At 37.6% G+C, this 484,214-nt stretch overlaps 8 protein-coding genes, 1 long non-coding RNA gene and 1 pseudogene across 12 annotated transcripts; 5 read left to right on the forward strand and 5 right to left on the reverse strand.

The window, feature by feature from the left end:
• Positions 1–39,570: 39,570 nt before the first annotated feature.
• Positions 39,571–121,459, reverse strand: LOC134754869 (gustatory receptor for sugar taste 64f-like). 3 transcript variants are annotated; one of them, XM_063691319.1, is made up of 11 exons: positions 121,275–121,459; positions 96,406–96,550; positions 92,115–92,233; positions 62,420–62,599; positions 58,211–58,365; positions 57,995–58,117; positions 46,289–46,443; positions 44,487–44,534; positions 41,772–41,940; positions 41,600–41,689; positions 39,571–39,713 (listed from the first exon to the last, which is right to left on the reverse strand). In XM_063691319.1, exons 1-11 carry the CDS (start codon positions 121,324–121,326, stop codon positions 39,624–39,626), a joined length of 1,326 nt encoding a protein of 441 aa, XP_063547389.1. In that variant the 5' UTR covers positions 121,327–121,459; the 3' UTR covers positions 39,571–39,623. The 3 variants fall into 3 exon arrangements, with proteins under 3 accessions (XP_063547389.1, XP_063547388.1, XP_063547390.1); XM_063691318.1 differs by having other exon boundaries at positions 57,995–58,365; XM_063691320.1 differs by lacking the exon at positions 96,406–96,550 and having other exon boundaries at positions 57,995–58,365.
• Positions 114,379–363,560, forward strand: LOC134754868 (uncharacterized). Its single transcript, XM_063691317.1, has 2 exons — positions 114,379–116,767; positions 363,545–363,560. The coding sequence occupies exon 1, from the start codon at positions 115,329–115,331 to the stop codon at positions 116,760–116,762; it is 1,434 nt and encodes a 477-aa protein (XP_063547387.1). The 5' UTR covers positions 114,379–115,328; the 3' UTR covers positions 116,763–116,767; positions 363,545–363,560.
• Positions 260,137–261,054, reverse strand: LOC134753756 (uncharacterized). Its single transcript, XM_063689693.1, has one exon. The coding sequence runs from the start codon at positions 261,052–261,054 to the stop codon at positions 260,137–260,139; it is 918 nt and encodes a 305-aa protein (XP_063545763.1).
• Positions 285,753–287,416, forward strand: LOC134753757 (uncharacterized; annotated as a pseudogene).
• Positions 287,987–303,275, forward strand: LOC134753758 (gustatory receptor 5a for trehalose-like). The gene is made up of 10 exons (XM_063689694.1): positions 287,987–288,341; positions 291,934–292,055; positions 292,428–292,607; positions 293,740–293,888; positions 295,321–295,443; positions 295,538–295,692; positions 299,308–299,358; positions 299,445–299,607; positions 302,990–303,079; positions 303,153–303,275. The coding sequence occupies exons 1-10, from the start codon at positions 288,016–288,018 to the stop codon at positions 303,273–303,275; spliced, it is 1,482 nt and encodes a 493-aa protein (XP_063545764.1). The 5' UTR covers positions 287,987–288,015.
• Positions 303,100–322,083, reverse strand: LOC134753759 (gustatory receptor for sugar taste 64a-like). The gene is made up of 9 exons (XM_063689696.1): positions 322,054–322,083; positions 321,419–321,575; positions 315,752–315,961; positions 309,113–309,217; positions 308,075–308,265; positions 307,520–307,689; positions 306,378–306,543; positions 303,849–303,938; positions 303,100–303,418 (listed from the first exon to the last, which is right to left on the reverse strand). The coding sequence occupies exons 1-9, from the start codon at positions 322,081–322,083 to the stop codon at positions 303,365–303,367; spliced, it is 1,173 nt and encodes a 390-aa protein (XP_063545766.1). The 3' UTR covers positions 303,100–303,364.
• LOC134753760 (uncharacterized) lies at positions 328,257–328,577 on the forward strand. The gene has a single exon (XM_063689697.1). It carries the CDS (start codon positions 328,257–328,259, stop codon positions 328,575–328,577), a length of 321 nt encoding a protein of 106 aa, XP_063545767.1.
• Positions 360,867–436,399, reverse strand: LOC134754888 (gustatory receptor 5a for trehalose-like). Of its 2 annotated transcripts, none has more exons than XM_063691352.1 (10): positions 436,296–436,399; positions 436,153–436,223; positions 434,700–434,886; positions 433,618–433,827; positions 408,564–408,668; positions 395,183–395,364; positions 383,728–383,891; positions 373,796–373,964; positions 361,408–361,497; positions 360,867–360,971 (listed from the first exon to the last, which is right to left on the reverse strand). In XM_063691352.1, exons 2-10 carry the CDS (start codon positions 436,216–436,218, stop codon positions 360,873–360,875), a joined length of 1,272 nt encoding a protein of 423 aa, XP_063547422.1. In that variant the 5' UTR covers positions 436,219–436,223; positions 436,296–436,399; the 3' UTR covers positions 360,867–360,872. The 2 variants fall into 2 exon arrangements, with proteins under 2 accessions (XP_063547422.1, XP_063547423.1); XM_063691353.1 differs by having other exon boundaries at positions 361,404–361,497.
• On the forward strand, positions 416,611–417,089 carry LOC134754983 (uncharacterized). The gene is made up of 2 exons (XR_010129000.1): positions 416,611–416,947; positions 416,979–417,089. It is a non-coding gene; the product is annotated as an uncharacterized LOC134754983 (long non-coding RNA).
• LOC134754901 (uncharacterized) lies at positions 428,255–429,498 on the reverse strand. The gene has a single exon (XM_063691373.1). It carries the CDS (start codon positions 429,451–429,453, stop codon positions 428,359–428,361), a length of 1,095 nt encoding a protein of 364 aa, XP_063547443.1. The 5' UTR covers positions 429,454–429,498; the 3' UTR covers positions 428,255–428,358.
• Positions 436,400–484,214: the final 47,815 nt, after the last annotated feature.

Here is a 484,214-nt window from a genome sequence, read left to right on the forward strand (position 1 = left end):
TAGTCTATGATTGTTCATTATTTTAGTATGTGGGTATTTTTGCACTTTGTAATTTTTCCTCAGTCACCCGTTGACCACGAACGCTGTAAAGGGTTCGAAACGTCGGGATGTATTATAAATTCAATATACGCGATATAATCCGTTTTAATAGTTTTATTTCATGAGTAACTATCGCGGTAACCGAAGACAATATTATGTACACCAGTACGGACTGGAAGTTGCAACCAAAATCCGGCGACATGAAGACCTTGGGAATAAGCTCGCGCGCGCTCGTTGCGCTCTGTATTTCTTGAAGAGGTGTCGAGATGAAAATCTTATTCCTACATGCGTGAAGATAGCTCCGAAGAAGGACATTATCGGCAGTGAACGCATACTTCGCCGGGCGAGTGAGAGATTACTGTGCAAAACCATCCATAACAACCGTTACACGGCTTATAGACTTGAGCAACAGATTAAGGTAGGCACCGGTCAATTGCAGGGAGTGTTGACAAGCACCGATTTTAATGATGTTGTTGAACAAGGTAATAAACGTTACGCATTTATATTTGAACAATGCAAGAAACGACAAATTGCCAAGATTGGGAAGTACTTATATTTGTTGATAAGTGTCTGTAACGCAATGAATGGATAGTCCGTGACGCGCTAAAAGGGGACACTAGGAGAGGTATTAAAAAGGGTGAAATAGTGTAGGTAAAAATGCCATCATTTTGAGGTATTAAGAAATTTGTATCCAGGTGTATACACAATATTTCTTATATTTAAAAGCGATTTTATTGTATGATTAACAGTCACCTCGAAGCTACATATCATATAGCTCATAATGCACCAAGTTATTCATCCTATTTCTCTACGTTTACTAAGTTTCATTTAGATGAGAACCTTACTTTGTCCTTTTCGCGACCTGTTTTATAATAACTAATAACATCAGGAAAATGTCGTGTCATTATTATAATTAATTCAAAAATGTGTTTGTAGTTCCCGGACTAGTTCTAACAGTGTTATTTGACTAGTAGTGCAATAAATCACGTACACTAACGTTATCTCCGCGTTTCACACAGTGAATAGTGTAAAATCAGCGAAAGTTAGCCAGTGACTTCAGAGTGATTTTACCCCGGATCAAGAACCTAGACTGAAATCTATTACCAAAAACCTTTTGTACTGTGTCAGTGCCGTATTTCTAGTCATATCAGTGTGTAGACATATTAAACTATAATTTAAGTGTAATCGAAGTTAACCTAAAAATCCTCCAATCCATAACGATCATCGACGCTTAGCGCAGTATCAACCTAGGCAATCCAGAGGGCGCTGTCAGTGACTTTTTTAGTGGCTTTTATACACTTGACTCAAACAGTCTGTCAAACGTCATAGTGACAGGTGTCATAACATAATAAACAATTTTGATTTTATTCAATTGACCTGGTCTACAAAATGCCGTGCTTTGCATGCGACCTTCCACTGGGGCAAAAGGTGGACGGCGATACTATCTCGTGCTCAAAGTGCCCTAAAAAGTACCACTCGAACTGCCTGAAAATGACCCGGGAGGAAGCAAGAGCCATACGTGGGAGTACATCCAAATATAGCTGCCCGAGTTGCAATATGGCTAATAAACAGGTTCGCAACGACGACACCCCCATCCGTAGCGCATCACAAACTCATCCCCAGCAGGACCAGCCTGATGACGAACATACAGATGCCGAAGCAGACTTCTTGAATACAGCGCGTGGGCTGGCGGAGATGGCTATTCCAAGTGAAATATCATCCACACTGACACTCACTTTGCGACAACTACGGGAAGTTTTCAACTCAATGAAAAAAGAAATGACAGACTTTACAACATCTTTAAACAATACTTCAGCAGACATAACCGAATTTCGCAAAGAAATATCAGACATGAAATCTAAACTGAAGGAACTCGACTCCTATAAGACTGAAGTACAAAACCTGCGTGCGGAAGTGTCCTACCTGCGGAAAGAGCTTGCGGCCACGGAGCAGCGCAAATATCTCAAGGATGTCGAGATAACTGGACTCACCGAGACCCGCGGGGAAAATCTGCAGCAGGTCATTAGCATTGTAAGCACCAAGTTGGGTGTACAGTTGGACCCGCGCGACGTCGACGATGTGAAGGGCGAGAACGCTGCCGCTGGCCTTGAGCGGCCGAGACCTGTGGTCCTCACACTCACCCGCCGTGCTCCACGGGACCAACTACTTCGCGCCGCGAGAGTACGCCGCGAGCTTAACACAATGAATCTAGGCATTCAAGGCAACAACCGCCCAGTCTACATCAATGAACATTTAACTAAAGAAAATAGAGTTCTCTACAGCAAAGCTCGTTCAGTAAAAAAACAACTAAACTATAAATATGCTTGGACATCCAATGGATCTATTTTTCTGCGCCGATCCGAAACTAGCTCAGTTATCCATATTACCAGCGAAGTAACGCTGGATAAGCTGTTAAGGAATGTGCAAAATAATGAAGGGCTCCCGGCAACAGGTGAGAGCAGGAATACTGCAGGATCACCTCCCTCTGACCCGGCTGTAGTTGGCCAGTCTTTTTAGTGGAGCCTTATTTGTTAGCGAGTTGCACTGTCCCTGATCTCACTTGTAGTAGTACCCTGATACTCATTATGTCATATATGCTAATTCTTACTGGGTTTCATGACTAAAACTACAAGAAACATGCATGTTATTTTATCTTTGTAAGTTTAAAAAGTATTAATTTTAAGAATAAACTGTCTCAGTCTCAGACATATATGTGTATGCCCATTATGGTGACTTCTGTTATATGCATCAATGCAAAAAAAAACAAAATTTAAATCTCATAAAAATGCAAAAGCAATACTATTTCTATAGCATGACTCTTTCAGCCATTACTTTTAGTCAGACTTTATATACTCAAAAACACCTTACTCAAGTCTCATACGAACCAAATCAAATTAATAAATTGAAATCTCAAGTGCCCATTTGCTACTTTGCATACCTAAACAAACTCTGTTTTAATCCTTACCTCTGCAACTCCCTATGCATATTATTTTTAGACACTATTAGGTAATGCTCGACATAGCAGAAGATCTAGACTCAGTTTTAAATATTACTTGTCACAAGCTTGACTCCCCGGAGGCCTGCACGGGTATACTTAAGCCCGCAAACTTTAAAATAATAACGTTTAACATTCGTAGCATAAATAAAAACTTTGATCAATTCCTAATATCTCTACATAGATTTCAGACAACTTTTGATGTTATCATTTTGACCGAGTGTAGGTTACAACCGCTAACGTTAATAGAACCTATTCCGGGTTATATCTCTTACTGTTCTAAGCACAATATTAACCAAAATGGTGGGGTAGTAGCTTACATAAAATCATCCTGGAACGCTTCCGTGTGCGAGCCTCCATTCAGTGAAGCCTGCTACCTCAAAATTGACATACCTAATTTTTTAACTGTTCTGGGCTTATATAGGTCACCTTCCTTTAAAAATACTGCCAACTTCTTGCTTGCCCTGGATGACTTAATAAGCAGTTCTGATAACACGAAGCAATTTATTATTGCTGGTGATATTAATATCGACATACTTTCAGATGACGTACATAGAGCTAATGTTACAGAATACTTGTGTCTCATGAGCGAGCATGGTTTAGCGCCAGCCATAACTAAACCTACTAGAGAGGGCGCTTGCTTAGACCACATCTTTGTCAGATCTAAATTTACAGTAGTCGGTACGGTCTGCGAAACAGATATAACTGACCACAAGATGGTTGCCGTTGGAATTACCTCAACCAGACCCAGGCCTGTAATTAAGAATAAGCGTCGGTCTCTTACCGACTTTGGCGGCGTTGCTGCTGAACTCTCATTGGTCAACTGGGATCCGGTGTTAGAGGCAGGCGACACGAATTTGGCTCTTGATTTATTTATGACAACCTTCGAAGCTGTAGTTGCAAATAACACGCGGGAAGTAACTTTAAGTCGAACGAAGTTTACACTAAAACCATGGATGACGCCAGGGCTGCTTCGATGTGCTCGGCATCGAGACAGATTACACTTAAAGGCAAGGCAAAATCCAAATGACGAATTTTCAAAAGTAACTTACATCCGGTACAAAAATTTCTTTAACAACCTCCTAAGGAAGCTAAAACACGAACACGAACAAAGCCTCCTCGTGACTCACAACAAAGACCCTAAGAAGCTGTGGAGTGCGATAAGAAATATATGCAACATCCCAAAGAAACCGACTCAACACGCTGACTTGATTGATCCCAATGACCCCAAGCAGTCTCTGAATAGGTGCAATAACTTCTTCTCGTCGGCGGGTAAAAAGCTTGCAGATAGAATTTTTGCTCAAACTGGGGTCGCTGAGAAGACTTTAGCCGCCAAAGTAAATATAAGAGAAAGTCTTTCCGAGTCCTTCTTCATGCACCCTACAAATGTCAATGAAATCAAAAGTATTATTTCACAGCTTAAAAAGAATAGTGCACCTGGCCTGGATGGGGTCAGCGGCGACCTGATCAAGTCTGTTGGCCACCTAATATTGCAACCACTAGCACATATTTATAACCTAAGTTTAAGTACGGGTCACTTTCCAGAACTGTGGAAAATAGCATCTATCACCCCCATATATAAGGACGGACCTAAAAATGAACCTTGCAACTATAGACCTATATCCCTACTTAGTGTCCTTTCGAAGATTTTAGAGAAACTAGTCAATAAAAGACTCGTCAGGTTCTTAGAAAGGAGCGGAGTACTCTCTGAGAGACAATTTGGCTTTAGGTCTCGCAAGTCCACTGAGGATGCCATCTCGCTCTTGGTCAATCTAATATCTGCCAACTTGGACAATAACATAAACTGCATCGGCGTCTTCTTGGACTTGGCCAAGGCCTTTGACACGGTGTCTAGACCAATACTCCTTCATAAGCTTGAAAAATTGGGGATACGGGGCGTGTCACTGGCCTGGTTCGATAGTTATCTATCTGGCAGAAGGCAACTAGTTAAAGCGGACTGCCACAAGAGCGAGCTGGACAGGGTGGATTTTGGGGTTCCGCAGGGGAGCGTGCTTGGCCCCACATTATTTTTAATCTACATTAATGACATTCACAACATTCCCCTTTCCCAAGCGGAAATAATCTGCTATGCCGATGATACAGTGATCCTTTTTAAAGGCGACACTTGGGAGAGTGTTTTTACTGCAGCAGAAAAGGGTATGAGTAACGTCGCCTGCTGGCTCCGAGATAACCTTCTAACCTTAAATAGTAAAAAGACTAAATTCCTGTGTTTTCATAAATCTGCCGCTTCCAGCCCCTCTAATGCTAGAGACTCAATCAAAATTCATAATTGCAATAATGTCAGTAACTTATCATGTACCTGTGAAGTAATATGTCGTACCGACTCTATAAAATATCTCGGCTTACTTTTAGGCGAAAATTTAAATTTCAAAGCCCATATAAAGTGCCTCTCCAGACTTGAAACTTTTAAAGAATATATATATATCTATATGTCAGTCTCTAATCACATACGCCATCTCAGTATGGGGTACTGCCGCCAAGACGTTTATCATAATGGCTGAAAGAGCTCAACGTTCGGTCTTGAAGGTAATGCTCAAAAAGCCCTTTCGATATCCGACAAACAGCCTTTACCAAGATGCTAAAGTACTTACAGTCCGCCAGCTCTACATACATAAAGTCTGTCTTTCCATTCACAAAAAAGCCGTTAAGTCTGAAAATTATGAGAAATTACTTGCTAAACGCGTGTTTAAGTTACCTATCCCGTGGGTTAACACGGCTTTTGGGAGACGATTTGGCGACTTCCTCTGCTCTTCGATTTATAATACGGCCGTAAAGCTCCAGAGCGAATTAATCGGTTGCACTGTGCAGGTGGCTAAGAAGTTACTTTTTAGCTGGTTATCAACACTTGATTATGATGAGACTGAGACATTACTTTTGAAAATTGTTTAACACAAAACTGTAATAAATACAAAACTAACTAAATTAGACTAAAATATTGTAACTTTATAAAATTGTTTAATACAAAGCTGTAATAGATATAAAACTAACTAAATTAGACTAAAATATTGTAACTTTATAAAATTGTTTAACACAAAACTGCAATAGATATAAAACTAACTAAATTAGACTAAAATACCGTAACTTTATAAAACTGTGTAACACATAATTGTAATAGATATAAAACTAGCTAGATTAGACTAAATATCATTCGAATATAATTGAACTAAACTAAAGTTGTACCTAGAAACAAATTTAATAGCAATAATGTAATAACTAATAACATAAATTGTATTTATCTTATTCCAGGTATATAAACCTGAATCTCATTTTTGTCCTCAATTGTAAAAATTCTTAATCCAGGTATATAAACCTGAATCTTATTCTAGTTAACTCGCATGACATAAAAATGTACATCTGGTCTCCCGCGATACAGGCCTAGCCTAGTGCGGGGACTCCTGGAACCTCCGAATGTCAATTCAGTTATGCACCAACTCTTTTCTGTAATTTGTGATATGTACCTACTATGTACTACAATTGTATTCGTTCTGTGCAATAAAAACATTTTTTTTTTTTTATCTTATCTTTATCTAACTATTTATGCAACAAGTGCGGAAATCATATTTACGCACGTTTATCATACAATGTTTTACTATGCATTGTGCGAGTAAATAAAAAAACATATCATGGCAAATAAGTTTAATTATTAAAAGGAGTGTTTTAAATCGACACGAGTTGCGAATTACCTATTCGCACGTGTATCGTACAACGTTTTACAGTACATATGGCCCTTTAAACTTTCGACATATGCACGAAAAGTGCTCTTTTCCGCACTAGTGCGAGTTTAGTTTAGTTTATTTATTAACCATAACGTAATATGATCATTACATGGTGTCAACATTTCATACAATATTATACTTATAGAGAGAGTATTATGGATTTACACAAGGTAAATATGCTTAATAATAATTGAAATCTAAGATTTACAGTTTGCGTCAATTAAAATATGTTTTAATGATAAATATTCAGTAATCGAATAGAAGGCATGGTTTTGGAAAAAAAGTATTGACTGTGTTTTTAAATAAATTTAAAGGTAGATCCGTGACATCTGTGGGCAGTTTATTAAAAAACTTAATTTAAAAAAAAAACCCTGTTTTTGACACTTTTTTAATCTTAGTGATGGAAGTCCGAAGGCAATCCGAACGCTTAAGTAGAGTGCTTGCTTTATTATGGATTTCTAACACAAAGTTGTATATAAACAATGATATGACCGTCATTAGTTCAAGCTTAACAAAGTAGGACCTCGCAGATGTGCGCCAATTTACCCCGCATATTATTCTAATCGAGCGTTTTTGTAGAATCAATACCCGGTTTACATCTACTGCATTTCCCCAGATGGTAATCGCATAAGTTAGTACACTTTGAACATAGGCATAGTATACAGTTTTTAAAGTTTTTAGGTTAATTAGAGGCTTTAGTTTCAACAATACGTAATTGGCCGATGCTATTCTATTACAAACTTTATCAAGATGCGTGCTATGTGTTAGTTGACTGTCAAAAATCATAGCCCAAGAAACATGTATTTTGAGTGTACTCAAAAGTGGTTGTTACATTGGTTTTTCTTAAAAGTATTTTGTAGTTTTATTTTTATTTAAAACAATGCCGTTACATTCAAACCATTTGTGTAATATGTCTGTGATGCATCTTAGGTGTCTTTCCATCGATGTTTGATCTTTGTGTCTAACTCCAATATGTGTGTCATCTGCAAAAAGGCTGAACTGCGCCCATTCTGGTATAATCGAAGGCAACTCATTGACATAAATCAAGAATAATACTGGGCCCAGAATTGATCCCTGAGGTACGCCTATTTTACACATTTCAGGGGATGAGACATTTTTTCTAACTTCAACCACTTGCATTCGATTCTGCATGTAACTGACCATCATTTTTAAAGCTGTGCCGTCAAAACCATAGTGGTGTAGTTTGTGAATGAGAATATCATGCCGTATACAGTCGAAAGCTTTAGATAGGTCGCAAAACATGCTTGCGCATTTCTGTGACCCATCCATAGACTCTAATGCAAAATCGACGACTCTTCTTATAACCATGGCTGTGGATTTCCCTTTTCTGAAGCCGTATTGGTGGTGTGAGAAGAGATCGTGGTGTTCAAAAAATCCATTATTCTGGTTTTTAGCACCGCTTCTAAGACCTTCGAGAAAGAAGCACCATATGTACTGTAAAAAAAATTGAAAACAAAAAGCACTAGTGCGGAAAAGTAGTACTTTCCGCATGATATGGCTCCGTAGGAAACGAACTTTTCGAGCACATGCATTGTAAAGGAACAATTTAAAATTTCACAATGTGCGTCTCTTTACAACGAATATTTTGTTAGAAATGGAGGCAAACAGCGAAACATTAACTTGTTGCTTTTTAAAGTAGGGCACTGCTTGTAGCTACTTACAGCCAAGCCATGATCTATTAAAGTCAGTAATAAACGGGTAAATAAAACTTAATTTTGTTTATTCAGAATCTGTGCATTCCGAACGATTTATTTGACTCCTCTGAATCAGTAGGTATTAACCAACTTCTATAAAAAAATTTTCGCTACACTTTCGACAACTTGTCCCAGTGGCGTCATTTCTTCCTCCGTTTTAATCACATGTTCTATGCGTGGGTGCATAGTATCTCTGTGGAGTCACTTGCTTCAGCCCTTCTTCGAATAATTGTTTCACTTCATTCATTTATTTCCAATACCAAAGCAGATGCGACGCAGCAGCGTGTTTAAGTAGGCTTATTTGCATTGAATCGAGTCTCCTTAAACAAGTAATATTTTATCGAAATGTAAGAAGTTCTATTTTCAAATTTTTTATAATTGACTAAACCGTATCGATTAAATTCTTATGCTTGAGTCGGAAGTGCCATAGACTATCCGTAGAAAAGAGTAAGGTTGTAGTGTTGCATGTGAAGTTGTAATACACAGATTATACTCTACGAGTAGAAAAATATTGTAATACCGTCGTCCGCAGTAATGAAATTATTTCTTGCAGGTGAGAAACGAGGCATGAATAAAAATGATTTTGTAGAAAAAGATAAAGCCAACCGCAGGATCGCTACTAACCTCAATAAAGAACAATACAGACAATTTATTATTAATGTGTTCTCAGCTGAAAAATAATTTTGGTATATTTTGATTACCCATCATCATTGTTTATGAAAAGTGTTAAAGTTACGTTCACTTCGTAGTTTTATTATCAAGCTGCGCCATCTACAATGTTGGTTTTTCTTAAGTAAGGTACTAATTTAAATAATATTCTTTAAGTCAAATGATATGTGTCGGCAATTTACCTCCCATTTAAAAATGTATTCCTCAGACTACTATTTTCCTAACATAAATATTATATTTCATACCAGTTTGATTTTACTACATATATAATAATAAGAAATTTATCTTCCTGTACCTCTCCGAGCATAGGTAAATTTCATAACAGCCATTAGTACCCGTTATATTTGACATGTAATAAATACTTTTGTCTCGAATTGCCAAAAGTGTTTCATGTTTGATATTTTTGGCACTATTTTTTTACATCAAGCAATATTGTAAACGATTTGTTAATATTTCGAGAAACGGAAAACGATCCTTTGGCCCAATATGGACCGTCGCGGTCGATCGTTCGCCGTCCGAACTTCCGAAGGCAGGATAAGTGTAATAATAAGCACTTATGACTTGGCTGGAAAGCTAATTGCTGGCTTCGGATTCAATAAATTAATCCTCAGCCAGCTAGCAGCTTCTTTCGAGCCTCGATAATAATGTATTAGTTAGTGTCAAGCTCAAGCGCATATGTGAGCGACGTGCTCAACGCCAATCTCATTCGCGCGTGCTGCACACCAATGCACTGCACACCAAGACAGCACAGCTGTTATTTTTTCGAAGGGCTGCAAAATGGTTACAGTCTTCTAGGATTTGCCACTGGGCTGCATCCAAGTTGGGTGGAGGGGAGTCTAAAATAGACAATGTCGCTCAAAAGTCTTTCGAACATATAAAACGTTGAATTCCAACGGGTTTGTACATCCTGCTTTAATTTGATTATGTCCAAGTTCATCTGGCTCTGCATTTCTCTAAGTGAATTGGAAGACTTTATACTTTGTTTAAAGTGAGTAACTATTCTTCTTCTTCTTCTTTCAGTACTTCTTCATTTTTTAAATGTGCACTTTGAGGTTTATCGTTGTCTTTATTTATACAGTCTTTTACGGCTTGATTTAAAGTGTGGGCAACACAAAAATGGTTCTTTTTCTGGAGGTAGTCTTGGATGGCTTTTTTCATATTTGAAGCGTTATCTGTTACTATAGTGACTACTTTATCATAAATTTGCCATTCGGTGATCATGGCGCGCAAAGCATTGGCAATATTTATAGCAGTGTGCTGTTCTGACAACTCGGTTGTGGATATGACCAACGAGTGCAAACTCGCATCCTTAACAAAATGCGCAGTTGTACTAATAAAAGCATTCTGTCCATCCGAACCCCAAATATCTGTCGTCAGGGCGATATCTTTTACTCCTTCCAACTTCGCCTTAACCTCCGCACTGCATGAGTTGTACCTATCCTCCAACATTTTCGTTAATTTTTTTCGGGAAGGCAAGATGTAGTCAGGATTCAACTTTTTAGTGTATGCGATGAAACCCTTGTTTTCAACAATTTGTAGAGGCTGCATGTCTATAACAATCAAATCTAGAAGGGCTTCATCGCCAGCTTTCTGGTTAATTTTTGTTGGAGCTGTTAAACTCATTTGTCGCGGACGTTTCGCCGGCGGTGGCTGCGCTAAGTTTTCGTTTCGGTCTCCGATATGCGGCGTCTGCGGCAAATGCTCCTTGACAACTCTAACATCTGCAACGCCCGCGGGAGCGACAACCGCAACGCCCGCGGCGGCTATAGATGCTGGTGCTTGAATTTCGTTACAGCGACTTATGCCGGCCATTTCTGCGTACTGGACTATATGCTTCTTTTTAAGATGGTTCATCAAATTAGTTGTACTGCTTTCGGCATTTTTGTACTGAGATGAACACAAGTTACAAATAAATTTAGCCCCATCGTCACTTTTTTTTTTTAAACTCCCACACTACACTTTTTCTATTACCGGGTGGCATTTTAACGGATACAAAACTCAAAATAAAACTGATAAAACTTGATATACAGCACAATGAAAAGTTGAAAACGCAATGAGAAAGCGCGCGAAACTCAACTAGTGTCAAAGAAAAACCATAGATAACCTAGAGAGATCCCAGTGATTCCATTCCCCATTCACCGGTCACCAAGAGTTTGTTTACATAAACAATATTTTTTCGTCTAATTCAAGGACATCGCCAGACCTAACAAGGTCAAGGAAGTAGTCTAAGAAACGATAACTAATTTTTACGTACCTTCACCTCTTAATTGATTAAATCTAAGACTACGTATGTTATGTGTAGTAAGTATGTTAGATAATGTGTGGAGTGAGAAATTGTAGCTTCATGTGGTTAATATATAGATAGAGATCCTTATCCTGAGAGTAGATTTTGTAATTTCTTTTTTTCTGAAATACAGTTAAAAAAAAATTTTTTTTATACGTGTCTCAAAAAGTATATATTGAAATTGAAACTGAATAAATAAAAAACAATAACAAAACTTATAAACTATTATTAAAATTAACCTATAAACCTAAAAACAAATTAAAACTAACAAAAATAAATTAAACTACGAACTAAACAAACTAAACTAAAACTACCTAAAAAGTCCTATAAATAAAAAATTGGCCCCAGGTCTGTGCCGTCCGGTAGGGTGCCCAGAAGGCTGGCGGCGTTGCCGCGCTGAACGGCAACGCCGATGCGTTGGGCGAGGTATGCTCCAGCCTTCCGGTCACCCGTTGCGTCTATTAGGCGCTTGGCCAACTCCTCCAAATTGAAATATGTGTGCAATGGTGATCCGCAGAGAAATTCTTTATTATTTTTCCCCGTAATAAGGAACGAATCAAAATAGAAACGATAAAAAGGAAATTCCCCATTTTGGGCCGTATTTTATTTCGCTTTTAAAATGTTTCTTGTTATTGATGCATTTCTTATTCCTAGAAAATATTTTTTTGTTTATGCCATAGTAAAGAAAGTGTCCAAACAAACAAAATCTTTTCACCAATGTAAACCATTGCAGTAATATTTAAATGTTTTTTTTTTTCGATGTAATCATTTATTTGCATTATAACGGATGAGATGAGAGAATCGCCTTACTCGGACTCTCCGACTATAGTCAAGTATTTTCAAAATTCGAGTACTATCCTATCGCCATCACTATCACTCCCATTAGTAGGACTTAGGAGCGAGAGCGACGGGGCGACGGCGACAGATAGTACGCTATTAATTCACAAAAAAATTCTCTCGTCTGTGAGCAAGTAGCCAGTGTTGTTTGACACCTCGTTAGATAATATCAAGAATCTTATATACAAACTGGATGTTGCGTGCCGAACTATGAGTTGATGCCAGGTTCATTCACCTTTGCTCCTATGATCTATCTCTTTTCGACACTGTGATGTATTGCTAGGTTATTTATAAAAAAAACCTTATTTTTTATAGAAATACGAATTATTCGGCATCAACTAATTAATTTACTTTAAGCTAATTTCCACAGAAATTTATATTTTTCTTATAAAACTTTCTGCAATCAAATTTACTTAGTTTTCTTTGTATTATACAAAAAAAAGAACCCAATCAAAACCTAATTTCACCCGTATGCACCTCCTGCGTACTATGGCAACACTACTAATAAATAAATATGGCCGATATGTCAGAATCACGTCAGAATTGTCAGAAGTCATTCACTAATTTAGAGGATTTTTTTCGTGAAATTATAGTTTTTCGTCGATTTACTTGGGTTATGCGCTATGTATTGCATAGTAAAGCATTGTTGGAGTCATTGGAGGCCGAAATCCGGCACCCTAAAGAGAGAGAGAAAAGAGAGAAGAGATGCAAGATCGGCGTGACGTAATTCAAGGTCATTTTTTCTGGTTTCAAAGGAATGTTCGGCACGCAATATCCAGTTTGTATATAAGATTCTTGGATAATATTTATATGATCAGAGGAGTCACTTAAGACGATAGTCGCTGATGTGTCCTTGAGCGTCTCAGCGTCTCTGTACCCGCACCCCGCTCACTGCGATCGTACGTGAATTTACTACAACGAGGCTCAAAGAATAAGCTACAGCCCAAAGGCGCGCGGTTGGCGCTACAATCCTAATTGTGTATCTTTTGCAGATATTTTGTCTTTTGAGTATGAGTAGATCATGCGTTTAGTGGAGGTCGTAAATTATAATAAAAATATATTCCCTTATGCATTATACTTTACAAGCCTCAATTAGTTAATTTGTATAAAGTTATATTTCGAAAAGTAAAAGTACATAACCTAAAAACACGCGGCCGCCGGAATTCTTTTCAGCATTTCAGATACCAAAATGTCCAAAATGAGTTCGCAAAACGGATTATTGTCAATTGAGAAGCTTACAGGACGAGACAATTGGTGTACATGGAGTTTTGCGGTGAAAGCATATCTAGAATTGGAAGAATTGTGGGATTATGTACAAGGCACCGTCGTCGACACAAAGAAAGACTTGAAAGCGAAGTCTAAGATAATTTTATTAGTGGATCTCAACTAACCGGTAAGAAGAGAGAACTAAATTTTAAAGTTCGCGTTCCATCAATTAACCGGTTTATTAATGAACTAAATAAAATAACGGTTTAGGAATGATATTAACCGATATTTCAATACCGGTTCCGAGCCCTGGATCATTTTTTGTTTAAATAAATACTTTGGGAGATAATCGAACCGAAAGTCTTAAGATATTATGAACCTGAATCAACAGTTTCCTAGAGTTTTTCATTATTTTTCTAGCTAAACTATATTTGTTTTGCTTTCTTATATTTGTATAAAATTTAAGAATCTTAAAAAATCTAAGGAAACGTGTGTACAAGAAGAGCGTATGTCCTAAAGAAACTTACGGCAGTTATGCCCTTTTGACGGTACCACTATTGTATCAAAAAAAAGTTTGTAGGTAACTACTGATATTATGTGCCCTCAACAATGAACTTTCGAAGAAACCAGTCTCATCTCAGTTATAATTTGATTTAACAAAACTAGCTCATAAATATATGTCAATCACTAAAATGCATTTTTTAAGCATTTTTTTGCGAGAAACAACATATAAAAATGTTATTTATACACCATATTTCCAAAATAAAACATAATTACCAAGGAAATTTCCCGGCAATTTATGAGAATTTTACGGCAATTTATGGAAATTTACGAAAAATTCATGAAATTCAAGTGAAATGATCCTGGTTTCAACGTAAGGATAAGGAACCTTGTATTTCTAAAATATTTCATCATTAGAAAAAAATCTAGTTTCTATACAAAAAACACACGCTTTTAGATAAATTGCCAGTATTGGAAATGTTTCCGTAACATTTCCGAGAATATTATCTCAATCGGAAATATTCTCGGCAATTTCTCATCACTAACTGCAATGTTCTGCCACCAGAGTGCAGCACTAGCCTTTTTAGTAAACCATTGAGTAACTTATAATCCGAAATTTCGTTATCTGCCTCTTTATCGCTCGAATACCAAGTGTGACAGAGATGTTAGATCACGAAAGTTCGATTTTCTTGTTTAGCCATAGACCCTCAGATTGTGGTAGTTGCGTCACCAACGCCGAGTTTCGCGTAATATTCCCTATTATTAAATAAAAAAATATACAGTGTGTTACCACGACCCGGGCTTTTATTAAACCTGATAATAATATGCTACGTTAACAATCGTTTGTACGTATTAGTAAATCATAATTATGTGAATTAACTCCACAATTAAAAATTCTAAATCGGCAGCTTCAATGTAGTAGACGTACTACGTAATTGTCGTAATTCCTGTCGTTGATTCACTTGGTACAAGGCATGTCGTGGTACGGGGGTAAAAAACTGTGACAACTAGCTATTGTCGTCTTCGTCATTGCGTTTATGCATGGAGCTTTGAAATTAACTAACGAGTTTTTCTATTAATTTTTGACATAAGTGACAATTTTAAAAGTGTTTACGTCGAGTTGTCAAATTAAAACGAAATTCTCTAAATTGATATTCGTTTTCTTTAAAATGGTTTTCGACGCACGAGAATTGTCTGATATGCTTTTAATTTACGGCGAAAACGCGGAAATGCAGCTCAAGCCTTAATACTTTATCGCGAACGCTTCCCTAATAGACAACATCCGTGAACATCCACACAAGTGAAACTGTAGACATTATGAAAGAAAATTACAGCAGCTTTTCGTAGACTGGAAGATAGTACTGACATTCAAACAATTCATAATACAATTACGAGACGTTATGAATTGTGCCGTAATCTGGGTGGCCGACATAATTGAACACATAGTTTAGCTGAATTTAGTAGTGCGGGGGTCGTATTTAAGTTTTATTTAGTTTGTAGGTAATAAAGTTTTTATCAAATGTGACCAGTGATTTTATTTCACCATTGTTCATAAGTGGAGTAATTCTAGTATCTCTACAGTAGTAGTAGTGTAGTAGTAGTAACTCTTGAAATAAATACTCTTGATTAATCATAATAATCAAAGTAAGTATCTGTCGAATGCAAGAGATAAGCAAACGTCACTAAGTTCTTAGCGATATTGAACCATACAGCTATTAGAACAAGGTCGATTTTTGTTTAGTTATCTTATTGTAATTAGTGCGTTTTGCTTGTCACCTGACGATTTACACTTACCTTTCAAATTACTTCGCATTACGTTGCTGGCAATTATTTTTTTGTTAACGAAGTCTGAAATTTAGTTCATTAATAAAATAATGTCATGGTTACATTATAGATATACGATATTTTAACCTCCCTTTAAAAAAAAGCCCGGGTCGTAGTAACACACTGTATTACACGAACGTTTTCTTTAATTTCCTATTTAGTACATAAGTAGCATACTTAGTTTTTTAGCATTATAAAAAAAGGTAAACGTGTCCAGTCGCCCGCATTATAGATTGAAATTAATTATTTAGATGCTAATTTAAGATTAAAATAATCCTACTTGATAATGGTAACGTGCATCGTTACATTACCCCGCGCGCAACCGAAGGATTTTATTAATCTTAATTAATAAAATCCGCCTAACCCTGAAGTACCTATGTATTCGTGTTACCCTTCCAAAATAATCTTACATCCTTCACGCATTCAACTAAGCGGCAATAATCTTATTAACATATTAACGCATCCTGACATTCTTAAGGGGCACTGTCTATGTATCAGACAAGAGACCCATACGAACACTAAGCACAACAGATGTAAATATATATATTTATATGTCCAAGGAAGTACCCTAGGAATAAATGTATCCCAACTGCGAAGATCGTTATAAACGAAAGTTGAGAGACATGTAATTATTGACATATCTACTGGAACATGCATCCCAACTGCAGAGTCCGTTAATAAACGGAAGTTGAGAGACATGTATTTATTGACATATCTTAAGGAAAATGCATCCCACCTGCAGAGTCCGTTAAGACGGAAGTTGAGAGGCACATAATTATTAACCTACTATGCGGTCAACAATATCGACGAGTGATGAGTATTTGGCGAGTAAAAACAACGACATCACCTTTACCCGGTAATCCATTCTATTTAAAAAATCGCAAAAACATTACGCGGCAGAAAATAACTAAGCAGCCGTGAAGGGGTAAGTGTTGAGCGCTAGAGAACTTAAAACTACACCGTTCTGTTACAAAATCAGCTAATGGTAACGTTATGGTTGTTCAGATATTAATGATCGCTTACTAAATAATCAAGTTAAAAACGACGCCACCAAAAGAGAACAAGGAGGCAGCGAAACAAAAAAATAGAAATAAAATCTGCAACTAATGTGTACTGTCACAAAAAAATTAAATTAAAATTATAATAGAAAATAATAATAACGCTTGTGTGACTCAACCGGACTAGAGTTCTACAGCTACAATTAATTCAATTCGTTAAATTATAATTCATAAATATCACAGAAAATATATTAAACTAGTGTTGCTTAGTGTACCATCGAAGTAAACAACATAGAGTATCGCACAACACAGAGAAAACCAAAAGGCCCCACGTTGGGCGCCACTGAAGCGGGTAATGCTGGGTGGTCAATAAAAACACCCAGACGCGTTCAAATAAAATATTTATTCTAACTTAGGAAGGAAACGTGCCGAGCGAGGGCCGTGGTAAAAGTCCTTTGAAATTTAAATTTAAGCCTATCTGGTTCCGTGGTAGGTACGGTACTCCCCTGCCGCGCTAGCTGGTCGCGCCGCTACCGTTCCGGGTTGATGGGGACCGATGAGGGAAGTGCCGTGGTTAGCTGTTGTCTTGTGGACGGAGGCCTCTGCGTCCTGGAGGGCTATGATGCTTTGTCACCATTTCATTTATAATTGTATAAGTGAAAAGACGACATATCTGATAAGTGATATAATTCGATATAAAGTCGCGAGGATAACGTATAAGTGACAAATGATAGCGTGACACATGTTTTAAAGTTTTGAAAAATCAATTTTAAGCTCGATGACTTAAGGTGTATTTTAAAGAATATATTGTTAAATCACATTCTACCACTTATCTATGTATATATGATATAGACAGTTATGAATTATCCATGGTTTGAGCTTTTGAAAAATCAATTCTAAACAAGTTTACTTAAAGCGTATTTTAATTCATATTTGGCTAAATGACATCCTATCACCACTTATCTACATGTGACATTGACAGTTAAAATTTATCCATGGTTTAAGCTATTGAAAAATAAATTCTAATTGAGTTTATTTAACTGTGATTGCCGCGGAGTATGCCGCCAAAATGAAGCACCTCTGCCCTGGAACCAACGTACGACTTTGTGGCAGTTGCAGTCGAGACTGTGGGACCTTGGGCTGTGGAGGCCAGGGACTTTGTGAGGGATTTGGGTCGGCGGCTGAGGGACAGGGGGTGCGATCCTCGGTCCGGATCGTACCTGCGGTCCAACAGATCTCGTTGGCCATTCAGCGCGGTAAAGCTGCCAGCGTAATTGGGACATTTGAGCTAGGTAAGATTCGTGACGGTTATTTTATTTAACCAAGGTTATTATTTAAACAAAAAAAAATGACGAGGCCTGTTGCGGATATCATCATTGGTATTTTTGGGACGAAGCTGTTGCTGAGTTGCATTTGTAGCCACCAGACGAAGCCTGCGTTGCGGATTTCTTGATTATTTTTTAAGATTTTCTCAATTTGTGTATTTTTTTATGTAGTGTGCACATTTTTATTGTATTGTGTAAATAAATGGATTTATTTACTGTTTATTTAAGGCATTTTTTAACCTCGTAAGACCCACCATATAAAGTTTTTCAATTTTTGATTTGAACCTTATTCTATAAGTAAATTGGAACGAATTTCGTTTGTTTTACAACGCAGTAAAACAAAAGAAATGCTACTCTATTTGTTTCATCAAAAGGTTCAGATTAGATTGCAATGAATATGTACATTTTAATGTACATTTAGACTCACGAGGTTAAAGTGAAATTTTAAATCATCGCCTCAAATTTAACTGTCTTTAGCATGTCGCATTACAGCGTTACTAAAATTCTACTTTATTTCTATATAGTACGTAGAGTTCATAGTTTTTAAAATAAGCTACGTTGTCGGATTAAGGTTACAATACTTAATTCACGAAAGCTGATTTATTTGCTTGTAATTTCATACAAAATTTTAAGGACAGTAGACCTTATTAACCTTAAATACGGTAAGGGGAAGACGTCAAACTCTCTCTATCTGGCAAAATGAAATAAATTGTAGAAAGAGTTAGACCAAGAAAAGTCTGCAGAGATTTTGACAGCACACGCAGTGCCGGTGTTATTAATACGTCATAATTTCATAGAAGTTTGACGTATAAAATAACACCTGCACTGCGTGTGCTGTCAAAATCTCTGCAGACTTTTCTTGGTCTAACTCTAAATATAGAGAATAATGGGTATGTACGTTACTAAAATTCTACTTTATTTCTAGTAAGTACTTAGAGTTCTGTCATTTTTCTTTCAAGTTTATCTAGAATATTCGATATTCTAAATGTCAAAGAACATTTACTACAGAAATTCTACCACAGACCTAAAATTTATGCTTACGCATTCTACGGTGAGTGGCAAATAGCAAATAGTCATATCATAATAGGAAGTTTACAGTCACATACGACTTTTAGTTTTCGAAAGTTACGGACGTCACGATTCCGTCTAACAATTCCCAACGGTAGGCTGCTCGCAAGCGTGTAGACAGCTCGAAAACCCCAGTGATATCATCATCATCATTAATTTAAGAGCCTCTTGTCGGTGGAGCAATTTCCATGTATCTCTTTCCTGAGCTTTTCGTTTGACCGCCTGATACGACACGACGTTTATCTTTTCCTTAAGTTGGTCCATGTATGTTCTTCTTGGTCTCCCTCACTTCCGCCTTCCTTCTACTTTCCCTTCCACAATATTTTTTATGAATTCGTCGTGTCGTAACAGGTGCCCAACCATCTTCCCTGGCATGGACAAAACACAAAAAACTATACTCATCCTTTTCTTTTGGGTGCTAGTACTAGTGTAAGATAAAGATAGTATGTTTCTCTCTGTCTATGTTTGAAATGACACAGTCCTTTGACAAACTATATACATCAATATATATAACAAAATCGCACAAAAAAAAAATTTTTTTTTTGGGTACCTCCCCTACAAGTAAAGTGGGGGTGTATTTTTTTTTTCGCTTCAACCCTACAGTGTGGGGTATCGTTTGATATGTCTTAAAACGAATAAGGGTTTACACAAACATTTTTTGATAAAGTGAATAGTTGCGACTGTTGCAGAATAGAGTTTATATAGGCAACATTTAAGAAAACTACTGGTTACCATAGCAATGTGTCAACATTCTTCTTGGACAAAATATAAAAGCATTCGTTCGTACTTTCGCGGTTTTAATTCAGTAAAAATTACTTATTTGGACTCCAAGGCAAAAGTATATACTTTAACAGCGACAATAATCGCTCAGAAAAAAAAATTGTGTCTCCCCCCTCTAACTTTTGAACTATGGGTCCAAAAAATATCAAAAAAATCATAGATATAGAGCTTAAATAGAAGATATAAGAAATACATTAAATGAAAACTATAAAGAACATGATCAGTTCAGCTGTTTTAGAGTTATAACACGTACAGCCACAGTTAAACGTTATTACGACATCAAATGGGTTTATTTGGCATTATTTATGTAAATAAAGTAAAATGTAAGACAAAAATTGCTTATGTTACTCATTTAATTGTTATTTAATTTCTCTAAAACAGTTTAATTGGCTGAATGAGTATAATGCCGTTGACTATAGGCAGTTTTAGAACGAAAAAGTAAAAAAATTAAAATGTAAGAGGCAAGCCCGCTGATTTTCATGGGATACCGCCGTTTAGCCAAAATATTTTTCGCCAAATTTCACTTCCCAACAAACTTATGGCATCAGTTTCATTTCCCAAATGAAATTTTAGCAAGTTTTTATTTTCGCAACCATTTCATTTCCCAACCCCATACTTGCGAAATGAAAATGACGTACTAGGTTGGGTTAGGTTAGGTTGGATTATGAAAATTTGCGAAATGAAATATCGCCCAAGTAAAAATATGGGATAAATAGTTTGGGAAGTAATACTTTGGGAAACGATTTTTGGCAATACATTAGTAAACCGATTTTCATACTTTAATTTAACAAATCATTTTAAAATTACTGCAGTTTCCTAAAATACATATGTTTTTTCATAAATATTGTAATTTAATGTAGTTATTTACTATGGAGTCAGTATTATGACTCCGATTGAAAGTAAGTTCTAAGGAAAAAATCATGGCCATACGTCTATTATTTTAATTAAGTAGGTAGGTACTGATGATGCAAATTAGCCTTGTCTTTTTGATTTCCTCGTATTCGATATGAAAAGTAGATTGTTTAACTCGGGTAAAGGGCACCAAACATCATTTCATCCCTTTGTTAGCAATCTTCTATAATAACTCCAGTTTAGCCTATTGTGACGGAAGGGTCACTACGGAACCCTACACTGAGCATGGCCCGACATGCTTTTGGCCGGTTTTTTTATCAACGACTGCCATCTTGCATAAATTCCAACATTCTAACGATATATGAACCGCGAACTCGGAGCGGCCAGTACGTACACTCGTACCTACAGTAAGAAGGTTATTAGCGGATTAATATGGCTGATTGGTAGTTATTGACATTATATGCATTTCATCTACACTTAGCTGTGTACATTAGTGTAAAAGAGATGCCTATTAATTCGTTTACCAGTTTTGATTACAGGATCTGTAAACGTATCGTCTTATTTAAATGTAGGCGTAAATGTGTAAGTGTGCTAACGCTAATTGTCCTGAGAATTTGAACGGTAATGCGTCTACAGAGGCAATGTCTGTGAAGGTATCTACTTAAAATTAATAATAGGTACCTGGTACTCGGTTGTTTTTTAATTGTCAATATTGACAATAAGTGCACTTACATTTTCGGAGGCATGCTTGTAGTAACAACAAGCGTTAATTTAGTTTAACGTATACTATACTAAGCGTACATTTTAAGTATAGTTCTCTAACTTGGTTGTGTAGAAATTTAGCAATGAGCATCTTTTTTTTTCAGCCGTTGCACTACGCAACAAAAAAGAATATTGTGCGAATATATGTCGAGCCACCGCTTATTCGCCAATGGTGAATACGGCGGGCCTCTAGGGGCGGCGAGACACGAAGCCCAGTGGGCCAAACTAGCCCAAGAGCTGGGTAAATATGGGCCAAATAAGCCCGTGCAGGCCTGGAAGGTGATAAGTAATTACGTTGTAATATATTATATTAGGGGCCGCCCCAGTGGCGGCCGCCCAAGCTTTTTGAAATAAATGAAAAAAAGTATTTGAAAAAATATATCGTTTTTTATGTAATACTTTAGTCAACAAACTTTAGAATCGAAATAAAATAACACAAACGCAAAACTGTAAAAGTAAACTTTTATGAAATAAAACGCAGTCTATGCAAGTGGCACTAGATCTCTTGCTATGGACAGTTTAAGAACATTTGAAACCGATTACAAATATAGGCTTCTGAACATTCTGATGTGTTAGGCATAGGCTTCGTATGCCCACCCATGGCAACTGTAGTATTGCATCCAGTCTTTGTCATAGTCTCAACATACTACGAGAAGCTACAACGAAAGGCTGCTGTTTTCCCTCCATTCTTGACTTTGCTCTTCACTTGTTTAACGGAAGCTGTCGCTGGCCGTGAGCCGTGACCTACCACAGGTCATTGAGAGTTAAATTACGTTTGTGTTTATCACATATTTGTCCTTATTAAGATTAACACCCACTATCACAGGTGTGCAGATAGGCTAACAATACTACTGAATGTGTAGGTTTAAATATTAGCATATTTCTAATGTCAGACATGGCGCGACATAACCAGAAAAGCCCGGCATAATAATGCGGCCGCGAACCGTGCTCGCGGAAGGACGGGCAATGTGGTGGAGGTGCCAACGGTCTGTGAAGATGACCAGCTGGTACTATCTGCAATCGGGACAGCGAGCTCTGAGGGAGTGGGCCCTCAAGAAACAAGAATTGGGAGTGTGAGTAATTGAGTATAATATCTACGTTTGGTAAAGGATACCTACAAAAACAAAAGAAAATCCAGTAGATTTCTCTCGCGTGTGAGTCTAAGATGATATCCAGGGACTGATGATGAAGCCGCAAGCTGGCTAGTAGCTACATGATCTTTGCAGCGAACCGACACAACCAATTATATAAACCTTATAGTGCTATGTACAATAATCACTCTATCTGATGATGAAATAACTTTCCCAGATATTTTTAGATGAAGTAAACAAAATCGTGTAATGTGTAACAAATTGATGCTTGATTTACTACATAATATACATATTATATTGTACCTGCTGTTAAGAGCATTTCAATAAATAAATAATTTAAATACATGTAACTTTTGTCTGTTAAATAAAAGTGTGTCTTTTTGTTATTAAATAATCATCTTTTAAACTTGCATGTGCTGATGAGCCCAGTTAGACCAAGATACAGACATAGATGATTGCCTGCACTTTTTGGATGCCGGGTTCAGTGAAAGTATCCTGGATAGCACGGATTTTTTATGTGCCTTCATCTACACCCGTCACCGCCACTACTACTACTACAACTACTACGCATAACACGCATTCCTACGTCTCGCCGGCCAGCCTTGCACATTCCTTCCTTTCTCTATCCGCACCTTCCTCTATTTCCGCTCAACGTCCCACTCTACCACCACCACCTCCACGTCCTCAAGTTCACGCGTCTTCTTACGTACATCCTATTCCCACTTTTCGCCCCCGTTCCGCCACCCTTCCCGAGCTGGTTGTCCCACAACACGCTCGCCCAATCCGTAACCGTGCAGCAGAGCCTTCTACAACGACAACGACTGCAAACTTCACCAACTTGCAGAAGGAGCAGAACGATATTTTAAAAGTAATTACATACCTACTCTGATTAATGCAATGCGGGAGCGCCGAGCACTGTGTTTCCGCTGTAACATGTTATCCCGCAGGTTTGTACGTGGTAGTAAAGAAGTAAAGTTAATATTGTTCAAAGCTTTTTGTCAAACTCTATTTTTAAAGTACAATATTTTCGGTTGTGATTCGTATTTTTATGGCTGCGCTAAATAACTAATTTAGCTGTGCTTGTGTCTGTTAGGCAGCTAACAGATACAAGCACACCTAAATTAGTTTATTACAGCTACTTTCATAGTCTCAGGTCTTATGGCCTTCTGATGTGGGAAAAATCTGCTAATGTACACAGCATATTTGTTTTATAAAAGCGAGCCGTACGTACCATTTACAATCTGAAGCCGCGAATATCCTTGAGAGATCTATTTAGAAAAGTCAATATCATCACTCTGCCGTCACAATATATCTATGAAGTTATTATGTACACTAGAAGAAACTACGAGTAGCTTCCGAAAAATAGTGACAACCATACATCTAACACAAGAAACAAAGATAAACTTGCTGTGCGCCGCTTACGACTTGCTAAAGCTCGAAAATCATCTATTGGACTGGCAGTACATTTCTACAACAAAATTCCTAATCATATAATTAATTTGCCAAATTATAAATTTAAGAAAATTGACAAACATAAATTAATAAAAAAATCTTACTATAAAGTGTCAGATTATTTGGAAGAAAAAGATGTATGGGATAATTGTATTAGTCGAATAATTAAAAATGTTATAGTTTTAAGGAAATAATGTGCAATAATTGACCTACATGGCAAAATAAAATTGAAATTGAAATATAGTTTTTTACAAGCTTTTATTTAACTTGCAATGTACGTAAGTAAATATGATGTGGTGGTGTAACTATGTTTGTACGGGTCAAATTTTGCAAGTTAGACCCACTTTCCCGTTTCCGATGAAGCTGAAAATTTGCACACATATGTAAGTCGGGTGACAGTGCAATATTACCTATATAGTACCATCGAGCTGATCTGATGACGGAGACAGGAGGTGGCGAATAATACGTTTGAATGGAAAACCGGTTTCAAGGCGGTCGTCCCCTTTCGTTTCGTCTAATGACTGTTATTTTCACAGGACATACGACAACAATTACAAAGAAGAAATGAAATTGAGGAACAGAAACTGCATGCTTTACGAGAAAGGAACGAGATTTTGGCGAACAGGTAAGAGTTTTTACATAAACGCAGACTAAACACGAAATATTAGATATAGGCTAGCTAGGGACTTATAAAACTTCGTAAAATAGGGTTTTATTGATATACAATAAAACTAAGTTCAGTATGGGGCGAATTAGTGATTGAATATAATTATATTTCTTTTGTTTCAGGCAACGAGTATTAGACGACACGCAAATTTTAGAAGAAAATTACAATAATTAAGTTGAAGCCAACGCAAAATTCTAGTTGATATGTTTTCGTGATTTTTATTATTCTGGGCAAAACTTTGTTTTGACAAACGGAACACTTATGGGATCACTTCGGTCTTGCAAATCAGTTAAATGCGTTTTTCTCAGAGACGGTTTGACGTAGATACCTAAAATTTGGAATAGTTATAGCAATTACCACCACTAATATTGTAAATAAGTCAAAACCGCTTATTTCTTATTTTAGGGGGAAGTTTAGGGGGTTGAGAGGGTTAACCAGATTTTTTATTTCATTTGTAAGAATCGTGTGGGGTACCATTAGTTAGTTAGTTATGCTTATGCTGGGCATTTTCCGCAAATCGACATCCAATGTGCCTATTTTGCGTGAAACGAGGTAGCGTTACTCTAACCACCCCAGCTCCTCCACGAAGCCTAGCAAAGTCTTCAGGTTGCTAGTTGCCTCCTTTAGTGTGCATGGATTCCCTAGGTATTTGCTCCTATATACTTCTACCTGTTTACAGTCTAGGAGAATATGTTTTGTTGTTTCTTCTTCTTCCATGAACGCTCTGCACATGGGGCTGTCAGTTTTACCCATATTATGTAGGTGTTCGTTTAGTGTGTTTTGTCCTGTTATTAATCCTACTATTTTACGTAGTTGGCTTCTTGGTGTTTTCAGTAATATTTTGGTAAGCTTGTGGTTCAGTTCCGGTAGAATTTCTTTGGTTTGCCTGCATGTCTTCAATTCACTCCAGTACTTGTGCAGTTGTCTGTGATGTTGTTCTAGCTGGTTGTGTATGTAGAATATTGGTAGAGGCATAATTGGCTCGGGTCCATATGCCGGTGTTTCTGAACCTTTCCTGGCCAGTTCATCCGCTGCATCGTTTCCTCTTGATCCACTATGCCCCTTTATCCATTGTACTGTTACTTTGTTGCCTTCTTTGCTCACTTCAGTGAGGCTCCGATGACATTCAAGTATAAGCTCTGAGGTAAGTTTGTCGCTGCATAGCGCTTGTAGTACCGATTTACTGTCTGACAGAATTAGTGTGGTTTCGTGTTTCACTTGTCGTCTTGTAATAGCATTGCAATCTTCTATTATTCCTACACATTCAGCTTGGAATACCGTATTGTGTTCACCAAGGGGTTTTTTGATGTGTATGTTCAGGTCCTCTGAGAAGACACCACATCCTGTCCCTTTGTTTGTTTTTGAGCCATCTGTGAATATTCTTAGGTTTGTTTGGTTTAGTCCTTCTTTCGGATCTTCTGTTAACGATATGGCGTAATCTTTCCAGAAGATCATAGTTTTTGGTATTTTGTCGATAGGCCCTTCCAGCATGGGCATTCATAGATCTTCTTGTGCGATGAGCTGAAAGATGTCCATAGGTTTAGATTCTTCAAACGAAGAGCTGTGGCAGCCGCTTCTTTCTGTATGTATATGTGTAGTGGCAGGAGTCCTAGCATTATTTCTAGAGCCGCAGTCGGAGTAGTTCTCATGCAGCCCATTGCAGCCACATATGCTAGTCTTTGTGTTTTATTTAGTTTGTCTATTACTGTGGTTGGCTGGGTGCGGGGCCACCATACAACCGCGCCGTAGCTGATCATTGGCATTATTACCATTTTGTACAGCCACAGTATAATGTGAGGGGCAAGTCCCCATCTTTTGCCTAACATCCTCCGGCATTGCCAAAAGGCTACTGTTGCTTTGTTCAGTTTATTGTCCAGGTGTTAGTAATAGGGTCCCGTTGACGACGCAGGGTCCCATTGACGCGGTGACCGAGTGGAGTGAGAACAATAAACTGCATTTTAACACCTCCAAATGTAAAGTTATTACTTTCTCTAGAATTCGGTCACCTCACATTAAAGACGCAGTGATGGATCGCGTTGATGAGATAACTGACCTGGGGCTGACCTTGGACTCGAGACTTGACTTTAGGATGCACGTTACCAACATCTGTAAGCAGGCGAATAAGGTCCTGGGGTTTATCATGAGGGTATCTAGCCAGTTTCGTGACACTCGTGTTTTGCAGGTGCTATACAACGCCTATGTTCGCAGCAAACTTGAATTTGGCGCTTGTGTCTGGGATCCACACGTAAGCAAGTATACCCTCATGATAGAAAAAATCCAGAGGAAATTTGCTAGATTTCTGTATAGGAAAAAGTTTAGATATTATCCTTATTTGTATCCATCACTGTTTGTCAGTGGTCGGGATGGATACATTAGAGTTGCGGCGGAAGTTGTTACTGATGGTACATTACTACAAGCTACTTCGCAACCAAGTCGCGAATCCATCTGCACTGTCTAGAATAGGTCTATCCGTGCCGCCCCCTCGCCGTTGCCCCGCGGCAGGGGAGGGTGGGGCGGTGGTTTCGCGGCGGCGCCGGCCTCTGTTCGCGTGCCCGGGCTCGGTGAGGCGCACGCGCTGGGCTGCAAACGCTCCCTCTGCAAGAGCTATCGCTCTGTTAAATGATATGTCTCTGCGATTACCTGACGTTGACATTTTTTATCATGCGTCTTACAAAGTTTATGAATTTTTGAATTTAATTTAATTGATTAATATTTATTTACTTTATTGACATAATATTATATAATTGCATTTGTTTCTTTTTTTTGTAACTTTGACATGTAATTTTATAGTGTAAGTGTAACATACCATGTATAATATAATAACATGTAAGCGCCTTGGTTATAGACTGTAAGCTTATTTGTAAATAAATGAAATAAAATGAAATGAAATAAGAGTTTGAGTGTCTTTTTTACACTAACAATTTTTTCCGTGATGTTTGTATTTAAGTGCAAAAGTGACGCATGACATGACAAGTGATAAAAATGCGACCATGATACTGCCGCTGATGTGTCTTTTGGATCATATATGATTTTTTGAAACATAAACTTGCAATGCTTGCAATAGACCCTGGTGTCTTGTGTCTGGTTGAACGATTTATATGTTTTCTACCTAACAGTGGTCACAAAGGAGAGGATATATATGTTGCTGAGCGTAACGGAGATTTTCGAAACTCTGACCATTGACATAAACAGTTGCAAAGGTCAATCCTATGACAATGCTAGTAACATGTCTGGCCAGTATAATGGTCTCCAGGCCAAGATAAAAGAAAAATGCCAATATGCGACATACGTACCTTGCACATTCGTTAAACCTCGTCGGCACATCGGCAGCTGAATGTTGCCTAGAAGTTACTAAGTTTTTCGGGTTGCTACAGAATCTATACGTCAGTCATACCTCATTTTTTTACAGCGTCAACGGAGCGCGCAAAAATACTACAAGATTTTTTGACCAAGCCCCAAAATGTAACTTTGAAGAACTTATCCCAGACGAGATGGTCAGCACGGGACGATGCTTGTTCCAGTCTTAACAAAAACTGGAATCAAGTGCTAGCGGCCCTTGAAGCCATAAAGGGTGACTCTGGCAACCAAACCGCTTTGGTGAAAAATGAAGCTATAGGGTGGATTAAACAGCTAAATTCCCTGGAAACGGCCATCTTGTCAGAATTTTGTGGAGCTATCTTGAAGCAATTTAACATAGCTTCAAAAGTTCTCCAAGGGGTTGACTCGGACCTGGAGGTTGATTCCAACCTTTATGACTCCTTGATTAGTTTGATTCAAACTAAAAGAGAATGTTTGACGAGTGCGAAGAGGCGGGTAAAAGGAAATCAACCGAAGAATACAAGCAGAACCAAAAAAGAGTTATCAAAAGGAAGAAACGTGATGACGAGAGCCGCGAAAGAGAGGTGTTACTACATGGACGTGACCACTTTCGAGTCAATACTTTTTTCCCAATTTGTGACCAGTTGTTAGCCGAATTGAGGAGGCGCAAAACGACATACGACGCAGTGACGGCCAATTTTGTCTTCTTAGGTAAATTAGACACAAATGCCACAATGTCCGAGGCAGAAGTTAGAAGGAGTGCCATAAACCTTCAAACAGTATACCCGTTAGATCTCGCGGTAGACCTACAAGACGAATGTATTTTAAAACATTTTTGACCGTCTACAAACATAAAATTAGCCTAAGGCAACTAAGCTTACTCATAAAAAATGACTTAAAGAAGCATTCCCACACGTAGAAATGGCTTTACGCATTTTTCTTTGCACCGCAGTGACTAATTGCAGCGCAGAACGATCATTTTCTGCAATTTCAAAAGAATAAAGAATTATCTCCGTTCCACTATCAGCGAAGAGCGCCTGAATAAAAAGTCCTAACTCGATGGCAATAAAATTTGTAACGAAATAAATAACACTAAGTCCGACAATGAATTATTTAAAAAACTAAAAGATCACCTGATTAAAAAAGCTTATTATACATTAAATTAATTTTTTCACGACATAAAGTAAAAAATCTGGTCGTGCATGATATGGTTAATCTTTTAAATGAATGAGGATTTTCAAGCAGAACTTACTTTTAATGATTTGTAGATATCGAACTACATAATAAAGTACAATCATAATATAAAGTTAAGTTGTTTGTGAGTTTCAGCATTATATATTCCACCATACTATGTTTTTTGAACAGCGTTTTCAGACAGTATTTACCAAATTTTCCTGTTTTGTTTTGAACTTGATATTTCAAATTATACCCTATTACATCGTCATTTCACTGTAATGGCGCGCCTAGCCGCGTATTACAACATCATGCAACGGCCACGTGACAAACAGCGGAGCTACCTATCGAGCCGCGGCCACCGATCGAGTGCCAGCCCACTCGCCCCACCCGCCGCGCGCCGAGCCGAGCGTATAAAAGCGGCGCGCGCCCATAAAACAGCGTCAGTTCAGTTGAGCTCACCGCCTTCCGCAGTGAGGACAGCTGATCTTCCGGTCGAGCCGGCGTGTTTCGTGGCTTCTTGTATTAATTCGGGTTTTTTCAGTCGGTATATCCAACTTGTAGGCATTTGTAATACCTACCGGTAAGCAGCGGTTGTACGGTGCACGGTTGTTCGTGCGGGAGTTTTTACCTTATTACTTGGATGGAGCGTCGGGGGCTTCCTGTTGTACCTCTGTGCGGGCTAGATGCACTCTATGGGTGGGCGGGATGCGACAGTCCCGGTTGCCTCGGTGCGGTGATGCTACGTGTAGCGGCTGTACGTAATATATAAGTACACGGGGCGGTATATGTTAAATATTTATTTATTTATTTACTCCCTATTTATTTATTCTGTCCTCTCTCGAGCATTGGTTCCTTTCAGGATACCGTATGGACTCCTACGTGAGTTTTTTCGTTGGGCGCCAGATGTGATGGGGTCACGTTCGCCGGGGCGGGCGTGGCCTCATACACCTCCCTTGTTCCAGACGGGAGCAAGGGTTTCCTAGTTAGCTCAGAAGAGGAGAGAGAGGGCAGAGTGAGACAAAGAAACGCAGGTTTAATGCTGTAGTACAAATCGGCGGGCTTTTATGCCGGTTTATTATAAATTAAGATTTCTTAGATCTAGGTATCCTAAGCTAGTAATAAGGTTTCCATTTATTGCCTTTATAAGGTTTTCAACTATTAGTTTACCAACATATTTTATTGATTTTGTACTTGTTTATTTTTGTTTCATCAACACCCGTATTAGTATTAGAATTTAGACTATTAGTGATACTATTTATTTCATCTATGGAGCATGGCTTGAGTGTATTCAATTCATAAATAGGCTTATCGTGTAAATATGTGAGCTTGTATTTGGTTTTGTCTTCGGTAATTTTTGGTACTAGATCAAATAACTTTGTTCCAATAGAAGAGAAGAACTCATTAACCGTTTCGACGTCGTGTCAAACACAAAAGCTGTCACTCGGACGCCACGTCACCGAAGTGTCAAAACTGAAATTGAACTTTATGCACATGCACTTAGGTGTATGTTGCTTTGTGGTCTGTGACCGATTAATCCGTCTTTGGCGTTGGACCTGCGGTGCCGATATATCTGTCATTGGCGTCCAAAAGGTTAAAGATTTTTACAAATTTGATGACCTTCTTCTATTGTTTGAGAGTTAATTATAAGTTTAGGGGGAGCACAGATATCCTTCCATTTGTTTTTAGAGAAAAATCAACAACAAAGTCCGAATGATGGACTACTAGTACACTGAAACGAAAATCGTCTTATAGAAAAAAATATTTTTTTCTGGATGGCATGTAGGGCATGCTTCCGGGGAATTCCCGAGAATTCCCGGGAACGGGTACTTTCATACAGTACCGGAACTGGGGAACATATCCCGGGAAATCTCGAAATTTCGGGAAATTTATGAATGTTATGTTATATCGATTTATGTCTAATTGCGAATTGGTTACGAGGCCGAAATAATGTTATTTTCTAAAAAAATACTTTGTTCAACAAAGTGGGTAAGTACATGGGTAATTTAAGACTACCCTTGCATAAAAAAAACACTAATAAGTTGGCATTTCATGACGAACTTCAAATTCAAATTACTAAACTTCATTTATTTTGTATGTTCAATTGGTTAGGCTTTCAATTTGGTTATTGTATCTTAAATTTATCAATTAAGAATAAAAATAAGAATTAGAATAACAAAACCTTTAATGGTTTAGTTCAATTGTCCGGTCGAACAAAGTAACGGATTTTGTTATTAGATTTCATGTAAATAATGTTCCTTTTACAGAGGCCTACATTGGCAGAGTACCACCATATATATTTTTTGCTTGTATTAAATACTCTGAATGTAAATAAAGATTTAGTTTAAAAACTGATAATTATATTAATAAATTAATCATTTAATTATAATCATTTCAATCAGAAATAACTTTTTAATTTTCCCGTAATTTCCCGATTTCCCGGAATTTCTCGGAACTGGTCCTGACCCAATCCTGGTAAATTTGAAACCTTTCTGGAACTGCAATTGCATGCTCTAATGACATGGGTTTAGATGTAAAGCTTTGATTAGAAATATTAAGTAAGATACTAAATTATAATTACAGTACACAATTGTATTTTTTTCGTAGGTTGTTACGTTTTTATAAGAATTTCCGCGAAGTAGTAAAAAAGGCGATTTTCATGATGATATTTTTTTATACTTCCAATTTCCCTAATTTTCATTTTACTGTTGACTGCTATTATATTGCACACAGCTGTAGGTACTTACAATGTGGCACCCCGTGCATGCTAGCGGAGCCGCTATGTCGCTAGGTGCATTTACGTATAAATTGCGATTGGTTGAATATGAAAGTTTGAATATATAACTACAAGTATTAAAACAATATTTATTAAAACATAAAATGACTACATTTGGTATTACAACAAACAGTTCCCATATTTAAAAATGTTGAAATGCCTCTGCTGCTTACATTATTGGTGAAACATCGTTATCGAGGTGCCTACGTATATGAATTTTATGTTAATAATATTAATAAAAGGCGTAGGGGTGTGAAGAGGCGTAGGGATATGACGACCCTATCGCCCTCTAGGTGAAATTAATTGAAAAATTGCAGTGAAATTTATGAAAAAAAATATACACAACCTTACTAAGTTCAAGCTGACTGTTAAAAAATAAGTTGGCCAAGCCCGCAGTCGCAACTGCGGCAGCAGTGTTCCGTGAGTAGATAATCTATCTACAATACACACAGTCATCTACAATAATAGGTTACTCTTCGAAGGCTGCAAAAATATCTGACATGGTCTTATTTGTAGAGCCTAAGCGTGTCTCATATTTTTGCGGCATTTGAAGAGTAACGTGTTATTGCAGGTGACTGTACGCATCGTTATGACGCATTAAAGTTTAGGCATATCTCAAACACTATGAAATGATAAAGCTTATTAGATAAAGCTTTTATCATTGCTTAAGGTATTTTGAACAGGTTTAATTTATGACCCATTTGGTACCTTGTCACAGTGACAATAGTATGAGGTCTCTAGCATACATTAAAAGGATAGGGGACTATCGATTCTCCGCACAAACGTAGTCCTTACTTTCCTCCCTAGATATTGAAATAATGGAAAATATTTTTACACAATATATTTTAATTATAGCTATGCCCGACTTATAGGAGTTTTTTAAAAATTGTATGAAACCTGGTTTTCGCCCCTAACTCTTATAATAATATAATATAATCTGGGGGAAAGTGGTCAAAGAACCCATCATCACCGAAGGCGACGGTGGACTTCGCGGCGATCTCTGCTGCCGCGGATGGATGATTTGATATCCGTGTCGTAGACACCGACTGTCCCTCTTTATATCTCACGTCCAGTAGCATACAATATCTCTTTATATCTTTATTTACCGAACACCAAAATAAACACAATATATGTCAAAGTTGACAATAAAAATGACAACTCCGTATGTAAAAACTAAATACGTCAAAAACAGTAAGTAGGTATAAAACCTCATGTTATTATAACCTATAATTGTTATAGTTACTTATGTGAAACTTATAGACTGGACACGACTCAAAATGAAAAGTCAGTTTTTGTCTCTTAAGTTCGTTTATTACAAATACCCCTTTACCGAGATTTTTAATAACAGGTATATGAAAGTAACAATAACAAAAAATACATTTTATCTATATTGATTTGAGTTTGCCTGTAGCCGCGGACGTAATGTGACGTTCAAAACGACGATGAACGAACGAATTGTATGAACGATGTTGATACAATTCCTCGCCAGTCTGCCTGTGACCACGAACGTAACGTCACGTTCGAAACGTCGGTCTAAGTCCCGTATTAGTTTTAAATTTCGACAGTATAATTTGGCTAATCAGATACTGAACTGTCAGTCATAGTCAACATTTGAAATCATCAACACTATTAAATAAATATTAAATTAATTTATCTAGCTATCTACGATTTAGTAACTCTATGCACATATAAATTCCACAAACAAATTTACTAAATTACTTAATATGTGAAAAATCCCGTTCCAAATTTAAACTTATTTCTATTCAAATAAGGTTGTTTTTTTAAGGTAATAGGTCAACCATTGTAAAGTACAGAATTACCAAGTACTGATTCCCTAAGCAACCTAAGATCAGGCTGCAGTCAAAAAACTAGTTAAGGTTACGTTATTCTGATAATTTTCCCGCCGTCTTCATGCTCGTTTTAGTTGGTTATTGTCTGGTTAGCTGCCTGTTAGCTATAGTTTTTGCGAAAATCCCCAGGACAGAGGCGAATATTTTTATATGAAAACTTGCAACTTTAAATGCATTTTTATCGAAACTACTGCAGTCTAAAATGAAGTCAAAATCAGTCCATCGACTCAATTTTTTGCAAGCTTTCTAATGGTACCCATGAGGAGACAGGATAATAGCACCACCAGCAGCCCAGCAGAGACAGAAAGGCTACTGGTTGAGACCCACTTTCCAGGATGCAAGGTAGTAAATAAGCAAGACCCAGAACAACATACAATGAACTACAATCCAACTGAAAGAGAATGGAAGACAGCAGAACGCATAACAGAACATAGCAAAACGACCTGGGCGGTAAATAGTTTCGATAACTTTAAATCGCCGGGAACGGACGGAATCTACCCAGCCCTACTAAAGTGGGTGGGACATACATTAATAAAACATTTATCCAATCTACTGTGCAGCTGTATAGCCTTTAGATATATACCACAGAAATGGAGGGAAGTGAAAGTGATTTTCCTACCAAAACCAGGAAAAACCAATTATTCAGATCCTAAGTCTTTCAGACCAATCAGCCTTACGTCCTTCATGCTAAAAACACTAGAAAGACTATGTGACAGAGAACTGAAGGACACGGCTCTAAAAAACATAGAAATCCATCCAAACCAACACGCCTACAGTCAAGGTAAATCAACTGACTCAGCTCTCCACGCTGTAGTATGCAACATAGAGAATGCGTTGGCGAGGAAAAACTCCTGTCTAGGCACCTTCATCGACATAGAGGGAGCCTTTGACAAGACCAATTTCAGCAGCATTTAACAAGCATTACATAGACATGGAACCAACCCGCTCATAATCGAATGGATAATGAATATGCTAAGATAGAGAATAATAAGACTAACAGAAAATCAAAATCACCAGGCACTAGTGAGAGGATGCCCCCAGGGAGGAGTACTCTCACCATTGCTTTGGAACCTGGTTGTAAACGATTTGATAACAAAACTAAACAACAAACATTTTATGACCATAGGGTACGCAGATGACTTAGTAATACTAATCAGCGGCCTAGTAATAAACACACTGTGCGATCTCACACAGACAGCACTGAAGATAGTAGAGAAATGGTGCAAGGAGAATGACCTATCGGTAAACCCAAAAAAGACCAGCACAATTCTCTTCACCCATAAACATAAACACTTTTTGGCACAAAACTGATACTTTCAAAGGATGTAAAGTACCTAGGCATAATCCTGGACGATATCTGAACTGGAGTCTTAGTAATAGGGTCCCGTTTTCACCCTTTGGATACGGAACCCTAAAAAGAAGTGTAACTGATAGCCTTAGTGTCATATATATAACTGTCAAATTCATAACTGTCAAAATTGACTTTTTACCGCCCAGGGACTGTAACACATGACACATGATAGAGTCATGTGTTGCTATAGTTTACTCAACTTGTATCAACTATAAACCATTGACTTGTAAAGTTGGCTATACCTTAGTAAACTCAAGTTAAAGTTGAAAATGGCCAAAACCGGCCCAGTGACCACAACCAGGTCATCTGTCCTATATCTCTTACATTCAAATAAATTATGACCAAACGGTTGTTGTAATTTTCGACGGTTACTCTGAAAATTATATCAGAATTTGTTTTTACCGAGACACAACTCTAGTGGAACCACAGGCCAAACTTCTCTCTAATATCGAGAGATTTATTTCACAGCTCATTGAAAAGTTGAACAAAAGTAGCATACGTTCACGGATTGCTAAAGATGACGCTGACTTGCTGACTATTACAACTGCCATTGAAGAATGACCGACACAAGCAGGTCGATGTAGTTGGACAAGATATTGATTTGCTTGTGTTAACCCCCGATGGTAAAAACAGTAATGCTCAAAGAAGCTCAGGGGAAAACAAAAAAAAAGAATGTACTGCTCCAAAGAGAGAATCCTGGAGGGTGTGCTGTGGATGCTGTTAATCGGGTAAACAATTTCTTTGCTAACACAGGTAAAAACCTCGCTAAGGTAATCCTAGGTAGAAATGCTAATTTGCACATTCGTAGCACGACCTCATTATCAAATGCTAACTCTTCGTCTTTTGTTCTTTTTGAAACAGACAACCATGAGGTCGACTCAATCCTTAGAAACTTGAAAAGTGACAGTGCACCTGGTATTCATTGTATTCCCACTATGTTCCTAAAGCTCGCCAAACAAGAAATTGTTCCAATAATAACCCGATTAGCAAATATTTGTTTCAATAATGGAGTCTTCCCAAAACGACTTAAACAAGCTGTGGTAACACCTGTGTATAAGAATGGGGAGAGAGACGACGTCAACAATTACAGGCCAATTTCGGTCTTATCGCCAATATCCAAAATATTAGAAAAATTACTAAATGTTCGACTTTTTAATTATTTTAATAAATTTAAAACACTATCGGATTCCCAATTTGGTTTTAGAAAAGGCAAAAGTACTGAAGACGCTGTTTTAGCTGTTACCTCTCTAATTACTCAGCAAGTTGATAGAGGGCAGAAATGTTTAGCTGTATTCCTTGACTTGAAAAAGGCCTTTGATACCGTCTCTCTTCCCATACTTATTGAAAAGCTTGAGCATATGGGTATACGTGGGAAACCGCTAGCTCTTTTGAAAGATTATTTAAGAAATCGTAGTCAGGTGGTTAAAATTGGAAACCATATTAGTGAGGAGCAAGAGATAACTTTTGGTGTCCCACAGGGTAGTGTCCTTGGTCCGACTCTCTTCTTGGCCTATATAAATGACCTTACTGATCTAATCCTAGATGGGGGCGCGATTTTTTCCTACGCGGACGATACTGTTGTTATTTTTAGTGACAGTACATGGGAAGCTGTGTTTAGTCAGGCGGAAAAAGGACTCCAAGAAATCTCTTCGTGGCTAAATTTAAACCTTCTCACACTTAATGTGGCCAAGACAAACTATATTTGCTTCACAAAATACAAAAGTACACAACCACCTCCTACTTTAAGTTTAAGAATACATGATTGTCGTCAAATAGATTTATCAAACTGCAATTGTAAGAAAATTGCTAAGGTTGCTTTCACAAAATACCTTGGGATAATTGTCGACCAGCGACTATCATGGCACAATCATATTGAGTACATTAATAATAGAATCAGAAAGTTAATATGGATTTTTAAAATATTAAAGCACATTACCACTAAAAATCTATTAAAACAACTATATATTACGTTAGCTCAATCCGTCATGACATACTGTATTCCAGTTTGGGGTGGAGCAAATAAATCTAAGTTTATTGATACCGAAAGGGGACAAAGATGTTTACTTAAAGTTATGTTCTCTAAATCATATAGATACCCAACAGATGAACTATACAACGAGTGTAAACTGCTTAGCGTAAGAAAATTATATATTTTGAACACGACCTTAAAGTTACATAGGACTCTAACCTATAAACCACCTACGTCAACACAAAGAAGAAAAGATAAAGTAGTTGTCCTCTCTAACACAAAGTCTCTTTTCGCCAAAAGGCAATTTGTTTACCATTCTGCCTACTTGTATAATAATATAAATAATATTATCTCGATTTATTCACTGCAATCGTATAATTTTAAGAAAACACTTTTAGAATGGTTAATTAACCTAAGTTACAAGGAAACTGAAAACCTAATATATCACGTATCTTAAATATTGCAACAATAATAAAATAAAAATAAAAAAACAACTTTTTCAAACATATTCATATCAATCAAAATTAAACTATCGTTAGACATATTTCAAAATATTTAAATCACTACGGTTATTATATAAACACATTCACACATATGCACACACATTCACTCACTCACACACACACACACACACACACACACACACACAGGTTTTATCTCAATTTTGTAAATTCAATTGTTTTGAGTGCACTAATTTCTTAACATTATATCATAATTTTGTTTTTAAATTTAATTTTAAATAATAATTTTAATTTTACTTAATTGTAATAAATTATATGTTAAACTTTACTTTAGCTAAAGTTCATACTAATTATATAATATCTTCACCTAAATATTACTTCAAATGATATGTTCGGTTACTATTTATAAACCCTAGTTAGTAGCGGGGTCTTCTGCCACAAGTATTTACAATACTTACAAGGAGATTCCAAGCATAACTAAATTGTAAATTGTGAAATGTTTTAACCAAAATAAACAATTTTTCATTTTTCATTTTTTCATTTTTTTTCAAAGACTAACAAACTTCTAACTTTGTGTCCAATATTAAGTATTCAATTCTTTTTTACATACTGTACCTAAGTGGCTGTGGTCTTACGTTAGCTTTCTACGGAAAGGGTAATTTTTTTTATTTATTTTTTATTTATTTATTTAAGAAACAAACAGTCGTTTACAAACAAGTTTACAAATATTTCTTAAATTAAGACCTAGAGTTTCATTATTGTATATAAATTGCAGTGTATAAAACAACAAAAACATAATGTAGGTAGGTACTAGGTAGTAACAGTTTGAAGGAAGGTATAGGTAAAACTCACGAGAGCCGGCGGAAGATTTGTACTGAAACTGTAAATTATATCTAAAAGAAAAACCTCGCCGATTCTCGTGATTCGACCCATGAGTAGGTACAGGTAATTAAGTTAATAAGTAATGTAGAAATTACTAAGTAATGACATGATTACCGGAAAGTGACATCAGTATACATAAGAAAAATTTACATAATTAATTAATTACCGAAAAACACATTTTAATGAATTAATAGAACAGTTAAACAAATCCAAATTATTAAGTTTTTCATTTTCGTTAAAAAGTTTACAAACACGTCTTATAAATACATTTAAATGCAAGCAATACAACTATTTAACAACAGACCAAACATGCAAAACTTTCCATTAGGTCGGTCAGGTCAGTCGGTTTGAAATAAGTAACGAAAAAAAAAAAAAAAAAACGTTTTAGTGACGTTCTAGAGGCTCTAAAAGACCACTCGGACCCCGTATATCATGACATATTATTAAATAAATCTATCATATATATATTATATTATATACGTTATATGTATTGCTAAAAGAGATTTATCGATTAACTGTCTGTTAAGTTAGAGACGTCGCCGATAAGCTCTAGTGGCCTTATTCATAAACGTTTGTCAAATCTAACACACTGTTGATAATCGTTTGTCCCGTCATGTTAACAATTCTGTTTTTTTGAAAGAGAGAAAATTTAACAGTTTTGTAAGAGGTTGCTAAGTTTTATGAAGAGAAAGTGAAAAGAAGTACCTACTTGGGCGGCACGTACTGCAACCCTATGAGGTACAAAACATTACGGCCCAAAGAATCTGGAATTTTCTGGACTCAACGGGCATTAGTAATGAACTTTAAAGGGCCGTAACAATAGATCACCGCTTGGTCGACGTGACACTCATAGGCCCACAACACCCCAATAATAATAAAAATAAGTTTTATGAATAAGGGGGTAAGGAAGTTAGCCTCATGCTTAAAAATTAAAAACCCTCGCATCGCTCAAGATTCTACTTTAAGAAACACTTTTTTGGTTTAATTTTGGTAGGTGGGTAGTTAATATTTAAATAAAAAATATTAGTCTGCACATATTTTCTATGTCATAGTCCCATTAGCCGTAGGTACTTGAGCTGAAGGTGTAAGCTGCAACATTACTAGCTCATATGTGACTATTGTTCCAGCAACCTAAAACAAATAATATTTTAAACCTTATAAACAAATAGATCATTTTATTTAATAGTTATAATTAAGGCTGTCCCAGAAGTAGAGACAACTTTCAAAGTCTTACTGGCTGAAAGTTTATTAAAACAAAAGTAAAGTTTTGGTGGCGTTGCATCTATGCGGGAATTTCATTATTGCATATTAGTGTTTCAAAATGAATGATCAGAATATGAAGAACTGGCTAATAGTTCACAATTGCCTTTAATTTACGAGTCTCATATTAAAAAGGATATAGTAAAACACTTTCTTCAAGTAAAAGTTAGACAAACTAGTTTAAATAGAATAATAAAACTTTATGAAGAAGCCTGGCGGTTTCTTGGGAGGAAAATGGAATAGTCGTCGGTAACAGAAAGTTGTAAAACCTTCGTTTCGCCGACGACAGTTCTTTTTGCCTCCTCTGCCACAGAACTTTAGCAAATGCTCCAATTCTGAGAAACGCAAGCCTTCAAGTTGGACTTCAAATGAATCGTGCAAAGACTCAGGTGATGACTAATAGCACGAAACGTTCGGTCGAAGTAGACGGGCAGATTATACAATATGTCAACGAGTATATGTACTTGGGCCAGTTAGTCTCTTTCAGCGACAAGCAAGACAAGGAAGTTGAGCGCCGTGTTCAAAATGCCTGGAAGAGCTACTGGTCCATTAAATGAAGGAGCTAATGAAGGGCGACCTGTCACTTAAGTGTAAACTCGTTGACATGTGTAATCTGCCTGTCCTAACCTACGGTGCTCAAACATGGTCGCTCACCGAGAGGCAGAAGTCCAAATTGAAGGTTTGCCAGCGAGCAATGGAGCGCAGTATTTTAGGTGTCACAAGGACAGATCGCATCCGAAACACTACATGGCGCTCCAAAAGAGGCATAGCTGACGTGGGGGAGAAGACCGCTAGGCTGAAGTGGGATTGGGCGGGTTACGCCTGCCGCATGCATCCGGATAGGTGGGCTAGTATAGCCACCAAGTGGATGCCGCAAAAGAAGCGCGGACGTGGCAGGCCCAGACGGAGATGGCGGGACGACTTGGACACCTTCATCAGTAACTGGCCAGAAAAAGCACAACCGCGGGAGTTGTGGAGATCAAGGGGGGAGGCCTTTGCCCAGCTGTGGGACACTTTAACGGGCTATTAATAATAAAATAGAAGAAACGGGTGAGATTAGTTTTAAGAAGATTCCGGTTAGAAGTAGAACAATCACGGTACCTCGAAATATTAACCGAGTTAAATCTATTTTTGATAAGACTCCTTTAACGTCCGTCAGAGTGGCAGCGGATAAATTAAAAGTATGAAAGTCGTCTGTCGCCAGAATGAAAAAGAAACGATCTATGTTTAAAACCATATGTGCAACAAACTGCTTCTAGATATGTAAAGGACCAAGAGGAACATGCCAAAAGAAGTAACCAATAATATTATAAATGTTAGCTGAAAAAAATAATCATCGATTTATTGACGATAGAACCTATGTTCCGGCGAATCCCAATGATGTCCATGAAGGAAACATTTCCATACAACCATTCATTAATTTCCATTTAGTCGTATAGATGTGACTCAGGACCAAAAAATTATACCAAAAGGCAATTTTTTTACGAAATACTTTGTATGGCCAAAGGGGTGCATGGCTGCAAAATCCTGAACAGCCGTTATGTGACAGGCCGCGAGCAATCTAAGAAGAAAAAAATTAAGTTGTCGTGGGAGCAAATTCGGTATCAATCTAATACTTAATTAAATTAAATTTGTTACTACTTTCAACCAAAATCATTACTTTTAAGGTTTACCTTAAATTACACATTTTGAAAATAAATTTGTCTCTTTACTTCTCTGGGACAACCTATATTATGTAATTTTCTTCTTGTTCTCACCGTTAATAGCAACTCGCGAGTGACAGTAAAGAACTGCAGTCCGCTTAATGCCACATTGTCTCCATTAACTTGATCAATGAATCTTTGAACCTTAAAAAATAATCAAATATTTAAAAATATAAAAACATCGAAGAGAGAAACAAGCATATTGCTATTTTAATTGTAGTTTTACCTCGATGCAGTACACCGGTGACGGGACATCATATAAAACTCGAGCAGGCAGCAAAGATGCGCTGTTTACTTGCGATGCGATCAGTGAAACCGCCACAGACCGACTGATGAGGTACACGAGAGAGAAGATGAAATACGCGGGACCCTCGTAACCGGCAAATAGGGTCGTCCTGATTACAAAACATACTTTACTTGCCGAGTATCATTTATATTTCGATCCACCCCTAAACAACCGGACCTTCAAAAAATTAAATAATATTTTTCTCTTTTATCTTTAAATAAGTAATTTTCACTATTTTGTCACTCGTTAGCGTAGTGTGATAATTTACACTATATATAAACAAGGCAATATAACTTCATAAGTAATCACCTTTTTTATATTACAGGAGGCAAACAAGCAGACGATTCACAGCGCCAAGGAGTAAAGCCGATCTAAAATATGCTGGCAGCCGACAATTGGAATCGCTTTCCATTGGATGCGGCCCAGAGAGAGAAGCTGGTACAGGGGTGCCCCTGCCCTCAGATGAGAACAGTATTCCATTTGTGGGCATCCCTGCGCCTTAAGGTGTGTTTAGACCACAAGAGCGAATGCTCATTCTACCCTCACTCCACCAAATTTGTTTTGTGTAAACAGAGACAGAGCATTCTTTCGTTGTTCTTTCTTATTTCAGTCATATTACTCGAGCAGCCTGCAGAGAGATATGATTGCCTAATTTTAATGTACTGGGTTGGGAAAACTAGGGCTATTGCTCGTTTTAGATTGGAATAGATAAATTTAGTTATCTATTTCGACCTATTTCGTAGTAAGATGTGAATTGTTACAGAATATATGTTTTGTAGTTCGCAGTGCCTTGGTAGTAATACTGTAATGTTGTGTAACTAATTTGAATTATAAAAAAAAAGGTTACTAACCTATCTTTTCATATATCTAGTTAAGAAAATCACTAACAATAATCTCTGGACTTTTATGTTTCGAAATAAAGATTTTATTATTATATTTCCTCTATTTATTCTTCTTCTACGGTTAGTATTTATACAATATTATTATATTCTCTTTATTTATTTTCCATCTTAGGCTAATGACCTAGCCTAAGATAATATGAATATAAAAGTAAAATATAAAAACAAAACAATACAAAATACATATACCTAAACACATTATGCATGGCATTAAGTCCGCCGTTTGTACTGTAAGGTTTTCTTTTGTGCAATAAAGATTAAATAAATAAATAAATTATAAAAAAACCTAACCTAGGGTGCCGCCAGCAGCGGGGCAGGGCCCAAGCTGCCGGTGGTCAGGGCCGCAGTGAGGAACCGACGTACTATAACGCGCCGTGTCCAAAATTACCGCTTTCTGCATCTGACCCTTGATTCAACCACCCAGCGAGAGTCTCTCTAGGTGTTGGTCGAGACTCTTCGCTATAAGACCGTTCGCTGACACGACTATCGGAACAATGATCGTCGAGTCAACACACCACATGGCGGTAATCTCGTGTGCCAAGTCTAGGTACTTGCTGGATTTGTCCATCTCGGTTTTCACGAGATTCTCATCATGGGGGATGGTAACGTCGACGAGCACGGTCCGGCGCTGCGATCGGTCTATCAGCACGATGTCAGGCTTATTGGCAACAATAGTCCTGTCATGATGATAGATCGATCCCAATAGAGCGTGGCACGATCATTTTCGAGAACTGGGGCAGGTGAGTACCTACTTGTAGTAAGGCACTTCGCGGTCCACAAGGCCGTATAGGAGAGCAAGCTGCTGGTGAATAATTCTGGCTACGAGATTATGGCTGTGCAAGTACTCACCGTTAGCAAGATGAAAACAACCAGAGATAATATGACAGAGTGACTCTCCGGGACGGCGGCATGCCCGACAAATGTAGACCGTACCGTCCTTCAGGATATATCTCCGGTAGTTATTCGTCATGATAACTTCGTCCGCAATTGCACAGGCAAAACCCTAGGTTTCTCCGAAGAGGTCCTCGAATCGTAGCCAGTTACCGACGCGGGCAGGTCTACATCGGGTCCCATGAGGGCCTTATTATATTTTTTTTTTTTGCGAAGATTCGAAGAATGCTCGCTCGCTTTCGCTTTCGGACGAGCGTTCCAACAATCGCCTAGAGCGTTCTCTCGTATTCGGACGGGCAAGCTTCGCAAAGCGGTTTCTTCAAAGTGTTCAAGTGCTCGAGGGATTTCACCATCCTAGAGCATATGCCCAAGAGATGTTTAGATCGGACTTACTTAGAATCCTAGTTCTTGAGTTGCATTCTTGCTCGTTGATATTCGCGTGGTGTAAACGCTGAAAACGAACTTTTGTTTACCCTAATAGATCAAGAATGAATGCTCTACTCTGGTTCTAGCTCGACCAACCAAGAGCTGTAGGCGGTGGGCCGGCGTGAAATACTGTCTCGATCTGTTGATCACACCGAACTTTTGCGAGGCTAATTTGGCCTTACGTAAAGAAATTTACTCCATAATATCTTAATTTACGCGTTAACCTAATGCTACAAATTTAGCGGACGAAGGTTTTGCGCTTAATATTTTTGCACGTTAATAAACTTGGGACCACTTCCACCATTCACTAAACCGGGGTTAACCGGTTAAACCTGGAGCTACCATGGTTTACCAGTACAATTTGACACTGGTTTTTAACGCTTTAACCCGGGGTTAGTGGGATGGTGCGTGGCCGTTAGTAGGATAAATTATCACATACCCTTTGAGACGACTAGCATGGCAGGCTCCAGTATCTTTTATTCCGTTTCTGAAATGGGCATTATACTTTTTAACATGTGATTTAACTAACAAGTAAAAAACCTTTCGTTATTTGTAGTTATTGGCAATTTAGACAACAATACGAGATTCCAAAACTTACAACTATGGTCGAAGTTTAAGTTCCAGTACAATATATATGAATATTTTTTACTTCGGATCAAAAACAAAGTAATTCAGTCTGCCTCACGCTTGACTGCACATTTCTAATAGGTTTTCTTGTGATCTATAGGCAAAGATCTATTTTGTGTATTTTTTTTTAATTTTAGACCCAGTAGTTTCGGAGATAGAGATCCCCCCCCCTTTATCTCCGAAACTACGGAGAATGGTCATTTATTGCCTATTTTCTTAAATAACTTCTAAACTGTTTATCCTAAAATTATAAAAAAAAATATTTGAGATTCACACAATGAGCTCTTTCATTTGATATGTAACACGATATAGTTTGAAAAACTTAATTTTTTTAATTTTCTCATTTACCCCCCAAAAGTGGCCCCCATGTTTAAAATTAATTTGTTTACGTTAAATTAATTTGTCCGTCTTTGGGTCACAACCTTACACATGTATACCAAATTTCAACTTGATTGGTCCAGTAGTGTCGGAGAAAATAGGCTGTGACAGACGGACAGACAGACAGACGCACGAGTGATCCTAAAAGGGTTCCGTTTTTTCCTTTTGAGGTACGGAACCCTAAAAATGAAAATAGAAACCAAGTCATACCGTAGTAAAACGGTAATAAGTATTTTCACCTCAGCAGCTCGAACAAGCCTACTTTCGTCACTCCCTGGAGTGAGGAAAGTGCGACTTTCCTCACTCCAGGGAGTGAAACAATGTAGCTTTTTAATTTAGTGAAGGCCATGAACTTCATACTTTTATTACATTTTTTAATGGTACGGTACGGTACGGTACGGTACGGTACGGTACGGTACGGTCCGGTCCGGTCCGGTCCGGTCCGGTCCGGTCTCGTCTCGTCTGGTCTCGTCTCGTATCGTATCGTTTATATTTTTTTATGGTTGTTACTTTGGAAAGAGGTTTTCAAACTCGTTAAACCAACCATTGGTAGGGTGACAATAAATTTCAATTAAAATTTAATTCAAGTAACTTAAAAAATAGGTATGATAAAAAATAACAGAATAGGGTATTTTCCACATGTTGAAGTTTATCTAAATCTAGTTAAATAGATAGAAAATGAGCAATTTATCACAATAAATTGGAAATTTAAAAAATATATGGGTTTCATAAATAAATACGTTTTTTTTTTAACTTCCAAATTGGAAAATATTAATGGTACCATTCGATTCCTTACATTTTATTTAAAAAAAATTGTAAGGCAACAATATACATAAACGCAATATTTCACCGACAAAATCGCAATTTCCTTGTTTGCTACGGCTTCTAACTCCTCTGAGCGATAGCGACGTCACGATTTGTAATGTCATTTTGTATGAAGCATTTCGTCAGTAAAGTGCGGGTGCCAGACTTTGACTATCATTTGTGACTTTTGTATTGCTTTAAGACAATGGGTCCCATCATTATCCCACACAGACATTTGATCCTCAAAACAAACCTGATCGACTGATACCATTCATAAAAAAATGTAGAAAACCCTATTGTGTTAGTGCTACATAAATGTGATCGCCATCGATGATTGAATTAGAAAAATTGGTTTCTGATCACCGATTAAATTTCATGACTTCTCCCTTGAGGTGAAAATATCCAGATTATCTTAGGTTAGAAAATACTCACTCTAATGTATTGAACAGTTGTAAACACACGAAGAATAGGTTGTTTGCGAAAGATATGAAGACTATTCCACTAATGACATCGTCAACTTTCCGTACAAGCTGCGTCACGCGGCTATACTCCTCGCGCGCGCTTCGCCAGAATGATGCCGGCAAGTACTGAACACACAATAACGTAATATTGATGTCAAACATGAAATATATTGATTTAAACTAACACGATTTTAACTCATATTTTTAAACTAACACGGGACTTAATCGCGTAAAAACACGTTTATTTATGGCCTGATGTTTCGAACATGACGTTATGTTCGTGGTCACCGGCAGACTAGCGAGGAATTGTATCAACATCTTCTTGCTCCGCGGGTTTTGAAAACTACCATCAGAGCACTTGATTACTAACTGGTACGCTAGGGTTGTCACTTTGCCTACACAGAACACACGACATCCGATGGTATGTGATGGGATGTTTTTTCCCCCTTACATTTGCGAATTACTGGATTCCCCTGTCCCTCATTATGATTTAAGTTTTTACGCGATTAAGTCCCGTGTTAGTTTAAAATTATGAGTCAAAAATGAAGCTCGTTTTAAGCCGATTCTGATGTTAGAATATATTACGATTGTCATCTTGTTTTGATGCGACCTCGATCCTCACTAGTCTGATGATTAGATGCCTAATCACGTGACTCGTTGCATTCCCCAAGCACCAGTCAGCGTTTAGGGGCATTTCATAATTTCCTAATCGACATAATAGGCATGATGACAGAGATTGAAAAACTGTCCTATAATGTTAATAAACATAAATTATTTACTATGAATAACATATTTTTGCATTTAATACAGGTTTAGTAGGAAAAAACTACATTTTAGTTTTTATATTTGATCATATAAACAAAACGTACGTTCTAGGTGTTCCTTAGAAGCTTATTAAAAAAATTGTTTATTTCGTATACCAAAGTGTATAAATTTTGTGCTGGTCCATATTGGGTTGCATACAAGTTTAAGTCATATCTTTGATACGCATAACAACTTGTGTCATAATCATCATTGCGCATACAAATGAAAAGTCATATTAAGTATATTATGTCATACATTTTTAGCCATAATATTTGATGACATACTCAGCAGTTGTCATATATTTTTTGTGCATATAGGTTTTAATTATAATGTCATACCATCCCCCCATCTCCATTCTGTCACCGTGGGACTAGACGCGGACTTGCGTTTCACCCTTACGTCGTTACTCTGCCACTGATTCGTACTAAGCGCTATGCATCCAGCTTTATCATACGAACGGCTAAGGAGTGGAATTCACTTCCTGCAAATATATTCCCAGTCCACTATAACTTGGATCTTTTTAAATCAAGAGTGAATAGACATCTTTTAGGTAAGCATGATCCATCCTAGACTGCATCGGCACTTACCATCAGGTGAGATTGCGGTCAAGTGCTTGCCTTTTTGTAATAAAAAAAAAAAAATACCAGCTAATAGTACATTATTGTCGAGGCTCGGAAGTAGCTACTTGCTGGCTGAGGATTAGTTTTAAACGGACGACCTTGGGAGTCCGTTTAATTGAATCCGAAGCCAGCAAGTAGCCTTACAGCCGAGTCATATATAGTGCTTTTCTCAAAAATGGCGCAATAAATGCAAATATAATAGAAATATTTTACAGAAGCAACATTCTTATGTATATATTTTCACAGAAAAAAGTAAAAAGCTTTGCTTTGCCGCCGTTTTATTTTTTTAATTAAAAATGGAAGTGTATTTTTCTGCCGAAAATACGCCAACCTATTTGAGACACCTAAATAGTCGCGGTACCAACATTATAATAATAAGCACTGATCATCTGTTTGGCTATTTAATTATTTTATTATTTATTTATTTAATAAAATACAGAGTATTCATACAATAATCGGGGCTATGATTATTGTATTAATAATGAGTTTGACTGTGGGGTCATCAGTCTCTAGTTACATATGTACTTAACTTAATTTTATAGTAGTGCAATTACTACAAAATATTGATATAGTGTATTTTTAACATAGATTTAAATTTAGACTTCTTATTTTCACATCTTATGGCTTCGGGCAAACTATTAAGCAAATATGGAATTTTTTTCCTAAGGGTTCTATCCCCGTAGTAGTTATTAATTCTAGGAACGTATAGTTTGCCTGAAGTCACAGCCTTTGTGATGTAAGTGTGATTAACTGGTGTTAATGCATCCTCTGAGTTAAGCTCCTGCCGGCCATGGTTATTGATCGCAAGTAGGTATTTATGTTTTAAACTGACAGGTAAGATGTTGCAAATTTTGAATAGAAGTCTGTAGTTACCTTTACATTTGAGTTTAGTTTTATGGTTAACAAGTAATTTTAAAAATCTGATCTGCATATTTTCTAATTTATCGATATTGGTCTTAGTTGTGAGTCCATAGCTGTCAAGAGCATAGCTCAGTATTGAATCTACAAGTGACATGTATAAACATCTAAGTGTGCTAATAGGAACTTTAAATTTTAAGTGAAAGAATTTACCTAATAAAACTAAGTTTTTCATAAATAAAATTAACATGATATGACCAGGAGAGGTGCTCGTCTACTTTGATTCCAAGGTAAGTAATACATTTTACTTGTTGTATAGGTTCACAGTTACAGTTATATTTGTTTAGATGAAAACAGTGAAAAGTATGGGCATATAATTTGGAAGGGATATTCTTAATTGGTAAATACGGTGAATGAATTAGTAAGAACTTGGTTTTATTGGAGTTGAGAACTATCCCATTGTCGTGAGACCACTTAACGACCGAGTCAATGTCTGCCTGTACTAGACGGAAAGTGTCCTCGAGGTCAGTGCCCGCGCGCAGGGCGCATAGTTCGTCTGCGAACATGTGCGCTGAGCAATGCTGCAGCACACCGCACAAGCTATTAACGTGCATCAAGTAGCAGACAGGACCACAGCCCGAGCCCTGAGGCACCCCATACTCCACGGCGCACTCACGACTATAGGAGTTCCCGACCCTGACCTTGTAGGAGCGCGAGGTGAGATAGTCGCGGAACCATGGGTTGAGCGGTTTGCTCACTCCGCACTCGTGCATGGCCTTCAATAAGGTATTCGAATTCAAAGTATCGAACGCCTTTTTGAAATCAAAGAATACGGCTAATACAATTTTTTTATCATTCAGGTAATTATTAATTTCGTCTGTAAAATTTGATAATAAAGTCGAGGTACTTTTTCCTCTTTAAAAACCGTGTTGACTGGGAGTTAGAACATTATTTTTACTAAGATAGGTACTAAGCTGGTCAGTAATACATTTTTCCATAATTTTATCAATACTGGATAATATTGCAATAGGTCTGTAGTTAGAAAAGGATTTATGATCTCCTTTTTTGTAAATCGGTCGAAGTATAGCCTCTTTTAGTTTACTAGGAAATTTATGATGTTTTACGGATAAATTTATCAATCTGGCAAGAACAGGACTTATTTTATCTGCGACGAGTTTTATGTCAGACATGCGTATTAGGTCGCTGCCCGGAGACTTGTTTGAGTTCATGTTTTTGACTACTTTTCTAATTTGATGACTTTTCATGGGCTGCCATCTCATACACACATCTGACTTTTTAACATAGTTATCCCTATCAATCAAATTATAATTACAGAAATGTTTAATCTCTTTTATCTCGTCTGTAAAAGTAGAGGCGAACTTATTACATACATATTTGTCATTGCCCATACCTTGCATGTTTGAGTGTATTATATTGTTACGTGTCGATAAGGTAATTGAAACAACGGTCACTAACGTTTTAACACAAAGATTATTTTATTCACTATAAATACACTATTTATCCTAAATAAACCTAACGAATTAACTTAAATTATAAATAAGTGGGCGCCAGGTGAAATTTAGTCGGATGTTCGACGGGTATTCGTCCAAACCCTGCCAGTCTTTCTAGCTCAGTTAAAGTGTGTTCGTTAACAAAATTACAAAATTGTTGTAGCCGTATCTCAAGGGCGTTTCGGAAGGCTAAAATGAAATTAAATAACATTAAACTTGGCTGCCCATTAATGACATTAACAAACTGTCTAAATTGAGATCCTTATGTATAACACTTACCCCTCTCGTAGATATTTCGGCACTTTAAATAACAAAACAAAACTTCGTCACTGCCACTGACGGAATGTCCAGAATTTACTCAATAACAATTATAGATTTCGGAAATTCGTTACATTTTAAATTCTTAATCACCAGGTACAGTGGTGGACATGACCACTTACTTTGTCGGCCGTTACCAGCTCAAGTGTCAATATATTTTACAACCAGATTTTAAAATCTAAATTATAAAATAGAAACAACTTGGATAAAGTTAACCCGCGCTGGGATTCGATCCTCAGACCTTTATCTCTGTAGGCAGAGCGTCGCCCATTGAGCTACGGATACAGTTAATCACCTCTCCGAAATAGGCGATCAGTTTCGGCACACGACCGTGCAAGCTATAATACGTCATAACTGACCGACCCTACGGTCTATTTTCAAATGTCAACACTTTAACATAACATACCCCTTCCCTCTTTAAAAATATGGCTTCAAATCTTTGATGTGCCATGTCCCAATACTTTTACCCTGTGCATTATTTAATCTAAAAACTATGTCAGATAGCTTCTCCGCTATGACTGACCTTTCGAATTTAGGAGCCAGTTTAGCCATGAATTTATCACTGGCCTTTGACAGGCACTTGATTCTTTTCCAAACTATATCACCTAACTGGAAAGTTTCTGGACGTCTCCTGTTATCATAATGCTGTGCACTTTTAAAATGAGAATTTTTAATTCTGTCTTGTACCTCTTTGCAAATATCCACCCGTTTCTTAAGACTTTCTAAGTAATTAACTGTGTTTATTGCATCACTATCTGCTGGTATAGACAACCGCCCTCCAAGAGGTGACGGTGCTAAATTTGAAACCGTTGTTTCCCTACCTAAAAATAAGTACGACGGTGTGTATTTAGTAGTCTCATGCACGGCTGACCTGATTGCATGACCTATCTGGTCTAAATTGGCATCCCACTCGTTATGTTTCCTACATTTAATATACGACGAAATCATAGTTCCAATAACGCGATTTACTCTTTCCGTCGGATTGCTCTGGGGATGATAGTGCGGAGTGTAACGTATTTCCATATTGTACTTAGCTGCTAAGTCCTTAAACAGATTAGATTCAAATTGCTTCCCATTGTCGCATACAATTGCTTCCGGAGCGCCAAAAAGTAACAACTGCCTCTCTACTATTTCACACATTTTATCAGATTTACCTGTTCGGAGAGGAAATAACACTGTGAACTTAGTGAAATAAGCACGACATGACTAGCAGCATGGTGTTACCCTTTTTACTTTTAGGAAAAGGACCCATAAAGTTCATGGATACAGCCTGCCACGGCCCCGTTATTTCCCTGTGACGTCCCATGTGTCCCAACGGTAATTTTTGTGATACCTTGCGACTAGCGCAACATTCGCACTCATTTACGTATTACTTCACATCCTTCAACATGTTATGCCAAAAGAATCTCTGTTTAATTCTAAGATATGTTTTCCTAATCCCTAGATGACCTGAAGCCGGATTGTCATGACATTCCTGAAAAACTTTGCCCCGTAACATTTCGGGAATGTACAGTTTCCATACATCCTCTTCATTAGGATACTCCTTCATCGGTATTCTTTTGTAAAGAATGCCATCCGAAACCAACCACTCCGAATTATCGTTTGTAGACGAGACTTTCGTTACCTTATCTTTATACCATGCATGCTTATGATGATCCAAGATTTCAATCAAACCTAATTCGCATTCCGTCTGCGCGACTCCTCTGGATAAGGCATCTGGTACCGTATGACACTTTCCTGGACTATGAATAATGTCGAAGTCAAATTGCTGTAACTTCATAGCCCAGCGTGCTAAACGGCCATGCGGATCCTTCATCTTGTGCAGCCACTGTAAAGCACTGTGATCTGTTACCACAGTAAAGTGCGTACCATCAACGTATGGCCTAAACTTCTCTACTGCATAAACAACACTAAGTAATTCTCTTTCGGAGGCCGAATACTTCTTTTCACTATCATTTAACTTCCGACTTAAGTATGCTATAGGCTGTTCCGCATCATCAGATTGCTGACAGAGTACCGCCCCAATACCGGTATTCGAAGCGTCACACTGGATGAAAAATGGCTTATCATAATTTGGACATGTCATTACCGAAGTCGAAGTAAGCTAAGTCTTAAGCTTTACCCAGGCCAATTCTGCCTCAGTGGTCCAAGTCAACTTTTTTGCTTTTCCCTTGGTGAGGTCATGAAGCGGTGCTGCTACGTCAGCGAAGTCCTTTACAAAACGTCTGTACCAACTGGCAAGCCCTATGAAACGTTTCAACTCTGTAAATGTGTTTGGCCTAGGGAAATTTAAGATCGCCTGCACTTTCTCTGGATCCGTCCTGAGCCCATCTTTATCCACAATATACCCCAAGTACCGTAGGCTAGGCCGAGCAAACCGACATTTTTCCACGTTAATCGTCAAATTAGCTGCCTTCAAAGTTGACATCACCTTCCTTAATAACGACATGTGCTCATCAAATGTAACTGAAGAAATCACAATATCATCCAGATATGCCCATACCTTGCCCTCTTCTGCATGGAACAAAATGTCCATCAACCTCTGCTGCGTCTGTGATGCATTCACCAGGCCAAATGGCATGACTTTGAAATGAAACAGCCCTCTACCAGGCACAGCAAAAGCCGTTTTCTCCTTACTGCCCTCTTCCAGCTGTATCTGCCAAAATGCCGACTTGAGATCGAGAGTACTTAAAAATTTCGCGTTACGCAGACTATCAAGAACACTTGTCACTCTAGGCAAAGGATATGTGTCACGTTTCGTAACGCGGTTTAGTTGTCTGCTGTCGAGACACAACCTGTTATCCCCATTGGGTTTTTTTACAACTACTACTGGCGAGCACAATGAGCTATACGACGGCTCCACCACATCTTTGGCTAACATCTCATCCAATTCTTTTTCAATCAACTTTTTTCCACTGGTGAAACATTGTACTGTCTCTGATATATTGGCTTACTGTCCGCTGTGTCAATAGTATGTCTCAATATTTCAGTAGTTCCTAACCCGCAACCAATCGTCTGTTTCATTTCGTCTATCAACCCTCCCAGTATTGCCTGCTGCTCCGATATAAGGTCTTCCTTTGCCATAATTATTGGACTCTTTATCTCCATCTCTCCGAGTTCCACGCGACTACGAGTAATCTCACTTTTAAACCGAATTTCCACCCCGAACTCCTTAAAAAAATCTTTACCTAATACTAATTGTTGTTTGAGAGCTGGCATCACCATAATCGGCATTACACTGAATTGACCATCAAAGCTAATCGGCACCTCAAACATTTCGGTAATATTGTGCGATGCACCACACGCCGTTGTAGCACCCTTTGGTTCCATGCTATTAGCCCTTAGCCCCAGTCTGTTCATAACTTTAGCAAACTGTAGATTACCAACCGTACGATTTGCACCACAATCTAACAATCCTGTGTAAGCGTAACCCAGAATGCTCAACTGTACATATGTTCTGTTATCGTTTTGTTTCTCTATTAATAATGGACATAAATCACACTCGGCATTATCAGCCCGCACAAAGAACTTCCTTACTGTCCCCAACCATGCCTGCCACTCACTGCTATTGCGCTTTAGGGAGAAATTCAGTTGGCAGCATTCGATGAACTTCCCCCTTGGTCTTTTCCCTTGCACACACAATCTTTTGACGTTACACCAAACCGTCCACACTTGTAGCAAAACAGTCTCTGCCTCGGCACCGAACACTCTCTAAAGGTATATCCACTTTCGCGACAATTCCAACACCGCTTGCTCGCCAGATTTGATGCCCGACTCTGTGCCGATTTAACTTCTGCAACTTCTATGACCTTACCAGGAACTATGGATTTCTCTGACTGTCCTTTATATGCCAGGTCTGGTTCTATCAAACCTTTTTCCCCCTTCGGCTGTTGAAAATTGTCACAGTTGACCTTTGTCCTCTCAACAATCCTCAACACATTTATCATCTCCTGTACCGACTCAAAATTATCTCTGCACACCGCCTGTTGATAATATGGTTGTAAGTTTTTAAGAACAATGAGCACCTTTTCATTTTCAGTAATCCTACTCGGCAAACGGTTGAACATGTTTTGCATTACCGAAATATAAATCAACACAGATTCGCCACTCCCTTGAGTACGTGCCCTTATTTCTGCTAAGAGCTCTTCTTGATAGTAAGGCCTTTGAAACGCTCGTTTTAAAAGAATGACTAACTCATCCCAACTGTCGGCATACTCTTTGTTGGCTCTGTACCAAATTAAGGCGTCTCCTTCAAAACAATCTACCGCACCACGCCACAAGTCACCGTCTGTCGCATTTCTTGCCTCTTTTAACTCAGAAACCCGCTCTATAAACGCATTAACGCTCATGTTATTTCCTCCCGAATACTTCAGACCCCACTGATATATCGGAACCAGCTTGCGTCTCGAAATATCTTCATCAAATGTCGACGAGCGAGCTACGGATACAGTTAATCACCTCTCCGAAATAGGCGATCAGTTTCGGCACACGACCGTGCAAGCTATAATACGTCATAACTGACCGACCCTACGGTCTATTTTCAAATGTCAACACTTTAACATAACAATATAATCTAAATTTTTACTATCTTTTCCTAATAATATATGTATCCTTTCCCATAATTTCTTAATATTGTTATTACATTCTATAATGCACTTTTTATCATAAGAATTTTTACTTTTATTTATGGCTTTGGTACATTTATTCCTATACCTAGTATAACTAAGTCGCTTTAGCATATTATTTGGCTCATTACACCATATGTGAAAGAATCTATCCCTTTCTAATATCATATTCTTTAAATTATCGTTAATCCAGGGTTTATGATTTCTACTTGTATTACACTTGACCGTTTTATTTACATGGCAATTGTTGTAAATGTCCAAGAATAATTGTGTTAATGCGTTATACAATTCTATTGGGCAATTTAATGACATTAAGGTATCAAAATTTGTTTCCAAAAGCATTTCTCTGACCTTGCGGTTTTCAAGGACACGTTTCGACTCAGCGCGGGCAAAATGTTTTCGTTTCGTGCCGCCTGTGCCACCGAGGGCGTCACCGCCGCGCGAGTTCGACGATGTGCCGTTGCTATAGGCGCCGGCGCGGCCGAAATCGCTCGCCGGGGCGCGGTTCCACTGCACCACAGCCGACACGAAATAATGGTCAGATATTTTGTGCTCTATAACAGCTGAGCTCTATAACAGCTGAGCTTATTAGTGCCGTGCTAACCGAGGTTCTAATATAAATATGGACTAAGCAGGATTCTACAACCTTATCAATTACTATTTCCTTACGTGTTACTATATTAATACATTTATTTGAGCCAAATTCTGTCATAATAGTTTCATACTCTAGAACATATTTATTCTGTTTATTTAATAAGTTTATATTTATATCACCACAAAAAATAAGATTCGCATTAGAGGGTACAGATTCTAGTAATGGCCGAAGGTCCTCAAGGAATTCAATGATTTTATCTTGCTTACTTATTTTAGGTGGTCTGTAAACATATAACAAATAAATAATGGACCTATGCCTTCATTTGATATGGCCACTTCAACTTGTAAAAAGTTTGGAACTCGACAAATAATGGAATTTGTATGCAACATTGCAGTCCCGAAATCGAGACTGCAATGTTTTTAATTTTTTGACTGACCATAAACTACGCACTTCGCGACTTACTTTTTAACCGGCAACCTCGACTTTGCCGTCCATTTTTGAGAAAAAGCATATTTATCGATACTTATAATGGTTTTACGTATAACGTATAACGTTTTGTAGCATAATAATTTTCAACCATAATGGTTTAAGGCATACTTAATTATTGATAGCCGTATTATACACCCTCCTCCATAACGTTTAAAACGTATTTGTCTACGTTTATATGTGAATACGAGTTTTTCATTACTTTTGTTTAATAAAGTTATATAAATAATTTAAAAAACTAATTTTAGCTTCTCAATAACTCCTCGAAAAAACCTTTTCCCTAATCTCCGTCCAAACACTTAATTCGACGGAGCCCCGCCAACGCGGGGCTCCTATTTCTGCGGTTTGTCCTTCGGACATCTAAAGAAACTTAACGAACCTTACCTACCTATTATTTAAATAAATCTATATTTATGATTAGTTTCTTTTATAAAACCGTTACTCCTACTGGAGGGGGCTCCTCTCCTTCGATCTCCTCTTTTATATGGTCTTTAGTGTGGTTATGATTATGACTAAAGTTATATTTGCTTCATGGGTTCCTCACAACCATACATATTTATTATTCGTGCTTTGTAACATTTATAAAAAAAAACATATTATGACCACTAAATATATGACTTAATTTTTTATGCCCATATTAATACTATGCACTGCAATACTTCGAACGATAAACAATTATGGATATCAAGCAGATGACTTAAATTTTTATGCGAATAAAATCAATGACTATAAAAATTATGACATAACTCATTAATGACAAAAACCCAGTTATGCTCAGGAATAATTCTGAATAAAGATTTTTATGACTTACAATCTTACGCATAAAGTGTTATGACAGTTAAAAATATGACAAAAGATGATATGCGACAAGAGGGAGTCCCTAATAATACATCACTCAACTCCTAATAAGTTATTTGTTCATGTTCCACACGACAAAACAACACGAAACAAGTAGCTTAAACTTGGAAGGCGAGACAACGGCCGTATTGCCTAAGACTCATCTTTATTTTGGCGAAGATCATTTCGATGTATATAATTTTTTTTTTTTTTCTATACTTATCTATCTTGTTTGAGGCCTAACTTAAATGTTGCATGAGAGTAGTTTTTTGAGGTTATGTTTCACATTGCACTAGGGTTGTCTTTAAGAGGTAATGACAAATTCTAATATTAACCTGCTATGGAATACACATAAAAAGCGATCTTACAGGATTTGGATTTAGTTAATTACTTAAATTAGTATGATTTTTATATAATTAAAATATTGTTTATTGTAATTATTTACAACGACGGGACTTAATCGCGTAAAATAGTTTTAAATTTACCTCCGACGAATTTAAAACTATTTTACGCGATTAAGTCCCGTCGTTGTAAATAATAATGAGTAAAAATCGTGAAAGTTTAAATCAGTGTATTGTTTATTGTACTTACAAGGAACTTTTGACATTTCTAAATTCTGCTGAACAAAAGTCTTCGTTTGATTGTAAAAACTCTCGAAGCATCATCACATCGATTCTAGACAAATTAGCACTGTTGGCCTTAGTAAATCCTTGTTCCATGATTCAAGTTATTAGTTAATATTCGGTTAAAACTAAATTGAACCCGTGAATCGTAAATAAAATAACAGGAGAACCAGTACTTTCAGTACTTTGAATATATTTTGTTGACATGAACGTGATGTCATTCGCTCTGATTGGTGTTCTGTTGGTGTTTGTAATTTTATTTTAACACCAATCTCGCCAAATATAAAAAAAAATTGTTTTTCGTATTCTACGCTTTTCATTAAATAAATATAATATTTTAGTGACTTTTAATTACTGTCATCATGCTTATTATCATTAAATACCTATTAATCACATTTACCTTGCCTTGTGCTATTAGTAACTTTCCATTGACATTATCCAGGCGTGAAGTTAGGTAATAACTCGTACAAATTACAAATAGATCAGAGAAGTTCCAAATAAACGTTGCTTGGAAATGCAGTAACTGAAAAAGATCAGGTACGTTAAACTCATGAATTTGCAGCTTACCATTAAATATGGAAATGATTTGTGTCCGTCTATCATTTTGATAACTTACCTGCGTTATCATGCCCAGTGGAATGGAATATGGCATAAACTTGTATACCCAAGGATAATTTACTCTCACAAATCCTTCGTACGTACTAGTATGTGTATGTGAATAACACGCTATGGCTTCACTCAATGCATACAGCAGAGAAAGAATATGTTCTACTAAAACGATATAATATTTGTTAATTATGGTGTTAAAATGGAGTTCAAAGTAAAATACTTAGCAAAAAGTGTAAACAAACCCAGTTATCTTTTGTGACTCGGTCACGCACTTTTTAAAATACAAACACGGTCCTATCTTCCTAGACGATTTTTTTACAGTTCAAGTGACAACACACACTTATGCAATCTAATATTGACTATACATTTACGAAAAAATCGCTAACAATTATCAAGTTACAGTATCCAATTGATAATCGCTGAATTGACTTATTTTTTATTAAAAATGCGTGTTCAAGTAACAGTGTTAGTGACTTGGTGTCGTATCATAAAAGTAGAGAAATAGGTAGTTATTTGTGCAACAAGAGAGGAAAGTTGGTTTTTCTTGCGAGTGTTTATTTTGAGTGCCGAGAAAGCGAAAGATTCTATAATTGAATTATGATTGAGTTGATTCTAAGTTAGAATCTTGAGCGTAGCGAGGGACTCAAAAACACGAGATGTAAAATAACTTTGCTGTCGTGTTGCACATATAATTTTTCACCTCAGTAGTGAGAACATATTAAAGGTTAAAATGTAATTCGAATTACACAGAATAATACAGAAAAAAAAAACGAATTTGTAATAGAGGTATGAAGTGACAGTTCATGGCTTTCACTAAATTAAAAAGCTATTTGTTTCACTCCCTGGAGTGAGGAAAGTCGCACTTTCCTCACTCCAGGGAGTGACGAAAGTAGGCTTGTTCGAGTTGCTGAGGTGAAAAAACATTTTTAAAGTGAAAATCGAAAGCAAACTACTTTAATTGAACCGTTATATAAATTAAAATAATGATATACCCAAGCAAAAAAAAAACTGAACATGGACAATCCTTTGATTTTTTATAGATCCTAAAACACTAGTACTCATTAGATAAAATGTGATATTATATTGAACCATTTAGTACAGCTATTACCTATAGGTAGACAAAAAACATGTTTTCTCAACACGCCAGTAAAAATCGTTTTAGGAGATTTTTAAATCGAGGATTTTTTTTATAACACATTACCAAATTTTTTTTTAAATATATTACTGCCCCAAAATTTTCAGTTAGACGTGTCATGACGAAACGAGTCATAAAACGTCATATCCGCACCTAAGGCAAACCCGCACTGTGCGGTGTCCGGGACAATACTAAAAACAGAATAAAATAGAGATTTAAGTGGGGCTCCCATACAACAAACGTGATCTTTGACCGAAGTTAAGCAACGTCGGGCGGGGTCAGTACAAGGATGGGTGACCGTTTTTATAGATAACGGTACGGAACCCTTCGTGTGAGAGTCCGACTCGCACTTGGCCGGTTTTTATTTAATGAACACACATCAATAGAAAAGGGGCAGATTCCATTTCTACAATTGACATGGTGTTCATCTTGTTTTGATACGACCTTGAGTCGTCTTTAAGGCGAGTTCTAATTGCATTTCACAAGCACCAATCAGCGTTACCGGCTAAAGCTGATCGGATTATTTGGGCGCGTAAGTCATGCCTGATGACATGTCTCAAGGTCGTGTCAAAACAAGATGAAACCCTTATCAAATTGTATTCATTTACAGTACTGGACATATTAAATCATACACTTCTCAAATATGAGCAAAACCGCTTATAACTAATTAGTTAACAACATATCGAAACCTTTTTACTTGTGAATAGATTGTTTAGTTTTCAGTCTTTTAAACTAACGAAAATTAAATAATGACATTCTAATTCATTTTTCAAAAAAGATTGTATTTTCAAGCGTTTGTCAATTGGCTTGGACAATATAAATAATACGTCCAGATTCCTATTGGCTTATTTTAAAATAGAAGCTAGTGTTATCAATATTGTCGTCACAAAAGTTGTAAGCTGCGTGATGGAAGTATAATTAATATTTAATTACACCGCAAGTATTACCACTTAAAATATGGCAGGAAAATAAATTTCAGTTGATGTTCGAAATCTCGTTATTCGCGATAGAAAAAAAATAGTCTTTTAGAAAAATCGCTAAAAAATACGAAGTATCCATTGGAGCAGTACAAGTAGTACAACACATCTGCAAAAAAAATAAACAATCTGAATCGTTACAAGTTTGTCTGGAAAAGGTCGGAAACACTGGACTACTCCTCGTGATGACATGAAAATAATAACATTGGACAAGCAAACCTCAAAGCTGTCATCAAGAAATATTAAAGAAACGACTAGTCTGACCATCAGTACTCGTACTATTCGCCGCCGGTTGAACGACTCGGGTCTAAAAAGTTGTTTGGCATCAAAGCGGCCCCACATCACTAAGAATAATAAAAACAAAAGGCTTATATTTGATAAGAAATATGCAGCGAAGTCTCTAGCCTTTTGGAAACAAGTATTATGGTCAAGTTTGAGTTATTCGGACAGAAACGACAGTCAAGAGTATGGCGAAAATCTGGCGATGCTCTCAAGGAACTAAACATTCAAAAGACAGTGAAACACGGAGAAGGTAACGTCAGGGTGTGGGGGTGTTTTGCTTGGTCTGTTGTGGGAAATTATTTTATTTTATTTTATTTTATTTTATTTTATTTTATTAATTCAAAAAATTTACACAGCATTACAGCGAACTAATACACTGAGAAATTTATAATAGAAAGTATTTATACAACTAGGTACATGATACAGTCTAGAAAGGACAACAGAACAAATGTAAGAAAGAAAAACTAATACAAAACAGATGATTCACGCTTATCCATCGCCTCACAGTACTTCATACATTCTTTACACAGATCCATCCAACTACTTGCAAATAAATCACATTCCGGTGCTGATGCGAGGAGCGCGTTGATATACTGTAGAGCGCGGACAAGTGGTGATTTGCTATGAGACATAGTGCGCGTTTTAGGCACAGCTAATAGGTGAGGACTTCGCGGTCGTAAATTAAATTGGGCCTTAGCTATAGATGGAACGAACAGGCGTACGAGCTGTGCAACCAGTTCAAGGCAGTCCGAGTTCCCCCGTAAGACATTACATGCAGTAGTCAAGAGCCCGTAGTTACGCCTTACCTCTAAGGAATTAAACCCCAAAACGCCAAGCAGGAACTTTGATGGGTACAAATATGGGTAATACCCGTGAATCTTCTTATATAAGAACCGCAGAAAGGCTTTTTGGATTTTTTCCAGAAACAGGACGTACTTGTCTTCATGCGGGCTCCAAACGACCGAGGCAGCTTCAAGTTTACTCCGAACTAACGCAGTGTACACTAATTTAATAGCCCTAACGTCATCAAAATCTCGCGCATTCCGAACTACAAACCCTAACCTCTGGTAGCAATTATTGGCTAACGCTTTCATGTGCTCATGAAAGTTGAGCTGCGTGTCGAGGATGACACCCAAGTCACGTATAGACTCGACACGAGTTATGGGATCAGGACCTAGCAGGTATTGGGCGAATAAGGGACTATTGGCACGGCTGAAAGTCACGGCGTATGTCAGAATAGAAGGCATTATGACTAAAAAAGTGTATATCGACATACCTATTAAGCGAGAATCTCTCTTAAAAACAGGTTTAGAAGGCAAGTACACCTTTCAACAAGACGACGATCCGAAGCATAATACTAAGAGAACAACTGCTTTTTTCAGGATAAAATTGCTTGAATGGCCGGCTCAATCCCCTGACATGAACCCAATACGAACATTTTGGGGCTACTTGGATGGAAAAATAAATAAATCTAATGTAACCAAAGAAGCGTCGTACTTTGCAGCTCTTGAGGATGCATGGAATCATATTGATTCTGAATACCTTCAAACATTAGTGGAGAGTGTGCCTCGCCGCCTGGAAGCGGTAATTAAAGCCATTTGACCAATGAAAAATGTTACCTTTCTAAAAAATAAAGTTATAACAAACTAATAAAAGCGTATTATTAGAGTTGATTTATGCATAAAGTAAATACTCATATGAGGTTAAATTATAGTGCAGTAAATAATTAAATCGTTTTCTTTAAATATGTCTTATATGCTTTTTGAAACAATCTATTTAGGTGTATGATTTATTATGCCTAGTACTATATTAATTTACTTACATATGGCTAGGAGAAGAACAACGGCGCAAGTCATGTAACATTTTAATGTTAAACTTGTATCAAAATTGGGATCTAGATCTTCTGTTTGAATTGCGTGCTTGACTAATTTAGGCCATTTTAAAGATACTTGTAGAAACAGAGCTATATATATACACGTAGTTCCATAAAAGATAGCTGGCGCTAAAAATATATAATATATTCAGACGTTTGTGTCACTCCGTTTAAAAAGGGCCTTTAGGGCTATTGCCGCTTACATCGCGAAGAGTTGCACTTTATCGAGACTTTGACTATGGCTAATGGCGTTAGCATAAACTTACGTAAGGCCTTTTTTGTATGGAGCGATACATAATCATAATCATGTGGGTATGGGTAAAAAACTTTACTAAAGTCCCTCTATCATGAATGAGAGAAGTTTTCGAGTAGAGATTCCATTTTTGAAATTTGTAATGATTAAATAACGTATGTCGTATGGTTCGAGAATTCATTATTTGTTTATATTTCAAGTTTGATTGTTCCTGTCTACTTATGAATCTTATGACTATATTGTGATAGATGTTAAAACTTGAGTAATTGTCTTCGTATTTCTTGCGTCGTTCATGAATATACAATTCAATACGTAACTTTAAAAACATCGAATTTGAATCCAGCTAGGCAAATTTATAAGGCATCGTTTCCTGCACTTGGTTGGCAGCACATGAATTGAAAAGTGTTTAAATCAAAGAATTAAAACACCCATAAAGAAATCTAACCGAAAATCACGCATTACAATTGAAGAATTCGATCAAGAGGTGATGAAGAGAACATAACAATTTACATGTTATTAATATGTACAACTAATATTAAATATGTAGGTACTTATATAATTTATTATGCTCATACATTTTTTTGCACACTGTACACAACTACACGTAAGATGGTATAGTAGTTTTTTACCCATACGTAGCTTTGGATGATATTTACCAAAAACGTTTGCTGCTATTTCATGTATATCTAAAGTATGTATAAAACTAAGGCATAGTAAAACCCTATTGATTCGCCGAGCTTCATTACGTAGATTTTTGTATAGCAGACAACATTTCGCAAATGAGAAAAGAATACGCACATCAACTTTTAGCTGATTATTCGTTTTGTAAGCGAAAATATTTTGGTTTTGCCCTTGTACAGGTTTCGACCTTGAGCCATCTTTGATATCACTTTTTAGGGTTCCGTATTATGGATGCTCATCTTGCAGAGGGCAAGTCACCGACTGCCGGAGATAAAATTGGATATCCGTTTTAATTAGGTAGGCGTTCGGTTTTTATTTCAACATTCCAGTAGTTAGGCCGTCGTATTCATCCAATAGGCATTACCTGTCCCACGACACGAGTAGACACGACACTGCCCAGTGCACCCCATACATTTTGTTAACCTGTCGCGAGTTGTCGAGGTGTGTTGGGACCTGTACGGCTCGGCAACCATGCAAGTTCGTCTTCACAAGACAAGTAACCCGATTTCCATCAAAAGGGGCGTGCGGCAAGGAGATACCATTTCACCCAAGCTTTTTGCGGCGGTACTAGAAGACGTCATTAAAACCCTTGCTTGGGACAGAACCGGTATTAACATCCATGCCATGGATTCCATTGGGTCTTCTTGTCGCACTTAAGATTCGCCGACGATATTGTTTTGTTTGCCGATGATCCATATACCATGCTTCTTTAAAAGTAGGTCTTAAGATGAATATATGTGCAAGACCAAAGTTATGACGAACATCACTGGCAATTCGAATCTCACCATAATGGTGGGAGAGGAAGAACTGGAGGTAGGAATACGTAACGTATATCTTGGACATATTTTATCTTTTGACATCAGAGGCCGTAGTCGATTTTGGAGAAAAAATGTAAAATTGATAGATTTAGTCGTTGAAATTATACGTTTTGTTACGTAATATCTAAATAACAAATATTGATTTCTATTAGCACGTCTTCTCATCTTGCCTTTTAATAATGAGGTCGCGAGCGTGCGTCACCGGTAATGCATGAAGAGAAGGGGCAGTTTTAAAAAATTCATCAAAAAATCATGGTGGTAAATTATACAAATTGATGTATAAGAATAGTTTCAGCAAATGTTGTAGATTGTTTAAGTATCAAAATTACGTTGAAATTAAATCGATTTTCAGAGAAATTGTCACTTGTTTTGAAGTAATTTCTGGAGAAAATTTATTTCGTCTAACTTTCATTTACACTACTTCAAAGTTATAATAATAAAAATGTAGTCTGATAAACGTCAAGTACAGGATATGTGTAATACAAAATTACCATGTTTAGCAGTTCAAACTTTACGAAATTTACAAATAAGAGGGACAAAATCAGTGCTTTACGCGCGTTTACCTGAACGTCCATCAGAAAAGCAAACATTACTAATTTAGTGAGTCTGTTTTCAAAAAATTGATCTGATAAAAGGTAAGATAAGAAGACGTGCTAATAGAAACCGGTACTTGTTATTTTAATTAGGTAACAAAAGGTGTAAAATTTCACGGATTAAATCTGTCAATTTTACATTTTTGCGACTAAAATCGACACCGGCCTCATAAAACAACAGGGAAAGGAGATCTTCAGGAGAATCCAGCTGGGTTGGGCAGCATTTAACAAACTAGGGGACATACCTTAATCTGATAACGTTCCACAATGCGTTCCGCAAACTCGCCTCTTTAATAAATGTGTCCTGCCCACCATGACATACGGTGCCGAGACATGGACGCTCACTAAGAAGGTTGTGCATAAAATACGAGTAGCACAGAGAGTCATGGAGCGCGCCATGCTGCGCATCAAACTTCAAGACCGAGTGAGGAATGTCGAGATCCGATGCCGCACCTAGGTGCGAGATGTGGGAGACGTTATTACCAAGCTTAAATGGAGTTTGGCGGGACATGTTGCCAGGCAGAGTGATGGCAGGTGGACCAAAATGTTGACAGATTGGTGGCCGCTTTCGGATGAAAGAAGCGCCTGGCATCCGTTGGCTCGTTGGGTGGATGACGTTCGAAAAATCGCGGGGCACTTTTGGATGAGACTAGCCCAGGACCGGGATAAGTGGCGTACACGAAGAGAGGCCTATGCTCAGCAGTGGGCGACTGAATCCTAAAATGATGATGATGATGATATTGGTTTCGGCTCCACGCACACCTCCCAAATGTCCGGAACACCATTGTATCGAGTACGGGCAAGACATATAAATGAACTAGCTGTTTCCCGCAACTTCGTACGCGTGGATTTGTTTATTGGTTTAGTTGGTATTGCAGTAGGGTTAATAATTTGTTAATAACTGAAATCCCCAATTGAAAAAAAAAATGTCATCGATATAATCCCTCTCAATTTATTAGAATAATAATTATCCAAACCGCTGAAATTCTTTTTTCTTGTATTGTATATTATGAGGGTTTAAGAAGCTTCAAGACTTTCATTCTATAAAATATTCGTACCCGATACAAGATTTCAACCCCTTTTGTTAAAAAAGGGGTTGAAAGTCCCCTTTTAGGGGATGAATTTACAAAAACGCTGATATTAGGTACTTTCCTTGTATTCTAATAACATGCTCTTTCACAAAGTGTCAAGTCCCTCGCCCAAAAAATATTCGATTTATTAGAATAATTATAAATATCCAAACCCCTGAAATTATTTTTTCTTGTATTGTATATTATAATGGTTTAAGAAGCTTTAAGTCTCTCATTCTAAAAAAATATTCGTACCCGATACTAACTTTCAACCCCTTTTGTTAAAAAGGGGTTAAAAGTCCCCTTTCAGGGGATGAATTTTCAAAAACGCTGATATTAGGTACTTTCCTTGTATTCTAATAACATGCTCTTTCACAAAGTTTCAAGTCCCTCGCCTAAAAAATATTCGATCCCAATACAAAGTTTCAACCCCTTTAATTACGGCATATATTTTAATTAGGATGAGATACGTTATACAAGCGAAACATTTATTTATACAAACCTTATTTTTTTAACAGAATTATTTTTTCGGTATATATTACGAGAATATTATTGTTATTTTTTACAAGAGGCGCAAAGTAACGCCAGCTATATCAACTATACTGCTATAGCATTCACTACGATACAAAATGGCGTTTCGTTACACAACAGAAACACATATTTATACAAACGAAATACTTTTTAAACAGAACTGTTTGTTCACCAGTATACATTACGAGAATATTATTGTTATTTCTGTACAACAGCTACAAAGTAATGCCAACTTATAAAAAAGTATAAAACTTTAGTTATTGCCTTTACAAGAATTTCTTGTAGTTTACATAACTTTTATTAATTTGTACTATAAATATTGTTTATTTAGACACTCCATGTGTTATAAATACTGAATAATCTAGTAATACACACAATCTGACTGTGTGGCACTTACAATATAACTATTTTATCATACTTAATGTATATATTACCTATACAAGTATTTATTGTCAAGTTTACATATCATTTATTAAGCTCTGCAAAAAAATATTATTTATTTGTACGATCCACGTGTTATGATTACTAAATATTTTGGTAATACACGCTATTTTAATGTGTGGCAATTGCAAGATAACTATTTCACTAAGCTCAACGAATTTAAACAGATTGGTTTGGTTATTTATACTATGTGAACAATTAGCTCCATGCATGAACTTATTTTTAGTTTTGGATTCATAATTTATATCGTTGGAACACCGGAAATGATAAAAATACTTTTGTAAACCTTAACATTATTTTATTAAAAAATATTTAAAATGTTGAAAATTTTTGAGCGGTTGAAACGCTCATAATTTTTGGCGCGAATTCGACAGAGCGTGATGACGTCACACGTTGGGCGGCCCAACTGACGTTTGCTACTAATGACACTAATCTTTCGAACGCGTGACGTCACGTGGCGTTTCGAGCGTTTCGGTCACTAGCTTTTCGCGGGCAAATTTTTGTACTTTTTATTTATAATTTTAAGTAATTAAATGGTAATTTAAAAACGGAAATGCATTTGTAACATGATATAACGGTAACAAACATCCGAATAATAGTTATTTGTTATACAAGGGTGCAAAGTTGTATTTTACCCGCGATTGTGGAATTGAAACACGAGAAGTAAGATAAGATAAGATAAGATAAGATACATTTATTGATAAAATTGTACAAATTGTACACGTCAATTCAACCATACTATAATATACAATGTCAACCATATAATTATAATAAATTTATACTTCATTACAATATACAATTTGTGTTCGTAGTTCTATTGATAAAGTTCATTATTACAATTATTATATTTATTTTCTATTCGTTATTACAATTATTGTATCTATATCTCAGTTTTTTATCTAATGTCAGGGCTTATTACACTTCCTTAAAATAAATTCATTCACACTGTAGCAACACAGGTCAAGCAACATTTTTTTAATCTTATTGTAATAGTTATTTGTTATACAAGGGTGCAAAGTTGTATTTTACCCGCGAGTGTGGAATTTAAACATGAGCAAGCGAAAGGATTCTATAGTTGAACCACGAGCGAAGCGAGTGGTTCTAAAAAAGAATCCTCAGCGTAGCGAGTGTTTCAACACACGAGAAGTAAAATACATTTGCACCCGTGTGTAACACAAAACTTTTCCCCTCACTATAGCGAGGAAAGTGCAACATCCACAGGCGTTAGATCATCTTCATCACTGGAATCACTAATTTTTTTACGATATTATAACAGAAAACACTAGAAATTCTGATTTTTACGTGAGTCGGTGAGAAGAACAGTAAAAATTTTGTTGACAATGTTGACATTTCTGTTCTGACGTATGAAATGTCAACGATGCGTTTTGAAATTGCATCGACTCAACTTGTGCGTTCAGAATTATATTTAACATCATTACAAAAAATCTAACGTTTCTTATGGAATTTTAATGTTTATGACTTAAAATTATTAAATAAAGCTAAATTTGGTATTTTTTATTAGATTCTCAAACCATTTATTTAATGATAATTAATATCGAACAAACCATTATCATGAGCGTTTTACGTTTTGTTATCTGTCAAGCTACTTAAACACGCTCCATCCAAGGTCAAATTACTTTCCCCACTAGTGGATAAAATGCGTTTTTCCCCGCTTGTTTTAAAGGATAATAGACGGCTTTCCGAGCTAGTGAGGGGAAAAATATTTTATCGCTCGCCGAGGTAATTATGTCACTAGGTAGGGTATTATAGATCTTGACACCTAGGACAGCGAGTGACTTTCGAGCTTTAGCGAGTCTGCGGTGCGGGACAAGTAGCAGGTGTGCACCACGGGTATTTCTACCATGACACTGACCGCGCGTTGTGTATTGTTTAAGATTAGACCTCACGTGTTGGCAGGCCATCAATATGAAGATACAAGGCAGAGTTAGAATTTTATGCTGCTTAAATAATGCTTGGGCTGGATGATCGTAGGGCTTACCAGATATAATTCTAAGAGCACGCTTCTGTAGTTTAAACGGTCTGTCACAGTCTGCTGACGTACCCCATAGTTCAACACCTTGGGTTAAGATTGAGTGAAAGTACCCGAAATAGGCAGTTCTGAGGTTGTCAGGTGTCAGGGTGGGTGCCAGTCTGGATAAAGCAAAACAGGCAGATGCTAACTTGTCGCAAACTGCGTCTATATGGGGTGACCATGTCAAACCTGAATCCATCGTGAAGCCTAGATATTTCACCTGATCAACTTGAGGTAAGTTAATATCATTTATAACAATATTAAATTGACATTCGTTACTTTTACGCAGTTGGAAGTGCATAATATTAGTTTTGTCAATGTTCAGTTGCATGCCGTTAGATAGGAACCATGCATAACTTCGTTCGCTTTTACTTTTCAATTATTAAAATTCTCTGCGTTAATTATTATGCATGTATCGTCAGCAAACATAATGTATTCAGGTTCCGAACATGCAGTTGTTATGTCATTAACTAACGTTAAAAAAGGTTATTCTCCATTATGGATCCCTGGGGGACAGAACACCCCCGATGGGCTCGAGATTTGATTTTGCACCGAGAACGGAAGTACTCTGCTGTCGATTAGACAAGAATGACGCAATTGTGCTCAAAAAATGTTCTTTGAAGCCGTAGCGATTTAGCTTTTTTAAGAGCAGGGCATGATCGATCATTTCGAAGGCGCGCGACAGGTCGCAGAATATCGCTGCTACCTGCCGCCCGCCCTCGAGGTGCGTCATCACCCGGGTGAACACATCGCGGGCCGCATCCCTCGTTGACCGGCCCGCCTGGTAGGCGTATTGCTGCCCATTTAAAAGGTTATTTGAGGTGAAATGCTGCATCAGTCTTGCACTCAACAAACGCTCGAAAACTTTTGATACTACAGGAATGAGCGATATTGGTTTCTTGTCGCATAATACGTGGATGCTTACGTTGCCTTCATCGTCAGTTGAGCGTAAATACACACAAGTAGCATACGCGTCTTGTGAGGCATTCACGAAACAGTGAAGATCTGTGGAGACAGAGAAGTGCACAGAACAGACCTGGGGATTGAAAGTGCAAGCAACTCACTTTTTTATGATCCTATCCCACGTCTTTTTTATGCTCTTTGGAACGTGTGCATCCCATTCTAATTTAAGTTCCCAGAGCTTCTGTAACAGAATCTTAAGTGTTATGGTGCACGGGCTTAGCAAACCTAAAGGATCGAAGATCTTACATGTATTCGATAGAATCATGCGTTTGGTGACTTTATGATCAGATTCGTTTATGTTGATTTCGAATCTGAGAGTGTCAGTACTTGGTGCCCACAATACTCCCAGTACACTTGACTCTTTTGACAAATTATGAGTCAGATTCTGTGGCTTCCTGAAATATTTCTGGACAATTTGTCCATAGATAGATAGATAGCGTTTATTCGTGGCAAAAAAGAGGATAACACGTACATAGGAAACACAACATAAATAATATAAGCCACGAAATGGTCCCGACTCAGCATGGTGCTAGCCTGGCTGGGCTAGCGCTGATCTTCCTATAGGAAAACCAGCAGAGTTAAGGACCTCGGTAACCGTCTTTAGGATGTGAGCTAGTTCGCCCTCCGTCGCGGCACCTGTCAAGAGGTCGTCGACGTAAAAGTCGTACCTTAGAGACGACAGGATCAGAACATTCCATTGCTAACTGAATCAGGCACCAGGTGCTTAAGAAAGGTGCACATGCAGTACCGTATGTTACTGTGTTCAGCTGCAGAGTTTTAAGAGGCATGTTATTCTGCTTTCTGCATAAAATAAGCTGGAGATGTCTTTGTGACTCATCTACCATGATTTGTCTATACATTTTTTACCATATCTCCAGACAATACGTACTTATGCTTGCGGAACCGAATGAGTATGTTAAACAACTCATCCTGGACCACGGGGCCAACGTGCTGAATGCTATTATTAAGAGCCCGTTATCGATTTTAGTCGCGAAAATGATACGTAATAGAAATAACAAGTACTGGTTTCTATTAGCACGTGTCGTCTTCGAGAATCTTGCCGTTTTACACATCAATTTTTTTGAAAACACTAAATTAGTAATGATTTTGTTTTCTGATGGACGTTTAGGTCAACGCGTAAAGCCCAGATTTTGTCGCTCTTATTTGTAAATTTCATGAAGTTTTGACGGCTAAAAATAGTAATTTTGTATTACACATATCCAGTACTCGACCTTTTACAGACTACATTTTTATTTTATATGACTTTGGTAGTGTTAATGAAAGTTAGACGAAATCACTTTTCTCCAGAAATTACTTCAAAACAAGTGAAAATTTATCTGAAAATAAGTAGATTCTCGAAAACGTTACCTTACAATATCGAAATTCGAAAGCTATGAAAGTACTATTAAACTTAAGATTGTTTTTTCTTATTTTTTGTTTATAGTATCACATAATAAATAACCGAGTAAAGTTGGATTAAAAGTGTCATAATTCGTCTATCGAAAGCTATGTTATTAAAGAGAATATAGTCAAGAACTGCATATATTTTTCCACGTCTACGAATATCAACGCCTCTTAGAAAAACGTGATCATATAAGGAGATTTTTCGCCTTCCGGCTCAGGGAACCGCCCTAAAGGTGGAAAATATCATCGTCAGCGGCGAACCGCAATACAAATTCCCAGTTAAAAGGCCTCGTTATGTTACAAAACTCACTCGAAGGGCTTTAATTATCCTTCATTATTTTTATATATTTATGTATTTAAATATTTATTCAATGGTTGAATCTTTTAGCACGCATTTAAAACCTTTAATCTATGTGCGCGGAGTAAGACTCTTTTGGTGAAAAAAAGCGTCTAGTATGAGAAATATGAGAATAGGTATGAATATTAAATGAATTTATCATTTTATTAAGCAATTAATCGAGATTGTAATGTCAAAAAACGTGATCATATAAGGAGATTTTTCGCCTTCTGGCTCAGGACAAAAGGCGGAAAGTGGATTGACACTTCAAAACCTAAAACCTTAAATATTGTCAAAAAAGTCTCAAATTTTCATGTTTCACGCACGATTTAGTCCCCTAAACCAAAAATTGTTATATAGGTACAATGTTAAGGACTTGATAGTGAGTATGATTTTATTTTACCTATTTTATGTTTTTTTAAACAAAGTTATTACTTTTACCTACGGGAATCAAATGCGTATTTTAAAGTATCTAAAAATAGTTTGATTGTAGTTAACACTTTAAACTTTCGCGTTTTGTACACATAATTAATGTCATTAACGGGTCTAACGCGATTAAATTTCATTATTTTACCTTTTTCCGACGTTTCAGTTAGGTTGCACTAGCTGTGGTCAAGAAAGATTGGTAAACAACACTAAACTACCCGACATTAGTTTATATAAATGTTCGGGATAGACAAATAAATTTATCTACCCGTTTCTGTTTCATGTAAAAAAAAGTCAAAAAAGAAAAAAGAAAAAAGGGAAAAAGGTAAAATAATGAAATTTAATCGCGTTATACCCGTTAATAACATTAATTATGTAATTAACTTTCTTCCTGTAATATCGTTTTAAATATTGATTCTAGAGAAAAGTGTTTCGAACGTTTTTTGTAGAAAATTGTATGTATAGATTATTTATTTATAAGAACTTATTTAGCTTTTAGCCACCGTTTACGAGTTGGTTACGAAAAACTACAAAGGAACTTTAAAATTGATTATAATTAACTTTCCCGCTTTAATATCTTTTTTTAAATATTTATCCGAGCGAAAAGTGTTTGACATGATTATTGTAGGAAATTCTATGTTAATTATTTATGTAACAGATATTTTTGCTATTCGTCATACTTTACACATTATTTACGAAGAGTTAAAAAAAGGAACCTTAGAATTGATTATAATTAACTTTCCCGCTTTTATATCTTTTTTTAAATATTGTTCCTAGCGAAAATTATTTCACATGTTTCTTGTAGGAAATTCTATGTTAATTATCTATGTAACAGATTTTTTTGCTATGCGTTATAGTTAACAAATTATTTACGAAAAACTAAAAAAGGAACCTTAGAATTGATTATAAGTAACTTTTCCTCTTTACTATCTATTTAAATATTGATCCCAGCGAAAAGTGTAATAAATCTGTTTTGTAGAAAATTTTGTGTAAATTATTTAAATTCCACAACATTTTTTGCTATTTGCCGCTGTTTACGAGTTATTTACGAAAACTTAAAAAAAGGAACCTTATAATTGATTATAATAAAATTAGCTTTCCCTCTTTAATATCTATTATTTACGAAAACTTAAAAAAAGGAACCGTACAATTAATTATAATTAACTTTCCCGCGTTAATATCCCTCTGAATATTGATTCAATCGAAACATTTTTTGCTATGCGCCACCGTTTATGAGTTATTTACGAAAACTTAAAAAAAGTTTTTGTTTAATCTTTAAAGGGCTGTATATTTGGCACTATAGCAGATGGGTACTCCAAACTTTCACAACTGCTATTTTCTGCAATAATAATTATAAAAAAAAATATTTAAAAAATATGGGTCTCCATACAAGGAACTCATGAGGGTCGGTAATAATGGCCGCCAATTTGAATATCTCACTTCCGGTTAAGATTTCGATCGAGCAACCGGCAAATTCGGATTCAGCGGGGTCAAATTACGTTAAAAAACCCGGTTGCCAAAAAGTAACATCATTCCAGTCGAAATCGATTTTGTCAAAAATGTGACCTGACTAAAACTGTACTTATGCATCATTTTGTATAATTTAGCACCATAATAATCTTCTCTTCATATATTACCGGTGACGCACGATCGCGACCTCATTATTAAAAGGCAAGATGAGAAGACGTGCTAATAGAAACCAATTCCTGTTATTTAGATATTACGTAACAAAACGTGTATAATTTCAACGACTAAATCCATCAATTTAGCATTTTTGCTCCAAAATCGTTAACGGGCTCAGAAACAACGGGCAAGCGTGTAGTTTCGCTGCGCTCACGGATCACAGCGAGGTGGGGCATAAAGTACCCGAATTAAGGCCTGCTGATCTCAGTTAAGTGACCGAGCTCCTCGTATTCACGAATAAATTTGCAATACTCATTTTTAAAGTGAGTATCTTCATTAAGTTTTTTCTCAAGGCTGTAGAAGCGCTTTTCAGCCATGCTGTGAGAGTCACCGAGAGCTACCTCTAGAGTCTCTTTTAAGGGCATGATAACTGAAAATCTACCATCATCAAGGTGCTTCGTGGTTGCAGTAAAGTAGTGTTCACAGAATTCATCATCAGCTGACAAAGTTGGTTTTGAGGTTGGACTTCTTTAAGGCTCCAAAACTTTGCCAGTTGATCGCTGACTTTCATTCACTACACACTATTAGTACATAAATATTTCCGCATTTATCTACTTTCGAATATTCGTTTGCGCTAAATGAATAGAAAAACTTTGTTTCATACAGAAATCATGCATAAATTAATGTTATCTTTTTATCAATTTTACGTATGTGTGTGTCACAAATGTCGTGTAAAAATACGTTGCGACGTTGCCACTCCATGCCTCGGCCGTCCGGGGTGGCATCGGCGCGAATTTGCAGTACCGTCATTTTCAGTGCATTTTTTGTTGACACTGATACTTGACAGGTACTTGATAGACATCAAAACGTGATCAAAACTACCTCATGTTTATTATGTGACTTGTCAATTTTATTTGTTTGTGGATTGAAAATGATGGCAACGTCTAAATCAAGTTACAAAAATCACCGGTATTCTGGTCCGCGAAAATCCAGAAAAAGAGTTCACGCTCAATTGAAGCGTAATCATTATGGTGAAGTGTCGTAAGTTCCAGTTTCATTCGTTCATTGTACTTTGTAATTTTCTCGTGCCCATCTTTCAGAAAATAATTCTCACTACTTCCGTAATCTTGTTTATAAGAAAATACTTTTCTTTTGCAAGTCGTGTAGATATATGGCGTAAAAAGAGAAAAATAGAAAAACCTCAAAATGAAGCAGCTGAAAGTGCAGGGTAAGTTTCAATTTCTCATTGCACTTTAGCTTCCTGTTAGCATCTGTTAGGTACACACCTAGATTTAGATGTGATATAATAATCTTCAACTTCTTTTCCAGACAAAATATTGTGAAAACTTATAGTTAGTAAAGTACTTATTGGTTAGTGCCTTTGTCATTTTTATGAAGGTACTTGATGATGATGATCTCCTAGACCCTTATATCATATTTGTTTTGCTTTAGATATGTAAGCGACGAAAAACTACGCCGCCTCACTACCATGTCAAACAAGTGCTTTACAAAAGCAAAATTTTGACAGAAGACATGCTTTATGGACAACAAAACATTCATTTTCTGGCATTGTACTGGAATTCAAAATAAAAAGATTTAATTCAATTCAATTCAATATTTTTATTTCGAATAAAAAGTCCATATTATTGTTAGTACAAGGCACAGCAAAACTTATAAATCTATGTTAGTGATAAAAATAAAAACAAACAAAACAAACATATAAGCTAGTTAATTGAAAAGCGGCGTGGTGCGGCCTGCGGCGGCGCGTGCAGCCGCACCCAGCGCGCGCACAATGGGGAGTCCCAGCGCTGCGCCAGCACGTTTAGAATACTCTTTGGGCTGTGGCGAAGACGGTTGATTAATGACGCACACCGTTTTCTAACTATTGCGTCGAAACTATCAGTGTGCGCCTCGGCAAATTTGCGGCGGACTTGCTTGACTTCCATGAGCGGTCTTACTCCTCGTGAAGAACGATGAGCTCTCAGGGCATTGAACTTCCTGCAGGAGTTTAGACTTGATGGAATCTGCGCTGATCTGGATACCCGAACTCTCCAATCCCATAATCATTGGCTTATACATTTCAGGTAAGCCTGCCAACATCAGCGTTCCAAGCCATTCGTCATCAATACTGAACTTAATATTTCTTAGTTTGTGGGCGGTTGACATTATCTTGTTTACGTAGTCATCGACATTACTACACGAGTCCAGCGTGGTAGTAATAAGGTCTTTCAACAAGGCTACTCTTCTGTATAACCCTTTATCATCAAACGCCTTTTCTAAATTCTCCCAGGCTTCTTTACATGTAGTGGCATTCTGCACATGTATACAGGGTGACATTAAATTGGTGATACAAAACACTTGATTGTGGCTCAGTTAATGCCCAATAGTATACTACAGTAACTCCGTTGTTATAATTAGCTGTATTTAATTATCGCTAATTTTCTAATAAAACAAATAATTAAAGTCCCGAAGTGTGGTTACCCCACGTTAAATACCTAACTGTCATACCTGTCACTCGATGTTTTCAATGTAAGTTAATAATTATCGATATCACCATTAGTGACACTCGTGTAACTAAAGCCCAGTCCAGACGGACGGGAGAATTATGGTGACATTTAAGTGCTCTAAATTAAAAAATAATGCCCCTAAACGCGCCTACTGGCGTCACAAATCTCCATTGTATCGGTCATAATCTTACAATCGAAGAAAAGGGGAATCGGCGGGCCAAATTGGCATTTGCATCCACACCACCTGATTTGATCAGACAATTTTATCAGATTAGCACAAAACTGTTCCCGTCTGGACTGGCCTTAAGCTGTTTAGTCTTATGTACCCTGATACATTTATGGTAATAATAAGCGAATCAATTTAAATTAAATTATTTATTAATGTACGTAATCTACCGAATGTAACAGAATCTTAAAATACCAACGTTTCAATAAGTAGTGTGCACCTACTTAACCTAAACGTATTTTAAGATGTGTGCAAAATGCCCACCGCCTTCCTGGACACGAAGTCTAATTCATATGATTGATTTTGAGTCTACATTGGCTTTCACAGAATTGAACACCTCAATTATCTTTTGGCGAAGTTCATAGACGGTATTTGATTCCCGTGCGTACACTCTCCTTTTAATTTCGCCACGCAAAGGATGTCGAGTCGGCCATGCGAAGATTGGGACTTCGAGACGGCTTTGCGACTGGGCCGTTTCGTCCAATCCATCTGTCAGGGAACTCTTGCTCCAAATGATTTCGCAAACTTAGAGCAAACTGCGCAAACTTGCCGGAAATGAGGATTCTCTAAATTTTGCTCCGGCACTTCTTGTAGCAAAATCGTCAACACGTTTCTCGAGAATAATTTTATCTTAAATTTTATTGTAAAACCGAAATCTTGCATAAAATCTTATTTTCTTTGACAAGTGACAAGTACTAATCAAAACACGTTTACATCATAAACTGTGGCAGGTGATTGATAACCAAAGAGGAAAGTGTTCATTTGAAATACTTTAACCTTTTCTTTGTTTATCATTATGTTAGGATAACCATGTAAAGCCTAAAAAAACGGGATAAAATAAAAAAATTAAACAAATTACTTTTGATTATTTTTAAAGCATCAGATTAATTGAGGGGCTTAGTTTAGGGAAGATGTATGTAAAACATTGATTTTGTATCACCAATTTAATGTTACCCTGTATAATTGATCGGGTCTAACAGCAAGATAAGCTTCGACTTCGCCTTTGTCTCCTTTTTAGTGTCGGTATTGGTACCAGTAACACATGTCCACAATTCTTCAAGCTCGTAGTAAGCTTGTACAGCAAATTTCCAACTTGCGTAATTTTCTCGCCCGACAAGTTTATCAATATGTATATTATTATTGCCTGATTTCGACATATTTACGTGGTAACAATAACTCGATGAACATTTGACGTAACAAAAATAATTCTCCGTTCAAACTCGCCCGTCGACGTTCGCGAGATTTGAAGTGTTCACTACGACGTTTTATTCACTTACTCTTTCTGCTTACAAACCACGCTCTGCTACCATGATGGATATTTGTAAGATATCTGTGAGTTAAATAAAACGGGAACAGAAATACATAGCCCGGGCACGATCTTCTATCCAGTGGATCACTGGCCCAGTCGGCATCACAATATCCGATTATTCCTAAGCTTTCGCTTTATTTAAGCTTTTCGCGGACGTAAGTCATAATTACGTGTTGGTGAATCAAGCTCTATCAAGTCCTCTGGTATGTAGGATGTGTCATCATTGTCGCCAGAAAAATAGTCGTCACCTGAAGACGGTTCCACGTTGCTCTCTGCTTCATCTTTACAGGGTTCTTCAGGTGACTGTTCTGCTGCCGGGCTGCTGTCGGATGTACAAGGTACGTAAATGTTGTTATCACATTTTCTGAAATTTTCTAAAAATACCACATCTCTACTCTTCGTGATCTGATTCGTTTCAGGATCGAGTATTCGGTATGCCTTGGTAGATTCACAGTAGCCGACAAATATCTGTTTTCTGGACTTTGAATCCCATTTTTGACGTTTTTCTTTAGGTATCTGAACCATAACTTCGGAGCTAAAAGTTCTGAAATTTGACAGATCGGGCTTCTTACCAGACCACTTCTACATTATGAGATTACTTCAAGGAACTATGTCAAAGATGACTCAAGAGGAATAATCGGATATTGTGATGCCGACTTGGCCAGTGATCCACTGGATAGAAGATCATGCACGGACTATGTATTTCTGTCCCAGAACGGTTGCATTTCTTGGAATTCTTGTCAGCAACAAACCGTGGCACTCTCAACGGCAGAGTCAAAATACGATGGCTGCAGCGACCCAGGAAGCTCTGTGGCTGCAACAACTGCAGGCTGAACTAGGCCAAGCTGAAGATGGTGTCATGGTGCGCTTCCTATCCACTGTGACAACCAAAGTGCAATAAAATTGGCTACTACAGACTGTTACAAGCCGAAGGGCGAAGACTAAACATTCGTTTGAATTTTCTGAGAGAAAACGTTGTGAAGGCTAAAGTGAAGTTCTTGTTTGTGAACAGTTGTAATATGGTGGCCGATAATTTAACAAAGGGACTACTTTTGAAAAACATGCTTATTGTGTTGATAAAATGGGTTTGCGTTCTGCAGGGAGTGTTGGAGATTAAGAACGCAACCTTATTAGATAGATTTTATTTTTCTGTTCTTACTGACATGTGTTGTCACGTCACTTCTTGACTTACATCAATATATGAAATACGTTTATGTTTTCTGTACCCGTTTTATTTAACTCAGATATCTTACAAATATCCATAAAATTTAATGATTCCCCATACAAACTTCCACCCCCCTTTTCACCCCCTTAAAGGATGATTTCTGGGATAAAAACTACCCTATGTCTTTCCCCGGGACTCAAACTATCACTATACCAAATTTCAACTAAATCGGTTCAGCCGTTTAAGCGTGAAGAGGTAACACACACAGACAGACAGACTTTCGCATTTATAATGTTAGTATGGAGATACAAGAATTGCTCGTTTAAAAGTATAAGAAAGATAACACAAAAAGGACAAATAAAAACAATAAAAAAGTACCTTAAAGATAACACAAAAAGGACAAATAAAAACAATAAAAAAGTACCTTACTCGTACCAGTCTTGAACCCGAATCCTCTTGCACGTATTTCCACGAACATACCGCAACGCCATTACAGCATACTTACGCTCCGTGAAATTGTCTACTACAAGGATCACGGAAACACTGTTTGCATGTGTGAGTAATAGTAGAAAATAGCATGACAAAAACACTCTGTCGACATTAAAGGTGTTTATTATAATAGTTTAATATTTATGTAAAGAGTGCGCTAAAAATACTTTTAAGTATACAGATACCAAGACTATTCCACAAAAAAATAAAACCTGAAAATTTGCGAAAGTGGCGCAATCTAGCGGGGTTTAAGCTTTGAGTAACCTAGTCGAACCACCTTAAGCTATAAAACTAATGTCGAATATGATTCTATTCAGAACCAAAAATAAAATAAAAAATGGTGCGTTATAACTATGTTATATAATTTTAAAAAATAATCAAAAGACTTAAACTTGATGACCTACTTCACACATAGAATCTTTTACAGTGAGTCGGACACTTTTTTTATCAAGTATAATATTCTAAGTCCCAGATAGACCTACATACATAGATTTGATAGAAAATTACAACCAAGTTGTAAATGCGACTTAGAGCCTAACAGTAAAATTTGCATAGTAGGGGACTATAATTTACCTAATTTAAAATGGGTCTGGGCCGCACCAGGGTTCGGTTAGGGCCCAGTTACAGTCTACCCCTAGTGAAGCCTCTAAACATCTGCTTGATACAAGTAATCTCCTCGGCCTGCTACAATACAATTATCTGATCAACCAGAATAATAGAACACTAGACTTGCTATTTTCAAATATGGACTGTAACCTCTCCCCTCCAGATGTAGTTTTGAGCAATATTGATATGCACCATCCACCCTTTCAATTTAATATTAGTCTGGCACTTGCTCCCACACTGTCCTTAACGAACGTACCAAAATATAATTTTTACAAAGCTGATTACCCGAAAATCATTAACGAAATAAATAACACAAACTGGTCGGCTGAATTAAATGCATTACAAACAAATGATGCTGTTACCAAATTTTATAACATAATTAATAAAATAATTGATAGTTATGTCCCTCTCTGTAAAAATAAAAATCTTGCTTACCCCAAATGGTTCTCAAAAGCACTCATTAAAACACTCAAACGTAAGGAAAAGGTTTGGCTAAAGTGGAAGACGTACCAGTCCCTTAGGGATTATAGAGAATTCTCTCTGTTAAGGACACGCTGCAAAAATATGATGATAACGTGCCTCCGTAATTATACCGATAACACTGAAAACGCGATGAAGACTAACATTAAATCATTTTGGGCATATATTTCACCCTTAAAAAAATCTAAATCAAACTACCCTCATACCATGTCTTTGAACAATATCTCTGCCAGCACCCCAAATGATGTATGCGAACTATTTTCGACGTTTTTTAGCTCAGTATTCGAAAATAAAAGTAAATATAATATATCCGATTTCGACCACCTTCCATGTTCACCGTATGCTAATATTATCCCCGGCATACTCATACGCGGCGCAGATATCAAGCGCAAGCTCCGTCAAATGGACGCCAACAAAGGCCCAGGTCCTGATAAAATTAGCCCCTATTTTCTCAAACATACATCCCCAGCAATAATACTCCCACTTGTAATTTTGTTCAATAAATGCCTATTAGAGGGAATATATCCTGAATACTGGAAAATATCCTATGTTACTCCTATTCACAAATCCGGGTCTAAATCTCAAATAAACAACTACAGGCCTATTTCTATACAATCATGTATCCCTAAACTGCTAGAATCCCTAATCCACGATGTAATCTATCCACTGGTACAAAATAACATTATACCTCAACAACATGGTTTTATGAAACAAAAATCGACATTAACGAACCTCCTTGTATATACGAACTTTTTTTTACCTCTATGGACAAGCGGACTCAGGTTGACGTGGTCTACACAGACTTTCGTAAAGCTTTTGACAAGGTCGACTATGTCTTGCTACTGCGTAAGCTAGCGTATAATGGCATCAAAGGTAACCTACTAAGATGGTTCGCTTCGTACCTGGATAATCGCACACAAAAAATAAGCATAAAAGGCTTCGAATCTCGAGCATCCCTGGAGCCATCTGGGGTATTCCAAGGATCTATACTGGGGCCGTTGCTGTATTCCTTGTTTATTAACGACATTAATCAGTGCTTTTTGAACTGTAACTTTGCTTTGTTTGCAGACGATTTGAAAATTTACAAAGCTGTGAAAGAATAAGCGACTGCAAACTTATCCAGGATGATCTGGACCGCTTCCATGCCTACTGTCTAACCAACAAACTGTATCTAGCCTATGATAAGTGCGTACATATAACTTTTACAAAAAACAAATGTAAAATACCAACAAATTACAACATAGGAGGAGAACCTGTCCAGGGAGTTAATCATGTTAAGGATCTAGGGGTTACGTTAGATGAAAAACTTACTTTCGATCAGCACGTTCATAAAATTACAACCAAAGCATATCAAATGTTAGGTTTCGTTCTTAGGGCAGCCAAACCACAAAAAAAAATCTCATCCTACTTGTTGTTATATAACTCCTTAGTCCGCCCCTACCTTGAATATGCCTCGCAAGTTTGGAACCCCCATTACAAAAATTACAAAAACGCGATTGAAGCCGTTCAAAAACGATTCCTGAGAGCTCTATATTATAGAATGACCCATGCTCCATTGTCATACGACAAGCTCCTCGAACGTTACAAACTCAAAACTCTGACTAGCAGACGTAACACCCAGGACGCTGTTGCCTTGTTCAACATATGTAGGGGTCATTATAACTGTCCAGAACTGCTAGAAAGTATTGGTTTCCGTGCTCCTACCTATAGAACACGAACGACAGCCCTGTTCGCGTTGCCTGCTGCATCGAACAACGCTGGAGTCCGTGCTCCGCTTCGCAGAATATGTCAAATGTACAATAACAACCTGGTCTCGGTTGACATTTTTAACGAAAATCGTGCAAATTTCAAACGTAAAGTAAACTTACTGTTATGAAGCATTATGTACCTACTTCCTTAAACTGCTTCATCATATTAACGAAATAATTTTGACCCAATACAAACTTAGCCTTACATTCATCATAATAAATGTGTAGTTCTCAAATGTTATGTGATTGAATCTTGTCAGCACTGTAATTACTACTTTAATCGTCAGTGTATCATTATTAGTTTAGTACCTATCTACTATACCTACCACATATGTTATAAGTACCTCAATCCGATGACAATGCCACTTATACACTCTTGATTTATGAATCTTAGTGGGAATTGTCTCAGGATGTAGGTTGCACCTATTAATGTAAAAACCATTCTTTTCGTTTTATATTATCTTCCTGTCTGTTTTTTTTTTTCAATAAAGAAAAAATAAAATAAAATAAGTACAATGTTCTAAGTCCCAGATAGACCTGCTTACGTAGTTCTTAAAGAAAATTGTAACCAAGTATAATATTCCAAGTAGTAGATAGAACTGTATACACAACGGTGAGAAAATCGTTGTAACTTAATCTAGTGGGCTATCTGCATTTTCTCGAAAAATACCATTAAATTCAGTTATATGAAAATAAATTAAGCAATAAAATAGAATTATAATTGTGCCAAATTTCAGTTTACTACTTTTAACACAAAAAAAGTATAAAGATTCTACTTCTGATTTGCTCTCCTGTAAAGTTGTCATTTCTCAATGAGAATCATATACGTTGCTGTCGTCGATATTTGTGTTCAGGACATCACACTGAATGCACTGATACCAAATATGTCCATATTTGCGACGACATGAGCGAAAAGTAACCTAAAGCCTGTTTCGTCAAGCCACTAGTATATGCTGAGTTAAGATAATGTTCTATAAAAACCGCTTTTAAAATTATCCACCTCACACTCATCTTTCTCAGACGAAAACATTTCAATTTGAGACTGAACTTCATTAAACTCAAACAACAAGTTTTCAATTCGTTCTAAACGAAATTTCAATTCTTTAAGTTTTAAGTCACTTATTTGGTCTTGTGTACATGCATTTAAGACATAAAAGTAATTTTTGAATCGTGTTAAACGATCCTTAATCGTGCCCCGTAATTTAGTTAACTCTTTCAGTTTCTTTCCATCAGAATCAACGCCAGAAGTTACAAATATTTTAAAGGCTAACAACATAACGTAATTAATCTTCTTCTTCTTCTGCCGTGCCTTATCCCTTTATTTGGGGTCGGCCCTCCTCGTTTTACGGCGCCAAGACAGTCGGTCTTGGGTTGTCTGATTGTCTAGTTGAGCTCGTTCTAGATCGTTAGCAACGGTTGTCCACCACGTGACGCACGGTCGTCCTCTACCTCTTCTTTTATCCGGGATAGCTAGGGCCTTCTTTACAGCGTTGTTCTCGTCCCGTCGCATTACATGGCCGTACCATCGCATACGACTTTCCACCATCTTATCCACGATGGGAGCAACTTTAAAAGAGCCTCGGATATATTCATTCCGCACTCTGTCCAATCCTGTTACTCCGGCTGCCCACCGTAGCATTTTCATTTCAGTCGTGTGCATCTTTTGTTCGTGCTGCTTTTTGACGGCCCAGCACTCGGTACCGTACATCATGGCTGGTCTTACTGCCGTTTTGTAGACTTTACCCATCAGCTGAATCGGCATTTTGGTATCACATAACACACCCGTAAGGGTTCTCCATTTTAGCCAGGCTGCATTTGTCCTATGGGTAGCGTCCGCATCGATGTTGGCATCAGCGCTTAGCATCGATCCCAGATACTTAAATTTATGTACCTTCGGTAATGGCTGTCCGTCAATTGATATGGCTTTATCAGATGATGGTCCGTCTTGAAATTTGCAATGCAGGTACTCCTGTTTTGTTTCTGCTAATGCGAAGGCCATTATTCTCTAGCGCTTGTGCCCAGTCCTGCAAGGTGTTCTGCAGGTTCTTTCCGCACTTATCGGCTATAGCTATATCGTCAGCGTATAGTAAGCACCATGGGAGAGCTGATTGGATGTGCTTGGTGAGGTAGTCCATTGACAGGTTGAATAGGAGTGGGCTTAGAGCCGAGCCTTGATGCACTCCAACTTTGACTTCAAACGGCTCACTAACTCCAGCCACACTTCTCACTTGTGTACTGATGCGGTCATACATATCTTGCACCAGACAGATGTAGTGTTCTGGTATTTCTTGTGCCCTCATAGCTTGGCATACTAATCTACGCGGTATTCTGTCAAAAGCCTTCTCGAGGTCTATGAACACGATGTGAAGGTCCTGTTTGCTGGCACGGTGCTTTTCCATGAGGATTCTTACAGTTTGTATCGCATCAGTCGTGGATCTTCCTGGAGTGAAACAGTATTGATTTTCGGATATGGATATCAGTCGGTTAAGGCGGTTATTGAGGATGCGTTCCCAGATTTTAAGCGTATGGGTTGTGAGCTTGATACCCCTGCAATTTCCGCAGTCACTAACGTCACCTTTGTTTTTATAGTACGGTACTAAAAAGCTACATCGCCATGACTCGGGAATTTTGTTGGAGATTAGGATTGCATTGAAGAGTTTTGGTTAGCTATTCTATTGCAACAGGTCCCAGCATTTTCCAGAGATCTGCGGGAATGTTGTCAGAACCTACTGCCTTATGGTTCTTCATTCTGCTAACCGCTAACCTAACCTCATCTATACTGATTTTCTGTAAGGGCCCAGCTATTCTTGAAATGTCGTAAAGTGGTTGGCTCGGGAACTCTTCATTTAGTACTAGTTTTTGATAATACTGAACCCAACGATCTTTGATTTTATTATCGTCCGTTAATAAAACTCCTTTATCATCTTTGATATATTTATTGATTTTAATGTCCTGGCCTGCTTTGTGCCGATTTCTTACTAGCTTAAATATTTCTTTGTCATTTACGGCTTGTTCTAATTTTGAGTAGAAGGCTTCCCGAGGTTCTGCCCTGTTTTGTGCCACTTTACGCTTAACCGACTTTTTGGATATTTTGTATTTCTCATGATCTTTAATTAACCCTGTTTCTTGCCATTGCTTGAAGCTCTCTTTTTTGGATCTCAAATAGCCTTTAACCTCTTCAGTCCACCATGTAGGGTCTTTATTGTCACTGAGTCTACCTTTTGATATTCCTAGCGCTACTCCGGCTTCTTTTGTACAGAAATTTTCGAATTTAGACCACATATCCTCTGCGCTGGTGGTATTGTCGTCGTCCATATCCTCTGATAGTTTTATTTGGAACCTATTTATTAGATCAACCCCCTTCTCAGTGTCTAGAAGGTACCATTTGATTCTGAAAGTTTTATTTTTAGTGTGTTTTAAAGGTCTGGGCAATTTTATACAGCTCACTAAGATTCTCTGTTGGGTGGTTAATGCTTCGCCTGGTATCACCTTGCAGTCTTTAACGGTTCCGAGTAAAGTCCTATTGGTCAGTATGAAATCAATCTGTGACTGCTTTCCTCCGCTTTTATATGTAATTAGGTGTTCTGATTTCTTGTTGAAGTATGTATTCACCAAGGCTAGGTTGTGTCTTGTGCAAAAATCTAGTATTTGTGCCCCGTCTTTATTCCTAGTGCCATACCCAAATTGACCCATAATCTCTTTGTACTCAATGTGGCATTGGCCTACATGCCCATTCAGATCACCTCCAATGTATTTTACTTCTTCTAGTGGGATAGAGTTAAGTAAATCATCGAAGTCATCCCAGAATTCTTGCTTTTCGCTGTCAGTAGACCCGGTTTGCGGTGCATACACTGAGATAATGTTGAGAGGTGGCTGTTTTTCCAAAGCTAATTTCGCCGCTATTAGTCTGTCACTTCTTCTGTCAATTTTTATTATTCGCTGCTTGAGGTTCAGATCGAGTACTATCGCAACTCCATTACGAGTTGGTAGTTCCGTGATACAAAAGTTGGTAGCCATTTCCTAGCTCCTAGCTCGTAATTAACATAACGTAATTAATGAGTTAAGCAAAGTAGAATGTGCATCAAACCAGTTAAAATAAAGTAGCAGCCGCGTGCCGTGTAGACACGGTGAGACACGTCACGTGCCGTGTAAGGTGCGCTCTGATAACGCGAGCGACTCGACACGCTAAGACACGGTGCCGCGCCGTGCGATTTACACTGCACGATGTGAAGCATTTAGCTATAAAATTAAGGTACTTAAGCATTTATTTACTCTAGTAGCATTAAGCAGTGCTTGATTTTATGTAAACACTTTCAAAAAAGGCTAGCGAAGCGGAAATAATGCAACTGTTTACGAATATTAAGAGCTAAACCACGTAAAAATTATATAAGCACCGTGGTGTACATGCAAAAAAGAAATAAACTTCTAGATTAACACGACACTTAGTGCACAAAGAATATTAGTATTACACATTCGCAATTAAACTCGCCGATCAAACAAGCTTAAAGAGGGAATATTTATAGGAAATAAAAGAAAGGATTGGGCTGCTCATCTGCAATAACGCTGACTCGCCGCGATGTAGGTAACACCATTCACTCATGTCGCATAATATCCAGCCCAGCTCGTCAATGCGTCGTATGGCGGAGTTCAAATTAGGTCCGTTAAATAACGGGTTTTGGTTTAACATGTAGATGCGTCGTATGGCGCAGTTCAAATTACATCCGTTAAATAACGGGTTTTGGTTTAACATGTAGTTTCCTTCTTTATTTCTTATGTGTTCAGTCGCCACTTTTATTGATGATGAAAACTACAGATTCTTGATTATAACGGTTTATTCGGAAATTTACATGCTGAACTTATATTTCTAATTAATTTTGAGGGATGCACGTCATGCGCGCGCGCGATCGTGTTGTTGATTGTATAGGCTCTGGCGCGCCTTCAAAATCACACGATTTTGTAACTAATGCATCGATTTTTTTATACAAATTTTATTAAAAGCTGACATTCGTTCATCTCATTTTAGGTGCAACTTTGCATAAGTTTATTTAATATATTGTAAAAGATTTAAGATTTTCAAGAGTGATTCCTTATAAACACATTCTTTGGGATAATAATTACATATATTTTTTTATTAAGAGATGTGAACGCTAGCGACTAAACGGTGACTGCCTTTTCCACTGATTTGGCCCAGTGTCAATTTGTATTGGTAACCGGGTACTCCAGGTTTAACCGGTTAACCCCGGGTTAGTGGGATGGTGCAAGTGGCCCTTAGAGGTTGTATTTTTCAAAATCTATATATATAAACGTAAAAGTCCTGACTGACTGACTGTCACTTAAATCAACGCCCAGCCCAAACCGTTGGACCTAGAGAGCTGACTTTTTCACAATAGTTAGCTTTTATGACGTTAGTATCCACTAAGAAGGGGTTTTTCAAAATTCATCCCCTAAGGTGGTGAAAAAGGGGTTGAAAGTTTGTATGGAGATCATAATTTTTTTTAGTGCGGGACTTGAAACGTCGTATAAAGGCATATTATTAAAATACAAGAAAAGTGATTTCAGCGTTTTTAAAAATTCATCCCCTAAATGGGTTAAAAAAGGGTTGAAAGTTTGACTCCATTACAAATAAAGCCTGACCAGAAATATATGATCATGCGCCATGTTGCGGAATTTCATTGGAACTAATTTCTTAGACTGGCAATAATTTTAATGATAGGTTGTCACTGTTGTCAGTGTCATTGTGGCGGTTTACTTGAATAATGCTTAAGTGTTGAATATTAAATAAAAAAAGACAAAAATGCCCAAAACTACACATAGTTAGGACCGGAACATTGTTAATAATGTAAATAATAATCTGCTGAAAAAGAACAGTTCGGTAAATTAAAGTATTACGCTACGAAACATTTCCAAATTAACATCAGAGCTGACAGGTAAACAAATCAAAATGTCATTATAGTCTGGTTATTACGACTTAGTTAATGTAGTGTCATGTTATATAAGCGAGGAAACACAGTAACAAAAATGAATTTTGAGTTTGAAAAATATTTACTATGGGCTTTGGAAACTATCAATGTTTTTAATTGACAATGTAGCAGAACCTATGTAAGGTTACGGAATATATACCTAGTATCATGACCATCATCATCATCATGGTGGCTTTTTGATGATCCAATCTTGGATGTAGACGTCTTCCCTTGAATGGAGTAACATGATAGACGAAATAAATTTTCAGCTATACTTAGAGCTGAGGCTGATGGTGTGGCTAATAGGAGTCACACCATCTGGAATATTACGGCTAAATTTAATATAATTATGTAAATTTATATAAATTTGTAGGTAAATCGAAGGCATCGATTACGTGGATTACGAGAGAAAGTTGTACCTCCTGAGGTTTTATGCTGCCAAAGAAAAGCAAACCAAAAATAAAATGCAATTAGACGACATTGACCTATGTGTGATACGTAAGAAAATACATGAATTTTATACGGCAAAAAAGAAGTACCGACTATAAAAAAAGTGTGGACACCAAATAAAGGGGTTCTTATTTTGATTACGGTGAATAAGAGTATGTAAGTCAAACGAGTTGCCAATCCACATTGTTCAGACTATACTGAATTGTTGCCATATAAATAAGAATAATAGCGCCCTCTTGACAATGATCATATATTCCTGGTCAGGCTTTACTTTGAAACTTCCTAGAAAGGCATAAAGGCCTATTACAAAAAAAGTAATATTAACGTTTTTGGAAATTCAACCCCTAAGGGGTTTAAAAAGAGGATGAAAGTTTGTCTTGGGGTTCAAATTTAATAATATAAATGTTTATTAAATATAATAAAAAACAAGAAAACTCATTTCAGCGTTGTTAAAAATTCATCCCCCAAGGTGGTGAAATAGGAGTTGAAAGTTTGTATGGAGATCAAATATTTTTGTGTGTGGGACTTGAATCATTGTATAAAGGCATATTATTAGAATACAAGAAAAGTAGTTCCAGCGTTTTTAAAAATTCATTCCTTAAAAGGGTTAAAAAGGGGTTGAAAGTTTGTATAGGGTCCAAAAAATATTTAAAGCTAAGAGTTTGAAACTTCGTAAAAAGGTATTTCATTAAAAGAGAAGAAAGCTAATTTCAGCGTTTTTGAAAATTCATCCCTTAAGGTGGTGAAAAAGGGGTAAAAGTTTGTATGGAGGTCAAACATTTTTTTAAGTGCGCGACTTGAATCTTTGCATAAAGGCATGTTATTAGAATACAAGAAAAGTGATTTCAGCGTTTTTAAAAATTTATCCCCTAAAGTGGTTAAAAAGGGGTTGAAAGTTTGTCGTGGTCCTAATTTTATTTTAAGCTAGGTACTTGAAACTTCATAGAAAGATATAATATATAATTAAAAGAGAAAAAAACTTATTTCAGCATTATTGAAATATCATCCCCCAAGGTGGTAAAAATGAGGTTGAAAGTTTGTATGGAGATCAAATATTTTTTTGAGTGCGGGACTTGAATCTTTGTATAAAGTTATTAGAATACAAGAAAAGTAATTTAAGCGTTTTTAAATATTCATCCCCTAAAAGGGTTAAAAGGGGTTGAAAGTGAATCTATAACAAATGCTTTGAAACTTCTTAGAAAGGCATTGTATAAGATTCCAAAAAAGTTATTTCAACGTTCTCAAAAATTCAACCCCTAAAGAGGTTAAAAAGGGGATGTAAGTTTATATGTGGTACAAATTTTCTTTTAAGCTAGGAACTTGAAACTTGGTAAAAAGGGCATTATATTAAAATAGACGAAAACTGATTACTTACACCGTTTTTGAAAAGTTTGTATTAATAGTTTCGGGAGCGATTTTTTTTTTAATAGTGGACTTGTAAATCTTCTAAGACGACCCGACCGACCGAATCTTCGACCCGAGAGGGATTATATCGGGAACAATTTTTTAACCGACTTCAAGATTTCAAAGGAGGAGGTTCTCAATTCGGTTGTATGTTTTTTTTTTTTTATGTTTGTTACTCCATAACTTCGTCATTTCTGGACCGATTTTGAAAATTCTTTTTTTGATTGTAAGTATATACATACAGATTGGTCCCGTTTTTGTCAAAAAGCAGTTCTGATGATGGGATCTATGAGGAATCGAGGGAACTCCTCAAATGTTCAAGGCATACATATAGTGATTTTAGTATTTTCATCAAAAACTCAAGCACTTACATTTAAAAAAGTGACATTTGATGAAGTGGAACTGCTGATGATGATCAGAACGGAACTCTTCAATGACGCATAGTTCACGTTTGGCGATTTGTCCTCTTCGTTATGTTTGTTAAGCAAGTTAGATTTTCAAGAAACATTTTTGTCAAGCTCGAGTTCTGATGATGGGATCCATGAGGAATCGAGGGAACTCCTCAAATATGAAAGGCATACATATAGTGATTTTTGTATTTTTATAAACAAATCCAGCACTTCCATTTTAAAAGGTGACATTTGATGAAGTGGAACTGCTGATGATGATCAGAACGGAACCCTTTAATGACGCATAGTTCACGTTTGGCGATTTGTCCTCTTCGTTATGTTTGTTAAGCAAGTTAGGTTTTCAAGAAACATTTTTGTCAAGCTCGAGGTCTGATGATGGGATCCATGAGGAATCGAGGGAACTCCTCAAATGTGAAAGGCATACATATAGCGATTTTTGTATTTTTATCAACAAATCCAGCATTTCCATTTTAAAAAGTGACATTTGATGAAGTGGAACTGCTGATGATGATCAGAATGGAACTCTTTAATGACGCATAGTTTACGTTTGGCGATTTGTCCACTTCTTTATGTTTGTTAAGCAACTTAAGTTTTTAAGACATATTTTTGTCAAGCTCGAGTTCTGATGATGAGACCCACGAGGAACCGAGGGAACTCCTCAAATGTGAAAGGCTTACATATAGTGATTTTTGTATTTTCATCAACAAATCCAGCATTTACATTTAAAAAAGTGACATTTGATGAAGTGGAACTGCTGATGATGATCAGAATGGAACTATTCAATGACACATAGTTCACGTTTGGCGATTTGTTCTCTTCCTTATGGACCCAAACTCAAACTTGGACCCGGACTTGGACCCGGACCCGGGTCTGAACATGGACCCCAACTCGGACCCGGACCCGGACCGAACTCTGACCCAAACCTGGACCCGGACAGCCGGACACGGACCCGGACTCGGATCCGGACCCAGACCCGGACCCGGAAATGCTACTAGAAAAGTGGGTTAGGTGGGTGGGTGGGTTTTGAACTGCGATTCTCACAGAACAGAACTGCTATCAGAAAATTAGGTTAGGTTAGGTTAGAGCTGTGACCCTTACAGAAACGAAATGCTACCAGAAAAGTAGGTTAGGTTAGGTTAGAACTGCGACCCTTACAAAAACGAAATGCTACTAGAAAAGTGGGTCGGTTTACCTCCTTTTCTACATAATTAGGCAAAAGATGCTGTCTTTTTCATTTCATTGTCTGGAATCTAAGAATGCTTTCAGCGGCATCCCCCATTGAAGTCGGTTTTTTTATTCTTAAAAATTATTTCAGTTAGGGTCTTGAAACTTCGTAGTTTGTGAAAGACAAATTTCATGCGGTGTATAATTATTAACAAATGATTAACCGTCCCTACTGATATCTTTTGCTGCATAATGTTCTATATTATGCTCATGTAGAATATATAACCACCAACATACAAATCCACGCGTACGAAGTCGCGGGCATCAGCTAGTATTTTCATATTTCTTGTTCACATATACGTACTAATTACTGATCAAACCTGTTTTCTGCCAATAATGTACTTTTAGTAGTTTAACAAATGATAGACCTGCGAATAGGGAATTCGCCCGGCAAATAGTTGTTCAGAAGTGAAACGTTGTCTGCAAATCCATTACCTGCTAAGTCGGCTAATCATTAGGTACGAGCCAAAAATAACAAAATGTTGATTACCTACATGTAGTCTGCAATGTAGTTTCCAAGCGAAACATTTTATTAAAACACATTATGCACATCCATATTTGTCCGCTCAATAGTATTATTGAATAAAGGCACTTCCAGGAAATCCAGTAAAACCTAAAATTTTATTATCTTATTAGAGCATGGCTGCAAAATTTTGACGTTGACACTGATAATATTATCGTAACGTAGTGGCACTACCCAACTAACATTAGGCACTAATTATAAGGGTTAAAAGAGATCTACATAAGCGTTTGTTGACTCCAGAGGTTCCATTGACGTTCTAAAAATAGGAGTTATAGCCGGCTATAACTCCGTAATACCCCCGGATTGGGCACATATTTTTATCACCTTAGGTAGCAAAACGGCGCTACAACAGTTATAGGATGCAGTAAGAGGTAGAAGAGAGAGATAATTATTTTAGTTCACTGATGCCGGCGTTATCTGCGAATTTATGATAGCGTAATTAATTACACTGTCAATAACTATATGTATTACTAACAAAATGCTAAAGGGCCTCTGATCCATTGCATTTTTTTATTTGTGGTCCACCGCATTTAATTTTCGAAAAATTACGCAATATACGTGAAGTCCTGTTTTAAATACCTATAGCAAAACTAACATTCGGTCAATATTGAGTAAAAATATCGATTTTAATTAAGTATTTACGTTTGTAGGACGGGGAGGTGAGGGCGAAGCGAAGATAAAAGTCGGTGTTACGTTAGGCGCGTGTATTTCCAACTTGGAGGTTTTACAATACTAGCACTCGCTTGCCGAGCAAGGCCTAGCAGAGGTAGGCGCAAGCTTGACTAGAGAGTTTTCTACGGCAGAGACACTACAACACGTCAGCAATGGTGAAGGTGTCAAGCGTGCAGTACCGAGAACCTACTCGTATTTCTCCTCAAATAATCATCGGCCGTGGGCCGAGGGTCATATTTCTACGTTGAACAGTCATTAGCGAGATCTATCTCGATCACTGCGCTATCTATTGGTGGGCGCCGTAACTAGTATCCATAGTGGATTGGTATCGGTGCGGCGGCTGCGCTGCCCCGCGCGTTATGTGTTTTACGATACTAGTAGCGCCATCTGTTGGCGTGGGGTGGTAGGGGCGTTACACGTTCTAATTTATAGTTTTTGTTTTGCATATTGCTTCATCGGTCATCTTAACCTCGTAAGACCCACCATATAAAGTCTTTCAATTTTTAATTTGAACCTTATTCTAAAAGTAAATTGGAACGAATTTCGTTTGTTTTACAACGCAGTAAAACGCTAGAAATGCTACTCTATTTGTTTAATCAAAAGGTTCAAATTAGATTGCAATTAATATGTACATTTTAATGTACATTTAGACTTACGAGGTTAACATGGCGCTATAGGCTTAGGTTGTAACTTGTAAGTACGACTCTAATAACAGTATAAGATGTACTAAGTTATTGAGTAACGCTCGTCTGCGATTACATGATCTACAATAGTTATCGCCAGTTTAGAACCTTAAGTGAAAATTGCAGCTGCTTATTACTCATATAGATGTCAAGGTTTTAGAATTCACTTTGAGCTATAACACTTTATAGCGGCCAAAACAGCTAACTGTGGATCTTAAAGCTATAAGATGGACTTTCGAGTAGTCAAAATACTTATTTTCAAATTTCATTCGAAAATAGACTTGAAATCAGTAGGTATCGATTATTTCCGACTACTCGCCTTCGATTTCGAACGCACGAATCTCAAAAATTGCCCCACTGTTTCTATTATATTATAACGAAACTGTATCTATTTCAGAAACAAACAAGCGGTATGGGGAAACATTGCCACAATTGTGGGCACTGAAAAATGTAAATTGTGAGAACTGCAAAAAGAAAATCACATTAAGATCTTCATCTGCAACGAAGGTGAACAGTCGCTGCATCGAAATTCGAATGCGACTCACTTATAATATTATCGTACGATTTTAATTACTGCGAGATCTGTGGTTTAGAAACAATCTATTTCACAGAACGCAAAAAGCGAATAGAAAGGGCTAGCTTGAAGTCAAAAGAATTTAAAGAAAAGGTTCGGGCCAGTACTTCAACTATAGAAGATTTGGAAGAAAATGATAAAATTCTCTAGTTTAGACTTAGAAACCATAGTGAACAGTGAGATATCAAAAAAATATGAGTCATCTATAGATTCATCGGAAATAATAATAGAATCGCAATTCGCTAATCAAAAAGTTAATAGTGTGAGTTCAGATTAATGAGATTCTTCAGTTGTCATAATTTTAGGATTTCTCACTGTTTACCATAGTTTTGATGTCTAAATTATTTAATTCGTTATTTTCTTTTGAATCTTCTATAGTTAAAGTACTCGCCAGAAACTTTTCTTTAAATTCTTTTGACTTAAACCATTCTTTTGCATACAGGGCGCCTCCGGCGCCCATCACACTAAAAGACATTCAGCGCGCCTAGCGCGCCTTTAGATACAGGGCGCCTGCGACGCCGTTCACGCTTAAAGGTCGGGCGAAGCCCGGTATTCAGCGCGCTTTGCGCGCTCTTGCATACAGGGCGCCTGCGGCGCCCATCACACTAGAACTACACGAACACTAAAAGGTCGGGCGGAGCCACTAGTATTTACTAGCACCCAGAAGAAAAGGATGAGTATAGTTTTTTTTGTTCTTATTTACTGACAATTTGGTTTGACCAACTATATATAGATTAACGGAAATTAATAATATAATGTATTTTTATTATATATTTCTAACACGAAAACAAATATAAAGGTTTTTAGTTTAAATATTTATAGTTGTTGTTTTTGACATTTATATTTATAGTACAGATGTAGACATGTAGTGCATAATTGTTTTCTATCGTATTTTCTCGGAAACGTTCGTATTTCTCATGCTACTTCAGGCAACCTCAGTACTTTTAGTACCGAGACTGACTGAAATAGCAAGACGTACGTTTCCGTGAAAATACGATGGAAAATAATTATGCAATAGGTACATCTGTAGTTCGTAAACCGGCTTATTTAATGAATTCATTTCTTTGAGTGTATGTTTAATTAATAACTGTAGATTGTACCATCTATGCAGCCATGACAATGGCGGTCAACCCGTGAATGGTCGGATCAAAAAGCAGTAAACTAATCGCTTTTTAGCGATAAGATCGCCTGTTGTTCGACCTCTTCTCTTCGGTATTCTTTGTTTGTAATGTTTTCTGTAATTTGGTGTGCAATAAAGAGTATTTGTATTGTATTGTATTGTAAACTAGTGGCCCACTACTCACGGGTCGATGCGAAAACCAGTAAACTGTTGGCCACCAGTGAGTGCATGGCTAATAAGGTGTTGCCGTATTTAGAGGTGAAATTGAACACATTAATGTATAGTTACGCTCTTCTAGAGCCCAAAATTTGGTAGCGAGTTAGACAAAGATAACATACCCTAAGAAAATAAACACGCTATTTTTTTTGGTGCGGAGCATTAAGTAATTCGGGAGCGACCATAGTCCGAGTTCAGTCTTGATTTTTAAGAGGTTGTTTTGTGAAATAAATGATATGTTAGATCCCTTTTAATTTTAACACCAATTGTAAAATGACTGTGACAAAACTATTGCAAATAGGTTATTTATTTTATTTTAAATAAATCGTTAACGCCAAAGAGTATTCTTCGGTATATAATGTTGTCTTTAAATTGTTTGCCGCCATTGCCTCGATATAAAGTCTGTACATTTTGTGCCCCATATGCCACGACTTGATACTTATATTAGGTATATGGGTTGTTTACGTGCATTTTGTTTCTTGGCGAATGACACTTTTCATTAGGGTATGAATCGAATAATTTTCTGAAATTTTTCAGTTAAATGAATACAATCCGAAAAAAAGTTTCACATGCATCGTGGTTTCCTAAAAACACAATTTTTTTTTTAACCGGTAATTATCGTACTGCGTACAATTAAGCGAAAAAAATCGATAATCAATCACTAGCGGTCGTATGGTGACTTTTAAAAATACGTATTATTTATTAGTTTCATGCGAAAATAATATTGACCAATTTTCGTGTGCGATTATTTTCGACTACTCGCTTTTAATTTCTATCGCTCTAAACTCAAAAGTCGGCCCTAAGAACCAACACCTTACAAAAAAGGTAGGAACCGACACCTTACAATATTATTTTGCAAAATAAAATTTTAAGAATAAACTTGCATAATCAGATTATTCGATAACCAAATATGTATGAGTTTGAAATGGGTTGGGCCGGTGTCACTGTAAACACAAACTAAGTACTAGGTTAGGTGTATCTACGGAACAAAGTTTACCTCAAGTTAGCTTCGTGCTTGCTGTACAATCCGATAACTGGAAATAAGCCGAATGCTTGCCCGATTATCAAAATTGGTCTCAACGAATCTTGTAAGGTTACTGCTTTGGTCGTCACGGGTGTTTTCGCCACATGAACTTTGTTTTCTTAAAATAATAAACATACTTTAACTTGCGCCATATAATATTTATGCAATAGTACATTACTACAGAGTCCGTGTCCGTGAAGTAAGGGATGTTCCGGATGTTATGAGGTCGGCAACCCCTTTTCACGCCGAGGTATGTATAGTGCTTTTCTCAAGCATACAATGAAATAAATAAAAGCAAACTCCACGAAATCAAAGTATTATTTATAGTAAAACTAAAAGTACACACAAAATTTAAGTAACACGTAGGTGTATTTTACACGTGTCGTGTATTTTTATCGGGTCCATATTGGGTTGCATTCAAGTTTAAGTCATATCTTTGATACGCATAACAACTTGTGTCATAATCATCATTGCGCATACAAATGCAAAAGTCATATTATATTGTGTCATACATTTTAATATTTATAATATTTGATGACATACTCAGCAGTTGTCATATATTTTTTGTGAATATAGGTTTTAATTATAATGAATCAAATGTCACACCAGCTTATAATGGTTTTACGTACTTACAACGTTTTGTAGCATAATAATTATCAACCATAATGGTTTAAGGCATACTTAGTTATTGATAGCTGTATACAGGGTGGCTAAAAAATAAGTTCATTCCCGTTGCCAGGGAGGTTTTGGGATTATACTGAGCAATTTTTACTACTACTTATATTTTAACCCTCCCATAGAAAATGGACCAGCCAAAATGTATGAAACAGACAATTTTTTTTTTCGCGGTTTCGGTGTTGGTCCCATAGTAAAAGTTGCTCAGTATAATCCCAAAACCTCCCTGGCAACGGGAATGCACTTATTTTATGGCCACCATCTATACACATTCCTCCATAACGTTTTTTAGCCTCTCAACAACTCTAGAAAAACCTTTTCACGCGGGGCTCCTATTTCTGCGTAGTTTGTCCTTCGGACATCTAAAGAAACCTAACGAACCTAATCTACGTACTATTTAAATAAATCTATATGTATGATTATTGATTAGTTTGTTTTATAAAACCGTTACTCCTACTCCTACCGTTACTACTCCTAGCTCCTACTCTCCTTCGATCTCCTCTTTTATACGGTCTTTGTGTGGTTATGATTATGACTAAAGTAATATTTGCTTCATGGGTTCCTCACAACCATACATATTTATTAACATTATGACTACTAAATATATAACTATTTTTTTATGTCTATATTAATACTATGCACTGCAATACTTCGATCGAAAAACAATTATGGATATCAAGCAGATGACTTAAAATTTTTAGCGAATAAAATTAATGACCAGTGAACTTATTTCTGGGCGACCATCTCACCCCGGCCAGCAAGTTATTACTCAAGCGAACACGGGAGCTCAAGAAAGACAATACCATACCACCACACCACCACCACCACCGCATACCTATGGATTCGAGACTGGAAAATCCTCGCTCGGAAAACTGAAACTTCCAAAGTCATGGTGATTGATGGGAAATTTGACTTTTACAAGATTAAGTCACTGTTCATAGTGTTAATTTTCGTTGTTACTGGTAAAAAAACTGTTAATTTAATTATACCTACTTTGCCATATAAATTGTTCATATTCGCAACCTGCATCGCCAATGAAACCGTTTTTTATATATAAGTAAATGTGGATATTTATCGTTTTACTCACAACGCCAATCCTACTTTTTGCATATCTCCTAACTATACAAAGTCGTGTATTTTTTAATTTGTTTAATGTGTGTCAGTATAAAACTAATAGTTTCGTAGGTTATTACCAAAACTTAAGGGGACTACGTACAAAGACACAGTTTTTATTCTCACGTCGCATTATCAAATTATGATTTTATCTGCATAACTGAAAGTTGGTTAAATGCAAACTTCTATGATAGGGAATTATTCGATAACAGGTACATTGTTTATCGTTGCGATAGATCAGCTGGCGAGAGTGGTGCGGAGCGGGGCGGGGGAGTGGCCGTGAGTGGCTGTCGCCGTGCGCCGCGAGTACTTGTCTTGCCGACGCAGCGGGACTGGCCCTGCCCCTCTCCTGCATCCTCCGAGTACATATGGATAGCATTACCGTTATCGAAACACGGCGTTCAAGGACAAACGTACCTCAATATTTGTTGTGTTTATATTCCGCACGGACCACTTTATAGGAACGCGTTAGAAAACTTTTTTGAAATTTGTAGTCAGTTAATAATTGACAATCCTAATGACGTCTTCCTCATAACAGGCGATTTTAATATATCTGAAGCGCAATGGGTCAAGGCTGATTGTTCAAATTTGGGCCTTGGTAGGACTAATACTTTACCCTTACAGTTGCTAAGTGAATTTTTATCTTTTTCAGGTTTAGACCAATACAAGTTACAACAATTGCAGTAATATTAATCAGCGTATTAATTAGACCTCGTTTTTGGCAATAGAAATTGCACAGTTATACCTAGTAATGACCTCTTAACACCTGAAGATTTGCATCACAAGGCCCTACAAATTGAATTACATCTAGTTTACACACGTCCCCTCAAACCAGCTTCGACTTTTGTATATCGATATTTTAAGGCAAATTTTGATGAAAAAATATTAAATTATCTAATATCAAGTAGATTGAACTTTTTTCAGGCCGCGCATTGGAGGACTGTGTACAAATTTTTATAACATATTAAATGACTTAATCGACAAATTTGTTCCAAAAGTCCCTTAACGTACATCCTGTTCTAGGCCCCCGTGGCACACAAGGCCCCTTAGAAGACTATTAAATGAAAAAAAGAAATATCATAAGCTGTGGAAGACCTATGGTAATCCTCTGGACTTAGATACTTATAAATTGTTAAGAAAGAGAATCTCTAAATTGGAACCTGTATGTTACAGAAATTATATTAGCCATACTGAAGCTAAAATCAACACTCACCATAATTTTTTCTGGACATACATAAAATCAGTTCTCGCTAAGAGTGGCCTTCCACAGGTTATGCACTATAGGGGAATAACAGCCTCTAATGGTGCACAGATATGTGATTTATTTAATGAACATTTCCACTCCGTGTTTGAAATACCCAGCAGCGATAGTTCTATAGACCTAAATAATTTTGCTCCTGTAAATGACACTGTTTTCGACATGGACACCATTTTCATATCTAAAAATCTTGTCTCCAAATATCTTAAGCGCATTAATATTAATAAAGGTTCCGGTCCTGATGGTATTCCTCCTATTTTAATTAAAAATTGCTCTTCTAGCTTAGCAGTACCTATCAGTTTACTTTTCGAAAAATCCATAAGGGAGGCGTGCGTACCATCTATATGGAAACGTGCACTAGTTACACCGATACCTAAAGGAGAGCTTAGCGCCGATATAGGAAAGTATCGCCCGATTTCGAAATTGGCTCAATTCGGTAAGATCCTTGAAAAAATAGTCACTGATCAACTTTCTTCTGCGTTGCGTCGACATATAATTCCTAACCAACATGATTTTCTTAGCGGACTTAGTGTTGACTCGAATCTCTTATCTTATACAGAAACCATATTGCACGCATTAGATAACAACTATCAAGTGGACGCAGTGTATACCGATTTTGCCCAGGCATTTGATAAGGTTTGTCACGAACGCTTTAATTTTGAAGCTCTGGCAATTCGGTATACATGGCGACCTATTCCGCTGGTTAAAATCGTATGATGAGAACCGTTCACAGGCAGTTGCTGTGCAGGGGCACACTTCTCATTATAGACCTATAACTTCCGGTGTGCCGCAGGGATCATATTTGGGACCTTTGTTATTTGTGCTCTATATCAACGATATCACTGATTGTATACAAAACTCAAACATGCTATTATACGACGATGACACAAAAATATTCAGAGTTATCAAAAATGTGGACGATTGTACTGTCTTGCAGAATGACCTAAATAATTTTCAGGCTTTCTGTACCTCAAATAAATTAGTTTTAAATCCAGATAAATGCTCTATTATCAGCTTTAGTGGGAAGCGAACATCTATAAACTTTAAGTACACACTTTGCGATAAAGAGCTGACTCGTGTTAACCAGATCCGTGACCTCGGTGTAATTATGAAATCAAAACTTACCTTCGTACCACACATAGATAACATAGTAGCTAAATCTTTTAAGCAATTGGGATTCATATTACGAGTAGGAAAGCCTTTTAGTAGATTGTCAACTTATAAAGTATTATTCAACAGTTTACGGAGTTTAAGGTTAGAATTTGCTAGCGCCGTTTGGAATCCACTTTACAAAATTTACAGTGATAAAATAGAGAAAGTACAGAGAAAGTTTGTCAAGGCGACTGAGTACCGCACTGGACATAAATATATAGACTATACCGCCTCCATGAAAAGACACAATACTACTTTATTAAGTTCTCTTCGTGAACGTATTGATGTCTTGATACTGTACAAAATTATTAATAACATCATCGATGCCACTTCGTTAATACACTCGCTTTCTTTTAGGGTACCCCGGCGTTGTGAGCGTGCTTGTAGAAAAAACCCCTCTTTTGTATCCCCTTGAGTCGTACTTCATATGCAATGAATGGTTTCATTAGGAGAGCGTGCAGGCTCTATGACGAAAAATTTCAAAATATAGATATTTTCCATGAAACACTATGTAACTTCAAACGATTATCCTTAAAATGTATTCAACAGACATAATATTGTTTTTACATATTGTTCTACATACCTATTGTTTTTAGTATTGTTTTTACATGACTGCAAGTTTTCTGGCACTATTTATTAACACACCTTTAATTGTTATTAACGATTGAAATCGATAATTCATATAGATACTTTCAAATTAAATGCTTTAATGTTTAGGTTTACATAAATTTAATTAAGGAAACTGTAAGTCTACAATATTACTAATTACCCTTGTACCTAATGTTATTTCTTAATAAAAAAAATAAAAAAAATGTTATTTTCGCACCGAGACACAGGTACACAAACAAATATGAGCAGATAAACTGGATGAGCTATATTTAGTATTTACTTACAAGTAGGTATTTAATTAAGAGTTGAAAATATATCTGTTTCACATATCTACATCGTTGCCTTAAGCATGGAGTATAATTCCCACAGTGTTGACGATTTTATAGTTACTTTCAAATTATGCCACAAAAACTATTTCTGGTAAACTATGGGCATTTTTCTTAGCTTTTCAATTAATAAAATTTCCATAAGCAACCATATACGAGTACTTCGCCTTTGACTTGGCGGCAGCAAGTTATTTAAAGTCAATTTTGCTTACGCTGTCAATTCCAACTCCTACGATTACAATTAATATTAATTCGTCTTAATTCACATTAAATAACAAAATAAACAACGCACAATAAATCCAATAAAATAGAATGATACATTTTCAACTTTGCCTCCATAACATGTTCTGCCGTGCAATACTTAAACAACAGTAAGTGCAAAAAGTGAGTTTCGAGAAAAACACAAAAAACGCTTTCAAACCGGTTTTTTTTTGTTCTCGATGGTTATTTACAAATGCTTAAATGTCAAAATATAGCATGGAACATGAAATACGAATACATGAACACTTTTCTATTTTAAAACTTATTGAATAAATTATTGCTATTTTTCAAAATTTTACAGTTTTACTGTACCCTCGTAAAGAAGTAAAAACACAATAAATGCAGAATAAAGTGCAGTAAAAAAGCGGACTACTGTAAACAACCCTCGCACACTAATAGCTATTTGAATTAATTGCAAGCTAAAGTACAGTATTCATAACTATTTACTGTAATTTACTTGGTTATATTGATTGAGTTCTTTGAGATACCAACACGTCGTAGTACAAATAAGGTATGTTTAAAAATAATACACGAATGTATATTTAAAAAAATGTTATTCACATAAATCATTAAAGTGCAATTGTATTATACATAAGAAATTAAATTAAGTATCTCTTACTAAGTAGTTGTAATTACTAATTAGTAGTAACCCGTCGTAGAGTATCACAGAAATCAGACTTTTCTCGATGGCACTTAATTTTTGTAACCAATTCCTACAGACCAATATAATCTAACCTGTGACTATGTCACATACAAGTTCAATGAAAATGAGATCTTTATCTTAGAAAAGTAAGTTCATCTCGTCTATATTCTGAATAAAAATACTGGTAAAAAAGGTACAGTAAAACTGTAAAATTTTGAAAAATAGCAATAATTTATTAAATAATTATTAAAATAAAAAAAAGTGTTCACGTATTCGTATTTCATCTATTCCATGCTATATTTTGACATTCAAGAATTTATAAATAATCACCGAGAACACCAAAAAAAAACGGATTAAAAAGGTTTTTTGCGTTTTTCTCGAAACTCACTTTTTGCACTTACTGTTGTTTAGTATTGCACGGCAGAATGAAGGATATGACATTTTTACTGCACTTTAATTTTTTTTTATACTACGTCGGTGGCAAACAAGCATACGGCCCGCCTGATGTTAAGCAGTCTCCGTAGCCTATGTACGCCTGCAACTCCAGAGGAGTTACATGCGCGTTGCCGACCCTAACACTCCTCTCCCTCGAGCTCTGGCAACCTTACTCGTTAAATTAGTAATTATGCTGAAAAATCAATAACATTTCAAACACAGTACAAATATTTTAGAACATTTATATTGTACTTTAAACAGTTTTTGGCGTAAGTATTAACTTGTCTTTACTTGTTAATTTAGGATTGATCAGTTCGTAATGGCAGAATGTCATTACGAACCATAAAGCAGATAGTTTAGCACTTAGTTTTTTTTTCATGGCTGAATGCCATGATGCTGTGTCACAAAAATCTATGAAATGGAAATTTAAAAAACCGGCCAAGTGCGAGTCGGACTCGCGCACCGAGGGTTCCGTACATTACACAATTTAAACAATGTATTTTTATGTGAAACGTGAGTGAAAGGTAAATCGCGGTTTACGATTTATGACGTATTAAAAAAAAACTACTTACTAGATCCCGTTCAAACCAATTTTCGGTGGAAGTTTGCATGGTAATGTACATCATATATTTTTTTTTGTTTTATCATTCTCTTATTTTAGAAGTTACAGGGGGGGGGGGGACACGCAGTTTACCACTTTGGAAGTGTCTCTCGCGCAAACTATTCAGTTTAGAAAAAAAATATATTAGAAACCTCAATATCATTTTTGAAGACCTATCTATATACCCCACACGTATGGGTTTGATGAAAAAAAAATTGAGTTTCAGTTCTAAGTATGGGGAACCCCCAAAATTATTATTTTTTCTATTTTTGTGTGAAAATCTTAAAGCGGTTCACAGAATACATCTACGTACCAAGTTTCAACAGTGTAGTTCTTATAGTTTCGGAAAAAGTGGCTGTGACATACGGACGGACACACAAACAGACAGACATGACGAATCCATAAGGGTTCCGTTTTTTGCCATTTGGTTACTGAACCCTAAAAAGAGCACCTAGCCGGCCTAGGCCTGCAATTTTGTATGAAAGGACCCCGCAGCAAACATAGGGAAAAAGTGGTTTCAGTTATATCTCACGAAATTTTAGCATGATGTTAATTTGGCTCTTCTGATTATTTTTTGTATGGGCACAACTCTCAGAAGTATACTTTCAGAAATAATCAATGTAATTGTTTTATACAAAATATGTGTTTGTTAACCATTTTTACGTAATTCCTCCTCTTTGTCCTGTTTACGCGTCGTTCAACTAATAACATGCGATGTCAACGTGACATAACATAAATATTATAAAGATCTTTGATAATTACGTTATTATAAGAACATGACTTAAAAATAAGCAAAAATACTTATAGCAGATGATGGCAGCAAGAAATCCTTGCTTTGTCTGCAATAATCTTATCGCTCCTCGAGGTTTGAGATAATCGACAACCTACATAGAATCCATATAGCAATCCGATATAGGGAAACTGTTAATAATATTCCTGCCGAATATAATGACGAGTCTCGTGTATGCGTGAACTACGACCGTTTGATAATCCGGGATATAAAAGAGTTGCAACGAGATGGTAATTGCATTGTTATCAACGTGTTGAGACAAACTGCGAATCATTCGTGCGAATTGTGCGTTATTTGCAATTGTATGCAAAATCAACCCAGACATTCTATAAACGCGTGTCAAAGTATTCGTTGATGACAATATTTTTATTCCGCCTTCTATACGATGTTGTTTATTACATTTAAGGGAAGGCATCGATAAATAACAGGATCTTTGTAGGATCTTTGTGGCTAGCCCCGGAAACAAACAGATGTGATCTTCAGATAAATTTTCTTGACTATGTGATAAGGGGTTTGCTACTACTGCTACTAGTCGAAATACGAATGCTTAAAATTTCCTCGATAGAAAATAAATCCAAACTTACGTCTTCATTTTTTGGTTTTTAGCTCTGTGCAACTAGAAAACACATCTTTATCCAGCATAATCCACCTTAAAGTAAAGGTTTCCATCTCGTCTTAAGCCTCATAGCACTAAATATTAACTTATTACCTCTTATAGCGACGGATTTCTTTTAACGGATTTATGTATTCAACACAAAACGCCCATTTTACGCAGTTCGTTTTCTCTTTCTGTCATGCGTCAAAGTCATAAATGCATCCTTTATGCCAGTAACGTTAGATGGCCGTCGTGCCTCAAAGAGGTAAGATCTGTGTCAAATCGTGCACCGCTCCGAATTACGTAAAATTGGAATATCCAATACACGTTGACTCTTAGCTCCATTGTAGTAGTAACGGAATCGAAGGTCTACCTACGCTGGTGCTTTCTTTACAGGCCTATACGTTACGCATGTGTGCGTGTTTGCTTAGCTACGTCAAAATCTATACTCTTTAGACCTCAGCTTTATAGTACAGCGGCCAGAGGGCCTAAAACACCATTCGATGTGACTACAGTATACTACCGACAAGTGGTATCGTTGGGTTCGGTAGAGTCTACCGAGTACAAAATAAGAACTTGTCACTTTCTAAGAGTGTGGGGGGGATAACTGTGACGTCACAAAATCGGCGTCTAAAAATAATTAACTAGATATATCCAAAAATAAGAGAAGTTTTCTTATTTTTGGATATATCTGTTTAATTATTTATATATATAATATAGAGGATATTCACAGTCATTGTATATAAATCTTGGACTAATCCATTCAGCCATTTTCAATTTAGAGCAGTTCCAAATCAACTCAGGATTGTAAAATTTTTGAGCATTTTCTAATAATTTGTTAGACCAAGTAGTGAAAATGTTAGACTATGTTATATATTTGTAATCTACTCACAATGCCCTTTCATTTGGTACCCTACATGGTATGTTTAAAAGAAAAAAGTTAAAAACTTTGTACTGCCGATTTTGTGACGTCACAGTTATCCCCCCCACACTCTTAGAAAGTGACAAGTTGTTATTTCGTACTCAGTAGAGTCTACCGAACACAACGATACCACTTGTCGGTAGTATACTGTACAGTCACATCGAATGGTGTTTTAGGCCATCTGGCCGCTGTACTATTAGACAGTTACAGCAAAGAGGATATTATAAGATAGAGCGGTACTGTCATAGTAAATTTTGTAACCACTGTAAATTCACTGCCATCTATCGACACTTTAAAACTAAAAATGAAGATTTATAAAAATACGTTAAAAAGTGTTTTTAAATATGGATAAATGATTTTTTTTATTTGCATTAATTATTTTTATATGATTTTGACCCATGTTCTTTCACTGATATGCGTTAAAATTATAAATAACAAACGAAACCGTCAATGCCCTCTATACGAGAGTAGGCCAAAACTAGTGGCGCCATCTGATCGAGAATCAAATTTTCGTTATTTTCGAGGCACGTTTTTTCCTTAGACTGTATCCATCTATTACGGAGTTATATCTATCTTTGGTTACAACGTGTTAGGAAATTTCGACGCTTACTTAGTGTCGGATGTATCGGTAGCTGTGTGGTATTTATTAGCCATCAGAATCTAATCGTAATAACTTTTTGTTTCTTTTTTTTTTAATATCTATCAAAACGTATCTTTTTGCTTTTTTTCTATCTAAAAATAAATCGTCTGTTTCATACTCAAATAAATTGAAATTATTGAATAAATATTAATAATAAATTAATATTATTACTTTATTTATTATTAATATTTAATATTTATTTAGGTAATAAAGAACGCCGATGTCGTCTCGGATACAAGCACTTATTCTCCATCCCATGTAGTAGAACTAACTATTCTAAAAATATGTTTATTAAGCGAGCATGTACACTTTATAATGATAATAACATTGTAAAAAATGTAGACATATTTAATTGTACCATAGGCTCAATAAAATTTTTATTCAGGACTAGTATGTAAATCTAGCCGCGATCTGTCAATATCTAAAAGTGTTAATATACCTATTATGTCATGTTTGTCGATACCTATTCGCAAATTCTGTGTAACCTTTTACTAATCTGCTGAACTTAAGCCAAGATAGGTACTTTTTCGTGCTATATATGAAGATATGTTTAATAAAAATGGAAACTATAGGTCTAGACTAAGAGAAGAAACTGTAACAATATTTTATGTATGACCGTTTGTTTCATATTTAAATAAAATAAAATAAAATATTTGTTTGAATAAAATATTTTATTTCGATAAAACATATTTTTATTTGTGAGTATATTCATACTAATTTGTTGTATAGTCTAGGTCATTACATACTTACATAGTAACTTATGTGAAATAAATATTTTACCTACTTATGTTTGAAAAATCATCACGTTTATGGGAAAACAAATTGTTTTTGTTACCTTTGTAATTATATTTAAGTACCACTAAAAAAGCTCTCTGCTTACAAAAACTCACTAAGCACGGGCCGGGGTTTGAACCCGCGACCTCCGGTATGAAAGTCGCACGCTAGTAAAGCCTGACCAGGAATATATAATCACGCGCCATGTTGCGGAATTTCACTGGAACTAATTTTTTCATACTATACTGAACTGTCACCCTATACACGAAGAATAACAGCGCGCTCTTGACAATGATCATATATTTCTGGACAGGCTTTACAATTTTACACATAAGTATTTTACAATGACAGCTAGGATACCGTGGAAAAAGTAAATATTACAATGTACTCTGTTACTATGATTTTACAGTTTATTTTGATTTGACAAGGAGGAATGAGAAAAGCGTGCCGAGCAGGCTTAAATCTCTCTGTCCCTTTCTTAATGTTAAACAACCTGTACGGTAAGTGAAGCAATGGTTACGTCAAAATATGTTCAAACAGCGACTGACTGTCCCATATTATCTGTCCTAAGCAACTTACACGCACGTCGCACAATCATACGTAAACATACATACATACACCCAGGATAATTTCGGTCAGCAAAATCCTAGCCACTTGGTTTAGTAAATAGTTTAATCTAGGACAAGTTTCAAACTTGACTTATATATGACCGGGATATGAACCGTGATTACCTTTTGTATTGTTTTTGAGCTAAGTCGAAATATCGGGAACTTAAAAACAATACAAAAGGTAATCACGGTCCATATCCCGGTCAATATAAGTCTAGTGAAACTAACCGTTAATCATTCAAAACGTTTCAAACTACCAAAAAGTGCTAGCTCGCCGAAAGCATATACAGGGTGGAAAAAAATAATGGGACCGGAATGGAGGAAAAGTGCCTTTAAACCTAAAGCTAGCGCATTTTACTTAAAGGAAACATTTTTTTATGTTTAAAAAAAAACTACGTTCAAAGATTTTTCATTTTTTTTTTCAATTTCGCTTGTCTAAAAATATTCTTGGGTAGGTACTAAATATTCGATTTTATGGAGACTTAATGTTTCATGAAGAAATGTTATCATTAATATTATTAACTGTATCGACTAGTAGAATAAAATATAAAGTGGCGAATGGTTGGAGCTTCGCAGAAGTTTATTGACGGCCTCAAATTTTGGAAAAGTTGTCAAAAGAATTGAAAAAAATTGTTGCCAAAACATTGTTAAAAATATGTTATACAAAGCGAATCTGGATCATGTTTCGTCTATCGCACATGGTAGAAACAATAAAAAATTGCAATCGAGCTTTGTTACACAACGTCAATATAAATTAGTTTATAAATTGTTAATATATCATATTATCATATCGGCACTACCCGTTCAAAGTTGTAAGTACTTAACTTTCCTGCTACCCAAAGGTTGTCTGGAAGAGATCGCTTTTTAGCGATAAGACCGCCTGTTGTTACCTAGTCTTAAGCTTGTATTTCGCTTTATGTGTATATTTTTTTAACTTTATGGTGCACAATAAAGAATATTTACTTACTTAGTTACTTATACAAAAATGAGGACTTTTCATTGATGAAAAACATCCGTTTCTGGGAGCTACACCTGATGGTGTGATAGACGATGAAAGTGGAAGTGAAATGTCCCATCGTGCATCGCTCCATTTAAAATCGGCTTAGATGACGCTATCACGCAAGGAAAAGTCCAGTTGTGGCGCATACAAAAAGATAGTGATGATAAAGAAAAAAATAAAAAAAAAAACTGTCAAATGTCACATCAAGCGGATGTCTAAATTTTTCTCTCCTAAATATTTATTAAATTTTTAGCTTCGTTAATTCAATATAGATTGACGAAAAACACAAACAGAAGAGAATATATCTATTGCTCGAAAATGAATCGAAAAATTTGTTTGTAAGAGTGAACAACGCCAGCAGCATGCAAGTACAAATTGCTCTGTCAGAGTTTCTCCTCCATAACACGGATTAATATAATGAATAATCACAACGATCGTTCGATTGCGAAAAATAAAATCTTCATATAATAACCGAAGACCTGGTTTTCGGTTACGGAAGACTCCCATCACTAGCGGCTCGGTTTGACTCCAATCCAATCCACTCCTTAGGCGCCGACAGCGAAGCTCGTGGGTGCTGGCCGGAAACACCATCGAAACGGAAGAAAAGTCTCGCGACGATGGAGCCCTGTGACATCAGTGTCATTTTGATAGTTATTTTTGTTTGTTTATTTGTGATTTGTGTTCTTTTGGTTATTTAAGTTATCTTGTATTGTAAGCTCTGTTTTAAAATACTGGTTAGTGCCGATGGCTTCACTCCCGCATGCCGACAGCCAACATAATACACATTCACAACCAGCCGCCGTGTCGCTCGATGATTATGTTCAATGCCCTCATTGCCCGGCCCCAAAACTCTTGAAAGGTCGCCGAGGTCTCCACATCCACCTAGGCAAGGGTCACAAACCCATCTTCAGCCAAATTCCCACTATATCTCACCCCTCATCAGCTCCAGCACCGATCAGTCACACCAATCTTTCGGATAAACTAAGCTCTTTAAAAATTCCGTGCCCGTTATTAAACGCATTCCGCGAGGTGCAAGATTTACCGTTGCAAACCATCTAGCAAAAGCCATTGATGACTGCGTAAATGAAAATTCACTATCTAGCTGGGAATGCCTCTTATCGTTCACATACAACATTCTTAACGTTAACAAAGAAGACAAGAAATCTCTGACCTCCAAAATTAAGTTAAATTGCACCCGCCCTCACAATATAGACATTAACCATAACACTTACCATTTCAAACCCAGCCAAATCAATAAGTTAGTTGAAACAAAAATAAACGATGGAGACCTTAAAGGCGCTGCCCCACTTCTGTTTTCCAGCGACACATCTGCTCCAGACACCCCAGAGACTCTGATTGCCCTACAAAGTAAACATCCGCCGGCATCCGCAGTACCTGACCTTCCCGATCCTCCTAGCCCAGCCTTACCATGCCTACAATGCTCGGAAGACGCAGTCCAAATAGCCATCTCGTCATTTAAAAATGGCTCTGCAGGCGGCTTAGATGGATTAACACCACAACATTTAAAAGACCTAATTTCAGGTATGCCTTGTGGCCAGAGTAATAACTTACTTGCAAGCATTACTCGTCTAGTTAACTTGATGCTTGCAGGCAAAGTTAATCCTTCTATTTTACCAACCCTCTACGGCGCTAATCTCTGCGCCTTGAATAAAAAAGATGGTGGAATCAGACCCATCGCCGTAGGCTCAACCTTTCGCAGACTAACCTCTAAAATTTGCTGTAAGACTATCATTTCGGACCTAGAAAAAAAATTATAACCTTTCCAACTCGGATTCGGAAGCAAAGGTGGTTGCGAAGCAGCCGTCCACGCCTGTCGAACCTTTCTGCAGAGGCACCCAGTTGACAGAAATTCAAAAACATAGTCCGAGTATCTATCCATACATGTGGCAGTGCTATAGCTCTCCCACAAAACTGTCCTACAGAAAAAACGATATCCTGTCCTGCGTTGGCTGTCAACAGGGTGACCCTTTCGGGCCGGCCATTTTCAGCCTAGCTATTCATCCCATTATTTCGGCTGTAAATTCCAAATTCAACGTGTGGTACCTCGACGATGGTAGCTTAGGAGGCAAAGCGAATTCCGTTCTTAATGATCTTGTATCCATCATAAACCAATTCAAATCAATAGGACTAGAACTTAACACAAACAAGTGCGAACTCTATATCAATCCAGACATTTCAGACAAGCTACAAATCCAGCAAAATTTCGAAAACATCTGCCCAGGTATTAAAATCCTACAAAAAGACTCGCTCTGCCTCCTGGGTGCTCCTGTTTTCGAGGAGTCGTTCCCTGGTTTCATCAATTCAAAAGTTCATATTTTTTCAGAATTCTCGGACCGACTCCTTGAAATTAATTCCCACATGGGACTATGTATTCTTCGTTCCTGCCTTTTCGTTCCCAAATTTACATATTCCCTGCGCTGCAGTCCCTTATGGAATTTTCCAAACATAACTGCATCCATAGACTCAATACTGCACACTCAGCTGGAAAAAAAATTAAATGTCAAAATTAATGATAGCCAATTCATTCATGCCACCCTACCAATTAGATTCGCCTTACCCGCTTTTCTGTCCTCAGTACATAGTACGCTCACCCTCGTCGGCAAAATCCTTACGCCATCACTCGGTGGTTTCGAGGTAGCGTACTTGTCTGAGGCAGAAGACGCTTGGAAAATAGCCTGCCCTGGAAGAGACCTACCCATAAATAAATCAGTTCAGAGAATCTGGGATCAACCTATCTGCACACAAGTACATTCCCACATCTTAAACTCTTGCTCCACCAGCCAGGAGAAAGCACGCATTCTGGCTGTATCGGAAAGAGAGTCCGGCTCCTGGTTACATGCTCTCCCCTCCTCCAACTTTGGTACATTACTCGACAACAATACCCTCAGGCTAGCTGTCGGTTTTCGCCTGGGATCCAACATAGTATCACCCCATCGCTGCCCTTGCGGAACTTTTGTCGACAGCCTTGGACACCACGGTTTATCGTGTTCTAGGTGTGCCGGCCGCCTATCACGCCATGCCTGCCTCAATGACATCCTCCGTCGGGCCTTCGTCAGCGCCAACATTCCAGCCATTCTAGAACCACCTGGCCTCGCGCGTGACGATGGAAAGAGACCCGACGGAATGACTCTTGTGCCCTGGAGTGTCGGACGGCCCCTTATTTGGGACGCAACGTGTGTTGAAGCCCTGGCACCGTCCCACCTAGGTTCAACATCATTGAGAGTGGGCGGGGCGGCCGCAGCGGCTGAGGCGGCAAAATGCCGCAAATATATGGCTCTCACTGACCGGCATATATTTGCGACATTTGCAGTCGAGACTCTTGGACCGTGGTGCCCATGCGCTCACAAATTGTTTCGGCAGCTGGCTTAAAAAAATCTGCGAGGTCACCGGGGACCGTAGGGCTGGCTCGTTCCTCGCCCAACGGATCGGCATAGCCATCCAAAGGGGGACCGCAGCCAGCCTTATGGGAACCCTTCCATAGTCACCATCCCCCACCCATGTTATGTTTTATTTCTTTTTTAGGTATTAGTTTTGTATTAGGTAGTTTTAATTTTAGGTTATTTTTTAAATGATTATGTTATTTTATTTATTACTGTGTAACTTCAAGTGTAACTTGGTAGCAAACTTTGATAAAGATCGATAGGTTTATGTAAATCGACGATCTGACTGGTTTTTTCAAGCTCAAGGGCAAATGCATGTAGGTAGCAAAGAAAAACAAGTGCCTCTTTGCTGTATGGTATGGCGAAAATAAAATAAAAACGGAAATCATTGAGAGAGATGATAGCTTCTGGAACACAGTCATGGACCCAAAATTAATTAAATTCTATTTTGACTGCTTATTACCCGAATTAGTAGACCCAAGATTCACAAGAAATCGGCCGATACAAGATCCACCATATGTTGTCCCACAATATAATAAACAGAATGCTAAACATTAGCTATCGTTGACAAATAATCTGTACGATGTAACATGAGGAAACCGAATAATTTTAACAGCGTAATTAAAATAAAATAAAAACAAGTTTTTGTTGTAACATAGTGCAAAACGCATTTTTGATGGCGATGTTGCCACTATGGGACGTAGTCTAAGTATCCTTATTGATATCAAAAAGTTACAAGACAAAACACTGTAAAAACCAGGTTTTACGAAAACAAAGTAAAAGTCAATTTTAAGTTACAAATTTACTAATAACATTTACTTTTTATGTACGAATACATAAAAAAAATTGAAAAAACAAAACAAAAAGAAAAAAATTCGAATTTGACCTAAACTCTTATTACATTTTTACCTTCTGGTAGAAGAGCCGGCAGTAAAGTTTCGAACCAACTTGATACCGCGATGAAATGCACAATGGTTTCCCATAAAAGTGATGCTAAGTCCGAATTTGAAAGTCTGCCACGGCGGAACTAGCTGAAAGTACAAAAAAGATAGCCACTTCCGGTGCGAAAAAGGGGGGGTCATTTAACCCATCTGATACCGAAATAATATAGCTATGGCATCAGTTACAAATTTACTGGTAGATACAGAAAAGCGAAATCTGCCAGTATGATTCCTGCCGGAAGTGCTTGGCAGACGCTCTTAAAGGTGACCATCGGGACCCCTAAATAAACCCATCTGATACCAGCATGAAACCAATTCCAGTCGGTAGATATGAACCTTCACTTCAGGAATATATAAGTCTGCAATGGCGTTTTCTGCCGAAACACCTTGACATACGAGATTATGTAAGCAACATCCGTGGAACCCGTATTTTGGAATTGTACAGATTACAGACATTTTAATTATTGCAGGCTTGTGGTTTATTACCTAATGCTTTGTATGAAACTGTCAACGTCAACTGTCACGGTTGTTTATTCTCTTCAAAAATAAATCCGTTTTATTTATCATTTTAATATAAACCATAGTTTAAGCTCCTTTAAACGTTCGAAAAGTGAAAATTTCGATTCCAGTAACGTGTACCAATGTTTTGCGGATATCACGAGGAAAATATGATATAAAATACGAGTGACAGCACCACACCGCTACACCAACTACTGCATCGTCAGAAAATCTTCTTCGTTGCCCGGAATGTCCCGAACCATGTTATTTTAAAGGCCCTAGAGGCCTTAACATCCATATCACCAAAAAACACCGGCGAAGTCATACTCAACCTTCATCTACCGTACTATCTGAGCCCCAGCCAAACGCTTCAGCGCCTTCACAGTTACCAGACCACACCAGATCGGACGTACCGTTTCACCAAATTCTGAGTGATTTAAAAAAATCGCGCCCGGTATTAAAACGGATACCACGCGGTGCCCGAGTATCTGTTGCCAAATCCTTGAGCGACACGATCAAAACAATTCTTTCAGATAACTCCATACGCAAATGGGAACTCTTACTTACATTCTCCTATAAAGTCCTACATATAAATTCCGATGGAAATTCAAAATCACTCACAAAAACAGTTAAAGACAACTGCTCTCGTGAGAACAGCGATATTTCATTTCAACCCTCTCCTCACAATTTTAGGAACACCAACAACTGTTTATTTAAAAAAGTAGAGTCTAAAATTTCCGATGGCGATATAAAAGGCGCCGCCCGCTTGCTTTTTTCTGATGATGCACTAGCCCCATCTAACTCTGACACCCTCACAGCTCTACACAGCAAGCATCCACCTCCAGCTACAAACCTTTGCCTGCCTGATCCCCCACTACCGAGTGATTCAAACCTCATTGCCACCACACAGGATGTCCTTGGAGCCGTAATGTCTTTCCCCAATGGCTCTGCGGGAGGTCTGGATGGTCTGGCACCTAAGCACCTGAAAGATCTCCTGTGCAGCGGCTGTGGTGAAACGGGGGAAATACTCTTAAAGGACCTGACTACCCTGGTGAATATCATGCTGACCGGTCAGGTCCCGGACCGCATCAAGGACGTCCTGTATGGAGCCAACCTTTGTGCCCTAACAAAAAAAGACGGCGGCATCCGCCCCATTGCAGTTGGCACCACACTCCGACGTCTTGTCGCCAAGATCGCCTGCCGCTCCATCCTTTCGAAGCTTACCCCAGAACTTCAACCGGTCCAACTGGGGTTTGGCTCCAAAAGTGGATGTGAAGCCGCTGTGCACGCCGTGCGAACATTCCTCGATCATAAGGCTGGAGAGGTGCTGCTTAAGGTGGATGTTTGCAATGCCTTCAATTCCGTAGACCGGGGCACCTTGTTGACTCAAATAAAAGACAAAATTCCTCTGGTATATACATTTCTTTGGCAATGTTATAGTTCTCCTTCCAAATTATTATATAAAACCGACGTTCTGGCTTCTTCTGTAGGTTGTCAACAAGGTGACCCGCTCGGCCCAGCAATTGTTAGCCTCGCTATACATCCCATCATTAAGGAACTAAATTCAAAATTAAACGTTTGGTATTTAGATGACGGAGCCCTCGGCGGAGAAGCGATTTCCGTCCTCGAAGATTAAAAAAAAATTAACACAGACATGACAAAAATTGGCCTGTCGCTAAATTTCTCCAAGTGCGAACTTTTTATCACCGATTCCTGTCCGGACAAGGAAAATACAATCGACCTTTTTAGACAACTTGCCCCGGGTATCAAAATTATAAACAAAGAATCGCTTCACCTCCTTGGTTGTCCCGTCTTAGATCAATCCTTTGAAAACTTCGTCGACACAAAAATTCAACATTTCAAAGCAACATCACACCGTTTGGCCAAAATTAATCTTCATTCAACCTACTCAATCATTAAACATTGCCTTTTCGTCCCAAAATTTATATATATACTTCGCGGAACCCATTTTTGGAAATACCCCACTTTGGTTTCAAAATTAGATACATTAGTCGTAGAAACAATCACATCCATCTTCAATATTCCTTTTGACGATAGATCTTGGACCCAGGCTAGCCTACCCATTAGGTTCGGCGGCCTGGGTATCCGTAAAATTTCTTGTGTTGCTCTACCTGCGTTCTTGTCCTCGGTGCATGGTGCCCAAAGCCTTATAGAGAAAATATTAGATCCTTCCATTGGATCTATGGAGGCCGCACACTGCTCCGAGGCCATGAACGTTTGGTCCATAACCTGTCCCGACACGGACCCGCCTGCCAATCCCTGCTCGCAGAGGCAATGGGACGAGCCGCTCTGTCAACTAGTACGGAAAAACCTTTTAGATACGTCAACTAGTTTGGCAGACCGTGCTCGTCTCCTTGCGACTGCGGAGTGGGAGTCGGGTCTGTGGCTGCAGGCGCTTCCGTCTCCAAACATAGGTACTTTTTTAGATAACACCACCTTCCGCCTGGCAGCTAGCTTACGTTTGGGGGCATCAACAAATCAGCCACATCGCTGTCAATGCGGCGCCATGGTAGACATACTGGGCCACCATGGCCTCTCATGTGTCCGGAGCGCTGGTAGAATGTCCCGCCACGCCAGTATTAACGATGTCATCCGTCGGGCCCTTGTCAGTGCGAAAGTGCCGGCAGTCCTCGAGCCCAGCGGGCTGGCCAGGGACGACGGCAAGAGGCCTGACGGAATGACGATGGTGCCTTGGAGCATGGGTCGGCCGCTAATTTGGGATGCTACTTGCGTTGATACCCTGGCACCGTCCCATGTTCTAAGCACCAGCGCCACCGCTGGCGTTGCGGCATCCTCGGCCGAAAGCCTCAAGCGCCGCAAATATGCCGTCCTAGGAAGTAGCTACATATTTGCGGCGTTTGGCGTTGAAACCATGGGGCCATGGGGACCAAGTGCGCGTCGGCTGTATAAAGATTTGGCGACGCGCCTAATAGAGGCCTCGGGCGACCAGAGGGCTGGCCACTATTTCGCACAGCGTGTTAGTATCGCTATACAGCGTGGAAATACGGCCAGCCTTCTGGGCACCTTGCCCATTGACGGCGATTTAGGCCAAATTTTTTACCTATAGGTTAAGTTTTATTATGTTTATTTTTGTTAATTGTTTTTGAAATAAAAAAATTATCTCCTAATACTTATATTTGTATATTTTTATGACATTAATAACATATATTTCAGATTTATTAATATACACAATATAATTTGGTCATTAATTTAATACCTGCTTACGGCTTTGTACTTCTTTGTTTGCCTTATAAAGGTGCTAACAAATTAGCTACCGATATCTTTACAGTTGATAGTACTCGGCTCCTGAAGTATATGTAAGTATGAAACATTATAGGTTTTATGATGTTATTTTGAGAAAATTGGAAAACAAATTTGCTTTGTAAAAAAACTCTGTTAATGAGATAATTGAATGAGACCTCATTGAAAAGATTCTAAAACCTCTTTTAAATATAAAACTTAACTGGCCACTTTACGTTGATTTAAGACAAACAAGCAGTTAAATAATATTTTTTTAGATAGAATTATAGTTTATTTATATTGTTCGGTAAATAAAATAAAAATTATGAGAAATTTTCTTAATTTCTATTAAAAGTTAATTGTTCTCGTGTAAAGTACCATCTCGTCAAAGTAGCTAATTTGTTAGCCCCTTATATATAAATAATAAAATAATTTTAAATTACAATATCCTTTATTTACCAAAATGAACAAAATTATTTTTTATTTTTATTTTATTTATTTAATAAATCTTGCAGCTATCCTTACAGTTACCCAATGTGATAGTGTCTATTAACATTAAAAACAATAAATTACCGTACTGGGACCTCCCCCGCATATAACAAGCAAAAAATGCAAGGGTATGCGGCGTACACCCCGCGTCCGCCAGCTTCTTCAGTAGGATGTCCTTGTCTACCATGTCAAAAGCTTTCCTAAAGTCGAAGTAAGTGACATCTACCTGACCGCCGGCGTCCACCGCAGGTGCCACCCGGGACATAAGATGTAACAAGTTTCCCCCAGTACTGCGTCCCGCCCGAAAACCGTATTGAGCGTCTGACAACTGGCAACTGACCTGTTCCTGTAAGGACCTTTGTATAGCGGACTCAAAAACTTTTGCAGGGGCACACAGCACTGCAACTGGTCTATAATTACATGCTTTTGGTCCACCACTACCCTTTGGCACTGGGCTCAGATGGGCAGGAGCTTATTCAGACGAGTACAGGTTGAAGTGCGGAGTTAGACAAGGCGGGTTAACCTCACCTAAGCTATTCAATCTGTACATTAATAGCCTTATTGCGGGACTCAGCAATACCAAAGTCGGCTGCTCTATTGATGGCACCATCATCAACAATTTAAGCTATGCAGATGACATGGTGTTGTTGACTCCCGCAATGAGTGCTCTGAATAAGCTGCTGAAAATTTGCGAAACATACGCGGAGAGCCACGGGCTAAGGTATAACGCGAAAAAAACAGAGCTCCTCGTGTTTAGGCCGCAAGGTGGTCACGTGGGTGCGGTGCCACCAGCTTTCCTCTCCGCAAATGAGATTAAGCGCGTGTCACAATTTAAATAGCTGGGCCACTGGCTCACCGATGATTTATCCGATGGAGTCCCCAAATAGATGATACTGCAAGCCTTGATATACCCTACCATACTCCTCTCCTTCATTCTCCCTTACTTTTCTAAATTCTACTTCGCAATGCATAGAGTTGGTCACAGGACCGCTTCTTACACTGATAAACACGTAGGTACACTCAACACACACAACACACTTCACAATTCATCACACTTACATCTAGACACTTAAATCTTTCCCGGTTCACACAACTACACACCCAGGAACAACGCGTATACCGATAGCGCCGAGTTTCTGGTAACAAAACACTTTACAGGGTGGAGGGGTTTAGTCCGTAGGCGGCTAAATCTCCAGAGCAGCCGAGTCGGGCATGCTGCCGTATACCGGGCCGGCAGTATCCAATGAGGATTACCTCCACCTCTGACAAAAAAAAAAGATGGAGTTGATGTTGAGAGGGAGAGAAGAGCTCCGGCGGTAAAATGTAATATGCTCGCTCGCAGGTTCGCACGTTGTACGAAACAAGTAAAAAATCTCCCTTTTTTTTCTACACGTGCAGCCTGTGGGTGAAATATACGCAGAGAACGTTGAACACTATAAGAGTTCAATATAATAATGGGTTCAGGATGTTAATGGGGCTGCCGCGACACTGCAGTGCGTCGGGTATGTTTGCAGAAACGCGTACAGATGGGTTTCACGCGATTATACGTAAGCGAGTCGCATCCCTGGCGCAGCGTGTTCGTGGCAGTACCAATGGCATCCTGACCGTAGTGAGCAATAGGCTAGACTGTCCTTTTCAGAAGCACTGGATGGAGCTTCATGTTAGAGCGCCTACCCAGTCTAGGATGTAATTTTATGTTGTGTAACTTTAATATTTTTTTGTAATTGTTTTGTTTTGTGTCCTATGTAATAACTAACCATAATTTAATTACCTATGTTACATGTAAATATTAATTGTACCTATATTAACACACTACGGACCACGGTCTGCAATAAATATTTCAATTTCAATTTCAATAATGTCAGTGCGTGTCATAACAATCGATTTTAGAAAACAAGTCGCGTAAATATAACAATAATTATTTCTGAAAGTATACTTCTGAGAGAGTTGTGCCCATACAAAAAAATAATCAGGTGAGCCAAATTAACATCATACTAAAATTTCCCTGTGTTTGCTGCGGGGTCCTTTCATTAAAGACGTCTTGTCTAGCCGCGCCTGAAACTTGATACTTCGCAGCCTATTATAAGGAACATAATATCGATATTTCATTGCATGTTTGAGAAATAGTACATTACTACAGAGGCTGGCTGGGAAGAAAGGGGTTGCCGGCTGAATGCATATAGACGGCTGAACGTAGTGAGGCCAGTAGCTATGAGGCCGACAATCCCTGTTCACGCCGGTATAATGTATCCTTATATATATAGTGCTTTCCTCAAAAATTCAATGAAATAAATAAAGAAATCTCCACGAAATCAGTTTTATTTGTAAAGAAACTAAAAGTAAACCAGGCACAAAATATAACTACCACCTATCTTTATCACACTCGTCGTATATTTTACACATGTAGTTTGTCAATTTATTGCACAAATTTTCTAGATATATTTATGTATCTTTAATTTATTCGCCTTGCATCCGTCTGACTGTCGTTATAGCCACATAAATAAGTTTACATACCTAGTTTTTTGTTGATATTATGCTTCACATACATCGTTGCCTTAAGCATGGAGTATAAATTCCCACAGTGTTGACGATTTTATAGTTACATACAGTTCTTTAAATAATCTTACAAAAACTTTCTGATAGACTGTGACCATTTTTCTTAGTTTTTCAGTTTATAAAATTGCCTTAGGCATCCAAATCCTTTGCTACTTATACTCATATACTTTGCCTTTGATTATGGCGGTTGCAAGTTATTTTAAGTCAATTATACCTCCGCTCTCAATTTCATAGAAGTAATTAATATTTGTTTCATATTTTCGTCGAAACTCATATTAAATAACACAATAAACAACGTACAATAAATCCAATAAAATAGAATTACAGAATGAAAACTGTTCAACTTTGCCTCCAAAACGATTTTAAAAAATCTACGCGTGTTTGAGTAGACATTTTTACTGCTAATATTTAAATGAAATATTTTAAATGTGTATTTGTGTAGTTTAATTTTCAATTCACATTTATTGGAATTTGTTAATAATGTGTTACCTATTAATTATGTTCATGTAAATTTTATGTAAATAAAACTGCAAAATATAGAAAACATCGTTTATTGTTCTTTTTAATAGGCGTAGTGGCAGAATGTCATAACGAACCAAAAAGCAAATACAGCTTTACAGTTCTTTTTTATGGCTGAATGCGATGATGCTGTGTCACAAATATATGTGAAATGGAAATTAAAAAAGAGCTACTTCCCGGCTAGGCCTGCTATTTTGTATGAAATTTCATTAAATAACTCGTCTAACTGCGCCCCGAAACGTGATACTTCCCAGCCTAATATGTAGAACATAATAACAATATTTCATTGCATGTTTGAGAAATAGTAGATTGTTAACCAAGGGATGAAAGGCACTCATTTTTGCCGAGGTATTTTGGTGCTCGAACGCAGTGAGAGCGCCAATAGTCCGAGGCTGAAATGATGCCTTTCACCCGAGTTAAACACTCTATTTTTCATTTCAGATACGAGGAAAGTAAAATGAATGTTTTTTTTAAAACATGACTAAGTATACATTTGTATAGTATTTCTTGAGGGTACTTTCAATTAAAAAAATTGGCAAAAGTATCGTTATTTATGGAATGGAGAGTCAAATATCAAACTAGAAATTGTATAACAAATCCATTTAAACTCAAATTTCAATTGCTTGTCGTAAAAAAATTAAAAAAATCGTATATCGAACGTAAAAAGCTCTAATGCAGACACGTGTCATTTTCTGCACACCTTTTAAAACAACAACGACCCTCTTTCAGAGCATGAGAAATGAAAAGAATATTATAATCTACAAACAATACATACTGTTTGATATCCACGAGGAATAACTTTTCTTAGCGCCGCTGGCTTTAGCCATTTTTTCGGATGCCAACTTGCTTACACAAACACAAATTCCCAATAATCATTTGTTTCGGTGCCATTATTGCTTTAATGGACACAAGCCATTAGGTAAACTACACTCTTCGTTCCGTGTCTGAACTTTAGAGATCCTTTTATACATAGCTACGATTATGACAGTTCTTTAGATTTTGTAAGTCCTGAAATAAAAATTAGAATACATAAAGTAATTTTATACAGGATGCGGCTCTGATGGGAATGCGGTTTTGGTAAGTATAATTACGCGGCGTTTCAATTGGTTTGGCCGGTCGAAGTATTTTACAGATGGCGCCAGCATAACTTGCCCTATCAATCCCTAAAATCGTGTAAAATTCTTGTTTATTTAAAAAAAATTTTTTGGCCTGGATGCCCTTTAAACCAAATCTCAATAGAACAATACTAGAGAAAGGCGCAAACTATGATGGCGCAAACCTTTGACAGTTGCCAACTCCATTGGTGCAATACGAGTTAACATAGTTTTATAATATGAGAAAAATCAATTGTTTGTATTTTAGACTTCCCATTTCCGCAATAGAATTACTTTTTGGAAAACTTTGGTACCTACTGAAAATTTTAACTATGACTTTGTCCGCATAGAAATCGTACTTTCCTGGGACTTATTAGTAGTAATGTGTACAAGTCCATCTAAATATCGAAGCTTTCACATTTATACTAATATCAGGAGAAAGTCGGAATTGCGTTACATTTTCTTTTCACTCACACAACATGCCGAACCCGTTACATGAAATTCTTAACAAATCAAATATAATGGTATTAGTTAAGTAAATAAATATGCTTGTCGCATTAAATTGTCCGACAAGCTTTCGCCGGGCAAGCTTTTACCAAATTACTTATGAACATACGTACCTACGGTTTATGATATGACATATTGCTGCCCCAATATTACAAGGTTGTATGTTACATGAACATAGAACGGCAATAATAAGCTTTGAAAATAAGTATACGTATATTTCGCTGGTTAAAAATCTGGTAGATAAACGAATAATGTCAATTGTAGAAACACAAATATACTTATGGCAAAAATACAAAAATACGCCTCAATAATTTCAATATTTATTAAATATAAACAATTTGTTTTTAACCGACTTCAAGATTTCAAAGGAGGAGGTTCTCAATTCGGTTGTATGTTTTTTTTGTTTGTTACTCCATAACTCCGTCATTTCTGGACCGATTTTGAAAATTCTTTTTTTGATTATAAGTATATACATACAGATTGGTCCCGTTTTTGTCAAAAAGCAGTTCTGATGAGGAATCGAGGGAACTCCTCAAATATTAAAGGCATATATATAGTGATTTTAGTATTTTCATCAACAAATCAAGCACTTACATTTAAAAAGTAACATTTGATGAAGTGGAACTGCTGATGATGATCAGAACGGAACTCTTTAATGACGCATAGTTCACGTTTGGCGATTTGTCCTCTTCGTTATGTTTGTTAAGCCAGTTAGGTTTTCAAGAAACATTTTTGTCAAGTTCGAGTTCTGATGATGGGATCCATGAGGAATCGAGGGTACTCCTCAAATGTGAAAGGCATACATATAGTGATTTTTGTATTTTTATCAACAAATCCAGCATTTCCATTTTAAAAAGTGACATTTGATGAAGTGGAACTGCTGATGATGATCAGAATGGAACTCTTTAATGACGCATAGTTTACGTTTGGCGATTTGTCCTCTTCTTTATGTTTGTTAAGCAACTTAAATTTTTAAGACATATTTCTGTCAAGCTCGAGTTCTGATGATGAGACCCACGAGGAACCGAGGGAACTCCTCAAATGTGAAAGGCATACTTATAGTGATTTTTGTATTTTCATCAACAAATCCAGCATTTACATTTAAAAAAGTGACATTTGATGAAGTGGAACTGCTGATGATGATCAGAATGGAACTCTTCAATGACACATAATTCACGTTTGGCGATTTGTTTTCTTCCTTATGGACCCAGACCTAAACTTGGACCCGGACTCGGACCCGGACCCGGGTCTGAACATGGACCTTAACTCGGACCCGGACCTGGACCGAACTCTGACTTGGACCCGGACAGCCGGACACGGACCCGGACTCGGATCCGGACCCAGACCCGGACCCGGAAATGCTACTAGAAAAGTGGGTTAGGTGGGTGGGTGGGTTTTGAACTGCGATTCTCACAGAACAGAACTGCTATCAGAAAAGTAGGTTAGGTTAGGTTAGAGCTATCACCCTTACAGAAACGAAATGCTATCAGAAAAGTAGGTTAGGTTAGGTTAGAACTGCGACCCTTACAAAAACGAAATGCTAGTAGAAAAGTGGGTCGTTTTACCTCCTTTTTCTACATAATTAGGCAAAAGATGCTGTCTTTTTCATTTCATTGTCTGGAATCTAAGAGTGCACCATCAACAATAAGTGAACTTTCAGCGGCATCCCCCATTGAAGTCGGTTTTTTTTCTTAAAAATTATTTACATAGAACTTTGGACCCGTTAGGCAAACATTCTGTTGAGTAACATAGGACTTTGTTTGTCTCTAGCGTAGTATTTAACTAAAATTATTCATTTAATGCGGCAAAATGAGGAATATATAGAGGGAGCAGGTGTTTGTAGCCCGAGCCACGCGAGCGGTATACAGGATGGCTTGTTTAGATCTTATCAATATAGTTATGCTGTCTTTTTCATTTCATTGTCTGGAATCTAAGAGTGCACCATCAACAATAAGTGAACTTTCAGCGGCATCCCCATTGAAGTCGGTTTTTTTTTCTTAAAAATTATTTACATAGAACTTTGGACCCGTTAGGCAAACATTCTGTTGAGTAACATAGGACTTTGTTTGTCTCTAGCGTAGTATTTAACTAAAATTATTCATTTAATGCGGCAAAATGAGGAATATATAGAGGAAGCAGGTGTTTGTAGCCCGAGCCACGCGAGCGGTATACAGGATGGCTCGTTTAGATCTTATCAATATAGTTTTCCGAATTCCAATTAGCTTAAGATAAGCTCAAAACCATTTCATTTACGTATATATTTTGAAATGGAAACCCCAATTTAGGTCAATTATACTATGCAGTGATAGCTGCGTGCCACAGAATCGCAACAGCTTCATGCGCTTTGCGATGTGTATTTTAGGCAATTATCCAAATTTGAGAGAAATCGTCATGAAATTCTCGACTCCTGGACATTCCTGTATACAAGAAATTGATAATGTACACAGTTGTATTGACAGAGTCATGAAAAAGTCTGATTATTACTCACCATTAATAGTACATTACTACAGAGGCCGGGAAGGAAGGGGTTGCCGGCCGAATAGAATATACGGCCGAACGTAGTGAGGCCGGATAGTTATGAGGCCGACAACCCGTTTTCACGCCGATGTATGTATAGTGCTTTTCTCAAACGTTTAATATAGGTATATAGTTTCTCAAAGGACTGTCTTATTTCAAACATAGACAGAGAGAATCATACTATCTTTGTCTTACACTAGTACTAATACCCAAAAGAAAAGGATGCGTATAGTTTTTTTTGTTCTTATTTACAGACAAGATTTGCTTGACCAACTATATATATATCAATCAAATATCATTTATTGTTTTTTTTAATAGGCGTATTGGCAGAATGTCATAAACGAACCAAGAAGCAAATATTGCTTATAGTTTTTTTTAATGGCTGAATGCCATGATGCTTTGCCACAATTATATGTGAAATAGAAATTTAAAAAAAAGCCACTTCCCGGCCTAGGCCTGCAACTTTGTATGAAATTTCATTACAGACCTCTCGTCTAGCCGCGCCTGAAACGTAATACTTCCCAGCCTAATATAAAGAACGTAATATCAATATTACATAGCATGTTTGAGAAAATATAATTAGACTCATACAACAGGTAAATTTAGTAAAACCCTACTGCATCATACAAATGAGTAAAAATGACTTCCTAGATTTTCAAAAAGCAGGTTCGGGGCTAAAATACGCACTGGTGCCGTTCTTTAAAGTGATGGAATTAAAATTCTCTCAATCGCTATTTAAAGTGAGCTACAAACAGTCACATACAGAGGAAACATTTAAAAAAAATAATTTAAATTCCCAAAGAACCCGAAGACAGAACAATGGAAATATTTGTAATACTCCAAAGATTTTGAAAAAATACGTTGTAGGAAAGTCAAAAATAGACATTATCAAATCAATGTACATGTGGATGCCACGAGCAGGATGTGAAGTAGGTACTATTAGCTTAAGATACGTTATATACGGTCGACCTTCACCGAGACGTCTGACGGATGAAACTTATATTTTATGAAAGAAAATATGTCCCTGAACATAAATAAAAAGGGTTGCCTAAATAAATATGGTCAAGGTTATTTTTAATACATTTTTGAAAATATTTTTTTTTCTTCAAATTTCACCGACTTGTCTGACGAACGAAATAAGTTCCAATGGAAAGTATACAACTTGTACAACATGAATAAATTAGGTTGCCTATCTTATTCCGGTCACTATTATGAGGTTGCCGTGTTTTTACAGGTGAGTTTTTATCGATAATTGCACTCATCTGTCTGACGCTTGAATTATATATCAAAATGATGGTAATTTTATTCCGAATACAGTGGTATAGGGTTGCCTGCGAAAATCCGGAAAAGCTGTCCCTCCATCCGAGATTCCTCCGCGAAATAATGGGCGGAACATATTTTCTTTCATAAAATATAAGTTCCATCCGTCAGACGTCTCGGTGAAGGTCGACCGTATATAACGTATCTTAAGCTAATAGTACCTACTCCACATCCTGCTCGTGGCATCCACCTGTACATTGATTTGATAGTGTCTATTTTTGACTTTCCTACAACGTGTTTTTTCAAAATCTTTGGAGTATTACAAATATTTCCATTGTTCTGTCTTCGGGTTCTTTGGGGTTTAAATTTTTTTTTTAATGTTTCCTCTGAATGTGACTGTTTGTAGCTCACTTTAAATAGCGATTGAGAGAATTTTAATTCCGTACCCTTTAGAGAACGGCACCAGTGCGTATTTTAGCCCCGAACCTGCTTTTTGAAAATCTAGGAAGTCATTTTAACTCATTTGTATGATGCAGTAGGGTTTTACTAAATTTGGTTTACTAATGTATTGCCAAAAATCGTTTCCCAAAGTATTACTTCCCAAACTATTATACGCAAATTAATTATCATTTGGCAAAATTTCATTTCGCAAATTTTCATAATGCAACCTAACCTAACCCAACCTAGTACGTCATTTTCATTTCGCAAGTATGGGGTTGGGAAATGAAATGGTTGCGAAGTAAAAAACTTGCTAAAATTTAATTTGGGAAATGAAACTGATGCCATAAGTTTGTTGGGAAGTGAAATTTGGCGAAAAATATTTTGGCTAAACGGCGGTATCCCACTAAATTTACCTGTTGTATGAGTCTAATTACATTTAACGGTGAGTAATAATCAGACTTTTTCATGACTCTGTCAATACAACTGTGCACATTATCAATTTCTTGTATACAGGAATGTCCAGGAGTCGAGCATTTCATGACGATATCTCTCAAATTTGGATAATTGCCTAAAATACACATCACAAAGCGCATGAAGCTGTTGCGATTCTGTGGCACGCAGCTATCACTCCATAGTATAATTGACCTAAATTGGGGGTTTCCATTTCAAAATATATACGTAAATGAAATGGTTTTGAGCTTGGTTTTTGTGATTCTGCATATAAAACGATTGTGATTCAGCCAGTATTGGAAGAAACCAAATTTCTATAGTTCATTTACTAGATTTTCATGCCTATGTATGAACAATACAAAATTTGGCTTATTAGATTTCTACTAATTCTATGTATCAACACCGTATCCACGAACAATGCAATTAAAAGTTTATTATTTTAAGCATTATTTGCTGAGCTTGACCTTTTTTAGGGTTCCGTACCTCAAAAGGAAAAAACGGAACCCTTATAGGATCACTCGTGCATCTGTCTGTCTGTCCGTCTGCCACAGCCTATTTTCTCCGAAACTACTGGACCACTTAAGTTGAAATTTGGTACACATATGTAAGTTTGTGACCCAAAGACACATGTAACGTAAACAAATTAATTTTAAACATGGGGGCCACTTTTGGGGGGTAAATGAGAAAATTAAAAAATAAACATTTTCAAACTATATCGTATTATATATCAAATGAAAGAGCTCATTGTGAGAATCTCAAATATATTTTTTTTATAATTTTAGGATAAACAAGTTAGAAGTTTTTCAAGAAAATAGGCAAAAAAATACCATTCCCCCTTTAGCTCCGAAACTACTGGGGCTATAATTTTGAAAAAAATACACAAAATAGATCTTTACCTATAGATTACAGGAAAACCTATTAAAAATTGCAGTCAAGAGTGAGTCGGACTTAATTACTTAGTTTTTGATCAGACCACTACGGGTTTTTAACCGACTTCAAGATTTCAAAGGAGGAAGTTCTCAATTCGGTTGTTTTTTTTTTAATGTTTGTTACTCCATAACTCCGTCATTTCTGGACCGATTTTGAAAATTCTTTTTTTGTTTGTAAGTATATACATACAGATTGGTCCCGTTTTTGACAAAAAGCAGTTCTGATGATGGGATCCATGAGGAATCGAGGGAACTCCTCAAATGTTAAAGGCATACATATAGTGATTTTAGTATTTTCATCAACAAATCAAGCACTTACATTTGAAAAAGTGACATTTGATGAAGTGGAACTGCTGATGATGATCAGAACGGAACTCTTCAATGACGCATAGTTCACGTTTGGCGATTTGTCCTCTTCGTTATGTTTGTTAAGCAAGTTAGGTTTTCAAGAAACATTTTTGTCAAGCTCGAGTTCTGATGATGGAATCCATGAGGAATCGAGGGAACTCCTCAAATGTGAAAGGCATACATATAGTGATTTTTGTATTTTTATAAACAAATCCAGCACTTCCATTTTAAAAAGTGACATTTGATGAAGTGGAACTGCTGATGATGATCACAACGGAACTCTTCAATGACGCATAGTTCACGTTTGGCGATTTGTCCTCTTCGTTATGTTTGTTAAGCAAGTTAGGTTTTCAAGAAACATTTTTGTCAAGCTCGAGTTCTGATGATGGAATCCATGAGGAATCGAGGGAACTCCTCAAATGTGAAAGGCATACATATAGTGATTTTTGTATTTTTATAAACAAATCCAGCACTTCCATTTAAAAAAGTGACATTTGATAAAGTGGAACTGCTGATGATGATCAGAACGGAACTCTTCAATGACGCATAGTTCAAGTTTGGCGATTTGTCCTCTTCGTTATGTTTGTTAAGCAAGTTAGGTTTTCAAGAAACATTTGTCAAGCTCGAGTTCTGATGATGGGATCCATGAGGAATCTAGGTAACTCCTCAAATGTGAAAGGCATACATATAGTAATTTTTGTATTTTTATAAACAAATCCAGCACTTCCATTTTAAAAAGTGACATTTGATGAAGTGGAACTGCTGATGATGATCAGAATGGAACTCTTTAATGACGCATAGTTTACGTTTGGCGATTTGTCCTCTTCTTTATGTTTGTTAAGCAACTTAAGTTTTTAAGACATATTTTTGTCAAGCTCGAGTTCTGATGATGAGACCCACGAGGAACCGAGGGAACTCCTCAAATGTGAAAGGCATACATATTGTGATTTTTGTTTTTTTATCAACAAATCCAGCATTTACATTTAAAAAAGTGACATTTTTGTTCTCTTCCTTTTGGACCCAGACCTAAACTTGGACCCGGACTCGGACCCAGACCCGGGTCTGAACATGGACCCCAACTCGGACCCGGACCCAGACCGAACTCTGACCCAAACTTGGACCCGGACAGCCGGACACGGACCTCTGATCCGGACCCGGAAATGCTAATAGAAAAGTGGCTTAGGTGGGTCACAGAACAGAACTGCTATCAGAAAAGTAGGTTAGGTTAGAACTGTGACCCTTACAGAAACGAAATGCTATCAGAAAAGTAGGTTAGGTTAGTTTAGAACTGCGACCCTTACAGAAACGAAATGCTACTAGAAAAGTGGATGGTTTTATCTCCTTTTCTACATTATTAGGCAAAAGATGCTGTCTTTTTCATTTCATTGTCTGGAATCTAAGAGTGCACCATCAACAATAAGTGAACTTTCAGCGGCATCCCCCATTGAAGTCGGTTTTTTTTTCTTAAAAATTATTTAAAGACATTTCACTCACGTTTCACATAAAAAAAACCATTGTTTTAATTTTGTAATGTACGGAACCCTTGGAACGAGAGTCCGACTCGCACTTGACCGGTTTTTTTTTCATCAAAATATACACTTTGTTCCTTGTTTTGAAGATTGAATCCCTTTTTCTTATTAATATGTAACAGGTTTCTGTGTTATTGGCGAATAAATAACCATCATTTTGAAATAAAACTATAAAAACGGATTATATCGCGTATATTGAATTTATAATACATCCCGACGTTTCGAACCCTTTACAGCGTTCGTGGTCAACGGGTGACTGAGGAAAAATTACAAAGTGCAAAAATACCCACATACTAAAATAATGAACAATCATAGACTATAAACTTTAAGGCTGGTTGTACATGCAAAATCGGTTCATAAGGCTAGTTACACACTACAATTATTTTCAAGTAAAGATATATATATATACGCGATAAAAACTACGCCGGCTCCAACCCTACACCACGGACCCGAGAAGATTTAATTCCCTTCTAAATTGTAGGAGGGTATCCCAATATGGGACCGGCAACAAACTCGGCGGGACACATCTTTTCAAAACATATTATACTCAGAATGTCCAACATCATCCAACACTAAGGTCTCACAGTCCATGTCTCGCTTGCTCCTTTATCAGATGGACTACAGGATCCCAAGCTGGTGGTAGAGAAAAGCCATCTTCCCTATTAAAGTTTGGATATTTCTTAATCTCAATGGTAACTATCGCGGTAACCGAAGACAATATTAACCATCATTAAATTTTGTTACATTCTAATCTATTTGAAATCAATATGAAGGGGATAAAAAGATATGAACGCTTTCGCTATACCTACTAAAATTGAGCTAGAAATGGTTTTTGTGTTAAAAGTGTTTTTTTTATTGCTGATAAAAAGATTTAAATAATGTTCATTCACTGGGTTTTACTGTGTTCATTCAGTAGTTTTTTTGTTCATTCACTAGGTTTTTGGGTACTTTTTGATAAACTCATCTATAACTCAATAACTAGAAAGTAATAAAAAATCGTAGAAAATATATTATTTTTTATTGAATGAAGATTGATTCAATTGCATTTAATTATTAAAATAATTATTAAATATTGAGAAATGATTTTTTAGAGTTGAAAAAATGCTTAAGTGTTCATTCACTGGAGGGTTTACCCTAGCCGTTATTTAATTCGCAGGAGGGACAATGACTAAAGAAATATATACAAGGAACATTTGTGAAACCGACTTAAACCTATTAATTAGGAAGTCACAGCTCACAGTTACTATTTTGATGGCACTGCTCGTGTTGCCACTGCGCTATAACAGTGACGAAGGGGTATTAACATGATAGAAGTGCTGGCACTGCCCAAAAAACGGTACTTTTCGTGGATGGCTCTAAATTAAGGAACGTGCTAAAAGATTGGTCCCCATAAACGAATATTTTGAACATGAAACCTGTTGAAGTTATATTATCAAATAATCTGAAAATAACTCTAGCTTGGACAGCTTAAACATACTGTAATCATGTCGTGGAAAGTGCCTAGTGTCCTGGTTATCACAAAGTCGATGGTATATCAAATCCTGAGGCTGGAATGAAATTCGGGTATATTATTATGATACACTATATTTTTTGCAACTACGCTACGTCCAATATATATTTCGCTCCAGTAGACCTTTAATTTATTTTCAGTTGAAATTTTATGTGCCCCATTTTTGGCGTGTTCAACCTTTACGATCCCGTTTTTACTCTTTGGGTACGGAACCCTAAAAAACTGAAATTTTACGAGTGACTGCCCATGCAGATATTCCTGACCATAAAAGTATTGATATCGAAGAAAAACTGATTTGTTTAAAAAATAAGGTAAAATATGACTACAGAGCAATCTGGTGCACGCGACACTAAACTCAAAATACACCAATTGTCAATTACTACCAATAGTGGAAAAAACTAATATCATAACGAATGAAACCAAAATTAACTTTTTACCAATATGCACCGTTCTTCATTTGCACTTTTCTCAATATGGGCTAATCCCAAATGGACTGAAGCTCACAAAGGCCGATACACAGAAGGCTCTTTTCCCAAAATACCCTAAATTTGAAATGCGGGAAAGTATCAGAACACTCGATTCCCATAATGACTGATTCACAAAACGGCTTCTTCGCAAAATACCCCAAATTCTCGATTGTCATACGCTGTATTATACGGTACGGGTAGATTTGTACATTGATTTTTGGTTTGGTCTCATCATTGTATCGGTAATTAGGGTATATAAAACCATTCCGGGAGTGGGCAGTCAACGTGAAAAAACGTTCAATATATGGCTTGTAATGGCTCAGTGTCAAAATGTACACATCATCGTGGTCACAATGGTTTAGTACATATCTCAAAATGCAAGTACAACAAAAGGAGTGATGGACAAAACGCTTGATTGATATAACGTGCTTAAGTTTAAATGAATAACTGTCAAAAAAAAATTACTAGCACGTGAAAAAAAATAGGTGCTTTTGTAATTCAAAAAACATAACCTTCTCAACTTAACTAGACGGGGGGCTCCTATTTTTGGGCAGTTTGCCCTTCGGGCATCTGAAGCTACATAACAAACCTAACCTACTCGTACAACCTACGCTTTTTTCCCCAGTGTAATGTTTTCACGGATATCACACTAAATCAATAGGTAGGTTTAGGTAGGTTAGATTCGTTAGGTAGCTTCAGATGACCGAAGGGCAAACCGCCCAAAAATAGGAGCCCCGCGAAGCGGGGCTCCGTCTAGTTACGTTGAGATGGAAATGTTTTTTAAATTACAAAAGCACCAATTTTTTTTCACGTGCTAGTTTTTTTTTACAGTTATTCATTTAAACTTAAGCACGTTATATCAATCAAGCGTTTTGTCCATCATCCCTTTTGTTGTACTTGCATTTTGAGATGTGTACCATTTGTCACTAAACCATTGTGACCACGATGATGTGTACATTTTGACACTAAGCCATTACAAGCCATTGAACTTTTTTTCACGTTGACTACCCACTCCCGGAATGTTTGGAATTGGGAGCCCTGTACGTCCGAGTATTATGCAAATGTTCGTAGAAAAAAAATACAGTAGAAATAAGCTTAAACGATATTTATTTGGCAAAATAAAAACAAAACATTTCTATTTTAAACTTAAATTATTTAGTAATCTTCATCGTTTATCTCTGACGTTTCTTGAGTCGGAGGACGTTTTCTAAAAAAGCTGTTGCGGATATTAATGCTCAGATCCGATAATTGCTGTTGATACTTGCGATCAAAAACAATGTCACATCGTTGCCTCTTCGCTCCACTGAACAACGGATTGCATATGCGAGTGTCTTGGTACTTGGCTTCTCGCCTTAGTTTATATAGAAACCGCAGTAATGTTGGCTTGTGCGGCATGCGAATATTAAGCCGTCGATGCCAGCCCTCAACCGGATTATTGGTGCGGTGTTTTTCTTGACTGCAACTCAATCTATGGGGTCCTAATTTCAACCAAGTCTTTTCCATGTACTGTTTGAACCGCATGAATTCATTTTTCATTTCATATTTATTTCTTACTGGAGCCTCACTTAGTAGTGTCACCCACATATCGTATATCTCAGACTGTGGCAACAGCGGCATAACAGCACATATTTCAGTAAATTTGCGGCCCTCGCGGGTAGTATCAAATTTTAATGACTGCTTTCTTCCATACCGCACGATTATAATGAAAATAGCATCCTGACAACTCGCAATTTGGGTAGACTGATCCACATGCATTAATTTGCGCTAATTCGTAGTCGAATTTAAACATATGTATATTTACTCCCATTTCATCCCGTAGCAACGTGAAAAATCTTGTATAAGTGTTTTGACTTTTATTAGGGAGCAACGCGAACACTACGGGTACAACATTGGTCATACCTTTGCTAGCCTCAATGTTAGCATGTATAGAGTACAATTGGCTAAAGGGTTTTGGTTTTCTTTTATAGGTCCCATCACCGTAGTATTGAATTTGTTTTTCAATTGATTTTCTCATAAATTCTCTGCCAATCTTCGTCGAAAAAATTAAAATTTTCTCCGTGTCTCCATCTTCCAGTACCAGAAATTCATGTGCCAATAAATCAGGTACTTTGACATTTTACAATCGAGTAAACTCCGTAGTCTTTTGGTTCAGATACCTGTGCCTGGCCCTGTATAAAGAACTTCTTACTTCATCAAAGGAACACATACTAAAGTTAGGATCGGCTTCATTCAAATTCGTCACCATTTTTTCAAAAACTTTCTTTACCGGTGTCATTTTCTTGCACACTTCTGTCTTACAGGTATCTATCGCAATATTGCGTATCTTATCACTGTAGTGCCTCTTGCAGACATGATCGCTTACCTTCAGTACCGTGTCTTTATTCTTATTCAGAGTTGCGGATGCGAAGCAACCTGTAGTGCGATTCGCACATTTCCAGTTACTGGAATTTTTGTTGTTACGACTAAAATTGTAACGATGCTCGTCATAAATAAGAGCGGGGTGTCCTTTTTGATTCTCAATAAAAATAATTTCCCTGTTGGCCATTGCGAATCTCTAGAAACAATAAAATCATGACATCGATTCCTTTTGCGTCGGTTGACACTTCATTTTTAAGTGGCCAGTGTTAAGATAGTATCTGTATTGGCATGTTATGTTTACGCAAGGTTTTATTACTTAATAAAACAAGACAATCGAGAATTTGGTGTATTATGGGTAAAGACCATTTTGTGAATCAATCATTATGGAAATCGGGTGCTCTGTGATTGAAATTTAGGGTATTTTGGGAAAAGAGCCTTCTGTGTATCGGCCTTTGTGAGCTTCAGTCCATTTGGGATTAGCCCATATTGAGAAAAGTGCAAATGAAGAACGGTTCATATTGGTAAAAAGTTAATTTGGGTTTTATTCGTTATAATATTAGTTTTTTCCACTATTGGTAGTAATTGACATTTGGTGTATTTTGAGTTTAGTGTCGCGTGCACCGGATTGCTACAGAGCAATACCGGAAATGAATGAGCAAAAAATAAGAGCATTCATGACAGAGGAATACGCAGATAAACTTCCGCCTTTTTATAAAAAACTTTACCGAACACGAAAGGAAATTCTGTTTTCAACAAGTGCAAGGACGTACTATATTGTAATTGGAAAGACCAGGTCGCCGTAGTATGTAAAAAAATTGACAAATTCTGTTTCGTGTTGTGGCGACTTAAACAGTTTCCATGAAAACAGCTCTTATGGCTTACCACGGATACATTGCATCTGTACTACGATACGGAATCATTATGTGGAGGAATTCCGTACATGCTGACCAAGCCTTTATAGCACAAAAGAAATGTGTAAGGGCTATATGCAGTGCCCGCTACAGGGAATCCTGTCAACCTTTGTTCCCTAAGCTGAATATACTTACACTGCCCTGCCTTTACATATACGAGGTTTCACTATTTGTTAAGCAAAATCCAGATCTCTTTCCCACACCGGAAAACGTTTCCAAAAGGTCCATAAGACAATACCATATGCCAATACCGCCACACAGTCTAGCAGTCAGAAAAAAGAGTGCATACATTATGTGCATTAGAATCTTTAACACAATTCCTGTGGCATTAAAAACTTTATCAACTCCGGAATTCAAACGTAAACTCTATGAACTGTTATGTAAGTGTTGTTTTTATAGTATTGATGACTTTCTTAATTATAAATTTTAATCCTTCTAATTATAATTCTTAAGCTTATGTGTATGACATTCTTTCTAATTTTGTAATTATTTTGACTCTTAAAATCGAAATGACGCAACTTTTTAACTTGACATTGTATAAATTTCTAGGTATATTTAAATTGAATTATGTTGTAAGATATTATAATTAAGTAGTATTATTAATTTTCTGTGATGTGGCGAAATTCTAAGACTGTTAGTAGGGAATCAAGCCAATATACAGTGCATGTAAACCTGTATAGGTAGAATCTTGGTGAAACAAATTCAAAATATTGTACCGAACACCTACTTATGTAACCCAATATTCATATGCAAATAAATCATTCATTCATTCATTCATTCAACCATTAGCTCGTGGGACGGGGACGCAGAGGAGTACACCACTTTTCTGCACTAGAGCAGAAACGTATCACTTTCTGCGCACTTTTTAGAACAACGACCCACTTTCAGAGCATGATATATGAAAAGTATCTAATATTTAATTTATTCCATATTTGTAATTGTTTTTTGTAATTTCTGGTTAATTTTATCGCTTGTAAAAATTGACATGTAAAAGGGCCCCTGTGGCCTATTTGCTGAATAAATGTTTGATGTTTGAACTGTGTCACTTTGTAATATAGAAAAAAAAACTAAATGAAATTATTTTCAAAATTGCTTTCTTGAGGTCAGATATGAGTCACGTATCATTTGTGGTACGTATATTGAAAAAAAAATCAGCCATAGATAGACTGTGTGATGACCACCAGGACACAGGCACTCTGAACAACACGATTACAGTATGTTTAAGCATAGAGTAACTTATACTAGAGCGGTACTGTCATAGTAAATTTTGTAACCCCAGTAAATTCACTGTCATCTGTCGACACACTTTAAAATTAAAAATGAAGATTTATAAAAATACGATAAAATGTATTTAAATATGGATAAATGATTTTTTTTTTTTGCATTAATTATTTTTATGATTTTGACTTGATTTTTGTTCTTTCACTGATATGCGTTAAAATTGTTAAATAACAAACGAAACCGTCAACGCCATCTATACGACAGTAGGCAAAAGCTAGTAGCGCCCTCTGATCGAGAATCAAATTTTCTTGATTGTCGAGGCCCGTTTTTTCCTTAGACTGTATCCATCTATTACGGAGTTATATGTATCTTTGGTTTAAGTAAGTAGTCCAAGCCAAAATTATTTTCAGATTAAGTAGTGGATAATATAACTTCACCAGTGCCCTGTTTATCAAAAGCTTGTAGCTTGTAATACAAGTGGAAGTCCCTTTCTAATAAGCTGTCAAAAAGTGAGTTCCGCTTGTATTACAAGCTACAAGCTTTTGATAAACATGGCACAGGTGTCTTTTTAAAATATTCGTAGCTTGTTGAACCAATAAATAATGAGGATACTTAGCATTAAGTATTTATATCTTGCAATCTTCTGGGATGTATTAAACCACTTTAACCACTCATACAAGTAAGTTTTTATTATGTGTTATTATTTGAAGTTTGGTTTTTTATAGGATCCATCGTTTTACACTTAACGCACTAAACATGTTAAAATTGATCTAAGATTTTGTTACCCTACATTTTGCACACCAATTTCATTTAGCATCACTGTTGGGAGCAGGTACCTAAGCCTTGCAAGCTCTTAATCTAACATGGCTTCACTTTTTGTGAATAAAATTACAATATTTGTATATATTTGCAACATATCAGAAGGAAGATTTCGGTATTTGTACAAGAACGTTGTATGTTCCTAGTTTATTTTTTTCTTCGTTTTTTTCTGCTTTCTAGTTGTCTTTTCATTCATTAACGTCTCCGCAACATTTCAAAAATACAGAAACTAATCGGTTTTTGATATATTATACTTATTAACATTTTTACAAGTTTCATTAGCCTAATCGAATTTTCTAAGGTTATTAGTGCAAATACAAACTGATATTGCTGTTATTTTTTAAATCTCCTTATCATAAAAAAATATTACATAATTGTCAAATATCGTGGTATCATTTGTTCCTCGTACTATAGCAATGGGAATTTAAGAATTTAAAAAATTAAACCAAGGCAAAAATCATTTGCATAATTGTTTGTCCAAATTTTGGCGTGTACAAGTTTTACCTGTAGGTATAGCGATTTCAAAGTGCGTCGGCTATCTTGGTATGGGGTGCGATATCGCGCCTAGAGGCAAGTTACAACTGCTGTTCATTCCTCGAGGAGTCAAAAATGTCAAAACTAATTAAGAGTAGTATTCAGAACGCATTACAGGGTCATTTGCTAGAACATGCCCGAAAATTATATAGAAATGATTAAGTACCTATTTTTGTTTTCAACAAGACAATGCCCCATCTCACAAAACTAAACGCACTCAAGACTGGTGTCGCTGTCGAATGAATTTGACTCTTTTGACAGACTTTATGCCTTGGCAACAATGGCCTTCATTTTGACCAGACTTGGATGCATTGGACTTTTCGATATTGGGATATATGCTGTGCAAGATTAGGAGCACACAGAGCATGAATTTAACATCGTTCAAACACTGGTTGATAAAGATATGCGAAATTCCAGATGACGTAATTTATGGGGGAGCCTACGAACTAATTTTGTAACATTTAAAATAAAAACATAAAAACTTTTGAAATCTGGAGTTGTTTTAATTTTACGACTATTTAAAGACGGATACATATTTTGCCCAACTCTGTATTAAAAAAGTTATTCTATGTACTTAACACGTTCACTGCGGCAAGCCAAAACCTGTACCTAAAATGTAGTGCGTTACGAGGCCTAATCCGCCCCGTAGTGGTGTACACCGTAGTGCGTTACGGGTATAAAAGTGCCCCGTAAAACTATGTCTGGTAAAACTGGTATAAAGTCCTGAAATATTATATTTTCTAATACTTTTTTTGACAAATGTAAAGAGTATGAAATTTCCTACCTCTTATTCGCTTCGCACGTAGACACGATAAAAACTCATGAAATTATAGAGAAAAGAAAAGACGGGATTTTCTTATCCCCGTATCGCACTAAAATTGAAAAACTACGGGGCTCAGCAAAGCCCGTAACGCACATACCTTATTTATGTCGATAAAATGAATAGTGATGGGAAATTAATCAAACGATATTTTAGTACGTATTATATTAATTTGCAAAAAAGTAAACAAGTAACAAAAATATAACACGAAACTGTCGAGTTTTGTAAATCCCGTTGATGATATCATTGAGTAACAAAAATATAAAAGAATATAAACCACCACCAACATTACATTTTTAAGACACGTATTATTGCCCGCCAATTAGAAGTCTATTTTGAAGTTGAGATTTTATTATTATTAATAAAACAGTTTCTGACGCAGACGGACTATATTCTTCATCTAAAGAATCAAAATCAGTTCTAACATGCGCCGCGAGCGCTTCATTTTTAATTTACCGATAACAAAACCTGTAAAGGTGACTGCACTAGCGAAACTGTGGTCAAAACCTCGTGGGGGCCGCTAAAATCTATACGGGGTTTACAGGACCCCGTATCGCACTAGAGAGCAATTTTTGTTCCCCGGTCGGTACGGGGTCCCTGGGACCTCGTATATGTTTAATATAACACTTGATAATACTTTTAATGAAAAAAACAAATGTATATTTGTCTTTATCGTACGTCTAAAAATAACAAAGATACAGCTTTCGCACCAGCGAGTAAACGCGATTTTTATCCCCCGCACTGAGTGATGACATCGTACGGGGTTCGTAAGCCCCCGTAACGCAGTGAACGTGTTAAGTTAATTATGATTTATGGTAAAATAAATATCAAGGGGACAAACAAAATCTTACCTTATTTAAATGACCACATTGTTCATATGGACCAACACGCTGTACTGGTGTACAAGACTCGATGAATCTAATAACTAGACTGTGTTTAAAATCTATTGGAATGTTTTACAAATTTATGACGTTGTTTACGTTAACCTTTTTAGCGTGTACAGTTAATTCTATGAATGTACCTATATAAACGACTAATCCTTAACACAAAAAGATAACGATCTTGATTTGTTGTTTACTAAGAATTAAAATTGTATGTTGTCCACAAGAGTAACCATCGATCGCTCACCCAATGTGACACGCCACACAATAAAAAGGGTGTTTTTTAAATGGTAAGCCTAAGCCCTATTGCGTAATGTGATTATTTGATGGTTGTTTCATGCAATACAGTCAATTTAATTTCTATGTTTTCAATGGCATGGTGAATATTTTCCCCAATTTCTGGTTCTGTCCCATATTTATAGTTGTACATTATGACCTGCAAATACTGCGAATTTAAACGTTGATCGAACCCCTGTATAAAAATATGTTAGTGTATAGGTATAGGCGAATAGGCGTCATGAACAAACGTCCTTGGTCAAACAGTTAAGAAGTGTTCATCTTTTGTATTGTAATATTTGTAATTTACCTAGGTATTAGATTTTTATTTATAACACATGCAGTCGCGTGGAGCTAATTGAAACCACTTGGACTATCTAGAACACCTAACATAGTTACAACAAACAAACTATTAAATAAATATGGGAAACATTTTATAACAAAGTACCCTTAGAGGCATTCAAGAAATACGTCAAAAAATTTCTTCTAAAAAAGGAATAAAATAGATGAATTGAATACTGATAGATAGAGAGAAGAGAAACCATGACCAAGTATATAGGTATAGTCTCAAAGTCTGTCATAGGTAGTTTTGTTAGCAGTGTCCCAGAGAGGCTTGTGTAATGCTTCGGGCGCTGTTTTTACTGGTTGTTCAATCAGTGATGTATTTATTTATTGACCGACTTCAAGATTTCAAAAGGAGGAGGTTCTCAATTCGGTTGTATGTTTTTTTTTAGGGTTCCGTACGTCAAAAGGAAAACACGGAACCCTTATAGGATCACTCGTGCGTCTATCTGTCTGTCTGTCCGTCTGTCACAGTCTATTTTCTCCGAAACTACTGGACCAATTTAGTTGAAATTTGGTACACATATGTAAGTTTGTGACCCAAAGATGAACATGTAACGTAAACATATTAATTTTAAACACGGGGGCTACTTTGGGGGGGTAAATGAGAAAATTAAAAAATAAAGTTTGACAAACTATATCGTGTTACATATCAATTGAAAGAGCTCATTGTGAGAATCTGAAATATATATTTTTTATAATTTTAAGATAAATAGTTTAGAAGTTATTCAAGAAAATAGGCAAAAAATGACCGTTCCCCCCCCTTTATCTCCGAAACTACTGGGTCAATTTTTTTTTGAAAAAAATACTCAAAATAGATCTTTACCTATAGATCACCGGAAAACCTATTAGAAATGTGCAGTCAGGCATGAGTCGGACTTAATTACTTAGTTTTTGATCCTACCACTACGGGTTTTTTAAAGACATTTCACATAAAAAATACATTATTTAAATTGTGTAATGTACGGAACCCTTGGAACGCGAGTCCAACTCGCACTTGGCCGGTTTTTTACCTTTGTTACTCCATAACTCCGTTATTTCTGGACCGATTTTGAAAATTCTTTTTTTGATTGTACATACAGATTGGTCCCGTTTTTGTCAAAACGCAGTTCTGATGATGGGATCCATGAGGAATCGAGGGAACTCCTCAAATGTTAAAGGCATACATATAGTGATTTTAGTATTTTCATTAACAAATCAAGCATTTACATTTTAGTAGTGACATTTGATGAAGTGGAACTGCTGATGATGATCAGAACGGAACTCTTCAATGACGCATAGTTCACGTTTGGCGATTTGTCCTCTTCGTTATGTTTGTTAAGCAAGTTAGGTTTTCAAGACGCATTTTTGTCAAGCTCGAGTTCTGATGATGGGATCCATGAGGAATCTAGGGAACTCCTCAAATGTGAAAGGCATACATATAGTGATTTTTGTATTTTCATCAACAAATCCAGCATTTCCATTTAAAAAAGTGACATTTGATGAAGTGGAGTTGCTGATGATGATCAGAAATATCAGAATCTCTCTTTAATGACGCATAGTTCACGTTTGTCGATTTGTCTTCTTTTTTATGTTTGTTAATAATAATAATAATATGCAGATGCAGAAGGCGGTGATCTTGGACACGGCGCGGATAGTCCGCCGGTTCCTCTCTCTGAGGCCCTGACCACCGGCAGCTTGGGCCCTGCCTCGCTGCTGGCGGCACCCTAGGTTAGGTTTTTTATGTGTTTATATGTATTTTGTATTGTTTTGTAAGTGTTTTATATTTTACTTTTATATACATATTATAAAAATCCTAACTTAAGAAAAAAGATTAATAAAGAGAAATAATAATAATAAATAAATCTTTATTGATCAAAACATACATGGTACATATGCAGTTGGAGCCCTGGAGACTGCGTTAGTTTACACTGTGTTGCAGCCCCAGTGTTTGCCCTTATTATATAATGAGTTAGAATTATAAAGAACCAGTAGACTTAACTTGTAACATAAAATATTTAATATATAATTTAGGTACAAACAATAATATAGCGGGAAGGCTATTCAAAAACTTGCATGCATTTGTGTGTGTGTGTGTGTGTGTGTGTGCAAATTTAGTTTTGCATTTCGGAATAGGACAGGCAAGCAAGTTAAGTTTTAAAAACACATTTTCGTCAAGCTCGAGTTCTGATGATGGGATCCATAAGGAACTGAGGGAACTCCTCAAATGTGAAAGGCATATATATATATATATATATAGTAATTTTTGTATTTTCATCAACAAATCCAGCATTTACATAAAATAGTCATTTGATGAAGTGGAACTTTTTTGAACTGCGATCCTCACAGAACCGAACTGCTATCAGAAAAGTGGGTTAGGTTAGGTTAGAACTGTGACCCTTACAGAAACGAAGTGCTATCAGAATATTGGGTTAGGTTAGGTTAAAACTGTGACCCTTACAGAAACGAAATGCTACTAGAAAAGTGGGTGGTTTTGGTTTTTACCTTCTTTTAGTTAGGCAAACGGTGCTGTCTTTTTTACTTCATTGTCTGGAGTGCACCATCAACAATAAGTAACCTCTCAACGGCATCCCCCATTGAAGTCGTTTTTTTTTTCTTAAAAATTATGTGTGTAATGTTTAGATATTTTTATTAGGACATTGACATATTCGATACTTACTTGTTATGCATTATGTAGAACTAATTTTAAGTTTGTAAGCTTAAGGTTTTTTAATATACAGGGTGGCTAAAAAAATAAGTCCATTCCCGTTGCCAGGGAGGTTTTGGGGTCGTATTGAGCAATTTTTACTACGGGACCAACAACGAAATCGCGAAAAAAAATTTACCCTCCCTCCCATAGAAAACGGACCAGCCAAAATGTATAAAACATTGGTCCCGTAGTAACACAACCACGCTTACATCGGTAGATAATCGGGAAGTCTTGAACCATACCTATTGGCAATTTTAGAACTGATGAATCTAACTGCTAATCGTGTCCGTGTAATCTTCGGCGAAACGCTTCATTTGTTATATACAAACATTTTATTCAGAAATAAGTTTTTGGCAAAAATTTCATTTTGGTACAAGCTATTATATAATTATTTATTTATTGAAAACATAATATACAGCATTACAGTCGAAACCAAATCACTGTACAATTTAAATTATAAAATACGTAAGTTATACACAATGGTAAAATCGGATCACAATCAACTTTCGTCCATCACCTCGCAGTACCGCGGACACATCTGATACACAAACCATCCATCGACTTGCAAACATATCGCATTCTGATGAGCATGACAAAAGCGAGTTTAGCAGCCTTAGAGCCCGCACAGCTGGTGAGTTTTTATATGCTACAGTGCGTGTAATTGGAACTGCCAAAAGGTTGTGACTTCGCGGCCTCAGGAGATTTTTGGGCACAAATGGGACAGCGAGTCTAACACTTCTTCCTACCAGCTCTAGACAGTCTTTATCGCCACGTAAAATCTCGCATGTTGTCACTAGGAGTTTGTAAAAGGAATGTTTTTTGCACTTTTTCTACGAGAAGGGCGTATGTGCTTTCAGCTGGGTCCTAAACAATACTTGCCGCATCAAGCTTACTTCTCACAAGAGTCGTGTAGAGCAGTTTGATGGCTCTAGGATCATTGAACTCGCGCGCATTGAGCTATTAATAAAATAAAATAAAATAAAAAAATAAAAAAGCCTTTTATTTCGAGTCCAAGTTAATTACATTACATAAGTCAGTTTCGTTACAGTAAAGCATTATTAAATATAATTTTATGTATTTTTAGTATGTCAATTTAAATAAGTCAATTTTTCACATATATTATTAAGTAATTTGATATTATAATCTTATAACAAAAATTTAGTTTGCGGACAAGAACCCCTCATCGGGAGAAGGCCTCCTCCAAGGACTTCCATCTATCCCTATTTGCAGCTACATGTCTCCAGTTTGTCCCGACTGTTTTATTTATGTCATCAGTCCAGCGGCTATTTGGTTTCCCGGAGCGTCGTTTGCCTGCAGGTCTTTTCCAGGTGGTAGCTAGCAAGGTCCAGCGCGAGTCAGACAGTCTGGCAACATGTCCTGCCCATCTCCATTTTTGTGTTTTTGCGTGCTTGAGAGCGTCTATAAGTTTTGTTACAGCCCTTATATTTATATGGGGTATTTTTTGCATTCTTTTTATGTTTAGCAAGCTTCTCTCAATTGCTCTCTGGCATGTAGTTATTTTAGACTTAATTTTTGCAGTGAACAGCCAGGTTTGACTTGCATAGGTCAGTGTAGGCAAAATACACATATCCATAACTTTTTTCTTGATTTTCATATTCATATTACTTTTCAGGATTTCCTTTAGGCTCCAGTACTTATTCCAAGCTATTTTAACTCGTCGGTCTACTTCCTCTTCGTTTCGTTGACTGCTAAATGATATCTGCTTACCCAGGTAGATATAGCTGTCTACATACTCTAGTAGCGTCCCATCAACGGTTATGTTCTTTTGAATGCTATTGGTCATAAGTTTTGTTTTTTGAAAGTTCATTCTTAGGCCGACTTTTGCACTAGCTTCATGTAGTTTGTATCATGTATTCTAGCTGGGCGCAATGTTCTGACATTAATATGATATCGTCCGCGAAACGCAGATGGTTCATATATTTACAATTGATGTAATATTCCCATATTGTTTTTGTTAATATGTAGCTACTGGTGAGAACCTGTAATTGGCTTTTTGTATCATATTTATGAAACCTATAGACATGTTAACAGCTGTTGGATCTCCGAATAATAATAAATAAATAAATAAATATATTGTTCCAGTTTAGACTATCGATTACTGATTCAAGTACCGCTAAAAATAATTTTGGAGACAACGGGTCGCCTTGCCTAACGCCTCTGTCAATTGGTATATCTGGTCCTAGTTTGTCTTATTGAACTCTACTGGTGCAATTTTCATAAATGTGTCTTATTATTCTTATGTATGTAGGATCTACTTTGCACTGGTTCAGAGCGTCCCATATAGAGGAATGTGATATTGTGTCGAACGCTTTAGCGTAATCAATGAATGATGTGTACAACGGTCTTCGGTATTCTTGATATTTTTCTATAACCTGTTCCAGAGTGTGTGTATATCGTCCATGGTCGAGTACCCGCTCCTAAATCCAGCTTGTTCACATGGTTGGCGCCTGTCAATTGCTTCACTTATTCTGGATAGTATGATTGAAGAAAATAGTTTGTATGTGCATGACATTAGACTGATGGGCCTGTAATTTCCTATGTCCATTGGGTTTCCTTTTTTATACAAAAGTATTATGTTTGACTGCGTCCATTGTTTGGGTGCTGTTCCTGATTTAAGGATGAGATTAAATAAATGTGCTAAGGGTGTCACTAATAAGGGAGCAGCGGTTTTTAATATTTCATTTGTAATGTTATCCGGCCCAGGACTTTTTCCAGTTTTTAAGTTTTTAATATGTTTCATTATAACTATTTCATCTATTACTGGGACTTCACTTATTCTTGGTAGGTCTGCTTTTGGTGGTTCTTGCTCTTGACTACTGTATAACTTCCTGTAATATGTTGTAGCAGTTTCAAGTATCTGATTTCGAGATTGTGCAGTAATGTTATCTGAAATTTGCAACTCGGGGATCCAGTTTTTGTGTGTTATGAGTTCTTTGTAGGCTTTTTTCACACTTCCGTCAGCGTAGAGGTGGTTTTCAATTTTGGACTCTCTGTGCTTTTTATAGTCTTCTTTTATACTTTTACTTACTTTTATGTAGATGTCACTTAACTGTGATTTTATTTCTTTTATTTTGGGTCCTATATTTTGGAGTTCCGTTCGCTTCGCTATTAGTTGCTTTGTGGTGTCCGATAATATACTTTTCTGTGTGTTGTGGCTATTCTTCTGTGAATGCTTCAAACTTGTCTGGATGCAATTAGTTAGCTTATCATGATATAATTGTGTTAATTCGTCTGGTGCCAAAGTCATAAGTGGTTGTCTTTCTTCTTCGACGCATTTCAAGAAATCATTTTTTTTTTCAAAATCTTTCTGCAGGCTTCTTGTGGTCTTGTTTCTGAAGTTGTGTCGGCTTTTTTTCGGCTGTTTGAGTACCCATGTTGCTCGCACTAGTCTATGGTCTGATGAAAATTCAATTCTGTTAATAATTTCAATGTTGGTTATACTTTGTTTTTGGTTTGTAAGAATAAAGTCAACTTCGTTTTTCGTCCTTCCATTTGGTGCTATCTATGTCCATTTTCGATTAGATTTTTTCATGAAATATGTGTTCATGATGGCTAGGTTTTTCTCAAGGCAGTAGTCTATCAGTAGTTCACCTCGCTGGTTGCGAGAGCCATAACCATGTTTACCTGTGACCCTATGCTCCTCTGGTTTCGGCTGTCCGACCTTAGCGTTGAAATCTCCCATTATTATGACGTTTTTGTCTGCCTGTTGGTATGCCCTTTAAACTGAGCTATTACGCTGACTGTACTTTTCTGTCTGTTTAATGTTTTTACTTCGGAATGGTGTCAATGTTTGTATTTGAAATTAATTTGGCACTCCCAATAGCGATATAGTAGCTTCATTGATGTAGATTTCAAGATAAAATTTAGAGCCCTAAATAAATTTCCAATAGAGAATATCTCGAAAACTATTCAAGATATCGAAAAATTTGACTAAATTAAATTTGTAGCAAATTTAATCAGCTTTCGTTTTGTTTAAATAGTCATGTCGCTAAGACGCAAAGTTTCCAAGATATGTGAAAAACCGAAAAATTCAACCTTTAAACCCCCCTCTCCACCCGGCACCAGGGTTACGGCCGGGGACTTTTGATATGTTCATCTCCTAACTAGTCCAAGTCCAAACAAAGTTACGTAGTCAAAAATTGTGTTCCTAGCATTTCCCTCTATACCTTCTTATTGCTTGGCCTATAAAATAAGAAACCCACAAACTAAATTGAATTTGTTTTGTTACACAATAATATTATTATATGACGTGTAAGAGAGTGGGTGCGGTTAAAGTATAGGTATGCCTTCTACGTACCTATTACAAATGTGTAACGTATTACCATGCCACACATATGAAAGTTTATTGCTCAATATCGTAATAATGGCTGAACGAGTGTGGATATGATTGGGTACATAGATATAGTTCTTCGACACGCATGCAGTGTTGCGTAAAAGCTAGTATATTCATTTATCACCTACTGATAAATAATAACACAACTACTCGGTAGCTGGAGCATTGTTTTTTAAGGATTCCATGGCTTTCATATCGATCACTGTATTAATATGTGTACTTCAAATATTTCAAGTTTTCAGTAACCCTCATTTTATGAATGATATAGGCGTATTAAAACGACGACGCGTGATACCCCTTAAAGACATAAGAGGAAGGTACATCGATGAGCGCCACAAAAACTTCAAAATTACATTTGAAACTCAAGAAGTAAGTAGGAGAAAACCACTACACTGTATGTAACTATTTATAGCAGAAGTTCTGACTCGATAGCTGATCGACTTACAATCTTGGCAGAACCGAAACTACATTTGCCCAGCAGTGGGACACAGTGGGCTCTGAATAATAATAATAATGATAACTATCGGAAATATATCCTGAAGGACGGTACGGTCGACATTTGTCGGGCATGCCGCCGTCCCGGGGAGTCACTCAGGCATATCATTTCCGGTTGTTCTCATCTTGCTAACGGCGAGTACTTGCACAGACATAATCTCGTAGCCAGGATTATTCACCAGCAGCTTGCTCTTCTATACGGCCTTGTGGACCGCGAAGTACCGTACTACAAGTATTTACCTGTGCCAGTTCTCGAGAATGGTCGTGCCACGCTCTATTGGGATCGATCTATCATCACTGACAGGACTATTGTAGTCAATAAGCCTGACATTGTGATAATAGATCGATCTCAGCGCCGGGCCGTGCTCGTCGATATCCATCCCCCATGATGAGAATCTCGTGAAAGCCGAGAAGGAAAAGTCCAGTAAGTACCTAGACTTGGCTCACGAGATAACCGCCATGTGGGATGTTGATTCGACTATCATTATCCCAATAGTCGTTTCAGCGAACGGTCTTATAGCGAAGAGTCTCTACCAACACCTTGAGAGACTCTCGCTAGGTGGTTGGATCAAGGGTCAGATGCAGAAGGCGGTGATCTTGGACACGGCGCGGATAGTCCGCCGGTTCCTCTCTCTGCGGCCCTGACCATCGGCAGCTTGGGCCCTGCCCCGCTGCCGGCGGCACCCTAGGTTAGGTTTTTTATAATCTGTTTATATATTTTTGTAATGTTTTGTAAGTGTTTTTATATTTTACTTTTATACTCATGTTGTAAAAAGCCTAGCCTAAGACTGAAAATAAATAAAGGAATAATAATAATAAGCCTGGGCTGGGCTGGGCATGTCTGCCGCATGCACCCTGAAAGGTGGGCCAAAATGGTTACCGAGTGGGACCCACGGAACACCATAGATGGTGCTGGCCGGGGTGCAGGCAGGCCGAAAAGGAGATGGCGGGACGACTTAGACGCATTTTATCCGGATTGGCGGGACACTACAAACGACAGGGTCGAGTGGAGGAAACGAGGGGAGGCCTTTGCCCAGCAGTGGGACACTAAATTAGGCTAGTAAAAAAAAAAAAAAAATAAGCCCGCAGGGCAGCTTGTGGCGGGCTGTTCGGGAGTGACGACCCCACGGACCCGAGTGCTCCAGAGAGTCGGTCAGGGTCTCCGTCTCCGGCGTACACCTCTCGACACCCCTGAGCCGCTCAAATCGGTGTTGCTCCTGGTCGTCTTCACGACGGCAGTTTCAGGGGCCCATCTAGTCAGCGGCAAATCACCACCTGCCTCGATAACGTGTTTTAACATTGCTATGGCAGGTGTTTGGAGTTCTTTACAATAGCCCGGTCTCATTGTCCACCTAAACTTCAATCCATAGACCGGTATACTGTTCACTTTTTCTGCAATAGTCCCAATGCCTGCTGCGACCGGTTCATGGGTGTCTATTGTTGCGCCTGTGAACGGGTTCCAGCAGGCGTTCTACATGATGTTAAAGCTCTCCAAGGGGCCTCTACGTGTTGGATTTATATCCCCACGCAAGCCTATCAAAAGACCGGGATCGAAAGACCCGAGAGTTTTAAAACGGAGATACAAATAATAATAATAATAATGGGGTTGAAGGTTTGTATGATAAACGATTTTTTAAGTAAGTAAGATAGCTAGAACTTTGTGGACATGCTCTTATTTTAAATATAAGAAAAAAGAATTCAGCGTTTCAGAATATTCATCTAGACCGGGCTCTCAGTAAAGTCTCGTTTGCAAAAATAGCGCACCGCAGTTTGACTTCTAATCCTTATAGTGGGGTTCATAGGCTCCTAGAAACCCGATGTTGCCGGGCTGAAAAGTGGTGCCGTTACCCCCACCAGCCCTTTGAATTTCCCCCTTACAATTCTCATACATTGGCTATCGAAAAAATCCCACCTTTTGCACAAATCGGACTAATTTGAGTGTAGCTCTTAGCCTAATTTAACTACTTAATTAATATTGGTATCAGTTAAAAAATCGTTTAATTACCTCTACATTGACATATTTTGTGGTTACAAAACATAGTATTATTATGAGTTTAAGATGTTTGAAAAAAATATGAAAATAATTATTTGGCGGATAGCGCGTTTTCATTATCGTAAGAATGGTTTGAAAATGGTCAGATGATACTTATCCACTTACCAGACCAGGGTTCCTTATGAGCAGGCTCCAATGAGGCGCAACAAATTACAGAGCGCCCCGCCCAGTGGACAGGCAACCTAACTTTTAGAACCATACTCTAGCGGCGTGTTGACGCCGCATCGGGTCTCTAGTAAATAAATAATTGGAAACAAAAAATATGTCAATGTAGAGGTAATTAAACGTCCTTTAAATTCCTACTAATATTAATTAGGTAGTTCAATTAGGCTAAGAGCTAGACTCAAATTAGTCCAATTTGTGCAAAAGGTGGGATTTTTTCGATAGCCAATGTATGAGAATTGTAAGGGGGGTAACGGCACCACTTTTCAGCTCGGCAACATCGGGTTTCTAGGAACCCCACTACAAGGATCAGAAGCTAAACTGCGGTGCGCTATTTTTGCAAACGAACAATCTCCTTGGAGCCTGCTCTAATCTGCGAAAAAGGTGAAAAAAACGGTAGATTTTTTTTTCGAATATTACCTATTGTAAGTTATTTTTTAAACTTCATATGTATTCTGTTAATTTGAATACGTGAAAACATGTTCCTGCATTTCGTAAACTTTATCCCCTAAAAGAATTTGTATTAAGTAGGTATCTTATCTACGTTTATGTATTTGTATTGAGTTAGTTATAAAGTTAAATTTTGAAGCTAGTCACCGTTTTTATGTACAGTATGAAGATACAAAGTGGCACGCTTTACGAAGAGCCAATAATGCGGATGATGCTATTGTAGACCAGATGCGTTGGTTACATTTTGGAAATGAGGACGGCATGCAACTCGAAATAGGATAAAACTTCTCTCAGCCCATATTAATTACTTAATTGTTGTATAAACGTGTTTCTAAAATAAATGATCTAAAGGAATAATTATGACACCAAGCACACGATCATATTCAGCATTGAGTTTTAAGTCTTTGCGAAAAACATAGATAACACACTAACACGCTTTCTGAATTTCGACACTGTTATCATCCTTCTCAAAAAAACATTATAAGTAAGTATATAAAGTTATAGTCACAAATACTGCTTCGGAATTGTTTTTACAACAATAAAACGATATAATTTATTCACATAATAAGCTTTTTAGTTTTTACGAATACCTTGAGCTCTGCCAATATATCTATTATTTTTCGCTACGCCAGGATGTTACCATCAGTTCAGGGCCGAAAATTGGGTTCAATGAATGAACGTTAGATCCACTGCAGCATGAATAAATAAATATTATTTAGGACATTCTTACACAGATTGACTAAGTCCCACGTTACTAAGCCCAAGGAGGCTTGTGTTATGGGTAGGGTAAGTTGTGGAACATTGAAACACCAAAAGTTCAAACCTTCCTATCTCTGGTCTTTTTAAAGTTATGGTTGTAATATTTCGTATGAAGATAAACAATTTAGTTGGCTATCGTATGGCATTCTTGGTTTCTACCTATCTTTAACAGTTTCTGTATTATAATACTTTTTCTAAAAAATTAGTTTTGTTTCATTGTGTATTTAAGCTTGTTTTCAATGAAACACTAATTTTTACAGTGAAACAAATGTAATAATTATAGTCTACCATGAAACATGGTCAATAAACATTGAAACGGAGTAAAAATAAGTAACATTAATACATATATGCTTTCAATCACTTAATGAGAAACGAACTAAGAAAATAGTGATAGGCTGAAATTGGTTATTTAAAAGGTTGAAATGGAATGATTATAATATTGCTGAAATATATAAAAGCGAAAGAGTTGTTTCATTGTGAATCGAAAATCTGGTCGGCACGTACGGCATGCTGCGAGAAAGGTACGCCTTCTATGTCCACGGCGGAGCATGATTGCCAACTAGGTGGACGCCGGAGGGTTTTGAGCACCTCCATGCTTGATATCATACACTTTCTAGCAACATAGTGTTTTATAAATATCGTGATGTTTTATTGTGTACGACTGTTTCAATGTTAGACATTTGACCAATATCTTGCCATCAATGAAACATTCAACATATAAACCATCATATCTCAGCCGTTTCTAAAGTTAAGTATCTTATATTTTGCCATATGATAGACAAATTATTATCAATTTTCATGGTATTTTACTTTCACAAATTTCTCACATATGCTTTAATTATTTAAAAAAAAATAACATCCATGAACATCACGTTTCATTAAACATGAGATCTGTTTCATTGTATACTACATACAAATGTTTCATTGTGAGACTAGGGGGTGTTTTTTAAACAATAAAAAAAAACTGCACCAAAGAGTGAAAGAAATTTAAAAATCTTTAGCTCCAAATAAACTTTAATACAATACAATTAATACACACAAAAAATTAAATAACGCCAAACTCGATTCTATATCTTCGTTAAAAATTGCGAAACATTGTTTCAACGTTGGACAACTAACCCTACTCAGACAGCGATATATATATATACATAGACAACACCCATGACTCAGGAACAAATATCTGTGCTCATCACACAAATAAATGCCCTTACCGGGATTCGAAACCAGGACCACCGGTTTACAGGCAGGATCACTATTACCCACTAGGCCAGACCGGTCGTCGAATAAGTATATATGTTTGTCAATATCCAGAGAAGAAAATGGGAACTACGTTTTTATAGAGATATTACCTGAGAATAGATTTTCTTCTAGTGACTTTATCGTAATGACTTTTCACCACACTGAGGACGGAGTTTAAAAAAAGGCATAACACTTTTTTAGATCACAATTCGGTTGCCAACAATTTAATTATAGTTTGTCAAAGGACTGTCTCATTTCAAACATAGACAGAGAGAATCATACTATCTTGGTCTTTCACTAGTACTAGCACCCAAAAGAAAAGGATGTGTACTTATAGTTTTTTTTTGTTCTTATTTACTGTCAATTTGGTTTGACCAACTTTAGCAATATTGATGCCTTTCTTTCGGGACTGCAGAGATTAGAATCGTGAGTTTTTGACTTTCGCTTGATAGAAATATATAATTTTTATCGCTGTTTACTTTCTGGCTACCATTTCTAAATTCTCCCTAAACTACTCCTAACCTAATACGGCCCTGACCCATCCGGTTACTTACCTTGCTGTTTTTCTATTCATTTCATGTTTTTATGATAATTTCGCAGCTATTTGACCTAAACTATTAATTTTCTTTGACATATTTATTTTCTTTGAGTGACATAATCCGTCAAACTGTTAATTTATTCTAAATTCTTTCGCATGAAGTTTATAGGTCGTATTGTTTTCAAGTAGTTTATTCAAAATTTATCTAATATTTGTTACTGGTTAACAACTATTTTCAGAATTTCAATTGTTATTCTAGAATCTCTTAGAGCTAGCTATATAAGCGGCCCAGCGGCCATCTGCAATTCAGTTTGCGACCAGTTCCCAACCAAGGAACAACGGTGAAAAGGGTCCGTGCGCAACTGCGCACGCGTAAGGTAAGGCGCGCTGGTAGGTAGCTCGCCTCTACTGGCGCGAGCTGCCAGCGCGCCTCTACTAGCGCGAGCTACCTACCAGCGCACCTTACCTTACGCGTGCGATCGGCACGCCTCTACAAGCGTGTGCTACCAGCGCGCCTTACCTTGCGCGTGCTATCGGCACACCTCTACAAGCGCGTGCTCCAGCGCGCCTTACCGGCACGCCACTCCAGACGCGTGTTGACTGCTCGCCACTGCATACGTGCGCTTTCTCCAAGAAGACTCCTCGTATTCTTCATTTTCTATCAGAATCGTCTTGTTAGCGTGTCATATTGACACTTTACTATAGGTCAAGCCGTTAAATAAAGAACCTAACCCTCTTACTTCTACCTTTTTTCATTTTATTTTCTTTTTTTTTTTTCACTCTTTACACTCCCTGCTCCGTTACGCACTCCTCCATATACGTAGAGGAGGACGTAACGCGACACAGCAATAATTGAAATGAGATAAAGAAGTAGGGGGGAAAACCGGTAATTTCTACTTAAAATGTAGATCACGTCGTAACCTTATTTTGGATTCCTCCGTCGTTGCAAACAGATTTATGAGGGGGCTATCTGGAAAACGCTACTAATTGCATTACCTACCTAATAATGAGAATGCGAGCTCTTAGCAACAAAGTTGTTACAATACCGGCCAATAATATCTCACCTTTGTGTGTTTTTGTATTAACTTGTATAGAGTAAACAATATACATGTAGGTTAGTCTGTACATTGCATATTTTACTATAGTAGAGTCAATATAAAGTTTAAGTTACATTAAATGCACACTCAAATTTTTCTACATGGGTGAATTCTATATCATATTGAATACCCGTCTGTAAAGTAACAACTTGATATCAGTTCCTTTTTTTTAATCTTTTATACTACTTAAACAATAATTCCCACATAAGATATTTTTCGTAGAATGGGTTATGAAGCTTATACGACTACACGGTCAGAATATCTCTCGACAATAATGTAAATTATAGATTTATTGAAACAAATTATTATTTTGTAAGTTTTTCATGACCGAGGAACTCCCACACCAAGAGAAAAGTTTACTATGGTGGTTATGAAGTAGTTGTTTCGATCATGTTTAAAAATCTCCCGAGTCACTACTATATTAAATTTGTAGAATAGCAGCAAGATTTTGGAAACAAACAGCAAATAATGTTCTGCACAATTAATGGACATTTCTAGTTTTTTGCCAGTAACTGCACAAGTTATGGAAGAATAACATGTTCATTTTTCTCTCGATAATTAAATCAATTTCCAGCATAAAAAATTAAAAAAGTATGCGGTATTTCCAGGCATTCACAGAGGCCAATTCGAACTTTTTTTAAGATGTCAGTAATACATCATTTTGTTATCATTCGCCCGACCGTCTCGCTCGCACTAAAACATATTTTAACTAGTACGAGCGAAACGCACACGCAAATAAAAAAAATGACATCTTTAATAACAAAAGTTCGAATTAGCCTCAAGGTATATTAGGAAAGTATACCTTATGGCTTATGGCATTGCGTTAAGGTTCAATAGTTCAATGCATTAAGTGTCTGTCTTTATATGAAAAACGATAGCTGTCAAATTTTGACAGCTATCGTTTTTCATGATCTGAATATTACTGGTTAGTAAGGACCGTCCACTTAGTTATACTTCGAATAGCCGCCCGGACAAATTATAAAGCTAATTTCGAATTTTAAATTTTGACAATTCACGAGAAGAGTAACGTAACGTCAAACGATATGTTTGTCCCTTTTCAACGATCCTGTCATCCGATGCTTTTAGTAGCGGGAGCTGTGAGAGTGAAAAGACGCAAATTTTATGTCAGCAATTCGTACCGCTTGGTATTTGTCAGCGAGCGCATCGCGACATGAAACCAGTATGAAACTGGCCCTCGATTACGTATAATTGTAAGGAAACTTGGGATCAAGTTATATTAGTCTAAGGTCTAACAGTTGAGAATAAGACGTGCTCTGAATATACAGTGTGGAAATTTTTTATGGGCCCTGAAGGGAAAGTGCCTTAAAACCTTAAGTTAGCTCATTTTATTTTTAAAACTAAACAAAACTGCATTCAAAGGTTTTTTGAAATTCGCTTGTCTCGCCTGGGAATCGAACCGACTAAAAATTCCAAACAATAAACACTCCCTATTTTATTCTACTAGTCGATACAGTTAATGTTAATGATAACATTTCTTCAAGAAACATTAGGTCTTACACTCGTCTGTCGTACAAAATTTTCATAAAATCGAATATTTAGTACTCAAGAATATTTTTAGACAAGCAAAATCGAAAAAAAAATTAAAAACCTTTGAATGCAGTTTAGTTTCTTTTTAAAAATAAAAGAATGTCTCCTTTAAGTAAAATGAGCTAACTTAAGGTTTTCAGAGAATTTCCCTCCAGGGCCCATTAATTTGATTATTAAATTATAGTGGTAAGTAAGCGCATTGCGTATGCACTTTTGTCTCAAGCGATGCCGCTTGGCACGATTGATTGTTCCTTAGGGCAAATAAAACTGATTCAGCCCGGTAGCCACGAGATCGTAACGCCCCCCAAAAGGGGGGTGAAAGGGTCGGCTCCCCAAGTCCAATCTATGCTATATTTCTTCCTGTTCTTAGCAACTAGGGCAACTTATATATCATTTTCGTATAATTTAGGAACGAGGAATTCAGTTTTGAAATAATTATTAGACCTTTCCATACAAAAAAAAAATAGTTGTTTACAAAAAATTTAAATGTTATGTAATTTTTTGTGACAATTTTCCCTGTTACAATTACAGTGTGGCGATTTGCACTAAATAAAAAATGGACAATGAAGCCCATTTATTGTTCATTCTGGAAAATATCACTTTAAAGGAATAGCTGCCGAAACGCCTGTCAAAAAAGAGGCGTTTCTTCTTACTAAGCGGCGTTTTAAGTTTCCAAAGTTTTTATTCCTTACTTGTTGTTTTTATTCCTCACTTGTCGTTTTTATTATTTTTTCGCAACTGTGTTAAAAAACGTCGTTCGATACACGTGCGGAAATGTCATTCTTCACTCGTCCCGAGTCTTGCCAAGATACCTATCTCGGTACTCGTGAAGTAATGACATACTTTCCGCACTAGCATCGAAATGTACTATTTATTTCATTTGGGCACCAAGAAGTATGTTGGTAGTAAACCTTTTAGTGCGAGTAAAATAGTATGTAATAATGATTTAATATAATATTGTTAATTTACTAAAGTTTCATTATTGCGTCATTTCATCTCATAACCCTACTACCCATTGAATTGAATGACCTTTTTCACGTTTTCTGCAGCAATGCAGTCGACTGCAGCAATATTGAGACGCGACATTGCTGTCGACTGCTACGGCAGTAGCCGTAAATATCAAAATCAAATTTCCTGTCTGGATTTTGACGTTCATTTAAAATAAATAATCAAAGGGGATCATCGATTTTGGGCCCGGCGGACAAACCATCGCGTATATTATGGTACACTACACAGACGGTTACAGTAATTATAAACGCATTTGATTACGGAAAAAGATATAATATTGGGTATAAATGAAACGGGAATGTATTTTACAATAAAATAAATTATATCTATTATTAATTTCCGTAAATCACACCATCATCTTTATTAGCATAGCATAGCTTAACGCTCAATTTCGCACAAACGGTGAGGTTTTCACTAAGGAGTTTAAAATTCTCTTTGCACTAAACTTTATGGTTGGTAGAAAAGTCTGCATTCTAATTTGGCACTAACTGCCACTGTCTGTCATTGCTATATCATAGCCTCATAGCTGACATACGTGAGATATATGCCGCAATGCATGCATTGCGCGTTTTATCGGAGCTTTGCCTGAGGTGTGTTAAGGCGGTTCCCTGAGCCAGAAGGCGAAAATCTGCTTATATGATCCTGTTTTTCTAAGAGGCGTTGATATTCGTAGACGTGGAAAAAATATATGTAGTTCTTGACTATATTATCTTTAATATCATAGCTTCCGATACACGAATTATGACACTTCGCTCGATACAATTAATTCCCAAAGTAACCTCTAACTCGGACTTTTAATCCAACTTTACTCGGTTATTTATTATGTGATACTATAAACAAAAAAAGAAGAAAAAACAATCTTAACTTAAATAATAATTTCATAGCTTTCGATTTTCGATATTGTAGGATAACGTTTTTAAAATAAATAAAAATCGACAAAATTCGATCAAAATGGACACTTGGCGCGCATGATCTTTCCCGTTCTTTCTTGCGAAATGTGACAGAGACAGCGGCAAACCGATGGAACGGCCTTAAGTAAGCGCGCAATCAAAATTAAACATGCGTAAACAATCGTTATGCGTACCGATGAAACTGGGTAAGTTAGTCATGGGAGAATTAACGGTCGACCGCATCGCGAATTCTCGGCAGTTCAAGCGGACCGATCGTCTACCGCGAACATTGAAGTGAGACGGAGATATGGAAGTCGATCAAACGTTCTCTACAGTGAATCAGTACCCGTCAGTTAGTGTCTGCGTGGGTAATTTAAATAGCTTGGACGTCGTAATAATTATGGTTGTATTCCATACAATATTACTAGTGATGTACCGACTAGTGATTTGGCCGACTAGCCGACTGGCCGACTAATCGGCGCTCAGGTGGCCGATTAGTCGGCCGACTAGTCGGCTAGTCGGCCGAATCCGTAATCATTACTTTCTCTATAAAGTTTACATAGGGATTTTCACTGCAATAACTTTGTCTTATTATGTAACACTAAACTCTCGCGTTTTGTACACATATTTAATGATATTAACGGGTCTACCGCGATAAAAATTCACTATTTTCTAGCTGGTCCAACACAGCAAAAACCATTTGTGTCGCGATATTTATCAAATTACTAATTGAAAGATGTTTCCTGCCGATGTAAAGACTTAACGACTGGTCGTGTGGCATAACAAATGAACTATTTATTACCATCCCCAGTGACCATAGGCTGTAGAAGCATTGTGCTCCGCCATTACTCATACCAGTAATAATTCCTCTGCGGCTTGAGTGATATAGAATTTCCTTATGAGACCCGCGTTTTGTAAGGTTGGTAGGTTCTACCTAGCAGCTTAATTAAAGACACCTCAAGTAATAGAAATAAAATTACCTAAAATTCATATTACCTACTTTCGTAAATGCAACCAAATACAAAATATGATACTGTCTGCGACGACATTGCGATAATAATAATTGTGTACGTACAAAACATTTCGTACGCAACCCAAATAGATATTTATCATTTGATATTCGCTGTTTATATCGTTTATGTCCTGTTTTTTCTGTAATTAAGAATAGGCCGACTAATCGGCCATTTTGGCCGACTAGTCGCCGACTAATCGCCGACTACAAATGTAGCCGATTAGTCGGCTTTCCCGACTAGTCGGCGACTAGTCGGTACATCCCTAAATATTACATATACGTGAGAAATTTTTTGTTATTACACTAACATGAGTAAGAGATTTATGAAGGTGAAACAAAAGTCGAGTGACCATTTTCTATAAGCAACAAAAAAAAATCGAAAAAAAATGGTTAATAGTAATTAAACGGATTCATTTACGTTAGAGATTTTTTTGTAGAATATAGTTAATATAAAGAGCTTAATATTAACATGTAATTTTTATGTACACATTAGTTGTTATTTTTTTGTAAAAAAAAGTTTTAATAAAGAAAGTTATTGGGGGCAGGTTTCTGTGTCAAGCTGGAAGAAAATATAAATACTTAATGAGTATATGCTTGAGAACAGCATATTAGAAAATCTCTAGTGTGGGGATCGATGTTTTGGTTTAGTTTTCTATTTTAGTAATAATTTGGATTTATAAAAAAAAATTGACATATTTTGTGGAGATTTTTTTCAAAATATATTATTTGTAACATAGGTAATCACATCTCAAAAAATCTCTTATGTGAGAATTAATGTAGATTTCTCATACATTTTGAACTGTGCTGACCGGCCTATAGTCATTTTATACAAGTACTAGCGACCCGCCCCGGCTTTGCACGGGTGCAATGATAATGATACATATAAACCTTCCTCTTAAATCACTATCTATTAGAAAAAACCGTATCAAAATCCGTCGCGTAGTTTTAAAGATCCTAAGCATACATAGGGACAGACAGACATCAGGAAGCGACTTTGTTTTATACTATGTAGTGATTTATGATGAATACTGCAATAAAAAACAACAAAAACATACAAAATAATTAGCAAATTGCTTTTTTTCATAGATTTATTGTCTCGCAATTCTCATTCGTCCTTTGCAGTGGATATGTATGAGGGGTTTGGCATTAAATATAATCCGTATCTTTGACACCTTCTCCAATGAACCATATTTAAAACTGTAAAAGTAATTAACAACATGTTAGTAAAATAAATATATATTAATAACGGGTCACTCACGTATTTTAAGTCGAAAAACGCTCGACATGTTTCACTCCGTACCGAGGAGTGTCATCAGGAGCTTGCGTTGACGGTGACAGACCCTCCGCGCCCGATGACGCGGCGCGGGCGCCGGTAGCGGCAGGGGGGGGGGAGAGAAACTACCCTCGTTTACGGCATTATTGTCAAATGATGGGTTGCACACAACACCTACTACGTCATTCGTCGTTTCACACGTTATTAATATATTTAATATGTCTGTGTCTCACGGAAGTTTTGTTAGTAAATATTTACCATAAACATATTGGTACATATACCTATGTAAAACAGAATTAAACCTCCTTTTTTTTTTTAATGATAATTCGGAGCCAGAAAATGAGAGTGAGTCTGTCCAGAGGGTGGATCCACCACAATGTCTGTCTGGTAACTGAATGGAATGACTACAGGTACGCGGCCCCGGACTGCTCTAGCTGCTAGTGTCACACATGTCTCCGTGGCGCTAGTATCCCAAACCCTTGCCCTTAAAGCTCGTTCCCACTATGTCGGATGTCGGGACGATTTTTAATCGGGTGTCGGCGCCTCTGTTCACACTAGTCGGCTATCGGGACGATTTTTAATCGGGTGTCGGTGCCTCTGTTCACACTAGTCGGCTGTAGGCCACGACCGCAGCTGGTGCCATTTGAGGTTCTCATTTGACGCGCGGGAGGCACAGGGGGCGCGGCGCAGCCGGGGTCGGTCCGACATCCGACATCATGTGAACAGCGCCACCGACAAGATTTTTTTCCGGACGGAGGGCTGACAAAACACACGATATTTTATGTCGGATCCGACACAAAATCGTTGTCGTTCGTGTGTGAATAGCTTCATATAAAATGTTCTGCCGCTACGACACCCGATTAAAAATCGTTCCGACATCGCGGAAGTGCCTCCGGCGCGCCTCAATCTAAGCTTTATACCTGCATACATCTAGCAAATATATCAAGTTTGGTCTTTTTCGTATAATTCGAGGATGAAGAATTCATTTCTGTGACTAAATTTTCACTCACCCATACAAAACATACGAGAAATTCAAAATTCAAAAATTTTCTTTACAATTTTTTTTTTCGAAAATCCTCTACAAAATTAAAACTATGGCGATTTGCTCTAGAAAAAAAATACCTGTGAATAGCCCAGTTATCCTTCTATATAAAATAGTAAACTTGTCAAACATGTTTCTTTTATAACTCTGTTAAAAAAAATGTTTTGTGTCGCGCGGCGTACCCGCGTTGTAAGAGCGGTATGCAGCTTTTAGGATTTTTAAGTATGTTTAGATGATTTCTGATGAGTTGTTATTCTTCTGTTCGTAGATTACATTAATAAATTACTTCTGGATGTGATATATAGGTAAGCTATATATATAAATAAAGACTTTGGGAAAACTTTACTATTAACTAGCTTTTGCCCGCGTCTTCGACTTCATCTGCGTGGACTTAGTAATTTGGGTAGCTTATTTTTTATCCAATATGCTTTTTATCGATTTCCCATACAAACTTCCACCTCCCTTTTCACCCCCTTAAAGTATAATTTCTGATATAAAAACCACCTCGTGTCCTTCCCCGGGACTCAAACTATCTCTATATCAAATTACAACTAAATCGGTCCAGCGGTTTAAGCCTGAAGAGGTAACAGACAGACAGACAGACACACACACTTTCGCATATATAATACTAGCGTTTTCCCGCGACTTTTATCCAATCTCCTTTTTATTGATTCCCCATATAAAGTTCCACCCCCCTTTTCACCCTCTTAAGGGGTGAGTTCCGAGATAAAAACTATCCTATGTCCTTCCCCGAGACTCAAACTATCTCTACACTGAATTTCAAGTAAATCGGTTCAGCGGTTTAAGCGTGAAGAGGTAACAGACAGACAGAAAGACACACTTTCGCATTTAAAATATTAGTATGGATTAGTATGGATGTGATAAAATTAACATAGTTAGATGTTTGACAAAAAATGCGGGTTGAAATAAGATATATATTGTTCGCAATTGCCACTACATGCACATAAATATGTCAGTGCATTTTAGTTTTTTTTTAACGCAGGTGCACCTCCCTGCGCATTTTGTTTTGCAGCGGCAACGAATAAGCTCTAAACAAGCATCAGCCGCCGCAGGTAGGCTTGTCCATATGGGCTCCCAATAATCTGTTGCTGAGCGGCTATAATATGTCCCCAAATATAGCCTCCTTGGTAAACTGCACGGAGAATAATGTTTACGTAGCGCATCTTCCGTTGGAGGTAGATTCTCTAACTGGAGATTTCTTCGGCACTCATTTACACTCGTACTCGTACGTATCGTAGATCAGGTATCTGAAATCAGTAACAAAATGCATAGTGTTAAAATAAGTCTATGGTTGACACCTCGTAATTCAAATCTGTTCAGAATATTGTAAGGCTTACTTGTCATATAAGACAATAACAAATTTTTCCAATATTGGCAACGCCTGCTCAATATTGAAAGAAAGAAAGAAAGAAAGAAATATTGCCTTGTTTGCCAAATTTAAATCCCTTCGTTACAGCAGGATATGCGCTCCAAGCTTGAAATACGCTTTTTGTCCCCTTTCCACACAAAAAAGAAATAGTGTCGCAACCTGAAAAGGCGTGGAAGAATGGCAAGACCCTTGATGGCAAGGTCCTTTCTGGTCCTGTAAAATAAATTATACATCTATGCGTTACAAATAAAATCATATATTTAAAGGAAGTTTGCAGCACGTGACCAGTTGCCCTCGTACAGGAAGCAGACACGCGCATGATGGTCCATTATGTGGCTGATGCTGTAGCCCCAGGTCACACAAAAATTATGCTACGCACAGTGGATACTGATGTTGTTGTTCTCGCAGTTGCATGTATATCACAATTGCCGGAGCTCCAGGAGTTATGGGTACATATTGGCACAGGAAAGAATTACCAGTTCCTCTCGTGCCATGCTATTGCATCTTCATTAGGTAACTTTTGTAGTTCCTCCATTAATTGTAAGTAAAATAAATATGTCACCGCAGTACGAGACAGGTCATCTGGGCAATTGGTCACGTGCTGCAAACTTTCTTTAAATATATGATTTAATTGTAACGCATAGATATATGATTTATTTTACAGGACCAGAAAGTACACTAGTCTTGGCATTCCTCCACGCCTTTTCAGGTTGCGGCACTGTTTCTTTTTTGTGTGGAAAGGTGAAAAAAAGCGTATTTCAAGCTTGGAGGGCATATCCTGCTGTAACAGAGGGATTTAAATACGCCAAACAAGGCAATACTGAGCAGGCGTTGCCAATATTGGAAAAATTTGTTATGGTCTTGTATCACAAGTAAGAGTCTTACATTTTTAAGTCTGGACAGATTTGAATCAGGCCTCCTTCACTCGCTCAAAACCACGCGCTATATGCCTACCGCTCGGCGTATCGTCGACGATATAATCGACAGAGGGCCGCCGAACGCCCGCCTGAGCGCTCGCACCGCACGTTTCCCGCGCTTACGCTTCGAAATGCCGAAACCACGTAATTATTGTGCAGTAGATGGGTGTAAAAGTCAAAAAACAAAAGAAAATTTGTCGTTTTTTTAGGGTTCCTTACCCAAAGGGTAAAAACGGCACCCTATTACCAAAGATAGATATAACTCCGTAATAGATGGATACAGTCTAAGGAAAAAACGTGCCTCGAAAATCAAGAAAATTTGATTCTCGTTCAGAGGGCGCTACTAGTTTTGGCCTACAGTCGTATAGATGGCGTTGACGGTTTCGTTTGTTATTTAACAATTTTAACGCATATCAGTGAAAGAACATGGGTCAAAATCATAAAAATAATTAATGCAAATAAAAAAATCATTTATCTATATTTAAATACATTCTATCGTATTTTTATAAATCTTCATTTTTAGTTTTAAAGTGTGTCGACAGATGGCAGTGAATTTACTGGGGTTACAAAATTTACTATGACAGTACCGCTCTAGTATAAGTTACTCTATGCTAATACTAAGACTCCGCTGCCGCTGTCCTTCTGTCACCAGGCTGTATCTCATGAACCGTGATAGCTAGACAGTTGAAATTTTCACAGATGATGTATTTCTGTTGCCGCTATAACAAAAAATACTAAAAAGTACGGAACCCTCGGTGGGCGAGTCCGACTCGCACTTGGCCGGTTTTTTCATTTCCGAGAGACGAAGAAAGGTGAGTAGTATTTTAAATCTATCTTTATGAATTTTGTCACTATTTATTTCTTTGAACATAAGTAGAGATAAATCGTAAATTAAGGAGTTTTTGAGTCAGGTATTATAAGTGTTGTTTTTAAATATTTGATTGACTAATATAAAATATGGTTGATTCGCAACATTCGTTTTATTACAATAATAACATAAGTAACAGTACAACCCTAGCGCATTCTTACGATGACGCGTTGGCACGTGGCTCGCACGGCGAGCAAGGCAGTCTCGACTCTTTGTGCGCATACTTATGGTACATTTCTTCTCGTCCTGAGCAGCAGGTATTATTATTAAGATTTTGTAGGCTATTATAGAGTAGGTATTTTCGCTTTTGTATGGGAATGATGTATCTGTTACGTAGTAACTATTTATTAATCTGTGTTTGAATTACGAGGTGTGAATTGATCCCTAGACAGTATTTTAACACTATAGGTATGCATTTTGTTACTGATTTCAGATCAGGTACAAGTACGAGGTACGAGTGTAAATGAGTGCCGAAGAGTACTTTATGCAATAAGAAATCTCCAGTTAGAGAATCTGCCTCCAACAGAAGATGCCCTACGTAAACATATTCTCCGTGCAGTTTACCAAGGAAGAGTTTGGGGAGGAGGTTTGGGGACAGATTATATCCTCTCAGCAACAGCTGCCACCATGCCCTGCTGACTAGGGCTGGTCCAAACAATTGGTTGTTGGGAGCCCATATGGACAAGCCGACCTGCGGCGGCTGCTGCTTGTTTGGAGATTATTCGTTGCCGCTGCAAAACAAATGAGCAAGGAGGTGCAACTGCGTTAAAAAAACTAAAATGTACGGACCTATGTGCATGTAGTGGCAATTGCGAACAATAGATATCTAATTTGAACCCGCATTTTTGTCAAACATCTAACTATGTTAATTTTATCACATTTATAATAACTACTGGCGAAAGTATTCGCAACATCTTTATTTATATATTTAATTTATACTTAGTTCTTATATATATATATAGTTAGTCAAGCAAATCTTTTCAGTAGAAAAAGGCGGCAAATTTATAAAATGTAGGCGCGAAGGGATATCGTCCCATATAAAATTTGAATTTCGCGCCTTTTTCTGCTGACATGATTTGCTTGACCAACTATATATCACGTCCAGAAGTAATTTATTAATGTAATCTACAACCAGAAGAATAACAACTTATCAGAAATCATCTAATCATACTTAAAAATCCTAAAAGCTGCATACCGCTGCGGCTCTTACAACGCGGGTACGCCGCGCGACACAAAACATTTTTTTAACAGAGTTATAAAAAGATAAATGTTTGATAAGTTTACTATTCTATATAGTAGGATAACTGGGCTATTCAGGGGTATTTTTTTTTCTAGAGCAAATTCTCATAGTCTTAATTTTATAGAGGATTTTCGAAAAAAAAGTGTAGTTTTTTTTTTAATTTTTGTATTTCTCGATTTTTTATAGCGGTGAGTGAAAATTTAGTCACAGAAATGAATTCTTCATCCTCGACTTATACGAAAAAGACATAAAACTTGATATATTTGCTAGATGTATGCAGATATAAAGCTTACAGTGGGGCGCGCCGGAGGCACTTTCCCCCCCCCCCCTGCCCACCTGCTGGGGGGAACCTCGTGGCAACCGGGCTAAATCAGCTCAGATCACCCCCAAGAACACCTGTTCCAAGCGGTTTGCTTTGTCTCAAAAATGCAAGGTCCCCTTAGGAAACGGGATCTAAGATCTCTTACTATAAGGAGCTATCGTGAAATTGTTCATAGAAAAAATGACATATTATGCACCGGAGACTAGTTGTGATGATAGTTTGAAAAAAAAACTGGGAGGATTTGAATGTGGTAATTATGGGAATACCAGAATGTGAGGAGATATATACATTGGAGGAGATTTTAATGGACATGTGGGAAGAATGAATGACGGATATGAAAGACCGTGGACCGTGGTTACGGAGTCAGGAATCGAGAGGGTGAAACTCTACTGGAAGCTGCCTTAGCCTTTGACTTAGCCATAGTGAACACCTACTATCAAAAGAAAGAACTACCCTTATCACATACCGTAGTGGTCAACACTACCCAAACTGATTACTTTCTTCTAAGAAGGAGTAAAATACATTTGGCAAAGGATTGCAAAGTTGTACCCAGTAAGAGCCTAGTTTCCCAGCATAGGTTACTGATTCTAGACTTAAATTTTAAAGTACAACGTTTGCAAAATAACTCGAAGCCCCCACCTAGAACGAAATGGCATAGATTGAGCGACAGGGAGTTAACTGAGGAATTTAGAAAAAGAATAGTCGATAAGACTATCTCATGCATCTGCAACACAAGCGTTCGAGAAGAAGAACCTGTAGCCCTCCGCCCTCAAAAAGGTAAAAAATAGTCCTCTGTACAAGGGTAAAGGAAACCGATCCGAGGCTAAATCGTACCGGCCGATTTCCCTCGTTCCAGCAATTAGTAAAGTATTAGAGGTAGGGCTAAACAAGAGGTTGCTGAACTTTGTTCTGGAGAAAAATGTCTTATCAGATCGTCAATTTGCATACCGAGCGGGACGCGCGACCACTGACCTGGTTCGAGAAGTGTTGTGGCGCGTGCTGAGCGCGCGCGAGGCGGGCTTGCGCGTGGCGCTGCTGTGCTGCGACCTCTCGCGCGCGTTCGACACCGCCGACCATGCCCTCATCGTCGACAAGCTCCAGTTCCACGCTTCCACGCTCCTTGCTATCCTCATTTATGTCCAAGAGGATCCAAGTTGCGGTGGGCGAGGCGGGACGTGTCACCTCCGGGGAATTGGAAAACGTCCTTGGGGTACCACAGGGGTCGTGCCTATCGAATACGCTCTTTAGCCTTTTATTGAACGACCTTCCCGCGGCCATCAAAGGCGCTGAAATTTACATGTACGCGGATGATGCCACTGCCGTAATCGAGGCTCCCTCGGATGCGATGCTCGAGATTAAAATTAATGAAGTAGTTCGTAAACTCGAGGAGTGGTTTTCGTCCAACGGCCTCGCATTGAATAGAGACAAGACTTGCTACATGACATTCGAGTTGAACGGCAAAGCTCAGAAACCTTTCAATGTGAAAGCTGGCGACACGTCATTACATCAAGTTCGGTCGACAAAGCTGCTGGGCTTCCTAATAGATAGCTCTCTCACCTGGGATGGGCACATTGACGCGCTGAGCTCGAAGCTAGGGCGGGCGTGCTTCGCACTGGGTAGGCTAGCCAGCACCGCGTCATCTAACGTAGTGCGCTCCTGTTACTTCGCGACAGTGCATAGTCTACTCACATACGGTGCCAAGGTGTGGGCCCATGCGGCCGATACTCTGCGTGTATTTAGAATGCAAAAGAAAGCATTACGTGCCATTGCTAAAGTTCCGACCGACGCCTCATGCAGGAACCTCTTCAAAGATCTAGGGGTCTTGACATTGCCGGGCGAGCTCGTGTATCAGGTGGCGCTCTTCACTCACCTGAATTTACATTTGTTCCAAACACGCGGCACGAATGAGAATCACGCGCTCCGTAGCAACAAGCTCCTAAACACAAGCTTTCAAAGTCAGAGCGTTCTCCGTATATTATGGGCCCGTCCGTGTATAACAGACTACCCGCAGCGGTCAGAGATGCAGCATCCACCGATATTTATAAATGTAGACTGCGAAAGTGGCTTTTAAATTTAGCTTTGTACAGCGTCGAGGAGTTTCTTAAACTACCGTACACATAAGTTACCAACGTACTTACACGCTGTGTTAACTCATAATGTAAGGATCGCATTGTAATAATTGTAATATTTGTAATGAATAATGAACATGAAGAATAATCTGTATGAATAAGTTAGTTTGATATATTGGTTTACTATTGTACCTATTGTATTGTGACCATTTTGACTTGTAACCTTGGCGTTATAAATAAAGTTTTGTATTTGTATAAGATGGTAGGAATAAATGATATGGCAGAGATGAAAGCGAATGATTGCTGGAATGAAATGGCAGTATGTTTAAGAAGTGTGGCGAGGGATGTTTTTGGGGAAATAACCGGGAAAGGCAAGATTAATAGGGATACGTGGTGGTGGAATGTAGATTTGCGAATGATTCTGAAAGAAAAGAAGCATGCTTTTAAAGAATGGAAAAGTGTGGAAGAGGGTAACGATAGTGAGAAAGAAATCAAGAGGTCAGCTTATCTAACAAGTAAAAAGAAGGCTAAGAAAGCAGTTGCATTCGCAAGGGCCAAGATACAAGATAAATTATACGATTTCCTGAAGAGCCCACAAGGAGCTGCAGCAAGAAAAGCTGGAAAGCGTGGGACTGAAAATAAGCAGAACCAAAACGGAGCACATGTTCTGCGATTTCGGTGGTCTATCCAGTTTTTCCCATATTGCATTAGATGGTATTCCTACTAGTCTGCTCCGACTTCCGGTACCTTGGGTCATTGATCTAAAGTGACGGAAGCATCAACCGTGACGTGAAAAATAGAATAAATGCGGGACGGATGAAATGGTGACATGTCTCTAGAACAACTTGCGTTGCGACCCACGAATGGCTTTTATACTTAAGGGGAAAATTTACAGGACGATCGTGAGACCTGTTGTAATGTATGGATCAGGATGCTGGGTGATGAAAGTGACGGATGAAAGAAGAGTGCACGCAGCGGAAATGAGAATATTGAGATGGATGTGTGGAGTGACGAGAAAGGATCGGATTAAGAATGAGTATATTAGGGGAAGTTTGAAAGCAGCACCGGTATCGGTGAAGATGAGAAGTAGTAGGTTAACGTGGTATGGGCATGTGATGAGGAGGGACGAATGCCATATAGGCAAAAAAAGTTGTGCTGACCCCACATAATGTGGGATAAGGGCAGGAAGAAGAAGAGTTCCTCCTTCACTTAAAAACGGCTAAACTTTATATGAAGTATGACATAACATACAAAACAGGACATACATATAACACGTCTTACAAATACGAGTATCAAAAACATTACCAAAATTCTCGATACACATGGCTAGTCTCGCTTGGCAGTGATTTGCGAAGTACAGGTATCCTTTTTTGTATCTGCTGGCCATCATACACACTGGCTGCGTGTCCCCGGGTGGTAAGTCGCGGCACACCGAGTCGCAGTTCTTCGGTTCCACCCTTGACGACGCTTTTAGCATCTTTTGTATACTTATCCCTTGATTAAAATAATTCTGATATTTTATTATAACAGATGCAAAAAATTGCGTATGAAGCTGGTAACGTAAAATAGTTGTTATACAAGGGTCCAAAGTTGTATTTTACCCGCGAGTGTGGAATTGAAACATGAGCAAGCGAAAGGATTCTATATAATAGTTAAACCACGAGCGAAGCGAGTGGTTCCCAAATAGAATCCTGAGCGTAGCAAGTGTTTCAACACACGAGAAGTAAAATACAATTGCACCCGTGTGTAACACAAAACTTTTCGCCTCACTATAGCGAGGAAAGTGCAACATCCACAGGCGTTATATCATCTTCATCACTCGAATCACTAATTTTTTTACGATATTATTAGAGAAAACTCTGGATGTTGTGTATTTTTACGTGAGTCGGAGTCGGTAAAAACTTTTAAAGTAAAATTTTTGTTGACACTTGACAATGTTGACATTTCTGACGATACGTTATGAAATTGCATCGACTCAACTTGTGCGTTCAGTTATAGGCAGCATCATTACAAAAAAAAAAACAAATATTTCTTATGGAATTTTAAGGTTTACTTAAAATCATTAAATAAAGCTATATTTGGTAATTTTTATTAAATTCTCAAACCATTTATTTAATCATTATTAATATCGAACGAACCATTACTATGCGCTTTTACGTTGTGTTATTTGTCAAAAGCTACTTAAACACGCCATCCAAGGTCAAATTACTTTCCCCACTAGTGGATTAAATGCGTTTTTCCCCGCTTGTTTTAAAGGATAAAAGACGGCTTTCCGAGCTAGTGAGGGGAAAAATATTTATTTTAAAATCAAAATTATAAGTGATATCGCAATTCTAAAACTCACGTGAACACAATAAACACAATATCACTGCTGATAACATACTTGTTTTGACGCAATTTATGTTCAGCCATGGTATAATTCTTTTTTATAGCAAACTATATTTTCTACTCAAATAGTGAAATAGTAATTGTTTCCTTATCAGGTGAAATGTGCAACGAAGTCTTATTCATTTTTTATCACACCATATCTTAAAGGCTATCTTCATTCTTCAAAAACTGATGAGTAAGTTGCTAATTTATCCGCAACACGGCCAATGACTAGCAATAGTTATACCAGCGAAGCCATAACATTATTGAATAACAGGTATAACAACAAATAATAAAAATTCGAAAGATCAACGTCAACCAGTTTAAAGGAATTGACCTCATCTGTTTGACAACAACTGGCGGCTCTAGCCAACTTCAGTCAAATATTGGTATGCTATAATACTATATGTACTTTATCCAAAACTAGATAGGGTAAAGGCACCAGTAGTCAGCCTTTTTACGAAATTTCTAAGTTCAAGGTCGTTTAATTTGCTTACTAATTGTCCTATAAGAATTATTAAAGTTTTTACTGTTTAAGAATTTCATATAGTTTAAGTTTTGTAAGGAATAAAACGTTTTTTAATGTTGCTTTTGGAAATATTTCATTAAATCTAATGAAAGTACGTTTATGCTAGTAATCAGCCCCCTGTGTACCAATAGACAACCTTTTAGTACCCAGTTCTGAGTTCCGCGATGTCAATGTCCACTGGTCATGCAGCCACAGGCTGACTACTGGGTAGTTACTTATTTCAATCAAATAGTCATAATAATATAAATATTTAAAGGCGCTTGGCTTAGCAACTTAGATTTCATTTGAAAATTAAGAAAAGTTTTGATTCCTATGGTCAGCCTCCCCCGGCTGACTTCTGGGTTTACGACGTTTTCAAAATTACTGCCATAAATCCAGTAGTCAGCCAAGGGAGGCTGACTATTGGATTTCGTACAAAAAAGTAGTTCCCAATAGTCAGCCGCCTTAAAAATGTTACTTTTTTATGGATTTATATTAATTTTTTACTTTTTTTCAGATAGAATAAGTATTAATCATGTGATACAGTCCACATTCTTTTAACAAGATATCATAATTCGGCTGTTAACGACTTATCAAAATACCATGTGACACTCCAAAAAAATGTTCTCGGGTAATTTTTTTAAGAGAAATTTTAACTTTAATCAATGATATAATTAGATATTTAGAGATGAAATACAAAATAATTATTAAATTATTTTACTAATGTTCAATAAGTTGCATTCGATGCGCGATTTAAAGTGTTTTTAATGAAAGTAACTACCTGCCTAACGAAAAATAAAGTGAGTTCTCTATTATTTCAGCTTAGTTATATAAAATCCATCTCATAATGAATAAATTAAAACGTATTATGTACAGCGATGTAATCTAAAAATCATTAATATTTCAATAAGTCAAGCAAGCTTGATGTGTAAGGTAGAGTTTGATTTGTAATGGCTTATTTATTTATGCGATGCCTACAAGAAAATAATTTGAATTAAAATACAAAGAAAATAATGAAATGACAATGTCAATCATTATGACAGATTTATTTCTAATTCTAGGCGGAGGTTTTAATAAATAATTATAAAATAAAAGTACAGTTAAACATGCTAGTTACTAGCATGAAAGCTTGCCACCATGTGAAAATAACCATGCGAATAATAAGCATGCTTATTTAAGAGCATGTATATTGTGTAACAGTACTATAATGCACAATATACACTGTGATTTAGTGATATTTATCAAATATCGTGATATATTTTGATCGTCTAACTAGTGTATATGTCCCTCATAACAATATTTATCACAAACTCAGAGCCGGAATCCTGGTTGAGTAACAGGAATAAATGTTCTTCTGTCACAACTGGTTGCCATGAAATATTTAAAAATCCTCATAGACAACTGGTTGTGAAACACAGTTGCGATGGCGGCGATTTTTTTCTTCTTTGACAACAGGCCCCAATGTCACCACGGTGACAGGTGCGACAATTGTAAAACATCAATGTTGCTGACGTCACAGGCATCCATGGGCTACGGTTACCGCTTACCATCGGGCGGGCTGTATTCCTGTTTTGGTTACCGTAGCCTATGGAGGCATGTCACGTCAGTAATAGTAATTTCGACAATAGTCGCACCTGTCACCGTGGTGAAATTGGGGCCTGGTTGTGTAACAGGAATAAATCTTCTTCTATAACAACTAGTTGCCATGAAAGATTAGAAAATCCTAATAGGCAACTGGTTGTGAAACACAGTTGCGATGGCGGCCGAAAGGTCCTTATCTTAGTTTGCAAATGCCGCCCGTCACAAAGACAATGTACAGTAATAAACTTTACCTGAGCTAACCTTTTTAGGGTTCCGCAGCCAAATAGCAAAAAACGGAACCCTTATAGATTCGTCATGTCTGTCTGTCTGTCCGTCCGTATGTCACAGCCACTTTTCTCTGAAACTATAAAGACTATACTGTTGAAACTTGGTAATTAGATGTATTCTGCGAACCGCATTAAGATTTTCACACAAAAATAGGAAAAAAATTTTTTGGAGTTCCCCATACTTGGAACTGAAACTCAAAATTTTTTTTTCATCAAACCCATACGTGTGGGGTATCTATGGATAGGTCTTCAAAAATGATATGGAGGTTTCTAATAACACTTTTTTCTAAAATGAATAGTTTGCGCGAGAGACACTTCCAAAGTGGTAAAATGTGTCCCCCCCCCCCCCTGTAACTTCTAAAATAAGAGAATGGTAAAACTGAAAAAAATATATGATGTACATTACCATGCAAACTTCCACCGAAAATTGGTTTGAACGAGATCTAGTAAGTATTTTTTTTAATACGTCATAAACCGCAATTTACCTTTCACTCACGTTTTACATAAAAAATACATTGTTAAAATTATGTAATGTACGGAACCCTGGGTGATCGAGTCCGACTCGCACTTGGCCGGTTTTTTTTTATCAACACCCACATTTTGAAGTGCCATTCTATTGGTCATCACTTTCATGATATCGCCATTATCGCCTGACCGTCTGCAAGACGTTTAAACGATTTTTGCCTTTAAGAGGATGCTTTAGGGGCTTCACCGGAAATGTCCATACATAAAATGATATCATGGAATGGTGTAATGGGTTTTATAATTAAAAAAATTGGCTTGATCTTCGGTTGTTTCTTTTCTAACATCCCTATTTGTTACTTATTTAATACTAGCTTTTGCCCGCGACTTCGTCTGCGTGGAATTAGTTATTTAGGTACCTTAATTCAAACAAATCTGCTTTTTAATCCACCCTTTTTTCACCCCCAAATTGGTCCACACTATACATTTCCCCCCATTTTTTACACCCTTAAGGGATGATTTCGGGGATAAAAGTTATTCTATATCCTTTCCTACAGCTCAAACTATCCCCATACCAAGTTTCATCTAAATCGGTTCAGCGGTTATTGATTCCCCATACAAATTTCCACCCCCTTGAGGGGTGAGTTCTGGGATAAAAAGTATCCTATGTCCTTCCCCGGGACTCAAACTATCTGTATACCAAATTTCAACTAAATCGGTTCAGCGGTTTAAGCGTGAAGAGGTAACACACAGACAGACAGACACTTTCGCATTTATAATATTAGTATGGATTTATATTTATTTAACAAGTTTTTAAATTTATTTTAGTGTGGCCAAAAAAATAAAAACGAGTGGCTTGAGCATAAACAATCTAAAAACTGGTTGTCCAAAGGTGACGATTTTGGTTCTTGTAGGGTATGCTGTTGCAATTAAAATGTAAATTCGGGGGTAAAATCAGACCTAAAGAGTCACATGTTAAGTCGAAAACATAAAATTAAAAACATAAATCAAATACAGACACCAGCATCAATATTTTCAACTTCAATTTTTTTTGCTTTTGCAAGAAAAATATTTTAAGTCGTACACAATATACCTATAGACATATTTAAGTAAGGTAGTAAAAGTCTGCTGCCCGGGTACAAATATAGCGGACAATGTTAACTTGGGTAGAACGAAAGCAAAAGCAATGATTAAAAATTTAATGGGGCAAACATAAAAAGAGGTGCTTTGTTATTCTATGAGAGGCCAGTAACTTTCTTTGATTGCTGATGAATCCACAGAATAAGGGGACCATTAAAAATAAAATAATACCAGACTGTTTTTTTCTTCATTTGACACCTATTCCAAAAGGTGCAACCGTTGCGGAATTGTACCTATACGTAAGTAGATTGTAGCCAGTTTTGAGAGCTGCGGCATACCGTGGAAGGAGAATTTAATTGGGTTTGATGGGTATTCAGAACTCATTGAGAATAAGAACATTATTACGGAAAAGTGAGCCGCACATATTTTTACTTTTTGTGCATCTTATACTTATATAAATAATATTCGGGATGTTTATAGCTACATTCAGGGCAGCCCAAAACGCAACGGAAAATTCTAAGATTTTTTATCAGTTCTGGAAACCGCACAAGCTTTTACAATTATTGATGGTCGAGGACAGACTATAAGTATCCCGTAATGGAAACCTTGAGTAATCCTTACGTAAAATTAAATTTGTTTTTTTAAATTTTATATTGCCATGATTGACAGCGAATCGTCGACGTCCACTGCGGATGTATTGACCGCCGCCGCTCTGTCGCTGTGCGTAGTGTGCGTTGCGTTCACTTCAGACGTCGATTCGAACGTCGATTTACGCTGACGTTAGACGTCGTGTATAGCATAAAATAGGAGACAAAAGCCTAAGATCGGTACATTAATTTCGTTGGATCCGCGTAACAGTGGAGGTGATAGTTAGAATGTTCGGACAAATTCCTTTTTTGTGCTAAGGAGGGACCGGAACCGTCTTCCCTGATCCGTTCAAAGGCCCGAATTTTTTAACGCTGATATTTATAAACTGTCTTGTCATGATTAATGTTCCTGTAAATGTTAACCATAATATTTGCTCCATTAGATTTGTAACAAGACTTACTTTGAAAAAATGTCGTATCTCACGTAATTTTCTACAGTTGGTTTTAAAATAAAACTGAATAATATCTCAAATTTATATTTTATTACATAGTGTAGATGCCTATATGTTTAAGCATTTACTAATATTACTTTTTTAATACTATTATCCACCGTACTGCAATAGAACTAGCTCGTATGTAAAAATAGAACCAGCCACCTGTAACAAACAACATAGGTTTAAAATCTGCCTTAACAGGAAATCTCATAAAGCGACGATAAATCAAATCGAAGATAACTAGTTGATAGGACAGATCAATCATATAGATAAGCTATCAGAAAAATCTCCGTTTTCGTATGTGTATTTTATTTGACGTGATTTTAATAATTATTACATTTACTACGAACTACAAAAATTTTGTACTCGGGTCCGGGTAGTTTACCAACTGAAAATAAGTTTATAATCACAAAAAGTAATTATTTTGTAACGAAAATTACAAATGTATGGTTTTCGGACTTACTCGTATTGTCCCCCATACAAAAAGCTCCGCTCTTTGTTAAATAATTTTAAAAAATTTAGTACACATTTATGATGTCAAATATGAGATCAAATAAATAATCATGAATGTGTAATTACACGAACTAAAATAATAAGTAAGTATTCCAAATATTTCAAACGATGGCATGTAAGCCGGGACTGCCGGTGAGGTGCGATGGTTCACGCCCATTAACCATTTATTGTCCCTTTCATTTATTTGCATACAAAAGTGGGTGAATCAACTTTTAGAACACTGATTTCGTGTTATGGACTCCCTAGCAAAGAAGAATAGAGTTTTCAAAAACCATGTTGATTTTTTTACATTTTTGTTTACACGTGCATTATTAGATACATAAGTATTTAATTAACAGATTAAAATTAACAACTTGATCAGATAAAAGTTACATTTTGTACGGTAACGCAGCAGAAAAATACAAAAATGCTGTGTCCCTGATTTTTGTATGGGAGAAAACTTTTTTGTGTTAATGTGTTAAATTAATACTTATAAATCGAATAATGCCCGTGTAAAAAAAGTAAAAAAACAAATATGATTTTTGAAAAATCGAGATTTCTTTGCTAGGGAGTCTAGGGACATCAAATTAAGTGTTTTAAAAGTTGATTCACCCAAGTTTGAAAGTCAGGGCGCTTTGCTAACTCTTTAAATTGAACAAGGTATAGTTGCTAAGAGCAGGAAGAAATGTAGCAAAGATGGGAACTGGGAAACCGACCCTTTCCCTTCTCCTTTTGGGAGATCGTCACGCACGATCTCGTGGCTACCGGGCTAAATCAGCTTGACCTAAGGAACAATTGTGCCGAGCGGCATCGCCTGAGACAAAAGTGCATTACCGCCAGAGGATGTCCACTGCTGGACATAGGCCTCCCCCAAAGAGTGCCACAATGACCGGACTTGCGCCACCCGCATCCAGCGGACTCCCGCGGCCTTTACCAGGTCATCAGTCCACCTTGTGAGGGGCCTACCCACGCTGCGCCTTCCGGTACGTGGTCGCCACTCGAGAACCTTTCCGCCCCAACAGCTATCGGTTCTACGTGCAATGTGCCCCGCCCACTGCCACTTACGTTTATCGTTTCGGAGGGCTACATCGGTTACTTTGGTTCTGCTGCGGTTGGCCTCATTTCTGATGCGATCACGCAGAGAAACTCCCAGCATAGCCCTCTCCATTGCCCTTTGGGTGACTTTGAGCCTTCTTATAAGGCACACAGTAAGCGGCCACGTTTCAGTTCCATATGGCATCACTGGCAACACACACTGGTCGAAGACTTTCGTTTTGAGACACTGTGGAATATTGGACAAATAGATGTGCCGTAGCTTAGCTTCCCAAACGCTGCCCATCCGAGTCGGATTCGTTGATTAACCTCTTTCTCCAAGTTGGACCTACCTAACTGGACAGTCTGTCCTAGGTATATATAATCGTCTACATCTTCAAGTGTAAAGTCTCCGATTGTAACGGGAGCTGGTTCTACATGGGCATTTGACATGATCTTCGTCTTGTCCATGTTCATCCTCAGACCAACTCGCTCGGAAGCTTTACTGAGGTCATCGAGCATCATACTCAAATCCTCCATAGTCTCATCAAGACTACTATATAGTCTGCAAACCGAAGGTGAGTGATGTACTCGCCGTTTATGTTGATGCCAAGCCTTCCCCAGTCCAAAGTCTTGAAAACTTCCTCTAATGCAGCGGTAAACAGTTTAGGAGAAATAACATCCCCTTGCCTGACTCCCCGCTGCAACGGAATAGGCTTCGAGTTCCGTTCCTGGAGTCGGACTGACATAGTGGCGTTCTCGTACAAACACTTCAGCACTTCGATATAGCGGTAATCCACTTGGCACCTCTGGAGAGATTGTAGTACAGCCCAGGTTTCGATCGAATCGAAGGCTTTCTCATAGTCCACAAATGCTAAGCAGAGAAGCAGGTTATACTCCTCAGTCTTCTGTATTACCTGCCGGAGCGTATGGATGTGGTCTACGGTACTAAAGCCTCTTCGGAAGTCGGCTTGTTCAGGAGACTGAGAGTCATTTAGCCTGCGTGCGAGACGGTTTGTAATGACTCTTGAAAACAACTTATAGACATGGCTCAGAAGTGAGACAGAGTTTTAGTTCGCGTTCCATCAATTAACCGGTTTCTAATAAACGAATTAATATAGCTGTTTTGGAACGACGTTAACAGGTATTTCAATAGCGGTTCCGAGCCCTGAATAGTAGTATGATAGTAATATTGGTTTTGATTTGATACAGGTAATAACTGGTAATACCTATTCGGTGTAAATAGAAATTTCGTCAGTGAAAATGTGTTCGGCTACAAATAAAGTGAACTAGATGTGTGAATATCAATAATATGTGGCGAGATAGTACCATTAAGTGAAGTGAACTCCCCAAAAGACGGACAATCTTGGGCAGTGTTATTTAACGCAGCATTAATAAGGAATTTTGAGCATATATCTAGTTTACATTGTATATTTGCATCATCTTGATTTGTAGCTGAACACATTTTCACTAAAGAAATTACTATTTAAACCGAATACTAGTTTTTACCTGTAACATATCAAAATTAATATTACTATTATACTACAATTATTCTAAATTATTGCTAAAATTATTAAAATATACTAAAAGCATAATTTTTGTACTGTACAACAGAACTTCTATTTGAAGCTTTCTCTTCTGTACGAAGTTTTTTAGTCAACGGTGAATTTCAACTGAAGTAAAATAAATTGTGTTTTCAGTGATCAGACCCATACAAACTATACGTCAAATGAAAGATAATCTAACACACTATTTTGTCTTATTTAAAACTTTTTTGTAATGTTCAAGATATTTTGTAAAAACCAGATTTAAAAAAAAGTATTTAATTACTAATTAACGGTTGACTTTATCGATCAATTATGTGAACAAAATTTCAAGCACACATATGGAGCTTTTGTTTGAAAACAATAGTAATGAATTCGTACGAATACTTCTTGAGTTATGGTTGATTTTTAAACTCAATATCCGCCATCTTAGATTGGCGGCCATTTTGGTTAGCTACCATTTTGAGATGGCAATCATGGTTTTTTAACATCATTATAAGCCTATCTAACTGCTGTGAAAAGGAAAATTGGTACCCCCAAATTATACTATTTTCCAAAATTTGGCTAGCTGGCCCATGGACTATCCGACATCCGATATCGGAAAGGCGCTTCCGATAAATTCAGCCTTGTCGGAGCCCCCGTCAGCCCTTCATAATGCTTGTTGTAGTGTGCGTGACCGCTAAAGACGGCGCCCGGGCGCGCGCCCGCAGCCTGACTACGCGGATGTACGATCTTACATCCGATATCGGATCGGACAATATGAAAACGCTCTTACAGCATAATGAAATAATGGAAGAGGTACTTACAGTCAACACAAGACTTTTGGTGACGTAAAAAAATTGAAGACCGCTTAAGGCCAGTGTGTCATGATGAACTTGATCCAAAAATCTTTGAACCTAGAAAATAAGTAAAGTTACAGAAAACATAACTGTAACTCAAAATAAACACCTAACTTTATAATGACAAGCGTTTATATTATTTTATTACTGCACGCTGGACAAGAAAACACTCTTATGACTGTATCAATAAGAATGACATGACTTTTGAGTAATGGTAGGTAACGCAGTGGCAGTAGTGACCTGCCAACCAGTAAATCCGAAACTTCAATTTTTGTCCAAGAAACTAAGGGTAGGAAGTCCATTTCTTACTGCGGCAACACTGTCCAGTAGCTGCGCAGTGTTGCCGTATAAGGAGAAAGGTACCCTACCCATATTTACTTGAATAAAAATTGAAGTGTCGGGTTACTGGTTCCCAGTCGGTGACTGGTGCCACTACACTATGATTTTTATTGTGTGATGATTATTTTCTTTATTCGTCTTAAGTTTTCGATCCACAGATCGATCGTCGATCGTTTGCAGGGCCACAGAGAAAGGAATCGACGAGCTATCCACACCGTGTCCAAGACTACCGCCTTCTTCTAAATGTTTGTCCAGCCACCTAGCGAGTCTCCTAATGTATGTTAACCGGAGTCATCGCTGAAACGACTATCGGTACAATGATCGTATGCCCGAGTAACTCTCCCGCACGGCGGCTTGTCCGACAAATGTCTATCGTACTGCCATGTCACGCGCAAATCACTGCACTTTAAAAGATGACTTTCGAGATAATTACGTTTAAAGTTTTAATGATTCAAATGATCGTTGATGGTTCATCGTATATTTTTTATAATGTAGATGTAGAAAATAAATATGGCCACAGAATAGGGGCTTAGTTTTTTTTAGATATCCGTTTATTTCAGTTTAAAATAATATATTCAATCGTTTAAATCGCAGTATGACCAGTCTAGTCACAAGTACGATTTATACGATCAAGTATTTGCTATTTTATCATAAACTTCATTGCTTAATGAACGTGTCAAATGCTTTATTGAACTAATTGAAATGTTGGCTGGCTAAGTCGTACAGTCCATTCGAAACATACGTGTTGATTATGTTAATTTAATGCCAGAAATATTTGTAATTTTTGTCCTTATAATTTTTTTTAATAATATAACCTACTTAATAAGTTGTCACACCATAATCATACCTCAACGTTATAAACCGTCGATGGAACGTCATAAAGTGCAGGAGCCAGGGACTGTGAGGTTGTGTGCACTCGAGCAGCGATGAGAGAAACACACAAATATCGAAATAAAACAAACATCATTGAATAGGTGAGATATATCACATTCTCATATCCTCCCAATGGCCTGAAATTTGTTAATGAGTAATCATTATTAAATAAAAACAGGAGATAACCAATACGGGTTAACAAACTAATACTTAGCTACGTAGCCTACTTGCTTCTCTATCGTTTGCTGATGTTAAAGGATAAAATATTGCTATCACTAATGGTGTAACTTACCATCCGGTGGGATCTGAGTGGATCCGACGTCCGACTTTCAGTCGGGAAGTCGTGGGTTCGAAAACTGGCTCTTACCGGAAGAAATTCTAAGATGTATGTCCCCCAACCAGCTTTGTGCTAGCGTAAGGAATAAATGCCTTACATGGATCAGAGGAGGCCGATGTCCATGCAGCAGTTGGACGTATAGGGTACTTATAGACTAAGATTATAAATTATGGACTTAACTTTACAATATTTGTACTAACCCGCTTCCAGATTTTGGACATTTTACCGTAGGTTTTAGCCGCATTCCATCTCTGAAATAAATTTACGTAAACAATCATTTAGAACAAAAAATTGGGTAGTACGGGGACGTCTGAAACACTTTATATTTAACCGCGTCTAACTATTTTATTATTACAGTTCGAAGGGTAGGTATGTACCTCTATTATTAAAGGTTAATAATTAAGTTTTTAAATAAAATGTGTTCGAAAAGCCTATCGCCCATGATTACGTAATGGTAAGGAATTAAAGAGAATGTGGACGAGTGGTTTAATTGACCCCATAGGTGGTAGGAATCACTATGTGGGGACGTTTGAAACACCTTAATATATTCGGTAAAATGAATGATTTATTTTATTTTATCTAATCTTTTTTAAATTACTATCACGGTCACAGAAGTAAATATACCATAGAAGACGCAAATGCATCTACTTCGCGTGTCCGACCCCGACCAAGCGTCGAGGTTGACCGTCGCGCTTTACAGTCCACGCCGCAGGGTGGGCTGCGCGCCTTAGTAAGGCGTTCATAATTTATTATTTAGTCGATTACTAGATTTTTTTAATTGGAAACATTTTTAAAGCACAGATTTATTAGGGTTTAATAAATAAAAAATAGTGCGTGGAGTCCCTCCGCGCGGAAGAAGTGAAACTTCGTAATGTAGAAATGAAAATAGGAAGGGGTAGAAATTGATTTTTAGTGAACTCATATTGTTTCTTTAAGACAAACTTTATTAACATTGCTTACAATCCACAATTGATCACATCTTTTAATTATCATTGATTTAATAAGAAGAGCATCAATTACCCTACTTTCGGGAAATTACCCTATTCAACTTACTGGTCACAGCGTTAAACGTTTAACGCAACCTTGTTGGAAGTCGCATTAGAAGTTTCACTTCAAAATACAATTTGGGGAATTAACACTGTATAAGTTGATTAATCAAATAATATTACATGTCATGTCATTAGTAAGTACAATCCAATAACGTTAACTGACAGTAAAGATTTTTTTTATTTATTTATTTATTTTAAACTTTATTGCACTGTAAGAATATACAGTGACAAAAGGCGGACTTAATGCTACACGGCATTCTCTACCAGTCAACCTTTAGGCCAAACAGAGAAACATAGTTGGTGCGGGGTATGTAAAGAACACTAAAACTAAATGCTTTAATAGACACAAATATAAATGTAATATGTAGATAAAATAAATATATATGTACAACAATAAATATATAAATATCAATAAATATGTATATATATATATATATTTATATATATATATATATATGTACCTGCTACTAACTTTACTATGCAGACACTTAATCGTGAGACTTTTCAAATAGATACTTGCGCAGCTTGCGCTTGAACGTCAACTTAGTCTCGGCTTGTCGTATGCTGAGAGGCAAATCATTCCAGAGACGGGTGGCTTGCACGGTGAATAAATTGGTCGTAGCACCAGAGCGGTGGTGCGGGATAGCTAAAATAAGTTTACGAGCGGTGCGAAGTTCGCATCCTGGTCGAGCAGTTACAAATTTAAATTTAGATCGCAAGTATTCTGGCGCCACTGGGTCAAAAAGAATGGAGAACAGGGTGCATACAATTTTGAGACTTCTGCGCTCACGAATGCGAAGCCAGTTGAGTTGTCGGCGAAAGGCGGTTACGTGGTCATACTTGCGAAGGCCATAAATGAACCTAATACAGTTGTTCAATACTCGGTCGAGCTTGTCCAGTAATCCTTGCGTCACATTAGTGCAGCACACATCACAATAATCAATGACAGGTAACACCAGAGCTTGAATAAGGAGAGTTTTGGTAGAAATTTTTTTTCTGGGCAATTGCCTCTTTGAAGTGATCAGTGGATCTGAGTTCAGTAGAAGTATGTTCAAAAGGTATGTGTTTGTGAAGACCCGTGTCATTTTTCTGGCATGATTGAGTCTAAATGACTTTATATTTTTATTGGTTGATGACCAATGCGTTTTTTATTACTGTAGCACCGTGTAAGAACACTTTATGCACGGATGAAGGTAGGGGATGCCATGGGTAGGCTGCCACGAGTTGCTTGGCCGTCTCTATGGCATTGCCATTCATCAAACTTAGTTATATTTATGTTATAGCCAGATGACATACATTCCAAAAGAACCACACCTTTCGATAAGGCATTGTTGAATACCGGTGATTTCAGTAGATACACTCGCGTTTTTAAAAAACTTGCGTGCAGTATTTCCGTCATTTGAAGTACCACTACCGCCGCCGCCAGTTGTTGCAGCCGGACGTCCGTGAAAACTTAAATAATGCTTCGTCGCATGATAATTAACTGCAACAGCCCAAAAATTGCGAGCACCCAAAGGCAAGAACATATTTTCTATCACAGAAGTAATTTTAGAATAGAATAGAGTAGAATTTAACTAACTTAGCGGTTTCACTCACGTGTTTTAGTCACTCGCGCGACATGTTTCGGAGAGCCTAGGTCTCCATTTTCAAGCTAACAGTGCCTGAGTGAGTAGCGGTCACGACAGATGGGCGTCACGTACTGCGGCGCGCCGCGTCGCTCGCGTAGCGCGTGATGATATAACCGGTTGAGGGAGGTTTTGCGCTGTTGTTGTAGGCGGGCGCGATGGCGGGTTTGGGTCACCCAACACTTGTAGCGACGAACAACACGAACTCACTATGTCCACAACACGCACCGGAGTTTTGTCCCTGGATAACAGGATTCTATGCTGGCGCCACAGCCCAGCCGCTGTCTCGGTTGAAATTAGGGCGCCGCCCAATCTCGATCGCTTCACGTATTTTACGCGGGACGTAACATATACTGCAGTCCATCTTTTTCACGCTCCGTATGTGCTCTAACAGCCTCGTGGCTACGTTGCGTCCGGTTTCCCCTATGTAGGACTTCCCGCAGTCGCATGGTATCTCGTAGACGCCCGGGTTACCCAGCGGGTCCTTGTCCTTTGGAGAGCGCAGCCATACCCATTTCTTACTAACACCTGTCGTACATGTCGCAGACTGCGGATCACAGAGACGCAGAGATCTGTTAATCAGTGCACGTGGGACCGACGACAGGTGTGCGGGATGATGATGTGAGCCGGCCTGCAAGTATCTGTCTGTGTGTGTGGCTTTCCTATGCACCTTATGCGACAGACGTCCGTTCTGATCCCGCATAACCAAAACATCGAGGAAAGGAGGTGATCCATTGTGTTCCTTCTCGATAGTGAACTTTATCTTGGGATGCAGCTCGTTAAGATATGTGAGTAGCGGGTCCACGTCACTCTCGGACACCACAGCAAAAACGTCATCTACATATCGCCACCAGCGCTTCGGTTTATAAGGACTATTCTCCAAGGCTTTCCGCTCAAAATCCTCCATGAATATGTTAGCTACCACTGGCGCTATAGGCGATCCCATTGCCACACCTTCAATTTGCAGGTAGTATTTCCCCCACCAGACAAAATAACCGGAAATCAAGCAAAATTCAATGAGCTCCATGTACACAGTAGGTAAGCCGTTACGAGCCACTAGTTCTCTAATTATTCCTATAGTTTCCAGTACCGGTACATTCGTGAATATTGAAGCTACATCAAAACTCACCATTATTTCGCCTTCATACAACTCTACATTTTCCAGTAATTGTACAAAATGTGTTGAGTCACGTACAAAACTCGAGGTGTTTCCCGTTAACGGCTGGAGACTATCGGCCAGGAAACGGGACGCCTTGTACGTGGGAGAATCTATCTGACTCACAATGGGTCTCAGTGGCCATTCAGGCTTGTGGATTTTAGGTAACCCATAAATCTTGGGAGAGGTGGGGTTCAACGACTCTGCGACTAGACTGCTCTTTTGGTTTGGTTTGTGACAGGTAACTTGCTGACAATTTTGTTTAGCCTTGTGGTCACCCGAGCTGTAGGGTTATAAGTCACTTTATTGTATGTTGTAGAATCTCCTACCAGCTGTGTAACTTTCTCTTCATAGGCGTCCATGTCCACAACCACCGTGGCATTACCCTTATCAGCCGGCAACACTAGAATGTCCTCGTTGCTGCGCAATGATGCCAATGCTACCTTTTCGGACCTACTAATGTTTGGCCTAGGCAGTTTACTTCTGCGTAACAACGATGAGACATCCTGCCTTAGACACTCTGCTTCTTTGTATGAAAAAGTCGGCACGCTTGGTTTCAATACAAATCGTGGTATTTGGGTCATCTAGCGTATATATTAAATCTGTGATCACGGTATTCAATGAGATCAACTAAAGTTCGCAAAGAAATTACAAACAGTTCACAATTTATCTGCGTTTGAAGAACTTGATCAAAGAAAGGGATGCAAAAAAAAGTTAGACATCTATACTTCTTTGTTGTGATTACCTTATACGTATAGCTTAATGAAACGTGTTTTAATGCAACAACAAGATATGGAGATAAGGAATTTTAGTAGAAATACATAGTTGTGTTTCATACAGAAGTCGAAATATTAATTATAACAATGTTTCAATCATGACCATAATGAAATCACTGTCACTCCCTTATTCACAAAGCATGTATTATTTTGAAAAGAAGTCTAAATATCAATAATCAACTATTTGTAAGACTTGTGAAAAACGCGGGGACGTTTGAAATGTTTCAATCGCCCCCAAGTACGTTGTTTCAACCGTCCCCACGTCACATGTTTTACTTCAAGGACCAATATTCTTTACAAACAACACTCCATCGCTGTTTAATGGCAGTTAAAATATTCCATAATTCCCATCCAAAATACCAAAAGAATTCAAGTAGTTAAAATACATAGGTAAGTCACAAAAATTAAACGAAAAAAACCGGCCAAGTGCGAGTCGGACTCGCGTTTCAAGGGTTCCGTACATTACACCATTTAAACAATGTATTTTTTATGTGAGACATGAGTGAAATGTCTTTAAAAAACCCTTAGGGGTCCGACCAAAAACTAAGTAATTAAGTCCGACTCACGTTTGACTACACATTTCTAATAGATTTTCCTGTCATCTATAGGTAAAGAACTATTTTGTGTATTTTTTTTTAAATTTATATCCAGTAGTTCCGGAGATAAAAGGGAATGGTATTTTTTGCCTATTTTCTTGAATAGCTTCTAAACTGTTTATCCTAAAATAATAAAATATATATTTGAGATTCTCACACTGAGCTCTTTCATTTGATATGTAACACACAAACTACGAGATTACACTAAAAATACCATCTTTCAAATAAAACAAAAATTGTTGAAATCGGTTCACATGATAAAGACTTAAGTATCCTTGAAAAAACCAACATACATACAGGTCGCGCAAATTAGTTAGCCAATTTGCCGATAGATGGCGCTGTACACAATTACGCTTAGTATACTTCTGGTCAAGTATTTAGTGATTCTATTTACATGAGAAAGTTGAAAGTTTGTACGGAACCCTCGGTGCGCGAGTTAAACGAACTCGCAGTTGACCGGTTTCTTTTTTAAATGTTTACGGTTAGAAGAATAAAATAAAAAGTTATATAATGGCGGCATTACATTATAAAGTTATATAACGGTTGTATTGGCTACAGATCCGGTTTTTGATACAATAGCCAGAAATCAAACCTTAAGGTTTGTCAAAGGGTTATATACCGTAGTATTTTGTAGGTATGTAAATCAGAACTGTGTTTTATTTATAAAATAGCGCCGTAAATTGCGTGCGCAGGTGCAATGGGGAAATTATTTCGACGACCGAATGTCCACGATCAAGTAACGTGAAAAAAATACGAAGGCCTTTATCTAGAACCAAGGAACTCATAAACGTATATTTTCATTACACTTACTCGAAAAAGATCGAAGAAAAAGAAAAGGACATTTGTGTCTGAATACCGAAGGTCGATAGGTCTGTGCCTTCAACGCCTAAACTGCCAAAAAATTTCAAAATGGCGGACGAATGTTTGAAATGTCACCGTATTTAAGAATGATTTCGCTTAAAATTTAGTTTTTTCTACGCAAGTGTGATAAAAAACATTGTGTGTATCTCCGGGGGTAAGAATATTGTTATATTGTTACTCGAGTCTTTAATTCACTCCAGCATGCGGCTGTCGGGAATATATAGACTCTCGTGAAATATTTCACTTACCCCTCACGTTGCACAATGGACTATTATAGCTTTATTTCTACCATACAAATCTTATTATATTATAGAAATACGCTTACATTATTCAGTAAAGAAATACTAACGACAAAAGATTGTACAGTTGAAAGCAAATAAAGAACAGATTAATGGTAAAAGATGCAAAGACGGCGCCACTGACGACTTCATCGATCGCTCGCACCAGCTGCGCCGCGTGGTTGTAGTCCTCTCGAACCGAAGCCCAAAAACTTGACGACAAATACTGCAACTGAGAGAATATAGTAGATTATACAACAAGGGGGGCATAAAGTAACCCATTGTATCCGAGTAAAATTAATCGGCCCGAGCGTAAGTTAGGGATAAAATGTGACGTCCTACGGCAAAAGGTACCTTATGAGGGTTTCTAGTTTCAGAGATATTAAATGTTTTGTAAAAAGGTGGAAAAATACTATTTTTTTTATTGTATGATATCAAACCTTAACGCTTAACGTTGATTTACCTCATTATTATTCACAACGACGGGACTTAAAAAGAAAGTTCGTGAAAGTTTAAATCAGTGTTTGTTTACCTGTTTTTATTTTTATTATAAGTAGGTACGTAAGTTATATCAAGCATAAAAATTACAGGCCTGTGGTTATATAGCCTTGTAAGGACGTCTCAAAGTTTAGTAGAAAAGGTACCTTATGGCGGAGCGATTGAAAATTCCCACAAATAACTAGTCAATATATACGGTAAAAGAAGTTTGGTAGGGAAGTGTATTAGCATTCTGAAAGACAAATTCAATAGCGAATATTATAACCGTACATCGACCGTCATTACAAATCCAAGTAGCCTACTGTTGGTATATCAAAGTTACTCTCGTCAAGTCTTTCTTAAGCAGAATAATTTTCATTTGGTTCAGTTGCATGCAATAAATCTGCCATTGGATTGCTATTTTTTAGCTAATACCTGACGCATTGCTATTCTGCCGTGTCAGACGTATCTCTGCTATCTCAAAAAACACAGTTTTGAGTAAATCGACTTTAAAGTTTTTGGTGAGCGTGAAAACTAATAAACTCATATATTTCGTGAGTTTATTGTGTTAAGTCATTTTTAATATGTGTTTTGTGTTTCAATAGACGTGAAGAATAATATTTCTTTAGTTTTTTTGGTAAAAGTACATAGTTTTTGAAATAATCGCATAAACATAGTTTGGCGTAACCACTGTTTCATACATTTGGTGGTTGCGCGTAACTATGTTAACTTAAAGTTAGACGAGTTCGTTGTATGAGCGCTCATACTATTTCGCGTGGCCACGGCTCGCGGGCTTATTAAGGTTTTCGTTTATCTAAAGTTAGAAGACTACATTGTATCAACTTGTAGTAAAACGTGTAACCAGGGCATGGGGAATATTGAGGTGGTGATGCGTAGTTCTTTTATCTTAAGTTGTAACAGCTCGTTGTATTAGTGCTCCTAGACGACTAAACGCGTAACCAGACTACACAAGATAATCCATTTTATAATGTGCTAACTCACATTACATATAGGGTTTGCAATATCCGTCCGATTTTCTTATTCGGATAATTCGAATAATACAATTTGTATTATCCGAATATTCGAATATTTCGGATAATTTCGAATAATTATAAATGAAACCAAAATATTTATTCCAAGTAATATAATTCGTAAATTTAGCGCCAAAATAAGCGTTTAGTTAATAACGGCGGGGATGCTAGAGTGCCATAATGCGAAGTTTCAATTTTTTTTGCGTAAATCAGCTGAACTATGGAAAAAATACCACCTAGGGCTATATAACTATTAAGGGTGCTACTAGAACTCTCATAAAACGGTGAGATGCTAGTTTCAGAGATACCTTATGAGATGCTTTGAGATCGCATTATCAGGCGGAGACTCATGCAGAGTAAAAATATCCCGAATGCAATTTTTCATTTCGTTGTTGGTGATAATTAGTTTTAGTTTTAGAACCGCAGCACTGTGGATTATACCTGTTGAAATAGGTGATGAAAAGGAAATGGAAGTAGGCACAAAACATCCATATTCTATTTGTTGATTTTGTCAAAGCATAAATTTGTCAGAGAGACACTGTCTAATTTTGCAGTGCTTTAAGGTGCCAGACATCTTATTAAAAATGATAATTGTTGCCACCAAAGTAAGCAGGATGAGTGTAAAAAGCTTGTGGAGAACAACAGCCGAATTTAAACTAGTCTCTGGTCTGAAACAAGGAGCCGCTCTTTCGCCAATGCTGATCAACTTCGCACTCGAATACATCGTCCGAAAATTGTTTATGTGTGTTGGGAGTGTAGAGTTGAACGGCAAGCATAATTCAACATAATCATCGGATTATGCTGATGACTTGGGGCTATAGGCTCAAAACAAAAGCGACCTGGAGGCCATGGCTAGGATCATAGAGTAGGAAGGAGAGAATATTGGTCTCAGAATCAACACCAGAAGCGATCTGGAGGCCATGGCTATAGGATCATAGTAGTAGCATTGGCGCAGAATAGGACAGAATGGCGTTCTCTTGTTTCAGAGGCCAATATCCTTTTTGGGTCACTGGTCCAGTGGAGTAAGTAAGTATTGCTTTCATTGTTAGCATTTCATTGCTACTGGATTGATAAAGACGAGTAGACGAATGAACACGAGGTGAGGCACTGGATGTATTTCCAACTAGGCACCAGTGAATCCAGATAATTATAAACCCTCCTTATTAAGTACGGTTTTAAAGAACAGTAATATGTTAGATTTAGATTCAGATCATTTATTTGCGTAAAGTCTATGTATATATGCATGTTTAGCTGTTATAGTAATCATTTAAAATTGGTTGGGGTGACGTCTTTGTATGAAAACATAGTCAAAAACGGTTTTTCTGTGTTATCTAAAATATCCGTTTATTCGAATATTTTCGGATATTATTATTGGCGGATATTCGAATATTATTCATATCCGAATATTCGGATTGCAAACCCTAATTACATACAAGGAGCCCAATTTCCATCAGTCCTTACATCATTATCGATTAGTGGAAAGAGCCTTATGTTTAAAATAGCGTATGCATGTTTTGCATGTATGTAAGTGTGTATGTATATATGTATGTATGTATATATGTATGTGTGTATGTATGTATGTATGTATGTATGTATGTATGTATGTATGTGTGTGTTTGTTTGTATGTACTTTATTTAATATTGAATCCCAGTAAGTGTAAAAGGCGGAATTAACGGCAGGTCAGTTACTCCAAAAATTTTAACTGCCTTAAAAAAAGGATCTCAGTTTGACCCGTATGTTTGTCCGCGATTATCTCGCGTTTGGCTGAACCGATTTTGATGCGGTTTTCAGAAAAGTGTTTGTTACATTCTGGAGAAGGTTTTAGTATACATAGAGCTGAGCTGATGCTGAACCCTGACTGTACCTAGTGGAACTCAGGTTTGGTGCAACATAGGCACACGCTGTTTTGGTCATCCAACACGTCTTAATGAGCACTTGGGGGAGCAGTACCCATGATAAAGCTGATGCTGAACCCTGGCTGTATCTAGTGGAACTCAGGTTTGGTGTAACATAGGCAAACGCTGTTTTGGTCATCCGACACGCCTTGATGAGCACTTGGGAGAACTGTACCTAATAGGTTTAGTGCAACTCAGGTTTAGTGCAACGTAGACAAACGCTGTTTTGGTCATCCGACACGCCTTGATAAGCACTTGGGAGATCAGTACCCAAGATAGAGCTGATGCTGAACCCCGGCTGTACCTAGTGGAACTCAGGTTTGATGTAACATAGGCACACGCTGTTTTGGTCATCCAACAAGTCTTAATGAGCACTTGGGAGAGCAGTACCCAAGATAGAGCTGATGCTGAACCCGGGCTGTACCTAGTGGAACTCAGGTTTTGGTTCAGGTTTGGTGTAAATTTATTGTGGGCATTAGAAGATACCTAGTAAAAATATGAAGGTCAGTTACTCCAAAAAATTTATTCAGAATCAGAATCATTAACTATACGTTTCTATGTATTTGAAAATAACACACTCCAGCGATCCAAATATATGTTTAAACTAATATTTTGCCTCTACTGACACTGTTTGAAACTTTCTCTTGCTTTTAGTAATAAAAATAAAAAGAAGAGTAAAAAATATATGTTTTATAAATTATGCTCATAATTTTACTTACTTTTTATGCATTTATTAGTTATATTCTACAAAAGAAAGAAACTACTACAGAAGTATGTAACAAGATAGTACTCGTGCATTACTTATTTTATATTGTCAGGTGTAACTATCATTCAATTATTTTTGTGTTTGTCACTGTTTATTTTTAATTTACGTTAAGATTTTTGTAAGTAGGTACCTGTCGGGGTTTCTAACCTCCGTGGCGACCTGACATAGACCGACTGACTGACCAGCTGACTGACATACATATTTGGAATATTGGAACATTTGAAACGACCGACATTTAAATTCAAAATTAGACATGACAATCACAAGACCAGTTGACGACTAGTTCATGACAGACAGCGGACGACGATAAACAGTTGTTCAGTACCTATGTAGGTTATCTTAAGATTTCAAAAAAAAAACGAAATAGTTTAGTTTTTCACAGGGTTTTCAGCAATGATTACAAAGTGAGATTAGCTAAGATAATTAGTCGCACAACCTTTGTTTTCTACGACATTTTTATCACTACACATTCGTAACAAGGCTTTACTTCGTAAAGAACTCATTTTAAAGACTAATTTATCATATTTTAAACAAACAACATAAAAAAACACCGGAACGCTAACTTAACCGGGTCTATATTACGTACGTAATGAAATTTAAATGTGACGTTTTCAATCAACGGTACCACATTGTCGCTTACCATAAGGACGAAAATTGCTTGTATCTTTATACGAAAAACCTGTCAGAATGTCCTTATGATAAGCGACAATGTGGTACCTTTTGCTTGAAAACGACACAAATAAACAAATACACGTGGCAAGGAGCGACGAGCCGCTCCCTCCGCGCCCCACCTCACCGCGAGCCGCCTATCGCCGTACTACCTGAGTGTGGTTACGCGAAACTATGATAACTCGAGATAGATATCCAGTTTGCCGTAAAAAAACTGCGAAGAGTTACGCATAATTATTCTAACTTGAGTTAGAAGAGATACGCATAACTCAATGTCCAAAAATTCGAAAACGTCTATCTCAGTAACTAAAGACATTTTTTGAAATTTTGTTTAAGTATTATGTAAAGCATATAAAGCACATAAAATGGTTGACTGTATTATGACTGGTCTAGATGATAGGTATAAAATGGCGGGCATACTGTGCGATCTTTCGAAAGCATTCGATGTGATAAGTCATAAATTGCTTCTATATAAGTTAGTTATGTACGGCATTACCGATTCCGCTCTAAGATTGTTTGCATCATTCTTGTCCGACCGTAAGCAGCTGGTCAAAATGTCCACAGGTGGCAAAACAGTGTCTTCAGATACTGGTTATGTCAGTTTGGGCATCGCTCAAGGGTCGGCAACTGGCAACACGTTATTTTTATTATTTATTAATGACCTCCCGTCAGCCATTACGAGTGGCATTTCTATTCAATTTGCGGATGACACAACAGTCGTCGTCCACGCAAAAACGCACACGCAACTTGCTGAAAAAATACACGAAGCAAGCGACCAACTACAAACGTGGTTTTCCTCTAATGGCCTGCTCTTAAATATGGCCAAATCAAATGTTATGATCTTCGTGTGATCTTCTCAGGACGTAACGCTGAAGTTCCACCGTGTATTGCTGACGGGCCAATGCCATTATGTATCGAGACCAAATTCCTAGGTTTTACACTTGACTTAAATCTGCATTGGAAGTGCCATGTTGACGGGCTATGTAATAGGTTGAGTAGTGCTATTTTTGCTATAAAAAAACTGCAACCACTGATATCTAGGAAGTCACTGAAGGCCGTATATTTCTCGCATTTTCACTCCTTGATGTCATATGGTGCGGTTATTTGGGGCAATTCCACGGATGCAAATCGTGTATTAATACTCCAGAAACGTGCAATACGGTTACTGGCAGGAGTTAAACCCAGACACCCTTGTAAGGAACTATTTAAGAAAAATCGAATCATGACGCACTACTCACTATACATATTCGAAATATCAATGTTCGTAAGAAAAAACTTGCCACTGTTAAACCGTGTTGAGGTCACGGGCAAATTAATCAGATCCACGGGGAGACTCAGAACAGTGCCGCGACGAATGGCACTTTCATGCAAAAACCCCCGAGTAATCGGCCCGACATACTACGAGCGTCTACCCGCTACATTACGTACTGAAACATCTGACGAAATATTTGAACGTCAACTGAGGGTCCTTTTATTGGATAATCCACTTTATTCAGTAAATGAGTATATGACCTCGACACTTGAAATTGTAAATTGAACTTTGTAAACTTGACATGTTCTCATTTATTGATTCTTAACGAAATGTGTATATAACTAGTTATTATTTAGAACATGACGATCAATAGGAGATACTCATACTTAGTTAATAATCCCGTATTTTGTTTTTGACATGAATGTATAAAATTTTATTTTTAATTTAATTTAAAATTTGTAAGAAATTTTTTTTATTTGTATCTATTAATTTATTAAATAATGTCTAAATAATGTCTATATATATCTAGTTAATGACGATCATAATATAAATTCATGTAGATTAGTCTAGCATAATTTATAATGTAATTTCGTATTATGAGAATAAATATCTAATCTAATCTAATCATAGTGTCTAGTTTCATTTTGCACTGGTTAGGCGTATCTCTGCTATCTAAAGATAGCAGAGATACTTCTGACACGGCAGCATTGGTAATATCTGAGGTCATCGAACCTAAAATCCGATCTCCGTTCTATGATCCCTGCCTCTTTTTTTTAATACCACGTCGGTGGCAAACAAGCATACGGCCCACCTGATGGTAAGCAATCACCGTAGCCTATGGACGCCTGCAACACCAGATATATTATTTGCGCGTTTCCGACCATTTATAAACCATCCTTTTTTTGATGTAGCCCCTCGGGAAAACCTCGGCACGGAGCTCATTCCACGGCCGAAGCGTCCGCGGGAGAAAATTCCTCTTAAACCGCACAGTACGCGACTATTTAGGTGTGAGGATGAGGACCCTGCCTACGGCGAGCAGTGCGGTAATAGAAAGCGGCCGTTGGCATCATGTCAAACAATTCTTCAAAGCACAGCCCATTGTACATGCGGTAGATCACACACAAGGAGGCAAAGTCTCTCCTTAGACTTAAAAGGTTCAATACCGCTTGTGAGTTTGGGGTCGTCGGTGATTCGTACAGCGCGCCCGAGTCGAAGGGTCCAAGCTGGCATCCAGGTGCTCCTGCCCAAAGGTGACAGCAGCACTCCATTATGGGGTCTGACTTTCGATTTATATAGCAGCAGTCTTTGCCCCGGAGTAAAGTATCGCCTCGTTTTATAGAGCCCACCGAGTTTTTTGGATGCCAGCGCAGCCTTCTGCCTCCAATCCTCCAAACATACATTTCCAAAATCTGGACAAAAACTTAGAAATGAAATAAAAGCATAATAATTGTAGACTATTCGCATACATACCTTAGCTTTATTATCAATCACTTTTCTATAGATTCCTTGTAAGATTGAAGTCAAATAATAACTTATACAAACTATGAAGAGATCCGAGTAATTCCAGGCTAACGTTGCAGTTATATTTATAAACTGAAACAGAATGAAACCAAAGGTCAAATAAAACGACAGTTTGATATAGGTAAGGTGCAGCGGGGCAATTTCGACTGGTAAGTTATAAAGTGCAACTTTGACCACCGAAAACTACTATTTACAGTAAGTTTACTGACAATTGTTTGCCTTCATACTGTAAATTAGTTATCTTGGTTTTATTTTTTCAGAAGCACATCCAAAACTGTTGAGTCTGTATACTTTAAAATGAGCATTTTATATAAAAAGGCAAAAATAGCTGTAATTACTCCATCGAGGGACAATTACAACTATTGATAATAAGTTTCGTTACAGTGAACTTGCACAGCTAAACCTGAGCTCCTGTGAGTCATGACTGACGTAAGGGATCTATATTGAACCCTTTTATTAACCGACTTCAAGATTTCAAAAGGAGGTTATCAATTCGGTTGTTTTTTTTTTATGTTTGTTACTCCATAACTCCGTCATTTCTGGACCGATTTTGAAAATTATTTTTTTGATTGTAAGTACATACAGATTGGTCCCGTTTTTGTCAGAACGCAGTTCTGATGATGGGATCCATGAGGAATCGAGGGAACTCCTCAAATGTTAAAGGCTTAGTGATTTTAGTATTTTCATCAACAAATCAAGCACTTACATTTAAAAAAGTGACATTTGATGAAGTGGAACTGCTGATGATGATCAGAACGGAACTCTTTAATGACGCATAGTTCACGCTTGGCGATTTGTCCTCTTCGTTATGTTTGTTAAGCAAGTTAGGTTTTCAAGAAACATTTTTGTCAAGTTCGAGTTCTGATGATGGGATCCATGAGGAATCGAGGGAACTCCTCAAATGTGAAAGGCATACATATAGTGATTTTTGTATTTTTATCAACAAATCCAGCATTTACATTTTAAAAAGTGACATTTGATGAAGTAGAACTGCTGATGATGAACAGAATGGAACTCTTTAATGACGCATAGTTTACGTTTGGCGATTTGTCCTCTTCTTTATGTTTGTTAAGCAACTTAAGTTTTTAATACATATTTTTGTCAAACTCGAGTTCTGATGATGAGACCCATGAGGAACCGAGGGAACTCCTCAAATGTTAAAGGCATTACATATTGTGATTTTTGTATTTTCATTACCAAATCCAGCATTTACATTTAATAAGGTGACATTTGATGAAGTGGAACTGCTGATGATGATCAGAATGGAACTCTTCAATGACACATAGTTCACGTTTGGCGATTTGTTCTCTTCCTGATGGACCCAGACCCAAACTTGGACCTGGACTCGGACCCGGACCCGGAAATGCTACTAGAAAAGTGGGTTAGGTTAGGTTAGAACTGTGACCCTTACAGAAACGAAAAGCTATAAGAAAAGTAGGTTAGGTTAGGTTAGAACTGCGACCCTTACAAAAACGAAATGCTACTAGAAAAGTGGGTAGTTTTACCTCCTTTTCTACATTATTAGGCAATATTATAATAATTAGGCAATTAGGCAAAATTAGGCAAAAGATGGATTAGGATAATTAGGCAAAATAATCAAAATATGCTTTCTTTTTCATTTCATTGTCTGGAATCTAAGAGTGCACCATCAACAATAAGTAAACTTTCAGCGGCATCCCCCATTGAAGTCGGTTTTTTTTCTTAAAAATTATTTATATATAAAAAATGTAGCTACGTTTATTTTTGCAAAAAAAAAATAGATTTAATCGGGGTAATTTCAACTGGTCTCCATAGTAAGTACCCAACAAACAATTAGGCATTAGGCGTTGATGGTGAGCATACAGATTTACAATCTACTCCTCAACAAAATTACGCTGATATAAGTGATGGTGTCATCATAGCGGATCATTTCATCAAGCCGATTATATTTAGGTTTTATTTACAATCTAGTAGGAAAAAATGCAGAGCTGTAGCTGCTGTAGCTTGTGTAACGTTCTGTACCGACGAGTTAAAGCAATGGTCTAAAAGTGACATTGATTATATAGTAATACTCGGAGACAAGCTCTACCGTGAGTCAATTGCTTTTAGAGAGGAACCCGCAATTGGAGAAGTTAACCCTGAATATCTTAAACAGCAAGTTTTAGACATCAGGACAAACATTCATATTTCAGTCGCGGAAAGCATGTATAATGGGCATCTATCTGGATACGGATCGAAGCGCTGACGGCTTCCCTAACCTGAAAAATACTCCGATATTATTTTTCAGGGAAAACTGTTACGGGCTGCTTACTGCGAATGCTAGGAATGTGGCTATTTACTGTAAGGCTGAAACCGTTGCTTACAAATGTTGGTTATTCGATTCACATGCACGTGGACCTAAAGGGGGTATCGTAATAAGTCGTGGCGCAGCCTATTGTATGAAATTTCAAAATTTCGATGAACTGCATGGCATATTGCGACGAAATCTGTTTATACAAACGAAGCAAGCACCGGCACAAGATTACCTTCTTAACGTGTACTCACTAGCTCCTTTGACTATAACACCGGAAAACCAGGACGTATGTGGGCAAAGAAACGTCAAGTGATCAAAAGTTGAATATTCAGGTGCAGTCAAGAGTAGTTCAGTCAGAGAGTCTTACATATACGATGTCGACAACAAAAAAGAAAGAAATTCCTAAACAAAAACACGAAAAATATTACGGTGTCGCATCACGAGTCATGTCAGACGAAATATTTCTTTTTCCGATGGGCTCGCAAATGGTGCTATATGGGCATTGTTAAAAGGATTAAATGGCCTGCACTTCGACGGGACCAATTAGAGGAAGGCGAGTTGCCTGAATCGGTGATTATAAAATTTTATTTAAAATTTTATCAGCCATATCGTCATATCTGGAGGAGCCCAAACTTGGTATGTTTTGAAAATAATTTTTGTTTTAATATAAAAAAATGGCTAAAATGTAACATTGTGGTATATTTTTAGAATCGCCTCAAAAAGCCCTTTCATATACTACCACATCCAATAGGTTTCTGAAAAAAAATCCCCATACTTAAAAAAAATGACAGTAGGCACTCCGCTCCTAAGGGAAATTTTATTAAGAACTGCGGGTCAAAAATGTTGTTTTGACCTCTAGTATGCGTGTGCCAAATGGCTAAACTGTACATCGTATTTGCGGTTTTTCTTTGAAATTGGGCTTGTGATTATATACAGCAAGCTGGAAGTGCATATTCCACTTTATGAATGATTTATATAAAGTGGGTATACACTTTTGCAGCTGTGTGTTGCTACCTATAACTGACAACATTTAAAATACAAAAATTCTTATAAGTATGCTTATAAGTTTCCAGGACTTGTCCTTCCATTCCTCGTTGAATTCATCATCAGAACTTAAACATTGACAAACGTTCCTTAAAAATCCTACTTGCTTTATAAACTTAACAAACAAGACAAATCACCAACGTTCCTTAAAAATCTTACTTGCTTATAAACTTAACGAACAAGACTAATATGCGTCGCCAAAAAAGTTTCGTTCTGGTCTTCATCAGCAGTTCCACTTCATCTAATGGAACTTTTTAATTGTAAATGCTTAGTTAGTTTGTTGATCAAAATACAAAAATCGCTCTATGTATATATGTATGTATAAGATTTGAGGAGTTACTTCAATCGCTCATGGAATCATCAGACTAAACCTTGATAAAAATGTGTTTTATAAATCGTACTGGCTTACTAAACTTAATGACGAGGACAAATCGCCAAAGTGAACCATGCGTCGTTAAAGAGTTCCGTTTTGATCATCATCAGCACTTCCACTTCATTAAATGTCACTTTTCTGAACGTAAATGCCTGATTTACTGATGAAAATACAAAAATCGCTATATGTATGCCTATAAGACTCGAGGAATTCCCTGGATTCCTCATGGATCGCCGTCATCAGAACTGGGTTTTGATAAAAATGGGACCATTTTGAAACTATAGTTATATATATAAGGTGCTAACAAATTAGTCACGGATATTTTTACAGCTGATAGTACTCGGTTCTCAGAGTACATTTCAGAATGAAACATCATTGGTTTTGTTATGTTTCTTTGGAGAAAACTAGGAAACAAATTTTCTACGTTAAAACACCCTGTTAATAAGATAAAATAATTAAATCACACCTCTTTCTAGAACCTCTTTAAACTATCATTCAAGTGGCCTCGTAAAGTTGATAAATAAAATACTTAAATGTCAATGCCATGCAATTTACTCGACACAATTTGGTTTATTAGCATAAACAGTTTATAAAAAATTGTTGAAAATGGTGGTGGATTGTGTCGGTTGCACAGAAATTTAATTAATTACCGCTATGCCTTACCGCTGCACACTTAACGAGTACTTAAACATGGTAAGATGTTATCGCGACTCAAACTATAGTGCGGCGGGAGTTTCAAGGCTTTATGCACAAAGATACAATACGATTGTGAATCCTCAGACTATCTATTTACCGGGCACAGCAAAGATTTCTTGCCGGAAACCTCATGTCAATAGGTAAAGCCGGTAGGCCTAGGTACCCAGTTCGTCTAGAAGTTGCAATTTTGGATTTTTTTGACCGCCATCCTATGATGGCGGTCAAAAAAACTTCTTCTTTAAACTATTATTCAAGTGGCCTCTTAAAGTTGATAAATAAAATACTTAAATGTCAATGTCATGCAATTTGCTCGACACAATTTGGTTTATTAGCATAAACAGTTTATAAAAATTGTTGAAAATGGTGGTGGATTGTGTCAGTTGCAAAGAAATTTTATTAAATACCGCTATGCCTTACCGCTACACACTTAACGAGTACTTAAACATGGTAAGATGTTATCGCGACTCAAACTACAGTGCGGCGGGAGCTTCAAGGCTTTATGCACAAAGATACAATACGATCGTGAATCCTCAGACTATCTATTTACCGGGCACATCAAAGATTTCTTGCCGGAAACCTCATGCCAATAGGTAAAGCCGGTAGTTGGATTTCTACAGTAAAGCTCAGTTTCAGTAGTAAAGTTGCGACTCATAGAGCAGTACCTACTAGGGACGCAGCGAATGTATGTAATGTCAGTGACGTCTACGTATGGAAAATTCTAAAACGTGAGGGAAAGCATCCTTGAGTGATTCTCAAAATAGTGGCATCTTAACCTGTCATCGAGTTTTTGAATGGAATGTATGCTTATTTTCTCTTTTTCATATGAAACAAAAATATGTATAGATAAACAAACACAATGTTTATCGAGGCCAAGTCTTTATTTTTATTTAAATTTAATACTTATATTTAAAAAAAATAAAGAGTACCAGTTTTCACTGTAACCTGTCTTGTCCAAACGCATCGCTGTTCTAGTTTTAGTTCTTTAGATTTTATAAGCACCAATTAATGTCACAAAAATATCATGCTATATAACAACAAGAATAATACCTTTAGTTTTTTTTTATAGCACTGGTCTTTTATATATTTTTTATACAACAATACTTGCGCACGAAGTTTGTCCAGCGATATTTTCACTGTAACCTGTACATCCGTGGTTATGCATCTGACTCAGACATAGAAAAACATATTAAGATCATAATCCCTGCAAAACATGCCGCCAGTATCGAACTACCCGTCGTAGTAAACTTTCGTGCCTGAGGTGTCGTAGTTTTGTGGATAAAACTAATTGAAGGAAGGAATCCGGAGTTTGTAACAGGTATGTTGACTTTAACTTACCTTAATTATTTTATCATTTTGGTATGGAGCCTTTTTTGCTTATACCATTTTAATGTTGTAATAAGTAATACTGATTGATACTAAAAATGAGCAATGCGTATGATTAACGGTTTTAGAGATAAAATAAATAAACAACACTTTTCACTCTAACCTGTGTAACTTTAACCTGTAATCAATGTACAAGTTAAAGTGATCATAGACAGGTTAAAGAGCCCCATATACAATGGATGGATGTTAATGGGACGCTTGCCAGGGGAAAAATATTTTTTCACCGCACTCGCTCGGAAAACCTCAGTTTATAGCGCGAAATCTGCGTGCAAAAGTCTATTTTATCCGCTAGCGTGCAAAAGTCATTTGAATTTCGAACACGATGAATATGAGTGCTTTTCTTTGTTTATTTTGTTTGATTTGAGTGTGTTATGTCTTAAATTTGATATGTTAAATAGAGGGCAAAATTAAATAATATATATATATAACTTCAAAACTACGCCGGCTCCAACCCTACACCTCGGACCCGAGAAGATTTAATTCCCTCCTAAATTGTAGGAGGGTATCCCAATATGGGACCGGCAACAAACTCGGCGGGACACATTTTTTCAAAACATATTATACTCATATTGGGATACCCTCCTACAATTTAGGAGAGAATTAAATATTCTCGGGTTCGAGGTGTAGGGTTGGAGCCGGCGTAGTTTTCCTAGACTTATATTGACCGGGATATAGACCGGGATCAATATAAGTCTAGTGAAACTAACCGTGAATCATTCAAAACTCGGCGTAGTTTTTATCGCGTATACCTATATATGTATATCTTTACTTGAAAATAGTTGTATTTTATAACTAGCCTTATGAACCGATTTTGCATGTACAACCAGCCTTAAAGTTTATAGTCTACGATGGTTCATTGTTCGAAACGTCGGGATGTATTATAAATTCAATATACCGAATATACGCAATATAATCCGTTTTCATAGTTTTATTATATTTGTAACAAGTTTTGAGTTGATAATAAGTACTTTGCTATTAAGTTTTAATCATACCTCCCAAACCAAACAACTTAATATTACTTATTAAGTAAGGAAACTAATGTATGGAGTGAGGACTCTAAGCTTACTTATTTTTCTATATCCATGGTGATTGTGAATGATTATACTGAGGTTGTGAAATATATAGTTAGTGCCATTTAGTTATGGTTCGTAGAAATAAGCATAATAAAAATTAACAAATTTCTTAAACATAATTGGTATTGTTACCATAACTCGACCGCACATATTTTTGGTATAAACTAATTAAAATCAGAGCACTTTCAGATTCGGCTTAGCTACGATCATAACGTTGTTTGTAAAAATATTTCAAAAATAATTATATTGATTAATTGATAACACTCTTTTTTTTCCATACAACTCTCTTTAACCTGTCTAATGTCACTCTCACCTGTACCTTCAAATCTTTAACAGGCTATAACTTTAACATTTGTATGAGTTTTTCGTGGCCTTTAGTAAAAATGCTAAAAGTGATACTTTAATAATATTTTTCCATCCTTAAAATGTGAAAAAAGTAAAAATATAAAAAAAGGTTTCACTTTAACCTGTCGATGCCACTATTTTGAGAATCACTCCCTTACCATTTCACGCGTGTTTAAGAACTGCAACCAGAGGATTATGAACCACGTGTATTATTCAGTCAGTGGCTTATTAGAAACGCCAGACGTAACATACTGTGGACCGACGAGTGTACATTTGCAAGGATGGGATTATTTAACATTCACAATGCACACTTTTGATCGGAACAGAATCCCCATTTAGCACGTCCTGACCACTTTCAGACTCGCTTCAGCGTTAATGTGTGGGCAGGATTACTTGGCGATTATTTGTTGGGCCCTGTCTTTCTCAACCGCCTTAATGGAAGGACGTATCTTCAATTCCTACAAGAAGGCCTACCAGAATTTCTAGATGAAGTACCAGTTGTAGTGTGTGTACTATGCCTCACCACCACATGTACGTAACTGTAGTATATAATAGCATGTACATGTGTATTTAGACACCAACAGTTGTATCATTGACGCCACACCTTACATGGCGATCCTGCCAGTGCGGCCTTGCGCTGCACTGGCGGCGCTCCGCGTCCGCCAGAAACGTACGACAACACATTTCAAGGCAATTAAAAGTGAATAAATTGGCAGGACGATAAACAGTGAATTGAGAGAACTTATGGTGAAATGACGGAACCTAGTTTTTTTTTGTGTGTGGTATGGCAAAAGGTGAAAACGGACACTTCCAATCATAAATATGTAATAAAAAAAAAAAAAACAAACAATGAAAAATATTATTAAGTGCCTATGAATACTCCTCGGGCAGTGAAGTAATTAAAATAAAAGTGACTGTAAACGTGACACAAATAAGAATGACCTTATTAAAAAATAAAAATTAGGACTTGTAATTTTCGTGACGATGGTTGCTGCTGGGCGTTGTTCGTGTCGGTGGATAAGGGCGTGTCGTCTGCAGCTACGGGTGCCCTTAGCAAAGGCACAAGATCCAGCGTATCACAGTGGTAGTTAAAAAAATAGTGATATAAAAGTGAAAAACAGACATTATAAAATTTTAAGTGACTTTTATTTTTAAAGATTTTACTCGTAATCTTTTTTTAGACAATTAATTTTCTAGTTGTGTGTAAGAACGTAACGAACTTAAGTAATTAAGTACGTATTGCTAATATTTTATAAATGAAAATGCCGCTAGATGAAGAAACACATATCGACAAAAGGACGGTCATCCTATAATGGAAAAAGTAATAAATTTTCAGTGTTTGATGTATTTTGGTTGCACATTATTTTCATATTTTTCTTTTGGTTTGCTTTGTGCATTCATAATTTTTTTCAAAGAGATGTTTACGGGTCTAACGGGTTTATATTAGTAGAAACTCCAACGGTTCAATAAAAGATTATGAAAAAAATATATATTAATCTACATTTTATGTACAACATTCCTAACGTTTGACTTTTTCCCTGTGACTTATAGTTTCTCCATAAAAGGAACATTACGACAGGCCGTTTTGCGACTAACTTTTATTATATCTCCTAAACGTTTCAAAAATTTAATTCGAATTAACTTTAATGCAATTGGTGCGTAATGCAATTGGTTAATGGCGGAACTAATGGTAAAAGCAATTGATCAATGGTTAATTAAAATTAACAATTACTGCCAACACTGGAAACAACATTGTGAAAAATTAATGAGTGTGAACAATAACGCATGTGATAAAATTCAGCTGCGTGGAATTCATATTGTGTATAATCGCGAATATGAAGAAACAAGATTGTGAAGAAATAATGACTGTGAACAATAACGCATGTGATAAAATTCAGCTGCGTGGAATTCATATTGTGTAGAATCGCGAATAGGAAGAAACAAGATTGTGAAGAAATAATGACTGTGAACAATAACGCATGTGATAAAATTCAGCTGCGTGGAATTCATATTGTGTAGAATCGCGAATAGGGAGAAACAATATTGTGGAAAATTAATGAGTGTGAAGAATAACGCATGTGATAAAATTCAGTTGCTCGGAATTTATTTTGTGCAGAATCGCGAATAGGAAGAAAAAATAATGGCATAAACATCGAATAATCCTCCAAAACGGTTTATTCGATTAAAGTTGTTTTTAAACATAAACAAGATATAGGTATATACAGTGGTACTACGTAAACGAAATTAATAACTAGCTTAAATCTAAAATAGGTCCTTGAGGCATTGTACCAAGGATGCTGGCGGCATTTCCCCGCTGTATCGCAATGCTGATACGTTGTGCGAGAAAGCCGCCAGCTCTTCGGTTACCAGTTACGTCAACCAGACGCTTCGCGATTTCTGCAAACAACTTATGCGCGCTGGGACCCCATGGACCTAGAGTTTCAACTCCAAATGGAACAAAATGATACTCTCTACCGAGGCTCTTATATTTATTACGTTTTAAAATTTCGGCGCTTTCCGCCGCTCCGCCCGCTTTTACATTAGTCCGTTGGAGGTGGGACGGTGCCAGTGTGTCTACGCAGGTAGCATCCCACACCAACATCCGTCCCAAGCTCCAAGGAACCAAGGACATCCCATCGGGCCTCTTGCCATCATCTCTGATAATGCCAGTCGGCTCAAGAAGAGCGGGTACATTGATGGTGGCAAGAGACCGACGGATTATGTCATTAAGCGACGCATGTCTTGAAAACGGCCGGCACTTTTTTGACAAGATAATCCATGGTGTCCCAGTCGGTCCACGTCCGTGCCACAAGAGCATATGTGTGGCGTACACACCGAAAACATAAATAAATGTTTTAACAGACACTACAAATGCAACGTTTCATAATGTAAAAAAATATTTTTTTTTTAAAGAAATCGAATATTATTCAACATTTCGTGCGTATGTAGCACGAAAACGGCGTGGCCGGCAGTCGTGTGACAGCTTTGGGGCGAGAAGACTGTGTCGCTCGTCGCTCCGTGCCTTCCTTGTACTCTGTATGCTTGTGCTGAGCCCAAGTGCAACAAAATTGGAGTTATTGTGGCCAAAGACTAAATAACTGCAGAAAGTTGATTTGGTTTTGACTTGCTTTAGCGCGCTTAACACTGTGTTTCGCAACCTATTATTACGAAAATAACGACAATATTTCCACTTATGTTTGAGAAAGGTTCATTTGAAATATAAAAATAAAAGTTTTCTAACATGCGCGGACATATTGCCATTTTTACGTTTTTAATAAAGTTCGATTCCTAACAAAACAATAATTAATTGATTAATATAGGCTATCAATTTATGTTGTATATAGATATTTATTTATTTATTTTTAAGTTTAATTTTTTTTAATTGTGTTGGGAGATTGGGTAATCTCCCATTGATTGGTGGTGGTTGATGATGAAACGAACAGTGACAAGTAAGTCAATTGATATTCTTTTATAAGTTAATCATAAATGAAAGTAGGCATAATCCAAATATGAACAATTTATAAATAATGACCCTTACAATTGATTAAGCCGTTTAGTAAAAAGACCAAAACGGCCTGTCGTATTTTTTTTGTCGAAATTATAAATTAAGGCGAAAGGAAAAAATCAAACCACTGCAACGATAATACTAGTACCTATGCTATAACGCAATAGTTTGTTCGTATTTTATAAATGTTTTCTTGTTCAGATACGAAATTTGCATTTCGTGGAGGTGGTAAATTATTATAATGGTAAATAATACCTCTTTAGCTCAGAAACTATATACTTACTTACTGGTACGGTCTAGAGCGTATTTCTTCTAAATGGGTAAACAAAAAATAATAAAAAAATATTTTTTTTAAATAGCCCGCTAAAGTGTCCCACTGCTGAGCAAAGGCCTCAACAATTATAACATTTAATTTTTTTCTTGAAATTTATAGTTTCACCGTAATAAAAATAATACAACGGGCCATTTTGCGGCTAACTTTGGTTATTTCTACTTAACGGCTAGTTAAATTAAATAAATCAATTAATATTATTTTTAAACTAACAATAATGTTTTAACAGCTGACGGTCTTTCCACCGCGATACAACCGGGCGACGATTTCTTTGATTAACAATTTCATCTAAATTCAAAACTACCATCAGACAAATTATAATGAAATGGGATGCGATGACTGAAAAGATTTTTTTTTTTACATGTTCATGTGACCAGCTGACTGTCCACCGAGATACAGACGGCTGAGCATTTTTTTTATTTACATTAGCATCTAAACTATCATCTGACAAAGTATCAAGCGGCAGGCGATGACAATATTTTTTTGCGTGTTTCGCTGGCTACCATTCCTCAACCCACCAACGGAGCGGCAGCTGACGTCCACGGGGGTTCATCATACATAGCCGTTACCCACTATATCGGAGTTATTGTGTCCAAAAAATAAAAAACTGCGGAGCGCTGATTTGGTTGTGGCGCGCTTGTAATATAATGATGATATTCCCACGTAATGTTTGAGGAAACTTATAATACTACCTAGTTTAACACTAACAGGTAGGTAACAATTGCTAAAATTGTATATGTAGGTAGACTTGGTAGTAGGTACTTAATTTTATAAGTTAACTATTAAATGGCATTATTTATATTTATTTATTACGGATAAAAAAAATGACTATAAAATAAACACACTGTACGCCTCAATTTAGTACATACCAAGCTCTATCTATAAATCTTAATCTGTCGAATTGACTTAGGTATTTATTTGTAAGAAACAGATAAAACACAAATTAACTAATTGAGGCTTGTAAAGTATATTGCATAAGGGAATATATTTTTACTCATACTCAAACGACAAAATATCTGCAAAAGATACACAAATACGAGTATTGCGCCAACCGCGCGCCTTTGGGCTGTAGCTTATTCTTTGAACCTCGTTGTGGTAAATTCACGTACGATCGCAGTGAGCGGGGTGCGGGTACAGAAACGCTGAGACGCTCAAGGACACATCAGCGACTATCGTCTTAACTATCAATTACCAAAAAACTAAAATATTGCATATAAGGTCACCTTACATCAAAACCAACATAATACCCAAGATTACAGCACACAAACACCCTTGTTTGCATGGGTCAGGTTCGAGCTGTGACTGTGAGCCCCTGGACATAGTAGAACAGCATAAATACCTTGGACTTATAATAGATAATAAATTTAATTGGAGTCCGCACATTGACCATGTATGTAAGAGACTAAGAGCTGTACTCAGTAACCTGACAATACTTAAAAACAAAATGCCCTATAATACACTCCGTCTAATATACATGGCCATGGCTGACTCTAAACTATGGAATATCTAGCTATGGCAGAACCCACAAAAGTCACCTACAGCGAATATATAGTTTACAGTTAAGAATCTTAAAATCCATTGTACCACTAAAAATCAAATATAAAAATAAACATAATTTTAAAATGATGATAAATGATGATTATGATTATGAATTATGTATGATAAAGTGAAACTAGCGATAATATTAGAATATAGACATAAATTGGAAAGTCTTAATAGGTATGACAGACCAACTAACCTTAGTGTACTGATAAATAAAAAATATTTCAATATACCAAGTAACAATAACTATTATGGGCAGTCTGGCCAAGTTATTTGCCACACATCTTAAATAGTCTTCCTAGAGATATAATAGATAATTTAGAAGAGGGTAAGCCCCATAAAATTAAAATAATGTTAAAAAAGCACTGCCTGAATATTTAAGTTAAACATCATATTATATATAGCATATTATACGTGTTAAATAAATAGTAATAATATAAATCTGCCGCCTTAAGGAGAAAAACCATAAGTGTCAATTTTTGCGAAATTGAGTTATTGACACCCTCGAAATCAGTAAGAAAAATGTGATTTTTCTATCTAGCAGTTATTTCTTTATCTCTAACAGGTCAAGATTTAGACAAGCATAACTACACGCCATTTTGGTAAAGTTAGTTCCTTTTTAAGAAAGAAAAAGCATAAGTAGTTATTTTTGTGTATTCAAGTATATTTTATAAAGTGAATTATGTAAAAATTGTTATGTCGTATTTAGTAAGTAATAGAGTTCATTTTTGTATGCATTGCGTGATTCGCCCGATGGACGCCGCAGCGTAGTATATAGTCAAAAAATAGCACTGACGGCTCAGCGGTACAACGTCGGACTAGCGATCGTATGGGCGAGGGTTCAAACCCCGGTGGCGCATCATCTTTTTCTAAATTTTTAAGGATATTTTTCATACTTATATTAATGCATTACATTCGGCAAGTCATTCCAGCTCATGTCTTTGAAAGATTAATACGGTTGTTGTGTAAACAATGTACCCGCCATAGACATCGAAATTGCAAATGTAAAATTAGATTGCAAAATGCAATCACCGTTTATTAACTAAGTTTGATACTTATTACGGACATTATTATTGTTTTGTTTTGTGAGTGACATTACGGCGAAGGGGTAAGTGCTAGTGGCTAAGCAAACACTGCTAATGTACATTAAATAAATAATATAATTTTCTCAAAAATGGACGGCAAAGTCGACGTTGCCGGTTAAAAAGTAAGTCGCGAAGTGCGTAGTTTATGGTCATCAAAAAATTAAAAAGTTAAAAACATTGCAGTCTCGATTTCGGGACTGCAATGTTGCATACAAATTTCATTATTTGTCGAGTTCCAAACTTTTTAAAAGTTGAAATGGCCATATCAAATGAAGGCATAGGTCCATTAAACAGCCAAACAGATGATCAGTACTTATTATTATAATGTTGGTACCGCGACTATTTAGGTGTCTCAAATAGGTTGGCGTATTTTCGGCAGAAAAATACACTTCTATTTTTTAATTAAAAAAAAAAGGCGGCAAAGCAAATACTTTCAATTGTTTTTATTTTTTTCTGTGAAAATACGTAAGAACGTCTGTAAAGATATATTTTGAAACTGAAAATTTGAAAAAAATGAGTTCTAGTACAAGTGACGAGGACATGGAATGTACACCTCCACAATTAAAGGAAGAGGCGAATTCAGTAATAAATAATTTGTTTCCGGAGAAATCGAAATACAAATACCTAAAAGCGTACGAAAACTTTAGGAACTGGCAAGAACAAAAGCACGCGTCTTCATTTTCAGAAACTATATTCTTAGCATATTTCAACGAACTTTCGAAAACTAAAATGCCATCCACGCTTTGGGCAATATACTCTATGTTGAAATTCACAGTCAACATAAAGCATAATATTAATATAAAAAGTTACTCAAATTTAACTGCCTTGCTAAAACGAAAGTCCGATGGATATAAAAGCAATAAATCTCAAGTATTCACAACAGAAAATATAGAAACGTTTTTGAATGATGCCTCGGACCAAATATATCTAGTGACAAAGGTATTAAACCTACTTTTACGTTCATATTAACAACATGTAGTGTTTATAACTACCCAATACCTAACAACTATCAAAGATTATTTTAGTTCAAAGTATTTACCTAAGTACTATTTTTCGTTGCAGGTGGCACTTATTTTAGGTGTGAATGGCGCTTGCCGTTCTATTGAGTTATACAAGTTAACAATGAAAGATGTGACTCGTCATGAAAACGAACTGTGGATTAAACTACGGGATACAAAAACTAAAATAGATAGAGTTTTCGTTGTGAAGGATGAATATCTTCGAGTTATTCAAAAGTACCAAGCATTACGGCCCGCTTCAACAAGCTCTGACAAAAATTTTTTGCAGTACAGAAATGGCAAATGCCATAACCAAGTATTAGGGAGACACAAAATGTCTAAGTTTCCCAAGGAAATCGCTACCTTCCTCAATTTACCAAACAGCGATAGCTTTACAGGTCATTGCTTCCGACGCACATCCGCTACTTTATTAGCTGATTCTGGAGCTAATTTAATATCACTAAAACGCCACGGAGGGTGGAAATCTGATAGAGTCGCCGAGGGATATATAGAAGAGTCTAAAACAAGTAAAAGAGACATAAATAATCAAATCAACAAAAATATTCAGTACAATGATGCTCACAACCAGCCATCCACCTCCAAACACGGCCTGAACACAGAAAATTCATTTCCAATAAGTTCACAGCAACCTAATATATCTAAGCATTTCGTTCAGCAATCCACGTCTGGCGCCAACTTTCCATCGTCTAGTCAGCCTGCCTCCTGTCATGATACAACTCCGCCAACATCGATAACAAATACTCAGGCAGAAATTCAAACAACTAATATCAGTCTTCCCGGAAAGTCTGTGAATCTGACTTTTAATAATTGTACCAACATGACATTTAAATTTCAATAAATTTCTAGTGTTTATTTTTAATAAAATTGATATTTGACTACTAATTTTTTTTTTCTTGCACCATTTTTGAGAAAAGCACTATATATGACTCGGCTGGAAGGCTACTTGCTGGCTTCGGATTCAATTAAACGGACTCCCAAGGTCGTCCGTTTAAAACGAATCCTCAGCCAGCAAGTAGCTACTTCCAGTCCTCGACAATAATGTACTAATAATGCCTCTAAAAGAGGACTGGCATAGTTAAAGTAAATCCTTTGTTTTAGCCTGTGGACATGCCCTTCAAGGTTCGGTCGAAAATACGACCACTAGCTCAATAAAGCACAGTTATCACGCTAGCCGGCGTATCTTAGGAATAGCAGGATTCCCAGACCTTAGCAGTTTAAACTCCTCTTGGCGTCCAACACATAGTTTTAATTTAGTTATAGGATTATTAGCACTTAGTACCCTCGTGTGTGTTTAGAATATAATCTTAAATTGGTCACCGATGTTTCATTAGATATTATTCCCTGGCTTCAATACGTAACAAATGGCAATAATTAAAATAAAGACAGAATAGTACTAAAGTGACGACTTGTGTCTTTTTTCCCTTTTGTGTTGAATTTAAGCCCAACACCTATTTAATAAGAAGAAAAACAATAGTTTAGTATTACATAAAATTTCTATGTAAAAAACCCTTGTTGACAAAAATGTTCATTTAAAAAAATATCTAGTAAAAAAATATTATTTGTCATTACTCTTAGAACCTGAAAAAACATAAGTTGCACGTTATGTTTTTTCTGTCTCGTATGACTCTTCCTTATGCTTTTTCTGCTTAGTGTCCGTTTCAAAAACAGTGAACTTGTGGTTTATTTCTTATACATTATTGTCAGTTATGCTTTATCAGGCTAGTAGGTAGTCCCCCTCCGGTCTCCTCAAAGACAGATTTCGGGCGGTTCACTTGGCGCGCGCGGCTTGATCGTTTTTTTTTCCTTTGGAAGAGGTTGCGAGTACGACGCAGTACGCACGTATAAATACTCCTGCCTATTTTGAAAAACATGAGAAGTGTTAACGTGTATTGGTGTACCGCATTCTGTTTCAACCTTAGATTTTAATACAAAAGAACATTTTTGCAGGTACAATTTTGGCTTGGCATTTGGTTTCAGTTTCAGGGTTATATTTTCCTTTTTAAATCTACCCCAGCCTGGTTGAAATACAAAAGAGCTCTTTTTTTATTTTCTCTAGATACGCCTAGCTGTTTAGCCGGAACATCTAGACACGCGGCAGCGTGTCCAGCCAAGTTAAAAGAAAAAGCAGCAACCGTGTGTAATATTACACGAACCATTTCGAGCTACTTTTGACCCCTTCATAACTTGAAACCTTTATATAACCTGCACATATGAAAATTGGCACATTTATTCAAGCCCCTTAGCTTGTCTAGAATACGAAATTTGAGTTGGGTATATTTGGAGCACCTAATGGCAATGTGTCATAAACGTTACTATTTAATTTTGTTATCAAGAGAGATACCTTTTTCATAAAAATTCTACACTATTACTTTGTTCATTAACAAAAGTTTCAACTTTGTACTTTGAATTTAACCTATTTTAACAGGAGCGCAAAGTTTTTTGGCTTTTTCTCGAAACTTACTTTTTGTCAGTTATGGTTTTTTTTCCTTGAGGCGGCAGAAATGTAAAAGAAATATTAGAAATAAGACCATACTTAGCGTACAATCTATTAGAGTGTAGATTAGGCTAAGTCTGAGAGTAGATTTTGTAATTTTTTTTTTTAAATAAGTTAAAAAAAATTTTTTTAAATCAGAAATGTAGGTACATGAGATTGTCAGTGACAGGGGACAATTGTCAGATTAGTTGCCCGGCATAGCCGATTGAGTTATTATTATACTAAAGAGAAGCCATACGTGTAAGACGATATTATATACTTGCCAAATTTCATAGTTTTAGGTCAACGGGAAGTACCCTATAAATTTTGATTTCCTTGAGTGTCGAAATATACGATTTTTGCGGCATAAATGGCCGTATCTTTTTTTTTACATTAACTTAGAAGTCTTATTTTTTTGCAGCTTCAAGGGGATGTTAAACCTGAATATAATGTATATGGTTTTAATTACAACTCGATACCTTCACGCGTTCCCAAGATAAAGGGTATTGACAACAAAGTGATCCTATAAGGGTTCCGTTTTTTCCTTTTTAGGTACGGAACCCTAAACAAGAAATTGTCGCAATCGCAACTTGTACCACACGACCAAAACGTCGTAAGCGCCGAAATATTTATGGCGCTTACGCGTTTAGGTCGCGCGATACACGCTCCGCTTCTGTGGTTTGTTGTCAAAACAACAATAAAACTCATTGCGCAAAATACTGGTTTTCTGTGCCGATTCTATACGTAGTAACATTAGTTCAATGGCACAGCCTGATATTTTTGAGACTACTCTGATTATCAAAATACTGGTTTTCTGTGCCGATTCTATACGTAGCAACAATAGTTCAATGGCAGAGTCTGATATTTTTGAGACTACTCTGATTATCAAAAGGCTGTCCCAGAAGTAAAGAGACAACTTTCAAAGTCTTACTGGCTGAAAGTATCATTAAAACAAAAGAAAAGTTTTCGTGTCGTTGCATCTACGATTCCGTTATCTGTCATTTAAAGCGGGAATTTCGTTATTGCATATTAGTTTTTCTAAATTAATGATCAGAATATGAAGCACTTGCTAATATGATTATTCAAAATTGCCTTTATTTTACGAGCTCATACTAAAAAGGATATAGTAAAACACTCTCTTCAAGGAAAAGCTAGACAAACTAGTATATGTAGAATAATAAGACTTTATGAAGAAACGAGTGAGATTAGTTTAAAGAAGATTCCGGTTAGAAATAGGACAATGACGGTACCTCAAAATATTAACAGAGAAATCTATTTTTGATAAGACTCCTTTAACGTCCGTCAAGAGTGGCAGCGGATAAAATCAAAGTCGTCTGTCACCAGAATGAAAAAAAAACGATCTAGGTTTAAAACCATATGTGCAACAAACTGCTTCTAGATATGTAAAGGACCAAGAGGAACATGCCAAAAGAGTTAACCAATAAGTTTATAAAAGTTAGCTGAAAAAAGCCAATTTTTTTAGGAAATACTTTGTATGGCAAAAGGAGTGGCTGCAAAATCCTGAACAGCCGCGACTGGCCGCGAAAAATCTAAGTAAAAAAATCAGTTGTCGTAGGAGCAAATTCGGTATCAATCTAATAACTTAATTAACTTTGACTACTTTAAACCAAAATCATTACTTTTAATGTTTACCTTAAATTTCATATTATGAAAATAAATTTGTCTCTTTACTTCCGGGACTCCCATTAAATACAAAATTGAAATACTCGTAATAAAAAAGACTCAATCACCAATAAAGACTTAATCTAAAATAACGACCATTCCGGCCCTGAATCGTACTCGGCTCAAAGGTAAGCTATAAAGCTTGCAGTGTTCCGCCGCTGAACTGTTGGAGACCTGCATATCCTATAAGGGTTCCGTTTTTCCCTTTTGAGGTACGGAACTCTAAAACATGGCAATACTGTAGTTTCGTCCGGTTTTCTTGCATTGATTTGAAAGGAACAACACTGCAGTATTGCCACTTTTTAATTTCTACATATCTTGTCGGATTATAGAGCGGATAAGTTTCAAATTAAACTTACAAATAATTAAGTTACCTGTATATAAATCCCAACAAGAAAATGGTCTGGTAGGCCAAATTCAACAACCCATGGGAAACTAGACTCGATGTAGTCTCTGTATAACCGAGAATGGTCTGCAGCGCAGTCTAGCACCACTGCTACTCCAGAACATTGTGCTAACATGTGTTCCACTGAAATCAATTATTGAAATAATAAAACTGTATGAGTGCTCATGTAATATAATTGGATTGGATTGGAATGTATAAATGGGATTTCTTCCGCAGAATAGCAAAAAACTTTTTGCCGGTTATAATAGGCTCTTTCTAATTGTGACTCGACCAAAACTGGTCGCTAATCTTTAGCTTGTATCAAAGTAGTGTGTAATAATTCGATATTATCAAAAACATTACATATACAAAGATGCACGTCTCGCAACGCAGCTCTTCTTCTATAAAAAAGTTTTGAGATGCAATGTGAAACCAAGTCGGTTATTTTAGTAAGAGCCAGGGGATGTTAAAACCGTATCTATATTATATATCTTTATTTTTTTATAAATATAATGACTTGTCCATCGCACGGCTGCAAAAGACACAATATAATGACATAAGGATAATCGTCAACTACTAAAAATAATCCTAAATTGACCATTGGGCTAGCCCTAATCACATGCAGTTTGAGCAATACGAGTAGGTACACAAACGACAATAGAATAGAATAGAATAGAGAATATCGTTTATTTGCGTGAATTATGGTAGTTATCAGATGTTACATAGTTTTTTATAGGTCACGACATAATTCAGCCGAATAGCGGCATGCAAATATTACAGCCTTAAGATATAACACTAATTATCAAGCTTAAAAATCAAATCATTAAACTATCGATCAAGAATTTCATACATTAAAAAATAGCATTTGGAATGTTCACATAAAATAATACCAATTGTAAATAACACTAAGGTTAAAAGATAAAATTAATAAAATACATTCATTCAATTGTCAACATGCACAAAACAAAATAAAGATAAATTAATTCAACATGCATTCAGGTAAGCTATTTACATTATTTATATACAACATCATTTTTATCTAATATTTGTTAAATCTGCAGTTACTACTTTCGAGGAAGTCTGTAACGGAGTAGAAACAGTGTTCCGCTAACCAGAGCTGCAGATTTTTACAAAACCTATTATAGTAGGTCGGTAATTTCTCTCGGAATGCTATTATAGATCAAGGTCGCCATGTAGTCCAAAGTCCAGAGTGACTTTTATTGGCTTCCTGCTTGCCGCCCGCTTGCCGTTCTGTTACTGGCGTGCTTCTGGCCCTTTCCCCGACTCAGCGCCACACAGTTACGAGCTGCGCTGAACTCAGCGCCGACCCGAAAGACCTGCGCCTACCACCTCGGCACCGTCAGGGGAGTACTTTGGCTGCAAACGACTAGCGGAATCCGATCTTGACAGTATTAGCGCGAACCACGACATTTACCCGTTTTACCAACTGAGCTAGTTGTGGAAATAAATATATTGAACGTTCTTCTGCCTACTCATTTACAATTTCCCATACCTATCGGGACAAATAGTAGGTCAGAACATCCCAGAACGCGACACTGTACGCGATATAGTTGTAGTTTAGGAGCAGGCATTGTCAGTGCTACATGTGTTTCTGATCGTTTATTGGTGTTGTCATTTAGATTAAATAGTGATAAATTTCCTTTAACTAGTTTGGCAATTTCAAAAATATACATAGCAGGCAACGTTAGAAGCTTATTTTTAGTAAATAGCTCTTTACACGATTCTGTATTAATCATGCCCCAAATAGCTCTCAATCATTTTTTTTGTGCTATGAAGACTCTATTTACATTAGACGAATTGCCCCATAATACAATTCCATACCGAATCTGAGAACACACGTATGCATGATACACAATAATTGCAGTTTCCACTGACGTGGTTCTCCTGATTGTTCTTAAAGCATATATAAATGTATACATTTTTTTGCAAAGCATATCTACATGTGCATTCCAAGTTATATATTTATCTAAAAATATTCCTAGGAATTTCGTACTGTCTACCTTCTCAATTTGCTCATTAGCATGAGCTATCTTTAACGTTATTTCTTTGGCCTGTTTTGTTGAAAATTGTAAAAATTTGGTTTTATCTATTTTTATTTTTAACTTATTTCTAACTAGCCATTCTATAATGTGTTTAAGCGTAATATTTATTTCAGGTTCGTAATTTGTTGCATTATCACATTTGAATATAACCGTGGTATCATCTGCAAATAATATGCTTTTATGTTGTGTTACATGTGGCAAATCGTTTACATACACTAGAAACAGTAAGGGACCCAGGATACTTCCCTGCGGTACCCCTCGATGTATGCGTTTTTGGTTTGAATCATAATTTCTTAACGTATTGTTTGCTTTATCCAATTTGGTAATTGTAGTAATCTGCTCTCTACTATGTAAATATGCATGTAGCCAGTTATATGCCGGGCCTCTAATGCCATACATGTATAATTTGTTTAACAAAATATTGTGATCCACAAAATCAAATGCCTTGCTGAGATCAAGGAACATGCATGCTGTTGGCTTCTTTTTGTTTAGGTTATTCAGTATAGATTTGAATAGTACAAAACTGGCAAGACTCGTGGATTTATTTCGTCTGAAACCGAACTGTTCAGGAGTTAAAACTTTATGCATATTTTTTGACATTCTGATATCCTATTGTACATTGATCTTTCAAACATTTTAGACAAAACTGGTATTAATGCAACTGGTCTGTAATTATTTTTATCAGATTTTTTGCCTTTTTTGTACAGGGGTTTTATTACTGATAATTTAAGTATCTCGGGAAAGTCTCCCTTTTCGAATGAAATGTTTATAATGTGCGGCAGTGGCTTTGCGATGATTGATGCGACAGATTTCAGGCAGTCTACTGTGATGTTATCAAACCCAGTAGGTTTTTTATTTTTAAGGTTCATTATTACTCTATGTACTTCATTTTCACAGGTAGGTTTAAGAAAAATTGTTTTAGTAACTCCCGATATGTTTTTTAAGCTTTGTGAAGTACAATCAGAGTCACTCTGAGCTTTGCTATGAATAATAGGTTCACCGATAAAAAAATCATTAAAAATATTTGCTATATTTTCGCTATCGTTCACATAATCACCGTTTGTATCTAGAATTCCGTTTATATTATGGCTGTTTGTGATAGAACCAATTTTCTGATTAATAACGTTCCATAGAGCTTTTGCCTTATTTTCTGAATTTGTAATGTATTTTTGGTTACAATGTCTCTGCAGGCTGCATATGCATCGTCGCAAGATCTTGGAATATAAGCTGACACTGTTCTTGTTTTCAACCGTTTTATTTAGGTAATATTGCTGTCGTAAATACCTCTTTCTTTTACAGCTTTTTTTTATTCCTCTAGTAATCCATTCGGGATTCTTTATTTTTCGATAAAGAACTTATATTTGTATTAAAGGAAAGCAAAGACCAAAAAACAACGTCATAAGGTCATGAAACTTATTAAATGCAATTTGAACGTTACTATTCTCGTACACTTCCGAAAAGGTCAGACTATTAAGACATTAAAAGGCAAATTTATGCATGGCGACATGATTGGTATGAGTACTCAAATTAAATTCATGTTTATTATATTCTACATCCAAAGATTGCGCGGTGGTGTGATCAGAAAGGTGTAGCTGGTGTATTCTGGCCATAACTTTTTTATTTTTAACATTGCTAAAAATATTGTCTATGCAAGAGTTTTGCCGTGTTGGTTCTGTGATATGATACCTAAATCCAAACCTAGACATTATATTACATAGTTGAGTTTTCCGTGTGGTCGCTTTTAAAAAATCGATATTGAAGTCTCCACATATAAATATGTTTTCAGATTTCCCTTCCAAACTAATAAGTAATGACTCTAGACTATCGAAAAACGAATTTACATCCGAATCAGGAGTTCCGTAAACACACACCACAATCGCTTTATAATCCATAATATTAACGCCACACACTTCAAAAGTCTTGTCGACACCAAACCTTTGAGCTATGTCAAGCGCGGTGCACTCCAATGGTTTCTTGCATGCAATACACGAACCTCCTCTTCTTTTTCTCTTGAGTAACTTGTTACCAGTTTATAATTGTTGAAAATTAGATTCCTCTCGTCTCCTTTTTGTAGAAATGTTTCAGTTAAACATATGATATCAAAATTGTCTTCCTTTTCTGCTAGCTCTATAAGAACCACCTCTAGTTCATCAATTTTGTTCAAAACTCCAGCAATGTTTTGGTGGAAGATGGAAAAACTAACACTGTTGTTCACGAAAAAGCTGAACTTCGACCGACTCTTTCGGGGAATAATTTTTTTGATCCACGTCAATGGTATTCTCGCCATTACACGGGTCTATTTCCTCATTTATTTCAGACTCAGTCGCCGTTGATACATCGCTCATGTCGTTGATAGCGTTTAAGACGTCTTCTAATTGTCTAAAAATTTCTCGCATTCCACAGTTGTTTATTGTTCCTTTTGTTTTAGGGAAAATTTTGAAATCATAAGAGAGCGTCAAGTTGGAGTCCATTAAGAAGGCATGTTTGTAGGTTTTAATGTCCAGATACAGTAATTTATTGAAGGTTCCTCCAATTGTATACGATAGATCTATCATTACATTTATATGTAGGCAAGCAAATTATTACATTTGTATGCGTGATTGGTTGTATTTTTTCTCAGATATAATGTACTAGGCCAACATAATCGTTAGTGGAGTTAAAATCGGTTTCACCTATAAATACAATACAATAATCTGACAGCGTCATATCGTTCGTTATTGTGTCTATATCCTGTAAAAGATACCGTATACCTCGATGTGGAAGTAGGTAATGGCATATTCCAGAACTTTCAAAGGTGTCTTCCGCAATCGGCAATAGTTTTGTTTGTCTGCTACAACTAAGGATACGTATCTTATTCTTAGTAGATCCTTCCTCATCCTGCTGCCTGCTTTCAGAGGGCACTTTGTCTGCGTTCTTTTTATTGTTAATTCTAATTCCAGTAAAACATCATTTTTAGGCAAGTTTGTGTGTTATTTGATTTTTGGCATCCAAGTCTATTGAACTACGTCTCTTAATTTTTTTGTCTTTCTTTGGAGTATTTGTACGTGATGCTGATGGTCCCTTTTCGATTAGGAGTTTTTTGTACAACTCAAGTTTTTTTTGTTTCTTTTCTCTGTAAGCTGTTTTGTAGCTCAGTGACTTGAGAATTCAAAAGCTCTATTTCGCTATGGGCGCTGGCGAATTGGGTGGATAAACTACTTATTTAATTTTACAGCTCTGTTACCTGAAGGCTATCTGTAGTCGACATACTCGGCGGACTACACGAGCTGTCGTCTAAATGCGCTGTTTGCGAGTCGGTTTCGAATTCGGAATCTGAAGAAATTTCAGGCGAGGTGTATCGTCTTGTCGACTTCGATATAGGTCTCTTTTGATTTTCGTTAATAGGATCCTTGAGTGCTGGCGAATTGTTATTACTACCTGTGTTACTTCTGCTAGTCCCAGGAGTTAAAATTTTTTTTGTAGGGTTTTGGTCCTGCGTAACTCTACACTCTTTACATTTCCATGCCGCCTTGTCTTCTTTGGTCATTAGTTGAAATCTCTTTGTTAACGAGTACGAGTAGAGCATGGTGTGCGATTGCCAAGCAGGGACCGGCCCGCTATCCCTTACCGGGGTTTTATAAGGGTATTGCATAAGGCTTAACTCACCATACCCTTTGCCAGACGAAACCCTTTGTTTTGGTTTTAAAAACCCTTATATAAAGCTACCACATTTGAGTAATCGGTAGCCCAAATACCCTTACAAAACCCTTATCATCCGCTCACCAACACCTTGCATATTGCTTATAAGGGTTAGCCTTATAAAGGGCTTCCCTTTTAGCATATAAGCGTGCTAATTTAAGTCGTCTACCTTGTTCATAAAGCACACATTACTTCGAATCCGAGCGAACGTCGGCGGCGACGGCGGCGTTCTTTGACTAGGCACGTATTTTCTTTCCTTTTCATACACTACCGTAGATATATACTAATCCTGTCTCTTTCACGCAAAGGGAAACGTTTATAAAAAGCGCTTAAAGATAAGGGTAACCCTTATTAAGAGCTAGCCTTATTTTTGGTTAGCTTTTCGGTAAGGGTTAGTCAAAGGTAAGGGTATGAATGGGCTTGCAGTTCAAAAGGGAAAGTCTTTCAATGTGTTAGCCGTGTTTAAGTGTCGCCCATTGAAAGGGTTTTATCGCGGAAAGGGTTGTCCGGTCCCTGTTGCCAAGTCACTATATGTACTACAAAATAAAGATACCTATATAATATTGACACGGTTTTAACACCCCCTGGCACTGACTAAAATAACCGACTTGGTTTCACATTGAATCTCAAAACGTAATGTTTTTGACGGGATCTCACCTCTTTTTATTTTATAGGCATCCCTTCTTTTCGGTTACTACTTCTTGTACATATGTCAGCTACCACTTATCTCAGAGCTCATATCTATACTTATCATACCCATCCCACACACTATATTCGTACTCATACCTATACAATACCTACTCATGCCCATACCAAACTATACTTGTACTCATACAATACTCATACCCATCCCTATACAAAATTCATACCACTCATAGCATAGCACAAATAAATATCTTATCTATGATTTATCTACCCTATCATAGCCATCCATACACATACTAAAGTATGTCCACGAAAAAAAGTGGTGGTGGATGATCTGGTACATCTTTTTACAGAATGTACATTTTCAAGAAGTTTTTATATTAATACTTTGTATATATAATACTTTAATACTATATAACGAAAATAAAATCGTATTTTAATGTATGGGTTTGTGTGAGTTTTCGCCAAATAAATTCCATCATACCTTTTATTGCTTGTACAGCGTTTTTTGACAATCTTCACTGGCTTCCCGCTACAATGTCACAACTGTATTTGTTTTTTTATAAGCTGTTTTAAGCAGTTTAGAATGTCATCTTACCAAAAAAATACTTCTTGAAACTCATTTCTATTTGTGGTAGTCAGGAAGACTTTCTACTCCAAGCACTGAAAGTAGTTTTTATATGGGAGGCATTTTTTTGTCAACAAGTCAAATTCACCAAAATAGTAAAGAACCTCAGAACTATCCCAATCTGAATACAATTAGAAAAATTGTTGTTTTTTTGTTGTGAAAACAGGATGTCATAAGTTATAATTGGGATTATCTAATAATAAAAAAAACTATAATATATTTTGCAGGAAAACTTGGTAAAGACTGCCAGAAGACGCTGAAAAAACATTGGTACTATACCATGGGATATATATTGCTAAAATTCATAGAAAATCTTTATCGATATTAAATATTAATGTTTTCGAAAAATGCACATGACCCAATTCGATCAAGACTGCATTTCTGTGCGGCGACATCGACAAGGTAATTATGAAGCAACCTGTGGGATTTGATGACGGATCAGGCTGCTTCTGCAAGATTCTCAAAAGACTATACGAAACGAGTACGCGGTGCTGGAACAAGAAGTTCGTTCCTATTGAAATATAGACTTCAGTAAAGTGATTTCCTGAGTGTTCTGACGACAAAACTTCAAGTTCGAATTTCCGAAGATGGCTGCTACCTTGGACTAAAAATAAATCGCCAAAAATGACGGGTCAATATTTATATTAAACAGGCCTGACAAAGACTATTTTAAAACCCTGTTGACATTCCCATAAATAAAAGTCAGATGACAGAAAATTTAAATCTCGACAGTGAGACGTGTCAATAATTTTCATTACTTACAGAGAATTAATCGGAAAATTACTATAACAGGTAATAAAAAAAAAACCGGCCAAGTGCGAGTCGGACTCGCCTTTCAAGGGTTTTTAAACAATGTATTTTTATGTGAAATGTCTTTAAAAAACCCGTAGGGGTCGGATCAAATACTAAGTAATTAAGTCCAACTCACGCTTGACTGTACATTTCTAATAGGTTTTCCGGTGATCTATAGGTCTATTTGATCTATTTTGTGTATTTTTTTTCAAAATTTTTGACCCAGTAGTTTCGGAGATAAAGGGGGAATGGTAATTTTTTGCCTAATTTCTTGAATAACTTCTAAACTGTTTATCTTAAAATTATAAAGAAAATATATTTGAGATTTGCACAATGAGCTCTTTCATTTGATATGTAACACGATATAGTTTGACAAACTTTATTTTTTAATTTTCTCATTTACCCCCCAAAAGTGGCCCCGTGTGTAAAATTAATTTGTTTACGTTACATGTCCATCTTTGGGTCACAAACTTACATATGTGTACCAAATTTCAACTTAATTGGTCCAGTAGTTTCGGAGAAAATAGGCTGTGACAGACGGACAGACAGACAGACAGACGCACGAGTGATCCTATAAGGGTTCCGTTTTTTCCTTTTGAGGTACGGAACCCTAAAAATAGGTTTAAGATCATTTATTCTCATAAGAATTGTACAATTCATTTGACGAGATAAATACAGAACAGTATATAACATTTTGTTTAGAGCGCACAATATATATAATAAATACTTAATTTAACTTAAATAATCGATGCGAGCGGCGATAACGCGCGAGTAACTATGCAAAACAAGTTTACAATAATTGAGTACACGGAACCGGTAAAACTAGATGCGGCATGCATACGCTGAGCGTAGTTACAGTATAACATAGGTAAGTTGCGTTACTTAGGTCTATGGGTATATTTTAAATATATACTTATTATTACGTTAATGTAAATGTAATCTTAATTGTGTTTATAGAATGGTATATTTTATGGTTGTTATTTGCAGAGATAAGTTCAATTTATGAAAGGATATAAAGTAAGTATTAGGTACTTTTACATATAACTATGTTTTAACTTTTTAAGAGTATTAACTAGAATTTTTTTAAAGCGTGAATTTTAAGCAGGGATTTAAAATGGGACATTGATTTTGTTTCTTTAATAACTCTAGGAAGTTTGTTAAACAATTGAGCACCTTCGTATAAGATACTTTTACGCCCGTAGTTGGTTCGCGATGGACGTAATATTAAGTCATTGGCATTACGTAATTTCATTTTTTGCACATGGTGTTTCCTAGTAAGTTTAATTGAGTACGTATATCGTTTTTAAGTATTTTCCTAACTAATAGGCAGGTGTTGTACAGATAGGTTTGATTTATATTCAGGAGTTTCGTTTCGCTATATAAGGTTTTTGTTGGAGTTAGATAATGATATTGAAATTGCACTTTTAAGAGTTTATTCTGGGCAATTTGGAGTCCTTCGAGATGAGTTTTAGCAGCAGTCCCCCACACTTCGATTAAATAGTCTATGTGCGGTTTTATGAGCGAGTTATATATGGTGTACCGTACTTGAGTTGGAATATTTTTTGCAAAGCTGCGCAAGGCCCCGGTTAATGACGTCAATTTGGATTTAACTTTATCAGTACGTGGCTTCCAATTTAAGTTTTTATCCAGTATTAACCCTAGATATTTTTCCTTTTCCACTTTTTGAATGGCTACGTTGTTTATTTTAAGAGGTTGAAATTCCGGTATTTTTTTATTTTTGGCTGCAAAAATGATATAGTTCGTTTTCGAGATGTTGATAGTTAATAGATTACATTGAAACCACGTGTTTAGTAGGTCCTGATCATTTTGCGCATCATTTATAACACTGCTGATAGAGTTTCCAAAGTAAAAGAGACTTGTATCGTCAGCATATAGTGTAATGTCACCTTTAAGGCCAAGTTCGTTTATGTTATTAATATAAATAAGGAACAGTAACGGTCCTAAAACTGAGCCTTGCGGAACGCCGCATGTTATCGATTTTTCCTCGCTTTGATAGTTTTGAATTTTGACTATTTGGCGTCGATGTTTAAGGTATGATTTAAGTATATCTAGTGCAGTACCAGCAATACCTAACACTCGTAGTTTTTGTATTAGCAGGTTGTGACTGACGGTGTCAAATGCTTTTTTTAAGTCTATGAAGATGCCTAATGCTATTTGTTTATTGTCTATGTTAACTTTTAGTCTTGTTACTATATCAATTGTTGCCGAAAGTGTGTTTGACTGGGGTTGAAAACCGTATTGTTTTTCATGAAGGAAATGTATAGTGTTCAAATATGTTTTAATGCGACTATATAAGACTTTTTCAAACACTTTTGCTGGGAGAACAGAGATTGGGCGATAGTTATTTGGATCAGATTGGGTTTCAGATTTGTAGATTGGTGATACTTTGGCTTGTTTTAAGCTATCAGGAAAGACACCTTCGTTAAGACTTCTGTTTATACAATTGGTCAAATCTTCTTGTATTAGGTTCTTTAGATATTTTATTGATTTTGTATTTAAGCCATCTAGTCCTGAGCTTGTATCAAGATTCAGATTATCAATTATTTTTGAAATTTCATCGGTAGTAGCAGGCTCAAATTTAAATAATTTAAGTGGGTTTGGTTTGGAAGTACAAGTATATATAGTATTTTGACTGAAGTTTTTGGGGATTGCATCTGCTAACGTCGAACCGATAGTGGAGAAATAAGTATTAAAAATGTCACACATTTCCTTTACGTCTGATGTAGTTCCTGTTCCAGAATCCAGTTTTGCCGGTGCTGAGCGTTCTGTCGATTTGTTCGCTGATAGGCTGTTAATAAGCTTCCACATCTTCGATAGATTATTTTTGCAGTCCATGAAAGCTTTATGGTAGTATCTAGTTTTTGTGCCTTGAATAATATTTGTCACTTTGTTTCGTTTAGTTTTAAACTCTTGCTTCAATTTGTCGTCTTCTGGGTTTAGTTTTAATTGTTGCCATAAAATGTTTCTAGAGTTAATTTCCTTTATTAATTTTTGGTTAATCCAATCCTGTCTTGGCGGGTTTAATATTTTGATTTTCGTTACTTTGTTTTTGTTTATACTTGATAGTAGTCTTCTTTCAAATAGAGTATAGTCATTGTTTTCATTTTCGTACTTGCAGTTTTCTATAGTTTTCCATAGATTTTCGTAATTTATTTTCTCATATTTTATTTTCTGTAGAGTTTTTGGATGGTATTTTTTGACTTCAAAGTATATCTGTTTATGGTCTGACATAGCTGATTCAATAATGGCAAGGTGAAAGTTACTATCTTTTAAGTTTGTACATACATGATCCAGTATAGTTCTTGTAGACAAGGTTTCACGTGTGGAATGGTTTGTATCAATTTTGTTTATAATCTGGTAGCTGTTTTCTTTTAGGGTTAGATTATAGTCCTTTACGCATTTTTCGGAACTCAGTAGATTCAGGTTAAAATCACCAAACACTAAGGCACTTTTTCTGTTTTGGAGTTGCGTTGAGTATAGTTCTAAAAAGTTTTTAACAGTGTCATGGTTCGATCTATATACAGCGCCAATATCAACTGAAAATGAGAATACTTACGCACTCTGTAAAAAAAATACTAGCCGCATAAATAAAAAACCGGCCAAGTGCAAGTCGGACTCGCGCACCGAGGGGTCCGTACTTTTTAGTATTTGTTATTATAGCGGCAACATAAATACTGACAGACGGACAGACGGATAGACGGACAGCGGAGTCTTAGTAATAGGGTCCCGTTTTTACCCTTTGGGTACGGAACCCTAAAAAAGTGGTATGTAATGTTGTTGCTATCTCTTTCGTGATGTTAGTCACTTATTTTTTCCTGCATTTGTTTTATTGTTGTCAAAAATGGCATCTAAACAAGATATCCTGAGAAAACGCATTGTAAATTTTTATCATTCTAATTTTGATGATAGGGAAAAGTTTACAGTGAATCATTTTACTCAAGAGAATGTACCAGCATCTACTGTGTATAGAATCTTGGCATCTCAGACTACAACTCGTACAAGGGGCAGTGGCAGACCGGCAAAGATAATGACCAAAAGAAGGCTGAAAATGCTTCATACCCAATTTAATGATTCAAATCATTGAAAAAGGTTGGAATAGTATGCCGAAAGAAGGTGAGGGCACCAGAATATACAGAAAAACAAATTTCGACCATTAAAACCCAATGCCGCTGGATGACCCGAATTTACGCAGGAAAAAGTTTCATTTTAGATGATGAAAGTTATTTTCCGTTGAGCACATTTCATACCCCGGGAAATGATACATACTACACAAGTAACAGTTCTGCCACGCTTTCGGATAAATAATACAAATTCAAACACAAGTTTGAGCAAAAGGTTACGCTATCTATCAATATTAAGAGGGCCCGGCCCTCTGTCGCTGCAGCATTTTCCATTCCAGCCTATTCTGGGCTTTCGTTTTCACCTCCTGGTATGAATGGCTACAGCACCATTCTTCTATCCGTGTCATGTATGATATTCTAGGTCTTCCTCTTTCTCTTCCTTTCTCAATTCTACCCTCCAGTATAATTTTGTTTAGCCCTTCGTGTCGGAGTATGTGACCTATACATTTAGCTCTACGTTTTTCAATGGCGTGCATTATTTGTCTTTTCTCTTTTGCCTTCTCTAGAACTTCATGGTTGGTGCGCTTTTCTGTCCAGCTGATTTTGAGCATCCTGCGCCAACACCACATTTCGAATGCTTCCAGACGACGGCGGTCTTGTGTTGTGATGTTCCAACTTTCGCATCCGTAGAGGGCGGTGCTCTAAATGTAGGTTTTAATTAAGTTTTTCCTTATGTTTATGTGGATTTTGCTGTTGTAAATATGTCTATTTGAAGTAAAGGCTTTCTTTGCCATTGCTATTCTAGTTCTTATTTCTTTCTCGCTTCTGCCTTTTTCCTCGATGATGCTTCCTAAGTAAGTGAATGTGTTAACTTGTTGTAGTCTTCCCGAGTTGAGAGCGATGTTTACTCTGGGAGATTTGGTTTTGTTTGTCACCAGAACCTTTGTTTTCTTGATGTTTATTCTAAGGTTGTATTTTCGGAAAATTTCGTCCATTTTTTGTATATTTACTTAGAATGTCTCTTCTGTGTCTGCCATAAGAGCAATGTCATCGGCGAATCTGATCCAGTGTATAGCTGTTCCATTGAAACTTATTCCTTTAGTGCACTCTTTGATGTCTTGCATAGCTTTCTCTATATATAGGTTGAACAGCAATGGTGATAGACTACATCCTTGCCTTACTCCCTTCTTTATATTTGCAGTTTTAGTTACATCCTCTATTGTCACTTCTGTCAGTTGGTTCTTGTAAAGTTCTACAATTACTCTCCTGTCCTTCCAATCTATGTGTTTGCGTTTCAGGAGGTCAAAGAGTTGGTTCCATGCCTTCTCTAGATCTACGAAGCAGATGTATGTGTTTTTGTTAAGGTCAAGGCGTCTTTCAATAATATTGCGTAAAGCCAAAATAGCTTCACGTGTTCCTATGTTCTTCCTGAACCCAAATTGATCGTCGCTAAGACTTTCTTCTACTTTTGGGTAGAGCCTGTTCTGTATGATTTTTAAGAGAACTTTTGAAGCATGTGACAGCAGACTAATCGTTCGGTAGTTTCCACATTCCACTGCGTTACCTTTTTTAGGAATGGTAATTGTTTTACTAGTCGAGAAGTCTTCTGGTACATGCCCTGTGTCGTAAACGGTTGATATTAGCTTGTACAGGTATTTTTTAGCTTCCGGGCCGCAACATTTTAGGAGCTCCGCTGGCACATTGTCCTTTCCTGGCGCTTTCTTATCTGCTAATGCTTCCAGTGCATTCTCGAATTCTCTCCAGAGTATGCTCGGGCCTTTGAGGTCATCCGGGACATTTTCTTCTTCCTCCAATATGTTGCCGTTAAGATTTGTTCCTTCGTATAGTTCCTCTATGTATTCAACCCATCTGTCGGCTACATCCTCTGTATCGTATAGCAGTTTACCTTCTTTATTGCTTATGACTTTGCTTTTTGTTTTCTTCTTTTCTTGCAATGTTTTGACTAAATTATAGCCCCTTTCCAGAAAACCTCTCTGCATACAGAAATCTATTTTGCTGCACTATGCGTCTAACCACGTTTCTTTCTGCTGGACACCTAAAGTTTGTATGCTGTTTTTTATACTTCCTATATAGATTTTGACCCTCCTCCGTTGGAGTGTTTCTATATTTATTTCGTAGTAGTATTAAATCCAGAATTTCCTGAGTTATCCAATTTTTCCTGAGTGTTCTTTTAGTCTTACCAAGCACAGCGGATGAGGATTTCTCTATTGTTTGTGTAATAGTTTTCCATTGGCCTTCCAAAGTCTCTTCTGGTGTTGGCCATTCTTGTAATATCCGATCCGACGTTTCTCTATATTCTTTTCTGTACTCTAGGTTTTTTAGCTTTTCTAAATTTATGTTGTTTAGCTTTTTGGACTTCTTCTTGTAGTTTTTGGGCCACTCAATTTCGCATTTAGCTAAAACTAGGTTGTGGTCGCTATCGATGTTTGGGCCTGGGTACGCGTGGCTGGAGCGTATGTGTTTTTTGCTGTTTGCTCTAGCTATAATGTAGTCTATTTGATATCTCGCTATGTCTCCGGGCATTTTCCACGTATATCTCCTTTTTGGCATTTTGAACATGGTGTTGGTTATATACAGATCATATTGTTTACAGAAACTAATAAGTCTCTCTCCTCTTTCGTTTCTATTTCCCAGGCCCCATTTTCCCGTGACGTCTCCTTCTTTTATACCTCCCACTACTGCGTTCAAGGTTACGCTGTATGTCGTAATTTCCGAAAGAGGAGTTTCAAAACTGTGGTATAAACCTAGTGGTTTAGCCGTAAATCAAAACATATACCAAAACGAATGCTTGAAGAAAATATAAATGCCATTTATTCAGAAATATAACTCCGATGGCAAGTATGTGTTTTGACTGGATAAGGCGTCGTCGCATTATGCCAAAAAAAACGGTCAGTTTTCTGGACTACAATAGCATCCCATTTGCACCAAAATACCGCAACCCAACAAATCTTCCTCAATGTCGACCAATTAAAGATTTTTTCGGGTATTTTAGTTAATTGGTTTATAAGAATAATTGGAGAGCTAAAAATTGTGCTCAGCTGATTAAGAGGATAAAATGGATAAGATTGCCGTCAAACGTACTTGTGCGACCATTTTGACTAAGCTCCGTCGAATATTTGATCATGGACCATATTAAAATGTGCATTAATCGAATTTAAACTGTTGTGAGACATACTAACATTAAATCATTTTACGGTTTAGACTTACTTGTTTTAGTCACTCGCGCGACATGTTTCGGAGAGCCTAGGTCTCCTTTCTCAAGCATTAATAGTGCGAGCAGCGTTCATGACGACCGTGTATTGCGCAATACACGGTCGTCATGAACGCTGCTCGCACTATTAATGCTTGAGAAAGGAGACCTAGGCTCTCCGAAACATGTCGCGCGAGTGACTAAAACAAGTGAGTCTAAACCGTAAAATGATTTAAAAATGTGCATTAATAGTTTTAGTAAGAAAAACAGTGTATTTATTATGCAATTATACTTAAGTTTGATTTCAGACCCTGTTATATAATTTTTTCACCACCTTCATTAATTCAATTTTTTTGTTATCACCCGTCATTATCGGTTGTGAGCAGACGGGATATTTCCTTTGATGTAAGTAAATGTTTCATCGAAACATGTTGAAAAACGCGATATGCGCCACTATGCGACCGCTAAACGAGTCTCGAGATACTTGACCCACCCAAAGCTGAACAAAATAATAACTCGAATGACGGGCTACGACAGATATAATTCGTTTTTAATAAACTTGACAACATTATAGACAGTCAGTCTAACATATTTAGTCTCTAATACACAACCTTTTTGTTATCATTCCAACACTCCCACTTAACAAAAACAAAATAACTCGTTAAAAACTTGTATATACTTCTCATACAAGAATAAACATGGGAATGTAATTTAATACCTACTGCACTGCTTAACACGTACACAAACCCAACAGCTCTATACATTTTAATACCTACTGCACTGCTTAACACGTACACAAACCCAACAGCTCTATACATTTTAATACCTACTGCACTGCTTAACACGTACACAAACCCAACAGCTCTATACATTTTAATTTTTATTGGCTATTGTCAGAATATCTGCCTGCACATCTAGTGTTGGCAGATATTGCAACTTAATATTGCTTTTAACAATGTTTTCCCTTGGTAAATGGCACCGCAAATCAATGTGCTTTGACCTTTTGTGGAACAACTATAGTATAATCATAATGAGTTATCTCATATTGCAAACGTTTAAGATAAATAGCTTCTTTGCGCCAATCAGCTGACCCCATATATTTTATTTAGCTGCCGTGCTGAATAAGGCCACTGTACTTTGCTTTCGTATTTCCCATGAAATAGCACACCCTGAAAGCTCAAAAAATATCCAGTATATGACTTACGAGCTAAGGTATTGCTGACCCAATCCGCATCTATGTATGATGTGCTTCTTTTGCTTAAGCCCAACATGTTCTTCTGTGTAACATGTATTAACTAGCATACTGGGCTTAAGCAACCGGCCAGCAGCTTAGCACCAAATAGGTTACATGCAAGATTGTATAAATATAATTGACTTGTTGACACATGTTGAACTCTGTTGTAATCTTGTTTAAAAAATGGTTGACTATTATAAAAAGACGATATTCATAAAATACATAAAATCCTACACGAAATAACCCACTAACATAGTTTTGTTGGTAAATAAATATTGTTTCATAAGTATTATTTACATGTACATTTACCTGTCACAAGTATTTATTCCAATAACAACACTTAATAAAATCTTGAAAATTGCAAAGTATGTGCATTTATTGTTAATTAGCGATTTTTGATTTAAAATCGACCACAAATTTTTCATACACATAATTATTACAAATCCAAGCACGCATTCTGTTCCACATTTTATCAACCACACTTACCAATAGCCACAGTCAAAAACATTGCAATGAACACGTTACATTTCGTCTTGATTCCCGTATCCACGTATTCATCCAATTCAAAATGAGGTATTTTTTTAATTAACGTAGGCCATTTCTTAGCCACTTGAAAGAAAATGACAGTTGTTACTGCGCTGGATACGTAAAACGATAAGTGACCTGAAAAATAAATTGGTTATCATGTTACTTCAATGTTTAGACACTGTCTGTGTCTAATATCCGATCACATACCATCGGATTTTGTGTGTAGGCAAAGTGACAACCCTAGCGTACAAGTAAATAATCAAGATCAAGTGCGGGTAGTTCGCAAAACCCGCTCAGCAAGAAAATGTTGATACAATTCCTCGCCAGTCTGCCTGTGACCACAAACGTAACGTCACGTTCGAAACCTCAGACCATAAATAAATGTAAGTTTTTACGCGATTAAGTCCCGTGTTAGTTTAAAATTATAAAATAGTTTTATTAAATTAACATTCCTAAACCACAAAAGAGTGAACAAAATGCACTCATCGAAAAAAAATATTCATTGTGTCTAAAAATATCGTGTGAATGTGATTTCTGTAATTTATTTCTATTAATATTATTAATTATAAATACCCAACGATTTGGGTAGATACGGGTAAATATCGGGTAGATTGGGTAGTTTCGGGTAATTTCCCGGTATTTACCCGCCGGCGCCCATCTCTAGCTGGAATTAACGAGAGATAATAATATGATAGCCCCTCCTGGGATTGCGCAAACTCGGATTACACGCATTTAGGATCAAATTAATGTATTAAAACGACTTCCAGCTTGCTGGGATCTTCCAGATCGCCGATTTTGGGCCCCATCGCATAGAAGTATTTTACAGCTAATACCTATACATATTATTACCGAAATAGACGTAATATTTGATGTAAATGAAACGGGAATAAAAAAACATAATAAAAAAATATTATGTTGTTCATTTACGTAATTCAATATATGTATTTACAAAAGCTTTGCCGTCGTCAGCATCTTTATAGCATTTAAATGGGGTAAGCTGGTCTAGGAGTACGCATTGAAAGTTTGAAAAAATCTATAAAAAAATAATGATAAATAGGTAATGAAATTTGCCATTATTCCACGTATAATTTAATTATCTTCCATAAAATGGCATAAAAAAATGGGCATTGCGTACTCTTACAAGCCCTATTGTATAACAGTACGCATTAACGACGATAAGAGTACGCGGGTCAAGCACTAAATTTACTTGCAGAGCTCACAAAATAATTTTATTTGACCCTCACAGCTTTTTTAAGCCTTAGGTCCTTTGAAGAGGTGCTCTGGAGACTATTTTTGGCACTTTCTTCAGCACTTTATTTCAGATAAAAGGCCCTTCGACAGCATGCTTGTATGGATAACTACTCAAAATATCTGACTTTACTCTCTGTCGCTTAGATTGTAAAATAAATCCAGCGCACGGTAGAGGGACAATATCTCCGACCGGTACCAAAAAGGGTGATTCAACGTTTGGAATTTGGAGACAAGCAGGTGATGTACGCGCTCCGTCTGTCAATACCAGCAACTGATTAGATATTAAACATAAAGGCTGCCAAGTATTGCCAAAATACGTCGTTCTCACCGTCTCACAGTGGTCACGCGTTCATAGAACAGCGGTCGAAATTCAAAAGTCGCACTAAAAATGTAACAAACAGAACTTAACGTTTTATTATTATTACTAGCTGATGCCCGCGACTTCGTACGCGTGGATTTGTATGTTGGTGGTTATATATTCTACATGAGCATAATATAGAACATTATGCAGCAAAAGATATCAGTAGGGACGGTTAATCATTTGTTAATAATTATACAACGCATGAAACTTGTCTTTCACAAACTACGAAGTTTCAAGACCCTAACTGAAAAAAATTGTTCCCGATATAATCCCTCTCGACCCTCTTAGAAGATTTACAAGTCCACTATTTAAAAAAAAATATTCGCTCCCGAAACTATTAATACAAACTTTTCAAAAACGGTGTAGTAATCAGTTTTCGTCTATTTTAATATAATGCCCTTTTTACCAAGTTTCAAGTTCCTAGCTTAAAAGAAAATATGTACCACATATAAACTTACATCCCCTTTTTAACCTCTTTAGGGGTTGAATTTTTAAGAACGTTGAAATAACTTTTTTGGAATCTTATACAATGCCTTTCTAAGAAGTTTCAAAGCATTTGTTATAGATTCACTTTCAACCCCTTTTAACCCTTTTAGGGGATGAATATTTAAAAACGCTTAAATTACTTTCAAAACATCAAACATTTATATAGCAAATAGGCCACAGGGGCACTTTTACATGTCAATTTTTACAAACAATAAAATTAACCCAAAATTACAAAAAACAATTACATAAATATAAATGTTAAATTACACAAGAAAAAAAAACTAATAAAAACTATACAAATAACAGAAGTACTAAAATTGTTTAGAGATGTAAAAGTCTCTAGTTGTCAGAGATAAAATGTATATAATAATAAAAAAGATCATCAAATTATCCAGAGATGTAAAGGGTCTCCGAGACTTGTTTTATAATTAATAAAAAGACAAAATATTAAATCAGACAAACAGAAAAGAACCGAATGAAGTGCCTCACGTTAATGCCACTCAAAAGTAAAGTTACATAGGTAAAATGAAGGCCGTGTAAACTTATACAGACCGGTCTCCACAAACAGCACCCGTTCACGAGTATGACGAGTATCTCAGCCATCGTCTCCCTCAACCTTCATTCGGGAAAGTGGCGACCCGATCAACGACGCCACCGTAAGCAAAGACTTTTAAGCGAGCATGACATGTTCAAGTTGCCGGGCTGTATTAATATATATAAAGTAAATTAATTCAGTAAGATACAACATTTGTGCTTGTATGTTACATTAAAGACGGCATAGCGCCTAGCGCCACATAATCACAACATAATTCGTAAGAAGTATGGCTACCTATAAACAACTAAATTACAAATTTAAATTTACATAGAGATGTAAAGGTCTCTACCTGTCAGAATCATTAAAAATAAAGGTATTATTACATATAAAATAAATTTACAACAAAATAAAATCTTAGAGGTGTATAAGGTCTGTCCAAAACTAAAATTAACTAAAACAATACAATCAAGCGAGAGCATGATGGTCTATTGAGTCAGTTCTACTGGACACTAGTATGGTTATTTCACAGCAAAAAAAAAGACTAAAACAAAAACAAATATTGCTTAAATTTGTATCATACTATCAAGATCAAGCTACTGTTTTAAAGGGATCCTTATCGTCTATAAAATCTTTTACAGTATAGTACGCCTTACTTGACAAACAGCGCTTAACATATGACTTAAATTTGTTATGTGGCAAATTTACTATGTCTGCGGGCACTTTGTTATAAAAATGTGTACAGTTCCCGACAAAAGACGTACTAACCTTACGGAGGCGGTGGGCGGGCACAGCAAGTTTATGTTTGTTTCTAGTGTTATAGTTATGGATATCACTGTTAAGCTTGAATTCGTGGATGTTTTTCCGAACATACATAATATTTTCAAGTATGTATTGAGATGCAACGGTAAGAATGTTAACCTCCTTGAATCTCTCTCTTAAGGATACTCGAGCGCCCAGTCCATAGATGGAACGTACAGCTCGTTTTTGCAGCAAAAATATTGTCTGAATGTTTGCCGCTTTTCCCCACAACAGAATTCCATACGACATAACACTATGGAAGTAACTAAAGTATACCAGCCTGGCCGTCTCTACGTTTGTAAGCTGTCTGATTCTCCTCACTGCATAGGCTGCTGAACTAAGTTTGCCGGCTAGAGTGGATATATGTGCATGCCATTTCAGTTTTGAGTCTAAAGTGACTCCCAGGAAAACAGTTCGATCTTGAAATTCCAGCGTATCACCTTTTATTTTAATCTTGCTGTTATTTACCTGCTTGACGTTAGGTAGCGTAAACTTGATGCATTTGGTTTTCTTGGCGTTCAAAAGCAAATTGTTTGCCGTAAACCAGTTTACTATGGTGGATAGCGCGTCATTAATGCTCTCGAAGCTGTTTTCCTTTCTGTCCACTTTAAATATAAGGGAAGTGTCATCTGCAAATAATACTATATCATGTCTATTTTGCACAACTTTTGGTAAGTCATTAATGTATACCAAAAACAGGAAGGGACCAAGAATTGAACCTTGAGGCACTCCGAGGGCTACCGGGGACCCCGCCGATTGAGTTCCATTGATAACTACTCGCTGAGTTCTATCCGAAAGGTACGATGACACTAGGTCAAGGGCACTAGCTTTTATCCCATAGCGGCTTAATTTTCTCTTCAAATTTTCGTGATCAACGCAATCAAATGCCTTTGACAGATCACAGAAAATTCCAACAGCATCTTGAGCTTTTTCCCAGGCGTCAAAGATATGTTTTAGAAGTACCGCACTTTTCTTGTATTCTAATAACTTTATACAAAGATTCAAGTCCCGCACTCAAAAAAATATTTGATCTCCATACAAACTTTCAACCTCATTTTTACCACCTTGGGGGATGAATTTTCAATAATGCTGAAATAAGTTTTTTTCTCTTTTAATTATATATCTTTCTATGAAGTTTCAAATACCTAGCTTAAAATAAAATTAGGACCACGACAAACTTTCAACCCCTTTTTAACCACTTTAGGGGATTAATTTTTAAAAACGCTAAAATCACTTTTCATGTATTCTAATAACATGCCTTTATGCAAAGATTCAAGTCGCGCACTTAAAATAATGTTTGACCTCCATACAAACTTTCTACCCCTTTTTCACCACCTTAAGGGATGAATTTTCAAAAACGCTGAAGTTAGCTTTCTTCTCTTTTAATGAAATACCTTTTTACGAAGTTTCAAACTCTTAGCTTAAAATATTTTTTGGACCCTATACAAACTTTCAACCTCTTTTTAACCCTTTTAAGGAATGAATTTTTAAAAACGCTGAAATTCCTTTTCTTGTATTCTAATAATATGTCTTTATACAAAGATTCAATTCCCACACTCACAAAAATATTTGATCTCCATACAAACTTTCAACTCCTATTTCACCACCTTGGGGGATGAATTTGATTTTGTAATTGGGCAATCGCCCTTTCAATGTGAATATCATTCACAATATCTTGAGCTCTTTTTTTTTCTTGTTAAAAATCTGGCATTTTGTTCAGATAAGGCTGTAACGTGATATTTTGCGTCGTTCTGTAATACAGCAAGTAGGCGTGGCAATGTTGGTTTTGATTGACCGACAAACCGGTTTAATCTTGCATTCCACCCTTCCAACTTATTAGTAGTTCGGTGTTGCTCACCTTCACAGCTCCAAATAGCTCGAAAGTCTCTGTGCTGAATCCATTCATCAAACACATACTTATTAAAACTCCATATTTTTATGTCAGTGGAGAAACTTTCATTTAAAACGTATTGCCATCCAGCATCGATGTGTTCTTCAGGTAATAATGCCAATGCTGAGCAAACGGCAATATGCCGACGGCCGCTCTTGTGTTTAAGGCCAACCCACCATAGGATGCTTTATTGATATTAACAACGCTTAAAACAATGTAGACATTGCTGGGCTTATGGATGTTTTGGATCGATCAGGAGTAGGCAAGAAGATATGTATTTATTTATGGGAATACCTTAGAGAGCGAATCCTTCAAATTAAGACTGTTGACACCGAAATCTGTCGTCATACAGGCCGTGGACTTGCCCAGGGTGATCCATTGTCTCCGTTATTATTCAACGTGGCTACGATGGATGTGTGTAATCGTGTTAGTGAAGTCAACATCTCTCAATATGCCGACGATTTCGTCCTATATTGTACCCATAATAATATTCATACAGCGGCGGTAAAATTACAGGCATCTTTGAACACGGTCGTACGGTTAGTCGGTGATATGGGCTTGGAGATAGATCGCCAGAGAAAAGTAAAATCTGTATTTTCCAAAAGAGGTACAAGGTAAAAGGTTAAAGGTCAAACTTACGGTGAATAATAACAGGTTACAAACAGCTGACAATGTGAAATACCTAGGTCTTTGGCTGGATAGGTCCCTAAGATGGGGGAAACACATTAATGAAATCACCGATAAAACATCAAAGTTTTTAAATGTTTTGAAAGTTTTAGCTGGATCAGGTTGGGGAGTACATCCAAAACATCTAAGACGTATCTATATAGCTGCCTGTGGTTAGGAGCCGATTAGATTATGGTAGTTTTTTATTTGACGATGGTGCAAACTGTCATACTAATAAATTAGATAGTATTCAAACAAAATCAAGCAATGAGGGTTATTGGTGGATTCATTAAAACAACACCTATACATGTCATGCAGAGTGAGCTGACCTTGCAGCCGCTTAAGGTGAGAAGGCTATATTTAGGTGGAAAATTTTGGTTCAAAAGGAAATCGCTTAAATTTAACAGTACTATGATATCTCTGTTGGATGATTTACGCGAAAAGACTTCTTGCTGAAAGAGGAAAAAAGAACCGCTATTGTAGATAGTGCATAGAATATTTGAAAACACCCCGGTGCATTGTAGTGAAAAATTTGAAATGTTTTCATTTGATTGGTGGGTAAATTACGTAAACGATGCAAACATTTGCTCTAATATTGATATCGCAACCAGGCCGAAAAAACAATACAGAGCTCTTAGTCTAAGGAATTTGTGTCACGACTTTCTTAATAACAAATATTCTGGGTTTTACGAAATATACACTGATGGATCTAAAGATGAGAGGGGATCAGGGGCAGCTTTTTTGATAAGCAGTTAAATGGAGGAATGTGTTTAAAAATAGAGGGAGAAGTATCTATTATGTCAGTTGAGTTGCATGCTATTGTGGAGGCCTTGACCTATTTGGAATCGATTGAGGCAAAAAATATAGTAATATTTACCGACTCAAAAAGTGCCTTACAACAAATAGCTCGATGTACCTCGACATGTCGAGGAACACCGATCGGATAGCTTATTTAATCTTAGACCTCATGCGAAAGCATAAGTCCAAAAATAAAAACGTTATGCTGCAATCGATTCCATCGAACATAGGCTTCGACGGTAACGAAGCTGCAGACAAACTGGCGAGAGAAGCATCTACGGAAGACGCAGTCATTAAGGCGGTGCCTTTTTATACCGAAGTGCTAGGTCAAGTCAGAAAACACTGTGCCAACCTTTGGAAGGAGTTCTTCGATAAACGATCTCAAGAGAAGGGTATATGGTGCCGAACTATACAGCCGGAACCGTTACAGTCTCCGTGGATAACCCAGTGCTCGCTTACACGACAAGACCTTGTAATAGCGATGAGACTCCGCTCTGGACACATTCCTTCAAACAAATTTAAGTTTTTGATGGGGAAAGCTGATAAACTGCGACGATTGTGGAGTTTTAGAGGACGTTTACCACATTTTGATGGAATGTGTGCGAGGAGAGCCCCTTCGTGCAACTTTTAACACTGGATTATGCAATGTCGTGCTGGCTAATCCTGATTCAGAACAAGCAAAATTACTTTATAAGACGTATAAATCGTGTATTAACTAAGTGTAACAATTTATCTAATACCTAATGCTACTGTACTTTCGCGAACGTATGGAGCGACATAACCGCTCAGCGACTAAGCTCCTTATATTTATGAATATAAAAAAAAGAGTATGAAAATCATAGCGTGTTCTGGAAATGCTCTAATAAGTCATGCAATGGTAGTGTAACGTTGTCTCCGGAGGGTGTTATTATATGTACAAAAACGATGGTTCACGTGTCTACTTGTACGTCCAGTTTTGCAAAGAATGACATCATTAAAGAGCTTCAAAAACTTCGTGAAAAAGTTACATCTGACTTACGGCCGATACCTATACAGTATAACGAAATGGTGTGCAATTTAACTGACAAAGGAATCCACCTATTGAAACCCATACTGGCTTTCGTGGGTATCAAATCAGGGTTATACAAGAAACGAAATGAGAGTCTCGATATCACCAAAAGTGTTTGCCGTGATCATTCTGAAGTCTGTGTGCCACTTCCATTCAGAAAGTTTCTCCTGGCAGATTACAAAGAAGCGACTAATAGAATTTTAGTATTTGCATCAGAAGAAGCAAAGCAGGTTATGGGGCGTGTCAATCACTGGTTCGCCGATGGGACTTTTAAGCCCCGCCCCGAACCGTTTAATCAAATCTATGTGTTTTTTGGAGACATGGGCAGTGATAATCAACATACTAATATCATTCAACTGATATATGCTCTCCTAACAAACAAGAAACAAAATAGTTATGAGCTTCTTTTGCAACTTATGCTGTCGCAAGTTCCAACATGGGCTCCTAAAAAACTAACAATTGATTTTGAAATGGGCATGAGAAACGCTGCGATGATAGTTTTTCCAAATGTTGAGGTAAAGGGCTGCTTTTTCATTTTTGGAAAAGCTTATCAAGAAACGGACAAAAGATTGGCCTTAAACACAAGAGCGGCCGTCGGCATATTGCCGTTTGCTCAGCATTGGCATTATTACCTGAAGAACACATCGATGCTGGATGGCAATACGTTTTAAATGAAAGTTTCTCCACTGACATAAAAATATGGAGTTTTAATAAGTATGTGTTTGATGAATGGGTTCAGCACCTAGACTTTCGAGCTATTTGGAGCTGTGAAGGTGAGCAACACCGAACTACTAATAAGTTGGAAGGGTGGAATGCAAGATTAAACCGGTTTGTCGGTCAATCAAAACCAACATTGCCACGCCTACTTGCTGTATTACAGAACGACGCAAAATATCACGTTACAGCCTTATCTGAACAAAATGCCAGATTTTTAACAAGAAAAAAAAAACTCAAGATATTGTGAATGATATTCACATTGAAAGGGCGATTGCCCAATTACAAAATGGAACCATCTCTGTTGGGCATTGTTTAGAGAAGATTGCTCCCTTTGTACATTAATTTTCATGTTTCATCATCATCATCATCATGTCAGCCGATAGACGTCCACTGCTGGACATAGGCCTCCCCCAAGGCTCGCCACTCCGACCGATCCTGTGCCGCTCGCAACCACCGAATTCCCGCGACCTTCACCAGGTCGTCGTTCCATCTCGTTGGAGGCCTACCGGCAGTTCGTCTTCCGGTACGCGGACGCCACTCCAGAACCTTACGGCCCCACCGGCCATCAGTTCCGCGAGCAATGTGCCCCGCCCGCTGCCACTTAAGGTTTGCAATTCTGCGAGCTATGTCGGTGACCCTAGTTCTACTGCGGATATCATCATTTCTGACTCTATCACGCAGAGAAACCCCGAGCATAGCTCTCTCCATTGCCCTTTGCGTGACCTTGAGCCTTCTTATGAGGCCCATCGTTAGCGCCCACGTCTCAGATCCGTATGTCATCACTGGCAACACACACTGGTCAAAGACTTTTGACTTGCGGCAATTTGGACGAAAAGATACTGTGGAGCTTCCCGAACGCTGCCCAACCGAGTCGGATTCGACGAGTGACCTCTTTCTCGAAGTTGGACCTACCTAACTGGACTGTTTGTCCTAGGTATACATAATCGTCAAAAACTTCGAGCGCAGAGCCTCCGATTAATACGGGAGTTGGCACAACATGGACGTTAGACATGATCTTTGTCTTGTCCATGTTCATTTTCAGACCAACTCGTTCAGATACTCTGCTGAGATCAGCGAGCATCGCACTGAGGTGCTCCATGGTCTCAGCCATGACTATGATATCATCGGCAAACCGAAGGTGAGTGATGTACTCGCCATTTACATTGATGCCTCGTCCTTTCCAGTCCAGAACCTTGAAGGCATCCTCCAATGCAGCGGTGAACAGCTTTGGGGAGATTACATCTCCTTGTCTGACTCCCCGCTGCAGTGGTGGCGTTTTCGTACAAACACTTCAGCACTTCGATATACCGGTAGTCAATTTGGCACCTTTGGAGAGACTGCAGCACAGCCCAAGTCTCGATCGAATCGAAGGCTTTCTCGTAGTCCACAAATGCAAGGCAAAGGGTGAGGTTATACTCCTCAGTCTTCTGTATAACCTGCCGCAACGCATGTATGTGGTCTACGGTACTATAACCTTTACAGAAACCTGCTTGTTCGGGAGGCTGGAAGTCGTCAAACCTGCGTGCGAGGCGGTTCGTGATGACTCTCGAAAACAACTTGTAGACATGGCTCAGAAGTGAGATGGGTCTATAATTCTTCAGCAAGGTGTTATCACCTTTTTTGAAGAAGAGCACCACCACACTTCTGTTCCACGCTTGCGGCGTTTTTCCTTCGCGCATGACGGAACTAAACAGCGTCTGAAGGGCCTTAAGGACTGATTTACCACCCGCCTTCAGGAGTTCGGCCGTAATTCCGTGATCACTTGGGGCTTTGCCATTCTTAAGCTCTTTGAGAGCCATACTAATCTCGTACAGGCTGACGTCCGGGATATCTTCGGTATGGTGTCGAGTTAGTCTAGCTCTAGGGTCTCTAGCTAGATCCATGACGGGTGCTCGGGTTGTTGTGTATAACTGTCCATAGAACTTCTCGACTTCTCCCAAGAGCTCAGGTTTGGATGAGATGATCCTGCCGTCGTCGGTCTTCAGTTTTGTCAGTTGGCTTTGGCCAATAGACAGATCTCTGGCAAACACCTTCGAGCCTCTGTTGCGCTTGATAGCCTCTTCAATACTGTTAGTATTGAATCGGCGTATATCTCGCTTCAGAGACTTCGAGATCTGTATTATTATCGAGATTTTTATGTTTATCCATGTTTATTCAATTCCAACCGTACGTTTATTTATTTGCTCTTCAGTAATTATAGATGTTACAAGTTATGCAAATTTATTTTAAGTTTTAAAGTGGTAATTAAGTTAAGTTTGATATTTTTTATTAGACAGGGAAGTAAATAAATATGTTTGTGAACCATTTTCGTCGTCTTATTATTCAGGGATTACATTCCCTAAAGACAGAGACCCTATCCATGATATACATACACAGCCTCGTATCTGCATTTAATTATTTGATGGCAAAAATACCCATAATCCGAGTGTGAGAAAACATTTCTATCAAATCATTGCTGCAGATTCGAGGTTGAGTTTGTTGAGGTATAGCATCGATATGTTCCTACTATGCCACATGTATCTTTAGCTAAGTATAGGTTTTAGTTTGTTCTCGGTTATGTTCAAGGACGTATTAGTGCATGTTGTTAACCAGTTTTTTACGCGGAAAGTACGTTCCCCCTAGACAACTTATCACACTCGGTTAAGAACGTGGAAGAACAATTCCACTCAGACAACTAGTTTTCTTCGCGGAAGATACTTTCCCGGTAGACAACTAGGAGCTAAATTCGATTAAGAAAATGGAATTAGACTTCCACTCACATAACTGGTTGTCTCCGCGGAAGAAATAGTACGTCTAGTTAACCAGTTATCAAGCTTGGTTGTCTGGGTGGAACAAAGGGATTTTTTCTAGGGAAGTGATGATATGGATTCGCCATTTTAAGTATTTTAACATCCTGCGTGATTTGATCATATCCCTTAGAGATTTGTTCAAATCTCTGTTATGATCATTTCCCTGCGACATATATATGTTTTAAAGTTTTTCTTGCCAGATTCATGTTTTCTCTGCCGGATTTCTAAACATTTCCGTTTTAATTCGTGATTCTGTTTTTACCATCGTAATCTTGAGATTAGGTATGACGTAAGACGTTCGTTTCAGTCCAATACGCTCCAGTTCGTTCTGGGCCCAATTGCTTAACAAAATCGACAGTCTCCTTTAATTACGGAAACCAAAATAGTAACTTACCAACTGAAGTTACGGATACATTTGACTCAAACATTATCCAGACGTTTACTAATGAGATCAATGTTTGCGAAACAAACATCACTAAGCCGTAAACCATTTTAAGTGACACGGCTTTAAATCTGGAAGAGCAATGACATGATCATTTTATTCCCTTTTATTTTTATTTAGTAGTTGTATTACACAAATAGGTAGATGAAATAGAAAATTGATAAATAATCAAATAGGTAACGTCAAACTAAGAGAAAATTTTTAGCTCATCGGTCATTGAAACCTGTATAATCTTCAATTTCCTACACAGGCAAATATGTAAAATACTTGTTATTTAATTTATACTTGCCTCATAGGTTCTGGAGGCTCTCGGTATACACCGAGTACTGGCATTAGGCCTACTGTTTGACCCAATAGAATTAACCATTTTGTAGCCCTTTGGAATGACGCCTGCTGTGTACTTCGATTTTTGGGAATGTTGTCTGAAAGCAAGGAAAAGCACCTTATAAAATTGCTAAGTAGGTATTTATTTTAGATCTTGCGAGTTCGTTTAAATTAGGTAATACGAAGCCAACAATTGCAATATTGTATTTGTCAGAAATGGTGTAAGATATTATAACGGTTTTACTCACATATTTTTGTCACTACTGAACCAAACCGGTTTACAATAGTACATTACTACAGAGGCTGGGAAGTAAGGGATTGCCGGCCGAATGCAAATAGACGGCCACGTAGTGAGGCCGGATAGTTATGAGGCCGACAACCCCTTTTCACGCCGATGTATGTATAGTGCTTTTCTTAAACATGCAATGAAACAGACAGCGTTTACCTTTAGTAAGTAGCTTAAATAAATAATGAAATAATTTTTTTACCATATTTATCGAGCTCGGTTATCTCCGCATGATTGAATATGGGTTCTTTGCCTCTGAAAACATTTGAGGAGAATAAAAAAGTGTGTAAGTGTGTGTGTAATGAGCCCCGAGTCATGACTGGAGTTTGCTAAAAATTAAATTTATGACTTTTTGTTATGGTCGAGGAAATATTATTTGCACCGATAAATGTGTAACCAAATCTAAGGGCGAGCAGTGTGTGCTTGCACCTCCTATACGAATCCTTTACTGAATTACGGTATAGCGAGAGAGATGGTGCTGCCATTTATCCAACTAGGGAACAAATCAAATTATTTTATGAAATATTTTCTGATTTGTGTTTTTTTAAGTAGTCACACTACTATATATAAATTACTAGCTGATGCCCGCGACTTCGTACGCGTGGATTTGTATGTTGGTGGTTATATATTCTACATGAGCATAATATAGAACATTATGCAGCAAAAGATATCAGTAGGGACGGTTAATAATTTGTTAATAATTATACAACTCATGAAATTTGCCTTTCACAAAGTACGAAGTTTCAAGACCCTAACTGAAAAAAATTGTTCCCGATATAATCCCTCTCGACCCTCTTAGAAGATTTACAAGTCCACTATTTAAAAAAAATCGCTCCCGAAACTATTAATACAAACTTTTCAAAAACGGTGTAGGTAAGTAATCAGTTTTCGTCTATTTTAATATAATGCCCTTTTTACCAAGTTTCAAGTTCCTAGCTTAAAAGAAAATTTGTACCACATATAAACTTACATCCCCTTTTTAACCACTTTAGGGGTTGAATTTTTAAGTTTAGTTTAGTTTAGTTTATTCATTAACCATAACGTAATATGATCATTACATGGTAAGTCAACATTTCATACAATATTATACTTATAGAGAGAGCATTATGGATTTACACAAGGTTAAGAACGTTGAAATAACTTTTTTGCAATCTTATACAATGCCTTTATAAGAAGTTTCAAAGCATTTGTTATAGATTCACTTTCAACCCCTTTTAACCCTTTTAGGGGATGAATATTTAAAAACGCTTAAATTACTTTTCTTGTATTCTAATAACTTTATACAGATTCAAATCCCGCACTCAAAAAAATATTTGATCTCCATACAAACTTTCAACCTCATTTTTACCACCTTGGGGGATGAATTTTCAATAATGCTGAACTAAGTTTTTTCTCTTTTAATGAAATACCTTTTTACGAAGTTTGAAACTCCTAGCTTAAAATATTTTTTGGACCCTATACAAACTTTCAACCCCTTTTTAACCCTTTTAAGGAATGAATTTTTAAAAACGCTGAAATTACTTTTCTTGTCTTCTAATAATATGCCTTTATACAAAGGTTCAATTCCAACACTCACAAAAATATTTGATCTCCATACAAACTTTCAACTCCTATTTCACCACCTTGGGGGATAAATTTTTAACAACGCTGAAATGAGTTTTCTTATTTTTTATTATATTTAATAAACATTTATATTATAAAATTTGAACCCCAAGACAAACTTTCACCCTCTTTTTAAACCCCTTAGGGGTTGAATTTCCAAAAACGTTAATATTACTTTTTTTTGTAATTGGCTGTTATGCCTTTCTAGGAAGTTTCAAAGTATTTGTAATGGAGTCAAACTTTCAACCCTTTTTTAACCCATTTAGGGGATGAATTTTTAAAAACGCTGAAATCATTTTTCTTGTATTTTAATAATATGCCTTTATAAGACGTTTCAAGTCCCGCACTAAAAAAAATATGATCTCCATACAAACTTTCGACCCCTTTTTCACCACCTTAGGGGATGAATTTTGAAAAACCCCTTCTTTGTGGATACTAACGTCATAAAAGCTACCTATTGTGAAAAAGTCAGCCCTCTAGGTCCAACAGTTTGGGCTGGGCGTTGATTTAAGTGAGTCAGTCAGTCAGTCAGAGGACTTTTACGTTTATATATGTCGGCGGCAGATCATAAAATCGGGCATATCGAGATATTCCTAGGCATATCATGAAACGCCGCCCTTTCACGATCTGACTAAGAATAACCCAGGCATATCACGATCTGCCTAATAAAAGAGGCGGCAGATCGATCATACCAATTGCATTCGTTGATTTTCCTAGCTTCATACTGGGCGAATCGTAAAATAACATGAAACGCCGGCATTTCGTGATCTGACTAGCGACAACTAGCCATATCGTGCAATCTTCAAGGGTTTCAAGTGGAAAGATAAATATCAATTATAAATTAGAATTATATTGTATTAAGCGACTATATTTTACGGTTTTACAACAAAACAAAATGGAAAAACAGCTAAATCACATATGATGCCGTAGATAAACTAACAGTTAAACTCGATCAGCTGATGCTTTTCCGCCATTTTGCCGCAAACCAAACTGCGAAATCGCCGTGTAGGGGTGATATTCCTAGGCAGATCATGAAACTCCGGAATTTCATGATCTGCCTAGTGACCACTAGCCATATCGTGCAAACTTCAAGTTGAGATATTCCTAGGCATATCATGAAACGCCGCCATTTCATGATCTGCCTATTGATCACCAGCCATATCGTGTAAGCCTCACGAGGTGATATTCCTAGGCAGATAATGAAACGCCGGCATTTCATGATCTGCCTAGCAACCACTAGCCATATCGTGCAAACTTCAAGTTGTGATATTCCTAGGCAGATCAAAAACGCCGGCATTTCGTGATCTGCCTAGCGATCACCAGACATATCGTGCAAACCTCACGGGGTGATATTCCTAGGCAGATCATGGCGGAAAAGCATCAGCTGTTAGTTTATCTACGGCATCATATGTGATTTAGCTGTTTTTCCATTTTGTTTTGTTGTAAAACCTTAAAATATAGTCGCTTAATACAATATAATTCTAATTTATAATTGATATTTATCTTTCCACTTGAAACCCTTGAAGATTGCACGATATGTCTAGTTGTCGCTAGTCAGATCACGAAATGCCGGCGTTTCATGATCTGCCTAGGAATATCACACCCTACTTATTTGATATGCCTAAACGTCGCCGGGCAAATCATCAAACGTTGAGGTTTGAACGATATGGCCGTTAGTCGCTAGTCAGATCGTGAAATGGCGGCGTTTCATGATATGCCTAGGAATATCTCGATATGACCGGTTTTACGATCTGCCGGCGACATATATATAGATTACATATAGTTGGTCAAAGGCTCCTAGCCTTTTAAAGATAGCATACACCACAAAATTTGGGACGGGTACCGCCGTGGCCGTTTGTTAGTCGTATACCTCGAAATTAAAAAATCCTTGTAGCTTTTCACCTATTCGCGTTTCGCCGCGATCTCAGAATTTCTGAACAGATTTTTTTCTTGTAGTATGATTTTTGGTCGCCAATTAGAATGGTATATAAAATTCATAGTATATTTACTTTTCTCAAACATGCTATGTAATATTGATATTACGTTCTTTATATTAGGCTGGGAAGTATCACGACTCCGGCGCGGCTAGACGAGGGGCCTGTAATGAAATTTCATATAAAGTTGCAGGCCTAGGCCGGGAAGTGCCTCTTTTTTAATTTCCATTTCACATATATTTGTGACACAGCATCATGGCATTCAGCCAAAAAAAAAACTATAACCAATATTTGCTTATGGTTCGGAATGACATTCTGCCAATACCCCTTTAAAAAAAACAATAAACGATAATTAATATATTTTGCAGTTTTACAAAAATATATAAATAAAACATTATTAACAAATTCCAATAATATTGAATTGCAAATTTACCTACAAATACAGATTTAAAATATAGTTGGTCAAACCAGTTTGTCAGTAAAAAAGAACAAAAAAACTATACTCATCCTTTTCTTTTGGGTGCTAGTACCAGTGTAAGACAAAGATAGTATGATAATCTCTGTCTATGTTTGAAATGAGACAGTCCTTTGATAAACTATATTTCATTTAAATATTAGCGGTAAAAATGTCTACTCAAACACGCGTTGGTGTTTTTTTAATCGTTTTGGAGGTAAAGTTGAACATTTTTCATTGTGTATCTGTAATTCTATTTTATTGGATTTATTGTGCGTTGTTTATTGTATAATATGAGTTCCGACGAAAATATTAAATGAATACCTGTTAATTATACTCCATGTTTAAGGCAACGATGTATGTGAAGCATAATATCAACATAAAAAACGATGTAATCTTAGTTATGTGGCTACTAACACTACAGTCAGAAGGATGCAAGGCGAAAAATCAAAGATACGTAAATATACCTTTGAACATTTGTGTAATAAATTGATTAACTACATGTGTAAAATATACGACACGTGTGATAGGTACAGGTAGTAGTTATATTTTGTGCCTAGTTTACTTTTAGTTTCTTTAGAATTAAAACTTTGATTTCGTGGAGATTTCTTTATTTATTTCATTGCATGTTTGAGAAAAGCACTATACATACATCGGCGTGAAAAGGGGTTGTCGGCCTCATAACTATCCGGCCTCACTACGTTCGGCCGTATATATGCATTCGGCCGGCAACCCCTTACTTCCCGGCCTCTGTAGTAATGTACTATTCCTGCCTTTCTTCACTGTAGTCGCTTTTCTACTCAAGATATTTGTTTGTAATGCGATGTTAGATATTTCCTTTAAGCACTATAATACCTCTATAGTTATGTTTTGTAAATGCATTTCGCACTTGTAGTTTTTCTCCTGGTTATAAGTGTGATATATGTAACGTCGTTGTGCATATCATGATATGACGAATAAGATAATAGACAATATATGCTGTCTGTCACAGAAACAATCAAGTGCAAATGTTGATGTTGACATATTATGACAATTTGACCACGTATTATATTCCCGACCCGTGAGAATACCAGTCCAGTTAAAATCAAAAAATGGAAGCAGAACCTGGATCCGCTGATGGTCAGCGGGGCAGTTTTCAATTTATTGAAAGTTCGCATGGAGGGAAGATTTTAGTAATAAAGGTCGCGGGAATTCGGTGGATGCGAGCGGCACTGGATCGGTCGGAGTGGCGAGCCTTGGGGGAGTACTATGTCCAGCAGTGGACGTCTATCGGCTGACATGATGATGATGATGATGATGACCATTGTTCTTGATCCCACCCACACTACAATCGAACGAGAGTCTTTGTACACGTGTACACCAGATTTTGAGGCTATCGACATCGAAAAAAGTTTGGCGACATTAAAAAAGAAGGTGATTACGTACTACAGACCGGTGCCAGCATTATTTGAAGAACATATATCAAAATTTCGGACTGAAGAACATGTAGATAAAACACCATCCTTCTTTACTAAGCGAGACGCTCTGTATCGAATGCGAAAAAGGCACATTGGAAATTGTACTTTTCAAACCACAGCTGACGTTATAGTTCCAGAGCACTTAGCTAAAGATTTCTTGTGTGTACAAAATGATGTGTATCTGATCTTTATTAATCTTCAGTGTAAAAGTTATATTAAAAATTTTTTTTTTTTAATTTAAACTGTTTATTTCAAAAAAAAAAAAGAAATTACAAAATCTACTCTCAGACTTAGCCTAATCTACACTCTAATAGATTGTACGCTAAGTATGGTCTTATTTATAATATTTATATTACATTTATATTATTACTATTTATTTAACACGTATAATATGCTATACATATATAATATGATGCTTAACTTAAATATTCAGGCAGTGCTTTTTTAACATTATTTTAATTTTATGGGGCTTACCCTCTTCTAAATTATCTATTATATCTCTAGGAAGACTATTTAAGATGTGTGGTAAATAACTTGACCAGACTCTTTGCCCATAATAGTTGAAAGGGTGAAGACGTTTTTTATTGACGGAACGTTTGAAGTTGTACCACAACCATACGTACAGCTCTATACACTACACGGGGATATAGGTTCGGATGCGGAGCTCACTAAAGCTACGCCTTTTGTGTACGATTTATTGGGTAACAAGCTACAGAGTACGTATACAACCATGTTCAACTGTTTGAAAGAAAATGTACCAGGATTTCATCCAAAAGATATGAAACGCGACTTTGAGCGAGGTGCAATAAATGCATTTAGACAAGTATTTCCCGAAGCACGGTTATCTGGTTGTTATACTCATTTTTCTAAGGCCGTGTGGATAAAAACTGGTAAATTGTCTATTCCACAAACCAGGGAAGGCTGTAATTACGTCAAAAAGTGTATAGCTATATCTCATTTTCCAGTCTAAAATGTACGAGGCATGGTAGTGTACTTGATCAGTCACCGTCGGAGATAGAAAATATTGATGCATTTAATGAGTATATGAACACTTACTGGTTTTGTGCGAGCATTATGGGTATTTTGTCGTGTTTTCAGCAAAGGCACAGGACCAATAATGTTACCGAGGGCTTGCACAGCAGATTAAATAAAAAAATATCACGAAATTCAAATTTACTCCACCTGATACATATTATAAGAGACGAGTCAATTACAGTGAATTTCAATTTCTTGAGAAATGAGATGAATTTACCGTTATATCACAAGAGATTGAGGAAATACACGGACATGAATACTAAAATAGACCTTATATTAACGATGTATCTTACAAATGCAATTACAATAGAACGGTGCATTGACAAACTTTCAATGTTAAAATATCAATCTTAAGTGTAATGTTTCAATGCTAAGTGTTGTGTTGTATGTAGAGGTATACTTATCTACCAACCTTTGATGTTGTTTTATGTTAAATCCCTAAGGTGGGGTACCTATGTTTATTTTAAGTTAACTTTCTAGACTGTAATGCTAATAAAATAAATTGATTACCTAATTGTTGTATAATTGGTTGTATAGATGTCGTGCAATGTTTGCAGGGGCCGGTAATTATCCAGTTTTTAGTTAATACGGAATATGCATGAATTGAAGTAATCCGGTATGTCCTACTGCTTTGTCCTACTGGTATGTCTAGATATGTCTCGATCGTATACATTCATGGTCTAATTTTCCCATTTTCCTTTCGATAACTTCTTTCCCAAATAATCGTGTTCGCATTATAGGTAGATTTCCTAAACAACATATTCTCCAAAGCTAGTTAATGAATGGCTGTAACAATGAGGTCAATAAGCGACTGCATTTTTATTATATCCCAGTGATATCGCCAATTTTTACCATTAATACAATATACTATAACAATATGCGACCCAGGTAAAATGCGACTAAAAATATTTGCGGCTAACTAAATAGGCTATTAGTGATACATGCTACATAAACATTTTCTATTGTTGTAAACATCTATTGAAAATATATGTGGTTGACTAAATAGGCTATTGATTTGCTACATCAAAATTTGCTACTATTGTAAAAATCTATTACAAATATATGCGAGCAACAAAATAAGCCATCGATATTACACGCTACAACAAAATACGCTTTTGCGGCGAAACGCGAATAATTTCAATAAAGCTTATATAAATAATAATAAGCTAAAGAATAAAGTTACAAGGATTTTTTGATTTCGAGGTATACGACTAACAAACGGCCGTAACGCACATTTGTTGTATGGGAGCCCCACCTAAATATTTTTTTTTGTTTTTAGTTTAGTATTTGTTGTTTTAGCGGCAACAGGAATTTTAATGCCGGAAAATTATGGATCACCTTTTAAAATAGCAAGCAGAATCTGTGCCTCTGATGGCGTCAAAAAGAAGGCCAACAGAGAAAAAAAATCAGCATCCATCTTCTGAAAATAAAGAAACACTGGAATCGATTGGCTTAAATGATTTAGACGAAGAAATCCTGATATCACAAAGGAATCATCTGTGATCATTTTAACCCTACCCTTCTTCTTCTTCCTCGGTCCCTCATTGCTGAGGATCGCGACCATGTATGCTCCGCCTCCATAGTGTGCGGTCATAAGCTATATGGGTCACGCAATGCATGTTGCCGCCAACCACCCTCTTCACACCATCAGACCATCTCGTGGGTGCTGTTCCTCGCCCACGCTTGCCATCCATTTGACCCAAGATAATCTGCCTTTCTAGGTCATGCTTTTTAGACCGCATGAATCCTACCCTAGGGATCGTTTTATCCATACATAATAGGTATAAAATGATCCTTTTAGAAAACATAACATAATAAATAAACTACATGCAAAATATAAGAAATGAGTATATAGTTAGTTCCTTAGATAAGTAAATGGACTATTCATGAATATCTAAATCCTGTGTTTTTCTCTTCAACTTTTAACACAGTAAAGATTTTCCCTTAAGGGGATCATTTTGCACACATCTTTCCTACTAATCATTAATATCAAAGAATACATATTGAGCACATGTCTTCCGCATAAACGAGCCCACATTACAGCCCTTGGTATATACCGGTATTAGGAGTTTGGTCCTCAAACAAACAGTTAATCATTATACAGTAACAGCCATTGAAAAATTCATTTAATGGCTGTTATGGCTGCTACGCTAGGTGGGGCTCGTGAAGAACATGTCAGCTGCCATCTAATTCTAAATTATAACCGCTAATTCATACGGTTTCCTCCTGCTTCCTCTATTCGAATATTGGCAAATTTATTGCATTCCTAAGTTACAAAAATGCATAAAATCTAATCTTGTTACTGCGGCCCTTATTTTACCTAGGTTAACTAAACTGATAGATGCAGAAATTCGTAATGGTATCTTAGACTGTACGAGTAATCTTATGCAAATGTAAATATACGTTCGCGAAGGCCTACTCAAATGAAAAAATATTAATGATTATTTTCCAAATACCAGTGTCTTCGATAAATTAATTTAATTGAAGTTCATAGATGTAGATACCCTTTAAATTAACGGCTAGATGTAGCTAGCTCTATTTGATTCAATATTCAAAGTCTTGACCAGTAATTAAGGATATTTGCTAGCGCGTTATTAAATTAATAGAAGACTTACTTACCTAGGATACTTTCCATTTGCATCCCCAAACTCTAATTCCTTGTACAAATCTAAAACTGAAGCCCCTATTAAAAGAAAAAAAGTTTTTTGTTTTAAGTATAAATGAAGCTTTAAAGTATAGTTAAATTGTGTCATATTTTCTATGGGACGATCCCTTCGCGCCTACATTTATTATATTTGCCGAATTTTTCTACTGACAAGATTTGTTTGACCAACTATAAAAATAACGGTTTACCAATGGCCGGCTTCACGTTCACAATAGATTTCATATTTATTTAATTATTATAATAAATTAAACTTTTACGCCACTAAAACTAACGATATAAGATGATTATTGAAGTAGCACGTATATAATAATAACCGCAGGACAAAATACTTTTGCGTCAGTGGATAAAATATGGACAACCAATTACTCTGTCACATCGGAAAAGTGACAGTAGATAATAAATACACGAGTAACTGAAAAGAAAACAACCTGAGCGTTAATATACAGGCTGTTCCGAGTTAACAGCTCGATAACGAGAAATATAAGAAAGCCAATGAATAGGAAGGGTTATTACGGTTAACACTCTTTAAATGTTACCCAAAATAAAATATAAAGGAAAGTCAGTCAGTTACTAAGATTCATGCAAAACAGGCTTTTTAATTACAAATGTAGCTCTAGATAATTAAATATATAATATTCCGACGCCATTTTTTAGTCGGTTATAAACGAAATATCACGGTTTCCGTATTACACTCAAATCTACTTAAAGCAAACATCAATAATATACAATAATTATCATAAAACGTTGTATCATCTTCAATTAAATTCTGCAGCTATTACTACGAGTATAATATATGATACAAAATGGCCCCTTCATTTCACCACTTAATTCCTGCCCACAAAACAAAAACATCAAACACCTATTATTACTTGCATAAAAAAAATTAGATATTATTAGTAGAAAAACTAATTGAATTTCATATTTAGTAGCCAAATGTATTGTTTTATTAAAAACAAAAAAATATATATATTATGATTTGGTGAAATAGAAGAAATTATACATGAAGTCGTAAATTGACATTTTTTGTATGTGATTTCGGCGGTTTTTCTTTGAGATACCTAAGTATTAGGGTGCCCTATTGACGCCGATTTTCGTTTCGCTGACAACAATTCGCAGACGGGTTCTTTGGCAGAGTAACGATTGGCGGAATCTCATTACGCATAACAGTAATTTGCAAGAGTAAATAGTCAGTAAGTATATATACGCATATTTACTTTTCGTAGAATAATCATTTAGTAACTGTCACAATAGGCTATTTGACTAATTTTGATATTTCCGTGAAATTTCCTGTATTAGATATAAAAAATCAATGTTAAAATTTATTTATTTTGAACGCGCCTTAAACGCTGTTTTTGCAAAGGGGCTAATCACGTGACACGTGTGACGTCACACGCGAGCAAACTCAGTCAATGACCTTAGTAAATCTTATGGTATATGTGCATTGAATTGATTATTTCACTGTAAAATGGTATATAAATAGTGTATAGTGCCGCAATGTTCAAGTACGACTATAAAAAATCCAGATAAATTGTTTGTTTCCGTTCCAACGAATCCCAAAAAAAGAAAAATGTGGTTAAAACTAGCGCGAAGAGACCCAAAGAGCATTTTAGCGCATACAAATGTTTTTATGTGTGAAGACCACTTCGATGTAAGTAATATTTAACTGTAAATAAATATGGTAGTTAAAGCAGCGGATTTTGTTGAACGAAACAAGATCTATAACCTCATAACATAGCTCTTTCAGCATTAGTAGGTAGTTAGTAGCATACTTTTTCTTTCAAACTAAAGTGCAGTATGGAGATACTATTCTCGTCATCGTATTCTATATATATATCGTCGTCGTATTCGTATCATCGAAATCGAAATGTTCGTAAATAAACAATTTCTACGTATACTCACATAGCTGTTTTTACATTTCTAAGTTCCGCAGCATAGTAATCCGGATTATCTTTAAAGAAAAGTGCAAGCATTGATGCGTCTATGTCTGGTAGGTTGCCGCTATCAGCTTTCACATATTTCGGCTCCATTTTGAGATTCTTATGAATATTGTGCTACTAGATATACGGATAAATCGGAATATATCAGAAAACTGTGGAACAATAACTAAAATTAACTAAATACAAATAAAACAGTTAAAACACTCGAGGCAATCAAGAATGTTTACGCGCGTGTGACGTCATCCGAGCGTTGACCAATCACAGAGCGTTCACGTCCCTGATGAAATTTCAAAAAATATTAAATTTTCTTTCGTTTATATTCCAAAAACTAAACATAATTTACATTCAAATATAGTGAAATATACGAGGGGTGATCCAAAAGTGATGATAATCAGTATGAAAGATACATAAAATGTTTAATAAAATAATTTATTTTTCTACGTAATCTCCTTCCAAGTCTACACACTTAGACCATCGTTTCTCCAGACCACGAATTCCTTTTAAAAAAAAATCTTTTTCTTGACCCTCCAAAAATGCCTCCACAGCGGCCATTACCTCGCCATTATTCAAAAATTTGTTGCCTCTAAGATCTTCCTTCAGCCGTGGAAAGAGATAAAAGTCGCTGGGGGCTAGGTCTGGCGAATCTGGGGGGTGTTCCAGCAATTCGAACCCTGAATCACGAATGGCAGCCATCGCAACGCCGGCCTTGTGGGGCGGTGCGTTGTCCTGGTGAAACAGGATGCCAGCTCGAAGTTTACCCCGCCGCTTCTCTTTGATTGCCTGTCTCAATCTGCGTATTTGGTCAGCGTAGTAGTAGTAGGAGCCCGTAATAGTGGTTCCCTTTTCCAGGTATTCAATCATTATGACTCCCTCAGCATCCCAAAACACTGAAGCCATGACCTTACCAGCGGAGCTTGCTACCTTGAATTTCTTCGGTGTAGGGGAAGACGCTCGCTTCCAGGTCATGGATTGCTGTTTGGTCTCAGGATCGAAATGGTGGATCCAAGACTCGTCCATGGTTACAAACCGACGCAAAAATATTTCGGGATCAGTTTGATATTTGTCAAGATTGGACTTCGAAATCTCACATCGTATTTTCTTATGTTCAGCCGTTAACATTCTAGGCACCCAACGAGCGGAGACTTTTTTCATGTGTAGTTCATCAGTTAAGATTCTTTTAATGCTGCCATACGAGATGCCTGTGAGCTCAACTAGATGCCTGATAGTCATCCTTCTATCTGTTAAAACGAGATCATGAATTTTTTTGACGTTTTCTCCAGTAATGGCGACAGATGGACGGCCTTCGCGATGTTCATCTTGAGTGGATGTCCTTCCCAAGTTAAACTCCTTTGACCACCGTGCCACTGTGGAATACGGCGGAGCGGACTCGCCCAGTGTGCCCACTAATTCAGCGTATATATCTTTAGTACACATTTTTTTCAAACAGAAGTATTTAATAACCGCTCTCACCTCAGTTTTCTCCATTTTTGCGTTATTGTTCCGACTGCTCGTGAAGAAACAACTGCAACTCTCTGACAGATACATATTTTTTAATTTTTATTTTTTTTATTTAATAAGGAGTCTTTATGGCCAGTAACTGCATACCTATTTATTTTAATCCGATTCAATAAGTATTCAGTTATCATTACTTTTGGATCACCCCTCGTACTTTATTAGTTTATTATCTTTCAGGATGACAGCAATTCGTTATATATTTTTAATGTTGTCAAATACCCTATTACCCGAGAAACGATTGGTCGAAACACAATAGGTAGAGTACTCATTTGGCATTAATATTGATTAACAGAACTTCTCTCTTATTTATGGCTAGACTAGGACATGACTAACCTACACAACAAATTTTAGTTTGAGTCTGATAAACATGGTTTTGATATTATCTACTTTTTTTCACTGACACAAAATGACCATAAAATGAAAACCTATTGTTCATAATATTAAAAAAAACCGGCCACGTGCGAGTCGGACTCGCGTTCCAAGAGTTCCGTGCATTACACAATTTAAATAATGTATTTTTTATGTGAAATGTAGTCTAAAAAACCCGTAGGGGTCGGATCAAAAACTAAGTAATTAAGTCCGACTCACGCTTGACTACACATTAGTACGGCACCCTAAAAACGATTAAAACCTAAACTAGAAGCAATCACGGTTGTCGCGATTATCGCGAATCGGCTAATAGTTGCCAACGTCATGAAATAAATGGCGCTCGTAGGCACGTTTAAGTTAAATAACCGCTACTAGGTTGTTGTGATTTTTTAGGTGAAGACAAGAGGGTAGACGCCCGAACGACAGTAAGAAAAGTAGGTTGTGTGCGAACAAATCTACGGGAAGAGTGATATTTGCTATTGGATCAATTCAAGAACTTTCTTGTGGTGTTATTAGAATAATGAGGTGTCTCTTGTAGATTGTGACTAACGTATATCAGTATTCAGTGTGAACAGTGATCCGAGGGAATTGTTGATGGCTAATGTAAGTGAATTTCAATCATAAATATATTTTATTTGTAGTAATTGTACATCGCCATATTCAAAAATTATTGTTATGTTGTATGTTATGTAGTATGTAGGTAATAAAGTAGGACACTAGCAATGAGTTAGGTATGTAGTATGTTTACATATCGCTTTCCAGTATCAGTAAAGGCATCAGCTAATTCAATAGGTTCATAAGTATGGTGAGCTTGACGACAACGATATTCTATACTAGTTTTCTGTGACACAACCAACACTGGCAGCAGGATATATGCTACTCTTAGGTAGTCAACTAATAAGAAGATAAATTTAAAAAACATAAATATATAATCATTTTAATAATTTATATAAATCATCATCTGTATAAGCCAGCAATCTGTTTCTAATGATTAATCTAGTCTGTACCTATAGATTTGACATACAGGATGTTTTTCTTTTTAACACACCAGCTCTGCTCGTAAAGGTAATCTTTATTGTTCAAACATGAGTATTGATTGTAAAGATGCATTTGTAGGGGTCCAGGCAGGAGGAGTGAGGCAATCAGCGGTCAGTCTTATAATGAATATTTATTGTAATAAATTGTCGCCTTATATAGTATTTCTATACTTTATTAAAAACAGAAAGATAGGTATCCTAGAGCTGTAGAATTTAATCTACCCTTTTACGTAAATCGCGCCTCTAACGATAGCGATGGCATGTCTTCTATCCCGCTCTCGATCGCCGCATACATGAAGTGGGTAGTGGAAAATACAGCAATTCAGGATTACCCTTCCGCGGAGCATCTCACTATGTTGCTGTTGAGGAGGCTGGCTGTCGCTTGTGACGTCTTCATTGTAGATGTAGGCTGGCTTCAGACGCTCAATAGCTACCACAGTAGTTCGTCGTGGCATTTGTATCTTGAAATACTTGTCGTAGCGTTTGAGAACTTCGAACGGGCCATCAGATGGTGATGTGAGCGGAGGTCGCACGGTGTCATTGCGCACGAATACATGAGTGCACGTCGCCAGGTCCTTATGCACGAAAGGTCTTGATTGCTTGGCGTGCGTCTGGGTTACAGGTACAAGTGATGACATTATCTCTGACAATCGTCTTACGAACTCTGCATCTTCAATCGTCGACTTTGTAGGTACGAAAAAATCAGCTGGCATGCGTAGTGCGGATCCATACGTCATCAATGCAGGACTTAGGTTATTGTCACTACGTAATGCGGCTCGTAATCCAAATAAAACTGTAGGCAGCTCTTCGGACCATCTTGAACCTTCGCCCCTTGCCATAAGAGCGGCTTTCAAGGTGAGGTGGAGCCGTTCCACTTGCGAATTCGCCTGTGGGTGGTAGGCAGTGGTATTAAAAAGATTTGACTCGAAGGAACGACCTTGATCTGTCGTGATGCGTAGCGGACATCCAAATCTCGTAATCCAGTGCTCGTACAAGACTTTAGCGACAACTTCAGCTGTTATGTCGCGTACTGGTATTGCCTCGGGCCACTTCGTGCAGCGATCGATCATTGTGACGCAATATCGATAATCATTTGATATTCTTAGGGGTCCCACGATATCGATATGCAGATGTTCGAAACGTTGTGATCGCGGGAACTCGCCGATAGGTGGAATCACGTGACGATGTATTTTAGCTCGTTGACATCCCATGCAAGCTCGAGTCCAAAGAGCGACGTCTCTGTTCATTGCTGGCCAAAAGAACTTGGATGCCATAAGTTTCCTGGTTGCCCGTACACCTGAGTGACTTATATCGTGTTGCGATTTGTAGGCAGCAAAACGATAAGCGATATGTAAATACGGTCGCGGTGTCCCAGTTGAGAGCTCACACGTGATTGGCCGATTGATGGCTGGTAACGTGACTTCCGTGAACTTCAGATTTTCTTGAGCTTTCAATTTTATTAGTTCTTCATCGGTGCGCTGGTCGGTGGCTAATTTGTCAAAATCAATGGCGGAAGGACATTGTATTTCTTCGATTCGTGATAAGGCGTCAGCGACATTGTTTTTGTCGCCTGGGATGTACTGGATGCTCGAACAAAATTGGCTAATGAAGTGCTTGGTGCTCGCGTCTCGGAGTGTCGCTGCTGCTCGGTGCTCGCGTAAGTGCGTGCGTAAGTGGTCTGTGGCCCGTGTAGACGATGACGTCATTGCCTTCTATAAGTCGTCTGAAGTGCTTTACAGCTGTGTAAATCGCTAGGAGTTCGCGATCATACACACTGTAGCGGCGTTGCATCGGACTCAGTGCCTTCGAGAAAAATGCCAGAGGTTTCCAGACATTGTCAACTTTTTGTTGGACTAATCCTCCCACGCTGTGGTCTGATGCATCACTCATGATACATAGTGGAGCGCCGTGAACGGGATAAGATAGCGTAGTAGCTTCCAATATGCTTTGGCGGCATTTTTTGAAAGCTTCATCTGACTCGGGGTTCCATTCGATAGGGGTCTTGTCATTTTTCTTGGAGTTGTGCAGATACTTGTTGAGTTATGACTGAAGTTCGGCTTGATGTGGTAGGCAGTCGCGATAAAAATTCAACATGCCTAGAAATCTTCTCAGCTCACAGACTGTCTTCGGCTTTGGGTAATTCGATATGGCTTCGATGCGCTCTTGAGTAGGACTGATGCCGTCGGGTGATACTTCATAGCCAAGGAAGTTGATTTTTCTTCGGCTGAACTCGCATTTATCGACATTGAGAGTTACGCCGTATTTATCAAGGCGTTCCAGGACTTGTCGAAGCAGTGCTTTGTGCTCTTCTTCATTTTCAGAGGACAGCAGAAGATCATCGACGTAACAGAAACAGCCGTCTATGCCTCGTAGGACGTCGTGCATGAATCGTTGGAATGTTTGGCTTGAATTACGGAGCCCGAACGTCATTGAGTTAAATTGGAATAACCCGAACGGTGTGATGATTGATGTTTTCTGCGCGTCTTCTTTGTTCATGGGTATCCAAAAATACGCCATCTTCAGGGCTAATTTCGAAAAAATCTTCTTATTGTGCAACTGGTACGTAAAATCTTGAATTCGAGGAAGCGGATAACGATCGGGTTGCGTTACGGCGTTCAGACGTCTATAATCGCCGCATACACGAAGAGTACCATCTTTTTTCTTGACAACGTGCAGCGGACTTGCCCAGGGGCTGTTTGAGGTTTGACAGATGCCCATTTCCATCAAGCGTTCGAATTCGGCCTTTGCCGCCGCATATTTGTCGGGCGGCAGTGGGCGTGGCCTGGCGAAGAGTGGGGGGCCCGTAGTCTCGATAAAATGTTGCACGTTGTGCTTGGCCGGCGTTTTCAGAGACATTGGTCGTAGTACATTAGTATACTGCTTGAGAATCTCGTAGTAGGCTTGATTGCTGCTAATCAAATAGACGGTTTCTTGGTTGCTTGAAACTTCTACCGCGTTGACTTGGAGTGTAGTGGTTTTATCGATGAGCTTCTTTTGATCTAGGTTAGGTAGCAGCTTGTAGTGCCGAAGGAAATCGGCTCCGAGGATTGAAGTCTTGATGGCAGCCACGATAAACGTCCAACGGTAGTCGTGCCGTAGCCCCAAGTTAAGTGTGATCGTTTTCTCCCCATAGGTGTTTATCGGCGTGTCGTTTGCGGCGTAAAGCTTGTAGGTGCTTGATATCTGGTTCTTCTTGTGATGCGACGATAGTACAGATATTTCGGCGCCAGTGTCGACGAGGTAACGTTCTCGAGAGTTGCGATCGAAGACACATAGGCGGTTGCTGAATGGTGTTTAGTTTTTAACTCATTTCATTCTCACCTCTTATCATATATATATCTCGTTTGGGGCATGGACAAAAAGAACAAATTTGAATTTGATGTAAAAAGAAAAAAAAAGAAAGAAAGTGTCAGAGCTCTGTGCGGTTGATTTTAATGTGGAGCGGTGAATTTTCATTATTCAAATACTTTAAAGAAAGACCTGGGTGTGAAGTGAACGTTACACGCAAAACGGATTTTAGTTGAAGCAAACCAAAGACCTACAAACGCCACGGGGTGAGTGTAGGGCCTTTATCTATATATACGTTATCTTTTGAGTTTACCATCCTTGCATCGAGAAACGGATGCAGATTTGTCCGAGGCGCTGACCAGAATCGGTGCAATAGAACCAGCGCATCATCAAGGTCAAAATCTATGCCAACCGGGCGGCAGGAAGGCTTTGATTCCAACTGGAGATAAACCGACGCCCGCCAGAGTCGGTGTAGGCATTAGTTTTCCGATGGGCTAGTTTTCTTGCTACACGGCGATTCACATCTTCGTGCTTTGTCTCCAAATCTGAAGTGGTATCTGCAGAGCCATCCAGGATCACCCGGCTTGCGTGAAGTTCCGTGCGCCGACATAGATCTCGAACGGGAACGGCTGCGAGAGCGAAAGGGACGGCGGTAGCGTTGCCGACCGCCGGATCGAAGGGCTGCTATTTCGAGTGTTAGATTATCGAGCTTCTGTGATAACTTTTCGAAAAATGTGTTTTCGCTGCTTTGCAAGGCTTGAAGGTCTGTGGCTCGTGTGACTGCAGCAACGGTGACTGGTTCGGTGTGCTCTAACATCTTGTCGGCCATGGCGGCAAGAATATCTAGTGATGACTCGGTGTTGACAGAAAGAACTGTGCGTACTTGTACTGGGAGTTGGTTCATCCACATGACCTTCAAACCATCGTCTGGTACCATGTTCTTGCCTAGTTCTCGCATTCGCCTTAAAAGTTGTGTCGGCTTCTGTTCCCCCAGCTCGAGGCCGCTGATAAGCTTCTGGAATTGCCTGGACGCAGATTCTTCGTAAACAAAGAGGAGACGAGTTTTCAGCGCGCTGTACTTGCCCGTAGATGGAGGCTTAAGAACGATGTCGCTAACTTGTTGAATATCAGCTGCTTGCATGACGCCGAGTGCATATCGAAATTTCTGGTCATCACTTGTCTTCAAGGGTTCGACGAGAGCTTCAAACTGCGCAAACCATAAACATGGATGCTCGCGCCAAAACGGTAGTAATTTGGACTGGATGGAGATTCCGGCGAGATCGTAGCTTGATGACGGCAGCTGAGGCTGTAGCGCATCTGGTGCTCTATTTGGTTTTTGCGTCTGATCTTTTTGTATTTTTCGCTTGCCTTGAGCTCCATTCTCGGTGTCAGACATCTTCTACTTAAGCGTCGACGGGTCACCAGATATAGGGGTCCAGGCAGGAGGAGTGAGGCAAACAGCGGTCAGTCTATAATGAATATTTATTGTAATAAATTGTCGCCTTATATAGTATTTCCATATTTTATTAAAAACAGAAAGATAGGTATCCTAGAGCTGTAGAATTTAATCTACCCTTTTACGTAAATCGCACCTCTAACGATAGCGATGGCATGTCTTCTATCCCGCTCTCGATCGCCGGATACATGAAGTGGGTAGTGGAAAATACAGCAATTCAGGGTTACCCTTCCGCGGAGCATCTCACTATGTTGCTGTTGAGAGTAGCACGCACTGTCTTCTATCTCGCTCCAACCGTTGAATAAATACAAGCGCGCCACCAGCGCGCGCCTCAGTTACGCCCGGCCGTCGATGCGAACGCACGTCCCATTCCCATACATTTTATCCAGAAGATTGGCAAAGTAATTTAAGGCCGATTCTGAGGTTTTTCTTGTTGTTGGTTGGTAGAAATGGTTTTAAGTGAATTGTCTGCGAATCGATAATCTGCTAAATACTAATTGCCGGAGAGTTATTGGGTACCTAAGTATTAGTTTTCGAACAAGCATCCTTAGATCAGGGATCGTTACCAGTATTCTTACTACCGGTCTTAAATAAGCTATAACCGGTTATAATTGCATTTCGGTATTTATATCACTAATACTCTAATAAGCGGTGTAATCAAAACCGGTAGGTATTCAAATGTAATAGCGGTTTCGACAATTGACAACATTACCTCTATTTGATACTTTACCAATAAAACCATTACCGGTAATACATGTCAGTGTCCAAACAAGCAAGATTTCAAATTTTGAATTATGACAATTGTGGCTTTTCTCGTGAATATTATATTACCAATTTGTGGATAAACGGAATGCTTTTTTTTTCTTTTTTTGCTAGAGCCTTAATAATTTATATCTTCGCATTCAGCTCTGTACGTAACTGTCGAAATTCTTCAACGTCAAAAAATAGGCCATTTTTTACAATATTAGATATTTATTTATTACTTAAATCTCTAAATGATAATAAAATAGACAAACAACTTAAAAGTATTTCCTTTTTTAAATAAAAACGGTTACGTTAAAAAGGTTAGATACAAGTAAAGAAGCAGACAATTTAGGAAACGGTCAGTATGAGAAGTGCACATTATTTAAAGCGACAATGTGGGAAGAAGGCAGAGGGGTAATGGACTGAATGGCGACTATAAAATAATTACACTTTACTGTTCCTTATGACAGTATGTCTTCGATGACATCATCATTAAGCCTGCAACGTAGGCACAACAACACATATTTCAGCAAAGAAAACATTCTTTCAACGCTTACTTACGTTGCTGGAGACGCTAAATTCGATGGCATCATCATCGAGCCTGCAACACATATTTCACCAAAGAAAACATTCTTTCAACGCTTACTTGCGTTGCTGGAGACGCTAAAGCGGTGATTGCTAAGCGGTATTTGGGGCTGAGTCGATTTCATAGATTTCCAAAACTCCAACACTCCAGTCATTGATTTAACACGAGGAAATCTAATAAAATCTCTTATTATCTGCTCAATATTAACGCTGTATTCGTGAAATAAGTAGTCCAAATTGTTGTGAAATTGTTATTCTTTCGTTCTTCAGCTAGACGTAACATGCTCTCTATCACATTGTCAACATCACTTATAGACTTGTTCACGGAGTCACGGAGTAAGTTGTAAAGGCCTCCGACGCAGAATGTGATGGAGTGTCTTGAAAACATTGAAGCTTTTGCCACGTGGACCTCAGATGGCTGATGGCCATATCCATTTGCGATGATGTCATAATTGAATTGTATCTAGGGTCCAGAAATATTGCACTTAAAAAGGAATCGCTCTCGAATAGTTTTTGTTGTCTTCTTTCCATAGCTTTCACATTTTTTTCCGAAAATGTCGATATATTTTTAGTTAGTAACTGGCACTTTGTCCAGTGATACCAAAAGACGCCAAACGTTAGTTGCTCCTCCTGTTTTGACAGAATTTTGGACGGTTTCAGTTATTTTTCAATATCGTAAATTAAAGTCCACTCGTTTCTAGTAAAGCAACTTCCTATCGTGTTACTTGTCTGAGGCAAGATGTAATCTTTCAGCTCCATAAGGTTGTGTATCATATTATGGGTTGAATCCCATCTCGGTGGACTATCTAGAATTGGCTTTTTGGCCAAAAACGGCGTCACAGACGGTCTCCTTAAATTACGAACACACGATAGCACATCAAATAAGATTGTTTTGCATTCATTATCGCAGTTAATAGCATCGTGGATTGCTAGCAGCAGGGTATGAGCCGCACACCTTACTGCAGAAATGGAAATCGGTCCTACAGAGGTTTTTTCGTTGGCTAGCGAGAAAGCACCTAAATTGTCTGCTATATCCTCATGATCTTGTGACTCTTCAACCTCTTTCTGTGCTTCTGTTGCGTGTTCGTTTAAAAGTTTTACCATTTTCATCATGTTTGCTCCATTGTCCGTTGTGCTAGAATACAGGTTTTCTTAGTTGATTTGGTATTTGTGGAGAACAGATATAATTTTATCTTTTAAAAAGTCGTGTGCCTTCTGTCAAGCTGCACTACGGCCAGTGTTTTTAACCCTTAAATCGATATCGGGTAAAATACTAGACATCCAAATTACAAAAATCTACACCAAAAATTTAAAGTCCGAAACAATTTTTAAGTAGCGTAAGTCGTAAGTCTTCTACTAAAACAATACGTCGAGCCCGCGGGAACGATAGTTTGCGGTTTGCGGTTTGCGGGCAGTCACCGCCAAGATGCAGAGGGGGAAGGACGCGCGCGCGGACTCTCGATCAGTGATTTTTATTTCATATTTTTGTATAGTAAAGCAATGTGATACTTACATGTGTATTTTACTAATACTTGAAGTAAATATTTCTGTATACATGACATTTCAAATACGTTTTATCAACGAGTTAAATGTTTGCAAAGTCGAACGTCTAGTATTTTTCCCATTGCCAACCACGCGGTGTTTCAACTTGTTGTTACTATGTCTAGTATTTTTCCCCTTGCCAGCTATGCGGTGTTTGAACTTGCTGTTACTATGTCCAGTATTTTGCCCGTTGCCAATGTTGCCGTGTTTTAATATACTACTGTAATGACAAGTAAAATACACTCACGAGCACGATTAATGGGTCAATCTGTATGAAATAATGAATTAAAGCGACCCATTTTATTTTTTCTTGAGTGTATAAATCCGTGTGATAATTATAAAAGACTGCATACATATAATGACAAATGAGGTATGTATACATACTTTGTTTTTAGGGTTCCGTACCCAAAGGGTAAAAACAGGACTCTAATACTAAGACTCCACTGTCCGTCTGTCTGTCGGTCACCAGGGTGTAACACAAAAAACACTGAATATTCAGTAAATGCGTTGCTACGCCGGCGATGCAATAATTTGCTTGTAAGACGTAGGAGTTTCGAGCGAAAACTGATTTTAGTTATGGCCGCGGGCGTTTACGCCGTGTCGCCCCTAGGTGGCGCTGTCATGCTCAGTTTTAACAGGCGAGTATAGCATAGCGATGTTACGATTCGACTTCACAAATCGGTCCAAACCGAGCTAGGCCTGAAGTCGACTAAATCGACGTGAATGTACCGTAAATCGACTCAAAGATACGAACAAAATTGTGTGACGTCGAGGTCAATTAGCCTTATTTACCATCGCAACTTGCAATATCCATTTGTTGCTGCGTCACTTTCGTTTGACATATTGAGGAAAGAGATGTTTGTACTAACGCGAATCGACTCCAAACCACGAAGAAAAATGTTGCCATGCACATTGCCGCCATTATTGAGTCGACTTAAGACAGTTCAGTCGAAGCTTGGTACCTCTAGAATAGTAAGTAAAATAAAACTTATTATTTGAGTTGCAAGGTTCACTTTCGCATGGGCTTAAAGAGGTCGATTTGGCGGTAAACTTCGATTCAATTTGTCAGTATCGCGCCGCGTCGCTTTGCGCGCGGCTTACGGAAATGTACGAATTCGCGGCGATGACTGACGGAACCGCACGCTCTTTCCTGTTTACTCTTATACTGCTTTCCCGTTTCAGCTTTAGCAATGAATGAAATTGTGATCTACCGCGCAACGCTAAACTAAATTATTACAAATGTTTTCAAGAATTAGTCAAAGTTTTTGTTGTGTGTTATATGTAGCTAATAAAAGTAAATTGTGTAAAAAATTTCAAATTAAATAGTTTTGTTACTTGTTACGATGCCGGGAGGGAAGAAACGATCTGCTGTGTGGGATGTATTTGAAAAACCGAGTGCTGAGAAAGTTGTGTGTAAAAGATGTGCTTTTTCATATAAATATGTTGGAAACACAAGCACGATGATGGCGCACATTAAAAAGAAGCATCCAGACTCACTCTCTTATTAAGCAAAATGTGAGACGCAAATGCAGTATGCACATCGAACCGCAAAGTTGGACGGGCGGAGTTCCACCCTAAGGATCGAAACCGTAAAATTGACAAATCGATTTGGTCGACTCAAAACCAAGTGACGACACGGCCTACACAGTGCGGTTTGAACTACTGATACTTAAAAACTAGAAGTTAATTAGATTTGGCCAAACCGGTTTGCAAACCGGTTTGGGTGTAAATCGAGGTCGACTTGTTCGATTTGAAAATTTTGCGATTTGACACATCACTAGTATAGCATTGGCTCAAACATAGCCCCGGCCTTGAAAGGTTCCCTTTTCAAACTAGGAAAGAAATTACTAATTAGGTATGCATATATGGGGTACAGCTAAAGCTAGAAGGGCCGCTTAAACATCAGCCGAGGAAATTAAAATAAAATTAGTTCTCTACATTAACCTATTTTACTTATACTAATGCTTTGTTTGAGCATAAGAGACTAAGGGATATTAGACGGAAGAGGACACAAAGTATAACTACCCTTATCGCGCCGTCTTTTCCTGGATACGTCTCAATAACTATGCCCATCGGCCAGTGCAACGGCGGGGCGATGACAGTGATAATAAGAACTACAGTCCCAACGGTGATAGGTAGCGAATCAGTGTTACATTTTTCTCGTGCTTGTAACGTATGCAAAAACTCTACGGACCAACGACGCCAATACGATTGTACCAGGTTCTCGAGTAAACTATAGCGAGATAATCGATGAGTACGCTCTTCCGTTATTTCCGCGGCGGGTAAGGACCTTAAAGGTACGGTGTTCAAAAAATGGGCCGGTGTGAGCGGAGCGGGCTCTGCGGGATCGGCGCTTAAAAGGCCCAAAGGCTAGTGTTTAAAATAGCCTCAATCTGACACAAAAGCGTGAAAAATTCGTCATATGACAATATTTGAGCGCCAATCACCCGGAACAGTTCTCCTGTTACTCTTCTATCTGTTCGTTTCTCCTCCTCTCCTGTGCATAACTAATGTCACTACAGTAGATCGTCGTCATTGTAATTGAATGACAAGGTAGGACTTTATCTCCTACATGACTGCCCTATAAGCATACCAGCAGCATATATAAACTTGTTGTACTGTGGTCTTGGCATACCTATCTAAATAACTAAATTTATAAATAAAATAAGAAACTGACTGACATATCAACACACAGCCCAAACCGCTGGTTCTAGAGATTCCAAATTTGGCACGTAGGTTTCTTATAAGGTCTAGGGGTGCAAAAGATAGGATTTTTCAAAATTGACAGTATTCACACCCCAAGGGGGTGAAATGGGGGTCCAAAGATTGTATAAGGGAAAACAAGATTAGTTAAGACTATTTTATTCGAAACTACAGGAGTATTCCTATAATCCTTTTCAAACAGCTTGAGCTCTGTGACACATGTCATTTAGCAATTAAAGGGTTGTGACAATGTTGTCGAATCGATTTTTTACGATTTTCGATTAAATGTGCTAAGGGAACGTAATCGATTAATTAAAACATACACGCATACAAGGCAAAGCACGCTCTCGTACTAACTGACAGATAGATGACACGAGCCAAACGATTTGACAAGATGGCGGAATCGATTCGGTCGATAGACAAAGTAAAGCTCTATTGTAATTGAGTTCTGTTTTACACAATGAGACTTCACGATATTAAAATTTATCTTTTTAGTTTTGTAACATAATCATATGTTTTAAGTGATTTGTATTTATTTTTACGAATTATTTTAAACTATGGTAATATACATTTTTATTTGTTTTTTGGGATTCAATTATATTTTTTTATAAAGTATTAGCCTGAAACGTTCATGGCGTGGAATGGAATAAACTCAAGTATCACAGAGCTCAAGCTATTTGAAAAGGATTATAACGATAATACTTAGTTATTTGTACAACAAGAGAGCAAAGTTCTTATTTGCATCGACTTCGAGTGACAATTTTGAGTCCCAAGCAAGCGAAAGTTTATATAATAGAAAATTCTAATTTAGAATCTTGAGCGTAGTGAGAGACTCAAAAGTCACGAAATGTAAATAAATAACTTTGGTCTCGTGTCGCACATACAACTTTTCACCTCAACAGTGAGAACAAGACTATAAGAAAAAAGAAATATAATATATATGAAACTAACGCTTTAATTTGTATATTATGCCTATATTATACAGTAAATTAAAAGTTAAAGGTACAATTAGTGCAGTTGGATATAGACAGGTAAGTTATCTTTTTGTTTGAGACATTTATATTTGCAATTTGTGTATTTTGTGACTGGAATGAATGGTAAGGATCCGTAATTTCATTGTCGTTGGTAAAAGTATGGGACTCCGGTCGTGCTGAACTCGTAAAAGTTTCTTCCGATCTTCCCAGTCGTTCCCAAGGTGTCGACTCCGGTCGTGTCGAACTCGTAAAAGTTTCTTTCGATGTTCCCGGTCGTTCCCAAGGTGTCGACTCCGGTCGTGTCGAACTTGTCAAGATATTATCTTTCGATGTTCCCGGACGCGACCGAGGGTCTGAGCGCTTCACATGTATGGATTCTACTATTCGTTGGCAGATTTTTGATTTATTCTCTACAGAATCTTCAATATAGCCTTCGGCTACTGTGTTAGACCTCCAGCCCCCATGGCGCTTAAGGGTGCTGAGGTCGGCTCCCGAATCTACTAAAAGTGTGGCCGAAAGCAATGCTCGGTGTAAAGGTGTGGTTCAGCTAATTTCAAAAAAGTAGCGATTTCTCGGGGCGTCGCACCTAGTTTATTTATACCCATTGGTTGTCTGGTACATTTAGCGTTATGATATTGCAGAAAAAAAGGGTCTGTCTTTGTATTTGCAGGACGCAAAGATTTATACCTTTCTACTGATTCTACATACGTCGCGAACTGCTGCCAAGAAGCTGAAAATTTGCATACGCATGTAAGTCGGGTGACAATGCAATATTATGGTACCATCGAGCTGATCTGATGATGAAGACAGGAGGTGGTCATAGGAACTCTGATTAAACAACGCAAGCTAATTTTGTTTAGGGTTTTTAGAATTGTCTCGATGAGTATTAGTTGCCTGTGGAAAAAAAGTACAGTCAGCGATAAAAGCTTGTACCAAAAATGAAATTTTTGCCAAAAACTTATTTAGATCATAACACGGTTAACAAAAATATGAACAGCAAACAACAAAAATATGAACAGCAAACATGAGGCCTTTCTCTAGCAAATTCATCGAATCGAAACCTGATTTCGTGACTTTCGCTCGATACAAAAAAAATCACGAACATAGGTCTAAAACGCACCTTATTTTTTTTTTTGCTCAAAAGCTACAAATTGCTTCTAGCAATGCGCAATTTTATTACTTTCTTCAAACTTACTAAAAATAACACTTAAAAAACATGATATCCGGGATCCCGGGCATGCAGCCTCGCTCACGCTTACGCTGTGAGAGTGAGAGAACCTGAACCCACGCGGCCTTAACTAAGGAATGCAAGGCACCCAGACTAGGCAGTTTGGTGCTATGAGGATGGAAGTAGCCGCACAGAATAAACAATAATACTACCGTACAGAAAGGACACTTCCCACAAAATCGAAGTTTTCAGCGATTCAAGGTAGAATCATGCTGTCCCTTTCTAATGTATGGCACTATCCCTTTCGGCTATTTAGGGTTGTCAAAATTCAACCGCGTTTGGTAACTTTTTTTAAAATTTCAATTTATTTAAAACAAAATGCAATTTTACAAGACTAGCCTAAGTCATTACATTACATTATCTAGGTTCGATTATAAATAATAATAATAATAAAAAAACAATAATAATAAATTTATGGACTGAGTACATAAAGATCATGTCAAAGATACATTAAATCATTTCAATAATTAGGTCACTGACTCGCATATTTTTAAACAATCCCTCTCAATAACCTTCCAGCCGTCCGCAAACAAATCGCAGGAGTGTTGCACTGCACAGCACCGAGCTTATTGAGCGTGTTCAACGCTCGGCAAACGGGCAAGTTGCGCCGCGAGACCGTGCGGGCGGGAGGGACCGCGATGAGACGCACCCGGTCAGCACGAAACCGCGACGCTGGTCCGGGACAAATAGTCGACATGCCTCGCCAACTAATTCGGGGCAATCCAGGCGACCACGCAGGATACGAAGCACGTTTATCAGCGGTTAGCAACTTTATTAACATCAATGTGTCTGAATGCTTTTCAATTGCATTAATAGTCAGATTTAAGAGTTCATTCGTGCGACATGCTTCATTTATTCCAATTATGAGGATGACCTGCAATAAAATAATGACATATAATCAGTCCTGATGACAGGCACGGTCAAGGACGGACGTCTACCGAACATTGGTGTGGTATCGAGCCAGTGAGTGTAATATATTGTGCTTAGGGGAACACTACAGTTGTGTATATAAATATATACCAAGAGTTCAAGAGTTAGTGATTTTCCTCAAATTTAAATGACAGGTGGATCATAAGTTATGGTGAGAGCAAATGTAAATGTTCAGGTGTCTGATAACGTGATAACTTGATAAACAATGGCAGTATATCGTAAAAAAAGTAAACTCAAAAAAAATATTTCTATGTTACAACAACATTTCTAGCTTAATGTTAGTTATGGTGACGTAGAAAAACACATGTTACGTCCTGCTCATAGTTATCACAGTTATAACATAGTTAATCTGTATCCGTGGGTTCATTAAACAGAGCACAGCACTAAGCTGCAGTCGTGAACTTAGGTTAAACGTCAGGCTCGTACTTATGTTGTAAAAATCGTGTTTATGTAAGATCTTGATTTTCTGAAGATAAGTTGTCCACTGTTTACACCGATGTTTACATCGAAGCGCCGACAATTTTTACGAAAACCACAAAATTATTGTTCTCTCGGTACTCGATACGGTTATTTATTGTATTTATGCACTGAAACCTCGTAAATAGTGTTCATTCACTGCTTATTTCTCGTATTTTTAGTATTTTTTCACCTAAGTTCATATTTTGTTTTTCACTCTTGTTCGTTCATTCAAAAAAGGTGGAGGTTATCAATTCGACCGTTTATTTTTGTATGTATGTTGCCTCAGATCTCCGTCATTTCTGAGCCGATTTGAAAAATTATTTTTTTGTTTGAATGTATATAGTCCCTAGTTTGTCCCGTTTTTGTAAAAACCCAGTTTTGATGAAGCGATCCATTAGGAATCTAGGGAACTGTTTAAATCTTATAGGCATACATATACCAGTTTTAGTATTTTCATCAACAAACCAAGCACTTTCATCCAAAACAGTACCATTTGATGAAGTGGAACTACTGATGATGACCAGAACTGTTTAACAACGCATATTTCAATTTTGGCGATTTAAGTTCTCTTTGTTATATTTGTTAAACACAAGTAAGTTCTGAAGGAACATTTGTGTTCAAGTCTAGTTCTGATGATGGGTTCCATGAGGTCCAACTTCTCAAATCTTGATAGCTTAGATCCAGACCTTGAAACTTACCCGAAGTGCAAAAATGTTTAGTGACAGTTTGGACAGACAGATGAAGAAACACTAAAAAAGTAAAAATAAAATTAATTTAAAAAAGTAAAACTGACTTCAAACGGGAAAAAATAAAATATTATCTCGTTTTATATGCGCTAGCAAACTGATACGTTAGAAGTTGGTGCCAAGCTAAATAGTTACAATACTGGTTCTTTTGTACTTATCAAACTATACCAGGGCACCGACTTCAAACGTATCAGTTTGCTGGCGCATATAAAACGAAATATTTTTTTTCTCCGTTTGAAGTCGGTTTTACTTTTTTTCTAGATTTTTTATTATTATTCTAGAATGTTTGATGCGTGACGTCTATAATCTCTCAAAATTGTTCTTATTTCACTGCGATTGTTCGTTTTCACCACTAATAAATTCACTAGGTATATTTCCGGTTCTAATGGACCACTGTAGACTCTGCGGTTGATAAAGATGTGGAGGTGGCGGACAGCCACTCGGGCCCTCTTGTTAAAAAAATATGTTTTATCTTACATTTTTTTTTGCAATGAATGATTTTTTATGCCACGTGTCGCGTTTCGTCCTCCTCCACGTATATGGAGGAGTGCGTAACGGAGCAGGGAGTGAAGAGAGAAAGAAAAAAAGATAGAAATAAAGAGGGGTAGGTTCTTTATTTAACGGCTTAAAGTGTCAATATGACACGCTAACATGTTGATTCTGTTAGAAAAAGAATAATACGAGGAGTCCTCTTGGCGAACGCGCACGCATGGAGTGGCGTGCCGGTAAGGCGCGCTGGAGAATGCGCTTGTAGAGGCGCGCTAGTAGCACGCGCAAGGCAAGGCGCGCTGGCAGCACGCGCAAGGTACGGCGCGCTGGTAGCACGCGCAAGGTAAGGCGCGCTGATAGCACGCGGAAGGTAAGGCGCGCTGATAGCACGCGCAAGGTAAGGCGCGCTGATAGCACGCGCAAGGTAAGGCGCGCTGATAGCACGCGCTTAGGAGAGGCGAGGTGCGCTGATAGCACGCGCTTAGGAGAGGCGAGGCGCGCTGACAGCGCGCGCTTGCAGAGGCGAGGCGCGCCGATAGGGCACCCGCGAAGAACCACCGGACCTTGGGCGCGTGTAGGGAGCGTTCGACAGCAGTGCAGGAGCTTCTTTGGAGCGCGAGCGAGGGTTTCTTGAAAGTGCGGGGCCTGGCTTGGCCCCACACGGACCCTTATTACTGTTGTTCCTTGGTTGGGAACCAATAGCAAACTGAATTGCAGATGGCCGCTGGGCCGCCTATATAGCTAGCTCTAAGAATTTCTAGAATATGATTTGAATTTGAAAAATAGATATTAACCAGATACAATATTGAGATAAATTTTGAACAAACTACTTGAAAACAATACGACCTAAACTTCATGCTAAAGAATTTAGAATAAATTAACAGTTTGACGGATTATGTCTGTCAAAGAAAATTAATAGTGAAATTTAGGTCAAATAGCTTCGAAATTATAATAAAAACATGAAATGAATAGAAAAACAGCAAGGTAAGTTTCACGAATTAAGAAACAGAAAGCTAGGCAGAGGTCTCAGTCTTCGCACGCAACAGGAAAGTTCGGGAGCTTTGAACATCTCCGTAACGTTATCCTGTGGATTTCAGTCTGCGTGACGTTATCTTGTGGATTTCAGGCGCAGATCAAGAAAATAGTAATTTAATTGAAGCCAGAGAATGCAATTAGCATTGTTAATTTTTTTTAACCCCCCATTTTTATTTTATTTTCTGAAAATATAGGTTCATTTAAGATACCAATTTGAATGATTAAGTAATTCATGGCTCGGTTGAGTATTTATAATTTATTGAAAATATGAGATACGACTTCTCGTAAATTACATGTCGTGGCTGTTGGCATGAATCTAGTATAGATCTGGAATAGGCATGAGTGGTGGGGGGAACTGTCAGAACGGGATAGTCTTATGTATCTTTCAGTAGGAGTAGCAGAGAAAGCGTTATTATTGTCACTTCTGCAGGATCCTACCTTCTATGTTGTCAATTGATTGTAATTGTCATCTGTCATTAATGTTAGAATAACTCGTTTCTATTAATAATATCGTCGTATTATTTGAATCCCTTATCAATAATTTCAAAATACGCTAAATTTGTGAAAGCTGATTCCACAAATCTGCCTTAAGTAATATAACTTAGTTTTATTGGATGTATATACTATAGTAAGTACATCCAACTCAAACCGTAACTTGGCTGAAATCAGGGTAGCAAAAATACAAATGCAAGTTACATCATATATTTTGTAAGTGATTCGATTCGTAAGGAGGTTTGATTCTTAAAATTGTAACAAGCATCCACTGTTAAGGACGCTTAGCAGCTTGAGGATTATTTCTACCTATTTGTTACCATTGGTTAGATATTGTATTATGAAAAATGAAAATGAAAAATGATTTATTGGGTACACAACAGGTTTTAACTAGAATCAAAACAAGAACCTTCTTTTAAGTAAAAAGATACTTGTGCCAGAAGGCTCCGCTTTTTCATTAATTACAAGGTTTACCAAAATTATCTTAAATTAAATTATCTTAAATCTTAAGCTTATACTTATTATAAGGTAAGATAGGTACATTAGGTACTTTAGATTAGAAACTAAGTTTAATTTAATACATATTATATAATATTACCATGAATTTCTATTTCTATTTAACATGCTTGTGCTTGTGCGTGCGTGCGTGCGTGCGTGCGTGCGTGCGTGCGTGCGTGCGTGTGTGTGTGTGTGTGTGTGTGTGTGTGTGTGTGTGTCTACATGTGGTATCTATTTTAAACTTTTAAATTACATTATTGCAAAATGGATTCAATTTCTACGTATGTTAACTTTTTTAGATATTCAATAACGATTTTTTTACAGTCATATAGTTGTTGTGGGTAAATGTCAAGTTGCTCGTTAATGGTGTTATATAGTTTAGCAGATTGATAGTGGAACTGTCTTTTGGCAAATTTTGAGTTTGTTAGAGGCACTGGTGCAGCTTTGCGCTTTCTCCTGCGAGTTACACTACTAGTGTTGTACTTTATTGTTGTGTGTAGTTTTGTGACATCCTAGAACATAGAGCTTTCTTACAGATAACAAACTAGATTCTTTGTACAACTCATCAGTCGGATATCTGTACGGTTTGGAAAATATTACTTTGAGCAGACATCTTTGGGCTCTTTCAACCTGCAAGAACTTGGTTTTATTGGCTCCACCCCAAATGGGAAAACAGTACGTCACAATTGACTGAGCTAGTGAGACATATATTTGGGTGAGTAGTTGTTTAGACGCAACATGTTTAAGGATTTTGAACAGCCAAATGAGTTTTCTGATTCTTCCGTTCAGATATTCGATATGGTTGTGCCAGGAGAGCCGCTGGTCCAAAATGACCCCAAGATATTTAGTCGAGGAGACCTTTTGAATAACTTGCCAATTTTGCTAATTTATTTGATAAACATAAATCTTAATATAATATAGAAAGAGCATAATACAATACAATAGGTATTAATAATAAATAACATAATAATTAAAACTAATAATAAACTAAACATCTAATATGCGCCTCCACCCTGCATCGTACCCGTCTCAAAAGTTCCCATGATGCCTGCAGCATTCCCTCGCTGCACTGCATTTGAGATCTGTTGAATCAGGTACATTTTGCTAATTATAGGTATTCTGCTATTTCAGGTCATCACGTGTGGTCAGGTGATGAGAATGTAAAGTTATAGCAAGAATAGTGACTGGGCATAGATTTAATAACAAACTATACAATTATTTTCTGGTTCAACAAGAGTAGAACCTACATCAACTTCAACTGAATGCTACTAAACAAAGCCCTCATTGTCAACCTCACGTGCAGAACATGTTGAACATATAATGTATACACTTTTTTGGGAAACATGTATTTCCTAAATTAATAAAAAAGTAAAAAATAAGACGTTTTATTTTTCACAACTATTTATTAACTTTAGTTTTGTCCGCCATGATCGTGATATCAGCAGCTTGAACCTTGAACTGCAACTTGTACCTGGAAATTGTCACGTTACGCCCTCCTCCACATATATTGGAGGAGCGAGTAAAGGAGCAGGGAGTGAAGGTAGAAGGAAAAGGTAGGATATAACAGGGGTACTCTTTATAGTACTCTTTATTTATCGGCTTTTGTCTCAATATGACACGCTAACAAATGGTATAATTACAAAAGAATAAAAAATCGATTGTAGTCGCGCTAGTAGCACGCGCAAGGCAGGAGCACGCGCACGGTAAGGCGCGCAGATAGCACGCGCAAGGTGAGGCGCGCTGGTAGCACACGCACAGTAAGGCGCGCTGGTAGCATGCGCACGGTAAGGCGCGCAGATAGCACGCGCAAAGGTAAGGCGCGCAGATAGCACGCGCAAGGTGAGGCGCGCTAGTAGCACGCGCACAGTAAGGCGCGCTGGTAGCACACGCACGGTAAGGCGCGCAGATAGCACGCGCAAGGTGAGGCGCGCTGGTAGCACGCGCACAGTAAGGCGCGTAGATAGCACGCGCAAGGTGAGGCGCGCTGGGAAAGGCGCGCTGATAGCACGCGCACGGTAAGGCGCGCTGGGTAGCACGCGCAAGGTGAGGCGCGCTGGTAGCACGCGCACAGTAAGGCGCGCTGGTAGCACGCGCACGGTAAGGCGCGCAGATAACACGCGCAAAGGTAAGGCGTGCAGATAGCACGCGCAAGGTGAGGCGAGGCGCGCTGATAGCACGCGCCTGTTGAGGCGAGGCGCGCCGATAGCGCGCGCCTAGGAGAGGCGAGGTGCACTGACAGCGTGCGCTTGCAGACGCGAGGCGCGCCGATAGCGCGCGCTTGCAGAGACGAGGCGCACCGTTTAGGGCAACCGCAAAGCACCACCGGACTTGGGCGCGTGCAGAAAGAACGCCAGACTTTGCCAGGAACACAGGTACTTTTATGGTGCGGGGCCTGGCTTGGCCTTTATCAGGAAACCGAGAACCTCTTATCATGCTTGAAGTAACCCATAAATAGCTATTGCTCTCCTCCTTAAATATCAAGTTATTCATAGTTACTAACCGCATTATCTACACTCCCTCTAACTTCACACCTCCCCCATACACACTTCATACACCATACACACACGAACACGCACATGCACTAACTTAACCACAATTACACACATACTTACACTTATTAGCTGGCTTATTTTCTCTCTTTTAGTATTTGTTGTTTGTATACTTCTTTTCTTTATTTTCTTTTCGTCATTTGCTTTATATCCCTGTTTAAGAACGTATATTGCTACGTGTATACTATTATTGTTATTAAATTGAGAGCTCAAATGTACCTAGGAGGAATCACTGACTCCCGAGACACAGGCTTGGACCTAGTTCGGGAGGCAGAGACTCAACCCCACTACCTAAATTTGTTACAAACCTGTTACACCTGTTTCATATTGTCAAACTTTATAATGTGAAATGTAATATCCAAGGTTTAAAGCAATAAAGATTTTTATTATTATTAAAAAAAAAACTGATGTTCCTTAGTTGGGAACCAGAAGCAAACTGAATTGCAGATGGCCGCTGGGCCGCTTATATAGCTAGCGATAACATTCTCTAGAATTATAAAGATTTTTGAAAATATTTGAAAATATTTGTTCACCAGTAACAAATTTTAGATAAAATTTAGAACAAACTACTTGAAAACTATACGATTCATGCTAAAGAATTTAGAGTAAATTAATAGTTTGACGGATTATGTCAAAACAAGCAAAACCACCAGCTAATTAGCGACCAGCAATACGGGTTTCGCCGTGGTCGCGGCGCGGGAGACCTTGTTTACCTCACTCACCGATGGGCCACCGCCATAGAGAGCAAGGGAGAGGCACTGGCTGTTAGCCTGGATATCGCAAAGGCCTTCGATAGGGTTTGGCATAAGGCACTTCTTTCCAAACTTCCCTCGTACGGGCTTCCTAAGGGGTTGTGCACATGGGTCTCCAGCTTTCTATCTAGGCGTAGCATTTCAGTCGTCACTGACGGAATATGCTCGGATTATAATTTGCATGCGGTGCATTCTGTGCATAATGTTTATGTCAAGTATGATTGTTTCTGGTCGGATCATTTTCCTATAATTGTTGAGTGTGATTTGCGACTCGTTTCACCTAAATTGCCGAGTATAACCGTGTCGGATAAAAATGTAGTGTAGGGAGAAAGAAGCGAGAAGCAAATAGCACTATATAGTAGGGAAGCTCATGTTAGATTAAGATGTATAGACTTTGATAACAATTTTTCTAAATGTGCAGATTGTTACTGTGGCGATATGGCTCATAGGCGTACCTTAGACAATTTGTATAAAAATATTGTAACGGCATTGTGTGAGGCAGCGGTATGTGGGAGGGGCAGCAGTGGTAGGGGGGGTAAAGCTCCACGTGTGGTGGGGTGGAATAAACACGTGGCTGATGCTCATCGGGCGGCTAGGTCGAGATTTGTGGAATGGGTGTCTTGCGGAAAGCCTAGATCTGGCATAGTATATAATGAGATGTGTGACAGTCGTAGGGTGTTCAAATCACGATTAAAGTGGTGCCAGAACCATGAAGATCAACTAAAAATGGACGCCCTAGCTGAACAACACTCTAAAGGTAACTTTCGAGGTTTTTGGAAAAATACAAGAAAGATGAACGTTCGGCCTGGCCTTCCGGTGAGTATTGATGGGGTGAGTGACTCGAAAGGCATAGCGGACGTTTTTAAAGAACACTTTCGTGTACAATCACCGCTGGGACCGATGCGTCTAACGCCCGGTGCTCAGACCGTAAATAAGGTAGTAGAGATAAGATTTACAGCCAAAAATGTCGCTAATGCGATAAAGTCGATCTCAAGAGGCAAATCTCCCGGTCACGACGGTCTGAGCATTGAGCATCTTCAACACGCTGGTCCACACATATCACGAGTCCTTGCTATGTTCTTCAACTTGTGTGTGAGTCATTCATATCTGCCCACAGACATGCTGAAAACGATAGTGGTGCCGGTAGTGAAAAATAAAACTGGAGATCTGACAGATAAGGGTAACTACCGACCCATTTCTCTTGCTACGGTTATTGCAAAAGTGTTTGACGCTATGCTTAATACACAGTTAGGCAAATACTTAAAGCTGCACGATAACCAGTTTGGGTTTCGGCCTCACCTGTCCACAGAAAGTGCCATACTGTGTCTTAAGCATACCGTCAGACATTATACCGATCGCGAGACCCCGGTATTCGCATGCTTTCTTGACCTCTCCAAGGCATTTGATCTGGTGTCCTACGAAGTGCTATGGCAAAAGCTCGAGTCAATTAACTTGCCGCTAGAACTAATTAATATCCTTAAGTACTGGTATGGACATCAGATCAACACGGTCAGGTGGGCGGGGGCAATGTCTGATGTGTATGGGTTGGGGTGCGGGGTGAGGCAGGGGGGCCTGACTTCCCCCGCACTGTTCAACCTTTACATGAACGACCTGATCGAGGCGCTCAGCAAGCAGCATGTCGGATGTCAGGTTGGCGGAGTTTGCGTGAATAATCTTAGTTACGCAGACGACATGGTGTTGCTGAGCGCGTCAGTCTGTGGTCTCAGGCGTTTGCTAAAAATATGTGAGGGGTACGCCGTGAGTCACGGTTTAACGTACAATGTTACGAAGAGCCAATACATGGTCTTTGAGGCCCGCAATAACAAATTATCGAATGTGCCACCTGTCATGCTGAACGGAGCTCTCTTAGATAGAGTGCAGAGTTTTAAGTATTTAGGGCATATTGTTACTGCGGACCTCAAGGATGATGTGGACATGGAGCGGGAGCGGAGGGCGTTGTGCGTAAGGGCGAACATGTTGGCTCGCAGGTTTGCTCGTTGTAGTAGCGACGTGAAGATAACCCTTTTCAAAGCGTACTGCACGTCGCTGTACACGTGCAGCCTGTGGGCGGACTACACGCAGAGAGCGTACAACGCGCTCCGCGTCCAGTACAATAACGCATTCAGGGCGGTGTTGGGGCTGCCTCGCTACTGCAGCGCGTCCGGCATGTTCGCGGGGGCCCACACGGCCTGTTTCCACGCCACCATGCGCGTGCGCGCCGCCGCGCTGGTGCGGCGCGTGCGGGCCAGCGCCAACACTGTCCTGGTGATGATCGCAGATCGTTTTGACTGTCCTTACATCACGCATTGTTGCAACAGGCATGTAAGGACAGGCGTGGGCTAGTTAGTAAGTAATTTATTTATTTCATCTGATTGTATTGTTATTATCTTAATGTGGTATTTATTATTTTAATGTAAATTGTATTATTATTATTTTAAATTGTAATGTTAATTGTATTTTTAAATTGTAATTGTAATTGTATGAGCTAAATAGCTTGAAATAAATGATTTTTTTTTTTTTATTTTTTTTTATAAGCCTATAAACGCTGGAGTACCCCAAGGATCTGTACTATCGCCTACCCTGTTCCTTCTGCATATCAATGATATGTTATTAACTAACAATATTCATTGCTATGCAGACGACAGCACTGGCGATAGCTGTTATACAGGTCGTGTAAACGCCCCCCCTGAGCAGGTGTCGGAGTGCAGGATGCGACTTGTGTCTGAGATCGAGACGTCCCTTGAACAGGTCTCCGAATGGGGTAGACGTAACCTCGTCCAGTTCAACCCCAGTAAGACACAAGTCTGCGCGTTCTCCGCCAAAAAAAAACATTTGTCACGACGCCAAAGTTTCAGGGCATTCCCCTTACCACCGCTAAAAGTATCGGGATACTTGGTGTCGACATTACGAACGAAGTCCAGTTTCGTAGTCATCCGGAAAAAAAAGCCAAACTGGCCTCCAAAAAGCTTGGGGTGCTTAACAGAGCCAAACAGTGCTTCACACCGGGTCACCGACTTTTGTTATATAAAGCGCAGGTTCGACCCCATATGGAGTACTGTTCTCATCTCTGGTCTGGCGCTCCACAATACCAGCTCCTTCCCCTTGACTCCATCCAACGTCGGGCAGTTCGTATTGTCGGCAATTCCGAACTTACTGACGGCTTAGAACCTCTTAGTCTTCGGAGAGACGTTGGCTCTCTTTGCATGTTCTACCGTCTGTACAATGGGGAATGTTCCGAAGAACTTTTTGATCTGGTGCCATCGTCTCGTTTCTATCACCGCACCTCCCGCCAAAGGAGCAAAGCTCATCCTCACTTCCTAGACACATGGCACACCATGAATAAGCGGGCATCCCGCTCGTTTCTTCCCAGAACGTGCAGAATGTGGAATGAGTTGCCTCCTGAGGTATTTCCTTTGTGCTACGACATGGGATTCTTCAAGAAGCGGGTATTTAGGGTTCTCAAGGGTCGGCAATGCTTAAGTGGCTCCTGTGATGTTGCTTACGTCCATGGGCGACGATGACTGCTTCCCATCAGGCGGCTCGTCTGCTCGTTTGCTGAATATCACATCAAAAAAAAAATATGTCAAGGAAAATTTATAGTGAATTTTAGGTCGATTAGCTTCGAAATTATAATAAAAACATGAAATGATTAGAAAAACAGCAAGGTAAGTCAGGGCCGTATTAGGGTAGAAGGAGTTTAGGGAGAATTTAGAAATGGTAGCCAGAAAGTAAACATTTTAAATCAAAAGTTTCAGGGAGTAACTTGGAAGACGAGAATCAGACAGGAAGAGAAGGCAAAAGCGTTTAGGAATTATAGCCGATTGGAGAATCCAGAGGATCAGCCCGTGAGAGTAATGCCTGAGAGTTAGGACCCAGGTATGAGATGCTGCAAAATTTGAAATTATCTTATCAGTTTCATCAAATAAGTTACATATACCTATATGTATGTCTGTTTATTGAATTTAACTTCAAAGCAGTAAAACGGAGCTAGTAGGGCACAAGCTGTGTTAAACGGTTTGTCTTTAGATATTCTGGCCACATCGTCACAGAAAATAAATAGGTAATAGTGATCCGACCACCAAAATGGACTTTTAAATATTCGTAGTAAAATAATATTAATTTTATACTTACATCGACGTGATCCTCACAGCAGTATTGTGGTAATAACTTGAAGTATTCCATTCCACATTTACTTTACGACAACACCGTCTTTCACGTAGGTCTTCGCGGACTATTATTTTTGTGAATCATTCCCACGAATGGGAACAAGGTTTTTGATATATTAAGCAATCAGAATCTACTGTTTAGGGTGGTTTAGGTATCAAAATTATAAATCAAATCGTAAAAAACTAGCGGTTTAACTGAAAATTTTCATTATGACAATTGATGACAATGACAACTTTGACGTGAGTGACGGATTTATTTACTATGGTTCGATAACTTTTATTATACGATGACTTTATTATATTCAGCCTCGCGAGAAGGTCAAACTAAGGTCATCAGTATATTTGTTGAAATATCTTCAATCTTCGATTATTATATCGCAGCAAATGTCGGAAACTGTTTAAAAACCTCATATCTCGAAATGGTTTTCGAAATAGAACATTAAAAAAAATGAACAATCCTAATTTAAAAGGTTCGATCAATTGGATTCTTACACTAAAAAACAAAGAAGAGAGGATTTACAGAGAAGTAATCCAAGGATACAAGGTAAAACACTACACACGTCGGTTGCATACAAGCATACTGATTGTATTTTTAATTAGCAGGTTCATACAAAACGAGTTGTCTCTCATGGACAACCTTTTAACTGTTAGCGAGCTCGCCACAGGGCGCGTTTGTTAGCTAGTAACTTGAACTAACAAACGCGCGCTATTGCGAGCTCGTTATTAGTTAATAGATTCCAAATAATAGACGATGTCACAACTCTCCTCTGTCACAACCAGGGACCGGACAACCCTTTCCGCGATAAAACCCTTTCAATGGGCGACACTTAAACACGGCTAACACATTGAAAGACTTTCCCTTTTGAGCTGCAAGCCCATTCATACCCTTACCTTTGACTAACCCTTACCGAAAAGCTAACCAAAAATAAGGCTAGCTCTTAATAAGGGTTACCCTTATCTTTAAGCGCTTTTTATAAAGGTTTCCCTTTGCGTGAAAGAGACAGGATTAGTATATATCTACGGTAGTGTATGAAAAGGAAACAAAATACTTGCCTAGTCAAAGAACGCCGCCGTCGCCGCCGACGATCGCTCGGATTCGAAGTAATGTATGCTTTATGAACAAGGTAGACGACTTAAATTAGCACGCTTATATGCTAAAAGGGAAGCCCTTTATAAGGCTAACCCTTATAAGCAATATGCAAGGTGTTGGTGAGCGGATGATAAGGGTTTTGTAAGGGTATTTGGGCTACCGATTACTCAAATGTGGTAGCTTTATATAAGGGTTTTTAAAACCAAAACGGAGGGTTTCGTCTGGCAAAGGGTATGGTGAGTTAAGCCTTATGCAATACCCTTATAAAACCCCGATAAGGGATAGCGGGCCGGTCCCTGGTCACAACTCATCTCGGTCTCCCCTACTAGCTATCTTCATATTTTTAGCTAAGAAATTAAATTCAGTCGATAATTGGCTCCACACCTGTCCCTATACGCAATAGTTACAGTATTGTTTGTAGGTAGATATTGTAGACTAATTTTACAACGTCATTTTTCAGCTCTGATATACGAGCTTAATATTGGAACAGCATTTTCAACAATGTTTATTGAAGTTGAAATAGATATTATCTTTTGTGTCACATCGGGGACAAGCTCTTTAAATAACATTCGGTTTGTGATTCATGTAAACATGATAGTAAGTAAATACAGTGTCAATGAAAATAAGAAAAAAAAAAATTTGATGCGAATATGGCAGGCAATAGTTATTTGTTATACAAGAGTGCAAAGTTGTATTTTACCCGCGAGTGTGGAATTGAAACACGAGCAAGCGAAAGGATTCTATAGTTGAACCACGAGCGAAGCGAGTTGTTCTAAAATATAATCCTGAGCGTAGCGAGTGGTTTCAACACACGAGAAGTAAAATACATTTGCACTCGTGAGTAACACAAAACTTTTCCCCTCACTATAGCGAGGAAAGTGCAACATCCACAGGCGTTAGATCATCTTCATCACTGGAATCACTAATTTTTTTTACGACAATACGATATTATAACAGAAAACTCTGGATGTTGTGTATTTTTACGTATCGAAGTCGGCGAGAAAAATTTTGTTGACAATGTTGACATTTCTGACTATGCGTTTTGAAATTGCATCGACTCAACTTGTGCGTTCAGAATTACATTCAACATCATTTTAAAAAACTAATGTTTCTTATGGAATTTAAAGGTTTATCACTTAAAATAATTAAATAAAGCTAAATTTGGTATTTTTTATTAAATTCTCAAACCATTTATTTAATGATAATTAATATCGAACGAACCATTATTATGAGCGTTTTACGTTTTGTTATCTGTCAAAAGCTACTTAAACACGCTCTATCCAAGGTCAGATTACTTTCCCCACTAGTGGATAAAATGCGTTTTTCCCCGCTTGTTTTAAAGGATAAAAGACGGCTTTCCGAGCTAGTGAGGGGAAAAGTCATTATCGGCGAGTTTACTCGTGTCTATCTATTTTTTCATTAGTTAAAAAAAAAACGGACAGCTATGCTGTATATGATAATACAGGTAGAGACCTGTAGTGCTCGGAATTATGGAACATAGTGATCTTTTAGGCATGGTACTTATTGGGACTCCAAAACTGCATCCAGACTGTGACGGGAGAAATGTCTCCCGCGTAATGATGTTTGGTTTATGCGTCTACTTTTGCTGGGTCGGGCTCTACGCCCTTTGAAGTTATTTTATGCCCTAAATACATTATCTCTTTACGTAAAAATTCACATTTTAATGGATTTAGTTTAAGATTCGCGCTTCTTAAACGTTCTAAAACTAAAGTAAGGTTATGGTTTTGTGACGTCATGGATTTCCCTATGACAATACAATTACAACATTGTTTGTAATTTAATCCGGACATGGCTATCGTCATAAGTCTAGAAAAAACAGTACCACTAGTTCGAAGGCCCATCGGATACCTCTCCATTGAATACATTTTATCGGTCGTAAAGGCCGTATATTTTTGGGATTCTTTGTCCAAGCTAAGGCTAGTTGGTAATAACCCTGAGAAAGATCGAGCTTTTAAAAATATATGCTACCTGCTAGGGAATCTAACATTTCTGTTATGTTGGGCAATGGGAATTTATCATCCTGTATTTTATTATTTAGCAGTCTGTAGTCGACAACTAATCTCCATTTCTTTTCTCCTAACCTACGAGTATCACTCTTTTTGGGAACAAGCAAAACTGGGCTGGACCACTCGGAAGTAGTCTCTTCAATTATGTCGTTATCTAGCATATATCTTGGATCTGAGTTTGAAGTTCTTTGCGTAAGGCATGTGGTATCCTGTAAGGCTTTACGTATACTGGGATTGCGTTATCTTTTAAGAAATGTTTGTGCTCCAGTAAGTTCGTTGTAGTAAGCTTGTCGCCAGGCAGATGAAAAACATCTGCGTATTTTGTGTATTTTGTCTTCTGGTATGGGTCGCCATCAGATAAGTTGGTATCGCAGGGTCGAATGGAGTTTTAAGTAAAACCAAACATTCCGTAGATATGTTATCGGTAGTCAAGTATATAGAGAGCAAGTCAATCTAAACATTAAGTATTTATAGACTATTATTGCTTATATGCTATTTATGCAATTCCGTTCGTCGAATATTTATGTTGCAGACAGTAACGTACACTAGTAATATGTTAATTTAGACATATATTATAGTACAAAGCCTCCCCCGCCCCCTACGCCCGTAATAAGTCCGGCGAACTCCACATTTGATGGACACCCCAGCGTTTTTCATAGTTTTGATGTGCAGCGCCGCGCGTGGTAAATTAAAGAGCTAATTCGACCTAAATGCCGCGGCGTACGAGTATTATAAACGGCGCTCGCTGTTTTCCAAAATGCGGTCTTTATACAATTTGCCTTCGGCATTTTACAAACGGTGTCGTCATTTTACAAATGTGAAAACGTTTGTAAAATGTCGACGCCGTCTGTATATCTCGGATTCTTACAATTTGCTGCGACATAGTTATATATATCATCAAAGATCCGTAATAGATGGATACAGTCTATAGAAAAAACGTGCCTCGAAAATCAATAAAATTTGATGAATCTGAGGGCGCTACTAGCTTTGGCCTACTGTCGTATAGATGGCGTTGACGGTTTCGTTTGTTATTTAACAATTTTAACGCATATCAGTGAAAGAACATGGGTCAAAATCATAAAAATAATTAATGCAGATAAAAAAAAATCATTTATCCATAATTAAATACATTTTATCGTATTTTTATAAATCTTCATTTTTAGTTTTAAAGTGTGTCGATAGATGGCAGTGAATTTACTGTGGTTACAAAGTTTACTATGACAGTACCGCTCTATCTTATTATATCCTCTTTGATATCATCCTCGCGCTTAGTTGAGGAAAGTTGCATCGAAACTATATGCATTACATATACTTATACAAGAACTGAGTAGAAAATAAAAACAGATAAAATATAGCACGTTTTGCTTATACACAATTTTCTAAAATATATTGTAGTTTAATGATATTCACAAAGAAATGAATACGAAGCAGTTTTTTTTCTATAATGCAAGACATATATTTGTCCCCCCCCCCTCTCTTTCCGTGGGTGTCGTAAGAGGCGACTTAAGGAAATCCGGTAGATGGGCAGCAGCGTCCTCCGAGAACTACCGCTATCAAACTGCGGTCGCCAACCCGCCTGCCAAGCGTGGCGACTACGGCAAACCCCCCCAAGGGATAAAAACAAAAAAAATGCAGACACAAATAAAACCCAGACCCCTACCAGGCTCCGGTAGCGGCCAGGGTAATGGCAGGGCAGGGGGTGCTACAGTGAATCACCGGCAGAGGCCCGGCTACCATAACCGACGACCCTTGGCCCTGGTAACATACAACTGCCGTACGCTGCGGACCGACGAAAAGTTATTAGAACTGGAGGAAGAATTAAGCAGGTTACGTTGGGGAATCATAGGGTTATCGGAAGTCCGTAGAGAGGGGGAGGACATAATAACTCTGAATTCCGGCAACTAGCTCTATTTCCGGGAGGGCGAACAACGGTCCCAGGGAGGTGTCGGGTTTATCGTCCTCAAGTCCCTCGTAAACAACGTGGTGAAGATCGAGTGTGTGTCGAACAGGGAAGCGTGCCTTGTACTCAGAATAACCCAACGTTATTCGTTGAAGGTCATACAGGTCTACGCACCGACCTCGACACACTCCGACGATGAGGTGGAGGCTATGTATGAGGATATCTCCAGAGCCATGCATAGCTCCAAAACTCACTTCACATTTGTTATGGGGGACTTCAACGCTAAGCTGGGCAAACGAGACGGTGAAGAGCTGAGAGTGGGGCAATTTGTAGTGGGGCGTAGGAATCACCGGGGCCACCTACTGGCTGGTTTCATGGAGAAGGAAGGACTCTATACGATGAACTCCTTCTTCAGGAAAGCCCTGACTGTGCAACAAGGAATGAGATCGACTTTTTCATGTCGACGAAGAAGCAAATATTCAGTGATGTTTCTGAACGATCACCGTATGGTAAGAAGCACACTGAATATTCAATTTAGGCTTGAGAGATCTCGACTGATAAAGTCTACGCTCCGCCCGGCACCGGCCCAGCTCCAATACCCCGAGAGCTTTCAGCTTGAACTTCAAACCGGTTCGAATGCCTAGCTAGCCACCTGGACGATTACAACGACGGGTTTGTGGAAGCTGTTCATACGGTCGGGTCCAAGTTCTTCAAGACTCGTCGTACAAGAACCAAGAAAAACTCGGACTCCACTCTCAAGCTCATGGAGGTGAGGCGTGAGATGTTTCTGCAGTCGTCAGGTGACGTTTGTCATTATAGGCAGCTCAACAGACAGATCTCGAAGTCTTTGAAGCGAGATGTACGCCGATTCAATACTAACAGTTATTGAAGAGGCTATCAAGCGCAACAGAGGCTCGAAGGTGTTTGCCATAGATCTGTCTATTGGCCAATACCAACTGACAAAACTGAAGACCGACGACGACAGGATCATCTCATCCAAACCTGAGCTCTTGGGAGAAGTCGAGAAGTTCTATGGACAGTTATACACAACAACCCGAGCACCCATCATGCTAAAGACCCTAGAGCTAGACTAACTCGACACTATACCGAAGATATCCCGGACGTCAGCCTGTACGAGATTAGTATGGCTCTCAAACAGCTTAAGAATGGCAAAGCCCTAGGTGATGACGGAATTACGGCCGAACTCCTGAAGGCGGGTGGTAAACCAGTCCTTAAGGCCCTTCAGACGCTGTTTAGTTCCGTCATGCGCGAAGGAAAAACGCCGCAAGCGTGGAACAGAAGTGTGGTGGTGCTCTTCTTCAAAAAAGGTGATAACACCTTGCTGAAGAATTAAAGACCCATCTCACTTCTGAGCCATGTCTACAAGCTGTTTTCGAGAGTCATATCATATCATATCATATCGTTTATTGCATACATGTGTTACAATAGAATGAATATTAACAATTTTTAACTTTTTATATTAACGGAACTCGTTCCAATTATTATAATTAGAAAGAGTTATATGTTATGAAAAAGGTCCAAGATAATAAATTAAGAATGAACGTAACATCTCTCGCAACCATAAACACATTTACAAGCTGATTTAATACTACTGATTTCAATCAATGGTCAAATGTGTTCTTCAAACCCCTGTTTGTCGAAATGAACATTTTTATTTATATTACTTGTTGGGTAGTTTTAACCCAGCAAGGCCAGGTGAAGTTGCGAGGACAGTTTGTGACAACAAAATAACACGTTTTGTTGTGAAAAAGATCGATCGCGCTTGTTATGTTACAAGGTTTCAAATGAAAACATGATTGCAGAGTAACATTGTCACTTTACTCGTAACGCAAGGGACCTGTTTGCTCTAGTGCAGCGGCAAGCATTATCAATAATCATCCTCGAGTATAGCTTTGTTACTAGTTGTTGTGATTTTATATTCATATACAACTGATGATTTTATACATAAAAACTAACATTTGCTGACTTGAAATGTTCAAAAATAAGAAATCTTCAAAATTATTTTTCGTTGCAGAAACAAAATTAACAAACGACAAAATGGAAGCTTTAAGGCATTGCAAGTATCTGTGTTATTTAAAATATTATTTGAAGCCGCAACTGTCGTATCAAATTTATTCTTGTTTTCCAGATAATTTAAAGTTACAACCCGAAATTTTCATGACCCCATTGCTAACGGCCGATTACAATGGCTACCAGGCTACATTTCAGGAAGCCATGAAGCTCACTATCATTATAGGTCAATTCTTTGGATTAAACCCTGTGACTGGTGTCTCAGAAATTGACACGACCAAATTAAGGTAGGTTACCTAAGTTTTTCGTTCATGATTAAAATAAATCTCGCCTCGTGTTCCAAGTGAAAAATCCACTTTCAGGAGAGCCAAAACAAAATTGACACTTTTGTTTTGCTAATATGTCATGAGCTATGTGAGCCATCTAGGCCATTATTTTTTGTTTATTTAGCAAGGTCTTTATACCTTTTATCTATAAGTGAAAACGTACGTAACGAATACGGTATCTATGCAAATTTTATCTGACCTGACTTTTTCATTTCTTCTAATTGAAGAACACAATAGAGGCATAAAGTCGTATTTTTACAAGCTTACTCTCTGTTCTTTAAATGTTCATGAGGTCTCAAGTTAATATCCAACAGGTAGTTTTGTAACAGAACTCCCGTTTGGATATTAACTGGATAGGTATATTATTATATGGATAAAATGCAAGGAATCGAATGGTGTATATACTTTATTCCTTAAAACAAACCTTAAATTTTGAAACTTTTAGATCCTGTATTTTTTTATCATTTCCATATATTATTTTAATATCCGCATTATTGTGCTAAATTGCTCATTTGCTATCTATTTTACTAGATTTTGTTATAAAATTCAACATGTGTGTCATCATCCCTATTATGTTGGTTTGAAACGGAGGACCCAAATAACCCGACACGGATGATGGTCAATTGTAAAGGCTGGCGTACACTAGACTCGCCGAGGCGAATCGAATCGAATCGCAATAATTCGCCTCCTATATTTTCTAATGCAACTGCGTCCATTGACGGGCGCGCTGCGGCTCTTCGTCAATGGACGCAGTTGCATTAGAAAATATAGGAGGCGAGAATTATAGCGATTCGATTCGATTCGCCTCGGCGAGTCTAGTGGATGCCAGCCTTAAAAAGTTGTTAGGTCGCCGTAGTCTGAATAATATTTCGTATAGTCAGACCAAGCTGTCATAATTATATATATAGAAAGTTGACGTTTAAAATAACAGTTGCACAGTATGTGCTATCAAAATCGCTACCAACTTAGCTTGGTTTGACTCTAGTTGGCTAACAATTACCACCGTAACAACATCGTAATTACAGAAGGTACTTTTTAGGGTTTCGTACCCAAAGGGTAAAAACGGGACCCTATTACTAAGACTTCGCTGTCCGTCCGTCTGTCCGTCTGTCACCAGGCTGAATCTTATGAACCGTGATAGCTAGACAGTTGAAATTTTAACAGATGATGTATTTCTGTTGCCGCTATTACAAAAAATACTAGAAACAGAATAAAATACATATTTAAGTGGGGCTCCCATACAATAAACGTGATTTATTTGCCGTTTTTTGCGTAATGGTATGGAACCCTTCGTGCGCGAGTCCGACTCGCACTTGGCCGGTTTTTTAAGATTTTTTTTGTAAGTCTACAATCTTTATGAATGATTAAATTCTATATAAAGAATTGCATAAATCTTTATGAATAACTTATTATATCAAGAAATCGCTATTTTACGAATTTAACTTATGACTACATTTTGAGACTGACAGTTTCGAATTCGATACGTATATTTATAGGGTAGGTATGTGAATAATGCTAATACTCGTATTATAGTTCGTTCATCAATATCTATATTGCCTACAATGGTGCCCCTTTGCCGTATGTCACCGTGGTAGTTACAATCTAACAAGTATGTAAATAAATGATAGAGAGATATGCATTACCACATAGGTAGGCGGTAAAAATGCTGGACCGTCCTGTGCCTCCCAGTGTAAAAGGGTTAAACTCAAAAAGTGACATTTTTAGGGTTCCGTACCCAAAGGGTAAAAACGGGACCCTATTACTAAGACTCCGCTGTCCGTCTGTCCGTCTGTACGTCTGTCCGTCTGTCACCAGCCTGTATCTCATGAACCGTGATACCTAGACAGTTAAAATTTTCACAGATGATGTATTTCTGTTGCCGCTACAACAACAAATACTAAAAAGTACGGAACCCTCGGTGGGCGAGTCAGACTCGCACTTGGCCGGTTTTTTTTTTCAGTATGGCCGAATAACGTTTCTAACCCTGTTTTCTCTGGATTCTTTCCAAAAAAAATTGGTTTTTGTTTTTAGTTTAGATAGTTTAGGTGATGAATTATAAATTTTCATTTAAATTGACCTGACTTTTGTGAAAGTAACAGAAATATTGGCTTTAAAAAAAAACTTATATCCCTTTTCACAAAAATAATGAATATCTGAAAAGGTTAAACTGCAGTTTCTCTAGTGTTGCTAAAATCTTTTTTAACTTTTGTATTGTGTAAAGAAACCATTTCGGGAATTCACTATAGCATTTTTTTAGTACGATGGTAAAAAAACCAAACCAAAAATAATAATATCAATGTAATTAACGAGTGAATAGGTATCTTAAATTTTTCTGCTGAAATTGCTAATGGTTCAGTACATCAGGACAGTTGTACTTGTTGGTTTTTAGGGTTCCGTACCTCAAAAGGAAAAAACGGAACCCTTATAGGATCACTCGTGCGTCTGTCTGTCTGTCTGTGTCCGTCTGTAACAGCATATTTTCTCCGAAACTACTGGACCAATTAAGTTGAAATTTGGTAAACATATGTAAGTTTGTGACCCAAAGACGGACATGTAACGTAAACGAATGAATTTTTAACATGGGGACCACTTTTGGGGGGTAAATGAGAAAATTAAAAATAAAGTATTTCAAACTATATCGTGTTATATATAAAATGAAAGAACTCATTGTGAGAATCCCGAATATATATTTTTTTATAATTTTAGGATAAACAATTTAGAAGTTGACCATTGAAAATGACCATTCACGCCCCTTTATCTCCGAAACTATTGGGTACCTATAGATTACAAGAAAACCTATTAGAAATTGCAGTCAAGCGTGAGTCGGACTTAATTACTTAGTTTTTGATCCGACCTTTTTAAAGACATTTCACTCACGTTTCACATACAAAATACATTGTTTAAATTTTGTAATGTACGGAGCCCTTGGAACGCGAGTCCGACTCGCTCTTGGCCGGTTTTTCTTCCCCATATTTGTTTTCCTTTTTTGTTTTGTTTTCCAATTATTTCATAGTCAGTCTCATTCCAGTTGTCTTTTCTTCTACAGGACTTTCTTTTTGATATTTGAATTCACTTACCTCTACTTATGAACAAGAATTTTCCTTCGGTTTACTTTTCTCGCAGTGAATTTAGTTTTATATATAGCACACTGAAGTTATAAAAGCTGGCATGCGTCACGAGTGGGGGACTCGGGAGTCGTAGGGCTGTGAGTGTCAACACAAGAGATGTAGTTTTATGCAATTAAACCTGTTACTGGCAAAATTTGTAATTCGGACAAACTCGACTTAAACCCTTTTACACTGGAGGCACAGCTATCAGTTGGAGGGTGGCCAAAGGACAGACTAGACAGGAAAATGCAACCACGACGAATTTAAAGAGGAATTGTTTTACCGTCAAGCCGGTGTTGCATATTGTAATTCATAGTTTTATAACAACAGCCCTGAAACGAAAACAGGAGACTCTTGACACTTTCACATAATTTATTTAACAAAGTTAAGTAAGTTATTAAATGATAAATACCTACACATTGAGCACACATTGATTATTGTTTCAGATTTCAGATACAATCTTGCAGATTTGTCTACAGCCTTTTGTCAATCATCGGTCAATGTACTGTTGTGTATTTTTGTTTACTGGAGTTATTTACAGATTCAAACCCTAATCTCTCTTCAAATTGTAAGCTAATTTCTGTTACTATAGGGTATTTGACTGTATTTAAAATAAATTATTTTACACCATGCATGAAATAAAGCATCAGAAGATTAATAGAGAAACCTAGACATCTGTTATTTTTAGGCACAATTTCTATTTTAAAACCCGTATAAAACTATAAAGAGTAGGTAATTTGATTGTGACGTCACATGCTAGTGTTTCATATAAATTTCGTAGTAAGAAATCGTTTTGACAGTTCGAAAAATGAAACAGATTTGACTAGTAGTCACAACCCTATTTTATAAAATGTACATATTAATAAACACACATAATTAAAATCAACTACCATATATGGTAGTTAAAATTACATTGTACTAAATAAATGTTGATTCACAGCAGCCTTAGTCTTCTACGTCACCAACTGCATAACAACTATATTATTTCTGCGCGTGGCAACAAGATGGCCGAGGCTCTGCCAACTTATATCAAAAACCGAGGCGTCAGACCCAAGCATTGACCGGACACTTATTAAAAAATGTAGGGTGACATCTGTACTAGTCCTAACAATGGCTTTGCGTAAGTATTATACTTATGCTGGGGTCAAAATCTTCAGAAAAATGGGCGCCATTCGTGTGGACAATATAATTCATAATGGGAAGTAATTAAATGATCAGCCATTTTTAAAACTGATCTGCAAAAAAAAAATTGCCATCAAACCATTTGGGCAGCATACAAATATGTTGCCGGCAATAAATAAAAATTTAGCTGCAACTCTTGTTCAGCAAATAATTCACAAACGGTCAACATTATAACCAAATATCCATCTGCTTAATAAATAGTTGAGCTGCAAAATTATCAGATAAATTGTAATCCAAAATAAAATAGTCCGCTTACCCACTGACTGCTTAACAAAATTTGATTAATGGTGGATCGCTTACTGCCGATCAAATAATTAATTTGCCAACCAAATCAATTTAGAGCAGCTCATTATGACATTAATTGCGAACTGATTTTGAAATACTTGCTAACCTTAAGTTGCTGATCAAATACACATTTTGGCTGACCAAATATATATTTTTGTTCATCAAAACAGGAATATTTTGCAGATCGATTAAATAACACCCATTAATAATATTTAAGATTTAACGATATGAGTACCTTTGATCACCTCCTTTTACTAACGCTACTACGTAGGCGAACAGCAAGCGAACGCGAAGCGAAGCAATGCGGCGCGGGGTGAATCAATCCTTTGATACCTATAGAAGTGTCCTACGTGGGCGATCTCGTTGCGAACGCGAACGCCGTGGGTGCTTCGCTTCGCGTTCGCGAGTTGTTCGCTTACGTAAGACGCTGCATTAGGCTTTCATCGTACAGCTTTTAAAAACTAAGGGTGAAGGGTGATTCTTATGCTTTTTTTTGTGATTTGTAAGATAGTAAGTCATTGTAACATTAAGCTAATTTTACGATTTCATTCACACATTTCGCGTGAATGACTAAAAATACTTGCGTTAAACCGTAAAATTAGCTAAATATCAGTTTACTTTGCAAATTACCTCTGGTTACAATATCCAAACTAAATATTACTATTATCCTCAGATAGTTTTTAATACATACAAGACTTAAGTGTCACAGACCGTGTAGTGTGCCAGATTTTGTAACAGGTGTTTTAATGATTATACTTCCAAAGATATTTTGAAATTGTTTGCAGTGGAACACTTGCTATCCGATTTATCCTCGATAGCAGGTATTATAGACTGCCAGAAAGGAGAGAATGTGTATGAAGCCTTTGTCGTTGCCGGTTCTCCTTGGATCTTTCAATATACAGGATACAGTCCTTACGTAGCAATTTTTACACAGGTGAATGAGGCTATAGTATGTATTTTATACTGTAAATATATATTTATGTTATTTCTACTCTCAGAACCGCCAGCTTTTTCGATACCTACTGATGAGAGAAAAAAAAGAGTCCCTAAAATTTCAATCGTTTGTCGTCCCTTCCGTTCCGTTACCATCATCCAAAGACTATGAAAAATGGTAACGGGGTGAAAAAAAAAACAGGAGACACTTTTTTCAGGGTTGACAGTGTCCCATTGCAACCGAGGTATTTTGACCAGTCTAGTCTAGTCAAAATATTCGAGAGAGAGGTCGAGATATTCGAGAGCGGAATGTGCGCTTTCAGTTATTTTCCATTTCAACTATGTGGAAAGTAAAAAAATCACTACATAGTATAAAAAAAGTCGCTTTCCGCTGTTTGTCGCTATGTATGCTTAGATCTTTAAAACTACGCAACGGATTTAAATGCGGTTTTAACCTATCAATAGAGTAATTCTTGAAAAGCGTAGTGTATAATTTGTAAAAGTTAAGTGTAACCCGTGCAAAGCCGGGGCGGGTCGCTAGTACTAAATAAAAGGAATAATTTGACATAATTCATAAACTTTTCTTTATCTTTTATTGAACAATTAAAGTAAAACTATTGTTATTCATGAAATTAGAAGTATGAGAATTAATAGTACATACTTACATTATTGTCGAGGTGAGGAATGACAGCATTGACGACCGGAAGTTCGTTCTACTTATCATTCAGCGCTACTGTTAGCTCTATAATATTAGTTGTCAGTTAGCGTTAAATTAAAACGTAAAATATAACCCTCTCATTCCTTTAAAATTGTGGGAAATATTTTTAGTTTCAATTTTAATTTAAAACACTGATTTTCCGCCATTATAAAAAAAACTACTTAGTGTATTTTTGTGCCTAAAGGCGAGTTTATAGTTGGTCAAGCAAATCTTGTCAGTAAATAAGAACTAAAAAATCTATACTTTTCTTTTGGGTGCTAGTACTAGTGGATGATAAAGATAGTATGATTCTCTCTGTCTATGTTTGAAATGAGACAGTCCGTTGACAAACTATAGTTACATTGCAGACTATTGCCGAGGATACATTCAATTTAGCCGACCGATCAAATACCGCAATGTAATGAAATGATTGGACAACGCGGGAAAATGATTGGACACTTAATACGACACGACTACTTCTTTAAAACTATCTTGAAGGGGCGGATAGGATAGAAGCGGGGTAGAGGAAAACCCAGACGCAGCTTTTTAGATCAAGTGAAAGAAAAAGTAGGGGTCGTGTCGTATCAAAAAGTCAAAGAGCTGGCGCAGGATAGGGAAAGCTGGAAGATACTCCACCGACAAGAGAATAACTCTTAAGTTAATGATGATGAATGAAATTCGCATGCAAATTCTCGCACCGTATAAATAAGCCCTTAATACCTATACGCTTTTACAGATTATCGGCATCCAATTCACCTTTAACTGGAACTTTTCGGACGTGTTTGTGATTTGCATTAGTTTTTATCTAACGTCTCGACTCGAACAAGTTAACCGTAGAATTGAATCAGTTTTTGGAAAGGTAAGTGAAATTCATCATATCAACACAAAAAATAATTTGATACCAAATACAGTAATGTTGCATAGTATAACAAATTATACATTTTTTTTTTCAGCACACTCCCTCCTCGTTCTGGCGCACTCTGCGCGAGGATTATAGCCGCATTACGGGTTTGGTTCGACAGGTCGATGACGTCATAGGAAGCATTATTTTTATATCGTTCGCAAACAATCTTTTTTTCATTTGCCTTCAGCTTCTTCACACGCTTGCGTAAGGAACATTCCGATAGTAAACTGCTATTTTTAATGCATTTAGAATTATTAAGACGAAAATGCAGGACCCGTGCGAAATCGCCTTTTCATACAAATCATTTTCCTCTCTGAATATTAACATTATTGAAAATATGTTGACACAATTGGCTGTATATCAACCACAGCCCTACGTTTGATTTTTTTTTCGAATTTTTAATACTTATAAGAATTAGGAGCATTTAAAAATTCGTATAAAATCTGTTTTTCACTCCTAATTTATACAATAATGAAAAAGCGAAAAAAGTCTAACGTTCCCTACGTTAGACTTTTTTCGCTAGATATAGATAGCTATTATACATCAAATTATGCAAAAATATTTACCATTATGTCAATATCCAGAAATGAGGACTACGTTTGTATGGAGAACCGGCCGTCCCTTTCCTCTTAAGCAAGAAGTTTAAAATGATCTCTTATACTTAGCCTATTGAAAGCGTTCTAATTAAGGGATGGTGCCTTGCATTTAATAAGGGGTGGCTGGTTTTTTATATGTAAATACATCTCAAAGCCCAGCCCTTATATTACTTCAAAAGTCACTATGGAGATTTTAAAGCTGACTAAATTTGCATAAAAATGTGTAATTTGGTTTACATGTCAGGCCAGCTTCTCAAAGTTGCTTACTTGTTCAATATCGTTTAAAGACCACTAGTATGCACGGTTTGATCCACTTAATAAAATAAACGTCACTTTTTATTAAAAAGTCTTTATTAAGTCGTTTTGTAACAAAAGTTGTCGAAATGGGACTTCCACTTGTAATACAAGCAACAAGCTTTTGATAAACGGGCCCCTGTAAATTTTTTAAACACTTTTAATTTTTAATTTACATACCGAGCGCCTATCGAGTTATAATAGCAAAAATGACTTCTAGAGTCCAATTCTAACGCCGCACACCCATCCACCTCAGGACCCTCAGTGTCTTCATCTCGGTAACTTGGATGGTATGCACATGTCTTTGAGTTGTTGTCGTTGCCCACGTCTCGCAGCCATACATAAGAACCGACCTTATTATACTTTTGTATACCAGACCCTTGAGTTTGACCGGCATTCTTCTGTCACACGTAACACCAGTCACTTCTCGCCATTTTAGCTAAGCAGCGGCTATTCGGTGTTGAATATGCATTCCACATTCCCAGAATGCTGCATCAACTACCCAGATACCTGTACTGATCGCACATTGTGACTAAGTAGTTGCCCGTCGATAGAAATTGGGCTATTGTCGCTTGGATTTGGCTCGTTCGGGGACATGAATTGGGTCTTTGGAACACTCAACACTAAATAGGCCACCGGCCTGTAACTGGTGCTTCCATGACAGGAGTGCTTCCTGTAACTCAATACGGCTCTCGGTACAAATAGCCACATCGTCAGCATAAACAAAAGTCCACTTCGCTGAGTTTTGCGCTGCCTCGGTGAGTGAGTCCAAACCAAAACAGGAAGGGACTCAGTACTGAGCCTTGATGAACGCCTTATACGCGTAATACTACGGTGGTTTTTGGTCTAGAAGTCTTCTGGAAATCGATTTTCGCTCATGTCGTCGCAAATATGGACATATTTGGTATTAGTGCATTCAGTGTGATGTCCTGAACACAAATATATATGACAAGCGCGAAAGTGGTGTTGGTAGTTGCTGTGACGTCGAAAAGTCGGCAGTACAAAGTTTTTTACTGTTTTTTATTAATCATACCATGTGGGGTATCAAATGAAAGGGCTTTGTGAGTAGATCACAAATATATAACATACTGTAACATTTTCACTACTTCGTCTAGCAAATTATTAGAAAACGTTCAAAAATTTCACAATCCACAGTTGACTTTGAACTGCTCTAAATTGAAAATGACTGAATGGATCATTCGAAAATACCTACCAAGTGACTGTGAATATCCTCTATATAATGTTAAAAAATAATTAACCAGATATAACCAAAAATAAGAAAAGTACATCTAGTTGAAAAAAAGTATAATTTTCTGTTACATTAAACTTCAACTATTATTAAAACAAACAAAAAACCAGACTATTTACATATATTTTTGAAACGGTCTTCACTAGCTTTCATTTGGTACCCATATTGCTATAGTAAGAAAAAAAACAACCCCCCCCCCCTCCCTTTTTTTCTTAGCGGGCGCCATTTTCAAAATTTATATAGTCTATGTCACTAACATAATTCTGACGAATTCAACCACATCTCATATGGGCTATATACATTACGCACAAAGAGTCGAGACTGTGTTGCCCGCCGTGCGAGTCACGTGCCAACGCATCATCGTAAGAATGGGCTAGGGTTGTACCTATGATGATTATTGTAATAAAACGAATGTCAACCACATTTTTTATTAGTCAATCAAATATTTAAAAACAACACTATATAATCAACCATTCTATGTTGTTGTTGACACCGGTAGTCCTTAAGACTCTGAACGAACATTATTCATGTTAATTAGTGGTAAGCGGTCTGGGCCACACATATTGTAGACATTGTAGTAATTAGTATAATATGTATTACTTGTAGTGGCTGTTTGTTTACCTAAATAAATTGAAAAAAAAAAAAAAACACTTATAATACCTGACTCAAAAAACTCCCTAATTTACGATTTACCTACTTATGTTCAAATAAATAAATGGTGCCAAATTCATAAAGATAGATTTAAAATTAGTATTTTCACTTTTCTTCGTCTCTCGGCAATGAAAAAACTATAAATTTTCCTTTGTTTTTTTACTACTGCACAATAATTACGTGGTTTCGGCATTTCGAAGCGTAAGCGCGGGAAACGTGCGGTGCGAGCGCTCAGGCGTGCGTTCGGCGGCCCTCTGTCGGTTGTATCGTCGACGATACGCCGAGCGGTAGGCATATAGCGCGTGGCCTTGAGCGAGTGACGGAGTCTTAGTCGTACATCTATCACTCGTTCATGACGTTCATACAGCTTCATAGTACCTATGGCTGAAAAGCTTGATACCGCGATAGTTATTGCACTCATACTTGCTTCCTTTATAATTGATGTTTGCTATTTGAAAATATACTTTTATACAATTTCTTAAATTTAATCAGTCTAACGTTACACAAAGTAAATAACTTAACACGAACGTGTCATGCTATTTCAGTCAGTCTCAGTACAAAAAGTACTGCTGAGGTTGACTGAAGTAGCATGACAAATACGAACTATTCCGAGAAAATACGAATAAAGGATTATGCACTACATCTGTACGCCTTACGCTGCCGAAGCATCTCAAAGACTACCGAACCTTCCTGAAGACTGCCTCGGCGTGCATGCCGAGGCTACCGATACGCCCGTGCCTTGCCGATAGTGGGCGCCGGGCCTTGGTGATTTTTGGCCGTAACGTATATCTTTAGCGGGGACAAATCAAAAACAAGCTCCAAAATTGTATGGTTTTTTCGGACAGGTTGTTCTACATCAGATACTTGGACGAGATTAACATGAGTATTTTGTCACTATTATCATATATAATATCCAGCCGACCCTTATTTTATGCAAAGTAGAATGTAGCATTCAACCGGGCTATATTGGCTCTTGGCTCTTTACGACTAATGCATCATAATTTAATGACAGTTTCTATTGAACCACAGGGAGGGAATAAGAAGAAATCCCTCATGTCGGCTAGGAGAGCCGGATGAAAGGTAAAATGACGTCCATATCAGATTATCTTTCTACGACAATTTCTATTAATAAACTTAAACAAATATTTGTCAATTTGAAATTGCAGGCCATTTCAAGGCTATGAGCAAACGATATATTTCGTGTACTCATTCGGGTTCTTAATCACGCGCTCGCTGGCAGTCTCGCTTATCGCTTCGCGCGTGCACACCGCCAGTCGGGAACCCGCGCACACGCTCTACTTTGTGCCATCCACAGCTTACTCTGTAGAGGTAATGTCCTTCATGATGTATTTACTCGTATGGTAATCTAGTACGGCGGTTTTTGATCTAGAAGTCTTCTGAAAATCGATTTTCTAATAATTTGTTAGACGAAATAGTGAAAATGTTACAATATGTTATATATTTGTGATCTACTCACAAAGCCCTTTCATTTGATATCCCACATGGTATGAAAATATTTATCAGTACGGTTTTTACTCACTATTATTTTTAGTCGCTTTTGGCGACATGTTTCGGATTCTTTGGGAATCCATCCTCAGGCACGAGTGTCCGCGGCGGTTGTACGTCGTGCACTGCCCGCGCCGCCGCACGTACAACCGCCGCGGACACTCGTGCCTGAGGATGGATTCCCAAAGAATCCGAAACATGTCGCCAAAAGCGACTAAAAATAATAGTGAGTAAAAACCGATAAATATTTTGAAATATGTCTCACGATAATTTAAGTGCGACCACATGGTATGATAAAAAAAAGTAAAAAACTTTGTACTGCTGACTTTTTGACGTCCCACCACTTTCGCGGTTGTCATCTCATGTATTTGTGTTCAGGACATCACACTGAATGCACTGATACCAAATATGTCCATGTTTGCGACGACATGAGCGAAAAGTAACCTAAAGCCTGTTCCGCCAAGCCACTAATCTGACAAGATCAAATACTTATTGAATAAACAGAAAAATAGGTACATATTGCATAACCATAACTAAAAAAGGGGTGGAAACATCAGAGTTTAATTAGACGATAATAAGTACTAGTAGTTCGCCCCGAACAGAACTCGCGGTAGTCGCGGTTATTACGAGTATTTACTGTAGATTCATAGACATTATTTAATTTTCATTAATAAAAAATGTGCAAATTCAAGATGGCTGCCGTTTTTTATAATTATGTTACCAGGGCCTTTCAGATTCTCATACATGAATTTTCATTACGCTCGGGACAAAAATGACAAAAATCGAGATGGCGGCCATTTTTTACACATTTTGTCCACAGACAATTTTTTTGTTCGTATTCAAAGTTTTCTCTAAAGTTTTTGTGTATCCCTTACGATATGTGCACATTGGCATAATGCGAATTCGGTACTACCAATGTGTCTAAAGGAGTTGGTTCTTCGAGCATTTCTCATAATGCAGCAGACTATTAAAATACGGCTCACCTAAGTCGCCAAACTAACAGAGACATATTCTATAATCCCGCCAGGCGTCAATAATAGCATAGTTTGTTAGAAGAAGTCTTATACTGTTCTACTAATTTGTTAAATGACCCATTACATTTAATATTAGATTTAATTCATATTATTAAATTACAATACAATATAGATTATTCTAGACTCAGATTATGGAAAGGGCTTATTATAAACAAAGATAGATATAACTCCGTAATAGATGGATACAGTCTAAGGAAAAAACGTGCCTTGAAAATCACGAAAATTTGATTCTCGATGAGAAGGCGCCACTAGTTTTGGCCTACTCTCGTATAGAGGGCGTTGACGGTTTCATTTGTTATTTATAATTTTAACGCATATCAGTGAAAGAACATGGGTCAAAATCATATAAAAATAATAATTGCAAATAAAAAAAACATTTATCTATATTTAAATACATTTTAATTATTGGCGGACACCTAAGACTGAAAAAAATAAAAAATAATAATTTGAAAAAATATATCTCCATTTATGAATTACTTTAGTCAAAAATCTTTAGAATAAAATAAATATAAATAAAAAAACACAAACGCAACTTCTATATAAACTAATTCAAAAACGAAAAGTTAAATTTAGTGAAAAGAAAACTTATTCTTTGTTGTAAGGTTTAAAAACATTTGACATCGATCGCATTCGCAAATACGAGTATCATCTTCTAAACATTCTGGAATGTCAAGCATAGGCTTCCTGCACCCACCCATGGCAACTGGAGCACTGTATCCAGTCTTCGTCGTGGTCTAAATATACTAATACGAGCTGCATCGACCAATTGCGGCTGTTTTTCCCCCTTTTTAGGGTTTCGTACCTCAAAAGGAAAAAACGGAACCCTTATAGGATCACTCATGCGTCTGTCTGTCCGTCTGTCTGTCTGTCTGTCCGTCTGTCACAACCTATTTTCTCCGAAACTACTGGACCAATTAAGTTGAAATTTGGTGCACATATGTAAGTTTGTGACCCAAAGATGGACATGTAACGTAAACAAATTAATTTTAAATACGGAGGCCACTTTTGGGGGGTAAATGAGAAAATTAAAAAATAAAGTTTGTCAAACTATATTGTGTTACATATCAAATGAAAGAGCTCATTGTGAGAATCTCAAGTATATATTTTTTATATTTTTAACATAAATAGTTCAGAAGTTATTATAGAAAATAGGCAAAAAATGACCATTCCTCCCCTTTATCTCCGAAACTACTAGATCACAAAATAGATCTTTACCTATAGATCACCGGAAAACCTATTAGAAATGTGCAGTCAAGCGTGAGTAGGACTTAATTACTTAGTTTTTGATCCGACCCCTACGGGTTTTTTAAAGACATTTCACATAAAAAATACATTGTTTAAATTGTGTAATGTACGGAACCCTTGGAACGCGTGTCCGACTCTCACTTGGCCGGTTTTTTTATCTTTGCTCTTCACTTGTTTATTTAGTTTTAGTTTTCCCACAGCTTCTTTTTTTACTTTTTAAATTGGTAACTTGCTTTCCTTTATATATCAAATTTTCGCTTCTTTCACACCTGTTCCAATTTTTTTTTCTCTTCCATTTTCCCTTGCCCGTTCTTCTGTCTGAAACATCGTAGGTACAAAATACAACCGAAAAAAAACATAGTAACTGTCCGGCATTACGGGACTACTACTGTGTCCGGTAGGTACTGACGGGATAGGATCATCATTACAATGATTTATTGTGTACCTCAACTATTTCAATTATGTAAAAAAAATTATAGACTACGAAATTTAAGTAATTAGGGAGTTTATTAAAAATAAACATCCACCTGAACATAAAAAATTGGCCGAAACACTCACCCGAAACTTATGCAACGCAGTGCATTCCCTACAAAAACACTCCCACAGTCGCTGCGGGCGACACAAGGCCCGCAGCGACTGTGGGAGCGTTTTTTTAGTGTTTTTGTAGGGTATGCACTACGTTGCATAAGTCGCGTCCCATGCACGTCCATGGTACGTCCCTCGCGCCACTTTTACTTATTCTTGAATTGCTCGCGTTGTAAGTTGCCGAGATAGTACGTGTGCGGCACTATGTACCGTCCGTGGTTACGGGACTTCCCCCTATGTATCATAAAACTAGGGTTTTAAAAGTGATCCACGAGACTGTAATCCATGGCAACGAGTGATAAAACAAAGTTGATTCACCTGCCATCCATATTTATTTACAGGTACAAAGATTTTTGGATCAGATACACGGTGATACGATTGCTTTGAGTGGCCTTAAATTTTTCGACGTTAAACGTGGACTAATTTTAACGGTAAGTAAATGCACGATGTGATTAACAAAAATATTGTATGTTCCAAAATTAATAACAGTATGTCGTATTTTAGATAGCTGGAACCATTGTGACTTATGAACTTGTGCTCATGCAGTTCACTGGAGTGTCACCAACGCCGTCGCCTTCTACCATTACTATACCAATATTTATTAACTCTTCTTATAGTAAAGTTTAGTGCTTATGTTAATTTTGATTTTCTTCCCTTACTTGCAGTTATGATATCAATCAATCAATATTTATTATTTGTCATATCCTTCTGTTTGACTAATTATCAAACTGAATTAATATTAATTCATATTTAATAATAGCAGCCACCACCTGAAAGGATCGTTGTTAATCGTTATATCGGACATATCCATACTAATATTATACATGCGAAAATGTCTGTCTGTCTGTTACGTCTTCACGCTTTAACCGCTGAAGCGATTTAGTTGAAGTTTGGTACATAATTTGGGTCCCGGGGAAGAACATGGGTAGTTTTTATCCCAGAAGTCATCCTTTAAGGGGGTGAAAAGAGGGGTGGAAGTTTGTATGGGGAATCGATAAAAAGCAGATAGGATAAAAAATAAGCTACCCAAATTACTAACTCAACGCAGACAAAGTCGCGGGCAAAAGCTTGTATTTATATAGTAATAATTGGTATTAATCGGAATTAGCTAGGTAAAATTTCCGAATTATCCAATAAATCCAATCCAATAAATATCCAGTATAAGACAGAAATAAGCCTACCTATTAAATTAAAACTTACTTTCAGTAACAGTGTTCTATCTAGAGAAAATAGTCCCATTCCTTGCAACGTCACCCAATCAAACTTCAGCTGAGTTTTCAGTCTGTCAACCTGAAATAATTAAACTTTATTGAAAATGGCTTAATACGAAATGAAATAATATTGAATGATGAAATAACAGTTTTCTCGGATTGTATCGCGTTTAATGTATCTACTTATTTAAAATCCATTCACGACTCGCTGTACAGTTTTTTTTAAATAAGGTTTACTCTAGGCTAAGATAAGAAAACGATACGATTTAAAGTTAAAATGGGGCAACTACAGCTCTTACAAAAATCCACTGTGACCCACTCTCCCCTACAATCCGGAGCGGTGGTCGCAACCCCGTTCCCGTAGGCGCCTCGGATTCCCCTGGTCTCGCGGTCTCGAATGCTACCGGTACGAAGGCGTGTCTTAAGTCTCCGGCAAGCTCGGCCGAATTTCACTTTCCCATACAAACGGAGTTCCGGTTTAATTTTAAAACTACGTTTTGGATAGTAATGAAATTTTGCACATACAATAATATGAGGTATATCTAGGTCTGAAATTAGTTTATATACCTCTACCTATTAGTTTATAAAACAAACGAAATAGAGAAAAAACAAGTTTTGTATGAAAAACGTAAATTCGCTGTACTTTTTTAACTATGGTATCTAAACTTACATAAACTAATTTCAGACATAGATATACCTTATTCTATTGTAAGTACAAAGTTTCAGCGCAAACTAGCTTCTCATTTTAAAATGAGAGCGGAACTACGTTTGTATGGAGAACCGCGCTTGCCGGAGACCCTTAACTCAAGGGCGGAGTTTGTGTGCTACAGCTTGGCGGCGGCGGCGCTGGCAAAAGAGCCAAATTGATTGTGTAGGTAGGTAGGTATAGAGATTTTCAATAAGGTAGCGCCCAGATCAGCGCGGTAGACGTTGAAATGAAATAAAACACACAGCGTGATCCTATAAGGGTTCCGTTTTTTTCCTTTTGAGGTACGGAACCCTAAAAACAAGCTGTGTGTGAGGTATGAACAAAATTATTGTTTTTATTTAAAAGGCCCATACATATGTGCCATTAAGTGTGGATTATGACATCGTTCAAATGCCCGCCTCGGCTTTCTACAGTGGCACGGATCCGGAGTCGACTGTGAAGGGCCACCACGTCTACCGTAAAATGGGCGCAATGCGCGCAACGATTACGTAACGTACGCAAAGATTTGAACGTGCTGTTTAATCAAGTAACTTGCCATGGTGATTAGGCATAAGTAACTGAATAATAAACAAAGATTTGACAGATGTCACCAAAACAAAATGGCCGCCACGAGCCGCCAAAGTCTACCCGCGCCAATTGAAAAACCCTACAATTATTCTTTGTCGTGTACGGGCAGACGGAGGAGGCGTACGTGGAGATGAAGCTAAATCGACAATTTACTGAAATGTAAGGGGGTATAATATACGTACGTAACCCATTTTTCTAGTAGCAGTTGTTTTCTGTGAAGGTCGCAGTTCTAACCTTGTCTAGTACTAATATCTTCCATTTCCATTTTACACCTATAATACTCTCAAAGTAACAAAACGGATAAGTATCACCAACAAATATGTTAGAACACCGCAATGTGACTGCTAATAATCATCGAATGAAATGCACGCACACGATTGGCTGCTCGTGTCTGTCGTGGCTGTACGTCTCAATTAAACTGCCAACGAATTTTTGAATCTTGCTGACCAAATAATAATTTTACAGCTCGACTATTTATTAAGCAGATGGATATTGGTTATAATGTTAAACCGTTTGTGAATTATTTGCTGAACAAGTGTTGCAGCTCGATTTTTATTTATTGCCGGCAACATATTTGTATGCGGCCCAAATGATTTAATTGCTATTTTTTGCAGATCGGTTTTAATAATGGCTGATCATTTAATTACTTCCCGTGTAACTTCCTTTACTTCCTTTTTGCCGTCCAAATGTTTTTTTGTCTGCATGCCTTTCTTTCTCTTTTATGTAAGTACTATGTTGTGGCGGCAAATAAATGTATTTTCTTTCTTCTTTCTTTCTATAATATTATAGACGAAGCGTTGCTGCCCCTACTAAGTAAGGTAAAAAGATGGACAGATTCAGGTCAGGAAGATTATTGCAATGCTAACACTGTCTCACTTACAAGTCATAAATATATTTTTTAGTTTTAAGCAATATTGAATGGTATGATACATAAAATCTATTATGGATATGTATTATAAATATATCTATGATTGCTCTAATTATAAAATAGAGATACCTCTTTAACTTTGCTCACCCGTAACCATCATGATGTCGACTCTTTGGCTTCCCCAATCTAAGTGATCTGAGGCTGAACAACCGTCTGTTTAACTCTCGCTTACTTCTACCACTTGCTAACTCAAGTGTTGCCAGGTAAGTCAGTTTTAATACAATTGTATCAGTAATTACTAATAAATCATGGTATATGTATATGGTAAATGACTTCATGATAGAACCTGTAGGTTACTTTTCCCGTTTTCATACCTCAACATTGAAAATACCGTGGCACATTGTTTGCAGAAGAGGTAAGACGCTTTGTGAATGTATCCGGATATCGGCTGCTGCTAGGACTACACCGCAGGCTCTTGATATTAACCAACTCAGAGATAACATATAGTAAATCCTATTTATCGGTGGTCCTTGTTCGTTACTGAAAATATAGTACAACGATTTCAAACAAGTTTACTTGAATAAAAAAACACACACTCTTGAAAGGTTGAATGAGTACTTCTCTTCTCACTTTTAGTTCACTAGTTCAGTGGTTAAACAAATCCGTCTATAAGATCGACAGTACTGAGGGCCCACCGCCGAGTACCGCGAAATACAAATATCGAAGTTTCACCCGATCCCGATTAGGACTTCCAAATACCGGACCTCTTTTGGAATACCGGTATTAATACCGAAACTATCTTCATCAATCCCGGGATCCCGGTATTGAAAATGAATTCGGAGTTTCATTAAAAATTGTGAATAAAAAGTGCTAAATATTACATTTCATAAGTCCTAAGCTTTAAAGGACAATAAACAATCAAATAATTTCGCTATCTGCAATGATTTAATTTTGGTCATAATACTCGTACACAGGTTTTAACAGCTTGGTAATAGTTTTATCCGGCGTGTTAGGGCTAGTCACAGTCACTACTCACCAGTCACTTAAGTACCTGTTACGGATTTTTAGTTCAACGTATTGGCTAATTTAATGTAATAACACCTTTGAATCTTACATTCGCGAGCTAGACCTATTGTCTATGTGCATTGAAAAACAGAGTGTAGAGGCAGCTAAATTATTTATATTTCAGGGAGGCACTTGAATCGTTGGATTCAACATGCCTCCCCTCAATGCTGATTCACAATGATGGAGTACTGCATTTTGCTCCCATTAAAATACTAGCGTTTACATGTTTGTAATCTAAAAAGCGCAAATCAAGTGTTTTCATGGCCTATATCCATAGGCCTATATGTATATACATACTATAGGCATATATCATAATATGTACAAAATAAATACATACTTACAATATTTTTTGTTAAACGAACTATTACTGTAGTTCATTTAACAAATAATACATAGGACATATTACTTATTGAACGTACGGAAACGTGTGTGTGTAGAAAAAAAAGCATACTTTATCCCAAGAAAAAGTTGCAAGCAGATGAAATACAAGTTGTTAAAATTTGAAAGCAGGATCAAAGCGCCGAGTTTATCGCCAACCCTGCGCACCAGTGCCGCCTGCTGGACGTACGCCTGCCGAAGCCGGCGCCACGTTTGCACTTGCGAGAATGATTTACCTTCAAACTGGAACATTAAAATACCCCAATAATTTTTGGAGTAATACTCAGAAAAAGAAAACAATATAACTAAAAACCGACCTTCATTTTCACGTTCTAAGCGCAGCTGAATTGGCTCGATGAAGACCAATCAGCACATCACGGCAACATTAAATTTTAACGCTTTTATTAATTTTAATTTTTTTTTGCAGGCATTGTATTACGAATGTTACATTAGAATTCTGAAACTACCTACCTATAAATAATCTGTTTAATAATTTATCTCTTCGAATTTCACGCATTTTCGAAAAGAGTTATTCTAGAGAAGAAAGAGGAAAATTCTGTAAAATTTTTGCAAACCCTCGTGTGTCTTTTATTCATAATGCGTTTGATAAAATTATGAAGATGTGTACCTTAATGCTTTGGTTATATTTGTTGTGTTTTACTGTTTTTATAATACAATACGTTCTCCAATTCAATGTGCGATACTTTGAAGTCAACCCCATACTAACAAGAATGATGATCAAATCCTGAAAGTTCCACATGATAGTGGCAAATTTACTGAGTAAGAATATGGGTACTCCCAAGAACAAACGGTATTCATCTGGAACAATAAATAATCATTGTCAAAAAAAAAGACGACAAAAGAGGTCTACATGCTATAAAAATCATTTACGACTTGTTGCATCGATAACAATTACAATAAATATATTCATAGTTTCATTTCACCAAATAGTACAGTTTAAGTTCAAATGATTGATTTGCAGATAGAAATAGAAAAATCACTATAAGTATCTATGCTTTTAAGATATAACGAGTTCCCTTAAGCCCTAATGAAACCCGAAACTGGACCTTAACAAAAATATTGCTTAAAATCTTTACTTGCTTAACAAACTTAACGAAGAAGACAGACAAATGATCAAACAGTAAAAAGGTGTAGCTGAAGAGTTCCATTCTGGTGTTCATCAGCAGCGACTTCATCGTCTGGCTGGTGCTGGTTTTGAATGCAAATTGCTTGATTCGTTGATGAAAATACAAAAATCCCTATATGTCTAAGATTTAAGAGGTTTCTTTAGTTCGTCATGTATTCCATAGTCAGACCTGGATTTTGACAAAAATGGGAACAATTAGGAAGTGAATCTATAAGTTTACGCAATTCTTTTGCAATATGTTTTGAAATAAAACTATGAAAACGGATTATATCGCGTATATTGAATTTATAATACATCCCGTCGTTTCAAACCCTTTACAGCGTTCGTGGTCAACGGGTGACTGAGGAAAAACTACAAAGTGCAAAAATACCCAAATACAAAAAATAATGAACCATCATAGACTGTAAACTTTAAGGCTGGTTGTACATGTAAAATCGGTTCATCGTTTTCTAGTTTTATTTCATGAGTAGCTATCGTGGTAACCGAAGACAATATTCAATATGTTTTGATTATACTTACATGAATTAAGTAAAAAACCATGAGAAGTCAAAATGTATCGTTCAAAATATTCCTCGGGCGGGCAATCAAAACCTGTCGCTGCCATCATACTTAATACGTGTTCCACTAGAAAAGTACAACTTAATTAATTTAGGCTCGCAGTCATTATCGATTCGCAGACAACGTTTCGCCAAACATATTTTCGTAGTGATTAGTAGATGTAACTTGTAGTCGACTAACGTTTGGTATATAGACTTTCGATTCTTCGCTCTTGTGTAAATTAGCAGAACAACTATTGGAAGAAATTCATTTGGCAGAGTACTCTTTTTGTTTAAGCAACCTATAACAGGAGCATTTAATTAAACTGGAGGCTCTACTCCTCAAACTGACCAACATTTGTTCAGCAACTTTAAAAAATAACGTGTTTTGTTTTTTATTACACTTTAAAGTTTATTCTAAGACGCAATGTATTGCAAAATTTGTTATGTTTAAAGGGTGACAAGCAACGTCAAATACACAGATGGCAGCGTACATTAAAAATAATATTTAATTAGTATGAAAAAGGTATAATCTAAAAATTTCATAATTTTTAAAAGTTGCTGAACAAATGTTGGTCACCCTACAGTTTAATTTAATGCTTCGGTTACGAGAAATACCCGGTATATTTTTTTTTTCAGTTTTCGTTGTCATTTTTAAGGAAAAAAGTGACAGTTTTTTTATACAATTAGCAATTGCAGCACTAGATTAATTGATTGAAAATTGTTGCAACTAGGTTTGTTGCAAGGTCTATAGAACCCTTTTTGTATATACCTACCTACTTTGATAGGTACCTACGATCGAAACTCCTACGGCAGTCAATAAAAAGCTGGCATTAAATATTTGTAGTAATTGTAGGAGAGAGTGGGCCACGGGTCAACAGTGGATCTTTTGCTATAACTTTACTAATATTACTTGTATACAGGGGTAAGCGCTCACGACGTTACCGCTTACGATGATACCATCTCACCTTAAGAACTAAAATTCGCAGTAATGAGCATCGGCTTCCAAGTAGCTGTAAAACTATTTTTTACACGATTTCTAAAGAATCGTTTTCTTTATGGCTTGTGATAACAAATTCTTTCATTACTGTACCTAAATATGTTTTTAATGTATGAAAAGTCGATCTATTACCTTATTTTGACCATAACACAAACAAATACATTTTTGAGTGATTTTATTATACAACTACTATCAATGGGGAAGCGTGGATCATATGAAATTGGGTCACAGTGGATCAAAGAAAAATCGGGCATTGGAAATAGGTTTTCTTTTACAAAAAAAACATGATTAAAGAAACACAAAACTAATATAAATCTGCACGCAGAGCGAAATTGCTGTTCTTTAAGTTGTAGCCAGTATGCTAAAAATAAGATAAAAAAACCGGCCAAGTGCGAGTCAGACTCGCGCACGAAGGGTTCCATACCATTACGCAAAAAAACGGCAAAAAATCAAGCTTGTTGTATGGGAGCCCCACTTAAATATTTATTTTCTTCTGTTTTTAGTATTTGTTGTTATAGCGGCAACAGAAAAACATCATCTGAGAAATTTTCAACTGTCTAGCAATAACGGTTCATGAGATACAGCCTAGTGACAGACGGACAGATAGACAGACAGCGAAGTCTTAGTAATAGGGTCCCGTTTTTACACTTTGTCTACGGAACCCTAGAGATCACCGCACACTGTGAAAAATTATTATCAACGGATATGAACAAAGTTTTGCTCAAACAATGCAGCATCTCTTATCGATTCGGTTAATCTGACGTGATCCTCTGTTACCCACACATGGGTAACAGTTTTTTTTTTAATGTTTGTTACTCCATTTGTTACTCATTTCTGGACCGATTTTGAAAATTCTTTTTTTGATTGTAAGTATATACATACAAATTGGTCCCGTTTTTGTCAAAAAGCAGTTCTGATGATGGGATCCATGAACCGAGGAACCGAGGGATCGAGGGAACTCCTCAAATGTTAAAGGCATACATATACAGGGTGGGCACAGGGATTCCGACACACTTTAACCATGAATTCTAGTGCCTATTTGGATAAAAAAAAGTAATATAACAATGCCATAGAAAGCCTAATTTACGAGATATTCAATTATTTAAGTAATTTCGAAGTTAAAAAAACTCAAGGCTAACACGCCCTTATAATGTGACGTAATCATACATACCAAGACACAAACAATCACACATGCAAAGCAGAAGTGTTAAAAATAGTAAACTTACCTGTCACCTGCTATAAACTAGACTGCCAATAACAGCAGACAGCAAAAAGTTTGCTTTAGGTATTTAGGGAAATTAATTTTATGTGTATTGTTGGAAGCGAGGCGATTGCTGTGTAAAAAACCATGATACGACTAAACGAACTCTCATACCTTGGTGCAATGATCTAATCTCAAGAAGTACTCCAAAATTATCAACTTACCTTCTACCAAAGTATCGAGTAGTGTGCAAACTTTTTCTTAAATGACTTAAAAATGATAGGTAGCCTTGTCACATGAGTCAAAGTTTTACATTTAAAGTCATAGGATAATCTGATTACTATGCCGCTACAATATTCTTCGCATCACTTATCAGATATTCATTACATTTATGGGTATTGTGATGGAAATGCACGTCGAGCAGTTGTTGAGTATAGGAGACGATTCCCCAACCGTCGTACTCCGCACCATTCAACCTTTACAGCTGTTCATAGACAGTTCAATGAAAGGGGATTACGACCATTACGTCCGGAAAGAGCACTAATTAATTTAGACCTACATACTGAAAACCGTATCATGAATCTAATAATCGAAGATCCCACATTATCGTCGAGAGCTGTGAGCAGAATTGTTCACGTCAATTACAGAGTGGTGTTACGTCTTTGGAAAAGGTATGGGCTTCGTCCGTATCACTTGAGGAAAGTACAAGGTCTACTTCCTGCTGATGGCCTAGCCAGGGTGGCTTACTGCCAGAGAATAAACCAAAAGCTGGTAGAAGATGCAGATTTTCTAAAAAAAAATTTATGGACGGATGAAGCCTGCTTTACCAGAGAAGGCATTTTTAATTCACATAATATGCATATGTGGTGTGAAGAAAATCCACATGCAAAGTGGGTTTATACCCACCAACACAAATTTTCTATTAATTTGTGGGCTGGGATCATTGGTGACGTTTTGATAGGTCCAATCGTGTTCCCACAACGGTTGAATTCTGAGAATTATTCAAATTTCTTGAGGAATGACTTGAATATTTTACTCGAAGATATTGATTTACAGACCAGAAACACCATGTGGTTTCAGCATGACGGGGCCCCACCCCACTTTGGCCTTGCGGTGCGTAACTGGTTGAACCGTGCATATCCTAACCGCTGGATAGGACGTGGAAGCGAAGCAATAGCCTGGCCCCCCAGATCGCCCGACCTCACACCCTTGGATTTCTTCTTCTGGGGAGCATTGAAGGACAAGGTGTACGCCAGACCGATAGATTCGAGAGAGGAGTTATTGCAGCGAATCATGGCAGCTTCGGATGAAATAAGAAATAGTAATTTCTTATTAAGTCGTCAATACAGAGTACGAATAGCTCTTTGTATTGATAATAATGGTTTGCATTTTGAAAATTTAATGCAATAATAAATAAAATTCATGTAACAAATACTTGTATTTTATTGGTCCTCGTAATACAAATAACAACATTTAAATACGAAACACTAGCTAGATCGTGTTGGGACTTAACGAATTATGCGATAATACGACGACTTATGTGATACGAAATCAGTAAGTACCTAGTTTTAACCAAATTTTTACTGTCTGAATTACATTAATTTGTACAAATTAATAATAATTAATACAAAATGTAAATTAGTCCAACCCGTAGGTGTCATAATACACATAAGTCATACTCAAACTCATAACATTATCATGTTTATCTAGTGTACGTTGTCTTGGGCTCTTGACAATCAAGTGTCATATTGGTGTCGCATGTTGTCTTTTTCACTCTTTCAAACTAAAGATACGTTCACAAGTTAGTACTATCGTTAATTGATTTATTTTGTTCCAGAAATCAAGTAAATTAATTAGGCAATTTTGGACCCATGTTGATATAACATTTTTCTTTCGTAACACTGCCAGGAATCCACGGTTAAAGTCTGTCGGAATCCCTGTGCCCACCCTGTAGTGATTTTAGTATTTTCATCAACAAATCAAGCACCTACATTTAAAAAAGTGACATTTGATGAAGTGGAACTGCTGATGATGATCAGAACGGAACTCTTCAATGACGCATAGTTCACGTTTGGCGATTTGTCCTCTTCGTTATGTTTGTTAAGCAAGTTAGGTTTTCAAGAAACATTTTTGTCAATCTCGAATTCTGAAGATGGGATCCATGAGGAATCGAGGGAACTCCTCAAATGTGAAAGGCATACATATAGTGATTTTTGTATTTTTATAAACAAATCCAGCACTTCCATTTTAAAAAGTGACATTTGATGAAGTGGAACTGCTGATGATGATCAGAATGGAACTCTTTAATGACGCATAGTTTACGTTTGGCGATTGGTCCTCTTCTTTATGTTTGTTAAGCAAATTAAGTTTTTAAGGCATATTTTTGTCAAGCTCGAGTTCTGACTTCTGATGATGAGATCCACGAGGAACCGAGGGAACTCCTCAAATGTGAAAGGCATACATATAGTAATTTTTGTATTTTCATCAACAAATCCAGCATTTACATTTAAAAAGGTGACATTTGATGAAGTGGAAACTGCTGATAATGATCTGAATGTAATTCTTCAATGACACATAGTTCACGTTTGGCGATTTGTCCTCTTCTTTATGTTTGTTAAGCAAATACAAAGACATATTTTTGTCAAGCTCGAGTTCTGACTGCTGATGATGAGACCCACGAGGAACCGAGGGAACTCCTCAAATGTGAAAGGCATACATATAGTGATTTTTGTATTTTCATCAACAAATCCACCATTTACATTTAAAAAGGTGACATTTGATGAAGTGGAAACTGCTGATAATGATCTGAATCTTCAATGACACATAGTTCACGTTTGGCGATTTGTTCTCTTCCTTATGGACCCAGACCTAAACTTGGACCCGGACTCGGACCCGGACCCGGGTCTGGACGTGGACCCCAACTCGGACCCGGACCCGGACCGAACTCTGACCCAAACTTGGACCCGGACAGCCGGACCCAGACCCGGACCCGGAAATGCTACTAGAAAAGTGGGTTAGGTGGTTAGTTGGGTTTTGAACTGCGATTCTCACAGAACAGAACTGCTATCAGAAAAGTAGGTTAGGTTAGAGCTGTGACCCTTACAGAAACGAAATGCTATCAGAAAACTAGGTAAGGTTAGGTTAGAACTGCGACCCTTACAAAAACGAAATGCTATTAGAAAAGTGGGTGGTTTTACCTCCTTTTCTACATAGTTAGGCAAAAGAGTCTGTCTTTTTCATTTCATTGTCTGGAATCTAAGAGTGCACCATCAACAATAAGTGAACTTTCAGCGACCCCCATTGAAGTCGGTTTTTTTTTCTTAAAAATTATTTAAATATTATTTTATTTTATTTTATTTTATTTCTAGCTTTCCTTCCAGCTTTTTTCTTAATAAGGGTTAAGAGTTAGATTGATACTCTAGGCTTAGATAAGAAAATGATACAATTTGTAGTTTAAATGGCACAACTATCGCTCTTACAAAAAAAATATTCACTGTTCCACTCTCCCCTACTAAAATATCTGAATGTTATAAGTTTTCTAAAAATCCATAAGTTAAAACCTCAAACAATTGTCCTTTATTCTGCATCACTTAGGGTTAGGGCTCCATGCTCACCTGATAACAATATGACAGGAGTTCTATTCAACATTGTTAAAATTAAACTATCCCTCTGCCTACCGTCGTTCGACCAATATAATATGGTTTCTCGGGTTCTGTGTTATCAAAGATAGATATATAATTCCGTAATAGATGGATATAGTCTAAGAAAAAAACGTGCCTCGGAAAACTCGAAAATTTGATTCTCGATCAGATGGCGCCACTACCTTTGGCCTACTCTCGTATAGAGGGCGTTGACGGTTTCGTTTGTTATTTAACAATTTTAACGCATATCAGTGAAAGAACATGGGTCAAAATCATATAAAAATAATTAATGCAAATAAAAAGAATCATTTATCCATATTTAAATACATTTTATCGTATTTTTATGAATCTTCATTTTAGTTTTAAAGTGTGTCGATAGATGGCAGTGGTTACAAAATTTACTATGACAGTTCCGCTCTATCCTATTATATCCTCTTTGGTGTTATGAAATTCTGCCGAACTTTACTCTGCCAAAGGACCCGTCTGCGAATAGTTGTCTACGAGAAGAATATCGGCTTAATTTTACTCGTGGAATCGATAGGGCCAGGGACCTCTGCGCCAGTTCTCGAAAATAGTAGTGACATGCTCTACTGGGATCGATCTATCATCACTGACAGGACAATTCAAGTGCTAAAAAATGTCGGATGCCATGGGTCACTTTAAACGTTAGGTTAATAATCTACTATTCCATGGCATTGACAATTGAAAGATGAACCCGATTGCGTTATGTATAGGTATGACCCGGAACAAATGACTACGGTACTTAAATGTTTTACTTACAAAAAGCACAGGCGGAAACAACACTTGTTGTATAAATCATCTTTTTCCGAATGGTGTCATCTTGCAATAAAGGATCTGCTAATGTTCTTTCAGCTCGCGTCCAATGATTACTTAAGTCTTGCCAAGATGTTATAAATTTCCATGTTAGTATTTGAGAAAATAAAGCATTTCCATAGAATATAGCTCCAGATAAACGCGCGATCACACTACCTGTAAATACAAATATTATTACGTTAATCTTACTAGTACTTATTGGATCGTGTTGCATCTCTTTCCTTCGAACTTTCATATAATTATATATTAAAGTACCTACGGAAGCTCAGGACAAATAATTTCGTACACTGACCCGCATATGTTGCTATCGCTATCGCATGAGCATAAGGTAAGGTGGGGTAAGACTATCATAGTTTATTTTGCTCGGGACAAGACAAACAGTATGAGGATTCCACACAAGTGATAGTCTTATCAGTTGGCTGTTATCAGTTACTGGGTAGAAAGCGGTGACACCCCTGAGCCGCTCACACCGGTGTTGCTCCTGATCGTCTTCACGTCGGCAGTTTCAGGGGCCCACCTAGTGGGCGGCAAGTCACCGCCTGCCTCGAGAACCAGTGAAATCATTGATATGGCAGGTGGCCGGACGTCTTTGTAATAACCCAGTCTCGTTGTCCACCCAAACTTTAATCCATAGACCGTTATACTGTTCACTTTTTCTACAATAGTCCCAATGCCTGCTGCGACCTTTTGCGCCTGTGAACGGGTTCCAGCAGGCGTTTTGCATAACATTAAAGCTCTCCAAGGGGTCTCTACGTGTTGGATCTATATCCCCACGCAAGCCGATCAAAAGACCGGGATTTATAGACCCGTGAAATCCATCTACTACATCACACGAATTTTAAGAAACAGCAATTGCTTTTTAGAATAGAATAGATTAGAATACAATAGAATTTCTTTATTTGCCAGAATACGTGTATAAGATGACAACAGAAAAGGTTTACATGTATCAGTATTCAGTCGAGGACACGACATGCAAATAATTGACAATTTAATAATTTTAACATAAAATAAAAGTACAATTTAGAAAATATTACGACAGTAATGAAAACAGTAGGTAATTTTTCCTGTTAAAAAAACTAATAATAAGTTGGTAACAATTTGAATATTAAATAATAAAATTTCCATGAATAAATAAAACTAATATCGATAAGTTAAATTTTTTATATAAAAAGTTAAATTACAAAATGGATGTCGTGTATAATTTATTTAAAAGTCATTGGGAAAATAATTTAATAATAAGATGTCAAGATATATACATAATTTATGCAACTTAAATTATCATTCTAATTGCTTTAAAAAAATATTGTGCTCTAAAAATTCCCTCACACTATAAAAGCAATTTTCAGACAGCCATTTTGTAATCTTATTGCTAAATTGGTTACTATCGATTTGCTTTAGCTCATCAGGAAGACTGTTGAATATAACTATACACATATTGTATGCATTTCTGTGGTATACAATAGAATGTGAAGGAGGTTGATACAATAAATCCTTGTATTCCGATTTCCGGCAAATACATCAAATCTCTTTTTTAAAAGTTCAGGGTGTTTTTTCACAAATAGACATGCTTTTTTGATGTACATGCAAGGCAAATGCAAAACATTAAATTGTTTAAACAGTGGTTTACAACTGTCCGTGATCCAAGCGTTGGCTATCGCACGAATACACTTTTTCTGCCGAATGAACGCTTTTTCAATGTCGATTGAATTGCCCCACAGTAAAAGACCGTAGTTAAGTACAGATGCCACATATCCGTGATAGGCAGTTGTTGAGGCCTGTAAAGATACCGCGTTTCTAAGTTTCCTTAGGGCGAACACAAATCCGTCAAGTTTGGAACAAACAACATCGACGTGTTGTTTCCAGCTTAGGTTTTTGTCAATATGTAATCCTAAAAATTTCACATTATCACATTTTTCTACAAGGATGTCATTATATTTGATGTCAAGTTGGTCAGGATTGGTTTGATAGGAATGAAATTGTGTATACACTGTTTTCGTTAGGTTAATCTTGAGGTTGTTATTGCTGGTCCATGTGCTGATATCAGTCAAGGCTTTATTTATTTCAGCTTCATACGTTAAAATGTTCTCTCCCTTAATTATCAGTGTAGTATCGTCCGCAAATAATATGCACTTTTGTGCGGTAGCTTGGGGAAGATCATTGATATAGACCAGGAATAGCAATGGGCCCAAGTTACTGCCCTGAGGAACTCCCCATTTATTTTCACGAAAATTGGACCGGAACTTTTGTTTTACAAGACTTTTCCCCTGGATAACGAATTTTTGAATTTCCGTGCACTGTTTTCTGTCTCCCAGGTAGCTTTTGAGCCAAGCAAGTACAGAACCTCTAATCCCATATATTTCAAGCTTCTTCAAGAGTATGTTATTTCATTGAAAGTGGCACATAAGTGGTACAAGTTTTCTTTTAAGCTAGGAACTTGACACTTGGTAAAAGGGCATTAGGTACATATATTAAAATAGACGAAAACTAATTTCACAGTTTTTCAAACATCAAACATTTATTCAGCAAACAGGCCAGAGGGGCACTTTTTCATGTCAATTTTTACAAGCAATAAAATTAACCAAAAATTACAAGAAACAATTACAAATATGGAATCAATAAAATATTCGATACTTTGTTAGACATGTATTCAGTCTAAATGTCAAATTACAGAAAAAAAACTAATAAAAAATATACAAACAACAGAAAAATACTAAAATTGTTTAGAGATGTAAAAGTCTCTAGGTGTCAGAGATAAAATATATATAATAAAAAACCGGCCAAGTGCGAGTCGGACTCGCGCACCAAGGGTTCCGTACTATTTAGTATTTGTTGTTATAGCGGCAACAGAAATACATCATCTGTGAAAATTTCAAGCTGGCGAACGAAGCGGCGAGTCTGTAGCTCGGTGGTCGTTCTATCTGCTAGGCCGGGTGCCCACCCTCCCGCTTCCCCGCACTTTCTCGCTCGCTCGCTTGGCAGGTCTGAACGCGCACTGACTCGCCACTCGGTCGTCACATCCCATACAACCATTTTCGGTCGCCGTTACGACACGGTGTAGACACATCTTGCGTCGACACCGTCTTTTCCGGTCACAAAACCGGTCGCAGTGTGGTCGCCGTTACGTCGTCGTTACCAGAATGGGAAAGGCTCGACACAGACACATTTTGGTCACAAAGTGTCGTCGCCGTGTGCACACATTGTTTATTGTTGCCAGTTTGCGACTAGTTATCCCAAAATCATTCGTTCAATCGTTCATTTTCTTCGTTTCAAATGGGAACTGTCAGATGGAAAAATACTTAAATAAAAATAAGTGACGTACATTAAAACGCCGTCGCTAAAGAGGATTAACAAGACATAAGTATTTATTATTTGCATTTATTTTGCAATAGGGCTTAAATTACTATGGGAAATTAAACTGCTCGAGTGATTTGATTAACTAAGTGTAATTTTATCATCGCGCCACCACATTAATTTAGTTTAGCCAAAAATTAAATTATTTACTTCTCAGTGCATGTGATCATAACTACAGTAAGTACTTGATGCATTTTTAGTACTCCGATGCATATACTATACTAAAATAATAAAAATAACGCTTTACATGTTAATTATTAATTAATTGTTAATTATGATGTAAAAATATGGTTTAAGGCTGAGAAAAATTCCAGTCACAAAGTGGTCGCAATGTTACGACTCTGTGTAGACACTGTGTAGACACATGTCGGCGCGTGACCAAAAGTAGTAACAAAGTTACTGCATTTGCAAAATGGCTCCTTGTGTTTATTTGTTTTCAGATATTCTCAAAGTGTAAGAGCCATGCCGTGGTCAGTAGTGTTGACGGAGGAAAATAAAAAAATGTTGTTGGGTTCTCGAGAACGATATAGTGTTGCCTAGCTGTTGCGCGCGACTTAGTACACGTGGATTTGTTGGTGTTGGTGGTTATATGAGCATAGAACTTTATGCAGCAAAAGCATAGGGATAGTGACGGTTAATCATTTGTTAATAATTATACAACGCATGAGATTTTTCTGTCAAAAACTACGAAATTTCAACTGAAAAAAAAAATGTTTTCGATATAATCCCCTTAGAATATTTTTAGTCCATTATTTAAAATAAATGTTCGCTCCCGATACAAAGTTTTCACAAAGTTTACACCTCTAAGGATAACTTGATGATCGTTTTTTAGGGTTCCGTACCCAATGGGTAAAAACGGGACCCTATTACTAAAACTCCACTGTTCGTCTGTCCGTCTGTCTGTCTGTCTGTCACCAGGCTGTATCTCATGAACCGTGATAGCTAGACAGTTGAAATTTTCACAGATGATGTATTTCTGTTTCCGCTATAACAAAAAATACTAAAAACAGAATAATATAAATATTTAAATGGGGCTCCCATACAATAAACGTGATTTTTTTGCTGTTTTTTCCGTAGTGGTACGGAACCCTTCGTGCGCGAGTCCGACGCGCACTTGGCCGATTTTTTTAATGCTGATGATGCTGATGGCTATGCTTAGATATAGTGGGGGTGTAGTTTTTAATATCCAGCAGCGCCATCTACAGTGTTTGTTTAAATATGGAACTGCGATGTTCCAAATATGTTTTTGATATGAATCGCTGTCATGTCATTCTGTCACACAATAAATAGTCTTCGGTTAACATGCACGTATTTCAGTTATACTATTAATTTTATGTTTCTTGAACAAAAGAGATCTTCACAGCTGCATAGGGTCATATAATCAGATGATTATATTGTAGTATTTTAATTGCTTACTATAATTTTGACAGTGGAATACTAGTTGGAGATTCCCGATTGTTGCAACCCTACTACCCTCCAATATTTTTATTGCATTTGCAATTTTAAGTGATCTGATTTGACATTGAACCTTACTACGTATTATTAAGTTAGCTTTTTTTCATATATGTTATGTATAACGCTCATTTTACAATAAATAACTAATTAGCTTATCTTTATGTATTTATGGCTCTTTGCTATTGAACCACCGGACAAACTATACACCATAGTAACCATACTCTGATTTGCAAAAAAACATTTGACATCTCTTCGCTTCAGTGTGCAGTGCTATCATTGTCACTGTATTGTATTTAGATTGATTATTATATTTAACTTGTATGAACAAATCAAAAATAGGGAATATTACGCGAAACAATCTGAGGGTCTATCGCACAACAAGAAAATCTAAATTTCGTTATCTAAGATCTCTCTCACTCTTGCATATTCGAGCGATAAAGAGGCAGATAGCGAAATTTCGGATTTGTTTCCCGGTAGGTTCTCTGTACACAAACCGCCTTGGTGCATAAATGTCATATTTTATTATCTCTGAAAACTTGTCAAGAGCTTGTCAAAAACCTGTTAAAGTTACTCTATGGTTTACTAAACAGGCTAGTGCTGCAATCTTGTGGCAGAACATTGCAGTATTTAATACCCCCTATTATGATCCGTGTTTGTAAGAACAAAAATAGTTTGGAATAAGAAGTAGAAACGACCCTTTCATTTAAAGCAACATAGGGGCACTGTATAGTATGCTGTTCTACTTAACACTAAACACAATATGATACCTGAAAATAATAAGAATACCTTTTACAACATCCCACCCACCAAAAGCCCTTGCGAGTTTCCAAATTGCGGTCACTTCTAACGCGAAAAGCATCAGAAGTATGATCAGGGATGCACACATTGCCGTCATTCCTCCCTGCGAAGGAATACCAAACCAGCGTGCCGCTTTAAATACTGTTGCTATGGTGCGTAAGAAATCCTACAACAATGATAATAATATTTTTTGATTTACATGTCATGTTTCATCATCTTGGCCGACTGTTTATTCAGTGAAGACATAACAAATTTACTTGGAGGATATAATGATACTGAAAAATACGTAAAGCAGCTATGCAGGTTATTGGTCACTGTAGGCCGAGCACATGATTGACGCGACAGTATCTCGCCGCGAGATAGACTACCGGTCCTTTACTAACTGTATGAATTAAAGGGGGACGGGTATTCTATGTCGCGGCGAGAATAGATACTCTCGCGCCAATCATGTGCTAGCCCGGCTGGATAGACGATGTAGGTAATGTACGTCGTAGCTGCACTTACATAGGTAGGTAGTTAAGCATTAAAATTTTAACAAAAATAATATGTAGGTAACTATACGCAATTACACACGATTGTAGATAACTGTATCTGCAATTGCAGGCCAAACATACAACTTACTAGGTACCTAAATTTACACTTACATTTTTAAAACGTTGTTGTTTCGTCTTCATTTTGAGGTTCTCATTTGTCTGGATAACATGAAACAACGTGTCAGGGTACGGCGCACGGCAAGCCCTCTAAACTACCTACAAAAATAAATTATTTGACACGAATACACTTTATCACCAATTTGATGCTATGGCTATTGGCTAGAACTTCATTTGTATTATCAAGTAAATAGTAGTAATATTAAAATATTTTAAGAATTACTGCTTTTAAAATGTAAATAATGATTTCCCACTTAGGTAAAAGTAAGTCGAAAGCACTTAGTGTGTTTATAAATAAATGTAGGTTTAAGTAAATACGTCCCAAATACAATATTTGATTAGAAACCGAGGACAAACCACGTAGCCCTGTGATTGTGTTTTCACTTTCAGTTAAATAGGTGTTATTATTATAAATATATAGGTATAATAGGGGATGAAAGTTTGAATGTGGTACAAGTTAAGAGCTTGAAATTTCATAAGAAAATATTTTTATTAGAATAGGTACAAGAAAAGTAATTATAAAAATTCATCCCCAAAGGTGGAAAAACAGGGGTTAAATTTTGTATTAAGATCGAACATTTTTGTGTGAAACTTCGTAAAAAGGCATGTTATTAGAATACAAGAAAACTAATGTCAGCGTTTTTGAAAATGGGGTTATAAAGGGGTTGGAAGTTGGTAACAGGTATATAGGTATATAGATTGGAACTTCTTAGAAAGATATAATATTAGAATACAAGAATAGTTATTTGTGCAACAAGAGAGGAAAGTTGGTTTTCCTTGCGAGTGTTTATTGTGAGTCCCGAGAAAACGAAAGATTCTATAATTGAATCACGAGCCAAGCGAGTGATTCTAAAGTAGAATCTTGAGCGTAGCGAGGGACTCAAAAACACGAGATGTAAAATAACTTTGCTCTCGTGTTGCACACATAATTTTTCACCTCAGTAGTGAGAACATATTAAAGGTTAAAATGTATTTCGAATAAAACAGAATAAACAGAAAAAAAATGTCATATCGTATCGTATCGTATCGTATCCACCAGGGTTACGGCCGGGGACTTGATATGTTCACGTCCTAACTAGTCCAAACAAAGCTACGAAGTCAAAAATTGTGTTCCTAGCATTTCCCTCTAAACCTTCTTATTACGATACGAGTCCATTATTTTTCAATGGATCGTAATTCAGAGCAGTTGGGAGGAATAAAGGATGACTCACGTTAGACCGGGCCGTGTCCGGGCCGGAGCTTCCGGCGCTTACTTTTCTATGACATAACAGGTGATCAGGCGCCGGAAGCTCCAGCCCGGACACGGCCCGGTCTAACATGAGTCATCCTTGAGGTGTTTTTCCACAAATTCGATAATGTTGACTTAGTACCACTTTATCGCTTTTTTGGATAATGGTAGATGTGGTTTCCACTTCAGTTTACTATTTTGCATTTTTGTTAGGTACTTTAGTTTATTTGTAGGTCTTTATTCTTCTTCTTCAGTTATAGGAAAGACTTTGCACTGTCATTTGTACGTTTTGCCCTTTTGGCTAAATATAGCACAGACAGGGATTACCCTAAGCCTATTAAGGCATTATTTGCAACGCAGCTATGATGTTCTTCTCTGTATTATTGATTTCAAAACCAGGGCTTATGACCATTTCCAGTCCGCCATCGACGACGTACCATCAGTTTCTTAGAATGGTTTTAACACCTTTTGAACAGAACTTGCTAACTACATAGATTAAGTTCACTGCTAGTTTTTCTTTTTTCTTTTCTTTTTAATAAATAAATAAATATTATAGGACATTCTTACACAGATTACTAAGTCCCACGGTATGCCCAAGGAGGTTTGTGTTATGGATACTCAGACAAAGATATATATATATAATATATAAATACTTAAATATATAGAAAACACCCATGAAACAAATATCTGTGCTCATCACACAAATAAATGCCTTTACCGGGATTCGAACCCAGGACAGTCGGCTTCACAGGCAGGGTCACTGTCACTACCCACTAGGCCAGACCGGTCGTCGTTTTCGTGGAAATGCCTAGATTTGTACAATATTTTTAATTTCCTTTTCTGCGATATCTTCGAAAATGTAAATGAAAGAGATTTATTTTATAAAGAATAAAAAAATAGTACATTTCCGCACGTGTATCGAACGACGTTTTTTAATACAGTTGCGAAAAAATAAGAAAAGCAACAAGTAAGGAATGGAATTCGAAACTTTTATATTATTAATTCTGTGATATCATTGACATTGACATTATGAAGAGGTGTTTTTCTAGCTTTTATTCGACTAGAATAGATTTTTATTGAACCCACTTCAATGAGAGTTTTTTTTTTCAAATGCATGTTCTATAAGACAGAAACAATTGTAAATATTAAAACTGTACTATTATTACCTAAATGTCATTATTTACGATTATTTGTGTATCGTATATTTATAAAAACAATATCGAATGTTGCCTTTGGAAACTTAAAACATTCTTGCAGTAAGAAAATACGCCTCTTCTTTGACAGGCGTTCCGTTCCATTCAGACAACTTATTAAGAACGGTATTTCAACATTATAAAATAAACGTGTTATAATACTTATAATGATGAAGAGGTAAGTAATAAAATATGAAATATGCATATTTTTCGTATTCTTACATTAACAGTAGGTTTTTATGTTGATTACGACGTTTAAATGAAACTAATATTAACACTCATTAATAAGTAGTCATGAATTGGAACAAGCAAAAATTTTAAAAAATTGGAAAATTAAAAGCACTAGTTCGCGAAAACCAACTTTCCGCACGCTAAACAGCCACGAAAAGTAGCACTTTTTGAGCAACTGTATTAAAAAAGTATTTTTTTTATATATAACAGTCTCCTTAAGCCTATTGGTCAAATGTCTGATGTTCAACCTGTGAGAATACAAACGACATTTTTTTTCTGGGACAAGCTTTAATTAACTGAACTAGACGTTTATTTACGATTTTATTTTTAAGAGGATAGGGAACGATTGATTCTCCATACAAACGTTAGTCCTCATTTTCCTCCCTGGATATTGACATTATCATAATCATACACAATTACACTAGTTATTTACGATACAAGTGCGGAAAAGAGGAAATTCGAAACGAGTGGCGATAAATTAAAACACGACCGCAGGGAGTGTTTTAAATCGACACGAGTTGCGAATTACCTATTCGCACGTGTATCGTACAACGTTTTACAGTACATATGGCCGTTTAAACTTTCGACATATGCACGAAAAGTGCTCTTTTACGCACTAGTGCGTGAAAGTAGCACCATATGTACTGTAAAATATATTTTACACGGTTATATTTATATTTTTACACTTTTGATGTATTTATCATTATTAATTTGCCCTATGCCCGACCGTTTGATGTTTTCGATTTTTACATTAATACAACTATAAGAGTTAGATTTTAATAATTTGTATGAAACCTGATTCTCGCTCCTAACTCATGTAATAATGTTAATAACCACTTAACCAGAAAGGAAAATGGTGAATACGTTTGAATGGAAAACCGGTTTCCAGGCAGTCGTCCCCTTTCGTTTCGTCTAATGACTGTATAGGTATTTTCAAAGGACATACAACAACAATTACTAAGAAGAAATGAAATTGAGGAACAGAAACTGCATGCTTTACGAGAAAAGAACGAGATTTTGGCGAACAGGTAAGAGTTTCTACATTAACGCAGACTAAACACGAAATATTAGATATCAATGGCTATAAGAAACTAAGTTCAGTATGGGGCGAATTGGTCATTGAATATAATTATATTTCTTTTGTTTCAGGCAAACAGTACTACGCGCAAATTTTAGAAGAAAATTACAATAATTAAGTGGAAGCTAACGCAAAATTGTAGTTAAGACATGTTTTCGTGATTTTTTTAACAGAGTCAGCTTGAACTTAGTAAGGTTAAGTGTATTTTTTTTTTTCATGTATTTCACTGCAATTTTTTAATTAATTTCACCCAGCGAGCGATAGGGTCGTCATATCCTATATTATGTGACACATATGACATTATTGCCCTGCAAGAGACATGGCTTATGCCCTATGAGTTAAATTATGTGCAAGAAATTGACAACAGATTCAGCTGCATGGCGACATCATCTGTCGACACGTCTGCTGGCGTGTTGCGCGGGCGGCCGTACGGCGGCCTGGCGTTGATGTGGCGGTAGGATATATTTCCCAATGTATCGACTGTAGACTAAATCCTAGTTACATTGGTACCAGGGACCGGACAACCCTTTCCGCGATAAAACCCTTTCAATGGGCGACACTTAAACACGGCTCACACATTGAAAGACTTTCCCTTTTGAACTGCAAGCCCATTCATACCCCTACCTTTGACTAACCCTTACCGAAAAGCTAACCAAAAATAAGGATAGCCCTTAATAAGGGTTACCCTTATCTTTAAGCGCTTTTTATAAAGGTTTCTCTTTGCGTGAAAGAGACAGGATTAGTATATATCTACGGTAGTGTATGAAAAGGAAAGAAAATACGTGGCTAGTCAAAGAACGCCGCCGTCGCCGCCGACGATCGCTCGGATTCGAAGTAATGTGTGCTTTATGAACAACGTAGACGACTTAAATTAGCACGCTTATATGTTAAAAGGGAAGCCCTTTATAAGGCTAACCCTTATAAGCAATATGCAAGGTGTTGGTGAGCGGATGATAAGGGTTTTGTAAGGGTATTTGGGCTACTGATTACTCAAATGTGGTAGCTTTATATAAGGGTTTTTAAAAGCAAAACAAAGGGTTTCGTCTAGCAAAGGGTATGGTGAGTTAAGCCTTATGCAATACCCTTATAAAACCCCGATAAGGGATAGCGGGCCGGTCCCTGATTGGTACTAAGGTTTTCAATACAATCTCTCCGGAAATTAAACAGGCTTCTAGCTATAATTCATTTGTACGACAAATAAAAGCAAAACTTGAAATAGACGCTTTGTACTCGATTGATGAGTTTTTTACAATAAATAAAGAATGTTTATTATCGGATTAATAATTATTATTATTCAATTAAAAGTAAACCTAAAAGTAACTAAGAATAACTACTTATATAAATGAGTTTTTTAGTAGTATTCAATGATTAAAATAATAAATGGACATGTAATATATAATATATATATAAAAAAAAATCTAATATGTATACCTAATTGACAGCAAAATGTGTATAAATATGTAAATAATATAAAACTGTATATGTACCTTTGTAAATTTGACGTGTAAAATGTGTATTTTATAAAAAAAAGCATCACAATTTAATTCAGTTTATACACATCCCACTGCTGGGCACAGGTCTTTTTTCGTGCGCGAGAGGTCTTGGGCTATAGCCCACCCACCCCAATTCGGATTGGGGGCTACATAGGTACACCCAAAGAGTATAATAATATATGTATAGTAAAAGAGAGCCAACTCGCGAGTAAATGTCAAAAAACGTCGACACAAACGCCCCAAGCGGATACTGCATCAACTAACCTTTACGTGTGTGTGCGTGCACAGTGCACACATGCATACCAATAAAAACTATACCGGGCTTGCCGCGAAAAACGAAAATTGAAATTTCGTTATTATTAGCACATGTTAGGTAATGAGGGGCGGCAGACAGTATGACTGATTTAAGACTAACTGTTTTAACAATATGATTAAATTGTATAACAAATCCGTCTAAAACCAAATTTAAATAGCTTATCATTAAAAAAATCGTACTTGGAAAGTGAAATGTTCTAGTATAGAAACGTATCACTTTCTGCACACTTCATAGAACAACAATATGACCCTCTTTCAGAGCATGGGAAATGAAATAGATAATTTCCAAATTACCTGCATTTCCTCAACAGTCTTTGTCTTTACAAAATGTTTAATTGCCGTGTTTATTTTGTGTTATTAATTTTTATATATAATTTTCGGAAACTAATATTACTTTTTTCCTTAATTTAACAAATCTGGAATATCCTGAATTCAACGTGCATTAGTAATAAACTTTAAAGGGCCGACACAATAGATCACTGCTTGGTCGACGTGACACTCAAAAGGCCCGCAACACCACAATAATAATATAAAAGTATCATTTGCTGCCTGTCTACAAAGTTTACAAAGCGGCAGTCCGTCCGGCCATGGCGTACGGCGCCGAGTGCTGGCCCCTCAAAAAACAGCTAGAGGATTAACTTTACGCCGCCGAAATGAAAATGCTGCGCTGGGCCGGTGGTGTCACCTTACTAGACCGCATCCGTAACACCTACATCCGTGGTAGTTTTAAAGTGAGACCGTTACCCGAAAAAATAACCAAAGGGAGACTTCGATGGTTTGGGCACGTCATGCGCCGAGAACCCGAACACATGACACGCAAGGTGCTGGATATGTTCCCCACACAATCGCGACGAGGAAGACCCCGACTGACATGGCTGGCTAAGGTGAAGAGGGATATGGAAGAAGCCCAAATCCCACCTGAGATGACCCAGGACCGAGAAGCCTGGCGAAATATAACTAGGAGAGCCGACCCCAAATAATGGGAAAAGGACAAGGAGAAGAAGATTTGCTTCCTGTCTACCTCGAATCGCCATTCGAGTCGCCATTGTTTGACTGCTCTTGAGTATTTTGTGTCTCTCGCGAGACTGTTGGCGCTGACGTTATTTGCCTCTTGGTCGCATACCGTACCTACTTTTGGTCCAGTTCTACGTATCGCTTTTAGAAAGTCATTAAGTAATTACGTCTTTCACTTGATTATTTTAAAACTTTGTGTAAAATATGCCACAGGTTGCTAGAAATTATTATTTTTTCCCTTTTATATGGGCATTTCATGGTTGGTAATCTTGAATGTACCACCATGACTTACAATGCCTATAGGTAAGATGATCGCTTTCTGCGTTATACAGTACTTATACTGCTCATGAGATGTCAATGCATTTATTAATGAAATGAAATGAAATGAAAGCATTTATTTCGGATACAAATAATCCATATTATGTTAGTAGTAACTTATATTAGGTGTGTTAGTAGAAAGTATAATTATAATTACAATTGACATGCACGGACATCCAGTGAGCGAGGATAGGGCTGTCCATCCTCTGAGCGATCACCTTCAGGAGAGTGTTGGTACTGCCCCGCGCCCCGCGCCCCGCACGCGTCCGCCCAGGGACGCCATCCGCTTGCGCAGCACGGCTTGAAAACCGTCGGTTCTCCACGCGGCGAACATTCCTGACGCGCTGCAGCGCCAGGGCAGCCCCAACAACCCCCTGAAGGCGTTATTGTACTGGACGTGCAGAGCACTGTAGGCTTTTTTGGTGTAGTCACTCCACAGGTTGCACGTGTATAGGTTTTGGCAATACGTTTTGAACAGGGTTATTTTCACCTCAGTAGAACAACGCGCAAACCTGCGAGAAAGCATGTTACACCTTACCGACAGTGCTCTGCGCTCCCTTTCTATATCAATATCATCTTATTAAGCCAGGTTTTGCCTTTATATCAGATAATAAAGTATTAAAAGAAGTTGGCAGCCTAACATATATTATATAACAAGTTGTAACATTTAGGGCATTTTAACATTGAAAATGTTTCAAATCAAATCGTTTTCGTGGGGGAGTATAATTCGGCTATATTTACAAAAATTATAAAGATACACGAAAAGCAGTAGTACTAAAAAATGCCAGAGCTGGGCATGTGCCCCTTATCATTGAATGATTATCATAGTAGTTACCCCGGAGAGTAAGATTCGGCTATATTTCCGAAAGTAATAAAGATAGACGGAAGGCAACTGGTGTCAAAAGATGCAGGAGCTTACGGGGCATCGTATCGTACCAAATTTTTGAAAATCGATATGTAAATGTTTTTTTTTGAATGTCGAAAATAGTGGGAAAAAACGACGAAATCTTCCGTATTTTCGGAGAAAAAGTTGACTTGAGTTTAGTCGAGTCTAGGTCCATGGCGTAAGGTCCAGCGTCTAGGGTCCAGGGTATATAAAATAAAATTGGAAAAAAAAGGAACTCCGATTTCAAGAGGGCTGAACAAGATACTTTTTATTTTTGATGTACATTTTCAATGCCATCCGATAGTTGCGAGAAGCGAAATCTGTCATTTTTTTAGGAATAGGAATTGCCTTTCTTTCTGTCCCTTGGCAACAATGTACTATTGTTATTTGCACTCGCTAGTATCGGAAATAATACTGTAACCCGTGTCATGCACATGTATCGTACAACGTTTTACAGTACCTATAAATTTTAATTTTATTATATTTTAAAAAGTAGTATCTTTTAATTTTCGACATAGTTACGTAATGTTCTAATTATCGCACTAGTGCGATAAAGTAGCACCATATGTACTGTAAATAATATTATTGTTAGCCGGCTGTGTCGCGGTGGAAAGACCGTCATGGAAATATGTTCCTGGCCCCCGGTCTATGTATTACTTATATGAGTTATGGTATGTCAATGTTATTGTATATTGCAGGTGCACCCATGCACAATTTCCCTCATCCAGAAAGAAAACCAGAACTATTTAGAACTTGGTTGTCAATTGTTGGCGACAGCTTAAAGGAGACAGACCCACTGAAAATTTATAAAAATAAGAAGATTTGTGACCATTACTTTACACCAGATCAAAAAGTGGCCTGTCATCGTTTACTATATAAGGCAGTACCGTCAGTGAATTTCGAAGGTAGGTAACATAAACGAACAATATTGAAAAAGAAGGAATTGACAAACAAACGCACGAGTGATCCTATAAGGGTTCCGTTTTTTCCTTTTGAGGTACGGAACCCTGAAAGAGTACTATTAATGAAATAAAACTATGAAAACGGATTATATCGCGTATATTGAATTTATAATACATCCCGACGTTTCGAACTCTTTACAGCGTTCGTGGTCAACGGGTGACTGAGGAAAAATTACAAAATGCAAAAATACCCACATACTAAAATAATGAACAATCATAGACTACAAACTTTAAGGCTGGTTGTACATGCAAAATCGGTTCATAAGGCTAGTTATACACTATAATTATTTTTCAAGTAAAGATATATATATATACGCGATAAAAATAAACTATGCCGGCTCCAACCCTACACCACGGACCCGAGAAGATTTAATTCCCTCCTAAATTGTAGGAGGGTATCCCAATATGGGACCGGCAACAAACTCGGCGGGACACATCTTTTCAAAACATCAGAATGTCCAGCATCATCCAACACTACGGTCTCACAGTCTATGTCTCGCTTGCTCCTTTATCAGGTGGACTACAGGATCCCAAGCTGGTGGTAGAGAAAAGCCATCTTCCCTATTAAAATTTGGATATTTCTTAATCTCAATGGCCTCGCGCAGCATTCTGGGTATGTAACGCTTCTCCTTGGCAAGAACCAGAGGCTTATCAAACTTGATTGAGTGATTGGCTTTATCCATGACATGCTCACAGACAGCAGACCTAGGTCGACGGTGCTTGACATCAGCTATGTGTTCCTTCACCCGAGTGGAAATGCTCCGTTTCGTCTGCCCGACATATGATAGGCCACACTCACAGTCCAGCCTGTACACTCCTGCAGTCTGTAGAGGGGTATTGCATTTTACAGGCCTCAGGAATTGTGACATCTTCTTCATTGGCTTGAAATATGTTTTTATAGAAGCACGCTTCAAGATGTGGCTGATCCTGTCCGTGACCCCCCTGACAAAAGGCAGAATGGCAGGCCTGCGCTCGACTGTGGGGATCTTAATGTGGGACCTCTGGTTGACCCGCGGTATCCTGAGCTCGTTTGCCTGGAGCGCGCGCCTGGCATGCTGGAGCTCCGCGGCCAGATGCTGGTCATCACATATCCTCTGGGCTCTCTGAAACAAAGATTTGCCTACTGTAACAAGTTGACTGGGATGGTGATGCGATTTGCCATTTAAGTACCTATCAGTATGAGTAGGTTTCCTATACACAGTGCGACCTAGGGTGTTATCAGGATTTCTTTTTACCAATACATCTAAGAAGGGGAGAGAACAGTCTTTTTCCAACTCCATAGTAAATTTTATTTTGCTATGGATGGAATTTAGGTGATCCAAGAAAGTTGAAACACTACTTTTTGGAAGTATAGTAAAAGTGTCATCTACGTATCTTAAATATCTTCGGTCGCACAGGAGCCAATGAGAGTGCCCTCTCCTCGAAGTCCTCCATAAAGATGTCAGCGACTACTGGAGACACCGGAGACCCCATGGCCACGCCGTCGACTTGAAGGTAGAATTCACCATTCCATAGCAAGTAGCCAGATGTAAGGCAATGTTCCAACAGCTTAGCATATTCCTCTGACATGTTCTGCTCACATAACCTCTTCTTGACAATTTCAATGCAGTCTTGTACCGGTAGGCTTGTAAATAGCGACTGGACGTCAAAACTGACCATGATCTCATCATCAGTCAATGTTAGGTCTTTAATCTCACCGATGAAATGGTAAGAATCCTTTGTATGCGTGCTAGTGTTACCACGTAATGCTGAGAGGGCTCCCGCGAGGTACTGAGCCAATTTATATGTGGGAGCATCTATCTGGCTCACTATGGGACGTAGTGGGGCACTAGGTTTGTGTATTTTTGGCAACCCATACAACTTTGGAGGCACGGGGCAGTCAGGAACTAAACTTGCAACATTCAGATCAAGGCTCTCCGAGTAATCACTAATTAGTTCTTTAGTGGTTTTCAATACTTTCATAGTCGGGTCCGTCTTTACATGTTTGTAGGTTGTAGTATCCGCTAATAATTCCCTAATTTTCTGGTTATAATCTGAAGTATTAAGTACAACCGTCGCATTTCCCTTATCCGCTCGAAGAATAGTAAGGTCTGGATCATCGCGTAACGTTTTCAACGCGGCCAATTCATCTCTAGGCAAATTCCTTTTCGGAGGCTTGGCTTTCCGTAATAATGACGAAACATCCTGCCGTATAGCCTCCAAATCTTCCTTCTTTACCTGATTTTTCACCAGACAGTCTTCTACACTAACAATAATGTCCTCAAAAGGGATCTTTCGCGGAGCCACAACATAATTAAGACCTTTTTCTAATACTGAAAACTCAGACGTCGACAATTGTTTACTGGATAGATTGACAACCGACCGATTTGACACTGACAGCGACGTTCCGTTAGCGCTATTATTCTGAAGCCCTCCGTTATCGCTGCGTCTCGTTTTCGATTTTAACTTGTCAAACTTGGCACTTTGTCGTTTCTTGCATTGTTCAAATGTAAATGCGTAACGTTTATTACCTTGTTCAACAACATCATTAAAATCGGTGCTTGTCAACACTTCCTGCAATTGAAAAGGCCTGAGGCCTGTAAAATGCAATACCCCTCTACAGACTGCAGGAGTGTACAGGCTGGACTGTGAGTGTGGCCTATCATATGTCGGGCAGACGAAACGGAGCATTTCCACTCGGGTGAAGGAACACATAGCTGATGTCAAGCACCGTCGACCTAGGTCTGCTGTCTGTGAGCATGTCATGGATAAAGCCAATCACTCAATCAAGTTTGATAAGCCTCTGGTTCTTGCCAAGGAGAAGCGTTACATACCCAGAATGCTGCGCGAGGCCATTGAGATTAAGAAATATCCAAACTTTAATAGGGAAGATGGCTTTTCTCTACCACCAGCTTGGGATCCTGTAGTCCACCTGATAAAGGAGCAAGCGAGACATAGACTGTGAGACCGTAGTGTTGGATGATGCTGGACATTCTGATGTTTTGAAAAGATGTGTCCCGCCGAGTTTGTTGCCGGTCCCATATTGGGATACCCTCCTACAATTTAGGAGGGAATTAAATCTTCTCGGGTCCGTGGTGTAGGGTTGGAGCCGGCATAGTTTATTTTTATCGCGTATATATATATATCTTTACTTGAAAAATAATTATAGTGTATAACTAGCCTTATGAACCGATTTTGCATGTACAACCAGCCTTAAAGTTTGTAGTCTATGATTGTTCATTATTTTAGTATGTGGGTATTTTTGCATTTTGTAATTTTTCCTCAGTCACCCGTTGACCACGAACGCTGTAAAGAGTTCGAAACGTCGGGATGTATTATAAATTCAATATACGCGATATAATCCGTTTTCATAGTTTTATTTCATGAGTAACTATCGCGGTAACCGAAGACAATATTGAGTACTATTAAACCTACCTTTTATTACATACTTTTTTTCACGGTTATTTATGATTACAGGTCAAAAATCATCCGAGTTCTTCTATAAGGAATACAGAGCTGCATAGAAAGAGCAAAGAAAATTGAAATCTAAATTAGTAAAATCAATGGAACACACTAAACATTATAAGACAAGACTCGCCACGGTTTCGAAGATGTTACAGGGCTGTGACAATATTGACAGGGTCACAAAAAATATGATCCGTTCAGGCAAAATTTTTACCAACATGCAATATCGCCAAGCGAAAAAGAAACCGAAGGGGAGACGCTATAATACGGAAGAAAAAGTATTGGCCTTATCCATTTTCAAAAAAAGTCCAAAATGTTACAACTTGTTATATAAATACTTTAGGCTGCTGTCGACAAAATCTTTAAAAAACTTATTATCTGATATAAAAATAATGCCTGGCATTAATAATTGTATTTTCAATAAATTACAAGAAACCGTAGAAAAACTTATTGAAGAAGACCGTTTGTGCACATTGATCTTTGATGAAATGTCATTGACACCTCATGTACAGTATAACGCAGGAACCGATGAACTTGAAGGCTTTGTAAGCCATGATAGTTCATTCAAGATTGCCAACCATGCAATGGTTTTCATGGTTAAGGGAATTAAAAAGAATTTCAAGCAACCTGTGGCATACTATTTTACTCAATGTTTAAAAACGATTGAATTGAAAAACATTATAAAAGATGTCCTAAAAGCGATCCATAGAACCGGACTAAAAGCGACCAAGGGGCGACTAACGTCAGCGCCATCAACAGTCTCGTGAGAGACACAAAAGAAAAATACATGCGAGCAGGCAAACAATGGCGAAAAGAATGCTTCGAAGTAGACGGACATCAAATTATACCCCTGTATGATGTACCACATCTTCTTAAGGGTTTAAGAATGTTAGATGTTGAGGATATCTCAAACGGTCTTTTAGTTTTATTTTTAAATATCTGACAAGTGACAGATGGTTTGCCGCGGTTTTGGACAATAATGACATTGACAGGAGATTAAGTTAAGACAGAGAGAAAAACGCAAGTTGTTGGATAAGAGATTTGTATTGTTTTAATTATAGAAAACTCAAAATAAATATTCTATTGTAAACTAATTTGGAGTTTTAGTGAGTGTCTTTTATCAGAAGTGGCAAGAACGTTGAAGAATGGGCCTTAAATGTCAAAGAACAAATGATATAAAAGCGAAACCTACTGACTGAGCAAACTGAATGCTTTAGTGCAAAATCTTGAATATTGAGTATTGCACATATGCAAACATTTTACAGCCTACATTCTTAGCTATGATGGCATATACGCACGTCAACAACTCAACAACAATGACAACCTTAGTGACAAGGTTATGCTAACCTTAAAACATGAAAAGAAATGTGTATAATAAAAGTTTGGTTATTTATATAATGTTGAGTAATTGCTTCATGTTGATAAATATTTTAACTATTCTAAGATGAAAAGTAACGAGATTGAGAACTACATGCACAGATGATGATAGTTTGGGTGTTTGGATATCCACAAAGGCCTAATTGTTGAAGAATTATAATGAATTATTGCAATGTGCTATATGGCCATATATAAAAAAGGTTTATGAAATATAATCAGCCATATAAGATTGAATGAAAATGTCAAAGTCTTTCCCAATGATCACTGCAGCTGCTTGATGGGAATCTTCACCAAATTGTGCACAAGGATTTATTTTTTCAGCGAAAGCAAAGAGCATTGGCAAAAGAAAATCTGCGGTGAGAGATGACTGCAGCTAACTATTATGTCAAAAGTTACGAAGTGGATACTGCATTTGCTACTATGACAAAAGTTAAGTATTCTCTACACAAGTTCTTTGTTTGTTGGCTGTTGGCTTAAGGGTATACTTATCTAATCACATGAAGGATATTATTATTATTTTGTTTTAGACAGGCAGCTGATGCTGGTACGTCTAAATCATAGTTCACTTAGCATGATTTCACAGTTTTGATAGTTTGTCTAGTCTATTTTTAAATTGATTCACACTTGTAGAGTTCACAACTTCAGAGGGTAATTTGTTCCAAGCCTTTACTATTCGGTTTGCAATAAAGATGCAAGATAGTATGCTATTTGAAGTTCTCCAACAGTACTGCCATAAGTCAGTATTGGCTCACACTTCAGTGTCAGACACTTAAGGTTGAGACCAATTTGTGAGACTTCAGTGGAAATTGTGGATCGTGTAACTGTATGAGATATATGTGTGAGTTATCACTGGGTTAAGTGTTGTGTATAGAGGTGTTATGAAAAGCGTAGGATGCTGGCATACAAGAGAAATAAAATAAGACAGATTAGTATATGAGGATGGTAAATGGGCGATTTATAGTTATTTAAGAAGGGAGTAAATTTAGAGGTTGAGTTTTTGATCAAAAGTCGAGGGTTAGATAAAATAGTTGGTTAAAAGGTAAAAAATAATAATATGATATTAGACCGAGCAATTATTCCGTAATTTGGGTAAGGTCTACTACAATCCATTAGAATTAAAAAAAAAAAAACTTGATTAAGAACAGGAACATTGGAGGAGGGGCCGGAGTAGTGGAGTGTTAGGTAGAGGAGCAGGTACTAGTTGTCAAGAACGGGCTGCGCAGTGGCATAGGGCTGGTCTCTGGTCTTGGTCCGGGTTTGAGCATGTTGGTGCCAGTGTGAGGGGAGAGATAGATGGAGCCTCACTCAACAGGGTGTTGTTAAAGGCAGGAACCAGGAACAAGGATATTTAGAGGTGGACTGGTTACAAGAGGTCATGTATGTTCTTAATGGATTTACTATTTGGATCACATCACAATATAAAATATAGACTTAGAAAACTATGTAAGAAAATGTTGATATTTACTGATCAAAATTTTGTATTAAACTCAAAATTAAAACTAAGAAAAGGGAATTTAGAATGTTATGTGCCAGAAATAGTATAAAGGTTGATAGTGTAACGCTTCGTAAACACGTGGTACAAAAACTATAGCACAGGTTACAGTATTGGACCTACACCTTAGGTCAATATTTTGATCACATGTTTTATTGATATTACTGAATGCTTATAAAACTTATTTTACAAGTTTTTTTATTTTTTATTTACTTGCAATGTATCTATATAACTATGTATGTTTGCACGGGTCAAATCTTGCAAGCTAAATTTGACCCACTTTCTGGTTTCCGATGAAGCTAAAAATTGGCACACATAAGTGCCACAACAAGTTGGACAGCTTTGCAGCTATTTTGCGCAAAAGAGTGGCATCCTTAGTGAAGAGGTTGCGGGGCAGCCCAAACAGCATACTGAACACCATTGCAGAGCGATGTGAGGGGCGCTTCCAGAAGCACTGGAACCTTTTGCATTGCTCGCTAGGTTATGTATGATTGTTCTTGAGTGTGTTATTATGTATATATTAATTTAAGGTGCCTACTAATACTAGCTCTAAGTAAACTTTTTTTTTTGTTTTACTAACAACTATGGACATTGTTTCCGAAATAATTTGAATTTGAATTTAAATAAGTAAGTTGCGTGACAATGCAATATTATGGTACCATCCAGCTGATCTGATGATAGAGACAGGAGGTGTCCATAGGAACTCGGTGATAAAACAAGGCAACCTAATTTGCAAACCAAACCGTGTTTGGGATTATTGGAATTGTCTAAGTATTAGTTGTCTGTGAAAAGAAAAGTACAGTCAGCGATAAAAGCTTGAACCAAAAATGAAATATTTGCCAAAATTTTTTATAATATGAGGGATAGAGTTACCTAATCAAGAATCTCGATAGAGTATTTGACTTGTTTTGTAAGTGTACATCTTAGTGCATGTTGATATTGTTGATGTAATTGAAGCCTTCATCATTAATTACAGATGATGTCCCAGTGCTGGGCACAAGTCTTCTCCGCAAGGTCATATTTAATCCTTCTGATAAAACATTATTTTGATAAATTATTAGAAAAATGTTAGTGAGTCAAGAATAGTTGAACCGAAATTTGAAATGTTGAATCCAAACATGCTTTAACATGACGAATATTATTGCCCTGAATTATGATTGCAGAATGTACTGGCAAGAGTCTGCGCACTTGAGCGGCGGTGCGAGTCTGCGCACTTGAGCGGAGGTGCGAGTCTGCATACTTGAGCGGAAGTGCTAGGCTATACGTCTAAGCGGCGGTGCGAGTGTGTGCGCCTGTGTGGCGGTGCGAGTCTGCAGGCCTAAGCAGTGCACAGTCATCGGGTTCAGTGGAGTCGCTGAGGACCAACTTAGCTACGTCGCAAATCTCCTGATGCGATTTAGAAGGCGCACGAGGCGTAGAAGTTCTGAAGTGCTGCTTGCTGACCTTATTGGGCGAAGGCTTTTCATCATGAGGTCGAACTGATAACTGATTATGACGCTAGCTCGAGTGCAGTGCAGCCCTATGTTCAATGTTGCAGATGGTCTGATCACTATATACTGATGTGGCCAGAGCATTGCCCATCATTGCTGGCGTCATTATGTGGTCTACCTAAACTAATGCTTATCCTAATATAATATAATATCTAATGGTTAATCCGTTATTTAATGATACATGTATGGTGTTTCTTCTTTAACACTACTAAACGCTTGTGACATCTCAGAAAAAAAATGTCTAGGTTAATAATTGTATACAGTCATGCATGTCAATAGTACAAGATTGAGATGATTGATATGATATGTTGATGATTCAGGTTCGGTAGATTCATTAAAATATGATTGACTTTTACATGAAATATTATGAAATGTACGATATTATGGTATTAGGATGTCTGAAACAAAGTAACAGATAGCGAAAAGAGAATAGTTAGTAAAATAGAATTATCTGGTTGAGAAAAAAAGCTATTCCACCTAAGTAACGTGATGTAAATAGTAAGGAAAAATGAAAGTCAAAGAAAATGATTGTTGTTTATGAAAGTCATGTTTATATATGTGAACATATATTTAATTATGATAATACTTACTGCCTTTAGATGAATACTAAAGGTTATAATCATCTCAATCTTGTACTATTGACATGCATGACTGTATACAATTATTAACCTAGACATTTTTTTTCTGAGATGTCACAAGCGTTTAGTAGTGTTAAAGAAGAAACACCATACATGTATCATTAAATAACGGATTAACCATTAGATATTATATTATATTAGGATAAGCATTAGTTTAGGTAGACCACATAATGACGCCAGCAATGATGGGCAATGCTCTGGCCACATCAGTATATAGTGATCAGACCATCTGCAACATTGAACATAGGGCTGCATTGCACTCGAGCTAGCGTCATAATCAGTTATCAGTTCGACCTCATGATGAAAAGCCTTCGCCCAATAAGGTCAGCAAGCAGCACTTCAGAACTTCTACGCCTCGTGCGCCTTCTAAATCGCATCAGGAGATTTGCGACGTAGCTAAGTTGGTCCTCAGCGACTCCACTGAACCCGATGACTGTGCACTGCTTAGGCCTGCAGACTCGCACCGCCACACAGGCGCACACACTCGCACCGCCGCTTAGACGTATAGCCTAGCACTTCCGCTCAAGTATGCAGACTCGCACCTCCGCTCAAGTGCGCAGACTCGCACCGCCGCTCAAGTGCGCAGACTCTTGCCAGTACATTCTGCAATCATAATTCAGGGCAATAATATTCGTCATGTTAAAGCATGTTTGGATTCAACATTTCAAATTTCGGTTCAACTATTCTTGACTCACTAACATTTTTCTAATAATTTATCAAAATAATGTTTTATCAGAAGGATTAAATATGACCTTGCGGAGAAGACTTGTGCCCAGCACTGGGACATCATCTGTAATTAATGATGAAGGCTTCAATTACATCAACAATATCAACATGCACTAAGATGTACACTTACAAAACAAGTCAAATACTCTATCGAGATTCTTGATTAGGTAACTCTATCCCTCATATTATAAAAAAATTTGGCAAATATTTCATTTTTGGTTCAAGCTTTTATCGCTGACTGTACTTTTCTTTTCACAGACAACTAATACTTAGACAATTCCAATAATCCCAAACACGGTTTGGTTTGCAAATTAGGTTGCCTTGTTTTATCACCGAGTTCCTATGGACACCTCCTGTCTCTATCATCAGATCAGCTGGATGGTACCATAATATTGCATTGTCACGCAACTTACTTATTTAAATTCAAATTCAAATTATTTCGGAAACAATGTCCATAGTTGTTAGTAAAACAAAAAAAAAGTTTACTTAGAGCTAGTATTAGTAGGCACCTTAAATTAATATATACATAATAACACACTCAAGAACAATCATACATAACCTAGCGAGCAATGCAAAAGGTTCCAGTGCTTCTGGAAGCGCCCCTCATATCGCTCTGCAATGGTGTTCAGTATGCTGTTTGGGCTGCCCCGCAACCTCTTCACTAAGGATGCCACTCTTTTGCGCAAAATAGCTGCAAAGCTGTCCAACTTGTTGTGGCACTTATGTGTGCCAATTTTTAGCTTCATCGGAAACCAGAAAGTGGGTCAAATTTAGCTTGCAAGATTTGACCCGTGCAAACATACATAGTTATATAGATACATTGCAAGTAAATAAAAAATAAAAAAACTTGTAAAATAAGTTTTATAAGCATTCAGTAATATCAATAAAACATGTGATCAAAATATTGACCTAAGGTGTAGGTCCAATACTGTAACCTGTGCTATAATTTTTGTACCACGTGTTTACGAAGCGTTACACTATCAACCTTTATACTATTTCTGGCACATAACATTCTAAATTCCCTTTTCTTAGTTTTAATTTTGAGTTTAATACAAAATTTTGATCAGTAAATATCAACATTTTCTTACATAGTTTTCTAAGTCTATATTTTATATTGTGATGTGATCCAAATAGTAAATCCATTAAGAACATACATGACCTCTTGTAACCAGTCCACCTCTAAATATCCTTGTTCCTGGTTCCTGCCTTTAACAACATCCTGTTGAGTGAGGGTCCATCTATCTCTCCCCTCACACTGGCACCAACATGCTCAAACCCGGACCAAGACCAGAGACCAGCCCTATGCCACTGCGCAGCCCGTTCTTGACAACTAGTACCTGCTCCTCTACCTAACACTCCACTACTCCGGCCCCTCCTCCAATGTTCCTGTTCTTAATCAAGATTTTTTTTTTTTTAATTCTAATGGATTGTAGTAGACCTTACCCAAATTACGGAATAATTGCTCGGTCTAATATCATATTATTATTTTTTACCTTTTAACCAACTATTTTATCTAACCCTCGACTTTTGATCAAAAACTCAACCTCTAAATTTACTCCCTTCTTAAATAACTATAAATCGCCCATTTACCATCCTCATATACTAATCTGTCTTATTTTATTTCTCTTGTATGCCAGCATCCTACGCTTTTCATAACACCTCTATACACAACACTTAACCCAGTGATAACTCACACATATATCTCATACAGTTACACGATCCACAATTTCCACTGAAGTCTCACAAATTGGTCTCAACCTTAAGTGTCTGACACTGAAGTGTGAGCCAATACTGACTTATGGCAGTACTGTTGGAGAACTTCAAATAGCATACTATCTTGCATCTTTATTGCAAACCGAATAGTAAAGGCTTGGAACAAATTACCCTCTGAAGTTGTGAACTCTACAAGTGTGAATCAATTTAAAAATAGACTAGACAAACTATCAAAACTGTGAAATCATGCTAAGTGAACTATGATTTAGACGTACCAGCATCAGCTGCCTGTCTAAAACAAAATAATAATAATATCCTTCATGTGATTAGATAAGTATACCCTTAAGCCAACAGCCAACAAACAAAGAACTTGTGTAGAGAATACTTAACTTTTGTCATAGTAGCAAATGCAGTATCCACTTCGTAACTTTTGACATAATAGTTAGCTGCAGTCATCTCTCACCGCAGATTTTCTTTTGCCAATGCTCTTTGCTTTCGCTGAAAAAATAAATCCTTGTGCACAATTTGGTGAAGATTCCCATCAAGCAGCTGCAGTGATCATTGGGAAAGACTTTGACATTTTCATTCAATCTTATATGGCTGATTATATTTCATAAACCTTTTTTATATATGGCCATATAGCACATTGCAATAATTCATTATAATTCTTCAACAATTAGGCCTTTGTGGATATCCAAACACCCAAACTATCATCATCTGTGCATGTAGTTCTCAATCTCGTTACTTTTCATCTTAGAATAGTTAAAATATTTATCAACATGAAGCAATTACTCAACATTATATAAATAACCAAACTTTTATTATACACATTTCTTTTCATGTTTTAAGGTTAGCATAACCTTGTCACTAAGGTTGTCATTGTTGTTGAGTTGTTGACGTGCGTATATGCCATCATAGCTAAGAATGTAGGCTGTAAAATGTTTGCATATGTGCAATACTCAATATTCAAGATTTTGCACTAAAGCATTCAGTTTGCTCAGTCAGTAGGTTTCGCTTTTATATCATTTGTTCTTTGACATTTAAGGCCCATTCTTCAACGTTCTTGCCACTTCTGATAAAAGACACTCACTAAAACTCCAAATTAGTTTACAATAGAATATTTATTTTGAGTTTTCTATAATTAAAACAATACAAATCTCTTATCCAACAACTTGCGTTTTTCTCTCTGTCTTAACTTAATCTCCTGTCAATGTCATTATTGTCCAAAACCGCGGCAAACCATCTGTCACTTGTCAGATATTTAAAAATAAAACTAAAAGACCGTTTGAGATATCCTCAACATCTAACATTCTTAAACCCTTAAGAAGATGTGGTACATCATACAGGGGTATAATTTGATGTCCGTCTACTTCGAAGCATTCTTTTCGCCATTGTTTGCCTGCTCGCATGTATTTTTCTTTTGTGTCTCTCACGAGACTGTTGATGGCGCTGACGTTAGTCGCCCCTTGGTCGCTTTTAGTCCGGTTCTATGGATCGCTTTTAGGACATCTTTTATAATGTTTTTCAATTCAATCGTTTTTAAACATTGAGTAAAATAGTATGCCACAGGTTGCTTGAAATTCTTTTTAATTCCCTTAACCATGAAAACCATTGCATGGTTGGCAATCTTGAATGAACTATCATGGCTTACAAAGCCTTCAAGTTCATCGGTTCCTGCGTTATACTGTACATGAGGTGTCAATGACATTTCATCAAAGATCAATGTGCACAAACGGTCTTCTTCAATAAGTTTTTCTACGGTTTCTTGTAATTTATTGAAAATACAATTATTAATGCCAGGCATTATTTTTATATCAGATAATAAGTTTTTTAAAGATTTTGTCGACAGCAGCCTAAAGTATTTATATAACAAGTTGTAACATTTTGGACTTTTTTTGAAAATGGATAAGGCCAATACTTTTTCTTCCGTATTATAGCGTCTCCCCTTCGGTTTCTTTTTCGCTTGGCGATATTGCATGTTGGTAAAAATTTTGCCTGAACGGATCATATTTTTTGTGACCCTGTCAATATTGTCACAGCCCTGTAACATCTTCGAAACCGTGGCGAGTCTTGTCTTATAATGTTTAGTGTGTTCCATTGATTTTACTAATTTAGATTTCAATTTTCTTTGCTCTTTCTATGCAGCTCTGTATTCCTTATAGAAGAACTCGGATGATTTTTGACCTGTAATCATAAATAACCGTGAAAAAAAGTATGTAATAAAAGGTAGGTTTAATAGTACTCTTTCAGGGTTCCGTACCTCAAAAGGAAAAAACGGAACCCTTATAGGATCACTCGTGCGTTTGTTTGTCAATTCCTTCTTTTTCAATATTGTTCGTTTATGTTACCTACCTTCGAAATTCACTGACGGTACTGCCTTATATAGTAAACGATGACAGGCCACTTTTTGATCTGGTGTAAAGTAATGGTCACAAATCTTCTTATTTTTATAAATTTTCAGTGGGTCTGTCTCCTTTAAGCTGTCGCCAACAATTGACAACCAAGTTCTAAATAGTTCTGGTTTTCTTTCTGGATGAGGGAAATTGTGCATGGGTGCACCTGCAATATACAATAACATTGACATACCATAACTCATATAAGTAATACATAGACCGGGGGCCAGGAACATATTTCCATGACGGTCTTTCCACCGCGACACAGCCGGCTAACAATAATATTATTTACAGTACATATGGTGCTACTTTATCGCACTAGTGCGATAATTAGAACATTACGTAACTATGTCGAAAATTAAAAGATACTACTTTTTAAAATATAATAAAATTAAAATTTATAGGTACTGTAAAACGTTGTACGATACATGTGCGCATTTCTTATTTTTCGCCAGTTTTTCGCACTAGTATCGTAATGTACTATTATGCCATACATATTAGTCCATTATATAATATTATTATTATATTTTGTCCATACTATCATCCAGCGGCACGACGGATACACATCGCCCGGGATGGGATGACCGACGAAATTTTTAACCTGGCCGGCCCGCGGTCTAATGCAACAACGCAAAAAAGCATGTACGTTTATTAATATGTGAAATAAAAGAAATACAACACTACTTACCTAAATCTGCACAACCGAAGAGGCAACGTCGTTTATTTCGTCCTGGCGCACTCATTTTTAACAGCTTTTAATATAAGTACCTATTTTCTTGAGTATCTTTGAAAAATTTCAAAACTCTGTCCATGGAGACTGTATAAAGGAGCCAAATCTCTATGTATGAAAAGTGTCCATCAAAAAACAGTAATTAGGCGGCGCCACCGAAATACTACCAAAAACAACCTACGTAATTTGGTCGGATTATTTGTTGCCTTATATGGTTCATGTTATACTCATGTACCAGAGCCTAACTAGCGCCACCGGAGAGATTAGGAACTATTATTTAAAGCTGAAAGCGGTCACTTTTGCAACAATTCTGCCATAAGAGATTGGCATCCTTTCTATACCATCCATACCTTGAGGAGACTATTATGTTAATACTCTAGGTTGTTTTCATTTTAAAAATGTTGATATAATGCAAACTTTTTACGCATACCTATTTAAAATGTGGAGAACGGTCAAGTGCGAGTTGGACTCGTGATCGAAAGGTTCCGTGTCACTACATATGCATTTTTTTAATACCACGTCGGTGGCAATCAAGCATACGGCCTGCCTGATGGTATGCAGTTACCGTAGCCTATGGACGCCCGCAACACCGGAGATATCACACGCGCGTTGCCGACCCTAACACTCCTCTCCCTCGTTGAGCTCTGGCAACCTTATTCACTGGCAGGAACACAACACTATGAGTAGGGTCTAGTGATATTTGGCTGCGGTTTTCTGTAAGGTGGAGGCATATTGACTAAATGTAAAAAACCGGCAAGTGCGAGTCGGACTTGCGCACGTAGGGTGCCGTACCATTATTATCTTTAAAAACGGCAAAAAAATCACGTGTGTTGTATGGAGCCCTCTTAAATATTTATTGTATTCTGTTTTTTAGTGTTTGTTGTTATTAGCGGTAACAGAAATACATCATCTGTAAAAATTTCAACTAGCTATCACGGTTCACGAGATACAGCCTGGTGACAGACGGACAGCGAAATCTTAGTAACAGTAAAAAGTATCTATGGGTCTCAGCTACCCGTGTACCTACCAAAAATATTTGGAATCTGTCCAGCCAATTTGGCGTAAAGAGGCAGCATAGACACTTACATACATAAATACCCACAGGAACCTCTAAATAGCCCATTTCACTAACTTTTAAATTGTGACTTTTTTTTCAAATTCAAACAATTTGACAGTTTCGGATTTCGAGATTTTTGATAAACTGGAATCTAGAAGTTTCGGCCATTATTATTCATTTATTTTCCATCTCTATCCTACCTACAACATTTGAACCTCATGTCTCTTTCACTCAATTACGTTTCGTTATAAATGTTTACTTCAAACAGTCAGTACCTTACATGCCCTCTGAAATATACATATATATATATACAAATATAATATTTTGTATCTGTATATTTAGACACCTTACAAGTTTAATATTTTACGTCGACGAAAATCTCACTTCCCGGCCAAGGCAAGACGTAAAACTTTAGACAAACCACAGGCGGTAATTCGTAAAGCCCCAGATCGCAGGTGTTTGTGGCCTGAGCCCTAGATATAGATATGTAATATACTTTTAATACCTTTAATATGCACTACGGGCTAAGTGTAGAGCGGGCATAAGGAACCCTAAAACTAAAATGAGGTTTGATGGTGTGTTTTGTTTATTATTCAGCTTCAAATTTATTTTTGATTTAATAAAATTTTCTATTCTTTTTTCAAACATTTTACGGTTCTTTTATTATTCTATGGATGCCAACGTAGTGAGACTAAATATAAACACCGTTTTGAAAAGAAAATTTTCAAATGGAACAGAGAATTGCAGAAGGAAAGGAAGAAGGTGCGTAGGGCAATGAGAGTAGCAACAAAAAGGGATGACTCTCAGAGCTGGGACGCGTACAGAGAAGTCAGGAACAAATACACCAGACTGAGAGAGAAAGCTAGACTAGAGGGCTGGAGGAGGTTCACGGGAGACATAAACAGCTATTCAGAGGGAGCGCGAGTAGTGAAACTGCTGGCGGGAGACCGAGCGTTCCAACTGGGTAGTCTGAGAGTGAATGGAGACTTAGTCACGGAACCGGAAGAGATACTATGTGTCATGCTGAAATCACATTTTCCGGACTGCGAAGAGGTGACGGAAATAGAGGAACAGGAAGGTCGGGAGGAGTCCAACTGGGCGGCGGCATTAGAGGTGGTGGAGGAGGAGAGGGTAGAATGGGCGATTAGCTCCTTTGCCTCCTTCAAGGCTGCGGGCCCTGACGGAGTCCTGCCGGCACTACTGCAGAAAGGATATAGATACATAAAAGATGACCTAGTGGAGTTATATAGGGCAAGTATAGCACTAAACCGCCAAAACCGGGTAAGAAATCGTACCAAGAAGCGAAATCATTTAGAAGCATAAGTCTGTCGTCTTTTGTACTAAAGGCTTTAGAGGTGATAGACAAGCATATAAGAGAGAAAGTGGAAAGCAGCGGAGATCCGCTACACGGGAATCAGCACGCTTACATGGCAGGAAAGTCAACGGAGACAGCCCTACACAACCTAACGGTAAGGGTGGAAAGGGCATTAGAAACGAAACAATTCGCATTAGGCTGCTTCTTTGACGTAGAGGGGGCCTTTGATAAGGCAACCTTTGAGGCCGTAGAGGAAAGCCTGAAGAGAGAGAGAGTATCCGACCGACAATAGCGCAATGGATAGAAAGAATGCTCAAAGGCAGATCCATAACGGCGAAGTTGGGAGGAGCAACAAAGAAGATCAGTCCAAGAAGAGGGTTCCCACAAGGTCTGTCCCCCCTGATGTGGTGCCTACTGCTAGACTCAATGGTGAAAGAGCTCAACAGAGGGGGCGTGTACATGCAGGCTTACTCTGATGACGGAGTGCTACTAGTGAGAGGGACGGTTCTTAGCGTCATAAGAGATATAATGATAAGAGGTCTCAGACAGGTTCTGGGGTGGTGTAGAGAGAGAGGATTGGATCTCAATCCGTCTAAAACAAAGCTAGTGTTATTCACTAATAGAAGGATAAAGGAAATAAAACGCATAAAGATACAAGGTATAGAACTAGAAATGGTGGACGAGATGCAATATCTGGGCGTTACTCTAGACAGTACACTCAGGTACAAAACTCACATCTAGGAGCAGACGGCAAAAGCTATAAGAACACTGTTTCAATGCAAAAGGGCAGTGGGAAAGAACTGGGGGCTGAAGCAAGGAATGGTCCACTGGATCTAGAAGGCGGTAATACTACCCAGGGTGCTATATGGGGCCGTGATATGGTGGCATAGGGCACATATTAAGGAATATCAGAAAGACCTAACCAAAGTACAGAGATTAGCGTGCCTCATGATGACAGGGGCTATGAGAATGACCCCGACACATGCAATGGAGGTAATGCTAGGTTTGAAGCCACTCTGGATTGAGGTGGAGAAAAGAGCCACTGAGCAGTGGTAAAGAAAGAAAGCATGCAAGGAATGGAGGGGAAGCTACGTGGACAAGAGACACGCGCTGATACAAAGAGAGGCATTATCAAAATTTGAGATAACGACCTTATAAAGAGGCAGGAGATATTTGATAAGGAATATAGAGTACATATAGGAGAGAGAGACAACTGGAAGGTGGAAGTCAGACACCCGACGACTATCTGCTTTACGGATGGCTCAAGAACAAGCTCGACGAAACTAGCAGGAGCGGGCATAGTGATCCCTAAACTGGGAGATAAAGTATCAATACCACTGGGTAGATATGCTAGCGTGTTCCAAGCAGAGGTATGTGCTATAGCGCACTGCGCACGTATAGTAAAAGAGAGTGTGCAGCAAGAGGGTGCTGTTGTAATATACACAGATAGCCAAGCAGCACTGAAGGCACTAAAGAAAATATCGGTTACCTCCTCTCTGGTGAGAGAATGTCGAGAGGAGCTTAACTCGATAAGCAAGCAAAGAAGCGTTACGGTGGCATGGGTACCAGGACACCAGGGAGTAACGGGAAATGAGAAAGCGGATGAGCTGGCGAGGATAGGGGCGGAGACGGGATATATAGGTCCGGAACCGGCTCTGCCCATGTCAGCGGATGTCACGAAGGGAGTCATAGAGAAGGTAAAAGAGATAAAAGCACCTCTATGGGAAGAAGAGGCTGGATGCAGACAGTCGAAGATGATGATTAAAGGTATAGATCACAGGAGAACCAGGTATCTTTTGAAACTAGGTAAGAGCAGTCTAAGACTATTGACAGGTATCATTACAGGTCATAACACTCTCAACAGACACCTTAAGATAATGGAAATTAGCAGAGACGCCTCCTGTCCACATTGTGGTAAGGAGGAGACTAGCTTTCACTTACTAGCAGAGTGTATTATGTATGCGGCATCGCGATATAATATATTCGGTAGAGACACGCTGAAAGAGAATGAATTAAAGAATGTCGAACTTAAAGATGTCCTTCTGTTCTGCAGGAAAACAAGAAGATTTGAGGAGCATAGTGTGGGAATGCCGCCGGGACGGTAACCTGCAGCTCCAACTTCAGGGAACTGGGCTGAATGAACGCGACACGTGATCGACAGCCCGCCTGCCTCCGGCCGGGCGTCCCTACACTACATCTACATCTACATCTACAAGTGTTGAATAGGATTTTGGGAGGCACTGCCACCACTGTAATATATGGATGCCTCGGCGCGCTCTGCGCAAAGAATATGTAATTTTGGTTGCTAAGATTGTAGAATATGATTTTTTCTAATGGTATGATTATCATTGCATTCACTTTTCCGACATGCAGTTGTACTCCGTTAAAGGAAAGTCGTGTTGATGCAAAGCATCCTACATAGGTATAATAATATTGTCTTAGCGTGGCCAATGATGATTATAGTTCCTTGGTATTTTTAGAGAGTACTATGCCTATCCGTAATGGCTCAAAATGTTATTTGCTTTCAGTAAAATGCCCTGATTGTGGGAAAGAAATATTTCGGCAAAAACGCTACGATAAATAAGACCGCTGTATTGAATGCGACGTACTTATTTTAGGTAGGTATTTTATATGGTTTCTTACTTTTCATTTATATTCATAATGTGTTTTTGGTTTATTTTTTACATTTAAGTAAATTATATTTTTGTTTCAGATACTTTTAACTTTTGTGAAGTGTGTGGCCTTGAAACTCTTAGGGGAGCAAGAATAAATAAAGCGAGACAGTTAAGCCAAAAATCGAAATTATGTGTAAGTGTGTTTCCGAGCTTACTAAAATTTGGTATGTTACTTAAGCATTCAAATAACTTTATAAATAATGTAATGCACGTTTTCTTCGATAGGTGACTGCAGTTAGCGACAAGGACAACAAAATATTTCCTGACTGGAACGTAAGTAGCTAATATTTCATGTAGGTTTTTATAGGGCTCCGTACCCAAAGGGTGAAAATAGGACCCTATTACTAAGACTGTTTGTCCGTCCGCCCGTCTGTCACTAAGCTGTATCTCATGAACCGTGATAGCTAGACAGTTGAAATTTTCACAGATGATGTATTTCTGTTGCCGCTATAACATTAAATACTACACATACAACAAACGTGTTATTTTTTTGCCGTTTTTATAGATAATGGTTGTCTGGAAGAGATCGCATTTTAGCGATAAGACCGCCTGTTGTTATCTACTGTATTGTTTTTGTTATTTCTCTGTTTTTTGTGGTGCCAATAAAGAGTATATTTATTATATTATTATAAGGGTTCATGGTGGATAAATGTATCAGTCAAGTAACCCACCTAAGCAATCAAACTTATGTTGTATGTAACTTATGTTATGTTCTACAAAGGTATCGTCAGAAGACCTGAGCGAGTTGTTCTCCAACGAGACACTCGCCTCAGACTCGGTGCGAGATGAAAGAGAGCTACCACCGGAAATTATTCCTAAATCAACTATTTCTGACGGCAGTGAAGACAGTTCGGAGGTTGATGTTTGATTAAGTAGCTGTATTGCGTATGCTGGAAAGATGGACACGAAAAAATCTGGTCATACATGATCTGGTATATTTTTGTATGAAGTGCTAATTTTGAAACAGCACTTTTTTTAATAATCCATAGATGCATATCTACAAAATAATAATACAATCATATTAAAATGTATGAGTGTGTGTGAGTTTTTCGCTTTATATATTACAGTACGCTCCCAGCCCTCTCACGGAAAACACGCGTACAGCTCTCGTCAGCCAAGTCAGTGGTCGCCAAACTTTGACAGCACGTTTTTAATTTAATTTATTAATAGCTAAAAACTTAGTTCAACATGCTTTGTGCTCAGTGCCAGAGTGAAGTGAATGACTGTGCCTAATGCACTACGTGCAATAAATTAATTGGTTTTTGTTGTGCCGGGATTACCGAAGTGGGCTACCGTAAACTAGGTTCGCGTAAGGCCCAGTGGAAATGTCCCGACTGTCGAGTTTTGGAACAGTCATCCCCGTTCAAGAGTGCCGAGGCAGCCTCACTGGATTCCATCATGCGGGAGCTGAAATCCATTCAGCTCCAGCTTGTGGATATCGGGCCTTGTGAGTGATGTAAAGGATATAAAGAAGGAAATTGACGAACTCAGAAAGACCTGCGTTTTCAACAGCGCAACGCTAGATGATCATAAGAAGCGGTTGGACACAGCTGAGAATAAATTATCTGAATTGACGAGTATTAAAGGCGATATTCAGTCTATAAACAAAGAGCTGGACATCCTCAAGAGCGAAAATATAAGTAAGGACCAGTGGCAGCGTCTTAACAACGTTGAGATAAAACTCCCCCTAAAGCAAAACGAAGATTTGTTCAAAATCCTAGATCAGATATCAATAGCGATTGGCTACCCAGTCCAGAAAGCAAGCGTTAACTACATTTCTCGGGTGCCAACATACAATAATAAGGAGAAACTGATCATTGTAGGATTTATAAACCGCTACATAAAAGAAGATCTCGTCGCTTCTGCTCGTGCAAAAAAGAAACTTATTGCTAGTGAAATCGGCTTTGTTGGGAATGCGCAGAATATCTTCATAAATGACCATCTAACCCCGGACTATAAAAAGTTGCTTACCTCTGCAAAGACGTCACTTAAGCCGAAAGGATATATGTATATATGGGTAAAGTACGGGAAAATACACGTGCGGAAGGACGATGCATCGAAAATATTCGTTATTAATAATCAGTCCGATTTAAACAAATTATTATAGTGTGTAGTTATTATAGATTAGTACTACAGTTTTTAAAAACATGTATTTGCTATGCGGTTTTTTCTCCTATCGATAATTATATAACTTTGGGAACCGTACGCTCTGTGGAATGCTGTTTGTTATCGCTGCCTACTGCCCGGCCTGTCGCCTGCGCTTATTGTTACCAGAATGCATTTGTAATTATGTTATGCAAAATATGTTTGTCTCCTTCTTGCCAATTATTGCGCTTACGCGTCTTACTATTTTTACTGCTTGCCTTGTCACACTTATGGAACAGTTTCTATGCTTGGTTGGGATTATTAATTTCTATACGTTAATAATTGTTTCTTGTTACAAAGTACCTTGTATATCAATGAGGAAAATAATACATTTTAACTGGAATGGGACGAAGTCTGCTACCGGCTGTTATCTGTTAAATAATTATTATTGTGTTTTATCTTTAGTCTCTTGTAATGGATAGTAACTATAACGGGATACTTTCTGTTTACTATCAAAATGTTAGGGGCCTTCGATCTAAAACTATAGACTTCTATCGTAATATTCTATTGGCCTCCTATGACATAATATTTTTAACAGAGACATGGCTTGTGGACGGTATCGCGGATTCGGAACTTTTTGATAACAGGTATGTAGTTTGGCGGCGCGACCGCGACCTGGCGCTAACAGGCCAGAGTCGAGGAGGTGGTGTTATTATTGCCACGCGGAAAGAATTGGCCGTAAATCCTCAGCCTACCTACCATTCTTCGGCGGAGGACTTATGGGTCACTTTGTTAGTTAATAATGGAACGGTTAAGCTACATTTATGTGTTGTTTACTTATGTAAGCAAGGGCATCAGGGTTACTCTTTTTCTAGTCAACTTTGTAATTTTCTTGATAAACTAGGGGAAGTAATAATTAATAATCCAGATGACAAATTCCTAATTATCGGTGATTTTAATCTAAGTAACATTGCGTGGACGTTAAGTAGCAAACATTTATTGCCATCTAATTATACTTCCATAGATGAGTGTCATTTAGTCGACGAGCTAAATTATCTTGATTTGTATCAGTATAACGGAGTGTCTAACATATAAGGAGTGTCTAACATTTAACAAAGGATCTATCTATTTATAGCTTCCGCATCATTGTATTGTATTGTATTAAGTAAGTTTTATGTTATGTTTATGTTACCTTATTTTATTTTACTGTATGAGTTTAAAACTTGAAATAAACAATATTATTATTATTATTATTATATATGGTAAGATATTGGATCTCGTGTTGTGCAATGACGTTGTGACTGTGTGCGAGTGCCTAAACCCGTTTGTACCCATAGACCCCTATCACAAGGCATTAAGCATTTATATAACATTTGTTTCTTGTACATCTCTTAAATCCGCACCTGTCATGAAATACTTTTATAATAAAGCCAATTACGACTTAATTAATTTAGACCTTTTAGAGACAGACTGGGATGTTGAGTTCTCTAGTCGAACTTTTGACCAGTGTATTGATTATTTTTATTCTAAATTTAAAGAGTTAAAAGATAGGCACGTTCCTCACAGGTTTATTTCTAAAAATTCATACCCAGTTTGGTACTCATCCTCGTTAAAGAAAGCCATCAAAGAAAAACATAAGTATCATCGTAGATTTAAGTTATATGGTAATAGGTGTGATTTGCTTTCCTTCGAGTGGCAGAGGGAAAGAGTCAGGCGTATGGAAAAACGATGTTTTTTAAATTATACTGAAAGTATTGAAAATAATATAAGTAAAAACCCAAAACTATTTTGGTCTTTCATAAAATCTCGTTCAAAGTCCTTTGGGATACCGAGTAGTATGCGTTATGATGGTGTTACTATGAATTCAGGGATTGATATTTGTAATGCGTTTTCTGATTATTTTAAAACAAGTTTCCTAGAGCCTGGAATCCCTGCCGCAAGCGATCCACGCGGTTGTAGCAACGCTCATAAATATACCGACCCGGCTAGTGACATTGCCAGTATCTCTGTTGATAGTGACTTGGTTACCAAACTCTTGCTAAGCCTCGATCCTAATAAATCAGCTGGTCCCGATCTGGTACCAGCCTTGTTTTACATAAACTGTGCCAAAGCGTTAACTAAACCCATTTCGTTACTGTTCCGTCGCTCTTTCGTGGAATGTACGATTCTCGCGATCTGGAAATCAGCTTTCATAACTCCAGTTTTAAAAAAAGGTTCTAAAACGGATCTTTCTAATTACAGACCGATTTCGAAATTGTGTATCTTGGCCAAGGTATTAGAAAAAATAGTCCACATGCAGATTTCGTCAGCATTCAAAAATTCCATAGATAACACTCAACATGGTTTCATTGAACGTAGGTCCACAGTGTCTAACCTGGGTTTACTCAACGACTTTATCTCCGAGTCGATGGTCAATGGTCATCAGGTGGATGTTATCTATACAGATTATAGTAAAGCTTTCGATCGTATTGACCACGATATTTTAATATCTAAGCTTTACTTAATTGGTATCAGAGGGGATCTCCTGAGATGGTTTAAGTCGTACATTAAAAATCGGTGTCAGTCGGTGGTGATCAATAATTACATGTCGAGCTGGGTATCTATACCAAGTGGAGTCCCCCAAGGGTCTTTATTGGGCCCACTTCTATTTAACATCTTTGTGAACGACATAAGTACCTGCTTCCAATTCTCTAAGTTGCTCAGCTTTGCTGACGACATGAAAATTTTTGCTAAAATTACATCACCGGCTGATGTATGTGCACTTCAATCTGATCTAAGAAGGCTGGATACCTATTGTAGTATAAACAAATTAGATTTAAACCCCTCCAAATGTTATACAGTAACCTTCTCTCGTAAATTAAATAACATTTGTACCCCATATTCACTAAAAGGTAGCATTCTTCAGCGAGTGGCAAGCATAAGAGATTTAGGTATTATTCATGACTCAAAACTTATTTTTAGCGAGCACATTGACAGCATAGTACGTAACGCTTCCAGGTCACTTGGTTTTATAATGCGTAATTCAGTTTGTTTTACCAGTCCCAAAACTCTTAAAATCTTGTATTGTGCTTACGTGAGAAGCAAACTTGAATACGCTTCGCAGATATGGAATCCTCAGTATCAAATTTATGTTGACAGGATTGAGAGATTACAGTTAAAATTTGTCAAATTTCTGTGTTACAAAATGCGAGTCAATTATAGTTATATCGACTACCTCAAGCTGTGTAAGAAACATCATTTGATCCCACTTGTTAAGCGCCGGGAAATTGCAGACATAGTGTACTTGGTATATATTATTAAAGGTAATGTAGATTGTCCAAATTTGCTTAATAAGATCTCTTTTAATGTTCCGTCAAGGACGCTTAGGCATTTTCGTCCCATCAGTAATTACCAAACTATTACTAGGTATAGAAAATACAGTTTCTTATGCAGGGCAAGCATGGCAGGCAAGCAATAAAGCTTTTATAAATTGTAATATCGACATATTTAGTGATAGCATATCAATAATAAAAAATAAATAAATTAGATGCTTTATGGGTGACAATGATTCTGGCGCAGGTCAGGGCTAATGTACTACCTAACAGATTTTACCTTCTTTTCTACTTATTTTTTGTAATAATCGATCATATTCATATCGATCCTCTGTTCTTGTGCTGTATGAACTTGTACATGTGTAATTAAGTTGGGCAATAAGCTTGTTATATTTTATTCCGTTTCTATAAGTGAAAACCCATAATTGGCTCTCTAATTCTATTGTAGTTTGTTGATATGTTTAGCGCTGTTGGTTTTCCATGTACCAAAATAAAATAAAATAAAATAAAATAAAATAAAAATTATACGAATATTTTTGAACAACATTTTCTGTCAGTCAGTCAGTTTACTAGGTTTCTGCCACTCAAAAGAGTCTAAACATAGATTTTTTGTCTTTTGATAAAAACTACTAGGTACTTTTATATTGACTTCTGTATGGAGCAGTTATTAGACCATTTCGATTTTGACTGATATTTGACAAATTATTGTCTCCCATAGAAAAACTACTTTCAGTGCTCGGAGTGAATATAATATGTAACTTTTTGGTCAGATGATATTCTAAAAACATAAAACAGCATGTTAAAATGTAAATTAAATTATGGTATCGTAGTAGAAAGCGAATGATCATTGTCAAAATTACATAATGTTGTTCAAAAAAATATTCGTATGATGAAATATATACCTAAAGCGAAAACGCACACACGCTCATACATTTTAATATATTTTTATTTTGTAGATATGCATCTCTGGTTATAAAAAAAAGTGCTGCTTCAAAGTTAGCAGTTAATAGAAAAATATAGGTATGAATGAGAATGAGAATGAGAATGTGAAATCGTTTATTATCAATTAGCAGAGTTACATCTTTTTATTCCCGTAGGATTGTGTTAGCTAACTTATGTCTAAAAGATCTGTGTAAGCTGGAGGTGTTGTGTCACAAGTGTCGAGTTAAAGATGTTGGTAATAGTGTTACATATGTTACATTTACTTAATTCTAAGGGGACGAGGAGCCGCTGCCCCACGGGGCCAGCGTCTCATGTCTTTATTTGGTACATATAAGATTTCACCTATTCTATGGTTTGTTAATAGTGGGTTATGTTCGCCGTGAGCTAGGTAAGCGTCCCCTGGTGTGTCGAGGTCTTCAATACCAAGAGCTGCGATTCTGTCCAGCATTCTGCGATTTAAATCAGCGGCGCGAAAAATATAGGTACCAGATCATGTACAACCAGATTTTTCATTTCCCCCCTTTAGTTGACCTAAAGTAGTTATTTTAATTTGTTCTTTAACACAGCGTACGCAATGTTAGATTTAAATATTATATTCAACTTAATCTTAATTATTAATATTAACCAAACCACACTTTAACATAAGAATGCCACCACCCCGGCGTAGATCCAATGTAACGGGTAGAACAACCCGCGATAATGCCCGGTTACGAATAGCTACGAGTAGAATAAGGAACCAAGTAGTTCAATTCAAAATTGCACTCGGTAATACCCGATCGGTAATTCACAGTCTTGGTAGATTGAATCACCGGTGTAATTACTGTAGAGCTCTTCATTTTGATCTAAAAAAAAGTGAAATTCATTCGTGTTGTCATAATGGTAAAGTCGTTCTTCAACCATATTCTCAGTCTTCACTTATTCAGCGATTATTATTAGGCAATGATGCAGATTCAAAAAACTTTAGATCAAACATTCGATGTTATAACGCAGCTTTTGCCATGGTAAGTTCAAGTGCCAATATCGAGCAAAATTCCGCAGGAGGTCCATACTATTATAAAATTAATGGCCAAGTATATCACAGAATAGGGACTCTTCACCCTCCGTCAGGAATGTCACCTTCGTATGCACAGATTCATATAATAGGGATCACATGTCACGTGGTCAAACTCACAAATTAACTTAACTTTTTTTTATTTTTTTTTCAGTACTTTTTCGGAAAAAATTAAAAATCCAGGTGTTTTATGCAACTCTCCAGCATGAGACGAATCTAATGACATATCATTTATCAAAATCGGACCATAACTGTAGATCTGATGGGATGTACAAAAATCGGCCTCGCGTAATATATATATAGATAGATAGATATCTCTTTGATTGCTCGTGTTATAAAATGGAGGTACCTCTTTAACTTTACTCACCCATTACCATCAAGATGTTGTCTCCTTGACTTCCCCAATCCAAGTGGCCGGGTCTGAACCACCGTCTCTTTAACTCCCGCTTAGTGTTGCCAGGTAAGTCATTAAACATTACCCATCACCCTAATATTAAATTCAGATATTTTAAGAATGTTGCCAAGTGAAATTCATATTTGCTTGCACTTTTTGATATAATGAGTACAAAATCATGACTGGATCAAGGTTCATTTGGTATACCAGTTTTTTTGGAGTTATACAGTTAGCAACCTTGGATAAGTGCATTTTACTAATTAGTAAGAGCAGAAGGTATAGTTCTAAGGAACCTATTTATTCAATTTACAATCAAATTGAATATGCAAATGCATTCAAGCCGCAAGACCAAGCTTAGTTTATGTTACAAAGACTATATATTTAAACACATACTAGGATGCGTAGTGGTTTTTTTTTAAATATAAAATATTCTTTAAATTAAATAAAAAAATATGTCATTCTGTGTTTTATTTAATCTCTTCATGTGTTAGTAAGTAAAATTTTTATTAATATTAATGTGCGGTTACTGTGATACGGTTCTTCACATCTCAGCAGTTGGAGTATAAATCACAAATATTACGATATCTATCATGGTTAGGCTAATGTTGCAATCATACCGCACTTGTAGAAAGAATTTTGTCAATGTTACATACAGCTACGGGGTCCTACCACTTTCTAGACGATCATATCACTTTTATGGACAATAACTAGTTTAATACAAAACAGAGATCAATCACTTCCTTAGATAATGAAGGTTTGTTATTAGGGTAAGGGAATGTCATTCTTAACCGTCACAGTACGACTCATTTCGGTTCTTGGATAATTATGATTGCTTTGAGCTATATAAACGACGATCTAATTAAATTAATTGTCGTCAAAACATACCTAACTTACGTTCAAAAAACCGGAAAATCCCTGGATTTAACTGATTCCGAACACAAGTCAACAATTAACTACCTACTCCATGTTCAGGAAGTATAGGGAAAGGGAATTGCTGTAATAGCAGATATGTAATATGTCCAAAAACAGTTTATTTATTTCTCAGGAATTTGATACGATGATGAGGTTTGGCGCGACGTGCTTGATGTGGACAAGTTATGGAAAGTACGTCCGCTACTGAATAAGGTACTGCAGACTTAAGAAGAATTTCTTTCTATTGACGAAATGATTGTGCCGTTCACGGATCAGTGTAGATTAATAATACATTACTGCAAGCGCCGGGAAAGAAGGGCTTGCTGAGTAAGTATAGACATACGGATAGTGATACGAAGCCGGCAAGCCCTTTTCACGGCCAGGCATGTATAGTGATTTTCTCAAACATATGCAATGAAATAAAGAAATACACCACAAAAAAAAACAAATTTCTACTTCGCTTTGGCGGCAACAAGTTATTAATTGCTAATTCTGCCTCCGCCCTCAATTGCGACGGAGTACAATTAATTTCTTCACAAATATAAAATTCAGCTACTCGACAAAAGTTTTTAATTTTTCCTCCAATCCCTACATAATGTTTTTTTACGGAAGTATTTCGCGTGTATAGTGTTCGAATATTTAGACCTTATACACAACCTGATATAGTTGGTCAAACCAAATTGTCAGTAAATAAGAACAAAAAAAAAACTATACATCTTTTCTTTTGGGTGCTAGTACTAGTGTAAGACAATGATAGTATGATTCTCTCTGTCTATGTTTGAAATGAGACAGTCCTTTGACAAACTATAAATGCAGAGGATTTTAAATATTGTCTATGGTCTTTGGTGACTTAGGCCCCATACGCACGAGCATTCGCTAATCAGAGAAATCGACTCCACACTCACGTTCGCGGCTTCGCGCCGCGTAGTATGGAGCGGCCTATACAGATTAGTATACTTAGGCCAGGATTACACTTGTAAGTTTTACTTACGTAAGTAGGGACAAAGCTATTTGCTAGAATGAGATAACGATATTCATATCTCATTCTGTAGTATAGCTGTGTCCCTTGTACTTACGTAAGTAAAACTTACAAGTGTAATCCTGGCCTTAATATCAGTTCGTGTGTAAAAGGCGTTAACGCGGATATTTTTGGTCCGATAACCATTCAGCCACTAGAAATAATAATAATAATATAATTCAGCTGTTTAGCCTGTTCATGAACATAGACGCCATAATTGTTAACATTAAAATAAAATAAAAAATACTCCCGGCCTAGGCCTTCAATTTCGAGTTGCTCCGCCCGAAACGTGATACTTTGAAGCCTGTTTTGACGCACATAAGGACGATATTTTATTGCATGTTTGAGAAAAACAATATTATGTTCCAAATCCTAGCGGTCTTAAACATACACCTACCTAACATAACATTTACCTATATACCTACCCCATCTACCCAAACCATGAAAATACTAATTTTGGTTTAGGAGAAAAAACTGTTTTAAATTTAACAGAAGAGCTAGCTAGCGGCTTGCGACAGAACTGAAACAGTAAAACCTGTTATCTACAGGATCTGTAATGAAGAATCGCATTCCAGTCTCTGCCAGGCAGTTGGTAAAGGAAGATAGTGAGTTGAAGGGAAGTGGTTCATCAAGAACTGGTGAACAATACTGAAAATATTGCTCAAATTAAACGGTTAGACAATAATAGCGTAGCTCTTCTGTCGACAGCGGATGGAGAAGAACCAACGGACAGCTGCAGGAGATGGAGCAAGTCAAACAAAGAGTTAGTGTTCTAAGTACTTGGGTCTAAACGAGTATAAAATATTAGTACTAGTACTGGTAGGACCATGCTTTGCATTGATTATGAGATGAATTTTGCTTTGGGCCTTAGGAGATTAAATGCAGAATACAAAATAGATATTTTTCATATTGTAAGTATTTGCATTCTAAATACAAGTAATTCAAATAAATCACATCATATCTTTCATATATCTTTATTGCGTCCATGTTCATTTTTACATAGGATGGTATTGAAATATTATAAAGTCGGTAACCACACAATAATACATAGGTAGGTATAAACACTATAACGCTACACTTAAACGCTAATACTATTATTAAAATAAACAAATATATCATAAATTAGAACAACATAAACTAGAATTAATCTAAACTTGAATACATCTAATACGCCCCCGTAGCATCGTACCAAAGATACTAATAATACATGATACTGGTAGTCAGTTTGGATAGATATTATATAGTCCTAAGTAGGTACCACACCAACAAAACTATGAAAATCTCTTTTCGGTGCTCGCACCACATGTAGATTGTAGGTAGGTACTCGACGCTTCAGAACGTTGTGGAATTTAGAGCGGACTTATGTTCCGTAAATCCATGATCATCGAATTGTATTAGTACTAATTCATACGTGATTATTGCTCCCGCCATCTGTTAATAGGTAGACAAAATTATTAATTTAAAATTAGTTATATTTAAATTTAACAGGTATTCAGAAAAAGCTATCAACTGTTTTTATTATGAAGTACCTTATTTGCTTTAAAAAGAAAATGCTGTTTTTTTTTATTAGTCCTGTAAAGTTTGAAAGTATGTAGGTTGATCCGTAGAATAAAATTATAGCAACCAGTACAAAATCTACACTAGCTTTTGTGTCGTTAAAATGCGTAGTTTAATATACCATTGTATTCCCATTAAACCAAGAGGTCCATCAAAAATTATATCGATTCAGAAATTTCCGAAAAGTTGTGGCAAAAAGCCGGGAGAACGTTAACTACAAATTTAATCCCACATAAATATTTAGAAGTAGATCAGCCTGTGTCTAATCAAAAAAGTCTCACTATAGGTAAATTGAATTGTACTTACGTACTTGCAATAAAATTGTTCTGTTAAGAGAAAAAAATCCCAGTCCCGTTAAAGCGACATAATCCTTACTGAGTTGATTTTGTAATCTCACAATCTAAAAATATAAATAAATATATTTTTCACCTCAGCAGCTCGAACATGCCTACTTTCGTCACTCCCTGGAGTGACGAAAGTGCGACTTTCCTCACTCCAGAGAGTGAAACAAAGTAGCTTTTTAGTTTAGTGAAGGCCATGAACTGCCACTTCTTACTTCGGGGTCTATTACAAATTCGAAATACATTTTAACCTTTAATATGTTCTCACTACTGAGGTTAAAAATTATATGTGCAACACGAGAGCAAAGTTTTTTTATATCTCGTGTTTTTGAGTCCCTCGCTACGCTCAAGATTCTAACTTAGAATCTTACGCTTACTCGGGTCTCAAAATCAACACTCGCAAGAAAAACCAACTTTCCTCTCTTGTTGCACAAATAACTATTAATACAAATCGGCACACAATGGACACGCTGTGATGTTTTGTCTATTTACCCCAAGCGTCAGTAATAAACTAGTACTGAGTACGGTCGTTTGCCTTATCGCCACTTAAGACGATTCTCGCTGATTTGGCCTTGAGCGTCTGGGCAAAATGTACCCGCTTCACCCCGCACTCCGCTCACTGCGATCGTACGTGAATTTTGACTCGCGGCACGGCAACGAGGTTCAAAGAATATAATATAAGACAGTCCAGAGGCGCGCCGATGGCGCTATACTCGTATTTGTATCTTTTGACTGCAAAGACTGCTTTGGAGCTATTTTGTCCTTTGAGTATGAGTAGATTATGCATTTAGTGGAGGTCGAAAATTATAAGAAAAATATATTAATTAATAGTGCGTTCATAGGTTTTTTTATCTCTTTAATAAATTAATAAATATAAATAATGCTATTAATAGTTAACTTGTAAACTAAGTACTACATTTTTAGAATCGTTACCTTACTATTAAACTATTGTTTTTTTCGAGTAGTTGGTTGATAAATAAAATAGGTAATCAATTTCAAACTATTAGTTATATTAGTCGGAACTATTTTTTTCCTGTGAATTATAGTTTTTTCGTAAAAAACACTACTACATGCCGTTTTGCTACTAGGTATTTTTGCCTATTTCTACTAAACAGCAATTCGATTAAAATTATCTTTAAACTAAAAAATGTTTTAACAGTTCTGTAAATACAATGTTTTAACGCCAGCACTGACTAAAATACCGACTTGGTTTCACATTACAACTCAAAACTTTTTTGTAGTTGAAGAATTGCGTTGCGAGACTTGCATCTTTTACATGTAATGTTTTTGATGGGATCTCATCTCTTTTTTTAGGCAGTCCTTGTTTTCGGGTACTACTTCTTGTACGCCAGCTACTACTTTTCTCAAAGCTCATACCCATCCCACACTATAGGTACTCGTACTCATACCTATACAATACTCATGGCCATACCAAACTATAACTCGTACAATACTCATACCCTTACCCATCCCACACCATACCCGCACTCATACCTATACCATATTCATATCCTTACCATACTCATAGCCATACGATACTCATACTATACATATTTTATAACTATACACATCTTCATACTCACATCGTACATCGTAGATAGACCTTCACCTACTATTTGTAGGAATTGCAAAAGTAACTTTGTAGTAGCATATATTTATATGGGATTACAAAGTAACTTATGCATTTCTCAAATCTTTAAATCGTGACTGATCTTGCAATATTTTTAGGTTTTTTATGGCTTGAGAAGCTAAAAACTACTTACTATGATTAAAATTTACAGCTTTTGGGTCTGCTAGAAGTACCTTAGAATTATGATGATTGGTGAGTGAGTGAGTGTGTCAGTGACCAAAGTAGGCAACTTTGACGTGCAATCATTCTTATACTTACTACAAGTTTAAATGGAATGTTCTTGGGGATATATCTAAGTCATATTATGCCATATGTGTCACTAAATTCAGGGTTCTAGTTTTAGCCAACACAAAATTACAGGACGTTGAAAATGGCCTGAGTGGGTTTGAGAAAAGGATGGTACGGCCGTACCTCTTTGTTTTAGCTCGACTTGGCGCTTTACACGCGCGAAAGATTATCGCTCCGTCTGTGACGAGCTTAATAGTAAGTTTTTCCGTAAATAAAAATACGATAGGCCGTTTTGCTAGTTCTTAATCGATTAAAATGTTTTTTAAACTACAAAAACATGTTTTTAACAGGTACTATACATACATACAACGTAATAGGTAATAGGTAGCTTATGTTAAATCAATTATTTATTGTTTCGAGATGGAATGGAACATTATTCAAAACGTAAAACTTGAATGACATTATAATATGTCGGTTAGAAAACATTTATTTATTTATTTCAAATGAAGTTTTCTGAAACATACGTATATTATAGTATAATATATACGGATATTATCATTACATTCATTGTAATAGACCGCAAAATACCGCGTTGCGCTCGCTAATGCGCCTCGCAACCAAATCAGCGCTCTGCAGTTATTTATTCTTTGGCCACAATAACTCCGATATTATAGCACTTTGCTTGTGCATAAGCGAACATAGTGCAAGGAAGGCATGGAGCGAATAGCGACACAGCCTCCTCGTCTCAAAGCTGGCACACGACTGCCGGCACGCCGGCAGTGCCGGCCACGACATTTTCAGGCTGCATACGCATGAAATGTGGAAAAACGTTCGATTTCTTAAGAAAATATTTTTTGATTAACAAAAGCTATGTTGCATTTTGTTAGTTTGAAAATAATTTTAATCGATTAAAGGATGACTCACGTTACACCGGGCCGTGTCCGGGCCGGAGCTTCCGGCGCTTACTTTTCTATGACATGACAGGTGATCACGTGATGCTTTCCATAGAAAACGAAGCGCCGGAAGCTCCGGCCCGGACACGGCCCGGTCTAACGTGAGTCATCCTTAAGCCGTTTAGATAAGCAAAGTTAGCCGCAAAACGGCCTGTCGTGTTATTTTTTTTTCGGTGAAACTACAAATTTCAGGAAAAAAGTCAAATGTTACAATTGTTGTGCATAAAGTGAAGATGCATATATTTTTTTCATAATTTTTTGGTGACTCATTTAGAAGTTATAAGCTCTAAAAAGTAACAGTTTTTGGCCAAAAACAGCGCGAAGCGCCTTAACCTATACCTACATATAACATTCTGGTGACGAGAATGGCGAATTTTATCGGTAATTTAGGAGTGTTTGATCACAAATCACAGGACTGGCAAATTTTTCACAGTCGACTCAGCCAATTTTTGTTATTGAATAGACAGTGTAAGTGACGATGCAAAAAGGTGCGCGGTGTTGCAACCTCATTTCTCCGAGGAATCATATATAGCAGCGGTTTTTATCCTTTGGGTACGGAACCCTAAAAAGGACAATTGAAAAAAGTGTGTACGCAAAAGGGCATTGGCGGCAAATCTAGGCTTCACTGCATACAAACGGAATCGGACGACTCCGATGTGCGTAAAGAATGCGAGGTTTATAACGCAAGAAGGTATGTCGATAATTATAAACTAGGGAATGCTAACCGGTTTTTAATTGTATAGAAAAACCGGTTAATAACCGGATATTAGCCGAAATTTCATACAAATAAAAACCGGTTTGCATTCCCTATTATAAACGTATTAAATTGCCTGTTACTCTTAGTGACGTACCTACAAATTTTGATGGAACTGGTTTCCGGTTCAGGAGCGAGTGTTATTAGTGACGAACTTTATTCAAAACTCTTAAAAAAGAGGAAGTTGTTGCCAAAATAGGGGGAGGGGAGCATTATACAAAATTAGATTTAAGTAATGCCTACAATCAACTCTGATTGTCGGAATCATCTCAGATACCCCTAAAGGATTGTCTTAGTATACCCGGTTGTTGTATGGTCTCGCTAATGCTCCAGCTATTTTTCAGCGTACTATGGAAACATTACTGGTAGGTATAGAGGGCGTCACGTGTTGGCTGGATGACGTACGTTGCACGGGTCCCGACCGGGCTACCCATCTAGCTAGGCTTCGTGAAGTTTTGAAAAGGTTGCAACACGCGTGTTTGCGTTTACAAAGAGATAGCATTACGTATTTGGGATACGTTATCGATAAAAACAATCTCAGGATCAGTCAAGATAAAGTGAGCGCTATACTTAAGTCCCCGCCTCCTAAAAATGTCTACGAGGTACAGCAGTTACTAGGAGTTGTCAACTATTATCGGAAATTTGTTCGTAACGCATCTTCTGTTGCACCCGTTGCACGAGCTGTTACGCAACGGCGCGAAATGGCAGTGGGGCGAGCGCCAACAGGCTGCATTCGACAACGTGCGGCGCGAGCTAGCATCTGATCGTGTTTGCGCATTTCAACCCGGAGGCTGCACTGGTTTTGACCACTGATGCTGGACCCTCCGGCCTTGGTGCCGTATTGGCACATTTGGCGCCTGACGGTTCCGAGAGGCCTATTGCATTCGTGTCCAGGTCACTCTTACAGAGTGAAAAGAATTACAGCCAAATTTTTAAGGAAGTCACGGCGATAATCTTTGCAGTAAAATATTTCCATCAATATTTGTATGGGCGTCAGGATCCCTTTATTTTAAAAACTGATCACCGTCCATTGCTTTCCATTTTTGGAAAGAAAAATGGAATTTCAGTCACTACTGCGTCGCGTTTACAAAGATACACAATTATCCTCTCAGCGTACAATTATAATGTACAGTATTTAAATACTAAGAATAATCAGGTGGCGGAACAGGACAGGACAGTGACCGGGAACAGGATAATACCGTATCTTTCCTTAACTTTTTAGATGGAAATATTAAGCCGGTTTCATTTGACGATATTAAGAAGGCGGCATCAGCTGACTCATGACGGATTAAGCCATACTTCTTATGCAAATCCGATTTAGAATGGCATAATGGGTGTCTATTTCGAGGGCACAAGATCGTCATTCCGGCCGTGTTTAGAAATCGCATGTTGAAAGAACTCCACTCGGCGTATTTTGGCGTGGTAAAAACAAAGAGTACGGCCAGGAGTAGGTTCTGGTGGCCCGGCATCGACGGCGATATCGAGCGCTGGGTGGGGGCATGCAGCGTGTGCGCAGTGCAGCGTGCCGCTCTCCCGCGTAGCTCCCTCCGCCTGGCCGCGTCGTGCTACTGCTTGGGAACGTATTCACATTGATTATTTATCTATAGGATAAAAGGTATATTTAGTCGTAACTGACGCGTTCAGCACATGGTTAGAATGTGTAAAAATGGATTGTGGCACCTCAACGAATGCATTAATCATGAAATTAAAGTATATTTTATTTCGCAACGAAATAACAGATATGAAATCTAAACTGAAAGAACTCGACTCCTATAAGATCGAAGTACAAAACCTGCGGGAAGAGGTCTCGTACCTGCGGAAGGAGCTTGTGACCACGGAGCAACGGAAATATCTCAAAGATGTTGAGATATCGGGAGTCACAGAGACATTGTGAGCATTGTATGCACCAAGTTGGGAGTGGAGTTGGACCCGCGCGACGTCGACGATGTGAGGCGCGTGGGCAGGAAGGGTGAGAATGCCGACGCTAGCACTAGCATGGAGCGGCCCAGACCAGTGGTGCTGACCTTTACTCGCCGAGCCCCGCGGGACAAATTACTACGAGCCGCGAAAGTACGATGCGAGCTTAATACGACGAATCTAGGCAAACAACCGTCCAGTCTACATAAACGAACACTTAACCAAAGACAATAGAGTTATAGTAAAGCCCGTGCAGTAAAGAAACAACTTAATTATAAATATGCCTGGACATCAAATGGGTCTATTTTTCTGCGCCGGTCTGAAACTAGCTCAGTTATCCATATTACCAACGAAGCAATGCTAGAGAAGCTGTTAAAGAATGTACAATATAATCAAGGGTTCCCTGCAACAGGTGAGAGCAGGGGTATAGCAGGATCGGCGGCCACTGATCTGACCGTCGACAGACAGTCTTTTTAGTTAAGTCTAATTTATTAGCAAGTAGTGCGGACCCTGATCTCACTTGTAGTAGTACCCTGACACTCATCATGTCATATATATTAGTTTTTATGTCTTATTACTGCTATATTTGTAGGAAATATGCATGTTATCTTGTCTTCATAAGTAGAAAAAGTGTTATTGTTTCTAAGGACAACTTGCCGCTGTCTCAGTCTCAGATGTATATGTGTATGCTAATTATGTCATTTGCTACATGCTATAAGGCAAATAAACATAAACTAAATCTCATAATAATCCAAATGCTATGCTGTATTTTTTATAAGGTTACTCATGCATCCATTATTTCTGGTAATATTTTTTATACTCAAAAACACCTTAGTCAAGTCTCACAAATAGCCAAGCAAATAAATAAAATGAAACCACAAGTGCCTTCCTGCAATTTTGGATATGTAAACAAACTGTGTTACTAATATTAGACACCATCACATACTCGCTCCCAATACCATCATCCATTATCATGAAAATAGTCGTGCTATTAACATTAAACATAATTGTTCGCACAATAATTATAGTAACAATAATCTCTTTAATAAAATAGGTCGACAAAAAGTACATAATTTAACTTTAGCTTTACTAAATGTCCGTTCATTAAATACAGGACGTGATGAGTTACAAATTATCATAGATAGATATAAACCTGACATAATGGCGTTGAACGAGACGTGGTTACGACCAGGGGAACAAAAGTTTATTCCAGCAATCCCAGGATATACCTTGAAAAGTAACCCACGTCCCGGAGGGCAAAAGGGAGGGGGGAGTCGGTTTCTACGTTCGTAAAGGGGTACAAACACGTATTAAACAGTACCCAGCGTCATCGCTGGAGCAGATGTGGTTAGAAATAAAGATAAGCGCGATAGGGCGGTTCGCCGTAGGCACGGCGTACAGACCTGAATCCGTATCAGTTGACAACGCCATAGATGCACTCAGTGAATCACTGGACATGTTTGGAGGATGCAAGGGCACCTTTTTACTTACAGACTTCAACGTAAACCTAATGGTAGATAGTCCAAATAATAGAAAACTGGAAACATTCTTGGTACAAAGAAACTTTTCACAATTAATAAAGGAGCCGACTAGGGTTACAGTAGACAATCAATCGCTATTAGACCTTTTTATAACAGATAGTCCTAACCTATGCAAAAGGTTATGCGTACAGCACGACCACAATATTAGTGACCATTTGTTGGTTATTGCGGATTTAAATATAGTGAAACCAAACCTGTTACCCCAAACTTCCTATAAGCGATTCCTTGGAAAAATAAATCAGGATGTATTTAAAGCAGACCTAAGAAATACTCCCTGGGATCAAATAAGAGAACTCGATGATGTTAACGAGAAGGTGGAAAAATTCAATGAATTTATTTAACACTTATTTAATACACATGCACCGACTCGCCGCATCAAAGTAAAAAATCAATCGTACCCATGGATTACAGACAACATTAAAACTATGATGAATCTTAGAGACGCCGCTCTAGCAAGAGCCCGTAGGACAAAGGTAAAGGCCCATAGAGAGTATTATAAAAACCTACGTAACTACACGCATGGAGCACTGGAAAGAGAAAAACAGCTTATTTTACTCATTTTGTCAACAAAACAAGAGCCAACCGTTATAAATGTGGAAACACCTTAAAACCTCGTCTATTTTGGGAGATAATGATAAGCCTAAGATTCCACAACACCTATCCAACGCTGAAAAAATAAACGACTTCTTTTTAAAGATACCTGGACACGCTCACACAACAAAATAAATGATGTAATAAATTTATATGCGGGAAAAAATATCACTGACCAAAGTTTTCAAATAAAGGAATGCACAGAAAAACAGGTGGCCGAAATCAACTCATCAATTGACACAAAAGCGAGTGGTTATGATGGAATTTCAATTGATATGATTCGTCTCACATTGGGTGCTACTCTGTCTATAATAACGCATGTTATTAACGTGTCTTTTCAATCAAACACATTCCCAGATAGCTGGAAGATCGCCAAAGTGAGACCTATTCCCAAATCTGACCAGGCAGAGGACTACAAAGATCTTCGTCCCATAAGTATTCTTCCATTGCTATCGAAGATAGTGGAGAGGGTAGTCTGCTTGCAGCTCACAAAGTATCTAGAAGAACACAATTTACTACCTTCACAATCTGGATTTCGCAGTAAACATGGCACCGCAACAGCACTGGCGAAGGTCACAAATGATATCATCGCAGCTTCAGACCAAGGCAAGGGAACGATACTCGTCTTGTTAGACTTCTCGCGCGCTTTCGACTTCCTAAACCATACTCTTCTCTTGACAAAGCTAGCTTACTATGGGGTCTCCGAAGATTCGTGCAAATGGTTCCAGTCATTTCTCAATGGCAGGCAGCAGTATGTAGAAATACAAACTGAACACGGTGATCTGGTCAAGTCTAGCCGGAAATTTCTTACTCGAGGGACACCACAAGGGTCTATTTTGAGTCCGTTGCTGTTCATTCTATACACGGCAGATATGGTAAAACAATTGAACCACTGCAATGCTCACTTATACGCCGACGACACGCAGATATATCATTCGTTTGCACTGCGAGATATAAAATTGGCACTGAACAAAATAAATGAGGACCTGGATATAGTTCGTGACTGGTCATTTAAAAATAATCTAGTTTTAAACCCAACAAAATCACAGTATATTATTATTGGACGCAAAAAACAACGAGAAAATATCCTTGCACAAAACCCCAATATTTGGATAGGAGCAGAGCCAGTTATCCGTGTGGAAAAGGTGAAAAATCTTGGCCTGATCTGAGACGGAGAAATGCGCTTTATGGAGCACGACTCAAATCCCTATACAGGATAAGGAAGGACTTGACAGAGAAAGTAAGAGAAACTCTCATTGAATCATTAGTCCTATCGCAGCTTAATTACTGTGATATTGTATAAGGTCCTAGGCTTCTAGAAGAGACAAAAAAATATATTCAGCGAGTACAAAATGCATGTACGCGCTTTTGTTACAGCATTCCAAAAAGAGCACACATCTCACCCTACCTTAACAGCAAAGGTATACTGAACATGGCAAGTCGAAGGCATCTGCACCTCGCCGCTACGGTTCGTAAAGTGATAGAGTCAGAGACACCACGTTATCTATTTGACGAACTAAAGTGGATTAAAGATATACACGATAGACCATTGAGAACCCACCGAAAGTTTGAGCTTGTAATTCCGAAACACAATAAAACATCTTTCAGAGGAAGTTTTAAATATGCTGCAACAAAAATCTGGAACGACTTACCGCCACCCCTGTAAGAGCCAATGCATTTCCTAATGAAGACGTACCTTCTTCAAATACAACAGGAAAATAATCGTTCTTGCAAAAATAGATATTAGCACCTACTTTCCTCGTCTGTTAAATTTTACATATAAAGCTGTCTTTTGTTTTACTAACCTTAACATAACCAATGCTCACACACACACACACACACACACACACACACACACACACACACACACACACACACACACACACACACACACACACACACACACACACACACACACACACACACACACACACGCACGCACGCACGCACGCACGCATACCGCACATGCATAATAAATGGCACCATAATTTTCCAACTAATTAAATTGTAATACTAGGATAATGCTTGGCAGAGGGAACAGTCTGAAAATCAACGCTGGGCGTCACCAGCTGACCTAGCATATGTTGAGACTGGTATCCTATTACCAAACACTAAAAAATCAATAGTTTAAGTTACCTACACCATAATGTTTCTGTTTCTGTGTTTTTTTTTCATCGCTGTACTATTTTAAATTGTGTCTGGTAATAAACGTATTTTTTTTTTCTAGATATGGACTTCCGTGTACCCTTGGTTCGGGCAATGATGTCAAAATTTTCTCTTCAGAATTTAATGCTTTTTGTAAAAATAATGGTATTTTGTATCTCACATCGCCTATTTACCACCCCTCTGCCTAAAATTCTGTTAAAAGTTGTGAAAAAATGATTCAAAGTATATTATTGTCAGACAGTACCTTAAAACAACATGATTTAAATGAAAAATTATTGGGGTTCCTTTTTGATTATAGGAATACTATCCATTGTGCTACAGGGAAAACTCTAGCATCACTTATGCTGGGAAGCGATTTACGATGTAGATTATATTTAGTTAAACCATAAACATACAATATTGGGTCAGATAATCAAAGCTAAATCGATGTTTTGAATTGGGAGAAACAGTTTGGGCTAAATGGTTTAAGGGTCGGAAAGGTTATTGGTCGATAGCGACAATATTAGATTGTATAGGTAACCGAATATTTTCTGTAAAATTTCAGGATAACGATGTTACCTCGAAAAGGCATATCGACCAAATAATTAAATACGTAGGGAATAAAGAGCCATTCAGAAACTATTGAGCCAATCTCCTTAACGCCACTAATCCTTAATGTTAGACCAATCAACATCCTCAGACCCCATTTTACCGGCCACTGAAGATTTGCAAGAATTGAGCTCAGGCTCATCTCCCCAGTTGGAGGTTAATGTCGAAACGGGAAATAAGGAAGGGGAAGAGAAGAAGAAGTGGAGGCGACTGACCAGCCGACCACGGACGCTGTGTCGTCAGGGTCAGGCATGCCTATCGTTTGCTCAACAAAAGGACGCCCAAGAAAAAAGGTTGACTATAAACAATATTTTTAAATTATTTCTTTGTTATAGGTCTCAAAATTGTAGGTATAATTATAATAGTAGTAAGGTAGTAATAGGTTTTGTCTATCTACTCGAAACGCTGCGTCAGTAATAAACTAGTGTCCACTGAGTACGGTCGTTTGCCTTATCGCCACTTAACCTATACCCATAATATAGCAGCTTCACAATGTTTTAGTACCTAGCTACCATACAAACCGGTAATCAGGGCTGCCAGTACATAAATCTTGATTATACGATCCAGTGCCTTCAACTATACGAAATTCGATTGCATTATACGAGTACACTAATTCTAAAAAAATGGGCTAATTTTAAATCAATATTTTTAAAACTGACGCGTATTTAAGTAGGTATAGCCGGTCAAACAACTTTTGAAAGAAAAAGGAGCGAAATTCAAATTTTCTATGGGACGATTACAGGGATAGAACATAGTTGCCGTTCCATTAAATCATTACGATATTTGTTCATTCAATATAGTTGGTCAAACCAAATTGTCAGTAAATAAGAACAAAAAAAAACTATACTCAGCCTTTTCTTTTGGGTGCAGCTAGTACTAGTGTAAGACAAAGATATTATGATTCTCCCTGTCTATGTTTGAAATGAGACAGTCCTTTGACAAACTATAGCTGAGCTTGTCAAGACACTTTTACTATTATTGGGTCGTGTTTAAGCTCCAACTTCCCGCTTACCACCCAAAGCAAAACCAACCCTCCCCAAGTGTTTTATTAAGCGAAGCGGCGGGCCGAAGCCCCGACGCTGAGCTTCGAAACCCAGCGAAGGCCGAAGGCCGAGCTCCGCGTAGGGCCGAAGGCCCGAAGCGTCCCTTACGATTTCCCAAGCACGCGAGGCCGAAGGCCGAGCTTCGGGAATGAAGTGCTCGCATGCGGATCTTTCCTTTCTACCAAAAGTACAACTTCATTACTTTTTTCCCTTTGGAGCCACGCTACGCCACGATTCCCGTACTATTCCTTTGAAGTTTCAAAAAAACCGACAACTTCCCGATTGCCCGCCACGGCTGAGAACTGACGGCCAGTCGTCCGCCATTGTATACCATTGCCCCCTGTACACAATGGCGATGACATGGCATGGCCCATCCTTCACCACTATGTACTGGGGCCTTAACAGTATTGGCACCCTGATTGTCAGTAGTTTGACATCCGTGTTTTTTTTTCGTATCCAATTATACCGATTGACCACCTATACGTGATAGATACGAAAACAATTTGATTATACGAGTTTCGTATCCAATTATACGATCTGGCAGCCCTGCCGGTAATAAAGCTGGTCGCTAATTGAGCACCTCCCTACCTTATATCATGTATCTACCGTGCATTGCGAATTTCAGGTTCAAAACAACAGTAACGGCCTCGGGAATGAATACATATATTTTGTTGTCATTATAAGTCTAAGTCTGTAAGGAATATCATTTGATATTTACCACGAGCTGTTCGGGGAAGAAAAATATTGTGAGGAAACCTGCATATTATAGGCTAGGCGTGGGGACTATATAGTAATGTCGCGTTGCAATACGGCAGCAGTAATGCTGCCGACTGCATTACTGCACGAAACGCCAAAAAGGTAATTTCATCAAGCAATTTATATTTGTCATTTTGTTCATTTATCACCTCCGTTCTGTTAAATATGTACATCCATATCTGCAACTTACTTCTACATTGTAGTAGTGTCTGTCACTAGCATGGAGGTGCCGGAGAGCTTTCGTGGAGTGCACGTTTATATCGGCAGCCGCGAGCACAACGCAACTCACTCTGACGCATAGCCACACCAACGACACCACGTAGTACAAACGTTTTATCAAATCTCCAGAAAGTCCTTGTCTAAAACATATAGGTACATATATATAATATAATGTATGTATTTTAATTTGATCCTGATGCTATGTAGCCAATTAGTGTATTTTTGTAAATACATATTAAAATAAAGGGGACGAGTAATAGGGACGGATTAAACTAACTGCACAAACTTTGGAATGAAGAAGTGTGGAAGTGCCAGCATAAACGTCGAATTTCTATGAAATTATGACTGAGGTAAAATTAGATGCAGAGTTGGCTTGGCCCCACTAAAAAGAACATGTTCAAATATTTAGTAAGCTCGTATTTTATAGTTTTCGTCAGCAGCTGCTGATTAAAGTGAACATCAATGTCGCTTGAGCTATACTATAACTAATACCCAAATCATTATTACAGTTGCTCAAAAAGTGTTACTTTACGAAGCTGTTTATCGTGCGGAAAGTTTGTTTTCGCGAACTAGTGCTTTTGACTTTTCCATTTTTTTTTTTTTTTTTGTTCCAATTCATGGCTACTTATTGATGAGTGTTTATTAGTTTCCTTTAAACGCCGTAATCAATATAAAAACCTACCGTTAATGTAAGAATACGAAAATTATACATATTTCATATATTATTACTTACCTCTTCATCATTATAACACGTTTATTTTTTAATATGAAATATTGAAAACCCGTTCTTAATAAGTTGTCTGAATGGAACGGAATTGGATGGTAGAGGTAGGAAAAGTAGGAATAACTGCCGAAGCTGGCGTTTTTTCTTACTGCAAGCATGTTTTAAGTTTCCAAAGGCAACATTCGATATTGTTTTTTTGTTCGATACACGTGCGGAAATGTCATTCTTTACTCGTCCCGAGTCTTGCTACTCGTGACAAGATATCTCGGTAGTCGGTGCTCTTGAAGTAATGACATACTTTCCGCACTAGCATCAAAATGTACTTAACATTATATACTACTCGTAAGAAAATAAGGGCCACTAAGAATTTTGATCATTAGAGAATAGTTATTTACGATACAAGTGCGGAAAAGAGGAAATTCGAAACGAGTGGCGATAAATTAAAACACGACCGCAGGGAGTGTTTTAAATCGACACGAGTTGCGAATTACCTATTCGCACGTGTGTCGTACAACGTTTTACAGTATATATGGCCCTTTAAACTTTCGACATATGCACAAAAAGTGCTCTTTTACGCACTAGTGCGAGAAAGTAGCACCATATGTACTGTAAAACTAATTTCATGTTTATCTATACATCTATCTTCTATACATATAATAAAGCGGAAGAGGGTCGAAATTCTGTACATGGAAGATATTCGAAAAAAAATTGGCTGGGGATACTTAGAATCGATAACAGAACACGTTCCAACAGTTTTTAGAATTTTTGTTTGTTTGTCTGTTTATCTGTTTGTCTGTTTATTTGACCATGCATCAAATGAAAACGGCTGAACGGATTTTGATGCAAACTTTACTAATCTGCCAAAAAAACCACAGCCAGATTATAGGCTATAAAAAATTGAGAAATTTTACCCCTAAGGGGGTTAAAAAAGAGATGAAAGTTTGTATGGGGTTCAAGATTTTTATTTTAAGCTAGCAATTTGAAACTTTGTAAAAAGATATATTATTGAAATACAAAAAAACTAATTTCAGCGTTTTTGAAAATTCATCCCCTAAGGAGGTGAAAAATAGGTTGAAAGTTTGTATGGAGATAAAAAATTTTTTCGAGTGCGTTACTTGAAACTTTGTACCTACTTATATGGGCATATTATTATAATACAGGAAAAGTGATTTCAGCGTTATCAAGAATTCGTCCACTAACGGGTTTAAAAGGGAGTTGAAAGTTTGAATCCATTACAAATGCTTTAAAACTTCTTAGAAAGGTATATTTAGACGATTACAAAAATAGTAGATTGTGTCACAAGGGAGCAAAATGACATATTTACGGCGAGGGCGTACAATTGGATCCTAAACAAAGCGAAGGATTCTATAATAGAATCACGAGAGTAGCAAGGGGTTCTAAAGTAGAATCCTGAGCGTAGTGAGGGATTCAAGTGTGTTACGCCCAAGGTGGAAATAATTTTGCTACCATGTGACACATATTGCTTTTCACATCATCTATGAGGTAATTATAATGTTTAAAACTATTATTTAAATAATGTGAATAAAATAATGTGAAGATAAAAAAAAATGTGAAAAAAATGTAAAAATAGTGACCTAGAACAAAAAAGTGTTACTTTGATCCCTCTCAGCAGGGAAAAAAAGTGCCACTTTGATCCCTCCTAGCAGGGAAGAAAAAGCCTTTTTTCGGATTGGTAATGTGAAAAAGTAATTTCGACGTTTTTGGAAATTTAATGCCTCAGGGGGTTGAAAAGGGGATGAAAGTTTGTCTTGGGGTACAAATTTTATTTTAAGCTAGGAACTTGAAACTTTGCAAAAAGGTATTATATTAAAATAAAAATCCATCCATAAATGGAAAATTGTACGCCTTACGGCACAACATAGTGATACAATGATTATGTGAGACCTGTACTTATGTACCTTACCTATGTTGAACAAATAAATGCTTTTGACTTTTTGACTTTTGACTTTTAAAAAGTAAGAAAATTACTTTCAGAGTTTTTAAAAATTCATCCCCCAAGGTGGTGAAAAATGGGTTAAAAACTTTATCTTGATAACTATATCATTTAAGCTACTAGGCCAAGTTAGGTATCGTTTTTGTATAATTCGGGTATGCTGAATTCATTTATTATAGGGGCTGAGCTGTAGGCTACCTATGGGGTCACAGGTGGTGGATAGTGAACGGCCACCAGATATGGTGGTTAGCTGCGAATACGTGAATAAGCAGTCCCCAACCAAACAGCGGCAAGATTACCAGGACGTGATGGAAAGCCCAGTGGGATGGGCTTGCCTAAAAAATATCACACTAGTCCCAAGACGATCTTGCGACATGGCGAATAAATGCCGCCAGTAAATAGGCATTCCCCTAGTACCCGGCAGCAGGGATACTAGTAGTGGCAGAGGGCCGAAGAAAGGGATTTCTGGAAGGGCTTCTGTACATAAATCAGAAGGCGGGAAACCGGCTTTTGAACTGCGGTGCGGAAAGCAAGGGAGGAAACTACCGCGCTACATTTTTCCTCAAAAAAGGAGTAATGAAAAATGACAACAAGTAATGAATTATTGGTTCTTGACAACGGGGTTCCACGAAGAAAAATGCCGTGGCGGTCCGAGTCCGGCAGGTGCAGACGCAAGGCTGAATCGGTCGTCATCATGCGAAATCCTTGCCAGATAGGGACGTGAAATGTGAGGACAATGTTAGTGGATGGAAAGGTAGAGGAAATGAAGATGGAGATGGAAAGGTTAAAAATAGATATTCTAGGACTAAGTGAGGTCCGGTGGGGTGGTAGTGGAGATTACTGGGATGGAGATTTTAGGATTATATATACAGGAGAGAATCAAGGAGCCAACGGAACTGCAATAGTATTCAACAAGAAATGGGGCCAGCTAGTGGATAACACGATTCATCATAGTGACAGAATAACCGCTGTGAAAATTAAATCTCAACCCTTAGACACAGTTATAATACAAGTCTACATGCCCACCGGTAGGTATAGTGACGATACAGTTGAAGAAATATACAATTCCCTTGATAGTATTTTAGATTCAGTCAAGGACAAATATAATCTTATTGTAATGGGAGATTTCAACTCAGTTGTTGGGGAGGGATCAGAAGGAAATATAGTGGGAAAATATGGACTAGGGAAAAGAAATCCAAGAGGAGACAGAATGGTACAGTTTTGCAAAGAGAACAATTTAGTTGTTACTAACTTAACTAGTTGTTACTTTTTTTAAACTTCCAAAGAGACGGATTTACACGTGGAAAATGCCCGGAGATATAGGACGTTACCAATTAGATTATATACTAGTTAAGTCCACATTTAGAAATCAAGTAGAATCATGTAAAGCCTATCCCGGAGCTGATCTAAACACTGACCATAACCTAGTACTAAGTAAACACAACTTTTACAGTAGAAAACAAAAAAGGAAACAAAAGCCAAAGAAACTTGATCTTAAGAATCTTAGTGATAAGAATAGCAATACAAGAGTGCAATTTAGTAATAAAGTAGGAGATACATTGAAGGAGTATAAGAATGCAGATGTATGTAATAATTTAAGTATAAATGATAAGTGGGGCAAAATAAGAGACATTCTGACATCCTCAACCGAAGAATGTATAAAAAGGGAGAAAATAGTACCGAGAAAAAACTGGATGACTTCTGAAATTATGGATTTAATGATACAAAGGAGGAAATTCAGGAATGGAAGTGATGAAGACAGTATAAAGCAGTACAAAAGACTAACTAACAAAATTACAACAAAATGCAGAGAATGCAAAGAGAAAGATACCTTAGAAATGTGCCAAAAAGTTGAAGATTTAATTCAAAGGGGTCAAATGGATAAGGCTTACAATACTATAAAAACTGTGCACAAAAAACATACAACAAAAAGTACGACAATTTTGGACGAACAGGGTAACATATTAATAAATAATAGTGAAATACTAGAGAGATGGAAGAGGTATATTGAAGAACTTTATAAGGGAGAGGGATTGAATGAAGATGATATGGAAGATGAGAGACTGGTAGAGGATTATGATATGGGTCCAGCTATTCTCAAGGAAGAGTTTGAAAAAGCCTTGTCATGTATCCACAGTGGAAAAGCCGCAGGAGATGATGGAATATATATTGAAATGATAAAATATGCCGAATGTGAACCCATGAAAGACGAGATTTTTAGACTAATAGAAAAAAATGTATGCTACAGGACAGTTACCATCAGACTTCATAATTAGTAAAACAGTTTCACTTCCGAAAAAACTAAACACTCTAAAATGCGAAGAACATCGAACCTTAAGCCTTATTTCACAAGCATCCAAAATTTTACTTAAAGTTATCCAAAACCGATTACGGCCAATAGCTGAACGACACTTAGGACCAGATCAATATGGGTTTAGGCAAAATAAAGGAACCAGAGAGGCAATTTTGGCGCTTAGAAATATAGTTGACAGGCGACTGGAGGTAAACCTAGACACTCATATAGCTTTTATTGATCTCGAAAAAGCTTTCGACAAGGTGGATTGGAAAAAGATGATGGGTATCCTACGTGAAATTGGAGTCGACTACAGGGATAGAAAGATCATTTATGAACTTTATAAGAACCAGGAGCCCATTATCGAAGTAGGAGAAGAGAGAGGGAAAGCCAGAATCAGACAAGGAGTGAGACAGGGGTGTCCACTATCACCACTCATCTTTAATATTTTCATAGAACAGGCCATAAAAATTATAACAGAATCAGATTTAGGAGGAATTAAAGTAAACGAAAACAAAATTCATTTCATACGTTTTGCGGACGATATCGCGGCATTTGCCAATAACGGAAGTCAATTACAGCAACTAGTCTCCAAAATGGATGAAATTTTTATTAAATTCGGACTTAAAATAAATTGCAAAAAAACTAAAACTCTTACAGTTGCAAAAAACATTCTGACAGCATCGAACCGCCCAAAAGTTTACAAACCCATCATACTACAGGACACACCCATAGAACAAGTCAATCAGTACAAATATTTAGGAAGCGTGATAACCAATGACTCTAGATGCACCGAAGACATTAAGCAGAGAATCGCTATGGCTAAAGGAGCCTTCAATAACAAAAAAGACCTACTTAAGGCACGCATTTCCAAAAAAGCCAAGAAACGATTGATAAAAGTGTTTATCTGGAGCATTGCGTTGTATGCGAGTGAGACGTGGACACTGAGACAAAAAGACAGAAAAAGGTTGGAAGCTTTCGAAATGTGGTGTTGACGGAGGATGGAACGGATTAGCTGGACTGAAAGAAAGACGAATGAAGAGGTTTTGAATATGGTAGGAGAAAGGCGAAGCTTATTAAATACCATAAGAAATAGGAGAGGCAAGATGTTAGGACACCTAATACGAAACGACAACTTTTTCCTTAACATCCTGGAAGGAAAAATTGAAAAGACGAGAGGCAGTGGAAAGCCTAGAATCACATAACTGAGCCAAGTAAAAGAGAATGCATCGTACGAGCAAATCAAAAGACTGGCTCAGGAAAGAAAGGACTGGCAATTACTCCACCGACAAGAGCAAAGCTCTTAAGTGATGATGATGATGATGAATTCATTTATGATATCACAATGACACCATTCCGGAGTGAAAACACAAAAAATATGAAAAAATAATACTTTTTTTAATTCCTCTTCACGCTTAAACGGCAGAACCAGTTTAGTTTAAATTTGGTATAGAGATAGTTTGAGTCCTAGGGAAGAGCATAGGATAGTTTTAATCTCAAACATCATCCCCTTAAGGGTGTGAAAAGGGAGGTGGAAATTTGTATGGGATTCAATAACCGCTGAACCGATTTAGATAAAATTTGGTATAGAGATAGTTTGAGTCCCGTAGAAGAACATAGGGTAGTTTTTATCAAAATAATTTTTAATAAAAAAAACCGACTTCAATGGGGGATGCCGCTGAAAGTTCACTTATTGTTGATAGTGCACTCTTAGATTCCAGACAATGACATGAAAAAGACAGCATCTTTTGGCTAATTATATATAAAAAGGAGGTGAAACCACCCACTTTTCTAGTAGCATTTCGTTTTTGTAAGGGTCGTAGTTCTAACCTAACCTAACCTCCTTTCCTGATAGCATTTCGTTTCTGTAAGGGTCACAGCTCTAACCTAACCTAACCTACTTTTCTGATAGCAGTTCTGTTCTGTAAGAATCGCAGTTCAAAACCCACCCACCCACCTAACCCACTTTTCTAGTAGCATTTTCGGGTCCGGGTCTGGGTCCGGATCCGAGCCCGGGTCCGTGTCCGACTGTCCGAGTCCAAGTTTGGGTCAGAGTTCAGTCCGGGTCCGGGTCCGAGTTGGGGTCCATGTCCAGACCCGGGCCCGGGTCCGAGTCCGGAACCAAGTTTGGGTCTGGATCCATAAGGAAGAGAACAAATCGCCAAACGTGAACTATGTGTCATTGAAGAGTTCCATTCTGATCATCATCACTAGTTCCACTTCATCAAATGTCACTTTTTTTAATGTAAATGCTGGATTTGTTAATGAAAATACAAAAATCACTATATGTATGCCTTTCACATTTGAGGAGTTCCCTCGGTTCCTCGTGGGTCTCATCATCAGAACTCGAGCTTGACAAAAATATGTCTTAAAAACTTAAGTTGCTTAACAAACATAAAGAAGAGGACAAATCGCCAAACGTAAACTATGCGTCATTAAAGAGTTCCATTCTGATCATCATCAGTAGTTCCACTTCATCAAATGTCACTTTTTAAAATGGAAATGCTGGATTTGCTGATAAAAATACAAAAATCACTATATGTATGCCTTTCACATTTGAGGAGTTCCCTCGATTCCTCATGGATCCCATCATCAGAACTCGAGCTTGACAAAAATGTTTCTTGAAAACCTAACTTGCTTATCAAACATAACGAAGAGGACAAATCGCCAAACGTGAACTATGCGTCATTGAAGAGTTCCGTTCTGATCATCATCAGCAGTTCCACTTCATCAAATGTCACTTTTTTAAATGTAAGTGCTTGATTTGTTGATGAAAATACTAAAATCACTATATGTATGCCTTTAACATTTGAGGAGTTCCCTCGATTCCTCATGGATCCCATCATCAGAACTGCTTTTTGACAAAAACGAGACCAATCTGTATGTATATACTTACAATCAAAAAAAGAATTTTCAAAATCGGTCCAGAAATGACGGAGTTATGGAGTAATAAACATAAAAAAATACATACAACCGAATTGAGAACATCCTCCTTTGAAATCTTGAAGTCGGTTAAAAAATACCTTAAAACTGAAAAGGAAGGTGTAATACTGTAGGGGGAATCAATAACCGCCTGAACTGATTTACATGAAATCTACGTATACGTCTTTTGATTTAGTTGGAAATAATACTAAACGACTTAGAACCTAATCCTAAACATCCCCACCCCCCTGCATCAAAATTCTGGGTAGCTCCACTTCTTAAATATGTACATCTTAGGAACACCAAGATTAATTCTGCCAAAGGAAATCTTTTATTCAGAAAACGCCGTATTTGACATTTTTATCGCTTGAGCACACTCATCTAATTAAAGTTAGGTTGCACCTGAATCTTATAGCGCTACTGAGGAAGGAGGTGCAAACTTGTTCTTCAAATATGTGCTACGACTATCGGGTACCCTGCCAAACTAACAGATGGCCCTGAAATTAGTACGTTGTGACATGAATAAGCCACCGAGGAAGAATTTCGCCAAATTAACTCAAGTTTAGAAGAGACCCCCTCTTCAACGGACCCCGGATATCAACAAATTAATTTTTTTAATTGAACAATAAATTAATTGCCACACATTGCACAGTGCCATCTTTTGGGGAACAGAGTAAACATTAAGTAATCAAGTATTCATAGTTACATAGTGGTAAAATCAACACGCATATCAACACGCGTTTAATTGCATAGGTAATTATTAATTTTCTCCATCATGAATTATACCTAATCGTAATTATATCGCATCCATATTCATACGTATCGCATCCTTTAAGCACTTAAGACGAAAGTGGAGGACCCGCGCGAAATCACCTTTTCGTACAACTGTTAGTCCTCATTTTCCTCTTGATATTAACATTATTCAAAATATTTTGACACAATTAGTTGTGTATCAACCACAGCTATGTCCCGTGTACGTTTGTGTTTTTGTACTTTTTAATTACTTATTATACATCCCCCTCATCCCGAGCAACTTCCCGTTCCGCTTCAAGCGCCTACAGGTCCCCGTGAGCGTCTGTATCGCCATGACCATCAACAAGTCACGGGCAGACGCTGCGCGCCGCCGGCGTCATGCTTACGAGTAGACTGATTTGACTGGAGGACCGATTTGGATAATATTTGCCATGGACATGATTTGGATAGGTACAGTCAAGGACGTAAAAATACAAAAATGGTACTGTATCGTTCGATATACACCTACTACTGTCGTTTAAATCACGTCAAAAATTTGAATAAGGGAAAATAAAAATGATTTTGGAGTGTAGTTTTATTTAGTGTTACCTAATTGTAAAATATTTTATCTGGACTACAGTCCTCTATCGTATCCATCTGTCAACTTTACTTCAAGTTCCGCCTCCAGAGGAAGAGGGAGATAAATTAGGGGTGAATTAGCCGCTTACTGACACAGACCGAATTCCACGCAGGCGAAACCGCGGGCACAGCTAGTTGAAATATATATGTGAAACAATTGACTACTTGTTTATTTTTTATTCAATAGTCAAAAATTATTACAACCTGGTACCCCAAAGATGCGAAAAGGAAAAGAAGCAGACCTTACCCCAGATGGGAAGATGACATAAGAGCTATCGCTGGACCAACATGGACAAAAAGAGCAACCAACAGAGAGGAATGGAAGGCCTTAGGACAGTTAGGACAGACAAGTCTGAATTTTGAGTTTCAATATACAGGACACCCACATACACCTACCATACACATACTAGTTTATTTATTTATTTAGGGGGTAGTCTTATAGCAAAATATGCTTTGTATGATTTACATGCGTATTTACTATTTAGTGATTATAACGCATTAATGTTTGTGTGTTAATGTGCGTAAATCAAAATAACTCTTCGTACAGGTAATTGTTTTCAATTAAATGATAAAAATTAGGTAAGTTTAATCAATTATAAACATGTAAATATTACAATTGGCTATAAAATAGGTACTCACGTTATCCCTAGAAATAACTGTAGACAAATGAAGTAAAAGTTGACAAGGTTTGAAAGCAGGATGAGCCCGCCCAGTGACTTATCCAATCGGCGTACGAGCTGGGCCTGTTTTACATACGCCTCACGTATTCTGCGCCACGTCTGTCCTTTATTGCACTCACCATGCTAAAAATATACTAAAAGTATTAATATAGGTACTAGGCATCCTACCGCCTACAAATAACATTTATATTATTCAGGAGTATGGCATATAAATGTACTACGAACCCTGTTAACCGGAGGTCAACAATTAATGGCTAAAGGCAAGTTTTCTTTTTAATGTTTTCTACCTATATATTAACCAAAACTAAATTGATACCCTGTACCAAGAGCGAGAGAACAGTAAATAGGTGCTCTCGACGGCCTATCATAATTCAAAGGGGAGAGAGGTTGTGAATGTCTTGTTTTGGATAAATAAATCATCGACCCTGCAGCTCGGACCTAGCTCAAAGCGACTATTTCCTTACGACCATTTCCTCGCCAGCCATTTTTAAAGTAAACAAAAAGATTTATTTGGCCGACTAAAAAAGCGGATAGCACTAAAGTATCGAGTGTACCTATATTTCTTGATGGTGATTAAATTGAAAGTAAAAATATTTAGTTTATCTTTATCACTCAATATTTTTCCAAAGCTGCGAACTTTACAGCCTCCTTGAACTATGTGTTCAAAAGCCCTTAATGAAAAGTATTTAGCGCACTGTTTTTTTCTCTATAACTTTGATAAGATATTTTTAGGGTTCCGTACCTCAGTTCAGTATTGCAAAAACGGTACCTTTACAGGATCACTTCGTTTAGAAAATTGTGTGCATTATAAAAAGTATTGCAAATGAAATATGATATACCGATGAAACACACTTAGACACATGCCTTTTTTTTATTGGAGATGTCAATCGATTCTTCTTCCCGAGAGATTCAATTCAAATGTTTCTAATAAACCTTCTGTATCCCAGAAAATTCCATTATGCGAAAATAAAATGTAGGTAGCGTGCACACCGCGATTAAAAACGCCCCATATAAAAAGCGCCGCCGCGGCTTTGCGACGTCACAGCATAAGCGGCTGCGTCAAAATGCTTTGCAAAAATCTCTTGTAGGAAAAGTTATTTATTTCTTACGCCGTAAAAAAGCCGTTTAAATTTACAGTTGCTTTAAGGAAGATTGGTGATTAGAAGATTATTGAAAAAAAAGTGATAATAAGGTTAATTCGGTGATTTGAAAGGCATTTTATTATAGCTAAAGCATTAAAAAAAGCGATCCTGTTCCGCAAATTCAGCATTAAAACCATCCATTATTTACAAAAAATAAAATTTTGATTGGATTTACCTTCATTTGATATAATCGATTGCAATCTTTGAAAAAACTGTGTGGATTTGTAAAATTTTGATTTAACAGACCTGGATTTATCTAGATTTGAAAAAAAATACGATTATAACTCGGGATGTGGCAGTGGCGAAATAATGTCACTAAACATAGATTGAAATAAATGCCTTAATCTAAAATTCGTAGTATAGGTACCGGCGACGATAATTATATTTTTATGTGATGGTAAGTACTGACTATGGAGGGAGCACTATTCTCTTTAAATTCTCTTTGGTATTAGGTACTTATTTGGAACTGGCTAAATTACGTTCAAATAATAAAAAAATAATGGTGACATCATCGAAATTAAACTATCGTGAGACATATTTCAAAATATTTAGATCATTACGGTTTAACTCAGTATTATTTTTAGTCGCTTTTGGCGACATGTTATGGACCTACCTACTAAGAAAATAGATATAATGTTAAAATACATACGTATAAAACATTTATATTATTACAGTAAGATACATTATTTATACGAAGGACCACAAATGAAAATGACCACTTTTATTAATGTCCACTATTCAAAATGCCCTCTTCGCAAAATGTACACCACACAGTATGTCCTCTTAATACGATGTCTACTTGTAATATTACCCAATCCAAGAATTACTCACTTTGTAAAATAACTATTTCTAGTTAATGACTATATTTCTATAATGACTAATTCTTGAAAGTACATTTTTGTAAATTGCCCAGTTATAGTTATCATCACTTCCGGAAATGACCAATTGTTGATTTAACCATTAATGTTAATATTTCGATATTTCGAAATCAGTGCCTCAAAGACTCTCCCTACGTGAGGTTTGTACGAAAAACTAATCAAATTTTGAAAAATTTCCCTTAGCCCATTTTTTTTATGGATCTGAGAGGAAAAAAAAAACCACGTAGAGAGGCTTGGTTGGGTCTTAGAACCTTAATGCTCACGGTTATGACGTGGTGTTTAGCTGTTAAAAAATATCCAAATTGCTTTGGTATCACGATTCATAACGAAACAAAATGAAAAATGGAAATAGCTTATAATAAAAATAAATTTAAACTTAGCAATAATAACTTCACTAGACTTCATAACTTACGAGTAGCTTAGTAAACATAAACATATCTTAATAAATTTAACAAAGCCACTTCTAGCTAAATTCACTTCAATCTACTTTTTTCGTTCCGCGACCTTGTACGAAATAATTTTTTTTAGAAAAACTGACGGGGAGATCTTCTCAGATTCAACTTCATGAACCAATTTTGTTAGAAGTGGATCCACACGTATATGACGATTCCGTCCATTTTTTTTGGCACGTAAAACATGATTTCATTATACGGTGCACGGTGGTCTTGATGAAAAAAAAAATGATTTCATTATACTTCTTTTTTAATTTTGAGAAAAATTAAAAAAAGGGCGGGTGCTTTCTGCCGAATCTTGCATTTATGCGATGGTGCCAACCCTCGACGGGATTAGTTGTTCTGTGAGGTTGGCACGCACAGCTTAGAATGTTTTCATTAATAAGGGGCAACCACTGCTTATTATAATATGTACTAATTTTCAAAAGTTGAAAATTTATCACTGTCAATGACTTTTCCTTGGTTTATTATGGACAACCATGTGTTTTTAATTAACCTTTCGGGCAACAAAGGCAGGTAAGATATCAAGCTGATAATTTTTGATTTTCTTTTGATTCTTTTAACTTATATGATTTAGCGTTTCGCCATGGCTTTGTTTTAATGGTAGAAACAGCCAAAAATTGTGCAATTTGGATAAAACTATTTTTATAGCGTTCATGGCCGTTAATTCGAAATCGCATTTGAAGTTCAGTACGCTTACAGACATTTCTTCTTTTATTAAATTAAAAAATCGAACATACGTTTCTTGTCTCTTGTCCGGAAGTAACCCAAAAATAAATGGGACTATGTTTGTACTTTTATCAGTTGAGCCGACATCCATGTGTAATGAATACAGTTGGAAGAAAGGCAGAGCTGATCGCTAGTACTATGCCTTATGGGAAACGGTCGAAGAGATAGTTCAGATCCGGAAACCGCTTCCAAATTTTTGTATGTTGTTGGGCATGGTACTGGGTCTCCAAAACTGCCGGGAGACAGCGGCGCCAACCATCTACTTCAGCGGAATGACGTCATCAAAATGACTCCCGCCTCGTTGCGAATATTGCATTTTGCACCCAAACTATGCATTGCACATACACGTGTGGGGTATTAAACGAAAGCCAATAAAATATTATATATTTCACTAATACACTATTGTAAGAAAAGCTCCAGCTTACATAACAACAATATATTTCTTGATCACAATATTCCGTTACAGTTCAACATCCAATCACCTCCCTTCACAATCGTCCTCCCTTCACCTCTGCCCGTTAACCGCCATGCCAGTCGCATTTTATCTCTTCCTTAAACTACCTTCAATTTACAAATGTTAACAATCAATAACTTTACTTTTAAATTTATTGAATTATAGATTGACAATGATTATTCAACTCTTTATTTCATAAAATCTTTTTCGAATAATTAGTAATTTTAAACAATCTTACACTCGTCCATCCTGACATTGTGCATGTCCTCATGCACAGTCAAACTAATCACGGTTATCATCTAATCTTACACTCGGCATGTTAAATCATCGGGCATTCAGAAAAAAAATACTTTATTACTCATGTAGTACAATTGCTTTGTCTGTCTTTATATATGTACATATTTTATTATTACCTATTGATTTAATCTATATATTCATATGATTATTTCAAATTGAATAATATACATGTATCCGTCTAAATACATAGTTTTTTTTTTAATATAAATCCAACATCACATTTTTTTATTGTATCAAATACAGCTTTTTTTTAAAATATTTTTTTATGCATCATCACATATAAAGAACATACATAACATAACTGTCGCCTGCGGTATTTCCGGACCGATATGACCTTCAAACCTTCAAGAAAAGAGCGTATTCCCATCATAAAGGCCGGCAACGCACTTACAACCCCTCTGGTGTTGCGGGTGTCCATGGGCGACGGTAATCGCTTACCATCAGGTGATCCGTCTGCTCGTTTGCCTCCTATTTCATTAAAAAAAAACATATTTCTATCTCTTTTTTTACTCATTTTAGGTGTAGCACATTATTTCTCTTGTTTTTTGATTCAGTTTGTTTTTAATGTGCTACTTGCCTAATCACTCTCATGACACAAACGTGTCTCACCACATAACTCTCTCATCTTTTTTTTTTGGTAAGTGTAGCACATTTTCTCTTTTTTTTCCATTCAGTTTGTTTTTTTAATGTGCTACTTACATTGTCACTCTCTTGACACAAACGTGTCTCACCACATAACATCTATTTCGATCTTTTTTTTTTTTGACTCATTGTAAGTGTAGCACATTATTTCTCCTGTTTTTTCTTCATACAGTTTATTTTTTAAATGTGCTACCTTATCAATCTCATATAACTAATCACAATACTGTAGCCCCCTTCATGTCTCCAATACTGCCTCATATAACTAATCACAAATATCACAATACTGGAGCTACTTCATGTCTCCAACCAATTAGGCAGTAGCCGCATATAATCTAATAACAGTAATGGAGCCCCTTCATATCTTCAGTACTATCTATACACTCAAATTAAAAGTTAAGAGGCTCAACAAGTTTCTAATAACAATGTAGTTACTCGATGCTTCAATAATTTAACAATTTAATGATTCAACTCTTCAATAACTCAAAGATTCAATAATTCAATAACTCAAAGATTCAATAATTCAGTTACTCAAAGATTCAATTATTCAATAACTCAAAGATTCAATTATTCAATAACTCAAAGGTTCAATATTACAGTAACTCAAATTATTCAATAACTCAAATCATTCAATAACTCAAATAATTCAATAACTCTTCAATAACTCAAAGATTCAATTATTCAATAGCTCAGATTCAATAACTCAAAGATTATTGGATTCTTAAATCTTTACTCAAATATTCAATTACTCTATAACTCAATAATTCGATCACTCAAACAATTCAATAACTCAAAGATTCGGTTTTCTTCTTAAAGTTAGTTTTATATGAGAACTAGTGTTTTTACATGTGTTTATACATAGTAATCATATAATTGTAATAGAATAACTTTGGTAACAGTTTAAATAGTTATATTAATTATAGAATGAAATATTATTAATAATTTTTATGATTTATTGAAAACCAACAAATTTAGTATTCAGTTTTATATTTAGTTTAGGCTATGTGCACTTACAATAGTAACATTATAAAGAGATAATAAGTAACGTATGTATTTAATACATACATATAAGATAATAGAATATGTATTGTACATTGGTCGAGTATGTATATATTATCCTGGCGTTCATACTGTATCCAGGCCTTATGTGACGGTCCGGACCGGTCCTTATGTACGTGATAACGTAATGAAATTTGGGAACCCGGCTGCAAGATCGACACATACAATGCCTTTTTGACGCATTAACTTTTTATTTTTCCTCATTCTTCTTCCAATTCGAAATAAAAAGGTGCCAACATAAAATAGCAATATGTGGCTATAATTATTCATGTACCTATTAACACATAAGGTACGGCTGTTGTCGAATGGACGAAGGAAATACTACGATAATAGTACATTGCTACAGAGGCCGTGAAGTAAAGGGTTGCCGATGAGGCCGGAAACCCCTTTTTACGCCGAGGTATGTATAGAGCTTTTCTCAAACATGCAATGAAATAATAATACAAATATTATGATGATGATGATTGTTTCATGACCTAATGTGATAGGTTATTCAGTGCGTGGGGTAATAAAGGGAAACGAAAATTTCATTATTTTTGCGCTATGATGCACGATTTAGAAGATACAGCCCTCATAGTTTTTTTTCTTCTTTTTTTTAAATATGAATTAGGGGTTGCTTAAAGGGGAACGAAAATGTTATTATTTTTGCGCTACGAGGCATGGTTTAGGAGATACAGCCCTATAAAAGATTATTTTTTGTTTTTTTGGGTTTTTTTGTTTTCAAATATTTATTTTTTACCTTACCTATAATTGGACAAACATCTAACCTCAATGTTATGTAAGCTACAGATTGTTTTTTCATGATGTATTGTCTGTTGGTGACCCCAAAAAAAAAAAAAAAAATTTTGTTCCCCTCTGGATGACCCTTAATTTATTGTTGAAAAAAAAAACATATTTTTTTTATAAGGCTTTATCTCCTAAACCATGCGTCGTAGCGCAAAAATAATACAATTTTCGTTACCCACTATGAAACCCCAAAGTAATATACAAACAATACAGTGAAAATCAAAAAAGAAAAAAAAAAGAAAAAAAAATCTTTATAGCGCTGTATCTCCTAAACCATGCGTCGTAGCGCAAAAATAATAAAATTTTTGTTCCTCCTCGACACTCTACGCACTGAATAACCCTGAAACCATACACACACACACATTACGACATGAAACAATCATCATCATCATCATCATGTTTGTATTATTATTTCATTGCATGTTTCAGAAAAGCACTATATAGGTACATACCTCGGCATGAAAAGCTTACTTCACGGCCTCTGTAGTAATGTACTATCTGACAGTAAGAATGGAATGTATGTAGGTACTATTAGGTAGGTATAAAAATAAGTTCACGTACCCACCGTCACATACAGAATATCTAAATCGGTCATGCATGAACGCCGTTGCCTTTCATTTAATTGATTTAATACTCTGTAATACTAAAGTGAGTGAGTGAGGCGTGAACGCTATATCAAATAAGAGCGTTAGGTATATTCTTTCAGACTCAGATTATCAAAAAAATGTGAACGTACTAATTTTACATACAGTTGTCAGAATCGAAATTATCAGTTTCTTCTTCATTTAAAAATGATTCACTTTCCGGAACATATTTAAAACTTTGTGAATCCATTTTAAATGCACACCAACAGTCAAAAGTCACACGCCTAAAAAGTATAAAAAATAAATAATTCAGTCAGCAAGCAACAGCACTGTCAAGTCAACATCGAGAATTCGGAGAATTGTAGACGGCTGAGATTAACCGTTATTATATCGTTTTCTCAAAAACAAAAAAAATCATTCTCTCAACTAACCGGTAAGGAGAGAGAACTAAATTTTAAAGTCCATCAATTAACCGGTTTATTAAAGAACGAAATAAAATAACGGTTTAGGAACGATATTAACCGATATTTGAATACCGGTTCCGAGCCCTGCAGCGGACGGGCATCCGGCGGAAAATCTGTGTCTATTTCTCGCCACACATTGACGGATGTGTCCGCCAGACACATCTTTCAGGCAGATCCGACGGGAAAATCCGTGCGTGTATGGCTAGCTTATGTAATTTTAGAACTGATTGTAAGCAGATTTTAAACAGCTTTCTAATTGAAAATAGTTCGGAAATTTTGTAAAGCTCTTTAGTAGGGTATCTATAATGTTTAAAATACATGACCTTAATTAAGCTTCTCTGTCCTCTCTCTACTTCGAGAAATTTGGTTTTTGCCGCCCCTCCCCAAACAGTAATATAGTAGCAAATTACAGATTGGGCTAGAGCAGTATAAAGTTGGTTAAGTAAAGGCCTTGAAGCTACATGTCTTAGAGTTTTAAAAATCCAGTTCAGTTTCCTAATTCTATTATTTACATATTCAATATGTGAGTACCATGAAAGGCGTTGGTCAATTATAATGCCAAGGTATGTAGTAGAGTTAACTTTATCTATTTGCGCGCAATTACAATCCGGCGAATTAATAAGATCACACGTGTGTATTTTAGGGTGTAATTGTCAGATGGTTGACTACTTATGGTTTTCGTAAAGCAGATATAGGTTGTTTTTGTGGTGTTTAGCATAAGAAGATTACATGTTAGCCAATTTGATACTTTGCTTAGACCAAATTCAGCGCCAAATCAAATTATACAAAGACTTTCCGCGAAACACTAAAACCGTGTCGTCTGCATATGAAAACACATGTCCATCTTTTACAAGCATATTAGTCAGATCATTAATGTAAATCAAGAACAGCGTAGGCCCAAGTACACTGCCTTGAGGAACGCCATAAGATATGTCTGAGTCGTGGCTTACGTAATCGTCAATTTTGACTCGCTGTTCCCGATTTTGCAGGTAATCACTCAACAGATCTAAAGGTTTGCCTCTAATTCCAATCATCTCTAATTGTGCACAAGAGTAGGAACCGACACGGTGTCAAAGGCTTTTTTGAGGTCCAAAAAGACTGCCATACACCGGTCGCCTTTATCTACATACTTAGTTATTAGTGAGGTGAGCGCTAGCACTGCATCTTCAGTAGACTTGCCCTTTCTGAAGCCAAATTGGGAACTAGATATAATTTTATATTTATCTAAATATGAAATCAATCTAGTATTAATAAGTTTTTCTAAAATTTTGGAGATTGCAGGAAGAACAGAAACAGGTCTGTAGTTGTTGACATCATCTCTTTTTCCACTCTTGTACACTGGCGTGATTATAGCTTTCTTAAGAGCTGATGAAATAACTCCATTTATAAAACATTGATTTGCCAAGTGACTGATTACTGGAACCACGAGATGTCTGGAGAGTTTGAGAAATTCTGTGGGGATGATGTCTAGTCCTGGAGCACTTTTAGTCTTAAGGTTCATTAGTAATTTGTCCACTTCATGGAGATCAGTGCTACTAAGAAAAAATGAGGAAAGATTGGATTTTAGTGATTGAATTACTCTACTAGAGGAGGAAATTGACTACGGTTCTGATTTCTTCGGCTAAATTTTTACCAACATTAGCAAAATAGTTATTTACGTAATTAACTGCATTTTGAGGAGAAGATTTACATTTTAATAGCTCATTATTATTATTTTTGTCTATTTTATAGTGAGTAATTGATTTAATTGAGTTCCAAAGTGCTTTGGAGTTTTTCATCGAACTTGCAAGTTTTTCCCTTTCATAATTCCGTTTTATTTTTTTAATAAGATTATTGCAATAGTTACGATATGTAGTAAATGTAATCTTCAGGATTATATTGTGTGGGTCTGAGCGAAGTTTTAGTTGCATTTTATTTCTATTGTGGATACAGCGCAAGATTCCAGGAGTAATCCATGGTTTTATGATTCTTTTTACTTTCAGCCAATGAGTTTTGAATGTTTTTTGTTAGTTGAACAATAATAAAATGAGGATCACTACTTAATAGGAGATACTAGGTTTTTATTTTGTAAGTTTGTAAGGGCTTTACTAAGAACAAACCTAGGCAACGTACGAGACAAGCTACAAAGACTCCAAAGGCTCGCATGCGCGGCCACCACTGGCTGTACGAGGTCCACACCGACTGCAGCCATGGAGGTCATGTTAAGCCTTCCACCGCTGCACCTACACATACAACAAGAGGCCAGACTCTCAGCGGTAAGGCTGCGAGCCCTTAATATATGGTCCAACATCATAGGAGCTCTTCACACAACTTGCCTGGATAAGGTATATGACGAATTTCCAGTGTTCAATTCGGGCACGGATCGGATTCATAAACAAGCTATCTTCGACAAAAGGTACAAAATACAGTTATTCGAGGACGACAATTACGAAGGACACAATCCTCGGGAGCTCAGAATCTTCACTGATGGGACCAAAACAGACAGCGGATCGGGCTTTGGAACCTTCTCAGAAGACCTGAACATGTCAATCACCACTCCGCTAGGAGCCCATAACTCGGTATTCCAAGCTGATTGCATGGGCATCATAAACGCGGCTGCTGTCATCACTGCAAGGAAGGTAGTAGGATCCTCCATCCGCATACTCTCCGACAGTAGAGCAGTCTTGATGGCTCTAAAAAGTCATATAGTCACATCCAAACTTATACACGAATTAAATCACATTTAGAAACGGGTCTATCGCGAATTTATTTTGTTACCTTACCTTACCTTTAATTAACTTTTATGTGTAGTGGGTGGTTTGAAAATGTGATGTCTACCTCGAACTTTAAATGCACTTTTCGTGGGGTAGTCACACAAATCTCTGTTTTGACATTTTGCTGGGACGTCAGTTAGCCGCGACCACGACCAGTGAAACCTGTGTCGAAACGTCGGTAAATAAAGGTAACAAAATAAATTCGCGATAGACCCGTTTCTAAATGTGATTTAATATGTGTTTAAACCGCGAAAGTTTTAAATGTTATTATACACGAATGCCACGAACGACTAATGGAGGTATGTCATAACAATAAGATCACCCTACAATGGATCAAAGGACACAGCGGATCCAGGCAAGGATCGAGTGCGGGAGCGATTGGCCCAGAACCGTCCTCCCGATACCGTTTAGCAAGGTACGCTCAATGCTGCTGGCACGTACAGGGAAACTACACACAGAACATTGGCTAAACCAGACTGGATGCAGACAGGCCAAACAAGCCATGCCTGGCATCAACGGAAAGCTCACAAGGGTGCTCCTTCGATTAGGAAAGACCCGACTGAGCATGGTAACCAGTGTCATAACAGGTCATGGACTATTTAACAAACATCTTTTTATAACAGGTGTCACAGACAGTCCCCTATGCAGAGGATGCATGGAGACAGAAGAAACAGCCTCTCACGTGGTGCTGGAATGCAGTATGGGGATACAGGGCAAAACATCTCGGATCCCCGAGAGACCTCCCCGAGGTCCAACTCAACATCAAAGGTTTGATAGGTTTCCTCGAGGAGCTGGGCTGGCAGGACTAGCCCACCCCCATGTCACGCAAAATAGGCGCCAGTCGTCGAGTTGCGGAAAATCGCCCGAACTACAATACAATACAAGGGCTTTACTATAGTCGTAAGTTGTATAAATTTTAGGGGTTTTTTGAAAAGCTTTGTATCCCGTTAAAGATAAAATGATGGTATTATGGTCCGTCACAGAAATGTTCAAACCAGCCACAGAAGCAGTTAGTTTGGTACTTTGTATTTTTAGTATAAAATGGTCTAAACAGTTGTTCAAAAATATACAACTTCCAGAGTTGTCTGTTATAATATCGTAAAACTACATCATCAGTAAGTACTGTAGCCTTGTCAAGTCACCGGTGTGAATTTTGAACTGAATTCCAGATGCTTACAGGGTTCCAAGGATAATCCTTGCTTGGTGTAGAGAACTTGGCAATGTATTGGTTAAGTGTGTTGTATCGCGAAGTCAATCCCATGCTTATTAATACTATCAGTATATCTTGGTAGTTCCAAAGGATCGTAGCTATTTTGCTCATAAAAAGAAGTGGTACGGCAAACCATATCGAATAATCCGCTGAAATCAAAAGTCATTATTATTACAAGCACATTATCAACTTTTAATCTTACACAAATTAACCTAATTCCATGGTAATAGTCTTATTATAAGATGTGTTATAACTGCATTGTTATATAATAAACATTTCAGACAACTAGCTATGATAAACTTGCCTAAGTCGCACTTTATTCGATTCTCGTAACTAGAAATAGTAGTACTAATAATGGAATAGTCGCCCATGTTACACCATGTGCAACTCCGCATTGCCTCTGCATCCTAGCCAAGTTATGTAAATTTGTGGTTTATTGTTTAAAAGTGTTAAATTAACAAACGCATGTACCCCGACTATTATTTTCTTACAGGGTAAACCATTAAATGAAGATAAAGGCCGTAGCAGGGTAAGGGACCATCTTGTGCCTTAACAGCCTTTCGGCCTGATTTTGTTTCTGATGATGGGTCACGTCATTAGTAACTGTTATACAAAATTTCAGCATTCGCCTCATCTTATTTTTAAACAAAAATAAATAAATAAGAAAAATGATTTTTCATGAATATTTCCGTTTTTATGGAACGAATTACTTCGTGCTTTGCACATATTGTACACTTAGTTAATACCCGCAATTAGGATTGTTCATTTTTTTTTTAAATGTTCTATATATATATATATATCAATTTTATATATTTCTGTGTTTATTCGTCATAATTGTGCAACCTTAACGCTAGAATCCTTGCGCTGCTCTGCCCGCAACCCTCACAAGGGTTATGGGCCCAGGATTGGTTGCGAAATGTACTAAAATCGATTTACGATGACGATCAAAAATTTTCTTGTGAGTATAAAACAATCGTGCCTAGTAGTACAAGAATGAATACTGTACAAATCGACCCTTTGTCGAAGGAAAACTATGAAAGCTGGAAACTACAGGCAGAAGCTACTCTAGTGAAAAATGGCCTTTGGATATATACTAATGGAAAGATACCTAGGCCAGCTGAACAACCTGAATCAGATAAGTGGGATACTGAAGATGCTAAAGCGAGGGCGGATTTGATACTGTGCATCAGTCCATCGGAGCTCCGTCATGTAAGAGACTGTAAGACTTCGCGGGAGATATGGCTGCGACTGAAATCTATTTACGCTTCTCGCGGGCCTGCTAGGAAGGCCATGTTATTGAAGCGTCTCCTAATGTACAAGATGAGTGAGTCTGGAGATGTTCGTGAGGAGATAGGCTCATTTTTTGATGCGGTGGACAAACTAGAGTCTATGGATGTAAATATTAATGAAGATTTACTGTCGATAATGCTTTTGTATACTTTACCACCTAGTTTTGCTAATTTTCGATGTGCTATCGAAAGTCATGACGAGTTGCCGAAGCCAGAGATACTCAAAGTAAAAATATTGGAGGAATATGAATCCAGAAAGAAAAACTCAACTGAGAACGATGTTATGTACGTAGGTACTAATATAAACGCTGAAAGAAAAGGTCCGTCATCTTTTCACCGCCTTTATGAAAACGACATAACTAGTCATAAGAAAAGAGTGTTTACTTGTTACCGGTGTAATCGCCCTGGTCAGAAAGCCTCAGACTGCCGTGAAGCTAATACAAGATCAACGCGTCGTGATAATGATATGGATGTAGGATTAATTTCGTTAAATGTTTCAGGTGTAAAGAAATGCAACGTTATTAATGAACTTAAACAACAAAGGCCTGTTGATTCTGCGTGCACATCCCATTCAAACGTCGATACGAACTTGTTTAGACATACACTTGAAAAGAGACATGGTAAATTCAATCTGACTACTAATAAAGAGGCGAAGATGCAAGGTAAGGGTGTGGTTAGGCCGCCGGCATTAACAGAGAACGCGGTACAAATTGGTGAACTTAAGGGTAGGTCTTAAGTATTTATTTATAACAGTTATTTATTTATGATCAAGCTCTTCAACCTGTACGTTAACGACCTTAACGAGGGGTTGAGCAGCACTCCAGTAGGATGCAGAGTTGATGATGTTAGTATCAACAACATCAGCTACGCAGACGATATGGTGCTGCTCAGTCCAACGGTCAGGGCATTGAGAAAACTACTAAGCATATGTGAAGAGTACGTAAGTAAACATGGCTTACGGTATAACGCTAAGAAAAGCGAATATATGCTATTTAAGGCCGTCGGGGGCAAGCTACCGGAAAGTGTACCTGACATAAAACTTAATAATAACATACTCGAGCGCGTGTACACATTTAGATATCTTGGACACTATGTCACCGACGACCTTAAAGACCAATTAGATATAGAAAGGGAGCGCAGGGCACTAGCAGTCCGTGCAACATGCTAATAAGGAGGTTTGCACGATGAAGCCAACACAGGTAAAAGTAACGTTATTTAAAGCCTATTGTCAGGTGTTCTACACGTGCAGCCTCTGGACTAGTTATACGCAGAAGACCATCAGTTCCCTGCGCGTCCAATATAATAATGGTTTCAGGATGTTGTTGGGGCTGTCCCGTTTCTGCAGCGCATCGGGCATGTTTGCGCAAGCTCACACGGATGACTACTATGCCATAATACGCAAGAGAATTGCCTCGTTGCTCTGCAGAGTGCGGGCCAGCTCCAACCCCATCCTGACCACTGTTGCGGGCCGATACGACTCACCTATAATGCGGCATTTTGAATGTGTCATAACCGCTAGTAGGTGAGTTGTAAGAATTTTATTGCTGACTGTTTTTGTTTTGTTTTTTTGTTTTGTCGTTTTCTGTTTTTTGTGTTCCACTAACACTTAGTTTTTAACCTTAATTGTTACTAACCGTTATGGGCCAGTGTTGTCTTAAATAAATAAATTGAATTGAATTGAATTGAATAATATTTTCATGAGAGTAGGCCAACATAAGTGTTTTGTATGATTGTTTTCTTTTCGTTACTAGTTATAAAAAAATAACGAATGGTGAGGCGATATAATAATTGCAGCAAAACCGATTTTACATATTTCATGTATGATAAGGACCGTAGATGTAAGATAAGGACCGACCGAGCACTTAAATTCCTTTTCTTTTGTCATGTTGCGCGTTACAACTTGTCTCCTGTCCTGTAGGACGGCCGTGCTGGATCGTGTAAACTATAATCTCTCAAATGCTCACGATTGGTTAGAGAAAATGCCAAAAGCTTTACATTCAACTAATATAGACGATGATGATGCAGAGCTTGATCAAGTTCGCAATGATTATTTTAAATCATTAATTCATAATATGACTCACTATCAAGGCCTATTGACTTCCTTAGAAATATATGACCCGCCATAAGCTTCTATGTGTTGTCCGTTCTCAAAGAGTTCAGTAAAAGTTGCCAGTAATTAACATAAAAATATATTACAACAGCAACTTTGGGCTTCGTCTATACAAGTCCGGGAATGAACAAATCAAATTATTTTATCAAAGATTTTGATTTGTATTTATAAAGTAGTCACACTATTACCTATATGTAAATTATTATTTATTTTTGATATGAATTATTATCTATTTCAGTTTGTATTTGTCTATGTTTATAAAATCTACAGAGGGTTGACGTGCCTCTTGCACTTGCTGGCTGGTAAGAACTAAGAACATAGAGAAAATCTTTAATGTCGATGCTGTCATTAAAGTCATTGAACGCAAAAAATCAAAGTTTTCTTATAAAACTAACGATTTATTTGCTTAATATATTTTTATTTAGTAGTTTTAAAAATTAAAACTATACTATATATGCGCGAGCAACGTATGCTAAATGCGTCCTCGCACAGACTCGGTTAAAACCGTACTACCATTTTTACCGTTGTAGTAAAAACCAGAAACAATAATTATTTCAAGGTAAGAAATATATAAATCTTTAAAAAAAATAAGCGTACTAGTTATTGCCAAATTCAAATATAATAATTTAATCTTTCTATCACTTTAAGTCCCGCAGACGCTATATGGCGTCCGAAATTACAATCATAGTTCAGCATAGATGATAGATGCAAAACCTCACATATTGTTTAAGCTGAAAGCTGGCAAATTTAGACCCCTGGTAGCAATTTTAAGCGAGTTTAGTTAGAAGGAAGTTAGGTAATATTGTTTAATTTGCGACTGTTTTGTTTTAGAGAGTAAATCAACAGATGGCTTGAGCGTGAGATGATAGTATAACCCTGGACCGTCATATATATTATCTTTGAAAAAGCTCAAGGGCAAGGATCTGCCGCATATCCAGACTAGTTTCCCATTGACCAAGACGGGTGCGCTGAGCTGTGGAGTAGAAAATGTCCCATAACCGGATAGACGTAATAACAACTTTAATTGCCATTTGCCATAATCAATGTATTTATTTTGTTTTGGACTGATAGATATAAACAAGTTCCACAGTTAGTTCCGTCCGATGCATAATTTTGTACAGAATACGCCTTTTTTTCTGCCTATTATATTTTTTTCTAATCAAGCTCTTTTGATCCTACGTAATAGGAATGAAAATATTTATTTATATCATAATTAATAACTGTTTGTCTTTTTGTATTGTAAGAATTTCTAAATATAATAAAACGGGTTTACGCAATGAGTAGTGGTTTTTCATTGGTGGTTAACCAATGATGCAGATTGCGGGTTTACGCAATGAGTAGTAGTTTTTCATTGGTGGGTAACCAATGATACAGATTGCGGGTTTACGCAATGAGTACTGTAGTTCTTCAATGGTGGTTAGCCAATGATGCAGATTGCGGGTTACGCAATGAGTACTGTAGTTTTTCATTGGTGATTAGCCAATGATGCAGATTGCGGGTTACGCAATGAGTAGTGTGATTTTTCATTGGTTACTACTAGTCAGTCGAAAGTGTAAAACAACCTGTTCCGTTTTGCTGATAATAAAGCTCTAGGCAAATAGGGTTATTGCGAACTTGTTTTGGCTTTGAAATTGTTGTGACATTGTTATGTTACTAAATAAAATTCGACTTCTTTGAGCGAATTTATGTAAAGTCAGTTTGCACATATGATTGTGATCAGGATAGCCGAGTGAACTTGTCGTTCCTGTAGAGTTTTTACTTGCATAGTACTCTTGCATACTACCCACGAGGACGTGTGGAAGGTCAGAATGGCCGTGTCGCAGACCGTCTATTATGAATTTATGACTGCTGCGTTTGATGGAATGTCAAGTATTGAAATTGTCTATGCCTGAGTGTGTTTGGCTGCGATACAGTGACTGTTATATGACCCGAACAGCTGCTTGAATGGATTGGTTCCTGGCTGATTCTGATGACAGCCCAAAAGGGGCTGGCATCCTGAGAGGAACCGTCAGTCAGATTTGAATTGGAAAGTGTCGCAGTCAACCTCACTACATTCCTATTATTTGTATTTTTATCAATTGTATCGTTTTAGCTATGGCATTCATCGAGTATCATTAATCTACTTGATCGTTCATCCATCGCCGACAAATATATTTTGAGTCCTGACAAGTCGACTGCTCTTCGTGACTTTACGGCGTTACAGGGTGTGACACTACTTCTCATTTCCATGCAAAAGTAAAGAAGTCTTGCTTCAAAACGTGGTTGTGGTGTGTTAGCCTTGAAAGAAATATCGCAGTAAATAAAATAGGCAGCAAAACAATGCACTCCACGTGTCAGAGGATGGGTCTACCCTGCACAGTGCAATGCAGCACATGCAAAGGCAGCTGCAAAACCGAAAGGCATAGATGAACTACGCCAAACTGGGTGGAACAATTTGACGTAGTTCATCTCTGCATATTTAATTAATTATATGTATTAGGTATACTTTGTTCTGATTTCATTTTCTTCTCCTTTTACAGACTGTATTTACATAAAAGATACATACAGTGGCACTACTAAACTAAATTCATAACTAACAAATCTAAATTTTATTTATTTATTTATTTATAGCTCTTTAATTAAAGTAAGTAAATATATTTTCTGTCCTTTTTTTACGTTTGAAAATAAAGAAAATTATCATAGTTCATTGGCGCGAGCGGGACGTTTCGGACGGCAGTTACGCGCTTTTTGTAATGCATATAATTCAAAAACTACTCGACGGATTGTCAAGTTTTTTTGTAGATAATACTATCAGATTTTATTTAAGTAAATTAAGAAAATATGTGACTATAATATTATAGAATATTTAGTTGTTATTTTCATTAGAAGGAAAAAATAATTAGAAAATTTCACAATTTTCTTAATATTTGGTCGCCATTTTTAATTTATTAAGAGGAAATACATTTTTTGATTTATTTACAGATAAATAAAGTAAATATATTTTCTGTTGTTTTTTTACCTTTTAAAATAAAGAAATATCATTAAAGTTGTCAGTTTTTCCGCGAGCAGGCCATTTCGGGCGGCAGTTTTAACTTCCCCTGGCACTGACTAAAATAACCGACTTGGTATCAAATGAACATAGATGAACATATCAAAAGTCCCCGACCGTAACCCTGGTGCTGAGGGGTAGAGGGGGGTTTAAAGGTTAAATTTTTCGGTTTTTCTATTATATCTCGGAAACTATGCGTCTGAGCGACATGGCCACTTATACAAAATGAAAAGTGATATAATTTTGTTACAAGCTTGCATCAAAAAACAGAATGCATCCTGTTCACAAAAAAGAAGAAATTCAAGCCGACGGTTAAAATAAAAAAACAAACATTCACATACAAAAAAGATATAAAATATTTAGGAGTCATCTTCGATAAGACCCTTAAAATGAACCCACACACAGACAAAGTAGTCAAGAAACTAAAACAGGTAAGAGGTGCTCTGGGACCCATCATCGGCTTCCACGCCAAGACAGATCTTGAGGTCAAACTAGCCATAATTCAAGCCTGCATCCTTCCCATCATGGACTATGGAGTGGTACAGTTATTATCCAGATACAGTAACTCGAACCTCCAAAAATCGAGAGGCAATATAGAATGGCGCTGAAGAGTGCAGGTCAATTCCCTAGACGGCTATCCACAGAGACGCTCTGGGAAATGACAGATCTAGAAGCATGGCACCTCCGAGTTGCCGACCTGAATTACAAAATGCTGGCCAAGATCGCATCGCTAGGAATAGAAGACCTGAACATACCTGGGGACGCTTACCTGGCGCTCGGAGAATTTAACCCATTACTAAATATTTTTTAAGAAAAAAAAACCGACTTCAATGGGGGATGCCGCTGAAAGTTCATATATTGTTGATGGTGCACTCTTAGATTCCAGACAATGAAATGAAAAAGACAGCATCTTTTGCATAATAATGTAGAAAAGGAGGTAAAACCACCCACTTTTCTAGTAGCATTTCGTTTCTGTAAGGGTCGCAGTTCTAACCTAACCTAACCTACTTTTCTGATAGCATTTCGTTTCTGTAAGGATCACAGCTCTAACCTAACCTACTTTTCTGATAGCAGTTCTGTTCTGTGAGAATCGCAGTTCAAAACCCAACCACCCACCTAACCCACTTTTCTAGTAGCATTTCCGGGTCCGGGTCTGGGTCCGGATCAGAGTCCGGGTCCGTGTCCGGCTGGCCGGGTCCAAGTTTGGGTCAGAGTTCGGTCCGGGTCCGGGTTCGAGTCCGGGTCCAAGTTTAGGTCTGGGTCCATAAGGAAGAGAACAAATCGCCAAACGTGAACTATGTGTCATTGAAGAGTTCCATTCTGATCATTATCAGCAGTTTACACTTCATCAAATGTCACGTTTTTGAATGTAAATGCTGGATTTGTTGATGAAAATACAAAAATCACTATAGGTATGTATGCCTTTCACATTTGAGGAGTTCCCTCGGTTCCTCGTGGGTCTCGTCATCAGAACTCGAGCTTGACAAAAATGTCTTAAAAACTTAAGTTGCTTAACAAACATACAGAAGAGGACAAATCGCCAAACGTTACTATGCGTCATTAAAGAGTTCCATTCTGATCATCATCAGCAGTTCCACTTCATCAAATGTCACTTTTTAAAATGGAAGTGCTGGATTTGTTTATAGAAATACAAAAATCACTATATGTATGCCTTTCACATTTTGAGTTCCCTCGATTCCTCATGGATCCCATCATCAGAACTCGAGCTTGACAAAAATGTTTCTTGAAAACCTAACTTGCTTAACAAACATAACGAAGAGGACAAATCGCCAAACGTGAACTATGCGTCATTGAAAAGTTCCGTTCTGATCATCATCAGCAGTTCTACTTCATCAAATGTCACTTTTTAAAATGGAAGTGCTGGATTTGTTTATAAAAATACAAAAATCACTATATGTATGCCTTTCACATTTGAGGAGTTCCCTCGATTCCTCATGAATCCCATTATCAGAACTCGAACTTGACAAAAATGTTTCTTGAAAACCTAACTCGCTTAACAAACATAACGAAGAGGACAAATCGCCAAACGTGGACTATTCGTCATTGAAGAGTTCCGTTCTGATCATCATCAGCAGTTCCACTTCATCAAATGTCACTTTTTTAAATGTAAGTGCTTGATTTGTTGATGAAAATACTAAAATCACTATATGTATGCCTTTAACACTTGAGGAGTTCCCTCGATTCCTCATGGATCCCATCATCAGAACTGCTTTTTGACAAAAACGGGACCAATCTGTTTGTATATACTTACAATCAAAAGATGAATTTTTAAAATCGGTCCAGAATGCCTCCTCCTCCTCTCCTCGTCCTCTTAGAATAAAATAAAATGTAAAAGTGTAACATAAGAAACACCAATAGGCACAAATGCTAACATCTTCAACTCATCACTTGTGACACAACACCTTCAGCTTACACAGATCTTTTCTAGACACAAGATTGCTTACACAATCCTGCGGGAACGGAAAGATGTAAACACTAATAGGTAATAAATTATTTCTGATTCTGATTCTCCCCCTCAGCACCAGGGTTACGGTCGGGGACTTTTGATATGTTTATCTCCTAACTAGTCCAAACAAAGCTACGAAGTTAAAAATTGTGTTCCTAGCATTTCCCTCTATACCTTCTTATTGCTTGGCCTAACATCTTCATACTCACATCGTATTTTATTTACACACTATTTGTAGTAACTGTAACTTTGTAATGGCATATATTTATATGTTACTACAAACTTACTTATGCAGTTCTTAAATCTTTAAAACGTGACTGATATTGGAATATTTTTAGGTTTTTTATGGCTTGATAAGTTAAAAACTACTTATGTTTAAAATTTGAAACTCGTTGGTCTGCTAGAAGTACCTTAGAATTATGATGACCTTAAGTGAGTGTGTCAGTGACAAAACTAAGGAACTTTGACGTGCAATAATTCTTAAACTACAAGTTCAAATTGACTGTTCTTGAGAATATATCTAAGCCATATTATGCCTCATATGTCACTGAAAATTTAGCCAGCACAAAATTACAGGACGTCAAAAATGGCCTGAATCGCTTCGAGAAAGGGATGGTACGGCCGTGCCTCTTTGTTTTGCTCGACTTGGCGGGGGCACTGCCGTGCCCCCAGATTAGAGATGGGTAGGGGTGAGTAAATACTGAGTATTTACTCGGTATTTACTCAAAGCATACAGTAAATACTCGTATTTACTCATTTTGGTGAGTAAAAACGATTATTAACAAAATTTCAATATTTTGGTGAGATTTAAGTACTAAATTGGCTTTTATTTAATTGTGTTAACGTGTATTAATGATATTTTTGTTATAAGAAGCTTATTACGCTTAGTTTTTGGCAAAAATGTGATTATCAGTGAGAGGTCATTTGGAATTTAGCGGATATATACGTGATAAAGTATAGTTAACAATTTTGTTTTAAATAAGAAGGTACTTAATTACTTTCAAAGTTACTTAATTACTTGCGTTCTAGATAAGTGCATGTTGCAAGCTGATTCACATATTATACAGTTTTTAACCTGTTGTTTATTAAAATAAAACTGCGACGAAAATACTTTACAATATTATAGCTCTTACCAGATATCGCGGCGATTGTTACATAGTATGTATAGTTCTTACGGCTAACTCTTTGTCTATTGTAAGTAAAACCGCACGTGCTACTACCTGCAAAAAAGGTTCGGTCATTGGCATATAATTCTAATAGGGTATTTGACTACTTGTCAAATCAGGTTCTTTTTTCGAACTGTCAAAACGATTTTGCTACTATGGAATGTATATGAAACACTAGCATGTGACGTCACAATCAAATTACCTACTCTTTGTAGTTTTATACGGGCTTTAAAATAGAAATTGTGTCTAATAATAACTGCTGTCTACGTTTCTCCATTAATCTTCTGGTGCTTTATTTCATGCATGGTGTAAAATAATTAATTTTAAATACAGTAAAATACGCTATTGGCTTATCAATATTCGGGAATCTAAAATATTAAACACGAACTTTCATTGGGCATATAATAATATAATTTGGCTGTGTATTAATATTTTAGCGCCAATAATTTATATGAACCTCAAATATATAGCCGTTTTCTTTTTAAAATGTGGTCTCCTCCTCCTCCTTGCATCGGTTTCCTCATCACTGAGGGTCGTGGTCACTTCTAGGTAACTTCTAGCTTCTCTTGGACAATTTGCCGCCACTTCTTTCTGTCTGTAGCCGAGTGTAGGGCATCGTGGAGCGTTACATCAAGGGCTGAGCGAATTTAGTCTGTCCACCGCATTGGGCTCCTGCGTCTCGGCTTATCGCCTTCGATTTTACCAGTGATTACCAGCTTTTCCAGGTTATCACTGTCTTTCCTGGCACTGTGGCCAAAATTCATAAAAATACAACTCATATTGATTAATTTAAGGCACCGTTTTTGTTGCCAATTTATTAATTTTAGTACCCATGGCCAAAATGGTTACTGAGAGGGACCCACGGAACACCATAGACGGTGCAGGCCGGGGTTCAGATAGACCGAAAAGGAGATGGTGGGACAACTTGGACGCGTTCTACCCCAAATGGTGGGAAAATGCTGATGACAGGGTCGAATGGAAAAAACGAGGGGAGACCTTTGCCCAGCAGTGGGACACCAAAGTAGGCTAATAAAAAATAAAAAAGTACCCATTTCTATTTTTTTAAACTACCCAAATTCGATTAATTAGTTGACCGGTTAAATACGTGCCAATTACAATGGAAAACTATCAATTACGTCCCACGTTTAGGGGGAGGGGGTCTAGAAAATGTGACATGTTGTGACACGGGGGAGAGGAGTAACAAACTTTGTGACGTCACTTTAACTTCACTTGTAGTCGAAAATTGTTTTGATTGTTTGTATTCGCGATACAACTAAATAAGCTAGTTTTTGAAACGATATATCGTATTGGTTTCGTGTCATAAATTTTTTAATATTCCTATTATTTTAAATATTTTTATTAAAATAACTATATTTCATTCAATTTGCTAATTTCGTTGAAAACAAAATTGTCAAATATGTGAAGTCACACGAGGGGGAACGGGATTTCCAAATGTGAAATCACTAAATTCGTGTGATGTAATTTATGGATGACCCCCTAGGCCAACGCTCAAAAACCAGTGTAAGTGCGCTCTCCGATATATATACATTTTATATCGGATAACGCGCCTTTGTTACGCATCTCGTTGACATAATATATTTTAGACTGGTTCTGTAGCGTTCGACTCGCCGAAACTCAGTAACCGTAGAGGGACTCCACACAGCCTCGCAATTTTTCCATAGTTCATTTTGAATCTTATTGCAAGTTTCATAGAAATTGTAATTCAATAACCGGTTAAATTGACCGAACCGTTTTTTATAGAGTGGGTAGCACGTGCGGTTTTACTTACAATAGACAATGAGTTAGCTGCAAGGGCCAGCTTGAAAATTAACGACTATACATAGTATAGTCGTATAGTATCCGCGGTCAAAGTTAGCGATTCTTTTTTTGCAGGTAGTAGCACGTGCGGTTTTACTTACAATAGATAAAGAGTTAACCGAAAGGGCCAGCCTGAAAACTAACGACTATAATAACATCATATTTTAACCACACTCAATACATAGTTACGGTATACGGCAAATACGGGTATTTTAGGTAAATATTTGGTGGGTTTTTACTAACTACCCATCTAGTTGCGGTCAACTGCTGCTTAGAAAGCGTCGTTCCACGCTGGGTTCAACTCTCCCATTAAAATAAGTGACTGAGGACTGGAATAGAATCCCCAGGTCCGCCTTTTAGAATCCTAAATCCCCGTACACGCTAAATTACGTGATTACGCGGCACTTACGTCCTTTTATGAAGAGTTTTTTAATGAAAACTCAAAAATGACCCGACCGATCATATTTAAAGTATGTTTTTCTCAAAGTGTTTTCTAGGGTCTATTTTCCCGATATTTTTTCATATTTTATTAAACTTTGTTCCAAAAGTTATAGAGGGATGAACATTATTTTGGCCTTTGGAAACGGTTTTGTCCCAAAAATATTAAATTTATCGAAAAAAGTGCATAATAACATTGAAGTTATTTTTAAAGACCAATTTAATGATGTGCCACACGTTGGTGGTTTCAGATTTTTTTATTGTGACACTTAGTTACATGTATGGAACGCCCCTCTTAAAATATATTTTTTACTAATTGGACTACTAAATCCAGTACAAAATACACCTTTATTTCAGATTTCTATACCCTGTCAGCAGTGTCAGCACTCTAAATAGTTTATACCCACCAAATTGGGTATAAACGAGTAAATACGGGTAAATTGAGTAAATACTGAGTATTTACTCGGTATTTACTCTTGAGTATTTACTCACTACCCATCTCTACCCCAGATAGCACTTACTAATGACGTGACCCATCAGAAAATAAAATCAGGCCGAAAAGCTGTAAAGGCACAAGATGGTCCCTTATCCTGTCACGGTCTTTCATAAATCATTATCCATAATAAAGATTTGTTTTCAGAAAATTTTCAAGAAGTACGAATAAGGCAAGTTTCAGATTACATGAAAAACCTACAGGTTGGAATTACTAAACAGGTCAGAGCAGCTACCAAATCCCGTGATTCCACTCGAATGGTGTTAGTGAAGGCTACAAAAAATTCAATTAAAATTAAATTCTAGTAAGGTTAAGGTGAAGAATGCCTAAATATCTACATAAGCAGTATGATTGGTTTTTGGGATTCAGCATTCTTAATTTTTACAGTATCGTTTAGTGTAGATTTTCGCTCTTGAAGGAAATATTCCGTTACTATTTTATAATAAGTACTGAAATGCCAAATCCCACAATGTAAATTATTGTAGGTATAAGGTATAATTACAAAGACACAATTATAAATACTAGTATTGTGATCTTACTTCTGAGTAGCAAAAATCCATGAGACATCAGTGTGTACCGCTTTAGTATTAGTGAAGGCGGGCAGTCAAACCCAACTTGTGACATCATGCTCATGGTGTGTTCCACTGCAGACAATGACAAAATGGACCAGTACGATTCGTGAAGAAGGACTGGGGCTCAAACTAGGGGGCAATTTTTAAAAAGCGACCGCTCGAAATCGAAAGCGAGTAGTCAAAAATAATCGCACACAAAACATTTCAAAACTATTACGTAAACACGTATTTTTGAATTCAATCGAAAGACCGCACTATCAGAGTACCCACTATGACTGCTTCCAAGGCAGCCCCCATTACCAACACATTATTAAGCCCACCCACCACCCCATGGTCAATCCCATGACCATCCTATGACTACCCCATGGCCAATCCCAATACCACTCCATGGCTGATCCCATGCCAACTAGACATGAGTAGTTCACGAATGAAAGATTCAAATGAAGTACTTCATTAGATGTGACTCACTCATTCACTAGTTCAGATTAATTTAGTTCTGTCCTTCAACTTGTCACCTTCTAACAGCTCTGCTCTAGTCTTTTTCAGAGGCCGAAATTGTCCTCCTGTTAATTTTTCATTTCGTTCTCAAATCAATTCGGTCCATAGTAACGTAAAATTTCTAGGTGTTATCTTTGATTCAAAATTATCATGGATTGAACATATTAATAGTGCAATTGGAAAGTGTGAATTTTTTTTTTCACATCACCTATTCGAAAAGGGAACTTTTCTTCCCTGCTAGGAGGGATCAAAGTGGCACTTTTCTGTTCAAGGACATTTTGTTGCCAGTATGAAATATTGACACAAAGACATATGAAATTAGTATGCAGATAATCGATTACAATTTCTTTATAATCGATTACGTGCATACAATTTTTCTAACTTAAATAATATTTTGTTGTAGTTGTAAACAAAAAATTTAATTATGTAATTAACGTATTTTAAATTAATTAATATCATATTTAAATTAAGTAAATTATTAATTAGCGTAATATTTACAAAGAAACGTAAAAAAACTTTAGTTTAATAATTTAATTTTCATTTTGACATTTTAGGTCTCCTTAAACGCAGCCATACTTGTGCATGCAATTTAAAAAGTTTATATTTAAAAAAATTGTACAAATATTTCACAAAGCATTATGCGGTTCTGTATTCTGTATAAATTTGTAAATACTTAGTTTAAATCAATAATAATAGGCCTTTTCATCTGTGTCAGATGTTTTAAGCAGCATCCCGGTAACGAAAATAATAAATAAAGAGAATAATATAAGTGATATCAGTCTTGATAGCGTGGAAGAGCGGTGCTCTCTTAGCACAAGTGTTTTCTCACTTAAAAAGAGGCACCAGCGCAGATATTGTAATTTGTGTTTTTTTAAGCTACCGAATAAAAATATTTTGATTTTTTTTTTTGATAGTGTTCTTCGGAAGATTTGGTTCAAAGGGGTAAGAGCCAATTTGTTATCAGAAAAATCTACAAAAATAATGTACTTGATTTTCATTGTATCATTTTAGTTGTTTGCTGCTGTTTTTGAAAAGATATTAGGTACATATTTATGAGCTGTAGGTACTTTTAATTTGTCACTACAGTCACGTCTGAAAATATCGATACGGACAAAGTGCCAGAAGTATGTACCTATACTAAGGTCATGTACACATATTTTTGGCACTTTGTCCGTATCGATCTTTGCTTAAAATAATAATGTTTTGAAACCTAATGTTAGTATGTAATTTCCTCATAGGTGATGTGAAAAGCAGTATGTGTCACATGGTAGCAAAATTATTTTCACCTTGGGCGTTAACACTTGAATCCCTCACTACGCTCAGGATTCTATGTTAGAATCCCTCGCTACGCTCAGGATTCTATTATAGAATCCTTCGCTTCGTTTAGGATTCAATTGTACGCCCTGGCCGTAAATATGTCATTTTGCTCCCTTGTGACACAATCTACTATTTCTACTCGTCGAGTATAATCTGTGTATTACAACTTCATATGCAACACTACAACCTTACTCTTTTCAACGTTGTATAGTCTATGGCACTTCCGACTCAAGCATAAGAATTTTATCGATACGGTTTAGTCAAATATAAAAATTTTGAAAATAGAACTTCATACATTTAGATAAAATATTTCTTGTTTAAGGAGACTTGATTCAATGCAAATGCGTCGCATCGGCTTTGTGATTGGTTGGCCAACAAAAACATTTTATTTTATGTTGTAGTAGAAACAATAGCTTCATAAGTCAGAAACGCGCATGTGACACCCTTACGTTGCTTGTTAGTCTCCATAGGCTACGGTGGCCAAAATCGAGAAAAAAACTGTCTTAAAATTGAATTTAGCAAGGAGCAAGTACCAGGGCCTCATGAGTTACGAGGAGGTGTCATTGACCAACCCGCCGGGGGCGCCGGGCCCGCGGCGGCCGGGGCGAGTACGAGTATGAAGGTATCGCGGGCTGCGGCAGCTCGCGTATCTTAGCTGTATACTTTTGGTTTGTTTACCTATATGATTCTACTAGTTGAAAGCATTATATTTTGTCTCGTAGAAAAAGTATTGTATACAATAGTGATATAATCAAGCTTTTCAATCTCGTACCTTAACTTAAGCAACTCAGCAAGCTTCGTTGCTTAAACACGGTACTGGACTGAAAAGCTCTCTATTATATCACGATTGTATAAAATACTATTAATCGGGCCCTATCTCGCTCATGGTGGGGAGCCCACCCATATTCTCAGAAATTATTATATAACGCTAGTCAGGTCTCTTCTTGATTTCGGTTCCATTATAATTGAGCCGTGTCGTGAAAAAGATCTTAAGAAACTAGGATTCAATCTAAAGCCCTCAGAATAGTTACTGGGGCCATGAGATCTTCTCCCATTAGAGCGCTTCAAGTAGAATGCGCTGATCCCCCCTTAAAGATTCGCCGCCAGTATTTAGCTGATAGATATTTATTCCGCGTTGCTCAATTAGAAAACCACCCTATCTTCCCATGTTGATGTGAATCGGTTATGGCTTAGAAGACCAAAACCAAATCTTGTTACTAGTCTAGTTAGATTAAATAATATTGAGGTTCCCTTAACCCAATTCCCTAAGATCCCCATTTATACAGTTCCTTTCGAGGCCCTTACGTTCCAGCAGAAATCAGTGATGAGTGAACATTGGTGTCAACCGAAGTTCGACTGACGTCAATGACAGATTCTTGTCTACAGTAAGAACTAAATGGCAGGAATGGGATTTAACAGTTCTCTTCTCGGATATTCATGACAATTTGATGTCAACCCACAAATTCCAACTCCCCTCAGTTTGCTCTATCTTCACCGAAGAATGCGTAGCCATTTTGAAAGCAGTTAAATATATATTAGAACACAAGGTGGCCAAATCGCTATTTTTTTTTTAATAGTTTAAGCTCGATCCAGCTAGGCCATTACTTGTAACTCTATCAAAAATTGCTCAAAATCCTCTATAATTTGCCTAATTGAAGAAGTTTTTTTTAGGGTTCCGTTTCGTTCCGTACCCAAAGGGTAAAAACGGGACCCTATTACTAAGACTTCGCTGTCTGTCTGTCTGTCTTTCTGTCTGTCTATCTGTCTATCCGTCTGTCCATCTGTCACTAGGCTGTATCTCAAGAACCGTGATAGCTAGACAGTTGAAATTTTCACAGATGATGTATATCTGTTGCCGCTATAACAACAAATACTAGTAGAAACAGAATAAAATAAATATTTGAGTGGGGCTACCATACAAGACACGTGATATTTTTGCGTACCTAATGGTACGGAACCCTTCGTGCGCAAGTCCGACTCGCACTTGGCCGGTTTATTCTTACCACCTGTTAAATTTAGAAGTACAGTTATCATGGATTCCAAGCCACAAAGGCATCCATGGTAATGAAAAAGCGGATGAAGCTGCAAAAGAGGCGGCTACAAACGGTAATAAGTTCTTCTTTCAATGTTTTAGTAAGGACTTGGAGGTAGTTTCCTAGGCAAAGCTGCTTTCTGATTGGTCTGGTCTTTGGGTTATTACTTATTGATAATAAATTACAGTTCTTTCAAATTCAGCAAAAAAAAAATTATTTGCCTTGGTTTTTCAAATTTAAGTTTAAAAAGAAAGTAACCAGTAGTCTGGTTCGCCTTAGGCTGGGTCATGTGTGTTCTCCGGAGTTTCTGTTCAGGATAAAAGGTAAAAGGTAGCCCAGAATGCCAATGTGGTTATGGCGTAGGTACAATTGAACATATCTTTTTCGAATGTCCGTTGAACCGTCTTTGCTTTTACGATCTCTTACTGAAATTCAAAGGCTCCCTCCTCTGTAATGTAAAATCCCTTCTGGCTAGTTCTGAACCCAATGTCTTAAAACTGTTGGCATTTAAGCCCCCTCCAAAAGAGTGATGATGATGATGCTCTCTTGACCGATTTCGGCCACAGCGACTGTGTGCTCTGGAGTAGGCAATTTTTAATTCGCGTTATTAGCGTGTAGCTGATCCGCTCTCTGGTGCGCCCTTAGGTGGCTCACGTACCCTATCTTCTTGCTAAATACTCGAGCACATTTTGGGCACGTCAGCGCACCACCTACATAGTTGTAGCAAATCGAGGTTGGCGGCCGAGCCTTAAGCTCATCTCGTTTCCTGTCGAGCTCACTGCAGCGTTCAGTCTCGAAATCAGTGACTCGATCGTGAATGAGGCGCCGCCACTCGGGCCGCTGCGCTGCCTTCCGCTCCCAGACCGAGGGTTGTAGTTTGCATCTCTTTATATGTCTTTTCAGAACATCCTTGTATCGCAAGTGCTGGCCACCACTTTTACGCTTACCATTCTGGAGTTCTGAAAAGAAGATGCGCTTCGCCACTCTGTCTTCTGACATCCGAGACACGTGCCCACACCACCGCAGCTGCCGCCTCATCAGATACACCTCAATGCCTCCGACATTTGCGCGCCTCAGGACGTTTGTATTTCTGACCAGGTCCATCCATTTGATGTTCATGATGTCTCGGAGACATTTAAGGTGAATCTGTCGAGTGTACGTATATGCTTACGGTAAAGGACCCATGTCTCAGACGAGTACAGCAGATTCGGCAGCACTGCTGTCATGTAAACACTAATTTTAGTGGAGAGCTTCAGGTCATGAGAGCGAAATACCTTTGGCCGGAGTTTCCCGAACGCCATAGCTGCAGCACCAATTCTTGCATTTATTTCAGCATCCAGGTCGTACTTTGCTGTTATCGTGCTACCAAGATACCTGAACCTCTCCACCTGCTTCAACATCTCGTCACTGATACATACACTCGCATTTGGCGCGTTATCAGGGACGTTAGCCATGACTTCCGTCTTTTTGACATTTATTTTAAGGCCAAATGTAGTGCAAGCATCATGAAGACTTGACATTAACCTTTGCAGACCTTCCGCAGAATTCGAAACAAAAGAGTAGGTGTAGAGGGAGCTATAGATAGAAATAATATAGTTTTTAAATATTTTGTATGTATCTATATGTGTTTATTGCTAATTTAATATTAATAATACATATTATTTAAGCTAGCATATAAAGTTTATAATTCTCCGAATTCAAAATTCTGGGCTAAATCATAGATGCACTCCTTATTTGTCCCTAAAAACTTGACGTTGGCAAAGTGCCCTGGCAGCAAAAGCCATTCTAACAAAAAAAAACATCCATTAAATTTTGGATACATTTACAAAATTAAAAATATTATTATATTCTTTGGATCAAGTGATTAATATATACTCAAAATGAATTTGTAATATTGAAGTGAGTAAAATGTATACCACACGCACCACAATCCTAAATGTCAGGAAGTAAACACGGACATGGCAACATGCCCGACCTGCTCCAAAACGTTCAAAAGCAGAGGTCTAGAACGCCGCATACGCTCCGCTCACAGCTCTCACAGCTCACCTCGACCACAATATTCGTCTTAAGCGCCTCCATTTCAACAACAATTACCAAGATCTCCACTCGAAGAAGCCTTTGGCTGCCCGTACCTCAACGACAGCGATGCGAAAAGCGGCATCTGGCAAACACGGTGGGACAAAGTATTTTACTCACCGCGGCAAGCTTTACGATCTCCCTTCCTCTAGTACCGTTAGCAGGGAATTTATTCACACTTGCCGACGAAATAGAACTGCTAACCAATTCCGTATACCCTCAGAACGGGTACTATTTTTTATCGCAGTCATGCTACAAAGAGACAAGAATGTGAAGAATACAACACAGGACAAAAGAAAGATATAAACCGGTTGCTTGAGCGCCGCTTTAAGTTATGGTCTACGTCTACATCATTATAAGCAGAGGCAGTAACATGATCAGTTGATATTTTTGACAAGCACTCAGTAACTTACAAAAAACCGGCCATGTGCGAGTCGGACTCGCGTTCCGAGGGTTCCGTACATTACACAATTTAAACAATGTATTTTTTATGTGAAACGTGAGACGTGAGTGAAATTCCTTTAAAAACCCGTAGGGGTCGGATCAAAAACGAAGTAATTAAGTCCGACTCACGCTTGACTGCACATTTCTAATAGATTTTCCTGTAATCTATAGGTAAAGAACTATTTTTTGTATTTTTTCAATATTTTAGACAGTACCTAGTTTCGGAGATAAAGGGGGGAATGGTAATTTTTGCCTATTTTCTTGAATAACTTCTAAACTATTTATCCTAAAATTATAGAAAAAATATATTTGAGATTCACACAATAAGCTCTTTCATTTGATATGTAACACAATATTTTTTTTTTCTTTTTTTCTTTTTTTTTCTAATTTTATTGATGATTGTTGTTTGTGTCTGGAGGTAAAGTTAAACACGGTCGCCGGGCAATTATCGGACTGGTTTGAACAAAACGGTCTCATTTTAAACTTAACCAACACCCAATTCATCCAGTTCGATTTGTCCGGACGCAGGCGCCGCCCGCTGCATGTAGGACTCGCCAGCGGCGTCATCGGTCAAGTCAATAGTACCTCTTTCTTGGGCTTTCATATTGACCAAAGCCTGACGTGGGAGAGCCACATCGAATACCTGTGCGGAAAAATAGGAAGTGCTTGTTTCGCCTTAGGTAGGCTGATGACTGTTCTACCGCGACAGGCAGTCCGCAGCTGCTACTATGCCAGCATACAGTCTATTGTCAATATGGGCTTGAGCTTTGGGGACGCACAGCTGATTGGCAGCGTGTTTTCCGGCTCCAAAAACGCGCCGTAAGATCCTTGGCTCGAGTACCATGGCATGAGTCGGCAAAGCCACACTTCACCGCCTTAGGTATCGTCACATTGCCGGGTCTCTTAATACTGCAGACAGCCGTGTACACGCGGGAGAATCTAGATAAATATCCCAGACGGGGTGAAAAAAGCGACCGTGTAACTCGCTACGGTCACAACTTAGCGGCAATGCCACGTAGCCTTGCCAAAACGGCTAAATCTATACAAGTCATGGGCCCCGCTGTCTACAATAACTTAGCAGCATCCATAACTGATGCGCCTAGTCTGGTGAGTTTCAAGGCTAAACTCAAAAATTGGCTTATTGAGCGGGCGTTTTATACCTAGTGTCGAAGAATATCTGACCTCAAAATATGTATAAATAAGTTAATTGTGTAACAAAACTTAATAACGTTAATAATAATAATTAAGTAATAATGCTGTAATAATGCTATAATAATAATAATATGTATATGAGTTATTGTAGACAGCGGGGCCCATGACTTGTATAGATTTAGCCGTTTTGGCAAGGCTACGTGGCATTGCCGCTAAGTTGTGACCGTAGCGAGTTACACGGTCGCTTTTTTCACCCCGTCTGGGATATTTATCTAGATTCTCCCGCGTGTACACGGCTGTCTGCAGTATTAAGAGACCCGGCAATGTGACGATATGCTCCAGAGAGTCGGTCAGGGTCTCCGTCTCCGGCGAGTCTTCGTCGGTCGGAGTGGACCCCAAGGGGACCCGCAGGACTCTCAGCTCTGGCTTGCCTTCATTGGCCGTCCAGAGGGGAGTCGTAAGAGCTATATGCTCCAGGGATGAAAGTGAAAGATGCATAAGACGCGAGTTGGCACAGTGGCTGGTAACAGCCACTGGGTAGAAAGCGGCGCACACCTCTCGACACCCCTGAGCCGCTCACACCGGTGTTGCTCCTGGTTGTCTTTACGACGGCAGTTTCAGGGGCCCATCTAGTCAGCGGCGAGTCACCGCCTGCCTCGATAACGTGTACAGACATTGTTATGGCAGGTGTCCGGACCTCTCAGCAATAGCCCAATCTTTTGACCAGCCAAACTTCAATCCATAAACCGGTATACTGTTCACTTTTTCTACAATAGTCCCAATGCCTGCTGCGACCGGTTCATGGGTGTCTATTGTTGCACCTGTGAACGGGTTCCAGCAGGCATTCTACATGACATTAAAGCTCTCCAAGGGGCCTCTACGTGTTGGATCTATATCCCCACGCAAGCCTATCAAAAGACCGGGATTTATAGGCCCGTGAAATCCAGAAGGAGATACAAATAATAATAATAATTGATTTCATCCATTTATATTTCCGAAATGTACATATGTAAATCTTGACATGTAATTTATATTACCAATAAGGTATGAGTATAAGTATGAGTATGAGTATCTATAGTCTAAAGACAATGTCTTAAAACTAAAAATGGAAAAATAAACCCATTTATAAAAAAAATATAAACAGACTTCAAAAAGGATGAAATAAAATATTATTCTTTTTAGGGTTCCGTGTTATAACATAATCAGTTGTTAACGCATATACTTAATATGCGTTAACAACTGATATGTTTGAAGTCGGTACCAAGCCAAGTAGTAACAATACCAGTCAAAAATAATCAGCTTTATGTCTAAAAACCCCATTACAACTGTACAAATATTATAAACGTGAAAGTAATTCTGTCGGCCTCTTTGTTATCTTTTCATGGCTAAACAACTGAACCGCTTTAGCTGAAATTTGGCATGAAGGTTCCTTGCATTGTTTTATATTTTGAAATGTAGTCCTCTGGATAAGCGACAGAAAATAACTCAGTCCCAATCCCACACTTGCGTGCTATGGACCGTTCAAGAACTAGAAATGAAATGCTCTTCAAGAAATACGACGACAAATAAACGCATTAGATTTACACTAATGTGGCGACAAGCATGGTACAAACTGCGCCAAGAAGGTTCAACCGTGTGTTCTGTTCTGATGTGTGTTCTTAAATACCTACAGAAAGTTCGTTTGTTGTCGTCGTGTAACGTTGCGTCTTACATAGGCGAACACTCGCGAACGCGAAGCGAAGCGACGCGGCGCGGCGCGGCCGGCCCAAGGCGTTCGCGTTCGCAACGAGATCGCCCACGTAGGACTCTTCTATAGGTATCAAAGGATTAAGGCGCCGTGCCGCGCCGCTTCACGCTCGCGTGTTGTTCACCTACGTAGTACGCTACGTTAGGCAATCCAACGTACATACTTATATAGCCGCATCCTTATCGAATTGCACCAAATTCACTATGAATATATGGTTTAAAATATGGCTTGGCACCGACTTCAAACATATCAGTTAGTAACGCATATACTTAAACACGGAACCCTAAAAAGGATAATATTTTATTTCATCCTTTTTGAAGTCGGTTTATTTTTATTTTTATAAAAGTGGTTTACCAAATCAGTCAAATCTGAAAAAATCTAGGGTAAGGGGGCACCCTGGCCTAGAAATGTTTAGGGCACTACATAGCTGACACAACATTAGAGTGTACAATGCCCGACTGTGCAGAATATGCAGAACGCCACACTGCAGCAAATTTGGCTTAATTTTTGAAGGACATAACACGGGAGTGGAACATCGAAAATAAAATCACGGCAGTGGCAAGTGATAACGCAGCCAATAAACACCGCAGCTATCAAAGCAGCAAATTGGCGCCAAAAATCGTGCTTCGCTCACACATTACGAGTAAATCTTTGCTTTCAGAATGCACTGGCCGCAATCGCAGTATTTCATACGAAGTTCACAAGCCCTAGCTAAGTTCAAAGAGCTTCAAAAGCAGTTAGGTGTGCCATTACTTAAATTAAAACAGGACGTGGTCCACCTACGAGATGTTGCGCCGCATGTCACTCACAAGGAATGCCGTCACCGCCACTCTGTGTCTGATCAGGCCTGACTTCATGCTCAGTGATGCCGACTGGATAATAGTGGAAGCAGCGGTGGCAATTCTGGAAACGTTTTATGAAGTCACGATGGAAGTGAGCGCGGGAAAAAACGTGACGTTATCGAGTCATCCCACTGTGCTCAATATTAATCGCAAACGCGAGACAATTATTAAGCGCAGAGCACACAGTGCCTGAAATAAGAAAAACCGGCCAAGTGCGAGTCGGACTCGCGCACGAAGGGTTCCGTACCGTTTCGGGGTTGCAATGCTCTTTAGCTTGTGGCCAGTGCAATGGGCAAGCCTGTTTTAATGCAGCTTCATTGCAAAGCGAACCCGATGAAGAAAGTGCATTTGACCCAGATTTGACAACAGATGATAAAGAAGATGAAAATGAAAATAATTAAACCGTAATTTGTTTTTTTGTAATCTCGTTTTTATTTTTTTATCTCAAATGGTAGGGATATTGATCTTTGTTTCACGGTCATCGACTACTCTTCTAGACGATTGTAACAAATCTCAACTCCATGAGATAGAGTCATTTTATCACAGGAAAATAGGAACTCTATGGCCATCTACGGTTCCCATCAACAGATCAATTCGATGTCATTACATTGTCGGTCTTTTATATTGTATGCCAAATTATACCTCAATCTAAAACCACTAAGTAGGCGAGAAATCGTTGGCAAATTTAGTAGCCAAGTTTCATAGTTACATACGAACAACGAACAGTTAAATAAAAGCTTGTGAAAACATTTTTTTTGTATTATTATTACTTAAAATCTACCTCTTAATACCTAAAGTTAAACGCTATAAAGCTTATTTTCCTAATTAAACATGTGTAAAGGGGTACCCTCTTTATATTAAACTATGTCATAAAATAATTACATATATGCACACAAGCTGTTAACTAATGTCCACAGGAGGGCCTATTTCGTTTTAAAATCTATGTATGATCCACAAATGTCATTTTAACGATTAAAAAACCTTGAAGAATGTATTATTCACAGAGATTACCACTAATCTTGCGTCATAGTGCGTTTGGCTGGCCGCTGCGTCTTCTATGCCGTATATCTTGAAAACGGCTAATCGCATGAAAAAAATTTTGATACCGAACTTGTCGCAAATTATATGTTCAACAATGCTTACCTACATGTAAATTACATGGGAGCTATAGAAATTTTCATATCCGCAAAAAACCGATTTGTATGACATTTGACCTTGAATAACTAATGACGCGCACACGATCTATGCGTCGATTTTTAAGAGAACCTTTAATAAGTCATAACAAAGGTGTATACGAGTTTCTAGCTTATTATCTCTCATTCCGAAGTTAAACCCTTAATTTCACTGGGCCATTCGTTTTATGTCAGGGTAGCGATTGAACTGTTAAACTGCTATCTTCATCGGCGAAAAATTGTGACATGACAATCTGTGCTTTACTCCTTGGCAACTGATTTCCCTGAGTTGCACTTTCTGAGTCCGAATCAAATTCGAAGAATAAGTTTTCCTTATCAACGTTACTAAAGTTTCTCTTTTAGGGTTACCTACTGTTTATATCTCTAATTATTAATGTTTTAAAAACATTTTTTAGCCTCTTGTTCTTCACTGTGAATTAAAGTGAAACATTTAGTTTTAAAACGCGGATATGACATTGCAGCAATCGCTGCAAATTCCCCTTTTCTAGTGCAAGTAAGTATTGAAGAATTCAGCCAACCGACTCCACACTTTCCAAATATGAGGTTGCTATCTCTTTGCAGTAATTCAAAGGCGAGTGGCCTAGTTTTGTCAACTTTTTACGCAATGACAAAAGACAGGGAAGCAAAAGGCCATAGAACATATTTGTTTCCCCCTGCAATATAACGGACGGGAACCGGATAACTATTTACTTACCTTATTTTCCTTATTGTGTTTAGAAAACCTTATAAACATATATGCATGCAGTTTGAGCGAAGTGATGCATTTGCACCATGCATAAACTTTTATAAGTTTTTGTGGCGCATCTTAGCTTTAAGTTCTTTGCATTATGTTTTGTGATATAAATAAATAAATAAATGTCTAACGCCTGAGCCACAGGACCAGAACAGACAATGAATTCCCTTATTATACTCTAATTCAATATCTGCAATAGGATTGTTTAAGCCCAGTGCCATGTGTAGTTGTAGACTTTGGTCACGAATACTTAAAATTTGCCTCATTGCGTCATACAGGCTATTCCACCTAGTGGGACATGGGCTGCTAAGTGTATGTCCCAAAACTTGCTGGATAATTTCGGCAGATTTAGGACGTGCGGCGGCATTCCACAAAGCATTAGATTTAGAAATTGTTTTAAAATGCAAATTTAATAAAGGCGTGTATTTTCCATTTTTGTCAATTTTATTAACAACTTGCTTAGCGTCAGTTGCACACAAATTTAACGTATGAACATTACACCTCAGATGTTGGGGTAACACTGTGACAGACAATTCATCTAACATGACAGATTCGTGATCTTCCTCATCTTCAGAAGAATCATGGTTTTCGATATTAATATCGACACTAAACTCTTTGAAAGATTTCACAAAGTTGCTGCCGTTGTCAGTCACTGTTGCAACGACAGTTCTATGGTCCTATACTATTCAAATATGTACTATTCAAAATGGTGGCAACGCGATTACGTTTTAAATTACTCAGAAAATTTGATGTAGAAGTTAGAGAACCCTTAATATTCACTTCATTCAGTGGTAAACATAACGGTCATAACGTACACGTAGCTTTCACATTTTTCCCATCAGAACTTCCCGAATGATATTTAAAAATCTTGCCGTCTAATATTGCTGAATTGGAGACATGTTGAAAGCCAGAGCTAGAAGACGACATTGCAGCGTTTATGATATTTCAACAATAATTTTCTGATGATTATGAGCAATGTCAGTGTGACGGTTTGACCCGACGTGACATTCTATCTTCTTCTTTTCCTTTGCCTTATCCGACATTAGGTGGGGTCGGCTCTCCTTATCCTTCGGCGCCAAGACGATCTGTCTTGAGTTATCGGGTTGGGTAGTTGGGCTTTTTCCAATAGTTTGGCCATACTCGTCCACCACGTCAGAGGGGGCCTTCCTCTACCTGTTTTGCCTTCTGGCAGAGCAAGAGCTTTTTGCACGACATGGCCGTCGTCTCTCCGCATAACATGGCCGTACCACCTTAGTCGCGTTTCCGTAAGTTTTTCGGAGATGGGAGTGACTTTGAAGCTGCCTCTGATAAGTTCGTTTCGTATCTTATCTATTCTTGTAACTCCACCTGACCATCTAAGCATTTTCATTTCGGCCACATGTAGCTTTTTGACGTGAGTTTCCTTAACCGGCCAGCACTCAGCACCATACAGCATTGCTGGTCTCACCGCTGTTTTGTACATCTTACCCTTTGTACGTATGGGCATTCGTGGATCACAAAGAACTCCGGTGAGTGTCCGCCATTTTTGCCATGCGATATTGATTCTATGGGAAACGTCTACTTCTACCTTCGCGTCATTTGTTATAACCGAACCCAGATATTTAAATTGGCTAACTTTTGGTACTTGTATTCCATCCGGGTAGTAGAGATTGCATCTGTTTGCCACATTGCTATAGTTGCATTCAAGGTGTTCGGTTTTCGATCTACTTACTCGGAGTCCCGCGTTTTCTAAAGTAGTGATCCATTTGGTTAGGGTTATTTGCAGGTCTTCGGCACATTTAGAAACAAGCGCAATGTCGTCGGCATATAGGGGGTTCCCAACAGGAACTGCCTTGTCCTGCTGAATGGGTTTTGTGATATAATCCATAACTATATTAAATAATTGGGGGCTTAGCGCTGATCCCTGGTGGACTCCCACTTCGACCGCGAAATCTTTGCTTAATCCGGTAGGGCTTTTGACTTTCGTGCGGATGTTGGAATATGTGTCCTGAACCAAGCGTATGTAGTCCTCAGGTATTAGATGTTCCCTCATTGATTGCCACACAAGTCTTCTTGGTACCCGATCAAACGCCTTTTCTAGGTCTATGAATATAAAGTGCAAGTCTTCCTTATTTACGCGATGTTTTTCGGTCAGTATTCTCATGGTCTGTATTGCGTCTGTGGTCGATTTTGATGGGGTGAAGCCAAATTGATTCGGTGTAATTACGCAGATGTCCATAAGGCGTTTGTTTAGTATGCGCTCCCACAGTTTAAGAGTATGTGAGGTTAGTTTTATCCCCCTGTAGTTGCAGCAGTGAGTTATGTCCCCTTTGTTCTTGTAAAATGGAATAAGGTAGCTTTGCCGCCAGGCCTCAGGAATAGATTTGTTTTCCAGTATTATGTTGAAAAGTTTAGTGAGCCACTCTATTGCTGATGGTCCCACAGCCTTCCAAAGGTCGGCCGGAATTTCATCAGGGCCTAGCGCTTTTCGATTTTTCATTTTATTGACGGCTTGCTTAACTTCGTGTACAGTTCGGCCCTGGTTTGTGCCACGCATCTTTTGGCATCTTTCTTTGCCTCCTTGTATTTATCTCGGTCGTGTTCCAGTCGAGAGCTTTGCCAGATTTTGAAAAGATCCTTCTTGTTTCTAAGGGCTTCTTTTACTCTATCATTCTATATAAATTTATTATTATAAGCTTACGTCATTAACAAACGAGGTCAGTTATCTTCATCTAGATAATTTATCTTATCTAAATAAAAAAAGTTGTCAACGCACTATTTGTGATTAAATTTATCTTCGAATAAATTTAGCAACGCTAAGCAGTTTTCAGTATATATGCTGCTATATGAAGGGTGTCACATGCGCGTTTCTGACTTATGAAGCAATTGTTTCTACTACAACATAAAATAAAATGTTTTTGTTGGCCAACCAATCACAAAGCAGATGCGACGCAGCACCGTGTTTAAGTAGGCTAATTTGCATTGAATCGAGTCTCCTTAAACTGGAAATATTTTATCGAAATGTATGAAGTTTTATTGAAAAAAAAATTATAAGTGTAATTGGCTAAACCGTATCGATAAAATTCTTAAGCTTGAGTCGGAAGTGCCATAGACTATCCAACGTTGAAAAGAGTAAGGTTGTAGTGTTGCATATGAAGTTGTAATACACAGATTATACTCGACGAGTAGAAAAACGGGCTTATTAATATCATAGTGTTGTGTTTTAAGCAATGTAATGTTGTGTGAAGCAATTGCCAAACAGAAAACAACGATGGTGTATTTAAATACGTACCTACAAAAAAAAAGACTGCGAGTTTCACAACTCTGGTCACACACATTTTGCTTTAGTGTGCTTAATCTAAATCTAAAGATATTTTTTACGTTGAACTCTTACAGGCAGGATACATTTTTATAGTACCTACTTGAGACTCAAATATGAAAAACAGGATATTTTTCAAAGATTTAATTGACCCACTCCACATTCCCTTTTCCAAGTCTGTAACCTTTGTTTCATAACTTCATATATTCGATTGAATGAAATAATCTATTATTTCAGTATATCGCTGCTTATCTAAAAGAACGCTCTATCGCGAAATAGTTCATTTTGCAACTAAGTATACAGCTAGACGCGCAATACGCCAAAGTTTATCGTGAATAAAACTCCCGTGGAGTTACGTTAAAAAATGACCAGATGGCAGCTTTGTGCCGTTATGCCATTGGTCTGATTGTGACGCCATCTTATGAGCGAGACCGGCCGCTGACCATTTGTGCCACGGCTGTCCGCGTCGTTACTGCGTTTGTTTGGTGAATAACGGCTCAACACGAAATAATACACGAGTGGTTATTAATTTTATTGTGCAACAGAGTAGTATTCACAAATCGTTTGACGCAATAGTAAAGAAAATCTGTGCAACAGTGTATCATTTCTCGATAGGACACTGTTCAAGAAAAAGTAAGTACAAATATTTTGCAGTAAAAACAAATGAACTTGTATTAATTAAAATCATAGTTATAGGCGCGGTCGCCATTGCAAAATAATCCCCTTTACTTGATAAAAATAATTAAGTATTGTTATTTAATATGAAATAGTTCACTGTTATTCATAAAATCACATTTAGTTGCCTGACGTAAGACAAATTCAAGAAAGTGATAACTAGCATTTGCATGAATAATACTACTTTTAACTTAGCTGTGGGGCTTGTTTATTATCTACACATAGCTGAAGGTTGACGGAAACATAGACGTCTTTATAGTTTATGTCTTTTTGCATTAAATGGAAGCTTTGTTAACATAATTTTTTGTTCATGCCTGTGTATTCTTCTTTGTACACTGCGTGTCAGTATTTTTATCTAGTCTCGCACGTTTGTAACTTCTACTTTTTTCTTGTTTGTGCCTATTTGGGGGTGTAATCGGGAGTGTTTGTGTTCCAATGATGTCACTCGACCACAAGATGTATTCTCTGAGCGTGCGCGCGTGAAAACGCTGACGCCGATCGCCACATACTTACCTACCTTTTGGCTATAAAATATGTAAGACATCGGGCCGCTTGCATTCGTCCGCGGTCTAAATGTATGGCGGGCTGAATCAGCTCTGAACGTATTGTAGGTACACGTTTGGGGCATTACGTGTAAGTACAATACGTTATTTCAGTGTACAAAACATTAAAATCGTTTGTTTTTCACACATGAACACGCAAACAGGAGAGTTGTTTCAGAATCTTCACATCAATCTGAATATTTGTAATAAAAGACGCTGTACAGAAACGTCTACTACAAACGTCGTAGATGACCGCCATGTAACCGACTATAGTAACTATTCTTCTGACGATAGTGTCAAAGACCCCACTTGGAAATAGCCCACGTCGAGATTCGCTGCGATCTTGTTCGTCGAGTGACAGTGATAACGGTGCCAGTAGACCTCAAAGAAAACGAAAACCTTACACAAATAAAACCTGTAAACTTTTGAGTGAAACACGCATGATTCACAAAACCTCATGGAACTTGTGAACAGGTACAGCCCAAATACAGTTACAGTGGAAACTGGAAAAGAACATAACATGTTGATGTTATGAAATAAAACTATGAAAACGGATTATATCGCGTATATTGAATTTATAATACATCCCGACGTTTCGAACTCTTTACAGCGTTCGTGGTCAACGGGTGACTCACCCGTCACCCGTTGACCACGAACCACGAACGCTGTAAAGAGTTTGAAACGTCGGGATGTATTATAAATTCAATATACGCGATATAATCCGTTTTCATAGTTTTATTTCATGAGTAACTATCGCGGTAACCGAAGACAATATTATGTTGATGTTAATTGGCACTCAGAAATTAGATGCCACAGAAACAGTTTAACAGTCAAAAAACAGCTCCGAAAATTTTACCGATCCCTCTTTCTAGTGTATGTCTGGTTTTATATGAGCACTAAGTAAAAGTAACTGAATAGTAGGGCTCATAAGAACACAAGTAGGTACTATAATAATTATGTTCATGTTCTCGGAAGACCTGAACTCCGCTAGAAGCCCATAACTCGATATTCTAAGCTGAGTGCAATGGGCATCATAAATGCGGCGGCTGCCATCACTGCAAGGAAGGTAGTAGGATCCTCCATCCGCATACTCTCCGACAATAGAGCAGTCTTAAAGGCTCCAAAAAGCCATATAGTTACATCCAAACTTATACACGAATGCCCCGAACGACTAACGGAGGTATGTCATAATAACAATATCACCCTACAATGTATCAAGGAACACAGTAGATCCCGGGCTAACGATGCTGCGCACGAGCTTGCCAGGCAAGGATCGAGTGCGAGAGCGATTGGCCCGGAACCAATTCTCCCGATACTGTTTAGCAAGGTACGCTCAATGCTGCTAGCACGTACAGGGAAACTACACACAGAACACTGGCTAAACCAGACTGATTGCAGACAGGCCAAACAATAAGCCATGCCTGGCATCAACGAAAAAGTCACAAGGGCACTCCTTCAACTAGGTAGGGTCCGACTGAGTATATGGTAACCACTAACCAGTGTCATAACAGGTCATGGACTATTTAACGAACATCTTTTTATAACAGGTGTCACAGACAGTCCCCTATGCAGAGGATGCATGGAGACAGAAGAGACGCCTCTCACGATTTTGGAATGCAGCGTAGTAGCCCATACAGGGCAAAACATCTCGTATCCACGAGAGACCTCCCCGAGGTCCTAGTCAACATCAAAGGTTTGATAGGATTCCTCGAGGAGTTGGGCTGGCAGGACTAGCCCACACCCCTGTCACGCAAAATAGGCGCCAGTCGTCTATTGCGGGAAATCTCCTGAATTACAATACAATACAATTAAGACAATACAATACAATAAATTTATGTTTAAGTAATTTCTGTTTTTTCATTTCTTCATATTATGACAAGTTTAATAAAGATTGTTTTTAAATTTTGTTTACTGTTTAAAAAAAATAATACATTAATTTATATGTAACACAAAAAAATATTACAGTTATGTTTGTAATAATGTTTAGAAAACAAAATATTGCTTTAAATACTATTTAGATTTTTTGTATACTGTTTAAGAAAAAAAAAATTACATTAATTTATAAGACATGTAACACAAAAAATAATACAGTTATGTTTGTAATAATGTTTAGAAAACAAAATATTGCTTTAAATACTATTTAGATTCGTGATAAAGGAGATTATTCTTATGACGCAAGCACTGAAAAGTCATTATAGTTGATAAGTAGAAAACATTTTTTTTATATAAAACGTAATACTACGGTATTGCTCATAAACTTATAGTTACTTTTATAGTTAAAGACGAATATGCCGATATTTGACATAAAAGTAAACCATTTCGTAGAACTATTTTGTGTTGTGTCCATATTGCTCAAAAACACTCGATCATACCTTGAAAATTGCACGTCACAATGCTAAGTATGTTCAAATATTTTTGATTTTGAAGTATAGTTTTTGTTATTTTTATTACTATTTTTGACTTTCCTTGTACTCTATTAAAAAACAAGAAGGAAACAGAAAGAATTTTTGATTTTAGTTTATTACAATAAAAGTTATGGCATGATACATTTTGTTTTTTTTTTCAAACCGCTCTCTTGAAAAAATACGTTTTTTGAAATACTGCGTTATTTTAGATAAGCAGCGATATATCCGCGAATGAGATAGAAAACCAGTACTGATAATAATAGACGGATCTGTTGAGCCACTGAACTTAACTGAACCAGTGAACTAAAAGAGTGAAGTACTTCACAGCGTACGAAAGATGAATATCAATCTTTTCTTTTCAGTGACGCATTTTGCGCATACCTAATGACTACCCCATGACCACCCCTTGACCACCCCAAGGTCAATCCCCCAATGACTACCCCATGGCGAATCCCATAACCACCCCATCGCCAATCCCATGACCACCCCATGGTCAACCCATAACCATCCCATGGCCAATCCCATGACTGCCCCATGGCGAATGCCATGACCACCCCATCGCCTACCCCATGGAAATCCCATGAACGCCCCATGGCTGATGCCATGACCACCCTATGACCATCCCATGGCCAATCCTATGACCACCCCATGGTCAAAATAACATGATCACCCCATGACTACCCCCATGACTTTCTAAACTACAGGGTGTCCGGTGGCAGAATTAGGATTTCAAATTTAAATAATAAAAAAACTACAGAAGATATAAATTTATTTCAATATTTATTACAAAGAAGAGAAGTGCGGGTTTTATTTCTTAAAAATTATTTCGTCTAAATGTTGACCGTGACGTCGGACACACTCTTGGAATCTGACCTCAGTATTTCGCGCCACTCGATGGAGAAGTGACGCCGGGATGCCATTAACTTCGCGAACGATATTTTCTTTTAGTGCTGAGATGGTCGCTGGGTTTGTTTCATAGACTTTACTTTTGAGGTACCCCCACAGAAAAAAGTCCATGGGGGTGAGATCCGGCGACCTGGGTGGCCAGAGGATGTCACCGAAACGGCTAATCAGTTTTTTAGGAAAGAAATCACGAAGAAGCGCCATGGTCTCTCTAGCAGTGTGAGGTGTGGCGCCATCTTGCTGAAACCATGTGTGTGAACTGTAGGCAGGATGTTCTCTTATTGTTGGCAGAAAATAATCTTTAAGCATGAGCCGATAAGAAACACCGTTCACAGTAATGGCTTGCCCTCGATCATTTTCAAAAAAATAGGGCCCGATTATTCTTCCACTTGATAATGCACACCAAACCGTAACTTTGGGACTGTGAAGTGGCTGTTGATGTTTTAAACGTAGATTCTGTCCTTTTGGTGACCAATAACGGCAATTTTGTTTGTAAACACAGCCATTTAAATGAAAATGGGCTTCGTCGCTCCAAAAGATTGTGTTTACTGTATGAAATCGTTGCAACATTGTCTCGCAGACACTTTTACGCAAATTGTAATCGTTGGGCTTAAGCGCTTGCACAATTTGAATTTTGAAAGGGTGAAATTTAAGGTCCTTTTTCAATATTTCGTGCACAATCGTTTTAGGGAGCCCTAGCGCAGCCGCCCTCTTACGCACGGACTGACGAGGATTATCGCGCAAACTGTTCGCGACCAGTTCGATGTTGTCATCAGTCCTCGAAGATCGGCTGGGTCTCGGCCGCGGATTGTTTACTGCTGAACTTGTTGTCCTGAACCTCCGCACCCACAATCGAATCAAATCTTCGTTTGGCGCATCACGTAAACGTCGAATATTGTAATGCGAACAAAATCTTCGACGAGCAACAGCACAAGAATCGTTAGCTTTAAAATACGCTTCGATTGCGAACGCACGTTGTTCACCCGTCCACTGCGACATCGTGACTGTGTAACCCGCACGAATAACGAATCGAACGCGACCCCCCGCCCATCCCTCCGCTAAACGGTATTAGAACAATTCGAAATTTAAATGCTAATTCTGCCACCGGACACCCTGTACCAATGAGAAGTAAAGTAGGTGGCTATGGCTCTCTTCAATCCTATTCAGACTACATTTAAATTCTATTAGAATTGAATACGACTCAATTTCTATCCCTGGATTTCAAAAATAATATTTCATCGTTTTTAGAAATATGGGTGCACACATCATACTACATCACACACACTCATTCAGAACTACGGGCATATTTTTGAGGTTATACCCATATTTTCACACTTGTACATTGTTTTAGGGGTAATAAAGGATTTACGGGTCGTATGTTACGGGTCGGGTATGTTTTTTTGCTTCATTGATACGTCAGTTCAGTTATAATACCTATTGATGGTACCTGCAAGATCCCATATTCAATAAAGTATAAATCAAACTTGAAAATCCCGGAAATGTACAAGGAAATTGTTACCTAAATGTTATTTCTGCGCGAATCCGCAGACGATTCTTTAAATGATTTTTCGAGTCACAATATTTGTTAGGTATTGTTTAGGCTCAATAGTCAACTGAGAGCAATTATAGGTTCATCATTTCCGATTGTATGTCCATCTGTCCATGTCCGTCCGAGATGAATGACTGCTAATTTATACTAAAACGCTGAAATTGGGCTCTGGTACAATGTGGACACTGAAAGCTTTTAGAATAGAGAAAACTGTTGTAGAAACAATTAGGCAGACTTTCTAAATACGAGTATTTTGAAGTCGATTTTAGAAAAATTGGTTAAAAGCCGTTTAGTTAATTACCTGGAGCATCACAGTTTCTTATTAGTGTTAGCGTTTTGAAAAAAAAATTTGACCAAGTATTGAAAATATTATACAGCCATTGGACAAAGCTGAAATGTACATATGCATTACGGTATTTAGAATCAGTATACCAAGTATCATAACAACCGGTGTAGCGGTTACGGAGAAATTAACAAACTACGATTTTTTACTTTGGAGCAGCAGCTGAGGTAATAACCTAGTATGAAACCTTCTTTGACCTTATTGATTATCTTATTCAGACATTAATAAGATTCTGACGTATGACAAATGTCATCACTGCCGCACATTTTCGAATAAGTTGTCAAAAACACTGCCAATGATTAATACAGCATGTTTCTTTTTGTTGTCGATCATTGGAATTAATTTTTGATTGAAAATTTATTTTTTTATCCTTTGTTCTAATTAAAAAAATATTAACATTAGAGCATTCCTGAGAAATAACCCTAAGTGGGATTTCAGGGTTTGTCCAATGGCTAAGGTCACCCTGTATAATTGTTATCTACTGACAAAGCCCTTTCTTTTTATACCCCACATGGTGTTTTCAGTAAAAAAAAATAGTATTTTAGTAGTCTACTGTATAAGAAAATGGTACGGTTTTTCAACTTGATGTACTTTTGATATTTTTAGATATATTTGGTTAATTATTTTTAGACATTATATAGAGGATATTCACAGTTATTTGGTATACAATTTGGAATAATTCATTCAGTCATTTTCAATTTCGAGCAATTCAAAGTCAACTCTGTATTGTGAAATTTTTGAACGTTTTCTAATAATTTGTTAGACCAAGTAGTGATAATGTTATAGTATGTTATATATTTGTGATCTACTCACAAAGCTCGTTCATTTGGTACGCCACATGGTATGTTTATTTTTAAGCTAGGAACTTGAAACTTTAAAAAAAGGTATTATATTAAAAAACAAGAAAACTAATTTCAGCGTTTATAACAATTCATCCCCCAAGGTGGTGAAAAAGAGGTTGTAAGTTTGTATATAAATCAAATATTTTTGTAAATGCGGGACTTAAATCTTTGTATAAAGGCATTAATAATATGCCTTATTAGAATACAAGAAAAATAATTTCAGCGTTTTTAAAAATTCACCCTAATTAATTAATTAGATTAATTAATCTTAATTATTCATTTAATTTAATTTAATTTATTTGATTTAATTTAATGTAATTTAGTATAATTTATTAAATTATTTATAATACAATCAGAATTAAACATATTCTATAAAATTATAAACTGAAATAAATGTCATATACTAAGAAAAAATGACCAAGGCCTCCTTTTTTCTCTTAGTATATGACATTTATTTCAGTTTATAATTTATATGGTAGTGTTTCTACTTAAAATAAAAAACAAATTAAAGTATTTTCTGCAAATAATTTAATTTGTTCTAATACTTCTAACAGTATATTCTATAAAATTATTCATTAATCTTTATATTATTTGTTTTTTATATATATGTATTTATATCTTTTTTTTATCATTGTATGGCATATTTTTAGAATACAAGAAAAGTAATTTCAGCGATTTTAAAAATTCATTCCTTAAAAGGGTTAAAAAGGGGTTGATCTTTTGTATAGGGTTAAAATTATATTTTAAGCTATGAATTTGAAACTTCGTAAAAAGGTATTTCATTAAAAGGGTATTTATTATTTCAGCCTTTTTTTAAAATTCATCCCTTACGGTGGTGAAAAAGGGGTTTAAAGTTTGTATGGAGCTTAAACATTTTTTTGAGTGCGGGACTTGAATCTTTGTATAAAGGCATATTATTAGAATACAAGGAAAATTATTTCAGCGGTTTTAAAAACTCATCCCCTAAATTGGTTAAAAAGGGGTTGAAAGTTTGTAGGGATCCTAATTTTATTTTAAGCTTAGTACTTGAAACTTTTCAAAAAGATATTTAATTAAAAGAGAACAAAACTAATTTCAGCATTTTTGAAAATTCATCCCCCGAGGTGGTAAAAAAAGGATTGAAAGTTTGTATGGAGATCAAACCTCTTTTTTGAGTGCGGAACTTCAATCTTTGTATAAAGGCATATTATTAGAATACAAGAAATATTTAGGTTTATATCAAAAGCAAGGTTTCTTGCTGGCCGCTTTACTTACCTACTATGATTACTATGACATTGACGTGTTCTATATTTACTTATTATTTTTCATTGATTGACAGGTGTACTGATTTGATTATTATAAAAACTGTATTTACTTACGTGATGATTTACTATTTATGTGCAACCTAAACGCCGAGCCCCTTTGCGCTGCTCTGCCGTAACCCGGACAAGAAAAGTAATTTAAGCTTGTTTTTTTTTATGAAATAGGAGGCAAACGAGCAGACGGATCACCTGATGGTAAGCGATTACCGCCGCCCATGGACAACCGCAACACCAGAGGGGTTGTAAGTGCGTTGCCGGCCTTTAAGATGGGAATACGCTCAAATATTCATCCCCTAAAAGGGTTAAAAAGGGGTTGAAAGTTTGAATCCATTACAAATAATGCTTAGAAACTTCTTAGAAAGGCATTGTATAAGATTCCAAAAAAAGTTATTTCAACGTTCTTAAAAATTCAGCCCCTAAGAGGGTTAAAAAGGGGATGTAAGTTTATGTGGTTCAAGCTTACTTTTAAGCTAAGGACTACAAGTTCAAGCTTACTCTTAAGCTAACTTATATTAAAATAGACGAAAGCGGATTTCACCGTTTTTGAAAATTTTTGTATTAATAGTTTGCATCGGGAGCGAACATTTATTTTAAATAGCGGACTTGAAAATCTTCTAAAAGGGTTGAGAGGGATTATATTGTGAATTTTTTTTTTTCAGTTAGGGCTTGAAACTTCGTTATTTGTGAAAGATAAATTTCATGCGTTGTATAGGTAATTATAAACAAATGATTAACCGGCCCTACCATAATGGTCAATGCTCATGTAAAATATATAACCACCAACATACAAATCCACGCGTATTAAGTCGCGGGCAACAGCTAGTATACTCGTATAATAAAAATTCAACACACACACAGATCACAAAGAAAGTATACCTTAATTGATTTCTGTGACAACCCTTTTTTAACGAAATGCCACGCGTCAGGCAATTTAATGTTGTAACTTTTCATGGCACCTAAACGTAGACATTTTACTATCTTCGAATGCCAAAACAAAATTAAAAATGAATTAATTAATTAATTAGAAATTTTAGAATACATCACATGTTTATTCTTTACCGTTAACCAGTGCCCTCATCAGCTCACTAGCGTGAGAATGAGACTTGAGTCGAGTGCATATCCACTTACCAACGACACAAGTTACCATTACAGACGTTACTGTGATCATCCGACTTTTTATTTTTTTATCTGACAAAACGTTTATTGCTACACTTCGGTCGATTGAAGCCCAATACAAAGCTATTGCTTCCCATGACGACGACAACTTCCAAGAAAGAATAAGTGTAGTTATAGAGGAAGCGTAGAAAGTTGCTCCCGCTAGCCGCGCAGTCACACTCCCTGGAAATATAGGTATTATATACAACTGATATTTTACTCAGACACACACACTTTGACAGTAGAAAAAGGCCCGAAATTAAAATTTTCTAGGAAAAGTCAACTTTACGTGCCTAATACATTTTTTAAATTTGCCGCCTTATTCTACTAACAAAGTGGGTGTACCAGTGTATAGTTAAAAGTTTAGGCGCTAGAAGTAAAAATATGATTTACTATTCGGCGTCCTCTCAAGGCAGCTGTATTAATTTTTCTTTAATAAAACAGGTGTAAACAGGTTGTGAAGGGCAAGGGGAATCTACCAATATGTCGTTTTAAAAAATCCGTCCAGTATCCTGAGCTACAGGATGTACTGATTTTCAGTATTTAAACCCATAACCCTACTTTCTGTTTAAGTCGCAGTCGAGTAAAATGTTGATATTGCAGTAGAACGTGTAGTACAAATGTATAGACAAAAGTGGAATTCATATTCCTCCAAGTTTCATATTAAGAGAATATCCCCTGAAAGGGTATAAGCGCTAAATCTGGATTCAGCTATTATTTTCTATAACAAGATGTATTTTTTCCGCAAAGTTATCTAGGACTTATTTGTGTAGAATTTAATAAGCTTTAATGTTGCCTTACACCATATTTTCATAGAGAACGTATATTTAGAGTAAAAGGCAAATTTCTCCAGGATGGTACACATTTTCCAAGATGGCTGCGATTCCTCGAGGTCCCCAAAATGTCAAATAGTGTTGACATGAAAAAGAGACCTTTAATTAACATACATACCAAATTTCATATCTTTGGAAGGATTTCGAGGTGAGACTTAATCCGATTATACTATTACCGAAAAAAGGGGACAACCTCGGCATGAAAAATATCTAAATACTCACTATGACCTTCAATATCAACAGCTAATCCAGCAAGTGCTTTAACGACACGCCAAATAGCGACGCCTTCTATGACTCCGAGCAGAAGCAAAATGCATAGCCCAAATGTTTTCCATAAAACATTTCCAGAGCCAGCTACACCAAACCAACGTGAGAAGCGGAATATTTTTGCCATTATCTGTAAAAAATCCTGCAGAAAAAACCGTATTAACTGCTTGGTACCTATATCTAATCTTCTAAATAAAAAGTAAACAATGAAGGAATGCGGCCGGGCACAAAAACCTCGATTTCTATTGTATTTATAGTAAGTATAGTCAGCATCAATAAATAGTAGCAGATGGAACAACGCTCTAAAGTATCTGCAACCCTGGAATTATTTTCCAAATAGAGATATATCGCTACAGTACCTATCTGTCACAGTCAAACTGTTCTTCATATAGGGCTTAATCCGGGTTCACATTTTTGTCTGTCGTGTTGTGTTGTGATGCTCTCTGTCGTGATGGCATACTGTTCACATCTATATGACGCGTTCTGACGCGGAGAGTAGAGTGTTTTAAGGACCTTTACAAGTACAACCGTACATGGCGGACAAGATTGTACTTGCTGCTTGCTGCCTCCATAACCTTTTAACTCAGAATACACCAGAAACTGAAGAAATATTGACGGACGAAATTGAGGTTTGCAACAGTGGCTTCGCAGACCCCTCTGGCCACGTGGTCCTAAACGAACTCCTTACGGATTTACGTTGTAGCGAGAGAGACTGGTGCTGCCATCTATGAACAGCCTATACATGTTTAAGAGTCCGCAGCAAGCTCGGTTCTCCATACAAACGTAGTTACGCTCTCATTTTAAAACGACTAGCTAGATTGCTCTGAAACTTTGTACTTACTATAGGATAAGGTATATCTATGCCTGTAATTAGTTTATGTAGCTTCAGATTAATTATTAAAAAAATACAACTATGTAATTTAAGTTTTTCATACAAAACTTGTTTTTGCTCTATTTCGTTTGTTTTATTAGCTATATAGACTTATTACAGGCATATGTAGATACCTCATGCCATTGAATGTGCAAAGTTTCATTACAATCCAACACGTAGTTTTAAACTGGGAACGAAACTTCGTTTGTATGTGTAGATGAAATTCGGCCGAGCTTGCTGCGGTCTCGGAACAATAGTAGGTACATATTTTTTTATTAGTTTATTATATATATATGGTAATAAAAATATACTTATAGAAATACTGTTCGTTCAATTTACCTATTTGGAATACTAGACCTGGGACAGCAAAATATGCTCATTTGAAAAAAAATTAACCCATAAGCTGTTTGAGAATGAGACATTTTTTTGACGCGTAGTCTGATCCGCTACTTTTGATAAGTACCTACTGGCTGTAATAAATAAGTATTATAGAACATTCTTACACTATAATATCGTAATATGTAGGTAATCACTTACATCATGGAAGCATTCATAAGGCAAATTCTGTTTTTTTTGGTCTTGAAGTCGTTTTCTTTGTTTCATAGTAACTGAAAATAAAATTGCATACGTCCTAAATCGACATTACATAAAAAACAAATTCTAATATTAATAATAGTTACTAACTCTTACACTAAATTTGATCTTATGATGGCAAACACTACGAATAGGTACCGTTTGACGCTTTCAGTGCTTGCACAAGAACAACATTAATACCGCATTGAGGTTCGAAATGTTTATTTCATGGAATTTATACCTACACCATCGTGAGTGAGTCATCGAACAATATAAGTAACTACATTACGGTGCATATCTTTGGTAGCCATCTTAATTGACTATAAGTACATAATAACCAGTTTATATTCATTGTTTTTATGATGGATAGGTATAACAAAGCTGTTAGTGTCGAGTTGTAAAGCGATCGAGCCTGCTCGCGAGGCTAACTAATAGCCAAATACCAGTTGGGCAAAAATTTTCTATTTACGAATAACCGGGAAGATAAATAAATCATCTAAGAAAACTAAATAATCCGTCATTTGTTATTTTGAATTTATGTAGATCAGTTTCATGTTTATCTAGATATATTAGTTGGGATTTTAAATAAAAGATGAATGTCAGTAGTAAAGTCATGTAGAACTAGAAGTGGTCGGGCATGAAGAAATAATAATTTTTAAGAAAAAAAAACCGACTTCAATGGGGGATGCCGCTGAAAGTTTTTTATTGTTGATGGTGCACTCTTAGATTCCAGACAATGAAATGAAAAAGAGCATCTTTTGACTAATTATGTAGAAAAGGAGGTAAAACGACCCACTTTTCTAGTAGCATTTCGTTTTTGTAAGGGTCGCAGTTCTAACCTAACTTAACCTACTTTTCTGATAGCAGTTCTGTTCTGTGAGAATCGCAGTTCAAAAAGCCACCCACCCACCTAACCCACTTTTCTACTAGCATTTCCGGGACCGGGTCTGGGTCCGGATCCACTTCATCAAATGTCACTTTTTAAAATGGAAATGCTGGATTTGTTGATAAAAATACAAAAATCACTATATGTATACCTTTCACATTGGAGGAGTTCCCTCGATTCCTCATGGATCCCATCATCAGAACTCGAACTTGACAAAAATGTTTCTTGAAAACCTAACTTGCTTAACAAACATAACGAAGAGGACAAATCGCCAAACGGGAACTATGCGTCATTGAAGAGTTCCGTTCTGATCATCATCAGCAGTTCCACTTAATCAAATGTCACTTTTTAAATGTAAGTGCTTGATTTGTTGATGAAAATACTAAAATCACTATATGTATGCCTTTAATGTTTGAGGAGTGCCCTCGATTCCTCATGGATCCCATCATCAGAATTGATTTTTGACTAAAACGGGACCAATCTTATTATCAAAAAAAGAATTTTCAAAATCGGTCCAGAAATGACTGAGTTATGGAGTAACAAACATTAAAAAAAAGAACAAAAAAACATACAACCGAATTGAGAACCTCCTCCTTTGAAATCTTGAAGTCGGTTAAAAATAACCTACAACAAAAGTAATGAAGTAATTGCTGAATTGGAGACATGTTGAAAGCCAGAGCTAAAAGACGACATTGCAGCGTTTATGAAATTGCAACAATAATTTTCTGATGATTATGAGCAATGTCAGTGTGACGGTTTGACCCGACGTGACATTCTATATACATTTACTATAATAAGCTTACTTCAATAACAAACGAGGTTAGTTATCTTCATCTAGATAATTTATCTAAATATAAAAGTTGTCAACACACTATTTGTGATTGAATTTAGCTTCGAATAATTTTTTCTATAGGTATATATATATAAACGTAAAAGTCCTGACTAACTGACTGACTGACTGACTGACTGACTGACTGACTGACTGACTGACTGATTCACTTGGTACAAATTTTCTTTTAAGCTAGGAACTTGACACCGTTGTTGAAAAGTTTGTATTAATAGTTTCGGGAGCGATTTTTTTTTTAAATAGTGGACTTGTAAATCTTCTAAGAGGGTCGAGAGGGATTATATCGGAAACAATTTTTTTAGTTAGGGTCTTGAAACTTCGTAGTTTGTGAAAGACAAATTTCATGTGTTGTATAATTATTAACAAATGATTAACCGTCCCTACTGATATCTTTTGCTGCATAATGTTCTATATTATGCTCATGTAGAATATATAACCACCAACATAAAAATCCACGCGTACGAAGTCGCGGGCAACAGCTAGTTTGAAATAATTATCTAGATAAGAAATTATCTAAATAACGCCCAACTCTGCCAAACACAAAGAAACTGTAATTTTACTCATATCGATTTTTAAACCTAGGTCAATATGTCAATAGGCATTATCTCACGCGATCACGTCCATGCGCGATTATCCCACAAACACAGCACAATCATCATTACCGTAAACGAAAATATAGTAATTACACAACATGAATAATTGTGTTTAACTACGAGTGAGTTTTAAGGTACTTGCGGTTATATTAAATTATACAGCTACAATCAAACTAGAACAAAATTCAAAATTTAGTGAACAGTCTTGGTGGTATGTAGATATGTTAATATTTACTATGTACCACACCTTTGCGGAAAAAATACACCTTCTTACCTAGCTAGCTAGGTATGTAATTCTTAGTGTACCTAGGTACACTAAGAATTTAATAGAATAGATTTAGATATAAAACTTAGAAGAATACAAAACATACTAGGTACTTACTTATCCCTATTGTTTTCTAAACTAGTGATTTAGTGTATATGTATGGCAAAAACACCCTGCATATTTTAATGACTACGAATGCGACATTGTTTTTGAATGGCTACCAATGTACAGTACCTATATGACTAGATAATGAAGGAATGAAATCAACTGGCTTTTGCGAGGATTGTAGAATTAAATAATGTCACACCAGCAATCGCGGTGGCGATTTTTCTTTTCATGACTTATATTGCCGACGCCTTGCCTTATTTCCCGGACTGTGGCTAGCAGCCCGGGCCACCGTTTCGCCCGAAATAAGGGCCGAAGCAGACGTGTTGCCACGCGGGTTGACAATGGCTCAATCGCCAAGATCCCGTCATCCTTGCTTACGGCGCTCAACAGTGCAGGTCCTAGCACAGGTGGGTTGTGTGTACGTCGTCAGCAGTAACCCACTCCTGCTGACAACACCAGTGTGGATGTTAGCCGTGACTAGAAAGAGGCACGAATGGCAGTCGCTAGTGACGTTGCCCAGGGTGGACCAGAGGAGACAGACGGACCTTTGGGCGGGCCGAAGCCCACCCAAACTTCCCCCTGTCTCCTGCTCGGGGAGGTCATCACACCACTCTACCCCACACCCCCAATTTTGCAATATAGAATTGACTTGCCATAAATCTGTAGGTACTTAAAACTCATGTAGAGAGCGGCACCCATAAGCAGTTTGTGTCTATTAGCAATACCAACAAAACAATCACTAGTACAGTTAGCAACTCTGAAGAAAGCACCATGATAAAACGAGCTGAACTTAAGCTTGCCAGTATGCTCGCAGAAAATAATTTGCCATTTGCTTTGATGTACACATTAGTCCCATTAATCTATATATATAAACGTAAAAGTCCTGACTGACTGACTCACTTAAATCAACGCCCAGCCCATACCGTTGGACCTAGAGAGCTGAATTTTTCACAATAGGTAGTTTTTATAACGTTAGTATCCACTAAGAAGGGATTCTTCAAAATTCATCCCCTAAGGTGGTGAAAAAGGGGTTGAAAGTTTGTATGGAGATCATAAATTTTTTTGAGTGCGGGACTTGAAACTTCGTATAAAGGCTTCGTATTAAAATACAGGAAAAGTAATTTCAGCGTTTTTAAAAATTCGTCCTCTAAATGGGTTAAAAAAGGGTTGAAAGTTTGAATCCATTACAAATACTTTGAAACTTCCTAGAAAGGCATAATAGCCGATTACAAAAAAACAGTAATATTGAAGTTTTTGGAAATTCAACCCCTAAGGGGGTTAAAAAGGGGATGAAAGTTTGCCTTGGGGTTCAAATTTTATAATATAAATGTGTATTAATTATAATGAAAAAAAGGAGCAGAGGGATATTCGGCGGGAGTTGCTATCCCTAAACGTTCATAAGTCGAGCGGGCCAGACGGCATTCCAGCACTTGTGCTTAAGCAGTGTGCTCCTGAGTTATGTTCCGTGTTGGCGCGTCTTTTCACACTCTCTAGCAACAAACGGCATGTTCCATCTTCGTGGAAGACGGCCCTTGTGCACCCTGTGCCTAAAAAGGGCGATAGATCGGACCCATCGAATTACAGGCCTATAGCTATTACCTCCCTTCTCTCTAAGGTCATGGAGCGTATAACCACCGCAAAGCTCCTGAGATACCTAGAAGAACACGACCTGATCAGCGACCGTCAGTATGGTTTTCGCCACGGTCGCTCGACTGGTGATCTTCTAGTTTATCTCACTCACCGCTGGGCTTCAGCCATTGAAAGTCAAGGTGAGGCATTGGCAGTTAGCCTAGATATAGCGAAGGCGTTCGATCGGGTCTGGCATCGGGGTCTCCCGTCGAAGTTACCATCTTATGGATTGCCGGAGGGACTATGCAAATGGATCGCTAGCTTTTTGTCTGGCAGACGCATACGAGCCGTAGTAGACGGAAGCTGCTCCAATAGCATGGACATTAACGCTGGCGTTCCGCAAGGCTCTGTGCTATCCCCAACGCTGTTTTTGCTGCACATCAATGACATGTTGTCTTCGACGACATTCATTGCTATGCAGACAACAGTACTGGGGATGCCTATTACGCAGGCCGTGCCAACATCCCTCGTTCCGTGGTGCTAGAGAGTCGTGAAAAGCTTGTGTCGGATATTGAGGGCACTCTATCCAGAGTTTCGGTGTGGGGCCGGGACAATTTAGTGCGATTCAACCCCACCAAGACACAAGTTTGCGCGTTCAACGCTAAGAAAACCCCATTTACTGTGGTCCCACAGTTCGAAGGCACGTTGTATGGAGGTCAAGCATTTTTTTTAAGTGTGCGACTTGAATCTTTGCATAAAGGCATGTTATTAGAATACAAGAATAGTACATTTCGATGCTAGTGCGGAAAGTATGTCATTACTTCACGAGTACCGAGATATCTTGCCATGAGCCGTAGGCGAGTGTCAAGACTCGGGACGAGTGAAGAATGACATTTCCGCACGTGTATCGAACGACGTTTTTTAATACAGTTGCGAAAAAATAAGAAAAGCAACAAGTAAGGAATGGAATTCGAAACTTTTATATTATTAATTCTGTGATATCATTGACATTGACATTATGAAGAGGTGTTTTTCTAGCTTTTATTCGACTAGAATAGATTTTTATTGAACCCACTTCAATGAGAGTTTTTTTTTTCAAATGCATGTTCTATAAGACAGAAACAATTGTAAATATTAAAACTGTACTATTATTACCTAAATATCATTATTTACGATTATTTGTGTATCGTATATTTATAAAAACAATATCGAATGTTGCCTTTGGAAACTTAAAACATTCTTGCAGTAAGAAAATACGCCTCTTCTTTGACAGGCGTTCCGTTCCATTCAGACAACTTATTAAGAACGGTTTTTCAACATTAAAAATAAACGTGTTATAATACTTATAATGGTGAAGAGGTAAGTAATTAAATATGAAATATGCATATTTTTCGTATTCTTACATTAACAGTAGGTTTTTATGTTGATATGTGAAACTAATATTAACACTCAACAATAAGTAGTCATGAATTGGAACAAGTAAAAATTTTAAAAAATTGGAAAAGTAAAATGCACTAGTTCGCAAAAACCAACTTTCCGCACGCTAAACAGCCACGAAAAGTAGAATTTTTTAGCAACTGTATTAAAAGAGTAATTTCAGCGTTTTTAAAAATTCATTCCTTAAAAGGGGTTGAAAGTTTGTATAGGGTCCAAATTATATTTTAAGCTAAGAGTTTGAAACTTCTAAAAAGGAATTTCATTAAAAGAGAAGAAAGCTAATTTTAGCGTTTTTGAAAATTCATCCCTTAAGGTGGTGAAAAAGGGGTAGTGACTTTGTATGGAGGTCAAACATTTTTTTAAGTGCGCGACTTGAATGTTTGCATAAATGCATGTTATTAGAATACAAGAAAAGTGATTTCAGCGTTTTTAAAAAATCATGCCCTAAAGTGGGTAAAAAGGGGTTGAAAGTTTGTCGTGGACTCGTGGTCCTAATTTTATTTTAAGCTAGGTACTTGAAACTTCATAGAAAGATATATAATTAAAAGAGGTGCTTGGGTAATTATTTGTTTGTTCCACTCGCGGTGGAGACCACTGGGTGTTGGTGCTCGGAGGCACGGGCCTTCTTTAGGGAGCTCGGGAGTCGCTTACGTGAGAGGGGTCTGGATCCCCGCTCCGGGTCATTCCTGGTGCAAAGGTTATCTATTGCGGTTCAACGCGGAAACGCAGCGAGCGTGTTGGGAACTTTTGCGCCTGGAATGACCCGGGGTGGATTATTTGATTAGTTGTTATTGTGCTTTTATGTTAACTGTTTTTTTTTGTTTTGTAATTTAATAATTGACATTGTAATTGTATTTAGAATTATGAATTTTATTATTTATGTTTTGATTTATGTATTGCCTATTTCGGGAAGCTCCACAGTATCTTTTCGTCCTAATTGCCGCAGTGTCTTAAGTCAAGTCTTTGACCAGTGTGTATTGTCAGTGATGACATACGGATCTGAGACGTGGGCGCTAACGATGGGCCTCATAAGAAGGCTCAAGGTTATGCAAAGGGCAATGAAGAGAGCTATGCTCGGGGTTTCTCTGCGTGATATAGTCAGAAATGATGATATCCGGAGTAGAACTAGGGTCACCGACATATCTCGCAGAATTGCAAACCTTAAGTGGCAGTGGGCGGGGCACATTGCTCGCAGAACTGATGGCCGGTGGGGCCGGAAGGTTCTGGAGTGGCGTCCGCGTACCGGAAGATGAACTGCCGGTAGGCCTCCAACGAGATGGAGCGACGACCTGGTAAAGGTCGCGGGAATTCGGTGGATGCCAGCGGCACAGGATCGGTTGGAGTGGCGAGCCTTGGGGGAGGCCTATGTCCAGCAGTGGACGTCTAGCGGCTGACATGATGATGATGATGATTGTCTATTTTCTGTGTAATGTAATGTAGTTAGTAGCTAAGTTTAAATTTGAATTGATGTAAATATTATAAAATATATCTTAAAATTAGGTTGTAAAATAAATTGAAACTTAAATAATTTATGAACACCTTAAGTTGTCTACCCATAGGTTCAATGTTTATACGACCACAATAACTTTTTTAGGATCCTTTTTTATATTAAAATGACAGCTCGAGTAATGATGGTCGAAATACAAATTTTAAGTGTGCATTTACCTTAATTTGCTATCTAAATATTTTAAAAGAACTTCATTTTTAAATTAATAGATAGTCGTTTTCTTGTTAAAATGTGCTTCACAAATAGTCTCCAATATGCTAATTCAGTTGACAAATAAATAATTGGTACTTGCCTTTAATTAAAAGAGAAAAAAACTTATTTCAGCATTATTGAAAATTCATCCCCCAAGGTGGTAAAATGGGGTTGAAAGTTTGTATGGAGATCAAATATTTTTTTGAGTGCGGGACTTGAATCTTTGTACAAAGGCATATTATTAGAATAGGCATATTCATCCCCTAAAAGGGTTAAAAAGGGGTTGAAAGTGAATCTATTACAAATGCTTTGTAGCTTCTTAGAAAGGCATTGTATAAGATTCCAAAATAGTTATTTCAACGTTCTTAAAAATTCAACCCCTAAAGGGGTTAAAAAGGGGATGTAAGTTTATATGTGGTACAAATTTTCTTTTAAGCTAGGAACTTGAAACTTGGTAAAAAGGGCATTATATTAAAATAGACGAACACTGATTACTTACACCGTTTTTGAAAAGTTTGTAGTAGTTTCGGGAGCGAATTTTTTTTTAAATAGTGGACTTGTAAATCTTCTAACTTCGTAGTTTGTGAAAGACAAATTTCATGCGTTGTATAATTATTAACAAATGATTAACCGTCCCTACTGATATCTTTAGCTGCATAATGTTCTATATTATGCTCATGTAGAATATATGTATAACCACCAACATACAAATCCACGCGTACGAAGTCGCGGGCAACAGCTAGTGTCAAATATTTTTCCTGATTCTAACATAGGAAGAGGTTTGGCAATCCTGAATTTTCTATGAATTCGTTGATTCCTTAGAAGACCCAGGCAGTCACTTTTCATTCATTATAGATACAACTACTGACAATACTTCTAAAAAACAGTGTGCCAATACTATTATATATTGCAACACAGAATTTGATATAAAGACAGAATTTCTTGATATAATGGAAACAGAGTCCAGCACTGCAGAAAGCTTGTTTGAGTGTTTAAAAGAATGTGTGGAAAGTAAAAATTTGTAATTTAGCGGGATTTTCATCAGACACCACTAATACATCAGGCATACGTAATTCCATATTCTAGCGTTTAAAGGATGAATTACCTAGCATTACATGCATAAAATGCTCCTGACACAGCATTCACTTAGTGGCATCAAAAGCTTGCCTACACCTACCAAGATCCCTCAAAGATACCTTGCGTAATATAGGGTCTCATATTTAACGCTACTACTAAAAGGCAAAAAAAGCTTATTGAAATGCAGCAATTTTTTGAAGTTGACATCCACAAAATCCTTAGTCATGCAAATACAAGGTGGTTGTCACTAAAACAATGTGTAGATAGGGTCCTACGACAGCTACCGGCATTAATCACTTACTTCACCAAATGGCAGGCAGGCATTTGATGACCCTTCTAAAACTACAGATGAAATTCTTTCTGTCTTCAAAAATTACCTGATGATCATTGAAGAAGCAGGAGCGACTCCTAGTTACGGGCGGTGGACTTAGGTGGAGAAATAACGCAGGAGTTTCCAAATTTTAACTTTTAATGAGTACAAACTACATGGTAGATAAATATTATATGTACGTATGCGTTGCTGGCTAGATGAAGAGTGGGGCGCGGGCCGCGCCCGCGCATCTGTTGCTATCGCTGTGTGAGTATGTGTGTCTCATTCATGGCACACATACTCGAGGCGTTAACAATAATATACCTTGAATTTTTATTATATTCATTAGAGCTACTTACTGACTTCAACAAACTATTTCAGTCAGAAACTCCTCTTCTTCGTCGGCTAAAGACAGAAGTTTGCTCTTTACTGAAAATCATTTATGCAAACTACATGAAGTTTGCCATAACAAAATCTTATCCCTATACACTGTGAATCACCAATACCCTGGTATCTTTCTGCCACTGGATAAAATTTATGTTGGGGTTCAGGCAACTGGCTCTATAACAACCTTTCTAGAAAAAACACCCAGAATACCCAGTAGCAAAACAGGAAACAGACAAAGTAAGAAAAGGGTACTTACAATTATACAAGTAGTCACTCAGTTGAAAGCCAGACTTGAATTCATTCAATTCATCGACATCATTGAACCCTGTCATGCTCAAGCTTATGAATGCAGAGAACTAAGTGATTTAGTAATGATTCTGCTCTTAGTACGTTTTAGCACACTACACTCGAACGAAACAGAATGGGAGCGAGAACCGAGGAGTGACAATGACAGCAAACCGATCCGAGTGATCCGACTCATCCGACCGAACTAAAACTAAACGTCGACTCTCTCTGTGTACTACTGTACTAAAAGACCGAACTAGTACAGTTGTGACATTGTACAAGTTGGGAGCGATCTTTTCAGTGAACGAGCATGCACAACTCTAGGAAGAAGCATGCTCTACTAGACCACGAAAGTTTAGGTCTGGATAATAAACTTTCAGCTGCACAATATTGGAAAAAAGTGGCGTGCGTGTGTGTGTAATTAATACGATAGATGGCAGTATGATATCTTTATAGGTATTAATTTGATTAGTTTATTTTTTTTAAATTATAATGTGGCTTTCCCCTCCTGTAGGTTCAGGATGGATTTGCCAATGACGTATTTTGATTTGGTAATAGTAATTGTGTAAATGCTCATAGAGAGCAACGTTGTTCGGTTATGGGCTCTTGTAAGAGTTTTAAGGGGATAGCTGGCTTTACAGGGGCCACGTGGAGTTACTTGGCGTTAACGCCAGAATGGAGGTTAAACTCGTATCAAGATTAATTCTTCATTATCCGCACACTTCCACCTTAGTTCACAATAATAAATGAAAAATTAAACCAATAATATAAAAGTAAAAATAATCTGATCTACAAATCTGGCTCTAAATCCGACACCAACAACTACCGCCCAATATTAGTATTACCCATAACGTCCAAAATTTTTGAAAAAGTCTTGTACGCGCGCCTTGAAAAATATCTGACGATTCTGACGTCAATTAACTTCATCTTTGAGCGGCAGTACGGATTCAGACCCCAATCAAATACGTTATCAGCGACTAGTAAATAAAATAAAATCTAACATTGACAAAAAACAAATTGCATTGGGTGTGTTTATCGACCTCAAAAAAGCATTGGATACTGTTAGCCATGACATTTTACTCAAAAAACTTAGTAAAATAGGAATAACCGGCGCCGCCTACAATATTTTTGAATCCTACATCAAAACCCGTCAACAGGTAGTTAGGATTGGAATTCACCAGAGTAAACCCCAAAACATCACATTCGGTGTGCCACAAGGTTCCATAACCCTTAATTTGACGGTGTCCGCTGGGGCGGTCAACTCATTTGAAAAAATCTGACAGCTTTTCGTGAAATTATTTACTATTTTTTCACATGGCAATCGATTTTAGATATTATGCGGGTGGATATAAAAATATAGTTGAAGTACCCTCACCTTTATTATATTAGTAAATCTGCATGATGGCACCGTCTCGCACGTCAGTTGTTTTTACCAAGGTATCTATGCGTTTATCTTTGTTATTTTGCAAAAAGAGAGTCGATTTGAATTAAAAATAATAATCTTTGTTATATAATTGAAAGGAAATAATATTATAAAATGGCATTTTATTACTTAGTCATTTACTTAACTAACGCGAATCAGTTGTCCGTCGCACCGGACTTTGCCACATATGCTGTAAACGATGTATAGTAATAGTTGTCCGCAGTGGCGGACAATATTGCTTATTTTTATGAAAATATAGATTTTTTCGTATACGATCATTACGAACTCGCTTATTTACTAAGTTTTTTTTTTGTTTACCTCCTAATAGCAAAAGGAGGTAGGCCGCTCTGCTAAGATTTTGGCGCTTATACCTAAAGCGCATGCCGAATCTAAAGCAAGTGGAGTACGAAAATGTACAGTCAGCAGTCAGCAATACTATTCGCTTAGCACCTTTGCATACAAACTTCTATGCAGGGGGGTCACTTTTCTCTGCAGCTGACTGTACTTGATAATTCTGACGCTGATGCGTATGTTTCCTCATAAGCACCTTCATTTTGTCATCCTAGCTAGAACGACTGAGTACCTTTTTCAAGTTGTTCTGAAAATGGCCATGAGCTAATTTACAACAATGTTGAAAATAGTTATGAAGTGCATACATCGCAAAATGCACTAGTTATTGATCAAGAAAATTATGCTGATATTCCGTCTATTTCGTCTACGTACCCATAACGCGAAAAACTCGATCAAGACAACCTAAAACTGCCAGCAAAAGGCGCATAGTTGTCAAGAAATTTTCACTGAAATATACATGGCGTCGAGCGCTTTTCGAACTATAAAGTCGAGATGAAAATTATAAACGATAATGACGAATACGAGGACTTAGATCCGAATAGCAAATGAGATATTTTCTAGTTTTTCTCGGAAGATATTTTTTTTGAGAACAAACAAATGTACAGTGCACAAATCCGGAAGATCTATTGACTTGGCTGTTGACGAATTTCGTGACTTTTTGGCAATAAAAATTATGATGGTGATCGTCATGATGCCATCATATTTAGACTACTGGTCTGAACAATTATTAAGATAATTGTTTAGACCAGTAGTCTTTATAAGATTTGGGAATTGCCCAATAAATCTGGATCAAAACCACTAAAAGTCTTCCGACTAGACTTATACATATACAGCTCTGACTAAGTCTACCAGGTCAGAGCAATCAGATCATCATGCAAAAAATTAGGAAACTCGTCCAGCTGACTCAGTGCGTTATGATTTATGATAATAATGGGCATTTCATGAGCACCAAAACTGAGGGTCGCATGTAGGTATTGCAACAAAAAAAAAATAGTATACTGTATGAGGTGTAATGTCAGATCATGTTTCGTTACAGGAAAACATCCCAGAAATTGTAAACTAGATTTTCACACTAAATAATATATATATTTGAATTTTGAAGTACATGTTTTGTTTCTAAATATTCTTTTATTACTTTGGCAATGTCAGTCTCGGCGGACATCTCAATAAGTCTATTATGTTCCAGAAATTGGGCAGTGTCCGGTGTAGCGGACATAGTTTTTCTCGGGATCTGGAAAACCTAGATTTTTATTTTTATTTTTTGGAAGCTTCTGTAGGTGCAATTATTCAATTTTGTTAGCGGAATATATCAATTTGTGTTATCATAGTCTCTGCCAAATTAAGGGATAATCGGACCACTGCTATTTACAGTAGATATATATTAACAATTGTTATGAATAAACCGTCGCTTCGCTGTACGCACCACCTGGTTGCAACGATTACGGGCAGTCTTAAAAAGTTTCCAGTTCTCGTCAGTACGAGCACGCTTAAAAAGACTAAAAGCTCGGTTCCTCTTCCTCATAGCCTGTAGGACACTCTCGGTGATCCAAGGAGCCGGTGGACGCTTGACTCGTACGGTGTGAACAGTTGCATGCTTATCAAAAAGTTTCAGAGTGGCAGCGTTAAAAAGAGAAACCTAGGCGTCAGCTGATGAGGCAGAGAGCACAGGAGACCAGTCAATGGACGCGGCGTATTATTATTTGTCATAATTCTGAAACCGATAACTTTTCAGGATTTTCCTAAGGTTATCCTATAGATAGGTTAGGTTAGGTTTGTTTTGTGGCAATCCTGAAAAGTAACGCGTTTCTGAGAAACACCAAATTATGACTAACGAAAATGTGGACAAACAATACATTATGACTTAAAACTTTATGGGAAACAATAGACCCAAGTAATGACTTGAATTTTGACAACCCGAATTAGCCGAAAGGGATAGTACCATATATTAGAAAGGGATAGCATGATTCGACCCTGAACCGCTGTCAAACTTCGGTTCTGTAGGAAGTTTCCTTTCTGTACGGTAGTGCTATTATTTATTCTGTAGTCACGCATCCGTAGTTCTTTTTAATTCAGAGACAAACTAGAGTGGGGGTCGATTGCCATATCGTTCGGTACCAGCTAACAAGCGAGATTTGTCAAAATTGTGCAATTGACATTTCATTTCGAATAAAACGTCATCTCGACTGATATTAGAATAGACGTTAAATTAATTTCTTTGTTTTTCAGAGATGTTCGAAATTTGTTTAAAATAATATTATCGAAATCGATGTTATTATTTAGCAATTTTCACAGGTAAAAAATTTGCTGTAACAAAACAGTTTATCTTAATGTTGGCCATTAGTTACGGATTTTGAAGGCATCATAGAGGGTTTATGATGTGTAGATAACGCAACGCAAGCTCCTGATGACATTCCTCGGTACGGAGTGAAACATGTCGAGCGTTTTTCGACTTAAAATACGTGAGTGACCCGTTATTAATATACTTAAAATGAATAGTTTTACGTTTTACGACTTGCGAAATTGAGTCCTGGTTAGAGCTGTATAAGGAGTTAAATAAAATATGATTCTGTTCTTTATCTGATGTATATTTCAAAGCAGAAAAAAAATGTTTATGATAACCATGTTAAAGTTTATCCCATCAAAATAACTGTGGTGAAAATAGCTTATTGTTAGATTAGATAGAGCCTTACAACGAACTAGCAGTAAGTGAAGACAAGTCCCACAGTTATTGCTCCGCGTGTGATACTAACTTGAAACTCAAAAAGTCGATCATTATACGGCACGTTAACAGACAAAATCACCAGAAAAAGACTGGAAATATGAGTGACGTTTATTTAGATCTATGTTTCTTTCTCGTTAATTGCAGCATTGCATGGAACAAAGTAAACCACCCAGAATTTAAAAAGTTCTTCAACAAATATATATGTTGTGCTTGTGTGAGCGTATGTGAGCACTATCAAAAAGAATAAGGAACGTTTTTTTAGACGATTATATATGGCTTTCAATGGACGAAACTTTAGATAGCATTGGAAACAGTATATAGGTAGTGAACATAGTGGCAAAGCCTTTGAATGATTATTCACAAAGACCATATTTGCTAATGTGTCGAGTCGTTGAAAAGGTAAATAGCGAAGTAATGTCAAATTTGGTGGAAGAGAGCTTACAATTTTTATGGCAGGACGATTACGTGAATAAAATTTACAAATTTGCTGTGTTTTGTACGGATGCAGCTGCTTACATGATCGCCACTGGAAAAGATTTGAAGAAAAGGCATACCAATTTGAAGCATGTAACTTGCCTAGCTCATGCCTTCCATCGAGTTTCAGAACAAATTAGGGCGGAGCATAAACTTGTGAATACTTTGATTACAAATGTAAGGAAAATATTTTTGAAATCAACACAATGAGTGAGACTTTTCAAACAAATTGCTCCGAACGTACCCTTGCCACCCGAACCAGATGGGGCACTTGGCTAACTGCAGCTTTCTATTACAGTACGTATTTTGAGGACATAATACTTCAAGTTCAAGTTCTTTATTTGCATTCATGTTGTACGTACATATGGGTATCAAATAACAATGAGTGGTTTCAAACATGAGCCCTGCAAGGGCATAGCAATATTACTTAACCTAACTTATACCTAATACAAATAAAAATGTTAAATTGTAATCTTATTACATCTTAAAACTTATCATTTAAATATTCGTCGACAGTGTAATAGCTCTTGTTAATAAGGGTTTCTTTTAATTTTCTTACAAATAGATGTTCTGTCTTTTCTTCCTTTATATTGTGTGGTAGTTTATTATATATCTTTATGGACATTGATAATGGGCCAGACGAATGGAGTTTTAATCGGGAGGTTGGTGGCATTAACTTTGATTTGTTTCTTAGTGTATAGGTTAGCTGTACATCTTCACGTTTGATATATAATTCTGAATGTTTGCGGACAAATTTGCATACTTCTAAAATATATAGGCTAGAAACGGTAAGAATTTTGTGTTCTTTAAAATGAGGTTTACAACTATCACTTTGTTTAATGTTTACGAGTATGCGGATAAGTTTTTTTTGTAAAGTGAAAAGGGAGGGAGCGTCTGTACTGTTGCCCCATAGGATTATTCCATAAGAAAGCCAGGAATAACCGTATGCATAATATGTTGTAAGTGCTGTTTGGGAGTCGGTGGTTTTCTTTATTTCGCTAAGTGCATAAGTAAATGTTGAGAGCTTACTTCGGATGTGTTTAATGTGCGATTTCCATGTTATGTGACTATCTATGACTATTCCGAGTAGTGAAAATTTATCAACAACATCTAACGGTAAAGAATTGTGGCTGTAGTTAATAGTTAATGCATTTTTCTGGTAGGGGTAAAAGGTCATTAATTTTGTTTTTTGGTAGTTTATTTCAAGGTGGTGATCATGCATCCAGTCTGAGACATTGTTTAGAATATTATTAATTTTGTCGTTTATGTGTACTGTTTCTTGACATGAGGTAAGTATTGAAATGTCATCGGCAAATAATATAGACTGTTCTTGTAGGGTGTTTGGGAGATCATTTATGTAGCATAAAAATAATAGGCATCCAATTACGCTACCCTGAGGAATTGATGAGGTGATAGGAGTTATTTCAGATTGGATTTTTTTTATTATTCCTGTTTTGGAGTCAAAGTGTTCTATTTCTACGTATTGGTTTCTGTTAGTTAAGTACGATGTAATCCATTTATGGGCTATTCCTCGAATTCCAATGCCGTTTAATTTATTTAGAAAGATTGGATACTGAACTTTATCATAAGCTTTAGTCATGTCTAGTAATATTCCTATTGCGTATTCTTTCGAGTCTATGATATTGAGGATTGCTTGTATGTATTTAAAGACTGCTAAAGTAGTTGAGCGATTTTTACGAAAGCCGTTTTGTGAATTATTAAATATTTTATATTTTTCGCAGAAGGCGTATATTCGAGTACTCATTGCTTTTTCAAATATTTTAGATGCTGTAGATAGTAGAGCGATTGGACGATAGTTATTCGGATCTGTCTTAGTATTCTTTTTATGGACTGGTTTTACAATAGCAGTTTTCAGTTGGTCGGGAAAAACTCCTTCTTCGAATGACTGATTTATTAGAGTACATAACGGATATGTAAGTTCTTCTGCACATTGTCTTATTAGTGTCGGAGGGATACCATCTAATCCGCAGCTGTTTTTATTTTTCAGTTTTTTAATAATTTTATACATTTCTTGGTAACTTACAGGTGCGAGAAACATCGTGTTTTCAGTTGTATGAAGTACCGGCTGTCCAAGGCGAGGTTCTGTGTTTAGTGGGTTATCGGTTGTTTTACCTATGGATATGAAAAAATGGTTGAAAATGTTAGCTACTTGTTTTGGATCGGAGGTAATAGTATTATCAATTTTTAATTGAATATTATGTTTTTCCTTGTTTTGTTTTTTGTTGGTTTTTTCATTAATTATGTTCCACATTGTTTTCACCATGTTATTAGATCTCTTCATTCTATTTATATACTGTATTTTTTTTGCGGCCGTAACTGCTTTTTTTAATATTTTGTCATATTTATTATAGTAGTGTTGTAGTACCGGATTATTTATTTTTGTGACGAGTATTTTAAGCAATCTTTTGTTATGGCAGGATAACTTAATTCCTACGGTAAGTTGTTTTGGTAAGGCTACGGTAAGGTGTTGGTTGTTTTTAGGTTCAGTGTTTTTTTTGGAATATATTGGTCCAACATTTGAAGAAGCGTATTATTAAATGCGAAGTAGTTTTCATTTATATTTTTATCCGGAGTTATTTTGTCTGCCCAGTTTATTAGATTTAGAGCTGTTATAAATCGGCTTATGTTAATGCTATTATATATTCTTTTTTCGCTTTTCCAAACAATTTTTTCTTGCTCTGTATTTATTATATTCATATGTACGGCTGTTCCAAAATGATCTGAGAAACCGAAATCTTCTACGCTAGTTTCTTTGTTATAGAAATTGGTGAATATTAGATCTAAACAGGTAGATGTTGATTGTGTTATACGTGTGGGTTCTTTGATATGTTGTTTAAATTTATATTTAGCCATTAGATCTAGGAGATTACATGTTTGTGAGTCGATGTTTAAAATATTTATATTAAAATCTCCACCCGTAGTACATTACTACAGAGGCCGTGAAGTAAGGGGTTGCCGGCCGAATAGAATAGACCGGCCGGCCGGATAGTAATGAGGCCGCCAACCCCTTTTCATGCCGAGGTATGTATAGTGCTTTTCTCAAACATGCAATGAAATAATAATATAAACATAATGATTGTTTCATCATGTGATAGGTTATTCAGTGCGTGGAGTATCGAGGAGGTACAAAAATTTGATTATTTTTGCGCTACGACGCACGGTTTAGGAGATACAGATGAAAAAATAAATAAAAATAAAAATACATTTTTTTTAATTTTTTTGTCTTGTTTCTTTTTTTTAAGGGTACCTAGAGGGGAACGAATGTTTTATTATTTTTGCGCCACGACGCATGGTTTAGGATATACAGCCCTATAAAGATTTTTTTGTTTTTTTTTCTTTTTTTTTCATTGTGTTTTTTGTATACTACTTTGGGGTTTCATAAAGGGGAACGAACATTTTTATTTTTACGGTACGACGCATGGTTTAGGAGATACAGCCCTATAAAGATTTTTTTTTCTTTTTTTTGTTTTTTTTTTAAGTATAAATTAAGGGTCACCTAAAGGGGAACGAAAATTTGATTATGTTTGCGCTACCACGCATAGTTTAGGAGATACAGCCCTATATTTTTTTTTGTAGCATGTTTAACCGCTTATAAATATAGTACCATAGATTTTTTTTTTTTTATGTCGCAAGTATGCTTACAGAGAGGGTGGTCGTTGGCTGTATGTGATATTTTCTTTGTCAGTCTAATCTAATTGAGCAAATTTAAAAAGTTAGAGCAGCGGACAATAATGTACGTTTCATACTAACTCCCTACATTACTTCTTGGCCTAGGTTAAAATAAAAGTTGTTGACAAAGCATGTATTATTTTACAATGGTGTGCTACAGATACTGTTCTAGATCATTCCGGGAGTGGGCAGTCACCGTGAAAAAACGTTCAATGGCTGGAAAGTGCAGGGGTCAAAATGTCCATACGGACCGGCTGTCTATGTGGCAAAAAGTATGAACGTTGTAATGGCTTAGTGTCAAAATGTATACATCATCGTGGTCACAATGGTTTAGTGACAAATGGTACACATCTCAAAATGCAAGTACAACAAAAGGGGTGATGGACAAAACGCTTCACACCATGACACCACGTTTCAAGTCAACCATTGCGACTGTCTCTGACGCAGCCTGCCCTATTTTTTTTATACGAGCACGACGCCATCTACTGGGTTCAATCAAATATCAAAACCGTTCCATGGCCTAAAATATCATCATCATTCAATTTAAGAGCTGTGGGCTATTGTCGGTGCAGCGTGATGAAGTTGTCTCCACCTTGGTCGATCCGAAGCCAGCCCTTTAGTGTCCCTAGGCCCTGGTACGACACCTGGCCTAAAATATGCATATACAAAAATTTATCCAAGTCCGCGTGACACTAAAACCAGACTAAGCGAGTAACCATGTGTGGTGTTAGCTGATGTGGTAGAACCCATAGATATGGTAGAACCTCTAGGGAATATTAAAACTTTTTAACAACAAACAACAGCAAATTGGTATCAGTGTCAAGAAAAATCTGTTTAAATGCCTATTCATTAATTGACAACGCCACTGTCTATTAATATTGTCATATACATTGTCACATACATTGTCACTGATTTTCGCGATTTCAAGATTCTGGATCCACGAAATTATATTCCCTGACAAAGAGAAAATTGGCAAAGCGTAGAAATGAACCGACGACTACTAAGAAACCCTGAAGACGAAAACATTTGTATTTTTGGTGGGTGCGCGCTCGCTCCACAAGACAGACTGTGAATGTCGGACAGACAGACAGACGGTCAGACAGACAGACGCACGAGTGATCCTATAAGGGCTCCTTTTTTCCTTTTGAGGTACGGAACCCTAAAAGTTTAAATATCATCTTCCTCGTATCCTGTCCTATCCTCTTTTGCAATATATTTTTAAAATTAGCATAATGTCATGTCATCGTGATTTATGTCCTGTCAGAATAATTACTGATTGATTGCTAAAGAATCGCTAAAGCTGAGAAAAATATCTGGACAAATTCATTACAACCAGAGGGGATTGCTGAGGACGCCTGAAATCGAAAGAGCCTGTTTCCCGGATGCCCCCGAAATGACTTCGGCGAAGTTCCTAGCATTGTAAAAATTAATTTACTTTGTAGGCTTAATTTTTTGGTATCACGCGGAACACGTGTCTGCAGATCTCTGCACAGCTGGGGAGGAAGAGTGGAGTGAGGTTCTCGCGTCGCCAAACAACTACGGATTTCGGCACCACCCACGCAGAAACGATCACCGACCTTCTGCGATTTGCATTGAATATGGTTCAAGGTGTGGTGGCGAAAATGCTTTCCAATATTGTGGAACGATAAAAATAAATTACGACACATTATTACAAATTATTTTATTTCAACTTACGGTAAGTTACGAACATAAATCAACTACTTGAATTAGGCACTTAAACAAAAAAAATGGGTTCCTTTTTTATAATTAGTACTTATTACATTTTCTGCATCTTCTAATCTAAGTATTGGAATTTTTTTTTTCATTTTTCTTCAACTTTACAATACACTTCAAGAAATTAATATTAGTAATCTCTCCGTTCTTCAATTGTTGAAACTTTTTTTTATAATTTCTTTCGAATAAAATGTGACATTTTCTACTCTTTGCATTTTCAAATAGCACATCTTTTGCTTTTGATTCTTGATAAATGGCTTCCTTTCTTAAAAAGAGAATAAATTGGAATAAGCTTGGATTAAATAACTACATCAACGAACTAAGTAAGGCGCGTAGGGACTTTGTAAATAAGTCTGACGGCGCATCAAGAGAATTGGCTTGATGGCGCTAGTGTCGCCTGTTCGATTTCTGAACGGAATGTTAGAACTGTCAAAGTGACGTAACACCGAGCGCTGGGGTGGCGGCCATGTTGATTATACTGACAGTTGTCATTGGGACGTCGCCATGTTGCGCTCGCGCCTCACGTGCTACGGTGGAACGCCATATTAATTATTATCGGTTTTAATCTGTGTCAAATACTGTGTTACAAGTGTAAATTAATACTGATTTCGATTATACGATTGAGAAGCTATTCGAGGCAGCTTTTATTTCGACAAACCTGGTCTCCTCGCCCGAATACCCACCAAAATGAATTCCTCGAATAAAGGTGTACGGTACGGAACGATCACACTTATGTGCCTTTAAGTCAATAACAAACAGCCACAACATAATATATGTCGGACGGCATGGCGAATAATTGCCTCTGAGACGGGCAAGTACGACGGCAAACGAGATGCGCTAGATATTTTAAGCGCAGCCACAGCGGCGACTGAGCTAAACCGGTTCTATGTTGATGCGAATAAAAGTGTCAACACGCACACCAGCATTGCAACTGTGCTCGCCTATCTACGTAAGTACATCGCTAGACCACGAATGTAGATTTAATAAACCGGATGGAGTACACGAGCCAAAAAGTGTGTCCACATGAGAAGTCAAAGTGGGCTGTTGCATCTCTTTCTAATTAGGGTGACCATAAGTCATATGTATGTGGGATATTAGGATAAGTTGGAATGTATTCAGAAAGGAATTCACCTATTCAGAAAGGGCCTTTTTCTTCCCTGCTAGGAGCTAAATTATACGAACCAAGTACCTAATTAAAAAGTACTCCCTAGGGAGTTATATTAATGAAAATTAGTTTTTTTTTCGCGGGAACAAAATAGATTTTTGTCTTTGTTTGTTTGTTGTTGTTTGTTTGTGTACACCTGCATGAAATAAAATATTTTTCGACCAAGTGGGATTAAAAATCACGAAATGTCATGATAAATTAGGTGTGATAAGTTAAATATAAGATTTTCATTATGTGTGTTACGTGATAATTATGATGCAAATATTTACCTTTAGACGCTAACCAAGTCTATTGCTGAAGTCGTTTCTATTGTATTGCGTATATGTTCGAGATGCTATGAAAACAGGCATCGTAAAAAATCTGCTTATCACTTATAAGTATAATATACATATTATAGGTATATACTCTCATATTTATTAATTTGTTTTTGGTAGCAAATAGCAATGGCGGATGATTGAGGAAAAACGTCTAATTTTTACCCTTTGGGTACGGACGGAACCCTAAAAATGAACCCTAAAATTTGAATTTTGCGCCTTTTTCTACTGACAAGATTTGCTTGGCCAACTATATTATAAATATAATAGGTCAAACCAAATTGGCAGTAAATAAGAACAAAAAAACTATACTCATCCTTTTCTATCGGGTGCTAGTACTAGTGTAAGATGAAGATAGTACGATTCTCTCTGTCTATGTTTGAAATAAGACAGTCCTTTGACAAACTATAAATGTCAGCCGTTGGCGTCCACAACTCAAAAACGGTCACGTTTTTTTATTTGTAGTCTGCCTCTTTCGCACTCCTGGTATGTTCATATACGTGATGGCTTCTCTTTCGCACACTTCAGCTATTCTTTAAGCGTCATCGTAGTTGATTGCAACATTTTTCTTTTTCAAATATGCCGCCTTGTGTACTGACGGAAATATGTGTCCAACCTATATAGAATCGATTATATATAGTTTGAACCAACATTTCAGTAATTAAATATTATGTATAAATGTGTCTGTAATATTTAAGGACTTTGGATTTAAATTTTGGCAATGTATAGGTAGCTCTCATTACGTCAACCAAATAATTAAACATGCCGAAATAAAGATATACTTATTTAGGTAAACTTATTTTTACATTAAGTAAGTACGTAGGTAATAAGAATTCTGTAAGACCGATTCACATCGTGCCGACATCATAATCACCCTAATGAGTTTGACAATGTTGTCTTGTATTTTTATCGTAAACTTTAATAGTTGAGGCTTATCTGTGAAAAGATATACCACAATCAGCAAAACTTTCACTTCTGCAACCTTTCACACAACATCTTTTACCCATTTTAAACTTTATTTCGCAAATAAATCTTGAGCGCCGCCGTTCATGTATTTTGAAAATTTCTTCATCAATTTGGGGATACCAATTAATATTCAAAGTTACTACAATGTTTACCATATTAAAATTAATGTATTTTTTGTTGTGCACATGCTTGGTTAAATCAGTTAATAATATTGACATTATAACTATTTTCAAATTACGTAAAAGATATCAGAACCGTACTCTGAATATAGCACTTAAATAATATAAGAAGGTATTTAATTTTAGTAGTTATTGATATGAATACTACCAAAATGGTATCTTTTTAACATTGGCAACATGTGCGAGTGGGACACCGCGACCCACTTTTGCTATCTCATGTGGGCCGTTTTCTCTAGTCTGGTACGAACACCTTTCTGGCTCGGTGATAAGGTTCAATTTAGTATGGCAAAAAAAGTGACAGCTCGCTCCAGTTTAGGGTACAGCTTCATGCGCTAGACACGCATACATTATTAGTATCGATTCATGCTCGCGGCAACAGATAATAAGAATCGCGCATAAAATCAACGTAAAGACTCGCAAGACATTAATGACATGACAACTAAATTTCTAGACATAATACCGCAGTTTCTTTACAGTATACTGTGCGACTTATTTAATAAATGTGTTGACTGTGGGATTTTCCCTGCTAGTTTAAAAAATGTAAAAGTACAGCCAATTTACAAAGGCAAGGGAGAAATGGATAACGTAAAACACTTTAGACCCATATCACTAATCCCAATCTTTTCAAAAATATTTGAGCGCGTGTTGAGCGATATACTCGTACTTATGTCGCACTTCAATAAAAACAGGTTAATGAACCAGCAACAATATGCTTACCAGCCAGGTAGATCGACTATCGACGCTGCCCGTGACGTAACAACTAGGGTCATGAGCCATCTAGAGGCCAAACAGCAAGTCGCGGCCATATTTTGTGACCTTTCACGCGCCTTCGAACTGGTGCATCATCCACTCCTCCTGGCGAAACTTGATCACTACGGTGTGACAGGCAACCTTCACCGCATAATCGCATCTTTTCTTGAAGGCCGTAAACAGCTAACTGCCGTCAAGGGAGAACGATCGGAGCTCCTAGAGTTGGGAGACAACGCCGTCCCCCAGGGTTCTATTATGGGAAATAACTTATTTCTCATCTTAATGAACGATCTTTCCGAAGCATCCAACGAAGCAGAGTTCGTCCTTTTTGCCGATGACGGTTGTGTTATTGTCGCAGCCGACAACTACGACCAACTTAAACTAAAACTGGGCAGAGTGATGGACCACGTTGCGGCGTGGTTCACAGCGAACGGTATGGTTCTAAATATTGAGAAAACCAATATTGTCCACATTGTCCACTTCGGGTTGCGTGGGGCGAGAGAGCACACCCTCAATATCACCTGCAATGGCCTACCGGTGCCGCAAGTGGACCAAGTCAAATATTTAGGGCTGACTATCGAGACTCAGGCCTAACGTGGGGACCACACATCGATGCGTTGTGTGTCCGCCTCGCTGCTGCCTGCTTCGCGCTTACTAGACTGCGCCCAAGTTTGCACACCGACAACGTCAAAAAGGCCTACTTTGGATACTTCCACTTCATATTATCATATGGTGTAGAACTTTGGGGTAACGCCGCCGACCGTGAAAGAGTCTTCAGATTACAGAAGCGTGCAATCCGCGTAGTAGCCGGCGTCAAATGGGACCATCCAGCCAAAGACCTGTTCATAAGGTACAAAATTCTAACATTGCAGAACAGTGCGAGTGAGGACAGTGCAGAACACAGCAACACTTCGGTCAACAATCAAGCAAACAATCAAAGCGCAACCGGCGGAAACGATAATCTTTTTCGTGTATAACACTGTATATATACTTCACCAAAACATAAACGGCCTTATAAATAAGGCGGATATGTTAACTGTTCATTTACAAACATTAATGGAATCGAATAGGCTTGTATACGTACTATGCATCACGGAACATAATATGAAAACTGGTGACGAGGTACATCTCGCTGTTTGTAATTATCAATTAGCTGCCCATTACTCTAGACATAACAGGAATGGAGGATCATGCATACTAGTTAGAAATACTCATAAATATGTAGTTTTACCAGATATTGCCCAAGCCTCCATCTCGAATATTATTGAATGTTCGGGTATAGAACTAGTAGAACATAAGGTAATAGTAATTTGTGTATATAGAATACCTAATAATAATTTATCAAGGTTAGACGTATTTCTAAATAAATTACATAATATTCTAACCAAAGTCTGTTACAAAAACAAAAAAGTTATCGTTTGCGGTGATTTTAATATAGACCTGTTACAAAGAACGAAACAATCTATTCTATTTAAAAGCCTCTTAGAGAGCTTCAATCTAAAAATAGGAGTACTAGAGCCGACACGGCTTGGTAGTAACACCTGTATAGATGATATCCTACACAATGTACCCGGAAGTAAAACAGAGGTGTTAGAATTGGCTATCTCTGATCACACAGCACAGTTAATGCGATGCCCGGTCAAAAGAACATGTAGATTTTCTCACTGGTATGTTGTGAAGAGAGATTATAGTGAAGAAAATGTGTCTAAGTTTGTAGAGTGCGTAGAAATACTCAGTTTTAATGACGTTTATATGACAGATGATCCCAATATAGCATTTAATTATTTCATGGACGAATTCACACTATTTTACAATATGTGTTTTCCTTTCAAAAAAATTAAAGTAACCTCGCACAGTCGCCCTAGATGGATCTTATCTTATCTTATAGTTTCGGGGGCCCTTTCGGATACACTTCGACCCATAGGGATCTTTTGTGTAGTTACCCCCTAGAAAAGATCCGTCCGCTACTCAAGAGCCTTCCCCACCATCTCCATATGCCGGATGATGGACCTTATGGGTAGTTTTTTGAATTCCTTTGGTACCAGGTAGCCTGTTCCAAAGTCCTTCATTCTTTGTCTGGCGAGGGCGTGACATTCACACATAAGGTGTTCTATTGTCTCTTCCTCTTCGCCACACATACGACAATCGGTGTTGTCAGCGTGCCCCATCTTGGCCAGGATTCCCTTGACCCCGTAATGGCCAGTAAACACCCCCGTTATTATTTGGAGTTGCCGTTTGCTAAGTTTCCAAAGCTTTTTGCTCCAACCAGAGTCTACCCCTTGTATAAAGAGCTTTGAGTGCTTTAGACCCGTCAGACTGTCCCATTCTTCCTGGTGTTTGGTCTTAGTAAGGTCTTTGATAGCCGTTGTGATGGTTCCCTGTGAGAGCCCCACGAATGGTTCCGGACCTATAAGGTTGTTTGCAGATCCGGCTCTGGCAAGTTCATCTGCATTTTCATTGCCCATGAATCCCTCGTGCCCTGGGATCCACACCAGTTGCACTTTGTTTTGCCTTCCAAGCTTGTTCAGAGCTTGGATGCCATTGTATACCAGTCTAGAGTCCACTCTAGGCGCCTTAAGCGCTTTGAGTGCAGCTTGGCTGTCGCTGAGAATATAGATATTCTTCCCTTGGGTTTGCCTAACTATATTCTCATGTGCACAGGCAATTATAGCGTATGTCTCGGCTTGGAAGACAGTGGCGTAATTGCCCATGCTTATGCTACTACTAAAGTCATTTGCATAAATGCCTGCCCCAGTACCAGAATCTGTCTTGGACCCGTCTGTGTACCATATGATGTCATTTTCATCAGACATTGGTGCTTCAAGACCTTCGGTCCATTCAGCCCTTGTTGGAACTTTAACATTAAAATTCTTACGGAACACAAACTTGGGTTGCATCTTATCGCAGCCCATATTCGTAATCCTTTTCATGAAATTGTCACATTCCATGTTTGTGTGTTTAGTCTTTGGCTTGTTATCGCTCCAGAGGCCTGTCAAAGCCAGCCTGTGTAACGATTTCCGCGCCTCAGATTGTATCACTAGGTGCAGCGGCGGGAGGTCTAGTAGTACCTCCATCGCCGCTGTTGGCGTCGTTCTAAACGCGCCAGTAATAGCCATGCACGCCGTTCTTTGTATTTTCGTAAGGGCATCCCTGCATGTGCTCTTTAGTGTCCTTGGCCACCATGCCACGCATCCGTACAGAATGATAGGTCTTACCATCATGGTATAGATCCATCTCAGTACCTTTGGGTTTAAACCCCACGTTTTGCCATATGCCGTTCTACACATTCCAAACACCCTCAGTGCCTTGGTTATGGTAGTTTCGACATGCTTTTTCCAGTTCAGTTCTTTATCTAGTGTTAAACCTAGATATTTCACTTCATCGGACATTTCCAGAACCCTTCCATAAAGCTTCAGCTGTTTCATGCCGTTAAGGGTCTTTTTCCTGGTAAACGGTACTACTACTGTTTTGCCAGGATTGATGGAGAGCTGATGATGGTTGCACCACCTCTCCACTTGCTTCAGTGCTGTATTCATGATTTCCGATACCGTTCCCGGGAATTTCCCGTTTACAAGAATCACTAAATCATCTGCATACCCTACCGTGTATATTGGGCCTTTGTTTAGTTCTTCCAGCAGTGAGTTCACTACCAGGCTCCAGAGAGTCGGTGAAAGAACCCCCCCCTGTGGGCAACCCTTCGTGGCCGTGGCTAATATTTCATCTCCCATGAGGGTGGACTTTATTAGTCGGCTATTTAGCATAGTACCAATCCATCTACAGATTGTCGGTTCTATGCCATGTTTAGATGCTGCAGTGCTGATTGCCTGATACGTGGTGCGGTCAAATGCCCCCTCCACGTCTAGAAAAGTGGCTAGGCATAGTTCCTTGTTCTCTATCGCCTGCTCTGCTTTGGTTGTCACCAGGTGCAGTGCCGTTTCAGTCGATTTACCCGGCTGGTACGCACATTGCAATTGGTGCAGTGGATGTCTCTTAAGAGGACCATCCCTTATATGTCTGTCTACCAGTTTCTCCAATGTTTTTAGGAAAAATGATGACAGACTTATCGGCCTGTACGATTTGGCTTCTGTGTAATCTGCTTTGCCTGGTTTAGGCAGGTATGTTACTTTTACCATCCTCCACACACGTGGCACGTGTCCGAAAGCTATGCACGCTCTGTACAGTCTACCTAAGTGTGGTATTAGTACATTGGCGCCCTCTTGTAGTAGTATGGGGTAGATTCCATCTGGCCCCGGGGCTTTGTATGGCTGAAATGTTGATAGTGCCCATTGTATCTTATCGTGATCTACTACCTTTTTAGACGTGTCCCAGTTGTACCTGGTAGTGCTAGTGGGTTGTTCCACCACACTAGTTACTATATCGTCCGTTACGCTCTGGTGTATTATCGAGCCTGGGAAGTGTGTGTTACACATGACTTTTAGGGTTTCTAACCCCGTTTCAGTCATTCCTCCATCACTTCTTCTAACTGAAGTGAGCGGAACTGACTTCGTTGTGGCTAGCGCTTTTGTAAGTCTCATGCCTTCCGGTATGGACCTGATTTGATCGCAATGGTTCATCCATGCCTTCCTTTTTGCTTTCCTCACCGCTTTGCTGTATTCAGTGAGTTTCTGCGCATAATGCTGAAAGTCCTTAGTCCTTTTAGCATCGTTGAAGACAGCCCTGGTTTCCTTCCGGAGTTTTGCGATCTCCGGGTTCCACCAGGGCACCTTCTTCGCCAGGATTTTCTTTTCCGGGCAGTTGTTTACCCAGGCTGTATAAACAGCTTGTACCATTCGGTCTGATTCAAGTTCTATGTCACTGATAGAGTTTAGCTTGCCTTTAAGGTCTCCCAGTTCCGCCTTCAAGTCGCTTTTGAACGCTAACCAGTCGGTGTTTCTGGGATTCCGTTTGCGTATAATTTCTAATTGAATTTTAGTCTTATACCTAAAGCATATGTATCTATGGTCCGATAAAGAAATCTCCCCAGAGACATGCCATGAGCTAATCTTACTACTCGCGTTGTTGGACGCTAGCGTTATATCAATAACCTCACCCCGCCTAGCATTGACGAATGTCGGTTCATTGCCTTTGTTTAATAATTGTAAGGAAGAGCTTACCAGAAAATCCAGTACCTTCTCCCCTCTTCTGTTGACATCCGAGCTTCCCCAGATGACGTGGTGTGCGTTCGCGTCGCAGCCGATGATCAGGTCGGTGTTCGCCTGGCTGCAGTAGACAGCAAGATCCCGCAGTTGCCCAGTGATTGGATCTGCTGCCTCGTAGGGAAGGTAGGCTGATGAGAAGATTAGAGCCTTACCCCCCCCCTTGTTTTGGATCTTGACCGTAGTCAGATCCCTGGAACAGAAAGCATGTAGAAGCATAGCGTCAATGCCATTTTTAACATAAATACATGTCCTCATATTACTTTCAGGACAAACATACAACATTGTCCCGCCAGTACCGTTTAAGCCTCTTATCTCGCCTTTGTAAATATATGGTTCTTGAATAAGAGCAATATCGAACTTGTCGCTTTTTAGCTGCCTAGCCAGAAGGGCAGTGGCTGCTTTATTGTGCTGAAGATTTATCTGTACGCACCTTATACCCTCCATTGCGGCTTTTTAATGTTTGGTGGTGCTGAGATCAGCAGCCACTTCTTGGACCGTGTCGTCCCCGTCGTTGTAAGACATGGGTGATATGTTGCCGTCCAGGTAGAGTTCCGAAAAACCGCTCAGGTACTCTGAACCTGACGATGCCCGAGCCATGAACGGTTCAGCGTAGTCCCCCCCGGGCTGCACCACATCCCCCGTCTCCTCCGACCGGTCCCCAGCCACCTCCACAGGTGCGTCGCCAGTTGGTGGCGCCTCCCGTTCCGGGGCCTCCCCTGTCACCGTAGCAACCGTAGCCTCCTCGGGTACTACCCCACAGGCCCCGATCTCAGCCCCCTCAGGCCCCTGCTCCCTCCCTTCTTCCAGGAGCTTGAAGTGGCTGGTGTCGAGCCCAGAGTGCAGAACATAGTCGGCCTCCTTGATGACGGCGGCCGACACCCGGTCCATCAGGACGATTCGCCTGGTGCTCGGCCCCGACCCCACGGTGTCGACTATCTTCCACTCGCTTGTGTGCAGCCTCGGGTTCCTCCTCTGCAGCACTCTGAGGGCTCTCGTGATGTCCTGACTGCCATCAACCACCGTTTTCCAGGCCATCTTGACCGGTTTCGGCAGGTCTCTGGCACTCATGACCTTTAGGCGCAGCCCGGCAATCTCACCACCTCCGATTACCGTGCTGAGCCATTCCACGGTCTCCCTCCCCTTGCAGGTTACGCTGAGCGCGCCCCCCACAAGGTTGCCGAGTGTGATGTCGGGCATAGGTTCGGCGGCCTCATCAAGGAATAGGAGCAGAGCTCCTACGATCGCCGGCATGTGCTCCTGCATCACCTTCTCAGCTGGAAAGGCCACTGGGACGATGGCCATCTTCTCGCTCGCCACGACTTCCGCAAACGATCCTCCCACCTTCGGGGTCGCTAGCGAGCAGAGACGAGTCGCCACTGGCCCCCAGTGGCCTCTTATTTGGTGGCCTTCCCGCTCCACTAGTGTTGGGTCCGGCCACCATTTGCGCGTCCGTCCTCGCAATTCGCGCCTTCGCACGCCTCTTCTGCCTCCTGGACATAGCGGCTCCTCCACCCGACTGCTCGTCCACACCCTTGGGCGTGGCCGCACTGTCATGGGCGCCCGGAGCAACGCCAGCAGGATTTGGAAGTGGTGCTCCTGCTTGCCTCTCGCAGTGGGCCATCGTTCCGCTGCCTACTCCTCCAGCACCTGCGTTAGTCGGTCCCCTTACGGGAACTTGCTGAACGCATCCACTTTTCAACCCTTGGGGAAAAGATCTGGTGGTACCTTTGGAGTGGCCTGCTCCACCATGGCCTCTGCTTTTCGCGCCATGCGCGCCCTCCGTCCTTGCGGACCTCCATGCCTTACTGCCACCTGCTCCCGTGTTCCTGTCAGGGACAGGTCCACTCCCAGCTGGTGCAGCAACCTTTGCGCTATGCGCCTTTGCCTCATCCCGTACGGGTCCGGCTTTTTCTCCTCCTACCGTCGTTTTAGGTATTATGTTATCCATAAACCAACAGGAAAATTTTCAGCAGCTAGGCTCCCCACCCTCCTTGGAGCCTCACATTTGGGATGCTTTGACACATCAGAGATACCTAGCTGATATAGCGTCCCAGAGTGCGTTGCCTATGAATCCGCACGGTGCCAAAACCTTAGTCAGCTCCACAGCCAACACAGGAATCGTGCTCCGCCGATTACAGACCCCTACACTCCAGGAAACTCGCCACGTGGCCATCTGACTGGACACAACGGCCGATTGATCCTGGCTGGCTAAGCCAAGACCTCCCGTGTGAGATGAATCTAGAGCCAAAGGAACTTCGTCTAACGGGGATAACGACTACAGACCCCCGCTTCGCACCCGCTCCCAGGATCTCCTTCTCCACCCGTACGGGTCCCCGCGCACGGCACAAACACGCGGGTGGCATTCTACCGCTAATCATCCTTCTTTGTGGATGAAAAGCCCGCTGCGACATGCCACGTCATCGCTTACGGTTGATTTTACGGGATATGGATCTTTATTTGCGCGCCACCATCGTTCTGCCCCTGCATGTTCGCCTCCGTTAACGAAGACGAACCTACAGTGGCTTCTCGACGTTGGCACGCAAACACAGATCCATATGAGGGATGGTGGGGGGTGTTCTTTGCACTGGTTCTCTTTCCTGGCCCAGTAGTAGATGGTGTCATGCGGATGACATCATCTACCTCCGAGCCTGGTGTTCGATCCGTTGCAAAGCTCACCCCAAGATGATTCAACTGGTTGTTTCTGTTCTGCCTGTTTCTACGGTAGAACCAGGCAGTTAACAGGCGGTAACCTCGGGAAGGAGCACAACCAGTTTTGCCTCGAGGTTCTCTGCAACTTGTGCTCCCCCCGAGACCATTCACCATGCCAACCACCGGACAGGTGGCTGCCATAGAGATCCCATCGCAAGCAGCGACCGGTCGCAAATTATTCCTTGCGTATGGACCCACCTCCGCCCTAGATGGATAAGTAAAGGTATAAAAAAAATGTTGTAAGAAAAAGCGAGACCTCCTTTGGAAATATAGATTGCAGCCAGACATAAAGAATAAAAATAACTTTCAGCGTTACTCCCGTCAATTGAAAAACATCATATTCTTAACACAAAAATCGCAAAACGACCATTACATCAGGAATTCTGCAAATATATCAAAAGCAACCTGGCAAATTATCAACAACCCGAAAACTAGACGCCCAAAGGAGACTATCGAAAAAATAAAAGTTGACGGCAAAGTTATCACAAATCCGAAAGATCTAGCTGAGGCGTTTAATAGTAATTTTATCAACCAAACACCTTTGAATACTAATAACGACAAGCCGAATTTAAAGAATAATAGTAATCAATATAATAACAATAGAAATAATAATAATACAATGACATTTAATTCAATTAATTCAATATTCATGGCACCAACAACTTGCGATGACATCCGTATAATTATAGATTCATTAAAAAATACACATAGTACAGGAATCGATGGGATAACAACCAAGGTCATTGAAAGAGTAAAGCACATTATCTCGAAACCTTTGGCTTTCATAATAATCTTAATGCATGCATTAATAAACTTATGCATTGAAAAAGGAGTATTTCCAGACAGGTTGAAAACATCTATTATTAAACCCCTCTATAAAAAAGGTGATAAACTGGATATTAATAATTATCGACCGATAGCGTTATTACCAATATTTTCAAAAGTTTTTGAAAAAGTTATTTATAATAATATTAGTTCGTACTTTGAAAAGAATGACTTATTTGCCAAAGAACAGAAAGGTTTTCGGAAAAACAAATCAATAAACATGGCTATATATGAATTACTACAGATAATTATGGCAAAGGTAGACAAAATAATACCGGTATGCGCAGTATACATGGATATGACGAAGGCTTTTGACTTCGTCGACCATGAATTATTGTTAAAGAAGCTATACAGATATGGTATACGAGGTAACGCCCACGATTTGATCAAATCCTATTTAAGTAATTGGAAACAAATTACTCAAGTGAATAGAATATGCTTAGATAGTAAAACTGAACTAACGTTGTCATCAGATACACAAGAAATAATACGCGGGGTACCACAGGGTAGCGTTTTAGGTCCCTTACTGTTCAACGTATATATTAATGACCTCCCACTAGCCGATGACTATCCTATGATACTCTTTGCTGATGACAGCACAGTAATTATCTCAGGAGAAGATTCAGATCAGAGACGTACCAATTGAACATTAATAGAACGCTTGAACGAATAATTGAATGGATGGACAAAAATAATTTAAAAATTAATCTAACTAAAACAAAAATAATGCATTTTAGACAGAGTTAATAACACAATTGATTTAAATATTAATTATAAGAATACACAGATTGACGAAACTGAAATAACGCGCTTTTTAGGATTTTATTTAGACAATAAATTGACATGGAAGAATCAAATCGATATAGTATGTAGTAAACTAGACCAATATTCCTACGCTTTATATAACCTAAGGAAAGTAGCTAATCAGGCTACTGTGCTTACAGCGTATCACGCATATGTAACGTCCACTTTACGGTATGGAGTTATATTCTGGGGAAACTCCACAGATAAAGAAAGAGCTTTTAGAGCACAAAAGAAATGTCTGAAAGTTGAAAAATCGAATATTGTGAGTGTTGTGTGTCGACCCGGTAGCATCCCTAGTGCGCAAAACGTTCAAGTTAATAAACAAGACCAAGTGCGGGTAGTTCGAAAAACTCGCGCACCTAGAAGATGTTGATGTCAACTTTAGCCAGTCTTCTCCGAGACCACGGGGACAACGCCGTCCTCGAAACGTCGGAGGTAAATTTAAAACTATTTTACGCGATTAAGTCCCGTGGAGATAAATAATAATGAGTAAAAATCGTGAAAGTTTAAATCAGTGTTTCAAGTGATATAATTAGCTATAAATACCTACTATAATTAATACTAATTATTGTTGTATATGGAATATAAATTATAATTGTAAATTTGAAAATGTGACGTGTAAAATTATTATTTTATAAATAAATAATTGAAATTAAAATTGAAATTAGCCCGCATTCTTTTATTTATCTACTATGCCACCCCTCCAACGCGCTGTTCGTGCGATGTCTCTCACCTGCACAGCTGATTTCTGCCAAAAGTGATTTTGACAACCATTGCTTAGAATAATATTTTTCCCCTCACTAGCTCGGAAAGCCGTCTTTTATCCTTTAAAACTAGCGGGGAAAAACGCATTTTATCCACTAGTGAGGAAAGTAATTTGACCATGGATGGAGCGTGTTTAAGTAGCTTTTGACAGTTTTGACAGATAACAAAACGTAAAACGCTCATAATAATGGTTTGTTCGATATTAATTATCATAAATAAATGGTTTGAGAATTTAATAAAAAATACCAAATTTAGCTTTATTTAATGACCTTAAATTCCATAAGAAACATTTGTTTTTTTAAATGATGTTGAATGTAATTCTGAACGCACAAGTTGAGTCGATGCAATTTCAAAACGCATCGTCAGAAATGTCAACATTGTCAACAAAAAAATTCTCACTGACTTCGATACGTAAAAATTCACAACTTCCATTTTCTGTTATAATACCGTATTATCGTCAAAAAAATAGTGATCCCAGTGATGAAGATGATCTAACGCCTGTGGATGTTGCACTTTCCTCGCTATAGTGAGGGGAAAAGTTTTGTGTTACACACGGTTGCAATAGTACATTACTACAGAGGCCGGGAAGTAAGGGGTTGCCGGCCGAATGCATATATACGGCCGAACGTAGTGAGGCCGGATAGTTATGAGGCCGACAACCCCTTTTCACGCCGATGTATGTATAGTGCTTTTCTCAAACATGCAATGAAATAAATAAAGAAATCTCCACGAAATCAAAGTTTTAATTCTAAAGAAACTAAAAGTAAACTAGGCACAAAATATAACTACTACCTGTACCTATCTTTATCACACGTGTCGTATATTTAACACATGTAGTTAATCAATTTATTACACAAATGTTCAAAGGTATATTTATGTATCTTTGATTTTTCGCCTTGCATCCTTCTGACTGTAGTGTTAGTAGCCACATAACTAAGATTACATCGTTTTTTATGTTGATATTATGCTTCACATACATCGTTGCCTTAAACATGGAGTATAATTAACAGGTATTCATTTAATATTTTCGTCGGAACTCATATTATACAATAAACAACGCACAATAAATCCAATAAAATAGAATTACAGATACACAATGAAAAATGTTTAACTTTACCTCCAAAACGATTAAAAAAACACCAACGCGTGTTTGAGTAGACATCTTTACCGCTAATATTTAAATGAAATATAGTTTATCAAAGGACTGTCTCATTTCAAACATAGACAGAGATTATCATACTATCTTTGTCTTACACTGGTACTAGCACCCAAAAGAAAAGGATGAGTATAGTTTTTTTGTTCTTTTTTACTGACAAACTGGTTTGACCAACTATATTTTAAATCTGTATTTGTAGGTAAATTTGCAATTCAATATTATTGGAATTTGTTAATAATGTTTTATTTATATATTTTTGTAAAACTGCAAAATATATTAAATATCGTTTATTGTTTTTTTTAAAGGGGTATTGGCAGAATGTCATTCCGAACCATAAGCAAATATTGGTTATAGTTTTTTTTTGGCTGAATGCCATGATGCTGTGTCACAAATATATGTGAAATGGAAATTAAAAAAGAGGCACTTCCCGGCCTAGGCCTGCAACTTTGTATGAAATTTCATTACAGGCCCCTCGTCTAGCCGCGCCGGAGTCGTGATACTTCCCAGCCTAATATAAAGAACGTAATATCAATATTACATAGCATGTTTGAGAAAATGTATTTTACTTCTCGTGTTTCAATTCCACACTCGCGGGTAAAATAAAACTGCACCCTTGTATAACAAATAACTATTTCAAACTTCTTTATAGGGGTGGTTTCACGTTGACTGCCCACTACCGGAATGGCTCTTTTAGGCATACTTGACATGATTTCAGTCCATTCTTGTAATATTAGATCAGCCGGTAAGAAAGGCAAATATGACGCTAATTCTGTTAACTTGCGGCCATCTTTAGTGTCTTCTAGTTGAAGTTCCTCGGCTTTTCTCCATATAGCCCTACTGTAGTGAAAAAAACATCCACTTACGTCGCATTCAGGGTAAACTTATTTAAAGGCATTTATAGCAGCTTTTTCGACATCAGTTTTATACTTTTTTATGCACATGCCTAACTCATTTTTCAGGTAATTGAAGAGTCGTAAATAGGTGTTTGTGGTTTTATCCGGAAGCAATGCATATAGCATACAACCAAACGAAACAAACCTAAGAATATTCACTGATGGCTCAAAAACAAATGAAGGGACAGGATGTGGTGTCTTCTCAGAGGACCTGAACATACGCATCTCAAAACCCCTGGGTGAACACCATACGGTATTCCAAGCTGAATGTGTAGGAATAATAGAAGCTTGAAATGCCATAACAAGACGACAAGTGAAACACGAAAGCATACTAATACTGTCAGACAGTAAATCAGTACTACAAGCGCTATGCAGCGACAAACTTACTTCAGAGCTCATACTTGAGTGTCATCGGAGCCTCACTGAAGTGAGCAAAGAAGGCAATAAAGTAACAGTACAATGGATAAAGGGGCATAGTGGATCAAGAGGAAACGATGCAGCGGACGAACTGGCCAGAAAAGGTTCAGAAACACCGGCATACGGACCCGAGCCAATTATGCCCCTACCAGTATCTTACATACACAACTAGCTAGAACAACATCACATACAACTGCACAACAAGTACTGGAATGAAATGAAAACATGCAGGCAAACCAAAGATATTCTACCGGAACTAAACCACAAGCTCACCAAAATACTATTGAAAACACCGAGAAGCCAACTACGTAAAATAGTAGGACTAATAACAGGACATAACAACTAAACAAACACCTACATAATATGGGTAAATCTCAGTATTGAACGTTAATAAGTAATAAGAATAACAAAACCTTTTTAGTATACAGTTTATATACAATTTAATTGTTAACACCCTGATACTCTTGCATTTTTTTTTCTCATTATTGTTGTTATTGTTTTTGTTCTTGTTTGCACAAATAGCTCTGTTTTACTCTGTAGAAACTTTATTAAACATGATGTTAAAATATTTTCATTAAGGAAACTGTAAGTCTAGCTTTAAGAAAATTTCCAGTGTTATGTATAACTATAGAAGACTGTTTGTTTCTTAAATAAATAAATTAAATTAAAACGGACAGCCCCATGTGCAGAGCGTGTATGGAAGAAGAAGAAACAACAAAACATATTCTCCTGGACTGTAAACAGATAGAAGTACACAGGACCAAATACCTAGGGAATCCGTGCACACTGAAGGACGCAGTTAGCAACCTGAAGACCTTGCTAGGTTTCATGGACGAGCTGGGGTGGTTAGAATAGGCCTATCTCGTATTCACGCAAAATAGGCACATTGGAAGTAGACTTGCGGAAAATGCCCCTGTAAAACTAACTAACTATAGCTTTGGTATGATATTGGTTTGCTCTTATGTGCTATTTACATCCATATGTATAGTGAATAGCTGCACAAACGGTTAAGGAGTTACTTTGAACGTGCCATCGCCAAAGAACATTTTGTCATCACTTTTATTTTTTAATGCTTTTCTCGTGTATTTGGTGCTGAATAATAAAATTTGATCGTCATTTCTATCCTCCCAAATTAAAAAATTCTGTCTTAATATTATTGGTACTTCGACGTCTTGTAGTGTTTTGAAAGACGTCGATTTGACCTGCAAAAACTCCTTTCGTGCTCTATACAATGACCTTTTTTATTTTCAAATAATGGAATCGTACAATCATCCGAGTCTTCATCTGTGTCCATATCCCGAGTATAAACATCTTCAAATATTTTTTGTTTGGATTCATAGGTCTCGCACACCATTTGTCTGCATTGTTGATAAGCTAGGTGATTATTATTTTACAATGCATGTGCTCGAAAAGTGCGTTTCCTACGGAGCCATATCATGCGGAAAGTACTACTTTTCCGCACTAGTGCTTTTTGTTTTCAATTTTTTTTTACTGTACATATGGTGCTACTTTCTCGCACTAGTGCGGAAAAGAGCACTTTTCCGCACTAGTGCTTTTTGTTTTCAATTTTTTAATAATTAAACTTATTTGCCATGATATGTTATTTTATTTACTCGCACAATGCATAGTAAAACATTGTATGATACACGTGCGTAAATATGATTTCCGCACTTGTTGCATAAATAGCTATTTTGATGAGGATGGCTCACAAGTATGTGCACTTTTTCGCATAATCTTTGTCCGACTGGCGTTTAAGGTAATCGATGAACCACACGACAGATGGTTTATGCACTTCCATAGAGTGGACCCACTTGAATTATGCACGCTCAAAGTATATCTATATACACCTAGTAACTACCTTTTTGAATTTTACTGAATATTATTTTTTCGCTTTCTTCTTGCATTGTAACTGAATAACTCCGAGACAGACTACGTAGTGACATTAAACATTGTTTTAGTATTTATCAGTCATAATGCAACTTACTTTTTAATATAAAGTGGCCAATATAAATTGACAGAGATAGGTTAAATGCTATGAAAAGAGGTACGTAACGTAAAACGTCATAGTATGGTTTAATTAAAGACGTCGTAGTTGTTCTGAATATCTGGCCTTTTTTTGCGTACTAGCCCCGATGCATATGTTTTCGTCTGGTCAGACCATTTTTTGAGGTTCTCGCGTTTGTACAAAAATAATGTTTAAGTTTAAAACCGGCTAAGTGCGAGACGGACTCGCGTTCCAAGGGTTCCGTATATTACACAATTTAAACAATGTATTTTTTATGTTTAACGTGAGTGAAATGTCTTTAAAAAACCCTTAGGGGTCGGATCAAAAACTAGGTAATTAAGTCCGACTCACGCTTGAATGCAATTTCTAATAGGTTTTCCTGTAATCTATAGGTAAAGATCTATTTTGTGTATTTTTTTCAAAATTTTAGACCCAGTAGTTTCGGAGATAAAAGGGGGGAATTTTCATGAATAACTTCTTAATTGTTTATCCTCAAATTATAAAAAAATATATATTTGAGATTCTCACAATGAGCTCTTTCATTCGATATATAGTAACTGCACCAGTCATGGGACTTGTAAGGGGAAATTTGGAGTATTTGTGATATTTCACTGATACATGTAAAATGTTACCGCTTTACGTGTTAGAAGTTTGATTTAGGCGTGTTGTATCAAAGATACCGCAATTAGTTTCCACATACTTAACAAATTGAAACTATGTTATATTGTCTTCGGTTACCGCGATAGTTACTCCCGTCACCCGTTGACCACGAACGCTGTAAAGAGTTCGAAACGTCGGGATGTATTATAAATTCAATATACGCGATATAATCCGTTTTCATAGTTTTATTTCATGAAACTATGTTGTTTTTCTCCAGTCATGGTCGCCAAAGCTCCAGTAATGGTACCCCGGTAATGGGCGTGGATCCAGTAATGGGCCCCCTATAATGGGCATTACGCTAGCGGTCTAATACAGGGTGGGCCAGTGATAAATGCATTTAAAAAAAAATGTTTTTAAATAAAAATTATAATTAAAATTTGGGATAAAGAAATAAATTTTACGTTTTAAAAATTAAATCATCAAGATGTCGTCCGTAGCGGTTGCGGCACTCTTCCAGTCTTACTTGTAAATTTTGAAAGACTTAACAAAACTTTTGTGTTAAGAGATTTCCTGGCTCCGAAACTTCACGAAGCGTATGGTTATAATAACAACACATGGTTTCAGCAAGACGGGGCCACCTGCCATACAAGTAACGTGACCCTGGAAGTTTAGCGTGAAATGTTTCCTCAAAAATTGATATCGAGGCGAGGTGACATTGCTTGGCCTCCCAGGAGCCCTGACTTAACTTCGGCAGACTTCTTTTTGTGGGGTTACTTGAAGAGTTAAGCTCCAATAATCCGACAACCACAGCAGAATTAAAGAAGAATATTCGTCAAGAAATCCAATCAATATCTCCGCAACTTCTAACGAAAGTCTTTCAAAATTAACAAGCAAGACTGGAATAGTGCCGCAACCGCTACGGACGACATCTTGATGATTTAATTTTTAAAATGTAAAATTTATTTCTTTATCTCAAATTCTAATTCTAATTTTTATTTAAAAACAAAAATTTATTGTTTATAAATTTTTTTTTAAATGCATTTATCACTGGCCCACCCTATAGTTATTTGTGCAACAAGAGAGGAAAGTAACTGGTTTTTCTTGCGAATGTTTATTTTGAGTCCCGAGAAAGCGAAAGATTCTATAATTGAATCACGAGCGACGCGAGTGATTCTTAGTTAGAATCTTGAGCGTAGCGAGGGACTCAAAAACACGAGATGTAAAATAACTTTGCTCTCTTGTTGCACACATAATTTTTCACCTCAGTAGGGAGAACATATTAAAGGTTAACATGTATTTCGAATTACACAGAATAATTCAGACAAAAAAAATCTAATCAAAGTATGAAGTGGCAGTTCATGGCCTTCACTAAATTAAAAACCTACTTTGTTTCACTCCCTGGAGTGAGGAAAGTGGAACTTTCTTCACTCCCTGGAGTGACAAAGTAGGCTTGTTCGAGCTGCTGAGGTGAAAAATATAATAATGAGAATAGGGAAAAACGATACTAACTCAAAATAAATGTATTTAATTGAATTAATTAACTCCGGAAATTCACGTTATCAATAAGTGTAAACAGAGTACTTTTGCATTTCTTGCACAGAATAAAAACCTCGTTTGTTTAATAAGATTGGGGGGATTAATTACCTCCACCACTTGTTCTTTACGGTACAGTCGCCATCAAATATATCGGAGCGGCCAAGGCGCTCATAAATATCTGAGCACGCCTCTATTGTCACGGCGCTAGAGTGCATGTTCAGATATTGTGAACACCACGGCCGCTCCGATATATCTGATGGCGACTGTACCAAGTTTTGTCGGGTTTCTCCGGCCATTTATAAGTTTCCGGAAGAAAATGTCATAGTGCTTACTTCATATTCATTGTTGTTAACATTATTTACAATGCCAAATGTTGACCTTCGTATAGCACTATTACGTAACTACGCTGTGTTACTTTCATTGGAGAAGGTAACAGTGTACTTAAACGTCCATCGTCCAATTCCAACGCATCAGATGTCACGCTTTCATCACTTTGACGATGAAGGATTTCAGTTTCAGGCGATTTAAAGTTGTTTCTTTGTTTTTTTACATTATTTTTCTTTTTGTTAAGTTTTTCATTTTTCTTTTCTTTTCGTCGTATGCCACGGAGTTCTTTCTCTTTTAGTAGTTTCTTTTTTTCTTCTTCCTTTTTAGTATTATATGCTAACCATGCGGGACTAGTGATAGTGAATGGAATTTTTTCTTTAATTTTGCGTTTCTTATTATTTCTTAATTCTTCCGTTTCTGGCCAAAATAAGCTTCGTGTGAAGGGTGAAGGTATGGTATAATTTGAATTGGCTGCATTGGTGTTTTCATCTGTACGTAAATTTTCCTGGTGGCTTACATTTGGCTCATTTATTTCAGTAGGTGCTTTGTCATTTTCTTCTGGGGAATCTTGGTTTGATTCATTTGGTTCATTTGAATTTACAGGATTTATATCTAAATCTTCGTGATAGCTTACAGTACTAAAACATGACATGTATACATTTATTTCTCTTTCTCTAGACTATTGTTGTCATTATTTGTTTCAGTTAAAGGATTTGACTTTTCAACGCAGGTGGTGAGACTAGTGGGTAATACAAATACATCGGCTATTTCATCAATAGGCTGCTGACTTTTGGCCCAAATCAAATAAAGCGATGCATCTTCACTGGGCAAAAGATTTTCCAGTTCACGGCGGCTTTTGTAATATAGGTCTTTGAAAAGTTTCAGCTTTTCCACGGTGAAAGTTGTTACTATCTTGTCCTCTAATGTTTTCAAAAATTCGCTTTGAGGCAATGAGTCAATGTTTTTGTTAGTTTGTGGTTTGATTTTACTTGACATATTCACGTATTCAGGAGGAAATGGGTACAGTCCTCTAGCTCGAAAGCCATTTTTAATTGTATCACCATTAATTTTTTCTAAGGCCGTCTTAAAAACTGGTGCAAAATCGTGTTTTTCGAGGACTTGTCCTAAATTTTGCATTATCCAGGTCCTGACCGTTTCTCGCCATGATAATTTCAAAGGCCGGAAAACAGCCAAGTCCATGGGCTGCAAAATATGAGTGGAATATGGATTTAGTGCTACTACTTCAATTCCATTCTGAGAGCAGAAGTTGGCTAAGTGTAAAGTCAAATGTGACGAATGTCCATCCAGAAACAATAAAACTGGCTTTTCAATGTTTTCCTTTATTAGCCATGGATTAAAAACATTTGTTACATATTCATAGAATGTTCCGGAGCACATCCATCCGCTTTCTAAGCGACCAATACCCCAATCTGTTGGATATGTTGCTGATATTGCTGGCGGTATTCTAGTATAATTGTACACTACCATAGTAGGGGCTAGATCTCCTGCAGCATTTCCAGTAATTAGAACCGTCAAATTTTTTTTCTCGCCACCTGAAGATGAATATACAAATTTTTGCCCCTTCTTGGCAAGAACACGTCCAGGTTTTGGGTTTAAAAAAACGCACTTTCATCTGTGTTAAATATTCTTTTAGGATGTTCCAGAACTTGTAACAGACCCCTTTTTTTCAGATCTCTTTCAACTTCAGGAAACCACTTCTCAATTTCGTCCTTAGTGACGCTGTCTCTAGCCTTACACAAATTCTGAGCATTACGTTCAGCAATCTCAGGGTGACGTTTCAGAAAAGCGTAATACCATTTTTTACCCGGTCTATTTTTGGTGAAAGGTGTCTTGTTTTTTCGATGATTATACTTTGTACACTATCCAATAAGGTGTCTTTTGTAACTGGTATATGTTTATCCGCCATATCTTTAATCCATACTTCTAATATATCCTCTTCTATTTTAGACAAAACGGTACTGGGTCCCATTGAACACTCTTTGGGACTTTTACCGGTGACTTTATTGTGCAAAGTTTGTCTAGGCACGTTAAATCGTTGGGCTGCATCATTTATACTGTATCCTCTTCTTACAGCATCCATCGCCCAACCCATCTGGCGGCATTTTTGGCGCCATATCTAAAATAAATAAATAAATCAATGTATTTTTTCTTACATGCTTTGGCAAACATATTTTGTAAGTACCAAAAGTATGACCAAATGGATGCTAATTAAAGCTATAAGATAAGATAAGATAATCTTTATTGGTACAATACAGGTACACGTCAAATACAATTTTGTACAATAAACATAGAGATGACACAATTACAGAGTATTTCGACAGAAAATATACACAACATTGTAATGTCATCAATTCATAATTAATAGAATATAATAAATTACAAAAAATTTTTTATATAATTAATTATTATATTATAAAGTCATTGGCAGTTCCATTATTTCATTAACAGTATAAAAGTTTTTTGTGAGCAGCCACACTTCTAAATTCCTTTTAAAGGATGGGTGAGACGGTGCATCTCTTATGGTATCTGGGAGGCGGTTGTATATCGCAGGGCCTATGACATATACCGACTGCTCTGATCTTGAGAGTTTGTGAAGCGGTGCAACTAGACGGTCTCGGTGTGAATTACTTCGTAGATTATGTGAGGTCACTATGCCTTTACGTTTAAATTTGTTTATATTTGTGTGGGTAAAGGTCGCGATTTGGAGAATAACTAAGCTTGGTAGGGTTAAAATGCGCAGGTTTTTAAAGTGATCGCGGACTGATTCGTCACTACGGATACCTACGATGCCTCTTACTGCGCGCTTCTGCATTCGAAAGGCACGATCAAAATCCGATGCTCGGCCCCACAGCTCAGTGCCGTACGACAGTATCGAATGGACGGTTGCGAAATAACACGATCTAACTGTATCTCTGCTAGCCGTCGATGCAAGGCGTCGTAATGCGTAACATGCTCGGCCTAGTCGTGCGCATACACCATCGATATGTTCCCGCCATGAAAAAGAGCTGTCAAGTACAAAGCCGAGGAGTTTAGTGGTCGTTACTTGTTCTATTTTTGTGCATCCCGCGTGAATTTCTAGATCAGCACTAGGGTGACCGTTTAGGCTAACGCGTAGGAAGCAGGTCTTTTCCGTATTAAGTGCTAGACCGTTTTGCGCAAACCAAATGTGTAATCGGTTAACGGTGTCATTTAGAGTCATTTTTAGTAATTGTTCGTCCGGTGCTGTGATCACTACGGTCACATCGTCGGCGTACATAAATACTTCGCCTTCATCGAGAGCCCCCGGTAGATCGTTGAGCAGCACCGTAAACAGTGTATTGGACAAACAGGAGCCCTGTGGAACTCCCATTACGCTGCCTTGTTCTGCAGACCATATTCTTCCTCGATCCCCTACCACGGTTTGGGTTCTGTTCCTCATGAAGGACACTAGTATACTGAGCGCGGGTCCACGGAAGCCGTAGTGATCAAGCTTGGCCGCGACAAGACTGTGGTCCGCGGTGTCGAAGGCGCGCGAGAGGTCGCAGCACAGCACGGCCGCCTGCCGCCCGGCCTCGCGCGCCCTCAGCACCGCCCACACCACCTCGCGGACTAGGTCCGTTGAATTGCGTCCTCTTTGGTACGCATATTGCCGGTCCGACATCGCATTTTGGGACAGCCAAAAGGACAACATACGCTGGTTGAGACCGACTTCGATAACTTTGCTGAGGGCGGGTACTAAAGAGATAGGACGATACGACTTACTAGCGCTTTTTGGTCCTTTCCCTTTATATAAAGGTGATATTTTCACTTTTTTAAGTGAATCTGGGAATGTACCGTTGTTTATACAGATGTTAAAAAGATGCGATAAAGGGCTAACAAATTTAAGAATGCTCGGTGATAATTCGTATATATCCTGACTATTCTTCGGAGCTATCTTAACCTGCATTATTTTGGCAACTTCATGAGGAGTAAACAATTCGAGTCGTATCGAGCGGTCCAGAGGCGGTGTGCGAGCGGCGAGCGTAGCCAGCGCGGCGCGTACGTCGGCGCGCGGCGCACCGCACGCCGCCGCCGCGCCAACGAACTCGGCGTTTAGCGCGTCCGCCACCTCCTGCTTGCTCGTCACCGGGGCACCGTTACAATCTTTTATTAATTCGGTGAAATCTAAAGGTTCACTGGGTTTTCTAGCTAGCTCCTTATTGATAACGTTCCACATTGACTTGCTTTTATTTTGATTTTTACTAATTAGGTTATCATAGTACTCTGTGCGTTTTGATTTTAGTTTTCTGCCATAAGCGATTACTAAGTTTTCTGCAAAACATGATAACCTACCAGAGTCCGGGAATTTGTTTTGCAGATTCATTACGTCGAAAAGGAGACACTTAGTGGTTAAAATGTCAGTGTCGACCCATGAGTTAACTTTTTCATTACACTTACTCTTTTTCTTTGGAAAACAAACATTAAACTTGTTTATTAGTGAGTTTAGTATTAATTCGGCTAATTTATTTCCATCATTATCGCATCTCGTTATCACTTCAGTCCAATCTATACTCTCGAGATGTTGTCCAAAGAGGACCTTATTAGTGAGAGAATAGGATCGTCGAGGCAGCGGCTCGTGTTTGCGCGGTAACGTCCTACTAATACCGGTTACCTGTGCGCAGTGGTCACTGAGGAACGTTATCGCTCTGTGTACGGACACACGGTCGCGGCAGATATTATGATAATCGTGATCCAAAAGTGTAGATGACGTCGGGGGAGTGCGTGTAGGGAAATCAACATGCTGTGTGAAATTATTGGCGGATATAATGTCTATTAATAATTTTTTGTTAGTTGATTCGTTCAGCAGGTCTATGTTTACATCACCTACTACTAGCGCGAAGTGACCATTATCGTTGATTTTGGTTAATAGATTTTCAAACAGCTTGAGAAAGTCTGAGTGACTGGTTTTATTTGAGTGATAAATCCCGATAATTAATAATTTTTCGTCCACTAGGCTAATAGCGCTCACTTCGAACAGACGGGTGTACCGGACCGAGACCTTGGTCCGATCGGAGGCCTGTCCGATCGTATGGAAGTTGGTCAGCAACCAACCTTCCGTCCGTCAAAAAGGCAGCATAAGTAAGAGCGAGAAAAAGATATTATGACCAGACCAAGGTTGCGATCCGGTTCCGGTACACCCGTCTGTTAGCACTCTCGCGTATAACTGCGTCCTTCTCGTCATACATATGATCTTAATTCATGATTTAAATCTCTATGGCTCATGTACATTTTACTCGACGCCGAGCCCCCAATAAAGGTCCTTCCACGAAAAACGAAATTCCTTTATTTGCCTGTTTATTGCTCTTGGCCTCTTGCATATTCGAGCGATAGAGGCAGATATTTAATTTTGATTTTGATTTTTGGTATCTGTGGCCAAGGAAAACTGTCAGTGACCATAAACAAAAATCAAACCCCCAAGGGCCTGACACTCTTAGATAGAGAAAGATAGTCTTATTGCGATTCCTATAATAGGAAAGCGAAAACAGTGCCATGGGTTGTCCTTATCACGACCGGGTGGCATCATAGGTAGGAGGCGATGGCGAAATACCGAAATTTATAAGAGTGAAAGAGAAAAAATCCTATGCTGCCCAAATCTATTTCGCTAAAACATTCGAAACGGACCGTTAAAAAAACGCCAACTAGTCTTCAGATGTTTCTAAGCCTTCGCCACACACGTGCGCGAATCGCGGCGCGAAGCCGCGAACGCGAGTGTGGAGGGGGCTCTAGGAATATTATATCTATGGTGTGGCGCCAATCGTGAATGATGCTTCGTTGACACGATCTGATAAAGATGAGAGGATGATAAGTAGTTGCTATTATTGTCATTATATGGAGAATTCGAATAATGTCCATCGGTATTCTATTTATACTTTATAGTAAAATTTTATATGTATGTGGTAAAAGGTCACACTATCGAGATATTTATATTAAAATTGACGTTTGTGGCAGTATGGCAGTCGGCAGCATTACTGCAGCAGTATTGCAGCGCGACATTACTGCTGACTGCATTCCTACTATAAATGTCAAAAGCTATAAAGCTGCGTGTAGTTTTTGACATTTGCGGCAGCAGTGCAGTCGTCTGTAATATCGCGCTGCAATACTGCTGCAGCAATGCAGCCAACTGCATTGCTGCAAGAAACGTCAAACGGGTCATTTTATAGAGGAATTCATATTAAAATAGACATCTGTGGCAGTATGGCAGTCGGCAACATTACTGCAGTGCGACATTACTGTCGACTGCATTCCTGCCGCAAATGTTAAAAGCGATGTTGCTACCTGAAGTTTTGATATTTGCGGCAGCAATGCAGTCGGCAGTTATGTCGCGGTGCAATACTGCAGCAGTCATTACTGCAGCAGTATTGCAGCGCGACATAATGGTGCAGTCTGAATACGAACGGTACCTTAACTGTTTAGTGTCAATGTTGACTACTTCACTACTTACCAACTAAGATCATGTAAACAAAGCACGACCGAGTTTATGGCGGGAAATTTAGCTGTCACTGTCATGGCATAAGACTTGACCGTCAGACGTATTTAGACTGTAAAAATATAATTTCCAATTTGATTTCAATAGCAGTCCGCCTCTGAAGCAAACAGCGTATTCGAGCGGGGCGGAGCGGGACGCACTGATATTTTAATTGTATTGGTAAATGGATATCATACTTTATATAGGTCTATCCGAAGCCAAAACATACCTTCTGACATGTTTGTTAACTACATTTTACTTAATGTAATTGTTTAATCATGAAATTACGGCATGGCAAGTATCATTGTATAGATTACCTCAAATGTCCCATTATAGGAGATATGCAGTTTTACAGCTCCGATAATGGGATGGGGCAACTTATCACTATTTTTTTAACATCTCTGGAGTAACAGCACAGTGTTTTATACCTAATCTCATAGTAAATGCAATTAACAAAACACATTGTAGTTTACACGAAGTAATAATTAATTAAGATTTAAAATATGTACTCACCTCTCTTAGCGGAGTTGGTAAGAATTCTGACAGATTTTTTTTTCAGTGACCTGTCAACTTTTGGCTTGGCGGCGCCAATTCCTTTTAAAAAAACCGAATTTAATGAAACGTCAAACTTAAGCAGCTCTATGACTCTTGTTTATAGTAAAATGTTGTTAGAGTTTATAAACTAGTTTAAGATACTTATTTTACAAGATTTGTGGTTTTATGACCCATTACCGTTCCACGCCTATTACCGGGTCCACTACTATATAACACGATATAGTTTGAAAAACTTTATTTTTTAATTTACTCATTTACCCCCCAAAAGCGGCCCCCATGTTTAAAATTCATTTGTTTGCGTTACATGTCCGTCTTTGGGTCACAAACTTACATATGTATACCAAATTTCAACTTAATTGGTGGTAGTTTCGGAGAAAATAGGCTGTGACAGACGCACGAGTGATCCTATAAGGGTTCGGTTTTTTCCTTTTGAGGTACGGAACCCTAAAAATCCCTAACATTTCATGCTAATGCTAATGTAGTTTAATTTTATATGGTAATATTCTCTAAAAACATAACTAAATCCAAATACAAAAATA

The sequence above is a fragment of the Cydia strobilella genome, chromosome Z (genome assembly GCF_947568885.1).
Source record: "Cydia strobilella chromosome Z, ilCydStro3.1, whole genome shotgun sequence".
Lineage (NCBI taxonomy): Eukaryota > Metazoa > Arthropoda > Insecta > Lepidoptera > Tortricidae > Cydia > Cydia strobilella.

Bases quoted from the DNA above. Each gene is read 5' to 3' on its own strand.
- LOC134754901 (XM_063691373.1), bottom strand. From the start codon at position 429,453: ATGTCGCAGTGGACGGGTGAACAACGTGCGTTCGCAATCGAAGCGTAT.
- LOC134753758 (XM_063689694.1), top strand. From the start codon at position 288,016: ATGTTCAAAAATAAGAAATCTTCAAAATTATTTTTCGTTGCAGAAACA. The intron at 295,444-295,537 runs GTAAGTGAAATT...TTTTTTTTTCAG, and splicing joins TTGAATCAGTTTTTGGAAAG to CACACTCCCTCCTCGTTCTG. The intron at 299,608-302,989 runs GTAATGTCCTTC...ATTTATTTACAG, and splicing joins CCACAGCTTACTCTGTAGAG to GTACAAAGATTTTTGGATCA.
- LOC134754888 (XM_063691352.1), bottom strand. From the start codon at position 436,218: ATGAAACAAAGAAAACGACTTCAAGACCAAAAAAAACAGAATTTGCCT. The intron at 383,892-395,182 runs GTAAGCATCTGG...GTATATTTTTAG, and splicing joins AGGATTATCCTTGGAACCCT to CATGGTGAGTGCAATAAAGG. The intron at 373,965-383,727 runs GTGAGTACCTAT...TATATGTTTTAG, and splicing joins CAGTTATTTCTAGGGATAAC to ACAAGGACTTTCTGGAGATT.
- LOC134753760 (XM_063689697.1), top strand. From the start codon at position 328,257: ATGCTGCGCTGGGCCGGTGGTGTCACCTTACTAGACCGCATCCGTAAC.
- LOC134754868 (XM_063691317.1), top strand. From the start codon at position 115,329: ATGACAAAAATTGGCCTGTCGCTAAATTTCTCCAAGTGCGAACTTTTT.
- LOC134753759 (XM_063689696.1), bottom strand. From the start codon at position 322,083: ATGAAGACGAAACAACAACGTTTTAAAAAT. The intron at 306,544-307,519 runs GTATGCTTTTTT...CTATATTTTCAG, and splicing joins CAACTTTTTCTTGGGATAAA to TAACGAACAAGGACCACCGA. The intron at 303,939-306,377 runs GTATGAAAACGG...TAATTATTTCAG, and splicing joins ACGGTATTTTCAATGTTGAG to GTTGACAGACTGAAAACTCA.
- LOC134753756 (XM_063689693.1), bottom strand. From the start codon at position 261,054: ATGTCTGACACCGAGAATGGAGCTCAAGGCAAGCGAAAAATACAAAAA.
- LOC134754869 (XM_063691318.1), bottom strand. From the start codon at position 121,326: ATGGCTAAAGCCAGCGGCGCTAAGAAAAGTTATTCCTCGTGGATATCA. The intron at 44,535-46,288 runs GTGAGTATTTTC...TGCCCATTTCAG, and splicing joins CAACTGTTCAATACATTAGA to AAACGGAATAAAAGATACTG. The intron at 41,941-44,486 runs GTATGTGATAAT...TTTTGTAATCAG, and splicing joins CATGCTAGTCGTCTCAAAGG to GACGACCCTATTTGCCGGTT.